General features: G+C 40.8%; 2 protein-coding genes, 1 long non-coding RNA gene and 1 pseudogene across 7 annotated transcripts; 1 reads left to right on the forward strand and 3 right to left on the reverse strand.

Annotated features, from left to right (window-relative positions):
- Window positions 1-23,743: 23,743 nt before the first annotated feature.
- Window positions 23,744-24,688, reverse strand: LOC117593346 (vegetative cell wall protein gp1-like; the record flags this gene model as incomplete). The annotated part of the gene is made up of 1 exon (XM_034288242.1): window positions 23,744-24,688. A coding segment is annotated over one exon (945 nt), but the record flags the coding sequence as incomplete, so codon positions are not given.
- A 23,581-nt stretch (window positions 24,689-48,269) lies between these two features.
- On the reverse strand, window positions 48,270-48,600 carry LOC117593322. Its single transcript, XR_004574763.1, has 3 exons — window positions 48,564-48,600; window positions 48,397-48,468; window positions 48,270-48,298 (listed from the first exon to the last, which is right to left on the reverse strand). It is a non-coding gene; the product is annotated as an uncharacterized LOC117593322 (long non-coding RNA).
- Window positions 48,601-113,407: 64,807 nt separating this feature from the next.
- Window positions 113,408-115,041, reverse strand: LOC114829514 (annotated as a pseudogene).
- A 14,696-nt stretch (window positions 115,042-129,737) lies between these two features.
- On the forward strand, window positions 129,738-450,965 carry lingo1a (leucine rich repeat and Ig domain containing 1a). Of its 5 annotated transcripts, none has more exons than XM_010901009.4 (3): window positions 129,738-130,121; window positions 307,820-307,959; window positions 446,840-450,965. In XM_010901009.4, the coding sequence occupies exon 3, from the start codon at window positions 446,852-446,854 to the stop codon at window positions 448,697-448,699; it is 1,848 nt and encodes a 615-aa protein (XP_010899311.1). In that variant the 5' UTR covers window positions 129,738-130,121; window positions 307,820-307,959; window positions 446,840-446,851; the 3' UTR covers window positions 448,700-450,965. The 5 variants fall into 5 exon arrangements, with proteins under 5 accessions (XP_010899311.1, XP_019900075.1, XP_019900074.1 ...); XM_020044515.3 differs by lacking the exons at window positions 129,738-130,121; window positions 307,820-307,959 and adding exons at window positions 325,384-325,470; window positions 325,593-325,663; XM_020044516.3 differs by lacking the exons at window positions 129,738-130,121; window positions 307,820-307,959 and adding an exon at window positions 318,635-318,653.
- Window positions 450,966-576,716: the final 125,751 nt, after the last annotated feature.

The following is a 576,716-nucleotide window of genomic DNA, read 5'->3' on the forward strand; positions in this document are numbered from 1 at the left end:
CAGTACTTCCAAATCCGAGGCCATGGTCCTCAGTCAGAAAAGGGTGGCTTGCCCACTTCATGTTGGTGAAGAGGGTCTGCCTCAAGTGGAGGAGTTTAAGTATCTAGGTGTCTTGTTCACGAGTGAGGGAAGGATGGAACGGGAGATTGACAGACGGATCGGTGCAGCTTTTGCAGTAATGCGGTCGATGTATCGGCCTGTCGTGGTGAAGAAAGAGCTGAGCCGCAAGGCGAAGCTCTCGATTTACTTTCACCTATGGTGAGCTTTGGGTCATGACCGAAAGGACAAGATCCCGGATACAGGCGGCCAAAATGAGCTTTCTCTGCAGGGTGGCTGGGCGATCCCTTAGAGATAGGGTGAGAAGCTCGGTCACCCGGGAGGAGCTCAGAGTAGAGCCGCTGCTCCTCCACATCGAGAGGGGTCAGCTGAGGTGGCTTGGGCATCTGTTCCGGATGCCTCCTGAACGCCTTCCCGGGAAGGTGTTCCGGGCCCGTCCCACCGGGAGGAGACCCCAGGGAAGACCTAGGACACGCTGGAGGGACTATGTCTCCCGGCTGGCCTGGGAACGCCTCAGTGTCCCCCCGGAAGAGCTGGAGGAAGTGTTTAGGGAGAGGGAAGTCTGGGCATCTCTGCTTAGACTGCTGCCCCCGCGACCCGGCCCCGGATAAGCGGAAGAAGATGGATGGATGGACGTCTATTTATTTTTTCATTCTTTTCTTTATTTAGGCGGGTCCCCCCATAGCTACATGCATAAGTCTACATGTTACCAGCCTCTTGTCCAATCAAATTACTAACTGTTGTATTATAAATACTTGTGAATGTCTTCAGTTCAGTTCAGTTCTTAATCTTTCCACCCTTTTTATCGAAAGCAGTGGTGACATTTTACTTGCGTTTGCTTTTAGTAACTTTGAAGATGCTTTGGCGATGTGTTATCTGCTGCGTTTTTATTACTTTTTCATTGAATCTGTTGAGCCATTTCAATAGATTACACAGTCCCAGCCCTGATTTCTGGATGCTCTGTGGTATTGACCAATGCACTTAGGAATATAGTGTACAATATCTTCTATAATCAGGTAAAGAGAAGACACTTTCAACACCTGCTTGTAGGCACCCGACCAGGTGAACAAGACATCGGAGGAAAGCCAAGTACCACTGCAACAAGTAAGTAGCTAGCTAGAATTTATTTTGGTTTTCTGGATTGGAAAAAAATATTGAATGAACAGACGATACATGGATACAAAGTTATGCTGTCCATAGGCTAATTGATCACTTTAGCTATAAAGACTTATGGCTAAAGTTGGGTTAATGTAAAAATAAACAATGATAAATAGATACAAAATAGCTCTTTTGGTGAAACTAAATACAATTTCAAAAATAATTTGTTTCTTTGATATATGGTACACAGGACAACATTCAATCCATTCAGCTTCTAGCTAACTCCAGCATCACTCATCAGCAACACCATACATCTGACTCATGTGAAAGGCAAAGGGGCACTGACTAACATGGAGCTGTCACAGTGCAACAAGTAGCCTAAGTTACTCGGTTGGTGTCAATCTACTGAAATTGACCATATTTTTTAAGTACTTGGCTTTACTAATAGCATTCATAGTCAGTCTTTGTAACCACTTCTCCTTTCACAAATATTTTAATTGTCATGAACTAGTAATTTCCTGCCTGCGCATCTCAGGATGCCACATTCAATGTCCACTTTTTTTTAGGATTGGACAACACATGCCTCTGCTTTTGTGATAAATGCCACAGCCAAGCATCGTCTCTCACAGGTAAGATGCTTTTCCTGAACATAACACAGCATTTGGTTAGCTAAATTATGTAGAGCAAAATCTGTATCCGTGATGGTGTTCCAACCTCCATGATTGATGACATTTCGCTCGCTCTCTCTCCCTCTCTGTCATTTTTATAAAGGCACGAATGACATTGTGGCTGGAGTACAGCAGTATCAATCTTCACTATTGGACAACCTCAGGAAGCAGGTGGAGGAATTGCTAAAGAAGCATTCAAGAAGCACGTTAGGTCAACTTGAAAAAGGATATTTGACAATTTCACTGACCCTTTCTCTGGTGTTGCAAAAACATTTGGACAAGACAGTGTTATTAAGAAGCAGTTTAGCTGTTTGGACATGCAGTCACCCTTAAATGAGGATGCATACACTACAAGGACATTGAAGAAGCATGTCAGACAAGGTGATGAAATAGAAAAAGCAAAGACAGACGTGCTTCGCAACAGCTTGAAAACAACATATGGGATCAATTGAAGGAGTAAATTAGTTGAATTCCCAGCTTTTGATATTATACAACACACTCAAATGCAAGACATTATGCATGTAATTCTGGAAGGCATAGCCCCATTGGAAATCAAATGTGTTTTGAATCATCTTGTTTAGTCAGGACAGATTAATCTGCTATTCTTGATTATTCTGCTATTCTTGGTTTCCCTTATTCCCCTCTAGATATTAGAGCTTGGCCATCCCCTATTTCTGTTAGTACATTAATATCAAGTGAAGGTAAACTGGGCAAATGCTTGTTATTCTAAGGATATTACCATTTGTTTTGGAGAGTTTGGAAGTCAATGGATATATACAAGTGATAATTGAGCTAATAGAGATTGTAGAGAGCGTATTTTCACCTGTTCTTTCCATTGTGACTGTGTCTAGGTTGACGTTACTCATTGAAAATAATTTGAAGCATTGGAAGGAGCTTTTTCAGACCGGAATGTTACACTTAAACTGCATTATATGATACATTTGCATCACAAATAAAATAATTCTGTCATATTTACGGAGGCAAATGCAGGGTTGAAGAAGGAGCTTTTAATAAGAACAAAAGGAAAACAAACCGAGTGCCATGCACTACAGATACAAAAAGACAATACACCAAAAACACAGGACAGGAGAACGCAAAAATACAACAATCTTTCCAGGACAGGGAGAAAAAGCCTGAACTAAATACACAGACTAACAAGGAGAACAGAAACAGGTGAGAGCTAAACACAGGTGAACGGATTGAACTGATTAACTGAACTGAAATTCTTATTTCTCACTAAGAACTCTTTACTGTTCACACAGCTGGCCTGATCATGTGGTCTGTAGATCTGATCATGTGACCTGACAAGAGGAAAAGATTTGAATGACCAAATGCCATTCTAGGACAGCCATTCCAGATAGCTAGCTAATATCCATGCTGTCAGACCAAGCATTTCCAATGATTCAGTGCATATGAATTGTCATCCTAACACTAGAAAAAGGCTTACACACACACACACACAATTGTAAATACTCTAGAGATAATTAGTACTAGTTACTGCGTTCTGTATGTTTATTATTATCTATTTTTAATCATATTTGTCTAGTTTTTCTTTATTTTTCTACTGGTAACCTGCCATTAAGGATTTAGTTGCATGTTTGGCCTTGTGTGTTCTGTTCAAATTATTATTGAAACCTCAAAACTATCAAAAACTATTGAAAACAGGGTCAATAATATTAGTGTGGTCTAAACACCAGTTTTATTTGAACTAATTTAAATTTAAATATATTTTATGGATAACATCCGTCATGAATACCATTAGGTTTAAGGTGTCCTGAGGGCTAAGACCAATGTGTTGGGTGAAAAAATAAGTTATGCACACATCCATTACAAAGCAGTCAAATTCCCAGCTGGTTGATAAATTGGTCCATAGAGAAAAATGCTGAAATTAAATTGTCATACAGCTTCAAAAGTCATTTAGCCAGCAATTATTGACCCACAGTTTGTTTGCTGCTGTTTGTCTGCCCACAGCCAACTTCAACATGTATTAAGCGTTACCGTGTGGAAGGATGGCATACAGTATGTGACCTCCTACCTTTTTTCATGAATATTTTATACACCTCTGTATAAAAGTTGAAAACTGTCATAGAGCATTAGGAAAATGAGAGGAGGCCAGCGGCACTGTTTATCAACCCAAAGGTCAAATACAGTATATTGTGAATAGTACTGATAATACAATAGCCTTCTCTTTGTCTACTGTTAACCAGACATTCTTCAGCATACCAAGCAGACCCCCTTTTTTCTAGGTAATGTAGTAAGCACAATGTGTTTGTGATCATACAGTATCCAACTTTTTACTTTTGTTAGAAATCGGCCGTTTCGTATAGTGGTTGTAATAATTAGCATAACCGTTTGTCAAGGGAGAGAGAGAGTATATTATTTATTGCAGCATTAGAAAGTCTTGTTCATGAGGTTACGGACCTGGTCTTCCTTACACAACCTCAATATCATCTCAGTCAATCTCTTCTCACTGTAATGTTAGTTACAAGCTGATATATACACATTGAAGGGTGTGTCTACCTAGCAGAGATCAGGTTTCCTAGACAGTAACCCCCATGCCTAATGGCCATCGTAAACACTCCTTTGGTCATTAGACCACAACCTGCAGAGAGATAATCTAAACAGAGAGGTTTCTGTTGTTCTCATTATCTAGGCATATTCACTTCCAATGAAACGTACATTCATATTGTAATTGTTAATGCTCAGATTCTACACTTTCTATTATAAAGAGACTACATATAGAATTTTGGCAGAAGGATAGTGTCTGACAACAGGAGTGATGTATTTTCTATCTTCAGTTTCTATACAGAGAACCAAATATCCTGAAAATTAAATATCCTGAAAATGAAAGTTTGATTCATAATATCCATTATGAAACAAACTTTACCTCACTGGATTGGGGAGAGTTGCTTTGAATGCACAACTCTTGTTGCTGCAATTTACCTAGCCATTCTGGGATTACATTATAATCACACAACTCTTTTGTTTAATCCAGCTGCTTTGAGTTGAATGTTAAATTGGGTGTTACGGATATGTTGCTAAAACTTTGGATGTCAACTTGTTCAAAACCATGCCAAATAAGGACATGTCAGAAAGTAAGTAAAGATGCTTTAGCCATTACATTATGGCCATTACTCCCTGACCAACCATGAGAGCAGGGAAGCAAAATGTCTTGCCTTGGAGGTTCAGGATCAGTGGGCCAACACACCTTGTTTGCTTTGCTGCACTCTGAGTGAGAACACACTAATGGAGCAGCACTGACGCTTGCTGAATTTGAACTTGTCATTGCATAATTGCAGTGTGTTGTTTATTATAAGTGGGACAATGTGGAGCCTATGCACATTTTGTTTCTCCATGTCAGTTTCCCTCAGCTGATTTAACTATCTAACAGGGACAGAAATGTCACCAAACTGGCTAAATCAGAAAAAAGGTTTACTAATAGAAACATTTCTCCTATTCTATTTAGAAATGGTTTAGGGCAAATTTTACAATTAGGGTTAGTTAGAATTAGAGTTGGTTTTAGGCATTACCAGTTAGCGTTAGGGCTTTAGGATAACTTTAGACATAAATGTTAGGTTATTGAGGTTGGAGTTGAGTTAGGTTGAAGTTTGTGTTAGGGTAAGGTTAATAGTTAGGGTAGGAATTGATTTCTATTCTAGAAATCAACATTTACAACATTAACAGTATCTACACTGTAGTTCTGATCAATTTGATATTATTTTAATGCAGAATAAAAACTGCTTTTCTTTCAAAAATAAGTACATTTCTACGTGACCCCAAGCGTTTGAACGGTAGTGTATACACACACACAGTATATAGTATGTGTGTCGGATGATGCATCCTCTGGATGATGAGTTCCAGGTTGCGGCTCAGTGCACCACTTTGAATCATGCAACACACTTCATCCTCACAGCTTCCCAACAGGAATTTATCCAAATGAATGGTTGCCTTATCCTCTTCAGGTTCCTTAAACCCCTGCTGCTCTGTTGGAATATGTGTTAGCTAAGCTAAAAGGTATGCATCGTCCCGAAAGAAAAGGTGCAACAAGCATTTCAATTGCACATACTGTCAGCACATTGAAGCTTAGGCTGTGAAGATATACACCATTTTAAATACATTTTTTATTTTATATAAAACACTTTGCCAACCACTGGGATGTAAAATATGTGTATGTCTGTGCACTGAATATCAATATATGAGTTTATAACTTTTTGAATCTGTCGTAGATAGATGTACATGTAAATGGAGAGAATTTGTCAAGGTTTAAATAGAATGATGTGATAATGTTATTACACAGCATTAGTTCCTAGTTTGGCATTTAGGTCATAGATTATTTGGTCTTTTTTGGGAGAGAAGCTGTTCACATCGCTTCCAAACAACTTATGTTCTGTGGAATGCAAACCTACAATGATTCACTTCTTTCTAATACTATTGTTTGGTTTAGCCCAATAACAGAATTGAGTTAGGATTTGTATTACCCGTTTCTTACACTTTGATGACTGCCCTATTTAATTGGTTGTGATAGTTGCCTTCCTAACACAAACTATGGAAGCCTCAAACGATAAAAAACGAATTATTAAGTTATCCTAACACCACAGACGCAGTACTTGTAGCGCACAAATCCTTATTGTTTAAATGTAAGATTTTACCATAACACTTGGTCCTGCCAAAAGAACAGTCTGAGAATAGATGAAACAGGATTATTCTTAAAGGCAACCCTCTCTTTGGTGCTTACAGTGATAGCATTTGAATGGAATTGCCATGATAATTGACATTTAGCAATGAAATGCCTCACACAATGAATACTAAACTGAGAACTAATTATTGCCTATCCAAGTGTCAATAGCGTCATCTGCTCTGTTCTAAATGTCAGTTTTACATTGGAATGTTGGAGGCATATTTGCCAAGTAGCCTACCTCTGGCTATCACTGGCTAGAGACCCCATTAAAATGTATTTCTTATATATAGGCCATATCAGCCACTGTTATTGTATTCTTTAGACTGTGTGCAGGACAAATAAAGACTCCAGAGGATGTTTAACCCTGGTTCCTTAGTACCAAACAGAACATACAGTGCCCTCCGTAAATAACATAAATATTTTTTAACTCTATATATTGGGAAATCAAGTAATTACTAAGAGTTTAAAATCTGGATTTAAAGATTTTGTGTGTTTGGGTATATAGTGGTTTCACTATCTCCCAGATATAGTTGGTATGTAGCATTGACAAGCGATTTGTGCAGCGGAAGGCTGACCTGTGCAATCCAGACGTGTGAAGCAGTTTACTATGTCAACATTATTACCCTTGCCTATAACCAATCACTGTTGCATTGTTTTGCTGGAATATATTGCCTCTTGGTAGGGCCGGCTCCAGGCATAAGAAATGTAAGTGCCGCTTTGGGCCCCGGACTGTTAGGGCCTCTGAGTGCTAGGGAGCCCCAGACCAGTAGATGAGAGGGGATCCCAAATCAAATTTTGCTTAGGGCCCCCAAATGGCTAGAGCCCGCACTGCCAGCTGGACAACCAAAGTTCAATCCCAAATCATCTCCTAATGTTCAATCTGATTGAACACGTAGCTGCCCCTTCAGAGCTATATTAACAACAAATTACTACAGAGGGCACTCAGATAATGTGCATACAGCAGTGGGGCTTGTTTGAGATTCACCGGAGGACACTTTCATTACGTTATTAAACATTATGTTGCCCACAATGTATTTGTATTAAATAGTGTTAATGGTTTATCAGTATATAAACAATTTTTTTTTTTTCTTTTGTCAGCTATAGTTTAGAATAAATGAAAATCGAAATACATGTTCTGTTTCTAAACATGATTTAATTTCAAAGCAGATTCAGTAAATATTCACCATGAAAATATTATAAAACGTTAATGGATTATGCACGTTATTGCAAAGCGATTTCAAATTTCGATGTGCCTAACATTATCTTATGTTTCAGTGTTCAAGGCTACAGCAATACAGTTATTTTTGTTCTCCATTGTTCACTGCAATTAATCTAGAATTTAAGTCTGTACAGGCTGTTCAATGAGCCTTTCCTGAAAATCTGGAGGCACTTGCAATACTAATTATTATCTTAATTTAAGAGATTCTTGATTAAAGAACTAAATGCAAATATTCTTTCTCATTATATGATTACTTGAGATAATAGTACAGGTCCCTCTTGCTGTATGATGATTGACAATGTTATATGAAAGTGATTGACACTGACTATGCAATACATAGTAACATAGTAACTTTTTTTCTTTTAATTGTGATGATTATAACTGACCACTAATGAAAATCCCAAATTCAGTATCTCTGAAAATTTGAATATTACTTAAGACCAATACAAAAAAAAGATTATTAGAAATGTTGGCCAACTGAAAAGTATGAACATGAAAAGTATGAGCATGTACAGCACTCAATACTTAGTTGGGGCTTTTGCCTGAATTACTGCAGCAATGCGGCGTGGCATGGAGTCGATCAGTCTGTGGCACTGCTCAGGTGTTATGAGAGCCCAGGTTGCTCTGATAGTGCCCTTCAGCTCTTCTGCATTGTTTGGTCTGGTGTATCGCATCTTCCTCTTCACAATACCCCATAGATTTTCTATAGGGTTAAGGTCAGGCGAGTTTGCTGGCCAATTAAGAACAGGGATACCATGGTCCTTAAACCAGGTACTGGTAGCTTTGGCACTGCGTGCAGGTGCTGTTGGAAAATGAAATCTGCATCTCCATAAAGTTGATCAGCAGCAGAAAGCATGAAGTGCTCTAAAACTTCCTGGTAGACGGCTGCATTGACCTTGGACCTCAGAAAACACAGTGGACCAACACCAGCAGATAACATGGCACCCCAAACCATCACTGAGTGTGGAAACTTTACACTGGATTTCAAGCAATGTGGATTCTGTGCCTCTCCTCTCTTCCTCCAGACTCTGGGACCTTTATTTCCAAAGGAAATGCAAAATGTACTTTAATCAGAGAACATAACTTAGCAGCAGTCCAATCCTTTTGGTCTTTAACCCAGGTGAGATGCTTCTGACGCTGTGTCTTGTTCAAGAGTGGCTTGACACAAGGAATGCGACAGCTGAAACCCATGTCTTGCATACGTCTGTGCGTGGTGGTTCTTGAAGCACTGACTCCAGCTGCAGTCCACTCTTTGTGAATCTCCCCCACATTTTTGAATGGGTTTTGTTTCACAATCCTCTCCAGGGTGCGGTTATCCCTATTGCTTGTACACTTTTTTCTACCACATCTTTTCCTTCCCTTCGCCTCTCTATTAATGTGCTTGGACAAAGAGCTCTGTGAACAGCCAGCCTCTTTAGCAATGACCTTTTGTGACTTGTCCTCCTTGTGCAAGGTGTCAATGCTCGTCTTTTGGACAGCTGTCAAGACAGCAGTCTTCCCCATGATTGTGTTGCCTACAGAACTAGACTGAGAGACGATTTAAAGGCCTTTGCAGGTGTTTTGGGTTAATTAGCTGATTAGACTGTGGCACCAGATGTCTTCAATATTGAACCTTTTCACAATATTCTAATTTTCTGAGGTACTGAATTTGGGGTTTTCATTAGTTGTCAGTTATAATCATCAAAATTAAAAGAGATGAACACTTGAAATACACTCACCTAAAGGATTATTAGGAACACCTGTTCAATTTCTCATTAATGCAATTATCTAATCAACCAATCACATGGCAAGTTGCTTCAATGCATTTAGGGGTGTGGTCCTGGTCAAGACAATCTCCTGAACTCCAGACTGAATGTCAGAATGGGAAAGAAAGGTGATTTAAGCAATTCTGCTCAGTTACTGGGATTTTCACGCGCAACCATTTCTAGGGTTTACAAAGAATGGTGTGAAATGGGAAAAACATCCAGTATGTGTAAGTCCTGTGGGCGAAAATGCCTTGTTGATGCTAGAGGTCAGAGGAGAATGGGCCGACTGATTCAAGCTGATAGAAGAGCAACTTTGACTGAAATAACCACTCGTTACAACCGAGGTATGCAGCAAAGCTTTTGTGAAGCCACAACACGCACAACCTTGAGGCGGATGGGCTACAACAGCAGAAGACCCCACCGGGTACCACTCATCTCCACTACAAATAGAAAAAGAGGCTACAATTTGCACAAGCTCACCAAAATTGGACAGTTGAAGACTGGAAGAATGTTGCCTAGTCTGATGAGTTTCAATTTCTGTTGAGACATTCAGATGGTAGAGTCAGTATTTGGCGTAAACAGAATGAGAACATGGATCCATCATGCCTTGTTACCAATGTGCAGGCTGGTGGTGGTGGTGTAACAATGTGGGGGATGTTTTCTTGGCACACTTTAGGCCGCTTAGTGCCAATTATTTAAATGCCACGGCCTACCTGAGCATTGTTTCTGACCATGTCCATCCCTTTATGACCACCATGTACCCATCCTCTGATGGCTACTTCCAGCAGGATAATGCACCATGTCACAAAGCTCGAATCATTTGAAATTGGTTTCTTGAACATGACAATGAGTTCACTGTACTGAAATGGCCCCCACAGTCACCAGATCTCAACCCAATAGAGCATCTTTGGAATGTGGTGGAACGGGTGGATTGATTTCCTGCCTGTTGGGCCCTGTCCGGGGCCTCCCCCGGGTAGGGCCACAGTGTCGCCGGACCCCCCCGTCTCAGTTCCAAGGTGTTACGCTGCTATGTTATTGTGCTGGGGGATATGAGGAATGCACTTTCTAGCTTTTCTCAGTCTCCTCCAGTTTTAAATTTTAGGAGGAGGTGAGGTCCTGGTCCACACCTGCGGAGTACCTGGTTTGGGGGGCCTGTTGCTGTCCCTGTCCTTGTCCACCTGGTCATACTTTTGACCTAGTCTAGAATCAAATAGACTCTGGATTTAGCCCAGAGAAATGTATTTATTATTCTAATTGGACTCTTAATATCTCACCCGGCACAGCCAGAAGAGGACTGGTCACCCCACTGAGCCTGGGTCCTCTCTAGGTTTCTTCCTAAAATTCGGCCTTCTTAGGGAGTTTTTCCTAACCACTGAAATCCAACACTACTGTTGTTTGCTCCTTGGGGTTTAAGGCCGGTGTCTCTGTAAAGCACTTTGTGACAACTCCTGTTATAAAAAGGGCTTTATAAATAAATTTGATTGATTGTATCCCTCTGCCAGTAAAGACAGAATTGAACCCTTCTTTTCCTCACTCAAATAGTTATTTTTTTAATTAAAATTGCCATTGAAGTACCACTTGCACTGTTTCTGCCATCCTGCTGGTACTATTGCAAGAGGATAGTGATAACTACAGCAGTGGTTTTCATACTTTTCCTCGTTAAATTAGATTTGGTTCAGGTAATCACCTAATTAGTACCTCATTAAGTGAAATAAGGTGTTGCCTGTCTTGGAATTTAACAGACACTGGAATGGCATGGATGCCATACATGTAGAGATGCTGATTTAAGAAACATTAGGAGTAGTCTCTCTTAATTTCTTCCAGAGCTGTATATTAACTTTTGGAAAGTAAAGTCACAAGAAAACATTTGTCACTGTCCCAACACGTATGGCAGGCTCTGTAGGTGGATCAAATTATTGTTAGTTTGTGAACATTTGTTTGAAGCATGTGGACAGAGCATACAGTACCAGTCAAAGAGACACACCTACTCATTCAATGGTATTTCTTTAGTTTTACTTTTTTTTATTTATAGTGACAACATCAAAACTATGAAATTACACGTTGCAACCAAAAAAGTGTTAAAAAGATCTAAATACATGTCATATTTGTAACAGGTGTTGTCGAGGTGCGTGTGTCGGAAGAAGGGAGCCAAACAGGGAGGTAGTTTCAATGCTGTTTCTTTTCTTATTTAAAACAATGGCAGGTGTAAAACAAGAGCGCACAGGCGCAAAATAAACGTGCAAACAGCTTACAATCAGTAACACCAAACATAGAACAATACCACACAAAGATGCCCAGAAACAAGGGAACTAATATAGGCAACCTAATGAGGGAATGGACACCAGGTGCGTGCAATTACAAGACATGACAGTGCCGTGGGAGGAAGAGCGGCGTGACTAGAAGGCCGGCGATGACGCATGGTGAACATCCTCTTAAGGGTGCGAAATGCGACGTCTGCCTCGGTCGTCCAGGTGATCCGGCTTGGCCCACCCTTCAACAAGGAAGTAATAGGAGCTGCCACCTTGCCGGAGCCCCGTATAAACCTATGGTAGAAATTGGCAAACCCCAATAAACCGCTGCACCGCCTTAACCGTGGTAGGAACGGGCCAATTACGCATGGTTGACACGCAATCGACCTCCATTTCCACCCCACCGGTGGAAATCCGAAACCCGAGGAAAGAGACGGCTCACTGGAAGAACGCGCACTTCTCTGCTTTAGCGTACAGGCCATGCTCCAACAGCAGCTTCAGCACCCTGCAAACGAGAGACATGTTCAGCACGCATAGCGGAATACACGAGGATGTCGTCAATGTAAACCACAACTCCGCGCCCCAGCATGTCCCTAAACACATCGTTCACAATGGACTGAAACACTGCCAGGGCATTCATCAACCCACACGGCATCGCCAGGTATTTGTCGGGACCTGTAGTGGTGCTGAAGGCAGTTTTCCACTCGTCTCCTTCTCGGATTCTCACCAAGTTGTACGCGCTCCTGAGGTCCAGTTTCGTGAAGAAGCGTGCCCCATGCATTGACTCAATATATTGGGAAATCAGGGGGATGGGATACGAATACCGGACCGTCACTTTGTTTAACGCCCTGTAGTCAATGCACGGACGCAAACCCCCATCCTTCTTCCTCACGAAAAAGAAACTTGAGGAGGCGGGCGAGGTGGAATGGCGGATCTGCCCCTGCCGCAGGGATTCGGCCACATAGGTCTCCATCGCTCCTGTTTCTGCCAGCAACAGGGGATACACATGACAATAAGGCGGCACAGCATCTCCCTTTAGGTTTATAGCACAATCCTTGGGCCGGTGTGGTGGCAAACGACTAGCCATGGTCTTAGAAAAGACCAGCGCTAAATCTGCATATTCCGGGGGAATGCGCACTGCAGAGACATTGTCTGGACTTTCCACAGTGTTCGCACCAACGGAAACACCTAGACACCTCTCCTGACACCCCAGGGACCACCCTGTCAACACTCTCTGCGACCAGGAAATAGTTGGGTTGTGTCCTGACAACCACGGAAGACCAAGCACCACAGGGAAAGCAGGAGAGTGAATAAAATGAAATTCAATCTGTTCTGTATGGGCGTGCTGTATAGTCATAGTGAGTGGCACCGTCATGTTCTCAACTAGACCAGTACCCAGTGGTTTGCTGTGTAAGCCCGTAATGGACCTAAGTCTAGACAACGGCATCAGCGTTATGCGCAGCCTCTGTGCGTAACCACTGACCATAAAATTCCCAACTGCGCCTGAGTCTACGAGCACCTTACACTGTGAATTTGCAAGGAAATCAGGGAAGGCCACCAAAAGTGTCATGTGATTCGCAGAGAGCCCTGACAGTGTGTGTAGTCTACTCACCTGACTCGGTGTAGGGGTGTCAGGCTTCCTCCTCTCATCCCCTCTCTGTTGGAAGCGGTGGGAGGCAGAGTGCCCTTTCCTCCCACAAAATGTGCACTCCCTAGACCGCACTGTCTCCCTATGTGCGGCACCTCCCACCTCCATAGGTTCAGGTCTGACGACGGGGTGTGCCGGAAGGGGGGAGATCATTCCTGGAGCGTCCGCGGGTGTCTAGCAGGTTGTCCAGCCGGATCGCCATGTTGACGAGCTGGTCAAACGTCAACATGGCGTCCCGGCATGCCAGCTCCCTACGGACGTCAGGCTGTAAGTGACACCGGAAATGATCAATAAGTGCCCTCTCGTTCCAGCCCGACCCCGCCGCCAGGGTCCTGAACTCCAGGGCGAAGGCCTGCACGCTCCTCGTCCCCTGCCTGAGGTGCACGAGATGTTCGCCGACCTCCCTGGCATCAGGCGGATGATCGAAAACGGCCCGAAAGAGGCCGACGAACGCCTCGTAATAGGCCAACTCCGGCCCGTTAGCGGACCAGGGTTGAGGGTAGCGGATGAGGGTTGAGGGAGGCGAAATACAGCCCCAGCTGTAACAGGAACCCGGAGCACTGGGCTGCGTCCCCATTGAATCCCTGGGGAAGGCTCAGTTGAATCGTCTGCGACGGACGATGGCAGGGGCACTTTGACCGGGTTGAGTGATGGTGGTGGCTGCTCGGGTGGCAACCTCGCCTCCAACCGCCGCATCGCTTGGACCATCTCGGTCATGCGTCTTCGTTATTGTAGATTCTTCAAATAGCCACTGTTTGGCTTGATGACAGCTTTTCACTCTTTCCATTCTCTTTACCAGCTTCATGTGGTAGTTGCCTGGAATGTATTTCCTTTAACAAGTGTGCCTTATTAAAATCTAATTTATGAAATGTCTTTCTGTCTTAATGTATTTGTGTCAATCAGTTGTGTTGTTTTTACATCAACAGTAGTCACAAAGTGATTTTACAGATACCCAGCCTGTAACCCCAACAGCAAGCAATGAGAGTTAATGCACAGTGGCTAGGAAAAACTCACAATGGATGGTTAAAACTTCCAAAGAATCCTAGAAAGGGACCATACACTGGGGGGTGGCCTGTCCCCTTCCGTCTGTGCTGTGTGATGATAAGAGCACATTAACTTTTGGGAAAGTCAATGTTTTTGCATGATCAGTTGAAAACCAGGTCAATAAATGCTTGTGAGCTGTGTCCAGAGTATGTGAGCTGTGTACAGCTGACAGAATCCAAGACAGCTGTATAACCATGTGGACAAGGACAGGGACAATCAGGTGTGGTGTGGGCAATGGCAGCAGGATTCCTCAGGCAGCAACTTGATCTGCTGCACAACCATGAGGACTTTGGACAGGGACAGCTATGAATCAGTTGACCCAGGTAGACCTGAGGCGTGGTGTCATGTCCTCCTAAGGTAAAACAGGAGACCTGGAATGTTAGAGAGCATTCTTAGGATTCACAAGGATCACTCAGCATGCTTTTCTGACTGACCCTTGTCGCCCGTGACTTCAACTAATGTAATGTTGCAATTGTGATTCAATCAATCAAATTTAATTTGAAAGCCCTTATCCCAAACTAGTTATACAGACAGCAGTTATCACAAGTGTTTTTACAGGCCGGGCCCAGTCCCAAAACACAAAGCTCAAATAAGTAAAGAGAAAAAAACTGTCCATCATAACTACTAATTAAGACCTGAAGGTCAGTCAATCTGTGTAGTTGCAAGTTTCAGGTGCAGCCACAAAAACCATGAAGAGCTGTGATGAAACTGGCTCTCATGAGGGCTGCCACAGGAAAGGAAGAGTTACCTCTGCTGCAGAGGATAAGTTCATTAGAGTTACCAGCCTCAGAAATGGGCAATTACCTGCACCTCAGATTAGAGCTCAATAAATGCTTCACAGAGTTCAAGTAACACATATCTCAACATCAACAGTTTAGATGAGACTATGTGAATCAGGTATTCATGGTCAAATAGCTCCAAACTGATGGAAATCTGTCCTTTGCCCTGATGAGTCCAGATCTGAGAATTTTGGTTCCAACCGCCCTGTCCTTGTGAGACGCAATGTGGGTGAATGGATGATCTTGGCATGTGTGGTTCCCAACGTGAATCATGGAGGAGGAGGTGTGATATTGTGGGGCTGCTATGCTGGTGACACTGTCAGTGTTTTATTTAGAATTCAAGGCATCATTTCATACACCATCATCTGGTTTGTGCTTAGTGGAGCTATCTTACTAATTAACTTTTGAAAAAAGATTTCAACAGGGCAATGACCCAAAATACCTCCATGATCACCCAACTTCAACCCCATTGAGATGATTTAGGAGGATGAGTTGTACCACAGGGTCCAATTCTTTGAAATATCTAAAATCTAAATGTATTTTGATTGGTTTAGCACATTATTCCATGTGCTATTTCATAGTTTTGATCTCTTCACTATTATTGTAAAAAGTGAAAAATAGTAAAGTTAAAAACATTCCCTTGAAGGAGTTTGTACAAACATTTGACTGGTATATGTGTGACAGGTCATGACCAGACAATTTTTTTAATCAATGTGGAGCAGTGGTCAGAAAGACCCCACCACTTTGTGCACATTTTGTTGTGTTATAGACCAGTTATTACACATTAATCTACCCCCAATATCCCATTATGACAAAGTAAAAACACAACTTTAGAAAATGTATTTTTATTTATTGAGAAGAAAATCCAGAACTATCTCAAGAACAAAAGTATTCAGACCCTTTATTCAGAACTTTGTAGAATCGCCTTTGGCAGTGATCACAGCTTGAGTCTTTTTAGGTATGCATCTACCAGCTTTGCACACCTGGATTTGGGCAGTTTCTCCTGTTCTTTGATTTAATTGATGATCAACTCAACTTCTGTCAGATTGGATAAGGAGCACAGGTGTTCAATAGGATTCAAGTCCTGGCTTTGACTGGGCAACTCAAGGATACTCTCAGACTGGACCGTCCGCCTGCTGCACCGGAACCAGCTCGGAGCTACCTGCAGGGCGTCTACTATTATTGTTTTTACAATTAGTATTTTCAATTAGTATTATGTATTTACTGCTTTAAGCTGTGATTCATGTTGTGCATTGATATTTTCAATATAGAAACCAAAATAACCCTGAGAATAATTCAGAAGAATTGGTGAGGTTCTCTATAAATATAGTATGTGGTTTGACCCTGTTCCATGGCTTACATATTCAGGACAGACTGTATCCTCTGTGGTCTTCCTAGGTAAACAAGAGAAGACAACACAGATTTTTCCACATGACTGACTGGAAAAGCCAGGCAGCACACTTCGCTATGACATAGTCCAAACAAGCCAGCCAAACAAGAGTAGGTAGCATTCTTTGGGTTATAGTTATGTTGCCAAGTTTTTACTATGACTGTCTATGAAGCAAAATAGTTGCTGGGCATAATGTAAAAAGCATGTAAAATTCTTAATACCAAAGTACTATTTTAGCACATAATCATAGGCCACAAAAACATAACTTGTTCCATAGTTGTGCTTTAAAAAAAAATTAAGCATTGTAACTCAGTCGAGAAAACGTAATATGTGAAAAAAATTAAATAATATGGGGTCCCAGCTATGGCTTGATACCGTGTGACACTGTCTTATGCTTTTCATATGTTTTATTCATGGTTCAGACCAAAACAGGTCAGATACTATGGTAGATGAGGGATTAAATTGAGAAAAGAGTCTAGACAGGTTTGTATGCATTTCTTTTTAGTGATCAAAACAAGGGACCTCACTGGCACGACATCATGCCAGGATGTGCCAGTTACATGTCAGAATAGCTGGCCAGCCAACTTGTTTTACATTATGGACTAAAAAAATTTATGTTTAGGCACAAGTTGATTAGAAAATAAACAGTTTGGACCAGTTTGATACACAAATTGTTCACCCTATTTGTGTAACTATATAATGTGTGAGGATACCTATTTAATAAACAAATGGGACAGCATGACCTTGGCCATCTGGAGTAAAAAAACAAGTTGCAGGGAACCAAACCTTAACCTAACCTTTTTTGTTTTATAACCTTAACCCAAATCTAACCCCAGTGCTGCAATGCCTAACCTTATCCCAAACCTTAACCCTAACTGAAATCTCAGTGATGTTATACCTAACATTAACTGCAACCTTAAAATGAATTTGTAAAATATTGAAGAGCCCTTGGTAAGGCCATTACTCATCCCTCCAAAAGAGATCCCTATTTGGAGCCATAGGTAGGGTGCATGTTTAGGGAGATTAAGTTTGCTTGTTTGAGATGCCACCTGGCTGTTTCTAACTTTATTTCATTTTCTGTGAATTCATACATCTAAATCTCCCGTTCCAAAAATGCGAAGCTCTCGATTTACCAGTCAATCTACGTTCCTACTCTCACCTATGGTCATGAGCTTTGGGTCATGACCGAAAGGACAAGATCCCGGATACAGGCGGCCGAAATGAGCTTTCTCCGCAGGGTGGCCGGGCGATCCCTCAGAGATAGGGTGAGAAGCTCGGTCACCCAGGAGGAGCTCAGAGTAGAGCCGCTGCTCCTCCACATCGAGAGGGGTCAGCTGAGGTGGCTTGGGCATCTTTTTCGGATGCCTCCGGAACGCCTTCCTGGGAAGGTGTTCCGGTCCCGTCCCACCGGGAGGAGACCCCGGGGAAGACCTAGGACACGCTGGAGGGACTATGTCTCCCGGCTGGCCTGGGAACGCCTTGGTGTCCCCCCGGAAGAGCTAGAGGAAGTGTCTGGGGAGAGGGAAGTCTGGGCATCCCTGCTTAGACTGCTGCCCCCGCGACCCGGCCCCGGATAAGCGGAAGAAGATGGTATGGTATGGTATGGGATACATCTAAATAGCGTTCGTAATGTATCATACGTTATGATACCACATTGTAATATAACCTAACGTAACATCACACAAAATCAGGTGTCACAGATTTACATATTATTGTTTACTTACTTCCCTGAGACCACATTATCTTTTTTAAGGAATGTAGCAAGTCAGCAGGCCAACAATAACATTTTTATAATTGGCTACAGTTAATGCACTGAATGCAGTGTAAATAATACATTCAGCTAGCCAGGTCCAGTCAAATGAAACAGAAAAAATAAAACACTGATTGTGATGTATCCGTTAGTGGACCAGGACACCGAATAAATGAACTAAGGTTCTTTAATCAAGGCTTTAACAACATGGAACAGGGACATCACATGAAACAATGACCAACAAAGGAACAAGGAACTGGGGAGAATAAATAGGGAAGGGATCAAGGGAAAATGATGAACAGATGAGAACACAAAGAAAACAGGTGAAAGCAATGAAACTGAGAAAACAGGTGAAACATAAAAACTGAATAACTAGAACTTTAAGACACTGAACATAGAAATGCAAAGGCAGAGCACACTGTCGATTTTCCTTTACTGGTGTCAAAACTCTGTTTAGCTTTACAGAATTAAAAAAAAATTTAAACTGTTGCTTAGATAAGATTCAACGTTACCGTCATTGAACAGAAGAAGTACAGTACCACGAAATGCAGTTAGCATCTAATCAGAAGTGCAAATGGAAGAGGGCAGAACATTTACAAGTATTTACAAGTATTAAGTATATTTATATTACAAGTGGAATGTATAGCTGTGCAATGAAGGCAAATGCAGTACAAATGGCAATACAAAATATGTAATTAAGGCAAATGGAGGAGGGCAGAAAATGTACAAGTATTAAGTATAGTGTATGTTACAAGTTGGATAATAGTTGTGCAGGTACAGATGGCATTCTAGATGTGCAATCGAGGCAACTTAAAGGAGTAAGGTAGCATGTGCAACTGGGATGCAGAGATAGCAGCAATGAGGTCCCCGAGGTAGACATGTGTATGTAACAACGGTAAAAATGCAAGAATGATGGCAGTTTTTAATGTGCAAAGAGGCAAACTGAATGTGCAAGGTGCATGTGCAACTGAAATGCAGGGATAGCAGCAGTGAAGTTCCCGAGGTTGACACGTACCTGTAACAAATGAAAACGTTGCTGTGTGTTAGATTGTGTGTATCTATTCATAGTCCTTGATGAGCCATGACATGCTGTTTGTTATTGTTGATAAAATGCTGTTTCATGTGATTGTGACACTGTACAGAACTACGCATTGTCATGACTATTATTTTTAACTTTGAACGGACCCCTGGTAAATTCTCAAAAGGTTATGTTTTGGTGATGTATGTAAATTGATTTTGTAGACAACGTGGACCATTCACAGTGACATTTCTAATAAAAGCTGGAGTCAATGTTGTACGAAGAAGGAGCATACATGTTGTTCATGCTTACTTTGTGCAGTTAGGGGCCATTGTGCTGCTTTGGTTTGAGACAGCTGTAGAGATACTAGTTCTCTCTTACCGCCCGGAGCCTGATTAACACTACAACCTTTGTGTCAAATAAGTAAAACATATTTTCCCAACAGATATACAAATGTTTCGATATTACCTGACCATGACAACTGCCCATCCAGTTCAATTGCCACACTCTTTACACATTATGCCAGTTTTTAAAAAGTGACTAGACAAACTCAAAAACAAGATGGCCTAAAATCTAAAAGCCTGTAGTATTTTGGAAAAACATAAGTATTTTGGATGAGACAAAGATTAACAATACCAGATTGATGTGAAGAGGAGCACATTTAAATGTGGCGAAAAAAGGAAGGGCAAAAAACAAAAAGGCACCATTAATTTATGTTTAAGGGGCCATAATGATTTTTACTGTACCATTACCATAAATACAAGCAAAATTGTTTAAAGGGCCTGAAATATTCCCCATTAAAATATTCTTGCTAGTGTGTGTGGAATCTGAGCATTAACAATTACAATATGAATGTACGATTCATTGGAAGTGAATGTGCCTAGATAATGAGAACAACAGAAACATGTCTGTTTAGATTATCTCTCTGTAGGTTGTGCTCTGATAAACCGCAGGAATGTTTACATTGACCATCGGGCATGGGGATTACTGTCTTGGAAACCTGATCTTTGCTAGGTAGAATGCCCTTAATGTATAGGCTAGCTTGTAACCAACATTATAGTGAAAAGATAATAGAACATTCACCGAATGACATCTGTGCTGCAATTTTCCAATTAACTTGAGTGAACTTCTCCCTCGATTTGTTACGAGTTCTACATTATTTGACCACTAACTGCCGATTTTTAACAGTGTCTATCACTTTGCATTGCTTGTAATCTTCTATACTCACTTTAGTACTATCCTTCCTACCTTTAACCACCTTGTACTAGCTAATACTATTTTGGACTCGTTCCGTAACAGATAACGATGAGGATACAAGTCTTGTTATTGTATAAATTCAATCTGGATAGCATTAGAGGCAGGATTCTACACAATGTCCCTTCAAGGCTGAAATCAAAACAAATCATAAAGGTTGTTTTTACAAAAAGTTAAGTGAAAGATAAACACCAACTTTCTCTGAAAAATAATACACCAACAACTGTAAATGACTTCATAAGAGATCATAGACTAAAACAAATAATATGCTGAAGCACTTTTTGCTTAGATTCCAGCAAAAAGTCTGACCGGTCTCTATCAAACTAAAATAGATACATTTGGCAATTGTAGCAAACTCTTCTTTGAAGACATAAAGCTCAGTCAACTCCTGTTTTTGTAAGCTATTCTTTGATTGATTTGGTTTTATGCTTGGGATCGTTCTGTTGAAATGTTAAATTATTGTTTGACTTTAGCTTTCTGGCAGGGGGCAACAGGGTTTACTTTTAAGTGTCTTGATTTGGAGCCATTCATTGTCCCATTCATCCTGACTACAGCCCTTATCCCCGCTGAAGAGAAGCAGCCCCATAGCATGATGCTGCCACCGTCATCCTTGACATAGGTACATTGTACTTTTGGCCAATATATCTTTTGGAATTAAGTGTTCATTAGTGCATAACACAAGCATTACCCTTATGGGAGTTCTGCCCTACAGGTAAAATGTGTCTGGTGATCTATGGTCGCAGACTTCAGGCAATAACTGCATGCAAAGAATGTGACCAAGTACTAATCATGACTACTCTTTTGTACATGTTTAATTTGTCAAAATACAGTAGGTGTGGTACCCTTAAGTGGGGTCAATATTGTATGTACAAAATGTGTTATATAGTCAGCTAATATGTGTGAAACCTACCGACATACAACACATTTACTGGATTAGCCCACGTTAGCTACGTGCATTGAGTGCCTTTCAGATGGTAGACACGAACACTGTCACCTTGCCTGCTAAGGAACACTACAAACACTACTGCAAGCTTCTCTCATTGACTCAAATTCAAACAGCTGCAAAAGCTGGTTGATGTTACTGTAGCTTGTTAGCAAACATCAGCTAATTGCTAGCTAACATATAGAGTGACCTGTAATTCAATGCTGAGAAAAATAAAGGGTGGTGACGGTTAGAATTTATTTGTATTGCATTGAGTAGTATTTGAACTACTTACTGAAAGACAACCACCAAGGACAGGCTGCAAGATTCAAATACATGCACTGTACCTGCATGAAATGCCACCGCTGAGGGCTGGGGGCAGTAGATCAAACCACTGTGAGGCAAAGGGCAGGGATATCACAATTTTTTAAAACTAAAACGCGCTATGAACTGCATATAATCAGCAGAATTGCTTTCATTGCCTTATTACTATTATTGAAATGACATAGTTATGTTGACATTTATATATTGGGTGGGACAAATCATAGTTTTCCCCAGGATGGGGGGGGGGTCATGTTCCCAATGCCCCCCCTGGGATTTCCGCCTATGGTATTGTAATTTGTTTAATCCAATATGGATGAAGATGCCAAAAAAGTTAACGCTGATGCTCTGCAATAATATCGTTTAAAATCCAAATTCAATAATACAGAGCCAAAATAAACACCCAAAAATGTTGCATTATCCATATACTTTTGGAGTTTACTGTATCTCTGTTGAATGCTGCCTGCAACATCATCCTGCAGTTCCTGGATGACAAAGGTATTGATGCCATTGACTGGCCCTCATGTTCCCCAGAACTGAATCCAATTGAGAACCTCTAGTATGTCATGCACCAGTGCATCCAACACTGCCAAGTACGGCCACAGACTGTCCAGAAGCTCGCTGATGCCCTGCTCCAGGTCTGGGAGGAGAACCCCCAGGACACCATCCGCCGTCTCATTAGGAGCATGTCCAGATGTTGTCGGGAGTGCATACAGGCACGTCGGGGCCATACAGTTGATGAGTTGATGAAATACACACAAGTTTGAACAGCCTGAGATTTCAGTTATTTACTTAGGTTTTCTGTGTGAGTTTGGTTATTTTGGTTTCCACTGACCGTTGCTACGTCATTTTGTTCTCAACAAATTACAAACTTGTGTGTAAAGATTTCATTAATCGAGAATCGATGTGTGATTTAAGTGTTCCCTTAATTTATTTGAGCAGTGTACATCAGAGTGTTTAGTTTGCTAAACAAATGCCTCACAGGCCCTCAACTGGCAGCTTCATTAAATAGTACCCACAGAATACCAGTCTCACTGTTAAAAGTGAAGAGGTGACTCCGGGGTGTGTTCTTTTGCTCATCTTAATCTTTTCTTTTTATTGGCCAGTCTGAGGTATGGCTTTTTCTTTGCAACTCTGAAATCTCTTCATATTACCTCAACAAACTGACATCTAAAATGGCAAAGGTCTGCAATGCTGTTATTGCTGTAAATGGAGCATTCTTTGACGAAAGCAAAATTTGAAGGACACAATCATTATTTCAATTTAAAACCATTATTTCTAACCTTGTCAATGACTACATTTCCTATTCAAACACATTTCATGTACATTTTCATCAAAAACAAGTGTCACGGTTGTGGGATGAAGAGGACACAGGCGCAGAGTAGAGGTAGGTAAGGTAATCCATTCAATACAAAATAAAGAATGCAGGACTCCAACAAAACAAAAAGCAGCAACCAGTGACGTGGGTATTCCTTACACAGGATAAACAAAACCAAAATGAACCACGCCTTGGGGCCTACAAACTAAACTTAAATAGGGTCCCCAATTGGAGGCAATGACTAACACCTGCCTCCAATTGGGGAAACCAAAAAAAGGAGTAGAGGTGGCTAAAGGCCACCTCCTGTCCTGTCCTGGCTATGCCCCGAGCCCAGCGCAGAGATGGCTAGGGGCACAGCCAGGACGTGACAGTACCCCCCCCCAAAGGCGCGGGCTCCCGACCGCAAGACCGGGACGACCACACCCGGACCGGCGGAGGCTCAGCGCCCGGAGCCGCCGGCACAGGCCGGGGAGGCGGAGCCGCAGGGACAGGCCAGGGAGGCAGAGGGTCAGGAGACGGGAGAGCCGGTGGAGGAATAGGAGACGGGGAAACCGGCGGAGGGTCAGGAGCCGGCGGAAGAGCCGGCGGAGGAGCAGGAGACGGGGGAGCCGGCGGGGGAATAGGAGCCGGCGGAGGAGCAGGAGCCGGGGGAGGCGGCGGAGGGTCCGGAGCCGGCGGGAGAGCCGGCGGAGGAGTAGGAGACGGGGGAGCCGGCGGGGGAATAGGAGCCGGCGGAGGAGCAGGAGCCGGGGGAGGCGGCGGAGGGTCCGGAGCCGGCGGAAGAGCCGGCGGAGGAGCAGGAGATGGGGAAACCGGCGGAGGGTCAGGAGCCGGCGGAAGAGCCGGCGGAGGAGTAGGAGCCGGCGGAGGAGCAGGAGACGGGGGAGCCGGCGGGGGAATAGGAGCCGGTGGAGGAGCAGGAGCCGGGGGAGCCGGCGGAGGGTCCGGAGCCGGCGGAAGAGCCGGCGGAGGGTCCGGAGCCGGCGGAAGAGCCGGCGGAGGAGTAGGAGCCGGGGGAGCTGGCGGAGGAATAGGAGCAGGCAGAGGAATAGGAGACGGGGGAGCCAGCGGGGGAATAGGAGCCGGTGGAGGAGCAGGAGCCGGGGGAGCCGGCGGAGGGTCCGGAGCCGGCGGGAGAGCCGGCGGAGGAGTAGGAGCCGGGGGAGCCGGCGGAGGAATAGGAGCCGGCAGAGGAATAGGAGACGGGGGAGCCGGCGGAGGAATAGGAGCCGGCGGCAGGTCGGCAGCCGGCAGAGGAGCAGGAGCCGGGGGAGCCGGTGGAGGGTCCGGAGCCGGCGGAAGAGCCGGCGGAGGAGTAGGAGCCGGGGGAGCCGGCGGAGGCATAGGAGACAGGGGAGCCGGCGGAGGAATAGGAGCCGGCAGCAGGTCGGCAGCCGGCGGAGGAGCAGGAGCCGGGGGAGCCGGCGGAGGGTTGACGGCCGGCGGGGGAGCAGGAGCCGGCGGAGGAGCAGGAGACGGGGGAGCCGGCGGGGGAATAGGAGCCGGTGGAGGAGCAGGAGCCGGGGGAGCCGGCGGAGGGTCAGAACCCTGTGGGAGAGCCGGCGAAGGAGCCGGAGACGGGGAAGCCGGCGGAGGGTCAGGGAGAGCCGGCGGAGGGTCAGGGAGAGCCGGGACAGGCGAGGGCGCCGCTGAGGCCGGGACAGGCGAGGGCGCCGCTGAAGCCGGGACAGGCGAGGGCGCCGCTGAGGCCGGGACAGGCGAGGCCGCTGCTGAGGCCGGGACAGGCGAGGGCGCCGTAGGACGATGCGGGGGCTCCTGGGCAGGTGAAGGCGCTGCGGGACAAGGCGGCCAGTCCACCGCGGGCTCGGGCGGCGGCCAGTCATCCGCGGCCTCGGGCGGCGGCGGCCAGTCATCCGCGGCCTCGGGCGGCCAGTCAACCGCTGGCTCGGGCGGCCAGTCATCCACGGCCCCGGGCGGCGGCGACCAGTCATCCGCTGGCTCGGGCGGCGGCGGCCAGTCATCCGCGGGCCCGGGCGGCGGCGGCCAGTCATCCGCGGGCCCGGGCGGCGGCGGCCAGTCATCCGCGGGCCCGGGCGGCGGCCAGTCCACGGCGGGTCCTGGCGGCGGCGAAAACAGGGCAGCGGGAGGAGCTGGCGGCTGAGGCCACTGGGCAGCGGGTGGAGCTGGCGGCTGAGGCCACTGGGCAGCGGGTGGAGCTGGCGGCTGAGGCCACTGGGCAGCGGGAGGAGCTGGCGGCTGAGGCCACTGGGCAGCGGGTGGAGCTGGCGGCGGAGGCCACTGGGCAGCGGGAGGAGCTGGCGGCTGAGGCCACTGGGCAGCGGGAGGAGCTGGCGGCTGCGGCCACTGGGCAGCGGGAGGAGCTGGCGGCTGCGGCCACTGGGCAGCGGGAGGAGCTGGCAGCTGAGGCCACTGGGCAGCGGGGGGCGCTGGCGGCGCTGACTGCGGCTCCCAGGCAGCGGGGAACGCTGGCTGCGGCTCCCAAGCAGCGGGGGGCGCTGGCTGCGGCTCCCAAGCAGCGGGGGACGCTGGCTGCGGCTCCCAAGCAGCGGGGGACGCTGGCTGCGGCTCCCAAGCAGCGGGGAGCGCTGGCTGCGGCTCCCAGGCAGCGGGGGACGCTGGCTGCGGCTCCCGGGCAGCAGGGGGCGCTGGCTGCGGCTCCCGGGCAGCAGGGGGCGCTGGCGGCGCTGGCTGCGGCTCCCAGGCAGCGGGGGACGCTGGCTGCAGCTCCCAAGCAGCGGGGGGCGCTGGCTGCGGCTCCCAAGCAGCAGGGGTTGCTGGCGGCGCTGGCTGCGGCTCCCAGGGAGCGGGGAGCGCTGGCTGCGGCTCCCGGGCAGCAGGGGGCGCTGGCTGCTGCTCCCAGGCAGCGGGGGGTGCTGGCTGCGGCTCCCAGGCAGCGGGGGGTGCTGGCGGCGCTGGCTGCGGCTCCCAGGGAGCGGGGAGCGCTGGCTGCGGCTCCCGGGCAGCGGGGGGCGCAGGCTGCGGCTTCCGGGCAGCGGGGGGCGCAGGCTGCGGCTTCCGGGCAGCGGGGGGCGCAGGCTGCGGCTCCCGGGCAGCGGGGGGCGCTGGCTGCGGCTCCCGGGCAGCGGGGGGCGCTGGCTGCGGCTCCCGGGCAGTGTGGGGCGCTGGCGGCGCCGGCTGCGGCTCCCGGGCAGCAGGGGGCGCTGGCTGCGAGAACCGGTACGGCGGGTCCCAATAGCCCCACCAGTCCTCGCACCTCCCTACATCAGGGAAAGCCCTCATAGGCCCCACCGGCGTTGTTGCCCGACGCCTAGGAGCTGGCACCGGGCAGGGCTGGGGCACCTGGACTACCCCACACGTGAGCACGGGTGGCACGGCCGCGTCCTGCCACTCCGCTTGCCTCCACGGCACCCCCCCAAGAAATTCTTGGGGCGGACACACGGAGGTTTGCTTCCGTCGCCTCTTTCGACGTCTCCTTGTGGGTGGACGCTGTGTTGGCCCGGTGTGCCGCAGGGGACGGTAGGGGTTCTCCTCCTCCTCCTCAGTGTCGCTGTCAGGCCAACCGAGGAGTTCCCCTACCGTCCATTTCTGCCGTGTCCCTTTGGGGTGGTTCATTCTGTCACGGTTGTGGGATGAAGAGGACACAGGCGCAGAGTAGAGGTAGGTAAGGTAATCCATTCAATACAAAATAAAGAATGCAGGACTCCAACAAAACAAAAAGCAGCAACCAGTGACGTGGGTATTCCTTACACAGGATAAACAAAACCAAAATGAACCACGCCTTGGGGCCTACAAACTAAACTTAAATAGGGTCCCCAATTGGAGGCAATGACTAACACCTGCCTCCAATTGGGGAAACCAAAAAAAGGAGTAGAGGTGGCTAAAGGCCACCTCCTGTCCTGTCCTGGCTATGCCCCGAGCCCAGCGCAGAGATGGCTAGGGGCACAGCCAGGACGTGACAACAAGGACATTTTGAAGTGACCCCAAACATTTGATTGGTAGTCTATACAGCATAGTAGAAATAAGGTCCCCAAATTGAGCCTTGAAGAATCGATAACAATTTAAAACTTTCTGATAAAAGGGATCTGAAATATGGAAAAACATTTCTATGTATACCAATATGGGTTTCTAATGTCTTTAAAAGGGAGTGATCAACTGTTTTGAAGGCAACACAAAGGTGAAGAAACACAAAGACAGACACAGAATCTTGTTTTGATACCATTAAAAGGTAATATACAATTTCTTGAGTGCAGTCTCAGTAATATGTTAGAGTTAAAGAGAGTAGCCAGTATCTAACAATTGCAGATCCCCAGAAAATGCTAAATGGTTTGATTTGTCATTGCATTGATATTACTGCAGCTATATTGTCATTTACACGTGTGCAAGGAGAACTGGTGGACACCTCATTTTTATCAAGTACGTATGAGTAATAACACATTTTTACTTTCATCAGCGACCTGGGAGAAATTAGTTTTAACGGTCATGCCCAGGGCCAGAACAACATTTTTGGTAACCCTTCAAATTACAGCCTGTTACTTACAGGGTAGTTCCCACGTAACTACGTAGTAACAAGAATGTAAGTACGTGGTAGGAATGGGTAGGTATAAAGGAACAATGTAGGTGTTGTGTAATTATATGAACGAAGAATAATACTACTCCAAAACTACTTACTAAACAGATAGGTGATAAAAAAGCTATTTTTAAAGTATATAATTATCATTCTTATTCAAGCTTATGAATTTAACATTTAAATGTGACTTTACTAACTATTTTATTACAAGTTTGCTCGCAGAATTAAGGATTTACTAGAAAAGAAAGATGATGCGCATTTCTCTGCTTTGTGCAACATTTCACCGCCAACACGCTTTGGGCAATCGGTTCTTGCCAAACCAAAAGCCTTATTGACATCAATCACAAATGTATGAATTTAATATAGTTGGATGTTACGAATCAAGCCACAGAAAGCACTTATCTGTTGAGTGTCCTACAGCCCCCAATGCTTCTCCTCATAATAAGCGCCCACATGAATGTTTTTTTCTCCAATATGACGGATCGAAAGCGTTCCAATGTAGGCTATTATGCTGTTGCCTTGAAAGCGAGAAGCTGACAAATGAAACGGATAGGCTTTACAAATCAGAGTTTGTCAAATTTTACTGTTGTTGAGGACAGTTAAACTCTAACATTAGAAGGCATACTTTAATGTGGATAACCAAAGGTGCTTGGCTCACTATGCAAATCTCCTAAATGTTGTGTTGTTTCCAAATGTAGATACAAATAAGATCCATTGGCTTGTGGTGGAAATACACATTAATACTAGTCTATTTCATAATAACACCTGATAAAAAGAAAATAAATGTGGTAAATTATCAACATAGGATGCTATAAGGCTTAACAGTGTGGTTAAGTTTAAGTGCTCAGTCATAGGCACGTGAGAAGAGATTTTAACCTGTATTTAAAACTTTAAAAGTTTGGGGCAGGTTTTCTGGTAGTTTATTCCAGTTGTGTACAGCATAAGTGCAAAACGCACATTCTCCATGTTTAGTTTGGACTCTGGGCTCTACTAGCTGACCTGTGTTCATGGATCTAAGAGCGCTGCTCAGTTTATATTCTGCAAACATATCAGAAATGTATTTGGGTCCTAAACCATTCAGAGATTTATAAACTGAAAGCACCACTTTGAAATGTATTCTGTAACTGACTGGAAGCCAATGCAAAGATTTAAGAACCGGAGTGATGTGCTCTGTTCTATTGGTCTTGGTTAACATTCTAGCAGCAGCATTCTGAATGAGCTGCAGTTGTTTTACAGTCTTTTTCGGGAGTCCAGTTAAGAAGCCATTACAGTAGTCAACCCTACCATAAGCCATCTCCAAAGGCGTTTCAAAGAATTTGCCAGTACATCCAACAGGCCTCACAACCGCAGACAACATGTAACCACACATGCCCAGGACCTCCACATCCAGCATCTTCACCTCCAAGATGGTCTGAGACCAGCCACCCGGACAGCTGCTGCAACAATCGGTTTCCAGGACTAAAGATTTTCTGCACAAACTGTCAGAAACCGTCTCAGGGAAGCTCATTTGCACGCTCGTCGTCCTTATCAGGGTCTCGACCTGACTGCAGTTCGTCTTCATAACCGAATTGAGTTCTCTAACCGAACGTGTTCTCTACATGGATGAATCCCGGTTTTCACTGTACAGGGCAGATGGCAGACAGCGTGGATGCCGTCATGTGGGTGAACGGTTTGCTGATGTCAACGTTGTGGATCGAGTGGCCCATGTTAGCGGTGGGGTTATGGTATGGGCAGGCGTGTGTTGTGGACAATGAACACAGGTGCGTTTTATTGATGGCATTTTGAATGCACAGAGATATCGTGACGAGATCCTGAGGCCCATTGATGTGTCATTCATCCACGACCATCACCTCATGTTGCAAGGATCTATACACAATTCCTGGAAGCTGAAAACATCCCAGTTCTTGCATGGCCAGTGTAATCACTGGACATGTCACCCACTGAGCATGTTTGGGATGCTCTGGATCGGTGTATACGACAGCGTGTTCCAGGTCCTGCCAATATCCATTAATATATCCATTGAAGAGGATTGGACCAACATTCCACAGGACACAATCAACAACCTGATCAACTCTATGCGAAGGAGATGTGTTGCACTGCGTGAGGCAAATGTTGGTCACACCAGATACTAACTGGTTTACGGACCCCCCCCGGACCCCCCCAATACAGTGAAACTGCACATTTTAGAGTGGCCTTTCATTGTAGCCAGCCTAAGGCACACCTGTACAATAATCATGTTGTATAATCAGCATCTTGATATGACACCTGTGAGGAGGATGTATTATCTCTGCAAAGGAGAAGTGCTCACTAACACAGATTTGTGAACAATATTTGAGAGAAATAGGCCTTTTGTGTACATAGAGAAAGTCCTAGATCTTTAAGTTCAGCTCATGATAAATGGGGGCAAAAACAAAAGCGTTTATAATTTTGTTCAGTGTATGTGGGAACAGACACCACTTCAAATTACAGCCCTCTTTCCTAGTACTTACAAGTGTTGTTGTTACAACTAGTTAAAGATGATGGACTTACTAGGAACTTTCATGGTAAGTAAGGGTGAAGTTCACAAGGTATAAGAAAGAATAAGAATAATCAGGATGATGGCGTGAAGGTATGTTATGGAGTATTAACTGTTAACAAATAATAATTTACCACATTTATTTTCTTTTTATTGGTGTTATTACGAAATAGACTAGTTTTAATGTGTATTTCCACCACAAGCTAATGGATCTTATTTGTATCAACATGTGGAGATATGGAGATTTGCATAGTGAGCTAGGCACCTTTGGTTATCCACATTAAAGTATGCCTTCTAATGTTAGAGTTTAATTGTCCTCAACAACATTAAAATCTAACAAACTCTTATTTGTTAAGCCTACCCATTTCATTCATCAGCTTCTCGCTTTCAACCTGACAAAATAATAGCTTAGATTGGAGCGCTTTCGATCCGATATACAGGTGCTGGTCATATAATTAGAATATCATCAAAAAGTAGATTTATTTCAGTAATTCCATTCAAAAAGTGAAACGTGTATAATGTATACATTAATTCCACACAGACTGATATATTTCAAGTGTTTATTTCTTTTAATTTTGATGATTATAACTGACAACTATTGAAAACCCCAAATTCAGTATCTCAGAAAATTAGAATATTGTGAAAAGGTTCAATATTGAAGACACCTGGTGCCACACTCTAATCAGCTAATTAACTCAAAACACCTGAAAAGGCCATTAAATGGTCTCTCAGTCTAGTTCTGTAGGCTACACAATCATGGGGAAGACTGCTAACTTGACAGCTGTACAAAAGACAACCATTGACACCTTGCACAAGGAGGGCAAGACACAAAAGGTAATTGCTAAAGAGGCTAGCTGTTCACAGAGCTCTGTGACCAAGCACATTAATAGAGAGGCGAAGGGAAGGAAAATATCTGGTAGAAATAGTGTACAAGCAATAGGGATAACCGCACCCTGGAGAGGATTGTGAAACAAAACCCATTCAAAAATGTGGGGGAGATTCACAAAGAGTGGACTGCAGCTGGAGTCAGCGCTTCAAGAACCACCACGCACAGACCTATGCAAGACATGGGTTTCAGCTGTCGCATTCCTTGTGTCAAGCCTCTCTTGAACAAGACACAGCGTCAGAAGCACCTCGCCTGACCTAAAGACAAAACAGAATGGACTGCTGCGGAGTGGTCCAAAGTTATGTTCTCTGATGAGAGTACATTTTGCATTTCCTTTGGAAATCAAGGTCCCAGAGTCTTGAGGAAGAGAGGAGAGGCACAGAATCCACGTTGCTTGAAGTCCAGTGTAAAGTTTCCACAGTCAGTGATGGTTTGGGGTGCCATGTCATCTGCTGGTGTTGGTCCACTGTGTTTTCTGCGGTCCAAGGTCAATGCAGCCGTCTACCAGGAAGTTTTAGAGCACTTCATGCTTCCTGCTGCTGACCAACTTTATGGAGATGCAGATTTCATTTTCCACCAGGACTTGGCACCTGCACAGTGCCAAAGATACCAGTACCTGGTTTCAGGACCATGGTATCCCTGTTCTTAATTGGCCAGCAAACTCGCCTGACATTAACCCTATAGAAAATCTATGGGATATTGTGAAGAGGAAGATGCGATACACCAGACCTAACAATGCAGAAGAGCTGAAGGCCACTATCAGAGCAACCTGGGCTCTCATAACACCTGAGCAGTGCCACAGACTAATCTACTCCATGCCACGCCGCATTGCTGCAGTAATTCATTTCAGAGATACTGAATTTGGGATTGTAATAACAATTTAGGTGGTAGAAGATGTTACGGCGGTACAAGGGACCTGCTGTGAATAAGAATGACATCTCCAGCACAACCAATATTGCTGCTAATCTACAGTCCTCTGCTGCTATGTACAGTGTTATGTATGTAATTGCATTATCCTCTTAATATATTTAAAGCTGTGTGTGAATGTTCTTAATTCTGACTGTAGTTGTGGTGTGCTATGCCACCATTCATAAGCATATTGCACTGATGTACATTGGATATAAAAAGTCTACACACCCTGTTAAAATGGCAGGTTTTTGTGATGTGAAGGAATGAGAAAGGTAAATCATGTCAAAACTTTTTTCACTTTTATTGTGACCTATAATATGAACAATTCAATTGAAAAATAACTGAAATCTTCGAGGGGGAAAAATAAAAACCTTACCATAACCTTGTTGCATAAGTGTGTACACCTTCTTATAACTGGGGATGTGGCTGTGTCCAGAATTAGCCAATCACATTCAAACATGTTAAATAGAAGTCATTACACACCTGCCATCATTTAAAGTGACTCTAATTAATCACAAATACATTTTAGCTGTTCTAATAGGATTTTCGTGACATTTTCTTAGTCGCATCTCAGAGCAAAAGCCATGGTCCGCAGAGAGCTTCCAAAGCATCAGAGGGATCTCATTGTTGAAAGATATGAGTCAGGAGAAGGGTACAAAATAATTTCCATAGCATTAGATATACCATGGAACACAGTGAAGACAGTCATCATCAAGTGGAGAAAATATGGCACAACAGAGACATTACCAAGAACTGGATGTCCCTCCAAAATTGATGAAAAGACAAGACGAAAACTGGTCATGGAGGCTTCCAAGAGGCCTACAGCATAATTATAGGAACTGCAGGAATTTCAATCTCCCATATTCTTCATATGAATGGGCTATGTGGGTAGGGTGGCAAGACGGAAGCCTTTTCTTACAAAGAAAAACATCAATGCCTGGCTGAAGTTTGCAAAAACAAACATCAAGTCCTCCAAAAGCATGTGGGAAAATGTGTTATGGTCTGATGAAACCAAGGTTGAACTTTTTGGCCATAATTCCAAATGTTATGTTTGGTGCAAAAACAACACTGCATCACCCAAAGAACACCATATTCACAGTGAAGCATGGCAGCATCATGCTTTGGGGTTGTTTTTCTTCAGCTGGAACTGGGGCCTTAGTCAGGGTGGAAGGAATTATGAACAGTTCCAAATACCAGGCAGTTTCGGCACAAAACCTTCAGGCATCCATTAGAAAGCTGAAGAAGTTCAGCATGACAACGACCCAAAGCACACATCCAAATCCACAAAAGCATGGTTTCATCAGTTTGTTTTTCAATTGAATTGTTCGCGTTATAGGTCACATTAAAGGTGGAAAACGTTCTGACATGATTTATCTTTGTCTCATTCTTTTACATCACAAGTACCTGGCATTTTAACAGGGGTGTGTAGACCTTGCATATCCACTATATCTATAGTATTCGATTGCTGCTAGGTCGCACTTATGAGGGTATTGTTGGAAGGCATTGTAATGAAAGCAGCCCACCGGCACTAAGTATTAATGTCGTCGTCAGTTGCATTTCCACGAAAATAAATCAGGCTTTAAATGCGGAATGAACAACTTTTCTGCCGTGCATAAATAAATAACACATCTCTCCTTTTTAATGTGTGTGGATAAGCATCGCTAGCTACCTAGCCTCCCTTAAGCCTTTGCCTACTTAAGTAATCTGGATCAGAGAAAAGCAACATTCTACTTCAATTTACATGGGCTACAAATAGATTCTGCCAGTCATTGTGGTAATTTGAAGGGAGAAATGTATGGGCCATGACTTACCCTGTTCTAATGGACCAACTTGGAACAAGACAGCTCCTGCATTTCAAATTAAAAATCCAAATAAAAATAGAAGTGAACAATACAAACATCTACATTTGCCATGAAGCAACCCTTCTAATGTCAGTATACCTCACTGAATTCTGCCTGCACAATACCAGTCTGAGTTAAGGGGCTATAAAGAAAACAAGCACGACAAGTCAGGCCAAGTCAATGCACTTCAAGATGCTGTGCTTCAGTCAAACATTGCAAATATTGGTGACTCTGTGTAAGTGCATGTATGTGAATGGCTTCGCTCTCTGGATTCACAGCTTTTTCTGTTAGTTGTAGTAGCTCAGTTTGAAGAGGCCAAGATCCCCCGCAAACACTGACATGCACTGCTGATATACCAAGGAACCCTATACAATTGAAATAAAGTTTGCAATGTGAAAACAAATTTGGTCTCCCATTGGTTGCTTTTCATAACACCAGAGACTAGAGACCCAAAATCCCAGGTCTGGTGACATGCCCAGTTTTGAGGCAATGGTCAAGATTATTATAAGCTGGGTCAAAGCGGTCTCCAAAGCGGTAGACAAAATTAATTACATTGGCCCAAACAAATAGCTATATTTATTACTGTACAGGCTGGATTTCTCTCTTCAAATATTTGCCTTTTTTCTATTTTGAAGTGAAGACATTGAGAAATTTGCACTCCAATAACTAAATGCAATAGCATTTTCATTAGTACATAATGTTGTAAGCTATATGTCCGTTACATTTGTCAAATCTCCGGGAATATTATATGCAGACACATTTTCGGAAACCCTGAGGCAGGCTGTTTGTTTTCATCATTAGTGCAACATATGTACAACAGAACTGTCAATATCTATTCTTGATGCTAGGCTTCACATTCGCATTTGAAGTCTGTTGCTTGTGTCTGACAACATGAGGACCAAAGAAGTTGCAATTTTAGTCAAGCTCACCATCATTTGGCAGGTGTGGCAGAATAAATGGAACCGTCAAAATATTAACTGTGCCAAAATCATCTGCACATTAAGCAGAAAGCACCGTTCAGTTCATGGATTTGTACAGTAAATAACCTGGTAGACCAAGGAAAACGTCCACAGTAGATAACCAAAGAATGCTCCCCATAATGGAGAAAAACAAAAACATCTGAAAGATCAGGAACACTCGCCAGGATTAAGCCGTGGATGTGTAAGCCACTATACTGTAAAAAAGAACTGCCTAACTCATTTGTGGCATGTGTAGATACACGCAGATACACGCATCTAACAGAGACTGCGTAAAATGCAGCCCTTAGAATACAAACTACAATGAACAGGCAGAGCCTGGAAACAGATCATCAGCCAACTGCTGGTCTGAAGGCTAAGAATGTCCAGACACCACAGTTAAAAATAGTGATTTAGCATTTATCTGTCCATTTTTAGACTTTGGGAAATTTTTCAACTATAACTTCCATAATTTTATAAAATGTACAAATAATTAGAAAAGAATTGATTAAATACATGATTCATATTGTATCCCAACTCCGTCATCTAGACCTAGCAAAAATGTTGTTATTGTTAGCATGTTTCATGTAGACATTCAACCATTATTTTCTAAACTTTCCATGTTGAATCATAAATCATTCATAAGCTTGTTTTCCAGAGCATATCGTTAGCTAGTCCATACATGTCTACATCATTTGTAGATCTGGTGTTTTGTGTTGAAAGATGTATTATCCTTATTTCTGGAAAGCATATTCTAATTGTATAAGCCCATCTTCATCTGTCATTTTCTCAAAATGATGTTTTAAATTTTTCTCAGTCTTCAATGGAGATACATTCACAATTATCCACACACATGCTCTTAGGTCTTATTGCCAGACATATACAGAGGCCTTTTTGAATATCTTGTGTCATTTAGATGTTGATCAACTGTTTTGTAAAAGTCTGACCATTGGGTGTCTTATAAAAACGTATTCTCGTAATATGCTAGTGAATATTTAAGGGCGTTTAGCAAGGATTTTCAATTTTTTATAAATACAACTTATTTTATTTAAAAAAAAATATTTCTGAATACTTGCAACTCGTAAAGTTTCAGTCTGATGAGAGTAAAGGAAAAAAATAAACCTGTTAGTGTCATGATTTTCGTGTGGTGTAGCGTTTGGTAAGGAACCAGGCGCAGGCATATCTCACATTCGTGGGGTTTAATCAACAAACAAAACAACCGAACACGAACGGAAAACGAAACTAACGACTGAATGAAAATAGTGCGCGACAACGCGTCTTAACAAGAGCTCTTCAAACAGTACATACATGTAACACTCACCACAAGACGAACTGACGCTAACAATGATCCACAATGTGGGGAGCAGAGGGGAAACATTTAAACACATACAAATTAGTAGATAGTGTTGAGATAAATGAAGTTTAAATAATGCTGATTTAATAACCATGTATTCTTATGTTTTTGTTTTATTTTATTGTATGCTGTAGCCAGGTTAGGGAAATATGATTGAATACAATAACCATAAAAAGTTTAGAACTCCACACATTACACTCAGCCACACTCACTCAGACTTTACACCTGGCTCAGATAGAGAGACAGGATTAAAACCCCACAATTAACATACAAATGAAACTGCCCCCCTATACAGCACAAAGAGACCTTCTGTCTCCAGCCCCCTGATGTTATAGTCTAGGTTAGGACAATAGAATGTAAATTACTGTAACCTGGTTAAGATTTCACACCTGTATGCAAAGAACCTGTTGATCTATGACCGAGAGTTAGAGCATGTCCGTCTTCATTGGATTGGATTCGTCCAACATGTCACCATGCCAACGAAGAGCCAATAAGGATGGGTTTTACTCACGAGAGTGAAAAGTAACCGCCCCTGTGGCGGGAGTATCAAAACCAATGTTCGATCTTGATTCGGGGCGAATGTTTTGTGGAAGCTCGAGGGTTGAGCAAATATTTGACCGCTGCAGTGTATTACATGTATTTTGACTTATCAATTCTTATTAATAAATCTTTGTGCTAAATTTCAATTTGGACCGGAGCCTCGTCCTTCTTCAGAAACTCAGATACATGTAAAATTCTCAACAATAGGGACCTGGTGTTCATGATTAAGACATGTGACAAAGAACAAGTCCCGGATGCATTTGTGAGTGATGGGAAATTGAGAATATATGGCACGGTGGCGCTGCTGCTCACCGCACCATGACAATTAGAGGGTGGTGCCTGGCCTAAAGTTGAACACGCAACATGAAACAATAAAGCACAACTACAAGGGGAGCAGAGGGAACAGATATACACATGATAATGATGGAATAAAGAAAAGGTGTGTTTGATGATGAAAAAAACAGTCCGGGTTGGAAAATGGAAAAGGGGCGGTGGTAGCTAGTAGACCGGTGACGTCGAACGCTAAAGCCGCAACGGGCCACAGCAGGGAGCTGGTACAGAGGGAGAAGTGACATCATTAAAGTAATTGAATTGTGACATCTCCAACATCTACAAGGGTTGGTATAACTCAAATCATTGAAGTGATAGTTATTCATACATATAATATTTCTTGTTTGAGAACAGTTTACACGTTATTTAATAAATATAACTTTATTTTTGCTCATCTCATTTAAAATCAGGATGCTTATTGATTATATATTATTTGATTATTTCATATGTTTAATTACATTTTACATTCATTTCACTGTTTAGAACCCATACCAGCCATCAACACCCTTAATTTAAGTTACTTAAGTGGCCGCAGACAGCCTTGATTCTTTAACACAGTGTAAGCACAAGGTCCTTGAAGTGCTAGAATTACTTGAATTTGGGTCTCGTTGCAGTTCTATGTTCAGTGTGTTTTGGTTCTAGTTGTCCGCTTTCTATGTTCAGTATTGTGTCTTGCTTTCACCTGTGTCTCGTTAACTCCTTGTTTAGTTCCTATTTAAGTTCCTCCTGCCCTAGTTTCTTGTTGGTCATAGTTGTATGTCTACGGCTGAGTTTTCCGGGTGTCTTTGCATTAAACTTTGTTGGCTATAGAAACCTCTGTGCCTGTGTCCTGCCTCCATGGGGCACCCTGAAACTCAGAAGTAATTGTAATGGAATACAATGAAAATCACAGTTTTATGACTAAGTTCTTAGAATGTTATTGAAATTAAAATCTCTTAAATCAAAACCAATTAAACACTCCCTCGCTCCAGCAATATTCTGTCAAAAATGCCAGGTAAATAAATACAGCAATATTGGAAACTAATCTTTACAGGTGTCAATCAATCAAATCTATATTATAAAGCCCTTTTTACATCCGCTGTTGAAGGAACTGGATTTTAACCTGTTTAAGATTAATTCCAAATAGTCAGTGAATTAATGTAACAAATTAATTTAATATAAAAAGACAGTATTACAATTACAGTACAAGTATCAAAGATAAAAGTTCTGGGTAAGAGCAACGATGCATGCAGAGGTGAGGAAAGGGTAAGAGAGCATTCCTAATCCCCACTCTGGTTTATATCCCCACTGAAGTTGTTGGGGTTGGTTAGCTAACATCAAGATACCAAGATTATTAAATCAGAAAAGACCCCTTCTTGGTTAGGTACACATTCCAATCTGTTCCTGGGGCCATCTCATTATGATGGAGAGGTGTTATCTCGAGGATCAGGCAAGCTAGGCAGTTAAAAGCAACCCTTTTGTCCCTGCATTCACACCTTGCAACAAAATCTGTTAACCATTAACATTCCAATAATAAACTACTAGGACAGAAATTAAGTACATAGGTATAAATGTCTATACTAAATAATGAAGAATAATTTAATAAGTAAATAAATATATAATAAAATGTTTTTGCTCCTTCACTGTTGTCACAAAGCTCTTTTACAAAACAACCAGCCAGAGCAATCAACAAAATGTTGAAGCACAGTGGAGATAGGAAATAGGACTTTGGACAGCAACAAGTCTGTCGAGCCTGATTCTCCGGAGGTGTGGGCCAAGACCTCATGTCCTCCTAAATGTAATCCTTTCCAGCCGGAGCGCTTTAATTTCGGAATCCTCATTTTGATGGTTTAACTCTTAATATCTCTGCAGTCCAATCACATATTTTTAATCTTAAAACTACCATAAACACTAGACAACATTAGCTACAAACTGATATAATTGCATTATCAGCGGGAATGTTTTTTATTCAGCCCCTAAATATGACGGAGCAAAATCCCCATGGAGGTGGAAACATTATGCTTTGGGGGTGTTTTTCTGCTAAGGGGACAGGACAACTTCATCGCATCAAAGACACATTGGACGGGGCCATGTACCGTCAAATCTTCCCTCAGCCTGGGCTTTGAAAATGGATCGTGAATGGGTATTCCAGTATGACAATGACCCAAAACACATGGCCACGGCAACAAAGGAGTGGCTCAAGAAGAAGCACATTAAGGTCCTGAAGTGGCCAAGCCAGTCTCCAGACCTTAATGCCATAAAACATATCTGTGGAGGGAGCTGAAGTTTCGAGTTGTCAAACATCTGACCCAAAATCTTAATGACTTTGAGAAGGTCTGCATAAAGGACTGGGAAAAAATCCCTCCTGTGATATGTGCAAACCTGGTGGCCTACTACAAGAAACAACCTCTGTGATTGCCAACAAGGGTTTTGCCACCAGGTACTAAGTCATGTCTTGCAGAAGGGATCAAATACTTATTTTACTCATTAAAATGCAAATCAATTTATAACATTTTTGACATGCGTTTTTCTGGATTATTTTGTTGTTATTCTGTCTCTCACTGTTCAAATAAACCTACCATTAAAATTATAGACTGATCATTTCTTTGTCAGTGGGCAAACGTACAAAATCAGCAGGGGATCAAATACTTTTTTCCCTCACTGTATGACCATATGAATGAACAAAAGAAAATTGTGCACAGCAATGGGTTAATAACAGAGCTAAGTTTGTTACTAGTTTGAGCAAGTAGATACACTAAACTTAGCCAATTAGTTACCGTAGCCTTAAGCTAAAAATCTAGCCAGAATGGGAGATATGCTGGCTTGCAAGTAAATCGTCCTTACGTTTTGCATTTCTAATTTATGAGGTGTGTATCATGTGATTTTGTCAATATGATGTAAATATTGTAGTAGAAAAAGCATGTCTGATTATACATAACTAGCTGCCATCAATGTAAAATATATCCACAAACTAGGCAACAGGTGCTGTCATTAGTCTGACGCGGTTTTCCATCCTGGTCATTATATTTCTACTACAGTATGGCACTGTTACTGTACTTAGAAAGTTTACTATTCCATTACTAAATCCAAATTGTTTTCATAATAATGTCATTATGTTTTTGTTCACTACTGTATCACTTTCCCTGATGCTTGTATCCATATGATATGAACCTATTTAGACACAAGGAACATAAGAAAGGGTTTTCATTAAGTCCTTTGTTTTATAGTATGTGTTATGGATTTATGAAACAATTAAACTAAAGTGTATTGTTATATTTTGTATATGTGGGTAAAGATGTATGGAGATGAAGGTGTTGATGCTTGCTTACTAGTGTATGCAGAGGAAGAGGTCACTGACATCAAAATGATGGCTGCCCACCTGTCTTCCTCCACTCCCTAGGTCTGCCAGCTACACAGCATCTCTCTCCCTGCCCTCCCATTGCCCCTTCCAAGACCAACTCCACCCTCGCCTCGCCTCATCTTCCTCAACTCCTTCTGGTCTTTTCTTTTAGCTCCCCATTGGCCCTGCTTCCTATTGCTGGTCAACCAGCCATCAGCACAGTCACAACTACTTCATCCACAGTTAGTTTTGATAACTGCCACTACATGTTCCTCACACTTCTATGTTTTCCTTTCCTTATCACATACATCCTGCGTGGCAGCCTGTCAACATATTGAATTCATAACTCTCACGGCTTTGACATGTTTAGGGCTTGTAAAAAAAAGTGGCTTTTTAAATTTTGTTGATGTTGAATTAATATACTACAGGCCAAGATATGTGGATTTTCAGAAGAAAGTTGGGAAATACAATACATTTTTAATATAACTATATACAGCTCTGGAGAAAATTAAGAGACCACTCCTAATTTTTCTTAAATCAGCATCTCTACATGTATAGTAGCCATTCCATTATAGTGTCTGTTCAATTCCAACACAGACAACACCTCATTTTACTTAATGAGGTACTGATTAGGTGATAACCTGAACTAAATCTAATTTAAAGAGGACCACTGCTGTGGTCATCACTATTCTCTTGCAATAGAACCAGCTAGATGGCAAAAACAGTGCAAGTAGTACCTTAAAGGTAATTTGAATAAAGAAAATAACTATTCAGCATGAAAAAGTTGAAAAGATAAGCTTTGAGTGAGGAGAAGAAGGGTTGTATTCTGACTTTACTGTCAGAGGGATATAGTGAGCGTCAGGTTGCTTCCATCCTGAAAATTTCAAAGACGGCGGTTCATAAGAACAAGGTTAAGCAACAGACATTGGGGACAACAAAACTACAGACTGGCAGAGGGCGAAAACGACTTTCCACTGACCGAGATGATCATCAACTCATTCGAATGTCACTCAACAACCGTAGGATAACATCAAGTGACCTACAAAAAGAATGGCAAACAGCAGCTGGGTTGAAGTGCATGGCGAGAACTGTTCAAAACAGGCTCCTAGGGGTAGGGCTGAAGTCATGCAAAGCTAGAAAAAAGGCCTTCATCAATGAGAAGCAAAGAAGAGCCAGGCTGAAGTTTGCAAAAGACCATAAGGATTGGACCGTAGAGGAATGGAGTAAGATCATCTTCTCTAACGAGTAACATCTTCAGCTTTGCCCAACACCTGGTCGTCTAATGGTTAGATGGAGACCTGGAGAGGCCTACAAGCCACAGTGTCTCGCACCCACTATGAAATTTGGTGGAGGATCGGTGATGATCTGGGGATGCTTCAGCAAATCTGAAATTGGGCAGATTTGTCTTTGTGAAGGACGCATGAATTAAGCCAAGTACAAGGTTATCCTGGAAGAACACCAGCTTCCTTCTGCTCTGACAATGTTCCCCAACTTTTTTCCAGCAGGGCAATGCTCCCTGCCACACAGCCAGGTCAATCAAGGTGTGGATGGAGGACCACCAGATCAAGACCCTGTCATGGCCAGCCCAATCTCATTGAAAACCTCTGGAATTTGATAAAGAGGCAGATGGATGGTCACAAACCATCAAACAAAGCCGAGCTAATTTGTGCCAGGAGTGGCATAAAGTCACCCAACAGCAATGTGACAGACTGGTGGAGAGCAGGCCAAGAAGCATGAAAACTTTTATAAAAAATCTGGGTTATTCCACCAAATTATGATTTCTGAACTCTTCCTAAGTTAAAACATTAGTATTTTGTTGTCGAAAAATGAATGTGAATTAGTTTGCTTTTCATTATTTGAGGTCTGAAAACTTTTTTGGGTTATTGGTTATTTTGACCAGTTGTTGTTTTCTACAAATAAATACTCTAAATGACAATATTTTTATTTAGAATTTGGGAGTAATATTGTCAGTAGTTCACAGAACATTATTATTTTTTTCATTTAACTCAAACACATGCCTATGAATAGTAAAGCCAGAGAAACTGATAATTTTGCAGTGGTCTATAAAAAAAAAATCAGAGCTGTATATTAAACAATTATAGGCCAATATTGAAACTCTCATTCCTGTAAAAATGTGAATTCCTTCCTGAAGATAAATAACATTAATGAAATGCTACAGTCTGGTTTCAGAACCCATCATAGAATTAGATTAGTTTTTCTACATCTGTTTTTGGGAGTTCCTCCCAACGGTTTTTAGATGTCTCTGAGTTTACATTGGGATTTAGATGGCCACTTCAGAACAGTCCAGCATTTTGCCTTGAACCATTCCAGGGTATTTTTTAATGTGAGTTTGGGGTCATTGTTCTGCTGGAAGGCCTGTAATGGAAACCCAGCATTCTAACACTGGGTTTGACATTGTGTACCAAAATGCTTTGCAATGCTCATAAAGGCATGCACACTATTAAGACATCCAGGGCCAGAAGCAGCAAAGAAATCCCAAAACATCAATGAACCTAGACTATGGGTATGGTATTCTTTTCTTTGAAGGCTTAATCTTCTATAAACATAGAAATGGTGTTCTTTACCAAAAATCCCACATGTGTTCTCATCTAATCACAGGAGATTGTCCTAGAAGGATTGTGGATTGTTCAAGTGTTTTAGCAAATTGCAGTTGGACTTACGTCTCTCGCAGCAGTGGGATATCTTACCATACATTCCCCAATCACTGAGTTGACAACGGCTGGTGCAACTCACAATTGAAGTACCTCAAAAAAACAACAGAGACAGGATGTAAAACTCAAAGCTACATGTTTACTTATGGAAAACAAAATCTCAAACTCATAATGACAGTTACTGAGTAATTAATTTAATTATTCATGCACATATGGTCATCACATTATCAGTCAGCCATGGGTTGTTATATTAGGTGCCATAAAGTTACTTTGGACTTATGTCAATTGCTACCCTCATTCCCACATCGGGACCATATGCCAAACAGAAGCAAACAGGAGTTTTAAACAGAGGTCCTTCCCCCATGCTACATAAAACCAGAATACCACTTCCTTACTTTAAAGCCCATTTGTTTCAGTAGATGCTAGCAAGGTAAGGCACATCACTCTACTAGTTCCCCAAACCCACAGGGCATCTTGATTACAATCCCTGTCCTCTATGATTATCATAGGTATGTCTATAGAACATCTGTTTGAATGTGTGTTACACATATAACATTTTACCAATATACAATTCTGTAGCTAAGCATATTCTGTGTGTTTGATTATCAGTAGTATTTAAGCTGTGCGTGTAGTTTACGAAATCAGTCCTTGTGATGACATCCTCAAACAGCTCTCTCTCCTGCTAAGTTCTATCCAGGAAAGTTGGCATTTATTAAAAGTCAGCTTGAATCTTTGCCACAGTTGATCAAGGTGCTTTCTCCACCATTCAAACAATCTTTTGCTGCAAACGTCAAGATCTCTTGCGACAACATCCAGGAAGGTTGGCTACTGTGTTGTGGGCCTTTACCTTCTCGAACATTCCTACACTATAGTGGAAACAGGAACATTAAGGTGTCTGGAGCCTTAAATCTGTCCATGCTTTACTACAGTTTTGTGTCTGACAAATCTTTGGTTGTGTTCCTTTTCTCCATGCGCATTACTGTACACATACAGTAGTGACACAAAACAGGATATTGCACCTGCAACTCACAACCAATACGATCTGTTCCCAAGTAAAGGATCATTTCCTTATAATCTAATCATTTCTGACTCTTTCTAGAATGCGCTAGTAATATTGCCCATGCCATTTTAGATTTTGTTTCTTGTGTATTAGATCAAAAGACATGTATAAACATAAACCATTAAACCATTCCAGGTGATGGCCAAAGGGTATGACATTCTGAGCAGTCGAAACAGTTACATTACTCAAAAGTTGCCCTCTTGCTAGATTGATGAATGCAGTCATAGTGAAACATTGAAAAAGCTGTGAAAAAGTCCTGTGAGGTAGACATACGTTGTCGCAGCACAATAATGTCCCTGTAACGTGATCTGCAGTTTAACAACTCCGTGATCAAAGAGGCTTGCTACACTGCAGGAAAAGTGTAAAGTACGTAAATCTAGACTTGCTTGAAGCAGCATAAACTGTAAAAATAGACTCAAAACAAAAACATGATTGGGTACTGAAACTATGAATAGTAGTCCACCCAAACTGACATATTGTGTTTAAATGAAAACCTCCATGTGAGTTTTTATGATTAACATAATTAAGTTACTGTAGAACACAGAGAGTGGTTCATCAATCTGAATGTTGGTGCATATTGATTGATATAAGTGCATAAGGGAATACCTAAACTATGGATAATTTAAAACTATTTGATGTTAGAATTATTTAACACAATGTTATTAGTATTTAAAAAAAAATACATATAATGTTAGCATTAAGCAGCTTGTTAGATACAGTGGATCATGGCGTAATGCTATGGCTTAGCCGTTATTGACAAGAAACATATTTTATATGTAAAAGCGAAGACATTATCCTGAAGTAATTCACAAATGTTTGTAGCCACTCATGTCATCATGCTGAAAACTAAGCTGACAGGTATGATTTTGCACTCTTTTTCAGTTTGGTTTTGGCTTCAGAGTCCCTGAACCTACTTCTATACCAAATGTGGTGCCTTCATCTCAAAGGTATTTTTTAATTAGAAAATAATGTTACCTTAGGTTGCCATTTTCAAAGATGCCAGGGATATGGTTTGCTCCATATCTACATTATCTACATAACCTACATTTGTTTTAAATTTAGTGGCTTAATCTGAAAACGGTCCATCACAATTCTAAAATAATGCTAGCATATACAGCTCTGGAAAAAATGACAAGACTACTGCACCTTTTTCTTTCCTTTCCAAAAAAGTTGAAAAGGAAGGTTTTGAGTGAGGAACACAAGGGTTAAAATTAAGAGACCACTGCAAATTGAACGCTTCTGTTCCTCACTCAAAACCTTCCTTTTCTACTTTTTGGAAAGGAAAGAAAAAGGTACAGTGGTCTCATAATTTTTTCCGGAGGGAGGGTATGTCATTTCAATTAGCAAAATGTTCTTGTAATATTAATTTCAGTTAATCGTCACGACACCTGCAACTTAAGTTGGAAGTCCCACACAGTTGACTACTTTAAAATGTTGGAATTACTTAATCAATGATGTCTATGCCATAATTCATTGCATCCAAGTCCAATTCTCTGAATGAAATAAATTTTAGCATGGACATCAACAGGTTAGTATGTTAAAAACTAACTATAATTTACAGCAATGACCTGGGGGTAGTTAGGGTTAACTATCTTGCTCAGGGACAAAATATGTTTTTCACCTTTTTGACATACGTACATTATGTCATACAATTTTAAATACAAGCATTAGAGTAAGAAAATCTATTGTAATTACTAGCAGGTAACTCATCTCTCTTCCCTAAGCTCTTGACTTCATCCATATTATTAACTCAGATGATACTATGGGAAATAACCATAATAACAATTTCTAGCAGTGCAACTCAACAAAATAATTTTTAGCAAGCAAAAAATATATTGTAATGTTTTTTAACATTAGAATGACATACATAATGTAAGTAATTCTGTATGAGTGTCTGCAAAAATAATAACATGTAAATGTATACAAGCATAATAGCTGTAATTCTATTTCCTTTAATCTGTTCGCCATTTGCCAATCAGTGTTCTTATAAAAAGTATGGCCCCCAGTTCACAAGTAGTATTTTTAGGCTTGACTCAAACCTGAAAGATAATGTGGCCTTGTTTTTATCTGGTTAAAAGTCTGTCCTCGACCCTGTCTCTTCACTCCGCTATAATTTCCAGGCAAGCGTTAAGTGGTTGAGTAGATGTGAATTTGTTGGTAGAATATTATTTCTCCCCCAATGTCAAGTGCAGCACTGCAAAGTCATTCTGACCAAGTTCTAAGGACTGCTTCATCATCTTCATTACACTAATTGTTATGGTCTGTAAATTTGATGACATTTCTAAAATAGGCTATCCCCACTCCCAGCCCATCCATGAAGTATTTGTGAACTAACACCTGCTATGTTTTATTATTTTGTCTTCCAGTGCATACTTTTTTTCTGGTAACTACAGTATATCAATGAGTACAATATAATTAGTACACAGAGTTGACTGGTTGTGGTACCTAGCTAATGTAAGCTAGTATTATTGACGACTTCCCTTGCTACTCCATTTATTCTATCTTCATCTACTCAACAAACTTTCTCATCGGTTGGTTTCTGTAACTTGGTGATTGGGGGTGATGTTTCAGTGAAAATCGCCCCAGTCAGCGAGTACCAGACTAACAATAAGTCTATAGTTGCAAAACACAGAACATAAATAAATATTTGTAATACTCCTCATGCAGATTGTGGTCAAAATGTGCATGCCCTTGGAGAATTGGTAATGTATATATACCATTTGTACATTTAAACAATGCCCAATTGGCACTAAGGGGCCTAAAGTGTGCCAAGAAAACATCCCCCACACCATTACACCACCACCACCACCAGCCTGCACAGTGGTAACAAGGCATGATGGATCCATGTTCTCATTCTGTTTACGCCAAATTCTGACTCCACCATCTGAATGTCTCAACAGAAATCGAGACTCATCAGACCAGGCAACATTCTTCCAGTCTTCAACTGTCCAATTTTGGTGAGCTCGTGCAAATTGTAGCCTCTTTTTCCTATTTGTAGTGGAGATGGTCTTCTGCTGTTGTAGCCCATCCGCCTCAAGGTTGTGCATGTTTTGGCTTCACAAATGCTTTGCTGCATACCTCGGTTGTAACAAGTGGTTATTTCAGTCACAGTTGCTCTTCTATCAGCTTGAATCAGTCGGCCCATTCTAATATGTTATGGACTATTAAGCTTTCCTGTCGGTTGTGGAAAACTTGTACCCGGATAGCAATGAGTCGGCGGACCGGAGGCGGTCCTCCAAAGACAGTAGAAGCGTCAGAATGTCTAAATCGCAAACACGTTTGCCAGCTTTCCGCCGGCGGCAGACGCTTTTTAAAAGCGGCAGTCGCACTCCTACCGCCTGTGTTCTGCGGCCGGCCCGTGGTCCAACCGCCTTTCCACCGCCGTTATACAAAAGGTTTTCGAGCGATCTGCCGCTTTTATATATATATATATATATATATATATATATTTAATATTTATAGCATGCAGTTTATCGAGAATAATGATTGATCAAACCAGACAAATTTCCATTTGGTGTTTTAATTCCACATTTCAAAGTACAGTAACTGTCATTCAAACAAGATGTGTCAGATCACTGAAATAAATAATAGGCATAAATACACACAGAACATGCAGGTTTCCAATAAAATGTTGGTTAAAAAAAACAGCCATACAAGCAAATTATAACAAACACAATCATTGTTAATAATATAGAGGTCAGCTCTGGGATGAAAATAATTACCAGTAAACATAACAAGTAATGAATTAAATCAACAACCACAGGTGTTGTTTGCAAAGTTGTACCTGATTGCCCAGTGCGAGCAAACGTCTTCAGCATTGTCCCAAATAGCTTCACCTGCTCTTGAAGCGAGCCGCTGTCACCCGAAGCTACAAAATGAAAGGCATATGGTCATTCTGAACCTACATTACACACAAAAAAGTAAAATTAAAGAAAGAGTGCATGTTCTCACCTGCTCGTGCATGGCTCCCCTCCCTCAGGGCTTGGTTCTCCTCCCTCAGGGCATGGCTCCCCTCCCTCAGGGCTTGGTTCTCCTCCCTCAGGGCTTGGTTCTCCTCCCTCAGGGCTTGGTTCTCCTCCCTCAGGGCTTGGTTTTCGTTCTGGAAAACTAAAGGCACTATTTTCAAAACTGTTAAAAAACTGGACATTAGGACATAGGCCTAGAATATACCTTCATTGCTGAAAACTTCATGCTGTACATGCGACGCCAGGGGAGTCCAAGGGCCAATAACGGAGCGATGACTTTCTCCTATTGATAATCATTGACGTAAAAATATGTTTGAAGTTATTGCATACATGTAATGAATTGGACTTAAATGTAACAGTTTAGCGCAACGTATTACATACCTCCAGCCTTTTCACCCATTTGCTGCCAGGGTACATTTTCTGCTGGGGGTGTAATGTTTAGTACTTGACGAACTGGGGGAAAAAGCTTTAATTTCACTGCAGAGATTGCATATTCAGTAATGAAACAATAATTGAACTGTGCAAAGCTAATGATATGTACAACACACCTCCACACCTTTTATCCAGAAAGTCAAGTGCCCTAAAGAAAAACAGATTATGGATAAAAGGATTCCTAATCTTAAATAGAAGCAATACTTTCCTAGACAAAAAACGTCACAAATAACATCACTTACTTGTACTCAAACTCTTGGCTCTGAAGTGGAGTCTGGATTACTAGGGAGAAACCTGGTTCTGAGAAAGAGGGAACAGAAATTTGAAAATCTAACAAAGTGTACAGTTTAGTTACAGGATCACAAATTAAGCATCACAGCAATACATTTTACATACCAACTCTGAAGTCTACAGATGGCTCAACATTTTCCTGGTTTTCTGGAATCAATGCAACTTCTGTAGAATGTAGTGATTCAAGTGAATGTCCTGTTTGTCCCTCTCAACTCTTTTCATAATTATTTTCCTTTTGGCCCAGTAACTAAACATTGTGACTAACAATGTATTTACCTTTAAAACCAAAACGATTGCCCAACAGTAGGTCTCTTGGGTGAAGATAATCGGTTATGCTCTGGCCAAGGTATCTGCAACAAAACCGGATTGTTAACGTTAGGAATATACAGTAGCTATGCTGTGGGGGGGAAACATTATCAGCCAAATGTGGAACAGTGAAATTGTTAAAAATAAAATGTATTCATTGGGTGTTGTGATTCAAGTGAACACAGAATGTTCCTCAAACATAAAACGTACAGCAGTTCAGAGAATTAGATATCACAATCGCCTTAAATCCAGTACAGTAGCAACACAGCACAAAACATGCTAGCCACAGTGTGTACTGTAACAAAGGCAAAACAGCATGTGCTAGCTAACACTTACTCTAGCTACTGGACTAGCAGCATACTTGTTCAGGCAAACAAAATAATTTAAACAACATATATACATCGTTATTTTTGTAAGAAAGACTAAGTTTAAATTTTAGTGTTTTCTAGATGTAAAGCTTTTGCTACCTATTATAGCTCGTTAAAATTCAACATGTACTAACAACATTGCGTTAACAAGGCTACTTTAGCTAGTTAGGCCAGAACAAAGATGACTACACATTTTAAATATATAAACTAAAAACAATGTCAACATAATATTGCGTTACACAAAAAGGAAACATGTACTTACTTAAACGATGGTAGTCGATGACTTTGCTAGCTAGCAGACTGTAACTCGCGATTGAGCAACGAACTGATGCGAATGTGTCCAAACCAACATGGCCGGTCGATTTTGAGAGTAGCCTATTTAAAAGCGTCTTGCCGCCGAAGGACCGCGGTTTTTAGACCCAGGCAACCGCCAGAGAAAATGAAGCAGTCAAAAAATCTCGCAAGAAATGGGAGTGACGTATTCGGCGGTAAACGTTTCATCCCCGCCAGCAGGACGCACCTATAGCCGACAGCTAAGGGCCGGCGGCAAAAAGAAGTCTTGCGGATATTTTTTGCTATCTGGGTAGGAGGTACTACAATAGTTAATAGTCCATAACCTAACCAACACATCGGACGAACAGCTAATTATACTAGTACAACTGGACAAAATCTATAATTTCATACTCAAGGTCTATTGAGACAATATAAAAAAGAAGTAAGGGATTGCTCCCGAGTCTTGGACTTACAGTTGCCCTCGATCTGTTCATATGTATATTGAGTACTGCTAGCTTTTGCTATCAACCAATATGAAATTCTAGCTACCTGCTAGATGTATTTTTAAAACAAATGCAGTCGTTTTCATAAATGAACTGTCTGTCATGGTTCTCTTGAATTGCCAGTAGGCTTTAGCAGATAAATCTGCTCAAATCCCCAGCATTTTCTTTTAGTGATTTTCATTTTAATGAATGGAGATTACTACTTTGTTTTGTTTATGTTGGGCCTGCCTTTTTGTCCTTGAACGCATCCTTGAACGTTTCCCAGTTTAAAGTAAGTAACCAATTGGTCAAAACACCAAAGGTGGGACGATTTCAACTGCCTCCCCGTTGTCACCAACGGAACGGCAATCGATTTCACCGTCGTGTGAATTATGGATCAGTCTGGTGAAGGCTAAAACAGTTCACCCAAACATGCTGATATGAATAACACTGTCCAAATAAATTAAAAGATAGTATTCAGAGCCAAATTACTATCATAGTAATCGGAGCCACCAATACGCTCTACGCCTACGAGCTGTACGAGAAGCACAGATGTCCTTCTTGCGTTAAAAAAAACTGTAATTCTCTGTGAGCATCGCGCGCGAAACAGCTTGTTCTCCCGGTGCGCAAAATACATAATTATTTCCTGCTATTTCATCCATGCTCCTGTACTGAGACACAGCAAACCTTCTTGCGATGGCACGTATGAATGTGCCATCCTGGAGGAGCTGGTCTACCTGTGCAACCTGAATTGGCTGCAGGTACCGCCTCATGCTACCAGAAATGACAAGGACACTAGCAAAACGCAAAACTAGAGAATAATCAGATAAGGAGAGAGCAAATGTCTGTGGCCACCACCTGCAAAATCATTCTCTTTTTAGGGATTGTCTTGCTGTTGCCTCTCCAGTGCACCTGTTTTCTCTTTCATGTGCACCAAAACAGGTGACACTGATTCACAACCGCTTTTGCTTCCTAACTGGACAGGTTAATATCCCTGAAATGTAATTGACTTGGTGTTACATGTTGTGATGATTATGTGTTCCATATTTTTTTAAGCAGTGTATAAACAAATGTTTATAATGGTAACTATCTTTTCCTTTCAAGAGCTGCTGCTTTTCTTACTACTACTATTACAACTTGAGTTCGCTACTTTCAGGCATATTGTTTTTCCCAAAACAATACAGACTACAGAATCAAAGCCAACAACGAGGCAAGCCTATTGTAGGGTTTTGCTTCCCATCCATTACACTTACGTCTCTCTCACATCCATTTTTTATATAGCCTACTGACTGGAAACCTAAGATGTGCCTTTTTATACTATTGGGGTGCATCTTGGAGTGAATATAGTCAGGTCACTGTAGACAGCTGGCTTCAGTATTCCCGTGGCAGTGGGTGAAAAACTCTCAACTTCCTCTCATTAGCCTGACCTCCGACCTTATAGTTTTAATAATCCACAGTATTGCTACCCTCAGTGACCTATGCATATTTATAAAGTCCTCATTATGCCATCATTCAAAGCAATCATTATCCTGGGGCCTATTATAGTAGATTTTTGGCACTGTATCGCTGATGGGCTCTTTTTCTGATGGACACAGCACAAATGAAAATGCCTGGAAGAGTTATACTCGTTGGGAAATCAAACCCTCAGTTGCAACAACTGCATTCATCTAAAATTGAATTATTTCTACTTTTAGAATATACAAAATGTACACTTTCCTAAGATAAAAAAACATGTATATTATAATGTATTACATAGTTCAAATATCCTATTATTACTTTACATATAGTGGGGAGAACAAGTATTTGATACACTGCCGATTTTGCAGGTTTTCCCACTTACAAAGCATGTAGAAATCTGTCATTTTTATCATAGGTACTCTTCAACTGTGAGTGACGGAATCTGAAACAAAAAACCAGAAAATCACATTGTACGATTTTAAGTAATTAATTTGCATTTTATTGCATGACATAAGTATTTAATACATCAGAAAAGCAGAACTTAATATTTGGTACAGAAACCTTTGTTTGTGATTACAGAGATCATATATTTCCTGTAGTTCTTGACCAGGTTTGCACACACTGCAGCAGGGATTTTGGCCCACCTCTCCAGATCCTTCAGGTTTCAGGGCTGTGGTGGGGCAATATGGACTTTCAGCTCCCTCCAAAGATTTTCTATTGGGTTCAGGTCTGGAGACTGGCTAGGCCACTCCAGGACCTTGAGATGCTTCTTACGGAGCCACTCCTTAGTTGCCCTGGCTGTGTGTTTCGGGTTGTTGTCATTTTGGAAGATCCAGGCACGACCCATCTTCAAGGGAAGGAGTTTTTTGGCCAAGATCTCGCGATACATGGCCCCATCCATCCTCCCCTCAATATGGTGCAGTCGTCCTGTCCCCTTTGCAGAAAAGCATTCCCAAAGAATGATGTTTCCACCTCCATGCTTCACGGTTGGGATGGTGTTCTTGGGGTTGTACTCATCCTTCTTCTTCCTCCAAACATGGCGAGTGGAGTTTAGACCAAGAAGCTCTATTTTTGTCTCATCAGACCACATGACCTTCTCCCATTCCTCCTCTGGATCATCCAGATGGTCATTGGCAAACTTCAGACGGGCCTGGATTTTAATCCATGATGGCGTAGTGTGTTACTTATGGTTTTCTTTGAGACTGTGGTCCCAGCTCTCTTCAGGTCATTGACCAGCTTCTGCCGTGTTGTTCTGGGCTGATCCCTCACCTTCCTCATGATCATTGATGCCCCACGAGGTGAGATCTTGCATGGAGGCCCAGACCGAGGGAGATTGACCGTCATCTTGAACTTCTTCCATTTTCTAATAACTGCGCCAACAGTTGTTGCCTTCTCACTAAGCTGCTTGCCTATTGTCCTGTAGCCCATCCCAGCCTTGTGCAGGTCTACAATTTTATCCCTGTTGTCCTTACACAGCTCTCTGGTCTTGGGCATTGTGGAGAGGTTTGAGTCTGTTTGATTGAGTGTGTGGACAGGTGTCTTTTATACAGGTAACGAGTTCAAACAGGTGCAGTTAATACAGGTAATGCGTGGAGAACAGGAGAGCTTCTTAAAGAAAAACTAACAGGTCTGTGAGAGCCGGAATTCTTACTGGTTGGTAGCCGATCAAATATGTCATGCAATAAAATGCTAATTAATTATTTAAAAATCATACTATGTGATCTTCTGGATTTTAGTTTCTGGATTTTTGTAAGTAAAAAAACCTGTAAGTAGGAAAACCTGCAAAATCGGCAGTGTAACAAGCTGTTTGGATTAAAAAGTCACACTTAAACGTGACAGTTAATTCCATCTGGAAACTGAAATGTAATGCAAAGTAAACCATTTACACTACTTAAAAAGGAAGTGATGTGGTTTTATTTTGAATACATTCAGTGAAAGGTATGTAACCTTTGTCAGGAAAGCCCTTAAAATACCTACTTCACATTGAGAGCTTGCTGATGAAAGCAGTGGACAATACCATTGAAAATTGCTTTCAGCAATGGATCATGGACCATGGCCAGCTGGGGATGTAACCTTGTTGAACCAATGAAATAGGGGAGGGTTTTTCTTCTCTTGTTCAATGTGAGAAGTGGACAAAAGCTTATTTCAAACCTCTGAATATAACATAGTCCAATCGCAATAACGACATGTTTCTACACAAGATTTATTTGCCATTTATAATTGGACATGTTTCTCCCCAGAGGTCTGATGAAATATTTGGCAGCTCTACAATAGGTGACCAGCCGGTTGATTTGACCTTTAATGTATTCATGTTGAAGCTCAATGTTGAAATTTTAATGATGAATTCCAGTGTCGTTACACTTACATCCAACAAGTCAATATCACAGAATTGATTACAAGAATATGCAAATCATATTCTTCACTTGTTTGGACCTTCACTGCATGCTCCTTTTCTCTTCATCAGGGGAACTCAAAGGATTTTGTGACTCTGCCTAGTGGACAATATAACTATTGCATTAAAATGAAACTATTGCATCCCTAAAGAGACCTTTAGCCTTAGATCCAGTACACTGAATACTATTGAAGGTCTAATAGTTTTTACTAAATGTGTACATTCATCACTGTCATTTGCCAAATACACCATGCACAAAATTATGAATCACCTGAACTTAAAGATAAATATAGAATTCTAAGAAGAGTAATTATTTGAGAGAAGAAATCTCCTAAATATTTCAGCTTCAATTGCTTACTACCTTGCAATGTTAGGATTTTACTTCAACAATTAAGTTATTTTGCATTGCATACAATTGTACTCATATTTTTGCATACCCTGGCAAAACTCAGAAATTCTGGCATTGATTTTGAAATGATAGTGATCATATGAAGCCATTTATTATCACATCGTTGTTTGGATCCTTTTTAAATCATAATGATAACAGAAATTAACCAAATGACCCTGATCAAATGTTTACATACACTTGAATGTTTGACTTTGTTACAGACACACAAGGGGAAAATGGCAATTAAAGGATATATTTCCCACACCTGTGGCTTTTTAAATTGCAATTAGTGTGTGTATAAATAGTCAATGAGTTTGTTAGATCTCACGTGGATGCACTGAGCAGGCTAGATACTGAGCCATGGGGAGCAGAAAATAACGGTCAAAAGATCAGCGTAACAAGGTAATGGAATTTCATAATGATGGAAAAGGATATAGAAAGATATCCAAAGCCTTGCAAATGTCAGTCTGTTCTGTTCAATCACTTATTAAGAAGTGGAAAATTCAGGGATCTCTTGATATCAAGCCAAGGTATGGTGAACCAAGAAAGATTTCTGCCAAAACTTCCAGAAGAATTGTTCGGGATACAAAGAAAAACCCACCGGTAACCTCAGGCTGCTCTAAAAAAGACTATGTGGTTGTTTCATGGAGCACAATATGACGATACTCGAACAAAATTTTGCTGCATGGTCAAGTTGCCAGAAAGAAGCCTTTACTGCGCCAATGCCACAAGAAGCTTGGTTACAATATCAAATCAAATCAATCAAAATGTATTTATAAAGCGCTTTTTACAACAGCAGTTGTCACAAAGTGCTTTACAGAGACACCCGGCCTTAAACCCCAAGGAGCAAACAACAGTAGTGTTGAATTTCAGTGGCTAGGAAAAACTCCCTAAGAAGGTCGAATTTTAGGAAGAAACCTAGAGAGAACCCAGGCTCAGAGGGGTGACCAGTCCTCTTCTGGCTGTGCCGGGTGAGATATTAAGAGTCCAATTGGAATAATAAATACATTTCTCTGGGCTAAATCCAGAGTATATTTGATTTTAGACTAGGTCGGAAGTATGACCAGGTGGACAAGGACAGGAACAGCAACGGTCCCCCCAAACCAGGTAATATGCCTGAAAAAACCTTGACATGCCTCACAGCTTCTGGCACACTGTAATTTGGAGTCATGAGACCAAATTAGAGCTTTATGGTCACAACCATAAGGGCTATGTTTGGCGAGAGGTCAACAAATCCTATAGTGAACAGAATACCATCCCGCCTGTGAAGCATGATGGTGGCTCACTGATGTTTTGGGGAGGTGTAAAGGCACAGGGAATCTTGTGAAAATTCATGGCAAGATGAATGCAGCATGTTATCAGAAAATACTGATAGACAATTTGCATTCTTCTGCACGAAAGCTGCACATGGGACACTCTCGGACTTTCCAGCATGACAATGACCCTAAGCACAAGGCCAAGCTGACCTTCCAGTGGTTACAGCAGAAATAGGTGAAGTTTCTGGAGTTACCATCACAGTCTCCTGACCTTAATATCATCGAGTCACTCTGGGGAGATCTCAAACATGCGGTTCATGCAAGATGATCAATGACTTTGCATGACCTTGTTGAATTGTAAGTTATGTTTAGTTTAAAACATACCATCTATTTATCTGTACACAGGAAGTCACATTCATTCAAAGCGCGACAGTAATTACCCAATGGGCTTACAGTACTGTTATGTGTATTGTGTATGTTCTGGATGTCTATAATGTAGAGTTACGACCAGATGTTTCTTTGAGAGGTCTTCATACTTGGTTTGTAAGACTGGGTATGAAGACAGTTTGCAACATTGTGAACAACAGACTATCAAATGCTGCAATGAATAATAGAATTACTCTCTCCCTTGACGCAATCATTATTTCAACCACTATACGAAATGGACGCACTAAGCGTATGCAGACTTTTGAATTTTTTCTTTGTTGCCATGTTTGGTTTTATGATTGTGCCATTCTGTTAATGACCTACAGTTGAATGTGAATACCATAAGAAATAAAAGACATGTTTTGCCTGCTCACTCACTTTACAAATGGTACATACAGCTCTGGAAAAAATTAATGTATGGCAGCCATTCCATTCCAGTGTCTGTTAAATTCCAACACAGGCACACCTCATTTTAATTAATGAGGTACTGATTTGGTGATTACTTGAGCCAAATCTAATTTAACAAGGAAAAGTATAAATAACCGTTGCTGTGGTCATCACTATCCTCTTGCAATAGGACCAGCTGGATGGCAAAAAGAGTGCAAGTATTACCTCAAAGGTAATTTGAATTAAAAAAATAAAAACTATTCAGCATGACAAAAGAGTTGAAAAGAAAAGCTTTAAGTGAGGAAAAGAAGGGTTCAATTCTTGCTTTACTGGCAGAGGGATACAGTGAGCGTCAGGTTGCTTGAATCCTGAACATTTCAAAGACGGTGGTTCATAAGAACAAGGTCAAGCAACAGACATTGGGGACAACAAAGCTAGACCGGCAGAAGGTGAAAACAACTGTCCACTGACTGAGATGAATGTCATTCGAATGTCACTCAACAACCACAGGATGACATCAAGTGACCTACAAAAAGAATGGCATTTCTTTACAATATTTGAGGTCTGAAAACAATGCATATTATTTTGGTTATTTTGACCTGTTGTTATTTTCTACAAATAAATACTCTAAATGACAATATTTTAATTTGGAATTGGGGAGTAATGTTATCAGTAGTTTATAGAATAAAACAAAACTGTTCCTTTTGCCCAAACACATACCTATGAATAGTAAAACCAGAGAAACCGATGATTTTGCAGTGGTCTCTTAATTTTTTCCAGAGCTGTATATTACCAATTCTCCAAGGGTATGCAAACTTTTGAGCGCAACTGTATATACAGTATACTGTACTCTATAGTACTGTCAAACACAATTCTGACCGGTGGACAAATAACTAGTTCTAATTTTAGTTGATTATTAGGTCTTCTCCAGTACAACACTTGATAATGATACCAATGTACAGAAACACTCTTCGGTAAGCTCCTCCTACCAGGCGGTCTCTTTCTAACACCTCGAGTCATAACCATCAATCCAGATCCATCCTGTTGTTTTGTCCCATAACGTTGCTAAAGACCTTGCCTACTATATTCTTCGCTGCATTGAGACACCGCACTTGAACAAAGGTATAGCCATCCGGAAAAGCCTCCGGAAAAGGCCATCTAGACCTGCCCCATACACTACAGCGCTATCATGATACCCCAGTAAACCGTTACCGGCCTGCGCCGGTATTCAGCAAAACTTTGAGGATCATTGTAGAGTTTCTGAGGCTGCATCTAAAAGTCTAAAAAATTGTTTGACTGGTCTGAAGTGTCATTTTGCAATCACCTTCCCCACTGTGAATGAAATCAACTGATTCTGATCAGATATTACTTCAATGCAGATCTCATCATACCGACTCTTGCTAAGGGGTACGTATTGTGGCTTATTGTACGTTACTGCGACAACTTTGTTTTTTCCCCCTGCAATATGTACAGTACTTAACAGTGGGACATGGCTGTACCCAACTCTTTGATAATCAATTACACTGTGTGCACAATTATTATACAAGTGAGTACTCTGATCGTATTATTATTTCTATTTACAACTCCAAACCATATGAAATGCAATACTCATTGGATTTCTCATTGGATATCAGGTTATATGCATTTGTGTAATGAGGGAGTGGCAACAGTGAAGAACACATTATATCAAGGTGTGCATAATTATTAGGCAGCTTCATGACCTCAAGTAAAATGGGCCAAAAAAAAGATTTAACAGACACTGAAAAGTCAAAAATTGTAAAACGCCTTTCAGACAGATGCAACACCCTAGAAATAGCTAATCTAAAATGTTTACATATGACGATATACCATGATATAAAAAAAGTTTTAAGTCGTTTTTTTAACATGCGCTCCTTCACACGTGTTTGTTGTTTACGTTCCTCAATCAAAACGGTAGTAGTGTGGTCGGGCCCAGTCAGTCAAAATGACGCAATATATACTTCTTAGCCTACTGTTAGCAAGTACATGAAAGTCAACTAATTCAAGGGAAGATGCAATATATTTACTGTATGTTTACCTCCAGGAAAAATATTTGGCCACAAAACGCTACGTAAAGTTCAGCTGTGGAATCGAAAGGCAGTTGAGAGTGCAGAAAACGGTGAGTTAAGCAAATAGCATATAGCTGGATAGCTTAGCTAACTAGCTTCTCTAGACTCTTCCATCCAGTAATCTCAATGTTGTGTGTTGATTAATATTGTCTTCTAGTTCTGTAGTTTTGCGTGTCAACCACAGGTCTTCCTCCATACACGCAGTCGCCTTTTTGTCACACGAACGGTCATTGAGCCGATGTTACATGACTGACCGTACAGTTTCGTTATTACAAGAATGCGCGCATCATACGCTCGATTTCAAACCTACTAACAAATCTGACAACGTAAATGTCATCCATTAGAGAATCAAACAAAAACGTAATAATACATTTATACTGCCCTTGGCGCATTATGTAGTTAGTGCTCATGTGGTATCGGTAGTTTTTAAAATCATGTATTTCGGTTAACCGAGTACTATTTGAATAACAACACATACTATTTGGATATTAAAATATGGTCTAATGCACATCCCTACCAGACATGGAGAAAATATGCAAATTAACTGCAAAAGACTTGAGAAGAATTTAAGGTGAAGCTACCAGGAACCCATTATCCTCCAGTGCCACCACAATCCAGAACTGCAACCTACCTGTCCAGAAGTACAAGATGTCAAGAGGGCTGAAAAAAGACCACCACTGATTAAGATTCACACGTTGAAGTGTATAGATTGGGCAAAGAAATGCCTGAAGATAGATTTCTCAACGGTTTTATGGACAGATGAGAGTGACTCTTGATGGACTAGATGGAGGGGCCTGTGGCCATCACTAATGGACACAGGGCACCATTTCGAGTCAGGCACCAGTAAGGTGGAGGAGGGGTACTGAGATGGGCTGCTATCATTAAGGATGAAGTAGTTGGACGTTTCCGGGTTGAAGATGGACTGAAACTCAACTCCCATACCTACTGCCAGTTTCTGGAAGATACCTTCTTTAAGCAGTGGTACAGGAAGAAGTCCGCATTCAAGGCCTTGTTCTTCATGCAGGACAATGCTCCATCACATGCATCCAAGTACTCCACTGCTTAGCTAGCAAGCAAGGGCCTCAAAGATGCTCGAATAATGACCTGGCCCCCTTCCTTATCTGAAATCCTATTGAGAACGTGTGGACCCTTCTCAAACGTGAGATTTACAGTCAGGGAAGACAATACACCTCTTTGAACTGCATTTGGGAGGCTGTGGTTGAAAGTTGATCATGAACAGATCAAGAAACTGACAGACTACATGGATGGAAGGCTAATGACAGTTATTGAAAAGAAGGGTGGCTATATTGGTCACTGAATATATTTTGAAAGGCCAGACATTTTATTTAATTTTAATTTTGTTACTTATTTGTTGCACTAACTCTAAAAATTGAGGATGAACAAGTGAGTTGGAGAAATTATTTTTGTAATTTAGTTGCATAATATTTGTGCACACTAATTGTTGCATAATCACTGTGCACACTTATGTATTCCGCTGAGAAAATCCATTAATTTTTCCTTTGTTGAACATTTAGGTTTGATGTTCAATTATATTTTGGATTGACTGAGAGCATTGTTTGTTCAACAATAAAATAAACATTGAGGAATACGATTTGCCTAATAATTGTGCAGGCAGTGTATATATAATTGCCAATTAATCTTAATGCTAAATGCCATTAAACGTTGTATGGCTGTGTAGCCGATTGCCATTATTATCGTATTGCTGTGTAGCCTATAGGCTCTGTGCACAAGCGTATGGACGAACTTCCGCTTTAGCCAGATGTCGGCATATCATTTTCCGGTTTACTTAAGGCGATCACCTGCGTCGCCCAAAATTTAAGTTTTTAGTAGATGTCCCCAAGACCTGCCTAAAATAAGCATTAGTGATGTCCATCGAATTGTTGATGCCTGGTCCCCTGCTCCAACAAGCTGGCGGAACAAGGGATTCAAACTCTACGTATCGAGTTATCTGCACAACTACGAGGGTAAGTAGTTTACTGTGGTGTGCCGGCCGGCTCTCAGCTAAGCTAGTTAGCGACGTGTTCACCCTAGCCTCAAAAACGGCAAAAGAATGCTGGCTGAGCTGGAACGCTAGCGCGTCCCCATAGCAAGTGAATTGAAACGAACCTTCATTCAGCCTCCTCAACCTGAATTAAGCTTAAAATTCCATAGCCTCAAAAAAGCACCAAAACAGGTCTCCTCTTTTATTTTACTACTGTGATGTAAACATTTCCCAAAGAAACTGAAAAATAACAACTGCGCTTAAACCTGCGTTACATGGAAGTATATAAAAAATCGCCTTTTCTGACTATTTCTAGTCTAGCGTTGTCATTGAATGGCGCAAGCCATATTTAATTAAAAAGAGGACATTCTCCTGATTAAAATGACGCCCCACTTGTACCTTGAAACTTAAATGAGTCACATACATTATATTTCTTTTTTTTCGTACAACAGCATCACTCATCTTGTTGTGAGTTTAGGTGTTTACTAATGTGGATGAGTAAGTAAACCGGATACTGCAATACCGACTTTAGACAAAAGCGGAAGTTCCTCTCTATGCTGGTGCACAGAGTCTATTGAGCTGACTTGCTCCTCATAATCTAAGGAAGCAACTGCTTCAAATCTAAAAATGAGTGCCAGCAGCTAAGCTGCTGACTGACCGTACAGTTTCGTTATTACAAGAATGCGCGCATCATACGCTCGATTTCAAACCTACTAACAAATCTGACAACGTAAATGTCATCCATTAGAGAATCAAACAAAAACGTAATAATACATTTATTTGATACACTAAAATGTTACGATGAAGGCTTAAAATGTATGTATTTAGACAACTAACACCAACATAGGATTTAATAAGCTTTTACACATTCTGTGAAGAAATATTTTTAACCACGAGGTAAGATATTTAGTAACCCGTTTGTTCAAGGAAATGTGAGGCAAACCTAAGGTTCATTGAAAGCTCATTGACTCTATGGGCTAGTACGGCATTTTGACATAGAACAATGGCAAAAATAAGAATGTTTGGAACTCATTCTGAAGTAGAGTTGGTGCCACAAAAGTAGGCCTGTTTTCTGGCGATTTCTTTTAAACTACAGCAAGCAGCTTGAATATAAGGTAATATTATGCAACTGGCCTCCATGACAAACATCCGGAAAAAGCGTTGTTAAATTTTTCATCTGTCCAGCCTTTGTGTTATCTAGCCAAACTTGCTTTACCTAAATAAAGCATGGCAAAATGGTACTATTAGCATTAGCTAGCCAAACTTGCTTAACCTAAAGCATGGCAAAATAGTACTATTATTGTTACCTGGTCAAACTTGATTTGCATTAAATCAACAGCAATATTGATAGCTACATGTAAATATAACTACATTTAACTGGGTAGTTGGCTAATTAACACAGCCATGCAAAGAAACAACTGGTACATGTAAAATCAACGCAACAGAATCACTAGAGGTCCGTGTACAATTCCTTGTCTCGTCAAAACGAAACAAGCAAAACCAAGAAACACGTTTGTTTATCCGTTATTTTGATTTTTACTGAATCGGATTTTGACTTATTTTCTTATTTAGTTTTTTACACAAACCATAAAACGACTTCACGTGGGTGGAGCAAAAGGTGAAATGCCTGTCATTGGCCAAATGGAATAGTCAGCACTACTTGTTCCTTCAAAGTAGCAGTTTCCCCCTTCTTAATTTTATTATATATATCATTATATTTCAGTTACATTTTATTCAAGTTTATAAACTTTGAAATTACTGTTCATTAATTTGTCAAGAAACTGGTCTTACTTTAATTAGAAGTTCACCCTTCTAACTTCATCTACTATTGTATTTAATAATAGATCTACTGATATTTATGAATATGTTAATGCAAAAATGCTGTAATGTTTTTCCATTTATATTAGTAATATTATAAGATGGCCTGTTGATGTAAATGGTTAGCTAACTGATAGGGCTTATAGATTCAACACCCCCTTGAACATCTTTCACCTCATGCTGTGTCAGTGCCACAGAGTTTCATGTATCAAAATAGTTTTTTCCCCACTCACCTACACACAATACCTTACACATATAAAGGGAACTTTTAAGTGCAAAAAAAACAATGCACACTTCATTAAAATTATAATAGCTGTCAAGTTCCATGGGACCATGGGGCTCTCATTGGACCACTCAAGGATATTTACCTTTTTATTCCTTAGAGTCCCAGTGGTCACCAATCCTGTTCCTGGAGAGCTCCCTTTGTATAGGTTTCACTCCATATGGCCTTAGCTTAGTAACTAGCACACACAAACATTTCAAAGTGTACTTTTCTGTTTCCTTTGGGAAGTTTGGGAAACAGTGCTTGTGTCTTAGAAATTGTTTTTAAATTCACTGCACAAAAAAATTAAGGGAAAATGTAATCATGTCAATTAAACGTCAGGGATATCAATCTGTCCAGTTTGGAAGCATGAGCGATTGTGAATCAGTGTCACCTGTTTGGGTCCAAATGAAAGTGACGTTGGAGTGGCAACAGCAAGACAACCCCAAAAAAGGGAATGGTTTTGCAGGTGCTGGCCACAGACAATTGCTCTCTCCTTATCGTTCCTGACTAATTCTTCTCTAGTTTTGTGTTTTGTTTGTGTCCTTTTCACCACTGGTAACATGAGGCAGTACCTGCGAACAATTCAGTTTGCACAAGCAGTCCAGCTCCTCCAGGATGGCACAGCTATACAGGCTGTGGCAAGAAGGTTTGCTGTGTCTCCCAGTACAGTCTCAAGAGCTTGGAGGAGATACTAGGAGAGGCTATTACAGGAGGATAGCTGGACAGGGCTGTAGAAGGGCATAAACCCAGCAGCAGGACCAGTATCTTCTCCTTTGCATGAGGAGGAACAAGAGGAGCACTGCCAGAGCCCCACAAAATGACCTCCAGTGGGCTACTGGTGTGCATGTTTCTGACCAAACTATCAGAAACAGACTCCATGAGGGAGGTATGAGGGCCCGACGTCCTCTAGTAGGACCTGTGCTCACAGCCCAGTTCCATGCAGTTCGATTGGCTGAGAACACCAGAATTGGCAGGTCTGCCATTGGCATCCCGTTCTCTTCACAGAGAGGCATTGGTGAATGTTATGCTGCCTGCAACATCATCCACCATGACTGGTTTGGCGGTGGGTCAGTGATTGTCTGGGGAGGCATATACTTGGAGGGTCGCACAGGCCTCCACATGCTAGCCCACGGTACCCTGACTACTGTTAGGTACCGGGATGATATCCTCAGACCCATCGTCATGACCTTATGCTGGTACAGTGGGCCCTGGGTTTGTACTGGTGCAGGACAAAGCCTGGCCTCATTTAGCCAGAGTGTGTAGGCAATTCCTGGATGATGAAGGCATTGATGTCATTGACTGGCCCTCATGTTCCCCAGACCTGAATCCAATTGAGAACCTCTGGGACGTTATGTATCGGTGCATCCGACGCTGCCAAGTACGGCCACAGACTGTCCAGGAGCTCACTGATGCCCTGATCCAGGTCTGGGAGGAGACCCGCAAGGACATAATCTGGCTTCTAATCAGGAGCATGCCCAGACATTGTCGGGAGTGCATACAGGACCATGGGGACTACCGAGTCAGCTTATGAGATGCCGTGATGAAATTCACACAAGCTGGAACTTCCTGTGATTTCCATAGATTTTCGGTGTGTTTTTGAATCCAGCTGTCAATCGGTTGGTGATGTTGGTTTCCATTGAGCATTTTTACGTCATTTTACTCTCAAAGAATTACACAAAGTAAAATAAAGATTATGATCTTTAATATATTTCCTTCATCGAGACCCAATGTGTGATTTAAGATTTTTCCTTATTATTTATGTTTTTTGAGCATTGTATATATATTGCATGCCCAAACTCAGATTATGTTGCGGTGTGTGACAGAGAGAATTCCGGTGTAATTCACTACAGGCAATGGAACATCAGAGTTTTCAAATTTAAACGGTATATAGCGAAATTAAATGGACTTGCAAAAATCGTATATGGTCAATATGGTCAATGTGATAATTTTGCAAGTAGATGGGTCAGCTTTAATCAGCATCAAACCGCATTTTCACTATGATCAAGTCCAGTTGATTCACTGTACATACAGTTCTGCTTCAAAGTATGTTAACTCCTTGTACAAATACATATTTTTTAAGTGTTCACCATGATATTTATATTTAATCAGAACCAGTCATTTTAATCTGATTTAAAGTTTAGTTATTCCATATTTTGGTTTACAGGAAACCATGCAAGTAGTAGAAACATTTAATAAAAAAAGTAGTGCAGATGCAAAAATTTGTGAACCCCAATTTGCATTGATTAAATCAAGTCTGTAAGTATACCAGGTGGGTAAATCATTGGGTACTATATGAACCAATCAAAGGAGGGATCTATAGGAAAGAGTTTAGACAGGACTCGGATAGAGAAAAGAAACATGGTCAATATGGTGTTATTCATACAATTGAATGTAAAAAACACCATGCCGAGAGGAAAGATCTCAGAGGCCATCAAGAAGAGTGTAGTGAGAGCACATCAGTCTGTGGAAAATAAACCATTTCAACTAGATTTGAGCTCTACCAGTCTGAAATGCCTGGATACAGCGCTTAGCTGTGGTATACTGTCAATATTCCACAAATCACTGAGATGCCTTATTACTACTATGAATCAACACAGCAGGCGCATATACCATGATTATCAGCCAATCAGCATTCAGGATTCAAAGCAACCGGATAATAATCTTACATTAAGAAATATAAATGGAGAAATATTGCCGTATTTTGGCATTAATAATCAATTAATACATAGTAGATAAATAGTATGATGTTGGGAGGGTGAAGTCCTAAGGTAGTTTTGTTTTTGTCCAATCAGAAATGCCTCAAGTCTCTATAGCAATGCAGTATAAAATAATAACTTTATATCATTACTTGTCCTTCTCAGGAATCACATACTAGCAATCACATAAGGCACACGGTAAGTTGCTACATATTATAGTAATGCCAGAAATATTCTCAAACTAAACCCCACACACATCCATGCAAGGGAATATTGCAGCCAGCTGAGAACTTACAACCCTTACTTTCGGTTTACATTTGGTTACCATGGAAACACTTCGGCATTACTAGCGAATGTAAAAAATGAAATACAATCAGATCAATTTTTTATTTTAAATTGTATTAAGTTTTGCTAGATTATTAACTCACATCTAACAGGCTTTTATACAAATCTGTAATTGATCCGAGTCCCATGAAGCATGATGGCTGCATGCAATTGATAACTATCATATAATTAACATTTGTCACGCTTTTCTTTTGGCTCTCGATATATTTGGGCTTTCATCTCTCTTTTACGCATGTCCTTTTGGAGCTCCTACTGAACTTAGAACATTTATTCAATTGGCAGTTTTTCAAAGTTCAATTAGCCTATTTACAACGATTTAAATGTAGATATGCAATCAAATACGTTTCTGTTACAAGGCTTGCTTGGTGGTTTGGAGTGTTGTGAAAGAATTTGAAAAATATTGTATTTATCGTCAAAGTATATATTTAAAGCATTAAATGGCCAACTAATGATTAACAGGCTACAACTTCGGTTGTTTTGGTTGTATGCCTTCATTAAATTAGCTTGCTATTGCTTACCAAATTTGGCTAGCATATATAATTTATCGAACTATTCGTCTGTTCATTTCCAAGTTTGTAAACACTAGAATTGGGGTGGCTTGTTTATAACCCTGAAATTAATGGAACTTAGTAGGGTGCTGCTCTATTGAAAATGCAAGGAAGTGCTAGCCTTGATTTTGGCCAATGACAGACATTCCACGTTTAGCTCCACCCAAAAGAAAAAATTGAAATATCAAATCGTTTTATAGTTTGTGAAAAAACTGGGAACAAAATAAGTCAAAATCTGTTTTTCAGTTTTTGTAAAAAAACAAAATAATGGATTATCAAGCGTGTTTGTTCCAGGTATCGTTCGTTCATTCGTGTACTTTGGACAAACTAATAATGAGCAAACAACTCCATTTTTCGTTTCTTCAGAAAAACCCAAAAACTAATTTTTAAGATAATTTTTTGTTTCCTGGTTCCTGCACGAAAGTCAGAAAACCCAGCTGATATTTAGATTTTCTCCTGTGGGTGGTGCTATATCTGGAATGCCTTTCATTGGCTAAATACACAGGATACGCGTTCATTGTTTTTCAAATTAAGAGTTTACCTGAGGACTGTGTGAAGTTTGCCCCCCACCCAATGCAAAACTTCGGCAGAATATGCTCAATCGTTTGTGCCGGTTTGTGCCAAGCGTGCCGCACAAGCCCTGAAAAGTGAAGCCAAAACGTCTCGATCGCCCCCTGGTGAGTGGTCCTAGTATAGGTCATAAACCCCACCTCCCCATGTTATTCAATGGGACGCGAGACCAACTAAACAATTAAATTACCCTTCAAATATCTTTTTTCCGAAGCTGGTTTCTGTCCTTTACTGTAGTTTGTATCACGCTAATGTAAATTCAAGAGTTTGTTTTAAAATAAGTTGGTTTTTAGTTAGTTATTTAATGCTCTAAAAACGTTGGTGTGACATCGTGATTGACAGCTGTGATTGACAGCTATCTGAGCCGAGGAGCCACTGAAGCGCCAACAGGCTTTTTTCGCGATCTTCGGAGGACTAAGGAGATTGCAGCTTTAAATGTAATCTCTAAATTTCTATAATTGATATAATTTCACACAGACATAATGGGTTGTTCTGCAGTAGATTGTGCTAACCGATCTGGCATTTCCAATCGATCTTTGAATTTTTTTCGGTAAGTTAAATTTATAAGCTATTTAATTAGTAAATAAATGTAATGGTCTAGCTAACGTTAGCTAAAAGACAACAAGCCTCGTTAATAGCCATGTTAATAGCTAGCAGGTGATCGTTAGCTAGAAGTTACCAATTATTTTTGTATTAGGCCTATTCTAAATTAAGGTTAAACACAGAGGTGGGGGACTCGAGTCACATGACTTGACTCGAGTCTGACTCGAGTCACCATTTTCAGGACTTGTGACTTGCTTGATTAAAGTATGAAAATGACTTGACTTTGACTTGAGAACAAGTTACTTGAGACTTGACTTGACTTGAAGTGGAAGACTCGACAATGACTTGAACTTATAATAAACAAACAGCAATAAAAGTATTTTATATGTGACATCAGCACCACTAATCAGCGTATGTGCCTTTAACGCTGCACAATTCAAACCGCGCCAAACATGGCAGACAGTAACGTTAGTCGAGCTCCACAAATAGTATCGTTTGGATACAAGGACTTTGAACTGGACTGTGTGAATAAAAAAAGATTTGCCAGATGCAAAATATGCAACAACGTCATTCTAAGAACCACAAGGAAAGGTAAGAAAGTAATCTCTTTATATTCAGTTTCACTTTGATCTATAACGATTAAGTTATAATGTAATGAATTCATCTTTTGTTTGTCATAATTTGGCCTTGGTTGCATATTATATATATATATTTCTTGTTAGAAATGTGACCATTATCATTACTGAATACGTCTGGTAAATAGATGTAAGGGAATTTGACTATAACAGTGACATAGCCTGAATTTTAATGTTGATGGGCATCTTAAAATGAGCGGGCATGTATATTATTACACGTAGGCTATAATGTCTGTATTAAATGTGCGCATTTTCAAATGTTTGTGGACTGCGTGTGGAAACTAAAAAGCATTTTGCTTACAACATATAGTTAACTTTACTGCATGAAAGGCTAACATGGAGGCGCCGATGTGATTACTAGCACCTAAACATTTCGAAGAGTTTTTTTTTTACTCATACAGACAAGAATAATTACAGCGTAATTACATATTAGGCAGTTTTTCAGTCACAATAATTAGTTTACCATACCATACCATCTTCTTCCGCTTATCCGGGGCCGGGTCGCGGGGGCAGCAGTCTAAGCAGGGATGCCCAGACTTCCCTCTCCCCAGACACTTCCTCTAGCTCTTCCGGGGGGACACCGAGGCATCCCAGGCCAGCCGGGAGACATAGTCCCTCCAGCGTGTCCTAGGTCTTCCCCGGGGTCTCCTCCCGGTGGGACGGGACCGGAACACCTTCCCAGGAAGGCGTTCCGGAGGCATCCGAAAAAGATGCCCAAGCCACCTCAGCTGACCCCTCTCGATGTGGAGGAGCAGCGGCTCTACTCTGAGCTCCTCCCGGGTGACCGAGCTTCTCACCCTATCTCTAAGGGATCGCCCAGCCACCCTGCGGAGAAAGCTCATTTCGGCCGCCTGTATCCGGGATCTTGTCCTTTCGGTCATGACCCAAAGCTCATGACCATAGGTGAGAGTAGGAACGTAGATTGACTGGTAAATCGAGAGCTTCGCCTTGCGGCTCAGCTCTTTCTTCACCACGGCAGACCGATACATCGACTGCATTACTGCAGAAGCTGCACCGATCCGTCTGTCAATCTCCCGTTCCATCCTTCCCTCACTCGTGAACAAGACCCCTAGATACTTAAACTCCTCCACTTGAGGCAGGCACTCTCCACCAACCTGAAGTGGGCAAGCCACCCTTTTCCGACTGAGGACCATGGCCTCGGATTTGGAGGTACTGATTTTCATCCCCACCGCTTCACACTCGGCTGCAAACCGTCCCAGCGCATGCTGAAGGTCCTGGTTAGAAGGGGCCAACACGACAACATCATCTGCAAAGAGCAGAGACGAAATTGTGTGGTCCCCAAACCTGACACCCTCCGGCCCCTGCCCCTGGCTAATTAGTTTATAAGATTGTTATTATTAGCCCTTATTACATGGATTGGCTGAATTCCAGTGCAGAATGCGTGTTATATCTCGATAACAGACCGTTGCCATGAAAAACAGCGCGTTGCTATGGACGCAGCAGGATTCTAACCAGAGACGGAACGGACTCTTTTCTTTAGCCCTGAAAAGTCATGTAAGCGCACAGGCTCGCATCTGAAGGAATACATATAAATCAAATGCTTTGGTAAAGTCACACAAATTAAACATTGAAGTCCATGTTGCACAAAAATAAACACTGAAGTTTGTAATTATTATGTTGTTGTTTTTTTTACAGTGGGTCATAATATATCATATCTTTTAGTTTGTCAGTGTGTTAGGATTTTTTTTCCTGCGCATTTCCGCAAGAACTCAAAACGTGCGTACACCTCCTGAGCTGGCATAGAATTTGAGAGTGCCGTACGCCAACGTCCATATTGATAAATCTCAAAGTCACCGTGGTTTTGGGTGTACGCCAGGTGTACGCTGGAAATTTGGTGTACGCACTTTTGATAAATGAGGGCCACTGTCCTCTGTTTCTGACGTGCGCTCGGTGCGAAGCTCGATTTCAAAATCAAATATTTTTCTCCTCCGCGGTACAATTTTTTGGGGGGACGAAGGGAGGGATCTTGAATCAGCCTGAAGGGGTTGTATTCGTTATAACAACCACCTCGCTATACCTTATCCCGCTTATTACATGGCTACCTACCAAATAAATCAATAATTTGACACAAAATATTGATTTCAAAAGGAATTTATTGATTTAAAAACGATTGTATTGCTTCCTTTAGGCCCGGCAGTTGCGCACGGACTGGGTTCAGTAATAAAAGGCTTTTAATGATCAAAATATAATTCAGACTGACAAAATAATAAAAATGACATTCTTCTTTTAAATAATAATATTAATAATAAAAATAATAATAATAACGACATTCTTCTTCTAAAAAACAATAAACGTCATTAATAATAAATATCATAAAATAATAGGACGAATATTACAAATTGTCATGCAATTATTAATGTGAATAAATGGTACTCCACATCACATCATCATCTTTTATTCCGCTTTTTAAACTGCCAAATAAAACCATTTTATTTCTTTCTACCTCCCTGGTGATCGTCTCAATCTCCACGTTAGAGAAGTTTCTCTTTTTTGCCGTCTTCAGTGTGTCCATGGCGTAAAATGAGGGCGTGGGGCAAGCGGAGACTTGAATATATAGGAGCGTGTTATTCTAATGACGATCGTTTTCAGCCACGGCATTTATCAAGGGCAGGTATTGCGTACACCTGGATTTTAAAGGTACGCACAGCTTCATAAATCAGGTGGTGAGAGGAGTGTAAGCAAAATCTTACGCCAACATATACGCCCGTTTCTACGCAATAATGATAAATGAGGGCCAGTGTGTGTGTGTGTTTGTTCATCTCTTTAGTACTGTGACTTGACTTGAAACGTATAAGGACTCGACTTGACTTGCTTAGGGTGAACCCTTGACTTGACTTGACTTGCTTGATTTATCTGAACTGTGACTTGAGACTTGACTCGAGACTTGATGGTGAAGACTTGAGACTTGCTTGGACTTGACCATGTGTGACTTGCCCCCATCTCTGGTTAAACATGATGTAAGTTAGGCTATAACATATCGTCTAGGTTTAACAAGCAAAGGTTGTACTGTACTTCGACTTGATTGAACTCTGTTTAAATGTGTGGTTAGTAGGCTACTTGTATTTACCTTATTTTAATGAGGTTGGAGTGGAATGGAGCAGACAGAGTTCACAGGAGCAGGACTCCACTTCCAAAACAGTGCAGCGTGTGCTTGCGATTGATTACGGTATGCGCATTCTGCGAGGGAGAGTGAGGGCGGGGCACAGGGGTGGGGCCGTTGATTTCGCGGCTTTACGGCTTTACTTCCTGCTCGCTACTGCGCATAACTACTGCGCAGAACTGGTCCCAAGATCGCTATCTGCGCAGATGCAAGTCCAAGATGTCAGCGCCATATCGGGACACTGGTGGCTTCAGTTTTCACCAATGGAAAAGAGCAAAGGGGTGTTTTTTTTTACAGTCTATGGTTTGCGCCGTTAAAATTTTCGTTTGTGCTGCATCGTTATTATATATATTAGACATTTAACTATTGGTGATGACGTCACTCAGCCCCCCAACATGCTCCAAATTTAGTCAAAATATGCTCACTCGTGCTTCGTTTGTGCTGGTTTGTGCCTTTAAAAGTTTCCTTTGTGCTGATGCAGCGTTTTATATATTAGACATTTAATTTAGGTGTCACCAGCCCCACAACCTGCTCCTCAAAATAGGCCCAATCATGTATGCTTTGTTTGTGCTGCTGAAAGGTTTGTTTGTGCTGCTACAGTTTTAGGTAGCTACATACCCACTGGATAGCACAATGGCTTTACTCTCTTCCTCTATAGCTCTGTCACTATTGGTAAGAAAGCAGTCGCCAAAAAAAACCTTTATCGGCACAAAAGGAGCACAAATGATTGAGCCTATTTTGAGTGAATTTGACATATGAAATCTTATTTAAAATCTATAGCAGCACAAATTATTTTTTAAGGCACAAACCAGCTTTAACAATTAAGCCTATTTTGCCATATTTTTGCACTGGATGGGGGACCATCTTTACACAGGTAAAATATTATTAATCGCCTCGGCTCTAGTTGTACTGCTGTTATTTTTAGATATTAGTCCTAAAAAATATTTTATAGAGGTCACTCAGCCCCGCAAATCCTCCAAATTCACCCATAAAAGTATTTCTTGTTTGTGCTTCGTTTGTGCTGGTTTGTGCGGTTACAAGATTCGTTTGGGCTGCTTCGGTGTTTTAAATATTAGACATTTAATTATAGGGTGTGGTGTCACCAGCCCCCCAACATGCTCAAAATTCCATCGAAATAGGCTCAATCGTTTGTGATTCGTTTGTGCCTTTTGTTTGTGCTGCTTCCTTATTTTATATATTAGACATTACACTTTTGATGTCACTGGCCCCCCAACAAGCTCCAAAATAGTATGCTTTGTTTATGGTCCATTTGTGCTGGTTTGTACTGTTAACATTTTTGTTTGTGCTGCTATAATCTTTTAGACATAAAAAAATATTTCACTGGTCATTCTGAGATCACTCAGCTCCATGATACACTTCAAATTCACCCGAAATAGTCTAGTTTGTTTGTGCTTCGTTTGTGCCTTAAAAGTTTAGTTTGTGCCAGCCACACAACCTGCTCCAGATTGACTCAAAATAGGCTCAGTCTTTTCTGCTGGTAGTTTCTGGTATAATCAAATGTTGTACTGGATAGCGCATTGGCTTCACTCTCTTTCCACTATAGCTGTGACGACTGCGACCTCTGCTGGTTCACCTCCCCCTGCAGCGGGCGGGCCCCGGAGGTTGACGTCACCGGCTTTCTAACACCACCGTCTCATCATGCATTTCACCTGTGTCTCGTTTAGTGCACCTGTTCATCATCATCGCTGTTTCCCCCGGTATATATGTTCCCTCTGCTCCCCCTGTCTTTGTGTGTGATTGTTCTCTGCCTCATGTCAGAGCTGTGTGCGCTTTGTAAACGCTCGTTCTGTTTATTTGTTCCATTGAAATATATAAAAATCTTCATCCGCCACGCCTTCTCCGGTTCCTCCTTTGCTCCCTCAACCAAAGCCGTGACAGAATCACACACCGTAAAGAATACAGCAAGGATATGGAGCCCGAAGGAGCTACAGGCGAGGTCGGTGTTGCGGAGGCGGTCCAGGTGCATTCAACAATGCTGGCCAGCCTAGGCGCCGCGATGGACAACGTTCTGAAAGCGGTGCAGCGCCTAGAGCTGAGTCAGCAGCACCCCGCAACACCGGCCGTCTCTCCGCCTGCCCTAGCCTCACCGCCAGCCATGGGGCCGTTGCATCTACCCTTACCTAGGGATTACAACGGGGCGGTGGACTGCTGCCAGGGATTCCTATTGCAACTGGACATCGCGCTCCAGGCGATGCACCCTGCGCCGACCGAGGCACAGAAGATCACCTCGCTCGTCTCCTGCCTTTCCGGAAAAGCCCTGGAGTGGGCCACCGCCATCTGGAACACCGAGCAGCCCACCCAGGGCAGCTACGCCGAGTTCACCCGCCGCTTCCGAGCCGTGTTTGACCACCCGCACGAAGGAAGAGAGGCGGGTGAACGGCTGTTCCACCTTCGGCAGGGGACGAGGTCGGCGCAGGAGTTCGCACTGGAGTTCCGGACCCTGGCAGCGGGATCGGGGTGGAACGAACGGGCTCTGATCGACCACTACCGCTGTAGCCTTCGTGAGGACGTCCGGAGGGAGCTAGCTTGTCGAGACGTGTCCCTCTCCCTCGACCAGCTGGTTGACAAGTCCATCCGTCTCGACAACCTGCTGGCTGCCCGAGGACGTCCCGGAAGAGGCCCGTCCGTTCCACCCTACCAACCCTACCAACCCGACACCGCCGTCCCCATGGAATTGGGGGCGGCTGCACTGCCGGGCAGACGTCGGGGAGGACAGGTGCGGAGTGCCTCCAGGGGGCAACGAGGCCATATTACTGCACCACACCGCACCTCCCTCCCTGAGTCGAGAGGCGACAGGCAGGGCACTTCCGCATCACCCCAGGTAGCACATGCACATTCGCCACTAACCTCTTCCCTCTCTATGTGCACTGTCCCTGTTAGGTTCCCCGGCTTTCCGCTGCTTGCCCGGTGTAAGGCGCTGGTAGACTCAGGCGCAGCCGGGAATTTCATGGATAGGTCTTTTGCCCTGCGGTCGCACATACCCCTCCAGGCCCTCGACACCCCCCTGCCCGTGAGAGCTCTAGACAGCCGGCCACTAGGGTCAGGGCTGGTCACAAGTTGCACTGTTCCCCTCCTCCTGATTACCGACAACCGACACAGTGAAACCATTTCATTTCACGTGATCGACTCACCCACGTTCCCAGTCGTTTTAGGTTTCCCCTGGTTGTCTCTACATGACCCCATCATCTCTTGGTCTAGTCGACGTCTGTCGGGGTGGTCGCGGAAGTGCCAGGGTAGGTGTTTGGGTGTTTCCGTTGGCTCGACCTCGGTGGAGAGTCCAGACAGTGCGCCCGCTGTGCCCATTCCCCCCGAATACAGGGACTTGGCTACGGTTTTCTCCAAGGCCAAGGCTGCTGTGTTGCCACCACACCGGCTGGGGGATTGTGCGATAGACCTCGTTGACGGAGCCGCACTCCCGAAGGGTCACGTGTATCCACTGTCCCGCACCGAAACGGAGACTATGAACGCCTACGTTACGGAAGCGTTGGAACAGGGCTACATTAGGCCCTCCAAGTCACAGGTCTCCTCGAGTTTCTTTTTTGTGAAAAAGAAGGACGGTGGTTTGCGCCCGTGCATCGATTACCGGGCGCTGAACAAGATCACCATTCCGTTCCGCTACCCTCTCCCTTTGATCTCTGCGGAGGTGGAGAGGATGCACGGGGCCCGCTTTTTCACTAAATTAGACCTCAGGAGTGCCTATAACCTGGTGCGTATCCGGGAAGGAGACGAGTGGAAAACTGCCTTTAGTACCACGTCCGGCCATTACGAGTATTTAGTGATGCCGTACGGGTTGATGAATGCTCCTTCAGTCTTCCAGTCCTTCGTCAACGACGTATTCCGGGACTTGTTGTGCGAAGGAGTGGTAGTGTATATTGATGACATCTTGATATTCACTGCCACCCGCGCCAAACATGTCTCGTTAGTGCGCAGAGTGCTGGCTCGACTGCTGGAGCATGACCTGTACGTGAAAGCCGAGAAGTGTCTGTTTTTCCAGTCGTCTGTGTCCTTCCTGGGATATCGCTTTTCCATCACACGTGTGGCTATGGAGGAGCCTCACATTGACGCCGTGCGTAATTGGCCGACCCCAACCACGGTTAAGGACGTGCAACGTTTCTTAGGCTTCTCTAATTACTACAGGAGGTTTATCCGGGGCTTTAGCCAGGTCGCGGCTCCGATCACCTCCCTTCTGAAGGGGGGGGCGACCCGGTTGCGGTGGACCGTGGAGGCGGAGCGGGCGTTTGTGGAACTGAAACACCGTTTCACCACCGCTCCGGTCCTGGCCCATCCCGACCCGTCGCTCCAGTTCATCGTGGAGGTGGACGCGTCCGATTGTGGGCTCGGTGCCATCCTCTCCCAACGGACGGGGTGTCGTAACACGCTCCGTCCCTGTGCCTTCTTCTCCCAGAAGCTCAGTGCGGCGGAGCGGAACTACGACATAGGTGATCGTGAGCTGCTGGCCGTGGTTCGAGCTCTGTCGGCGTGGAGGCACTGGTTAGAGGGGGCTAAACACCCTTTCCTCGTCTGGACTGACCACCGGAACCTGGAGTACATGCGGGCAGCGAGGAGGCTGATCCCTCGCCAGGCAAGGTGGGCTATGTTTTTCACCCGGTTTGTGTTTACTCTCACCTACAGGCCGGGGAGTAAGAACATCGGGGCTGACGCGCTGTCCCGCCAGCATGACACGGAGGAGAGGCCAGTGGATGATGCTCCCGTGCTCCCGGAGTCATGCATCGTGGCACCGGTGGTATGGGAACTGGACGCGGACATCGCCGGAGCGCAGCGCAGCGCGACGAGCCCTCTCCGCCCACATGCCCTGAGGGCCGTACGTATGTGCCGGCGTCTGTCCGCGACCGCCTCATCTACTGGGCGCATACATCTCCCTCCTCCGGTCATCCTGGCATCGGGCCAACAGTGCGCGCCCTGGCCGGTAAGTACTGGTGGCCCACTTTAGCCAAGGACGTGAGGGTATATGTCTCTTCCTGCTCGGTGTGCGCCCAGAGTAAGGCACCCCGGCACCTACCTGTGGGCAAGTTGCACCCCTTGCCCATTCCACAACGACCATGGTCCCACATCTCTGTTGATTTTTTGACGGATCTCCCCCCTTCCCAGGGCCATACCACCATCCTGGTCGTTGTGGATCGGTTCTCGAAGTCCTGCCGCCTCTTGCCTCTGCCCGGCCTTCCTACAGACCGCGGAGGCCCTGTTTACACACGTCTTCCGGCACTATGGGGTGCCCGAGGACATCGTGTCTGACCGGGGTCCCCAATTCACGTCTAGGGTGTGGAAAGCATTTATGCAGCACCTGGGGATCTCGGTCAGCCTGACCTCGGGCTACCATCCCCAATCCAACGGGCAGGTGGAACGGGTAAACCAAGAAGTGGGTAGGTTCCTCCGGTCCTACTGCCAGGACCGGACGGGGGAGTGGGCAGAGTTTTTGCCGTGGGCAGAATATGCACTGAATTCTCTGCACCACTCCTCCACGGGCGTGACGCCTTTCCAGTGCGTCCTGGGCTACCAGCCGGTCCTGGCGCCCTGGACGCCGAGCCAGACCGGTACCCCTGCGGTGGACGACTGGTTCCGGCGGGCAGCGGGCACATGGGAGGCAGTACAATCCCGCCTCCGGCTCGCTGTCCGCCGTCAAAAGACCTCTGCGGACCGCCACCGCGGCGAGGCCCCGGTGTATCGGCCGGGCGACCGGGTCTGGCTCTCGTCCATGGACCTGCCCCTCCACCTGCCCTGCCGGAAGCTGGCCCCGCGGTTTGTGGGGCCCTTTAAAGTCCTGAGGAGAGTCAACGAGGTAACATATCGGTTACGCCTTCCCCCCGACTACCGTATTAACTCCTCGTTCCATGTGTCTCTCCTCAGGCCGGTGGTGGATGGTCCCCTTCAGGGGTGTGAGGTGCGGGAGGTACCCCCTCCCCCTCTGGACATCGAGGGGGCCCCGGCGTACTCTGTCCGCTCCATCATCGACTCGAGGCGCCGGGCGGGGGGCCTCCAGTACCTCGTCGAGTGGGAGGGGTACGGCCCGGAGGAGCGGAGCTGGGTTCCGGTGAAGGACGTCCTGGCTCCCGTCCTTGTCCGCGACTTCCACCAGCGTCGGCCGGATCGCCCTGCTCCGCGCCCCCCGGGTCGGCCCCGAGGCCGGTGTCGTCGCGCGGCTGGGCCGCGCGTCGGGGGGGGGGGTACTGTGACGACTGCGACCTCTGCTGGTTCACCTCCCCCTGCAGCGGGCGGGCCCCGGCGGTCGACGTCACCGGCTTTCTAACACCACCGTCTCATCATGCATTTCACCTGTGTCTCGTTTAGTGCACCTGTTCATCATCATCGCTGTTTCCCCCGGTATATATGTTCCCTCTGCTCCCCCTGTCTTTGTGTGTGATTGTTCTCTGCCTCATGTCAGAGCTGTGTGCGCTTTGTAAACGCTCGTTCTGTTTATTTGTTCCATTGAAATATATAAAAATCTTCATCCGCCACGCCTTCTCCGGTTCCTCCTTTGCTCCCTCAACCAAAGCCGTGACAATAGCTCTGTTATTACTTCAACTGATTTCGTATGAAAGTTGCAAAAACTATATTTTAACCCGCACAAACGGAACAAAAACAATTGAGGATATTTTGAGTGAATTTGTAGTATGTTGGAAGGCTGAGTGACCTCGGAATGATCTGTAAAATATTATTTAGATATGAAATAATATTATATATGTCAAATTCACTATAAATGGGATGAATAGTTTGTGCACCGTGTGGGTCTGTAAAATATTTGGTTTTGCGACTGTCTTCATAATGGATAATGACAGCCAGAGCAAAGCTAAAGATAGTGGAAAGAGTAAATCCATGAACTATCCAGTAGGAATGTAAGCTATTTACCAAAAACTATCAGCATACATTTTTTTTGGCACAAATTGAGCCTATTTTTAGGCAGTTTGGAGCTGGTGACCTAAAATGAAATGTCGAATATATAAAATGCAGCATCAGCACAAACAATTGAGCCTATTTCGATGGAATTTTGAGCATGTTGGGGGGCTGGTGACACCACACCCTATAATTAAATGTCTAATATTTAAAACAACGAAGCAGCCCAAACGAAACTTGTAACGGCACCAACGAAGCACAAACAAATAAGACTTTTATGGGTTAAACCTAAAATTAAATGTCTAATATATAAAACGCTGCATCAGCACAAAGGAAACTTTTAAAAGCACAAAGGAAGCATGAATGAGCCTATTTTGACAAAATTTGGGGGGCATGTTGGGGGGCTGAATGACATCAGCACCAATAGTTAAATGTTTAATATATATTATACAGAAGCAGCACAAACGAAAATTTTGATGAAGTTTTGCGTTGGGTGGGGGGCAAACTTCATGCTCAGGTAAACTCTTTATTTGAAAAACAATGAATGCGTATTCTTTGCAATTAGCCAATGAAAGGCATTCCAGATATAGCACCACCCACTGGGGAAAATCTAAATATCGGCTGGTTTTTATGACTTTCGTGCAGGAAGGAGGAAACAAAAAATGAACTTAAAAATGTGTTTTTTGTTTTTTCTGAAGAAACGAAAAAAGGAGTCGTTTGCTCATTATTTCGTTGTCCAAAGTACACAAACAAACTAATGAACGAACGATGTGCCTATGACTGAGCACTTAAACTTAACCACACTGATTAGCCTTCTAGCTTCCTATGATTCTATCCCATTTTGAGTTCTTATTGTATTTTTTCTTATTATGATGTATTCATTTGCTATGATGTTTTCATTTGAGTATTTGTTTTTATGTTATTGTACTCTCATATATTTTTCTTTGTAAAGTACATTGAATTGCTTCGATGTATGAATTGTGCTATATAAATAAACTTGCTTGCCTTCTTGCTAATAAAAAACGTAAAACCTCCCCCAGACTGAAATTAAGAATGCATGACCCTCCACCGTTTCCCTCCAAGTCTCATTATGGTCAATTCTGATCTCTCTCTAAGATTTTTTGTGGTTGACTGATATTTGGCTGATTCTTCTGACTAATCAAAATAGAAAATGTTTGTTCTAAGCCCAGTGCAGTGAAAATGAATAAACTATATAAAATGCATACAACGGATTACGTAACTTCTAGAAAGTGTTTGCAATGGTTTAGTCGCTAATATAATTTGTTTTTGTGTACTAGTGTTGGTTGTCTGTTGGTACGTAAGTAACACTTCCTGTCCCGATTTGAATGCTTTCTACCTGGTTAATATCATAGTGTGGTCGTGAAACAATTACCATCAGGAAATAATTGAAAAACAAACTGAAACCTTTGAGGAGAAAAATGAAAAATAAAAACCTGACAATAACCTGGTTGCATAAGTGTGCACACCCTCTTATAACTGGGGATCTGGCTATGTTCAGAATTAATCAATCACATTCAAACCCATGTTAAATAGAAGTCATTACACACATCATTTAAAGTGACTGATTAATCACAAATAAAGTTCAGCTGTTCTAGTAGGATTTTCCTGACATTTTCTTAATTGCATCTCAGATCAAAAACCATGGTCCCAAAGCATCAGAGGGATCTAATTGTTAAAAGATATCAGTCAGGAGAAGAGTGCAAATAATTTCCAAAGCATTAGATGTACCATGGAACACAGTGAGGACAGTCATCTTCAAGTGGAGAAAATATGGCACAACAGAGACATTACCAAGAACTGGATGTCCCTCCAAAATTGACGAAAAGACGAGAAGAAAACTGGTCAGGGAGGCTTCCAAGAGGCCTACAGCAACATTAAAGGAACTGCAGGAATTTCAAGTCCCCCAAAAGCACACAGGAAAATGTGTTATGCTCTGATGAAACCAAGGTTTAACCTTATGGCAATAATTCCAAAAGGTATGTTTGACGCAAAAACAACACTGCACATCACCCAACAATCACCATACCCACAGTGAAGCATGGTAGTGGCAGCATCATGCTTTGGGGCTGTTTTTCTTCAGCTGGAACCGGGGCCTTAGTCAGGGTGGCGGGAATTATGAACAGTTCCAAATACCAGGCAATATTGGCACAGAACCTTCAGTCGTCCATTAGAAAGCTGAAGATGAAGAGGAAGTTCAACTTTCAGCATGACAACAACCCAAAGCACACATCCAAATCCACAAAAGCATGGCTTCACCAGAAGAAGATTAATGTTTTGGATTCGCCCAGCCAGAATCCAGACCTGAATCCAATTGAACATCTGTGGGGTGATCAGAAGATGTCTTCGCAATCTGACAGATTTGGAGCACTTTTGCAAAGGAGAGTCGGCAAATATTGCGACGTCAAGATGTGCCATGCTAATAGACTCCCACTACCCACAAAGACTGAATGCTGTAACAAAATCAAAAGGTGTTTCAACAAAGTATTAGTTTAAGGTTGTGCACACTTATGCAACTGGGTAATTGTGACTTTTTTATTTCCCCCCCTCAAAGATTTCAGTTTGTTTTCCAATTGAATTGTTCACGTTATAGGTCACATTGAAGGTGGAAAACTTTCTGACATTATTTATCTTTGTCTCATTACTTTACATCACAAGAACCTGGCATTTTAACAGGGGTGTGTAGACTTTTTATATCCACAGTAGGTTTAACTATCTGTTTATGAGTCCAACAATTACTTGAAAAATTTTATTCCTTTTTAATGAAACCAAGTAGTTTGATGCTTTAAGGTGCTGTTTGGTTAAATAAGAAGGAACAAACATGTAACTGAAGCAGGGCATTGACAAGACAACCAGAAGTACAAAACATTGTTCCTGAACTTACTGCTGCTGCTGCGGGGCTTCCCAGATATAGCCGTGTGATATGGGCACATTTCTCATGTTTGTCTTGATGTTGCTGAATGCTGATGGGCTACAACAACTACTATGTTATAACTATTTGTGAAGTGAAATCCAAGTAAAAATGAAAAAAAAATATATATCTTTCACAACAATTATATAGTGCACACTGGAGATTTCTTTCCTGTACACACATGTGACTGGTGCAAAAAAAACGCAGAGAAAAGAAGTGTGGATAATTCATGCTAGGCTAGGCCTAACATACCTTTCCAATTTGGGAAACACGTTTGTTAGACAATTGTATTACTTTTTATAATTGTTTCAACATTTTCTTTACATACTTTAACCACGTATAAATTCAGAAGCACATTCCTATTTTTGAGAGATGGATTACGCAATACCCGTGCCCTTAGAAATGGACTGGTACAGGCAGGAATCTGTTAGATTTTACATAGCCATGCAACTGCTCTACTAGATCTATCTCTGTTAACTGTAAGTGCTATAATTGTGAAGTGGAAGCGTCAAGGAACAACAACAGGCCTGCATGAAGTTCTAGACCATGCAAGTTCTAGACCATGCAAACTCACAGTGCCAGGCCGCCGAGTGCTGAAAAGCGTAGCGTGTAAAAAATGCCAGTCATCTATTGTTTCACCACAGACTTCCAAACTGCCTCTGGAAGAAACATCAGAACAAGAACCGTGTGTGGGGAGCTTCACGAGATGGGTTTCCATGGCTGAGCTGTACACAATCCTCACATAAAAATGCGGAATGCCAAGTGTTGGCTGGTGTGGTGTAAAGCACACTGCCACAGGACTCTGCAGCAGTGGAAATGTGTTCTCTGCAGTGATGATTCACAATTCACTATCTGGCAATCTGAAGGATGAATCTGGGTGTGGCAGATACCAGGAGTACCCTACCTACCAGAATTCATTGTAACTAGTGTAAAGTTTGGTGGAGAAGGTATAATGGTCTGGGGCTTTGAACTAGATTCCTTAATTCCAGTGAAGGGTCATCTTGCTACAGGATACAAATACATTTTAGACAGATGGGTGTTTTCAACTTTTGGGGTAGGCCTTTTCCTGTTCCAGCAGGACTGTGACCCTGTGCACAAAGCGAGGTCCATAAAGACATGGTTCGACAAGTTTGGTGTGGAGAAATTCAAGTGGCTTGCACAGAGCCCTGACCTCTACTCCACTGAACACCTTTGGGATTAATTGGAAAGGCAACTGTGAGCCTTTTCTACATCTTCTCAGGTCCATAATTTGGTGCATTTATCTCAAATCATGTATCAAAACAGTCCTTCTGAAGGAAAATAGTATAAATGTTGGCTGCCATTTTGAAAACTGACAGCCAGTCCCTGCAGGGACCAAATCTTAGGTGGCTCCATTTCTGAATATTTTATACATCTGTGTCAAATTGTTTTGCTAAGTACTCCACTAAAAGCCTTCCTACCTTTACCTTTCAATGACAAAAAATCTCTTATGTAATACTATTCTCTCAGGAATTTCAGACCTGCTATTCTTCTAAGATAAATTGATCAAACTTTTTAAAATGTGTTTATTTTCATGGCTAAATGTTAAAATGACAGCAGATAGTGGCAATGCCTACGCAAACCAACCAAAAGCTTGAATTGCACCCTACACTTGCGGCTGCTTCAAGCAGATACATTTGTTTACAAAACAGTCTCCCATGCCGAATTAAAGACAAAACCTTTGGCTTGAGGTATCCAAACTGCTGCTGCTATCATGTAGGCTTTGAGGGGGCGACTGTGAAGCAGAAAGATAAGGCAGTCATGTATTTGGAGTACAATATCTCCAGATCATAAAGAAATATTTAAAGGGGCCTCCTGAGTGTGCAACAGCCAGAGGCACTTCATTGAGATGCCACTACACCCTGGGTGCTGGTTTTGACTGGAAGCTCCATTGGGCAGTGTGCAATTTGCCTCATATCTTTCAAGCAAAAGGAGGGTAGGACCTGCTGGGCATTCCTTGTCTTATTGAACTCTAGCTACACCTTGCAGCAGGTTAGCAGCCTTCAGTAAGAAGCAGCATGGCATGTTTGGTTCTTTGAGCCTGTTGGGAGTTGCAACAAAAATAGCAAGTCCTAATTAGAAATTGGATACCAAGATAATTTTTTATTCGATAATATTTGATGAACTAATGAATTTAACATCGCAATTAAATGTCAAAACTATAATTCCCATTTGGGTTATTATCTGTTTAGGAAAGTAATATACCAATTGGTAGATAGGGTTATTACCTTTTTTGGTTTCTCTTTATTATACATATATATATATATATATATATATATATATATATATATATATATATATATATATATATAAATAATAGCCATGTATTAGGACTTCATTAGTGATTTCAAACAATATAAAGTAAGTCATGTTACTAATCCTTAATACCCTAAATGCTAGCTTTAATAATGGCATTTTCATAGTTAATGAACATTAAGTAACACATGGAACACATTGTTAATAAAATGTTTAATATGTGACTATTAAGTTTATAGTACAACAAAATCTCTTCCTTACAGAATTGACCTTACTGAATGAAAAAGGCCACACCTCACCACATTGCATGCACATATGTTCACATGCTTCCATATACACTCTATATACACATTTATAAACCAGACATTAGGCTGCTAATGGGTGCACTTTAAAATTGTGTTACCCGCGTTTTTTAATATTGAGTTACAGCAATATAATAGCTTGTAGATAGTATGTTAGAGCTAGATAATATGTGTATGGGGCATGTAACATTTCCTGAGAAATAATTTGATATGCTATGGTTATGCCTTCTATATGCATTTGGTTAGTGTAACTGAATAGTGTAACTACAAGAAAATCACATTTAATTTAACACCATTTTAAACAGAATTCTAAGGCATGTGAAGACTACAAGGGGACTTTCCCTAGTGACTGCTTCACTCTCCTAATGCATTTTGTGGAGTGTGTATGTTTGCAAAGAGAGAAAGCTTGACAGAGCTCACAAAATAAGTCAAATTCTTGCAGTCTTATTGAAATTATTTATTGCAATGCAGCATCAGAAGTGAGATAACCCACCATGATTCAAGTCTTTCCTTGCCTGTGATTTGCAGAAGTTGTATTTGGAGAGAGGAATGAACAGATAAAAAATAATTTCATTTGAAGAAAGCTTCAGTCATATTTTGTCTGAGTCAAGATCGTTTTAATTTCCCATGCTTGTTGTTGCCTTTGTAATGGGGGTTCAAGTAATCGGCTAGCAAATACACATTAATACCACAGCTTTCTAAGAATAGGCATGCATACAGTACAGTATATGTTGAACCACCTGGAAGTTACTCTGGGGAATTAGGAATGACAGGCACAAGGGGTCACTAGCTTTTTCTTTTTTGTTGGGAGGGTGGGGGGAGAGTTCTGCCATGCACATAACTCGAGTTTGTTTCCATATTACCCAGGGAGAGAGCTGAGCATGCTAAATAAGGACTCAGCTAAGCGTGGATTCTAATAAAACTGGAATCTCCTGTGGATGGACACAAAAAGATTGGCCTTCGCCGGAGGTGCTTTTCAATAATTAATCGTTGTATACGACTTGCTCCAAGCGCCCAGCCTTTCCAAAGTGCTGGCATGAGCATCTGTTTTCACTAATGCTGATTTTCTTATGCATTTGGGGTTCCTCTCATCGCAGCTACAGCATGTTTGCATCCTAAAACGTATCCTACTGCCTAAAAATGGCTTCGGTCAAAAGTGCACTGTGTAGTGAAAAGGCTGCCGATTGGGAGAGCGGTACTCTTGTTGCGATTCCCCCATCGAAATCCCATGTGTGTTCACAGATCCGAAACCAGATGGATGGATAAAAACAAGAAATTAATGGTTCCACCTATTATTTTCAGTACACATCACTTTCACCGATGCATCAGTTTTTTTCAGTTCTGGGAGTACTGTGTTCTGTGGGGTAAAACTGTATCTGGGCTTAATTTTAAAGGGGTAATGAACTTTAAAATTGTCCATTTGTGACTCTTGGGGGGTCCCCTAAAATGTTATCAATAAAAATTCTCAAGACTATTTTCCTATCTTATCTGTATCTTTTCCATTTTTAATGTTCTGATATCTTATGTTTGGAATTTGAACAATATCATAACTCCTAAAAATGTTGCTAGCAAGCAGCTGGAAGTCAAATTGTATCTATCCAGTATTGATAAATCCTACAACATATGACAAAGGAAGTCAGGCCATTAAATGTCACTTAATGTTGACACATGATAATTGGAGTAGCCACTTTGTTCATGATAATGAAATCTAGAAAATAGCTATAAACTGTCATGCTGTGTCTGTTGTTAATTATTTTGATTCTGAAAAATATAAGATGTATTTGAAAAAAACATGTTGAAACGCCCTAAGATCTTTCAACATAACTAAAGACAGTTCAAATGACATAATAACCTAATAACCCAATGTTTCACATTCATCCTGTTAGTTGGTCAGGCAAATTGTTTTTTTTGTTTGGCTCAGCTAGTTCTCAGAAAGAACACTTTAGTTATAAATATTATTTATAAATACTAGCTTGAGCTAAAATAATAGTAAGTACTTGGCCTGGCTGAGTTGAGATGGGCTGTACTTGGCTTGACAGGGCTTAGCTAGGCTGAGCTGGCCTTTTTGACTGTACTCTATGATGCAAAATATTGTTTCAATTACTAATTAATTAATTGCTATGTTAAAACATTCAGCTATATTACATTCATTAAAGTTTCATGACAAAATATGTAAATAATCAGTGTTTACTAAGCCAATATGTCTACAATTTCCTCATTAGCTATGTTATCATGTCAATGATGAACAATTCCATGTTCTGAAAAATACTTTTAGCTGCAGAACTGTAGCCAACCACACATGCTCAAATGAAATGAATGTCAATCAAGTCAGAAACTTACAGTACATCCTGGTTATTACTGGTCATTACTGCTTGGGCAAGCAGGTTGGTAAAGCAAGTTACGAATAACTAGTTTAGCTACATCACTGTAGTGGTTAGGTCAGCTAGTAGCAGCTAATTTGGCTTCAATATCACCCAGCTAGCTAGCAAGTAACATTGGCAAAAAATACTCAAAAATACCCCAGCCCCTCTGGAGATGGGAGATAAACACTAACACAATTCAACACCTTTTTTGCCATGTATTTAATGCATATTTTTTGCCTTCAACACAAATGGATAATACCCCTTAACGAAAGAAGAGAGAAAAAAAAGCTATTTGTTTCAATTCATTGGAAATGAAAAAAGGAAAAACTAAGGGAACACGTAATCATCACAGTATGACACCAAGTCAATTAAACTCTAGGGATATCAGTCTGTCCAGTTAGGAAGCATAAGCAAATATGGCCATAGAAGGGCATCAACCCAGCAGCAAGACCAGTATCCACTCCTTTGTGAGAGGAGGAACAGGAGGAGTCCTGCCAGAGCCCTTCAAAATGACCTCCAGCTCCATAAGGGTTGCATGAGGGTCTGACGTCCTCTAGTGGGACACGTGCTCACAGCCCAGCACCACTGGCAGATGAGAGCAGGTTCGCACTGGCCACATGTGACAGACGTGAAAAAGTCTGGTGACGCCGTGGTGAACGCTATGCTGTCCGCAACATCATCCAGCACGACCGGTTTGGTGCTGGGTCAGTGATGATCTGGAGAGGCATATCCTTGGACGGTCGCACAGACCTCCGTGTGCTAGCCATCAGTATCCTGACTGCTGTTTGGTGCTGACATGAAATCTTTAGATCCATGGTCAGACCTTTCACTGGTGCAGTGGGCCCTGGGATCTTCCTGGTCCAGGACAGTGCCTGGCCTCCTGTGGCCAGAGTGTGTAGGCACTTCCTAGATGACGAAGGCATTGATGCCATTGACCGGCCCTCACGTTCAAAAGACCTGATTCCTGATTGAGAACCTCTGGGACATTATGTATCAGTGCATCTGACGCCACCAAGTAGCGCCACAGACTGTCCAGGAGCTCACTGATGCCCTGATCCAGGTCTGGGTGAAGATCTCCCAGGACACCATCTGCCATCTCATCAGGAGCATGCCCAGATGTTGTGGGGAGTCCATACACACTACTGAGTCACATTATGAGTTGCAGTGATGAAATTTGGAAGAGCCTGTGATTTCATTTCAGTTTTGGTGTGGGTATGAATCCAGCCCTCAATCAGGTTGGTGATTTTGGTTTCCATTGACCATTGTTACGTTATTTTGTTCTCAATTAATAACACAATGTACAGTAAAGATTTTGTGTTTAAGTGCTCCCTTAATTTGTTTGAGCAGTGTCGTATCCCCCTTGGCTTGGATTTTCCTCATTTTATTGTATGACACATTAAATGGATTTGAATAGGTTTTGACACTGATCAACACAAAAAAGTCTATATTATATATTTTATCTGCAAAATGTTTCTAAATAAGTTGTAAATATAAAACAGAAATCTATTGATTTGAAGAATGGGAGAAAGAAAAATTCACAAATACAGGTGTGCACAGCTGATGCCTAAGAAGTCTCCAAGTGATAACTACCAAAGGCACTTAAACAATGTACAGAATAAAGGGTCTAAATGTCTATGAATATAGTGTTCGTCATTCTCAATAAATCGTCACACACTTGAAAATGTTTTTTTGTGTTGTCATATGGGGTATTCTGTGTATACTGATGGCAAAAAAAACATTTAATCAATTAGAAATTAGGTCAATAACAAATGTGGTGAATGTTAAGGTGAACACGTTCAAAGGTACTGTATTTTGTTATCATTTTCTCATAGTACACCCAGTACTGTAACAGGCGATCTGCCTCCAACTACCATGAAGTAAAAGTGTTTGCACATCCTCTGACTGGAGGAGAACGTTGGATTATAAATTTCCCATATGCATAGGCCAAAATATGTACATATTGTATGTATGCTTTGAAAAAATATAAATATATACTGTACATATCATCAGGGTTGTACTGTACTGACTGTAGCTTATGTCAGTCTTTAAAGCATCCAAGAGCATGAATCACTCTAGGCTTTTAATGACAGCCATTGCTCCACAACAGAAAAGTGGGCTTTGTTCAAAGCTCTACCCACCAGCCCCACATCCATCCATCCACCACTGACTCTTAATCCTGTCAGTGAGTGCAGCACAGTAACATGTCCCTTCTTTACCACCCATGCCTTTAACCCCCACAGTACCTCTTAGTGCATGCTAATTCATTATGAGTCATCAGTGTAGGATTATGCAAAAAGAGTAATGTCAGCTCAAGGCAATTTACTCCATGTGCAGATTGAATAACATGTTGGCTGACCGTTTAGAAATAATGGATATCTGCTGGCTGAATAAGTGGTTTGGGGTTTCAAATTCTCATATACTGCATGGCTGTTAAGCACTGACCTTTACAGTTTACTGAAGCCAAGCCAGTCCCTAAAATCAAAGGTCTCTTTAATTCTTCAATTTACTATGTTCTCAGACTACTTGGCAAGTCCTGGCAGGTAGCTTTGCCAGATGATCAAGATATAAAATGTATTTATGTTTGTTGATTCCTTTTAAGCCCCTTCACTGAGTGTCCATGGTTCCTGTGGTCATCCCAATCCTATTACTTCAACAACAAAAGCAATCCTGGATTTTTTATGCTTTATTGATAGAGACAATAAGGAAAGATTGAGAATAGTTTCTGCTGTTATAGCAAAACTATTTGAAACATGCTGCAAAGGTTCATGGCCTAGACTGTTGGACAAGCTGAGGCCCCAATCTCTTTTCTGACACAATTGTGGGATTTCCGGAGGTTGTGTGAGGTGCTGACACAAGATTCAAACATAACATCCTAAGGGCTGTTGCTAGACTAACAACATGCAATGAAAACTGTTTTGGCCTACTAGCACTGACTTAAAGATACAGTATCTCACAAAAGTGGGCCCCAAGTGTCAATATTTTGTGTGGCCACCATCATTTTCCAGCACTGCCTTAACCTCTTGGGCATGGAGTTCACAAGAACTTCACAGGTTGCCACTGAAGTCCTCTTCCACTCCTCCATGATAACATCACAGATCTGGTGGATGTAAGAGACCTTGCACTCCTCCACCTTCTGTTTAAGGATGCCCCACAGATGCTCAGAAGTGTTTAGGTCTGGAGACATGCTTGGCCAGTCCATCACCTTTACCCTCAGCTTCTTTAGCAAGGCAGTGGTCGTCTTTGAGGTGTGTTTGGGGTCGTGATCATGTTGGAATACTGCCCTGCGGCCCAGTCTCTGAAGGGAGGGGATCATGCTCTGCTTCAGTATGTCACAGTACATGTTGGCATTCATGGTTCCCTCAATGAACTGTAGCTCCCCAGTGCCGGTAGCACTCATGCAGCCCCAGACCATGACACTCCCACCACCATGCTTAACTGTAGGCAAGACACACTCTTTGTACTCCTCACCTGGTTGCCGCCACACACGCTTGACACCATCTGAACCAAATAAGTTTATCTTGGTCTCATCAGACCACAGGACATGGTTCCAGTAATCCATGTCCTTAGTCTGCTTGTCTTCAGCAAACTGTTTGCGGGCTTTCTTGTGCATCATCTTTAGAAGAGGCTTCCTTCTGGGATGACAGCCATGGAGACCAATTTGATGCAGTGTGCGGCGTATGATCTGAGCACTGACAGGCAGACCCCCCACCCCTTCAATCTCTGCAGCAATTCTGGAAGCACTCATATATCTATTTCTTAAAGACAACCTCTGGATATGACGCTGAGCATGTGCACTCAACCTCTTTGGTCGACAATGGTGAGGCCTGTTCTGAATGGAATCTGTCCTGTTAAACCACTGTATGGTCTTGGCCACCGTGCTGCAGATCAGTTTCAGGGTCTTGGCAATCTACTTATAGCCTAGGCCATCTTTATGTAGAGCAACAATAATTTTTTTCAGATCCTCAGAGAGTTCTTTGACACCAAATTTAACACACCTGATCCCCATTCACACCTGAGACCTTGTAACACTAATGAGTCACATGACACCGGGGAGGGAAAATGGCTAATTGGGCCCAATTTTGACATTTTCACTTAGGGGTGTACTCACTATTGTTGCCAGCGGTTTAGACATTAATGGCTGTGTGTTGAGTTATTTTGAGGGGACAGCAAATTTACACTGTTATACAAGCTTTACACTCACTACTTTCCATTGTAGAAAAGTGTCATTTCTTCAGTGTTGTCACATAAGTAGATGTGCAAAAATGTGAGGGGTGTACTCACTTTTGTGAGATACTGCAAATGCACAAATTCTAAGTTGCTCTTGATCCCACCGATCCATGACTGTGATTTGACTGCAATAGTATAGTTGTACTGTTACACTAATATATATTTTGCTTGACATTAAAGGCTTATTCTAGGATATTTCTTTTGTGGGCAAGTCTTTTATGTATAGAAAGATTATAACAGTGATTAAACTGCACAATACCAAGTTCTGTCACGGAGGATCATAAAAACATATGTAAATATTTACGCTTTCTTCATCTAGTGTCCAAAATAATTCATGTGTATTATATTCAAACTAGCAGCAACCTGTCCTTACGGATGGTGAATCATTGGAAATTGAATGCAATTCCCTCGTCCTGTAAATGAAAAATGTGTTCATCTGTTCAGCTTGTTGGTCTCTGGGTAGACCAATATTCTCAACTCAAGTTGTTTGATCTAACATATCCAATCAGGAATGCATGATGAAGTTATGCATTCAAGTGCACTACATAAATTAGTGAGAGGAATAACTTCTGTGTTATAAAAATATGCTGCTATTGAAATTGTTACTGCCTACATGTGCTTATAGTATTGAGGAGAATTTTGTACATCTTCATTTACCAATAAACTGCCACAAAAATATTCACATTGGACTAATACCTGAGGGAAGAGAAAAAAAGTGAAGGGAAAATTGTGATGTTATTCTAATTTTCTCTATCCCCTCTTTTGTCCAGTGAGGTTACTGATATTAACAGTGGCAGGATAAACACTTCATGAATGAATGCTAGATGATGACTAAAACATGGGTTTACCTCCCTATTATTACCAAATTACTACCAACATATTACCCCTGTTTTCTCCCTTCCCCAAATATGTTGTATCTTTTTGTGTCTACAACCTCATAACAGCACATTCCAACAGATTCCAGATGGTGGAAGATTGCTGCAAAACTAGTGAGGCCATGCTTGCTCATCTGACATCCTCAGTTAGTTTTGCTGTACCTGATCCTCCTGACGGAGTGGCTACAATTCTTTCTCACCCTGGGTAATGCTGGACAATTTCACGTTGCCCATAAGGCTTCCCAGCCACTCGTCAGCTAGAGGCATGATCAAAGCTCAAAAGAGCTGTGCCACCCAGATCCATTTCAGTGAAGTGACCTGATACAATTTATAGCCTGCAGTTCTGGAACTGTAATTTCCAGTGTGAAAACCGGCTTAGGTTATATATTTTAGGCCTAATGCTTATTTGAATTATTTTATGGTGCCTTATTTGACAGTATTATTTGAAAAGATTTGAGGAATGGTTTAGAAGTTGGGGAGACAGCGAGACTGTAATGATGGGTTAAGTGGTGGGCCAGAAGTAGGTGAAGATGATCAGACTGTGGTCTTTAATAGACTAACAGGCTATGCCTGACACATGGACTAATACACTTAGAACAAACAAAAGGCATGATGGTCAAAAATGGCGACAGCTGAACATAAAGCAAGGGGCAAATAGCCTATACATGACTGACTTGTAATACAAGAAAAAAAGAGAGGCCCTAAGAAAGGGATAACAAGGAACAGGGACAAATAACAGTAATGTTGCCTGAGGGGTAACAGTAACCGATGGAATATAAAGGAAACTAAGGACAAACAGGTGTGTGTAATAGTCTGGAGATTAACAGAAGGGAGATGGATTGGTAATGTCCAGGGTACCGAGTAGTGCAGTGGGGAATTAGGTGTGATAGGACTGGGTGGCTGGTTGGGATGTTGAACGGAGAATATCCAGGAATCCGAATGAAACAGGGAAATGGGAGATGACAGAAATGAGTGGCCAGTGGTCAAAAGGCTGGGGAGGTTGATCTCTGAGGCTGAGGGGGTATGTTGAAATGGACACAGGTGTGACAGGGAAATCATACAATTTTGTTTAAGACATTATGTCTGGGACAGACATAGAAATTGATACTTTGGATTCCCGCATGTTGCAAAATGTATATTATTATTGTATGTACAAATAATTACCATTGCAATTTGGATTGTTTGGATTGTCAAGGCAAGGCAAGGCAAGGCAGTTTTATTTATATAGCACATTTCATACACAATGGTCATTCAAAGTGCTTTACATAAAAACAATTTAAATATCCATTTGACAGAGGTACTGTTACAGAAATAAGAAATAATAAAAACCATTAAGAATATAAAATCAAATACAGAAACGGTGAAGAAATAAGAAAAATTAAAACCGTTAAGAATATAAAGTCAAATACAGTTTAGAATAAAAAATAAAATAAAGTAAAGGACAGTGAAAACAGTCGGACGGACAGTGGTCAAGGAACATTATGGATTATTATGAGGGGCCGTATAAGACATTATTCATTCTGGTACTCTCACATACATACATTCTCCTTTCACATACATATATTTTCAGTCTCACATACATACATTCTCCTTTCACATACATATATTTTCAGTCTCACATACATACATTCTCCTTTCACATACATGTATTTTCACTCACACATACATACATTCTCCTTTCACATGCACATATTTTCACTCTCACACATACATGCATTCTCCTTTCACATGCATATATTTTCACTCTCACACATACATACATACATACATACATTCTCCTTTCCCACGCATATATTTCCACTCTCACACATACATACATACATACATTCTCCTTTCACATACATATATTTTCACTCTAACATACATACAGTTTTTTCTCTCATAAGAATATATTTTTAACTCACACATTCATACATTTTACTCTTATATTTCTATATTTTAACTCACACACAAATATATTTTAATCTCATATTTCTAAATTTAACATACATATTCATACATTTTTGATCTCATGCACATGCAGTCACAATTTTAAATAATATATGTATATAAGCAGAAAATGTATGCATGTGTAAAGAAAATATATGTATGTGAGAGAAGAATGCATGTGTGTGAGAGACAAAGTTTAGTGGAAACGGAAGGAGTATAGTTGAAACGGATGGCAGAACATTTCTTGCGCTGTGATTGGCTGAGAAACTCGAGCAGAGTCTTGTTCAGGTCGCGATCAGCATGGACGGAGATGAGGCGAACGCTTTAAAACGAGCCATTGGAGTTTTAAGAACTATTTTAACATGCTCTGATACTATTTCTTGCATTGAGCAGCAAAGGACATGCTCATCTGCACCTAACGTTGTTCACAGCACTGCAGAAAGTGAAATGAGACGACTTTTCAGACCAGGGGGCAACTTATCCCATATGGAAAATAAATATATTTTTGCAATTATAGAAAATACATTACAAAATGTTTTTTGAAGCCCGTATTAAAATGCATTTTTCAGGTCCTGTGAAAGTAAAAAGATGAAATGTAATTACTGATTATATCACATTTAGGTTTGAAACACATTTTATAGATGTGTACATTACCTAAACAAATAATCCAACGTACTAAGGTAAACTTGGTAATACCACTACTTGCCTCAACTTTTAACCTACTCCTGTTTGGAGTAGTGGTCAGCCTGCCTAACTGTTGGATGTAAGGTTGCAGGTTCATGACACCACCACATGATATATTCTTTTTAAAAATGCATTAAATATATTTTTACAAATATATTTACGCGGCCAATTTCAAACATTTTTTACATTTACCAAATGTATTCAGGAATATATTTTCAAAATGTGTTTGGAAATATATTTTCAAAATGTATTCACAAATATATTTAAAATACATTTATTTTCTGTATGGGACAAGTCAGTGCTACAGGCCGAGCAGCTCACGCTACACAAGACCAAATCGGAGGATCACGGCAGTCTTTGTGATATCAAATGCTGCAGCACTTTAGCAATTGGGTCTCTCGTCCAAGGAAAAGGAAAGAATAAATAAGCTCTATTTTTGTGGTGCTGATTTGTATAACTCTAGTTAAGCAGCCATTTTCCTGAGACACCATGGGGTGGTTCATAGATAAAAGTATTCATTATTTTTACATGGGTGGGGTTGGGGGCCAATTTCATAAGGCTAAAAGGCAGAGTAGTCATACAGTACTTTGCACGTCTTAAGCAAACTGAGAATTGTTTAAAGCCATTAATCTGAGCAGTAATTGTTTCGAACAATAGGAAATAAACACAAAGACATTAACAAAATGAAAAGTAACAAATACTTATTGGCCATACAAAATTAGTATTTTGTATGGCCTCCCTTGAACTGCAAAACTAAAGCAATTAATCTTGGAAGTAATTTAGTCCATGTTCCGATTGACTATTTGTGTCATTTAAAGTAGTCCTCTGGTAAATTCTCACAAGCTTTTTGGAGGACATGCCATACTTTTGACTTCGGCTGCTTTTTGTTTCTTTCCCTGTTCAAGTGATCCCACACATATTCAATTATGTTGACATCAGACTCTAATGTGGCCAATAATGTGAGTATTCTATCTGTAGACTTCCCCTCCAAGTAGGTCTTAATAGTCTTTAAAGAGTGGTTGAAGTCATTAATGTAAGACACATGGCATCTGAGTAAGATACAGTACCGGTCAAACGATTGGACACACCTACTTGTTCAAGGGTATTTCTTAGTTTTTACCATTTTCCACATCGTAGAATAAGAGTGAAGACATAAAAAACATTTTTTGAATCATGTAATAACCAAAAAAGCATTAAACAAGTCAAAATACATGAATATTATAAATTACCCACACTTTTCCTTGATGACAGTTTTGCACATACATGGCAATCCCTCAACCAGCTTTATGAGGAAGTCACCAGGAATGTTTTTGCAAGTAGATGGGATGGCATATTGCTGCAGAATGCTATGGTAGCCATGCTGGTTTAGAGTGTCTTGACTTCTACACAGAAATAGTGACATTTTGGCATTGATTTTGAATATATGACTCATTCTTTTATTTAAGGATAGTGATCATATGAAGCCATTCATTATCACATAGTTGTTTGGCTCCTTTTTAAATCCTAATGATTACAGAAATCACCCAAAAAAGACCGGTTACAATATGCCCAACAACACCTTGACACACCTCACAGCTTTTGGCACGCTGTAATTTGGAGTGACGAGACCAAAATAGAGCTTTATGGTCACAAGCGTTATGCTTGGAGAGGGGTCAACAAGGCCTATAGTGAACAGAATACCATCCCCACTGTGAAGCATGGTGGCTCACTGATGTTTTCGGGGTGAGTGAGCTCTAAAGGCACGGGGAATCTTGTTAAAATTGATGGCAAGATGAATGCAGCATGTTAACAGAAAATACTGGCAGACAATGTATTCTTCTGTATGAAAGCTGCACATGGGATGCTCTTGGACTTTTCAGCACAACAATGACCCTAAGCACAAGGCCAAGTTCACCCACCAGTGGTTATATCAGTAAAAGGTGAAGGTTCTGGAGTGGCCATCACATTCTCCTGACCTTAATATCATCAAGCCACAGAACACCTGTAATGACACATCAAACACGTGTTTCGAAAATATTTAATTGTGGCAAAAAAACAGTGACTTAAACGCCTATTGTACATTTCATTAAATTATGCTTATTGTTCCCAATAAGAATTGCATTTACATATGTGTGTTTCAGTTTTGAAATGTACATTGCATAATGTGGAGCTTGCTTTGTATACATATCTATTGGTTAGACCGGCCCATGCAATGCATTAATAGATGTTGCTGGAATGTTATTCATACTTATATTAGATTATTTTACCTGCGTGAAGTTGGCCCGCCATCCAACGAAAAACTTTGACAAAATAGGCTCAATCGTTTGTGCTGGTTTGTGCCCTTAAAAGTTTTGTTTGTGCTGTATCATTGTTTTTAATATTAGACATTTAATTATGGGCGATTACGTCACTCAGCCACCCAACGTCACTCAGCCGCTCCAAATGTACAAAAAATAGGCTCAATCATTTGTGCTCCGTTTGTGCTGGTTTGTCCGGTTCAAATTTTCATTTGTGCTGCTATCTTTTTTGAGATATTAAAGAATATTTAATTGGTCATTCTGAGATCATTCAGGCCCCCCAACATACTTCAAATTCACTGAAATAGTCTAATTTGTTTATGCTACGTGTGTGCCGGTGTTAAAAGTTTTGTTTTTGCTGCTTCAGTGTTTTAACTATTAGAAATGTTATTATAGGTTATGGCATCACCTGCTCCAAAATAGCCTCAGCCGTTTGTGCTGCTACAGTTTTTGGTACATAACCTACTTCTCTACTGGGTAGCGCACTGGCTTTACTCTCCACTATTCCACTATAGCAAGCAAGCAAGTTTATTTATATAGCACAATTCATACATCAAAGTGCTTTACAAAGAAAGTACAATAACATAAAAACAAATACTCAAATGAAAACATCCAAACAAATGAATACATCATAATAATAAAAAATACAACAAGAAAACATAAAGATTAAAAATGGGATAAAAACATAGGAAGTTATAAGGCCAAACAGTATGTTAAGTTTAAGTGCTCAGTCATAGGCACATGAGAAGAGAAGTGTTTTTAATCTGGATTTAATAATTGATAAGTTTGGGGAACGTCTAAGATCTTCTGGTAGTTTATTCCAGTTTTGTACAGCATAAGTGCTTAACTCAGCTTCTCATGTTTAGTTTGGACTCTGGGCTCTACTAGCTGACCTGTGTTCATGGATCTAAGAGCCCTGCTCGGTTTATATTCTGCAAACATATCAGAAATGTATTTGGTTCCTAAACCATTCAGAGATTTAGAAACTATAAGCACCACTTTGAAATCTACTCTGTAACTGACTGGAAGCCAATGTAAAGATTTAAGAACCGGAGTGATGTGCCCTTTTCTCTTGGTCCTGGTTAACATTCTAGCAGCAGCATTCTGAATGAGCTGCAGTTGTTTTACAGTCTTTTTCGGGAGTCCAGTTAAGAGGCCATTTCAATAGTCAACCATACTAGAGATAGAAGCATGGATGAGCTTCTCTTGGTCTTTTTGGGACACCAAGCCTTTGATTCTGGCTATATTGTTTAGATGATATAATGCTGTTTTGGTGACCGCTTTGATATGATTGTTAAATGTGAGGTCTGAGTCTATCACCAAGATTATGCACTTGATCCCTGGTTTTAAGGGCCAGAGAATCCAGCTCTTTACTCTTTCATTTTTATTGCCAAACACAAATCACATTTTGGTTCATCCAGGTATTTATGTGCTCTATACACTGACACAGAGAGTCTATTGAGCTGTTGTCATATGGTCCGAGAGCCATATATTTATGAACATCGACATAGCTGTGGTAGTTAATATTGTTGTTTTGTAGAATTTGGCCCATAGGTAGCATATAGATATTGAACAGAAGCGGTCCGGGAACTGATCCCTGTGGAACTCTGCATGTCATAGCCACCCTATCAGATTCATGATTACCAATGGTGAATAACTCTGGCCATCTCCGGCCATCAAGGACTGTCCCGGAGAGTCCTACCCAATTTTCCAGCCTATCTATAAGTGTTCTATGATCTACAGTGTCAAATCTAAAAGAACCAGAACTGTTATTCAGAATCAGTATTCAGCCGTATATCATTTAAACCATTAATCAGGGCCGTTTCAGTACTGTGGTGAGGTCGGAAACCTGACTGAAAAGACCGCTTGAGGTCACAAAATTGCTGAGTTGACTGAAGACAACCTTCTCAATGATCTTGGCTATAAAATTTGATACAGATTTGATACAAGTCTATAGTTGTTCATTATAGATACATATAGTGTTCTCTTTTTTAATAGGGGCTTAATGGCAGCTCTTTTTAGAGACGTTGGGAAAATGCCTGATTGCATAGAGCTATAAACTATTTGCTGTAGGTCCATTGGTATATAAGTTATATATTACTCTAAACTATAGCTCTCAATCTGTCATTACTTCTTCAACTGTATCGTTAAGAAAGACAGTCGCAAAAATGAAACCGATAAAAACAGAACACACGATTGAGCCTATTTTTAAGTGAATTTGGAGCATATTGGGGGCTGAGTGACCTCGGAATGATCTTTAAAATATTCTTTAGGACTAATATCTAAAAAAGGACAGCAGCACAAATGGAGCACAAATGATTAAAGGGGTTTTACCTGCGTTAAAATTGTCCCTCACCCAACATTTGTGCAGGTTTGTGCTGTTAAAAGGTTTGTTTGTGCTGCTGTCATTTTTTAGATATTAAATAATATTTTATAGGTCAAATTCACTCAAAATAGACTTACTGTATAGACTCTGTAAAGGTTTTGTTTTTGTGACTGTCTTTATTATGGATAATGACAGAGCTGTAGGCCTAGTGGAGAGAGTGATAAGCCAGCGCGCTATCCAGTAGGAACGTAGGTTATGTACCAAAAACTATAGCAGCACAAACAAAACTTTTAGCAGCAAAAACTATGCACAAACAATTGAGGCATTTTGGAGCAGGTTGGGGGTCTGGTGATGCCATCACCTAAAATTAAATGTCTAATATATAAAATTTGGCACCAGCACCGGCACAAATCAGCACAAACAAACGAACAATACTATTTTGGGTGAATTTAATGATCAATTTATCTAAAAAATAACAGCAGCACAAACAAAAATCTTAACAACAAAAACCACACACACACAATATTAGGTGAAGGTAGAAAGCAGGGTACATCCTTTGGCATTCTCCATTTCGTTTCAGTTGGCAAAATCAACTTTCAATCAACACTACATACTTGAGGCTAAGGGACCGTCTACAAGTGTAATCGTCAGAACTCATAATTTAGAGATATTTTTTTTTCATAACAATACAATGATACAGTTCCTATCTCAACTTGCCTTTTTGCACTAAATTTGAAATCTTAAATCTTGATATAAATCCTTAGTACAAATACAAGGCTAGAAATTATTTTATTGATCATAATACTTTTACAATCCAAATGACATGAAACCTCTACAGTTAGAAATATGTCATTTCCTTGTCCAGATATCATCAGTTAAATTTGCCATTTGGAATTTCCAAGATTTTACAATAATCTACCCTTCTATACTGCTATTTCTTAAAATCTCACTATCCAATGAGCTATATATCTACAGACAAATGTGGTGGGTTCCTTAACCTTTCTTTTTACAGGTTCATCTGAATTATTTTCTTTTACTAGCTCATTAATCACATGAAAATATAGTTTTGTGTAATTTGTTATGGAAATTTTGAACTAAGGTGCATTTGAGAAATGTCTGTCTTTCTATTGGCTGATATGTATATCTGTACTTTGATTGGGACACACATGTCTGTATAATATCAGAGGATTATTAGGTATTTCTGCCTAGAAGAAGGATGTATTCTTTGTCGTCCTATACATGTATGAATGAGTTACTAGTTAAAGATACCGAGAGGGGTCTGGTGTTTGAATAGGAGACATCCTTGACCGGCACGTGTGGATTAGAGGGGTACTCGTAAATCTGTATAACCCTTTAGTGTCTCTGTTGACTATCCAGACATTGTGTCTCCTCAGGAGTTGAGAAGGATAAGGTGGGGGGACAGCCCGCCCTTTGGGTAAACTCTTGTGACAAGACCGATGGCAGCACCTTACCACACCCCTTTTTCTATGTAATAAATACGGATTGTTCATGTATGGAGTTAGAGACACCTCAGACGATTATGTGTGTGTAAGCGGTTGACGTGTCTCTCATAATAGTCTCTGTGCATAATAGTTAATAAAACGGTTATAATGTACAAAGATAATTTTGTCTCTGTGTCCCTTACTCCGAGTGTCGATACATTGGAATTTCCATCACAAATTTCACAAATTTTATATGAATGTTTGATTTGTCACACACAACCAACTGCAGAAAACATCACTAGTCAAACTACAGGGACTGGACTGCAAGATGCAAAAATACAAGTTAGCATCAAAAACCACCTAAAAAGTAAAAGAACTGGCATACCACTGGATTTTTTGAAATATGGAGAAGGGGGTTTAATGATTCAGGCATGTATTGCTATACTGGAACTTGCTCCTTTGTCTTTATTGATGATGTTAACTACTGACATTAGCAGTGTAATTAATTCAGAAATGTACTTTTCAGATCAGACAAAAAAAATGCCTTTAAACTCATTGGATTGCACTTTGTAATGCAGCTAGAACAATGACCCCAACACACTGCCATAGCTACCCAAGGGTTTTTCAGTGCCAAGATCTGGAAAGTTCTTGACCTACATCATCAATAAAGACAAATGAGCCAGGTCCAGTATAGCCATACATGCCTGAAACATAACACCCCTCCTCCACCATATATCACAAGATGCACATGTCAATCACCCAGTCTAAATCCAATTAAGCATGCTCTTTACATGCTATAGAAAATACATGAACAAATATGGTGTACTCATATTATTGATATTGGGATATTAAAACAGTATTAAAAAACAGTATGAAGTATAAAATATGTAAATACTAATGTACTCTGGACCAGGAAGGTCAGTAACTGAAGTACAAGTGGTTTTAAAATTAATGATCATCTGGATAGGATAGGTCATTGGATAGTAAACTATCATAAAAAAGTGCTTGCCAGTTAAAAATAAATACAAACACTATTTGTATTCAGCTATTTGAGTATTCCCAAAAATAGGTATTTTTAGGTAAACTACTTAGCATCACAAACACAAATATTTGTGTTTCACAAACACAAATATATTAGGTTCAAACCACTTGCAGCATGCCAAATGTTACTTTATTTGCTGTGAGTGTAAAGACTTATGGTGGAAATCCTCATCATTGAATGTAAATTTTCCAGATGATTTTAATGCTCATTGATCATAATCCAACATGTAATATTACAACCCAGTTTCCAAAGTTGTAACTCTGTGTAAAATGTACATATAAACAGAATGCAATGATGTTAAAATCATTTAAACCCTACATTCAATAGAAAATTGTACAAAGACAATATATAAAATGTTGAAATTGAGAAATTATATTGTCCCTTGAAAAATACAAGCCCACTTTTAATTTCACGCCAGCAAGCTGAGACAGCTCTCATAACTAATTTGGTTAATTGGCAACAGGTCAGTAACATGATTTGGTATAAAAAGAGCATCCCAGAGAGGATGAGTCTTTCAGATGCAAAGATGGGGAGGGGTTCACCACTCTGTGAAAGACTGCGGGGGTAAATAGTATAACAATTTAAGAATAATGTTTCTCAACATAAAATTGCAAAGAGTTTGGGGATCTAATCATCTACGATACACAATATCATTAAAAGGTGCAGATAATCTGGAGAAATGCTAGGGACAAGGCCGAAAAACAATATTGGATGGTGTGATAGCAATTCCATCGATAGGAACTCTTGAAGGAATAAGCACAGAGACAATTTTCTCTTGGCACAATTAACAGTTTATTTTATATTTGCAAATAGAAAGACGCATCAAAAGCTTACAGAATAATCCACTGGGGAATCTCTGATGAAAATACATGAACAGTCCATATTTATTACAGTTAAAATGGGTGTGGTAAGATGCTGTCCAGCAGTCTTATGTCACACAGGTTTTACCCAAAGGGAAGGCTGTCCCCCCACCTTATCCTTCCTGCCATAAATATTTACCCAAGTAGAAGGAAGGGGAACATCGTAAAAGACAGTCAGCCACATTCCTGAAGAACAAAGGATACCATTGTTGGTTTAGGCAGGTTAACAAATAGTCAGAGTAACTAATGATGCGCTGATATTATGCAGACCTGTGTGTCACAAAGACCAGAGTTACATACCAGGTAATAGAAAAGCAGACATTTCTCGAATGGACATTAGATCAATAATTTCCATAACAATGGCTGTGATATCCGGCCCTCAGGCAGCACTGCATTAAAAACAGACACGATTCTGTAGTGTAAATCACTGCATGGGTTCAGGAACACTTCCGAAAACCATTGTCTGTGAGCAGTTTGTCACTGCATCCACAAATGCAAGTTAAAACTTTACCATGCAAAGAAGAAACCAAATATTAACAAGATCCAGAAACGCCGCCACATTCTCTGGGCCCTGTGATGACAATTTCTAAAGTCCAAATGATTTACGAAAATGGTAGGTAAGACAGAGGAAAAATGCACAATAAACAGTTTTTTTTCTTGCAAGGAGAGAGTACAGAGGTTACAAAGTAACTGTGAATAATCTCTAAATTAATACAGGAAAATACTTAAAGGGGAAAATGGGGTGTGGTAAGATGCATGTCAATAAAACACATTCCCCTTGTTCCATCACATGTCCTGGGCTTGACACAAGGGACAGGCTGTCCTCCCTCACATGGGTAACCTTTTCAACTCTTGAGGAGTCACAATGTCTGGACAATTTACTGATTTATGAGTAGCCCTCTAATCCGCTGGTGCTGGTCAAGGATGCCCCCAAAGCAAACACCAGACCCCTCTCTAACACATTTATTTTCTCATCCAAACATGGGAACTTAGTCCTTTAATCAGTAGGAATACATCAATTCAAGAAATTCCCCTGACAGCCCAAGCTCATATAAGGTGGACTGAGGTGGAAAACTGTCCAGTGGTCTGACAAATAACATTTTGAAATTATTTTTGGGAATCATGGACGCAGAGAGTGACCATCTAGCTTGTTATCAGCACACGGTTCAAAAGCCAGCAGCCATGATAGTATGGGGGTGCATTAGTGCACATGCAAATCATGAGTGACTTGCACTTCTGTGAAGGCATGATTAACGCTGAACAATATATACAGGATTTGGAGCAACATATGCTGCCATCCAGACAAGGCTTTTTTCAGGGAAGACCTTGCTAATTTCAGCAAGACAGTGCCAAACCACATTCTGCATGTATAACAACAGCATAGCTCCATAGTAAGGGTCCGGATGCTAAACTGGCCTGGCTTGGTAACGAAAAATACAAGAAGGAGACCCCGAACAGTTGGGGGATGGGAAATCATTTCACTTTCAAACAACAGCAATTGGCCTCCTCAGTTCAAAAACGCTTAGAGTGTTGTTAAAAGAAGATGAGACGCAACACGTTGGTTAACATGCAAGTGTGGAAAAGGAAGTTCAGTTATTAACAGTACAAGTGCTTTTAGAGATACATGTCATGTAGATAGGAATCTATTGAAAATACCTTCTTCAGGTGAAATAAGTGAACAAGCTATAATAAGAAAATAAAAATATAATATCATGAAAACCAGTCCACATGTGTTTCGTGGATTTGGAGAAGGCATTCGACTGTGTCCCTCGAGGCGTCCTGTGGAGGGTGCTTTGGGAATATGGGGTCCTGGGCCCTTTGCTAAGGGCTGTCAGGTCCCTATACGACCAAAGCAGGAGCTTGGTCCGCATTGCCGGCAGTAAGTCAGACTTATTCCCAGTGCATGTTGGACTCCGGCAGGGCTGCCCTTTGTCACCGGTTCTGTTCATAATTTTTATGGACAGAATTTCTAGGCGCAGCCAGGGGCCGGAGGGTGTCAGGTTTGGGGACCACATGATTTCGTCTTTGCTTTTTGCGGATGATGTTGTCGTGTTGGCCCCTTCAAACCAGGACCTTCAGCATGCACTGGGACGGTTTGCAGCCGAGTGTGAAGCGGTGGGGATGAGAATCAGTACCTCCAAATCCGAGGCCATGGTCCTCAGTCGGAAGAGGGTGGCTTGCCTACTTCAGGTTGGTGGAGAGTTCTTGCCTCAAGTGGAGGAGTTTAAGTATCTAGGGGTCTTGTTCACGAGTGAGGGAAGGATGGAACGGGAGATTGACAGAAGGATCGGTGCAGCTTCTGCAGTAATGCGGTCGATGTATCGGTCTGTCGTGGTGAAGAAAGAGCTGAGCCTCATGGCGAAGCTCTCGATTTACCGGTCAATCTACGTTCCTACTCTCACCTATGGTCATGAGCTTTGGGTCATGACCGAAAGGACAAGATCCCGGAAACAGGCGGCCAAAATGAGCTTTCTCCGCAGGGTGGCTGGGCGATCCCTTAGAGATAGGGTGAGAAGCTCGGTCACCCGGGAGGAGCTCGGAGTAGAGCCGCTGCTCCTCCACATCGAGAGGGGTCAGCTTTTTCGGATGCCTCTGGAACGCCTTCCTGGGAAGGTGTTCCGGTCCCGTCCCACCGGGAGGAGACCCCGGGGAAGACCTAGGACACGCTGGAGGGACTATGTCTCCCAGCTGGCCTGGGAACGCCTCGGTGTCCCCCCGGAAGAGCTGGAGGAAGTGTCTGGGGAGAGGGAAGTCTGGGCATCTCTGCTTAGACTGCTGCCCCCGCGACCCGGCCCCGGATGAAGCGGAAGAAGATGAATGAATGAATGAATATCATGAAAAGATTAGCTCTACCTCTGAGAGGAGCAGTGAAGGAACACACCAGATATGATGGTACAAACCCGATTCCAAAAAAGTTGGGACATTGTACATTGTGAATAAAAATAGAATGCACTCCTCCATGAACTGCCACCTTAACGTGGTGGAGGGGTTTGAGTACCCGAGTGACCCTAGGAGCTATGTTGTCTGGGGCTAAATGCCCCTGGTTAGGGTCTCCCAAGGCAAACAGGTCCTGGGTGACAGGTCAGACTAAGAGCGGTTCAAAAACCCTTTAATGATGGAAACCATTTTGAGGACCGTGACGTCGCCTGGCATGGCGCAGCCGGGGACCCACCCGGGGTTGGGGCTCGTATGCGAGCGCCTGGTGGCCGGGCCTTTCCCCATGGGGTCCGGCCGGGCTCAGCCCGAAGGAGCGACGTGGGGCCGCCTTCCCGTGGGCTCACCACCTGCAGGAGGGACCATAAGGGGTCGGTGCGTAGAGGATCGGGCGGCAGTGGAAGGGGGGGGCCTCGACAACCCGATCCCTGGACAAGGAAACTAGTTCTAGGGACGTGGAACGTCACCTCACTGGCGGGGAAGGAGCCTGAGATTGTGAGTGAGGTTGAGAGGTTCCGACTAGAGATAGTCGGGATCACCTCTACGCACGTCTTGGGCTCTGGAACCACACTCTTTGAGTGAGGATGGACTCTTTACCACTCTGGAGTTGCCCATGGTGAGAGGCGGTGGGCTGGTGTGGGTTTGCTTATAGCCCCCCAGCTCTGCCGCCATGTGTTGGAGTTTACCCCGGTGAACGAGAGGGTCGTTTCCCTGCGCCTACGGGTCTGGGATAGGTCTCTCACTGTTGTTTGTGCCTACGGGCCGAACAGCAGTGCAGAGTACCCGACCTTCTTGGAGTCTCTGGGAGGGGTGCTGGAAAGTGCTCCGACTGGGGACTCCATCGTTCTACTGGGGGACTTCAACGCCCAAGTGGGCAATGACAGTGACACCTGGAGGGCCGTGATTGGGAGGAACGGCCCCCCTGATCTGAACCTGAGTGGTGTTCAGTTATTGGACTTCTGTGCTAGTCACAGTTTGTCCATAACGAACACCATGTTTAAGCATAAGGGTGTCCATCAGTGCACGTGGCACCAGGACACCCTAGGCCGTAGGTCGATGATCGAATTTGTTGTTGTTTCATCTGACGTGCGGCCGTATGTCTTGGACACTCGGGTGAAGAGAGGGGCGGAGCTGACAACTGATCACCACCTGGTGGAGAGTTGGATCCGATGGCGGGGGAGGAAGCTGGACAGACAGTACGCTTGGGTCTGCCGAGTAAGGGTCTGCTGGGAATGTCTGGCAGAGTCTCCTGTCAGAGAGATCTTTAACTCCCACCTCTGGCAGAGCTTCGACTGGATCCCGAGGGAGTCTGAAGCGGCCGCTCAGAGCTGTGGTCGTAAGGTCTCCGATGCCTGTCGAGGCGGCAATCCCCGAACCCGGTGGTGGACACCGGAAGTAAGGGATGCCATCAAGCTGAAGAAGGAGTCCTATCAGGCCTGGTTGGCTTGTGGGACTCCTGAGGCAGCTGACGGGTACCAGCAGGCCAAGCGGACTGCAGCCCGGGTGGTTGTGGATGCAAAAACTCGGGCCTGGGAGGAGTTTGGTGGGGCAATGGAGAAGGACTATCGGCTGGCCTCGAAGAGATTTCTGGCAAACCATCCGGCGCCTCAGGAGAGGAAAACAGTGCCCTACCAACGCTGTTTACAGTGGAGGTGGGCAGCTGTTGACCTCAACTGGGGATGCCGTCGGGCGGTGGAAGGAGTACTTCAAGGACCTCCTCAATCCAGCCGTCACGTCTTCCATTGAGGAAGCAGTGGCAGTCGGGGACAGTGCCTCTGGGATGGCAGACCGGGGTGGTGGTCCCTCTTTTTAAGAAGGGGGACCGGAGGGTGTGTTCCAACTACAGGGGGATCACATTTCTCAGCCTCCCCGGGAATGTCTATGCCAGGGAACTGGAGAGGAGAATACGGCCGATAGTAGAAGAAGATGAGCGGAAGAAGATGAATGAACAGAATGCAATGATATAGAAGTTTCAAATTTCAATATTTTATTCAGAATACAACATAGATGACATATCAAATGTTTAAACTGAGAAAATGTATCACTTCAAGGGAAAAATAAGTTGATTTTAAATTTCATGGCATCAACACATCTCAAAAAAGTTGGGACAAGGCCATGTTTACCACTGTGTGGCATCCCCTCTTCTTTTTATTACAGACTGCAAACGTCTGGGGACTGAGGAGACAAGTTGCTCAAGTTTATGAATAGGAATGTTGTCCCATTCTTATCTAATACAGGCTTCTAGTTGTTCAACTGTCTTAGGTCTTCTTTGTCGCACCTTCCTCTTTATGATGCGCCAAATGTTTTCTATGGGTGAAATATCTGGACTGCAGGCTGGCCATTTCAGTACCCGGATCCTTCTTCTATGCAGCCACATGACATTGTAATTGATGCAGTATGTGGCCTGGCATTGTCATGTTGGAAAATGCAAGGTCTTCCCTGAAAGAGACGACGTCTGGATGGGAACATATGTTGTTCTAGAACTTGGATATAACTGTCAGCATTGATGGTGCCTTGCCAGATGTGTAGGCTGCCCATGCCACACACACTTATGCAACCCCATACCATCAGAGATGCAGGCTTCTGAACTGAGCGCTGATAACAACTTGGGTTGTCCTTGTCCTCTTTAGTCCGGATGACATGGCGTCCCAGTTTTCTAAATGAACTTCAAATTTTGATTCGTCTGACCACAGAACACTTTTCCACTTTGCCACAGTCCATTTTAAATTATCCATGGCCCAGAGAAAATGCCTGCACTTCTGAATCCTGTTTAGATATGGCTTCTTTTTTGACCTATAGAGTTTTAGCCGGCAAAGGCGAATGGCACGGTGGATTGTGTTCACCGACAATGTTTTCTGGAAGTATTCCTGAGCCCATGTTGTGATTTCCATTACAGTGTCATTCCTGTATGTGATGCAGTGCCGTCCGAGGGCCCGAAGATCACAGGCATCCAGTATGGTTTTCCGGCCTTGACCCTTACGCACAGAGATTGTTCCAGATTCTCTGAATCTTTGGATGATATTATGCACTGTAGATGATGATAACTTCAAACTCTTTGCAATATTTCTCTGAGAAACTCCTTTCTGATATTGCTCCACTATTTTTCGCTGCAGCATTGGGGGAATTGGTGATCCTCTGCCCATCTTGACATCTGAGAGACACTGCCACTCTGAGAGGCTCTTTTTATACCCAATCATGTTGCCAGTTGACATACTAAGTTGCAAATTGGTCCTCCAGCTGTTCCTTATCTGTACATTTAACTTTACCTGCCTCTTATTGTTACCTGTCCCAACTTTTTTGGAATGTGTAGCTCTCATTAAATCCAAAATGACCCAATATTTGGCATGACATTACAATATTTGCTATCTATATGCTATTGGGTTCAGGTCTGGAGACTGGCTAGGCCACTCCAGGACCTTGAGATGCTTCTTACAGAGCCACTCCTTAGTTGCCCTGACTGTGTGTTTCGGGTCATTGTCATGCTGGAAGACCCAGCCACAACCAATCTTCAATGCTCTTACTGAGGGAAGGAGGTTGTTGGCCAAGATCTCGCAATACATGGCCCCATCCATCCTCCCCTCAATACGGTGCAGTCATCATATCCCCTTTGCAGAAAAGCATCCCCAAAGAATGATGTTTCCACCTCCATGCTTCACGGTTGGCATGGTGTTCTTGGGGTTGTACTCATCCTTCTTCTTTCTACAAAGACGGCGAGTGGAGTTTAGACCAAGGAAGCTCTATTTTTGTCTTATCAGACCACATGACCTTCTCCCATTCCTCCTCTGGATCATCCAGATGATCATTGGCAACTTCAGACGGGCCTGGACATGCGCTGGCACTGCACTGCAGGATTTTGATCCATGACGGCGTAATGTGTTACTAATGGTTTTCTTTGACACTATGGTCCAAGCTCTCTTCAGGTCATTGACTTTCCTCATGATCATTGATGCCTGTTATGGAACTTTTTAAACTGTTAGAATGTGCCAAGAGAACTTTGTCTCTGTTTCTTACTCCTTTAAGAGTGTCGATAAATGGAATTACCATCACATGCCACACGAGGTCAGATCTAGCATGGAGCCCCAGACCGAAGGAGACAAGCCATCATCTTGAACTTCTTCCATTTTCTAATTATTGCGCCAACAGTTGTTGCCTTCTCACCAAGCTGCTTGCCTGTTGTCCTGCATCCCAGCCTTGTGCAGGTCAACAATTTTATCCCTGATGTCCTTACACAGCTCTCTGTTCTTGCCCATTGTGGAGAGGTTGGAGTCTGTTTGATTGAGTGTGTGGACAGGTGTCTTTTATTCTGGTAACGAGCTCAAACACGAGAAAAAGTAACAGGTCTGTGAGAGCTGGAATTCTTACTGGTTGGTAGGTGATCAAATACTTATGTCATGCAATACAATGCAAATTAAATATTTAAAAATTATACAATGTGATTTATTTTGTTTTAGATTCCATCTATCACAGTTGAAGTGTACCTATGATAAAAATTACAGACCTCTACATGCTTTGTAAGTAGGAAACCCTGCAAAATCGGCAGTGTAAATCAACTGAAAGAAGAGAACTATTGAGACATCATATTTTGAAACAATTAACAGCTTTAACAAACTTATAAAAAATTATGTTTGTTTCATAAAATAAAACTGTCTGTAGCTACACCTGTTGCTCATTTGCAGGGAAAGGTATTCAGTGTTTGAAAAAATGCAATCATCGGAATTGCACTTTTATGACGGTCCCTAAACCATGGACACACCAGGCAGCTAATAGCGCCTTTTGGCCTCCGCTAAAAGAAATGTTTAATTATCAATTGCTGAATATCGAATGTGAATCTACATTTATTCCGGTTTTTGAAGACATGTCTATTGCATTTGCAATTACATTGTTAAACCTTTTTTTTTTAAATTCATTTCTGATTGTAGGATTTACACGAATATCCCGCTAAAATCGGCAGCAAGTGAAAGTGCTGGCCCAACTGCCCTATCTGTAAGTATGTTGGACATTTTCTTATGACTTTGGCTTACAACATGTAATAGGATTGTTTTAGTGCTGTGTATTACTAGCTAGATGTTGTTAGTAATGAAGCTAAAATGGCGTTTTCACTCTGAAGTTCTACATTGAACGGCAACAACTTTTATCTAATTTCTGCTGGTTAGCTCGCTAGCTTGATGGTTACTGAAAGTGGCTTTAATCGTTTTATAATCAAGTAGCTAGATTGTCCAGTTTGCTCTTATTTTTATGCTAACAGGCTGTGTCCAAATGCATACACTGGTTTTAGGTGTTGTGCAGAGCGTTCTGTGTTAAATGTAGTGTATGTCACCTTCTTGAACGTGGGGAAGCTGGCATTAGCTAGCTAGATAACTAGTGCCTTTAGTTGTGACTGTTAGTTATTTCCAATGGCTTCTCTGTCATGGTTGCAATACTATCCATGTTACACAGTTTTAGGGAACATGGTTGGTAACATGGCCTGGTAACATAAAAAATCACTGTTTTACAATTCAATGATACAAAACAAGGTTTTTCCTGACAGTTATGTACATAATGTTATTACATCTCTTCCCTACTGTTGGATTTAGGTGTTGTGCACAACGTTCTGTGTCAACATTAAGTATCTGTTACATTCATGAACTAGGTAAAGCTGGCTTTAGCTAGTTAGATAATGGTTATGCCTTTAGTTGTGAAACCAGGTACTTCAAAATGGCTTTTCTGTTGGTTTAATGTCTTGGTTGCAATAGTAGCCATGTTATATGGTTTTAGGGATCACGGTTGTGTGTATGGCCTGGTAACTAAACATCCAGCAAAAAGCAGCCTGTTTTAGAATTCAGTGAAACATGTTTTTTACCTGACAGTCATGTGACCGCTCTTCCCTACTGTTGTCCCTATCTGTATTCTCTTCAGTTTGTGCAATGTTTCACATTCCAGTTTAGTTGGACTCACCTGTTACTGTACAGTACATCATCTCCAACGCATTGTTCTAAAGTAAGTATTCCGAACTCGCACGCATGCATTTCATTGTCAAATATATTGCAAACAACACTTATTAACAGTTACAAATATTCCTAATGTATAGAAATGCCACCTAATTAATCAATTACATAAACATGTGTTTACAGAGATGGTGTTGCATCCAATTATGGATCTATTAGGCTTCCTCACATCTCTGGGGTTGAAGGACAGAACCCTGGGCAAACGCTTTCGTATACAACCCTCTAAAAGTCAGGAGGATCATCAACACACAAGCTAACTTCCTGGACATACATGTTTGAGTCATTGGCTCTTTGGATGGTGAACAACAACTTTGCAGAGGTTTTTCCTCAGTGACATTTAACCAGGGAAGCTCTTCCATTCCCCAATCCTTTCCAAACAAGAGACTGCTCACTTAAATCTCATGACGGTATATTTATTGACACACACAACTACTTCTGGTTTTTAGCAGGATGCGTTGGCCACACAGAATCAACACTGTCTTCACAACTATAGGCACTGGAACTTTATGAAATCATTAGAATCAATGACCAGGCATGGGGGTCTATGATGTAAATAGTCATGGAAGTGTCTTGTTGTTATACTGTTTAGAGATGTTAATACAATTCTTAATGTTGTCAAGTAAACAGTTCCAGAATAAATTATTCCTGAAATAAATTTTATATATATATATATATATATATATATATATATATATATATATATATATATAATATAGGGGCCAGCTCTCTCTGTGCATTACTCCTGAATATTGAACACAGTAGAAGCAGTCCTCAGGTGTTGATATGTAGGAACAACCTTTTGGGATCTTTATCCTGAGACTTAATTCTGTCTGCTGCACATCTTCAGATATCATGGGAAAAGAGGATCTTCATGGCAAGAGGGTACATGTTCTCTCTAAATCTGAGGGAAAAAAACTTTTGAAAAAGTAATTTAGTAGCAAGAAAATGACACTTGTTCACCATTGAACCTTTCTATATATACCAAAGTTCAAATCTACTGTTTCAGCAATCATCAAAATGGTCATACAAAGACAACATGCAAACATTTATAGGATACTTTAGGTCAGTAATAGCCAACAGCTTATAGTCTTAATGAAGAAGTGTCTCAGTAAATTTACCTGTTGGATTGATAACACACAAGAAATGTGTCAAACATACAACCAATACCGAACTTGTCTCAGACCGCAAATGTAAAAGTCAAGTGATATGCAATTCAATAACATGTAAGATGCTTGTATATATAGAACACAGGTTACTGTAGCCTTTTAACCAAAGGTGGTAAAAGTACTTCCCCATATTTCACCAGAGTACTTGACTTTGTTCACTGCTTTTTACTAGGCTAAGAAGTTTATGGGTTGTTAATCCACTGGATCTCCTTTGGCTACCTCCAGGGTGTTGCTGTGTGGCCAAAGATGCTCCTGCAGTCTAGGCCACTTCTTCCAGTGCACATGTACTGCTGAGGCATGACTTATAACCTGTCCTATTACTCTTTGAGCAAAAAATAACTGACCAATTTTCTGTTTAATAAAGCATAATGATGGGGTCATAACAGTAAATGTAGTTCAGGAACTGTAATTAAAAAAACAAAAAAATATTTCAAGAAGATTTTCTATTTCTGAGGTACACTGATGATTTAACTAAGGTACTGTATTAAAATGAGATTAACTCCAGCCTTGGTGGGTATATATTTCCTGAGAATGGAGAAGATGTTAAATAGGATGATGTGACTAACACCAGGAACTCCTTTTTACATCACTGTGACCCCTGTGGATACTCTACAGAAAAAGAGAGCAATGAAGTAATAGGGAAAATAAAAATACAAGGTAATGTCTTCAGAAGACCAAGATAATGACACCATTATGGGTATTGCAAATAAGTTAGTGAGCAGATCATGTATTTCTAAAAAGCATTGTATGCAGTACAGGCTGCACCGAGGGATATTTTAACATGCTGGATTAATGGGCTCAATCCAGTCAAACTTGGATTGCAGTATTTACCAGTACCTTTAGTGGTTAAATATCTCACATGCTGATTTTGGGTACCTGATACAAAGTCACACTATCAGTGTGCCCCTGGACTAAAGTATACTTACATTTACTATTAAGGAACTATGTCCTTTAGTACACTAAATATGTATAAACATTGTATTCAAGTACCATTTAAATTGGAATAGTACACTTTTGTTATTACATTGGAAATATAATTTTAGCACATTAATGATAATATGAAATATTTAACTAAATAACACTTGAAACATGTAATTATCATTTGAAACGATTTGGCCTTAAGTCACATGCTTTTTCAATTTTCTGAATTAAAGACTCTTGGACTAAGATTATTTTTTGAAATAGAAAGTTTCTCTTAATATGCTCAAGCTTATTATTATAAAAATACACATATACAATGCACTTAGGGAACTCACTTTTTTCTAGTGATCGACCGATATAGATTTTTTTATAACCGATACCGATTATTTGCATGTTTATGTACCCGATAACCGATATGCAGAACCGATATTTATTTACTGTTATACTTCTGTTTTTGACAATTATTACAACACAAATGAGCTGAACAAACCATTTTGTGGTCACAAATAAATAGAGGGGTCTGAGTCCAAAAAAATAAAAGTGCACTGCTACTAAGTGTCTTTGTTTTAAAATAAAAGCTTTGTTGAGGTAAAAAAATAAAAAAAACAGGTAAAAAAAAAAAAAAAATAAAGCACAAAAATGAAGTGTAACTTAATACTCCCAGTTAAGCAGAACTAGGTTGTAGTGTAGAAAACAGAGTCTTTCAGCATTCTGCCCTGTAAGCCTGCTTTGTTTGTTTTCATAAATGGCTCCCACTTCACTGAAGACTCGTTCACTGGGCACCGAAGACGGTGGGGGGCAAAGGAACTTTCTTGACAGACGAGCAAGAATGGGGAACCTTTTCTCATTTTGTTTCCACCATTCAAGTGGCTTGCCCATCCTCCTATCAATCACTGATTCTGAAAGGTACTGCTGAAGCTCTCTTTCAAGGCTAGACCCACCAACTTCAGAACTAGTAGCACCAAGCAGAGTATCATACATCTCATCAATCGGTTTCTTCTGTACGGGGCCTTTTTGAAACTGTGCTGGAATCATCTGACTGTGTTCCTTCACCTTGTGCGTTGTTGTCTTGCTCTAAGGTTTCTGTCTCCTCCTCAAGCCAAACTTTTGCATTCAACAGTGTGGTGTCCGATGAAAAGGCATGTGCCTTGTACCTTGGATCCATAAGACAGGCAAGGACTGCACATTTCACCTCCTCCACTTTTGCAAACCGTCGGGTGAGACTCTCCAGCATCTCCTGTCTCATTGTTTTAATCCCATGAGAGGAGGGACCTTGACTGCTAAGCAACATCTTCAGAACTTTGACAGATGGAATGATGCATGATGCTGAACTCTCATAGTGGCTCATCGCAAGAGTGACCTCTTCCACTGGAGAAAGGGTCTCAATAAGATTGCTGACAATACTCCACTGATCAGCACTCAGGCTAGTGAACCCACTATGCTCACTGGCATATATGTTCAGAGCTCTTCTCTGCTCTTGCATCCTGACCAGCATGTGCAGGGTGGAATTCCATCGGGTCGGGACAGCCTGAATGATGGCATGTGCAGGTAGCCCAAGATCCTGCTGGATCACTGCTAAACGCTGTTTAGCTAGTACTGAATGATTAAAATGTGTAGCACAGCTTTTCAGCACTGACATGATATTTTGGACAGCTCTTTGTGAGTTGAGGCCGTCATTGACAACTAGCTGTAATATGTGGGCACTGCAGCTCATGTCAGGCAGTTCAGCAATTCTCATACCTTTAACAATGTTAGCACCACTGTCCCTGAGAACAAGAACCACTCTTTGTCAATGTCCCATTCTTCCAGCATGCCCAAAAACATCTCGCTAATGTACTCTCCAGTGTGTGATCCCATCATTGCTTTTGTGTTTAGAATTACTTGTCTGCGAATCCACTGATCATCAATGAAATGGCATGTCAAGCTCATTAGGGATTCAGTTGTACCGGACCAGCAGTCTGTAGTAAACGCCAAGTTATAACCTGCGTTATCAGGCTTAAGCAGTGCTTTAACCTTCTCAACGATACTGTTGTGAATACTGGGGAACATCTCTGTGCGATAGAACTTCTCACTCTTCAGAGTATATCTTGGTTCTGCAGTTGCCATGACTCTCTGGAAGCCTTTATTTTGAACCATGGTGAAAGGCTGATTGTCTGTAGCTATCATTTCTGTAATCATCCTGTCCAGTGTTTTTGAGCGGACATCAGTAGTCTTCCACTTTGTCTGCTTTTCAAACATCATAGGAAGAGATGCTTGAATCTGGCTGGATGTCTTTGCCTCTTCAGCATCTCTTTTTTTCTTTGCCTCTTCAAAGATAGTTGAGTGATGTATCTTTAAGTGGTTCCACATGTTGGAGGTATTTTTTGTTGTTGTAGATTTTGACCCCATGCTTACGTTCATTTGGCATTCTTTGCAAACTGCTACTCCTGCCATTGGCTGAGTGAAGTAAGTCCATACCTCACTTAGATTTTTCCTCCTTTCAGTCATCTTAAAAAAAGTGCTGAAAGTTAGCAGTTTTTCATGTTAAATTAAATCTTCAAGTTACAATAAAAAATATTACACAATATAATTTATATCTAAATTATACATATGATGTATAAGCATTATCAGCAACAATGTTAACAATAGCAAAATAAATGTTAAAAGTCTAATGTTTTAAAATGGAGAAAATAAATGACAGGGGAGTTATATCACCTTTGCAGAAATGTATTTTTTTTTAAACAGTTTTAGAAGGTTTATATGTCATTTAATAGGTTTAAGAGTGAGGAATAATTCACTGGGTAATTTTAATTTAATTCATTGAATAATATTAGCTGGAATATATAACATTGTCAGGAAAGTAACAAACAAAACAGCATACATGATTGCATTTTCTCAACCTACTCAACCGCGATCGCGTGTTGAGATAATAAATAATTTCCACAGAGCTGCATTTATTTAGATTTGTATTAACTAAATAATGGTTATGTAGTAAATCAAATGATTATATAATTTAGGGGGTTTACGAGATAATCTTGTCAAAAATGTCATGCAGTGGCCGTGCTTGAGGCTTCCTAATCATCAACCCATTCAAGTGCTGAGCAATATGAACGAACTTTTTTTTCCGAGACTATATATAAAGTTAAACAGCACTTGTCAGTTGGCATTTTATGATCCACATTCAATCTAACGTTATATCATGAAATGCCAACTGACAAAGTGCTGTTTGACTATAACTTGATCAACCGCGATCGCGCATGGAGATAATATATAATTAATTTCCACAAAGCGGTAGGCTATATTTATATGTGTATTAGTGAAATAATTATGTAGTAAATGATAATATAATCTAGGGTGTTTAAACAAGATAATCTTGTCAAAAGTTTAATTCAGTGGCCGTGCTTAAGCCTCCTGATCAATGCTATGCAATGTGAACAAACTTTTTCTTCTAGACTAATGGTGAGCAAATACAACAGATAGAGAATTAAATTCAGCGCTTTTATTTTCAACATGCACTCATTCATGTCTGTTTTATTTAATTCATGTAAAGTTATGTCTTTATTGGGGCAGGACATGACGAATTACACTACATGACTAAATTAGTTTGTCTCAATTGTTTAGAAACAAGCTGCATAAATTAACTATATCAGGAATTTGTCTCAGATCTCATTTGTGCATGTCTTATTATGTTAAATAAAGTTGATTAATTAAAGCAAACCAAGTAGAACATATACTTTACCTGTGCACTGAGTTGTTGTTGACTGATCACCTCAGACGCCCGGGCTGCAATGGCGGAAATCTCGAAACGGCCACAAGATGGCGCCGTTAATCGGCGAAACCGATATTACAAAACCGATTCCCAAATATGGAAAAATGCTTAAATATCGGGAAAGATATCGGTAAGCAGATACATCGGTCGATCACTACTTTTTTCTATTAATCTCTTGGTTAATTCTAATCAAACAGACGTCCAAGTGCTGAATAAGCGTCGTCATTTACGGCGTCTTCAATCACTATGAGGGGTGGAGTTTGCCATAGAGATCTAGGTAAGTGACCTACCGTCAACTTGCTCTCAGTTAATGTCTCTTTGGCTTAACGTCGCCATCAGTGATTCCCTTTGGCTTTATGTCGCCGTGAGTGAATCTCTGGCTTTATGTCGCCGTGAGTGAATCTCTGGCTTTATGTCGCCGTGAGTAAATCTCTGGCTTTATGTCGCCGTGAGTGAATCTCCTATGCTTTATGTCGCTGTGAGTGAATTTCTTTGGCTTTAGTAGATTACAACTTTTGGTTGTTCATTGCATACTGCACTTGTTATCTACACAAATTGAAGGTTGGGCTACATCAACATTCAAATTCTGTAATTCCTTTAAGAATAACATTTTGTTTTCTATATAGAGCACCGTAAATTTGAACTTTTGAAAGTTTGTTGTATATTGGAAGAATATAAAGACATTAAACCCAGATATTGGGCCATAACTCCAACTTATGGCCCATCCACCACAGCCCAGACATCCCTGTGGACCACAATCAGCCATTATTGGGCAGGTGTAATTTACATTTCCTTTTTATGCATTGCATACAGGTGCATCTAATAAAAAATAGAATATTGGTTCTTCCTACCACCATTCTACTAGAATAACTATCAGTTGGAGGAGAGGGGGTTCCTGATATATCACTTTCTGTCCCAAATATCTCTTGGAGCCTAGACACTTTTCATTGTAAGGGGAGAGTTTGCATGGCCATGAAGGCCTGGGGGCACCAGTCGAGCCATGTTTGACAGTATATCACTCGATAATCCCCCTCCCCATATGTGGAAACAACTTCCTACAGTTCCTGTTTGTTCTTGTTGCCGTTTGCCTTCAGGTTTGTCTCCAGCAAAAAAAGTCCATGCAGGTCAGGTGATTGATGGGGCTTTTTTCAATGGTCAGATCATTGGCAGCCATACATGCCTGTGCCACAACACTTCCTCCACCACGCTTCACAGAAGAGGTGCCATAGCACTTCCTCCACCATGATTAACAGAAGAGGTGGTATGCTTTGGATCATAAGCAGTTGCTCACCTCATTACTCCTCCCTTCCCATCTTTCTTTTAAATCCCGGAGGGTTTATTTATCAAGGTAAGAATCCTGCGTGAATTTGGTCCCCCACCCAATGCTAAACCTCTGCAAAATAGGATCAATCGTTTGTGCTGGTTTGTGCCGTAACATTTTCGTTTGTGCTGCTATCATTTTATAGATATTAAAGAATATCTATAAAATGCCAGTTTGTGCTGTTAAAATGTTAGTTTGTGCTGCTATTTTATATATTGGACATTTAATTATGTAATGGTCCCAGTCGGACAGGACTGTTCCGCTTTGTGATTTCTGTTTGTCCTTGGCTTGTCTTGTCCTTGTATGGTCTTTCCTGTTCTGGTTTCAGTTAATCATCTATTCCTTTCACCTGTGTTTATCCCCCACCTGTTTCTGTTCTCCTTGTAAGTCTGTGTATTTAGTTCAGCTATTTTCTCCCTGTCCTTGTCAGTCATTGTGTGTTGTTGCGTTTAATGTTCCCTACCTGCTCGCTTTTGTAAGTGCATGGCACTCTGGTTTTGTTTGTTCCCTTTAGTTTTCATTAAACAACACTTTACCTCTGCGCTTGCCTCTGTCTCCCTCCATGGATCGTTACAGACATAGGAGTCTGCCATATACACGGAGATGCTAGCTACTGATATGGATAACCAAGCTAGTGAACGCCTACCTAACGTCTGTTTCTCTGTGCAATTTTACATGGGTTTTAAGATGTCTTTTAGGCGGAGTAGTGACAACGTGTACACGTGAAGACTTGCTAGCGGTTGTGTAGCGACGGCGTTATAGACGTTGTCAACATTTCTTATGCCACCGTGAGTGATAATGGGGGGTGGATTCTGCCACGGAGATGTAGATAAGCGACCTACCGTCAACTTGCTCCCATTTAACGTTGCCGTGAGCGAATATCTTTGGCTTAACGTCGCCGTGAGTGAATCTCTTATGCTTTAGGTCGTCGTTAAAAGTTTCGTTTGTGCTGATGCAGCGTTGTATATATTAGACATTTAATTTTAGCTGTCACCAGCCCCACAACCTGCTCCAAACTCCCTCAAAATAGGCTCAATCATGTATGCTCTGTTTGTGCCGCTGAAAGGTTTGTTTGTGCTTCTACAGTTTTTGGTACATACCTATTCCTACTGGATAGCGCACTGGCTTTAATCTCTTTCCACTATAGCTCTGTAACTAACCATAAGAAAGCAGTCGCAAAAACAAACCTTTATCGGCACAAAATGAGCACATATGGAGCCTATTGAGTGAATTTGACCTATAAAATATTATTTCATATCTAAAAAAGTATAGCAGCACTTTTTGCCGTTACAATTTTCATTTTGGCTGCTTCGGTGTTTTAAATATTATATATTTAATTATAGGGTATGGTGTCACCAGCCCCCACAACATGCTAAAAACTCCATCGAAATAGGCTCAATTGTTCTCCATTTGTGCATTTACATTTTTCATTGTACTGAAGCAGCGTTTTATATATTAGACATTTCATTTTTCTTTCCTTTTGTAGATGTATTGATTGTATTAGTTAGTGAACTGTTATAAGCTGTTGTAACCAATGAAGCAGAATATAAATTTTTTGTAATATGAGCTGAAACTGAAGGAGCAAGTAGGAGAATAGGAAACCCTGTTCAAGCGGTTGCCGGGGAGAGAAAGATTTAGTATGTCTGTTTTGTGAGAAACAGGACACAGGTTAGAGACACACACATAGTCGACAGACACCACAAGGGGGGCCAAGGGGTACTTGCAGTTATCCTATAAGGAATAGAACTGGGATTGGGCCAAGGACACACTTGCTTTGTAAGTTAACGCCTCTATCTTTTTGGGCATAGTAGAAGTATAAAAATGATGTTTTGACTGTTGATCCTTAGACATTGTGCGGCGACACGTGTCTCCAGAAGCTTCTGTAATAAATGGACGTATGATACGGTATTTGCCCTGACTCCTGGTGTTTTATTCTCCTTTCCAACAAACCAACTCGGGGAAGTGTTAGACTTCAACACTTTCCAAAAAAAGTTGAAAAGGAAGGAATTTACCGACCCAAAAGAAGCACAAACGATTGAGCCTATTTTGAGTGAATTTGATCTATAACATATTATTTAATATTTAAAATATGAAAGCAGCACAAAAACTATAACGGCACAAACAAAATCATTTATGGGTGAATTTGGAGGATTTGGGGGGCGGAGTGACTATAAATTAACTATAAAATATTTTTAGAATTAACTATAAAAAAATTTTTAGGATTAATACTTAAAATGACAGCAGCACAACTGGAGTAGAAGCGATTAAAGGTTTTTATCTGTGTAAAGATGGTCCCCCATCCAGCGCAAATCTATGGCGAAATAGGCTTAATCGTTCGTGCTGGTTTGTGCCGTAAAATGTTTTGTTTGTGCTGCTAGATATATAATGATATTTTATAGGTAAAATTAACTCAAAATAGGCTCAACCATTTGTGCTCCTTTTGTGCCGATAAAGGTTTGTTATTACAACAGCTTTCTTACCACTGCTTTCTTACTGATAGTGACATAGCTATAGTGGAAAGAGAGTAAACAATTATTTTATTATTTGTAATTATTTTACAAATATGTTGTTATATCCCCATGATAGAAATGTTAAATCTTTATTTTGCTACACTCACGGCGGCGACGTTCAGACGTTGCACATTGTTAATCACTCACGGCGACGTTCAGACGTTGCACATGTAAATCACTCACGGCGGCGACGGCGTTACAGACGTTGTCAAAATTTCTTACGCCGCCGCCGTGAGTGAATTCACATGTGCAACGTCTGAACGTCGCCGTGAGTGTTCAACAATGTGCTACGTCGCCGTGAGTGATTAACTATGTGCAATGTCTGAACGTCGCCGCCGTGAGTGTAGGAAAATAAAGATTTCAACATATTTGTAAAATACTAGTGTAGTCAGTGTAAATAATTGTCACACAAATAGTTTATAACAACATGATATTACAACATAAGGAATTCTACTCATATTAACAGGTATTCATATTTTTGCTTGGTTAACTGTCTGAATAGCTAGTAATATAAAATTACAACACAAGCCTAGGTCAAAATATCACTAAGCCAAAACAAACACTCTCTATTCATGTAAATACTAAAGAGTAAATGTTACAGAATACAATGAAATGTACAGTGATCACAGCATATTTACAGCTTAATCCAAAATCTAAATGTACAGCTGTAATCAGTCAGTGTGTGGTTCACTTGTTTAGCCACATGGTTGTATCAGGCTAACGTCCTACTGCGCAAGTAGTAAGACAATTATAAAACATATTAACAAACATAACATAAAATAGAAATTAAAAATATCAAATAAAAAATTATACACCACAAATTGTGGTATTACTATCGATCAAAATACACTTGTTAATATCTAACCTGCATTGCTGTTTATTAAAGATATACCTTTTCTTATGGTTATTCAGAATATATGCTGCTAAAGGTGCATTTGTTTATAGGTATGTAAACACCCAGAAAAGTAGTTTTTTGCTCAGATGTATACAGATATGAACAGATCATACACTAACATGAATTTCTTTAGATCATACAGTTTTTATTCTTATCTGCACTGTTGCAGAATACCTTCAATAACGTTACAATAATAAAAGTGTCTGCTGCATAATGTAAACGTTCCATGTCAATCCATGATTGACTCCATGATGGCAGATTGGCCCGGCACTGACGCATGAATGCCACCCCAAACCATAACGTAAATTCTCTTTGGTCTTTCTCTGATTAAAGTGGCATTATGGTAAATCGGTATACGTAAGGAATAAGGCACAAGCAGGTTTCATACATGCTCATTGTACCATGGCTAAGAACTGTAGCGTGATGCCACGTGCAGTGCCTTGACACAAGACTTAGCCATGGATATAAGCAGTTATCACAAACCCCAGAGATTCCTTTTCACTCTTATAAACCAGATCTAGTTAGACCTGGATGGCTCTGTACATGTCTGGCTGACTTTGGGTTATATGTTTGTAGAACTGGTTACCCTAATATACCTCTGCATAATGCCTACTGGCCCTTGGCAGTTGATTTTGTGTTTTTTACCATTTTGCATGTTTTTAAATTACTTGTTTTGTTTACGCAATGTAATTTCTCAACTGAAAATTGAATTGGAGTGCAATGATTCCTTGAATGTATTATCATTTACAAACTAATTTGAGCGCAATATTCAGAACGCAATTTGTTAATATTTGATCAATGGTGCATTTTGGAATGCTTTATTGAAAATGTGCATGCATTCATTGAATTTTCTAAACAGAATTGAGCACAATCTTACAGACTACAAAAGATATCTGTGGTGGATGACAGAATAATTATTTCCCAGGTCAATAAAAAACCCTTCTTGGCCAGATCAATAAACCCTCAGTGATTTAAAAGAAAGATGGGAAGGGAGGAGTAATGAGAAGGTGAGCAACTGCTTATGATCCAAAGAATACCACCTCTTCTGTGAATCATGTTGGAGGAAGTGTTATGTCACCTCTTACAGACTCTACTTCATTTTGTATTTTTGTACTTTGTGTAGTCTATGTGTATGTTGTCCTGCACGTTTGCACTTTGTCTTGGCCAGGTCGCCGTTGCAAATGAAAATCTATTCTCAATCAGCCTACCTGGTTAAGTAAAAAATAGTCTGGAACGCAACTCTTGCTGTGATACAATCTAAGGAAAATTTCTAGTAATTTATAAAATATGAATTATTATATAAATGTGAGACTTGATCTTAACACTGAGTTGTTATAAATGATAATATAGCATATGACTGCTTTCCAATTCATTTTGGTCTACCCCTTGTGGAGGCACGCGTCCACACATTGAAAACCTTTGGGCTACAGCATTAAAACAAATGACTAAGATGAGAATTACTTTTAACGAAAAGGACAAAGGGCTGGAGAAATACTAAGATAAAATACATGGCCATAACTCCCCCGTAGGCCTACAGTATGCAGTGGTAGTAGTCTAGGTGTAGTAGTACTGATTGAGGGAGAAACTTGGACATGGCTGAACACAGTGCTATTAGGTATGCAAACCTGACTTTTAAAAGTGAGTAAAGTTACATAGATGTGTTCGAAAAAAATATCTAATAATATTCAAAAGCAATATTACAGGAACATCTTCTTGGTTATGCAACTACATAATAATCCATAGAAAATAAGGTCCTACCGTGAAGTTGGCCCCAAACAACGGCAAATTAGGCTCAATCATTTGTGCTTCGTTTGTGCTGTTGTCATTTTTTAGATATGAAATAAAATTGTATTGGTTAATGTGAGGTCACTCAACCCCCCAACATGCTCCAAATTCAATCTAAATAGTCCAGTTTGTTTGTGCTCTGTTTGTGTCGTTTAAATTTTGTTTGTGCTGCAGTGTTTTTAATATTAGACATTTAATTATAGGCGATGATGTCCCTCAGCCCTCCAACATGCTCCAAACTGACTCAAAATAGGCTCAGTCGTTTGTGCATACAGTTTTTGGTACATAACCTACATTCCTACTGGATAGCGCACTGGCTTTACACTCTTTCTACTATAGCTCTGTCATTATCGGTAAGAAAGGCAGTCGCAAAAACAAATCTTTAACAGAGTACAAAGGGTTGAGCCTATTTTGAGTGAATCCTGTCCCGGCCGCCCCGGTGCCCTCTCCTGTCCCGGCTGCCACGGCACCCTCTACTGGCCCGACCGCTCCGCCAGCTTTCCCGGCTCCTGATCCTCCGCCGGCTCTCCCGGCTCCTGACCCTCCGCCGGCTCCGCCTCCCCGGCCTGTCCCGACAGCTCCACCGCCCTGGTTAGTCTCGGCTGTTCTGCACTGCCCCAGCCCCCCTCCTTTGGGCCTGGGTTCGTGTTGGCCCGTCCGGTGGCCGGGACTTTGGGGGGGGTATTGTCACGGTGAGGTGGGCAGTAGCGCCACCGTTACGTGCACCTTCAGTTCCAATCATCACACGAAAGCATCCCGGACTTGTTTTGTGTCACATGTCTTTAATCATCTTTCACACCAGGTCCCTGTTTGCTCATTAGTATGTGTTTAAATGTTTGCCCTCTGCTCCCCACATGGTGGATCATTGTTGCTGTTGTTGTGTTTGACGTCGTTGTGTGTTGCTGTTAAATGTAAGTTCCGTATATCTGTGGCTTACATTCATTTTGCTGCCTAAGTCAGACTTTTCTTTTGTTGTTTGGTCGCGCTTAATATTTTGTTTATTAAAGCTGAAACGACTGCATTCCACCTGCGCCTGGTTCTTTACCCCTGCAACGCATGATGGAATAACTACTGACATTGCTGTAGTTTTGTGTTGGATTGGGGACCATCTTTATGCAGGTAAAATACCTTTAATCACTTTTGCTGCAGTCATTTTTTAGATATTAGTCCTAAAGAATATTTTATAGATCATTCCGAGGTCCCTCAGCCCCCCAACGTGCTCTAAATTGACTCAAAAAAGGCTCAATCATTTGTGATCCGCTTTTTTTTTTTGCGACTGTCTTTCTTACTGATACAGTTGAAAAAGTAATGACAGAGCTATAGTGGAAAGTGAATAAAGCCAAAGCACTATCGAGTAGAAAAGTAGGTTATGTAGCACCACAAACATGATTATGTTGGGTGAATTTGGAGTATGGGGTGGCTGAGTGACCTAAGAATGACAAATGAAATATTCTTTCATATTTTTTTATAAAAGCAGCCGAATGAAAATTTGAACAGGACCGACCAGCACAAACGGAGCACAAACGATTGAGCCTATTTTGAGTGAATTTGGAGCACGTTGGGGGGCTGAGTAACGTCATCGCCTATAATTAAATGTCTAATATTTAAAACACCCATGCAGCAGAAACAAAACTTTTAACAGCACAAACGTTGGGGGACTGAGTGACCTCAGAATGACCTATACAATTTTACTTAATATCTAAAAAATGACAGCAGCACAAATGAAAATGTTAACAGCACAAACCAGCATCAAGAATCGTTACCCTCTTCCACTCATTCCTGCAATGCTTGAATAAGTTGGCCAAGCATCTATACACACCAAATTCGACATCCGCAGCGCCTACAATCTGATTTGTATCCAAGAAGGGGATGAATGGAAGACTGCCTTCATTACCAATCGGGGGGCACTATGAGTACTTGGTAATGCCCTAAGGGCTCACTAACATGCCTTCTGTATTCTAGTCATCCATAAATTACATTTTCTGAGACCTGATCAATCTGTTCCTAATCATATACATTGTTGAGCTTTTCATCTTCACAAACAACCTGTCAGAGAACATTGGTCATGTGAAAAGGGTCCTCCGTCGCCTGTGATTGCACCAGCTGTATGTCAAAGCGAAAAAAAGAAAGCAAATTCCACACTACCATCTCCTTCCTGTGATTCATACTGACTCCGGGCAAAGTTGGTCTAGAAAATCAAAAGGTTGACGCAGTAAATTATTGGCCTAAAACCCAAACGGTCAAAGAGCTCCAACGCTTTGAGTTTTGCCAATCATTAACATTGTTTGATCCACAACTTTAGCTCCATTGTCTCACCTTTCATAGCCATGACGAGTCAAAAACCCAGGTGTCGCCCCCCTTCTGGTATTATAGCTTCAGTCCAATGGGAAATCATGAGCACAATCCGTGGAGCACTGCGCACCAATCCGGCACCTCCAGAGACAACCCTGTGGAAAACCTATGTGCCGGCAGTGATTCGACCTAAACTGCTCCAATGGTCCTATACCTCCTTCAGTTCGGGTCTTCCCGGCATTACTCAAACCACCAAACTGCTGTCACGCCAGTTTTGGTAGTCCTCTATGAGAGATGACGTCTAGGTTTATGTCCTGTCCTGCCCCATCGGTGCCCAAAGATACCTGGACACCTGCCAGTGGGTGAGCTCGAACCACATGTGGCCATGGATTTCATAACAGATCTCCCTGAATCATCCGTTTACACACTATATTGGTTATTATAGACCGATTCTCCAAAATGGGCAGACTGATTGGTCTCCCTGATAACATTGTATCAGATCAGGGTCCACCATTTGTCCCCAGGGTTTGGAGGCCGTTCTGTGGATGTTTGGATCACTCTCAGTCTCTCATCCAGCTACCACCCGGAGACGAATTGACCGATGGAGAGGCTAAATCAGGAAATTTGGAAATACCTCCGATAGCAGTGCAGCTGGAACGGACTGGAGTCGCTACCTGCCCTGGGCAGAATACGCCTGGAATTCACTAATCCACTCTTCTCTTCGTCTCACCCCATTTCAGGGAATTCTTGGTTACCAGCCCCCGTTGTTCCCATGGGAGACAGAGCCTAGATTGTTCCCCGTGGTGGACGATTGGTTCCAGCGCCGAACCCGTGTCTGGGAAACGTGCATTTCTCGACAGCCCACTCCATATTTTCACCCAGGTCAGTGGGTATGGCTATCTACCTGGTACATTCCGCTCTGCCTCCCCTCCAAAAAGCTCACACCCAGGTATATTGGTCCTATCAAGATCCTCCGTGGCATCAATCCAGTCACTTATCTCCTTCAGTTACAGTCGCAATACAGGATTTCTCCCACATTCCATGTCTCACTGTTGAAGCCAGTGTTTTGCAGCCCTTTCCACCAGCCCATCACCCGGAACAATGCCCCCCCCCCCCCCCCCCCCCCAGGTGACGAGGTGATCTCCTCCAATACCTGGTTGACTTTGAAGGATATGACTGTGAGGAGCGTAGTTGGGTGCCTGCCCAGTCCATTCTCAATCTGTCTCTCCAAGGAGTTCCATCGTGCCCGTCCTGATCGTCCTGCAACTTGGCCCTGGGGGCGACCCCCTGGTCGGCTGTCTTGGTCCTGTGGGGAGAGGGGTACATTGAGGTCTGCCATCAGATCACGCCCTCGGCCCTCTCGTAGATCACCCAAACATAGCACACTTCCTAGATCACCTGAACACAGCACACTACCAAGATAACATCAGCTGAATTCTGAACACCTGTGCACGCACTCCTGCCCCTAATCACCATCCTATATATTTCAGTTCAGTACCCCTGTTTGAGAGGTATTGCCAGTTAATCTGCATTCTGAGTATTCATAGTTGTTTTCTGTATCAAAAGCCATAGTTCATAGACGCTATTTGTGGTGGAAATGTCAGTCAGTTTAACACAATGCACCTTGGTGTAGTGGTTAAAGACAGTGCTGCTCATGTGGGAGACCCGGGTTTGAATCCAATGAGCACAGCAATATTTACAAATTTTAATTGCGGGCCGTAATAGAACTGTTTATGGTTATAGTGCGACGATTTCTTGTGGATTTTCGAAGTAAGCATCCGGGCACGCTTTTTGGGTCAGGATAGGCAAAAAATTTAGCTGGCTAAAACATTCAGTAGCTACGTTATAGTAAGCCTCAACTAAAACTGTTTACGGTTATACAGTATTGCGATTATTTCTGGGGGATTCCACGATTCTCTCGTCTTTTCACAAAAAAGTGAAGTCAAGTTATCGTCACCTAGTGATGGCCTTTCGACGCTTCATTAGCAATATTTTAGCAGCAGGATATTATGCTGGCAGCACTCAGATTTTCTTTATTACAAAAAAAGTAACATTTTGAAATGTATAAGGCAATATAGTTAACAATCTAGTCTGTGAAAAAGAACAGACAAGAATAACATTGGAACGGACATTAAACATAAAATAAACAAACTAGATTAACTATATTACCTTATATATTTCAATGATGGCTTTTATTTTGAAAAAGAAAATATTGAGTTAGCACTACTAGCATAATATCCTGCTGCTAGAAGAATGGTAATGAAGCCTGGAATGGCCATCAGTTTCCTCACCTATATTGATTGATACTGTATCAATGTCATTCACGAATGGTTAATTAGCTGTTAAAACAGCCAGTGGCAAAAGAGGATTTGTCAAGATACATAAAAACTTTACTGGCTAAAACCTTCTGTAGCTATGTTATAAGCCTACAGTGAAACTGTTTACTGTTATATTGCGACTATTTATGGAGGATTTTCGAATTATGTCTTAGGATTTGTTCAGGGTAGACACTTGATAAACACTTTGCTGACTACACGATTCTCTCGTCTTTTCACTTGACGAAAAAGTCAGTTATTGTCACCTATATTGATACAGTAGTTATTGTATCAATGTCATTCACGAATGGCTAATAAGATGTTAAAACGGCCAGTGGCAAAAGCAATACAGTTCATAGATACTATTTGTGGTAGAGGAAAACTTAATGAGAAATATTACTCAATTTAACACAATGGTTAATGGTGGTGTCTAAAGAAATATTCAAACTAGACATGATGTTAATGCGTGACAGAATTATATAATGTCAAGAGGCTATGCCAACACTCAGCAGAGGTGTACTGTAGCTTTGGTGGCGTAGTGGTTAAAGACACAGCCTTTCATGTGGGCGGTCCAGGTTTAAATCTTGGGAGGGCAATAACAACCAATGCTTTACATTGCGAGCCGGCTGAATTAGGCTTGCCTGGTTTCTTATTTGATCGTCTTTATCAAGGGGGCCAATATGTCTGGATGGAACTGTATATATATTTATACAAGTTTAGATATAGAAATTCAGGGTTTAAAGGCAACTTGCAGAGGTGCTCATTTGTCACCTAGGGGCAACAGCAAAACGATGATGCTGTCTCTCCTCGTTATCCTGGCACAAATAATTGTTAATCTCTGTAGACATTTTATCCACCTGAATTTATTAACAACCTCCCCAAACCACAACTGCACCAGAATAAATATTTTAAAAAATATGAAGGTCCAGGGCAAATGCTGGAATTGGGTTTATAGTCACCCTATATTTTCAATGTGTATAGATAATTTCACATGCTGCGAGCTACACCAATCAGCCATAAAATTAAAAGGAAACGTGATTCATCAGACCAGGCCACCTTCTTCCATTGCTCCGTGGTCCAGTTCTGACGCTCACTTGCCCATTGTAGGCGCTTTTGGCAGTGGACAGGGGTCAGCATGGGCACTGTGACTGGCCTGTAGCTACGCAGCCCCCTATGCAACAAACTGCAATGCACTGTGTTCTGACACCTTTCTATCAGTACCAACATTAACATTTTCAGCAATTTGAGTTACAGTAGCTTGTTGGATTGGACCACATGGGCCAGCCTTCGCTCCCCACGTGCATCAATATGACTTGGCCAGCCATGACTGTCGCCGGATCACAGTTTTTCCTTCCTTGTATCACTTTTCATTGGTACTGACCACTGCAGACTGGGAACACATCAGAAGGGCTGCAGATTTGGAGATGCTCTGACCCAGTTGTCTAGCCATCACAATTTGGCCATTGTAAAAGTCACTCAGATCCTTACGCTTGCCCATTTTTCCTGCTTCTAACACATCAACTTTGAGGACAGAATGTTCACTTGCTGCCTAATATATCCCACCCATTGATAGGTGACATGATAATGAGATTATCAGTGTTATTCACTTCACCTGTCAGTGGTCATAATGTTATGACTGATCGATGTATATTGGTTATGACATTAGATTGGTTAGACTTTAGCAAAATGCTTATGTAAAAAAGTTGGTACATTGAACAATTGATTAAATAGAAAAATATAACAAAGATCCAAATGAAAATGTACCAAGGTAATGGCCAAGGTAATTATTTTGTTTTGCGAGGAAATTCATTCTTCTTTTTCAATTGTTTTGTATGCCTGCATTTTTCATTTCATATGTGAATTTCTTTAAATGTTCTATCCTTCTTTTATGTTTGGTCTTTCAGAAATTGTTCCCTCTAATCTGAGCTCTCCCTCTCATCTTCTTTTGCCAGCTACCTACATTGTTTATCCAATTTACTTTTCAGTAAGATGGGGAATCAGTCATTTGTTAGATGCAGTGTGGATCTAAATGCTGTATATGTAAAAAAGGTTTCTGTAGCCTGAGCCTCTTTCTGTCTTCTCTGCAATTCACTGGCTCATAGCATTGGCTATGTGTTAGATGGAAACATGGTTAATGAATTTCATTAGTTGTACCTCTGGTGTTTGTGCAATTTATTTCAGCAGGCAAGCTCTCTCCCTCAAATTTCTCTCCCTCCCTCTTTTCATTTTCTCCTCTTCATTTCTCCCACCCTCCACTCTGTCTCTCCTCACTGCAGCTCCTCCTTCCACCTTGCTCGTTTCCAGCTCCCTCCTCCCTCTCCATTTACAAGCTCTCCTTCCATCTCTCTCGCTGTCTCTTTATCTCCCTTTCTCTCGTTATCTCCCTTTCCAACCTCTATCTTCCAGCCTCTGAGAGACACTGTACTTTATGTTAGTGTGTTTGTTCGTGTGGGCGGTTGTGTGAACTGCATGTGTCTGTATAGAAGACAGGCACCTTTTTTGAAAAGTGGTCCAGACTAGGATATCTGAACCCTTCAGTCTTTCTCCGCTCCTCTCAGCCATCTCCTTCTATTTGTTTCCCACGTTTAGAAAAAAAGAAAATATCTGTTAAGAATCAACATTTTTTCTCGTCTGCATCATTTTCAATGGCGTTCTCAATCCCTTCCCTGACCCTGGCATCTTGGATTTAATGAGTTGCCCCGTGGAATAAACCAGGCAATTGTGGAATTCTCTGTGCTACAATTCTGGTAAGAGCACTCTCCCTTCCTGACTCCTTTACATGACATATTGAGAGGTGCATATTATGGGATGCAGGACTGCTAAATGTATTGGAAATATATCTCCATTAAGGATTGAGAAGGGGAGTGAAAGGGGAAGGAGACGAATAGGTAGGGCTAGGGGAAATCCGTGTTGGCTACAGCGGTGTGATTTATTTTGTTAGGGCTGCGTTGAAAATGCTTCCCCTAGAGTTGCTATCTGATATTGATCTTTTGTTATTTTCAGCCCTAGTCCCTTTATGACAACTTTACATGCTCTGCTTGTGAAGGGCAGAATTTATTGAGGAGGCAGTTGTTTCAACATTTTGTAGGAATTAAAACCCATTAAGATATGGAAAATGGTTGCTGTTGAGGCATATGCATCATGTTTACAGCGTTCAAGTGTTTGTGCGTGTATGTGCAAGAGTGTGTTTGCCCTCACGTTTGCACACATGCATGTGTTTGCATTTGATTGCCCTCAAGGAGTGGTATGGGTATATATTGCCAGGACATTTAGCTTGTAACAAAGTTATTTTCCTCCCTATGCATTCTGTCCTGCCGATGCTGAAAATATGCCAGATGTCCTCCATGTTGATTTGTCTGCTCTCCAGACAGAGATTCTTGACAGGTGCTCTGAAATCACAAAATATTAGTATGGCCAGTCCTGGGCCCCCAATGGCTATTTTCTATCTCATTGGTTTTCAGCGTGGTCCACAGGGTTTCTGCTGGTGGTCTGTGTTTTGTTTTGTGTTTTAGATTTACATTTAATTTTATCAATAAAGACAGTTTTATATATGTGCAGTATATGTACATGTGGATAAAAAACCTACATTTTGGGAACATTAATGCTATGATAACATTTTAAATATTATTATATTTCAAATATTTATGAAGCGAAAGGTTAGACAAGTACAATATTACACATTTGAAAGAAAACATTAATAGAAGGAAGGGGAATGTGGACATGAAAACTGCAAATGAAAACTGAACAATGAAGTACTTAGACAATGTAATAACAACATTTGTTTCTAATAATGGGAGGGGTTTGCATTTAACTTTCATTAATGAAATTAGCTCTACATTTGAGTTACAAGATGGCGAATGGTGGCCCACAAGACCTAAACAGATACTGTGTTCTAATAGTTTGTCTGTTTTAAAATGTGTTATTTCGGGTTTGTTGAAGACAAAAAAGACACCTATTAAGTCACAGATTCTGTTGATGACTCATACCAGATTGAAAAGCTTAGGTTAATGGTAGATATATATATATATATATATATATATATATATATATATATATATATATATATATATATATAACTTGCCATTCATTCTGTTTAGCTCATGAAGATAAAAGGCGAACAAAGACAACATTTACTGATGCCATTGTTGCTATTTTAATCCTTTCCGCTGCATCTTGAATGAGCTTAGTCCTTTCATCTTTGCCGCTGTCTTGTTATTAAATCTCTGTTCATCTCCTCAGTCTCCACTACTTCATGAGAGATAGAGGAAGATGGTAACACGGGTGAGGGAGGGCAAAAGAATAACACAGAAAGGGGGACAGAGAGGTCTGGAAGAAGAGAGAGAATGTAGGTAAGAAGAATAGAGAGGTGGAGAGAGTAGCATTTTGTACAAGAGGAAAAGGAGGAGATGGCAAACAGGATGGGTTAAAGGCTTTTAGACAGACCAAATCTTTGGAGGCGTTGGTTTTGGTGGGGCTCAGTTTACACATAAATCCATGCGCGCCAAAATAAAACATGTAAGAGATTGATAGAGGAGGCCTTGCATATAGTGCAACCCTGCCTGCTTTTCTTGTAAAGACCATCAATATTTATCACATTTCCCATTTCAGGGGAGGACCTACGATAACACACTGTTGGCTGGAAGAAATAATAAAAAATAAATCATATTACCTCACCTTGGGCATAGTTTCCACCCCTATTTAATTTCAAATTTTTCATCTGCACTCAGGCTGGGTTGGTATATTGGGATGAATATTAAAAATACAAATGGCCACATATTTTTTTTTCTGAAAGCACAAGAGGATTCACGTGGAGGGAGTGAAAGTTAAGCTGTACAGGCTACTGTAGGGTCTAGCACTATTTGGTTTCATAGATTGTGTCAGTATAGTGACTTGTATCACTGAAGCAGACTTACTAGTTATATGTTACAATGTTGGCAAGTTATTTATAATTGTTTTCCATGCCTCATAACACCAGCAAGTACTTTAAATAGGTTTTAAGAATTAACAGTGCAACAGAAAACATATTATCTCTCTGGGATGATTCACTGCCCCCTTGGCTAATCAGTATTATATTGGAAATGCCAGATCTCTATTTCAGGTATTTTCATCAAACAGTCAGGTTTTCTCCACTGGTATCTGACATAGTGTGTGCCTAAGTTAGACTCAAAACCCAAAGCAAGTGTGCCAAATTTCTTCATTCAAACTGATTGAGAGGTATACCTATTATAGCGCCAGCATGTGGTTAATGCAAGTTGAGTCTTGACAGCATTTGGAACACGTGTAAAAATAAAAATACAACCTCAATATGGTTACCTTGAAAATACATGTAACAGCATTAGTGCAACCACACTATTATTTAGCTTGCTTTTCATGTTATAGGAACTCTCCAAAGTTTATTGAGAACAAACAACAAACAGTATAGAATTTAATAACATGGTTTATGCTGAATCTTAGCCCACCCCAACTCAGAGACCCCTCTGAGCCTGGGTCCTCTCTAGGTTTCTTCCTAAAATTTGGCCTTCTTAGGGAGTTTTTCCTAGCCACTGAAATCCAACACTACTGTTGTTTGCTCCTTGGGGTTTAAGGCCGGGTGTCTCTGTAAAGCACTTTGTGACAACTGCTGTTGTAAAAAGGGCTTTATAAATAAATTTGATTGATTGATTGACGTTTACTGGCTAACTGTTGGTAAATCGATTATTCAGCTTAAGGTGGGATTGGCCCACAAGATTCAGTATTTCAAAGTCCCCCAATATCTAAAATGCAATTTTATTCAAGTGAAGGACTCACATTTTCACACCACAGGCTGTGCAACTGAATTGGTACCTGAATTGGTACCAACCAGTTTTAAGAGTTCTGGTTAGCTTTGGTAGAGTAAAACAAGCTTCCGACTGCTATAACAATGGATTCTACCATGGACAGGTTTATCACACATAGGTTTCAAATCGCTTTACATTTTTAGGTATTGCATTTGCTAAATTCTGATTCAACCAAATAAGCATGATGAAAACTGTTTACTGCTCACATAATAAAACTGCTACTGCTCTGAATAATCATCTGAGGTCCTTGACAGATTCTAACCATTTACTTTCTTTTATGGACACAAAGTAACGTACATGGTGCATGTTATAAACATATTGAAAATTTTATTCTTAGCCCTCTATTAAAACATTTTATTCTATACAATACATCTATTACTTGCATTGAACAGAGAAAATCAGCTTGTCAACTCCAGAACCTGTCACTCCCAACATAGAAACAGTGGTTTAAAGGAAGAATGGTCACAGAAAAAAGCATTATTAATATTCTCTTGCAATGTCAAACAAGCATGTCTTATTTACAAAAATGGTTGCTGTTTGCAAGTTAATAATACATTGTCTTTTTAAATGTGCATAATAGTTCAGCTTTAAAGGTCATCTTTCCACGCAGAGGCGTTGGCTACTCATTTGTCGCTGTATTTACGCAGATTAATTAATAAAAGGTAAAGTGCTTCCTTAAGTGGGCTTTTAAACATATTTGCTTTTAACTGAGTAGCACACGTGTTACTTGGAATAGTATATTATAATCATTTTTAGCTACAATATCTTATAATCATTACATAAAAATAGATAGGGCTCCAGCACTAGGCTCTTAATGTCACCCAACATCAGTGAAAAGTGGGGTTACTTTCCACTGATTCAGAGCATTTGATTATTTTTAGACCAGGAAATTTGAGCTGGCATTCCATATGCAAAGGATATCACAGATTCCACACACTTCATCGTAGCTGCTCGTTGGAAATGCTATAAGGAATAGGTCCACCCTTTGGATGCAGAACTACTCCAATCCTTCTTGGAATGCTGTCATACAGGTCCTGAGCTTTGTGTATTGCACTGCACCATTGTTCAAGATGAAAAGCCTCCAGTTCTTTGAGGGATGGAGGTAGAAATCTGCTTTTCATTCTGTGCACCAGAACTTCTCGTAAAGCTTCAATTTGAATTTCAGTTTGAAGGCAATTGACATCACCCTGGTGTTAAATAAAATACTTTTTTATTTGTTTAGAAGTGTCTATGGGAGCATTATCATGAGGGAATCATAAGGAAACATCATGAGGGACAATGTAAAATGGCCTCATATTATGTGGCTGTTATCAAAACACTTCCAATTTGCTAAGCGTAAGCAATATGGCCAATATACCACAGTGTGTTCTTAGGCACAACTCATCATGGATTGCCTGGACACAACATTTAAGTGACTGGGACTGTATATGCAACGAATGTCTTAAAGATATGTAGTCAAAATAAAGCATTAGACATTTATTTGGATAATACATTCTTGACGAAGCTACATTTTGGTAGAACACTCAAAACGCATGATTTGCATATGACAATGTTTTTGGTTGACAGCATCATCCACATCATGCATATTCTTTTAACGGAAATTAAGATCAAGAAGTTCCATAGAAAAGGATTATTGTATTTCTTTTCTTCTTGGTGCCAGATGGTCTTGTCTGTCATGTACAGATATTGCCATCCCTGCCAGGTGGTGTGCAGCATCAAACTGAGTAATTAGGAATTCTTGAGGTACATTGACTGCAAGTTCAAGATTTGATAGATAATAAAGAAATAAACTACAAAGGCTGTATGCCCTTATTGAAAAAAAAGGTTCTAAAGTGTTGTTTGGCTGTCACTATGGTGAAACCCACTAAATAAAAATGTTTGGGTTCCAAGGATAATAAAAGTTTCCTTTATATTACAGGTAGAACCGCTTTGGTTCCAGAGAATCATTTTCCTCAATGTCCTCCATATATAATTATATAAGCTTCAAATAAGACAAACAGGACAGCAAACAAAATAAACAAATACAAAATTAATAATTTAAATGTTACCTGAAAATGCCTAAGCAATACATTAACAGTATAACAGTCATTTTAAATGCAATGACGTTCAATTCATAGTTGCAAATTTTGTCTGACAATTCTCATCAGGTTTGGGACAGTAGAAAGTCAGGTCATGCGTCCTCCAATACATGCCATGCCAAAATGTGTTGCTTTATATCCCACTGCTAGCTTAGCCAGAATGTGAGCCAAACTATGATGCTTGAAGAAAGGTTGCGTAGACTGTGGACCTCAGCCAGCTTGCTGTTATACAAACCAACACAAGGAGTAACTATAGCACTGTGAGACAATGATTCCCCTGTCGGTATACCTAGGCAATGGAAGGCCAGTTGTGCACTGACACTTGTAACCTCCAGAGTCTATTTAAATTCAGACTAGGTCAGAAGTATGACCAGATGGACAAGGACAGGGACAGCAACGGGCCCTCCAAACCAGGTACTCCGCAAGTGTGGACCAGGACTTCATCTCATCCTCCGTTCAAAACGGAAGGAGACTGGGAAAATTCAGAAAATGCATTCCTCATATCAACAACGATTTATAGCGGAGATGGAGAACTTAGAGAATGGAGAACTGACCCAATCCCCCAGCACAATTATATAGCGTAAGACCTTGGAACTGAGACATGGGGGGTCCGGCGACACTGTGGCCCTATCTGGGGGAGGCCCCGGACAGTGCCCAAAAGGCAGGAAATCAATCCACCCACATTGCCAGGCATCAACCAAAGGGACACCCACCAACTGCAACCACCCTGAATGAGGGCCGAGTATTGCCAGCAGAGTACAGCCCAATTGCACAACAGAGAGACAACAACAAGCCATTGACTTTTCCCCTGAAAGGCATTCTTATCTTTAGCCCAGAGGATGTGGCATCCATGATCCATGATTCTTCAGATCACAGGAACGTTTTTTACTTTGCCTCAGTCCATCTTAAATGAGCTAGTGCCCAGAGAAGGTGGCGGCGGCATTTCTAGATCTTGTTTAAAGCTTTTTTTTTTCTTTTTTGAGTGGTAGAGTTTTAATTTGTATTTGTGGATGCAATGACATACTGTGTTCACAGACAATGGTTTTCGGAAGTGTTCCTGAGCCTATGTGTGATGTCTGCTCCGTGTGGCACCACAGCACCGCAGTGATGGCAGCAGCGCACCCCAAGGACGCACCTGTTTTTACTTAGTGATTAGTTCAGTATATATTTTTTCTGTTAATCACAGTGCAGCACAAATTATTGTTTCTTGTCTGAACGTGAGGTGTTTCTCCAGATAAAGTTTTGAAAAGTTTTTGCTTGTGTTTTGTCTCCTTTTTTTCACTGCCTCATTTTTATGCACACATTGCACTCGCACCATCACACCATGCAGTGATGTCCACTACAGAATCAGGTCTGTTTTTAATGCAGTGCTGCCTGAGGGCCCAAAGATCATGGCTATCCAATATTGGTTTTCAGCCTTGTCCCTAATGTACAGAGATTTCCCTGGATTCTCTGAATTTTTTAATTGTACTGTAGATGATGAGATCCCCTCACTCACAATTAAATGTTGAGAAACGTTATTCTTAAATTGTTGCACTATTTGTCTTTCACAGAGTGGTGAACCCCTCCCCATCTTCTGAAACACATCCTCTCTGGGATATTCTTTTTATGCCCAATCGTGTTACTGACCTGTTGCCAATTAACCTAATTAGTTGTTTTATTGTATCATTACACAAACTTTTCTTCTTTTGTTGCCCCTGTCCCAACTTTTTTGAAACTGGCATCAAATTCAAAGTGGGCATTTATTATTCAAGAAACAATAACCTTTCTCAGTTTCAACATTTGATATGTTGTCTTAATAATATTTTCTATTGATTATAGGGTTTCAAGGATTTGCATATCATTGCATTGCAACTTTTTTGGAAGTATACACCGATCAGCCATAACATTATGACCACCTGCATAATATTGTGTAGGTCCCCCTTTTGCCTTCAAAACAGCCCTGACCCATTGAGGCATGGACTCCACTAGACCTCTGAAGGTGTGCGGTGGTATCTAGCACCAAGACATTAGCAGCAGATCCTTTAAGTCCTTTAAGTTGTGAGGTGGGGCCTCCATGGATCAAAATTGTTTGTCCAGCACATCCCTCAGATGCTCGATTGGATTGAGATCTGGGGAATTTGGAGGCCAAGTTAACACCTTGAACTCGTTGTTGTGTTCTTCATACAATTTCTGAACCATTTTGGCTTTGTGGCACGGCGCATTATCCTGCTGAATGAGCCCAATGCCATCAGGGAATACCGTTGCCATGGAAGGGTGCACATGGTCATCCATGTGATGTAAAAGGAAACGTGATTTATCAGACCAGGACACCTTCTTCCATTGCTCCATGGTCCAGTTTTGATGCTCACATGCCCATTGTAGGCGCTTTCAGCATTGGACAGGGGTCAGCATGGGAACTCTGACTGGTCTGCAGCTATGCAACCCCATATGCAACAAACTGCAATGCACTGTGTTCTGACACCTTTCTATCAGTAACAGCATTAACATTTTCAGCAACTTGAGCTATAGTAGCTTGTCTGTTGGATTGGACCACACGGGCCAGCCTTCACTCCCCACATGCTTCAATTTAGTTAAGAGCTTACTTATCATCCAGTCATGGTCACAGTTCAGAACGAGTCACAATGATGATGAAAGAGTTTTTACATCTGCATCATGGCTGGTGTTGCCAATAGTAAACAGGAAGTTAACAACTCATCTTTCTGCGTAATGGTTTCCTGGGGCCTTACTCTGGGAAAGACAACATGCTATAATTCACAATGGCCAGTTGACTTCATGGGTTCCTGTTGTAGTAAAGACCAAATTCAAACTCCTCAATGTCATAAAATAGTTTTCATAATGTCAATGCCAAAAGCTCTATTTCAAATATGAAGTTTCATATGCAGCCATTGAATGGCTATGGTGAATATCTTAGGCCATGTTGAATGAATGCTAATATCATACACCAAGTGTAATTGGTGTTTATTTGCCGAATGATTGTTCTGCGTTTTGTCCAGCAATTCAAATAAACATTTTAGGGCACTGATAAATGAGAGCATTACACATGCTAACCTTTTGCCTATTTTTATGAGATTTGGGTCTTTTGGGAATGATTGGCTCTGTTTGGTGATAACAAACACCTCGATGTACTCCGTGTACACACCTAGCTGTACCATGTGCACTATGACAAACTGCTGTATTAATCCTCAAGGTTGGATGGCAAGAAGGTTCATGTTGTTAAAATGGACAACATACATTATAAGTAAATGTTTAAATTCTAATATGGCATGACACCAGTAAACCGAGTTAACTGATGTTTAACTACAGTATATCTACAGTATACAGTGATCGGTTTTAGTAAGCTTGCCATAGTTAAACCACATGGAACAAGTCTTGGGGTCATTTTGAAAATGGTGAAATAAAGCACTTCTAATCTTTGACAGCTAGCACATCTTTACACAAGAGATTATTATTTTGCGACAGAGTCAGATGATTATACTAAAATTATAATTATACTGTAACCACCTCAATGAAAAAGTAACTCACTTTGCTCCATGAACTGTATACTGATATTGCTTTTTCAGAATCAAAGAACAATTATCACCAAATAAAATGTAAAATATTTTTTTTTAAATCCTAAATACATAAACAATAAATAGTGGATAAATCACTTTTTATTCTGGTCAAGCTTATGAATACAGTGCCCTGAAAAATAAAACAAAAACGTATTTTTGTATTTCTCTCACCTATAATGTACATTATTAAGTACTTGACATCGGAACGCTATCATACGAAGTAAGGCTTTATCCTGAGATGCTGTGATTTAATGGCCATTTGCCTGCTAATGTTTATAAAATCCCTTCATTCTGCCTCTTATCAGATTACTTTCATCACTGGGAATTTAATTTTATTAAATAATCTTTGAGACAAGTCCCAGATAATCATTTAGGGACAGAAAGGATGGACAGAAGCCTGCATGCACACACAAACACAACATCAATATAAGATTAGTCTATTAGCGCCTATGAATCCAAATGTATCTGTCTTAAATGTCAATATTTTCTCATCTATTTTAATTTAAACCAAAACACTATCCTCTGTGTACGCATGCATCATGAGCAACTCAACACGTTTACACATAGGGAGGGGTTGTTTTGGGGTTAGGATCTGTCAGTATTGTGAGCTTGGATAATTTGGATGAGAGAAAAAACATCTGGTGTGATCATTAGTCCAAACTACAACAAGCGTTTTTGTTCACAGACACTCTTCCGCTTTGGTTTGCTTTCTTTTAATTAAGAAAGACAGATTCTGCTCAATGACTGGTCTAGATGGTCTAGTTAGACAATTGCAAATGGGCCAAGATACGGTCCCAATGGCAGACCCACTGGTGTTGAAATACCTTGCGCTCTTTCAAGACAGATGTAGTATGTTTGCGTAAGGCATTTGTTTTCAACAAAACATGTGTGTTCCAGTGGTATAAATTGCAGCCTCTAGGGGGGAAAAATGTACTGCTGTGGAATGGGTTTGTGACAAGCCCATTGCTCTTTCAGCAAAAACATCCCTCCATCTCCTGTCAAACAACACATGTAAATGCCTGAAGAAATATCTAAAAATATTCACATTGAACATTCAACACTTTGTTCATTCAAAGACTGTCCAGTTGTATTGACACGAATCAACACAGAAATGTACTGTTGTGAAGCAGAACTCTTGATGTTGTGTTTTTGCAAAGAGGGCGTGGTAACTTGTGTGACAAATCGGTAACACTTTATTTGAAGGGGTATGCATAAGAGTGACATGACATTGTCATGATACTGTCATAACATGAAGGAATCATTTTGAATGTTTATGAATGTTGTCATTAGGTGTCATTCGGTTGATTATGACATTTTTCATGCAAGGTTGACATTGTTTGTGATGTATTTGTTATGACAACTTGACATTAACTGAGACAAAATATCCTGTCAATGTCTTTGTTATGAAAACTTCACATTAACTGAGACAACATAACCTGTCAGTGTCTTTTTTTATGATAACATGACAGTAACCAAAACAACATAACCTATCATAAACATGGGCCTAATTCTCAAACTTGAAGAAACTATTTAGCCAGTATTCTGTCTGCCATAAAAGGAACTTTGCTGATCCTGAGACTGGTGCTCATACTCAGCATACTGAGCCTACATGGCAGAAATATAAATTGGAAATATGGAGTCATAAAGGTAATCACACTCCTGAGTCACTGAAGATTCACCTCAAAATGATAGTGGCACCTCTGGTTAGCCATACGCTATTATAATGGTGTCTTGGGCAGACTTTTCCATGATGTCAAAAAACAAGTCAAGTTAATATCAACGTTTTTTGCAGGAAAACTTTTTGTACTGTAATGTTGTTAATGTTAATGCAGGACATCCATTCATGTAACTAGTGGTTTGCATGAACAATAGGCTAAGTAATATACATTATTCAAGAGATAATATACAGTACATAATCCATTGTTAATATGATTACAGTGTGTTAACCATTATTAAAAGGTAGACTGGCTACTTGCATCTTCACATAGGTGTGACACATACAAAATGTATGGTCGCATTTGGGGTTGATAATTAATTTTGAAGGACACTTTTATACTGTTACTACGGTTGGCCTATTGGGGGCAGTTTGACGTGGTCGTGTTGCGTTGCGTTGGGAATGTTAACGATAACTTGCCTGTTCAAGTGTATGTAGAAGGTTGGAAAAGCGTGGTAATTGTATTACTATGACAGAGACCCATGTCTATGTAAAATGCCGTGACGGTGGTGCAAAAAATAATTTGTTACTGTACTGAATTGTCCTGACAATATCCCTAAGATTAATATAATTGAATTTTGGAACTGCATTGTTTAGGAACTTCGCAATCGTGGCACTGTAAGGGTTAGCGATTAGCTAGTTCCTTGTTGTTAGCTGGCTTCTGTTGGTTATTAACTGGCTCCAGTTAGCTGTATGCTAGCTCCAGTCAAGTGTTTGTCAGTTCCGGGTAGCACTATGTTAATTTGCTCAGCCATGTTCTATTTGTGTTAACATGAAGGTATCTAGCCTACTTTATAAATAATGTTTTCAATGTGATTAAATTATGAATATTTTATATTTCTGAGGCTATTGTTCATGCAAAGAACTAGTTACTGTACATGAATGGATGTCCTGTATCAACCTTGACAAATTACAGTACTGTGTTCTTGCAAAAACGACATGAGTTTATGTCCTGTGTCACCATGAACAAATGACACTACACTCTGTTAATGCATTTGTAAACCATTAATAAAGTAAGGGTTATCATTGTTAACCGTTTGTTAATGTCTTGTTCATCATTCGCCTTATTCACCTATGGCACTTCCTTTAAACCAAAACGAGGCTGTGGGGTACGGAAGTAACGTTGGCCCACCCATCTGTAGACTTCTGTCATAACGTTACCTACAATGCCGCCACATTGTTGTGTTCCCAAATGTATGTCTTCAAAGGGAAAGAAATCCTATACAGGTCAAACCTTCCAACGTTTCCCCAAAGATCCTGTACTTTGCTGTGAATGGATTAATAAAATAAGAAGAGATCCCGGTCACCATTTCAAGGTAAGATATTAACATTAGTTTACAATGCTAACGTTAGCCATATTTACGTTAACTGTCATGGAGATAGCTAGCTAAACCTTCTGGCTAAATAGACATGACTTGATTAGCCACGCACCCGTCCTTTTTAAGTTATAACAAGCGAAGGGCTGATTTGGGGGTACCGTTAAGCAAGTTGTTGCTCTTTTTACTAGCCTGGTCAGCTAACGTCCTGCCGTGGGTAGCCGTGTCTTACAGCAAAATATAAACAAGCCGTGATCTGTGCCTGTTTATGATAATAACCATTGCTAATCTAGACCATGTTAAGCACACAACTACGTATAAACAGTAATATCCATTTTACTGGGTTTGTGCATCCCAGTAGACGACATTACTGATTCGTTTTTAGCATCTGTGTTACCTGTGAGACCTGAATAGTACCTTCCCCAACCCTACGTAACATCGCTATGTGAACTGAGCAACCCATGCCTGTAAACAAATTAACTTATACTTAATATTTAATCATTTTAATAACCAACAGTAGCACCCTGCCTTGCTTTGTAGTGACACTTTGGAAATAAGGTATTTTGACTGATGGTTCCAATACACTTTTAGCTAAAGATCACATCAACTGCACATAACATGTTATTTTTAGTCTAGCAGGGAAAGATGAACTGTTGATATGAACGATCAAGATGAACTGTTGATATGAACGATCAAGATGAACATTTGAACGTTTAGCAAGCGTATTTGTTCTAGCAGTGGCACCACTCCTCAAACTGAGCAGTTTATCCACAGTCATGATACCTGAATGTTGTAAGGTGCCTCGTTTTTGGCTCTCACACTGACTGTCTCGCTCCTCTTGAATGTCGGTAAAATAATTTATTGTTAACACTCAAAATAACAGTTAGTCTGGTGTGGTTAATATATCTTAACAATGCTTAGCATCAGCTTGTAATGTTGTCACGTCCCCTTGTTTTATCTAGCTAACTTTAAAAGTATAACGTTAACTAATGTTGATTTCAGCAAAAAATCAGTGATCGTCCATGCATTACCTTCCACGTCGTGCACATATCCCTCGATCCAGTTGCTGTATCCTTTCAGAAAAACAGCCCGGGGACTCATGCAGTCCTTATTGGCCCATTTTTCGTCCACTATTATTTCGGGAAGACATGAAAGATTTGATGTCCACACAGGTATCGCCACGATGACAGACGCCCGCTGCTGCGCTCTGTCAATGAACTTCCGGTTTAGAGTGTACCCACTAGCCTCGTTTTGGATTTCAAGATGGAGGCGCGTTGAATAAAGTCAATTGTTCATCAATGTTCGTTCAAGGTAACTACTGCTTTTGTTAATGGTTGTTCGTGTACCCTTATCGGAAAATGTTATCAAAGTAGGAATGTTTCAAAGTAGTGTTTTTTTTTAGGAAACATTTGTTGTGCAAAAACAATATAGGAAATGTATTGCTTTTGTTAAGGTATTTAAAAACATTTGACAGACTTAATTAGATATTTTTGACAGTATTTGACAAACTTAATGACATCTTTATGACAATTGTACCACTTTGCTTGAGGTCAAGAAAAGTATTCATGACACTGTTATGAATGCTTTTGACAATGTTATAACACGTCATGACAGCTTTATTACAAGTCCAAATTGTACCACTGTACTTGAGGTCAAGAAAAATATTAATGACACTGTTATGAAAGTCTTTGACAGTGTTACAACACGTCTTGACATCTTTATGACAACTCCAAATTGTGCCACTTTACTTGAGGTTAAGAAAAATATTCATGACACTGTAATGAAAGTCTTTGACAGTGTTACAACACGTCTCGACATCTTTATGACAACTCCAAATTGTACCACTTTACTTGAGGTTAAGAAAAATATTCATGACACTGTTATGAAAGCATGTGACAGTGTTATAATACGTCATGACATCTTTATGACAAGTCCAAATTGTGCCACTTTACCTGAAGTCAAGAAAAATATTAATGACACAATTATAATGGTCTCATGACAACCAATGTCAAAACCAACCACATAGGACAGTTGTGTTTAATGCTAACACAAAGCTAAATAACTTCTTCAAGTTTGATAATCAGGCCTGCTATGATATGTTTATGACAGGTAATGTTTCTGACTAACTGTGCCACAGCATGTTTTTGCTCCGTAGCCGACTGGAAGGCCCTGCAACGGGTGGTGGAAACCGCCCAGCACATCACTGGTACCCAGCTCCCGGCCATCATAGACCTCCAGCACAAGCAGTGTCTGCACAGGGTGTGTGACATCAGGGACACTTCACATCCATGCCACAAACTGCCCTCCTTCCATCAGGCAGGTGGTACAGTTCTCTTCGTTCCTGCACCAGCAGGCTCAGGAACACTTTCTTTCCATCTGCTGTAACCCTGCGGAATTCCTTGACCCATCACTAACCATATCCACCCTTGGCACTACTGGACTCTGACACTGCCTTGCCAAGCCTGAAGTTTTCAGTTGTTACAGGAACCTCGGGAACCTCATTGCTGCTATCCCTACATTTCAGTTGCACATACTTGTTCAATTACAATAAAGTTGAATCTAATCTAATGTTGTCGTGGTTAATGTCAAGTTGTCATAACAAAGACATTGACAGGATATTTTGTCTTAGTTAATGTCAAGTTGTCATAACAAAGACATCCCAAACAATGTCAACTTTGCATAAAAAATGACATAATCAACCGAATGACACCTAATGACAACATTCATAAACGTTCATAATGATTCTTACATGTATCATATCATGGCTATGACAGTATCATGACAATGTCATGTCAATCTTATGCTCACCCTTTCAAATAAAGTTTTACCGACAAATCTAACTGATACTCATACCAAATTTGGTGTGAAAGCTACCGAACTGGTGATGCGGATAAGTTATTTTCATCCAAGATTTGGGAAAATAGGCTTGACATTTTGACAGTGCAAAACAGCAGCAGTGTGGCACTGTTGTCAAACAGGCTATATAATTTTAGAGTTTCCCAGTAGACCCTGTTGTCATGATTAGTATGAAATGGTTAGCATTGTGGTTGTACAACCTGTCTAATGTAGCACTTTACACATATTATGTAAGTTCGATTGGATTCCAAGAAATACGCTTTAATTTCCCTCATGTAACTACTATCCAAATGTGTTTCAACCTTGAAGGTAACCTACATTACTGCATGTCTCTCAGGTCACATTACAGGTATTCTAACCAGGGCAATGTTACTGGAGATACTGTCAGGCTATCTCAGTATGCTTTTAGCAAACCAAGGACATATAAAAGAGGGTGGTGTTTAAGCGCCCACCACCAGGCCAGCACAGCAAGGTTTGGCAAGAAAGTGTTAAAGGGGCATTAGTTTCTCTATTTGCTTCCAGTTAAGACATGGAGCTAGGCAAAGGAGCTGCGTTGTGTTTGGCCTCATTAAGGGCCACGCAGGACTACAGAGGTATCAGCTTACTTCTATTCCTGTCACATGGAGCAAAACACTCTGTGACACTGAACCACAGTAGAGTGAAATTGGCTAACACAGTGAGGGAAGTGTGAATGGGGGGTTGTGCAGCGAATAGTATAACACATCTGAGGCAAAGAACTCAATTTAATTTGCCCCAATCTATTCAGGAATTTAAGGGGTTGCTTCACTGCCAAAAGCTTCGCCACATTATCTCCATTTGCCAAGGCTTAGCTCGTTCTTTGTCCTGTGTGGAGAGATGCTACTTGTCTTTCGGGCTGTAGACAACAGCATGGACTAACATATTCCTATAGTGTCTGGAAGCTAAAGGATCAGAAAGATAATGAATGCGTCAATGATGCATCGATTGGCCTTTCTTCTAATCCCATTTCATCATAATATGTCTTGTTATAAGAGCTGCATAGACATATATTTGGAGCTTGAAAAATTTTGCAGATATGTGTACACAAATTCCAATATGCTGTGATAAGGACTTTTATTCACACTTCTGTATAAGGTGGTTTTCCAGCCATATTGAAGTTTTTACTTTATCCAGTGATGGTATAGATTGGAAATGCATGGGAATATCATAGATGGCAAACTGCCAATGTTTGTTAATTTTCATTGATGTTCACCTGAGCTCCTCAGTCACTCCTACTCAAGTTTAAGAATAAGCATGTCTATTGAATCAGATATTGTTACAACAATGCTTATTTTGTTTGTTTCTTTGCTCAAGGATAACTCTCCGCAGTCTGTACCGGGGCTTTTTATTCCCACTTCCCTAAGGAGGATTCATATGTCATGCAGCGTAGGGGTGTAGATGTGAAGGTGCCTGGGTTTGCAAGGGTATGTGTGTGTGCACAAAGTATTTTGGCAAGAGAGATATGCAAATCCTTTTCAGGTGACAAATGGTCTGGTGATGTGGAAGTGGGGGATTATGGGGTATGGTCAGGTTGAGCCTTGGGTAAGGAAAAAAGGATTGGAGTCAGCAGGAGGCTTCAGTGCTAAAGAGACTGAAGTGGGCCAGACTCTGGTGAGCATGTTACACTTAAGCCAAATTGGACAAGATTCTTGGAGTAGGGAGCCAAGTGGCATCAGCTTGCTGCATGTGATCCCTGCTCAAGGGTTGTGGACAGCAGTATTAGCAGGATAACTAGAGTGGGTTTCTGAGGGTGCAGTAGAATAGACAGTGGTTCTTAAAATAATTAACAGTCTGAAAGAAGAATGACAGGGCTTTGAAGAAGGGAATTTAATCTGAAATTAACACCTGCAGTCAACTACTACTGATTACGCCAACCCTTGTGCTGTTGATTTCATGGAGAACTTCTTTAGAACTGTTCTAAATGACATTTTAATGCAAAAACTTATCCCTGAATGATATCCAGTCTAAAACCCCCAAAGACCAAGAAAGGCAAGAACCAAGGAACAAACCTGGAAGAAAGCTGCACTGTCCTCTTCGGGTGTGCCAGATTTAACCTGAAAAAGCACAAACGTAACTAAGGGATTAAAAACCCCAATAGTAAAAAGAAAACTGCCTATTCAGCAGTGTGGCCCATGCAGTTTTATGCATTGGTATTCTCTGTAATACCACCCGCTCAGCTTCCCAAACCAAAAGCTGACATTTAATTTGCAACCAAAATGAGGTGAACTTTGTCTGCAGCAGGTCATTTTGTAGCCTTAATGGAAGTGCACCTCCCAGACCTCTTATCTGCCATTGCTGATGTTGCTGTGTGGGGCACATCCATTGATAACTGACTGGTCTTTTTGTCTGAGTTAAATGGCTTTAACAACCCCTTTTAATACAGACCAAATTACAATAGCATCAGTAACTATTACCAAGGTCAATTAAATATGTTATCTGGTGCAATTCAGATATGACCAAATCTTTTCATTACGATGTATTAGGATGAACTGTAATATCCCAGAGAGGGAAATTGATTTAGACACATAGTAGAAACATTAAACACTACACATAACACTTTTAAAATAATGCATGCATTGCACTTTCCCTCTCATATAGCCACATACAGTATCTCACAAAAGTGAGTACACCCCTCACATTTTTGTAAATGTAAAATATTTTCATGTGACAACACTGAAGAAATAACACTTTGCTACAATTTAAAGCAGTGAGTGTACAGCTTGTTTAACAGTGTGAATTTGCTGTCCCCACAAAATAACACAACACACAGCCATTAATCTCTAAACCGCTGGCAACAAATGTGAGTACACCCCAAAGTGAAAATGTCCAAATTGGGCCCAATTAGCAATTTTCCCTCCCCGGTGTCATGTGACTCGTTAGCGTTACAAGGTCTCAGGTGTGGAATTTAGCATTTTTTATTGTTAACCATGTCAGAGGCGCATGTTTGATCTATCTGAATTTTATCAGATAATGGTTTCCTCAAACGTGTTCTGAACGCAGGGATGCCATCTCACTTTTTACCTTCCTGGCAGTTCATGTTAGGTGGGTCATTTTAGATTTTAGTTGGATTGATGAATTGCCAAACATGACTGTGATGCCATGTCTCAAGATGCTCCCATGTGGTAGAACAGGAGCATTATATTTTGGTCAACAACTGTAAACGTTGAGTCTACTGTACGTTGGTTATTGTCGGATTCTAGAGCAAACACTATACTTGGACTTTCCAGCCGAGCACATTATAAATCCAGATACTTGTATAAACTTACAGGTGTTTTTTTGTAATTTTGGACATGTGGTTGTCTGCTCCATTTTGTTTACATTATAGACCAATTTGGAGTGGACGTCATGGTTACGATCCTCGAATAAAAGTAAAGAAAAAAGATTGTTCTGCCGTTGGATGTCAGAATAGGAATGCAAAAAAAAGACGCTAAATGCAGACGTTTACAGTTGCAAGCCATTAAACAGACATACTGGACCAATGAAATTATCTGGAATGCTCGTCTCTGCAGTGCTCATTTCATATCAGGCAAGGTTTTGTCAACTGTTTATCACACACAGGCAAAATCATTGATGTAGTTATAATAATAACGATAAATTAGTAACAGCAGTAGGCTATTTCATACTGGTAAACACCACTGACCAACGTTAGCAACATTATCTATCGCGTAAGCAGAATTAACATGCAAACAAACCAAACTGCTTATACTTAGACAGTTTAGCTTACATCCCTCAGTATTTATGCAATCATTTAATGAATGAATATGATATACAGTAATATTATTTCTGTGATTTACTTTACAAAATAACTGGAGAAGGTGTCCGGATGATCCACATTCCTATATGTTGTAAAGAGGTTACTGTTGCTCTTTGCCACCAGTTCGGCTCCGCCCACAAAATGTCATCACTGTTTAATAACACAAAAAGGGCCTATAGATGCATCCTTGAATTCTTGGCCACTGGTTGTAAAAGTGGCGCTGTTGAGCCAAATGCATCACTGAACGTTGAGTAATGTGTCATGTATTTGCAGATAATGTATGTGCTAGTGTTAGATTGATATCATTTTTTTTAGGCCAATACCGATATTTTGGGATTAAAGTGGCCGATAACTGATTTTATATGCCCATACTCCCCATCTTTTTAATTACAATCAAATTTACGACAACAGACACAAAACTGACTGAAAATAATAATAAAATGCAATTTTCCAATACATTTCCAAATAGAGTGCTGAGTTCTGCGCCAATCTATTTTGGTTGAAAAGCAGGGAACCTTGCATTAAGTATGAAAGCACATCTATAGTTAAATGAACACCGCAGTGATTAACTTAGAAAAATATCTCCTGCAGGCAGCCACACACAGGTAATGCTTAACATCAATAATGACTATATACTTGCTGATGCAAAGATCTCATTATGCAGACAATTGTGGCATGCCTTTCGTGGATGTAGACGGGATCGGGATGGTAGCTTACCAATAACACCCAGCTGCAAATTAGTTATTCTGTAGATAAAAACAAAGGCTAACACTAATTTACTAATAAAATTTGCTAATTTTGTGGTTGCGTGAATAAATAATTGTTAATAATTTGCAAATGTTGGTTCAAGTTAACTCCCACATGTAAATTAGACTTTGTTATCCTATTCGTAACATCAACAACTTTGCTATTGTGCCAACCCATTTTCTTGGGCTAATGCTAACTAACGTGACAAGATAACATGTGTTGCTTCAATAAGCTAGATAACAGGGTGTCTTAAATAATAATATAAAATGAATGTCTACGTGGCACATTATTGTCAGAGCTGGTGAATGAAGTCTTAGTTTAATTTAGAGCAGTAATTTGATTTGCGTCACACTCAAGTACGAAAATATTTTACTTTGCTAGATTGTCCTTGATTGATTGTCCAGCATTACTGAAAAATGAAAGGATCCCACTGCAGCGGTATTTTTTTTGATGACACCTTCCTGGTAGTGTTGCTTGGCAGCAGCTTTTAGTTTTGTGCACCAGTGGGGCATTTTGATCAACTACATGAAAGGGATTATCGGCTTGACTGATATCCAAGGGCCGAAAACGGCAAAATTACTAAAAGGCAAAATCGGTGCAGATAATCGGCCAGGCTGGTAATCGGTTTCCCATGTCATCAAAACCACTGGTTTTTTTTTAAAACTTGGAATTTCATGGCTAACTGAGTATTGGTAGTGATTTTACATTTTGATAATGCACATATAAACAAAATATTATACCTCCAGCCCAAAATGGGAGGTTTAAAAAAACATTTTATTCACAAAGACCCAGACTGCATTTTTAAGGATTTTATGGTGTTCATGACATCACTGAACAACCCTGTGGATCTCTGCGGATATCTGGGACAGCAGGGTAGCATAGTGGTTAGAGCATCTTCCCAGTCCTTGAAGAATTCCTTGATCTAATCCCTGATGTGGCAAAGGAGAAAACTCTAATATTGTGTCTTTATGCAAGGCAGTTAAAGGAGTTTATTATGAAATTATTTATAATTAGGGATACCTGGAGGAAATTGGATCTCTCTAAAATGAAAATGGATGGATCTCCCATCAGATAAAATATTTTTTATGACACCCTCAACAACAAAACAAATCCCAATATCAAAAAGAATAATTAAAACCAGTGATTAATTTGTACATCATGACATGCCGGAACCACAATAAGTACAAAACATGATAGTTGGGGTGCTCAAGGTACCAGAATACTTGACATTTGCTTTTTATAATGATGTATAGAATATGCAGGTTGGCAAATAGGATATAAGATCTCTGAACATGTTATTTTCTTTTTTGTGTAATTTTACACACCAATAATAATTGTATTACTACATAAATCATCTAAATAAAAGGGTACTTTGACACTGACAAAAGGAAAATCAAAGATCTATAAATGATCATATCTTGAATCCATGAATCCAATAATACCTAGAGTATTGTCCTTATTTACAAGCTTTCTAGTTTCTGACTCAGCCATACATATCAACAAAATTTGTTTTAACGCACCCTGTACAGTCATCAGTTGAGCTATCACAATTTCTGTGGAATCACATTACACAAATAATTTGAGTAACTCAATTCTAAGTATTTCAGCAATTATAATTCAAATAATAGTGCCACACTCATAACAGTTCTTTTCAGTAATAACACTTGTGTTATGAACTATAATATTTGTTGTTGGCTACATAGAAATATAGGGTCCTGCCTAGTTGACTAGCCCCTCATTAGGGTTTCAGCAGTTCACTAACGTAATCTCACAAATAAAATGTTTGCCATTGAAAGCCTTAAAGTTCACCATGATGGAGAGTTATCCATTGACACCAATTATCCATGCCACATTTGATACTATTGTGTTCAAAACATGGCTGCTAATTATCAATAAACATGTGCAAGGGCGTGGTTTTGCACATTTATGCACACAACTGCTACAAGGATAATGATATTAGAATTCTACTTTGCCTGTATGTTAACAAAGATGATAGGACAAAAATGACAGCAAAATGTTTTAATCAACCACTCGGTGGCGCTATTGGGGTTTTCCACATATGCTAGCTCACCACACTCCTCTTCCCAGCAAAGCAACATGCCAGTGGCCCACCAGTGGCCCACTAGTTTTCTGCCACTGCGGCTGCCGAGCGTTTCTGCAAAGCATCCAGCCAGTGGGCCGCCATTTTTTTATATAGCAGCCACCGGTGGGCCGCTTTCATTACAATGCCTTCCAACAATACCCTGATCACCGGCTGCTTTTATGCACTAAATCCAGAGGGATGCCTCACGCCCCAATATTAGGTTTTATTTATAATAATCCTTTACAAAAATGTTTGTCATATCACAAATGACAATGAACTGAATAAAATCTAAACAATTTATTTAAAATAGTGCAAGATGCATGCAAAAAACATGCATTATACAGCAAGCATACAAAATAAACATGTGCAAATTAATTTATTTTTTATTTTTTAAATAGTGCAAAAAAACGTGTCCAGCAACAGACATAGTAAAATTACAGTATAGTTAATGTGAAAACGTACAAAATAAACATAATACAATACAAAATAAACAAGGGCTAGAATGGCAGTAATATACATAAGTATGACCTAGCAGCAATTGATAGTTATTGAATCATAGATACATCAGTGCAATAAGCTTACGAATGGTGGCATAACACTACAGTCAGAATTAAGAACATTCACTCAGAGCTATAAATATATTAAGAGGACACGATTTAAACAAGTAAGCTAACGATGTTACCATACCTGTTCAACTGTTGAAATGTGAAGAAGCACAAAACATCCAAACTTGAGGATAAACGAAGAAACAAAAAATAGTAAGCAAACAAACTTGTGGACACACGAAGAAACAAGGGTTACTGTAGGTATTTCATCTCAGGCCAACGTTGTTTTTTTCAAGCTCAGTTTCTATAACTTGTTTTCCCGCCAATGGTTTAGAACTTGTGTTCAGCTACCAGTGACTTTGACTAAAGAATTTGAATGTTAATAGAATATTGCAAGTCATTACGTTCTTACTCAGTGGTTTTGCGCATATAGGCACAGAATTCCTATATGCTTAATCAAATTTTTGTTTTACTTAACAATCTTGATGACAATGTGTGCAAGTACTATTCATTTAATCACACAGTGGCACTATTGAGTTTTATGACATATGCAACCTTACAATGTTAATATTGTCTTTATTTACATGATTATTCACAATTTCACTAAATATTGTAAAAATAATGAATTCCGATTCTTGCATATTTAGTAATGGACATATATGATCAGTGAAAAACACCTTTATGAAGGTTATGTTGAGTATGTTTGGCTAATTACTGTCTACAGGGTTAAAATTAAGAGACCACTGCAAATTAAATGCTTTTGTTTCTCAGTCAAAACTTTCCTTTTCAAATTTTTTGCAGTGGTCTCTTACTTTTTTCTAGAACTGTATGTGCGCAGCCATGTTTGTTTTCATTGCATTGGATTCTGGGATCAAATGTCTCTGCGACCAAATATGTATCACCAATCTGACCGGAAGTTCAAATCTTGATTACCTTCCTGTCTCTGAATCACTCATCTTTTGACCTTTATCTGACTTTGATGAACACATTTTAGCGGAGAAGTTGCAAATCGTGAAATACCATGTGTGACAGACCAGACATCATGAAATTTTAAGCTGATCAGGCTGTTTTCTTTACCAGAAGGCAAGTAAGGTAGGTAAATCTTTGTGGTCTATAATCTGTAATTTGTAACATCTATAAAAACCAAATATAATGCAATTGAACAAAATAGTAAGGTAGATGATAATTGGGAACGGGGGTCGTACTTTTTAACGATGTTGGACATTTCAGAAATGGTCATTAATGACACGCTAGTTAACATTTTGTCGCTAATAATCACGAAACATTGACGACTTGGTAAAATTATTCAGTACAAGAAGATATTGTTCTAAACTGTTTCTGACCAGAGGCCTGTTTTACTGGTCTAGTGATGTTAAAATTATATTTTTATACTTTAATATACATTTCATTAATGCTATATGTATTTTACAAAGTTCGTTCCCATCAGTCTATTGACGTAATTTCATTGCTATTATCTCACTCAGTTGTGCTGGGAAGTTTTCAGCTTCCAGGAATTGTGTACAGATCCTTGCAACATGGGGCCATGCATTATCATGCTGCAACATGAGGTGATGGTCGTGGATGAATGGCACAACAATGGGCCTCAGGATCTCGTCACGGTATCTCTGTGCATTCAAAATGCCGTCAAGAAAATGCACTTGTGTTTATTGTCCATAACACACGCCTGCCCATACCATAACCCCACCCCCACCATGGGCCACTCAAACCACAACGTTGACATCAGCAAGCCGCTCACCCACACGACGCCATACACGCTGTTTGCCATCTGCCCTGTACAGTGAAAACCCGTACTCATCCGTGAAAAGAACACCTCTGCACGACAAACTGCAGTCCGATGAGGACGACGAGTATGCAGATGAGCTTCCCTGAGACGGTTTCTGACAGTTTGTGCAGAAATTCTTTGCTTATGCAAACCGATTGTTGCAGCAGCTGTCCGGGTGGCTGGTCTCAGACGATCTTGGAGGTGATGATGCTGGATGTGGAGGTCCTGGGCTGGTGTGGTTACATGTGGTCTGCGGTTGTGAGGTCTGTTGGATTTACTACCAAATTCTCTGAAACGCCTTTGGAGATTATGGTAGAGAAATTAACATTAAATTCACAGGCAACAGCTCTGGTGGACATTCCTGCAGTCGGTATGCCAATTGCACGCTCCCTCAAAACTTGCAACATCTGTGGCATTGTGCTGTGTGATGGAACTGCACATTTTAGAGTGGCCTTTTATTGTGGCCAGCCTAAGGCACATCTGTGCAATATTCATGCTGTCTAATCAGCATCTTGATATGGCACACCTGTGAGGTGGATGGATTATCTCGGCAAAGGAGAAGTGCTCACTAACACAGATATAGACAGATTTGTGAAACATATTTGAGAGAAATATGCCTTTTGTGTACCTAGAGAAAGTCTTAGATCTTTGAGTTCAGCTCATGATAAATGGGGGCAAAAAGTGTTGCACTTATAATTTTGTTCAGTGTACTTAGGAAACCTTTGCAGGTGTTTGGAGTTAATTAGCTGATTAGAGCTCTTCTCCGGTTAACATTTCTGCATTATACATTTTTTATTCTAATATTTTGAGTTATTGGATTTATCTGGATTTTTGATTTCCATGAGCTGTAAGCCGTAATCATCAAGATTGAAACCAAAAAGGCTTTTATGAGTAATGAGTCTTGAATATATGAACTTTTCCATGTTATATTTCTTTAGGTGCACCTGTATATCCTATGAGCTTGGTCTTTTTGAATGTATATGCGGGGTTACTTATAGTGTCGTCTACACCATGGGATTATTTTCCTGACAGATGATTAACAATGGTCAAATTTGGAAGAAATTCCTATGCTAGGATTCATTCTGTAATAATAATAATAAAACATTATATTTATATAGTGCTTTTCAGGGACCCAAAGACGCTGTACAATAGTTACATGGAACAGAAAACAAACAGAAACAAAAGATATACTATAAAAAAACAACGAAGATTGAGAGTGTGGGATTTGGCGTGGCTATGGGTAGGCGATTTTGAACAGATGAGTCTTGATGTATTGCTGGAAGATGGGGACACGGATGGTTTTGGAGAGAGAGTTCCAGAGCCTAGGAGCAACCCTTGAGAATGCCCTGTTACCAAAGCCTTTGAGTTTGTACTTGGGGATTATGACCTGGCCTGCAGTACAAGAAACGGAGTGTGTGTGTTGGTTGATATGGAAGAAAAAGGTCAGAGAGTTAGGCAGGGGCAGTATTGTTTAGGGCTTTATATGTCAATGGGAGGATCTTGTAGTTGATGCGTTGGGAGATAGAAAGCCAGTGTAACTCACAGAGGATGGGGTGATATGCTGCCGGGACTTGGTGTGAGTGAGTAGTCTGACCGAGTTTTGAACCATTTGGAGCTCATGGAGGAATCTATGCTGGTAAGTAGGGAGTTGCAGTAGTCAATACGGGACGTTATGAATGCATGTATTAGTGTTTCAGCTGCGGGACGGGAGAGGGAAGGTCTGAGTTTGGCGATGTTGCGAATGTAACAGGTCAAAGAATTACAGATTTTTGCAACCGTTGATTTTCTATTTTTTATTTTATTTTGTGAGTTTATTTCACCAAAATATTGTATTGTTCAGCATTTCGTGTAGTTTACAGATATTGGGAGAGTTAGTTGTGTAAGTGCGCCCTCTAGAGTGTTGGTTTGGTTATATGCGAAGTTGTCTCATGCTTTTCTCAGTCTGCGTTCTACTCGACTGAGAGAAGTATATGTTCACTTCGGCGTGATATAAACTTGATATACCTGTTAAAACTAAAACGTTTCAGTGCACATAGTAACTTGTATGTATATTATATGATGAGTGTACATACATTTAATCAAGCTTTGTCGTGAATTTAGCTATTTTTGAGAGTTTGAGAAATTGCTAACTTCGTGTTTTGTTTAGCTGTAAGTTAGCGATCGTTATTCTATCTTGTGTTGAAGCCCACGTTTCAGTTGTTTTTTTTATGTTAGGCTGATTCTGGTCGAGGGTAGAGTTTTGAACATTTTCTCTCCTTGATGTTGAACAGGTATGTATTCCCTATATCAGGTTAAAAATATGTGTTCATTTAAAATGTTTTCATGTATTGATTAGTGTTTAATGGCAATGAAAAGCTTAAAAGGATTACATGTTGCTTCGTGCATATTACTGTATGTATTACCTATTTGAAAGATGGTTTATTTCATGTTGCACAGTATTAATGTAAAGGCTAAAAGCTCAGAGTTTTTGGCAGAGATAACATGCAATATGACACATACATAAGATATACACCAGATGCAATGTTTATTTTCCAATTATGTTGTATTTTATTCCTTTGATTTTTGAATGTGATTATAGTCAGTCTGCATTCTACTCGACTGAGAGAGGCTGATTCTGGTCGAGGGTAGAGTTTTGAACATTTTCTCTCCTTGATGTTGAACAGATTGAGAGAGTTTGTACACAATAAAGTGCCTTCAAGTACGCCAGTGTCTTGTCTTCAGTGCACCGGAACACAACGCAGTAGTCGGCAACGAGCAGACCGCGCCGGCTACACGAAGATGGAAGAATGAAGATTTTACAGTCTGTTTGACGTGCTGATCAAAGGAGAGTGTAGAGAGAAAAAGGAGAGTGTAGAGTCCAGAATGACGCCAAGATTACGTGCGTGGGGGGATGGAGAAACAATGGTGTCATCGATGCTGAGATTGAAAGTGACAGTATTGTTGTGGGTGGATTTGGTTCCAATGAGTATAAGTTCTGTTTTGTCACTGTTTAGTTTGAGGAAGTTGTCTTTCATCCATGCTTTTACTGGTTTTATTACAGTCTGTTTAAGTTTATATCAGTTATTATGATTTGAAGCTCATATCTAGTGCCCCGAGCAGAGTAACTAGCTCCAAGGCATGTCCTCTAATGACTGGGTGCTTCGACAAAGTATTAGTTTCACAGTCTGCATACACAATCAAGGTATTTAAATTGTTTATACATAATTTGCCAGGAGAGTGATCTATTTGTTTTGTACTTAGCTATTGCTGTCTCCCTTTGCCTCAACATTATATAGGCTATGTTCAAGGACTTTCTGGTCTTTTTAAATTTGGGTAGTAATGTTTATTGAATCAATTTCCATGTAGAGTGTTGGGGCTATTGAATGTTTATAATTAGCTGGATTATTTTAAGACCAGGTTCAAATCCTGCTCAAGGACTTGCCCAGGGGTTCCACGGAAGGCAGTGCATTTGGCGTTACTAGACCCAGGCTTTTGTTAGCCCCAAGTGTTATTTTGTTAAGCCAGAGTGTTTTTCTTGCTAATGTTTTACACAGCTGATGTTATGAAACGCATGCGATTGGAGACAATTTGTGCTTAGTTTTCACGGAATGCACTTCAATTCAGTTGGACAGGGTTGTTTGGCATGTCAGCTGAGCATTTCAGTGTTTGCCGCTGCCCAAGTCCTTCAAGATGGTTAAGATTTGCGTAATATGGTTATGTTTTTCTCCAAAAGACACAATCTTGTTATTTGATTTCGGAGAGCAAATCCCCTCCCCCCAGACTCTGTAAATCGTGATCGTTAAGCTGTTCTTTGCCAGGTTTGCCCAATCAGGGTACATATGAGTTGCATATGAGCACTTTGGCTGAAAACCTGCTCGCAACAGACAACAGAAGCCCTGTTACAAGCCGTGTTGTTGATGATCTTTATTTCTTCTGATAGGAGGGATTTGTAAATTAGAATTTATTATTACTATTAAATGGATCATTAATTGAATCATTCAAGTCAATGAGTGTCTTGAAGTTGGCGCGATAAAACATGTTACAGTTGCAATTGTTTTTTCTGTCTGAAAATGTTTATGCAATGTTCTTCCACTACTGGTTGGACTAGTGTAGCATTTGTAAATCATGAAGGGCCTCACCTGTCCCTCATCAGAGATAGCATTATGACATTTTTATTTCGCACTGGCAGTGTTGGCAAACATTACTTTGAAAGTAAATAATTACAGTTAGTAGTTACAATTCCCATTAAGTAACAAGTAGTTACATTACTTAGTTACTTGCTGTACACAGTAAGTTGTCAAGTTACATAGTTAAGTCCTTTGATTCTATAGTCACGTGTTGGTCAGTTATGCACGGAAGGCACACATTTAATGGGATATTTTATAATTTCATGGTGTAGTCATGTATGTATTCAGTTTCAATCACCAGCATATAACATTATCAATCATTATGCAGTAAGACTGACCGATCCTATTATCTCAAGTAATCATATACAGGGTTTTTCCTGGCTCAGAATGGGCCTTTGGGGGGTGACTATGCACGACACTAAGCATAATCGGTCTGCGTACAGTAAAGGCAATTAGTTACCTTTTGACAGAAATCTATGCATTATCTTGTTATTTCTTGTTGTTTTGTTAAACAAAAATGTCTATCATGCATGAATAAATGAAACCCCATAAACAAAACTGGTTAAAAAGGATTGGAAGGGGGTAGGGGTGTGAGTTTGAGGGACAGGGGTGTGGGGTTGGGAGAGGCAGTCAGCTGCATCACCATTAATTGAACATTTTACCTTTATTACGATTGTATCGACACCTGCTTTGTGGAGGTACTTGTAGCTTTGGTCGCTGAAAGTGTTTTTCTGTGTTTACATCTGACTTCATTTTGTTACGTGTCGTCTTTACTGAAGCCAAAATGTGTCCAAACGACATACACTTTGTTTTTCTTTGGTTCAAGTTGCTCAGTTGACTCGCGTTTGAATTCTCCTCCATGTTGCTTCCATGCCGCTGACTGGATGGGGCGGAGTCACGTGACTCCACACACGGTAGTGGTTTTGTACACTGATGAACATACCATCTCAAAAAGAAAATGTAACGACTCGTCTTGGTGTAGTGTTGGAGGGAACCAGGCGCAGGCAGATATCACGTTCGTTGGTTTTATTAAACAACAAACAAACCAAACACGAACGGAAAACAATACTAATGACTGAATGAAATCAAAGTGCGCAACATGCGTCTTAACAATAAACATTCAAACAGTACATTAAACAACACTCACCGATTAACTAACAAACAGCAACAATGACAGCGACAGCAACAATGATCCACAATGTGGGGAGCAGAGGGGAAACATATATACACATACAAACGAGCTAGATTGGGACCTGGTGTGGAAGATGGGAAACATGTGACAGTCCGGGATGTGTTCGTGAGAATATGGGAACTTGTGGAAATATGGCACAGTGGCGCTGCTGCTCACCGCACCATGACAGTACCCCCCCCAAAGGCCCGGCCACCGGACGGGCCAAGACGAACCCCAGCCCAAGGGAGGGGGGGCGGGGCAGCACAGTACCCCCATCGGCACAAACCCGCAGAGGGGGCGGAACAGCCGAGACTAACCAGGGTGGCGGAGCCGTCGGGACAGGCCGGGGAGGCAGAACCGGCCGAAGATCAGGAGCCGGCGGAGGGTCAGGAGCCGGGAGAGCCGACGGAGGGTCGGTGGCCGGCGGAGGGTCAGAGGCCGGGAGAGCCGACGGAGGGTCGGTGGCCGGCGGAGGGTCAGAGGCCGGGGAGAGCCGACGGAGGGTCGGTGGCCGGCGGAGGGTCAGAGGCCGGGAGAGCCGACGGAGGGTCGGTGGCCGGCGGAGGGTCAGAGGCCGGGAGAGCCGACGGAGGGTCGGTGGCCGGCGGAGGGTCAGAGGCCGGGAGAGCCGACGGAGGGTCGGTGGCCGGCGGAGGGTCAGAGGCCGGGAAAGCCGACGGAGGGTCGGTGGCCGGCGGAGGGCCGGTGGCCGGGAGAGCCGACGGAGGGTCGGTGGCCGGCGGAGGGCCGGTAGCCGGGAGAGCCGACGGAGGGTCGGTGGCCGGCGGAGGGCCGGTAGCCGGGAGAGCCGACGGAGGGTCGGTGGCCGGCGGAGGGTCGGTAGCCGGGAGAGCCGACGGAGGGTCGGTGGCCGGCGGAGGGTCGGTAGCCGGGAGAGCCGACGGAGGGTCGGTGGCCGACGGAGGGTCGGTAGCCGGAAGAGCCGAAGGAGGGTCGGTAGCCGGAAGAGCCGAAGGAGGGTCGGTAGCCGGAAGAGCCGAAGGAGGGTCGGTAGCCGGGAGAGCCGAAGGAGGGTCGGTAGCCGGGAGAGCCGAAGGAGGGTCGGTAGCCGGGAGAGCCGAAGGAGGGTCGGTAGCCGGGAGAGCCGACGGAGGGTCGGTGGCCGGCGGAGGGTCGGTAGCCGGGAGAGCCGACGGAGGGTCGGTGGCCGGCGGAGGGTCGGTAGCCGGGAGAGCCGACGGAGGGTCGGTGGCCGGCGGAGGGTCGGTAGCCGGGAGAGCCGACGGAGGGTCGGTAGCCGGAAGAGCCGAGGAGGGTCCGGTTAGCCGGAAGAGCCGACGGTGTGTCGGTAGCCGGAAGAGCCGACGGTGGGTCGGTAGCCGGAAGAGCCGAAGGAGGGTCGTAGCCGGAAGAGCCGAAGGAGGGTCGGTAGCCGAAGAGCCGAAGGAGGGTCGGTAGCCGGAAGAGCCGAAGGAGGGTCGGTAGCCGGAAGAGCCGTAGGAGGGCGCCGGGGCGGCCGGGACAGAGAGGGCGGTGGCAGCCAAACCCCGGCAAGCTCAGGCGGTGCAGGCCACTCCTCCTCGGCCTCAGGCGGTGCAGGCCACTCCTCCTCGAGCCTCAGGCGGTGCAGGCCACTCCTCCTCGGCCTCAGGCGGTGCAGGCCACTCCTCCTCGGCCCTCAGGCGGTGCAGGCCACTCCTCCTCGGCCTCAGGCGGTGCAGGCCACTCCTCCTCCGGCCTCAGGCGGTGGCAGGCCACTCCTCCTCGGCCTCAGGCGGTGCAGGCTGCTGCCACTGGCAGGAAGGAGGCGCTGGCTGCTGCTCCAATGCAGCAGGGGGGCGCTGAACTGCCGCTGCTGGCAGGTAGGAGGCGCTGGCTGCTGCTCCAATGCAGCAGGGGGCGCTGACTGCCGCTGCTGGCAGGTAGGAGGCGCTGGCTGCTGCTCCAAAGCAGCAGGGGGCGCTGACTGCCGCTGCTGGCAGGTTAGGAGGCGCTGGCTGCTGCTCCAATGCAGCAGGGGGCGCTGACTGCCGCTGCTGGGCAGGTAGGAGGCGCTGGCTGCTGCTCCAATGCAGCAGGGGGCGCTGACTGCCGCTGCTGGCAGGTAGGAGGCGCTGGCTGCTGCTCCAAAGCAGCAGTGGGGCAATCGGCGCCGTGGCGCAGGGACAGGGGCGGCGGAAAGGCCGCGGAGCAGGAAGGCGGTGTGCGCCTAATTGCCAGCCTACAGCCTGGCCAGCCTGCACGGGGTCGAGGAGGCACCGGACATAGAGGGGGCGCCGTCGGGACTTTCCCCGGGGCACCCACTCAGCCCCCCCCTAAAATTTTCCTGGGGGGACCTCAGACCAAGCGTTGGGCACCTCGCCCTCTTTCTTCCTCCGGCCTCGCCTGCGTCCTGTCCTTCCTGCCTCCTGCATGTCCTGCAGGAGACCCTTCACCCAGCTCCCCTTGCTCTTTGGTGAGGGGCTTGACCACTCCATACTGGTCCATGCCCCACAGCGGCACCCCGAACCCGTCTTGGGGCAAACCCCCAGCACTGCTCCCCAAGGGGATCCTCCTCCACTCTCTCATAGACCGCTTCGTCGTCATCTGAGGAGAGGGAGTCAGACCCCCCAATCGCCCCTCCAGGTATATACCCTCTCTGGAGGGACTGCCTGCTGGTTACAGGTTTGGTGGATCATTCTGTAACGACTCGTCTTGTGTAGTGTTGGAGGGAACCAGGCGCAGGCAGATATCACGTTCGTTGGTTTATTAAACAACAAACAAACAAACATGAACGGAAAACAATACTAATGACTGAATGAAATCAAAGTGCGCAACATGCGTCTTAACAATACACTCACCGATTAACTAACAAACAGCAACAATGACAGCGAACAGCAACAATGATCCACAATGTGGGGAGCAGAGGGGAAACATATATACACATACAAACGAGCTAGATTGGGACCTGGTGTGGAAGATGGGAAACATGTGACAGTCCGGGATGTGTTCGTGAGAATATGGGAACTTGTGGAAATATGGCACGGTGGCGCTGCTGCTCACCGCACCATGACAGAAAACATTACGCACATTGCAATTTGAAATCTCTTTGCAATAATGTGCATTATCCAATAATGTTTCATTACTTTATTCAGAGGTGAATAATTGTTACATCTGTTTGGAAATTTTTCAGAATAATCACATTTGGAAAAAGAACATGTTAATTTGCATTATTTAATTTAATTTGCAACTTTGGTTGTCCAACAAAGGATGAATTGGGATTGAACTTTAGTTGTCCAACAGTCAATCAATCAATCAATCAATCAAATGTATTTATAAAGCCCTTTTTACATCAGCAGTTGTCACAAAGTGCTTTTACAAAACACTCAACAATAGTGTTGAATTTCAGTGGCTAGGAAAAACCCCTCAGAACGCCAACATTTAGGAAGAAACCTAGAGAGGAACCAGGCTCAGAGAGGTGACTAGCACTCTTCTGGCTGTGCCAGATGAACATATTAAGAGTGCATATTGTAATAATTAATAAATGCATGTGAGTCCAGAGTCTATTTAAACCTAGTCCAGGTCGGAAGCATTACCAGATGGACAGGGACAACACTGGGGGTGGCAGCTGAAATCGTCAAGTATCGTCTTGATCTGCAACATATCCAGGACCAGGGAAGAGATTCCTGCAAAACATAACAGCAACCTTGGTGATTGGTAAAATGTTAGCGTAATAACAATGTATTTAAAATAGTAAACCGCTTCCTAAACCTGAATCGCGCAGCCCAGCCTTCCGCTGCACAAATTGCTAGTCGGCGCTAAATATCGTTTTGAAAGTAATGGGAGCTGGGCGTGTGGCTTTGTTAGGTGCACCATGAACTTTTGTTTAGTGCTGGTGTTGCCATCTTGGCATCCTTTAGTTGCCACTTGCTACTGGAGAATAAATGCTACGTGAAGCTACGTTGGTGTTAGACTGAGGGAAATTGAGTAATGCGTTATTTAATTGAAAAATTAACTAGTAAGGGATTACATTAAAACTAGTTAGGGATTAAATTAAATAACTAACATGTTATGTAACTCGTTACCGTTAGAAGTAGTCTGACTACTGTAACACGTTACCCCCAACACTGCTCACAGGAGACAAATGTTGTCTTAGGTGATAATACAACATGTTTCATTTAGTTTTTTTTCCTGTAATTTTCTAGCACCTGAGTAAGGTTTTAACTATAAAACCTCACATAATCATTATCTGAAAAAGAACAAATATTATAACGACATACAATCATAAAATATACCTGGCTTTACAGTAGGGATGGACACGGATAGTCGAATATTCGAATACCCTAAATGTATTTAGTATTGGATTAATTGTGTGTGTATTTAATTAACCCTCATTTTTTTCATGGATTTTTTTTTTAGTTGAAATAAATATACATTAATTATATTTTTCTAAGTACTTTTAAAATTCCAATCTAAAATGTTTACATATGACGATATACCATGACATTTTAAAAAAGTATAAATATAAGTTTTTATAACATTCGCTCCTTCATAGGTGTTTGTTGTTTACGTTCCTGAATCAAAGCGGTAGTGGTCGGGCCCAGTCAGTCAGAATGACGCAATATATACTTCTTAGCCTACTTTTAGCAAGTGGATGAAAGACAACTAATTAAATGGAAGATGGAATATATTTACTGAATCAGTGTTACCTCCGGAAAAAATATTTGTCCACAAAACGCTACTTAAATTTCAACTGTGGAATCGAAGGGCGGTTGAGAGTGCAGAAAACGGTGAGTTAAGCAAATGGCATGTAGCTGGCTAGCTTAGCTAACTAGCTTCTCTAGACTCTGCCATCCAGTAATCTCAATGTTGTGTGTTGATTAATATTGTCTTCTAGTTCTGTAGTTTTGCGTGTCAACCACACGGCTTCCTCCATACACGCAGTCGCCTTTTTGTCACACGAACGGTCATTGAGCCGATGTTACATGAGAACCAAACCCCGTCCTTCGTGCGTTATGTAGTAGCGCTCATGTGGTATCGGTAGTTTTTAAAAACACGTATTTCGGTTAACCAAGTACTATTCGAATAACGACACATACTCTTCGGATATAAAAATATGGTCAAAATGTGTGTCAGTGTTTGATATTAATTAAATGACAGAGTAATTAATTGCAGTTTAAGATTATGAAGCCCATAGAGAACACCTTTAATTTCAGAGATGTGGGATGTATTTTAAGGGTATGTTTTTACTTTGATTTATTCAATTGGATCTGGAAACCAGCAAGAGACAATTCAACTGTTGTGTAGTACTACTGCAGAATAAAATAAATCACCATACATGCATATCTTCTACCAAGACATAAAAAGATAACCACTATACAACATATCTGCAGGTTTCATTTAGTTAAATTTAAGATCGTTTAAGACTTTTTTAATGCCACTTTGAATTCAATTTTAGACCAATTTCACAACAAAAAAAATTAATAAGGACACCAATTCGACTGAAGTAAGGTACCAACAGACTGGCCGCGGTTGTAGTGAAGATCTCATAGACTTTCAATTGGATTAGGGCGGTAGGCAGCAAAACACAAGCAGTTTTGCAAGCTGCTTGGTGCTCAATCCTGTGAGCGGTGCCGCTTTCTGTGCAGGCTTGTTCACGAGTTGGGGGGCCAAAAGTAGAAATGTGTTAAACTCTTGAGCAGCTGCACCCAGGTCGACCAACGAACAGTGTACATCTTGTCCACTAATCAAATCATTGACAACATTGTTATTCAAGTGCAGAAATGTAATTAATTATTGCTGTTTGGGATTTAGTTGTTGATGAGCACCAAAACAAGCAGCTGTTTCAGAAGCTTCTGTATTTGCATGCGACAGCAAGGGAACATTACTGCTGCACTGATATTCTTTACCTGGGTAAATTTGGTTTTATGTTTGATATTTAGAGTTTACTTGTTAATAGCTCTCCCCAAAAACATCCTACAAAGACGACAGCTATATATAGAAACAGGTGAAGGTAGAGAGCAATGTACACCCTTTGGTTTGTTGGTTGCATTCCATTTTCACGAAATTATTTTACATTACTTTCAATGGAGGAATAGTATGTGCATCCAGCAGAAATCATTTAGAAATGTTCTTTCTTTGTGCCAACTTCCATTTTTTTTCCCCACATTTGCAATTAAACAAGAAACCAGGCAAGCCTAGTTTAGCCGGCCCGCGATAGAAAGTGTTGCCATCTCGAGATTCGAACCTGGGTTGCCCACGTAAAAGGATGCGTTGTTAATCACTACACCTTGGAACTGTACTTATGCTGGGTGTCAGTATAGCCTCTTGTCTCTATCCTTAACAACTATTCTGAAAAACAATTTTGCCACTTGCCGTTTTAATAGTTAACTGGCCATTAATGAATGACATTGATAAAGTTAAACTGACTAATGTTTCTTACTAAGTTTACCTCTACCACAAATAGTAATAAGCTTTACAGGTATGTACTAACTTACTGGAATAGTCATAAGAATTGAGCACTTGCTAGCGAGTCTGCCAAAGCTATTTCATTTCATGGCATAGGAACTTGTTTTTTTCTTTCATGGCAAAACAACATACTTTTTTCTTTCATTCCTGAATTATATTTACACAGTAACTATCAATAAAGGTGACGATAACTAAATTTTTCATCAAGTGAAAAGACGAGATAATCACAGAATCTATCAGAAATAATTAATACATGTTGTTGCTCTCAATAGATACGAACGTAGGTCTTCCATATGAGAGACACTGTCATTAACCACTACGCCAAGGCAATACTAATTTCAGTAATCGCTAGACTCCATTGAGGATTGTGTTAAATACAAACTTCCTAGGAATAATCATAAGAATTTAGCAATTGCTGAAGATGTACTATTTCATGCCAGAAACAGTGGCATTATAACCGGATACAGTTTCAGTTAAGCCTGAAGATATCGTAACTATGTTGTTAAGCCAGCATATGTGTTTGTCTATCCTAACCCAAACGCATGCACGGATGCGTACTTCGAAAATCCACCAGAAACAGTTGCAATATATCCATAAAGTATTTTATTTTAGGCTTACTATAATGTAGATACTAACAGCTTTAGCCAGCAACATTTTTGTCTATAATTAATTCATAATGAGAGATATGAACCTGGGACCTATAGTTTACAAGTCTGGTTCTCTAACCACTATTTAACAAGGGGTAGTCAGTCACTCAGTAAGAGACATTCACTCTTCTTAGTCGGCTCCGCTTACGCGGTCTGGAAAAAAAGGTGTTATTATTTGTTTATACTAAAGAAATGACATGCACCTCTAAAACCACATACAGAGAAAAAAATGAATATATGTGGTTTTTGAGGTGCATGTGATCTGGATAGGAAGCTACTGAAAATAGTTGATGTGAATTAGGTAATTCTGTTGTCATAACAAAATTGTAGTAAATATTATACAGAGAATTGTTTTGGAAATTAAATGTATAATATTTACTAACTACAATTTTGTTATGACAACTCAATTACCTAATTCACATCAACTATTTTCAGTAGCTTCCTATCCAAATGACATGTACCTCTAAAACCAATTACATTTTGGTCACTGACATTCCTTGTCTAGACAACTCCCCTTAGATTTGCCATTTTCAATGTAGGTGATTTAATGAGAATTTATCCTTCTATACAATCGTTTTTTAATAGCTCACTATCCATATGAGCAAAAGATCTACAAACAAGGGTGGCGTGTTCCTTTACTGCTCTTCTGAAAGGTACACCTTTTATTCTTTCCAAGTTCATTATCTGTAGTTTATCTTAAAATTACATGTATTATTACAATTCTGTAACTTAACTGATATTACCTTTTTTAGTAGCTTCTTATCCAGATGACAAGTACCTCTAAAACCACTTGCATTTGTTCACTGATCTTCCTTGTATAAAGTACTCCCCTTAGATTTTTAAGATTTCTGTACATTTACAATAATCTTTCTTAATATATAACAACATTTTCTTAGCTCACAATCCATATGAGCTTGAGATCTAGAAGAAAGTGTGGTGTGTATTACATTACCTCTCTTCTGAAAGGTATACCTCTTGTTTTTCCAAATTCATTATCTGTATTTTTTTAAATTGTATTATTACAACTCTATCTTATTCACTTGAACAATTTTATTTCTTCCTATCCAGATGACATGTACCTCTAAAACCACTTGCATTTTGTTCACTGAACTTCATTGTCAAAAGTACACCCCTTAGTTTTGCCATTTTCGATTTCGGTAAATTTACAGGAATTTATCTTTCTAAAGGACTCTTTTTTTAATAGCTCACTATACATATGAGTTAGAGATCTACAAACACATTTGGTGTGTTCCTTTACCTTTCCCCTAAAAGGTACAACTCTTATTTTTTCCTCGACCATGCAGCTAATTTCGTCGTATTGTGTAACCACATTGAAAACAACCACATTGTCTTTTTCCAGGGCAGCTTGTATTTCTCCTGAGGTTACCTGTGGGTTTTTCTTTGTATCCCAAACAATTCTTCTGTCAGTTTTGGCTGAAATCTTTCTTGGTCTACCTGACCTTGAATTTTCCACTTCTTAAGCCTTCCCAGACCATCACTGACCCACCGCCAAACCAGGCATGCAGGATAATATTACAGGAGGCATATCGTTCACCATATCGTCTCCAGACCTTTTCATTTCTTTCGCATTTGCTCAGTTTGAACCTGCTCTCATCTGTGAAGAGAATGGGACGGAAATAGCAGATCTACCAATTCTGGTGTTCTCTGGCGAATGCCAATCACGCTGCACAGTACTGGGCTGAACATCGGTCCCACTAGAGGACGTCAGACCCTCATGCCACCCTCATGGAGTCTGTTTCTGACAGTTTGGTCAGAAACATGCACACCAGTTACGCTAGAGGTCATTTTGTAGGGCTCTGGTAGTGCTCATCCTGTTCCTCCTCGCACAAAGGAGCAGATACATGTTCTACTGCTGGGTTGATACCCTTCTACGGCCCTGTCCAGCTCTCCTCGTATATCGGCCCATCTCCTGGTATCTCCTCCATGCTCTTGAGACTGTACTTTGAGACACAACTAACCTCCTTGCAATGGCACATATGAATGCCATCCCGGAGGAACTGGACAACCTGTGCAACCTGAATAGGCTGCATTTACCGCCTCATGCTACCAGTAGTGACAAGGACACCAGCAAAATGTAAAACTATAGAAGACTCAGTCAGGAAGAATAAGGAGAGAGCAATTGTCTGTGGCCACCACCTGCTAAACCATTTTCTTCAGGGCTTATATTTAATGGCGGCCACGATGGCCGTAATGCCCTCCTCCCTCAATAAACATTCTATCCTCAAAGTTGATGTGTTGGAAGCAGGAAAAATGGGCAAGCTTAGCGATTTGAGCAACTCGGACAAGGGCCTAATTGTGATGGCTAGACGACTTGGTAAGAGCATCTCCAAAACTGCAACCCTTGAGTGCGGTTCCTGGTTTGAAGTGGTCAGTACCTATCTAAAGTGGTCCAAGGAAGGAAAAGTGGTGAACCGGCGACAGGGTCATGGAGAAAGGATGGCTCTTGTGGTCCGAACCAACAGACGAGCTACTGTAGCTCTAACTGCTTAAAAAGTTAATGCTGGTACTGATAGAAAGGTGTCAGAACACACAGCGCATCACAATTTGTTCAGAAATAAAAACCTATGAAATGACACATGGGATCATGTAGTAACTATACATTTTTTAAACAAAAATGTATAGATTTAAAATCTATGAAGTGTAACTGCTCTGGTGCTAGGAGATCAGTACACAGGTAGGCGAGCAGAGCAAACTAGGAAACACACTGGGAATAGACGCGAGAATGCTTGGCTTCGGCACACAAGGCGAATTGGCACAGAATATACAGTGGACGTGGGTTGAAGTGAGTGAGGTTGATGAGAACAAACAAGAGACAGGGCGTGAGAAAAGTTGCCACCTTTTGCCTTAATGCCAACTTGGTAAACTCTTGCCAAACCAGCAACACGAGACACATTTCAAACTATCTTCATTTGAATAAAAAGTGATAGAACACTAAGACACATGAGACAAAAGAATCACAAAAATATTTATCTTAGCCTTCACTTTTGGGTATCAAGGTAAACTTCTCTAATATTTACATGCAACATCTCAATTGACTCTAGGGGTCAAGAATGAGATACAGCTGAGTAGAAGACAAAAATAAATGTGGACAAACATCCAAGGAAATGGTTGTGACTTTGCAAAAACTAGATGGAACTCATGAATGAGCAAAGTCAAGTTAGTTTCTTACACCCTGTGTCACCCCCAAGGCAGAATTTGTAATTATCTCACCAAAGGGATAGTCATAGCAGTCTAAATAAATTAATACATGCTGAAATATTCATAGGGATTTTCTTTTGAGTGTTTTTTCTGTCTTGGTGTGAATACTGCAGGGATTGCATGCTCTTCCTCTGTGTTTCTGAACACTTAAAAGTGGGACTTCATTGTTTCCTTTCTTTTGTAGTTATCTTCTTCATGTAGATGTTCATCTACATCAACATCCCTCTTTATTGTTCTCTTATTTTCACAGATAGACAACTTAAGTGTATACACATTACATCTTTTTGGATAAATTACTTTATGTAAAATGTTGACGTTTTAAAGTAGTGGTGAACTCAAGCATAGCATGTTAAATACTTTGCCCCAGGCAATGGAGTATAAAGTATGTTTCCGGATCCGAACCAGTAGGTGTCCTGCTACCATTTGCCCAGACTAACCGCAGTCACTCACAAATGGTTGCTAGCTGAAAAGTACACAAGCATATTAGATTAGCTTTTGTAAAATACTTTCTATGCCTGTGGCACTCCTCCGGCCTCAGTCTGAAGGTTTAAGTACTAACCACAAACATAATTAGTAACACCTCATTCTGGCAGGCTCAAGGTTATTTGACTAATTATGTGTATGTATGAATATTTATGAAAAGACATTTACGTAAATGGAGTGTTTTTTTACTCCACAAAGGTCATTGCTTCTTGTCTTCCCATGAAGACCTGCCACCAGACATCACCCACGGTAAAGACTACAAATACATTACTGTGTGTCTGAAAGAACTAGATTTAATATTCCCAATATCTTCTTTTAAACACAAAAGTCACATTCTGTACTATTTCAAATGTAAATCATACTGATTGGTTGAACGTGAATCTACACCCAATGGAGTATAGGGTATTATTAAAATTGTTAATTGGCAGTCAGCAACTGAAACAAAAACAGCAGAACCCTGCCTTTGTTTTGGTAAAACAAAGGTTTTACGATGAATTTAATCAGATTAGAATTCCTAGATAGAGCTATGGTTGCAATAACTGACCATTAAAGACTAATTTCTGCATGTTGTCATTTTACAGATATAGGAGTAAAGCAGCTCCCACAAAAGCTCACCAAAAGGTATAGCCATTAAACCAGGCTCCTGAGGCATTTACATATTATTTAGCTTAAAAAGCCAAAATGTATTTAAAAACTACAGATTGCTCCTATAAGCCTGTGTCTCCTTTAAAGTTAATGTTGGAAGAAAGCAAAGGTATAGCAGGATTGAATACATCTGGATCTACTAAAACCCTATTCTAAAAACATTGCATGTTCAAGTTGGGAGAATTAAATCTACTATGAGCATGGTCAGGTCTAAAGTATGTTTTCTTCATATGACAATGTTATCTTGAATTAATGTTATCTGGCAGACTCAGAAAGGTGCGCCGTAGAGGAAGGTCGCAATGGCACCAAATTTACTATGTGGTTTTCTGCTTACTAGTGTTGGTATTGTTTTTATTGTTGTACATGCTGCACTGTCATATGCTGCTCATACAGTATGATCATCAGTCACATTTTTCAATACTGGATACAGACCTTTTCTCAACTCACCAGAGCAGTTGCACCTTTGTCCTGCCGCTGATTTGTTTACTAACAAGCTGACAGAGGAGAAAGGAGAGAGGCAAACTTGCCGTTATCCTATGTAGATCTCGGGCGAGATACTGCCATTACCGAGCATTTTACTTGCAAATGTTCAACCCCTGGACAATAAAATGGACAAACAACCCATATGGATTAACTTCCAGCAGAAATATGATAATGCATTATATTTATATAGCGCTTTTCAAAGGCCCATCAATGCTTTACAAAATGAACAAGGAACAGAAACAAACAAAAAAATACCATGAGAAAACAAATGAAATAGAGAATGGGCTTGGACATGGCTAGGGGAATACAATTTTGAACAGATGAGTCTTGAAGCGTTACTGGAAGATGGCGATAGACTCAGAGTTGCGGATGGTTTTTGGGAGAGAGTGAGAGCCCTGTCACCAAAGCCTTTGAGCTTGGACTTGGGGATTATGAGGTAGCCCGCAGTACCGGAACAGAGTGAGTGTGTAGGTTGATATGGAAGAATGTCGGAGAGGTAGGCAGGGGCAATATTGTTTAGGGCTTTATATGTCAGTAGGAGGATCTTGTAGTTGATGCGTTGGGCGATAGGAGGCTAGTGTAACTCACTGAGGATAGGGGTGATATGCTGCTGGCACTTGGTGTGAGTGAGTAGTCTGGCTGCAAAGTTTTGAACCATTTGGAGCTCATGGAGGAATGTAGATTTGATGCTGGTGAGCAGGGAGTTGCAATAGTCAAGACTAGAGTTTACGCACGCATGTATTAGGGTTTCAGCAGCAGGATGGGAGAGGGAAGGTCTGAGTTTGGCGATGCTGTTGAGATGGAAGAATGAAGATTTTACAGTCTGTTTAATGTTTTGATCAAAGATGAGTGTAGAGTCTAGAATGACGCCATGATCACATGCGTGAGGGGATGGAGAAACAACAGTGTCATCAATGCTGAGAGTGAAAGTGCTAGTTTTGGTGAGGGTGGATTTGGTTCTGATGATTATGAGATCTGTTTTGTCACTTTAGTTTGAGGATGATTTCCTTCATCCATGCTTTTATTACAGTCTATTTCCTTCATCTATGCAGTTTATTGGCAGGATTCAATATGGGTCAGAGGTGGGTCGGTGAGAGATTTGATGGATAGATATATTTGTGTATCATCATCATAGCAGTGGAAATTAAGGTGGAAGTGATGGAGAATTTGACCAAGGGGAAGGATGTAGATGAGGGACACCTGGAGTAACTGTGGCTGAGTTTAGGCCTTTGAGTGAAATGTACAGTGGTAAGAACAAGTATTTGATACACTGCCGGTTTTGCAGGTTTTCCCACTTACAAAGCATGTAGAAGTCTGTAATTTTTATCATATGTACACTTCAATTGTGAGTGACGGAATCTAAAACAAAAATCCAGCAAATCACATTGTATGATTTTTAAATAATTAATTTGCATTTTATTTTATGACAATTGTTTATACATCAGAAAAGCAGAACTTAATATTTGGTACAGAAACCTTTGTTTGCAATTACATACGTTTCCTGTAGTTCTTGACCAGGTTTGCACACACTGCAGCAGGGATTTTGGCCCACTCCTCCATACAGACCTTCTCCAAATCCTTCAGGTTTCGGGGCTGTCGCTGGGCAATACAGACTTTCAGCTCCCTTTCTATTGGGTTCAGGTCTGGTGACTGGCTAGGCCACTCCAGGACCTTGAGATGCTTCTTACGGAGCCACTCCTTATTTGCCCTGGCTGTGTGTTTCGGGTCGTTGTTATGCTGGAAGACCCAGCCACGACCCAACTTCAGTGCTCTCACTGAGGGAAGGAGGTTGTTGGCCAAGATCTTGCAATACATGGCCCCATCCATCTTCCCCTCAATACGGTGCAGTCGTCCTGTCCCCTTTGCAGAAATGCATCCCCAAAGAATGATGTTTCCACCTCCATGCTTCACGGTTGGGATGGTGTTCTTGGGGTTGTACTCATCCTTCTTCTTCCTCCAAACACGGTGAGTGGAGTTTAGACAAAAAAGCTATATTTTGGTCTCATCAGACCACATGACCTTCTCCCATTCCTCTTCTGGATCATCCAGATGGTCATTGGCAAACTTCAGAGGGGCCTGGACATGCACTGGCTTGAGCAGGGGGGCCTTGCGTGCGCTGCAGGATTTTTATCCATGGCGGCATAGTGTTTTACTAATGGTTTTCTTTGAGACTGCGGTCCCAGCTCTCTTCAGGTCATTGACCAGGTCCTGCTGTGTATTTCTGGGCTGATCCCTCACCATCCTCATGATCATTGATGCCCTACGAGGTGAGATCTTGCATGGAGCCCCCGACCGAGGGAGATTGATCGAATCCTGGTTTTCGATTCCAATGTTTTTGGGTTCTTATTGAATCCCGGTTCTGATTCCAATGTTTTTGGGAGAGAAGAAATACAACATATTTCAAGAAGGAACTATCTTTTATTCTTTGAACATTTACGCTATAATTAGTGAACTTTCAACAGTGACAGGATTCAGTAATGTTTCTTTTCCCATTCATTTTAGTAAAAATAAATATTATTTCTTATAAGGAGTCAACAAAAACAATTACAAACCAAAACTATTTAAATTAATAATAGAAAAATATAACTAAAATGAAGGAGACTCAAACTAATGTAACCCAAATAATCCACTTTCACCTTCACTCATCTTCCCCTCATGGCTAAAGTGAAAGGAGTTTCTGTACTAGAGGGGGGTCAGTGGGGTTGAACCGGAAGTGTAGTGATGCTCTCTGAACTTGTATCTAAGACAAATATATATTAGTGTAATTTGCAGACATCATCCCTTTTTCTTCAATATGAAAGGCAAATGTCAGCTCATTTGTGTTAGAGAACGGAGAGAGAATGAAGCCGAGGGATACATGACGTCTTGCAAAGTTAATGTTACTGTGATAAGTGGGCTTTCAAGTTTTTACAAATTACAAGCAAGCTGGGTAGATTACATTAATTTACCCACAGACCAGTTGGTAGGTTATATATAATATAATAATAGTAATAATGATCTTTATTATAGTAAACTAGCTAGCTTGCTGTCCATGTATGTTCGTATATTATGTTAAATAGCTAGCTAAGTTAGCTTGCCACCAGTCAGTACTCCATGTTGGCTAACTTGCTGTGGTTGCTATTGATGTCCAAATGAAAATAAGTTGATGTGCTAAATTTGAGGATTAATATGCGAATAACTCCTAAATTAAAATGAATAAGGATTGAAATACCAATAGTATAATAGAGGAAATTTGACAGCCCTACTGTGTTTTGTGATCCTGAGCATGAGGCATTGCTACTGTTAGCTGTGTCTGGTACGTTATTGTGGCTGGAACTGAGAGATCGCAATACATTGAACACGGTGCAGTCCTTCGTTTGGGTAACCCCATCACCCATCAATCTAGCTGCATAACAGAGTAAGTTACATTTAATACTAAGCTTGTTAATGTTTTAATTGGTGGTAGCAATATGATTCAACAGTTTACTTTGCATCTTCCACACACTCTTCAAGAATATGCATATCCATGATTGATATGCTCAAGATATTAGGGCTTTAACATAAGCAGTGACACTATATAGAGAAAAAATAAATACCCGACTGAGGCCTGACCTGCCACTGTAGTGGTTCTCCAAGGTTTCTGGGTGGGTCTGTTGTACCATTTCCTGTAAGCATTATTCAAATGTTTTATTAATCAACATAACCAACTATTTTTTTAAATATTGAACCTGTTGCATTACAGGCAGACTCTTGATTGTAACGCAGCTACATTGTGTCAGGAAAAATATTAAAATAACTCTAAACGTTAAACGGCTTAAAATGTAGTCTGAATATTATTAGTAGTAGTATTATGAGAGTTCAGTTTATTTGGCAAACACTCACTGACAACTCCAGGGGGATTTCTGTGGATTGTGTGAGGTCTCACTTTCAGCTGTAAGTTGATCCACTTAGTTATTACGCAGATCCAACTTGCTGTTAATAAACCTCAGTTCTCTAAGAAAAAAAAAAAATGAAAAAAAAAGTGAGAGATGAGTTGGGTAGTTATTACTAGTTTGTTGTGACTAGCTACAATAGTTAGTTAGCTACGTCTTCATTTAAAAATGCTTTCCGCCGGACTAGTGGTTTACCGTGCTTCTGTTGCATTACTAGCTATCTACAGTACTATACATGTAAGTAGCTAATGCTGAAAAGTCCACAATACAGTACTAGATACTGTAGCTAATGTCATGTTAGCTATGTTGGTAACAAAGCGGGTACTGTACCGTAACGTTACCTTTGTGTCCTCAAAAGTTAACATGCATTAATTAGCTAGATACCCTATTGTTAGACACCGTAATAGCTATAAAACGTTAGAGTATATTAGTTAACTAGTAAACATTACACAACTCACCTGCGAATGTCTTCTTTGATCACAGAGCCCAAGCTTATAAGGTTAAGCCACGGTATTGGTTTAGGTCTCAGGCGTGGTGGTGTGTCAGCACTACAGTACTAGGAGTGGATGTTTTTTGTTGTCGGACCTCTGCCTTTTCATCCCTCTGAACTGGCTTTGCTCTAGACTCTTAGGTTCAGGTGACTCTGAGGTCCACTGTGTGTAAAGGCATCAAGTTAGCTAGCTAATATATATATTTTTTTTTAAACGCTTAAACATTATGTTGGTGCTTGCCTTTTGTGGCTGCTGAATAATGTTCCTTACCTGGCTAATGGCAGTGTCAAAGTAACATACAGTTTGTGACGTCACAGCCATGTTTCCAATCAAACACATTAATACAATACTTTTAAAAATATCCACCAGTCAATTACTTCTAAAAACTGCATGAATCTACATCTACTAATCGTCACCATTTACAAATTGTATTAATAGGTTTAGCCACAACCTAGCTACTAGCACAAACTAGACAACATGATGTCTGCAATAAGCACACAAGGGAGCATTGCAAATCAACAAAGGAAAATAAAATAATCTTTATTTTCAATCAAAAAAATACACCATGATATCTCCGGATTCCTGCCTTTCTTGCCTTGCAGATTGCATTGGTTGATATCTGGGAAGATCTCATTAGTGCAAGACATTTTTTTGACAAATGATGAATGTGAACACCAGTAAAAATAAGAACCTAAAACAGCTGCAGAATTTCAGCCCTTTGGTAACGTATCCAACTAGACATATGACCATCAGTCATATCTGAACACAATATACTGCTGTATTTGAATGTGCGGAGGAAACTATGGAAATGCTGTGGATATTGTCAATATTCTACAGAAAATAGTGAGCATAAATGTAAATAATTATTGCCAAAGCCCATGTTCGGACATTATATATGACATGTAAACGACTGATGATATCCAAACTTGATGTCCTAAAGTCATATATTAACTAAATATTTTTATATACATCATGTATAGTAGCAAAACTACGGATATGTATTGGAAATTATACAGATTTTAAAGAGAATCAGGGAAATATCCATTCGGATTATCCCCGGATTCTCGCACTTTTCGCCCAGGCTATGGTCTGTTCACACTGCTTCCGTCTGGTTGACTTTACCGGAGCATGAGATCACACACTTCCAGACTCACAAACAGTTTTTATGTCCAGACCATAAGGCTCCTCAACCAGCAACATTGATCTGTTGATTACATGAACACTTCATATGCTCTGGTCACTTTCTATGTACATTCAGTACATTCTAATATGTTGCTTCAGTATATTCTAATATATGCTTTTATTATTTTTTCTTTATACATTTCTTATTGCTGCGTAGATCTTGCATGCCATGTCACAAGAATGTCATTGTTCTGAATGACGCATGTTAGTGGGTGCACTTGACAATAAACTTTGACTTTGAATCATGGACCATGGATCGCAACCAAATTCAGTCTATATGTTGTAATATCGTGGTCATTAAATGTAATCAAGGGAAGCTAGACAATGCTTTATACTACTAACTGAAACCTACAGAGGCTGAATAGAGCGAAGGCCAAAGACACTAGCTTATCTTTAAGTAAGGAGGTTACACAGAGGAGGTAATTTGACACCAATCCTGATGTAGAATGCAGAAGAAACCTCTCGAGCATGTGAGGAGTTGGCCCCGCGCACACACGTGGACACACTCACACAAACACACACGCTCTGTTGTTGGGGACTGGTGGGATCTGGTTGGCCAATAACCAATGTCTAGACCACTGCCTCCCATTCTGACATAGAATGCTGTGTTTGAACATGTTCTCAGAGATCGCTGTACCATCAACAGAATGTAATAATTTGAATACTCATGCTAATAAAACATTCTCCCCTGATTTTTGGGTTAGCATTTTGTTCACCAATCAAAGTGAATTATATGTAACAATGTCAAAATAATATATTTAATCTCTCAGGTGAAATATATTTCACCTGAGAGATGGTTTCCTGGATCTAAATTTAGCCTGTTTTTTAAACATTGAGAATGGAGAGAATATTGAACAGACATGAATATCCAATATAAATATTTAAATGTGTTAAGAAAGCAACTTGGGTCTGGAAAAACAGAGAGGAAATGGAGCAAAAACAGAGGGGAAATTTGTCTTCTCTTTTCCTATTTGCCCAGTTCTAATAACAATGTGTTAACACTACACCACAACCTAACTCATACTACCTTTGAACTTTCAGTAACAATGTTTCCATGCACAGGTTTTATTTGTTTAATTTCATGCAGAATATTCTGTACAAAAATAATTTTGAGTTGTAATGGACACTCTGGGAAATGCTGACAATTTCATCAATTTGGTGGTTTAACATGGATACTCTTTCATCTGTAATATTGATACTGTGAGAAATTGCAGATAGAATAGCCGTCATACTGTAGTAGCCTTGAGTCATGGAAGGATTATGATCTTCGGACCTCCCACTACACTTTAAGAGCCTGCATTTTATATTCCTACAGTACATATTAAATAAATGATGATGAACACGGGTGATGCTTCTTTTTAATGAATATCAATGTTATTCTGTTGACATGATAGTGGGTTTGTAAATGTCGACAAGTACAAATATATTTGCACTTATTCATAAACTATATAATTCATATTGTTACAAAACAAGTCTGTTTGGTGTAAACAACACTTCTGGAGAATTCAACCTATTACCTTTATGCAAATTCTAAAATATTTGCATGAACCTCATTCTCAAATTGTTTGGAAATCTAGTTAGTGACACAATTACAAGCTATAATAATTAGCAATTGGCAAGAAATAAGCCAAATCCTTTTTTTTATGAAAACTAAACAAATATCAAAGCAACAAGTGAAAATTGTGGTCCCATGTTTCTGAAATAAAAGGACTGAAAAATGTTCCACACAGTGAAATGATGTGTTACATTACTGTTTTCGTAACATAACCCTTTCACCTGACAAAATTGGCGGGAATAGTTGGGTGTTTATTTTTTGTCAGTGTTTTTAACTGGTATGTATTTATTTTTATTATTCCCCATGCTAACTTTATATTTAAGTACACAAAAGGAAATTGGTCCTAAATGTAATTGTTCATTAAAAATGTCCCCACACCCAGGAGAAAGGAGAGATTTTGTGAAGTGGATTGAAGCAGCACAGGATTATAGGATAACAGTCACCTGAAGGTGAAAGATTAAGTGGGTCTAGCAAAATTATCCCAGTGTCATCTCAATTAGGATAGGGAGCATGCTAATCTTGGAGGTAATTACCACTTTTTCAGACACCATTAAAGGCATCAGATTTAAATTAACATTTCAGGAAGCGATTAAAGGCCTTGTTTAAATCTCACAGTAGAATATTCAGATATTTAATTCAAATCTCTAAACGTATATTAGTTTTCCATGCTATAATGTGCCTGTGCTAATTTCCTTAAAAAAAGAAAATGCGTGAGTCACTCAATGGAAGAAGGCAGCGAAGGATAACTCAAGCTCAAACAAAAGCATTTTTTTTAATCTCAGATGGTTTCGAAATGTTATGATAGAAATATTCAAATATTTTGTTTTAAGTATACAGAATGCATTTCATAAATGAATAATCATGTTAAGTCACAAAAGTATTTGCCTATAAAGCAACTACTGTGTTAGGACCTGTGAAGCCGATATCAAACGTGCTGTTGCTAATGGTTTAGTATCAAGCTCAATGTAAATTTCCATATATTTGAGGACAAGGATTATTAGCTAGATTAGTCATGTGGCAGACAATGAAAACAGAGGGGATGGGTCTGCTAAGAAAGAATTGGCATGGATTTAAACCCATGCTTGCACCTGTAAATATGTTCTAGAGGTTTAAGCTACATGAATTAGCTTGTAAATAAAAACATTTGAATAGTAAGGAAAATGACTAATGTTGAAAAAATCCCCAATAAAACCATGCGATCCTATGGCAATTTAGTTGTTATGAAGTAGCTTAATCACTGTATAACCAAATATAAAAAAAAGTCCAACACTTTTTCCACTGGTGCCCAACAACTTGGTTGGAGCCCATCCATCTTCTTCCGCTTATCCGGGGCCACGTCGTGGGGGCAGCAGTCTAAGCAGAGATGCCCAGACTTCCCTCTCCCTAGACACTTCCTCTAGCTCTTCCGGGGGGACACCGAGGCGTTCCCAGGCCAGCCGGGAGACATAGTCCCTCCAGCATATCCTAGGTCTTCCCCGGGGTCTCCTCCCGGTGGGACGGGCCCGGAACACCTTCCCGGGAAGGCGTCCAGGAGGCATCCGGAACAGATGCCCAAGCCACCTCAGCTGACCCCTCTCGATGTGGAGGAGCAGCGGCTCTACTCTGAGCTCCTCCCGGGTGACCGAGCTTCTCACCCTATCTCTAAGGGATCGCCCAGCCACCCTGCGGAGAAAGCTCATTTCGGCCGCCTGTATCGGGGATCTTGTCCTTTCGGTCATGACCCAAAGCTCATGACCATAGGTGAGAGTAGGGACGTAGATTGACCGGTAAATCGAGAGCTTCGCCCTAGGATCCAAATCTGTCAAACCAGGAATTATTAGATTCCTACAACTTCGTAGAAGTTTGCGGCAGGAAAGCAGGTACAGAGGCATGCCTAAATAAATTAGTACGCTATCATCTCAGGAGCTAGCAGATAATGAACACTACTCAGCGGCCGTTTAGTTTCTTAGTAGACAACTCCTATTTGGTTATCTGAAAAACTATTTATTTACTAAAATAACTATACCTACTGGTTGTTCAGTGGTCAGCTATAGCAGCCTTTCGTTGAGAATGCAAAACCGAATAGGGATTATATATCACCATTTGCCAATGTGGGATACTGACACTGCAGTCCAAAGGAGTAGCAGAATGTACGTGTGTATAGTCAGCATTTCACAACGGAGGAGTATGAGAAGCATATGCAGACTTAGCTGATGGGTAGGGCTTTAGCAACAACACAATGTGTTTTGAAGCTACAAGTTATATCAATATTCCAATGCGGGCCCCAAAGAGAACTGGGGACAAACTGCAATCTTCTGCCTGCAACCACGAGAGAAACAAGTTTGTGACAAGGTCATTTTAGCTAGGCTAGATTATGTAAAATTTCTCAATATGCTTACAATATTAAATAGCTATGGTCTAATCTAATTATGGCTTCAACGGGTGCTGGTCATAAAATTAGAATATCATCAAAAAGTTGATTTATTTCAGTAATTCCATTCAAAAAGTGAAACTTGTATAATGTATACATTCATTCCACACAGACTGATATATTTCAAGTGTTAATTTCTTTTAATTTTGATGATTATAACTGACAACTAATGAAAATCCCAAATTCAGTATCTCAGAAAATTTGAATATTGTGAAAAGGTCCAATATTGAAGACACCTGGTGCCACACTCTAATCAGTTAATTAACCCAAAACAACTGCAAAGGCCTTTAAATGGTCTCTAGTTCTGTAGGCAACAAAATCATGGGGAAGACTACTAACTTGACAGCTGTGCAAAAGACGACCATTGACACCTTGCACAAGGAGGGCAAGACACAAAAGGTCATAGCTAAAGAGGCTGGCTGTTCACAGAGCTCTGTGTCCTAGCACATTAATAGAGAGGCGAAGGGAAGGAAAAGATGTGGTAGAAAAAAGTGTACAAGCAATAGAGATAACCGCACCCTGTGAAACAAAACCCATTCAAAAATGTGGGGGAGATTCACAAAGAGTGGACTGCAGCTGGAGTCAGTGCTTCAAGAACCACCACGCACAGACGTATAGAAGACATGGGTTTCAGCTGTCGCATTCCTTGTGTCAAGCTAAGACACAGCGTCAGAAGCGTCTCGCCTGGGCTAAAGACAAAAAGGACTGGACTGCTGCTGAGTTATGTTCTCTGATGAGAGTACATTTTGCATTTCCTTTGGAAATCAAGGTCCCAGAGTCTGAAGGAAGAGAAGAGAGGCACAGAATCCACATTGCTTGAAGTCCAGTGTAAAGTTTCCACAGTCAGTGATGGTTTGGGGTGCCATGTCATCTGCTGGTGTTGGTTCACTGTGTTTTCTGAGGTCCAAGGTCAACGCAGCCGTCTACCAGGAAGTTTTAGAGCACTTCATGCTTCCTGTTCCTGACCAACTTTATGGAGATGCAGATTTCATTTTCCAACAGGACTTGGCACCTGCACACAGTGCCAAAGCTACCAGTAGCTGGTTTAAGGACCATGGTATCCCTATTCTTAATTGGCCAGCAAACTCGCCTGACCTTAACCCTATAGAAAATCTATGGGGTATTGTGAAGAGGAAGATGCGATACGCCAGACCCAACAATGCAGAAGAGCTGAAGGCCACTATCAGAGCAACCTGGGCTCTCATAACACCTGAGCAGTGCCACAGACTGATGGACTCCATGCCACGCCACATTGCTGCAGTAATTCAGACAAAAGGAGCCCCAACTAAGTATTGAGTGCTGTACATGCTCATACTTTTCATGTTCATACTTTTCAGTTGGCCAAGATTTCAAAAAATATATTTTTTTGTATTGGTCTTAAGTAATATTAAAATTTTCTGAGACACTGAATTTGGGATTTTCAATAGTTGTCAGTTATAATCATCTCTATAATTAAAAAAAAACATTTGAAATATATCAGTCTGTGTGTAATGAATGAATATAATATACACGTTTCACTTTTTGAATGGAATTCCTGAAATAAATCAACTTTTTGATGATATTCACATTTTATGACCAGCACCTGTATGTGGCATGTTATCAAAATGTACCAAACAGCTATCTTATGTCAAAAACAACTTTAGCTGTGAGATTAGGACATCAACCTCACTCCATCCTAATGCTTGTTTTAGTTTTAAGAAACATGTGATTACCCCTAAATATGTCATTAAGGGTGAAATGTGTGTGTTGGGGTTTGTTGTGGGGTCTGGAATTGTCCTATAATCAATCAGCCGGGTTTTAAACTTATGAACATGGTGAGGATTGTTAAAAGCTATAAAAAGTAAATAAAATAAAGGACTTTAGTGGTAATTCACTATATATTTAATTCACTATGTGTAGTGAAGATTAAAAGAAGGGTAAATAATGGTAAAGCTGACCCTGCTCTTTGCTGATTCATTTAGGATTTAAGACACATCTGACAGAGTGCTCAAGACAAATCTTTCAGGAATGTTCTTAGAGAAATATTTTTTAAGTCAAAGAGGGCATTAAAACAATTCACATGAGAAAATAAACTTTTTTGCAGACTTTGGAATTACGATCCTTTGCTCTTACTACAGGCTTTTCTAGGCATAAAGCCAACATGGTAATGAATTAGATTGAAAACCTGGCGAAACAAATTCTATAACATAGAATTTGTTCTTAGAACAATTCCCTAAATGTAACTCAGTTTTTCTGTTGGACAAGAATCCCTGAGTTATGTAGGTGTGTCATGACATTGCAAAGGATTTTAGATTATTTAAAGCCGCTGAGCTGTATTTATTTACTTACTGTTTATTTTCCTGAGAGATGTGTTTCTTTGTCGATAGCATTTGTTTTCGATCTTTAATGTCTCCCCATGAGACTTTGCTTCCTGTGGTAAACTGACTCTGGATTACTGGGTCTACAGACCATTAATTAAAGACAAAGGCAGGCAGGGGGAAGAGTGTAGAACAAGAATAGGTTATCAATTATTTATTATTGGCCCATTGCATTTCCCAAGTGCATGGTGAAGTTTAATGCAGCTGGAGAGAGTAGTATGCTATTTTTGCTTTACAAACAAGTGCAAGATTCTTTAGTAAGGTTCCTCAGAACAATTGCGTAAATTATAGACACAATTTCTAACTATTTCCATTATGAACTAAATTCCTTAACTACTTGGATGACTTCAGACAATGTCGTTGTTAGTATCTAACAGTTGACAACATAGTGTAAACGACTTCCATCTGTGACACGGATTGCTGAAATCAATGTTCTTTGCAAAGCACTTTAAGTCACTTCTGTCAGTTTTTGTCCACAACGTGCCACCCAGTCTGCTTGCTGATTAACAGTATGGAATGCAGAAAAAACTAAGTATTCTGAATGTGACAACCACATAGTCATGCCTGTTGTATATATGAGATTGGCGAGATGTTTCTTCCCTTTGTCGAATGATGCATTTAAAAAAAAAAATAACATTAATCTATACTGTTTGGTGACAGGCCTCTCACTATAGTGGATGCCATAATGACAGTGACTGACAATCTACACTGAACCAAATTATAAACGCAACACTTGTTTTTGAACTCAAAAGTCTAAGACTTTCTCTATGTACACAAAAGGCCTATTTCTCAAATATTGTTCACAAATCTGTCTAAATCTGTGTTAGTGAGCACTTCTCCTTTGCCAAGATAATCCATCCACCTCACAGGTATGGCATATTTAAGATGCTGATTATTGCACAGGTGTGCCTTAGGCTGGCCCCAATAAAAGGCCACTCTAAAATGTGCAGTTCCATCACACAGCACAGTGCCACAGATGTCGCAAGTTTTGAGGGAGGCCATACAACTATAAATGCTGAGCAAGTCTCCGCACACCCACCCGTGACATTTACAGCGCAGTCCCGGAGAAGTATAAACCAAGCTTGCAAGTCTAACATTCGCTAACTAGCCACAGATAATTCCTTTTCAGAAAATTGTCAAAATAATTTGCATTGCTAGTTATCTAACTATAGCTACTGATGTTATTGTTAATGTTAGCTAGCTAGGTTATGACATTAACTTAGCAACTAACATTTCCTGGTTTCTAGCTTGTTCATTCAGTAGCTAGCTTTGCCTGATGATTAGCTATACTTTAGTGAATAATACTGTAACATTTCTTGTATGTTGGCTTTCTAGCTGAACCATCAATGCAGACAGCTAGATGTGTTTCATGGGAGGGGTGATTATGGCGATTGTTGTGTTTACATTGTCTTCACAAAACTGCGTGTGTCACCTATTTCAGTAATTAGCTACCTGATTGACCCCTTCATTCATCCAGAAGTATGTGCTTATGACCAGCTATTATGTTTACAATGTCTTCACAAAAGTGAACAAGTCACTTATTTCCAGCTCAGTGGCTGTCAACCTGCACTCTCAAACTATCTGCACTTTCAGTGCTGCTACTTTTTATTATGAATCCTCATGCTAAACCTCTTAAACTTTCACAGTACTGTTTATACCTGGTTTATCAAGTGCATGTGAAAAAACGTTTAATTTTTATTTGGTTTGATATAGTATGTATTTATTAGAGACCAACCAGACCAGTTTAGCACAAGGCCAAAGTGTCCCCATTTGAATACTTAGTAGCTGATTGGGGTTAAGGCCTAAGGGGGTAAGAACTATGCTGAATGGGTAAATATATTCCACCGACCCTTGAATTAGTTAACTTTCATCCAGTTGCTAACTGCTATTGCTATGCTGTATGTATTGCGTCATTCTGACTGACTGGGCCTACCACACTACTACCGCTTTGATTGATGATCATAAACAAACAACAAGTTTGAAGGAGCGCATGTTATAAAAATGATGTAAAAATTAAAACAAATGTTCATGTCATGGCATATCATATGCATCAATTTTATATTGTAATTTTAATAATATTCAGGTATAAACTTGAATGCACACACAAGCACTTTATTACAAAAATAATTTTGGACATTCAAATATTTGACTATCCATGCCAATCCATTCAGTTAAATATTTGATAGATAGCCCAACATTTTAAATCCCCAAAGTGTTTGATTTCCATTATGCAGTAAGTAATGTGATAAAATACAACAATCTCAATCGTGCAGCCACCTATAGAGAAAGGGAGTATTCTAAGAGCAGTGAGCCAGGTAAGTAAGTGCAACAGAGGGAGTATATTATGCAACTCAAGGATTATGGTGAAGAAATTCTATAGAGATATATATATATATATATATATATATATATATTATTACCAATCAGAAGTAGGGCACTGCCCCTAATATCCTATTGTGTGGGTAACCACTGCCCAAAAGTTACTTCTTGAAAGGCCCAATCAGCAACGTTTAATTGGAGGAGCTTACTGTACATACTGTACAATCAAGTGGGTCTGAAAGGCACATCAGGTTCTGATGCTCCTTTACAATTCTGCTCTAAATACCAACCCATAATATACTGTCTATTTTGTCCAACTATTGTGTAAAAAATTATACTTGCCTGTAAAAGTAATTAGGGACTTGAGTAGGTTTCAACTGTTCTTCAGTGGAGCGGAAAGTTGACTTAATCTGTCTTGTTGTACTTGCTATACAATTCATCAATTGTCAATGCATTCACAGTCATGCTATAGTAATAATAATTTTGTAGGTTACCATTTGTCCCATTTTACACTTCTACAAATGTACCCACATATTTTTGCTGTGTCAACTATGGGATTTGATCCAGTGAGCTTTCGGTTACTGGCCCAACCATTTTTACCTCAAGTTTATCCACTGCCAATGATGGTTTTCCTGCCCATCTGGAAATCAAACCTAAATTTCCCCTGTGGCAGGTGGTGGACACTACGTTGTGCTAGGCAACATTTGAGCAAGAAAATACTGCACATTATCTGGGCAAATCAGTTTTTTTGTTGAATTGAGGCCCTGACAGATTTGCTATACAAATTATCACTTAGTGAGATCCTCTTTGAGCATTGTTGCTATAGGAGATGTTAAATTATTGTGGTATAAAGGAGTTATGTTTGAGTTTCCATTAAGTGAGGGTGAACATTGTTTTCACCGGAGATCTGCACAAGTCTCTTGAATGAGTGCCTGCCACTCACTATAAAGTAAAGCCCTGCTATTTATTTCATCATCTATAGGGATATGCACAAACCAAGGCTCTTAAGTGCCTTTTAAGCAGGGTTTTCCTGGCTAGGCAACAGTGGTACCCCAACCCCCGCTCTCCTGCGCTACATCAGACACACCTCTGTGATAGTTGGCTACAAAAATAAAACGATTATAGTGTTAAACCTGCACAGTTGTCCATGTCCAATTAAGCAGTTAATACATGCTAAAAAAAATCCCTAATAACAACCAAAAAACAAGCACTATATCTATTCTTTCAGCATTGATTTTGAAAATATGATTGATCATGTTAAAAAACTATGTTTTATTTGAGGTTAATGATCATATGATGCCATTTATTATCACATAGTTGTTTGGCTCCTTTTTAAAACATAATGATAACAGAAATCACCCAAATGACCCAGATCAAAAGTTTTCACACCTTTGAATGTTTGGCCAGACACACAAGGTGACACACACAGGTGAAAATGGCAATTAAAGGTGAATTTTCCACACCTGTGGCTTTTTAGATGGTGTCTGTGTTTAAATAGTCAATTAGTTTATCTCTCACATGCATGCACTGAGCAGGCTATATACTGAGTTATGGTGAGCAGAAAATAACTCTCAAAAGACCTGCATAACAAGGTGATGGAATTACATAAAGATGGAAAACGATATAAAAGGATATTCAAAGCCTTGCAAATGTCAGTCAGTATTGTTTAATCACTTACTAAGAAGTGGAAAATTCAGGACAATGTCAAGTAGACCAAGAAAGATTTCAGCCAAAACTGCCTGAAGAATTGTTCGGGATAAAAATAAAAACCCACAGTTAACCTCAGGAGAAATACAGCCGGTTTTGGAAAAAGATGGTATGGTTGTTTCATGGAGCACAATACAACGACACAATACAACGACACAAAAATTTGCTGCATGGTCGAGTTGCCAGAAAGAAGCCTTTTTCTGCACCAGTGCCACAAACAAGCCTGGTTAAAATATACCCGACAAAACCACGACACGCCTCACAGCTTTTGGCACACTGTAATTTGGAGTGAAGAGACCAAAATAGACCTTTATGGTCATAACCATAAGCGCTATGTTTGGAGAGCGGTCAACAAGGCCTATATTGAACAGAATACCATCCCCACTGTGAAGCATGGTGGTGGCTCACTGATGTTTGGGGTGGGTGGGTGAGCTCTTAAGGCACAGGGAATCTTGTGAAAATGTATGGCAAGATGAATGCAGTATGTTATCAGAAAATACTGGGTTAGGATTACAGTTTGCATCCTTCTGCACGAAAGCTGTGCATGGGATGCACTTGGACTTTCCAGCATGACAATGACCTTAAGCACAAGGCCAAGTTGACCCTCCAGTGGTTACAGCAGAAAAAGGTGAAGTTTCTGGAGTGGCCATCACAGTCTCCTGACCTTAATATCATCGAGCCACTCTGGGGAGATCTCAAACGTGCGGTTCATGCAAGACGACCAAAGACTTTGTATGACCTGGAGGCATTTTGCCAAGACTGGGCAGCTATACCACCTGCAAGAATTCAGGGCCTCATAGACAACTATAACAAAAGGCTGCACGCTGTCATTGATGCTAAAGGGGGCAATACACAGTATTAAGAACTAAGGGTATGTAGACTTTTGAACAGGGGTCAGTTAATGTTTTTCTTTGTTGCAATGTTTTGTTTTATTATTGTGCCATTCTGTAATGACCTACACTTGAATGTGAATCCCATAAGAAATAAAAGACATGTGTTTTGCCTGCTCACTCATGTTATCTTTACTAATGGTACACATATAACCAATTCCCCAAGGGTATGCAAACTTTTGAGCACAACTCTAGATGTAGTGTCACCTACTGATGGGCTCCTACAAAATGGCCATCCTTGACTTCCCAATGCCACTTGCAAGTATAGTTCTCACTGTAGTCCACATGGATAACCGCTTCATTGTCCTCTGTTTTTTCTTTAAGGGTGTTCAGCCTATCAAACTGATGCCCAATGTTGTTCACACGTACAGAAACAAGGCAGCTCTTCTTGGGTCATAAGGACCAGTTTATCAATGGAGGCAAACTTTTTCTCAAGGGTCATGACTTTGATTTCACATTCTTGTTTAGAGCTTTCATTTCATTTGGTGAATGTGGTTGACCTATTCACATATTCACTCCAATATACACCATTGTTTTTGGGAACATGCGTTGTTGGGAAAGTCAGCTATTTGCAGGTATTGCATTTGTTGTACATGCAGTCCATGCTTTTTTTTTTATTCTGCTGAAGCCACCAGATCAGAAGCATTGCTTGTATTTATGATGCCCAATGGATTAAGCTTTTTAACTTTGCTCCCAAAATTCTCATGTATCTTGCAAGCACATGTTTCTCTGTCAGCAACTTTGAGGCTGATAACCCGGAATGGGCGATGCTTAAAGAACTGTGCCTCTGAGATTTCTATGTTGGGAACCTTTCTCAGGAACCTTTTGTGTTGGTTTCCCATTGTATCAGTCAGAAATTATTTTCTGAACACCTAACTTCTCCAGCTTTACCGTTGATAATAGTTGTGACATCATCTCTGTGAAGAAATAGTTTTATGATAATACGCTGTTAAAACGCCCAGTGGCAAAAGCCATACAGTTCATAGGAGCTATTTGTGGTGGAGGTAAACTTAAGAAATGTTACTCAGTTTAACACAATGCTTCATGGTGTCTAATGAAATATTCCTGGCAAATGTATCGCTCTGTGGCCTAGTTGTTAAAGACACAGCCTCCCACGTGGGCGACCTGTGTTTGAATCTTGGGAGGTCAACAATGATTGTCACTTTACTGCGGGCCGGCTGAACTTGTTTCTTCAGACATTCAATCTGTATATCTTTCTCCTCAACTTTCCTTTTTGCATTCCTTATCATCTTCCTCAGTTTGGACATTGCTGTAGTTTTTGTTTTGGAGTAGACATCTGAGGTGTTTGAGGCAGCAGAATGTTATGGATGACAGGACTCCGTATTCAACGAGGTGGCTGAAGCGGCTCCTGGACTATATGGTTCTCCAGTTCATCGATTATTGATTGTGGTGTAAGGTTTAGTACTGCCTATTTTAGATTTTTTCGTTCATAGAACATTCTGGAATTCTTTCTCCATTTATGTTGTTGTTGACTTCTCTTTAGATCTCATGCCTGCCACAGACTTTAGAAGTCCATCTTTCTTTCTTTGATACCTGCGGAAATATGGAAACAAATCAAGTTATACTTTGTGATATCCATGAACAATACCATCCTCTTGTCTAATTGGATAAATAGCTAAATCACTGTTTAATTGCACAAGTGTTACCACACTGGTAGAAAAACAAGATACATTGTTACTAATTCAGGATTCAAGTGCTGAAAGAAAGGTACTCAAGGTAATCAACCAATCTGGGTATCTTTTTCTATGAAGGCAATAAAAAATTACCCTTTGGTGCCTTGAGTATACTTTAACACACTGTAGCAATGACTATGATACATGAACACAGATTTTAGCAAACATTATGCATATGATCTTCATAGAAAAATTTACCAAAATGAGATCCTTATTAAAAAGGAAAAAAGATCACAACTCATTGCTCCCAACAAAATGTTTTTTGTCAAAAATGTTGTTGCAATTATTTGATGATAAGCAAGCATTTTCCTCTTCATTATAAAGGCAAGTGAGTAATCAAAACCATTATTTAATCACTTTGAAGATGTAAGTTCTGTAAGTTAAACACATACAAAAAAATTATGCCCAAAATACATTATTGAGGCAGAAACTAGGCATTTGCTTTAAAATTGTATTAAATTATAAAGTTTTTTAAAACTTTTTATGGCTGAGATCAGCAGAGGCATGGTTTAAGTTGGTTTCATGAGAATCACCCATAAAATAAAATCATAACCCTGATCATGTGTACCAAATGTAAAGTCACAGAGTGACAAAGAACATCATATATTTTGTAAAATTAAAACTCAGATTTTGATTTAACTGCCATGGCTACAGTTTCATGGTACAACAGAGAAAACAGAGAAATTACTTAGGTATTGAGCATGGATAATTAATGAGGCTTGAAAACATAACATCCTCTCTACAAAAGGCAAATTATTAATAGCTAAATTGTTTGTTATAATGTTCATGTCACCAAAATAATTTAAGGTGCAGTAACGATATCTTAGACTGAGACTCTTCTAGCAATTCCTGACAAAATAATCATGACAACATTGCATTCCACTAAATATGTTCTTATATTAGCAAGTCATTGTACAAATGAAAACAGAATTAATTTAGTTACTTGAACATAGAATAGCTACTGAGGCTTCAAAGCATGACATATTTTCTAAAAAGCCAAACTGTTATTAGCTAAACTATTTATTATAATGTTCATGTCATCAGAATAATTTTAGATGGAGTAACGTTAGCTTAGACTGAAGCTAGTTAACCACATTTGAGTTAGCTAATGGTTGAGTTGAGCTACCTAGCTAATATTGTTAGCTATTTTTTTTGACTCTGATAGTTATTCTTATTAATAATCATGGCAATGTAGTATTCCACTAAATATTTGCATATATTAGCATGTCATTGAATTTACCAAACCCATATAGTGTAATTTAATTGACTAAGTTATCATTCCCTCTTGAAAGTAATTAGCCCCTGACCAACTTTTGGTTGGCATCTGCATCTACATCTAAATGGCATCTACATCTAAATTTGCACTATCTTGCTGGTTTCCAGCCTCAGTAGCTAATCTATGCTCAGTAGCTAAATTAAGCCACTATTTTCATTTGAACAATGACTTACTAATACAGGCAAATATTTAGTGGAATGCAACATTGTCATGATTATTTTTTCAATGTGGCCTATGGAAACAAAGCTTGTGTGTAAGTTTGGGATGGACATCTATGAGTGTGTCAAGTTTAAAAAAAAGTGTTACCCAGCAGAAGTAGGTGATTTTGGAAAAACGGTGGAAGTATGAAAATAATAATAAGAAAAAACTAGCACCTAGATTTCACCGGGCGTTTCTGCAGCGCGTTCCAGCTCTTCCAGGAGCTGATTGTGGTTTTGAAAAGTAGCCTACTTGCATAGAGCTATTCAGTATTAATGCATCTTGAAAACCCATTAACCCCCTTGGGACGATGCTATTGTTTTTCTGTTTTCACTACTATTTGGTCCAGCAGCATTTATCAGGTTTCAGCATTAATCTATTATTGTATTGTTTTTCTATAGAACACATATCCAGCTCATATCCATAGCTGTTTTTGAAAAGATGCAAAAATCCTGTTTCTATGGCTACTCTGGTCAGAATATCTTCAGTTTGGTCAAATGCTTTTCAGCATTTTTTGCAGATAGGAATAGTTGAGATGTATAGCTCCTTTTAGGTAAATTCATGTTAGGAAATCTGATTTTGGAGGTATTATACATTGGAGTTTCTGAACAAATTAACTCACCTCAAATGTGTTATATGGCTGCCTTTGGGGAAAGATTGCCAATGCTTAAAACGTGTTGCTATGGTTACTGTGGTTGTAATATCTTGAGTTTGGTAAGAGATATTTTTGTAATTTCTTCCGATGGAAAGAGCTGACAAGCAGAGGAATATATAAAATAATTGTACTTTTTGTCTTTTTGCAGGGAAAATGAGTTGAATATTAGAGGTTTGTGAAATAATGCTAAAAATCGTGTTGCTATGGTTACTGCGATTGCAATATCTTGAGTTTGGTAATTTTTTCTGATTCTTGTAGGTGAAAGGTAGAGGTACATTTAGGTAAAGAAGTGTTTGTTTATCTTGTTCAGAAAGTACTTTTCATTGGAGCTTTTTTTGAAAAGTAGGAAAAAATCCTGTTGCTGTGGTTACTCCGGTTGTAGTGGCTAGAGTTTGGTAAAAGATGGTTTCAAAATAATTTTTAGATTTTAATGGCTGAGAAGTATATCTATATACATTTATTTTTCTCCATGTTGGTGTGTCTGATTCAGAAAATACTTTCCATTGGAGCTGTTGAGTAACCTGTTGCTATGGTTACTCTAGTTGAAGTAGCTTGTGTTTGGTTAGAATCTTTACTTCTTTCTGATTTAAATAGCTGACATGCATAGGGATACATAAAATAATTGAACTTTTCTCTATCTTGCTGGGATGGTGGGCTAAACAGCAGTAATTTGGGAAATATTGCTAACCATCGTGTTGCTATGGTTACAGCAGTTGCAATATCTCAAGTTTGGTAAGGGATATTTTTATAATTCTTTCTGATTCTTGTAGGTGAAAAGTAGACGTATATAAACGTAAAGCCGTGTATGTATATCTCGTTCAGAAAATACTTTCCAATGGAGCAAAATATCCTGTTGGTATGGTTACTCGGGTCGCAATATCTTGAGTTTGGTTAGAGATATTTTTGTAATTTCTTCAGATTTAAATAGCAGAGAAGTAGCAGAATATAGGAAATACTTTTGTTGTCTATCTTGCTGGGAAATTGGGTTAAAGGACAGCCTTTTGGGAAATATTGCTAAAAAATATGTTGCTAAGTTTGCTGCAGTTGCAATATCTCAAGTTTGGTTAGAGATATTTTCATGAATCTTTCTGATTCAAATAGCTGAGAGGTAGATGAAGTTAAGAAATGCTCTAACTTTTTGTCTCTCCTGGTCCAAATTGCAGATATTTGTAAAAAGTAGTGTGAAATTTTGCTAAATAAATTTCCTAAATCGCTGTAACTTTTGTTCTGAATTATATTATTTTATGTTTTCACATTACAATAGCCGAGTACATGAGGACGCTCACAATATTTTTAATATTTCTCTAAGTAGTTCGGAAAGGTGTTAAAGTCGTAATGCTCTTCTTGTGGTGTAGTGTTGGGCAAGGAACCAGGCGCAGGCATATCTCACGTTTGTTAATAAACAATCAAAACAAAACAGAACAACAAACGGAAAACTATAACTACAGACTGAATGAAATCAAAGTGCGGTACAACGCGTCTTAACAGGTAATTTTCAAACAGTACATACAAGTAACACTCACCACTGAACGAACAGACAATAACAATGATCCACAATGTGGGGAGCAGAGGGGAAACATTTAAATACATACAAATTATTTAACAGGGACCTGGTGTGAACGATGAAGACGTGACAAAACAAGTCCGGGAAGCATTTGTGTGATATGGGAAACTGAAGGTGCACGGAACGGTGGCCCTGCTGCTCACCTAACCGTGACAAAAGTAGGTTGTTTGCGACAACTGTGACTTTATAAAAACTCATTAGAATGTTGGAGTGTAAACAATGGAACAGTAATAATAATAAAACTAACAATTATAATAGGGTTCCAGCAACTTCGTTGTTTGGCCCCCTAATAATAATAATAATGAACTGTAACAAACAAAGTTAGGGTTTTAACCTAAAACGCTTGCCATATAACACACTTGCCATAAATATCCTAGCAAGCTTGCCATATATTACTTCACAGAATGGAACATCATGAATATTTCTCTTCACGTTTGGACCATTGTCCATGTATTTTGCACCAATTAATTTTGACAGCTCTAAACATCAGTTCCTGCACAAGAGCTTGATATTCATCACCATATTGTTAAACCCAAGTCTTGACAAGATTCTACTCTACAATGATGATACATTATATTTGCTTTCCCTTGGCTGATGCCAATTACACAATTTGCACAAAACACAGTTAGCTAGCTACTTTACTCTTCACTTTACTAGTATTTAGCAATCGAACGTTAACTACCTACATGCGTGCCAAATGCTAGCTGGCCAAGTTTATGAGCCACAATAACTACAACAAGCTACAACCGCCCATGTAAGTTTCTAGACATTGTTATTATTGTATTAAATTGCTTTACTTTTGACATTACATAATATCTAGCTAGGAAGTTAAGAACATTTCTGTGGTCAGGAGTCCGTAATGTAATCTGGACCGGATCTCCCTAGATAAACATGTATGTCTTTATGCGTATTAGCCAGCAATGGACACATTCAACCAAGCGTGAGGTAAGAGTCCTTAGCTAAGGACAATTCTACGGAAAAGCCAATGGTGACGTTAACCCTCTCCAGACTGGGTGGAATGTTCAATTTCATATTGGATCAAAACCAGTTGTTGTATTAATGAGTATTATTTGGTTGGGTAACACCTTGTGAAATAATACATTTTAAGCTGAGAAACAGCCCTATCAAATTATATGTCACACAATAGTCACTCAGTCAGTGTACTGGTAATCGGTTAAGAAATAATCCATGGGGAAATCTGCATTTTGGACAAAATCTATAATAATTTTCCCCAAACAACTGCCATTTATGCAACTTCATAGTGAGTCTTGCTATATTTGTAAGGTAACACTTTCAGAATAGAAATACCTGATACTGTTAGCATTTTAGTGATTGATTGCATTTTTCTAATATCCTACAGTAAGTCATTATCAGACTTTCTAAACTAAACCTATACACTAATGAGCCAAAACATTAGGACCACTCATAGGTGAAGTAAATAACATTTATCATCTCTTTACATGGGCACATGTCAAGGTCTGGGTAGATTAGATGGTAAATGAACAATCACTTCTCATAGTCAACGTGTTGGCCACAGGAAAAATGGGCAGGAGTAAAGACCTGGGTGACTTAGACAAAGGCCAAATTGTTATGGCCAGACGACTGTGTCAGAGCATCTCTGAAACAGCAAGGCTTGTGGTCCAAGAAGGAACAAACCGTAAGTTGGCGATAGGGTTTTGGGCACCCAATGTTCATCGATGCGTTAGAGCTGGGAAGGCTATCCCATCTGTCCTGAACCGACAAAAGTCACAGAAAAATGTAATGATGGTTAGGAGGAATGTGTCACAACACACAGTGCATCACACCCTGCTGAGTTTACCAGTCAGAGTGCCTATAATGACCCCTGTCCATCATAGAATGCACCTACAATGAGCATGCAAGCATCAGAACTGGACTTTGGAGCAGTGGAAGAAGGTCACCTGGTCCAATGCGTCTAGTTTTCTTTTACATTCCCTGGACAGCTGTGTACATGTGTGGTGTTTATCTGGGGAAGTGATGCCACCAGGATGCACTGTGGTAAGACAACAAGCCGGTGGAGGGAATGTGATACTGGGAAAAAATGTTGGGTCCGGGCATACATGTGGATGTCATTTTGACACGTGCTACCTACCTAAACCTCGTTGCAGACCAGGTGCACCGCTTCATGGCAGTGGTATTCCCTGATGGCAGTCGACTCTTTCAGCAGGATAATCAGCTCTGCCACACTCCACACACTGTTCGGGAATGGTTTGAGGAACATGGTGAAGAGCTCAATCAGTTACCCTTGCCTACAAATTCTGCAGATCTCAATCCAATTGAGAATCTGTCGTATGTGCTGGACCAATGACCAATCCATGGCGAGTCCACCTCACAACTTACAGGACTTGGATCTGCTGCTCATGTCTTGGTGCCTGGGTACCACAGGACACCTTCAGATGTTTTGTAAAGGTCCATGCGTTGGTGGATTGACGCTATCTTGGCAGCACACAGAGGACAGCATATTTGGCAGGTGGTCATAAGGATTTGACTCATCAATGTATATTCAATATTTATCAGCATTAAATGTACTTTCAAATAAGATTTGGGCTTCCATGTTGTATTGAAGGTGGTAAACAAGTTATATTATTAACAATATAATCCCAATATTAAAAGAATAAGGACAGAGGTATACATTGACTCATTCAAACCTATAAAAAACTTTGGAAATCATTTTGGCCAAAACAGTATATTATAAATTAATCTCAAGATCATCGCCACAAAAATGTGTCATATGTAAAGGCATTTTATTAGAGGAGTTATTTTTCAAATTCTTCTGAACATCCATAATCTTGGCATGTAGCCTATTAAATATGAATAAGACATTTAAAGGCAACTTTTTAAAAAGTTGTACAGTCTATATAAGTCCTCTACATCTCAAGACCATAAGAATCATGAATCAAACATGCAGACAGGCTTACATGAAGGAAGTATGAGATAAGGAAAACATAGGAGTGAGGAAAATGCAGGAGAGTTTCATGGTGGAGCAGCAGCTGGGGCTAAATGGTAGAATGAAAGGTTCCTTAAAGCAGCTGCAGATGGAATTAGAGTGCATGTGCATCTGGTGGCTGGTTGGCCAGTTGGAGTAGGAGCAGGAAGCAGGGCCAATGTGAAAGTAAGTCCATCAGGAGGAGAAAAGAAGAGCAGAGGCGAGGGTGTTGGGAGTTCACAGACTGATGCTGGGTAGCTGAGGGAAGGAAAACCAATGGATAGGAATCAGTTGGTGTTGCATTAAGCATACTAGAAATCTACCACCTATACATTCAATCAACATATTTTAATGCAACCTTATATTTTATAATAAAAAAACTGCCAAAACAATCTAACACATGAAACAGTAATAATATAATGTCGAAATTGTGTACTGGAGACTCCTTGGAGTGGGTCAAACTCCAAAGTGTTGGCAGGGGAGCAGAAACCAGGATAACAAAATCTTGATTCTATGCCTATCTGCCCTGTGTCTATTTGAGAGTTTTTCAAGATGTTTAGAGGTCTTTTATTGCCAGGGCCGTAAGAAAGAGGCTAGGGAGATTGATGAAGGGCAGACAGTCGGCCATGCAGTGGCTCAAAACCCGTCACCAGGGGGAATGTGCGGCCTGGAGTCGAGAGTATAGACAGCTACACCAGATTCCATCAAATGCCTGTCTTTTTGTCCTGTTGGCCTTTGTTGTTTTATTGTGCTTGACTGAAATATAATGGTTTGTCCTGTGAGGATGGTGTAGAATTGTATAAATGTATGCTTTTTATGTTTAGATTGCAAAAGAACATTAATTTGTCCGTACATAGGAAGTCACGTTCAATCAAAGTGCGACAGTAATCAACCAATGGGCTTAGAGTACTGTGTTGTGTATACTGGATTGTGACCAGAAGTTTCTTTGAGATTGAGTTTGTAAGCTTGAGTCTGTTACATCATGAACAATAGACTATTAAATGTTGCAATAAATAACTGAATTACTCTCTTCCTTGATGACCGGGTACGCAATCATTATTTCCCCACTATACTAACGGCTGGTTACCAACAATGGGCTAGCCCCTCCTGCAACTTCAGTAGCACATTGTCCAGTGTAGCATTCCTTTCAGGCCTACCCTTTTCTGAGAGAGATTAAAATATAATTTGGAGTAATAGTATGAATTAGCCGAAGCCTTTATGGTACCATTTCTCAATATCCTAATCTGCTGTGAGTCTGAGCTTACCATAGATGCAGGGACGCGTTCCTCTGCATACCCCAGCAAGAAAGTGTCCTCACCTTAGTCTCCATTCATCTCTTCCTAGGTAAACAGTATGAAACTATATATATAGTTAAATTACTTGCCTTGTTTCATGAATGCATTGCAGAATAAAACAATGGGTTGTAGACTACCTAGAATGCCATTATCTGACTTGCAGAAAAAAACTATAGTCTCATCTATCACATGGACATGTTGCGAATGGTAGATAAGCATCAAGGAAAGTGAATATGGACAAAAAGGTTAATATGCAATAATACAGGCAAAATGTGTAATGTTATAGAAAACTAGCTGGTATAGTATCAATGCCATAATGCAGTAGAAATCAAACTTGAGACTGAATAATGTCAGTAGCAGAGTTTGCCGCTATATATACAGCTCTGGAAAAAATTAAGAGACCACTCCTAATTTTTCTTAAGTCGGCATCTCTACATATATGGCAGCCATTCCATTCCAGTATCTTTTAAATTTCAACACAGGCACACCTCATTTTACTTTGGGGACAACAAAGCTACGAAGTGGCAGAGAGCGAAAACCACTGACCCAGATGACGTCAACTCATTCGAATGTCACTTACAAATGGAATGGCAAACAGCAGCTGGAGTGAAATGCACGGTGAGGACGGTTCGAAACAGGGTCCTAGGGGCAGGGCTGAAGTTGTGCAAAGCTAGAAAAATGCCCTTCATCAATAAGAAGCAAAGAAAAGCCAGGCTGAAGTTTGCAAAAGACCATAAAGATTGGACCGTAGAGGAATGGAGGTAAGGTAATCTTCTCTAACAAGTAAAATTTTCAGCTTTGCCCAACACCTGGTCGTCTAATGGTTAGACGGAGACCTGGAGAGGCCTACAAGCCACAGTGTCTCGCACCCACAGTGAAATTTGGTGGAGGATCGGTGATGATCTGGGGATGCTTCAGCAAGGCTGAAATCCGGCAGATATGTCTCTGTGAAGGACGCATAAATCAAGCCAAGTACAAGGTTATCCTGGAACAACACCAGCTTCCTTCTGCTCTGACAATGTTTCCCAACTGGCAAGTATGGCAATATTATACTTAAAAATGTGAATTAGCATATATTTTGAAAGAGTAGGATGGGGAATAGCCCTTTAACATCTCTCCAAGTCAACTTCTCATCAAAAAAAATGCCAAGGTACTTGAATACTGACACCCGCACCAATGTAGGCGCAATATCACCTCTGAAACATAAAACACTACTTGGACACTGACATTCTGCACCCCCAAGTCAACGACAACACCTCCACCCCTATAACTGCTTCCTGTATTTTCTTCATTACCCAGTCCACATTCCTTTCTCTTTTCCACATTGCCTCATCATCTGCATACAATGCCAACCCCATCCCTGGACCCACTGCCCCAAACATGTCATTGATCATCACCACAAACAGCACTGGGCTGACAACACTCCCTTGTGGCGTGCCATTAGTAACCTCAAACTCCCTGGACAGGTCCTCCCCCACCTTCACCCGGAACACCCTTCCAAACAAAAAACTCAAAATCCAATTATACAGCCTACCTACTGCACCCAACCTATTCAACTTAATCAACAGCCCCTCTCTCCACATGGTGTCATATGCCTTCTCCACATCAAAATACGCCACAAACATCACTTCAACGTCAGTGCTTTTGCTATCTCAGTGCTAACTGTGACCAATGCATCTGCAGTCAGAGCTGACCTACCCCTCCTGAACCCACTCTGTGCATCACTCACCAAACATCTTCTGAAAAAACTCCAGCCTAGCCACCACCATTTTCTCCATCAGTTTACCCATATTGGACGTCAATGCTATAGGCCTACAACTCTCCGCCTTCGTAGGGTCCTTACCTGGTTTCAGAAAAGGTAACACCACTGCTCTTTTCCACCCAGCCAGAACAATCCCAGACCTCCACACCTTTTTATACAACTCCAATACTGCTCGTCTCACACACTCCGACGCTTTTTCAACCATCACATAGCATATTCCGGTCTTCTCCCGGGGCTGTCTTCCTACACCCCTCCAAGGCTTTCTCAGATTCATACATAGAGAACTCTACATCCATCCCCTCACCGGTCTCCTCTTTCCTCACCATAACATTCCCATGTTCCCTGAGTACATCCGCTTGCCTTCTCATACCCTCCTCCGTGATATGATCACACCGATGCACACACTCAAACGCCCCAGCTAGAACATTGGCTTTATCCAGATTTGTGACTGCAGGAACACCACCTTCCACCAACACTGGAATCCCCCCCGTTTCCTTCTCCACCATCTTCTTAAACATCCTCCACACCCTACTCAGATCCGTCCCACTCCCAATAGTCAAACAGTACTCACACCACACCTCCCTTTTAGCTGTTTTAATTGTCCTCCTTGCCACTGCTCGTTTCCTTTGATAATCCCTCATCTTATATTCAGTTAGACTGTTCTTCAAGACTCTCAATGCAACATCCCTCTCCACCACTCCTTTTGTGCATTCATAAGTCCACCATGGCACCACCCTCCTTTGACCACCACTTTTGGACACTAGTATCACCAGCACTGCAGCCAGTAATATCCTAGCCGTCACCCTCTCTGCAAACACATCCACGGACTCCTCCCCTACCGCCACACACACTTATACTCTTTCCCGATCTACCTTCCTAAAACACCATCTTTGAGTCACCACTCTACCTTGTCTACTTACCCCAAACCCTAATTTACAAACAACTGGATAATGATCACTACCTACTGTAGTCTCCTGATGCACCTCCCACTCACACCTTACCGCTAGCACAGCAGAAAACAGCTTCAGATCCAGACACGATTCTGATCCCCTCACAACATCAATCCTGGTACACCTCCCATCATTCATGCACACAAGGCCATGACACCCCATAAAGTCCTCCACCGTTCTCCCATTGCCATCCGTCCGCACACTCCCCCACACTTCGTTATGTGCATTCCAATGTCCCCAACACCACTCGCTCACAGAAATTATAGAAATTCACTATCCCTATATTCTCTTTATGTCCTACAATTTCTATACCCACACATTCTGACACAATTACCTTCACCCTTCTGTAGTTCACACCAACTTTAACAAATGTAGCGCAGCCCCCACCCGTACCCTCCACTCTGTCACACCTAACTGACCTGAAGCCCGGGATCACAAAATCGAAAATGGGCTTAAGCCACGTTTTTTGTACACACACCACATCAGGTACCACATCCATACTATACAAAAACATCTTAAACTCCTGCCCATTAGCCACCAAACTCATTGCGTTCCATTGAAGCACCACCAACACCATCCTAAGCCTGCACACTCACCCCCCCTTCACTTCTTGTCCCTTTCAACATCTCATTAATCATTGCCCCGGTAACTTCAGAAATACAAAGAAACTCCCTAGCAGCACGTACCACTAGATCTATTCGCGCAGACTATAGATTGACTGCTCACTTACATTCATTACACTACAGATGAACGCCAAGAAGTCAATCCTGTCCACTACCAACGTATCATTACCCACCACACATTCATGCTCACACGTCTCTGACAACACTACCTGAAGCCTCTCCCCATCCCACCCACTCTCACCTGACCCCGTCCCACCCACTCTCAGGACTGCTTCAGCATACGTGACCTTGTTCATGACTCCTTGCTGAGCCTCTGCTGCCTGCATCTGCACCCTACACTCATCCGCCTCAAGTCCATCGCTATACCTCCTGACACCACACTCTTAAGTTCTTCCATTGTCAGTTCTTCAGTCACTTCCGTAATCACCCCTCTTTTTCCCTGTACTTCCCGGCACCTGACACTTACTCGTCTACCATTTAACACATCCATTCTCAACAATTCTAAATTCTAACACCTTTCATCTAACACCTGCCCAACCTCCGCCTTAATCGCTTTGGTCAAAGTTATAGGGTTCATCTTCTTTCCGGTCAGTTCCTTAAATCCATAAAAAAACACTTTATACTCCCCTTCCACACATCCCCCTCCCTCTCCTCTCACATCCTTACTTACCTCTCCACTTGAATTAGATTCTCCATCCTCCTTCCCCCAAATACCCCCGGTATAAGACTATGCCTCCTTTCTCCCATACACATCAGCGTTGTCCACTCCACTCCCATCTGAACTCTCTGCTATGCCGGCCCCATTCACGGTACAGCTGTCCTATTAGTTTCCAGTCGACCTCACATTTGACCCCGCGTCTCAACAAACGCCGGCCCTCAATTGTTGTCGCAGATTTGTGACGTCCAACCCTCTTCTCCTCCTCCCGATTTCAGAATGTTGTCACTTGAGTAACCTTAGTTATGTTTGGAAAATTCCACCGTTATAATTTCCCTTACATCTACCTCTTGCTAAAACTAGTTTGTTAAAACAATTATACTGTATGCATAAGGCTGCACGATTAAGCAAATTACACCCATTAGTTTTCCCAATATATTAATCTTATTTTTTTTGTTTATACACATAAATGACTAACTTGCTTGTAAATTCAATAGCTCCCTGATTACATGACCTAATGTTTTTAAATCACTCTTATAATTTTCACACATTGCACAGCCTTTGAATTTTTCATAATTGGATAAAAAAAATGTAATGGATGTATTTTTCAAAACAATTTAATAGCTCAAATGACCTAGAGTTCTCAATCTCACTTAAATTAAAACTTAACTAAAACTTAAATAAACACGTTAAGACTATCAAACAATGCAGCAATGTTATGTTATAAATAGAGAGACAAAAATTTTAAAAGTCTATATTTAGTTTTTCTTTTCATTTGAGAATATTGGATGAAGAGCAGGCATGGAGAATATTGGAAACAAAGTAGGTGGATGCTGCATTTGCAAAGCTCAAAGAAATACTAACAAAGCTCAAAGAAATACTAAGAGTTTATCTGCATTTAATCACATATAATAATAAAAAAATCTGGATTCATTTTTGGAGAAAACTAAAGGGTGTGCAACAGGCTGCCCTATGTAGGGAACAATGTAGCCTTAAAATTATGTCTCAGTCTCTTGTTGAGAAAGCTATTGAAATTTGGAATTTTCAAATGCTTCCCTAAAAATGTGTAGGTGCTGGAAAAAGCAAAGTCTGTGCAGTATGTGAGCCATCCCTCTGAATATTAGAACAGTGCTTTGAAACATCAAGGTCATGTGATCAGGGAGCTACTGAATTTACAAGCGATTTTGTCATGAGTACTTAAAAAAAAAACGGGATCCATATTTTGGGGAAGCAAATGGCTGTGCAACATGCTGCTCTATGTAAGGAATAATTGAGCATCAAAATGATGTGTCTCAGTCTGATTCTGAGAAAACTATTCTAAACTAAAATTGTGTAGGTGCTTAACTGTGAAACCAAATGCTGTGCAATGTGTGAGCCTTTCCTCTGAAGATTAAAGAGTGATTTGAAGCGTCTAGGTCGTGTGATCAAGGAGCTGTACATTGTTTAAATGTTTAAATGTGTTCATAGCAAATATATCCATATCTATATTATCCATTAAAAAAAGTTTCAAAATCTATAGAAACTTTTTACATTGGTTTGTAGTTTTTAGGTGATGTTGTCAAAGAGTTGTTGAGATTTCAAAATGTTGACGATGCAATTTGTTGACGTTCCCTTGCGACGTTCGTTGGTTATGTGCAGTGGGCTACAATATTGCCATAAAGGTCTCCTGCCATTTGGAAACTCCTGTCGGAATGGAGAAAACAAGACCTGTGCAGTGCGGTCCAACCTTTTTCTTTCATTACGAGACAAACCTGAGCCTGTAACTTCAATTGTTTGCAAGCTATTGAGCTTTGAATGTCTGAATATCTGTGAAACATCAAAGGTAAACTGTCTTTACCAAAGTCATACACTATAGCAAGGTTATTGTCGGTGCCTACAAATATACTTAATTTTGGGAGAAAATATACACACCTCTTATGAAAATATACATAACTCTTATTTTGAGAATATACATATTCTGAACATAAGGTTGAGAAATGTTGCCTTGAAAATATACATAACCCTTATGTTGAGAATATACATATTCTCAACATAAGGGTTGAGAAATTTTGCCTAACTAGCTACAGCAACGACACAAACATAGCAAACACCATTTTGACACATTTTGACACAGGCTGCACCGCCAAATGTGCAGTTGTCACAAAATGTTTAAACATTAAATCGATTTTATTCAGTTTAATTGCACACTATGTAGGGTATGATCTCTATTTTTATGTAAGAATATCAACGCTGTTTACACCCATGTCTGAAAATCTCATATCAACTGTAATTGCAATATTTGTCAAAGAGACCGTGGTTCAATATTTTATACAAATCGTGCAGCCCTACTTACATATAATATAGTACATGTAAAACCTACATCGAAATTATAACAATATGATTTAAAATACATGGCATAGCTAAACAGTATTACTCAACCCACTAACAATATCTATAGAATCGCTATAGAATAGCATAAAACAAACTATTTCCCATGTTACCGCTATCCCAACTAAACATTCTGTTATGTTATTGACTATGAATATTACATTTACATTACTAGTATTAGCTTGCCAACAGTATCATTTGAACACTGTTGTTTAAATTAGACACCAAAACAACTTTGTTTCACATAAAAGGTTATACACATTTTTTGTTGTACAATGACAATTATTATATTATTTGCATCGATATGTCAAAATTATCAGACAAACAATTTCCCAAGCATTCAAGCTGAACACCAAATCAACTCTTAAAATGTTTTAATGTGCATTAACAAGAGATTTCATATCAATGAATCAACTTTTATAAATAAATGATAAAAAAAAGCCTAATACAGAGTCCACTCTCCTGCCCTTAAATTGACATTATGGGCACTGTCCTGGAAATCAGGGTTCCATAAAATATCTCTGGCGAACCCCAGTCTTCCTGTTACTGGAGTATCCCACAGTCTTTAAATTAAAATCTCAAATGGGACACTAATCTTTTCCCTTACAGCCCGGGGCGTCTTGTTGAGGTTCACCACACCAAAATCAAGAACAGAGGGAGAATGATTAGAATGAACATATTTATATTCACAATACTACCCAACACAACATGATACACGAAACAGGTGAAACAGCAGACAGATTACTGTCATATATCAATAAACTGTGACATATTAGAATGGTGTACCTCTGCCGCCCGGAACACAAGTTTGATAAGTGAATATACTTTTTATTTAAAATTGTCAAAAACTTTTAAGAATGTTTAATATGGCAAGATAAGTATTGATTGGTACCTGAAAACTGAATTACTATTTAGAAAATTCTTACTCTCCAGTTATCCAATATTTAATAATTTTCTTACCGGTGTCGTCATCATCTTCTTTTGTTTTGGTTGGCAGATCGCATCCAACTAAAGGTACCTATAACGCCACCTAGTGTGAGGCCGGTCACAGCCTCCCTACTTCATACCCTGATAATAAGGCCTTCCTAAGGTATTCCTAAGAAAAGAAAACAATGCCTTTATAGCTACCTCCTTCCATTTGCCACCCCCAATAATACCATCCATGTCCCACCCCCATTTAGCCTTCACAACCTTGTCATACATTCGCTCCCTATCAACATCATAACTTTCACAGAAAATAAATACATATTCCATCGTTTCCAACACCAAACACTTTTTTCTCATGTTTCCCGTGACGTTCAAACCTGTGTGCCCATCATCTAAGTCCTGCCTCCTCGCAGCACTTTGCGCCTCCATATCAGCCTCTTCATTCCCCTCCAAGCCAGCATGAGATGGAACCCAACAAAACCTCACTACCACCCCCATTCTCTCCAATCCCAGCAATATCCCCATCATCTCCCCCAACGAGTCTTCCCTATCTGATCTCCCATGTTTCACAGATTTCAACACTGCCACCGAGTCGGAACAAATTACCAGCCTGCCTGGTTTCAAATCCTCCACCCGTCTCAGACCATATAAACCGACACTTGCTCATTCACTCTTTGACACAAACTCAGTCAGGGATATGCACCCCTGCACCCACCTTAACCCTGATCTTCCGTATACACCCTTAAAACTTTATAAAAACGATTACTGATATATCTCTCCACACACATACTCACATCCTCCTTTCTCCACTCCATATGCTCTCTGTTTACCCAGGCCTCTCTCCCAACAATCCCTGGTTGCAGTGTGACTATCTGCACACCCTTTTAATCTTGTCCAATACACCAATGCTAATTTGTCCCGCCTCAATCTCTGTGGCTGTTCCCCCGTATCCACCTATAACGCCACTACCGGACTAGACCTGATGACACCCACACACCACTTCAGGGCGCTACACCACCGTTTTGGCAGCCAATCCTTACCGTTGTCATTTCCGTGGTTACTACATAACTTGATAAATTGAAAAGGAAATGACGAATCGGAAGTATGACTTTTTGCCTGCCGAGTCTGCGGGGCGGCAACTGGATGCCTCTTGTCGACGCTGGCCTCCCTCACTTCCAGAGGGGAAGCTGGTGCAAAGGATTGTAGTCATTTTTGTCTTAATCACCACATTCTGTTTTGAATAGGATGACACTGCCTATTAAGAAACGTTCCACTTATTTTTATGGCGAGATATAGAAACATTTTGGAGAAAAGCTATGCGCCAAAACTGAATGTTTTAATGTCATTAAACTTAAATTAAGCATACAGGTCTAAATATCTGTATTCCTTCAACTTAATAACAAATGTTTGCTTTCCATTACATATCACTGAAATAAATAATTCCATATTTTGGACGATTTCTGACTGATGACTACTTCAAATGTCTACTTCTATAGAACCATATGCCTGACCAGCCACAGGATCAGTAAATATCCTCAACTTACCCATGTTATTAAACACAAGTTATTACAAGATTCTATCTGAAACAGCATGGCTGCTATGAGCCATTGAGCTTGCTTGAATGTTTTTTTTCAGTGCATCAGTGCCACCATTAGACCAAAGTCAATCATACTTTACTGCCTAGCTAGATTCATGTCCCTCAGCATGTGTGTGGTATTTCATCACTCGGAGTCAAACGGATCAAGAGATAAACCGTTATAAACATTAGCATTTTATAGCAACCCCTTGTAGTCAATTCTTGAGAATGTTTTGAACATGAGTACCAATACATGATTTTCTGTGTCTGATATATGAATTTATGTACCAGGCCACGCCCACACTAATGATTATTGCTCAATGGCGGCCATGTTTTTTGTGTGAAATTGTTTGGTTTGACTTGCATTGAGAGAGCTTTGTCCATAGATGCCAAATATACAGCTACATGAAGATCGGTCATTTGGTATGATAGGCGTAGCGTTTTAAACGATTTTCACAAAATCCATAATGGCAGAAAATCCAAAATGGCAGATTTTGAGTACCATTGACAAAAATTTTCTTGTTGAGGAGATTGACTTAAGTACCAACTTTCAAGACTCTAGGTCACATGAGGTGGGTGTGGTGAGCTTCTGAAGTTGGCAACTTTGGAGGCATGTCACAGCGCCACCGTGAGGCCGATTTGCAAAGGATTGGCCATTGGGCTTGTACTATAGAGAGGGGTTGGAATGTGGTTGGTAATAATACACAATCCTTCTCCAAAACTAATGAGCACGAGCAAACTAACAACAATAATAACATCAAAATAGGATTTTTGTTTTATATTAAATATGTTCTCTACTTACTTACCCTTCTAACCATTTCTGTGTGCTCCACCTTATAATAATATTTAACTTAAATCTAAAGTATTATTTAAATAGTAAAATAGTTTTTCCTTTGACAATGTACACAATACCCACTATACAGACACTGCAGACATTTATTTTGAAGGAAAATACGAAAATCAGAAGTCTTATTGTCGCTGTCGAATCTCTAATCTTTCGAGCATGACTCTGATCCAGTGTTTCTCAACCCTGCTCCTGTGTGCTCCCCTGCCCTGCATGTTTTAGATCTCATGAGCTACATCAGATATGTTAAGGCAGGGAGAGATCTAAAACACTGTGCTAATCTATTGTAGCCGATTGTAGCTATTGAGTTGTAAAAGTTGGTTTGCTAGCTTGCTTCTTACCTTTGGTTGTTGCTCAGACGTTGGCTACCTTCTTTATATCAGTGTCACAGCCACTTACTGGCAGTTCAACATAAACGTATATGTGCACAGACACAGCCAGTTATTTTTCTCTGACCTCACATGCTAGCTTGATACTCCGAATGTCGGGTGCAGGACGTTGTTGCCCTGCTCTGATGCTCATGGAATAGTCGACTCTGCGCGATGCTAAACTGCCCTCAGCTTGGAAAATAAATAAAGATTTCATTACATAAAAAATATTCTGTTTCACAATTTAGCAGTGTTGGGCCGCCACTGTTATTACAATAAAAAACACAGGTGAATGTGTCGGTTTCAGCCAGCTGGCCAATATTAAACAATAGTATCTGGGCAGGTAACAAAAATCACACCAAAATTAAGATTCAGTCAGATGATGTGTGCATACTGAGCAACATATGACAAGTAACCAAAACAAAAGACATTAAATCAGCAATGTCTTCACACCAAAAAGACCACATGGAAAGGGGCTATACATCTATCTTCTTGTGTTTGTGTATACACCTAAAGAAAGCCATCTGACTGAAAGTGCGTTTTCTTCTAAGGGATACTATAGTCACCTCTCATGGCAAGACCTTGTGGATCTGTTGCAGTGGGTTTTCTGTTTGTCTCAAGATTTCCCATATCAGGAGCTCATGGTTTTTGAGGATGTTACAGTAATGGTGGCTATTGTGCTTTCGATCGAGGTTGTTAATGTTGTGCAGCAAGCCTAGGCCCAGGGGAATATCATTGCATTAAGTACGGCTCTCCTTAAATTCCATAGGTGTCACAATAGTTTCCCAATTTCAGTTTGGTTATTTACCTTTTTCACCTGCTTTGTGAAGTAGACATTGAAGTCAAGTACAATGTCAATATTGGATACCACTTGCAGCTTTTCTTCTGACACTAATATTATCAACTGCAATGCATCGTGTCATCTTAAGCCCACCAAATTTATGTGATATCTTTCTGAATTGGATTCGGAAACGTATGAGCATTGCACACAAATAAATGATTTTAACATATCTACAGAATGCCTGGGATCCATTTTTGCAGCACTATGCTAAGTAAAAAAAAAAAAATATATCCACAGTGCCTCTTCAACAGCTAATCAGAATATTATGATACTTAATGTTGTACTCTGTGGTTATTTTAATCATTGTTAACTTGCAATTAATTGTGTAGGTTGTTTTTCTTTCAGATAGTTTACAACATTTAATCACTAAACCTCATGCTTTGAGTTTCCTTCCTCCTTGTGCCTTGGGAAAATATAAATTAATTTCCCATGTTCCCCTCTGCTCTTCTTGTTTCCATGACAACTTGACAGGGATGAAGGACACCCTATTTGGCTGTGAAGTCTCTAACTGCACTAATCAAAATTTTGCAGGAAGAACAGAGGCAAACCTCTCCAGTAGGTAGACCTGTTGCCAAAAGCACCTGCCACCCCAAATGTGATAACGGGATGCGCCACTTCACATACAGGCGATTTGAAAATGGACACGCTGAAATCAGATGTATGTATAATAAAAAATAACAGTTACAATTCTGCTGAGAGGGCGCATTGTAATATTTCCTGCATTTTTGGTGCTACGCTTAGAGGCTCTGCTGTTTTAATTAGTGTTCAAACTTAAAGAAAATGTAAATGTTCACTGAAAGTACATAAAACATCACTAAATTAATTTGCATGAACTTTTTTAGATTTCATGCAAATTAGAGACTTTCATGCTGGTTAATATTAAGTGTTTTGGTATTACACATAGAAAATAAAGGGTAATTGGAACTAAGATCATAACTCCAAAACATGAATCCCCTCTTCTGAAACAACGAAAACAAGCTTCAAATGCTAAACTTGTGTTTGACACTTTCACTTTCAATTGGCAGAGACTAGATACATAAGTGCTTTCTTAGGTATATGATATACAGTTGTGCTCATAAGTTTGCATACCCTGGCAGAACTTTTGGCATTGATTTTGAAAATATGACTGATCAAGCAAAACATGATCAGTCTTTTATTTAAGGCTAGTGATCATATAATGCCATTTATAATCACATAGTTGTTTGGCTCCTTTTTAAATCATGATGATAACAAAAATCACCCAAATGGCCCTGATCAAAAGTTTACATAGCTTTAAATGTTTGGCCTTGTTACAGACACACAAGGTGACACACACCTTTCCCAAACCTGTGGCTTATTAAATTGCAGTGGCTGTGTATAAATAGTCAATGAGTTCTGCGCTCACACGTGGATGCACTGTACAGGCTACATACTGAGCCATGGGAAGCAGAAAAGAACTGTCAAAAGATCTGTGTAACAAGGTAATGGAACTTTATAAAGATGGAAAAAGATAGAAAAATAAATCCAAAGCCTTGCAAATGCCAGTCAGTACTGTTCAATCACTTATTAAGAAAAGTGGGAAATTCAAGCCAAGGTCAGGTAGACCAAGAAAGATTTCAACCAAAACTGCCAGAAAAATGTTTCGGGATACAAAGAAAAATCCACAGGTAATAAAAATACAGGCTGCTCTGGAAAAAGATGGTGTGGTTGTTTCAAGTAGGACAATACGACGGTACTTGAACAAAAATGAGCTGAATGGTTGAGTTGCCAGAAAGATGCCTTTACTGCGCCAATGCAACAAAGAAAGCCTGGTTACAATATGCCCGAGAATACCTTGACATACCTCACAGCTTCTGGCACAATAATTTGTAGTGCTATTCAACCTACAGTTGAATATGAATCCCATAAGATATAAAATACATTTTGCCTGCTCACTCATGTTTTCTTTACAAATGGTACATATATTACCAATTCTCCAAGGGTATGCAAACATTTGAGCGCAACTGTATGCTTATTGGAAAGGAAAGATAGAGGGCAATATTTTTTGGTACACCATAACCACTGGTACACTATGATCACTTTAATTTTTTAAACAGGCAAATATAGGAAAGGTGGCATTCTACACTTTTATCTCATATGAAACCTTTGATCTCCAATGCTTAAGTATCTAGCCATATTAAATGTTTTAGCTTGACTTTCCAAGTAATTATACTTATGGATAGTGCATGCCAAATGGTTGCTTATATCCTTATACAGTATCAGTAGTACTACTGTGGACCCAAATTATGTGCACTTTGAAGGAAAGACTGTGCCAGTTGGGATGCTGTCAGTTCCTACCACTAACATTGTTTTTTTGTAAATCTAGGTCAGTGGCAGCTTTGAGCTGTGGGTGATGTTCCTAACCTAACCCCAAAGGCTTTAAATGAGCTACATGTTGAATTATTTGCATATTAATTTCAGAAAATGTCCAAAATATATCTGCGTTAATAGTAGAATGGAAGGGCCATACAAAATTGCATTATTTTATTGCAACATTTTTATTTGATAGTTGATCTTCTGTTGTCAAATGGGAAAGCTGTGCACCCCCCCCTTAAATCATTGTTACTCAGATGCAGGATGTCCTAAGGAGCACACAGCACAATCCACAATGGCAGACCTGGGCATGCAAAAGCGCATTGTCATTATTAGCTTACTAAAATGATATATATTTCAGTCTATTTTGTGTTGCAGCATGGACACTAGGGGCAGTTATTCTGTACCGTTAAGATTCCTTACCTTAACAGTAACATAACAGCAAGTCATTATGCAGCAGTAATACTGGGGATATGTTGGTATTAAAAGTAATAGCATTTTGAATGAAATAGCATTTTACACAATAGTTGTATATTAATGCAATTTCTGAGATGCAGGGTTGAAAGTAACAAAAGTTGGGGGTCACTTGGAAATGTCCTTGTTTCCCCTTATAACATGCATTAAATGAGTTTGAATGTGAAATATAGCAAAATGAATAGGAGATCAATGACTACTGACAAGGTTAGAAATTTAGCTTTCATCAAAGAATCCTCCATTTGCAGAAATTACAGCCTTGCAGACCTTTGGCATTCTAACTGTCATTTTGTTGAGGTAATCACCCCATTCTTCCTGAACACCTACCACAAGTTGGATTGGCTTGATTGGCACTTACGTATTATACAGTCATGCTGCACCCACAACAGCTCATTAGGGTTGAGATCCGATGACTGTACCCACTACTCCATTATAGACAGAATACCATCTGACTGGGTCTTCCCTAAATAGTTCTTGCATAGTTTGGATCTGTGCTTTTGGTCATTGTCCTGTTGTAGGAGAAAACTGGCTCCAGTCAAGCAACGTCCACAGGGTATGGCATGGCGTTGCAAAATTGTGTGATAGCCTTCCTTCGTGAAGATCCCTTTTACCCTGTACAAATCTCCTACTTTTACACCACCAAAGCACTCCCAGACCATCACATTAACTCCACCATTCTTGACAGATGCACTGCTCCAGCATATTTTAATTTGGTCTGCGTCTCACAAATGTTCTTATTGGTGATCCAAATACCTCAAACCTAGATTTGTCTCTTCATAACACTCTTTTCCAATCTTTCTCTGTCTAGTGTCTGTGTTCTTTTGCCCATCTTAATAATTTCTTCTTATTTGTCAAGTCTGAGATATGTCTTTTTCTTTGCAACTCACCATCCCGGAATCACCTCTTCACTGTTGACGTTGAGACTGGTGTTTTGCGGGTACTATTTAATGAAGCTGCCAGTTGAAGAACTGTGATGCCATCAGTTTCTCAAAATAGACACTCTAATGTATTTGTCATCTTTCTCAGTTGTGCACTGAGGCCTCTCACTCCTCTTAATTTTCTGTTTGCGCTATTCTGTGAAGGGACACAGTACACAGCATTGTACAATATCTTCAGTTTCTTGGCAATTTCTCACATGTAACTTCTCAGAACAAGAATAGTTTGGGAAGAAAGTTTGTTGTTTTTGGTCATTTTGAGCCTGTAATTGAACCTAGAATTGCTGATGCTCCAGATACTCAGTCACTTTCATTGCTTCATTAATCAGCACAACAGTATTCAGGTGTGCTAACATAATTGCAAAAGGGTTTTCTGATGATCAATTAGCCTTTTAAAATGGATTAGCAAACACAAAGTGCAATTGGAACACAGGACTGATGGCTGCTGATAATGGGCCTCTGTACGCCTATGAAGATACTCCAATACAAATCAGCTGTTTAGAGTTACAGTAGACATTTACAACATTATGACTATACTGTATTGCGGAACAATTTGGTCTTATTTTAATGGATTATTCTTTTGCTTTTCTTTTGAAAACAAGGAAATATGTGGCCCCAAACTTTTGAACGGTAGTGTATTTTCAGTTGAAGTACAAAAAGTTGTTGTACAAAACATAAAGCAAACACAAGTGGAATCATTTGAATTCAGGCAAAGTGTTTTTTTTCCGTAGTTTCTCAGAGGCAGCTTCATGTCAGTTGTAACCTCTTGTTATAGAATTCAGGGAAAGTGAGAATGTTGATGCAGCGCCACTGAAACATGATAGCCAGAGATGTGCTGAAAATCAATAGCATGCACTGTAATGAGTGTCCGGCAGGCAGCCTTACGAAGAGGAAACCTCAAAGGCAGATCTGTATTTCATGCTGTTGACACATAGCCACACCTATGTAGCAAGCAAAGGGCAGGCTAGATTGAGTACATCAGTTTCCTATAGTGAGGAAAGATAGAGGACTTTCACTGCTAAAATTGAAGAAACAAGGCTGTGTAGCTCAGTTGATAGTCCTTGGTGCTTGTAGCAGGAGGGTGGTTTTGATTCCAATGGAGGCAAATGCACAAATATGTGTTGGGGGTACAACTTACCTTCTATACACTTGAAAGATCCATAGAAGCAAACAGCAATTCCACTTTTAATAATTTCCTCAGGGGGGAAATGAAGCGTCACCACAAACACCAATGATAATATAATACCCTTGTTGGATTTAGTAAAGATCCCATTGACGTAGTACCCACCCATGTCACAGGCAGATTACAAGCATTTATGTTTAATAGGCAGGGGAATGATCATCATCTAGGACTGTGGATTAGCTCCCAACTTCTTATTAATGTATTTTCTCTTACCTTTTTATATCAACTTAATTTAAATATACTTGAGCTGAGGGCTTATGGTTTTTGTTTTAGAATATTTATGAATTGACTTCCTAATATTAATTAATGACATTTCAAAAAGCACTCTGGAATTATTTATGGACTTCATATTAGTCATTGTTGTCAGTGAGCTGAGAAAGCACTTTTATGTGCAAGAAATTAGATGGGACTTTATGTACGTAGCCTTTACATACTTACATTCATATTTTGCTAATACGTTTGCATACCCTGGCAGAAATTGTGAAATGTTTGCATTTATTTAGAAAATATGACTGATCAAGCAAAACATGATCAGTCTTTTATTTAAGGATAGTGATCATATGAAGCCATTTATTATCACAGTTTTTTGGCTCTGTTTTAAATCGTAATGATAACAGAAATCACCCAATGATCAAATGTTTACATACCCTTGAATGTTTGGCCTTGTTACAGACACACAAGATGACACACACAGGTGAAAATGGCAATTAAAGGTTAATTTCCCACACGTGTGGCTTTTTAAATTGCAATTAGGTCTGTGTAGAAATAGTAAATGAGTTTGTTAGCTCTCACGTGGATGCACTGAGCAGCCTAGATACTGAGCCATGGGGAGCAGAAAAGAACTCTCAAAAAACCTGCATAATAAGGTAATGGAACTTTATAAAGATGGAAAAGGATACAAAAAGATATCCAAAGCCTTGCAAATGCCAGTCAGTACTTTTCAATCACTTATTAAGAAGGGGAAAATTCCGAGACTCTCTTGGTACCAAGCCAAGGTCAGGTAGACCAAGAAAGATATCAGCCAAAACTGACGGAAGAACTGTTTGGGATACAAAGAAAAACCCACAGGTAACCTCAGGAGAAATACAGGCTGTTCTGAAAAAAAAGACGGTGTGGTTGTTTCAACGAGCACAATACGATGATACTTGAACATAAATGAGCTGCATGGTTGAGTTGCCAGAAAGAAGCCATTACTGCGCCAATGCCACAAAAAAGCCTGGTTATAATATGCCCGACAACACCTTGACACGCCTCACAGCTTCTGGCACACTGTAATTTGGAGTATCGAGACCCAAATAGAGCTTTATGGTCATAACCATAAGTGCTATGTTTGAAGATGGATCAACAACGGCCTATAGCGAACAGAATACCATCCCCACGGTGAAGCATGGTGTTGGTATGCATTCTTCAATTTGCATTCTTCTGCACGAATGCTGCGCATAAGAAGTTTTTGGACTTCCCAGCACGGCACTGACCCTTTGCACAGGGTGACCCTCCAGTGGCTACAGCAGAAAAAGGTGAAGGTTCTGGAGTGGCCATCACAGTCTCCTGACCTTAATATCATCAAGCTACTTTGGGGAGATCTTAAACGTGAGGTTCATGCAAGTTGACCAAAGACTTTGCATGACCTGGAGGCATTTTGCCAAGATGAATGGGCAGCTATACCACCAGCAAGAATTTGGGGCCTCATAGACAACTATTACATAAGACTGCACGCTGTCATTGATGCTAAAGGGGCCAGTACACAGTATTAAGAACTAAGGGTATGCAGACTTTTGAACATGGGTCAGTTCATTTTTTTCTTTGTTGCCATGGTTTGTTTAATGATTGTGCCATTCTGTAAGAACCTACAGTTGAATATGAATCCCATAAGAAATAAAAGACAAGTGTTTTGCCTGCTCACTCATGTTTTCTTTACAAATGGTACATACCAATTGTCCAAGGGTATGCTAACTTTTGAGCAGAATTGTACATATTGTAACAAATCAGACAACTTAGAGGCAAATTAAGTTTAACACTTTTTTTGTATTATATCATGCACATGGCCAATAGATTGATCACCCACATGCACAATAACATATTCTAAAGATCTAGCTGGCCTACCTTCATTGATTTTATGGAAATTACTTGTTTCATAACAGACCTGTGTCTCTTCCCAGGCAACAACAAGCAGTAAATATTCTATGCTGTATTAATATTCTACTTCAGTGTTCTCAGAGCATCAGACATATCACAATGTATATGTCAGTCTACAAGCCTATCTCAAAGAAAACAATTTGAACAACACCAGGCATGTTTTAACTATTATCGCATACTTGTTAAGTCTATTTTGATGTCATATACCATGGCCAATCAGCATTCAAGGTTCAAACCACTCGGTTTTTAATACATTTCCTTTTGTAAATTATTATTGAGCCAGTGGAGATTTACAAACAGGAAAACGGCCTGACAATAACAAAGCCTTTCTCTCTACAACTGACACTTTCAAAGTTGCTGGGGTAGAACATGTTAATAATGAGAGTGAGAGGGAGGTACTGTGAGGATTTCACATAGCTTCAGATGTTCATGCCATCTCGTCCTCTGCATCCCTCTCGACTGTTTTGCATGTTATTACAGGGAGACAGCGTTGTGAAAAGAACAGCTCTCTTTATTTTTCTCTTTCACTGCAGAATATAGTCTCCTTAGTCTTGAATCATCCGGCCTTGAGACATTCCACTATCCCGACGCCATCTGATATGAGCTCGATCTATCTGGAGAGGAGAATGTTGTGTGTACACTGTACAATGTGCTGCAGCAGGTACAATGCTAGTGTGATTAAAGCTTTGACAGAAGATACACATTTGCGTGGAGCTTGTTGACAGGCCCCAGAATTAATCCTAGCCCTTATGCTGACAATAACAAATTAATGTGCTCCAGTGAATTTTATGTTTTGTTTCAGGGCAGCAAAAAAGGAAAGCCACTGTCTCTCTTTACCCCTTCAAAATTCACCTGTCCCACTCCACACCCATATTTACCCACAATAATGATTAACATAAAAATCTAAGTATGCTGAACACACCCACAAGCATAATTGGTAGCAGTTTATATATGGAGTCAATAGTGACTCAAATGAGGAGCTAGAGGAGAGGTGTTTCTTAATCTTAGAATGTCTTGTATAGGGGATGAGTCATTAGGAGATGTATTTTAAACAGCTTTAGATGCAATTCTTAATATATCAATCTGAAAATCAATGACTGGCGTTCTCCTTGTACTGTATATACTATTTAAACACTACATTTCATGTTTCAGGTGTACTAGACCTATACTCCTCATCTAACACATAATGAGACATATGCAAAGCCCTAGAGTGTGTTGAACATGCTTTGAAGATGCATCCCGGGATCTTAAGCCTACCAAAATTTTACGAATTGGAGCAGACAAAATCCCAAGATGGTGGTACAGTACATTTAACACCTCTGTTTCAAATCAGTACACTGACAAGAACTAGTGCAGACTAGAAACTGCTGGACACAAATGTTGATTATTCTGCTTTTGAGGCTCAACTCTTTCTGTTGTATAATAATGAATGAAATAAGCATGAGTTCGAGGAGAATAGTTACACAACCACACCACAGGACATTTTTGTGGAAACCCTTTACTGAATTTTGAAAATCACAGCAAAACACTGCTTTGCATTGTGAACATCATTTTGTCAGCTCCAGAAGACAAGAGAGTAATATCCCATAGAAAGTGTTACCTGTGCCAGAAAGAGGGCTTGTAAACATCCTCAAAAAAAGGCTCAATTTAACCATCTTGCCTGTGTGTTCCCTCTTTTTCACAATGCCAAGTGGATAGGAGATAAACGATTGATGTTAGCCTATAACAGACAGCTTTAAGTCAAATTCGGTAGATTTTATTTTAGGTGAGAGATGCTCTCTTGTTGGGATTTCTACCCAGACACAGACACTGAAAGCTTGTCGTAGCTACAGTGAGAGAAAAAAGTATTTCATCCCCTGCTAATTTTGTACGTTTGCCCATTGACAAAGAAATTATCAGTCTATAATTTTAATGGTAGGTTTATTTGAACAATGAGAGACAGAATAACAACAAAAATCCAGAAAAACACATGTAAAACATTTTATGAATTGATTTGCATTTTAATGATTGAAATAAGTATTCGACCCCTCTGCCAAAAAATACCTAGTACGTGGTGGCAAAACCCTTGTTGGCAATCACAGAGTTCAGATGTTTCTTGTAGTTGGCCACCAGGTTTGCACACATCTCAGGAGGGACTTTGCCGATCTTCTCCAAGTCATTAAGGTTTCAAGGCTGACATTTGGCAACTCGAACCTTTAGCTCCCTCCACAGATTTTCTATGGGATTAAGGTCTGGAGACTGGCTAGGTCACTCCAGGACCTTTATGTGCTTCTTCTTGAGCCACTCCTTTGATGCCTTGGCTGTGTGTTTTGGGTAATTGTCATGCTGGAATACCCATCCACGACCTATTTTCAATGCCCTGGCTGAGGGAAGGAGATTCTCTCCCAAGATTTGACGGTACATGGCCCCGTCCATCGTCCCTTTGATGCAGTGAAGTTGTCCTGTCCCCTTAGCAGATAACACCCCCCAAAGCATAAAGTTTCCATCTCCATGTTGGACGGTGGGGATGGTGTTCTTGGGGTCATAGACAGCATTCCTCCTACTCCAAACATGGCGAGTTGAGTTGATGCCAAAGAGCTCAATTTTGGTCTCATCTGACCACAAAACACTTTCACCCAGTTCTCTTCTGAATCATTCAGATGTTCACTGACGAACTTCAGACGGGCCTGTACATGTGCTTTCTTGAGCAGGGGGACATTGCGGGCGCTGCAGGATTTCAGTCCTTCATGGCGTAGTGTGTTGCCAATTTTTTTCTTGGTGACTATGGTCCCAGCTGCCTTGAGATCATTGTCAAGTTCCTCTCGTGTAGTTCTGGGCTGATTCCTCATCATTCTCATGATCACTGCAACTCCACGTGGTGAGATCTTGCATGGAGCCCCAGACCGAGGGAGATGGACAGTTCTTTTGTGTTTCTTCCATTTGCGAATAATTGCACCAACTGTTGTCACCTTCTCACCAAGCTGCTTGACGATGGTTTTGTAGCCCATTCCAGCCTTGTTTAGTTCTACAATCTTGTCCCTGAAATCCTTGGACAGCTCTTTGATCTTGGCCATGGTGGAAAATTTTGAATCTGATTGATTGCTTCTGTGGACAAGTGTCTTTTATACAGGTAATAAACTGAGATTAGGAGCACTCCCTTTGAGATTGTGCTCCTAATCTTAGATTTTTACCTGTATAAAAGACACCTGGGACCTGGAAATCTTTCTGATTGAGAGGGGATCAAATACTTCACTCATTAAAATGCTAATCAATTCGTAAAATGTTTGTCATTAGTTTTTATAATATTTTATAATATTTGAAAGAAAGCAAAACAGAGGCATCTGTTATGAAATTCTGGGCATTTGAGTTCATCTTAGTATGCCTGAAATGTATTGATGCCTTTCCTCTGTCCCTGTTTCCCCTGGGGTATAAATATGTGGTTGCACGAACGAAAAATCCCTTTGCTTCCATCACAATAGGTAAACCCAAAGAGCTGTTAGCTGAAAGGATATAGATGGTTGTTGATCTACAAATATCAGCTTAAGAATATATAAAAAATAGTCAGCGCAATAACCCAAATGTTTCAGAAGCCAGGAACAGTTGTACATTTCTCAAGAAGAGGAAGAATTACCTTTTGCCCCACACGCACCGTGAAGTAGATGGTAAGGGAGGCATAAGAGAATCCAGGGATCACACTTTCAGAATTGCACAGTCCAGTGAAATCTTTGGGTTATACAAAATGAAAATCAATGGTTAGATGCCACCTCCATGTCAACAAGCTGGTTGGAAGGGTTGCACAAAAAAAAATGTTTAAACTTTATTTATTCATTTTCAAGTTTACAACATCTTCAGACTTTTAAAACCCTCCTACACACTCCCCACCAAGGTATCCTACAAGACAAAACAGAAAGAGAGAAAGCAAAATAATTATCAAAATAATGATCATCCTCAATAAAATAAAATTATAGTGAAGCATTTGCCTTATTCATGGCAACGCAACAGTCTAATAATGGTACACTGTGATGATAATTCCATCGATAGACACTCTTACAGGAGTAAGTACAGAGACAAAATTATCTTGGCACAATTAACAGTTTATTTGCAAATAGAGAGATGCGTCAAAAGCTTACAGAATAATCCTCTGAGGAATCTCTGAGGAATATACATGAACAGTCCATATGTATTACAGTTAAAAGGGGTTTGGTTAGTTACTGCCCTGCTGTCTTAGGTCACATAGGTTTTACTCAAAGGGTGGGGTGTCCCCCCACCTCATCCTTCCTGCCATAATGTTTACTGTTGTGTTTACCTAAAGAGGCCAATTGCTCCTACTTCCCCCCGAGGGCCACATTCCTAAGGAACAAAGGACCAATACCCTTATTGGTTTAGCATCGACACGTGGGTGTGTAAACACCAATCACTGAATACATCCTTCAATTGGTTACTGGTACAAAGTCCTCATATGCCAATTGCTCGATTCACTGAAAACTCCTCTCGTGGTTCCAATAAGATGTTATTCCAAAGTCATCACAAATGTTCTGCTCCTCCAAACGTCAGACAGTCAGTTATGAACCATTTCTTGGCAGACCAATGTAACAGAATGTCAAAGTCAGATGTATATTCCAAGATGTCCTTCATAGTTCAAATGCAGGTTACGATGACACAGCTCTATTTGTCTCCATTCTAGCTGCTTTATCAGCCAGGTCAGGAGAATCTGTGATCTCCTTTGTGAATATCAAGATGACCAGTTTTATCTAAGAACTCTATAGCTGCAGGCCGGGTCGGAAGTGATGGTTACTAGTACCAAAACAAAATTCACTGTGCCTAACGTTTAAACATTGAAGCCCTCCTGTAGCGTGTGGCGTCGACCCCAGGTTCCACACTCAGCTACCTGGACTGCAGATGAGATGTACCTGGTATGGACCCAACCGGTGTGGCATGGATAGGAAATGGGCATGAGAAACTCAACTCAACACAGATGTGCTGACTAACAATTAATGTTTATTCATATTAATACATGTATATTTATGTAGAGTTATTAAAAATATTACCAAAGAACCTAACGGCTACATCAGGGGGGGGGATATACAGTAACGTGCAGGCTCAAAGTTGTTATTTATGTACAGGAATGCCAAAACTGTCATTCTATCTATTGTCTCTTCTACTAAGAATGAAAATGCATACAGGCCCAGATCTCATAAATGCTAACAATCCTAAAGAATTTGAACTGGACCTGGTTTTGAAATTCCTTCAAGTCTACCAAAAATGCCAGCATTTGGTGTTCCTATAGGTGATCAAACGTCAAATAGAACAGGTTGTTGTGTCCTCTTTTGTAAGGAAGCATATTGTGTTTTAGCAAATCCTAACCCTAAACACCAAATAATGAAATTTAAGCCTAAATCTTAATCAAAAATTACATTGAATGTAGTGGATTAGTAAATCAGATTGCAGTTTCAACTACATGGTGTTGTTTTATGTCAGAAACTGTGTGGTTCAGCAACAAAACAGTTTCCTGCATTTACACGGAACGGTATCCTTTAAACATTTAAAGGTTTTGCTCAATAGAACCGGTACATGTAAATACAGTGTGCAGGGTATTCCTCTAATCGGATTCTAGGCATGCCATGCTTAGCTGTGCACACAAATTGTGTGATTCCAACTGCTTTAATTCAATTAAAGATCCATATTAACCTCCAACCTGCAAGAACAAACTTCATCAAGGCTAAATTACTTTCAAATTATCTGAGAATTGAAAGTGAAAACAGAAAAGTGAGGTGTCTGACTTTTCTCTAGCTTTCTTGTGGTTTGGAAGAGATTGATGTTCATTTGAAATAGAGGCACTGCAGACTAATGATGATTAATGTAGTCTCTGAACAGTGACATGGATTTAGACTGATTTAGTATTTATCATTGCATTCTTTGACTTGATAGATTAATCACAGATAAGATAATTCTGCATTAATAATACATACTGCATATACAGTATTAGCTCAACTATAAACATGTACTGTAACTGTCAAGCCCAGTCACACCAGTAACACAAAAAAAGCATCAATGTGTTATTCCATATAGGATATCTGAAGAAATTGTTTATTTTTCTCCTTGGAAAATGGAGATTGTTAGTCAAAGGTGGAAGATTATTGCTAGCAAAACTCTCATTAAATCATTCATACATTAAAATCACCTGCGCAACTTCATGTTAAATGAATGGGACAGTAGCGTTGATATGACCTATAGGCCCTACTTTTTTTGTTTCCATATCATGTAATCCATGAACTACAAAAGACTTCTGATGGGGGTATGTTTCCCTGGACTGTTCATATAGACAAACCATGTAAAAAGTGATGACTATACTGCTAGTAGTAAGCAGTTGGTAGTCCAGTAGGTCATGGATAATGATTGGTAGATATAGAAACCATCAGGCAAATACATACTGTAGAAAGGATATCTAGTTGTGCAAATTGTTTGTGTATTCATATTCAACTGTTCGGTACAGGGTCCACTGTGCATTGTTCGGTACGCACTGCAAACTGAACAATACATTAATCATGTATTATAGCTAATAAAGAAATATATATTTAATTGTAAAAAAAAAAGTATTGCATAGAACAATGGCTTATTAATTAACCAGGGAAAAATATCCACATAGTAATAAAGTTGTCTTCAGAAGAACGTTGTTACGTCTCATAGCTGTAGGCTCCGCACGTTAGTTATTTCACTCCAGTGAGAAAATAGCTAAGAGACTGTCGTAGCAGCAATTAGCTTATAAAGGAATTAGCAGGTAGCTAAATGCTAAAGAGCAACATGGCAAGCCAGAACTATAAGACACCCCAATATCATTCAGGTCTATAATGGGATTGCCAACGAGCGGTGGATGTAAAACATAGGCTCTGTTCATTGACTATATTCTATTCGGGTAACAATACGAGTAACCTGGCTACTCATTTATTTATCGTTATACACTCACCTAAAGGATTATTAGGAACACCTGTTCAATTTGTCATTAATGCAATTATCTAATAACCAATCACATGGCAGTTGCTTCAATGCATTTAGGGGTGTGGTCCTGGTCAAGACAATCTCCTGAACTCCAAACTGAATGCCAGAATGGGAAAGAAAGGTGACTTAAGCAATTTTGAGCGTGGCATGGTTGTTGGTGCCAGACGGGCCGGTCTGAGTATTTCACAATCTGCTCAGTTACTGGGATTTTCACACACAACCATTTCTAGGGTTTACAAAGAATGGTGTGAAAAGGGAAAAACATCCAGTATGCGGCAGTCCTGTGGGCGAAAATGCCTTGTTGTTGCTAGAGGTCAGAGGAGAATGGGCCGACTGATCCAAGCTGATAGAAGAGCAACTTTGACTGAAATAACCACTCGTTACAACCGAGTTATGCAGCAAAGCATTTGTGAAGCCACAACACACACAACCTTGAGGCGGATGGGCTACAACAGCAGAAGACCCCACCGGGTACCACTCATCTCCACTACAAATAGGAAAAAGAGGATACAATTTGCACGAGCTCATCATAATTGGACAGTTGAAGACTGGAAGAATGTTGCCTGGTCTGATGAGTCTCGATTTCTGTTGAGACATTCAGATGGTAGAGTCAGAATTTGGCGTAAACAGAATGAGAACATGGATCCATCATGCCTTGTTACCACTGTGCAGTGGTGGTGGTGGCGTAATGGTGTGGGGGATGTTTTCTTGGCACACTTTAGGCCCCTTAGTGCCAATTTGGCATCGTTTAAATGCCACGGCCTACCTGAGCATTGTTTCTGACCGTGTCCATCCATTTATGACCACCATGTACCCATCCTCTGATGGCTACTTCCAGCAGGATAATGCACCATGTCACAAAGCTTGAATTATTTCAAATTGGTTTCTTGAACATGACAATGAGTTCACTGTACTGAAATGGCCCCCACAGTCACCAGATCTCAATCCAATAGAGCATCTTTGGGATGTGGTGGAACGGGAGCTTTGTGCCCTGGATGTGCATCCCACAAATCTCCATCAAGTGCAAAATGCTATCATATCAATATGGGCCAACATTTCTAAAGAATGCTTTCAGCACCTTGTTGAATCAATGCCACGTAGAATTAAGGCAGTTCTGAAGGCGAAAGGGGGTCAAACACAGTATTAGTATGGTGTTCCTAATATTCCTTTAGGTGAGTGTACATAGAAAATAGGATTTTTTTTTTTTTTCATGCAAATTCTCTTTTTTTTCTTTGTTTCAAGTGATCATATTTTGTTTAAGACACTGCTATGTGACTTAATATTGATATATGCTGCTGGGCTATGCATTCTTGTTGAAGTTCTGTTAAATTACGACTTTATTTCATTTTATAAGGTAGGCACTGCAATTTTTTGTTGTCTCTTTGTTTCCATATGCTCCTGGGAATTCAAGCTAGCCATGTTTAATATTATAATAATTGGAAAATCTAAATACAAATTATATATTTCTTAGGCATTTATTTTATAGATGTATCAAAACCATACTGTGACACAACTACACTGTATCGTACCGAACCACCCAGTTGTTTAGTGGTGCATGGAGAAGTGGGTATACAGATAATTTTTATATTTTTTATTTTTTTAAATGGCTCATTCAACAATGGGAATGTTTTCTTGTGTGACAAATTGTATGAGAAACTATGACATGGACTTTGAATGCCATAAAATGATGAATCCCAATTTTTTTGGTCATAGCCAACCCAAGCTGTACTACGTTGGCATGGGTATTTGTACAAATGTGAGTCAATTGTTTTCAGACACAACTGGTTGCACCCACCCATACACAACACACGCATGTTGCACATTAATATATTTCATCCAGTCATCAATTACATTTTTCTGAAAAACATTTCTAACATCATATAGATACGTTGGAAACCAAGAGTTATAACTACCCTAACTTACCCAGTTTCCTGCATCCTATTTAGAGGTTTTTGGACAGTAAATCTTACTCTTACTTTACTGTCCATAGGTCTGGCCAATAATTGGTGTCTATAACGAATAAAAAAAATACATACAGTATACTTAGGAATTCACAGTGAAAGTGCAAATGAAATGGCCAATTTACACCTCATCAAGATTGCAATTTTGTATTAAAATACCAAGCTATGTATGATCCACTCTTGTTCATAAAAAAGCTAAAAGGTTTTAAATATGAAATCAAGCTAACTAGTTAGTCCTGATGTCAGCTTCCCTACCCGCATTTTCCAATTGAACTAGATACCATTTCCAAAACTCAAAAATCGTCAACCGTAAAGTTAGCTGGAAAACTTTAGCTATGTAAGGCAGTTAACAAAGCAGTACTACCAAACTGCACCATTTTCAAATTGATTTGAGAAAAAAAAAAAGAAAATTACTGATATACTGTACCAATGGCCCCTCCATGAACTGCCACCTTAACGTGGTGGAGGGGTTTGAGTACCCGAGTGACCCTAGGAGCTATGTTGTCTGGGGCTATATGCCCCATGGCCTCCCAAGGCAAACAGGTCCTAGGCGACGGGTCAGACTAAGAGCGGTTCAAAACCCCCTTAATGATGAGTACAATTTTGAGTTCCGTGATGTCGCCCGGTATGGCGCAGCCGGGGCCCCACCCTGGAGCCAGGCCCGGGGTTGGGGCTCGTACGCGAGTGCCTTGTGGCCGAGCCTTTCCCCATGGGGCCTGGCCGGGCTCGGCCCGAAGGAGCGACGTGGGGCCGCCTTCCCGTGGGCTCACCACCCACAGGAGGGACCATAAGGGGCCGGTGCGGAGAGGATCTGGCGGCAGTCGAAGGCAGGGGCCTTGACAACCCATGGTCCTCATTCGGGAAAAGGGTGGCTTGCCCACTTAAGGTTGGTGGAGAGTGCCTGCCTCAAGTGGAGGAGTTTAAGTATTTAAGGGTCTTTTTCACGAGTGAGGGAAGGATGGAACGGGAGATTGACAGACGGATCGGTGCAGCTTCTGCAGTAATGCGGTCGATGTATCGGTCTGTCGTGGTGAAGAAAGAGCTGAGCCGCAAGGCGAAGCTCTTGATTTACCAGTAAATGTACGTTCCTACTCTCACCTATGGTCATGAGCTTTGGGTCATGACCGAAAGGACAAGATCCCGGATACAGGCGGCCGAAATGAGCTTTCTCCGCAGTGTGGCTGGGCAATCCCTTAGAGATAGGGTGAGAAGCTCGGTCACCCGGGAGGAGCTCAGAGTGGAGCCGCTGCTCCTCCACATCGAGAGGGGTCAGCTGAGGTGGCTTGGGCATCTGTTTCAGATGCCTCCGGAACGCCTTCCTGGGAAGGTGATGATGGATGGATGTACCAATGGAGGTACCACTTCCCACACTGTTGTCATCAGCTGTGGGAAGTGCACCAGGAGAGCTGGCAGTTGCAGCAGAGGGAATATTGTTCTTCTCCCGCTCCAATTCATTGTCCAAATTGGCTGCGGCTTGACTATGTTTATTTGTTTGGACAAAGGACAATGTTGTTGTAGAGTTCGCATCATAATGTATTTTGGAAGCAACATTAAGCCTATGAAAATATAATTTTGTCCCTGCAATCTTATTCATTGTTGTTGACCTGGGTATATGTTTGCCTCCATTGCAACAGTGCTGGCGATAACTTGCTGGTTGGACAAGTAGTGTGAAGTGAATATTTGACTTAATAGGACATTCAGTGGATATAAAAAGTCTACACACCCCTGTTTAAATGCCAAGTTCTTGTGATGTAAAAGAATGAGACAAAGAAAAAATAAATGTTTATGTGACCTGTAACGAGAACAATTCAATTGAAAAACAAACTGAAATCTTTGAGAAAAAAAAAGAACAATAACCTGGTTGAATAAGTGTGCACACCCTTAAACTAATACTTTGTTGAAGCACCTTTTGATTTTATTACAGCACTCAGTCTTTTTGGGTAGGAGTCTTATTAGCAGGGCACATCTTGACGTTGCAATATTTGCCCACTCTTTTTTGCAAAAGCGCTCCAAATCTGTCAGATTACGAGGACATCTCCTATGCACAGCCCTCTTCAGATCACCCCACAGATGTTCAATTGAATTCAGGTCTGGGCTCTGGCCATTGCAAAATGTTACTCTTCTTCTGGTGAAGCCATGCTTTTGTGGATTTGAATGTGTGCTTTGGGTCGTTGTCATGCTGAAAGGTGAACTTCATCTTCAGCTTTCTAATGGACGCCTGAGTGTTTGTTGCCAAAATTGCATGGTATTTGGAACTGTTCATAATTCCCTCCACCCTGACTAAGGCACCGGTTCCAGCCGAAGAAAAACAGACCCAAAGCATGATTCTGCCACCACCATGCTTCACTGTGGGTGTGGTAATCTTTGGGTGATGAGATCCCTCTGATGCTTTATAAGCTCTCTGCGGACCATGGTTTTGCTCTGAGATGCAACTAAGAAAATGTCAGGAAACTCCCACTAGAACAGCTGAACTGTATTTGTGATTAATCAGAATCACTATATATGATGGCAGGTGTGTAATGACTTCTATTTAACATGAGTTTTAATGTGATTGGTTCATTCTGAACACAGCCACATCCCCAGTTATAAGAGGGTGTGCTCACTTATGCAACAAGGTTATTGTAAGGTTTTTATTTTTCATTTTTCCCCCTCGAAGATTTCAGTTTGTTTTTCAATTGAATTATTCATATTATAGGTCACATTATAAGTGGAAAAAGTTCTGACATGATTTATCTTTGTCTCATTCTTTTACATAACAAAAACCTGGCATTTTAACAGGGGTGTGTAGACTTTTTATATCCACTCTATGAACTCCTTGCAACTCCTGTGGATGATGTCTCGCGAAGTGGACACCATGCCATTGGGAGAGGAGGGACATTTATAAAAAAAAGGAAATGCAAGAACTGGTAATAACAATGAATTAAAAGCATAATGGTTCTTGATTTTATTGTAAATGTGACACTGACTAGATTTAATTTAGGGTTCAATTATCCAAATAGGTAATTACAATACAACTAGTTATCAGTGGGCAAATGAGCATTATCCATAATTGCAGTACAAATTTCTGAGCTGGAATGCAAAGCTACATGAAGCTGGCTAGATTTAGAAGCGCCTGGGTAAATTCTAGTTTGCTTTGTACTATACCATTCTGTTGCCATTGAGCCCATAGCTGGAATCCATATTTGAAACAATAACTAAACGGTCACCCTGCCTGTGTTTTGGTAAGAAGCAAAGGAATAAGCCTGGAGAAATGTAACCACTAAATTCAAAGAAATGTAAGCAAGGATTTATCCCTAAAAGCAAAATGATACTTTAATGATGTTTACTGTGTTTCTTTGCAATTCATTGGTTTACAAACACTGATGCTTATATTTTGGGTGATGGTGGAGAATAACAGCTGAACAAAGCTCATGAGACATGGTATATATATTTTTAAGAATGTATGACTGACTGAACAATGTAAATTCAACATGTTAAGTGTTAGTCACATTTCATAAACTGAAATAAACGATCCCAGAAATGTTTTATATCCACAAAAAGGTTTTTGCCTGCTGTGAAATAGATGAGGTCCAAATTACTATTATTTGAATTGACTGATCCTTATATGAAACTGGTCATGTAAGTCCAACAATGATTGCAGCAACAATGATTCTAAGTTGCTGAAACACATACTTTGTTCAGCTGCCTTAGCTGAGTGTAGCCAAAATGGAAGCGATACACATGCAACTTCAAACATGCTACAATAATGGTTAGTGACAGGGTACATGGAATATGACATTGATTGGTATACTGTTACAATAGACAGCAAGACAAATGCTACTAGACAAGTAGTTGGCGGTGAATAGAAGCAGGCTCAGTGAGGAATGCTTTATCATAAGACATTGGATCAGTGCCCTTCAGTTGAAGGTTGTTAAGTTATTTATAAGGGAATCTAAAATGAAATGTACATTTTAGGCATCCATTTACACATTTATTACTAAACGAGGTTGAGTCAGATGTTCTAGTCATTTAATTTTGGTTTAGTGTAGCATTATGCTGTATCGTGCTTTGTAGTGTATTTTTCTTAAAATCATGTAGTCACTGTAATATAAAGTGTGATATTAGCCTCCCATTCATGAAAACCTAAGGCTAATTGTCCAAGTCTTCTGCTTCTTTAACACTTTCAAATATTTGCAGAAACCCTTTTTTTCTATTGTGACCAAAAGGAATTTTCCTCACTGGCCCTATTGGGCCAGTTGGTCTGAAATCTGCTGGGCTGGACTGTATTTTGCTGGCCTGGACTGAATTTAGAAAAGCAATATAATTGTATTGTACTGATATATAGGATGTAAATAACATAATCAGAATATTGATTTTCAGTTGTGCTCAAAAGTTTGCATACCCTTGGTAATATACTGAGAATTGGTAATATACCTCCAGGTCATGCAGTCTTTGGTTGTCATTCATGAACCGCACATTTGAGATCTCCCCAGAGTGGCTCAATCATATTAAGGTCAGGAGACTGATGGCCACTCAAGAACCTTCACCTTTTTCTGCTGTACCCACTGGAGGGTCACCTTGGCCTTGTGCTTAGGGTCATTGTCGTGCCGGAAAGTCCAAGAGCGTCCCATGCGCAGCTTTCATGCAGAAGAATGCAAATTGTCTGCCAGTATTTTCTGATAACATGCTGCATTCATCTTGTCATCAATTTTCACAAGATTCCCTGTGTCTTTAGAGCTCACACACCCCCAAAACAAGTGAGCCCCCACCATGCTTCACAGTGGGGCAGGTATTCTGTTCACTATAGGCTGTGTTGACCCCTCTCCAAACATAGCCCTTATGGTTGAGATCATAAAGCTCTATTTTGATCTTGTCACTCCAAATTGCAGTGTGCCAGAAGCTGTGAAGTGTGTCAAGGTGTTGTTGGGCTTATTGTATCCAGGCTTTTTTGTAAAGGCTTCTTTCTGGCAACTCGACCATGCAGCTCATATTTGTTCAAGTATCGTCGTATTGTGCTCCTTGAAACAACCACGCCGTCTTTTTTTCCAGAGAAGCCTGTATTTCTCCTGTCAATATCCAGCAACTTCGCACAGCCACTGAAGAGTAATGGACCAACATTCCACAGGCCACAATCAACAACCTGATCAACTCTTTGCAACCTGTTCAACTCTACTGCATGAAGCAAATGGTGGTCACACCAGATACCGACTGGTTTTCAGACGCCCCCGGACCCCCCAATACAGTGAAACTGCACATTTTAGAGTGGCCTTTTATTGTGGCCAGCCTAAGGCATACCTGTGGAATAATCATGCTGTCTAATCAGCATCTTGATATGCCACAGCTGTGACGTGGATGGATTATCTTGGCAAAGGAGAAGTGCTCACTAACACAGATTTTAGACAGATTTGTGAACAATATTTGAGAGAAATAGGCCTTTTGTGTACATAGAGAAAGTCTTAGATCTTTGAGATCAACTCATGATAAATGGGGGCAAAAACAAAAGTGTTGTGTTTATAATTTTGTTCAGTGTATTTACGGTAACATAAATGCAGTGACCCCAATGGGGGCATTGTTTGGGTCCCAGGCCTGGGGGGGGGGGGCCGTTTGGTTGGCTTAAATATAATTATTATTTAGTCAGTCAGTATTAGAATTTAGTACTATCGAGAAAGTTACACAGTTACTAAACAGAAGAATTACATTGATGAAGGGATTCATTTTTGTTTCTCTTTGCTGTTTTTGCCGGACTGCGTAAGCAGAGCCGGCCTAGAAGAGCGAATGTCTCTTACTGACTGACTGACTGACTGAGTGATACATATATTGATTGATACTTTATCAATGTGGTTCATGAATGGCTAATTAGCTGTTAAAATGGCCAGTGGCAAAAGAGGATTTGTTCAGGACAGAGAAAACAGGTAAACTTAACAAGAAGTGTTACCCAGTTTAATGCAATGCTTAATGGTGTCTAGCAAAATATTCAAACTGTGTGATGTTACTGCGTGACAACATTATATAATGTCAAGAGGTTATGCCGACACCCAGTAAATGTATTGCTCTGTGGCATAGTGGTTAAAGACACAGTGGTTAATGAGGCCCAGGTTCGCCTCCACGGAGGGCAACAACGATCATCTCTTTATTAGGCTTTCCTGGTTCAGTCAGACAATTACTCACTCATTCACTGACTCAGTCAGTCTTGTTTAATACAGCGTTATGATTCAACCTTTTTCTGTAAAAAGGGTTTGTTCTACCAACAGCCAATCAGAGTTATACACTAACACCTGCACCAATGCAACTTTCTTTAAGCTCCACTAGGTAGGGTTTCTTCACTAAAAAAAGTTCAGTGCCAATGGAATGTCAATGTATAATTTTTGGAGCATGCCGCCAAATATGTTACAGCAACCCCGCTCCAGCCAATCGCCTTCTGCGAGGCGGCATTTCCTACTTAGATTATTTTTTGTATATGCATTTTACATGGTATATACAGTGGGGAGAACAAGTATTTGATAACCTGCAAAATCTGCAGTGTTTCCTACTTACAAAGCATGTAGAGGTCTGTATCCAGAAAATCACATTGTATGATTTTTAAATAATTAATTTGCATTTTATTGCATGACATCATGTGAAAAAATTAGGACACCCTATGAAAACGTGTTTTATTTACATATTTAGACATATGGATATTTAATATCAATGTTAACAATACTGAGAGATTCAAGTAATATAACTAAACAAGTACAACTGAAGGAAATACTTTTTAAAACTTTCTGTAAAATGTAATAAAATTAAAAGGCAATTTCTGGTGAGGAATAAATTAGGACACCCCCACATTTTGTCCCACTTAAAATGGCTAAAATCACATACAGGTGTATCACATCAGGTGCACATGATTAGAACATTGTAACTCAGCATTTGGAAGGAGACTTGCCCTATTTAAACCTCAGACATTTAGTTTGGTGTGCTCCTGACTGTTGACGTGAGAGTGAACACCATGGTGCGATCGAAAGACCTGTCTGAGGCCTTCAGAAAGAAGATCGTTGCAGCTTATGAGTCTGGTAAGGGATTTAATAAGATCTCAAAAGTGTTTGAAATCAGTCACTGTCCACTGTCCGGAAAATGGTGTACAAGAGGAGGACATGCCCAGGTCTGGCCGTCCAAGCAAGTTCACCCCGAGAACAGACTGCAAGATGCTAAAAGAAGTCTCCAAAACCCCCTAAAATTTAATCACGGGACCTACAGCAGGCTCTGGCGACCGTTGATGTGAAAGTGCATGCCTCTACAATCAGAAAGAGACTGCAAGGAGGAAACCTTTACTCTCCAAGAGAAACACTAAGGCCAGACTGAAGTTTGCCAGAGAGAACGTAGACAAAGAACAGGACTTCTGGAATAATGTTCTTTGGACAGAGGAGTCTAAAATGTAATTATTTGGACACCAGAACAGAGGACATGTTTGGCACACACCAAATACAGCATTCCAGGAAAAGAACCTCATACCAATTGTGAAGCATGGAGGTGGAAGTGTCATGGTTTGGGGATGCTTTGCTGCAGCAGGACCTGGTCAGCTCACCATCATAGAATCCATCATGAATTCTACAATGTATCAGAGGGTGCTTGAGCAACATGTGAGACCATCTGTAAGAAAATTAAAGCTGAAGCGGAACTGGACCCTGCAACATGACAATGACCCTAAACATACCAGTAAATCCACCAAGGACTGGCTGAAAACTAAGAAATGGAGAGTCCTGGAATGGCCCAGTAAAAGCCCAGATCTTAATCCCATTGAGATGCTGTGGGGTGACTTGAAACGGGCTGTACATGCAAGAAATCCCTCAAACATCACACAGGTTAAATCATTCTGCATTGAGGAGTGGGGCAAACTTTCCTCGGACCGATGTCAGAGACTGGTAGAGGGTTACAAGAAGTGTCTCACTGAAGTTATTTAGAATATGCATTTATGTTGATGTCTTTTGTTTAATGAGTAAAACAATGTTATTTTTTGCTGTTTACTTGCAATTGGATCACTATCTTTTCCAGAGATGAATAAAACAAGATTAGACATCGAAATGTGAACATTTTATAATGAATAACTGAATATTTAATGGGGTGTCCTAATTTTTTCACATGACTTTAAGTATTTGATCCCCTACCAACCAGTAAGAATTCCGGCTCTCACAGACCTGTTAGTTTTTCTTTAAGAAGCCCTCGTGTTCTCCACTCATTACCTGTATTAACTGCACCTGTTTGAACTCATTACATTTATAAAAGACACCTGTCCCCACACTCAATCAAACAGACTCCAACCTCTCCACAATGGCCAAGACCAGAGAGCTGTGTAAGGACATGTAGCCCCTCGGTCTGGGGCTCCATGCAAGATCTCACCTCGTGGCGCATCAATGATCATTAAGGAAGGTGAGGGATCAGCCCAGAACTACACAGCAGGACCTGGTCAATGACCTGAAGAGAACTGGGACCACAGTCTCAAAGAAAACCATTAGTAACACACTATGCCGTCATGGATTAAAATCCTGCAGGGCACACAAGGTCCCCCTGCTCAAGCCAGAGCATGTCCAGGCCCGTCTGAAGTTTGCCAATGACCATCTGGATGATCCAGAGGAGAAATGGGAGAAGGTCATGTAGTCTGATGAGACAAAAATATAAAATGTTGGTCTAAACACCACTCACCGTGTTTGGAGGAAGAAGAAGGATTTGTACAACCCCAAGAACACTATCCCAACTGTGAAGCATGGAGGTGGAAACATCATTCTTTGGGAATGTTTTTCTGCAATGGGGACAGGACAACTGCACCATATTGAGGGGAGGATGGATGGGGCCATGTATCACGAGATCTTGGCCAACAACCTCCTTCCCTCAGTAAGAGCATTGAAGGTGCGTTGTGGCTGGGTCTTCCAGCATGAGAACGACCCGAAACACACAGCCAGGGCATCTCAAGGTCCTGGAGTGGCCAATAGAAAATATTTGGAGGAAGCTGAAAGTCCGTATTGCCCAGCGACAGCCCTGAAACCTGAAGTATCTGGAGAAGGTCTGTATGGAGGAGTGGGCCAAAATCCCGGCTGCAGTGTGTCCAAAACTGGTCAAGAGCTACAGGAAACGTATGATCTCTCTAATTGCAAAAAAAGTTTCTGTACCAAATATTAAGTTCAGCTTTTTTGATACTTATGTCATGCAATAAAATGAAAATTAATTACTTAAAAATCATACAATGTGATTTTCTGGATTTGAGATTCTGTCACTTACAGTTAAAGAGTACCTATGATTAAAATTACTGACTTCTACATGCTTTGTAAGTGGGGGAACCTGCAAAATCGGCAGTGTATCAAATACTTGTACGCCATAGGGATATATAGCATGAGCTGCCATTATAGTTTGATAACTATAAGCAACTATAATGGCAGCTAGAGACCAGGATGACAAACTGTCTACTACAGCATATACTACGAAAATGGCGAAGAAGTGAAAGAAGACTTATACCAACACTATAGCTAACTACCAGGAACCCTAACCTAACGTTAGCAAGGCAAAGAATAAAGTCAAACTCTGAGTTAGTGCTTTTTCTGGAACAGGTAAATCTATTTCTCATATTTTTATTTGGAACATCATTCTTTATCTGGCATTGTTGCGGAATCGCATTCTGACCGGTGAGTAATTGCAAAATGCTGTAATTGTTTTTTACTGAAAAAATCCTACCCAGTGCAGCTTTAAAGAAATATGTTCAAATTTAGCCAACATAAATTTGCCTGACTACAGTAGCTATCTGGCTAAAACATTGCCACCATTACAGTAGCTATCTGCCTAAAACATTGCCACCATACACCCCAAACTGGAAGGACAAATCTAAAAAGAATGTCAAAATATGTGTAGCAGTTAAGTAATGGCTGATTGATTGTGACTGAGAAGGCTATGAACTGAGAGATGTGATATAGTAAATTACCTGTGTTGAAAACATTGATTGAATGTTGCCTAGTTATTAATTAAAACATTAAACAACAAAATGTTAATGACCTGTTTTTTTGGACAGTAATATCATTATTATTTACTTTTTGGCCCATGGTTTCGGTCCTAAATGTTCACTTCTGTCCCAGGCCCTTGGGTTCCTTTCGGCGTCCCTGCATAAATATGGTGCACTGGTTTGACTTGGTTGACTCTAACCGTATTCATGGCTGTGTCATGGACGTAGTCCGTAAATTGTTTCTCCCTCTTCACAACATGATAGGCGGTTGTAATGAGTTTTTCAATGTGACTATGTGCCAGCTTATTCATTCAGAGCAGGCAGATGTTCATTGGTGCAGCCACAGAGTTGTCAACAGCCCGTTTGGCCACAATACACGCAACATGCTGCAGGGACTTAAGAGCAGGTTTTCAGTAGTTGTTCGTTCCTTACGAAACCACCCTGCCTTATCGGCTTTTGTCTGGAACGCACAAGATGAACGGCACTACAGGTCAATATCGGCTTTGACCCTTGGAACCTGTTCTTTCCACGAAAAACAAAAATGATTATATTTGCTTTCCCTTGTACGATACCATATTTGGGTCCTGCTCTAGAATGCACTATGTACTATGATTGGTGAAAACAGCCATCGAATATTATTGGTCAAAAAGACGACACCGGTACAGTACCACACGGGGGAGAAGAAGCACCACAGACGCATTTTAATGCGCGAACAAGTGAAAATCAAAGCAGGAAGAGTGACAAAGATTGACCATGAATTGAAATTCGGACATAACAAGCACTAGTATTCTTGTTATGGACTGAGGTATATTAGATAAGAACCAACTTTACTGTCATTGAAATGTACGAGTACAGTACAATGAAATTAGATTAGATTCAACCTTATTGTCATTGAATAGTAAAAGTACAGAACAACGAAATGCAGTTAGCATCTAACCAGAAGTGCAAATAGAACAGGGGAGGAAATGTACAAGTATTAAGTAAAGTGTATGTTACTAGTAGAATGTATACTGTAGATGTGCAGTGAAGACAAGTACATTGCAAAATGGCAGTTCTAAATGAGCAATTAAGGCAAATAAGGGAGGGCAGAGTATTAAGTAGTATTAAGTATATGTATGGCAATTGCAAATGGCAATTTTGTCTGTGCAATCCAACAAGATGGTGGTGTAAGGTAGTTTGTACAGCTGAAATGTGGGGATTGCAGCAATGAGGTTCCGAGGTAGACATGTGCATGTGTATATTGATCAGGAGAAAACTTGCTTTCTTACTAATGGAGAACTATAGCCTTTGACTGAATGTATTACTCTGGTAGCTAGGTCCTATAGATTTGGCTGTTTCAGTCAAGATTCCCTTCAGAGAAAAGTGAGGTGTAGTACAGGTTTGGATAGATTAGAGACTTCCACAGTTAACCATTTGAGGAAGATAACTAACAATACCATCAAGCATATCTGGAAATATCGTTAGATTTCTATATGCTGTGTGTTTCTGTTAGTTTATTGGTGTCACCTGTGTTTTGCACTCACATGTGTTCTGTTCCTTCATTAGGTATTGCATTTAGTTCTGTTGCTTGTTCAGTTCCCTTTTATGTTGATGCCAGTGTTTATCATAAGTCGGTTTATTTTCAGTCTAGGATTATTGACTGTTTCTGCTCTGCCATATAGGATGTGACATACCTGTGCAAACATTCTTTCATTTCTGTGGTGATTATGAAAAATGACAGTATTTTTCATTGTGATGTCCAAATCATGATAAAACATATTCTTGATTACAGTTAGGGTAGCACTTTATAATCTAGCATTGTGGCCAAAGCTGAGTAATGTCAAATTTGTTTTTATTCCAGTGCTCCTTATTCTTTATACAGTCTCAACTGGAGAACAAACATGTGTAAGTTATGCCTCTTATGTAGAGATGCATTAGTAAATTTTTCAAGAAAACACTGAAGAAAGACCGACCACTTCAAGTCTACAAGCCAACTGGCACAATTGTGAATTTTGAGTGCTCTATCAACAAAGTTTAGGTTTGCATTACTTATTTGAACTGGGCAATTTATTCAGGGACATCCCAATTCTGAGTTCATATAACGTGCCCAGCCGTGTCCTTTTCCAGGGATATCCAACAGGTTAATCCCATTCACGAGTAGCTAGACAAAAATTATGAAGATACAGTACATATAGTTTTCACATGTTCCACCACAAACTGGTGGAAAAAAAGTATCTACAAGTATCAGACCGCCGGCTACAAGAGACTATCCAATAAGTGCAGTATTGTCATACCCAACTCTTGCATAGCCATATTGGCTTCAAAAGCAGAATCAAACAATATCTGATAATACATTTTCAGCAATGTTGACCCTGTCTGTTATACTCCAAACACATTTGATAACTCCATTTGTTGCTAGTTGATAACGATATCCTTCACTAACCAAATTGGTCTATCAAACAAAAATCTATTCTGATGCTCTCTACTCAATGACATGGACTTTTTGGACTGATTTTTAAATGTAATCCTATTAAATAAAAATACCAAAAACACAAATCCAGGACAAACGTGTTCAACTGAATTTGCATATAATGTAGTGCCTTACTCACAGGGTGATATGGAAGTTCTTAGAGAGAGATGAGACAATGTGCTTCATTTGAAAGAAAATATAATATTTTGCTCACATATTCAAAAAGGTTGGATACCCCTGTTATAGGTGAACTATTCTATCCCCTCCATCTCCACCCTCTTGGATGTCAAAAGCCTTTGCTTCATGATGATGTGGTGTGGTGTAAGGATCCCAGACTGCTATGACGTAAGCATTTGCTTTCCCTTGCATCTGCTTTTGAATGTGATGCAGCTGCCCATCACCCAGTCAATCCTATGAGCGGGAAGATTTGCAACAACTAGGGTTATTATTTACAGGAGGAATTGTGAGACCTGCTAAAAATATCCCTTTTCCTTCCTGTGAGGGCTCAAGGGAAGTTTGACAATGGTAGACGAGGAGAGGTGTATAGAGAGGCAAGGCCGTCAAGATGTTGAAAATCTCTCCTCTCCTCTCTAGCATTCAACTTTCTCTTCCATTATGTTGAAAATCTCTCCCTTTCTACATCCTCACTAGCTTTATACTTTCTCTTCCTCTCTCCATCGCTCTCTTTTGATGGCAGTATTTTTGTTTCAGCAGATGCCAGTTTTTTTTTTTAAAAAGGGGGAAAGGATAGCTTCATATTCATGTTTACCAAATACGTAGCTCTTAGAGAGGGGTATTATTCAAAACACGCCAAACAGAAAAGAAAAACTTGTCAAAACAAACTATAATCTGCTTTTGGTATAAGGGAGGAAGACAGTCTTGACATAACTAAGCGGGTTGTAACCTGTAATGACAGCTCAGTGACTAAATCATTAAGACAGTGGATTTCCTCTAACACTTTGTTCTGTTGACGTGCATCTGGAATGTCTGCATATTTGAATTATGTTTCAAGATATATTACAACCCTGTTTCCAACAAAGTAAAATGCTAATAAAAATTTAAGGTTTTGAGTTTTGCAAGACCCAAGTGCGGACACGAAGTGTAAAGAAAAAGGCTTTTAATAACAGAACGAAAACAAGAAATTGACTGGTAGAGAGACTGGTAGAGGGACGGACATGAACCTAGCAGAAAAACACAATGACTGACAAAGGGCTAACAGAAGAGGGCAAACTTTATAGGGAGCTAACAAGAACTGAACAACAAACAGATGAAATTAATCAGGACCAAAGGGACAGAACGCATTCAGAAACTAAAGACAAAAACCAAACAAAACAGGCTACAGGCAAAGACAGAACACCAAATGGAACAGTACCTCACAAAAAACAGAATGCAAAAAATATTTATCCCTATTTTTAATAGAAAATAGTACAAAGACAACATATCAAATGTTAAAACTGAGAAATGGTACTGTTTTTGCAAAAATCCCTTTACATTTTGAATTTGATGCCAGCAACAAAAAAGTTGGGACAATGAATTCTGACCACACCAAGTTTTGATGATTTTTTCCTACACAAATGTTTTCTGCAAACACTTTTCTTTCACGAATATGCATTGTATCACAATAAATGTGAACAGAACAATGAAATAATTCACATTTTATGCAAACTATACAATATGCTTTGACACCCATTCTTCTATTTATCTTTGATTACCAGGTGATACCAGGCCACAAACACCCATGTGGAACAGTTCTCCCATTCCAAATATGCAAAGCAGACAATATCTATAATGATTTGTAGTACATTATTTCATGATAAATATGTTAATTGATGTTACTTAATTTTGGAACCCTGCTTTGCGTTAGCATCTTGTTAGCATTATCATTGAATTCTGACCACATAACCATGTGGAACATTTGTGTTGATTCCAAATACGCAAAGCAGACAATATCTATAATGATCACATTTGTAGTACATTATTTCATGGTATATACAAACCCGATTCCAAAAAAGTTGGGGCACTGTACAAATTGTGAGTAAAAAAGGAATGGAATAATTTGCAAATCTCATGAACTTATATTTAATTCACAATAGAATATAGATAACATATTGAATGTTGAAAGTGAGACATTTTGTAATGTCATGCCAAATATTGGCTCATTTTGGATTTCATGAGAGCTACACATTCCAAAAAAGTTGGGACAAGTAGCAATACGAGGACGGAAAAGTTGTACAGATAAGGAACAGCTGGAGGACCAATTTGCAACTTATGTCAATTGGCAACATGATTGGGTATAAAAAGAGACTCTCAGAGTGGCAGTGTCTCTCAGAAGTCAAGATGGGCAGAGGATCACCAATTCTCCCAATACTGCGGCGAAAAATAGTGGAGCAATATCAGAAAGGAGTTTCTCAGAGAAAAATTGCAAAGAGTTTGAAGTTATCATCATCTACAGGGCATAATATCATCCAAAGATTCAGAGAATCTGGAACAATTTCTGTGCGTAAGGGTCAAGGCCGGAAAACCATACTGGATGCCTGTGATCTTCGGGCCCTCAGACGGCACTGCATCACATACAGGATGGAAATCACAACATGGGCTCAGGAATACTTCCAGAAAACATTGTCGGTGAACACAATCCACCGTGCCATTCGCCGTTGCCGGCATAGAAGAAGGATCCGGGTACTGAAATGGCCAGCCTGCAGTCCAGATCTTTCACCCATAGAAAACTTTTGGCACATCATAAAGAGGAAAGTGCGACAAAGAAGACCTAAGACAGTTGAGCAACTAGGAGCCTGTATTGGACAAGAATGGGACATCCTATTCATAAACTTGAGCAACTTGTCTCCTCTGTCCCCAGACGTTTGCAGTCTGTTATAAAAAGAAGAGGGGATGCCACACAGTGGTAAACATGGCCTTGTCCCAACTTTTTTGAGTTGATGCCATGAAATTTAAAATCAACTTATTTTCCCCTTGAAGTGATACATTTTCTCAGTTTAAACATTTGATATGTCGTTATATTATATATGTTATATTCTGAATAAAATATTGAAATTTGAAACTTCCACATCATTGCATTCTGTTTTTATTCACAATTGTACAGTGTCCCAACTTTTTTGTAATCTGGTTTGTAGCTCCCACAGCAGAACATCACAGATCATCATTCCCTACTCTATTTTTGAAATATCAAGCTTAATCATTTCAAATACAAAGAGAGCTAATTAAGTGTGTCACCCTTGAGACAATCAACCTTGTATAGACAACAGCATGCATTATTGTGCAAATTTAGGCTTACATTTTTTTAAGTCTCCTAATCAATTCTCTACTAAATCTGAAATGTATTCAATTGTCCCACCTATTACAAGCCAAATTGTGATTGGTTGATTCTAGTGTCCTTCTACTATAAATATTGTCATATCTCCAAGCTCCTAATGTTTCAATCCCTATGGCATAGTGGCGAATCATGATATTGGAGCTAGGCCCACAGTAGCGGAAAAAGATCTGACATCATAGATGTAGATAGAGATATCTGATGCCTGTATATAGAGAGCATGACGAGACCTTTCTTTTGCAGACCTATGTAGGAGAAGCAATTATTTGATGCTGGAGTCAAATGGTCCTAAGCCATGTGGCTGTGGCTCAGAAGCAGCAAACTTACACAATATACAAATATTGATAGCAGGAACCACGTTAGAAGAAAATACGGATGTGTCGTTTCAAAGAAACATTTGCCAAAACAGTCATAGAAATGGTGGCAGAATAAATTTAACCACACAACTACTCACAGAGAAGAAAGTTGCGCTGTATTTGATGTCCAGCATACAACAATAAAAAATTTACCACAACAAGTAATGTCATGTACCCAGTACTACCAATTGCAACTTAATTACCTTTGTTTTTACCACACAACAAGTGATCTAAAATTGAAATAATATTTTACACAATGTATTCAAAATTATATGAATGAGATAGCAACAAAAAGCAAACTGTAGAACAAAAAGTCCACTCACCATTATGATTATCATTTAAAAACAAAGTCTATTCTCTTGTCCTTCTTTATTGAATGGTTAATGGCAGGTTCATGTAGCTTGTCTTTAGATATTTAATCTGAAAAAAGCCAGGGCTGATAGCTGGCCAGTTGCCATCCTTACTATACTCATTGTAAAAAGCTAACTGGCTAGCTAGGCTCAGGCGGGATCAAGTGTGAGAAAACAAGATAAGGCTCACTAATGGCTATGAATTAGTGATGTAAGGAAATTTCTACCAAGAAAAATTCTGATTGGATATTTTTTTCTCTTGGATTTTAACCCTTCTTCCAACACAAACTGAAGAAATGCAATTGGAAGATCATTAAAGACAAAAAAATTATTAAACCAATGAAAACAAAATAGCAAATTATTATATATTTGTATCTATCCTTAAACTCTGACGGTTCCCCACTACTACTGCACCACCACTTCACACAACAAAATGCTAATCCTGGTTCAGTCTGGTTTCAGGTTGGAGCGCTACAACACAGCTGCTGCACTGGCAATGGCAGATTACATCATAAATGCAACTGATAAGAAACAGTGTTGGTTGATTTATGGAAACTCTATGATTCCGTTGACAGAGTGCTTTTGCATGCCAGATTTAGAAGATGTTTTGTTGGTGAGGGTACTTTCAATTGGTAAATGATCACGCTGGCAGCATCTTTGCTGAGAATCATGCATTTAGCATCCTTGAGATTATTTGATGTGTAAAGGTTGCATTTTAGCACCTGTGTGGTTCTTAATCTTTCTTAATCTCCTAGAAAATGGGATGCAACCAGCCAAATTTTATCTCATGCAGATGATACGGTCATCAACTAAAATTATCCTTATCTGATTTTGGCAATTGAAGAGAACCAGACAGACTGCTTTTCAATCAGTGCAGGTCTTCCAATTATTGCTTTAAATTAGTCTGAAATGTAAAAAAAGTGTTGTCTTTTTACTGGATTTTACGTTTCCTCCTTAATTCAGCATATGGGCCAAGAAAAACAAATCCATGGTTCAGCTACCTTTAATCAGCCATGCTAACAGTGACTAAAGTAAGTTGATGTTTTTAATGGCTGTAAACTCAAGCAAGGATTACAGTTTGTCTTCGCCCACAGACTTACGTAATGGTGACTACCCCTCTAACTTCCTTTAAAGTGAGCAATTTCACATAAGGAGGCACATTTGAGACCGAATTCTGTTTCTCATGCATCCTGTGTTTTGTTACAAATGTTACAAAAGTCTTCTCCCATCAGTAAATGTACCATGTACCAAATGATGGGTTGGACCTCGCTTGAAATGCTCAGACAGTTACATTGGTATGTCTTCATTTAAAAAGCCCTTCTGGGTGAATTCCCTTTCTATCTCAATAGTCTGCTGTCCTTCACCACTAGCTGTTATCAGACACGGTCTACTAGGTGGTTGCTACTTTAAGTCTCCTGGGCTTTTACCAAGAAAGACAAGACTGCCTTCCCATATTATGCACCAGAGGCATGGAATGCTTCACTTAGATGTATTAGTGCTCTTCCATGAGTAAAAAACTCTGATGCATGAATCTGTTTAGGAGACGTGTAAATGTTTTCTGTAGACTGAATCAAGCCTTTGTTGGCTTGGTCTCCCTTGCAAAACATACTCCCTCAATTAGGCTTTTACTGGTCAAATAAAGATAAAAAATAATAATAATAGGCTAAACTGAAGTTATTAGACTTAACACCCTCATACTTGGGCAGCAGATGATACACAATCAAGACACATATGCTGTGTATTTGAACAAATCCAGGCCACAAAACACTTCAAATTAATTGTACATATCATGTTTCCATCATTTAAGACTGAGAACAGCTTCCTAAATGAGTTTGGTAGTAAAAAAGCAAGGTAAGGCAAATTTCCAGACATTACTTTCAGTGGCGTATTTGGGAGTGAAATTTTTTTTTTTTCACTCCCAGATACAGAAGATTTGAAAAAGTGTGAGACATTTGCTACTACACAAAGATAAACTGGAAAAGACTGGTAAAACCGGTAGGGACCAGAGAGCAGTGGATAAAGTGTTTTGTCAGTGGTACTGCTAGCTTGCAAGCTAATGTTGTTTAAAATCTATCAATCAGATGTATTTGATAAAGAACATTTCAGCAGTTGTCACAAAGTGCTTGTAAAGATATCCAGCCTAAGAAGAGCAAGCGACTAGAAGAAATTGATGCACAATGGCTAGGAAAAATTCCCTTGTAGGGTCAGAAGTTAGAAATAGCCAGACTCTGGGGCCACATCAATATTTTTATATTTTCAGATGACCTTAGGTAATTAAATACAGATGGGCTGTGTCCAGAGTCTTTAGGCAGAATTTAGATCAGCTCCACACCCAGGTGGAAAAGGACAAAAATGACCAGGTGGGTTGTGGTGGTTAACAGCAGGAATCATTAGTACCCAACCAAACCAGGAGGACTTTGGATAGGGACACACAGGAGTTATCATGCCAGATAGTCTTGAGGAGTGCTCCAAAAGCTCATGTTCTCCCAAGATTCAACAGGACACCAGAAACTTGGACTGGAGCATTCTTTGTACATTCCTGTTAATCGTCAGTTTGCTATTTCTTTTGCCTACTAAGGTTAGCTACGCTAGCTTGGTGGAGTGGAACCTTTTGTTAACATCTAGAGCTAGTGCACTATTGCATTTACCATTGTATTTTCTCCATCTATGTTCTGTTGAAATGTATGTCAAGACCACTAGAAATCCAAGTTGGTTCATTTCTTTTTGTGTATTCCAGACAATTTGTGAGTGTCTTGTCTACCTTTTTTGGGAACTTTAAACTTGGCTTTCTGCTCTGGCTTACTTTCATATTTGTTTAAGTAATAGGGGAGATTGGGGTTATATGAGCCACTGGGTAAGTTGACTCACCCCCAGTATCTAGACAACTGCACACAGTGTTGGCAATGTAACCATATATTCAGGAAGGACCCATAATTTCCAACTGGCAGGGATAAAAAAAAAAAAAGGTGCATGGGAAAATTGGTAAGGATTTTCTATGTCAGGTATAATGTCTGTTAAATCAAAGCAAATGTATCCAGGTCTTTTTAAGATATATCATTCATGTTGGTGAATTGCCACTGTATAAATTCTGTGTATTACTTTGCAAAAGATTTGCCCTCAGTTGTCCAAAGTGGTGGCTGTAAGGCAAGATGAGCCAAAGGGAATCAATAGCATACCATGAAATTAGTTTCTGGTGTATCAAATAATATTTATATGTAAAACTGCATACCTGAAAATGTATTTTTTATTTTAATTATTGGAGAGAAGCTATCATGCCATGAAACATTTGTACACCTGTGGCATGTATCTGTCATTGCATAATGTAATGTCATTGATGTCATGAGATATTAGCTCAATAATTAAATCTTCCAAATTTAACATACTTTTTACCTAAAAGATAGGTTACCCTGGCTGCTTTTATTTGGATATTAGGAAAAATAGCTGATCTTAGCTTGTTTACCTTTTCTTTAATTTTAATATTTTGTTAGACACCATTTACCATAGTGTTAACTGTTAACTTAATAAGAAACGTTACTCCGTTTTTCCTCCACCAATAGCATCTATGAACTTTTTGTCTGTTCTTTTTCAAAGACTAGATTGTTAACTATTTTGCCTTATTCATTGCCTTATTCATTTCATTGATGGCTTTTATTGTGATAAAGAAAATGTAAGTGCTGCCAGCCTAATATCCAGCTGCTAGGTGACGATAACTGACTTTTTCATCAAGTGAGAAGACGAGAGAATCGTGTAGCCAGCAAAGTGTTTTTCTATCCTGAAAAAATCAGAAAAAAAACTGTTTTATTTCAGGCTTCCAATTACGTAGCAACAGAAGGTTGTAGCTAGTGAAGCTTTTGTCTCCCCTGAACACATCCTGAGGCATAATATATGACGGGGGTGAACGCAGGACCTGTTGTTCCGTACACCACGTCTCTAACAACTACACCATTTAACAAGGGATAATCAGTCAATCAGGCACTCACTCAGATATTCGCTCTTCTAGGCAGGCTCCACTTATGCGTTCCGGCAAATATATTTTATATTTTATTTATTTTGTGTTTTTATGTGAAAAAAAAAGGAATGGTCAACTTTTCTCCAGGTAGCTCAACTTACACATTGCCTCAGATCAACTTATTCCTACTCTGAGTTCTGAGAAGTTGGTAAATTCTTATGTAAAAACCCCAGCAAGCAACACACTAGTGGCCCCCCCGGTGGCCCACTAGCTTTTTGCCGCTGCGGCCGCTGAGCATTTCAGCAAAGCCTCTGGCCAACTATGGCCCCTATTTTTTTTTATAGTACACCTTGACCAGTGGGCCGCTTTCATTACAATGCCTTCCAACAATACCCTGATCAGCGGCTTGACGGCGGCTAGCCGCTTTTATGCACTAAACCCAGCGGGATGCCTCACACCCCAATATTAGGTTTTACTTATAATAATCCTTTATAATAATTTTTGTCATATTACAAATGACAATTAACTAAATAAAATCTAAACAATTTATTTCAAATAGTGCAAGATGCATACAAAAAACATGCATTATACAGAAAGCATACAAAATAAACATGCGCAAATAAATTGAAATACATTAAAAAAATCTAATAGTGCAAGAAAATGTGTCCAGCAACAGATATAGTAAAATCACATTATTTGAATGAGGAAAAAAGTACAAAATAAACATAATACAATACAAAATAAACAAGGGCTAGAATGGCAGTAATATACATAAGTGTGAACTAGCAGCAATCAATAGTTATTCAATATTATAGATACATGAGTGCAATACGCTTATGAATGGTGGCATAGCACACTACAACTACAGTCAGAATTAAGAACATTCACACACAGCTTTAAATATATTAAGAGGATAATGCGATCATATACATAACACTACATAGCAGCAGTTTAAAAAGAGTACTGTAGATTAGCAGCAATATTGGTTGTGCTGGACCTGTCATTCATATTTGCTGTGGTACATGAGACGCCAGGTCTCTTGTACCACCGCAAAGTCTTCTCCCACCTGCACGGTCAGCTGCCCCTTTCAGGTACCTGGTGACCTGGTTCTGGACAGCCTTGTCAGTGGCATCCCAGGTGGAAGGATTCTTCCTTTTTGGCTCCTGTAATACAGTAATCAGATATTGAATTTAAATGGTCTGACAAGATTGAGAAAAAGTCATAGAATCTAATAGCCATGTACAAAATAACTTTGAAGAATAGTCCTGAGGAAAAGGTCCTTAAAGCTGGTCTTGTTCCCAGCTCCAGTCCATGTGATCAAGACGGCAAGAGCATTTGTAATGATACAGGGTAGCAGCCATTTCAGCTCCCTGACAGCTTTAACATCCAAACAGCGAACCTACAGATGGAAGAATTAAAAGGTTTTACACTTGACAGCTCATGTAAAATGTTTCCAATCACTTTATATAACATCTAAGTTTGTTAGATGTTTTTAATGAAAAGAAAACTGCTTACCAGTCTGTCCTGAACGTCTGTGTCTTGCCTGAACTGTGAATCATACTGCCTGAACATTGCGGAACGACAACTCCCCCACCGAGCCATTTGCTTGGACACAAGCGAGCACTGTGGCCATCTTGTTCGACAGCTCGCGCTGTTCTTCATTCATTGTGCCTATGTGGATGACGTGGACCTACAAAAAAGCAGTTAATCACCGTCACATACCACTGACAAATTAAACAACATTCAAGATAAATTAGATGTTTTATGAAGACAATATGCTAGCACAACTATAGTTTTATTTTTACCTGATTGTAGAGCCAGCTGTGCCCTGTGCTCAACAATTACTTCAGTCAGCTGAAGAAGCTAAAAAGCAAAAAGAAATGTCAATAATTTAATAGTGCAATAAACAACTAACTGCCTTATACATGTAATTTCAGAAAGGCTGTACAGTATTGCATTTTAGTAAAGGGCACACATTCAGACACATTTTCATGAGAATCGTTCCAGTGTGCTAGCGTAACTGCAGTCTTGTGTTTACCTGATTGTAGAGCCAGCCGTGCCCTCAGCTCGACATCAGTCAGCCGCTTGATCTTCACCAAACAGATAGTTAATTATACAGTCCTAAATATCTGGTTATTTTATACTCCTCAGAACTCAATAAATTGCAGTGTCCGACAAAATGTTAATTCTTACCTTCACGTAAAACCTAAAACTTCACCAAGTTCTGCCTTCTTGCCCTTTAAAATAGAAATTGACAAATAAAATTGAAAGCAACATGCTTTAGTAACATTAAGTATCTGGGTTGAGTGAATGAACCCACACATATCTATATAGCAGTCCTCCAGACGGTGCCGTGGAGTACTCTGCTTGCTCCATCCTAAAAATAAACAGAATAGTTGGTGAATCAGTAAATATGGTGAAACCAAGTAAACAATGCTGCAATTACCAGATCAACATGTCATTCACATACCTCCAGGGCTGCAATCCACTTGGTGTTGTGATGTAGATGTGCCTCCATAGGGTGGTAGGGGCCCACACTGGAACGATTTTAGCTCCTCTGACGATACACACATTTGGTCTCTCACGTATCTAAGAAAAGGTAAGGTTTTGGAAGCATTTACCCTGCAAAACACATTTTCATTCCAAGTTTCAATTTGTTATTACATTTTCAAATATATCTGCATGCTTGATGAGCTTATAAGGGACAGCCTCCCAGGTGTCTTCAGATGTTTAACAAGTTCTGGCAAACTTGTCGTGGCTGAAGGACTTACAGCTGGTGATGCTGTGTGGTGGCCAGTAGCAATGACACTCTTTGAGCCACAGGCATGAAACTACTGCCGCACAGACATCCTCCGGGAACAAAACTACAGAAAAACTATTTTAATAGAATATTGCAAACAATATTGTTGTTTGCAATATTCTCCTTATTGTCCTTGTTTAATACATTGTCCTTGTTTAATACAAAACAGTAATGACGTTCTTACTCAGTAACCTAACAACGGCTTTTGGTAGAGAAATGAACATTCAATTCACGGGCAACAGCTCTGGGGGACATTCTTGGAGTCAGCATGCCGATTGCACGCTCCTTCAAAACTTGCGACATCTGTGGCATTGTGCTGTGTGATGGAACTGCCCATTTTAGAGTGGCCTTTTATTTTGGCCAGCCAAAGGCACACCTGTGCAATAATCATGCTGTCTAATCAGCATCTTGATATGCCACACTTGTGAGGTGGATGGATTATATCCGCAAAGGAGAAGTGCTCACTAACACAGATTTAGACAGATTTGGGAACAATATTTGAGAGAAATAGGCCTTTTGTGTACATAGAGAGAGTCTTAGATCTTTGAGTTCAGCTCATGATTAATGGGTGCAAAAACAAAAGTGTTGCGTTTATAATTTTGTTCAGTGTGCTCCAGCCCAATTTAACCTCTGATTATACCATTGGAAAATAAACAAAAATGTGTTGTCCCTCAGCATTAAGTTCTCTCAATATGTATGTTATACCTAAAAAAAACATACTGGATAGTTTTTGTGCATTTCTGAAAGTAAAATAAATGTATCTTTGTCAAGAACAGAATCATTCAGTAAAAACCTCAATTGGAAATGTATGGTCGTACAGGAGCTCTTTCAAACATCACCAAACACAATCCCAGGGTGAATGAAGTATATCAATGTTTGTGTAATGTTATATTGAGTATATGAGAAGTTACAGTGCTGCATAATGGGTATGTGAACCCTTTGTGCAATTATAGATATATTTTCTATAGATATATTTTTATTCTGAAATAAAAGGTCTTTAGTTATCAATTTCACATGTTGGTTCAGACTAAATCATGCGTTTAGTAGAAAAACAAGATTTAAAAATAATTAGTGCAGGTGCAAAAATAACAGAACCCCAAATGCATTGATTAAATCAAGTATGTAAGTGGAATCAGGTGGGTACCAAATAAACCATTCAAAGACTGATTTGTAGAAAATTATTTAGGTGGGACTCTGATAAATAGATATAAGAAACTGGATCACTTTGGTGTTGCCCATGAAGGTCTGAGGCAAAAAACAAACAAACATCATGAATATGGTAGTAAAGCAAATAATTCTTGGGAAGGCTATACAACCATCTCAAAAATCTGAGGTCTGAGGTCTGTCGGTCCGCTGTGAGGCAAATCAGTTACAAATGGAGAGCATTTACATGACACCAACTTGTCCAGGAAGTGGACGTCCTTCCAAAATAGCACCAAATTGCAAATCTCCCTTGCTACATCTCAGGTGCATGCTTCAACAATAAGAACACTGAATTTTCCCAAAGGCCAGGCATGCTGGTGGGAATGTCAATGATTGGGGCTGATTTTCCTCTTCTGGACCTAATCAACTGCACATCATTAAAGGAACCATGAATTCTGAGGTATAGATTCAAAGTTATCAGCTGTGTAATAGCGATATGTCTTAAATCATGCATAATACAAAAATGTTGGTGTCTGCTAGCTAATGTTCCAGTTAATATCGGCTAGCTACATAGCTATTTTTACTTACTTTAAAGATAGTGACATTACTATCATGAGATAGCAGTTCAGTACATTTGGATGCAATGCCATTTAGTTACATAATAAGAATTGTACTAGCTAATATTGCAAGCATTGCCACTTATTTTCTATTTGCTAACCTAGCAAAAATTACCTTGCCACAAATTATTTTCAGTTGTGGTTGCAGGACGGAAGATTCCTGCCCCTCCGGTCCCACTGGTATATTGATGGAATAGCATAGCAGCTCAGTTTGCACCTCCATATCATAGTCCTCCAGAGTAGTCTTTATTATAATTTTTTTTTTCCAATGCTATAGATGTAGGGACTGCATCCGGTTTGTGCAGTTGTTATATTCAATAAAACTGAAAGAGGTGGTTGTGAAGTCAATAGACGTTTAATCAAACGTTATGTACAGTGGGGAGAACAAGTTTTTGATACACTGCCAATTTTGCAGATTTTCCTACTTACAAAGCATGTACAGGTCTGTAATTTTTATCATAGGTACACTTCAACTGTGAGAGACACAATCTAAAACAAAAATCCAGAAAATCACATTGTATGATTTTTATGTAACACAGGACAATAGGCAAGCAGCTTGGTGAGAAGGCAACAACTGTTGGCGCAATTATTAGAAAATGGAAGAAGTTCAAGATGACGTCAATCTCCCTCTGTCTAGGGCTCCATGTAAGATCTCACCTTGTGGGGCATCAATGATCATGAGGAAGCTAAGGGATCAGCCCAGAACTACACGGCAGGACCTCATTCTTTGGGGATGCTTTTCTGCAAAGGGGACAGGACGACTGCACCTTACTGAGGGAAGGATGGATGGGGACATGTATCGCGAAATCTTGGCCAACAACCTCCTTCCCTCAGTAAGAGCATTGAGGATAGGTCGTGGCTGCGTCTTCCAGCATGACAACGACCCGAAACACACAGCCAAGGCAACTAAGGAGTGGCTCCATAAGAAGCATCTCAAGGTCCTGGAGTGGCCTAGCCAGTTTCCAGATCTGAAACCAATTGAAAATCTTTGGAGGGAGCTGAAAGTCCATATTGCCCAGCGACAACTCTGAAACCTGAAGGTTCTGGAGAAGGTCTCCCTGCTGCAGTGCAAATGTGGTCAAGAACTACAGGAAATGTATGATCTCTGTAATTGCAAACAAAGGTTTCTGTACCAAATATTAAGTTCTGCTTTTTTTGATGTATCAAATACTTATGTCATGCAATAAAATTCAATGTGATTTTCAGAATTTTTGTTTTAGATTCTGTCACTTCAACTACAGTTGAAGAGTACCTATGATAACAATTACAGACTTCCACATGCTTTGTAAGTGGGAAAACCTGCAAAATCGGCAGTGTATCAAATACTTGTTCTCCCCACTGTACGTAGAAATATTTGTTGAAATTATTTTTTTTCCCTGCAGAAATATAAGGCACAGGCTACACTTGGAAAATTAATCTATGGTATATGAACTGAGCCCCGTGATAATTCATAATAAATTCTGCCCAGTAAACCTAATTACTCAAAATATTGATGAAGTTATCGAAGTCCAGTTTGCTATTCTGAGTTCTGTCTAATTGACGTCTACAATTTGCCGGTGGTTAATTGAAGTCTGTGCAGTTCAGTGCCTGTCTTGTCTATGACTTGTGTCATTTGCTGGCTGTATTACATAATTTATATCATCATTACAATTACATTGTAATCTACCTGCCATTACTTTCTAAGATCCATTGTTTTACTTCACATAGCTGAGATGGTATCTATTGGAATTTTAGCAATGGTAACTTCAGTCTTGGTAGTGGGAGATTTCTTCTGAACTTTTTTATTAAAAGTTTTCTGTTTACTCCTATTGTTAGAGTTGAAACTGTTACTTTCCACAGTACTTTAATTGGAACAAATGTGCAGCTGATGCATGTTTTCAATTTCTGTGTCTTTCTGTGGTTGTGACCAATCTCAATCTGAATACAATGGAAATGTAAAGCCCAATGTAGCCTTAGGTCTTTGGCCTCAATTTCCAGCATCAGGATTTATAAGGAAATCAGTAAATTAAAATGGTTTCATTTCATTAGTTCTTAATCTATAGATTTCTGATGACTGGGAATACAGACGTGCAGATAAAACCTGTTGGTCCTCTCCATGAAGCCAAAACAGCGCTGACCCGTTGCGGCATGGACTCTACAACACCCCTGAAGGTATCTTGTGGTATCTGGCACCAAAACATTAGCAGCAGATCCTTCAAGTATTGTAAGTTGCAAGGTGAATCTGCCATCTATCAGACTTGTTGATCCAGCACAGATGCTCATCCCTCAAATATAGCAGCCCACCGCAGGGTCCAACGCAAACTTTGTTTCTCACATTGGTCTGAAATCTACTGGCACAGGCTGTATTTTTATAGGCCCGAACTGAATTAAAAAAAATATATAATATAATAGTATTTTACAGATGCATAGTTGATAAATATCATATCTGAATATTGATTCATACAACAGATTTGCATGTGATATGAGAGCTGATACAAGCAATTTCTGTTTACATAAATATGATGCAACATACACTCACCTAAAGGATTATTAGGAACACCTGTTCAATTTCTCATTAATGCAATTATCTAATCAACCAATCACATGGCAGTTGCTTCAATGCATTTAGGGGTGTGGTCCTGGTCAAGACAATCTCCTGAACTCCAAACTGAATGTCAGAATGGGAAAGAAAGATGATTTAAGCAATTTTGAGCGTGGCATGGTTGTTGGTGCCAGACGGGCCGGTCTGAGTATTTCACAATCTGCTTACTGGGATTTTCACGCACAACCATTTCTAGGGTTTACAAAGAATGGTGTGAAATGGGAAAAACATCCAGTATGCGGCAGTCCTGTGGGCGAAAATGCCTTGTTGATGCTAGAGGTCAGAGGAGAATGGGCCGACTGAATCAAGCTGATAGAAGAGCAACTTTGACTGAAATAACCACTCGTTACAACCGAGGTATGCAGCAAAGCATTTGTGAAGCCACAACACGCACAACCTTGAGGCGGATGGGCTACAACAGCAGAAGACCCCATCGGGTACCACTCATCTACAAATAGGAAAAAGAGGCTACAATTTGCACGAGCTCACCAAAATTGGACAGTTGAAGACTGGAAGAATGTTGCCTGGTCTGATGAGTCTCGATTTCTGTTGAGACATTCAGATGGGCGTAAAGAGAATGAGAACATGGATCCATCATGCCTTGTTTCCACTGTGCAGGCTGGTGGTGATGCTGTAATGGTGTGGGGAATGTTTTATTGGCACACTTTAGGCCCCTTAGTGCCAATTGGGCATTGTTTAAATGCCACGGCCTACCTGTGCATTGTTTCTGACCATGTCCATCCCTTTATGACCACCATGTACCCATCCTCTGATGGCTACTTCCAGCAGGATAATGCACCATGTCACAAAGCTCGAATCATTTCAAATTGGTTTCTTGAACATGACAATGAGTTCACTGTACTGAAATGGCCCCCACAGTCACCAGATCTCAGCCCAATAGAGCATCTTTGGGATGTGGTGGAACAGGAGCTTCGTACCCTGGAGCTTCGTGCTCTTTTTATTAAATAGTTATTAAAATATTAGGTACTATAAATCATTATCATCTTTTCATGAAGATGCTTGCTTATTTGATGTGACATAAAAGCATGAAAATAAAATGAGTTCACATATTTATGGTAACATAAATACAGTGACACCTACAGGGGGACAACAACCGTGAACGTTGTCCTAGGCCCAGGCCTTGGGGGACCCATTTGGTTGGTTTAAATGTAATTATTAATTAGTTAGTCAATGTTAGTATTCAGTACTATTGAGAAAGTTCCAGTTATTAATCAGAATAATTGCATTCATGAAGGGATTCATGTATTTTTTTCTTTGCTGTTTTTTGTACAACCTTTTTCTGTAAAAAATGGTTTGTTCTACCAACAGCCAATCAGTAATACCCTCAAACTTACAGCCAATCAGACTAACAGACAGTCAGAGTGATACCCTAACACCAGTGCCAACGCAACTTTGTTAGAGCTGCACAAGGTAGGATTTCTTCGGTAAACAAACGGAAGTACAGTGGCAGTGGAATGTCAATTTATAATTTTTGGAGCATGCCGCTACTTCCCTGCCAGTTCCGTTACAACAAATCTCTTTGCAGCCAATCGCCTTCTGCGAGGAGGGCTTTCCTCCTTGGCTTATTTTGTTAATGCACATTTTACCTGGATGAATTAAAAACATTTAACAATAAAATGTTTATGACGTGTTTTTTGGACAGTAATATCATTACTATTCTTTTTTTTTTTTGGCCCATGGTTTGGGTCCTAAACGTTCAATTCTGTCCCGGGCCCTTGGATTCCTGTCGGCGTCCCTGCATAAATATGGCGCAATACAGTACTTGCAGTAGTTGGTTGACTGGCTTCTTGTGTATCACTGCTAGCAAGCGCTTCAGCAGGCGTAGTTAACATGACACTTACTGTCGACAAGCCATGTCTGTATGATTTCTCTAACTGTATTCACGGACTGTGTCATGGACGTAGTCCATAAAGTGTTTCTCCCTCTTCACAACATAATATGCGGTCGTAATTAGTTTTTCAATGAGGCTACGCACCACCTCATTCATTCAGAACAGGCAAATGTTCATTGGTGCAGCCGCAGAGTTGTTAACAGCCCATTTGGCCAAAATACATGCAACATGCTGCAGGGACTTAAGAGCATGTTTTCTATAGTTGTTTGTTCCCTTACTAACTCACCCTGCCTTATCGGCTTTTGTCGGGAATGCACAACATGAACAGCAGTATGTGTCCCTCGCCATTATCGGTTTTGACCCATGGAACTTCTTTTTTCCACAAAAACTAAAATGATCGTATTTGCTTTGCCTCATACGATACCATATTTGGGTCCTTCTCTGGAATGCACAATATACTATGATTGGTCAAAACAGATGAGCCATTGAATATTATTGGTCAAATAAGAAGACACTGTACCACACGAGGGGGGAGAAGAAGCGCCACAGGCGCATTTTAATTTAGTGAAAATTGAGGCGGGAAGAGTCACAAAGATGACAAGCAAACATTTGAATATGATACTATGAATTTAAATAGGGAAATTGAGCACTGGCTCTTCCAGGCCTGAGCTAGTCTTTGTCTACTGACCCGACGTTACGTCTTACTGGCCACGGGCCAGCGGGCCATCGTTAATGTTGAACCCAACAACGACTTTATCTAAATGAATCATTTAACATGACACAGCATGTCTCTGATGTATCACTAAATAGATTCAACAAACTATGTCAAAGCATTCTTGATGAAATTGTTTCTTTTTGATTTAGGTCAAGGCCTGAATCTAAACTTTACTCTTGGTTAGATGAGAACATGTGAAACCTTAAGAAGGCAGAAAAGCAGAAGGCAAATAGAAAATTAATAAACTACATGTACATTATATCAATTTAAAGGAGCTGCTTTTATCTTACAATAAGGCAAATAAGGATGCGAATGCTATGTGTTTTTCTGGCGTAATTGCTGCAAACTGTCATAACCCAAAGTTCTTATTTAGAACTACTGAACATTTTGTTAATCCAGTACCAGTCCAGCACATGGCTTGAACTGCTGCAGACTGTGAAAAGTTATTAACCTTTTTAATCAGAAAATTGCTAATATTAGATCTATAAAAAACATACACTGCTCCACATTGTCTAAACTTATTTAACTCTTTTACTCCAATTGTTTTAGAAGACCTTTTAGATATCACATCTCATTTAAAACCCTCCCTTTGCCCTCTAGACATTATACCACCCAGACTGCTTAAAGAAATTATTGGAACAGCAGGCCCTACTACTTTCCATTATAAACAGTTCTCTCAGCACAGATGGTCCCCCCCCCCACTATTTTAAGTCAGCATGTGTTCAGCCTCTTCTTAAAAAAACTAATCTTGACACCTCTGTTTTTAATAACTACAGGCCAATTTCCAAGCTGCCTTTATCCAAAATGTTAGAAAAAGTTGCACATACCAGTTTTACTTACGCAAACATGTTCTGTAGGCAGAAAGAAATTGATTGGTTCAGGTGAACACCCAATCAAAATGGAGAGGAGGCGGTGCTCATGAACACTTAAAGCTGGATCAAAAAGCATGTTATTTCCACCAAACATTCACCACTGAATGTTAGTGTAATCAAGTCATATAGCACATACTTCATTATAACATAACAGGCAAACTCTTTCACAGACGTTAGCAGAATCGCTCGCTTCTTGATGTCATTTGACGTGTTCATGAGCACCGCCTCCTGTCCATTTCGACTGGATTTTCGCCTGCACCAAACACATTTCTTTCTGCCCTCAGAACATGTTTAAGTAAAACTGGTATGTGCGAAAAGCACTAGCAAAGCAACTTTTACATTACATTTTATTTTTAAGAAATACCAGTCAGGCTTTCGTCAGAAACACATTACTGAAACTGCTCTTCTTAAGGTTACAAATGACTTGTTGTCGAATGCTGTCTCTGGAGAGTGTTCAATCTTGTTGTTACTGGATCGTAGTGCAGCTTTCGACACAATAGACCAGGGGTTCCTAAACATTGTCACTTGCAACCCCCAAAAACAAATGTTTCAAATATTGTGACGTTCACAAACGCATACGCACATGACATAAGGCCTCACACTATGCAACACAAATATAGACACGTTAAGAAGGTCATATTAAAATAGCTAATAAAAGAACCCTAATCAACCTCTAGATATTAATGACCTGTTCTCTCAGGTATGTTTATTAATTGGTAAGTGAAGTCTGAGCAACTTACTCATTTAATGAGATGGGTGTGCTTTTTGGAGCACATTGAGATGTGTATTTGTTTTAAATGTATGTCAATGTGAAACATTTTCCTTCACATAAGTAGGTAGATCCAAACAAAATCAGTACATCCATCGCTGCTTTGGTTTGATTAATGTTGGGTTCAGTTCACCAAACTTCTATATAGTCTAATTTGTCTAATGAGAAAGAACCACACCAAGAGTCAGAAAGACGTTTTAGAAGTCACTTCTGCAGAAGGGAGAGAGCCATTGATCTCAACTGAGCCAGGAACGAGCCTGACAGTAGGATTCAACTCAGCAACTCACACTTCTCCATGGGTGGACTCGTTTTTATTTAGAAGCACAGCGTTCAGTAGTCATAACACACATGTCCTTTTCCTCTTGGTTATCTCTAGTTGTTATTGCATACTGGAACATCTTGTTATTACTCAAAGGTTGTACTGTCTCTGAGCGTTATAGGTAGGAAGCATGTGGACAGTAATGAAAACCACATAACTGTTTCAATTGGAACATGTTATTCTAGGCTTATACTGAATGTAATTTAGATAGACTGGTGAAAGCTTTCACAATGATTGAGACAGATCCTATATGAAACATTAACTTCTTACAGATAGTCATGGGTTTTTCTCTGCAACTGAAATCCAGAACTGAACAAGTGTCGTTGTGACAAACATTTCCTTTAAGGTCCGATCATTGGATAGCCCTATCAGCGTGTCCTCCAGGTTGGATGACAGGGGATATTCAGTTGCTGTGAACGGTTGTCATATCCATTCATATCGTTATGGAGTTGTCTCATTTGGGAAGTACTTCATAATGTGATTCAAAAGGCCTCGAAAATGTGAAGTGATCATTTCCATCATGTTACTGAGATCCAGTTCATTATCCTCCACAAATTCTTCCAGCTCAGGAAACCTTACAACACTGCCGCCTTTAGCCTGCACAGCCCATCTCTCCAATTTTTTTGTAAATGCATCGATTTTGTCAGGTGACAAGTGGCCTTATTTGTGCCTTGTAGTTTTTTTCTTTCCACAAAAAAAACATGTTGATTTATCGGCATGAAATGGATGCTTGGTTTGCAAATGTCTTTCCAGTTTTGTGGCTTTAAATTTTCCGGTTCCGGCAAGAACCTCTGAGCAAAGAATGCATTGGGGATGATGCACATTGTTAATGGTAAAGTGAGTGAATCCAAACCATGAATTCCTCTTGATATTTATGACGTTTGAATGGCTTGATGGAGGGCCTTACCCATGTGTTTCTCATAGACCACAACATTTTAATTGACAGCCTTAAAAATTGGGTTGGGATCTCAGATGCACTAGATTGGGTTCAAGTTGTATCTGTCAAATAGAGCATGTGTAGTGTCCATTTACAATGATATGTCTTCCTCTGTGCCGGTCATATGTGGTGTTCCGCAGGGTTCCATCCTACGGCCAATCCTGTTTTCTCTATATATACTTCCATTAGGTAGTATAAGTCGTCAGCATTAATTATTTTTTATTGTTATGCAGATGATATGCATTTTTATTTGTTGGTTAAGCCAAATGATTTGGGCAATTTGTGTTCTGTATAATTGCCTGGAAGACGCTACAAACAGGATGTCCAATAATTTTCTTCCGTTAACAAAAGTTTTAATTATTGGCCCCCGATCTATTTTGGATGAAGTTCGATTGGTTCTAATATTGCTAGCAAAATATATTGTGCCTGTGGCCAGAAATCTGGGAGTTTCCATCGATCCAGACTGCTTTTTTTTCGTCGATCCAGACTGCTTTTTTTTTTTTACTTAGAAATATTGCCAAAATAAGATCGGTTTTATCTTTTGAGGACACTGTGAAAACTATACATGCTTTTATTTCATTTCTCCTAGACTACTTTAATGCTTTGTTTACATGCCTCAACAGTAAGTCCCTAGATAAACTCCAAGTTGTACAGAATTCATCTGCCAAACTTCTTATTGCCGGCAGTAAGTCAGACTTGTTCCCAGTGCATGTTGGACTGCGGCAGGGCTGCCCTTTGTCACCGGTTCTGTTCCTAATTTTTATGGACAGAATTTCTAGGCGCAGCCAAGGGCCAGAGGGTGTCAGGTTTGGGGACCACACGATTTCGTCTTTGCTCTTTGCGGATGATGTTGTCGTGTTGACCCCTTCAAACCAGGACCTTCAGCATGCGCTGGGACGGTTTGCAGCCGAGTGTGAAGCGGTGGGGATGAGAATCAGTACCTCCAAATCCGAGGCCATGGTCCTCAGTCGGAAAAGGGTGGCTTGCCCACTTCAGGTTGGTGGAGAGTGCTTGCCTCAAGTGGAGGAGTTTAAGTATCTAGGGATCTTGTTCACGAGTGAGGGAAGGATGGAACGGGAGATTGACAGACGGATCGGTGCAGCTTCTGCAGTAATGCGGTCGATGTATCGGTCTGTCATGGTGAAGAAAGAGCTGAGCCGCAAGGCGAAGCTCTCGATTTACCGGTCAATCTACGTTCCTACTCTCACCTATGGTCATGAGCTTTGGGTCATGACCGAAAGGACAAGATCCCGGATACAGGCGGCCGAAATGAGCTTTCTCCGCAGGGTGGCTGGGCGATCCCTTAGAGATAGGGTGAGAAGCTCGGTCACCCGGGAGGAGCTTGGAGTAGAGCCGCTGCTCCTCCACATCGAGAGGGGTCAGCTGAGGTGGCTTGGGCATCTGTTTCGGATGCCTCCGGAACGCCTTCCTGGGAAGCTGTTCCGGTCCCGTCCCACCGGGAGGAGACCCCGGGGAAGACCTAGGACACGCTGGAGGGACTATGTCTCCCGGCTGGCCTGGGAACGCCTCGGTGTGTCCCCGGAAGAGCTGGAGGAAGTGTCTGGGGAGAGGGAAGTCTGGGCATCTCTGCTTAGACTGCTGCCCCCGCGATCTGGCCCCGGATGAAGCGGAAGAAGATGAATGAATGAATAGGCCATACTTCTAGAACAAAATTAACATCACATTATTGATTGTACAAATATTGACAATACATCTCACAGTATGAACACATTATCCTTCAAACATGTTTATTCTACACAAAACATAACAGGTTTTCTCTGTTTTAAGTTGCATGGCCTCCCTGTCTGCCTGTGGCTTATTGATTTACAAGAAATATAAAAACACTTTGAAGGTGAACTATCGTACACCTAGATGAAATAAAAGTGCAGTTTATTTTATTGATCACTGTATTACAGTATGACATATAATACACCTTTTCCCCTGATTCAGTACTCTGACAGATGTGTTTATCTCCCGTTGTCAGATTCTACATGCAGACCCAATACTCAGCTGGTGAGATGACAAGTTTCATTAGTCTGTGTTTGGGATTCCACTACATATTTATTGCATGCATCAAGATTGGGTGGTTAATTAAATTAAGACTTAGACTCTTGATTGCAAACACTTTTTATATAAATTAATAATTGAAAGACATTCAAAACATGACAAAATTATATATGACTCATATGTTTAGGTCAACTGTCCAAAAATATAAGTTGTAAATCTAAACAATGTCAACAAACCTCATAAAAATGTAGAACTATAATTGTGACCCCGTGAATTTGGGATTGGGGTTAGCAATCGAATATGTTTGCTTTGTATCACTGAAGTCAGTGTTTTTGCGCCTCTGAGTTCAATCAAGGTAAAAGACTAGAAACTGTTTCCTCCAGCACATCAGTTCAGTGTGCATTGGAAGTGCTTCGGAAGACATATCTGAACATCAACTATCCTGAGTCTGCTGGGAGTTGCTGCTGTGAAGTTGGGCCTTAATCACAAACTGGAAACCACAGCATTGAGAATAAAAACATTGTAAAAAAAAATAGCAATTGTGATAGCAAGGATTGCCAGGTCTTTGTTTTATAGCCTTGTCTGAATTTGAGATTAAGCATTGCTACAGACAAATCCCTAGCATTTTTACCACATGTGGGGTGACCTCTTAGAAACTGGTTAGGATTTTTAATCACGCAGCTAACCAAATTATGCTACATGATTTCTGGGTTAACAGAGCTTAACACTTTGAAGAATGGCAGGTCAAAGTGGGATCTCATCTAACTTTGGAGTTTACCTTTGTTGTAAAGGTAGGACTTGAGTGGAATTTTTACTTCAATTATGAGAGTCATCTTCTTTGGAATGAGTCAAAAGTATTTTGTATTTTCAGTAATTTAATGTTTACCATAATATTTTACATGACCATTAAGAAAAAGATTAAAATGCAATCAAATATGACCAGAAAAAGAATCCACTGAACAAAGATTCTGTATGAGTCATACCATATGAAATGGGTTGCTTGTACTGCAGCAATACTTTTCAAAACATTGTTCAGACTCAATCAATCCTCTCTCTCCACAACAAAAGCAGTGGGGGAATCCAGGACAGTGAGTGACGCTACCTCTCGGATTCTGATGAATGGAAGCTTGGGTTTTGGGTAGAATATGCAATTACTTTTCTGTGGCATCTCAACTTAGGCTAGTGCAGTAGCTTTTTTAAGGACATAAAGGTGAACGCAAAAGCTTTTGTTACATCTTTATTTTTCAGGTCTTTGATGTGTGTATCGCTATTTGTGTCCTCTTTTATTCAATCATTATCTTTCTGTTTCGACCCTGTGCAATGCACATTTGATTCTCAAGTGAAAAAAGACTGGGTGTGGAACTTATTTTCAAGATTTTGTCAGTCAATCGGCTTCAACCTGGTTTGATATCTTCTTGGCTAAGCTTTTGTTCATATTATAGCATATAGTGGTGGTTGTCAGAATTTTCAGGGGAGTTGTTAGAATAATGGGGCCCCGTGAAAAAAAAATACTGTGCCCCTAACATAGAAATCTGAATGTTTCAGATAAAAATAAGGTACTGAACTATATGTGTAATTAAATGTACTAAATATATGCTTCTGTTGCTCTATACTACAATTGTGCAGATTCTAGTTTCCAACTTCATCCTTTGCCTATAGTAACATTATTGCAAACATTTTTGTTTCTTAATGTTTACAAAAGGTTTCTGTGTCATTTTTTGATGTTTTATTATAAATAACTACACAATTGCTGACAATATTTATAATATGTGGTACTGTAGTCAGTTTCATTAAAGAAATGACCAATGATGTCAGGTTTCAGATTAAAGAATTGATTACCAATTATTTAAAACAAGGCTAACCATCTTTTGACTGCAGTCATACTTGTAGTACCTACAGAGAACAAGCACTTGTGAAACTTTGTGAAGACATTATGTAGGCATTCCTGGGTAAGTTCAACAGGAGAAAGCGTCCTCTCAGGCTGCGTTACTACCTGGTACAGCAGCTGCTCCATGGCTGACCACAAGTCCCTCCACGGGATGGTAAAGTCTGTGGAGCGTGTCATCAGCTGCCATCTCCCCTCCATCCAAGGAAGCTCAGCACACAGCCTTGTGGAACACAAGTGTTCAGGATCAGGATGGAGTAGGTGAAGTTATCTAACCTGACAGACTGGGGTCTATTGGTTAGGAAGTTCAGAGTCCAGTTGCAGAGAGAGGGGCTGATCCCCAGGTCATGGAGTTTGTTGACCATTCTAGAGGGGATGACTGTATTGAATGCTAAGCTGAAGTCTATGAATGGCATTCTCACATAGGTGTTGGTTTTGTCTAACTGGGTCAGGGCAGAGTGTAAAGCTGTGGAGATGGCATCATCTGTAGACCTGTTTGACCAATAGACAAACTGGTAGGGATCCAGTGTTGGGGGAGGCAGGACTTAAGGTGGGCCAGAACTAGCCTTCGAAGCACTTCATGATTGTGGGGGTGACTTTGACAAGTCGGAAGTCATTCAGGCTAAACGCAGTCGGTTGTGGTCTTGAAGCACATTGGGACAACTGCGTGGGCCAGTGACAAGTTGAAAATGTCAGTAAAGACCTCGACCAGCTGCCCAGCACATGCTCTGAGCACACGCCTGGGGACGCCATCAGGACCAGCAGCCTTGCGTGCATTCAGCCTGCTCAGTGCAGACAACACTTCTGCGGTGGATAGTCTAGGGGGGTGGATCATCTGGGGACAGTTCAGCTTTAATGGCTGGCTCTTTGTTGTCCTTGTCAAAGCGGGCGTAGAGACTGTTTAACTTGTTCGTGAAGGAAACGTAGCTTGCTGTGGGGGTAGGGTTTTTTGGCCGGTAGTCTTTAATGGCTAGGATGCCCTACCACATGCGTTAGGGTTCGAAGTTCTTGTTGAAGTGCTCCTTATTCCGCAGTTTTTAGCAAACTTGATGCCCCTTTTCAGGTTGGCCCTGGATGAGCTGTAGGCCTCCGCATCATCAGATCTGAAATCAGTATTGCGTGCCTTTAGCAGTTGTCAGACCTCTGTTGATCCACGGCTTCTGGTTGGGGAATGTCTTTATTTGTTCATGGGTGGTGTCATTGTTGATGTAAATGTAATCCAGAACGGAGGAAGCATGTGTTTCAATGGTGGGAGTCAAGGGTGGCTTTAGTGGCAAACAAACTCCAGTCTGTATTGAAACTATACTTGAAATTATACTTGGGAGGTAAAAACAGTGAAAGAAGATCAGACTTTCCCAGGTGGGGAATGGCTTTTTAAGCCTCTGGAATGTTTTGTGTACACATGATCTAGAGCACTGTCTCCTGTGCTGGGGTAGGAGATATTTTGGTGGAATTTGGGAAAAACACTTTTCAGATTTCAGTGGTTGATCCTGCAATGTTTGCTAATAGCAGTCTGCAGTTCTTTCATTGCTAGTTCAGCATTAGCATCCAGGGGTATGTAGACTGTGGTAAGAACAATATATGTAAACTCCCAAGGCAAGTAAAAAAGCCTTAATCTGATCATCAGGTCCTCCAGATTGGTTAGGCAGTGACTCCCGGTTAAGTTAGTGTTTGTACACCATGTTTTGTTTACATAAATGCAAAGCCCACCCCCACTGGACCTGCTCTGAAGAAGTTGCGCCCTTCCAGCTCTGTTACCTTGTCGGGTATGCTGTTGTTAAACCACGTTTCCAAGAAAATCATGATGTTGCATTCCATAATACATTTTTGTGAGATTTCGTATTTCGTCCATCTTGTTCGCCAGTGACCATCATTAGCGAAGAAAAGGCTAGGTAGTGAAGGCCGATGGAGTGCTAGCATTTGACTTGATTGGTAGCCCCCACGCTTCCCATGCCTTGGTTTATGATTTTGACACCACCACTGGGCACTTCCTGTCGGCGATGTGAATAGCGTCTCCCAGGGCATCTTCGCAACCTCAGGTGGAAGTTGGAAATTGTCAAAAACCCTTTCTATGCAATGTGCTCCAATATTCAGGAGTTCTTATCAGCTGTATAGAGTGTGTGCTAGGCTGTACTGTACTGAGTGAATAAGAACTATTAAGTAAATTACTGTATGTAGTGTTCCTTACCTGGCAAGGTGACTGTTCATGTCAACCGTCGGAATGGCACTCAATGCACGTAGCTAACGTGGGGTTAATCCAGTCAGTTTGTTTTTATGTTGGTAGGGTTCACAAACAATAGCTCAGTTGGCAGATCTAGTTGCTAACCAATAGCGCAAACTAAAACAGTATTACAGCACTACACTTGTTGAGAAAAAAGCTCAACGTAATCTTAAAAAATATATTTTTTTACTGATCGCATTTGTCCATTACTAAATGCAAGAATCGGAACTCATAATTTGAGAGCTTCTGAATAATCACGTAATTAAATGCTTTACACACCACCTATTGCCTGATGGGGCCCAATCCCAATGTCCCCCCTAAACCCTAAGCCATGAACCCTCACAGACTTAACTGACGTCACCTGGTAAGTGATTGAGTGCAAAATGATATATATAGTAATGGGACAGCACTTTGCGACTTTATCATATTACCTTGACGACACTGAAATGTTGCACACTGGTGGGTTTGGGACTTTTTGTTTAACGTTTTTTACTTTCTTCGCGGCCGAGGTACTTAATAGACTGACTGCCTGATTTATGTGTATTGCAGGCTCTTGCCCTACAGCGTGGACAAGAAGTCATTGTCAATAACAATCTATATTTGTCAATAATCAATGTACTATTTTTGGTCAAAACAGCGTTGTTGCGTAAATTATATATTTTTTTTGTCTGGCTATATTTTTGTCTATATATTCTACTTCTTAACTATCTCTACGTAGTTGTTTGGATGCAATGTCACAAAGAATTTCATTGTGCAGGATGACACTGTGTTGTTCGGTTTGACAAATAAACATTGAGACTTGATTTTCAAATCCATCTGTGAGAACTTTAGAGTACTTGTTTCTCAATTTGTGGCAAGATACATTAAGGAAAATGACTGAAAACCAAATTTGCGTAAGTATTGCTGAAAACTCCTTGCATATAGCTGCAATCGCGTGCAACCACATATCCATATTACTGATTATACTATACAGGGCCACATAAAATGCTGTCTTGTGACGTCCAGTGTCTGACAGGGAGACGGTTCCTTTTATCTGGTGGCTCCTGTTTTCAGTGTAAAACTGAGTAGTTACCAGCGTAGGAATTTCACGACAGCCGTGGCCATAGTTGCCCTTTGCCCGGAAATCATGGTCCGATCTACGGCAACGATGGCCTTTTGTGCCCCTGCTACTGTGAAAATCTCACAGTAATTTATTTTGTTTGTAGTTTGCAACTGAGAACAATCATAAGAACGGACTACATTCAGGTAAGCAAGCTAGCTAGTTATCAATCGATAGATAGCTGACTTATTTAGTGCTTACCTTAATCAAACCTATCCGCTTTGGAAGGTGCGTTCATGAACAACTAGGAAGTGGGAAAGTTCCGACCTCCGAGTGGGAGAATAGACCTGAACGCTTTTGTGAACTACCAGAAGTAATGTTAAGTTTGACATCACTATACATGGTAGCGTTTGTGGTGAAAAATCAAAAAATTATATTACTTACAAATAAGTCAATAAATATATGTATTTAAGTGATACTTATTAGCGCAGGTGATTGTGATTTTGAGTAATAACTTATTATAACTGTTATGGTTTTTCCACACAAAAAGTTCAATTATCATGTTTTAATCCTTGAAGTTACATCTACTCCTCCCTCAATATTATTTTTATATATTATGGAATTTGTTTAATTTCATGCATTCACGTAACTACAACAAACAGGCAATGGTACTGACCGTAAAGTAACGTTAAGGCTAGCTAGCCAGAAGGCTAACATTACCTGAGTTACACAAAAAGTAAACAAATAATAAACCATAACAGTTATAATAAGTTATTACTCAAAGTATGATATTAAAAAAGTTTGTGTTTTTGCTGACCGCGTAAGCGGAGCCTTACTGACTGAGCGAGCAAGCAAGATTAAGAGTGTGGCTGGCAAACGGTGAGTATGTGGCCAGTGGATACTTTTGCAGTGTGTGTGCTTGAACTCCCTTCACTTTCCCTAACATATTTGGGCCATTATCATAGCCTTGACCACGGCAATCTACTATGTCAATACCATGCCCTTCCACTGCACTCAAAATTATTTCAGAAATGTCACTGCCTGTCTTTCTAGCAAAGTCTTTAAATTAAGGAAAACTTTCAATTATTTCCCATTCATCTGTTTCCTGAACTTTATCTTTGTGTACATATCTCACCAATAATACATTTTGCCCAATACGGGAAATGTCTGGAGTTGCATGACATAAGCCACTCATATAATCGAGTAATAGATTGCATCTTCTCTTTCATGAAGTATTGTTTTTGTCCCTGACTTTCTGTAAGTGCTCACGTAATAGCGTGTCATAATTTGACAACAGTTCAAGTCAGCAAATGGTAATGTCCATTATGCACATAATCAAGATTGAGTGATTTTCCCCAGAATGGCAGATTCCTGGATGCTAAGTACAGTGTCACATCCATAATTCTTTCTAGAAGTGCAATGTTTTTATAAATTTCTGACTGGATTTGTTTCCGCAGCTGACTGCCTACTGTATACCTGTTGCTGTTGTTACGGTATGCTGTAGATTTTCCCATTTCCAGTAGCAGTTTGTATGAGACACACCATCCTCTTGATCTGGTAGTTTGTCATACTTTCTCCATTTCGCTGATGATATCTTATAGCCATCCATACTATTCAGAGAACTGGGTGATGCTTAACTTTGCTCATGAGAAAAATAACTAATGGGATGCAATATAATGCCTTTACACTCTAACTATAAATAAGCTAATCTCTCTGCACCATATCTCTTTGCTGACTTACTCCACTGTAAATAGTTGGGGAATGGCTTACAGGTGCTGGTCATAAAATTAGAATATCATCAAAAAGTTGATTTATTTCAGTAATTCCATTCAAAAAGTGAAACTTGTATATTATACTCATTCATTACACACAGACTAATATATTTCAAATGTTTATTTATTTTAATTGTGATGATTATAACTGACAACTAATGAAAATCCCAAATTCAGTATCTCAGAAAATGTGATTATTACTTAAGACCAATATAAAAAAAATATTTTTAGAAATGTTGGCCAACTGAAAAGTATGAACATGAAAAGTATGAGCATGTACAGCACTCAATACTTAGTTGTGGCTCCATTTGCCTGAATTACTGCAGCAATGCGGCATGGAATGGAGTCGATCAGTCTGTGGCACTGCTCAGGTGATATGAGAGCCCAGGTTGCTCTGATAATGGCCTTCAGCTCTTCTGCATTGTTGGGTCTGGCGTATCGCATCTTCCTCTTCACAATACGCCATAGATTTTCTATAGGGTGAAGGTCAGGCGAGTTTGCTGGCCAATTAAGAACAGGGATGCCATGGTCCTTAAACCAGGTACTGGTAGCTTTGGCACTGTGTGCTGGTGCCAAGTCCTGTTGGAAAATGAAATCTGCATCTCCATAAAGTTGGTCAGGAACAGGAAGCATGAAGTGCTCTAAAACTTCCTGGTATACGGCAACGTTGACCTTGGACCTCAGAAGACACAGTGGACCAACACCAGCAGATGACATGGGACCCCAAACCATCACTGACTGTGGAAACTTTACACTGGACTTCAAGCAATGTGGATTCTGTGCCTCTCTTCTCTTCCTCCAGGCTCTGGGACCTTGATTTCCAAAGGAAATGCAAAATGTACTTTCATCAGAGAACATAATTCAGCAGCAGTCCAGTCCTTTTTGTCTTTAGCCCAGACGAGACGCTTCTGACGCTGTGTCTTATTCAAGAGTGGCTTGACGCAACGAATGCGACAGCTGAAACCCATGTCTTGCATACGTCTGTGCGTGGTGGTTCTTGAAGCACTGACTCCAGCTGCAGTCCACTCTTTGTGAATCTCCCCCACATTTTTGAATGGGTTTTGTTTCACAATCCTCTCCAGGGTGCGGTTATCCCTATTGCTTGTACACTTTTTTCTACCACATCTTTTCCTTCCCTTAGCCTCTCTGTTAATGTGCTTGGACACAGCTCTGTGAACAGCCAGCCTCTTTAGCTATGACCTTTTGTGTCTTGCCCTCCTTGTGCATGGTGTCAATGGTCGTCTTTTGGACAGTTGTCAAGTCAGCAGTCTTCCCCATGATTGTGTTGCCTACAGAACTAGACTGAGAGACCATTTAAAGACCTTTGCAGGTGTTTTGGTATAATTAGCTGATTAGAGTGTGGCACCAGGTATCTTCAATATTTAACCTTTTCACACTATTAAAATTTTCTGAGATTCTGAATTTGGGGTTTTCATTAGTTGTCAGTTATAATCATCAAAATTAAAAGAAATGAACACTCGAAATATATCAGTCTGTGTGGAATTAATGTATACATTATACAAATTTCACTTTTTGAATGGAATTACTGAAATAAATCAACTTTTTGATGATATTCTAATTTCATGACCAGCACCTGTACATTCTGAGTATGGGGGAATTATTTTATACAGTTTTGTCTCCTCACCACACCAACTGGCTAGTCTGCGAACAATAGCTTCTCCTTCATGGTCTTCTACTTTCTCTGGCCATAGTAATGGATCACCTAAAACCTTATCTTCCTCACTTCTAATCTGTCCATACTCTTTGTTTCCCTTATTACTTGTTTGTTCAATCTATTCTGTCACTCCTTTGCTGGCTCTGCTGGTACTCTTTAACTCCTCTTCTTCCTCCCTGCTCTTCTCTGCATCAGTCTGATGGCTTTCTGCTGAGATTCTGCCTACCTGGGGATCTCTAGGCAATAGTAAGTTAGTAAACAAAGGTTAGTAAACAAGGAATTTCAGGTTTAATGTTCACTGCTATGAATCTACTACTGGAAGAAAAAACATTTTAATAGTAAACAAATCGGAATCCTTGTATCTCCATATTTTGTCATTTTAATATTAATTTCATAAATCAACGCTATTGAGCACCCTTCAAGTCTCTCTGTGGGTTTTACAAATATTTAACCAATGAAATGTATTAAAAACTGACTAAACCTTGTAACTCCATTGGATCCTCAAACTGTCTGCAGAACCTCGTAACTCCACCTCGCCTTGATCTTGAATGAAGATGATCCGCACACAGCAGAGCTGAAGCTAAACAGTAATGAGCCGATTTTGTCTGACTTAACAGAAAAAAATTACTGGTTACCTCTTTTGCCTCAGATGCTCTGATGCTGATGAGTGGCTTGAGCGAGCAAGCAAGTTTATTTATATAGCACAATTCATACATAGAAGCAATTCAATGTGCTTTACAGTGAAAATAAAAATACAAAATGCAATGGACCATGTATCTGAAGATGCCTATTCTGAAACACTAGAGCTCATTAGAGAAGGAAACCACACAACTATACCAACAAGGACAGTGCATGATGGTCTTGAATTGTCAGCATCAAGTTTGGTTTTTTGTTCAGTAGTTCTTCCAAGATACCCTCATACCTGGGTTTCAGTGTCATCATAAATGCGAAGCACTCTGTCAGATGGTAGGCCAAACTTACTCTGAGCTACACAAACATGCAAATTAAATATCTCAATAAGGAAAACAAATAATAGAAATTCTAAATGTAAATATGCCATTTAATGCAAATCACCTTCTTTGATGAAATCTGCTTGAGTAAACCCATCTGGAAGTCTGATACATTTTTTTGCCGTCTGGAATTTCACTTTTACCTGTTTCACTTTTCACTTTTATCTGTCAATTCTGAAAGAAAGAAAATGGGTATTCTCATTTTAAAACATGCACATCACTTTATCCCAATTATGGGTTTCATAACATTCCCAGCTCAATACCAATAAGAACTGATTTAGAACAGCCAGGACACTACTGTATAGCATGGAGTTAAGCTGAACAGCAATGTGCTAGCTACTGTAGTTAAGCATTGGTTAAAGTATAGCATAAATATAGCATAACTATATGGCAGAAATATTGACATCATGAATCGAAAGTGCTTTTCTGGATCTGCACGGCAAAACAAGAAATCTCATTACTAGCGCTAGCACAGGCAAAGTTAAATGGCTTGAAATGTGGAGTGCAGTTGGGAAACTTTTGATTTAATTTATACCGCAGATCAACCTAACTACATAAACTTGATTTTGTACCCTGGGTTTAAACACTTAACATAGCAACTATGCGTGCCATTCTTAGCAAACCATTACAGTTAACTTCCTGTGCTATTTACCTATCTAGCTAGACCTAGCTCACTAGGCTACCTTGTTATTTCACCTGAATTAGTAACCCACTCTTCACTTTAATTCAACTGTCTGTACTCCCGTTGCATTAACGTAGCTATTAACTTAGCTGACCAACATGTGATTTAACTAGACACATTTGATTGTAGCTAAATCACAGTTGAAACAAAGGGGCATTGAGGTTTAACTACCTTGCTACTATTAGCTAACAGTTAGCTATATTTTTATTTATTTTTTGTAATTATTTATGTCCAAACTCAAAATAAATAGTTGATAAATGGCATAATCTTAAAATGTCGGTTTAATGCTAGCTAGCTGCTCTCTTTGACATTTTAATATTCACTCAAACATAAGCTCCCTCCTGTTCTCTCAGGCCCAGACTGAGTGAGAAGCTGGTTTTGACCATTGGTGGTGATTGTTTACATTTGAAAGTGTTGTTAGCATTAACAATCAACTCTAGGGATCGGACCTCTGGGGGCACAGCACCTGTTGTGGCAGATTTGAACACCACCAGTGTTGCAAGAATTTTAATAAACTCTGACATTAACGCTGGTCAACTAACTGAGCACTGAAAATTCAACACTGGCGTTTTTGCTGTGGGAATGCTTGGGCTACTTCTTGCCGGAGCAACTGTCAGATCAGGCTAGGGCCCCATGAATCATTCATGCCCCCAACCCCCCCTCCCCCTCCACTCTTTCACTCACTTTTTGCCTGCTCTGTCTGTTTCTTTCTCTCTAGATTTATGCATGTTTTTGCAATTTATTTCATTTACTGGTGAGCTGTGATGTATTCAAGTCCTAAGGCCACTTCCTCCCCTTCCTAAATGATGAGTGATTAAGTTAAGGCAGCTCTAGGGCCAGTAAATGTATCCATTCACCCATGTATCTTTAGTGCTGATTGACTGCTTACTAACTGCAATCCCACTGTATGTCTCCTTCTACCTTGTTTAGAGATCCGTATACCTGGACTGAGACTCGGACAATACTTTGTCTTAATACAATGTTTAAAATGGAACTAGAAGTCATATGCTGTTATCTGCTGGAAATTCAATTTCAAAGATAGTAAATTCTCCTATGTTTATTTTTCACTGAAGTAATTCCTCCTATATGTTCATTTGTAAATCGGTAAATGTGCTAATATTTGCTCTTATTTTCATTTATTGAAATTCTTGTACATATGTAAAGGTAGTAATTCTTGATAGATGGATAGAAGATGAAGGTAGTGGAATAACAGAATAATATCAATAACCCAATTTATTAAATGCTATGATCCAAGGTGATTTTCATCAGGAATCAGACCTAAAACCTTAAGCATGGCTAGTGCCATTGCTCTACCGAACGTAACTACACAGGACACGTGAATAGAATACTGTTGAAAATGTTTACAAATGCGACTGTGCTTTACAGTCCTGTTATCATTTGATTTCCTTTGGTGTCATACTGCTCTCGATTCCCAGGCTTGTTTTTACATAGCTAGAAAGCCTGGGTAGAATAAGTGTTTCCAGACATCAGTAAGAAGAACAAAACACATGAATATGGCATATTGCTGCATGTTTTAGTCATACATATCTGATTTCTTATGGAGCAATCCTCATAATACTTTTTTGAGTGTACCAGCAAAGGCTTTTCCTCTCATGTGAGTAGTTTACATTTGAAATCCTTCCAAAGATGGATGAGAACGTATTATCGACTAGTCCTATCACGTTCAGCCCACTACAATGGCTAAACCTGCCCTCTTTGATATGTCAGTCAAGCTGATGGACAGTGCTTATCTCTCTGGGCAAGAAAATGATCAGGGCCCTTTTCTCTCTGTCAGTTGATCCATACGTGTGAAGCCAAAGATCCTCCTGGTAGTTCATCAGTTGGAAATCACAGATAAGGCTATACTACAGAGAAGGCTATTCTCCAGAGCTGTTTGCATGAAGTAGATCCCGGAAATGGTTGTACATTGTACAATTATTGTATGCATAGTAAAGTGTTCAGAAAATTAAGCTGGCATTGTGAAGAGGCATGGAGGATAATGTGAAGATAAAAATAAAACCATTTAAGACAATTTGTCCTTCAGGGTAACTAAGTATGACTTTTAATCAAAGGCTTCCTGATTTGCCCACTGTTACTACTGCTTTTTGAGCTCAAAACCAATACCATCTATGGACTGCTTGCAATGTAATTTCCAAAATAGGGAAAATACAAAAGTGGGGAGAGCATTCTTGACGTTCTTGTCCAAAATAGTTTTGTCACGCTAAAGAAAATGTATTTCAATGCCATTTTGATATTTAACATAATGGTTACCTTATTGTAGTGCTTTATATTGAAGGTCAGTATGTTTTAATGGTTTTAGTTTAACCTGGCTGTTTTTACAAACTAAGAGAAATGTATGAAGTATTTAATAGGCAGAAGTTGCCACTCATGTCCGTGATAATGATATTGGCAGGTTTTATTAACCATTATGAAATGTTTGAAGAAAACTCAGAAATTATGCAGTGAAGTATGTGCCTCAATATTGAAATAATTCAGACACATCTATGTTTCTGAGCTCATGTCAGGCACAGGTCTTGCTGTATCAGAATTTGCATTCTCCATTAATCTCATGACCTAAAATGCCATTTGATTGCACTTTATTTTGTTTATGCTTATGAAATAAGCTCCACTTCTTTTGCCAACAAGTTATTTTCTGAGTCATGCAGTAAATCTCAAGTCATTTAATACCATCTGCCGCTCTAGAAAAAAATGCCTGTTTTCCTTTTATTCTTGGACCGCTTCTTGCTCCATTTGTGTATTAAATATCCCTAGGATATAATTTTGACTAACTATTATGTCTCTAGTACCTTGCAGTGAATACAGCCCCGCCCTAAGCTAGCTACAATGGCATAAATAATTTCATATGAGTCATTCAGGGAAAATGAATCTAGCATGGGACCCAGTATCGCTGTGAAATTGCTCTGAACAACAAGGGTGGCCTGAGACACCTCTGCCATGTTATGACTTGTTTACAGAGGCGATACTGCAGTATTCTTTCTCCTTCCATAAAGGGCTTGGTTTTCATTGACCAATAAGAGGAATAGATGCTGGGATGAAAATGTGTCAGTGAGGTTGGGCCATTATGAGACCCAGTCAGCAGAAACAGTGCTGCTTTGCCATTAAATGGGAATGAGTCAAGGTGAAGACCTCTGTGGATTCAGTGGTCTAGTCTCTCCATAAAGTCACAATGACAAGGTGTAACTGGGCCATCTGCCTTCCCTCAGTGTTCCCATAGAGCTCTGAAGTGTTGAGCATGATTAACAAGCGTTCTGAGAAGTAGAGAAGGCAAGGCAGTAAACCAGCATCAAGCAGATGCATGGAAGTGGATAGAAATTTTGCAAGCTTTGGCAGTGAGAATGATATATGTAGGACCAGCATTATAATACAACTTATATACACACACACACGCACAGAATATAGGAAAGTAAATAATGCCTCTTCTCAGAAAAAGATTAAGCTTTTTCAAAAAAGAAAGCTCAATAATGTATCTCCATTGTAAATTTAAATGTTAACCTGTGTCAAAGAAACTGCCCCACAAAGTCCCTTGCCACTTTACTCTGAACTGTAGAAACCATTTATTAGATTTGGTGTATACTAATAAACTGCAATTACAGGAATATGGGCACAATTGTACATTTTTAATAAGAGACTGACATCCATTTAGATATTACTGAAATAAAATGGTTTCTACTTTTGATCCTCATACTCTTATCACTGCCTCTAATATGTCGTCCCATCATCAGGTTTTTGGAATAATTCGGAGTCATTTACATACATTATAAATCCATCCACAAACACTTTGAATTGACTACAGATTTTAGTTTTTTTGCCGGACCACGTAAGCAGAGCCGGCCTAGAAGAGTGAATGTCTCTTCCTGACTGAGTGAGTGCCTGACTGACTGACTACACCTTGTTAAATAGCGTAGTATTTGGAGAGGCGGACTATGGAGCAACAGGTCCCGCATTCGACTCACGTCACTGTCAAAACACATTATGCCTTAGGATTTGTTCAGGACATACAAAAACTTTGCTGACTACAACGTTCAGTAGCTATGTTATAGGAAGCCTAACAAGATAGACAAACACTTCGCTGGCTACATGATTCTCTCGTCTTTTCGAAAAAGTCAGTTATCGTCACCTATGTAGATAGATACTGCATGTAACAATTAAATTCAAAAATGGTTAATAAGCTCTTTAAATGGCAAAAGGTCATAGATGTTATTTTGTGGTGGAGATGAACTTAATAAGTAACCTCACTCAGTTTAACACAATGCCTAATGGTGTCTAGCATCATATTCAAACTTGATGTTAATGCATGACAAACTGATCTAATGTTGAAATGCTACACTAACTCTCAGCAAATGTATAGCTCTGTGGTTTTGTGGTTAAAGACACAGCCTCTTATTTTGAATCCAGGGGAGGGAAATAATGTGCATCATCTTTTATTGCGGGCCGGCTGTACTAGGCTTGCCTGGTTTCTTGTTGAATTTGCAAAATCTGTGGAATTACTCATTTATTGCACAAATGCACAATATATCGGCCAGCAATCGGTATCAATTGTGGTATATGAATATTGGCTATTGGTATCGGCCAAGAATTTTCTTATTAGCGCATCCTTTATGCAATGCAAGTCCCATTTCCCGGAAGCAGAAATAAATATTGATAATTGTTTTTTGACGTTATATGCTTTTACTGTCAGTTGAATAAATACATACAATAAGTGAGTGCAAAGTTAGCATGTACAATTTTAAGATGAATTTTGCATAGATTACTTTATTTTGATATGGAGTTTTATGTAGATTTCCCCAAAAAGTAATGGAAAATCATATTCATATTACAATGAATGTGTCATTAGTGTTATTGTGCATGAAGCAGATTCTACAAAATTTTCCATAAAATGTTGGAGAACAATAAAGTAAATAAAAATACATATATATATATATATATATATATTATAAAATATATGCATACAATATTAAATTTGCCTCTTTTTTTTGCATCCACAAGACAGGGAAAAGGTATTCATTATTATTCCAATATTATTTTTTTTTTATCCCTCTGTCTATTTTCCCACAGTGCACTGTGCTTACACTTGCCATTGTAGATCAGCCTGTGGGTGTCCTAGAGAAAACTGAAACCACCTCCTTGTTCCACAGACTACTGAATATAAAACACATTTTTTATTTTTTAGCTCCAACAGGTAAATTGTAAGGAATGTATTTTTAAGTGCACCTGATGAGTGGGATTTTCCCTTGACTCCTTAACTTAGCTTTTGGTTGATTGCATGGCATCTGGGTGTCTTACAGCAAAACTAAACACATCCATGTTTTCCAAAGACTCTCCTGATTAAAATGGAGTTACTTACAAATTTGTAGTTCATCATATTTGATAATTGTCTGTGTGACAATACAACCACCACTAACGACTCTGGACGGATTTGGCTATATCTAGGAGTCTGAGCAGAAAACGGCGATTTACCTTGCATGTAAAATATTCAGTACAGTTAAAAGCCAAGTCTGTCAGACACTATCTCAAATATGAAAAAAAAATGTTTGCTTATTTATGTTGGTTCAAATTACTGCTGTGCAGTGTCTGTGACAGCTTGATAAGGTCCCCCAGAAAAGAAACAGTATATATTTAAAGTGAATAACACACAAATAACAACAATTAAGAGTACTTTTGGCACATTCCGATTAATTGCCCTTGCCCCAAACAAATGAGTAATTGATTAATTGTTGCTTGTTTAATTAAAGTGGATCTGCCTGGGTCCCCTGCCATCTTCCCCTAGTTCCATTAAAACTGCTCGTCTGATTAGAGATGTAACTAATTCAGTGGCGGGGCTTTGAATGTAGCTGCTAATCCACAGATTTTCGTCTGTCTCCCAGGCCTAGCGAGGCACCCTTCATTACAAAGATTGTTTTGTAACCTCAAATGAAGTAATTAGAAAGAGTTCTAAACTCTCTTTGAGGAAGGGTGTGGTAAATAAGTCTCACATACCATAGAAAAAAAGGAAGTTTGTGAGACAACACATTTGCTTTGGATGTCAACAGAGGATGTCCATGATTCAAAGATGCATTAAGGAGCTTGCTAGGGGTTGACTTGGCTGTGCTCAAATGAAGTATAGCTATAGAGCTGGGGGTGGTGTTTTTGTTTACCATGCAATTTATCCATTAACTGGGATATCAAGGGGAATGGCATTCAAAGTGAACACTGTTAGCGTCTGGACAGCACTGGCATCAATGCAACATTTGCCCTTAGAAGGGATCTGTGCAATAACTGCTTGAATATCTGGAAATGTAACTTTAATGCATATAGTATCCCTTATTGATCATTGTCACTGATTGGATGCAAGGCTGCACATACTTAGTTTCCCAGGACGTTATTGGTGCAAGTAGGTGTGTCTCAGTGACGGCTTCTTTTTGGCTGAGTAGTAGTGGTGGTGACAAGTGGTGGCAGACTTAATACCTTTGTTTGTAACAGACAAGCATCACGCATTAGCTAGTGTTCCAGGCCTTTGAAAATGATTTGTTATATTCACACCTCCGAAAAAGCCTAATCACTGCCCTCCAATTTTGCTACCACTCAGCTATTTTGCTGCCCATTGTAAATCTACAATGGCTCACTCGATTCATCTGTTGAATAATAGTACATTATAGTGAACAAGGGAAAGTAGACTAAATGATAGGTGTATCAAACAACTGTGGGTGCAGTCATTTGATAAGGTTTTTTATGTGTTTGTGGTTGGAGAGCACAAAGCAGCTGATCTTAGAAATTATAATTGATGTAAATGTTGGGCCATGCAAGGATTGTCAAGGTTGATCAATGATCAACCATGACCCTGTCGCCGGTTCACCGCTTTTCCTTCCTTGGACCACTTTTGATAGGTACTGACCACTGCAGACCGGAAACACCCCACAAGGGCCCGTAGTTTTGGAGATGCTCTGTCCCAGTCGTCTAGCAATAAAAATGTGGCCCTTGTCAAAGTCGCTCAGATCCTTATGCTTGCTCATTTTTCCTGCTTCTAACAAATCAACTTTGAGGCCAGAATGTTCACTTGCTGCCTAATATATCCCACCCACTGACAGGTGACATAATAACCAGATTATCAGTGTTATTCACTTCACCTGTCAGTGGTCATAATGTTGTGGCTGATCAGAGCATGTTACTTGTTTGCTGTTTATGTTGAAAATAGTATTTGACAACATTCAGATTACTTTCTGATTATCCGATACTTAAAATCAAAGCATAGTATCTCTGTATCTCAATATGATGCATTTTAAACAGAAACATATTGCCAAATGTAAACAAATTGAAATTGTATTTCACTACAATTGAGACTGTATTTGTTTTATTGTTTGACAGCCCTAATCTTTATGTACAGTTGGATCAAGAACTTAAAGACTAAAAACCCAAACATTTTGTGTGAAATGTGTGTTCACAAATATCTTCAATTGATCACATAAAAATAGGGCTTTTTCTCTCACACATTTATTGATACAGTAGATCAACATAAGCAGCCTATAGCTCCTTTAAAGCTATTCTCCAAAATAATCCAATCCTTTTAAGACTGGCATAGAGACGGTGTCCATAACTGGAGTAATTAATAAACCAGTCAATGTTAAGAGTGATAAATTACATATTGATTGAGAGATCCTTGATGTGGATTTATGAAGCAACGGAGCTGATAATTGTCAGATGCACTCGGTAGCTCAGTATGCAATTACACACCAGATCACACTTTTCCTTTAGCTTGACTGACTGCCATTAGCAGCTCTCTTGGTACTGCCTCTCCAGAGCAGACTATTGCTTGAAATGGGTTGGCTTTTCAATCAAATCAATACATTTGGTTGACGTACACATCTCCCTATACAGCTCCGGAAGAAATGAAGAGACCACTCCACCTTTTTTTCCAGAGCTGCATAACCTACTGTGAGCTGCCAAAAATTGGCGCTTCAAGCCCATCCTTATGGTGGATTACTATATCAATTGAATTATACACCCATCAGCCATAACATTATGACTCATGACAGGTGAAGCGAATAACACTGATAATCTCATCATCATGGCACCTGTCAGTGGGTGAACATCCATCCAAAACATGTACTCTCAAGTTCATAATTGCTGACATCCTTGAAGATGATGAACAAGAATAGAAAACAGCATTTTTTTATCTCGAAACAAGAAACCAGGCAAGCCTAGTTCAGCCGGCCTGCAATAGAAAGTGTTGCCACCTCAAGAGTCGAGCCCGGGTTGCCCACCTGAAAGGCTGTGTCGTTAACCACTACACCACAGAGTTGTACAGCTGCTGGGTGCCTCTTGTATCTATCCTGAACAAATCGAATTGAGCAATTGCTAGCAAGACTACCAAAGCTATTTCATGGCATAAGAACATATTTTTTATTTCATGGCAAAACAATGTACTTCGTGAATTACATTTATACAATAAATATCAATAAAGGTGACGATAACTAACTTTTTCATTGAGTGAAAAGACGAGAGAACCGTGGAATCTACCAGAAATAATGAATAAATATTGTTGCTCCCAACAGATTCGAACTTAAGTCTTCCATATGAAAGGCACTGGCTTTAACCACTGCGCCAAGGCATTACACGTTTCAGCCGTCGCTAGACTCCATGGAGGATTGTGTTAAACTAACTAACGTTTCTTATTAAGTTTACCTCCACCACAAATAGTCTATGAACTGTATTGTTTTTGCCACTGGCCGTTTTAACAGCTTATTAGCCAGTAATAGGATTAGAAGTATCTACTAACTTCCAGGCGTCAGGTAATATCAATCTGCGTCTTGTGAGCAACATTAAAGAAACACTTCCGGGTCACGAAAATCTGGAATTTTTCTAAATAAAAGAGACTAACGAATTACTTAAAAACTGAGATAAATTGAGTTTATTAATTGTTTGAGAACATGTACCTCTCAAAACATTGACAAAAATTCAAATATGATCATATTTAAGAGTAATTTCAATAAAAAGTGGGTGTTAAAACACGTTCCAAGGGTAAAATTCAGACAATGCCAATGACAGAATATGGAATACATATTGCCTCATAACTAATAAACTATTGAATATTCCACAGAGAAAGCAGTGTAGGAAATGTCCAGGAGAATGTGTAGAGTAAGACAAACCTGTCTAATCATGGGGAACAGTGTGCTACATCTAGCAACACAATATTTCCACACCCTCTTTTTCCACAATGTAACTTAATGGATATGAAATACATATTGACTCATACAAAAAAAACTATTCTATACGCCGCAGTGAATGTATTGTAGGAAATGTTCAGGAAAGTGGATAGAGTAATTATATGCAAAAAAAATCAAGGGGCACTCTGTATTTGCAATTGTTGCTGGTGTTTTACTCCGCCCACCCCATTGGCCACAATGCAACTCAATGGATATGAAATACATACTGGCCTATAAAAAAAATAATCATTCTATAGAGTCTCCTGAACATTTCCTACAATACATTCACTGCGGCGTATAGAACAGTTTTTTTTCTATAGGGCAATATATATTCATATCCATTGAGTTACATTGTGGCCAATAGGATCTAGGATGGGTGGAGTAAAATGCCAGCAACAATTGAAAATACACAGTGCCCCTTGATTTATTTGCATATAATTATTCTACCCACTCTCCTGAACATTTCCTATAGTACATTTTTAAAACATACACTAAGCAAAGTGTCAAAATCGATACATTTAATATTATTAAAATCGCGTTTTACCGCAGACTTCTATTTTGAAGGCAAAATCCAAAAACCGGAAGTCTTATTGTTGCTACGGAATCTCTAATGTTGCCAGCATGACGCTAATGTAATATCAAAGGGTTCTTTTTTTTTTTTTACCGGAAGGCAAGAAAGCTAGCTACAACTTTCTAGTAGACACTTTAGGGAACACTAAGATCTGTCATTTGTAATACAAATAAGAAGCATGTATAATGTAATTCAACAAAATAGTATGGTGGCCAATATTTACGGTGGCTGATAATAGTGGTTTGTATTTTTTAGCTACGTAACTAACCAACTAGTCATCAAGGGGATCTGGAGGCGGCGCTGGCTGTAGCTCTGAGGCAGAGGGTGCTGGTTTCTGCCCATGACTGGCAGGGGGTGCAGGCTGCTGCTCCGGGAGTGCACGGCACGATGACACTTGCCGTCACAGTACCGTGACAAATGGATTCAAACCTGCACCGAAAATCTAAGTAAACAATTGAAATCACAGGCTGACCCAATTTGTGTGAATTTCATCACGGTTTATAAGGCCCCCACGTGCCTATATGCACCCCCGACAGCATCTGGGCATGCTCCTGATGAGACGGCGGATGGTGTCTACAAAACCATTTCCTTTTTCTGGGTTGTCTTGCTGTTGCCTCTCCAGTGCACCTGTTGTCACTTTCATTTGCACCAAAACAGGTGACTCTGATTTGCAATCACTTATGCTCTCTAACTGAACAGAGTTGATATCCCTCATGTTAAATTGACTTGGTGTTATACACTGATGATTATATGTTCCCATAATTTTTTTGAGCAATGTACTTATACTTTAGCTCTGAGGAATATGTTGATTGACAAGTAATGATAAAAAAAAAATCATAATACTTCAATAATTACCACAGTAATATTGCGTTAGTGTGCAATTGTTGGCATTATCTACAAAGTCATTATATTGCATCTTTGGCACATCCCGTCATTCATTCATTCAATCATTTCGACAACACAATTGGGCTAGAGGTGCGGGATGTCTTCAGGGCTAACCTTAGGGCAGAGAGCTCCGGTGAGACCAGAGGAGCTTCAACAGGGAAAACAAATATCCAGCCATTAAAACTAAGCTTCCCCCAGACGACCTCCCCCTCAGACTAGCCATCGCAGATTTGTTGTCTGCATAGAGAAGGGTGAATGCACACAAGGCTGCTGGTCCTGATGGCATCCCCGGTTGTGTGCTCATGGCATGTGCTGAGCAGCTGACCGAGAACTTTACTGACATTTTCAACCTGTCACTGGCCCAAGCGGTTGTCCCCACTTGCTTCAAGACCACATACATTGTGCAGATCCCGAAGCAGTAAACTGCATCAAGCCTGAATGACTTCCGACCAGTTGCACTCACGCCCATAATCACGAAGTGCTTCGAAAGACTTGTCCTGCCTTCCCAAAAACACTGGATCACTACCAGTTTGCCTACCGATCGAACAGGTCTGCAGAGGACACCATCTTCACAGCTTTACACTCTGCCCTGACCCACCTGGACAAAACCAACACATATGAGAGAATGCTGTTCATAGGCTTTAGCTCAGCATTCAATGCGATCCTCCCCTCTAGGCTGGTCAACAAACTCCATAACCTGGGGATCATCCCTCTATCCGCGAGTGTACTTTGGACTTCCTAATTAACGGACCACAATCTGTCAGGTTAGACAACTTCACCTCCTCCACCCTGATCCTGTTCCACAAGGCTGCATGGTGAGCCCCCTCCTGTACTCCCTCTTCACCTATGACTGTGTTCCTGTACACAGTTTCAACATTATCGTCAAGTTCGCAGATGACACCACGGTGGTAGGCCTGACAAGTGACAATGACGAGTCAGCCTAGAGGGAGGAGTTCAAGTGCCTGGCTGCATGGTGCGCTGACAACAACCTGTCCCTAAATGCAAAGAAAACCAAGGAGCTCATTGTGGATTACAGGAAGTCTAAAGACTGCAGTCACGCCCCAGTTCTCATCTATGGCAATGAGGTGGAGCGTGTGCCCAGCTTCAAATTCCTGTGTCCACATCTCTGAAGACCTTTCCTGGAACCTCAACACCTCAACCCTGGTAAAATAGGTGCAGCAGTTTCAGTTGTTACATGTACATGTATACCTTGGGAACCTCATTGGTGGGATGGTGAGTATGGTCGTATCCCAAAAACAGTGAGAAACCTCAGGGCTATCCGCCACCCTGACCACTCCTTTGATCAGTGGCGAACTGTGACTATTGGAGCTAGGCCCTCAGTAGCGGATAAACATCTGACATCATACATATAGTGAAGTCAGATGCCTGTGTATACAGAGCATGACTTGAGACATTTCTTTTGCCGACCTATGTATGTGAAGCAATTATTTGATGCCAGAGTCCTAAGCTGCAGCTCGGCTGTGGGTCACAGACGCAGCAAACATACACAACAGTTGCAAAAATTGATAGCAGGAACCACGTTAGAAGAAAATTCTGTTGTGTCTTTCGAAAGAAACAATTGCCAAAACAGTCACTCAAATCATGGTGGAATAAATTCAACCACACAACTACTCACATTGTTTCATGACCAAAGACAGTATATGCTGTCAGAGAGAAAAAAGTTGTGATGTTTTCGATGTCCAGCATGCACCAATAAGAAATGTAATGTACTTCCAATTCCAAAGTCATTACCTTTTTTTTTTTGACTAAACAATCTAAAGTTGAAATAATATTTTTCACATTGTATTCAAAATGATATAAACAAGATAGCAGCAAAATAGCAGTAGATGAAAACCAAAAGTCCACTCACCATTTTGATTATCATTTAAAAACAAAGTCCATTCTCCTGTCCTTCTTTATGAAATGGATAATGGCATGTTCATGTAGCTGGTCTTTTCATTTATTATCCTAAATAAGTTATATTTAGACTGAGATCAACCCAGGGCTGACAACTGGGCCATCGCCATCAGAGGTGTCACTAGGATCACAATTCATTCAGGGCTTAGCCCACCCTCCCGCCCTGCCCGGGACAGACGGTACAGGGTTTTGAATGTACATGCGGAAAATTCTGATGTACACAATAGTGGACTAAAAGTCTACATTGTCATAATGTGCGATCAGAATTATAGCTGAATAGATCAGGGGCTATTATTTTATTATTATTATATTTGGTCCATCTGAGATCCTGGGCTATTGCCCCGTACACCCGGGGCTAACAACGCCACTGATCACAATCCTTATGTACACTCACTGCAAACAGCTAGCCTGGCTCAAACAAGATATGTCTCTATATTGGCACTGAATTAGTGGTGTATACTTAGGCCATCTAGATGGCCTTGAGGCATCATACCATTGTCCCACCTATTACAAGACAATTTGTGATTGGTTGATTCCACATTAACCCCAGTATTTGCCTCTTTACACTGGCAACCTGTTAGGGCTAGGGATAATTTTAAGGTTCTATTGTTAACCTATAAATCAATACATGGACTTGCTCCTACTTACCTTGCTGAAATGATCCAGCCATACATACCTTTTTTTTTTTCCAAAACCTCTTTTGTACAGATCAGTCATTAATGTTAACCAAGCCAATGGTGAATACTGTCATTATTATCATCATTTCTACACCCCCTCTCTTTCCCCTAATGCATAATTTCACACTCAATCAAACAAACTCACACAAAAAACACACAAAATACAGACCAACAAACATAATACTATGTAAGTGGTGTGTTGTCGCTTGCTCTTATATCCGGGGGACGTGTGGGTCCTTGCTCCAGGAAAACCATAAAAACAGTCAGCACGTGGGTTGGTACACCAATCTTGAGTGAGACTGTAACAATGTGTGCAGTTGGGAATCCAGTGTTTTTGTCTGACTGACACTCGACAATCTCCCCGGGCCTGGAAAGCACCACATGTTCTTGGTCTAGTCATTGTGCTATTTGTTCAGCACAGTGTAAATTTGCTGTCCCCTCAAAGTAACTCAACACACAGCCATTAGTATCTAAACCGCTGGCAACAAAAGTGAGTACACCCCTAAGTGAAAATGTCCAAATTGGGCCCGGTTAGCCATTTTCCCTCCCCGGTGTCATGTGACTCGTTAGTGTTACAAGGTCTCAGGTGTGAATGGGGAGCAGGTGTGATACATTTGGTGTCATCGCTCTCACACTCCCTCATACTGGTCACATGGCACCTCATGGCAAAGAACTCTCTGAGGATCTGAAAAAAATAGTTGCTCTAGATAAAAATGGCCTTGGCTATAAGAAGATTGCCAAGACCCTGAAACTGAGCTGCAGCACGGTGGCCAAGACCATACAGCAGTTTAACAGGACAGGGTCCACTCAGAACAGGCCTCGCCATAGTCGACCAAAGAGGTTGAGTGTACGTTCTCAGCTTCATATCCAGAGGTTGTCTTTGGGAAATAGACGTATGAGGGCTGCCAGCATTGCTGCAGAGGTTAAAGGGGTGGGGTGTCAGCCTGTCAGTACTCAGACCATACGCCTCACACTGCATCAAATTGGTCTGCATGGCTGTCATCCCAGAAGGAAGCCTCTTCTAAAGATGATGCACAAGAAAGCCCACAAACTGTTTGCTGAAGACAAGCAGACTAAGGACATGGATTACTGGAACCATGTCCTGTGGTCTGATGAGACCAAGATAAACTTATTTGGTTCAGATGGTGTCAAACGTGTGGTGGCAACCAGGTGAGGAGTACAAAGACATGTGTGTCTTGCCTACAGTCAAGCATACTGGTGGGAGTGTCATATTCTGGGGCTGCATGAGTGCTGCTGGCACTGGGGAGCTACAGGTCTTTGAGGGAACCATGAATGCCAACATGTACTGTGACATACTGAAGCAGAGCATGATCCCCGCCCTTTGGAGACTGGGCCGCATGGCAGTATTCTAACATGATAACGAGCCCAAACACATCTCCAAGACGACCACTGCTTTGCTAAAGAAGCTGAGGGTAAAGGTGATGGACTGGCCAAGCATGTCTCCAGACCTAAACCCTATTCAGCATCTGTGGGGCATCCTCAAACGGAAGGTGGAGGAGTGCAAGTCTCTAACATCCACCACCCACGTGATGTCCGTCATGGAGGAGTGGAAGAGGACTCCAGTGGCAACCTGTGAAGCTCTGGTGAACTCCATGGCAAAGAGGGTTAAGGCAGTGCTTGAATATGATGGTAGCCACAAACAATATTAACACTTTGGGCCCATTTTGGACATTTTCACTTAGGGGTGTACTCACTTTTGTTTCCAGCGGTTTAGACATTAAAGGCTGTGTGTTGTGTTATTTTGAGAGGACAGCAAATCTACACTGTTATACAAGCTGTGCACTCACTACTTCACATTGTAGCAAAGTGTCATTTCTTCAGTGTTGTCACATGAAAAGATATACTCAAATATTTAAAAAAATGTGAGGTATGTACGCACTTTTGTGACACATCAATAGTAGTTTTATTTACTAGTCCATACACTTGGTGCCATGCGATTGGAATATCAAAAAGATTTCCCCAAATGTTTTGAATACTCTAGGGGGCCGCATTCAGACTAGCAAGATGGAAGAGATACATTTATGTTGGTCCAGTTTAACCATGCATGATCTTTAATGGATGGGCGACCAGGAGATTCATTGCTTTCTAATGTTTTAATTTTCTTTCTCCCTTTGTCTGGTATGGCTGCAAAGAGTTGATTATACCTTTGAAGTGAGCATGTTTCACCATAAGTTTGAGTTCCTCATGAGTGATAAGTGCCAGTGCAGAGAGGATCGGGCGGCAGTCGAAGGCGGGGGCCTAGACAACCCGATCCCTGGACACGGAAACTAGCTCTAGGGACGTGGAATGTCACCTCGCTGGCGGGGAAGGAGCCTGAGATCGTGCGTGAGGTTGAGAGGTTCCGACTAGAGGTAGTCGGGATCACCTCTACGCACGGCTTGGGCTCTGGAACCACACTCCTTGAGAGAGGATGGACTCTTCATCACTCTGGAGTTGCCCATGGTGAGAGGCGGCGGGCTGGTGTGGGTTTGCTTATAGCTCCCCAGCTCTGCCGCCATGTGTTGGAGTTTACCCCGGTGAACGAGAGGGTCGTTTCCCTGCGCCTACGGGTCGGGGATAGGTCTCTCACTGTTGTTTGTGCCTACGGGCCGAACGGCAGTGCAGAGTACCCGACCTTCTTGGAGTCTCTGGGAGGGGTGCTGGAAAATGCTCCGACTGGGGACTATATCGTTCTACTGGGGGACTTCAACGCCCACGTGGGCAACGACAGTGACACCTGGAGGGGCGTGATTGGGAGGGATGGCCCCCCTGATCTCAACCTGAGCGGTGTTCAGTTATTGGACTTCTGTGCTAGTCACAGTTTGTCCATAACGAACACCATGTTCAAGCATAAGGGTGTCCATCAGTGCACGTGGCACCAGGACACCCTAGGCCGCAGGTCGATGATCGACTTTGTTGTCGTTTCATCTGACCTGCGGCCACATGTCTTGGACACTTGGGTGAAGAGAGGGGCGGAGCTGTCAACTGATCACCACCTGGTTGTGAGTTGGATCCGATGGCGGGGGAGGAAGCTGGACAGACTCGGCAGGCCCAAGCGTACTGTAAGGGTCTGCTGGGAACGTCTGGCCGAGTCTCCTGTCAGAGAGATCTTTAACTCCCACCTCCGGCAGAGCTTTGACTGGATCCCGAGGGAGGCTGGAGATATTGAGTCTGAGTGGACCATGTTCTCCACCGCCATTGTCGAAGAAGCCGCTCGGAGCTGTGGCCGTAAGGTCTCCGGTGCCTGTCGAGGCGGCAATCCCCGAACCCGGTGGTGGACACCGGAAGTAAGGGATGCCGTCAAGCTGAAGAAGGAGTCCTATCAGGCCTGGTTGGCTTGTGGGACTCCTGAGGCAGCTGACGGGTACCGACAGGCCAAGCGGACTGCAGCCCGGGTGGTTGTGGAGGCAAAAACTCGGGCCTGGGAGGAGTTCGGTGAGGCCATGGAGAAGGACTATCGGCTGGTCTCGAAGAGATTCTGGCAAACCATCCGGCGCCTCAGGAGAGGGAAACAGTGCCCTATCAACGCTGTTTACAGTAGAGGTGGGCAGCTGTTGACCTCAACTGGGGATGTCGTCGGGCGGTGGAAGGAGTACTTCGAGGATCTCCTCAATCCCGCCGTCACGTCTTCCATTGAGGAAGCAAAGGATGAGGGCTCAGAGGTGGACTCGTCCATCACCCGGGCTGAAGTCACCGAGGTGGTTAAGAAACTCCTCGGTGGCAAGGCACCGGGGGTGGATGAGATCCGCCCTGAGTACCTCAAGTCTCTGGATGTTGTGGGGCTGTCTTGGCTGACACGCCTGTGCAACATCGCGTGGCAGTCGGGGACAGTGCCTCTGGGATGGCAGACCGGGGTGGTGGTCCCTCTTTTTAAGAAGGGGGACCGGAGGGTGTGTTCCAACTATAGGGGGATCACACTTCTCAGCCTCCCCGGGAAAGTCTATGCCAGGGTTCTGGAGAGGAGAATACGGCCGATAGTAGAAGCTCGGATTCAGGAGGAACAGTGTGGTTTTCGTCCAGGCCGTGGAACACTGGAACAGCTCTATACCTTCTACAGGGTGATGGAGGGTTCATGGGAGTTTGCCCAACCAGTCCACATGTGTTTTGTGGATTTGGAGAAGGCATTCGACTGTGTCCCTCGCGGCGTCCTGTGGAAAGTGCTTCGGGAATATGGGGTCCTGGGTCTTTTGCTAAGGGCTGTCAGGTCCCTGTACGACCGAAGCAGGACCTTGGTCCGCATTGCCGGCAGTAAGTCAGACTTGTTCCCTGTGCATGTTGGACTCCGGCAGGGCTGCCCTTTGTCACCGGTTCTGTTCGTAATTTTTATGGACAGAATTTCTAGGCGCAGCCAGGGGAGGCAGGGTGTCAGGTTTGGGGACCACACAATTTCGTCTCTGCTCTTTGCGGATGATGTTGTCGTGTTGGCCCCTTCAAGCCAGGACCTTCAGCATGCACTTGGACTTTTTGCAGCCGAGTGTGAAGCGGTGGGGATGAAAATCAGTACCTCCAAATCCGAGGCCATGGTCCTCAGTCGGAAAAGGGTGGCTTGCCCACTTCAGGTTGGTGGAGAGTGCCTGCCTCAAGTGGAGGAGTTTAAGTATTTAGGGGTCCTGTTCACGAGTGAGGGAAGGATGGAACAGGAGATTGACAGACGGATCGGTGCAGCTTCTGCAGTAATGCGGTCGATGTATCGGTCTGTCGTGGTGAAGAAAGAGCTGAGCCGCAAGGCGAAGCTCTCGATTTACCGGTCAATCTACATTCCTACTCTCACCTAAGGTCATGAGCTTTGGGTCATGACCGAAAGGACAAGATCCCGGATACAGGCGGCCGAAATGAGCTTTCTCCGCAGGGTGGCCGGGCGATCCCTTAGAGGTTGAGAAGCTCGGTCACCCGGGAGGAGATCAGAGTAGAGCCGCTGCTCCTCCACATCGAGAGGGGTCAGCTGAGGTGGCTTGGGCATCTGTTTCGGATGCCTCCGGAACGCCTTCCTGGGAAGGTGTTCCGGTCCCGTCCCACTGGGAGGAGACCCCGGGGAAGACTTAGGACACGCTGGAGGGACTATGTCTCCCGGCTGGCCTGGGAACGCCTCTGTGTTGCCCCCGGAAGAGCTGGAGGAAGTGTCTGGGGAGAGGGAAGTCTGGGCATCCCTGCTTAGACTGCTGCCCCCGCGACCCGGCCCCAGATAAGCGGAAGATGATGGTATGGTATGAGTGATAAGTTTCCCGTCTTTATTTGTGATGTCATTAAGAAATAAGATTCCTTTCTTGTACATTTTTGCCTGACCGCATAAGCGGAGCCGGCCAACAAGAATGAATGTCTCTTACTGAGTTAGTGAGTGACTGACTGACTGAGTACCCCTTGTTAAATGGCGTTGTGGCTAGACAAGCGTGCCTGTAAACGGTAGGTCCCTTGTTTGTATCTATTCACAGGCAAAGCGATGTATTCATTATAAATTATTCCGTATAGACAATAACTTTGCTCTCTAAAACCTTTAGTATCTACATCAGGAATGGACAACTTGAATGGTGTTGAGGGCACAGAGACTGTATATTTGAGTTTAACCATATACATTTGTGTAAGATTTGTTCAAGCTGTTCAGGGGGATGGAATTGGTCGATGGTCGATGTTTCAAATAATGTGCCATTGTCCATCAGTTTAAAATGGCACACTTTAATCTGCAGCATGGCAAAGAGCCTGTCTTTAAACATGGAATGGGCCTATTTTACAAGTCTACTTGAGAACCAGTTTGAATTCAGATATAATTTTGGTAAAATTGAAGATTTTTGTGACTGATTCAAAGCTCTGATACTTATTAGTTTGACCCACCCATTTCATATTCATTATATAAATACTTTCATTTCATTTTATCTGGCTTACCATTCCAGTTAAAATCAAATATCCTTTTTTCACAGGACTTAGACACTCCCAGCGTAGGGAGTGTCATGAATAAATGTGTGAACTGGGATAATACGAGTGAGTTGACTAGAGTAACCTTGCCATAGATAGTTAAATGCATTCCTGTCCAAGGTTTTAATGTGCGATCGACCTTGGTAATTTTCCTGTCAAAATTACTAGAAAGATGATTTTCAATATTTTTGGAAATATGTATACCAAGGACATCCACTTCTCCATCGGTCCATTTGATTGGAAGTTTACATGGAGTGTAAAAGGAATATACTTTATTGATCCAATGCATAATATGGTGTATTTTTCATAGTTGGGTTTTAATCCAGATAGATTTGAAAAATGGTCTAGATCTTTAATGAGACAGGTAAGTGATTCTGTATTTGGCGATATGACAAAACATGAATCATCCGCATACATGGAGACTTTTGTTTTTAATCCCTATATTTCCAAATCCTTAATTTCATTATTTGTTCTAATTTAGCCAGCTAAGATTTCTATGGCCATTATGAATAAATACAAGGATAATAGGCATCCTTGCTTTACTCCCCTACCTAATCTAAAACTGTTTGAAAATGTTTGCATCACAGCACGGCAGGAAGAGGTCTCCAATTTTTTCACTGAGTAGGATCCATATAATTACTGTCAGGGTGTTGTTTGAGCAGCACTGATATTAGACCCTGTTGCGGAGTTGCAGATAATTTTGACACTTGATATGAGTAGTTAAAACAAGCTAATAATGGGTCGTTTAGTTCTTTACAAAAGGTGAGATACAGTATACCTTTGTGGGAATGCCATTGAGCACTGGTGACTTGCCAGTCTCAAAAGATTTGATAGCCTCCAGGAGTTCCTCTACTGTTATTTTTTCTTTTGTATATATGTTACATTAACTTCCTGTTTATTAGGAAAGAAATCAATTCAATTTTCCTCAGTTAGTGAGCGAAGTAGAGGTTTTATTGAGTATATTTCCTCAAAATACTTTTTTGTCTCTCCTCAGGTTTGTCATGAAGGAATCCATCTGTTGTTGCAATTTGAGATCTTTTTTTTGTTGAGTTCCTGTGTTGAAGTAACCTTGTCTTCTTGGGGATGCAGTCAGAGTGAAGTAGATGCCAATCAAATGGTGATCCGAGCACATTATATATTCTATCAGCACGTTTTGAATTTTTTGTACAGCTGAGAATGAAATGAGAAAATAATCCAGATGGCTGGCCTGAGATAGCCTCCTCCAAGTAGATCTCACCCTGTCTGTGTTTTTTAACCTCCATACATCAACTAGATCTTCTGTGTCTAAAATTTGTGTGATAGTGTGATAGTTTGTTGTGTGATGGCCTTTGTGATCCTTTGACGTATTAAGGACAGTGTGGTAATCACCGTTATAACATTTTAATTAATGTTTTTATTTTTTTTATTTACATGATTACTGTACTGTCTGCAAAGAAATGTGGATCATCTTTGTTAGCAGCGTAGAGGTTAATGAGCCATAACTGTTTATCATCTAGTTCCAATTTATGAATGATCCACCTTCCATGTGTGTTTTTAATTGTGTTTTTTACCCTTTAAGTCTGCTATATTGCATACTAAGATCATGACCCCATAAGAATTTGAGAGACCATGATTATAGTATATATATGCCCTCCCCATTCTTTTTGCCATGGCTGTTAATCAGAATTTTTTGAATTAGTTTCCTGTAGGCATTATATGTTGTAGTCTTTCTCCTTTAGTCATGTGAATGTATTTTTTCTTTTTTGTAATCTGCTAAGCCATTGCAATTATAACTGGATATGATAAGATCAACAACCATTAAAATAACTAGTTGTAGATAATCCGTTTGTATAATTCGGTTAGCTAGAAGATATGACTGGTTAGGGGTAGGGTGTTTATGCAAGTCAGGTGTGGCATTGTGTTGTTTGTATTATTATTATTATTATAATTGTAGTATTATTATTTATTTTAATTGTCATTGTATTGGTTATACTAATGGTGTTTGTTGTGGAAATCACTAATGGGAAAGGCACAGAGATGTAGATTATTTCACAAGTAAAGCTTTATTCAAGATTTGCTAACCTGGAGCAGTTAACAACACTCTCAGCAGTCAGTTCAAAAGCTCTCAGTTGAAGGTTGAGCTCAGGCCTATGTACATTCAGTACAGCCCACTGTGTCCCCCTCCTATGCATGGTTAGAGGCCTATGTACATTCAGTACAGCCCACTGTGTCTCCCTCCTATGCATGGTTAGAGGCCTATGTACATTCAGTACAGCCCACTGTGTCTCCCTCCTATGCATGGTTAGTCTACATGTCTCACCAGCTTCTCTGCAAACTTCAGCTTACAAAGATAACAAGATGTTTACAGCCCTTGAGAAGTTTAACCAATTCTAGGTATCTTTGTAGGCACATCCTGTATAAGTGAGCAGAGCCTAAACACACAATGGCCTTACTCAATTACTGGATTATACTTAGAATAAACAATATGATTTAATTGTATTATGGAATAAGAAAATTTCTATCACATATTACCAAAGTACAGATGTGAATTCTAGAATAGCCATGGTGTCACTTTTTGATTACAGAATAATTGCCCATCTATAAATAGTTTGTCCACTATGATATATGCTCTTTTTCCTTTTGCTCGTTCGCTTTTTTGAATGGGGTAAAGTATTCGTCACCGGTCATTTATTTCTCAAGGGAACTGATTGTTCATGATGAATTGTGTCCCTTTGAGTTCTCTTCCTTTATTCTTAATAATTACATTTTGTTTGTAGTGTTCAAACTTTACAATGATTGGTCGCAGGTGCTTTGTTGTCATTGTGTCCGCAATCCCAGTTTATGCACCAGGTGAAAAGTTATTTTGTTCACGCTATCAGTAGGTATTTTAAGTCAGATGTGTGAAAAATAGCTTGGCTGCATTTTCAGGGTTATCTGCACATCAAGGGTAAATAAATAATTGGTATCTGTGGATGATTCTTTCTTTTTTGAGGATGTGGTTTTCGTTTTTGCTTCGGTTTGTGATCTGGTGCGGGTGTTTGCTGTTCCATTGTCTATCAGAGGTGTACCTCATCGTTAAAATCAGCATGTGTTTTTGTGAAGTATTTGTTTCTAAGCAAATATTGTAAAAGCTAAATATACGGGGGGGGGGACGAAACCAGAACAAGATACTTACCGTTTTTTAGCTTACCTTTTTCCTTACTTTGACATACTTAGTTTTGGGCAGCCATCTTGTCCTGAAATATGGCTGTCCTGATAGCCATACATACCTACATGTAACCTAAGATCACATGATGCAGGCCATCTAATTGTACCTAGCATTTCTAAACAAACAGGCGGAGGCAGGGCTTTCTCTCATAGAGCTGCACTTCTGTGGAATGATCTGCCAATTAAGGTTAGAAATGCAGACTTGTGTGTCTACTAAAGACTCATCTCTTCAGCATGGTCTACAGCAGGGGTGTCCAAACTATTCCACGGAGGGCCATGTGTCTGCAGGTTTTCGCTCTCTCCTTGTACTTGATTGACTAATTAGGTTCCTAATTGGTTAGTTTCTACCTTCACCTGGTTGTTTAGGTGTGAACTGGGAACGAATTTATAAGAAAAACCAAAAACCTGCAGACACACAGCCCTCCATGGAATGGTTTGGACACCCCTGGTCTACAGTATGATTAAGTGCAGTCAGGCCCAGGGGTGTGAAGGTGAACAGAAAGGCTTGATACTGTCCATCCTTACTGTCTTGCCAGGTGGACTCTCATCAACACTGCGATGCCTTCTCTCCAGTTTAATTTGGGGGTGGAGTCACTGGCTTTTTGTTGTCTCTCTGTTGCGCCCTTTGTGCAATTCAAGTGAACTCTGCTGGCAATTCTCAGCCCTCATTCAGGATAGTTGCGATTGGTAGCTATCCCTTTGGTTGATGCTTGGCAATGTGGGTGGATTGACTTCCTGCCTGTTGGGCCCTAACCAGGCCTTCCACCGGATTGGGCCTCAGTGTCACTGGACCCCCTGTCTCAGTCTCAAGATTTTACGCTGCTACATTATTGTGCCGGGAGAGTAGGGTCAGTTCTCCTTCTCCGTTGTAAATCCTTAAAAATCACGAGGTCTTGGCCCACACCTCTGGAGTACCAGGCTTTCTTCTAATATATTCTAGGGTATTACTTATGCCTGCACTGTTGTGGATGTTTTTGGAAACCACGCATTTCATTGCCAATAACAATTTTGTTAATATGCAATGACAAATAAACCTAAACTTGAACTTAATATGTGAACTTAATATGACAAACTATTGGTTAAAGCAGCATTTTTCAAACCCAAATCCTAGAAGTTTGCCTATAGTTTTTGATGTCAAAATTGCTGTTATGAACCATTGAAACCATGAAATAAACGATGATGAGCACAGACTGTGTAGGACAGATTAAAAAGGAATCTGTCAAAATTATTATGCAAAACAACACGTATCTTGTTTTCCAGAGTCAATTATTATTTGATCTCCTCTGACTATTCTTTAAAAAAAAAACATTGTGTTGTTATGGTGCTGGTCATATACAGTGGGGAGAACGAGTATTTGATTCACTGCCGATTTTGCAGGTTTTCCTATTCCTATTTCCTATTGTAAGTGGGAAAACCTGCAAAATCGGCAGTGTATCAAATACTTGTTCTCCCCACTGTATGTGTGCAACGTGAATCTTGTTTTGGCACATTATATCTAGAATATGGTAAACCAAACAATAAGTTGCCTTCATTTTTGCAGCAAGCTGTGAAAATATAATTCCAGGAGCAGATCCATTCTCTTTATCGTGGAATTGCTTTAAATGGTTTGATTTGAAAAAAGCTGATCTGAGAAAAGCAATGCAATTCAGTCGATCCTAGTATAAGTATCAACAAATGGTCTAACAATGTATAAAGCAAATATTCACAAGGGTTTTGGGCAAAACACCATACATCTTCCACCCTTATTGGAAAGATGCATTGTTAAAAAACAAATGTGCTTATTGAGAAACTGGACCATAACACATAGTGAAATTCATGATGTCGTTGACTATAACAAGGGCCTTAGTACCAGTGAATGCAAAATAGTTCTGAACATACAGAAGAACAATTTAAAATGCAGTGGGATAAACTGCTTTGGATGTTTTGTCTCCTCGCCCCTGTTGAAGATAGGATACCTGTAAATATCTTTCTAATGTTTTGTGATTTATTTAGAACAGAAAATGCTGAAACAAAATGTGCAGGAATTTGTGAAACAAAATGTCAGAGGTAAATAAATAATGGTGAGCTGTATGTACAGTGGTGTTGTTTCAATTGGTTGTAAACACATAAGGAATCGAAACATGTCTGTTCGATGTTTATTTACATATTCAATGATTCATTATTTAGTATAGACAGTTATACCTATGTACCTCATTTGTGTCCTAGTAGGCAATCATTGGAATGTTAAGGGTTTAGAGATGTTTATGTGAATGCAGGGACGAAAAGGTTGTTATTGCCTAGCTAGCTTGCTTCTCGAGATTATACCACTCTGTCATATGAGAAGGCCCCAGAACAGATCGGAATCTGTCCCTGATTGATAAGGGGTCTGTTCTTCAGGACTAGTTTGTTATTCTTTGGTCAGTGAACCAACACCCATGCCTTTTGTTTAGGGATATAAACCAGAGCAGGGTTTGGGGAAGGTCTCTTGCATTTTCCTAACTTCTGCCTCCGTCTTTGCTCTTGCAAACATCTTAAATCTCCAGAGAACGTTTATCTTTAATATTTGTTCTGTAATTGTAATACTCTTTATATTTAATTAATTTGTTACATTAATTCATTGACGATTTGGAATTAATCTAAAATGGGTAAAAATCCAGTTCCTTCAACATGAGCTGGTTATGGAAAAGCATGTCTGTTCAGACACTAGTACTGATACAATTGAGAAACACTGTGTCAGGATTACTGACTGTGACTAAGTAAGGTGTGTCACAGATTTTGAGTAAATTCTAATTGGGATGTTTTTTTATGTAACCCGTAATTACATTTAAAAAGGGTTTGTTGATATAATGTCACAGCCAAATTCTTCTCCCAGTACGTGGCCATGGGTTCTATGGTCAGAGGATATGAAAATTCAGTAGATCTCTTTGGTAGTCAGAAGGAGTAGTGAAATAAGATTTCAACTAGTGATGTTATTAAATTTTTCAGTAGCTTGGTGGTAGTTCTCTCCCACCATTGTTTTGTTACAATGTTTTGTTATTCTCGCAATAATTATTACTGTATAATACTTAGAGTTTATAAAGATTCTAACAGTTGTCATGAACACAACAAGTAATAACAGAGCTGTTTTGAGAAAAGCAAAGTATCAAACTCCACACCATTAGGAAAGAAAATGGCTGTTGACATTTTATGGTAGGGCTGAATAAGGGAATGGATTGGTCCTATTTCCCTCTCTCCAAGGCCATCTATCAGTCTGGCTGTAATTATTCCTGCTTCTCCATCACATTCACAGAGAGGATTCTCCCTCTCTCTAATCGCATGTAGAAAAGTGGCTAATCCTCAGCACTTCAGAGGGTAGAGCTGATGGAGGATTGCAGGCAGATGGAGGATTACTGTGAGAATGCCTGCAGGAGAACCATAAATGACAGGGTTTGAGTAGGTTGGACAGTTGTTCGGACCCATGCCCTCAGAACTGGTAATGACAACAAGGAAAAGAGACACAACGGGACAACTGGTCATTTCAAACTGACAGCACCACGGAAGTGCAGAGGGTAGGTGAGATTGCAGGGCATGGGGTGAGACAGAAGGGTAATAAACACCCACAGCCCTTGCAAGTGGTAAAAAATAAACCAACTTCAAAGTAAAATTTGATAGATGACATGTGCAAAGAGACACTACCAGTGTGGCTTGAAACAGAAAGCAATTTTAAGGGTAAAAAGAGCTGATCGGTAACAGAAACTATGACTGTTTGCATACATAAGTGAATTACAGAAGTCACAGAAACAACCCTGAAAACTTTTATTTTCTTGGTCGCTTGTGTTACAAATTGTTTCCCTGAGCAGGAGACTTTGCCACCAGTAGCTGAGGACTTTCATTTTTTTCTTCAGTGCCTGTGACAAGATTAGGCTATCTCCTTGTGCACATGGATGACTGACTCCTTAGGGCTGGTGGCATCCCTCTTGCTCCCCTCTCTCAATTCCAAGGCCAAAAACATTTCTATTTTCAACAGGATTAGCTCCCCCACAAGCCACCTGACAGACGACTGCATTAGCCACACTGCACATGCCCCTGGCACCCAACCGAACATATCGTCCTCTCCATGACTAACAGAACAGTGTGAGAATACCTCATGCCAGTCACTCACAGTGGCATGTGGCACTGTCATGTACAGTAGGCATCTATCATTCATGGATTCACCTGCTATTCCTCAGTATATAATCGATTATGTAAAATAATTATAAAGACAACAAGCTTATTGTAATGTTGTGATTCTATGTGTTTTCTGTATTGTTTTTCAGTTTACAGCTACCATGGCCTTTTTATTGATACGGTATCTCAAATTGTGTGATTGTAAGGATCCACACAAAACGGGAGTCGGACTCCAGTTGTGGAGTGTTGTTTATTTTCATAGTAAAAAGGGAAAGGCACAAAACGTGGTCATGGACAGGCAAAAGGTCAAAATAAAGAATCCCCCAAAGATGCGAAGGCAAAGTTACAAAATCTCTAGGCAGGTAGAAAGGATTGTACAGTAGTCAAACACAGGGGTAGTGAAATAGCATTCAAATCTTAGGCTTAGTAAGTCTCAAAAAACCTTCACAATACTTCACGTAGAACCGAAGAACAGCACAGGGTTAAATGGAGAATGTAATCAACAACAGGTGCGTAGGAAAACAGGTGCAACAAGTGGCGATAATGAACTGAACTGAATGTAGAATTGAAGCTACTAGAACTATATAGAAAAACTAAATATCCATGCTAGGGTTAATGTCTGGAAAAAAATTATAAAAGGAAAAAGAAACACAAAGAACATCACAGTGATAACCTGGTAATCACATAATTGTTGAATTGAAGAATTGTAGCCTAAACTGTACATTTTTAGTGTAAAATACAGTAAACATATTTTGTATTCATTATGTTGGTTCTATAGTCCAATAGAAAGCTAAAGTATAGATTCTCAGCTTTAATATAAATGTTATTGTTTTCGTTGTGACAGTAAATTTGTATTTTAAGTAGATAATCATTATTTCCTAAAGTTTGTTCAAATCGCATTAGTGGGGGGAGAGCCATGTCTCCATGTTCAGTTGTTGTTTGTTTTGAGTTATTTGTGCCTTGTCTAATTTGATTTTGTATCTTTAGACTGACTTGGCCAGTCAAGATCATTCTACTTTCTGGCCCTGATAAACTTTTGAGTCATTGTGTTGCGGTGTGAGTTTGGGGGCATTTGCATGTCTGTTAGCAAAGAAGATGTTTATTCTGTTGCTGCTATCAACCATTAAATCATCCATGGAGACAACCAAGCCTTTTCCAAAGGCAGCCGTACATGCCCAAACCATAATACTCCATCATATTTCACAGATGAGGTGGTACAGTATACTGTCGATCTTGGGCATTTTCTTTCTTCCCTTAAATTTCCTCTTGTCATCCCTCAGGTACATGTTAGTCTTTGTCTCGTCTGAAACATTAATGCCTAGCTCCTGGAGAATGTTCCTGATTTGTCTTTCAGTGATTTGGGTTTTCTTTATTATGAAGAGCATTCTTTGGTTATCCACATTGGGGTTTCCTTTCCCCAACATGTTGTTTTCTTTTTTTCCAGACTTAATGACTTCCTTGACTTTCACTGACACCTCTTTGTAGACACCAATAGCAGACTACAAGTCAAACACAAATCCTAGATTGAAGACTAAACAAGACTAAACCGTATGCCTGCATAAATGCCCTAAAATGGGAAGACAATGTACACCAAGTGTCATTTCATCATGGTCATGCCAATTTACAGAAATATCTTCAAATAAAATCTGCAGATTTTAAGTTCATAGTAATTGTTTAATTTCTAATTCAGACTTTGAGTATACAGACAAAAGAAGGAAAATATAACTTATTGTCGCTATAATTATGGATGGCACTGAATATACAGCATACAGCTCTGGAAAAATTAGGAGACCACTCCTATTTTTTCTTAAATCAGCACCAAACCAAATCTAATTAAACGAAGAATAAAAACCACTGCTGCGGTCATCACTATTCTCTTGCAATAGGACCAGCTGGATGGCAAAAACAATGCAAGTAGTACCTCAAAGGTAATTTGAATAAAAAAGTAACTATTCAGCATGACAAATGCGTTGAAAAGAAAAGCTTTGAGTGAGGAAAAGAAGGGTTCAATTCTGGCTTTACTGGCAGAGGGATACAGTGAGCATGAGGTTGCTTCCATCCTGAAAATTTCAAAGACTGCGGTTCATAAGAACAAGGTCAAGCAACAGACATTGGGGACAACAAAACTACAGACTGGCAGAGGGCGAAAACGACTGTCCACTGACCAAGATGACTGTCAACTCATTCGAATGTCACGCAACAACCGTAGGATGGCATCAAGTGACCTACAAAAAGAATGGCAAACAGCAGCTGGGGTGAAGTGCACGGCGAGGATGGTTCGAAACAGGCTCCTAGGGGCAGGGCTGAAGTCGTGCAAAGCTAGAAAAAAGCCCTTCATCAATGAGAAGCAAAGAAGAGCCAGGCTGAAGTTTGCCAAAGACCGTAAGGATTGGACCGTAGAGGAATGTAGTAAGGTCATCTTCTCTGACGAGTCAAATTTTCTGCTTTGCCCAACACCTTTTCTTCTAATGGTTAGACGGAGACCTGGAGAGGCCTACAACCCAGTGTCTCGCACCCACTGTGAAATTTGGTGGAGGATCGTGATGATCTGGGGATGCCATCAGACAAAGCCGAGCTAGTTGAATTTGTGTTCCAGGAGTGGCATAAAGTCACCCAACAGCAATGTGACAGACTGGTGGAGAGCATGCTAAGACACATGAAAGCTGTGATAAAAAATCTGGGTTATTCCACCAAAGTTTCCTATTCCTAAATTAAATCATTAGTATGTCGTTGTTGAAAAATGGATATTAATTAGTTTTCTTTGATTTATTTGAAGTCTGAAAACAATGCATATTTTTTGGGTTATTTTGACCAGTTTTTGTATTCTAAATGACAATATTTTTATTTGGAATTTGGGAGTAATGTTGTCAGTAGTTTATAGAATAAAACAAACATTTTCATTTTACTTAAACACATACCTATGAATAGTAAAACAAGAGAAACTGATACTTTGGCAGTGGTCTCTTAATTTTTTCCAGGGCTGTATGTGTAAAAGTGTCAGTAAATATGGTTACAGTGGATTTCCATAACATTGGTATATCAGTTATTTATATCTATAGAGCCAATTTTTCTATTCCTATAAAGCAGACAGCCTTTCAATCAGAGTTTGTAAGAGCACTTATTTATTTCTCCTTAAGCTTGAACAGTACGTGGGTGTGTGTGTGTGTGTGCTGAGTTTATATCTGGTTTTATTATGTGTGGGTACCAGAAATACCTACAGTATCTAGGAAGATAGTAAAACCTATTAATTTTGTTCTGTCGTATAAAAAGGCCATTTTTGATTTAGGAGTTAAGTTTTGCGCAAAATTTTAGGAATTGGGTTTATAATAGGAACTGGGTTCAGTTTTAGTTTTCAGCACACAATAAGTCCCCAAAATAACTTAATACTTGGCATATCCCATTGGAAATTATGATTTCTGGCTTAAGTTTGGATAAAAACTTTAGTTACCGGGAATGTAACTCCGGTTATATGAGTGGAGCCCCCTAGAGGGCTTTGCTCCTAGTGATTTACCCTGTCGCATACACGGCCGTCACTGAAAAGTCATAATGCACGTGCATCTGACAATCCGAGCATGCCTGCCCCTATAAAAGCACCTGTGCACAAGGAACCCCCTCCAACAAATTTTTTCAGCCAGAAAATCGGGGGAAGGCAGGGCCTCAGGTCTAGGGGGCTCCCCTCCACTCATATAACCAGAGCTACATTCCAGGTAACTAACGTTATACACTCACCTAAAGGATTATTAGGAACACCTGTTTAATTTCTCAGTCATGCAATTATCTAATCAACCAATCACATGGCAGTTGCTTCAATGCATTTAGGGGTGTGGTCCTGGTCAAGACAATCTCCTGAACTCCAAACTGAATGTCAGAATGGGAAAGAAAGGTGATTTAAGCCATTTTGAGCGTGGCATGGTTGTTGGTGCCAGACGGGCCGGTCTGAGTATTTCACAATCTTCTCAGTTACTGGGATTTTCACGCACAACCATTTCTAGGGTTTACAGAGAATGGTGTGAAAAGGGAAAAACATCCAGTATGCGGCAGTCCTGTGGGTGAAAATGCCTTGTTGATGCTAGAGGTCAGAGGAGAATGGGCCGACAGATTCAAGCTGATAGAAGAGCTACTATGACTGAAATAACCACCAAAATTGGACAGTTGAAGACTGGAAGAATGTTGCCTGGTCTGATGAGTCTCGATTTCTGTTGAGACATTCAGATGGTAGAGTCAGAATTTGGCGTAAACAGAATGAGAACATGGATCCATCATGCCTTGTTACCACTGTGCAGGCTGGTGGTGGTGGTGTAATGGTGTGGGGGATGTTTTCTTGGCACACTTTAGGCCCCTTAGTGCCAATTGGGCATCGTTTAAATGCCACGGCCTACCTGAGCATTGTTTCTGACCATGTCCATCCCTTTATGACCACCATGTACCCATCCTCTGATGGCTACTTCCAGCAGGATAATGCACCATGTCACAAAGCTTGAATCATTCCAAATTGGTTTCTTGAACATGACAGTGAGTTCACTGTACTGAAATGGCCCCCACAGTCACCAGATCTCAACCCAATAGAGCATCTTTGGGATGTGGTGGAACGGGAGCTTTGTGCCCTGGATGTGCATCCCACAAATCTCCATCAACTGCAAGATGCTATCCTATCAATATGGGCCAACATTTCTAAAGAATGCTTTCAGCACCTTGTTGAATCAATGCCATGTAGAATTAAGGCAGTTCTGAAGGCGAAAGGGGGTTAAACACAGTATTAGTATGTTGTTCATAATAATCCTTTAGGTGAGTGTATATATATATACACCAAGGTTATAATCGTTAACGAAAACGAACGAAAAAACGAAAACTAGGTGGGAAAAAACGTTGTCGTTAACTGAAATAAAAATAAAAACGAGTCATTACAAAAAAACAATAACTAACTAAAACTGTAGTGTGTGGTTGACAAAACTAACTATAATAAAATAAAATTATAGAGTAAATGTTCTTAGTTTTCGTCTTTATTTTTATTGGTCGTGTTCTTTTCTCAGATTAAGCTCCCTGACATTCTGACAGAAATGTCTAAAATGATTTGAATACATGCGGTTCATCATGTATGTCTTCTTTAGTCTGTTGGCTATTTTTTTTTCTTGGCACACGTGCGTGTTGTGGCTTCACAAATTCTTTGCTGCATACCTCGGTTGTAACGAGTGGTTATTTCAGTCAAAGTTGCTCTTCTATCAGCTTGAATCAGTCAGCCCATTCTCCTCTGACCTCTAGCATCAACAAAGCATTTTCGCCCACAGGACTGCCGCATACTGGATGTTTTTCCCTTTTCACACCATTCTTTGTAAACCCTAGAAATGGTTATACGTGAAAATCCCAGTAACTGAGCAGAAATACTCAGATCGGCCCGTCTGGCACCAACAACCATGCCACGCTCAAAATTGCTTAAATCACCTTTCTTTCCCATTCTGACATTCAGTTTGGAGTTCAGGAAATTGTCTTGACCAGGAGCACACCCCTAAATGCATTGAAGCAACTGCCATGTGAGTGGTTGATTAGATAATTGCATTAATGACAAATTGAACAGGTGTTCCTAATAATCCTTTAGGTGAGTGTAAATTGAGTGTACTGTGTAGAGCCCTAGCAACTAGGAAATCACTGATGGACATACAGTACAACTCTGTTTTCAAAGAAGTTGGGATGCTGCATAAAATGCAAATAAAAACAGAATGCAATGATGTGCAAACCATTTATCTCTGTATTTAATTTTAAATAATACAAAGACAACATACACACAACTGAGAAATGGTATTGTTTTTGGAATGTTTTTGAAATGTTCAGGATGGAAGCAACCTGATGATCACTGTATCCCTCTGCCAGTAAAGCCAGAATTGAACCCTTCTTTTCTTCACTCAATGCTTTTCTTTTCATCTCTTCTGTCATGCTGAATAGTTACTTTTTTATTCAAATTACCTTTGAGGTACTACATTGTTTTTGCCATCCAGCTGGTCCTATTGCAAGAGGATAGTGATGACCACAGCAGTGGTTTTTATACTTTTCCTTGTTAAATTAGATTTGGTTCAGAGAGTCCCCTAATCAGTACCTCATTTAGTAAAATGAGGTGTGCCTGTGTTGAAATTTAACCAACACTGGAATGGAATGGCTGCCATACATGTATGGTTTATGCTGATTTAAGAAAAATTTGGAGTGGTCTCTTGATTTTTTCCAGAGTTGTTTATGCCACCTACTCATTCTCCCTCCAACATACTATCTCTGTATTCCCTCTCTTGCACACATTGTCTCACAAAAACACACACTTGCCTATCTACTCTTTCAACTCACTCTTGATTGTTTTCTCTTGTTCTCTGTTTATCCCTGTTCATTTCTTCCTGTGTTAATAACTGAGAATAGTCCAGTAATCAGTGGTCCGGTTAGAAATTAGTTGTCTAGCTAACTAGATTGCATGAATATAATTTAGTTTGTAACCAAACCAAAAGCTAGCACCCAACAAGTAGTTTAAATTGGTCCGTGAAATGGTTAATTTAAAAAGGCTCTAGAATCTCTCAGGAAAAGAAATTGTCGCTCTGGGAATGTTGAGCATAAGTTTCAATGATTTAAACCTGGGGCACAAGGTTTTCAGCTACATAGAAGCATTAACCATTGGTGATTTCGAGACAAATATCCTAACAGACTCATACAAGCATAAAAACAGTTCTATGAAGTAAACCTGTTATGACTTACATGGTTAAACATAATAATTATATGACTTTTAGATGTCCAGTGGCCACTGCCTCCAGTTTAAATGAATGCAGCATGGGTTTGAGTCAAATCCACTGGTCTACAGCAAAGAAAAATCTATCTTTCCTTACTGTCTATGTCCAAATATGCCTAAATATTAAATTAGTAAACATATAATAACACCTCAACCCTGACAGCCATAGTAATTAATTACATATTCAAAAAGATTTTCCCAGTAATGAGGGAGCTGAAAAGTGAGATGTCTTGGCTGGGCAGGACATTGCTGCCAGTACTTCAACCACAAATAATACTGCAGATGCAAACAATTTGTCTTGGATCCATACGAAAGGATTCCTTTTTTGCCTGCAACAAAATCAAAGCCCAGAATTCCCTTTTGATTTTCATATAGTCATCCACTCCACTATGCTGCATGTACAGTATACGTGGCTGTCACATCAAATGCATTGGCTATTAACCAAGGCATTTCTATATTCCTCTCCAAATCATGGGTTTATAATTTTGTGCTGACTAGAATTTGGATTTGACAATGTAGACAATTAGTCTCAGCTGCACATTATGTGGGCATGAGTAGTTCTTACAGGTGAAACTCTCCAGTAACGGACATTCCAACAATCTGCTTCCAAAATGGATTTTAGCTAATGAGAAGGTGTTTCATTTAGGGTGTATTGGTTAGAGAAAAGGGGACAGACTCACAGCATGAAGGTGGATCAAATAAGTAAGTTGGGGAAGGTGGCAAGCTGGTAGTGGCGTTTCTGGAGTTACGTGTCACCCTCTTCTCTTCTTCCTTATATGCCCAGAGCTGCTTTTCTGGGGCCCTTTTATCCTCCTCCGACAAGGCTTGTTTGGGGGCACATGTGCTTTATCAAGGGATAGCAGACGACCAGCATTCTAGATCAGCACCTGGGCTGCACTCAAGGGCAACGTTGTTTAAATTGATACAATTTCTTAGTTGACATATTCCCTAATTCCAACCACTGGCATACTCATTACATGATGCTGTTACCACAATGCCAAAATAGTAAAGGATCAGCATTGCATTTCCTTTACATTATTGGCCTGTATGAAAAAGTGAAACAATTGCAGATTATATTATGAAAAAATCCTCTTCAGATCATCCATTCTGTTTGTAACAATGCAATTAAGTATGCCTTGAAGACAAAATGGGAAGTAAATAAGTAAAAAATAAACAACATAAGCAAACATTCACTAGTAGAAATATTGTACATTTATAGGTCCCTAATTTGTACATTTATAGGTCCCGGATTACAAAGTGAATGCAGATCCTGTAAATGTTTGGAAAGGAACAAAGAGACGATTATTAAATTATGAGGCACTGACTACCAAACTCGTCTCTTATCATTATTCAGGCATTGCACCTAATCCATAGAGAGGCAAAGCTAACTACACCTTCACATCAACATTATTGAATCATAGTCATCAAGACTACCACAGATTACGGAAAATTCGTAATCATACCCTTCTGTTTAATGGTCAGCCATGGAGCTCTCCTCCCCTGGACCGACTGATCCCCTGGCTTAAAAAATGAAAATAAATCTGATTGTCTTTTAGACATTATTTCTAACGTCAGCTAACTATCAATATTCAACCACAGCTGGTAAACACATGTAGCCGCATATTGGATGACATGACTATGTAATAGGCAGTTTTGTTTTTATTTGATTTATTTTAGTTATTTTTAACCACTTTGTTGGTCCAATTCTAATGATTTACGCTTAAGACAGATAACCTTTTCCTTCAAATGATGTTTAGGTCCCAATAGGTACCAGAAGTCTTGGAACTGGATCCAGCACCAATTTAGCACTTGGCCTCATTCACCAACCATTCTTAAGAAAAAATGCCTTCTTAAAACCCACATGCAACTTCCACTGAGATTCTGACATTCAGCACACTCAAGAGCACCAATAACGCTCATTTGAGTGCTGACATGTTTGTGCCAAATAATTAGTTTTTGTGTTTTCTTCAATTCTACAGTTTTATACTACTTTGTCATAAAATTGTGTCTCAACACTGGATAATTTTTTCGTGCATTTAAAGTCAAGCCAAGTTTGAATACTAAGCTAGACACCATTATGCATTGTGTTAAACTGACTAATGTTTCTTATGAAATTTACTTCCACCACAAATAGCATCTATGAACTGTGTGGCTTTTGCCACTAGGCCCTGGATTCTTGCAGGTGGTATAGATGCCCATTCGACTTGGCAAAATGCCTCCAAGTCATGCAAAGTTTTGGTTGTCTTGCATGAACTGCATGTTTGAGGTCTCCCCAGAGTGGCTCAATGATATTTAGATCAGGAGACTGTGATGGCCACTCCAGAACATTCACATTTTTCTGCTGTAACCATTGGAAGGTCAACTTGGGCTTAGGGTCATTGTCAAGCTAGAAAGTCCAAGAGCATCCCATGCGCAGCTTTCGTGCAGAAGAATGCAAATTGTCTGCCAGTATTTTTTTGATAACATGCTGCATTCATCTTGCCATCAATTTTCACAAGATTCCTCGTGCCTTTAGAGCTCACACACCCCCAAAACATCAGGGAGCCACCACCATGCTTCACAGTGTGGATGGTATTCTGTTCGCTATAGGCCTTGTTGACCCCTCTCCAAACAAAACACTTATGGTTGTGACAATAAAGCTCTATTCTGGTCTCATCACTCCAAATTAAAGTGTGCCAGGAGCTGTGAGGCTTGTCAAGGTGTTGTCAGGCATATTGTAACCATGCTTTTGTTAGGCATTGGCACAGTAAAGGCTTCTTTCTGGCAACTCGACCATGCAGCTCAATTTTGTTCAAGTATCATCATATTGTGCTCCTTGAAACAACCACAATGTCTTTTTCCAGACAAGCTGAAATCTGTCTTGGTCTACCTGACCTTGGCTTGGTATCAAGAGATCCCAAAATGTTCCACTTCTTAATAAGTGTTTGAACAGTACTGACTGGCATTTGCAAGGCTTTGGATATCTTTGTATATCCTTTTCCATCTTTATAAAGTTCCATTACCTTGTTACGCAGGTCTTTTGACAGTTCTTTTCTGTTCCCCATGGCCCAGTATCTACCCTGATCAATGTATCCACGTGAGAGCTAACAAACCCATTGACTATTTATACACAGACACTAATTGCAATTTAAAATGCCACAGGTGTGGGAAATTAACCTTTAATTGCCATTTTCACCAGTGTGTGTCACCTTGTGTGTCTGTAACAAGGCTAAACATTCAAGGTTACGTAAACTTAACCTAATTATTTGATTTACGTATCAGGTTTAGTTTTTTAGCTTTACACAACTTTTCCAGTCTTTTGTTGCCCCTACCCCAGCTTTTTTGAAACATGTTGCTGGCATCAAATTCAAATTGGGCATATATTGTTCAAGAAACTATAACATTTCTCTTTTTCAACCTAACATAGAGATAACAGAGAACACTAGTGACCAGAAATACATAGACAACCCGACTACACGACCAACCAGACAAGACACGAGACAGAACGTTACAATTTGCACATCATTGCATTCTGTTTTTCTTTACATTTTACACAGCATCCCTACTTTTTTGGAAACGGGGTTGTACAAAGAAACAATAATGTAAGAAACATAATTAGTTATTTTTTATCAGCATAAAAATATTTTGATACAAGGTACAATGTGTTATACTGTCTTAATTCTACTTTTTTTCCGTGAACATTTCTTAATTTCTCTTTTCCATGACTGTCTGAATGGATAAACTGACTCTGGTTTCAATTACCCACAAAAAAACGTTTGCATCTTTCTGACATTTTCCAAGTCTCATCATCTCCCTCCTGCCGTGAAGAAAATGGAACAGAACGCTTCTGTTACTAACGTAATGTACAACTGAGGAATATGGGCAGAGCTGAAATTATGTATTTGTGCCTTCACTAAAACTGACTTAATCATGAATAATGTATGCTAATTGGTGGATTTGCTTGACATGTAGTATTTGTAATATTCTAACAAAATACAAAAAGACAACAAAGGACTTATGCTCTTATGTTTCGTTATTTCATAAGCAAGCAAACAAGTTTATTTATATAATACACCTCATACATGGAAGCAATTGTGCTTTACCGTGAAAATAAAAATACTAAATGCATTGGAATTAAAACAGTCAGATTGTTACAATACAACCCGGTATCTCAATCCTCCCATTCCAATGCTAGGATGAACCTGTCCGTCCCTATGTGAGATTATCATTGCATCAATGTCTTACTTGGCTCTCTCCAGGGGGACATTTATGCCATGAATGCACATGCATTTTATATTCATCCTCAATGAATTACAGTTACCATAACTGTTTACTGTACCACTATGGTATCTCAATCCTCGCGCTCCAGTGCTTGGATAAACTCGTCAATCCTTTTGTGAGAAAATACCCTACATCGATGTCTAAACAGCAGTACAAGAACTTGCATTATCTGTTATCCACATATTGTTACATTTACAAAGAGGTTATTCTTCTAATAGCCCCAGAACTTGCATTAAGATTGGTAAAAGATACCAAAATATACATTTAATAACCAAATAAATCAAAAAGAGAAATATAAAATACAGCATAATAATGTAACAAAAAATAAGAAAATAGAAATAGAATTAAACATAATAAAACGTGATAAGTCTAAAGTGATGTCCTTTCTTTTCTAAAACTGATTTAATCATAAAAATGTAATTGGTGAATTTGTGTAACGTGGTTACACAAGCACAAATATACACTGCCGAGGAGAGACTTGGGTATTAAAATTATTCTGATTAGTGTTGGCAGCCACAGAGACATGACCATTTGCAGGACACCACATCGGTTGCCGTAACAACATTGCCTGAGGCTTTTACAGGAAGTAGTTGACTATCTATGCAAATTGTGTCTGCTGTCATGTTTTGAGGGGGTTAAAATTAGACAATAAAGAGAATGACTTGTATTGCCTTAATGTAATTCATACCATTACTGATGTTTTGTATCACAATATCCATTTTGGTTTTTATGGTCCAGTGTATGCAACATTGTATTCCATGTGGAATTAAATATGCATCTTCCTTAATTGTCAAGCCCTAAAATGTGATACCACCACTTATGAACTATACCTTGTTGTATTTCTTCTTTGTCTTGCCATTGATGAGAATGTTGTACACCAGCCTAAATTAAGGCTTTGTTTGTTTTGCAGGTGAATGATCTGTTGAACAGGGGATGCAGGGAGGGAATGTGGTTTAAGGTGAGACAGAGTCCACCTTCCACCAGCAGCCTTCTGCCCTCCTCGCAGTGACAACGTCCCCGTAGCAATCAACAGGCCAGCATTTATTGCCTGTAAGTATATATGGCTGGGTACCTATACAGTTGTTATGAGAAACATTTTGGTGATTAAGAAACTTTACATTCTTCAACTTTGTGTGTCAATCCTACTTTACTTGATGTATGGCCAGTAGATTAGGTTTTGGTAAGGTTTATTTTTCTTAGATTATTTTGGTCAAACATTATGATAGGTATGCTAGCTGTTGGGGGTGGGGGTGGTTGTTTACTTTGAAAGAGACCTGCCTATGTTAGTGTTGTCATGGATATTCAGGTGTGATATTGTACCAGTAAGCATGCTGGACTGTGAATGTTAAGCAGGGCTTCACAGAATTATTTTATATTTATGTGGACTATAGACCACCTGAGAAAATCTGGTAGTATTACTATCGGAATGCCAGTGGGAGGCACACACTGTCCCACTAAATGTTTCACAGCATCCAAGGGACGTTAAACTAGGTCTTGACTCTCTGTGGTCAATAAAAGTCCCTTGGCACTTGTCCAAAATGCAGGGACATTGTTGGCTGAATTCCCAACTCAGCCCAGCTGATGGAGTTTTGGAACACTCAACTACAAATGCTAATCTAGAACATACATTGGCTTCTCATCTAGCTTATGATGCATTATACACAGTACATATGTTCTTAAAATAAATATTTCTGCAGGAGTGGTGATTATGCTGATTATATGTGAAAAAGTAAAAAGAACAATGATGTGTCTTGGCACATTTGTTCTGTTTTTTTTTGGGCTTGAATCCAATATAGAGCTTGATTTATAGCTTATCAATAAGAAAATAATTTTGAGCACCACAATCCACTCCATTTATGCATAATGGAAATGTGAAAAGCATTAGACCCACTAAAGCCTTTCAAAGGGGCACAGAGGGAATAATAATTCTAAGTAGGGGAGACCGGGGATATATCAGTAACATTTTGGAAATTTCTGTCTGTATCTTGAAGCTCTTTTAAGCCAGTGCATTCAAAGTTGTATAAAAACTAGTTACATGTGTCTGCTATTAGATGGCGTAGCTGTTATATCTGTAACATAAACAAAAAATTAGTGGTTTTACATTATGATATACCCTGGGGTGAGTTGTAACAATTAAAAAACGTTTTAACATAATTGGTGTGTGTGTGTGTGTGTGTTAGTTACTGTCAGTCATAGTAGTGAGACATTTGAACATAATACAACAAAATGAGCATTACTGAATATTAGTTTGTGTGTTTGTGCTTGTTTGTTACCGTCAGTCTAGGCATAATGAAATTCAAAGAAAACATATATAGGCCTACAACAAAAATGTTGCATGTAGTAGGCTGCAACATTTTAATTGTTGTTATAACTAACCTAGACTCTTGTTGTTACAACTAGCCCAGACTCCTATAGTCATGAACTAGCTTACCTTACAGACACAAAGGTAAAGACACAAGAACCTCTGCTCGAAATACATCTGTTCAGACTCATTTCTTCTTCTGGGCGTATGACAACTATTTGCAGTTGTAATGGAAATGGTAGTGAATACTCAGAGACTGATGTTAGGTAGATGTTTTACGATCCTTGTTACTCTAGTACCATAAGCACCAGCAAGGTTAAATGGCAGACCTTGGTAATGTGTCCACACCCACTCGCCCAACGATGGAGACATTTTCATCACCACTGCAAGCGCTGTCTATTGCTCATCTGTCTGGAAGCCCACAATGATGCCACCAGAACAACATTGCCTGGTGATCCACAGCAGTGTCTGTGAGATAAAGAAAATAATAATCTAATCCACATTCTTATCCAGTATGCTCACACCTTTTTGAGATGAAGATGAGCATATTCTCTTTTTTCAGAATGAGCTGTGCCGAAGGTGTGTGTGCACCTGGATAAGCTCATATTCTCCAATTTCTTAGACCTCATTGTTAGGCACCTTGTTAGGGTACAAGGATTTTCACTTCTAGCACATTCAGGGTAGCTTTTTGGGTTCAGCTATATTAGAGTGTGCTGGGAAAAAAACTGCAGTGATAAGGTTAGAAAGGAAGAATGCTTTAGTTATATGCCCAATGGACCATTACTATCTTACAACCTTTACAACAGAGAATATTTTGAACAGTTGAGCTTGTGTCAAAAAAAGCAGTAAACGCTCTCCACACTGCCTTTCATGTGAAGTGCGTCCAAAATGGACCATTTCCTGTGTGAGCTGTACAGCGTCTCTTCAGCCATCACTCACGACTGTTGCGCGGAGCGGAAGCCAGTGTGCAGTAAAACTGATGGAAGGCATTCTGCATGACTAAGGATGAATGACACTCCCAATCTGACGTGTAGTTTTGTTTTATTATATAGATATTTTACATTCTTTTTTTTCTCCCACCACACCATAGGGTAGGGAAATACTAAACTATCCATGTTTATATTATTTCCAATTTCATAGGTCACTTTGAACATAACAATTCAGTCTTTGTCAAATGCATTTAGTGCAAACTTTTTAAAATGGGGTTGGTCCATATATTCGCATGAGTCCCAACATTTGCATGGTTACAGCATTGCAATATTATAGGCTCTACTGTGAGAGGAAGGAAAAAAATAGTGTTTCAAAGCCCCTGCAGTCTGTCTTTTAGCTTGACCTTTGCAATATGGACGTTTTGCATTGTGTGAAACTGCACATTCAGTACATTCTCAAAAAGATGAATGCTAATTAGCTGGTAGGTAATAGAGTGAAATGCCATAATGTGACCATATACTGTAGCTAATGACCATTGCCTACGCTGACTCATAGCTTCTAAAAATCCCAGTTTAGAACTCAGAGAGCTAGCTGGGGATGCTTTAGTGGCCTTGCATATGAAACAGGGTCATCTGTCAAAAAACTCTAGATTATATTATGGAATGTTATTTCACATGCAAATGTTGGTGTTATTACACATTATCTTGTTCCACTAAGCATGTCATGAATGTGTTACCATGTTATTAATTACTATCAAATTGTGACCATGTTAGATGTAAATACATTTTAGCAAATTCTTAACATATCCTACTTTTTGCTAAAATTATTACATTATAGTGTTAAGACCTATCGCCACATTCCCGTAGTATGTACATTTCCAAAATTACCCCTCACCAACCTAAAAAACAGGAAATGCTATATTTCATGATATTAAAAAATGATTACAATAGTCACACAATGACTCCCTAAATTATGCAGTGCTTGTTTTACCTTTGAACAGAATTTGAGTGAACTGTTTACACATTTACAACTGTTTACACAAAAGAGAAATTACAAGGGGGTTTCACTTAACGTTGTTGATCAATAAAAAATTAACATTTTAGGCAGCGCTTTTTTTATGCTTATAAAACATTTTCTGGTGAATACATTTCTACTAATACTAGTTATATTATGGACATTGTCTTATATTATAATGCAAAAATCCTACATTTCACCCCCCTTCAACTACCAGTAATTTTCAATTTTTCTTGCCGGACTGCATGAGCGGAGCCTGCCAAGAAGCGTCTCTGACTGAGTGATTGACTGAATCACTGACCAACTATCCATTGTTAAATAGTGTAGTGGTTAGAGACACAGACTAACACAGAACAGACTGGGTATCGAATCCCAAGAAAGTTCAGCTGGGTATAACTGGCTACAAGCATCGGTAGCCACACACAGTAAACCAAGCAGACAAGCAACCCAAAAGGAAGATTTAGCCGCATCGGCTAAACTGTCGGCAGAGGCAGAAAATTAACCTAAAATCCAGTCCTGTTTAAAATGTAACACATGAAATAAGCCTATTTACCAGTCAACATTTAAAAATGAACTATCGTGATTTAATTCTTTGCGTGTACATTATTTTTGATAATATTGTAGCGACCTTGGTAGGGCCGCTACTCGCCCCTCCAAAAGGGAGCAGTGGGTAGTGTGCCTGCCTTGGGAGCCAAAGGTCGCGGGTTCAAGACACTGCTCCGCCAGACGCTACAATATTATTTCATTACACTATCATTTCTAATGCATATATCACAGTGATACATCGATAGGTATGTAATGATGCCTGAAAGTTGGACCCCTGTTATTGCAGGAAAGTCAGCCTGCAGTACTTATGTTGTGGCTAGAATGAAGGAATAACACTCCCATTCCACTCCTCAAGGAAGCTAGAACTGCATGCCAGAAAAAAAAGCCAGCTAATGGTTGTAAACAATGTTATCCCTCAAACATAGAACTATCGATACAAAATAATGTGGTTGTTTTTTACTGGGAAAGCTATGTGTCCATTTTTTTTATGGGAGCTATGGAACATATTAGAATATTTAGTTTACAATGTCAATATGGATGACTATTATTTATCAACATTTTAATGTGTGATATATCCAAAATTGTATTATGCAGTACGAAATGCATACTGCACATGCGCTACCAGTCGAGTAATTTAATTGACATGGATGAACATTTCTGTTGGAAATGAAAGAACAAGGGGCAGAAGATATAAAAACATTTAGAAACTGTAGTTGACATGTTAGGGTTATACCCACTTCTCCTTTCACTACATCTCTGATTTTACCTGTAGGCTATTTATTGATAATTTGGGATGATGCGCTTTAGATGTGTTTTGATGTTTGTAGTATTTTTCCGTAAACCTGTGGTTGCAAACATTGTGTTCCCCAGTGGAAGCACTGCTTTCCGTCTTGTTTGAATCTCCAGTACATGATATTTAACGTGCCTCCAGATTTCTGCTATTTTTTTCTACCAGTAATTTGTACTGGTGAAATAGCTTCATTGAACCCAGTCAATCCATTGCCTCCAGATTAGAGTAAAATCTGAGGAGATTGTAATGAGGACGCGCGTGGAGGAAGCGTTTCACCCCTCCCGACGTGGTGTTCGGCGCACGTCATCGCCGGCCTTCTAGCCACGCCGCTCCTCCTCCCACAGCACTGTCCTGTTTTGTTATTGCACGCACCTGGTGTCCATTCCCTCATTAGATCGCATATATAAGTTCCTGTGTTTCCAGCTGTCTTTGTGTGGTATTGTTCTATGTTTGGTGTTACTATTGTGAAGCTGTTGCACGTTTATTTTGCGCCTGTGCGCTCTTGTACTTTACGCGTGCCATTTTTCAAATAAGATAAGAAACAGATAGTGAAACTACCTCCCTGCGTTTGGCTCCCTTATTCCGACACACGCAACTCGACAACACCTATGACAAAATACCACACCTCCCGAATGGAGTCAGCGGGGAGCGACCTAATCCACCAGCATGGGAACATGATCGCGTCCCTGGGGGAGGCTGTGACAGAGATGGTCCAAGCTATGCGGCGGTTGGAGGCGAGGCTGCCATCTGAGCAGCAACCCCCGACACACAACCCGGCTGGAATGCCCCTGCCATCGTCTCCACCGTCGCAGAGGAGGACCATACAATTGAGGCTTCCCCAGGGATTTGGCGGGGACGCTGCCCAGTGCTCTGGGTTTTTGCTCCAGTTGGAGCTCTACTTCGCCTCCATCAGCCCTCACCCGGGGGATAGGGAGAAGGTCTCGGCCCTTGTCTCCTGCCTGAGGGGCAAGGCGTTGGACTGGGCCAACTCCGTTTGGTCCACTAACGGAGTTAGGGGACATTCGTCGGCCTCTTCCGGGCCGTGTTCGATCATCCGCCCGACGGCAGGGAGGTTGGTGAGCGTCTCCTGCACCTCAGGCAGGGGACGAGGAGCGTGCAGGCCTTCGCCCTGGAGTTCAGGACCCGGGCGGCGGGGTCAGGCTGGAACGAGAGGGCACTTATTGTTAATTTCCGGTGCCACTTAGAGCCTGACGTCCGTAGGGAGCTGGCATGCCGGGACGCCATGTTGACATTCGACTAGCTCGAGACGCTCGCTGACCTCCCTGCAGTCAGGCGGATGATCGGCGAGCGTCTTGTGCACCTCAGGCAGGGGACGAGGAGCGTGCAGGCCTTCGCCCTGGAGTTCAGGACCCTGGCGGCGGGGTAGGGCTGGAACGAGAGGGCACTTATTGATCATTTCCGGTGCCACTTAAAGCCTGATGTCCGTAGGGAGCTGGCATGCCGGGACGCCATGTTGACATGGCGATCCAGCTAGACAATCTACTAGCCACCTGCGGACGCACTGGGAATGATCAGCCCCCTCCGGTACACCCCGTCGCCAGACCTGAACCCATGGAAGTGGGAGGCGCCGCACGAAGGGAGACGGTGCGGTCTAGGGAGTGTTCCTTTTGTGGGAGGAAGGGACACTCTGCCTCCTACTGTTTCCAGCGAGAAAGGGCAGAGCGGAGGAAGCCTGACACCCCTACACTGAGTCAGGTGAGTAGACCACACACACTGTCAGCTCTCTCTTCGAAGCACATGACACTTTTGGTGGCCTTCCCTGATTTTCCTGCTAACTCCCAGTGTAAGTCGCTCGTAGACTCAGGCGCAGCTGGGAATTTTATGGACAGCGGTTACGCACAGAGACTGCGCATTCCGCTAGTCTCAACCTAGGTCCATTATGGGCTTAGACAGCAAACCACTAGGCACTGGTCTCGTTGAGCACGTCACGGTGCCCATCACGATGACTTTACAGCACGCCCATACTGAACAAATTGAATTCCATTTTATCCACTCACCTGCTTTCCCTGTGGTGCTGGGTCTTCCCTGGTTGTTGGGACACAACCCGACTATTTCCTGGTCGCAGAGAGTGTTGACAGGGTGGTCTCAGGGGTGTCAGGAGAGGTGTCTAGGTGTTTCCGTAGGTGCGACCTCGGTGGAAAGTCCAGACAATGTTCCCGCAGTGCGCATACCCCCGCAAAATGCCAATTTAGCGCTGGTCTTTTCTAAGGCCATGGCTAGTCGTTTGCCACCACATCGGATTGTGCTATAAATCTAAAGGGAGACGCTGTGCCGCCTTATTGTCATGTGTATCCCCAGATCCGCCGTTCCACCTCGCCTGCCTCCTCGAGTTTCTTTTTCGTGAAGAAGAAGGATGGGGGTTTGCGTCCATGCATTGACTACAGGGCGCTGAATAAACTGACGGTTCCATATCCCATCCCCCTTATTTCCCAGTACATCGAGTCAATGCATGGGGCGCGCTTCTTCACAAAACTGGACCTCAGGAGCGCGTACAACTTGGTGAGAATCTGAGAGGGAGACGAGTGGTTGACAGCCTTCAGCACCACCACGGGGCACTACGAATACCTGGTGATGCCGTATGGGTTGATGAATGCCCCGGCAGTGTTTCAGTCCTTTGTGAATGATGTGTTTAGGGACATGCTGGGGCCCGGAGTTGTGGTTTACATCGACAACATCATCATGTATTCCGCTACGCGTGCTGAGCATGTGTCTCTCGTTCGCAGGGTGCTGAAGCGGCTGTTGGAGCATGGCCTGTACGCTAAAGCAGAGAAGTGCGCATTCTTCCAATGAGCCGTCTCCTTCCTCGGGTTTCGAATTTCCGCAGATGGGGTGGAAATGGAGTTTGATCGTGTGTCAGCTGTGCGTGATTGACCCATTCCTACCACGGTTAAGGCGGTACAGCGATTTATTGGGTTTGCCAATTTCTACCATAGGTTTATATGGGGCTTCGGCAAGGTAGCAGCTCCTATTAGGGTGGGCAAAGCCAGATCACCTAGACGGCCGAGGCAGACGAGGCATTTCGCACCCTTAAGAGAATGTTCACCTCTGCCCCGGTTTTGGCTCACCCCGACCCGTCACTGCCGTTCATAGTGGAGGTGGATGCCTCAGAGGTAGGGATAGGTGCTGTGTTATCCCAACTATCAGGTACCCCTCCTAAGCGTCGCCCCTGCACTTTTTACTTGCGGAAGCTCAGTGAGGCAGAGCGCAGTACCTGGTGGAGTGGGAGGGGTACGGCCCGGAGGAGCGTTGCTGGGTGCCGGCGGTGGATGTTCTTGATCCGGAGCTCCTCGCCGACTTCCACCGTCGGCGCCCTGATCGTCCTGCGCGGCGTCCTCCGGTTCGCCCCGGGGGGGTTACTGTAACGAGGACTCACGTGGAGGTCACGCGCCACCCCTCCCGACATGGTGTTCGGCGCACATCATCGCCGGCCTTCTAGCCACGCCGCTCCTCCTCCCACGGCACTGTCCTGTTTTGTTATTGCACGCACCTGCTGTCCATTCCCTCATTAGATCGCATATATAAGTTCCTGTGTTTCCGGCTGTCTTTGTGTGGTATTGTTCTATGTTTGGTGTTACTATTGTGAAGCTGTTGCACGTTTATTTTGTGCCTGTGCGCTCTTGTTCTTTACGCGAGCCATTTTTCAAATAAGATAAGAAACAGATGGTGAAACTACCTCCCTGCGTTTGGCTCCTTATTTCGACACACACACCTCGACAACACCTGTGACAGAGATTCTGGAATGACCTGGGCATGACATTTCTGTTCCACCAATATTATTGCAACGTCGGAACGAGAAAGGCAAACAATTCTGCTAATGCCCATGTATGCTTTGGATTGGACAATATAAAAACACTTAAAATCTCCCTTTCCAAAATTCTCCTATCCAATTATGGTAGTTTTACAAGACTTTTGTCCCCAAAGGTAATTTAATCTTTTTTGTCGACCAAAATGAGAATTTTTGTATTTTTTTTTCTTTATCTATTTAGTCAGTTATCATCTCGTCAACTGCAATTGAAAAATAGGTGTTCAACGAAAATATTCACCACTATTTTTGTTGACAAAATTAACACTAGTTCAATATGATGACGAGGGTATGAAGACCGTAAACACAGTAGAGTGGAAAACATGATGACATCTTTCATATCGAAACAATACCGTTACTGTGACCCACAAACCGCGGGATGTACCAATCTGGTGCCACTGTACCGTTGCATCCCTAGTAAGGTGTCATAATTTCAATACTTACAATTTGTAAAACCATTTTTATTGTTAGTCATGTTTGATCCTGTTCCATTCAGCAAACACACAAGCTAAGCTATAGAAAATACATTTTGTTGCTAACAGTGTTAGCAGACTAGCTAGTTTGTCATGCAATGTTATTGCGTGATTATTTTTATAAACTATGTTGTTAAAATTGCCCTATGCAGCATTTTCAATTTAAAATATCCGATAATAACCCTTACATACCATCAGTTAATGTTTAAAGACAGAGTGTCAGGACTAACACTATCCCCAGTGCCATGGTTGCAAGTAAAATGTAGAAGGCCGGGACGTTCTTAGGTGTGTACTTCCTTGAAGGTGTGTGAGGTGAAGGCCAGTGACAAGCTTTGTTTGGGTTCATGTAGCCTACACTTAACGCTCCATAAACGAAAATCTACAGAAGCAGTGTGGGCATAAGAAAAACAAGAGTGATTTTTGCATTTGATTGGGATAGCTGAAGTTTGTGTGAACTGTGATACAGAGTTGGCTACCTTTCTGTTTGACAAGTACCAGAGTTACTAGATTGAGGATGACGGATAAATAATTATACTACCTAGAAAATCAGATACATTTTAGGAAGGTTTCTCCAACATCTTTGGTTGAGACAATAAGCTAATGAGCTAAGTTGTGTCTGAGCAGACACTCCTTGATTCCATTTCTAGCTGGACATTAGAGTTACAACTGTTCTTGGCAAAATATTTAGAAAAATGAACATGCATTGTAGGTTGTTTGACTAAAACTTAAGCATAAGCAAATATTGCTTGAAAGAAGCAATTATATTGCCTTTCAGCTAGATTTTGCCTTGTGCAAAATGGTGGAAGTGCACATATTACTGTTCCAGCAAGCGCTAGCTAGCACAATTGTGGTTTCATGTTCGCTAGATAGCCCAGTTATGGAAAGGGCCCATTGACTATAACCCCATTTGAAACAAAAGTCTGTGTTCATTGTTCCAGCATTGACGACTGAAGATGACACTGCTTCAAACCGGTCAGTATGCTCGTAGTTAGTAATGACAATGTCAGATCCTAATGGAGTTATAGAAACAATATACAACTCACTACCGATAGGTGGCATTAGGTTGCATAGGGCACCTTTAAGCTATTACATTTGATTCTGTTCACTGACAAAACCTAGCTAACAGGGATTAGCCTCTCCACAATTCTTTTCCTCAATTTTTTTTTCTGTTTTCCTCCCTTTTCCTCAGCAAACGGGTTTCACGTGGACTGCTGATGTCTCTGCCTAAGTAGATTTCCGCTCAATGCCAAGGCTCCATTTAAAATGAATGAGTTGCCCCATCCACCGCTTGCAGTCAGAAACAACTTAGAGCACTAAACCATGCCAGAATAAATATAGCCTTTGATATTTTATTTCAAATGAGACAGTTTTTTAGCTTTTCAAAAAACAGTTCCTCAAGATTTTTGCTGAGGAAAGGGAGCTTTATAATTGGGAACTATTGTGCTTTTCTAGGGAAAGGGTTTAATACAGAGGCGTCGCTAGGATCACAATACATTCGGGGCTTAGCCCACCGCCCCACCCCACCTGGGACAGAATGTACAAGGTTTTGAATGTACACACGGAAAATTTCGATGTACACGATAGCGGCCTACACATTTACATTGTCATAATGCGCGATCGGAATTATAGATGACTAGATCAAGGGCTATAGCCCCGGACGCCCAGGCTTAACGGCACCACTGGTTTAATATAAAGCAGTTTTAAGGGCATCTTGAAAAGTACTTGTGAACATGGAATCATTGAAACATTATGTACCTTATCTACACAGATAAAGAAATCCTGGCTAGGATCAAGAGGACAGGGAGATGACTTATGGTTTGATACCACATTCTTCAGCATATCTTTGTAGGACAAACTACTCAAGTGGTAAGTGTGGAACTAGCAATAAACTCACTCTGCTTAGGCTTATACCTGAGCTATTAAAATTAGATCACAAAGTGGTTGAGCAACAAAGATTTCTAAGACATTAATAGTTGAAAAAAATATGCCTATTTATATATACACAGTGGGGAGAACAAGTATTTGATACACTGCTGATTTTGCTGGTTTTCCCACTTACAAAGCATGTAGAAGTCTGTAATTTTTATTTTAGATATTCTTCAGCGGTGAGTGACTGAATCTAAAACAAAAATCCAGAAAATCACATTGTATGATTTTTAAGTAATTAATTTGCATTTTATTGTACAGTCTCCAGGTAACCTCAGGAGAAATACAGGCTGCTCTGTAAAAAGACAATGTGGTTGTTTCATGGAGCACTATACGATGATACATGAACAAAAATGAGCTGCATGGTTGAGTTGCCAGAAAGAAGCCTTTACTGCGCCAATGCCACAAAAAAGCCTGGTTATAATATGCCTGACAACACCTTGACACGCCTCACAGCATCTGGCACACTGTAATTTGTAGTGACGAGACCAAAATAGAGCTTTATGGTCACAACCATAAGTGTTTTGTTTGGAGAGGGGTCAACAAGGCCTATAGTGAACAGAATACCATCCCCACTGTGAAGCATGGTGGTGGCTCACCTGTTTTGGGGGTGTGTGAGCTCTAAAGTCACGGGGAATCTTGTGAAAGCTGATGGCAAGATGAATGCAGCATGTTATCAGAAAATACTGGCAGACAATTAGCATTTTTCGGCCCGAAAGGCCAAGGTGACCCTCCAGTGGTTACAGCAGAAAAAGGTGAAGGTTCTGGAGTGGCCATCACAGTCTTCTGACCTTAATATCATTGATCCACTCTGGGGAGAACTCAAACATGTGGTGCATGCAAGACGACCAAAGACTTTGCATGACCTGGAGACATTTTGCCAAGATGAATGGGCAGCTATACCACCTGCAACAATTCGGGGCTTCATAGACAACTATTAGAAAAGACTGCACGCTGTTATTGATGCTAAAGGGTGAATACACAGTATAAGGAACTAATGACTCGTTCCCAATAGTGCTTTACCCTGGTACCAGGGCTACACCGGTGATTTATGCTAATGTTGGCTCCAGACTTTTCCACTATACTTTTGGTACCAAGGACCTAAGAAGGGGCTCACGTGGGGAGGGAGGAGTAAGCTATTGATAGTTTTCATGTGTCGTCACGTCATATGGGAATAACCACTTGGCAGGCAAAACAAACTCTCCTTCCATGGCAACTTTCACTTGTTATTCTTCAAAATAATAGATAGTTGCAGTTCCATTGGATGTGCTAACCGCTTATAAATTGTATTTGCAATCATATCTACATGCAATCATTGTAATGAATGACATGATCTGTTTTCATCTGCATCGCTGCAACCAACTCCAATGGCCTAGCTAACATTCGTGAAGCTAGCTAAACCTCTCCACAGCAACCCAGCCTGTTAATGGTGGGTCAACAGTATGAATGGTTTACCTGACATTCGAAAAAAAATTATATTCTTACTGGTACATTTTTCACAAGATTCTGTGTTATACAGACTGCACTACGTTACACTGACCACCCATCAAACCACCACAATGGTAATTTAGGTTAATTAGCACTAAACCTTGCTTTGACAATAAGGAATTTCTTCTTCTTAACCTCCCAAAAAATTGCATAATTGACCCACCCTGATGGAATGTACAGATAGCGGTCTACACTTTTGTACGCTTTCATTTTGGTAGCAGTGTAAGGCGGGGGATGGATGCACCACAAAGTATATGTACACATCCCCAGTGTTCAGCTAAATCTTTGCTGTGTTTAACAATTTAAATAACGCAGCGGGTGCTGTATATGGGTCACAAGTATCTGAGACTTGCAGTGTATTTGCATACCTTAATTTTTCTTGTTTTGTGAGGTGATCTAAACATTCATGGGCTGTAAAAGCAGAACATTTGACAGGAGTGTGCAGTAGCTCCAGAGAATCCCCAGTGTTAGCCGCCATGTTTCAACAATGTTTTGACTGAAAACTGTGAATAAACACAATTTGGTTTTACAGGTCCATGACGGACATCACTTACTGACACCCCACCCCTTCAACCTCTGCAGCAATGCTGGCAGCACTCATACGTCTATTTCCCAAAGACAACCTCTGGATATGAAGCTGGGCACGTGCACTAAACTTCTTTGGTCAACCAGGGCGAGGCCTGTTCTGAGTGGAACCTGTCCTGTTAAACCGCTTTATGGTCTTGGCCACCGTGCTGCAGCTCAGTTTCAGGGTCTTAGCAATCTTCTTATAGCCTATGCCATCTTTATGTAGAGCAACAATTATTTTTTTCAGATCCTTTCAGAGTTCTTTGCATTGAGGTGCCATGTTGAACTTCCAGTGACCATTATGAGGGAGTGTGAGAGCGATAACACCAAACTTAACACACCTGCTCCCCATTCACACCTGAGACCTTGTAACACTAACGAATTACATTACACTGGGGACATTAATGGCTGTGTGTTGAGTTATTTTTAGGGGAAATTTAGCAAATTTACACCGTTATACAAGAACATTCACTGTGTGATCTTATTTTACTAATCACACAAAACTAATAATTTTTATTATTCACAGCCAAGACAGTTATACATCATTGTCAGAATGACTGCAAAAACATATTTTCATTCATTGGAACTAAGCATTATAAAATGTTTCTGGGGTCAAGAAATCTGTGAATTTAGTCAGACTTTGAAATGTTATTATTTCTTCTCTAAATAGTGCAAACAAAAATGAAAAAGCAGGCATTAATGGCCATATGCAAAAGAAGTTAGAAGACACATCTTCAATCACATACTTTACTTTTTAACATTATGCATAGCAGTGGAAACAAACCCAAAAATAAAACCCAAAGTAATTTCTGCAATGTTACAACAAAGTTATAGCAAATTAGGCACAAATCTCTCTGAGCTAAACATATGTTTGAGGAAGATTTTCTCTAATCTTCGCTTTCAGGCACAAAGCAAGACTCCAAGGTCAGCTTTTCCTTGGACAGGGGGCGTATTTCCATGCTATTAACAGTGAGAGTTGAAGGTGAGACCATTGCGATAAGCTCTCCTATACACCAGAAATGTGTGTATAAGGAGGGGAGGATGGTGGTGGCATTTTTGTCTCATTTATACTGGCATGCCTTTAACCTGTGGTGACATTTGACTTTTGGCAGGCAGGTCCAGAGGTTGTTGCGGTGCACAGCTGTGCTAGCTTGCTATACTAAGACTAATGTCGTCTGCTGAGCAGAAGATTTATAGGACCTCTATCCTGCCACCACAAAACAGTAGCACTCAGCAGGTGTTTGGCTAGCTATTGTAGGTTGCGGGATGCTATTATGCTACTCTAAGACCAGTGCTGTAGCTGACACAACCCAACCAGCCTCTTATGTACCTTTCGAACCAAGAGGTTTCACCGCTGACCTACCAAGCCGCCAACTCTTTTCTTTATATGTAAAATATTTCTAAAACATATTGTTCGCAACAAAGCCTGTCCTTTTACTTCTGCTGACTAACATAGTGGTCACAAAAATAGTGATTACAAAAGTATTTGAAAATAAATAATAATAATATTTAAATGAATCCTTTCTAAGTTAATATTCAGCTATGTTTTTATAATGTCATCACATACAATACATTTTTACAGTAAATGCGTGCAAGTTATATATAATTGAATTCAAGGCCGTAATTATAATATACAGCTCCGGAAAACATTAAGAGACCACTGCACCTTTTTCTTTCCTTTCCAAAAAATTGAAAAGGAAAGTTTTGAGTAAGGAACAAAAGCCTTCAATTTGCAGCGGTCTCTTAATTTTAACCCTTCTGTTCCTCACTCAAAACCTTCCTTTTCAAATGTTTGGGAAAGGAAAGAAAAAGTTCAAGTGATCTCTTAATCTTCCGGAGCGGTATATTGAGGCGGACACATCCCCCCTAATATTCAAGTATGCTCAAAATGTACACCCAATTAAGTGATATATAAATGACAACAGGCAACCATGAAATGACACTATGCCACAACAGGCAACCATGCACCGCCATCCAAAATAATCATTAGCAAATGTAAACATAATCATAACTAAACTTAACAAATTACCGTTATTACCAGTTCTAGTCTTATGGTTTACTGCAGTTCTGAATGCAGTTTGTCCATGTGCTGTTGCCGTACCCCAGCAGAAGCAGTTGGTCGACTGCTGTAAGCAGCGTTGGCATAACTGCGGATTTCACACAATTGACCTCTCGACGGCCGCAAAACGGCCATTGTCCAATCACACATCATAGCAACTGTTACTATGTGAGCAGGTCCGACAAACATTGACTCCAAGCAAGATGGTGAAGCCCATGGCGTTTGTAAATCGGACGATACCCCGAGAGATTGTCTGGATGAGTTGTGTTCTTTCCATTCCCAAAACTGAAAACACAACGTGAGCGGTGCCTACAATGGATAAAACAGTGTGGACGGCCCCATTCCCAGTTAAATGTGTGGAATATGTCTGCTCAAAGGTAAGGCTAACAGCTAACTAGTTACCGTGTTGTCTAGATCTACTAACTAGAGGCAAGAACACAAATTGGACCAAAGTTATGATTACCATGGATATCATTGCCAGAATGTTAACCTACTCTCTAAGCTAAGTTTAACGGGCCCTTTAGCTTTAGCCAACATTAGTTAACATGTTAGCTAACGCTAGCTACATTAGCTGCTGTTGTGTTGGATCTTTGAGCTCCCCAACTTTATTTTTCGTCAGTTTACAACAAAGTCGAACATAGCGCCCCAACAAGCAACTTTAAATACTTTTGTTTTTATCTTTCATGTAGCATTTTATGAACGGAAAACGGCTATTCTCAAAACAACAGAGAAATGTTAGTTACCTTTGAATGGCTTTGACGCACATGTAGGTTTAGCTAGCTAACATACCCTTGTATTTTAACAAAATAGCTACTCGCAATAGACAATAATAGACCATAACATATGAAAGAGAACCTACCCGGCAATGCAAGAGCATGACTGGTCCACAAATTTCGCTTGCCGGTAAGCATTAGCCTCGACGTGTCTCCTTAATTGCGTATTTTTATATTTTGATTATAACCCTCCACTGCATCCTGTAACCCCTTTTGCCTCGATCTGGAGGATATCGCGGAGGTATTGCTCCAAAAAAGATCACTGACATGCACGGGTATACCTCTTCCCGTCATGGCAATCTGTTGCGCTGGTCGTGTTTGACCATTTGTTTGTCGGACGTAGCAACAGTAACTAAGGGCTAATTGGGCTACTTTTCAAACAATGTCGCTATTGAAAATGAATTGGTGGTGGGTATGGCAAGCCATTTTAACATTTATTCGCTAGACTGGATATTCCTTACAGATATCTGCAACATAATTTCGCCTAGTCAAAACTCCAATTCACGATATCTATAATGTAATTCTGACTAGTCAAAACGGCAGTTGGAGATATCTTTAATTCAGTTTTGACTAGTCAATTTTAAACGAATATTGCCATTCATGTATATGAGGTTTTTCATTACACATATCTTTAAATTAGTTGCAGATATCGGCAATGTCTATTGTTGATATCTTCAACTGAATTATGGCCAGTTGTAATTACAGTTCCAGATCTGACTAGTCTGAATTAAATTCAAGATATCTGAAACTGGAATTACATTCTGTAATTGTAGATATCTATTATCAAGTTACAGATATCTTCGAATGAATTTTGACTGGAGATATCTCAAATTGGAGATATCATTCTGCCTAGTCCAAATGTAATTACAGATATCTTGAATTGGGGTTTTAGTTAGGCATAATTACGTTGCGGCTATCTATAGTTACACGTAGGAGTCAGGAGCAAGAGTGAGTGGCTTGCATGTAACACGTTACTACTCTTGTTCGCAATCAAAACCCCACATGATAAGCTTGTTCTATTTCATAAATTTTTTTACACTATTCTATACACAACTATCTACACAACTATCTACAGTTGTGCACCAACAAAAGTTAGACTAGTTTTCAGGCATTTTGGTCTGGTTTTGAGCAGTCGTTTTGGACATTTTGTTTAACCTGGCAACACTGGCTGAAAGTACTGTTGGTAGGTACAATCAATGTCGAACACTACTGTCTTTCTATATCATTACTTTCAAATGTATCAAAAAGTGGAAAACTAGAATGTAATATGGTTGCTATCTGGAACGTCATTTTGCGCAGGAACTGTAATTGTGAAAGTGTCTGTAAATGCATGGAGCTTAAACAAAAGTTTTTGGTGAAAAAGGGGTGATTTACAAGTGCTAATCAATCGACAGTCACTAACGTTATCTATCAAAGCTTAGTTACCTGGAAAACTAATTAGCCACACATAGACCCAGCGACCAACAATGGTGCTCAGGTGCATATTCAACTAGCTTTTATGTCTTACGTGATGGATTTTGTTAGATTTGTCAGAATGCCCACATGAAGTATGAGAAAAGTATCAATCATTTATGTTTCGCTGCATGTGTAATTTAAGCAGACAGTAGTCGTTTTCACTGATTGTATATTCGTATAGTATACTGTATAGTTGTATTTGCTTACTGTATAATAAATAGCATTATTAGTGTTTGTTTGATTAAAATGCAAGCAGTTTTATTAGTCAACTTTCATTCACAGTGAGTGTCATCATGAGCACGAGGAAGAGTGGCAGTGACATTCATCAGTTTTTGGGCAGCCTCAGAAAAGTAAGCTGAGAGCAGTGAGAAAATGAGTACCAGTGAGATGATAGAAGTATACAGTAGCACAAAAGGTGAGTCAATGTTTATTGATATAATAATCCTTTCCATTCAGATCAGAAATGGTTAGTATTCCATTCCTGAACATCATGGCAAGAAACACAACTTGTTTTCATGTTTACTCTGGTGTGTTCAGAGTAAAGAAAGAGAGAGAGGGAGAGAGAGCATGACGATGCCAACAGGGCAGGCAGAGCAGGTGATATGGAGGTGAGTGAGAAAATGAGCAAATATTGATGACTGATCTGATATTGCCATGTTGGTGTTGTTCTGATGACATATTAGGCTTAGGCACAGGTTAAGTTTAGGCACAGGTGTCTCTTAGGTTAGGGTTAGGTCAAAGGGTGGGGAGCAGGGGAATATTCTGTCATTGGACTGGGGTAACCAACTAACTACAGGTCAGTTGCAATGATGGTCCTGGAGCAACATTAATTAGGATGTTGTAGGTACAACACCAATACGGTGATATCAGATTGTGTGAATATAGATGGTTAAGAGTCTTATAAACATTTTTGAATGTTTTACTTGGGGAAACCCCCGGCTAATTTGGTCCCCCCCAATGTTGACTCCATGGCTACGGCCTTGATTTTATTACAAATTTCACAAACTTGGAAGAAATCCAAAGTGCCCCTCACAAGTGCAACGGAAGAGACTGTTACTCCAGTAGTGTGCCGAACAAAGGTTTCAAAGTGGGAAAAGGTGAACAATGTCGGAAAACAAAATTACTTTGCGTTTGTTATAAATGAGAAGAACATGTTGGAGAGACTTGCCTATTGTGCAGGGGGAGTGCATTAAAACATGCTAGTTGATTCTGGTCGAACTAGTAATCATAAGATGGAACACACATGGGAAAGACTGAAGTCAGAAAATGTAAAGTGTAACTCATATCTCTAAAACAGAGCAGTTTTTCCTATGCGTCTAGTAAACCATTAGTGGTAAAGGGTGCATTCACATGTGAGATGACCATTCGGTGACAAGGCAGAACAGGCAGAATTCATAGTAATTAAGGGTAACGGTGAAACACTACTGCTAGGGTTGCTACCCGTCCCGTATAATACGGGATCGTCCCGTATTGAAAAATAAAATGCACTGTCCCTTACAGAATCAATACGGGACGCGATTTGTCCTGTATTTTCGTGCACACAGTACTCTAATGCTACGTTTTCACAAGTTTTGATTGACATGAGAAATAATAAAACCAAAAGAGTTTCATGAGGAGAAGTATTAAATCAGAATTATGTTGTCACTCAACGTCATCGTTGCCCTAGTTACGGAGACTGACACGCGGTAACATTAAGCAGCGCGGTTCTCCCAGATAAACAAGATGACCATATTGCAAGCAGAAGACCCGTCCCATCCACGCGCAGGAGCTGTGAGTGTATGTGTGAGAGAAATGTAATCAATATCCTACTTGGTGGAAAGCAGTGGCGTCGTTAGGCCTGTCCTTAAACGCCCCCTCTCTTTTGGGCTATAGCCTCTGATCTTTTATGAATAGCCCTGGATCTCAAATTGACAAAATAAAATATGCAAATGTAGACGTGTAGGCCACTAGCATATACATCGAAATGTTCCTCATGTACATTCAAAGCCCTGTACTTTCTTGAATGTATTGTGTACATTACTCTGTACTTTTCCCTGAATGTATTGTGATCCTAGCAACGCCTCTGGTGGAAAGTCAAGTCACTTCAATTTTTATAGCACATTTAAAAACAACAGGTCCAAAGTGCTTTACAGTCAAGGCAGATGGATTAACATCTGCCTCAATACAGGTTGGGGCACCTCCCTGGGTTAAACACCCCTCTCCTATAATTCTCCACAATTTTTATTTCCACTCATTCCTTGGTTGCCACTATTCTTGCTGATTTAGGAAATGTTGTTGAGTCATCTCAACTGAGCAAATAATTCCACAAAAACGATTTTGACATAAGTTTATCTTATTTTTTGTTGTGATATAAAATGTGATATAATTAGACCTCTAAAATGATTTTTGATATGTCAATAGAAAGGCCTTAGGCAAAGAAGGCCTTAGGCAATTTTTTTCCCACTTGTTCAGAGAAAATAATTATAATACTTTTTATAGCAATCCTATTTTTTTTGTGGTGATCATGTTGTGGGCTAAACGCCCCCTCGCCTTTGGGGCAAAATGCCCCGGGGGTTATTTTACCCCTGAGAATATATTGTTATAATATAACAAAATTATAACAACAAATGTGCTGAAATATAACAAATGTTCAAGATATGGCATAATATAAATATTTTTAATTTAATAGCTAGTTTACTGAGCATATTATAACAACTACTATAATAGTCCTATAGTATAATAGACTGTAGTATAATAGTCAATTGGCACTGATATTGAATTAATTGCTCAATATTACTGATTTAATGTTTTTAACTTACTTCTGTAACAGTTAAGAAAACAAAAGTTATTTAAATTTGAAATAAATGTTATACATAGCTTTTTGCCTTTGGATATTGGAATATGCAATATCATGGTTAAAATTTGTCACTTAAATACTGCCATCAAGATTGAGTTATTTTCAACGGTATATATTACATTGATAGAATGTAATCCATTCTATCCAGGAGGCATTTTACCCCATATGGAGGGGCATTTTGCCCCAATAGTGGGGTAAAACACCCCATTTACATAGTTTGGTATTTGATTAAATTGCAATAAAATAAAAGCATTTTGCCCAATGTAATCAATATGTTCATATAAACATCTGACTAAACCTTGCTTTTTTGAGTCAGAAAATACAGATTTCCCTTAAGGAGGAGAGTTTTCCCCCAAGTTACCCTATATGTGCAGGCGCTAGAACAATCATTTTGGACAGCCTTTTGATTTCCTTGGGCAGGCATGTTTATCCTACTTAATCAACATATAATAGTAACTTAAGCACAACGGACGGAAAGCAAATAATGTTTGCATGTATGGCTTGCAGAAGCTATATACTAGCAAAATACACAGCTGTCAATAAAATTCAAAAAGTTTATAGTAACGGCATGTACAGCAGTTTCAGTGGATATGAAAAGTCTACACACCCCTGTTAAAATGTCAGGTTTTTGTGATGTAAAAGAATGAGACAAAGATAAATCATGTCAGAACTTTTTCCACTTTTAATGTGACATATAATGTGAACAATTCAATTGATAAACAAACTGAAATCTTTGAGGCAGAAAAATTTAAAATAAAAACCTTTTCACAAACTGCATTGTGGGATTGTTGAGATTGCGGATTGTTGACGTGCTGTACGCTGCCTGCTGTTACCTACCTGGCTACCTGCCAAACTTTTTTCGAATTTACTCTATATAAACTAATTGGTCAAAATTCTATTTTAAGAATTCTCTTACCCAACTTTACTACACCGGGACTCTTTTTGGACATAATTAACAGAACTACTCACCCCTGAACACCCGAGGCTAAGTATCATTAAAATGCCTTATCACTGTAATTGTTGTAGCAACAACACGGAGGAGAACTATCGTCTTCAGTTAAAGATAGCAGAGTTAGAGGCTCAGCTTTTGACGCAAATGTCAGGCAAGGATTATGCTAGTGTAGAAATAGAAAAAACTGAGTCAGTGCCACCAGGAAGAAACAATAGTTTTGTAAGCCCCCCGGCACAGCTCCTGCAGCCGGGCAAGAACTTTCTCTTGGGAAGAAATGCCCTCGACCAGTTAAACCTGAATCGTTGCTAAATCCAACTGAGACTTTCAACAGGTTTTCCCCACTGGAGTCGGAGCCGTCTTCGGAGGGGAATGATCGGCAGGCATGTTCTACCGGTGGCCTTGAAAAACTAAAAACTTTAGTCACTGGCGATTCCATTACACGCAGTATTAGACTAAAGAATCAGCCGGAGATCGTACACTGTTTACCGGGGGGGCAGAGCCACCGACGTAGCCGCAAATCTGGGGTTGGTGTTAGCGAAGTCTAAAACTGGCAAGTATAGAGAGTACAGAGATATTGTTATTCACGTTGGCACCAAAGACGTTAGGATGAAACAGTCATATGTTACGAAGCAGAACATAGCATCAGCGTGTAAACTAGCTAGTAAGATGTGTCGGCATCGAGTAATTGTCTCTGGCCCCCTCCCAGCTAGGGGTGGTGACGAGCTCTACAGCAGACTTGCGCAACTCAATCGCTGGCTGAAAACGGAGTTCTGCCCGTTGCAGGAGGTAGAGTTTGTAGATAACTGGCTTTCTTTTTGGGACTCTCCCAGACATAGGGCCAGGCCGAGTCTGCTGAGGAGCGACGGACTCCATCCTAGCTGGAGTGGTGCTCTTCTTTTATCTAGGAACATTGACAGTCTCACTCCTATAGCCTTAACATGAGATCGGGTGCTGTTAGCCAGCCTGCTAGCATAGTGGAGTCTGTCGATAGCATAGCCAGAGTAGTTAGTACAGCTTTACCTATTGCCACTGTGACTCGTTCCAGGCTGAGAAAAGTTAAACAAGGTAGTGCTAACAAAAACAACCTTATTAAGATAAAGCCTTCCTCTGCCTCGTTCACAAATAAAAATAAAAATGACTGTATCACCTCACATCTCAAAATGGGACTCCTAAATGTTAGATCCTTTGCTCCAAAGGCAGTTGCCGTAAATGAATTAATCTCTGACCATAAACAAGATGTTATTGGTTTATGTGAAATGTGGCTAAAGCCTAATGAATTCACTGCCTTAAATGAGGCCTCCCCTCCTGGTTATACTAGTGATCATATCCCTTGTGCACCCCGAAAAGGAGGGGGTGTCTTTAATATTTATGACAGTAAATATAAATTTACTCTCAAACATCACTGAGTTTCATTCTTTTGAAGTTTTACTAATGAAAGTTAACCAGGCCGATAAATCGTTTTACATAGCTACTATTTATAGGCACCAGGGCCATACACAATGTTCCTCACTGAGTTTCCAGAATTCTTGTCTAACCTTAGATAGTATTCAAATTTTTGGCGATTTCAATATTCATATGGAAAAGTCCAATGATCCTCTTCAAAAATCCTTTGAGGCCATAATTGACTCAATGGGTTTTATCCAACATGTCTCAGGTCCAACACATTGTCACAATCACACCTTAGATTTAGTCCTGTCACGAGAAATGGATATTGTAGATCTAATAATTTCCCCCCAAAATCCTGGATTATCGGATCACTGTCTTATTACATTTACTGTTAAAACAAGAAATCCAATGAGTTTCAAAAGCCGTACTATAAATTCTCGGACTACAAATAAATTCCTTGATATTCTTACAAGTTCGCTCATTAACGACAGAGTAAATAAATCTGTAAACGATCAAATCGAGGATCTAAACTCAACACTGCGAAATACATTAGACACAGTTACACCACTAAAAACTAAAGAAATACGCAACAAGAAACTTGCTCCCTGGTACACAGACAATACTAGAGCACTTAAGCAAGCCTCCAGAAAATTGGAGCGAAAGTGGCGCTCCACCAAGTTGGAAGTATTTAGACTAGCCTGGATAGACAGTACACTACAATACCGAAAATCACTCACGTCTGCTCCATCAGCTTATTTCTCCAAACTGATTGAGGTGAACAAAAACAATCCAAAATGTCTCTTTGATACAGTTGCAAAGTTAACAAAAAAGCAAAGCTTAGCAAGTGAAGTGGGTCTTCACTTTAGTTGTAATGAATACATGAACTACTTTGATGAAAAGATCATCACCATTAGAAAACAAATAACTGACTCCTCCTTAAATAGTTATGGTCCTCAACATCTCAGTTGTCCTGAGAATGTCCTGAACCTCCCTGACCAGGTGTCAATGGGGACACTTTTAGAAACTTTCTATCAAAAACTGATGCAGAAAAATTATCCCAGTTACTTCTGGACTAGATTACTGCAATGCTCTTCTATCTGGTTATCCAGACAAATTAATAAATAAACTTCAATTAGTGCTGCACAAACCTGCTAGAATCCTAACTAGAACAAAATAATTTGAACACATTACTCCTGTCCTAGCATTCTTACACTGGCTGCCTGTTAGGGTTAGGGCTGATTTTACTCTTAACCTATAAATCAATACATGGACTTGCTCCTACTTACCTTGCTGAAATGATCCAGCCATGCATACCTACACGTAACCTACGATCGCAAGATGCAGGCCTTTTAATTGTACTTAGAATTTCTAAACAAACTGCTGGCGGCAGGGCCTTTTCTCATAGAGCTCCACTACTGTGGAATGATCTGCCAATTAAGGTTAGAAATGCAAACTCAGTGCAAACTTTCAAGTGTCTACTAAAAACTCATCCCTACAGCACAGTTTATAATTAGGTGTAGCCTGGCCCAGGGGCGTGAAGGTGACCAGTAGGCTTGATACTGTCCACCCTTGCTGTCTTGCCAGGTGGGCTCTCGTCGCCACTTGATGCCCTCCCTCCAATGCCTTTCGGGGGAAGAGTCACTGGCTTGTTGTTGTCTCTGTTGCGCACTTGTGCATTTGGGCTGTATGCTGCTGGCAATACTCTGCCCTCTTTCAGGGGGGTTCCCTGTTGGTGGGTGTCCCTTTGGTTGATGCCTGGCAATGTGGGTGGATTGACTTCCTGCCTGTTGGGCCCTGTCCGGGGCCTCCCCCGGGTAGGGCCACAGTGTCGCCGGACCCCCCCGTCTCAGTTCCAAGGTGTTACGCTGCTATATTATTGTGCTGGGGGATATGAGGAATGCACTTTCTAACTTTTCTCAGTCTCCTCCAGTTTAAAATTTTAGGAGGAGATGAGGTCCTGGTCCACACCTGCGGAGTACCTGGTTTGGGGGGCCTGTTGGTGTCCCTGTCCTTGTCCACCTGGTCATACTTTTGACCTAGTCTAGAATCAAATAAACTCTGGATTTATCCCAGAGAAATGTATTTATTATTCTAATTGGACTCTTAATATCTCACCCAGCACAGCAAGAAGAGGACTGGTCACCCTTCTGAGCCTGGGTCCTCTCTAGGTTTCTTCCTAAAATTCGGCCTTCTTAGGGAGTTTTTCCTAGCCATTGAAATCCAACACTACTGTTGTTTGCTCCTTGGGGTTTAAGGCCGGGTGTCTCTGTAAAGCACTTTGGGACAATTGCTGTTGTAAAAAGGGCTTTATAAATACATTTGATTGATTTGATTGAACAACCTGGTTGCATAAGTGTGCACACCCTCTTATAACTGGGGATGTGGCTGTGTTCTGAATTAACCAATCACATTCAAACTCATGTTAAATAGAACAGTCATGATACACCTGCCATCATTTAAAGTGACTCTGATTAATCACAAATAAACTTCAGCTTTTCTCATAGCATTTTTCCTGACATTTTCTTAGTTGCATCTCAGAGCAAAAGCCATGGTCAGCAGAGAGCTTCCAAAGTATCAGAGGGATCTCATTGTTGAAAGATATCAGTCAGGAGAAGGGTACAAATGTCTCATTCTTTTACATCACAAGAACCTGGCATTTTAACAGGGGTGTGTAGACTTTTTATATCCACTGTAAATATTCTTTGTAGCTTAGTGATCACATCACTTAAAGCACACCTTCGAGTGAATGTGCAGATTAAGGCAAGAGAGCTAGTCTTCATTCCCAACAGTAATTAGTGAAGTACAGTAGTGGGAAGCATCTTACCCACACAATTTATTAGGGGCAAAGCATTCTTGCTAGGGGGCAATGCCCCCTTGCCACCGGGTCTGTATACATGATTAAAGGAATAATACATAAAAGGAAGCAATACAAAATATAATACAATAGTACATATAATACGTAGAGGGCAAGACTAAAATGGAGAACACTTTAGACAACTAAAATTATAAAATCAAAGTAATACAATAAGATGTTAAGAGAAGTTGAATAAAACCAACAACACAAAGAGGTCGTTAAGTAAATAGTGGATTTGACAAAAACCAAAGAACAACCTCGGACTGAACTAAAAGCAAGAGAAAAAAAGATGGGTCTTTAAATTTGATTTAAAATTCTCAATGATGGAATGACAATTTTCATTCATTCATTCATCTTCTTCCGCTTCATCCGGGGCCGGGTCGCGGGGGCAGCAGTCTAAGCAGAGATGCCCAGACTTCCCTCTCCCCAGATACTTCCTCCAGCTCTTCCGGGGACACACCGAGGCGTTCCCAGGCCAGCCGGGAGACATAGTCCCTCCAGCGTGTCCTAGGTCTTCCCCGGGGTCTCCTCCCGGTGGGACGGGACCGGAACACCTTCCCAGGAAGGCGTTCCGGAGGCATCCGAAACAGATGCCCAAGCCACCTCAGCTGACCCCTCTCGATGTGGAGGAGCAGCGGTTCTACTCCGAGCTCCTCCCGGGTGACCGAGCTTCTCACCCTATCTCTTAGGGATCGCCCAGCCACCCTGCGGAGAAAGCTCATTTCGGTATCCGGGATCTTGTTCTTTCGGTCATGACCCAAAGCTCATGACCATAGGTGAGAGTAGGAACGTAGATTGACTGGTAAATCGAGAGCTTCGCCTTGCGGCTCAGCTCTTTCTTCACCATGACAGACCGATACATAGAGCTGGTCCAGTGTTCCATGGCCCGGACGAAAACCACACTGTTTCTCCTGAATCCAAGGTTCTACTATCGGCCGTATTCTCCTCTCCAGAACCCTGGCATAGACTTTCCCAGGGAGGCTGAGAAGTGTGATCCCCCTATAGTTGAAACACACCCTCCGGTCCCCCTTTTTAAAAAGAGGGACCACCACCCCGGTCTGCCATTCCAGAGGCACTGTCACCAATTTTAAATTGACTATTCCAGAGCATGGGAGCAGCAACAGAAAAAGCTAGGCTACCCCACCCTTCCTGGAGGGTGAGATCTTGCTTCTTCCAAATATATTTTTGATGCAACTGTTCTTTACTCCTATTGACTCTATTTTCATTACATTCATGTTGAGAGTAGCAGAACACTTTGAAATTGATGTATAAAATGCACAAATTGGTGCATAAAAATTCACCAGAATGCTGGAAATGAGGTGTCAGACACTCAAAATATTTCGGGGAGGACCCCCAACTTTTGTGTCCCCTGGGCTTGGTGCTGCTGGTAAGGTGTCTCTTATTTTTCCACATTGAAGGGGGCAACCCTAACTACTGCCATGAAACTTGTTATGAGAATTGGTGCTGATATCTCAGATGTGAAGGATATAAAAGGATCACAACAGCAATACCCAGAGGTGTTTCAGGGAGTGAGGAAACTGAAAACTATTCAGGTATGTTTATACGTTAACCCAGACGTAAAAACCTGTAGCCCAGGCGCAAGTCCAAGATAAAATAACTAATATACATGGACATTATAGAATATGTAAATGGTCCCACACCTTGGGTAAATCCAGTGGTTATCGTACCAAAAACAGACAATGATATGAGGCCATGTTTAGATATCAGACAAGCTAATGATGCAACATTGACGGAGCGCTACCCTATCCCTGCTGTGGATGAGATAATCCAGGGCTTTCAGTAAACTGGATTTGAAAGGGGGGTACCACCAACTGGAATTGAAGGTGTAGAAAATATCTCAGATGACATCATTGTACGTGCTCAGGACCAGAAGACACATGATATATGCCTATATGCTGTCATGACAAGACTAACACAAAGCAAAGTGCCAGTTTAACATGAACAGATAGATTTTCTTGGGAATTCTGTTGTCAGAGAAAGGTATCCGATTCAAACTCACACCGAAAATCAAGGTAAACAATTGAAATCACAGGCTGTTCCAACTTCCGTACATCTTTTCACGGCAACTCATAATGTGACTCAGTACTGTGTATGGATTCCACGTGCCTGTATGCATGCCCATCAATGTCGGGGCATCCTCTTGATGAGACGTTGGATGGTATCCTCAGGGATCTCCTCCCAGACCTGGATCAGGACATCAGTGAGCTCCTGAACTGTCTGTGGCGCTACAGTATTTGGCGTTGTCGGATGCACGATACATAACATCCCAGAGGTTTTCAATTGGATTCAGGTCTGGGGAACGTGAGGGCCCATCAATGGCATCGATGGCTTCGTCATTCAGGAACTGCCTACACACTCCGGCCACATGAGGCCAGGCATTGTCCTGCATTGGAATGTATTCACAATAGCTTATGCTTCCTAACTGTCAAGATTGATATCTTTGAATGTTAATTGACTTGGTATTGTACTGTTGCTTGGCAATGATGTCATTGGGATGGGCATGACCTCAACAAGCTGAATGACGATAGGTAGCTACATTTACTGGCCACATTTTGTCTGTAGACTTCCAAATTCCGCAGTCTTTGATGAAATCTGAAAGTGCCTCATGAAAAAAAACATTGAGAACCTCTACTTCAAAAATCCTCCTTTCCAACTATGGCAGTTAATGCAATTTTACTGTCCAAGCTGAATATCTACAACTAAATAGGAAACTTGCTTTATAACTAGCAAATGCTAACTGTTTTCTAATTGACATATACAATTTCTCTTTCCGAAATAAACCCCAGATTGATACAATTGTAAACAAAACTGACTGGTTAACAAAGAAAGTATCAGTTCAATTTAATATAAGATACACTAATGTGCAAAGGTCTTAGGCACCTGAAAGTTGAACTAAAGTCATTTATTTTAATAGTATTAATTGTAAAAAAATATATTATATGTACTATATTCATATACAACCATGTTTCCAAGAATAATTTAACATTTTGATTTGTCAGACCACAGGACAGTTTTGTACTTCGCCTCAGTCCATCTTATATGAGCTCGGGCCCAAAGAAGGAGGCACCTGTTCTGGATCTTGTTTATATATGGTTTCTTCTTTGTGTGGTAGAGTTTTAACTTGCATTTGTGGATGCAGTGACATATTGTGTTCACAGGCAATGGTTTTCGAAAGTGTTCCTGAGCCCATGCTGTTTTCCACTACAGAATCGTGTCAGTTTTTCATGCAGTGCCGCCTGAGTGCCCGAAGATCACGGCCATTCAATATTCGTTTTCTGCCCTGTCCCTTGCAAGCAGAGATTTCTCCAGATTCTCTGAATCTTTTAATGATACCATTTACCAAAGATGATGAGAACCCCCAAATCTTTGCTATTTTTCATTGAGAAACGTTATTCTTAAATTGTTGTCCACGCAGTCTTTGACAGAGAGATGAACCTCTCCCCATCCTCACTTCTGACAGACCCATCCTCTCTGGAATGATCTTTAAATTCCCAATCATATTCCTGACCTGTTGCCAATTAACCTAATTAGTCCCAACTTTTTTTAAATGTTTTGCAGGCATCAAATTCAAAGAGGGCATTTGTTTTTTTTGAAGAAACAATAAAATGTCTCAGTTTAAACATTTGATATGTTGTCTTTGTACACTTTTCTATTGAATATAGTTTAAAAGATTGATATCATTGCATTCTGTTTTTATTTACATTTTACCCAGCGTCCCAACTTCTTTGGAAACTGAGTTGTATTCTAATTATATACAGCTCCGGAAAATCTTAAGAGACCACTGCACCTTTTTCTTTCCTTTCCAAAAAAGTTGAAAAGGAAGGTTTTGAGTGAGTAACAGAAGGGTTAAAATTAAGAGACCACTGCAAATTGAACACTTCTGTTACTCACTCAAAACCTTCTTTGAAACTTTTCTGGAAAGGAAAGAAAAAGGTGCAGTGGTCTCTTAATTTTTTCCAGAACCTTTTCTAATGAAATAAAAAAGTACTATCCAAATACATTTTGCCATTGTACAACTTTCAGGTGCCTAGGAATTTTGCACAGTATTGTACTGTATATTGCGAAAATATAAACATTATTTCAGAGAACACAATATTGACAAGTTCTTTGAGGTAAACAACACCACTAGTCTTCGTTTGAAGGGGTTTTTGGATTGTACTTTTCCACTTGCAATGCAGCTTTTGATTACAGAATAGAAGCATTCTTTAACTTGGACGATGCAAATAATGCTAATTACAGACTGGGACAGAGCTGAATAGTATTGTTTTAAAAAATTATTCATTGTGCCTTCAAGAACGACTCAGGGTAATTTGACTTTTACCCAAATATTGGTCAAACTATCCCTTTAAGATGCGACTGGCCACCTGTGCTACTAACACTATTGGTTTTCGGTTCCTTTGACGCTAGATTTGTGTAGGGGAAAAAAGTATTCTATTCTATTTCATTGTAGTCACACTAAATTAAATGTGGGTTGACTATGATAGGAATGTGTGTTGCATGGTTTGTTAACAGAAATCAGCTAAATAAGAAACCATTGATTTGTATTTGCATTGCACATCCAGGTAGCCTACATGAAGGCTGCTGGACCAGTAAGAACAAGAACTTTAACACATATAAAAAAAAATACACCCACTCACAACATGCACATAGGCATATAGAAGGGTTTATCCCAGCATTTATCCCAATCATTTGAAAAAAAGGCAAATTTGAAAAGCAGTCACATAATCATTGCTCATGTTCTTATTTCAACATGCAACAAATCGCAAATCCAATGTGAAAGCAGTATTACAGCCAAGTCCAGGTTTAGGGCTGATATCTAATTTAATTTGCATTGGACCCCCCTACTCAAGCTTTAAAATTGACCTTACATCTGTTAAGAGTCACACCAGAACATCAGAGTTCAGGTTATCCTAATGGGAGACAAGGTATATTTTGCAATCCTGCTAATGTGATACAATTTGAAACTCAAATTAGTCTACATTATTCAAGGACGTTATGTCATAAGCCACAATGGGATAATTAGGTGCAGTAGCAAATGAGATATATATAATTAGCTGACACATATTGTTGGAAAACATGGGATGACACCAGCCATAATTGGGTTTTGAAAACAAACAGGTTTGTGATTTCAGGTGGCTCTCATGGGCCAAGTAGTTTTCTCAAAGCTTTTGTATTCAAACAATATCTGATGGTATTTTTTGAGTTGGAGGTAATACATTAGAAACTGCACTTACAGACTGATGAAAGTGTTATATTGATTTAGCTGGGTAGTTGTTGTGAGGCTTTGCTTTTCAAGTGATTGCAGTATGTTCCAGCATCAAGGTCACCACTGCACCACACCTTTCTATGGTTGATAATGGTGGCTCAGGAGAGTCGGCGATAAAGACGTGTGTACTCCAATGCACAGCCGTTCTGCTTCTCATGTTGCTGGTCACTCAAACAGGATGTTTTTTCTGGTGCATACACACCTGATTAGAGCAGATTCTCAGGCCAACAACCATGATTGAGCATGCATGCATCTGACCTAACACTTAACTGCCTATGCCTTCTGTGGCATGGCATTGCTAGAATGCCGTGACTGGGATTCAAACTTTTGGCTGCAAATACAGTGAGGCAGTGGCTTAGACGACTGTGCTGCTAAAGTGAAGGTACCTTGATTCCACTGCCCTTTTCTGGTGATTTTCAAATATGGCATTTGTGAAAACACGTGGCACCTAGCATGCAGTAATTCTGGAATGTTTTAAGAGGAAAGAATAGCTACAATACATTTATTTCTGTGTTCCCTGACCCACTGTCAGAAAGTAATAGGATATTGTTTTACTTTAGCCTGGCGAATGACCCTTCCCAACATTACTCTATAGTTTTTTATCACATCCCTTTTACTTTTATCACCTGTAAACTACCTTTGTTCTGCCAGAGCCTTTCAGCTGAGATTGTTTAACTGTTTGTTAATGCAATATTGATCTGATTTAAATGCATCAGTTTGATATGGTATGGATCAAAATGAGACATTTACCATATCTCTGCTATTCGATGTAATGCCCTCCTTTATATTATAAAGCCAACATTCCAAGCAAAAGTATCATGCTATTGTAACATGTTGAATGATTGATTTATGCCGATATAAAAAAATAACATTGACATTCAGAAGCTGAATGAAATAAAATAGTTTTTCTTCTCATGCTAGTTGTGTTTTATGTGAAACTTATTTACTTTGATGGGAGTCTTTTTCAGTTTATTGGATGAATTATATGGTAGACTACTCTTGCCATTCTTCAGACCTTTATTCTGTATCTTTTTGCCTCAAGTCACTCAGTATATTTAGAAATACTTGCTTAGGCATTTTAATCATCCCTGGAATTGCATAAGATGTACCAAGGGATTAATGATTGAACAGGACCCACTTTGCTTAATTATATCGCCTTCGGGCGCTGCTGATAAAAAGTAAGGCATAGCAGACAGTTCATAACACAAATTATAGAACCGTCCTTGGTGTAGGTTAATTCTGTGAATTAAATGCAACACAGGGTTGGTGTTTTTATGGATTAACTCTGTGAATGTAAATATTCCTGAATATGCATGCACATTTTGATAATTCAAGTGTTGGCAAAATACAACACTTTTTCATTACATTTGTATCAGATTATTTATTTTTAATATATTTCAGAGAAGATAAAACACAATTCTGAGTATTGTCTTATTTTCATGACAATAATCAAACAATGTATGTTTTCAGTTATATTTAAGTATAATCAATTTTTAAAGGCTTTTTCTCAGAGACTCAAAGCGTGAAACATCTTGAAAGACAATTTTTTTTCTCTTTGGAGAAAATGTCAATGAACCTCCCACACACACACACACACATGCACACACAGATGTACGTATGCATAAATACATACACAATGTGAAAACAGGTGTTAAGTTCATCAGCTCAGCATTAGCTATCATGTTAGACTTCTGATTAGCTGCCCTTGACAGGCATGATTGGGAGGGTGGGAGATGTTGGTCAGAGAGGAAGGAGGAGGAGCGAGTCAAGACTCTGAGATATTTCTGTCCAAGGTCATTCAAGAGACAGACAGAGGGTTCACAGATCACAGTTTACCCAGATAGGAGAGAGAGATCAAAATATGTGCCCTTGTCCATTAACGCAAAAAAACAACAATAGATCCAAAACAAGCAGGCACATATCGTGTAAGGCTAACCTGAATGTATGTCTATGCAACTAGTACTAAAGTCATGCCAGCTAAGTATTATGTATTATTTTATGTTCTGTAGAGGTGCCACATACTTGATGGTCTGTACAATGAAAAGCTACTTAAAGTGGAGCAGAAAACAACCAGAATATGCTTGTATGACAAGTTGGCAGACAATTTGACAGAATGGGATTGGAATCCCACAGTAGCCTGTAGCTCCACCTGCTTAACAACCACCTCAGGGCGGGGCTTTGTTCCTACCACCCAAATTACAATTCTTCTCGATTGCTGAGATGCTTTTAATGAAACTGGGGTTGATCTTCATTATAACCTGATGAGCACAGCAGTATTCTTTGTTTACAAAATGGTCATTTCATGGTTCATGACTTTCACACACAGTGTCAAGGTGAAAGCAGATTTTCTCCAACTCTTGTCACAAATCGCAAAACTCAGTTGATTAAATCATGTCAAACAATACTAAAACGTTTGTTCACAGCTGATACAAACTACTCCATTGAATGTGAACTTCATCTGCATGTATACAAAACTTCTTTGTACAATTGTTCAATCTGCAATCAGTCCCTATTCATACATAAGAGGTCAGCTATGAGTTGTAATTTGGAGGTGTATAGGTGTAGCGAAGAATTTGTAGTAAAATGTGAGTACAAAGAACTATAGTTTTTGATTAAATTCATGCTACAATTATTAACACAATTTCCTCAGATCTACTGAGGCATCAATAGGAACAATGCTCAAAAATGACAGTAGGTAAGTTATAATGCTATACCACACAGTATAGAAAGTGATATCTTTATAAATACCTTTTTGAAATTGCTTTCCATTTTCGGTTATTTGTTAGCTTGGTGTATGTTATTTGTATTATCTGCATACACAGCAGTTGTAAAGGACAAAATGGGGAAAAAAACCAAACAAAACTATAAAGCCTTTGTTTCCATTTATTCATGCTCTTCAGTGACATTTTGTATTGGTCATCTGTAGTAAAATCTTTTTCCATAAAAAAATCTATGCTGTGATAATGTAATCTGTTTTCTTGCCTTTAATAAGTATAAGATTCATAATACTATGAAGACCTTGTCCATACATTTAAGATGTTTAGCCATGCTAGGTTAAATTTATAATTGTAAATTGTAGTTATTTGGCTGTTGTGTAATGACTGTTTGAAATAACTTTTCATGACATTCCAAGTTATATCTTTTGAAGGAAGTACATGAATTTGTCTCATTTATTTAATGATTTGAATATCTTAGTGTATTTTGCAATTGAGATTTCTCATTCGGGCCAACTGTTTTTTGTTTTGTTTGGCCCTGCGTGTATACTATTCTGAAATTCTGCTTAAGCCATTGAGAAAAACTGTCAGACCTCAGCTCAAACACCACGACCTCTGCAACCCCCACATCCCTCATTGAAGCAATTTACGGTTTCATCTTTCAGATAAATCCCTCTTTATGAAATGGAACTTCATATGTAGGCCATCCATTATCGTTAGCCAGAGTAGTGGTTGGATGAAGCCCTTCATCATGTCGGCGACCACCCAGTGTAAAAAAAAAAAAAGCCCAGTGGCACAATGAACTGTGTGTGTGTGTGTGTGACGATAAGCAGAACTTTAATGAATCCCGCCAATTATCCAGACTTTTGTGTCGATGGACCATGATAAGTTATAGTGAGCTGAGAGGCATGGAGAGTCGGGGAGAACTGCAGAGCCAGGCCTATTGAGAGAAAGGCGTGGTGGGTCCCTGTAATGGCCTCTGGCTCAGTGGGTGGACCATCCACCACCAAGAACAATTTTTATGACTATCCCGAAACTTTTATGACTATCCCAAAACTACTGGGAATCAATACCTAAACATAATCGTCCCAAATTTTTTTAAACCCAATACCTAACCTCTAATTTACCTTAACCCATTTTGGTTTTTTGCATTTGGTTTCTTGAGTTGAGGAGGCACAATAGGCAATAAATCATATGCGGAAAGAGATGAATCAACATGGTTGAAATGCGCAAAAGGTTTTTAAAGCCCAAACAGTAGACCAAGGAGCCTGTGTAATGTTTCTCCCACCAGTCTATAGGTCATGATTTAGATAGTGTTGGACAAACATTATGAAGCAGGACTAGAATGAATGGATAAAACTATACCGCCCCTGCCCTGCGTAAACCCCCAGAGAGAAAACTTTCTGCACTGTTCAACAAATCTTATAAGAGGAGTTAGGATTAAGTGTCATCTAATTAACATCTAAACGCAGAATTCCTCTGTCTTCCAATTTCCTCTGAAAGCAGGAACATCTGCTTTTTGGGGGATGCCACAGAAAATGATGTGTTAGACTGACATTGCGCAACATTGAGTATGTGGTTATGGAAATTACCTTAGAAATACAAAGGATTTAATGCAGGCATCTCTGAAATACATTAGTCCAGGGTGACCAAATAAAAGCAACTGATTACAGGGACACGATGACCTTAAATGTGGAAGAGTTCATCCCAGTAACAAAAAGAAAACACCAAACATGATTTCTTTGTGAGCATACAGTGGGGAGAACAAGTATTTGATACACTGCCGATTTTGCAGGCTTTCCTACTTACAAAGCATGTAGAGGTCTGTAATTTTTATCATAGGTACACTTCAACTGTGAGAGACAAAAATCCAGAAACAAAAATCCAGAAAATCACATAGTATGATTTTTAAATAATGAATGAGCATTTTTTTGCATGACATAAGTATTTGATCACCTACCAACCAGTAAGAATTCCAGCTCTCACAGACCTGTTAGTTTTACTTTAAGAAGCCCTCCTGTTCTCCACTCATTACCTGTATTAACTGCACCTGTTTGAACTCGTTACCTGTGTAAAAGATACCTGTCCACACACTCAATCAAACAAACAGACTCTAACCTCTCCACAAAGGCAAAGACCAGAGAGCTGTGTAAGGACATCAGGGATAAAATTGTAGACCTGCACAAGGCTGGGATGGGCTACAGGACAATAGGCAAGCAGCTTGGTGAGAAGGCAACAACTGTTAGCGCAATTATTAGAAAATGGAAGAAGTTCAAGATCTCCCTCGGTCTGGGGATCCATGCAAGATCTCACCTTGTGGGGCATCAATGATCATGAGGAAGGTCAGCCCAGAACTACACGGCAGGACCTGGTCAATGACCTGAAGAGAGCTGGGACGACAGTCTCAAAGAAAACCATTAGTAACACACTACGCTGTCATGGATTAAAATCCTGCAGCGCACGCAAGGTCCCCCTGCTCAAGCCAGCGCATGTCCAGGCCCGTCTGAAGTTTGCCAATGACCATCTGGATGATCCAGAGGAGGAATGGGAGAAGGTCATGTGGTCTGATGAGACCAAAATAGAGCTTTTTTGTCTAAACTCCACTCGCCGTGTTTAGAGGAAAAAGAAGGATGAGTACAACCCCAAGAACACCATCCCAACCGTGAAGCATGGAGGTGGAAACATCATTCTACGGGGATGCTTTTCTGCAAAGGGGACAGGACGACTGGACCTTATTGAGGGGAGGATGTATGGGGTCTCAATATCTCCAGCCTCCCTCGGGATCCAGTCGAAGCTCTGCCGGAGGTGGGAGTTAAAGATCTCTCTGACAGGAGACTCGGCCAGACGTTCCCAGCAGACCCTTACAGTACGCTTGGGCCTGCCGAGTCTGTCCAGCTTCCTCCCCCGCCATCGGATCCAACTCACCACCAGGTGGTGATCAGTTGACAGCTCCGCCCCTCTCTTCACCCGAGTGTCCAAGACATACGACCGCAGGTCAGATGAGACGACAACAAAGTCGATCATCGACCTGCGGCCAAGGGTGTCCTGGTGCCACGTGCACTGATGGACACCCTTATGCTTGAACATGGTGTTCGTTATGGACAAACTGTGACTAGCACAGAAGTCCAATAACTGAACACCACTCGGGTTCAGATCAGGGGGGCCGTTCCTCCCAATCACGCCCCTCCAGGTGTCACTGTCGTTGCCCACGTGGGCGTTGAAGTCCCCCAGTAGAACAATAGAGTCCCCAGTCGGAGCACTTTCCAGCACCCCTCCCAGAGACTCCAAGAAGGTCGGGTACTCTGCACTGCCGTTCGGCCCGTAGGCACAAACAACAGTGAGAGACCTATCCCCGACCCGTAGGCGCAGGGAAACGACCCTCTCGTTCACCGGGGTAAACTCCAACACATGGCGGCAGAGCTGGGGAGCTATAAGCAAACCCACACCAGCCCGCCGCCTCTCACCATGGGCAACTCCAGAGTGGTGAAGAGTCCATCCTCTCTCAAGGAGTGTGGTTCCAGAGCCCAAGCCGTGCGTAGAGGTGATCCCGACTACCTCTAATCGGAACCTCTCAACCTCACGCACTAACTCAGGCTCCTTCCCCGCCAGCGAGGTGACATTCCACGTCCCTAGAGTTAGTTTCCGTGTCCAGAGATCGGGTTGTCTAGGCCCCTGCCTTCGACTGCCGCCCGATCCTCTTCGCACCGGCCCCTTATGGTCCCTCCTGTGGGTGGTGAGCCCACGGGAGGGCGGCCCCACGTCGCCCGTTTGGGCTGAGCCCGGCCGGGCCCCATGGGGGAAGGCCCGGCCACCAGGCCCTCGCATATGAGCCCCAACCCCGGGCCTGGCTCCAGGGTGGGGCCCCGGCTGTGCCATACCGGGCGACGTCACGGTACTCATAATTTTATTCATCATTAAGGGGGGTTTGAACCGCTCTTAGGCTGACCCGTCGCCTAAGACCTGTTTGCCTTGAGATATTGAGTCCGAGTGGACCATGTTCTCCACCGCCATTGTCGAAGCGGCCGCTCGGAGCTGTGGCCGTAAGGTCTCCGGTGCCTGTCGAGGCGGCAATCCCTGAACCCGGTGGTGGACACCGGAAGTAAGGGATGCCGTCAAGCTGAAGAAGGAGTCCTATCAGGCCTGGTTGGCTTGTGGGACTCCTGAGGCAGCTGACGGGTACCGACAGGCCAAGCGGGCTGCAGCCCGGGTGGTTGTGGAGGCAAAAACTCGGGCCTGGGAGGAGTTCGGTGAGGCCATGGAGAAGGACTATCGGCTGGCCTCGAAGAGATTCTGGCAAACCATCCGGCGCCTCAGGAGAGGGAAACAGTGCCCTACCAACGGTGTTTACAGTAGAGGTGGGCAGTTGTTGACCTCCACTGAGGATGTCGTCGGGCAGTGGAAGGAGTACTTTGAGGATCTCCTCAATCCCGCTGACACTTCTTCCATTGAGGAAGCAGAGGATGAGGGCTCAGAGGTGGACTTGTCCATCACCCGGGCTGAAGTCACTGAGGTGGTCAAGAAACTCCTCGGTGGCAAGGCACCGGGGGTGGATGAGATCCGCCCTGAGTACCTCAAGTCTCTGGATGTTGTGGGGCTGTCTTGGTTGACACGCCTGTGCAACATTGCGTGGCAGTCGGGGACAGTGCCTCTGGGATGGCAGACCGGGGTGGTGGTCCCTCTTTTTAAGAAGGGGGACCGGAGGGTGTGTTCCAACTATAGGGGGATCACACTTCTCAGCCTCCCCGGGAGAGTCTATGCCAGGGTTCTGGAGAGGAGAATACGGCCGATAGTAGAACCTCGGATTCAGGAGGAACAGTGTGGTTTTCATCAGGGCCGTGGAACACTGGACCAGCTCTATACCCTCTACGGGGTGTTGGAGGGTTCATGGGAGTTTGCCCAACCAATCCACATGTGTTTTGTGGATTTGGAGAAGGCATTCGACTGTGTCCCTCGCGGCATCTTGTGGAGGGTGCTTGGGGAATATGGGGTCCTGGGTCCTTTGCTAAGGGCTGTCAGGTCCCTGTACAACCGAAGCAGGAGCTTGGTCCGCATTGCCGGCAGTAAGTCAGACTTGTTCCCAGTGCATGTTGGACTCCTGCAGGGCTGCCCTTTGTCACCGGTTCTGTTCGTAATTTTTATGGACAGAATTTCTAGGCGCAGCCAGGGGCCGGAGGGTGTCAGGTTTGGGGACCACACAATTTCGTCTCTGCTCTTTGCAGATGATGTTGTCGTGTTGGCCCCTTCTAACCAGGACCTTCAGCATGCGCTGGGACGGTTTGCAGCCGAGTGTGAAGCGGTGGGGATGAAAATCAGTACCTCCAAATCCGAGGCCATGGTCCTCAGTCGGAAAAGGGTGGCTTGCCCACTTCAGGTTGGTGGAGAGTGCCTGCCTCAAGTGGAGGAGTTTAAGTATCTAGGGTCTTGTTCACGAGGTGAGGGAAGGATGGAACGGGAGATTGACAGACGGATCGGTGCAGCTTCTGCAGTAATGCAGTCGATGTATCGGTCTGTTGTGGTGAAGAAAGAGCTGAGCCGCAAGGCGAAGCTCTCGATTTACCAGTCAATCTACGTTCCTACTCTCACCTGTGGTCATGAGCTTTGGGTCATGACCGAAATGACAAGATCCCGGATACAGGCGGCCGAAATGAGCTTTCTCTGCAGGGTGGCTGGGCGATCCCTCAGAGTAGAGCCACTGCTCCTCCACATCGAGAGGGGTCAGCTGAGGTGGCTTGGGCATCTTTTTCGGATGCCTCCGGAACGCCTTCCTGGGAAGGTGTTCCGGTCCCGTCCCACCGGGAGGAGACCCCGGGGAAGACCTAGGACACGCTGGAGGGACTAGGTCTCCCGGCTGGCCTGGGAACGCCTCGGTGTCCCCCCGGAAGAGCTAGAGGAAGTGTCTGGGGAGAGGGAAGTCTGGGCATCCCTGCTTAGACTGCTGCCCCCGCGACCCGGCCCCGGATAAGCGGAAGAAGATGGTATGGTATGGTATGTATGGGGTCATATGTCGTGAGATCTTGGCCAACAACCTCCTTCCCTCAGTAAGAGCATTGAAGATGGGTCGTGGCTGGGTCTTCCTGTATGACAACGACCAGAAACACAGCCAGGGCAACTAAGGAGTGGCTCAGTAAGAAGCATCTTAAGTGGCCTAGCCAATTTCATTTTCTTCAGGAGTAAATAGTTTAAGCTGTTGCAACAAAAGAAAATGGGGGAGCAGGGACAAGTGTCAGGCAACTAAAGTTGAATTAAATGATATACAGTGGGGAGAACAACTATTTGATAGACTACCGATGTTGCAGATTTTCCCACTTACAAAGCATGTAGAAGTCTGTCATTTTTAATAGGTACTCTTCAACTGTGAGGGACGGAATCTAAAACTAAAATCCAGAAAATATCATTGTATGATTTTTTAAGTAATTAATTTGCATTTTATTGCATGACATAAGTTTCTGATACATCAGAAAAGCAGAACTTAATATTTGGCACAGAAAACCTTTGTTTGCAATTACAGAGATCATATGTTTTCTTGTATTCTTGACCAGGTTTGCACACACTGCAGCAGGGATTTTGGCCCACTCCTCCATACAGACCTTCTCCAGATCCTTCAGGTTTCGGGGCTGTCGCTGGGCAATACAGACTTTCAGCTCCCTCCAAAGATTTTCTATTGGGTTCAGATCTGGAGACTGGCTAGGCCACTCCAGGACCTTGAGATGCTTCTTATGGAGCCACTCCTTAATTGCCCTGGCTGTGTGTTTCGGGTTGTTGTCATGCTGGAAGACCCAGCCATGACCCAACTTCAGTGCTCTTACTGAGGGAAGGAGGTTGTTGGCCAAGATCTCGCGATACATGGCCCCATCCATCCTCCCCTCAGTATGGTGCAGTCGTCCTGTCCCCTGCAGAAAAGCATCCCTAAAGAATGATGTTTCCACCTCCATGCTTCACGGTTGGGATGGTGTTCTTGAGGTTGTACTCATCCTTCTTCTTCCTCCAAACACAGCGAGTGGAGTTTAGACCAAAATGTTATATTTTTGCACAACAGTTGTTGCCTTCTCACCAAGCTGCTTGCCTATTGTCCTGTAGCCAATCCCAGCCTTGTGCAGGCCTACAATTTTATCCCTGATATCCTTACACAGCTCTCTGATCTTGGCCATTGTGGAGAGGTTGGAGTCTGTTTGATGGAGTGTGTGGACAGATGTCTTTTATACAGGTAACAAGTTCAAACAGGTGCAGTTAATACAGGTAATGAGTGGAGAACTTAAGTGGCTTATTAAAGAAAAACTAACAGCTCTGTGAGAGCTGTAATTCTTACTGGTTGGTGGGTGATCAAATACTTATGTCATGCAATAAAATGCAAATTTGATTATTTAAAAATCATACAATGTGATTTTCTGGATTTTTGTTTTAGATTCCGTCTCTCACAGTTGAAGTGTATCTCCATCCATCCATCATCTTCCGCTTATCCGGGGCCGGGTCGCGGGGGCAGCAGTCTAAGCAGGGATGCCCAGACTTCCCTCTCCCCAGACACTTCCTCTAACTCTTCCGGGGGGACACCGAGGCGTTCCCAGGCCAGCCGGGAGACATAGTCCCTCCAGCGTGTCCTAGGTCTTCCCCGGGGTCTCCTCCCGGTGGGATGGGACCGGAACACCTTCCCAGGAAGGCGTTCCGGAGGCATCCAAAACAGATGCCCATGCCACTTCAGTTGACCCCTCTTGATGTGGAGGAGCAGCGGCTCTACTCTGAGCTCCTCCCGGGTGACCGAGCTTCTCACCCTATCTCTAAGGGATAGCCCGGCCACCCTGCGGAGGAAGCTCATTTCGGCCGCCTGTATCCGGGATCTTGTCCTTTCGGTCATTACCCAAAGCTCATGACCATAGGTGAGAGTAGGAACGTAGACTGACTGGTAAATCGAGAGCTTCGCCTTGCGGCTCAGCTCTTTCTTCACCACGACAGACCGATACATCGACTGCATTACTGCAGAAGCTGCACCGATCCGTCTGTCAATCTCCCGTTCCATCCTTCCCTCACTCGTGAACAAGACCCCTAGATACTTAAACTCCTCCACTTGAGGCAGGCACTCTCCACCAACCTGAAGTGGGAAAGCCACCCTTTTCCCACTGAGGACCATGGCCTCGGATTTGGAGGTACTGATTCTCATCCCCACCGCTTCATACTCGGCTGCAAACCGTCCCAGCGCATGCTGAAGGTCCTGGTTAGAAGGGGCCAACACGACAACATCATCTGCAAAGTGTATCTATGATAAAAAATTACAGACCTCTACATGCTTTGTAAGTAGGAAAACCTGCAAAATCGGCAGTGTATCAAATACTTGTTCTCCCCCCTGTATATATGATATTCTCTTGGAAAATGAAAATAAAACATTCAATCAATATACAGCTCTGGAAAAAAATATGAGACTACCACAAAATTATCAGTTTCTCTGGTTTTACTATTCATAGGTATGTGTTTGAGTAAAATTAACATTTTAGTTTTATTCTATAAACTTCTGACAACATTATTTGTAGAAAGCAACAAAATAACCAAAAAAATATGCTATGTTTTCAGACCTCAAATAATGCAAACAAAAATTCATTTTTCAACAAAAAAATACTAATGTTTTAATTTAGGATGAGAGCATAGAGCATTGTCCTGCTGGAAAAAACAATTCTCAGAGTTGGGGAACAATCTCAGAGCAGAAGGAAGCAGGTGTTCTTCCAAAGACAAATCTGACCGATTCCAGCCTTGCTGAAGCATCCCCAGATCATCACTGATCCTCCACCATATTTCACAGTGGATGTGAGACACTGTGGCTTGAAGGCCTCTCTAGGTCTCCATCTAACCATAAGATGACGAGGTGTTGGGCAAAGCTGAACATTTTGCAAGATTACCTTACTCCATTCCTCTACGGTCCAATCCTTATGGTCTTTTGCAAACTTCAGCCTGGCTCTTCTTTGCTTCTCATTGATGAAGGGCTTTTTTCTAGCTTTGCACGACTTCAGCCCTGCCCCTAGGAACCTTTTTCGAACCGTCCTCGCTGTTCACTTCACCCCAGCTGCTGTTTGCCATTCTTTTTGTAGGTCATTTGATGAGTTGACGATCATCTCGCCTCGTGCAGTGGACAATCGTTTTCGCCCTCTGCCAATCTGTAGCTTTGTTGTCCCCTCTCACTCAAAGCTCTTCTTTTCAACTCTTTTGTCATGTTGAATAGGTATTTTTTTTCCTATTCAAATTACCTTTGAGGTAGTACTTGCACTGGTTTTGCCATTCAGCTGGTCCTATTTCAAGAGGATAGTGATGCCCACAGCAGTGGTTTTTATACTTTTCCTCCCATTTGGTTCAGGTAATCCCCTAATCAGTTCATTAAGTAAAATGAGGTGTGCCTGTGTTGGAATTTAACAGACATGGAATGGAATGGCTGGCATACATGTAGAGATGCTGATTTAAGAAATATTAGGAATGGTCTCTTCATTTTTTCCAGAGCTGTATATACACACAGCTCTGGAAAAAAATAAGGGACCACTGCACCTCTTTCTTTCCTTTCCAAAAAAGTTGAAAACGAAAGTTTTGAGTGAGGAACAGAAGCGTTCAACTTGCAGTGGTCACTTATTTCTAACCCTTCTGTTCCTCACTCAAAACCTTCCTTTTCGACTTTTTTGGAAAGGAAAGAAAAAGTTGCAGTGGTCTCTTAATTTCTTCTGGATCTTATTTATACATATACACACACACACACACAACCCTGTTTCCAAAATAGTTGGGACGCTGTGTAAAATGCAAATAAAAACAGACTGCAATGATATCCAAATTATTTATCCCTGTATTTAATTGAAAATAGTACAAAGACAACATATCAAATGTTGAAACTGAGAAATGAAATGTTTTTGGAAAATACATGACCATTTGGAATTTGATGCCTGCATCACATTTAAAAAAGGTGGGGAAGGGGCATGTTTACCATTGTGTTGCAACACCTCTTCTTTTAACAGTACAGTACAATATGGTTGGGTATTGTCTTGCTAAATAAGCAAGGCCTTCCTAGAAAAAGACGTCTGGATGGCAGCACAAGTTGCTCCAAAACCAGTATATATTGCGTCAAACCCTGTGTATACAGCATTAATGGTGCCTTCACAGGTGTGCAAGTAAAGAATCCCATCACGGACTCCATCACGGATGCTGGCTTTTGAACTGTGCACTGATAACAAGAGGAGAGGTTTGGTCCCTCTCCTCTTTAGTCCGGAGGACATGGCATCCATGATTCCCAAAAATATTTTCAAATTTTGATAGGTCAGACCACAGGACAGGTTTGCACTTCGGCTCAGTCCATCTTAAATGAGCTCGGGCCCAGTGAAGGTGGCAGTTGTTCTGATCTTGTTTTATGTATTGTTTCTTATTTGTATGGTTGAGTTCTAACTTGCAGTTCTGGAAATATTCCTGAGCCCATGTAGTGATTTCCACGACAGAATCATGTCTGTTCTGCTAATCCTTTAAAAGGTCACACGTTATATTTAATTTTTTATAATATTTGAATTTCAAATGTAAATACATATTTAAAATGTTCCCTTTTGGCTAATTTTCCAGGATTTAGGGGTTTCTAACATACTCTGAGGAGCCTAACCTAAATGTTTCTATAGTTAAAATAGCTAAGAAAACATTAATTAACTTTGAGATTGCAGTGAGCTCATATGCTGTTATTATCACTTAATTAATGTGCAAATTGAGTTAAATTCATTAAATGACTTGTCTGGCATGTTTTTATTTAGAGCACCCCACCCCTCCCTTGTCAATTATTTTTCCTTATCTTACTTCCTCCCCCTCATTATTTCACTCTTCACCTCTCTTCCTGATAGCTGGTGTGTGTCAGCTGCAAATTGGTTACCATGCATTACCCAAGTGGGTGCTACACATTAGTGGGGGATAAGGTGAGCTTCCCTTCTTACTATGTAAAGGGCTTTAGGTTACTAGAAAAGGCCAGTAAGTCAAATGAATTATGAATCTATTGTAATTATATTTTCAAAACTGTATTTACACATTAAAATGTTCCTGGCAATATTTGAACATTGTAATTTGATGTTATATCTTTGTACAAATGTGTCATGACATTGTTTTATTAAATAGTTGTTCATGACAGTTATAGGCTAAAATAAATGGGTGTAGGCTTACATAATTGCATAAACAATAAAGCAAAATTGATTTGAGAAAACACAAGTATGAATGACAAGAGAGAACATGAGAGAGGGTAATGGTTAAATAGTATCAGCAGAAGTCTCGAAAGGCCCACCTGCTATCTTAGAGCATTTTCAGTACTAGCATCTGCAGTGCATCTGTGTATATCAGTGTGCCCTGAAAATTATTTTGAGCACTGTTTGTTTAGATTAAGCAGATTAGAGTAACCAAAATTACTAAAACACAGGTTGGAGATTTGGTTATGAATAGGATGTTGGTGACGTAGGTCATGGAGGATATGAGGGGAATCCTGGTCTGGGAAGGGTCATGTATGTTGTTGAAATGTTAACAAAGTAGACAAAATAAAAAATTGTATTGCAGAAATCAGCTTTGCATAGGATGAGGCTAGGTGAATAGAAGGCCTATTTGTCACTGGTCAATTGTTATGTTTATTTATGGCAGGAACGTAGCCAGTCCCCCTCTAACATCCATAAATATTGTTGAGTCTGAATAACATTAAAAATACTACACAAGAGCACTTTTGCCACAACAGAATTTAGTTAACATTTTTATCAAGGATTTTAGCCAAGCTGTCACCCTTAGCTAAAATCCTTGAAACCCTTGTTAGTGAACAGTTAAAGGAGTTTTTATATACTCATTCTATCATATCTATGTATCAATCTGGCTTCAGGAAAAAGCATAGCATAATTACAGCAGCCACGAAGGTCTTAAATTACATCACTACTGCTTTGGATAAGAAACAACATTGTGTCTCACTTTTTATCGATCTCTCAAAGCCTTTTGATACAGTAGATCACACTATACTGAAGCAAAGGCTATCAAGAATAAGTCTTTCTCAGCATGCTGTTTCATGGTTCGCCAACTATTTTTCAAATCAAACTCTGTGCACGCAATTTAATGGGCTTGCATCTGATGCATTGTTTGTTCTAAATGGTGTACCCCAGGGCTCTGTACTGGGTCCTCTCTTGTTCACTATTTATATAAATGATTTAGATAACATTTTACAAAATGCCAAACTCCACTTTTATGCAGATGACACTGTTATTTATTGTTGTGCTTTGACCTTAGAGAAAGCTTTTCAACATTTGCAAACTGCTTTTAATGTTGTTCAACATACCTTGTGTCAATTGAAGCTGGATTTCAATGTGGACAAAACCAAACAAATGTTGTTCTCTAAAACAAAAAAGAAACCTCTAAATCTTCCATGTATTACTACATACCAGGGTAATGTGATTGAGGCAGTAACTTCATATAAATATCCTGGAATTTTAATTGATGATTACTTGTCCTTCAAACTGCATATATTTCAACGTGCAAAAAAACCGTCCGTTGAAGTTGGGATTCTATTTTAGGAACAAGGCTTGTTTCTCTTTTAAAGCCAGAGAAAACTTCTTTCAGGAACCTTTATGCCTATACTGGACTATGGTGATATTTAGGGGGCCAAGCAACGAAGTTGCTGGAACCCTTTTATGTTTGTACGTTTTAGGGGGCCAAGCAACGAAGTTGCTGGAACCCTTTTCTGTTTGTAAGTTTTATAACGTTTTTGTTGGTTTTATTATTATTATTAGGGGACCAAGTACCGTAGGTACGGTCCCCTATTGTTTTTGTTGGTTTTATTATTATTATTATTATTAGGGGACCAAGTACCGTAGGTACGGTACCCTATTGTTATTGTTAGTTTTATTATTATTATTATAATTATTATTAGGGGGCCAAGCAATGAGGTTGCTGTAACGCTTTTATGTTTGTACGTTTTATTATTATTATTATTATTGTTATTATTCTCCAGGGCCATTTTCAGAGTTCCATAGCTCGGTCCCCTCTGGTTCAAAACGCTCCAAACTTTGCCTGATTGTACCCATACTCCTCATGGTGGCACTGTAGCACTCAGTCGAAAATGGAAAAAGTGAAGCTCAGATCTCATGAACCGAATGCAGTAGAGACACGCAACCAAGTTCCAGATATACCCCTTCTCATGCTGACCAAACAAGTCTCTGGGGTCTTTCAAATTCGCCCCTTGGATTTTCCTTCATTTTGAATTTGGTGAAAAACACGTTAACGACATCTCCTCCGAGACCGCTGAACGGATTTTGCATGCCGTTTGGTGTGAAGGACCTTTGAACCATTATCTTTAAAAGTTATATAAGGAAAGTTGTATCTCAAATAGTACGGCCGAAATCAGAGAATGATATTGAGCTGGGCAGGTCTATGACTTTAGACGTCCATTAAACCCAAATGGAACATCAAACAGCTACGAAACGAAACAAACTGGTAAATGTGTCTGCTAGGAATGGACAGGAAAACTCCCATACAGAAATACCACTTGGGGGCGCTATAAACATAACCGATGTTTCTCACGATTTTGCCGTAGGATAAAAACACAAACGACATTTCCTCCAAAACAGCTGAATGGATTTGATGACAATTGGTGTAAAGGATGACTGGACCATTGTCTTTAAAAGTTATATTATTGTTAATGTTTCTGGTGGATTTTCAAAATATGCATGTGTGCTATTTCGGGTATTGTAGATCCCAACCCGATGAGACTATTCAGTCTGCCATCCGGCCCTGTGGTGTAGTGGGAACATCCCAGTCCTTCAATGTTGTGACCCCAGTTCAATTCCCTTCTCTGACATTCCAAATTCTGTATCTCATAAATGCTTTTCAGCCTTCACACAACAATACATATCTGAAATACCATCATTTTCATTTATTTGCGAGAATATTTGTATTACGTGACCTGCTTTATACTGTTATTGTTTTCCAAAGAAAGGAACCAGCCATGGAGTGATTGGAGTCATTGATTTCGTTATAAGTAGGATGTATAGCTAGCCATCTATAATAATCTTTGTACAACAGTACACTTTAGTTCCGTTACAAACGTTTTGTTGCCCACTTTATCTCAGCAAAATTGTAATGGCTGGGGTAAAAAATAAATTTGGGGAAGATAGAGAGCCCCCCGTACCCCCATTAGCCCCTGTGGTGTAGTGGGGACATCCCTGTTCTTCAATATTCTGACCTTGGTTCGATTCCCCTTTGAGATGTTCCAAGTGTTGTATTTCAGAAATGTATAGCCACTCTGTACTTTTCAGCCTTCACACAACAATATATATCCCCTCTGTAATACCATGATTCTCATATGTTTAGGAGAATTTCTGGTTTCAAGGTCATTTTGTTTTGATTTCCGCTCCTTCGATTGGACATCCTGATTACTAGCGGCATTGGGCATTTTTAAATAGCAAAACATTTCTCTAGTGAGAGCATGCAGTAATATGCTTCCTGTGCCCCGCTTGGCCCCCTGAAATGCTGCTCGCAGCTTTAATTATTATTATTATAATTTTTTCTCCGGGCCCTTTTTCAGATGCCCGTAACTAGGCCATATGTGTCTCAATTTGCATGAAACTTTGCATACTTGTTGCCATGAGAGGCCTGAAGGGCCTCGGCCATTACTATACCTATACACCCCATGGTGGCGCTGTAGCACTTAGTCAAATGTTGAAGGTTTGAGCATGCATATCTCATGAACTGAATGTCGTAGAGTCATGCAGTCCCATACATGCCCCTTCTCATGCTGACCAAATAGGTCTCTGGGGTCTTTCAAATTTGCCCTTTGGGTTTTCCTCCTTTGGGACTGTGTCCCTCGCGGCATCTTGTGGAGGGTGCTTGGGGAATATGGGGTCCTGGGTCCTTTGCTAAGGGCTGTCAGGTCCTTGTACAACCGAAGCAGGAGCTTGGTCCGCATTGCCGGCAGTAAGTCAGACTTGTTCCCAGTGCATGTTGGACTCCGGCAGGGCTGCCCTTTGTCACCGGTTCTGTTCGTAATTTTTATGGACAGAATTTCTAGGCGCAGCCAGGGGCCGGAGGGTGTCAGGTTTGGGGAGCACACAATTTCGTCTCTGCTCTTTGCAGATGATGTTGTCATGTTGGCCCCTTCTAACCAGGACCTTCAGCATGCACTGGGACGGTTTGCAGCCGAGTGTGAAGCGGTGGGGATGAAAATCAGTACCTCCAAATCCGAGGCCATGGTCCTCAGTCGGAAAAGGGTGGCTTGCCCACTTCAGGTTGGTGGAGAGTGCCTGCCTCAAGTGGAGGAGTTTAAGTATCTAGGGGTCTTGTTCACGAGTGAGGGAAGGATGGAACGGGAGATTGACAGTCTGTCGTGGTGAAGAAAGAGCTGAGCCGCAAGGCGAAGCTCTCGATTTACCAGTCAATCTACGTTCCTACTCTCACCTATGGTCATGAGCTTTGGGTCATGACCGAAAGGACAAGATCCCGGATACAGGCGGCCGAAATGAGCTTTCTCCGTAGGGTGGCCGGGCGATCCCTTAGAGATAGGGTGAGAAGCTCGGTCACCCGGGAGGAGCTCAGAGTAGAGCCGCTGCTCCTCCACATCGAGAGGGGTCAGCTGAGGTGGCTTGGGCATCTTTTTCGGATGCCTCCGGAACGCCTTCCTGGGAAGGTGTTCCGGTCCCGTCCCACCGGGAGGAGACCCCGGGGAAGACCTAGGACACGCTGGAGGGACTATGTCTCCCGGCTGGCCTGGGAACGCCTCGGTGTCCCCCCGGAAGAGCTAGAGGAAGTGTCTGGGGAGAGGGAAGTCTGGGCATCCCTGCTTAGACTGCTGCCCCCGGCCCCGGATAAGCGGAAGAAGATGGATGGATGGATGGATTTCCTCCATTTTGAATTTGGTGAAAAACTCGTTAACGACATCTCCTCCAAGACCACTGAACGGATTTGCATGCCGTTTGGTGTGAAGGACCTTTTGAACCATTATCTTTAAAGGTTTTATAAGGAATGTTGATATCTCAAATATTATGGCCGAAATCAGCAAATGAAATTGAGCTGGGCGGGTCTATGAATTTAGAAGTCCATTAATCCCAAATGGAACATCAAAAAGCTACGAAACGAAACATACTCGTAAATGGGTCTGTCAAGAATAGAAAGAAAAAGTCCCATACAGAAATACCTCTTGGGGGCGCTATAAACCTAACCGATGTTTCTCACGATTTTGCTGTAAACAAAAACACACTTAAACGACATCTCCGAAACCGCAGAACAGATTTGGTTGACAATCAGTGTAAAGGACCACTGGACCATTATCTTAAAAACATATATAAGAAAAGTTGATATCTCAAACAATATGGCAACCATTTTGAACTTGGTGAAAAACTTGTTAACGCTATCACCTCCGAGACCACTGATCGGATTTGCACACCGTTCGCTGAGATGGAACCTGGGACCAGTATCTTCAATTCTTTGGAATTTTGATATCTCAAACGATGCACACATAATAGACAAATTACATTTACACGGGTGTGGCACTTTGTCAGGCTATATCCTGTCAGGAATATCCGAGACTTACGTCCTTTAACATAGCACTAAACATCAGGTCCATGGATGGACCTGTGCAGTATCGACCAAATTGACCATAAGGAGGCGCTACAACAACACTGACAAATTTGAGCATTTATGAATTGTAATATACATACTCTAAGGACATCTCCTCGGAGACTACTGAACGGATTTGCACGATGTTTGCTGAGAAAGACCCTGGGACCAGTATCTTCAATTGAATTATTTGGAATTTTGATATCTCAATCGATTTGACCGCAATAAGTGAATGAAGTAAAATCACCTAAACACCACCTACACTGATATCATTGAACGGATTGGCATGCTGTTTGCTTGTGAAGGTTCTTTGGACAATGATATTTAAATGTTCTGTATGTGTTGTACCTGTAGATTGCTTTGGTTTCAACTTCCTGCCCAGTTCATGCCAAACCAGCTCAATGGAGTTTAAGTCAGGAGATTGTGCTGGCCATTTTTTGAAGCCTACCATTTTGTAATTTCTAAATGGAATGCTAGATGTGCAAACATTGCAAATGAAGGAGTAATGTAGTAGGGTAGCATGAACAGAGATGGCAGAACTAAGGTAGATGTGTGTGTAAAAACTGTACAAATGCAAGCACAATGACAATTCTCAGTGCGCAAAACGTAAGTGTGCAAAGAGGCAAATTAAATGTACAAGGTGCATGTGTTACTGAAATGCCGGGATAGCAGCGTTGAGGTTCCTGAGGTAGACGTACAGATGTTGCTCATCTAATTACAGCGTTTTCTTACCGCGGTAAAATCAGGTAGATTACGTCACCATGCGGTAGATTGCGTCAGATTGCGTCAAACTGTGATTGCACTATTCCAAACACATGGGGGTACTAGAATGCTGAAAATGCTATTAGTTCTCGAAAAATAATGTTCCTAACGACAGTACACACAATGTTCTCCTAACATAACAGGTTATAACGAATTATATAATTAAGAAATGTTTTAATAAAGAAATACACCAATAACTTACACAGAAATAAAGACTATTTGTATACATTTTTTATTTATCTTAAGAAATAATAAAATACAAAGTAGAACATTTTGTTATGATCATAGTTTTGATGTACGACATGGTAGTAAAACACATCTTACGACAATTGTCGAATTTACTTGAAAACCAGCAAAAGGCTGTCATTATTACATTTAGTAGACACATGCATCAGTCGCTCATTTGTTGCATCAACTCGTTCATTTTATGAAATCAGCCAACATGGCTGTTAAAATTCCAGAGTTCCAGCCATATAGAATAGCTAACAAACATATGTTTTAAATAGCCATACTGTATAATAGCCTATATTTAAACAGCAATAGAACACAAACTCTATTATCCAACAAATGTTTTTTATTCAAATTAGTCAGCAGAATGAACTCTTCACAATCTTTGCGATTGTATAGGCTACCCCAGAGACGTTGCTATGATCCAAATACATTTGGGGCTTAGCCCCCCCAGGTGAGAAATGTTTCATGGAATTCCCTATGGCGCTGCCTCATGTGTTGAAATATTATTATACTGCGTGTTGTTCTGACCACCGTCCTAAGGGCCTACATTAGTTTGTGACATCTGTTTGTGACTACATTCGAGGTTTCTGACTGGATAGAAATTGCTATTCGTGCCTGCACAGCTAGTATGGTTTCCCCGACCGCACCTTGTTGCTGTACTTTATTGAGTTGTGGCTAGTACTTTCGTTAGTTATAGAGCTTCATCGATCACTTTTAATAAATTGGGACGAGTGAGAGGCATGATCTCAACAATGTATTGTGTAGTTTCATTGGACCAATTTAAGACCGACATCTGAAAAGCCCCATTGCTAAGCCCCAAATGTATGTGATCCTAGCAACGCCTTCCGGTCAAGGATATCATTTTTATTTTGTTTCACTAATAATTAATTACTGTGATACCCTTTGATGAATTACGTATTGAAGCTAGATCATCTTCAGGGTTCTACAAAATAATTTGCGAAATATCTTATTCTGACAGATTTGTATTTTTTTTACCTTCTAATAGAAAAGGACTTTCATGAATAAGATTGCATTACTAAGTTTAGAGGTAAAACAGATTTTGTCTCACTGCATGTGATCAACATGATCAACAGTGTCGTCAACATTACACTTGGTTATCATTGTTAAGTTTATTTGCATTCAACCGCAGGGAGCGTCATCCTTTATCTGGGGGTATCGCCCATGAGCGATTTGCGTCTGCCTGGGTACTATCTGGCTACCTAGGGCTGTTGCAATTATGTAATAATTTGTTCATCCTAGAAGATTAACAAATTATTACATAATTGCCTGATTCAAATAATTTGAGCCACATTGCATTCATTTTTATTTTTGCACAATGTTTTGATTCCAAAATCATGTTTCCCGTCTGAATAAGGGATTTTGAAGCCAATGTTAGAAACGTCTCAACAGAATGGGGTACCATGCAAATTGTCATTTTCCATAGGATGTCAGAGCATTCTGCCAAAACGAGTAGAACTAATTCATTTGATCAGGTTTATTTTCATTTGACTACTGTACACCTGAGTTAATTAATACATGTTGTTAAAACATTTCTCATGTGTCTAATAATTAGTTTTAATCATAATATAGTGTCCTGCTACCTTACAAGGTGTCCCACTCAAAAAATAATAGCCTACATAGAAGGATTATATCTAAGAACACAGGCAATACTATTTTCAGTACTTTATTAGATCCTACAAATGTACTAAATGAGAATTTCACAACAAAACTCAAAATAAATCTTTTCATTTTCATCTCATTTTGATGATGTACAAGGTAAAATAAGAGATATTGTTGACCAGCTTGCTATGATCAAAGGATATCCACATGAAGAAAATAAATTTGATAAATAAATAGAGGAAAGGATGATTTAAAGTACCCTACACTGTCATGGTACCACCCGTGATTAAGCCAGCCTCCGGCTGCTGGCACTGCATTCATGGAACACCCCGGACTCTCCACTATTAAGCACACCTGTTCCAGATCACATCACCCACGACTTCCCATCATTACGCACACCAAATCCTCATTACTACAGGAAAACTTGGCACGAGAATCAAAAGCAGCACACTCGTAGCAACTCCAGCATGCGACTCTGAAATGTCGAAGGCGAAGCAGACATAACCGGGCCGGTTTAAAAAAAAAACACTAGTGATGGTGCAAGTGATGCCAGCAAATGAGGTTCAGTAAATGGTCTGAGCCAACAGTAGGCTGTAACTTTCCGCAGAGCCTGTCAAACGCTTATTTGCACTCTTGGGCTATGGAAACAGACACAATTTGCGTGGTATTTGTTGAGACGTTTCTAACATTGACCTCAAAATATCTTATTCAGATTGGAAACATGATTTTTTAATCAAAATATTGTGCATAAAGATGGTTTTCTAAGCTATAAAAATGTAAGAACATACATTATTATAAATATTAATTAATTATCTGGATTTTATATAGTTTTTTGTCATTATTTCATCAAAGTAAAATTTTCAGGCCTACTGTACCTGTAGCAAGCACGTTTATTTATATAGCACAATACATACATTGAAGCAATTCAATGTGCTTTACAAAGAAAAATATATGAAAACAATAACATAAAAACAAATACTCAAAGAAAACATAAAAGCAAATGAATACATAATAATAATACAATAATACAATAAAAAAACGCAGCTTCTCCATGTTTAGTTTGGACTCTGGGCTCTACTAGCTGATCTGTGTTCATGGATCTATGAGCTCGGCTCGGTTTATATTCTGCAAACATATCAGAAATGTATTTATAATCTAAAAGCACCACTTTGAAATCTATTCTGTAACTGACTGGAAGCCAATGCAAAGATTTAAGAACCAGAGTGATGTGCTCTGTTCTCCTGGTTAACATTCTAGCAGCAGCATTCAGAATGAGCTGCAGTTGTTTTACAGTCTTTTTCGGGAGTCCAGTTAAGAGGCCATTACAGTAGTCAACCCTACTAGAGATGAAAGCATGGATGACCTTCTCTTTGTCTTTTTGGGACACCAAGCCTTTGATTCTGGCTATATTTGTTAGATGATAGAATGCTGTTTTGGTGACTGCTTTGATATGACTGTTAAATGTGAGGTCTGAGTCAATCAAAACACCAAGATTGCGCACTTGATCCCTGGTTTTAAGGACCCGAAAATCCAGCTCTTTACAAATACTTACTTTATTTTTGTTGCCAAACACAATAATCTTGGTTTAATTGTAGACAATTTTGGTTCATCCAGGTATTTATGTGCTTTATACAGTGACACAGAGAATCTATTGAGCTGTTGTCATAAGGTTCGAGACCATATATATTTGAGTATCATCGGCATAGCTGTGGTAGTTAATGTTGTTGTTCTATAGAATTTGGCCCAGAGGTAGCATATAGAGATTGAACAGAAGTGGTCCGAGAACTGATCCCTGTGGAACTCTGCATGTCATAGCCACCCTTTCAGATTCATGATTACCAATGGTGACAAAGTAACTCCAGCCATCTAGATAAGATCTGAACCAATCAAGGACTGTCCCGGAGAGTCCTACCCAATTTCCCAGCCTATCTATAAGTGTTCTATGATCTACAGTATCAAATGCTGCACTGAGATCTAATAGAACCAGAACTGTTATTTTATCAGAATCAGTATTCAGGCGTATATCATTTAAAACTTTAATCAGGGCCGTTTCAGTACTGTGGTGAGGTCAGAAACCTGACTGAAATTTGTCTAAGAGACCGCTTGAGGTCACAAAATTGCTGAGTTGATTGAAGACAACCGTCTCAATGATCTTGGCTATAAAAGGGAGATTTGATACAGGTCTATAGTTGTTCATTATAAATGCATCCAGTGTTCTCTTTTTTAATAGGGGCTTAATGGCAGCTGTTTTTAGAGTCATTGGGAAAATGCCTGATTGCAGAGAGCTATTAACTATTTGCTGTAGGTCAATTGTTATAGAGTTAAAAAATTGTATAAAAAAAAAGTCTGATGGCAGTGTGTCAAGACAGCAAGTGGAAGCTTTAAGATGTTGAACCTGTTTCTTCTAAGGGATTTTTTGTTCAATTGTATTAAAATGCGATATAATAACCAAGTTAGTCTTTGTGGTCGTGGGTGACGGCACAGAGTCCCTTGTTAGACTGTGTAGTTCTGATGTTTTGGTCTAATACTTATAATTTTTATAAGAAAAAATGTATTACATTCATTACATTTCACAGTGGACATGAGTTCTGATGCTATCTGCTTAATTGGGTTTGTAAGCTTGTCGACCTTGACAAATAGAGTGCGGGTATTGTTGATACTTTTGTTGATCATTCCCGATAAATATTGCTGTCTGGCCCTGCGTAATTCATTGTTGAAGCTACCAAGGCTTTGTTTATAGATGTCATAGTGAATTTGAAGTTCAGTTTTCCTCCACTTATGTTCTGCTTTCCTACATTCTCTTTTCAGGGCGATTACCATCATGGTGGTTCTCCACCATGATGGTTTTCTGTTTGCTCATAGTTTTCTTTACCTTTACCGGTGCAACACGATCCATGAAATTCAATATTGTGGCATTAAAATTATCCAGGAGTACATCAACTGACTCAGCACTTATTGTTAGAGAGATAGCTATGGCTTCAATAAACTGAGCATTGGTACTCTCATTAATGTACCTTTTCTTAACAGAAACAGAGTTTACTGGAACATTTGGGGTGATAAGTGAATCAAAATAGACACAGAAATGATGAGACAGAGCCAATTCTTTAACCATGACAGAGGAAATATTGAGACCTTTAGAGATCTAGAATGTGGCCTTGAGTGTGTGTGTGTGTGTGTGCCCTTTCACATGTTAAGTGAGATCAAAAGTGTCAAGTAGTGAAAAAAGTTATTTGGCATTATTGTCTGTACTATTATCAATGTGGATGTTAAAATCTCCTGTAATAATATGTTTATAATCAACTGATATAACAGAGTATAATCAAATCATCAATTGAATTTGCAGAATATCATGGTCTGTAAATGGTTAAAAACAAAATTTTGGGGGTACCTTTCAATGTAAAACAGAGGTATTCAAAATAAATACAATTACCAAGTGTATTTTCTTTGCACTGGAATGTATCTTTGAATAGCCACTCCTCCTCTTTTCCTACCCTTTCGACACGTATTCATATAACTACATTTTTAGGGTGCTGTCTCGTTAAGAATTGCAGCACTACAATCTTCTGTTAGCCGCATTTCAGTGAGAAACATAAAATCTAGGTTGTAGGATAATATAATGTAATTTACCAAGAATGATTTGTTGATGACAGATCTGATATTAAGTAAAGCCAGCTTAATAGATATAATAGGGGTTCCTTGACTAGTAGGTTGATGTGTTACAGTTAACAGATTAGGCAAGTTTATTTAATGGATGCTCACAGTTCCTTCTATTTCTAATCAACACAGGAATATAGATATTGGGTCCTTGCTTGTACTCAAAACAGTCAGCATTGCTATTTTCACAATAGCAGGGACCTGAAGCACATCACCGAGTATATTCTGTGCTCTGTGGAAATTAAGGACAAAGTTTTTGACGATGTGGCAGTTGTCTAAGTTATCGTTTTAGACGGGAGGGAGGAGTGGGACATAGGGAAAAATGAGCTCTGCTCTCTTTGGTTAGAACTAGATCCTTGATTGGTGACTGTGGTGGAGGGGGAGAGGGGAAGTGTGATCAAGGTGGAGATGGTGGGTGTGGTGAAGTGTGGGTGGGGGGACTTGTTGTGCCCCCTTTTGGAACAAGGACAACTTCTGAAAACATTGGATGATTTTAGTTAGAGGGTCAGGAGAGGGGGGGGTGAATACTCTGCCTATGAGTACTGTCCTTGATGCTTATCTTGTTTGGGAATGGCATTCCAAGAACGTGACATAGGTTGGCACCAAGCAGCCGGCATCCCATGATGTTTGGATGAACCCCATCAGGTCTAAAGCGATCTTTACAGTTATGAAATTGTCAATTAACCTTATCCCTTGGTTGAGGCATGCCGATGTCAGACATGTATTCAGTCTGCTAAAAGATTCAATTCCTTTCCCCAAGGTTGGAGTGGGGCCTGAGATGAAAACATGTTGTTGAAAGTTGTTTATTTTCTACAGTAGCATAGAAAAATATTTTTTCAGGATCTCAGAGCCAGTTTTCCTTTGTAGAATGTCAAAAAACCCAGTGTAATAATCTGCATGTTGCTTTGATGTGTAGAAAGAATAACTGGCAACATTTCTGTTAGCTCTCTGACCGATGTGTCAGCCATGGTTAGGTTTTCAGTCTTTGCCATTCTGATATGCTTGGTTATGTCGTCCCCAATCAAGGAAGTATCTGGCTTATCAGATGTGGAGCTAGCAACGTTTCTTCTTTCCCTCGTCCTATCAATGGTTTTAGGGCTATTTCTTGGATTTTGGTTAGCCCTAATGCTAGTGTTGGGGTTAGCTTCCTTAAGTTCATTTACACACATTTTGTTCCGGGTCAGTTGATCGTACCTGTTTTGCAGTGTGAGTCCAGGTGGTGGATTGAGGGTTGGTGCTCTCCTATTTGATTTCTTGCTGGATTTGCCTCTGTGGCGCACAACGTCAGACCAAATCCCCGCTGGAGTTGATGCCTTCGGTCTAGCCCCTGTACTGTGCCAGTAAGATGTGTCATTGAGGAAGGCTGGTTTGAAAGCCTCTGCTGTTAATCCAGTGGCATTTGCACATGTCCAGGGGAGAGTGTCAGCCAGGTCCGTTACAGAGTGTTCTAGATTAGAAGTTATCCCTTGTATAACAATCTGTGTCTGTCCGTTAGCATTTGGTAGCTCAACCACTAGAGTAGCTGCCACAGAGTCAATTAATTGTTCACTCTCACGTATTTCAAGCTGTGTTATCGTCTCATTCAGTCTTTCGCTCTGAAATTGCTCTGATCTGTTCACCAGTTGTGTCTGCGTTCTATCAAGTATAGGGAAAACTATCTAGCCTTATTTAGCCTGTTGTGCTATGTTAGCATTAGCATTTGTTGACTGTAGTCTAAATTGACTGTAGTCTAAATTTTATTTATTTGTCAATGCAATTGATTTGGAACATACCATTTTGAAAGCTACACCCTCCTTCCTTGACTTTTCCTAAATAGATGTAGCATATATAAAACATTTCTGTAAACTATTTAGAGACTAATTGCTGTTTTTTTAACAACGTATTCCTACTTAATAACTGATTAGGCATGTGACAGTACAAGTATTGTAACAGGCACTTTGTTTCACCTGTCTATTCCTTGGGTTAATGCGGAGTAACAGTAATTTGTCGACTTTAGGCCATTGTACAGTAAATAAACAAATGACATGTTCTGTTCAATCAATGTAATCATAAATTACAAATTCACCGGACATGCATACGTCACTCCTGAAGTCCCGCCCTAACACACGTCATACAGGAAGTCCCACCCTAACATACGTCATACAGGAAGTCCCACCCTAACATACGTCATAGCGGAAGTCCCACCCTACAAACCGCCCCGCTTGTCAACATCAAGATGGAAGTCCCGCCCCCCATGGCCATAAATCACCATTCTGACACATTATACCCTACACCAACTACTTGCATGGAAAATACATTTTGATAAATGGCAACTAAAATTGTAACATGTTACAAAATTCCCTGATATTCCATTACTTAAAAAATTATAAAATCCCCTGACTTCCCATGTCTGGAATATAATTTTAAAAATTCCATGATATTCCAGAATTCCATGACTAGTGGGAACCCTATGCTTTCGAGTACACAGTTCCAACACCATTGTCAAATTCGCGCTGACAACAACCTGGCCTTCAACACAAAGAAAACATAGGAACTCATTCTGGATTACAGGAAGTCTAAAAGTGTGTCCAGCTTCAAATTCCTGGTTGTCCACACCTCAGAGGACCTCTCCTGGACTGTCAACACCTCTGCTCTGGTCAAAATGGCGCAGCAGCGCCTTTTTATGGAGGCTGAAGAAATCCTCTACCCTCCACGATCCGTGTGAACTTTTACCGCTGCACCATCAAGAGCATTCTGTCAAACTGCGCCACAGTGGGGGCCACGACGAGGCATGCCTCGTTATACTGCAGTATACCGTGGCTAGTTGCAGTGCCGTGCAGCATGGACAAAAACATAAAATAAAAAACAGGAATGGCCACCAGGAGGCTTCTGTGAAAACATCGACACCTGCCTGAAACTGCTGTTATTGATAGTTTTCATGTGTCCTCATGGCATTTGGGAAAGCCCACTTGGCGGGCAAACAAAGTCTCCTTCCATTGCCCACCATCTACAACTGGACAACTTTTACTTGTTATACTTCAAAATGCCAGATAGTTGCAGTTCCATTTGATGTGCTAATACCATACCATACCATCTTCTTCCGCTTATCCGGGGCCGGGTCGCGGGGGCAGCAGTCTAAGCAGGGATGCCCAGACTTCCCTCTCCCCAGACACTTCCTCTAGCTCTTCCGGGGGGACACCGAGGTGTTCCCAGGCCAGCCGGGAGACATAGTCCCTCCAGCGTGTCCTAGGTCTTCCCCGGGGTCTCTTCCCGGTGGGACGGGACCGGAACACCTTCCCAGGAAGGCGTTCCGGAGGCATCCGAAAAGATGCCCAAGCCACCTCAGCTGACCCCTCTCGATGTGGAGGAGCAGCGGCTCTACTCTGAGCTCCTCCCGGGTGACCGAGCTTCTCACCCTATCTCTAAGGGATCGCCCGGGCACCCTGCGGAGAAAGCTCATTTCGGCCGCCTGTATCCGGGATCTTGTCCTTTCGGTCATGACCCAAAGCTCATTTCCATAGGTGAGAGTAGGAACGTAGATTGACTGGTAAATCGAGAGCTTCGCCTTGCGGCTCAGCTCTTTCTTCACCACGACTGCATTACTGCAGAAGCTGCACCGATCCGTCTGTCAATCTCCCGTTCCATCCTTCCCTCACTCGTGAACAAGACCCCTAGATACTTAAACTCCTCCACTTGAGGCAGGCACTCTCCACCAACCTGAAGTGGGCAAGCCACCCTTTTCCGACTGAGGACCATGGCCTCAGATTTGGAGGTACTGATTTTCATCCCCACCGCTTCACACTCGGCTGCAAACCGTCCCAGCGCATGCTGAAGGTCCTGGTTAGAAGGGGCCAACACGACAACATCATCTGCAAAGAGCAGAGACGAAATTGTGTGGTCCCCAAACCTGACACCCTCCGGCCCCTGGCTGCGCCTAGAAATTCTGTCCATAAAAATTACGAACAGAACCGGTGACAAAGGGCAGCCCTGCCGGAGTCCAACATGCACTGGGAACCACAGTCTGACTTACTGCCGGCAATGCGGACCAAGCTCCTGCTTCGGTTGTACAGGGACCTGACAGCCCTTAGCAAAGGACCCAGGACCCCATATTCCCCAAGCACCCTCCACAATATGCCGCGAGGGACACAGTCGAATGCCTTCTCCAAATCCACAAAACACATGTGGATTGGTTGGGCAAACTCCCATGAACCCTCCAACACCCCGTAGAGGGTATAGAGCTGGTCCAGTGTTCCACGGCCCGGACGAAAACCACACTGTTCCTCCTGAATCCGAGGTTCTACTATCGGCCGTATTCTCCTCTCCAGAACCCTTGCATAGACTTTCCCGGGGAGGCTGAGAAGTGTGATCCCCCTATAGTTGGAACACACCCTCCGGTCCCCCTTCTTAAAAAGAGGGACCACCACCCCGGTCTGCCATCCCAGAGGCACTGTCCCCGACCGCCATGCGATGTTGCACAGGCGTGTCAACCAAGACAGCCCCACAACATCCAGAGACTTGAGGTACTCAGCGCGGATCTCATCCACCCCCGGTGCCTTGCCACCGAGGAGTTTCTTGACCACCTCAGTGACTTCAGCCCGGGTGATGGACGAGTCCACCTCTGAGCCCTCATCCTCTGCTTCCTCAATGGAAGAAGTGACAGCGGGATTGAGGAGATCCTCGAAGTACTCCTTCCACCGCCCGACGACATCCTCAGTTGAGGTCAACAGCTGCCCACCTCTACTGTAAACAGCGTTGGTAGGGCACTGTTTCCCTCTCCTGAGGCGCCGGATGGTTTGCCAGAATCTCTTCCAGAATCTAGATACTTATATCTTATATATATATTGTATTTGCAATCATACCTAAATGTAATCATAGTAATGAATGACAGTCTGTTTTCATCTGCACTGATGCAAGTGCAGATGAAAACAGGGCTTTGATTATGTTGCTGCCTTCTTTGACAATTGCGCAACCAAGCCAGATTGTTTTAGATATCTTACCAGTCCTTTCGCAGCATATATGGTCTCTCCTATATGCGGCGCGTTTTCGGACAGTGCGTCGGCATGCAGACCATGGCGAAGGACAGTATTAATTAGGTGATCGAGACAAGAAAGCCTCTTATATGGTTCCAGGGCTTTGATTATGTTCCTGCTTTCATCTGTTACCCACACTATTCGGTTGAGGGAGCTAGGGTCAAGGCCAAATTTGTTGACCAGCAAGCCCAATATCTTGCGTCTGATATTTTTTCTCGTTTTAGCGTCCTTCACGGGAAACATATGCGGTGGTGAGATTATAGTCGTCGGTGATATAATAGCACGTTATTGCGATGTAACTTATCTTTTTGTAGTCATCAGTCCACATATCTGTGCTCATCGCTACGTCTCCATTCTTCATAGCATCTTTGAGCGTCTGTGCCAGAACTTCCCTCCTCTCATCTGCTTTTTCGGTGCAAGCCATGGAAACGGTGCTATGGTGAGGCAGAATACATTGATTAATTCTTGAGCTAGCCGCTCGAAGCCCTGACCACTTACAACGTAAAATGACGTTATGTCCTTGTAGCAAAACTCAACGCATTTCTCCGTGATGGCTTGCCTCGCGCTCAGGGGAATTCTTGGAAAAGTAACAAAAGAGGACATTGAAGGCTGAAGCTGCCTACTATAATCATTTCTGTCATGGCAAGCCTGCTTCATGTGGCTGTTCATTGTCGAAGTCCCCGTTTTTTTGCTGTCATAGGAGAGCAGCTTGCTGCATTTAATACACGAGACAAAGCCAACACATATGTCCTCCAAACTTGCTCAAAGTTAATTCTCCTGTTTAAATGTTTTTCTTTGCTTCTTCAAGCTCCATGTTGCACTTAAGCTACAGAATAGTACAGCACGCACAGCAGGTGTGATGCGTCACATGCAAGACTGCGCGAGTGCGAGTGGACGTGACGCGCATGACAAGTGACGTGCTTGATCAAGGGCCCGACCCAACCCAGCCCGAGAACAGTGGCAGGAAATATCGGCCCGACAAGGGCCGCGGGTCGGGTCGGGTCGGGTCAAGTCCGGGCTTGGGCTTGGGCAGAGAATCTAAGCTCTAACTCAGATCCTTACGCTTTTTTCCTGCTTCTAACACATCTGCTTTGAAGACAGAATGTTCACTTGCTCTCTAATATATCCCACCCAATGACATGTGCCATGATAACGAGATTATCAGTGTTATTCACTTCACCTGTCAGTGGTCATAATGTTATGGCTGATCGGTGTACATTTAAACAGTGAAAACTTAGTTTTGTACTGAAAATGTCTGTGAACTAGTAAATTAATGGGTTTAAAATACTGTGGGCTGGTTTTTGTCTGCTCAGTGCTCTGCCCAAAGCTTGCTTGGTTTTCCGTTCACTATAGGTCATGGAAATTCAGCTTTTTGTCAGTGAAAGTCAGGAAAAAGTCAGGGAATTTGACAATTGACTTAGAGGTGGAACCCTGAACGCAGTCGTGGGTGAAGAGGGAGTACAGGAGAGGGCTCAGCACACAGCCTTGTGATACACCAGTGTTCAGGATCAGGGTGGAGGAGGGGAAGTTGTCTAACCTGTCTGACTGGGGTCTGTTGGTTAGGAAGCTGCAGTGAGAGGGGCTGATCCCCAGATCGTGGAGTTTGTTGACCAGCCTAGAGGGGATGACAGTGTTGAATGCTGAGCTGAAGTCTATGAATAGCATTCTCACAAAGGTGTTGGTTTTGTCCAGGTGGGTCAGGGCAGTGTGTAAAGCCGTGGAGATGGCATCCTCTGTAGACCTGTTCGACCGGTAGGCAAACTGGTTGGGATCCAGAGTTGCGGGGAGGCAAGACTTAAGGTGGGCCAGAACTAGTCTTTTGAAGCAGTTGATGATTTTGGGGGGTTGTGCAAACGGTCGAACGTCATTCAGGCTAGATGCGGTCGACCGCTTCGGCACTGGAGCAATTTTTGCGGACCTGAAGCACGTTGGAAAAACAGCCATGGCCAGTGACATGTTGAAAATGTTGGTAAAGACCTCGGGCTGCTGCCCAGGACATGCTCTGAGCACACGTCTGGGGACACCATCAGGACCAGCAGTCTTGAGTGCATTCACCCTCCCCAGTGCAGATGACACTTCAATCCACATTTTTTGCCATCTTGATGCCCCTTTTCATGTTGGCCCTGGATGAGCTGTAGGCCTCTGCATCACTGGATCTAAAAGCAGCGTCTCTTCCCTTTAGGAGTTGTTGGACCTCTCTGTTCATCCACGGCTTCTTGTTTGGGGAAGATCTTTATTAGTTTATGGGTGGTGACATTGATGGTGCAGATGTTGATGTAATCCAGAACGGAGGAAGCATATGCCTCACTGTCTGTATAGGAATCAAAGGTGGCTTGAGTGGCAAACAAACTCCAGTCTGTGTGTTGAAACTGGTGCTGTAGAAGTTAGTCTGACCCTTCTGGCCACACTTTGACTGTCCTCACTAATGGTTTCACATGTTTAATGAGGGGTTAAACTTGGGGTGTAGAAATAGTGAGAGATGGTCAAATTGACCCAGGTGGGGGAAGTGAATGGCTTCTTAAGCCCCTGGAATGTGTGTGTACACATGATCCAGTGTATTGTCTCCTCTGGTCCCCAGCAACATAATCTGGGTGTTCTGTCTGCTGATTGCTAATGGCAGCTAGCTTAGCATTAGCATCCGGGAGTATGTAGATGAAAACTCCTGAGGCAAGTAAAATGGCCTGCATTTAATCATAAGGTATTCCAGATATTCCAACAATAATTCCTGGTTAAGCTAGTGTTTGGACCCCATGTTTTGTTTACATAAATTCACAGTCCACCATGTGTTATCTAACCAAAGTCTACTTCAATCCAATATTACCACAGTCCACTTTGATCCAAACAAAACAGTTTATCTGTTGATCTATTTTCACATGTGTACATAATGTTTCCAAAAGTACAACAGAAAACTGGTCAACGATAAATGAACAACGTGAATAACTTTAACTGAATAACAGAAATCATGGATGTGGCACCGTCTTAACTATGCATGGGGGAGAGCTCGCTTTTGGACTGTCTCTCTGCTTGTCCCTCCATGAGATGGAACCAGTCCCTTTCCTTTGTTCTCTCACATGTGTACTCCACATGTGTACCATTTCAGGCTTTGTCAGAATGGAATTAAATGAATGTTTGTAAATATATTAAATATTATTTGTAAAATGTATGGCCTACATAATTATAATTGTAAGGACTAAAACAAACCAAAATCTGCCAAATACACTGCTATACACACACTCAAATTATCTATACAGTTTCTGTAGCTAGAAAAGAGTTGGTACGTAGCTAGCAAGTTATCCTCAAGTGGCAGATATACAGATGTCGCTCATTTAATTCCAGACCGAAGGGGGCGGTCCGTGACAAAGCATGCTGCGGTATGCCTCGTTTTACCGCGGCAAGTTGCAGTGCCGTGCAGCATGGACAAAAATATAAAATAAAAAATAAGAATGGCCACCAGGAGGCATCTTTGAGAACGTTGACACCCGCCTTGAAAGTGCTGTTATTGAAGCCTGCTTCTGTATTTATATGGCCAGAATAAAACATAAAAAGGAATATTGAGGAATATTGTCTACTATAATCCTATTCATGGATTGCTATGTTACTGTGTTTGATTCCATGTTGTTGTGTTGCTTTGCTTGATTAACTCATATTTCTGAGAACTGAGAATGTATATTTAATTATAGGTCTACACACATGAATCTCTCATTTCGTTAATTGTAAAATACTGTAAAATACAAATTGTAACTGAAATACAAATATAGCAGTTGATTACAACAATTAAGTTAACATTTATGTAGGCTATTGGCAGACTTTTACCAAGCCAACATTACTTGTGTAATTTATGTTACTTTTCTGCACTAATATTTCCTGAAGACTGCATCTGTTTCTATCAATAAAAACATTCTTAAAAATCATATAATGTGATTTTCTGGATTTTTTTTAGATTCCATCACAGTTGACGAGTACCTATGATAAAAATTGCAGACTTCTACATGCTTTGTAAGTGGGAAAACCTGCAAAATCGGCAGTTTGTTACCATGGATGTTTGTTTAAATTGTTGTCCATTTCAGTGTTGTTACTCCTGGCACTTTTATTTCTCCTGGTATTTCCACTTTTTGATCATGTGACATGCGCTACTCGTCTTTGGATTTACCAACTCGTTCTGAAAGTGTTTTTAATTTACAGTTAAAACTTTAAAATGTATACTTTATTTATACAATGTGTCACTGAACAATTAGTATGAACTGTTAGTATAAACAATCAGTATACTTGGTTTAGCGAATTATTGATCGCTGTACACACACAACCCTGCACACAACCCCCCACACAATCTCAGGGACATACATGTCCTGTACAATAGAGGCGTCACTAGGATCACAATACATTCAGGGCTTAGCCCAACCTCCCGCACCACCCAGGACAGAAAGTACAGGGTTTTGAATGTACATCCAGAAAATGTCAATGTACACGCTAGCGGCCTACACGTCTACATTGTCATAATGTGCAATCGGAATTATAGATGAATAGATCAGGGGCAATTTTTTTAAATTATTATTATTTTTGTTCCATTTGAGATCAGGGGCTATTCATAAAAGATCTGGGGCTATCGGACGCCTGGGGCTATCGGACGCCCAGGGCTAACGACGCCATTGCTGTACCACACAACAAACCATATTAAACAATTCTGCATATTTCAATAAAAAAAGTCCATGTGAGAATTTGTATCCCACAGAAAGCCTGCTCAAGCCTGCATATTAGTCTCAATAATCTTGTCAATAGTAGTGGATTGCATAAGCTTTCACTCCCTTTAACATTTCATTATGAGTGTGAACTTGAATATCCTACAAATGTTTAGAAATAATATGCAGTAAGTGTGGCATATTCATTCAGATTCTTTGTTTAGGCAAGCTTACATTTATGCAGGACTCAAACTTACATATTCAATTATAGGACTAACAACCTCTTTGTCCCCCATATGCAATACTTGTATGGGAACTTTAATAGTAAGCCAAGATTCAACAAAGTCACATAAAGGGAAGTAATTGGGAAATGTTTGACAATAACAAATAAGACATTTAGTCTGTTCACCATTATGTTCACCATTATGTTCTGGATCATCCATTAAACCACCCAGATACAGCTATGATGTAGTTCATTCTCTGATCTATGCTGGAGGACAGTGTGATAGAGAAATTCCACAACAACAGGAGGGCAGGTCACCATGAGGCTATTGGTGTTTATCAATCAACTAGAGGAGGGCAGGTCACCATGAGGCTATTGGTGATTATCAATCAACTACAGGAGGGCAGGTCACCATGAGGCTATTGGTGATTATCAATCAACTACAGGAGGGCAGGTCACCATGAGGCTTTTGGTGATTATCAGTCAACTACAGGAAGGCAGGTCACCGTGAGGCTTTTGGTGATTATCAATCAACTACAGGGGCCCAGGTCACCATGAGGCTATTAGTGATTATCAATCAACTACAGGAGCCCAGGTCACCATGAGGCTTTTAGTGATTATCAATCAAGTACAGGAGGGCAGGTCACCGTGAGGCTATTGGTGATTATCAATCAACTTCAGAGTTCAATTGATTTGATAGGATACAGAAAATGTACAGAATTCAACTACAGTTCCAGGCAAAAGTTGTGACATGCCTACTAATTGAAGGTTTTTTCTTTATTTTTACATTGTATATAGATTTGATCTCTTCACTACTATGAAAAAACATGTATGGAATTATTTATTAACAGAAATAGTGTTAAATTAAAATCCCTGCAGCACCTACTCTGCTAGTCACATCCAGTTAAAAATCCCTAAAGCAAACAGATCTTTCTGTCATTCCTCCTTTCAGTTCTCTTCACATAGCGATTGAAATCAACTACTATAACTATAAACTATAAAACAATCAACTTTTTTCAACACTCCCACTTTTAAAAACGTTCACATTCAACTGTAACTGCTTCATGTAATACCTGTACCTGTTTATTGTCGTTCTAGAGTTTGGTCCTGTTGTTGTCTTTGTTTATTGTCTAAATATGTCTGTGTCCTGCTGTATTGCTTTTATATTCTCTGTTGGCTGGTCTGTGTTTTTTATCATGTATGCTAGTATCATGCACTGTGGTCATGCTCTGTTGTCTTTCATAATTCAGTGGTGTCTCCCTATGTGCTGGTTTTAATGTAGTTTAGTGCTGTCTCTCCATGTGCTTGGTGTTAATGTACACTGCTCAAAAAATTAAGGGAACACTTAAATCACACATTCGGTCTTGATGAAAGAAATATATTAAATATCAAAATATTTACCATACATTGTGTAATTCGTTGAGAACAAAATGACATAACAATGGCCAATGGAAACCAAAATCACCAACCGATTGAGGGCTAGATTCAAACACACACCGCAAATCGAAGTAAACAATTGAAATCACAGGCTGTTCCAACTTGCGTGAATTTCCTCACGGCAACTCATAATGTGACTCAGTAGTGTGTATGACCCCCACGTGCCTGTTTGCACACAGATGGTGGATGGTGTCCTGGGGGATCTCCTCTCAGACCCGGATCAGGGCATCATTGAACTCCTGGACAGTCTGTGGCGCTACTTGGCGGCATCTGATGCAGCGATACATAACGTCCCAGAGGTTCTCAATTGGATTCAGGTCTGGGGAACATGAGGGCCATTAAGCACAGGTCCCACTAGAGGACGTCGGGCCCTCATGCCACTCTCATGTTTGGTCAGAAACAAGCACACCAGTAGCTTGCAGGAGGTCATTTTGTAGGGCTCTGGCAGTGCACCTCCTGATCCTACTCGCACAAAAGGGCAGATACTGGTCCTGCTACTGGGTTTATGCCCTTCTACGGGCCTGTCCAGCTCTCCTTGTGTTACAGCCCATCTCCTGGTATCTCTTCCATTCTCTTGAGACTGTACTGGGAGACAAAGGAAACCCTTTTTGCGACGACACATATGGATGTGCCATCCTGGAGGAGCTGGATTACTTGTGCAACCTGAATGGGCTGCAGGTACCCCCTCATGCTACCAGTAGTGAGAAGGACACTAGCAAAATGCTAAACTAGAGAAGAATCACTCAGGAAGGATAATGAGAGAGCAATTGTCTTGGTTGTCTTGCTGTTGCCTCCTTTGTACCTGTTATTGCTTTAATTTGCACCAAAACAGATGACATTGATTCACAATTGCTTATGCTTCCTAACTGGACAAATTGATATCCCTGAAGTTTAATTGACTTGGTGTTATGTTGTGATGATTATGTTCCCTTAATTTTTTTGAGTAGTGCAGTTTAGTGGTGTCTGTCTATGTGGTTGGATATAATATATCTTTGTTTCTACTGTGCTGTAGTCATGTGTCTTATTGTTTTGATGTAAATTGACTTGCATATATTAAATGTTGTTGTAATTTAAACTTCAATGTTGATCTGCCTTTTTATTGGTCTAGTTAACCAGCCACATTTGGTGTTGCATGATGATTCAGCAAGTTATTTCAATGAGTCATTGCCAACTAAAACTTGTTTTTTCCAGTTATAGAATTTTAGCCAACCTGACTAAATGTTTTTACACTACAGTATTAGAGATCTTATATAAATTGTGATTTATCAATGCAGGATGCTTTTTCTAGGTTTAGAATACTTTTGAATTGGGAAGGGAATGTGTACAGCTTTTATCCATAACAATATGTCTTAGTTAAAATGTACCTTTTAAAATGATCTAGTTGATGTTAAATTAGTGTGGGATGCGGGGTCATTTCGCAGGCACCAGGGTTGTGTGTGTGTGTGTGTGTGTGTGTGTGTAGCGATCATTAATGCAAAGAAACTAAACTAGTTAATACTAGTAAAAATAAAGTATAATCAACAAAAGTTAAGAGCATACTGTAAAAAATCTTTTAAACTGTAAAAAACACTCACTAAATCCTAGGACGTGTAGTGCACGTCACGTGATCAAAAAGTGAGTGAGGTCGGGTGATGGACTATTCAGAAAGGAGTTGACAACTATTTAAACAAATGCCCGTGGTAATGACAGAGCAGTAACAACCGCAAATCCGAAGTAGTCGACAACTCCAACAACATAAACTTACAGGAAATGCAATACCAAATGTACATTGTAACGACAAAACAGATGACAATGCAGACACAACGACATTGACCATTTGAACAAAAACATAGACATAACAGTGGTAATATTTTTGGCTTAAATGATACCTCAAAATATCTAACAATCTGACTGAAATTGTGGTTCCAGTCTGCGCACGACCAGAGCTAAAATGTGTTCATAAACCATAATTTGCTAACAGAACACAGTGCTAACAGAACTTAAATAATATTTTTAAAGACCTTTAAAAAGACAAAATAAGACAATTTAAGACTTTTCGGGGCCTTTTATGTAGATCAATGAATTGAAAACTTTTTAAGGACCCGCGGATACCCTGATTTATAGATGCGTCGTAAATCAAAAAATTATGCATAACGGTATGGAAAGGGCTTGGAACAAAACTATGCATACACAACAGAATTGGCGGATCTGGTGTGGCCATTATAACCAAGTCTTTTGACACTCAAGGTGTTCAATACTGCAAGAATCTGTGCAGCTTTCATTGTCGCTATCATAACTGCCATTGTTGTCCTGCTTGTAAATTTAATCCATGGACTGTTGTTTTATACAAGATGAGACAATTGGCACTGCAATGAAATGCTTCAAATTTGCCTGAATGTTTTGAACAGTATCAAAGTCTGGGATTGCCTCATCGTCGTCCTATACATCTTCTGAGTCATGGCATCATTGTACTCCAGAAAGTAATATCTCACAACTTGAGATTTGTTGATAACGCCACATAAATTCAGGGTAGCAATGTAGCAATGCAACCGCAGCTGTCCATTTTTGAAAAACCCAGGGTTGCAATTCTTCTTAACAAGTATGGGTGTTACGACAGAACCCGGTGACTTGGCAGACCAATCAGAACTCAGTATGTCAGCATGTCCAGCCGTTTCATTAAAAGGGCTTTTTCATTAAAAGTCCTGTATTTTCCGTTGGTTAAACATGGATTTGAGTTTTAAATTGTATTCATATTTATACTTCGCATTCTAATTTGTTATTAAGTTACATTAAAGACGAATTTTGGACACATTTTTGGACAAATTAGCCCTTGTTTTCAAGATATACAGTGTGCAGAACTCCATTATTAAGCAGTTAAACAAGTTGTATTTTTGGTTCTTATGTAGTTATCGCATTTATCAGCTCATGAAGCTATACATTATTTTCTTAAAGAATCATGGCTATGTATACACTATAACATTATAATAGATTGTAAATGTTTCTATTAATACAGACGGCTTAATATCTGCTTCTCAACGTGGTCTAATCTGAAAGATTGGCATTGGTTTTAACACTTAACTCTTAGTTGTTGTAGAAATGGAAGAGTGCTTTTTATTCTGTGCACATTTTATATATTATTTTGAGTAACAAATCTTAAAATGTATGTAAACGCATAATTTTACTTGAACTGACTTATTTGAATTTAAAACCTGCAAGACAAATAGTGTACTTTAACATATTTCAGGGGAATGTCAATTGCCTTAAAAAGTGATGTATCATTTAGGTTCTGGCAACACACTAAAAGCACCTTGTGAAATCCTGTGAAAAACAGGATTTATCCAGACCAACTCTCAGTAGATTTTTACTTTACCTTATCAGCTTGGGATTCAAACCAGTGACCTTTTCATGTACTGGCATCTCCTGCCCACTGGGATCAGCTCACCATACCCCATCCTTAACCTTATCCAACAGGATCAACAGTTTATAGTGTAGCTATATATCAGCTCCTGAATCTGTGCTTAAGGATAAATACCACCAACACCTAATCTAACAGGCTGTATAATCTTGCTTCCCTCAGCTCACAACAACACCCTGTCGTCCATAATTTACTGTCGGTACCTGCTTGTGATTGCCAGAGTTTCCCTACGTTTTACAAAGCTTTTCATACTGTGAATTGAACCACAATTCTTCCATTTACTTTATACTCTGAGATACACAGCCAACACAACTGTACAAACATTTACATTAAAAAGAATAGTAATTAATGTACAATCCCGTTTCTAAAAAAGTTGAGACGCTGCGTAAAATGTCAATACAGAATGAAATGCTCTGCAAATCATTTAAACACTATATTCAATAGTATAAAGACAACATCAAATGTTCAAAGTTAATCTGAGACATTTCATTGCTTTTTGAAAAAAATATGCCACTTTGAATTTGATGCCAGCAACACATTTCAAAAGAGTTGGGACAGATGCAACAAAAGACTAAAAAACAAAACAGCTAATTAGGTCAATGGGCAACAGGTCAGTAACATGATTAAATTATTATTCCAGAGGGGATGAGTCAGAAGTGAGGATCGGGAGTGGTTCACCACTCTGTGAAAGACTGCAGGGGCAAATAGTCCAACAATTTAAGAATAACATTTCTCAATGTTAAATTGTTAAGAGCATCTGGAGAAATCTCTGTAAGCAAGGGACAAGGCCGAAAACCAATATTGGATGGCTGTGATTTTCAGGCCCTCAGACAGCACTGCATTAAAAACAGACACGATTTTGTAGTGGAATCACTGCATGAACTCAGTAACACTTCTGAAACCTATTGTCTGTGAACACTGTATATCACTGCATACACAAATGCAAGTTAAAACTCTACCATACAAAGAAGAAACCATATATAAACAAGGTCTAGGATTCCTTGGGCCCGAGCTCATTATGGACAGAGAGGAAGTGCAAAACGGTTCTGTGGTCTGACAAATACCATTTAAAAATTATATTTGGGAATCATGGACACAGCATCCTCTAGACTTAAGAGGAGAGAGACCATCAGGCCATCCAGACAATGTATTTTTCAGTGAAGACCTTGCTTATATCAGCAAGACAAGGTCAAACAACATTCAACACATATTATAACAGCATGGCTCCATAGTAAAAGAGTCTGGTGCTTAACTGGCCTGCCCGCAGTCTGTTTCCCATTGAAAGCATTTGGCACATTATGAAATGAAATATACGACAAAGGGGACCCAACGTTTTTGAGATGTGTTGCTGGCATCAAGTTTCAACATTTGATATTTTGTCTTTTTTATTATTACAATTTTTTTATTTAAAATAAAATATAGGTAAAATGATTTGCACATCATTGTATTCTGTTTTTATTTGTATTTTACACAACATTGCATTTTTTACGCAGCGTTCCAACCTGTTTTGGGGAACAGCGTGGAATTCTATTGAGCTCTTTTCTCAGACGTTAGTGCTGATAACGACTGTAATATATTCAAGCATATTTTCATAATATGAATAATTGTTATGTATTATTAATTAATTAATAAATTTTATGTGGGGCTGAGGTTAGGTGGGCCTGGAAGAAGGGTGTGTATGGGGTAGGATTATGTCAGGGATACCTGGGTCCAGAGTTGTGAATAAACTGGTAGGGCGATTTTAAGGTCAATGTATGAGCATATGGAGAGCCAGTAGATGTTTAACAGAAAAAGAGTAATGTTCTCATGGAGTAGCCTTTTGCTTAAAGCGGAAATCTGCAGATGTGACATTTATTTGTATTGAATGATATAAAATCATAGGTTTTTAAATTATAGCACAAATGCCTCATGAGCTTTGTTCAACTGTCACAACGGATCATATCCCAAAACAAAAGCCTGTTTTATTGTTCATAAACAATGTAAATACAAAAAGACACTTTATACCCTCAAACCTTGGTTAAAGATATAAGGGATTGTCAGGCCTTGCTGTCAAAACAGGGGTGGGGAAATTCTTTGTGGCTGTTAAAATTAATTACTTTTCCAGTACAAGATCTCCACACTATCAGGTCGAAAGAACACTCTTAAATAGGGAAAATTATTTGGTCTAAGAGATGTTTGAAACATTCAAACAAAGAGATTCGGCTTGTATGTATGGAGAGTGTAGAAATAACAATTAACAGAAATGACATCCCAATTAAAGTCAATAATGACATAATCGGTGAACTGTCGGTCGTTGCGAGTGTGCACATGGGAGCATGAGCATTGTTAACATTACAACAAATACATTCCATTGCATGAATCACATCATTTGCCATGGAGCCGATGCAATGTAAGATTAATAGACAAATTGCCCGGATTAGAAATTCCAAACTTGCTCTATTACTTTTTAATTCTATGAGTGAAATGGCTAATAGCATGATCTCACAAGGCTGATTTGATCCTAATTGACCAATTACAGTTAATTTGGGCAAAAGGGTGTGCTTTTTAAACCCACTGTATTAGTCAAGCAGGTCTGTGCACATATACATCTTATTTTGTATTTTTCTAACACCCACAAAATCTGACTATTTTAGGGCCAAAATAGGCTTAAGGAAATACATTGTTGTCACAAATATATATATATTTTTTAATTGCTATCAATCAGAACGACACTACGTCATAAATGTATTTTGATGCAGATTGGCAGTCTGTAGTGGTAACACTCTGGGCTCTTTGCAAATACATATGTAGAGACCAGGGTTGAAATTCCAGTGTGCTCCATTCCAGCTTTGTTTGTCTAAAAAAGCATTGAAAAAATATGGTACGACAAACTCTCTGTTTCTTTATAATAATAATACAAACAAAGTGATGATTTAAAAATGAAATGACTGTATGAAGGTTTAACACTCTTGGTAACAAAAGGACATACTGTGATAACCATTAAAGAAAGATTCAGATAATTCAGAAAGATTCAGAAATCTCAGATAATTTAGGTGAATACATTGAATGGATTTTATATGCAATCACTTGGTGTTGGTAAGTTTAATTACGTGGGCAAACATATCTCTGCAGTAAAAAATGTAATATTCAAGTGGAGCTGTTTTACTATTAGTGTTCTCATGTATGCATGTTCTCATGTATATCTCATGTATTGGTCTGTCTTCACATCCCACCTGGCACACAGCACAAAGTTCAGGCATTAGCGGTTGGAACATCTGACAAGTAAAAGACAGACCAATACATGAGATATACACTCACCTAAAGGAATTATTAGGAACACCATACTAATACTGTGTTTGACCCCCTTTTGCCTTCAGAACTGCCTTAATTCTACGTGGCATTGATTCAACAAGGTGCTGAAAGCATTCTTTAGAAATGTTGGCCCATATTGATAGGATAGCATCTTGCAGTTGATGGAGATTTGTGGGATGCACATCCAGGGCACAAAGCTCCCGTTCCACCACATCCCAAAGATGCTCTATTGGGTTGAGATCTGGTGACTGTGGGGGCCATTTCAGTACAGTGAACTCATTGTCATGTTCAAGAAACCAATTTGAAATTATTCGAGCTTTGTGACATGGTGCATTATCCTGCTGGAAGCAGCCATCAGAGGATGGGTACATGGTGGTCATAAAGGGATGGACATGGTCAGAAACAATGCTCAGATAGGCCGTGGCATTTAAACGATGCCCAATTGGCACTAAGGGGCCTAAAGTGTGCCAAGAAAACATCCCCCACACCATTACACCACCACCAGCAGCCTGCACAGTTGTAACAAAGCATGATGGATCCATGTTCTCATTCTGTTTATGCCAAATTCTGACTCTACCATCTGAATGTCTCAACAGAAATCGAGACTCATCAGACCAGGCAACATTCTTCCAGTCTTCAACTGTCCAATTTTGGTGAGCTTGTGCAAATTGTAGCCTCTTTTTCCTATTTGTAGTGGAGATGTGTGGTACCCAGTGGGGTCTTCTGCTGTTGTAGCCCATCCGTCTCAAGGTTGTGCGTGTTGTGGCTTCACAAATGCTTTGCTGCATACCTCGGTTGTAACAAGTGATTATTTCAGTCAAAGTTGCTCTTCTATCAGCTTGAATCAGTCGGCCCATTCTCCTCTGACCTCTAGCATCAACAAGGCATTTTCGCCCACAGGACTGCCGCATACTGGATGTTTTTCCCTTTTCACACCATTCTTTGTAAACCCTAGAAATGGTTGTGCGGGAAAATCCCAGTAACTGAGCAGATTGTGAAATACTCAGACCGGCCCGTCTGGCACCAACAACCAAGCCACGCTTAAAATTGCTTAAATCACCTTTCTTTCCCATTCTGACATTCAGTTTGGAGTTCAGGAGATTGTCTTGACCAGGACCACACCCCTAAATGCATTGAAGCAACTTCCATGTGATTGGTTGATTAGATAATTGCATTAATGAGAAATTAAACAGGCGTTCCTAAAAATCCTTTAGGTGAGTGTACATGAGATTTAACAACCTTTCGGTTATTGGTCAGATGCTCTAACGGCTACGCTACCCTGCCCATGTGCTCTCCCAACATGTTTCCGGCTGTGAGCAGTAAGAAAATATTGTGTTGGGTGGACACTGTCAGTGGCAAAGTCAGCCTCCCAATTGCACTTAAGAAGCCCTGAGCACCTTGTGGTGAGTATTGCAAGACCTACAGGGCAAGTCTTGCTGTTCTTTTATTCACACTGCTCCTCAGTGATGAAGACCATTACTCTGATTCTTCTTTTTCTTGTGGACGTGTGTGCTGAGAAAGGCCAGTGTGCATACAAAGAGTAGATATAAACAATCATGACATAAATGGGTTGCATGGTTTCAAAGACAGGTATTTTAATATGGTATAGGGTCTTTTAATTTAATTTTTTTTTTTTTAACATGGTCTCTTGTACACAGAAAAGTTTCGCAACGCTAAATATCTCTGCTGGGAGGTGCTGAGTCAGGGAAATAAAACATTCAGGGATATGAAAATTATGCTTGGAGGAAAAAGATGTGGATAAGTAAGGTGAAAACATAATCAAGAATGTCATTATTGGATTCTGATTGCTGGAGGACACAAATTTAAACAATGCAGTAATATGTTGTTGAATATGAATGAATGGACAGAAAACTACAATATGGCTTTCATGTCATTCAAATGATCCAGGATTTTTTGTTTTAGTTGGTTGGGTTCTGGCTAAATCTACTTTCCCTCTGAAACAATCGGAGTCTAAAATGATCTCTTATTATAGTATTTTCTCAACACAGAATTCCCTGGGTCTACCACTATAGTTATGTGACATTTCATTTCTGAATTTATGTATATAAACATAAGCCAATCACCATTTATGACAAATATTTCAGTTCATCACTCTGCGTGCTGTGGGAGAAAAAAACTATATCCTGCATTTTAATAGCAGGCTTTGGAGGTGAGAGTAAAAATACCTCTTAATTTGCAATGCCTGTTGATTTACTTTAATATTTCACAATGTGCTGTCAAGCCATTGATTATGATCCCACTGTATGAAGTCATAAAATAATCAACAGTTACAGGGTTAGTGTTCAACATCCATCACTTAAAAAAAATGTTTGGCCTGGTCGGGAAGCAATCCATTGTCATCCCCTTGGCACATGTGTATATTTCAAAAGCTTGAATAGGAATGTAAAATATGTCTACATTAAGTTTTTCCATAGTATGCCTATATCTAGTTATTTCATGTCAACATGATATGGTCTACATTTCATGTCTACATGTTTTGGTTGGGTATAGAGACCAGGGTATACTTTAAAACTGGGCTTCTGTGTGCAGGCTGAAGAAAAAGAGACAGGCTGTGTATGGATTCTAAATTGTAGAGTTTTTGGGGAATAAGAATATTTTACAGAAATGTTAAAAATGTAGGATGTTTTACATGAAAGGATCTCATAGTAATGAATGCTTTTCATCTAGTTAAATATTCTGTAGGCCACTGAGAAATACAATTGTCTTAGAATTGTAGGTTTGAAAACTGCATATTGTCCAAAAAATTTATCAAAGGAGAGAATGGTTGGAAGCATATTTTTGTATATTGTTGAGTCACAAGAGAGCATGGATGTGTTGATATTTTTCTACTTTAAGAAAATAAGATGCTTGTGGGTGTTGTAGACCAGAAAGTCTTAGCTTTCCATGGTGGGGTCAATTGTTGGGCTAGCTCACCTGATTCAACTTGTCAACTAATGATCAAGTCCTTTACTTTTTTGAGCAAGTTAACTAAATTTTTAAAATGTACTAATGTTGGTATTCACTAGCTTAAACATAAGGATTTTGAATAAGAAAATGTGGTTGATGTCGGCATTAGGCTACCCATTGGCATTGCCAATAATTGCCAAGTAGCAGCAACAGTTATAGTTAAGCATTAAAGCCTTATTGATGAACTGTAGTCTCCTGTGTCACTCAAGCTCATCTACTTAGATCTCCCTGTAAAGCTTTCACAGGATTTACCCCACTTTAGATGGTGAAGACTATTCAGAGGAGGGTATTGAAACGGAGGAAATCAGGAAGCTGGGAATGGCTAGAAGATGGAAGTAAACCTTTAGCCATTGTTTAAGGATGTGCTACATTCAGCCTCTTATCTCTGTTCATTTCAACGTGTGCTAATTAAGGGATTAGAGAAGCAGAGAATCCACGCTGACCTTTTCTGTCGATCGTTAGCAGACACGGCAACCACTTCACGTTGGATTTTGATGTTGTTCTACAGGGGGTGAAATGCGGGTAATGTAACGACCGTGCCCCTACCCCTGAGGCTTCAGCCCCAAAGGGAGTCTTTTGGGTCGCTGTTAGCCATGTGCTGAGAAATGGTCATTACTCCGAGAACAAATAAAGCTCTGCTATTGAGACAAATGCACTAAAATAATGAGATTCCATGCAAGACAGTGCTGTGTAGCCGGAGTCATTGTTATTTATGTCTCGGCCTTCTCTGTCTAACCCGTTCTGTGTGACTGCAAGTGGAAGGGAGGGTGGGTTCGGGGACTGGTGGGGAAATGGGGGGTAGAGGTGAAATGATATTCTGTGTGCTCTAGGCCTGTACTTTGTTTACCTTCAGACACCTAATCCTGTGGAATGGATGCCATATCCATCTTCTCCCTTTTTCCGATAAGAAAAATCTCTTATCAGTACAGTGTATGCACCCTCTAAACTTTCTCTAGGTTTATCAAGTGAAACCTGTTGATTGAGGCACCATTCTCGTTTACTACATGCTGTTCTGCTCAGGATAGCTTGGTCCTTGCTTTGTTTTCAGTTTTCAGTGCACAAAATGGGTCAAAATTGTTCCTTGATGAGGTGTGAAATTGTTTATTTTCCTTTGTTTTCACAAGAGGTATAGTTGGAAAAATAGAGTGCTTGGCTCATTTTAACACATTTGAGCACACTCGCAATGGCTCTACAAACAGAATTTGAGATGGCCCACATTTTGTGTTTGCATCCGGAGTTGAAAATAATACTGAGCTAAAAAGTCTTGACTTAATTTTACTCACTGAATTGCATAACCACGTATAATCGTTTTAGTAAGAGTGCAAAATACTTTAATGTTTGTTGGACTGTACAACAAATGACCCCACCAGTGTATACATTTTGCAGTGTATGTATTTTGCTCATGTGCCTTTGTTGTTTGCTTGGTATTTAATTGTTTGCTCCCAATTTATCCTTTCTTTTGTTCCTGCAATGGCCTCATCTTGCGTCCCACCAATCCAGCCCACGTCATTGTTGTTCATGGGAGCAATTAGCTTTGCTTTGCAGCTGGTTTCAATTCCCTATTTACTTCTGTTTGTTTTGCTCATCCTTGTGGATGGCATATTCTTAACCCTAAGCCACCTAACCCACCTCCTACCAGTGATCCCTATCTAATTCTATCAAGGCCATTATGCTTCTCCTTGTTACCTGTTAAAAAAAACCTGTAATTTCAGTGACTATTTTCTGATCATATTTTAAAACTTCCATGTTAGATTGCCAGAAAGTGCTCCAAAAGTTCACAAGAAGAAGACACAAGAAGACAGTGGGGGAAGATTTGTACTTTGGGGGAAAAATCTCGTCTAGTGGTGGTAAATTAAAGGTCTATGCTCCCGAGTTGAAAAATGTGTTCTCATTTCTTGAAGCAATGGTTACTCTTTCTACAGTATAACGCTATGTAAGAGCAGTTGCTCTTTGACCAAGAAGTGCAATATCAACTCAACCAAGATTATGTGTAATATTGGCTTTCAGGGAATAGCACAGAAAAATGTATAAACACCTTTCCACTTTCCACTTTCTTCTAAAATATATTGTGGGAAATGCAGAGCAGTGTGCTGTTGAAAACAGGGCCAAAGTGCCAATAGTAGGCGCACCAGGCTGATGATGACTACATGAATCATTTATTGAAAGTTATTTTGGCCAAAGTCTATAATAGACAATGCAAGCTCTGTGATGTCTTTTTTGTCTTTTTTGAAGTTTACCAAGATACTGTAAGCTATACTGTATCACTGTATTGGCAACTCAATTATCTTGTTTTTATAAGGGTTTTTGTCCCAGGTATGATATAGAAATATAATAACTTTTAATTTACTGCATTAGTTCCTCAGCATGCTTTCGCATTATGGCTTCACTGAATCAACACAAGGGTGCATTGCAAATACATGACCATGAACCCTGCTCTCGCCCGCTCTCATGTGTATCTTGTTAAACCTTCAGTTGATAATAGCTTAGTAGGACTAACCAATGTTTAAACCATAGCACGGCCCATTGCCTTGTTATTTCCTCATTGCTGAGATTAGATCTCAAAACCAATGACAGAATGGAGATATGCAAAATCTTTGAAGTGGCGTTAGCCTTTAATTTGGACACAAATCACCAAGATGCTTACAAACTAACTATATAAAGGCAAAAATTGCAGGATTTGAAGGAAGCGATGGATAGACACAAGCCATTAGCATACATGCCATCTTAAAAAGAAGGGTGAAGTGTAAGCTGTCTTAGTTACTCCGTGTAAATGGCTTCTACCAAACAAACAAATAATGCACTGTGAGGTTGTGATGTATTTTTTATACCCTGAAGGAGCATTCATGCACACAAATCACAAATAATGTATATGTATAACCATTGTGTACCAGTGGTTCACAGTGTTGCAAGCATGTAAGTTCAGGAGGTAGGGAGGGGGGCCCTTTTGATGTAGTGCTCCCTGGATATTATTATGGCAGCTGGATATTTTTATAAATTTTCCAAAACTGGTCTCTGGCTATTGCAATAAGCCAATCCTTTTTGGTTCCAGGTACAGCATTTTTGGGTTCCATGCAGAGAACATAAAAACAGTTCTGTGAAAAGTGTTGGAAGTCAAATTCTACCTGGAACAAAACATTTTCTATGTGGAACAGAAATGTGTTCTTTTAAAGCTTCTCCTATAGGGGGTAGGCTCAGTTTGCTCTCTATGCTGCATTGTGCTACTATGTAACAGCAAAGCCCAGCAGTTTTCATCAAGAACAACTTTACATAGTGGGATAAGGCCGGATGGCTGAAAGCGTTAGAGGTTTATATAGCATGGTGTATTTGTTAAACATGTTTTTGTATCAGTTAAAGGCATTACCCACACCATTGAAGACTAAAGAAACCTATGTTAAGGACTGATTTCATAGGAACACTCTTATGGGCTCAGTTTCCGCTTGTGCTCATATTACATTTTAAGCTTTCAGCGTTTCCAAGTCCCATGTGGAAACACAATTGAAATGAATATTTTAAGTATGCAGACACACCCTGTTCTATATTCGATTTCCCTATTGCATTAGAAGGCAGCAGATGGTCTAATGGTTATAGTGTTGAGCCTGTAAACAGATGGTTGCTGGTTCAAGTCCCTAAATGTCATGATGGAAATTATGTTGTTTGCCTGTGAGCAAAGTACTTGAGCATAGATTCTGTGGATGAGTGTCCACTTGGTGACTGAAATGTTAAATATTACTTTACAGATAGGCCTCACTATATTCAGCATCTGTCCATAGAGCACCATTTACTTCTCCATAAGAAAGATTGTGGCTCACAATAATGCAGCACTTTCAATATACAATGGTGATAGCTGCACTGTTTTTGTCCATTTATTCATAAATCGGAATACAGCATCAACCACTCATTGAAGGCAATCACTCAAAAGGATATGGCTGGGATTTGACCATCCACAATTTACTAAAGTAGTGGTGCCGCTGGAGACTTTAAAGTGATTGAAATCCCTATGCCCTTCAGAGATTTTTATACAGGTTTGTTTCCACTGCCACAAATCCTTCTGAAACAGTGATTATTCTCCCAGCATTGCTGCACACTACTGCAACATAGGCCAGCTCCCATGAACGCGTTCAGCAGCAAAAAAAATAAAGGGATGAGATTTGATTTGGGGCCAGATTAGATGTGTGTTGCAGAACGCCTGGGCCGACAACATATTTTACAAGGAGCGCTCATGTCACCAGGCTATTGTCTGCGCGATGAGATGACTGGCCTACGCTGCACAGCAATGAATTGTGCCACACAGATGAAATAAATAAATAAATGGGTCCCATTGTTTCAGAGGCCATGAGCTAGATTCCTGCAGGGATCTGGCTGTGAATCATAATAGCCCCTCTTTCCTGAAAACACATTTGTCAAGCCTGGTGGTGGAAGCGAATAGAGAAAGGGAAATAACTAGCTCTCCAATTAACAGGAAAAGCTGCATCTGACCCTCTCTAACAAAGAGAAATAATGCCTCTGACCCTCAGTGTCTCCTGACATTGTCTTATCATGATGTTCCTTTTCAGCGCTGCTCTCTGTTGATGAACGTTGAAGGATCAGTAGTGTGCGGATTGAACAGGGACTGGTCGTAAAAGAGTGTTTGGTCATCTTGCTTCTTTATGCTGTCTTACAATTGGATCAAATTTCTTTCTAGGATAGACACAGAAAACAGCTTTTTAAACGATGTACTATTTCAATGGCATATGTATGTTGAATCACTCTCATAAATGGGCAGAGCAATGTTTTGGAATGTGGGATTTGCTGTTCCAGCTTAAGCTTAGTTGGGTGCTCATATAGGATACTAAGGTGAGCAGGCAGCGCACACTGTACTGCAAGGGGAAAAGAGATATGTCACAAGCTTCTTACTCCCCTTTGACCGCTGAACAGCTATAATCTCCTCAGATATGTTTCCACCCACGGTCACACCCAGTCTTAGACTTGGCTTAACTGGATGGGTCAAGGTCAACTCCTGCAGTGAGTACCAGTAAGCTTATATTTTGGACTGCACACATAAAAAAAAAGTGTAGGGCCGGGTGTCTAGAACAAGAAAAATGTTGGGGTTGTAAAATGGACTCTTGGAAAGCTGAAGTTCTAACTTAAGTTCAATGTGTGAATCCACTGGACATTTCAATGTCTGGCTACCATGGAAGTAGAGTCATTGGAGCCATACGAACAGTACACTCTTGGTCTCGTATGTGCTACAGCATTGTTCTTGCTATAGGCATAAATGACGCCACATGAGTTTCAAGTACCATACACTGAAAGGGACAATTTCCTCTCACAAAATAGATTTGTGACACATGCCTGCGTATTGAAATGTCAAGCATGTTTCAATGGTCATTAATGGCAATCTTTGCTTTAAGCTAAACTTGCATCAATTCTTCACTGACACGTATGTCTGGCTATGCAAATCTATCAAAAAACATAGGTTTCTAGTTGCTTGGATGGTTGTTAAAGAGGAGTATTGGCTTATTCTCCGGCATGTTGCCCACTCATCATTACTTCACTTGCAGAAAAAGTATTTGATTAACACTTTTAATTTGCTTTGTTTCTGCCCTGCAGTGTTTGTTAATGAGTGTGAGGGAGCAAGTTCATTCTGCCTGAAACGCTTATGAAAGAAAGATACACAATGAATGGAAGATGATAGGTGAAAAATCCTTGGACTGGCTTTACATTTCACTCGAACGTTGATGGCAAAACTTTCTCCCCCTCCCTAAAGCTTCCGAAACCTTTTTGAAAAAACGATTGTTACTCCGTCTTCCTCACTGACATTCTGTTTTTCACTGGAGTTGTCCAAGGTGTTGACTTGACGGGACGATTAGGTGCAGGCAATGTGTTGCTCTGGAAAGCCTTGGCACATTTACCAACAGAATTGGTTAAGACTCAAGTGACTCAAGTTAAACTCAGCCCTTAGGCAAATAGCCTAACAGAAGCTGAAGTCATTCACATGTCGCTGAAATGCCTCTATGTGAATTTTTGCAATGAGGGATCCACAGATTCCACACAAAGAGGCTGGAATCTGTGGGTTGAAAAAAGTGTCTTATTACTGTGAGACATTATTATTACATTAGCGACACATCTGAAATGATTGCACATTATCAACATTAATATAAGTCACAAAGGGTATGGCAATGTTGTAAGGCTGTTACAGTAGATTATCTGAAAAGGCAAAGACACTTATTTCCATTATTCGGATGGTAAAGAGTACAACGGAAGAGTGAAGAGAAGCCAAAATAAATGGTGATGGATTATTTCTTTTTGTGCACTGACAATACTCTGACAGTACTGACAGTTTTATAATGTGTGAATACATTTAAAAAAAAATATCAATTAACAAAACTTTCTCTTGAAATATAACTCCAATGCCTGACTCAATGTGACAAATGTGGACAATATTGTTGAAATGACATTTTATTCCCATTAGGGCTGCACGATATATCGTTTCAGCATCGACATTGCGATGTACGCATCCGCAATAGTCACATTGCAGAACATGCAATTTAGTAAGGTAAACATACACTCACCTAAATGATTATTAGGAACACCATACTAATACTGAATGAAATGATTTGAGCTTTGTGACGCATGATGCTTTGTATGATGCATTATCCTGCTGGAAGTAGCCATCAGAGGATGGGTACATGGTGGTCATAAAGGGATGGACATGGTCAGAAACAATGCTCAGGTAGGCCGTGGCATTTAAACGATACCCAATTGGCACTAAGGGGCCTAAAGTGTGCCAAGAAAACATCCCCCACACCATTACACCACCAGCCTGCACAGTGGTAACAAGGCATGATGGATCCATGTTCTCATTCTGTTTACGCCAAATTCTGATTCTACCATCTGAATGTCTCAACAGAAATCGAGACTCATCAGACCAGGCAACATTCTTCCAGTCTTCAACTGTCCAATTTTGGTGAGCTCGTGCAAATTGTAGCCTCTTTTTCCTATTTGTAGTGGAGATGTGTGGTACCCAGTGGGGTCTTCTGCTGTTGTAGCCCATCCGTCTCAAGGTTGTGCGTGTTGTGGCTTCACAAATGCTTTGCTGCATACCTCGGTTGTAACAAGTGGTTATTTCAGTCAAAGTTGCTCTTCTATCAGCTTGAATCAGTCGGCCCATTCTCCTCTGACCTCTAGCATCAACAACACATTTTCGCCCCCACAGGACTGCCGCATACTGGATGTTTTTCCCTTTTCACACCATTCTTTGTAAACCCTAGAAATGGTTGTGCGTGAAAATCCCAGTAACTGAGCAGATTGTGAAATACTCAGACCGGCCCGTCTGGCACCAACAACCATGCCATGCTCAAAATTGCTTAAATCACCTTTCTTTCCCATTCTGACATTCTGTTTGGAGTTCAGGAGATTGTCTTGACCAGGACCACACCACTAAATGCATTGAAGCAACTGCCATGTGATTGGTAGATTAGATAATTGCATAAATGAGAAATTGAACAGGTGTTCCTAATAATCCTTTAGGTGAGTGTATATCAGTGCACATTTTTTTTTTTTTATGGAAAACCAGCATTATATCTGTCTGATATAACGTCATTTACTCAGATTTATGGGTTATTGGATACACAGTTTATTATTATTATTATTATTTTTAACACGGTTCGTTGCTGCACTTAGTTGACTTGCAGACTCTGCTTGCGCTTGACGAAATGATGAACGAGGAACAGGCAAAAAAGACCAAAATGGAGAATTTGGTTGCAAAAAGAAATGCATCATCAATTACATGGAAATATTTTGCCTACAGACAGGATGATGTTGACCAAAAACAGGTACTTTGTTGAGAGTGTCTTGCAATTGTTGCCACAGCACGACCAATTTGTTTGATCATTTAAGGCGGCACCACAAATCTTCATATGATGAGAGCAAAACATCTCAATGCCTTCCAAAGCAAAATCTATTTCGGATGCATTTGCCAGTATTACACCATACGATACATTTTCCAAACGGCAGAGAGAAATCACAGATTAAATAACATTTCACGTTGCCAAAGACATGGTACCAATTAACACGGTTACCAAAGTGGGTTTTAAAAAAATTATCCGGTCGCTTGACAAGTATGTAATGCCATCACGCAACTATTTTTGTTGAAAAAGAGCTGTCACAAGTGGAATCTTATACAGCAACAACGGATTTGTGGTCCAGCCAGACAAAAGAGCCTTACATAAATCTGACCGTACACTTTATTAATGAGGACTTCCACCTGAAAAGTAGCTGTTTGCAAACTGCATTTTCCCAGAGGATCATACAAGTGAGAACATCGCACCAGGGATGAGAGAAGTTTTAGCTGATTGGGGCCTAGATGAGAGTCTTCTAGTCTGTACAACAATAGACAATGCCGCAAACATGAAGGCTGCACCTGAACAAGTGGACCAGATTGCAGTGCTTTGTAAGTTATGCCCTATTGCGCATACTATTTTACTACTGTTGCTGTTGCTAAACTATTACTGTTACATATTATTACCTAGCAACCTGTTCTGAAAAATATCAATTTTCATGAGTTTAATACATTTTAATTGTTGAAGATGGGGCTGGGGAAGAATGAAGGGTACATACTGTCAGATTGATAGCCAAAGCTCTTTCTTAAGACATCCTGTATTTTTTCATATCACAATATATTTCACAGAAAAACAAAATATTGCAATGTCAGTTATTTCCAATATCATGCAACCCTAATTCCCATAGTATTACATATTTTCTTTCTCCTGCAAATCCAAACATCCATCTTTCCTTTTTTGTCCATACATTTTCGTGAGAATGGCAAGTTATTTGTACATACCGTATGGTGGCTGTCTCAGAAAAAACCCTGGAATATTCCAGAGTCATGTAGTTCTGCACTACACAGGAAATTGGATGTCACGTACAATTTTAGTTAGGTATTTTCCTAAATCCTACTGTTTGCAACATCCCCTCATCCTTTTGAAGCTTGCTTTGAATTTCAGTTGAGCGAAAAATAGCCAAGCTGACGTTTAAGTCCTGGGCGAATGATAACTAGGTGTTATTATTTATGACATTTTAGTACATTTCTAAAGATTATAACAGTCCAACACTTCAAAACCGCTTTAACCTACTGGGATAGGAAGGAGTGACAGGACAATCACTCTTTTTACTTCTCAACATTTAAGCAAGCATTGAAAAACAGCACAAATTGCACAACTGACACTCCACACACCTGTCATAGCTGCCTTCATTATGTGTACAAGAACACTGAACAACATACAGTATCATAAAACCTGATAATGCATTTTCTACCTCTTTCATCGGTCCCCAGATGTACACAAACACCTAGATCATACACACACTTTTTTATATCCTTGTGGGAACCAGAAAATATGAAATTGATTAATCCTACCCATTGAACCTGACCTTGACATAACCCTAACCTCACTAAACTGACTTAACAGTAACTTACCCATACACCTAAAAGCCAACCCCAATTAAAACACAAATCCCCCCTTGTACATTTTACCGTGAAACTACACACTAATCCATGAATAGTATTTTTGCAAGTGGGGACCGTCTATTTCTACTATTTTTGTGGGGTCTTCTGGTCTAAATGTGTTGTTGTACCACATCTTACAGACCAAAGAGGCCATAGTTTACACTATGTGGTCTGCGAAATGCACACAACAAAGAACAAAACTGGGCCTAGTATAGATTAATAAGTAGATGAGTGAAGCCTAATCTAGATTCATTAAGATAAAAGAACCAAGGTCTCGATAGGTATTTTCTTAATAATTGGTCTTTTCAGTGTAGACCTAGATTTTTATTGCATCTCATGCCACCCATATTTTTTATTTTGAGTACATATTTAGTAGACTTGTTAGGCATACATTCTTTTTACCCCATCTATAAACTCTCTGTAAACAGACATGGCTCTTTGTATGGAGACAACCAATTCCACTTACTTGATGATTAATCCAGTCCAGGGAAAAATGTAGGTGCCAGTATGAAAGAAAGACTGCATGACTAGCATACATGCTACAAGTACATTTGCAAATTACACACATTTAGTTTGACCAAATGTGACACGATCCTTAAATCACTTGCTCATCTTTCCCTCTTCTATAAATAAATTGTATCTGCTAATTTTCTCCATCATTGATATAGTTGAATGACATGAAATCTTAGTATATAAGTGATATATTCTAAGATGAATGTGGTCTGTATGGGCTATAAAATTTACAAACAAGTACATTGTGTTATTCCAGATGAGCAATGACTTTTGGGTTTGTAATATGTAAATTCCGTTATGATTTATCATCTTGGGTCATATTTGACCCTTCAACGAGGGTTATACTCAGATTATTAGCATAGCACATGGGTTAATGGCCTTATTCAAACTAAACCTAGAGTAAAATTGAAAAAATATAACAATAGCAAAGCAGTGCATTTGTTTTGTTCACTGGATTGGACTACACAGTGAATGCAACAACAGCATAGAGCAAATCTTCATCATTAACCTATGGTAATGACCAAAGCCAATGTTTAGAAATAAATTGAATCAGACAGGCCTTTCTCACAGCAATAATGGCGTGTGTGTGTGTACACATTTGTACATGTGAGAACCAGATGACCCCACAAAGATGCAGTAGTACAGCCAGACATCTGGGGACAAAACAGTGGTTGCATGTGTGTATACTGTATAAACTGTATGTCTTAGTACATTATCAAGTCCATGCCAACATTCAGGAGAGGGGCAATATGTTGTCACATGTTATCAGCTACACGTAGCATATGTGATGGCACAGCCTTAGTCAACCTCCATAGTCAATAGTAGGTAGAAGGCAGTGAGTCTGACACAATTAAAAAACAGTAATGAGCTTCTCTGTCCTTTTACAGAGTAAAAAGGGTTTACAAAGAAAATTATTTTACTTCATTAAAAACTGTATTTCTTCATAGACTCTTCTCAATTGCATTTTAAGGCAGACATAACGTGACATAGATACATTTAAAATGGAGCATTGTTCCCTTTAAAGGGGGGGTCATATACAATTACAAATTCTCAATATGACAATTAAACAAAAAATAATACAAAAACAAACAAAGTTATACACAAATATTTTTTTCTGCATTATGGCTTTTACATTCCCAGCCCATAATTGACAAGGCAGGGAGCATAACAATTACTTACAACTAGGGCCATGCAACAAGATAAAGACTAAACAAAAACATTATTTTACAATTTGACTTCCTTGTCTTCCTTAACTTGTTTACTCGATGAGCTCTCATGCGACTTCTTGGAGCATACATAGCTTTGTGACAGGTTGGTCTAGTGTGCAGTATAAAAACTCACACAGCGGAATCCGGTATAGTCTTGACAATTCTCTCCATCATCCAAGAATTCCTGGGGGCTTGATCGTCCATGACGAAGTCGATGTTTTCCTTGAAGTTCCTCTTCATTCTGAACCACTTCTGCCGTTCCTGTAGAATAGGCAGGTACTCACAGATCCAGCAAGTCCAGATTAGGTCAGCCATCTATGTTGTGCATACTGATCCTCTTTTTTAAAATGACAAATCAGTGTCCACACGTGGGGACAAGACAGTAGGGCAACCCAACCATGTTCCTGGAGCTTTACTGTCCTGTAGGTTTTGTCTTCAACCCCATTTGTGACTTACCTAATTAAGCTTTTCATCCAGCTAATTGTTAGAATAAGGTGTGCTAAATTACTTAAAAGACAGTAGATCTCCAGGAACAGGGTTGGGCAGCCCTGACCTCAGGGTCGGAGGTTTGATTTCAAATGTAAGGGGGACAAACTCTGGCGTAGCGTGGTGACGTCAGGCTAGGGTGCAAGCTGTCCTTACATTGACCCTCTCCAGGGATGAAAAATTGTGAAGCGGTGTATATACGCATGGAAAGCTGATCCTAAGGTCTGACTGTGAAACACACAATTGTGTCTAACCACATAGAAACAGACACAAAAAAATAAAATCACAAAAAATTAAATGTATACAGGTGAAGCACAGGCCTCCCACCCACCTGTGGGCCCTGGTGTAGTCGCACCTATGGTAGCTACGCCAGTGGGGACAAATGCCCATGGTTTTGGAATGGGATGGCCAACAAGCTCATATAGGTGTGATGGTTGGGTGTCCACATACTTTTGGCCATCTCATTGATTCTGCTACAATAACATGAAAAATATAGCCTTCAGCCGTTTAATTTACTATTATTTAGTTAACATATAGTCTATGATGTGTGCTTTTAGTGAAGAACTACAAACCCAATTCCAAAAAAGTTGGGACACTGTACAAATTGTGAGTAAAAAAGGAAGGGAATAATTTAAAAATCTCAAACTTATATTTAATTCACAATAGAATATAGATAACATATCGAATGTTGAAAGTGAGACATTTTGTAATATAGGCTCATTTTGGATATCATGAGAGCTACACATTCCAAAAAAGTTGGGACAGGTAGCAATAAGAGCCCGGAAAAGTTAAATGTACAGATAAGGAACAGCTACACATTACAACAAATAATTGTTAAAGTTATTCACCTTTAAAGACAACTTTTCACCTCAGCTCCACGGCTGACCTTTTCTCCCTGGCTGTCTGATTCTGTTGTGACAAGGACCTTGTCTGATCCTGCTAAAATGCAGTACAGAATGACATGAACAGCTTGATCTACATTGACGCCTACAGAACCTGATGGCAATGTTTGATCTATAAGACCCACATTAGGTTGAAATATCAAATGCAGCTACCTATGTAGGGAACAACATATAACGTTAGCCAACTTTTCAGGAGTTCAACTATTAAGCTAGTTAGTTTGCTAGCTACATTTTTTAATGTCTCAAAGCTAGCTGGCTGTAGCACTCACAAAACGCTGTATGTCCAACTTCAGTCTTTTCTCGGCTGGTGTCATATCGGTGCTAGCTGTGAGTGATGTGAACCTAGTGTAATGTACACTGTTGGCTGGCTAGCGAACAAAAGGTTAGCTAGCAACTAATGTATATTTTGCACCTATCATTCATATATAATGTTAGCCTAACTACACCATACATGGTTGCCGGTTTTAGAAAAACAGTCTGATAAGCTAATTATCTCATTCATACGTTACGGGAGATAATTAGCTAAAGGTAATGTCAGCTAGGTTACCAAACTTTCAGGAGCCAGAGATCACAGTTGCTAGTAGGAATGGTAGCCTCTATACCAGTGTTTCCCAACCTTTTCCCCAAAGGGCCCCCATTTTCCATGTGTTACATTTCTCACAAAAATTGCAGATATTTTCCCACCATACTGTTTCAGCAATGATGGGAACTTTTTCCAGTTAGTTTTTTCTGTATTCAGTTTTTCAAATGCATCCAGTGCCTCCTTGCATTCCATAACATTGTCCTCTGGGCCCTGCATGCGTTTGTTTGTCTCATTGTATAGCCCGAATATATCAGACAGATATGAAGTCTTGATGAGAAACTCATCTGTAAAATCTTGTGAAAGTATTTGGTTGTGCATAGTCAGAAACCCTTTAATCTGAATTTGAAGTTCTATATAACGTACAAGCACTTGACCGTGTGAAAGCCAACGCACCTCGGTGTGCAGGAGGAGTGTTTGGTGCGCCTCGTCCTCACACAGCTCTGAAAAGAGCCTCTTGTTTTTTGGGCGAGCTTTTATAAAGTTAACTATTTTGACTACTGTCTTAAGTATTTATCTCTTCGGACAGGTGTTTGCTCGCCAGGGCCTGTCGTTGTATCATACAATGAAACACTACGCAATGGGGAGCCTTCTCCTTTAGGCAGCTATTGAAGCCTTTGTTTTTCCCCATCATGGAGGCAGCCCCGTCAATATAGCATGCAATACAGTTTTCATAGTGAATACTGTGCTTTGTAAAGTAAGCATCAACCGCACAAAAAAAGCTCATCTCCCCAGGTGGTTGTGGTCAGATTTACAGACATAAGTATATCTTGTTTCACATCGGTTTCATCCATGTACTGCACATATACAACCAGCGTAGCCTCATCTGCCACTGTGGTAGTTTCATCCAGTTGAATATAGAAAACGGTCTCTTTTTCAGCTTTTCGATCAATGTGTTCTCAACGTTTCCAGCGATTCCATCAATTCTGTTTTTCATTGTATTGTTGGACAGCGGTACATTTTTTTATTTGTCAGCAACCTGTGGTCCACATTATATTTCAGCCATTTTAATGCAAGCAGGTTTGATAAGATTTTCCCCGGTGGTGTGTTTTTTTTTGCTTGTGCTTTCAGGAGCGCACACTCCAAAGATGTTCCAGCCCTAGCAAAAAAATCCTTAATGTTCTGAGGCCTACTTGTCATAACAAGTTATTTCTTTCTAAGAAAAACTCTCTGGGTTTCCCCACCATCTCAGGATGTTTATTATCCTGGTGTCTCTTTTTTTTGTTAGTTTTTTACATCGTTTTTTTTTAATGCAGGTAGGCTACACGTTACAGTAGTTAGGTAGCTATCAATGTTCAAATGGCAGTTGTGTTTATACATGCTGTGTCCGAGAGAACCCGCAATCGTGGGTTCATGTTTAATAAGGCCGGGAAAGGAGAGGGCGCCGCTGCGGCCTCGACAGGAGAGGGCACCGCTGCGGCCTCGACAGGAGAGGGCACCGCTGCGGCCTCGACAGGAGAGGGCGCCGTGGGCTCAAGTGGCGGTTCCTGGGCTGGAGAGGGTGCCGCGGGATGAAGTGGCAGCTCCTGGGCAGGAGAGGGTGCTGCAGGACGAAGTGGTGGGAGCCAGTCCTCTGCGGGCTCGGGTGGTGGCAGCCAGTCCCTAGCAGGCCCGGGCAACGACCAGTCCTCGGCGGGCCCGGGCGGCGACCAGTCCTCCGTGGGTTCTGGCGGTATCGACCATTGGGCAGCATGAGGAGCTGCTCCAAGCTGGCCGGGGTCCCCACCACTGGTGGTGAGAACAGGTACGGGGGATCACGGAAACCCCACTAGTCCTCACACCTACTGATGGCCAGGAGGGCTTCTACAGGACCCACATGAGGTGTTGCCCAACTCCTTGGAGCTGGCACTGGGCATAGCTGGGGCACCAGCTCGTCGTCCCACCCCTCCAAAACCGACCATGGAAAGTATACCTTCTGGTGATTGGTTTATCCTGTACATGGATCTTGAACACAGGACACCAAGAGCTCTCTCTAATGAAAGGTCATTGTTGTTCAGGTCAAGGCTCTTAACTTCAGTGGTGCTTCCTTCTTCTGGGATTGATGATAAAACAACTTTTCATCTTCATCGGTTTTTCACAGTGCATAGGATGCATAGTTGGGGGATGATGTGGCTCCAAACAGATGCACTGCCATTCTGTACTCAACCATGGCTTTGCTCAGGTCACCATCCGCAAACACAGGAAATGTAAAAGATCAGCGTCTTTCTCTGGATCTCTGACCTAATAAGATATTGACTCAATGTCTGCCATCATAGCCACAGGCTTTTCTCTGAATTTGATCAGAACACTGATGATTGTGTTAGGGAGGTTTCACTGATAAGCCTCTGTGCAGTCAATGACTACACAGATCTTAATTTTCTTAGGGTGGTACACTCCATGGTGAGGTATATACAACACTCTTCTGACTTCTCAGTCCAACTGTCCTTTAGGTACCTTAACGGCGTAGCTCTTCGATATAATGTCTCTCATGATGCCCTTGTTGTCCTCAGATTGCAAACTGTTCTGCAACACAGTGGTTGTTTGGTATCTTTCTGAAAGACAAACCGATGGTGTAATGTCCATTCCTGAGTTCTGCTGTCTTTGTCACCTATTGCATTAGTGATACTCTTATGACATCTCTTGTTTGTCTTCACAGCTGCGTTCTGAGAAGTCTGTGTTGTACTGTTGAACTAGTGGTTCTTCAATATTTGCGTTAGAGGTATGGTGTGCTGTGTATCTTAGCTCTCTTTCTTTAGCATCTCTGCTTTTCATAGGTCTATTCACTACCCAGTGGGGGAAGGTCTTGATTGTGTAGGATCTGCCATCTTCACTGTTTATCACCTGCCATGGTTCCATTACTTTGTGTGTGTGGGTTCCTATCAGCAGTCCAACCTCTGCATCCATTTGTGGTAGACATACATCTTTCAAATAGAGCCATCTCTTAATGTCCTTCTTCTACAGTGGTATGTTTTCTTTCTTCACCGGAATGTCACTGTGGGTAAAGACTTTCGGCAGCTCAATATAGTATTTCTCATAATGTTAACATACTTCTAAGTCTGACAGGTTGAATCTGTGTACTGGCTTCTCCTGGTCCTTAGTTTGGAGAAAATGTCTGCCTTTAACATTTAAATACTGGGATAAAAGACATACGTTTCCAACATATTCTCACTTCTTTTAGACTTGACCTTCACTGGAAAGATGGCTATAATACACTCTCTACCTCCGGCCCCGGTATTTCGACACATTTCATGCTCAAGTGACACCAGACTGCTTGAAACTTTAAACATCTAAAAGGTGACACTGTGTTCTCTGATGGCATGTAGCATGCTTGGGTGTTTCAGGTCACACTCTTGATACTTCATTTTTCTCTTACACTCCCAGCTAATGATCCCTTGTTTCAGACATCAAAAACAAAGACCTCTTTTCTTCAGAAACTCAACTCTATGTTTCTGTGACTGTTTTCTTATGTTACTGCAGGAATGCAGTGTGTGTCTCTTCTCATAGAACAAGCAGGGTGTCTGGAAGGCGTTAGCAGGCTTGGCTTGGTTACCATTCTTAGAAGGATTGCTCTGGATTTCTTTTCTCCGACAGAAGTGACAGTTATAGCAAAACTGCTTCCATTCCGACCACTGTTCCTCTGGGTCTTTGTGTCAGCAGTCTTCTCTTTTCCTCTTCCTTCTACTGGTATAGTGTATATCACCAAAGAGCAGGTCCATAGCAACTTTAGCTTGCTAATCAATGAATTCAATCAGCTCAGTAAACCTGACTCTTCTTCTCCTTCGTTCTTGAACATTGAAGGGTCCACTTCTCTCTTATCTTGAATGGACGCTTTGAGATGACAACTTGCTTGTTGGTGGGACTATTTCGTCCATGTACTCTACAACCTCTATAGTGTTCAACATCCAGTCAGGAAGAGTGTATATGTGTGTAATGCTTTCCGGTCCTCATTCTTGATTAGAGGCTACTTTAAAGCTTTCTCTATGTAAGCACCAGCTATGTTCAGCTCATCACCATAATGCTTTTGAAGTAGCTTCCTGGCTTCTTGATAGCCTTTGGCCAGTCTCATTTATTCACAGCTGTGGACAAACTTATGGGGTTCACCACCAGTGTGGTGAAGTACAACCTGTCTCAGTTGCTGTCAGGTTTTGCTGTCAATGGGGTGCTCAAAGGCTCTGATAAAGGACTTGTAGACAAGCAGGTCACCTTTGAACACAGGGATATGTCTCTGTCAGGGAGGTGAGACAAATCTTGCAGCTTAACGAGCATCTGTGTTATCTCATTTTGATGCTGCATTACTTGATATAGATCTCTCTCATGTTCCAGGCCTCTGATGATAATCACTGGTGTCTGGCTTGTAGCATTCTGTACATGCATCTACTTCAACTGACTGGAATAGATGTGGTGAGGCAGAGTACCCATACGTTCCTGTAGCATGAGCTGACTGGATTAGTCATTGAAAAGCCTCCATTCTTCTGCATGGTGCATAAAAGAGGTCTCCACACTCCTTGTTTGTCTTGAGGCTTTGAAATAATCATTCATGCCATCCAAAGCATCATCGTTGTCTTCAAACTCTTAACTAAGCACATGATGATGCAGTAGCTGTATCTATTACCAGTTATTCCTTTTTAGCATTTAGTTGGGCTTCTTCAAGTTCTAAGTCATGCTGTTTCTTCAGAGATGCTGCACACGCTAGCAGTGCTGCATGTACCTCCTCATTTCTCTCATCTTCAGGTAAGAGGGTAAATCCCTCTTTGGTTACGTGTTCTGAACTCTCCACATAACTTGGCAAAGTCCTGTATAATTATCTCTTCAATATTCTCCAACTTGCTTTCATTGACCGTATGAGCCTCTGTAATTTTATTGCCTTTTCTGTGGTCTTTGCTACCCTCCTATGGTCGTTTTTTCCTGTAGCTTAGTCTGCTGTATCATCCGCCATTTTGTTCTTCAATGCACAAAAGTTCTCTCAAAAGACAATTGAAAAAATAAGCACTAAAAACTGTAAATATATCTTTACTCACCATCTGGCTTGACTGAATGAAATGAGAGGAGCACACAGATGTGTTAGCTTGTCGGCTATGACAATGGTACTTCGTAGTTACGTCCATTTTGATTTTATTAGTAACTAGCAACTACGTTTTCAACAGTAGCTAAAATCCTCCTTCACTATTTCATTTCCATTACAAAACAACAATCACTGTACCTTTCTGTTTTCAGTTGCAGGCTTTTCGGTTGTTAATGAAATGTAAATGCTTCCCTTTCTTCAGAACAGCGGCTGACTTTCTTCTTCAATGGTTTGTTATGTGAGCAGGTTTTTGACTACGTGTGATGGTGCAACCTTTTGTGTCCATAACACTTTTTTTTCAGTCTTCCTCTGTCCAGTGTCTGTGTTCTTTTGTTCAACTTAATGTTTCTTTTTATTGGTCAGTCTGAGATTTTTGGGGCTTTTTCTTTGCAACTCTGCCTAGAAGCCCAGCATCCCGGAATCACCTCTTGACTGTTAACTTTGAGACTGGTGTTTTGCAGGGTACTATATAATTGAGCTGTTTAGGACCTGTGATGGATCTTTTTCTCAAACTAGACACTAATCTAATTGTCCTCTTGCTCAGTTGTGCACCAGACCTCCCACTCCTCTTTCTGTTCTGGTTAGAGACAATTTCCGCTGATCTGTGGATGGTGTAGTACACAGCGTTGTACAAGATCTTTAGTTATTTTGGCAGTTTAACGCATGGAATAGCCTTCATTTCTCTGAACAAGAATAGACTTATGAGTTTCATAAAAGGTTGTTTGTTTCTGGCCATTTTGAGTCTGTCATTGAACCCACAATTGCTGATGCTCCAGATACTCAAAGAAGGACAGTTTTATTGCTTCTTCAATCAGCACAGCAGTTTTCAGCTGTGCTAATATAATCACAAAAGGGTTGTAATGATCAGTCAGCCTTTAAAAATTATAAACTTGGATTAGCAAACAACAAAACATTGGAACACAGAACTCATGGTTGCTAATAACTGGCCTCTTCACACCTATGTAGATATTCCATTAAATATATTCAGTTTCCAGCTACAATCGTCATTCCCAACATGAACAATGCTTACACTGTATTTCTGATTATTTTGATATTATTTGAAAAGAGAAAAAAATTGCTTTTCTTCCAAAAACAAAGACATTTCGAATTGACCCCAAAATTCTGAACGGTAGTGTATATCAGAATTTATCTCACCGTTGCTCTAGACATTTTCCTAAAGCTGTGCATTATGGTGAGCATTCTTCAGTCATTCACTGTTGATTTCACTCTTGGCCTACTACACCATCTGTGATTGATGAGCTCACCAGTGCTTTCCTCTATTTTGAGGATGTTTTAAACTGTTGTTAGTAGAAATAAGGTTTGATCATTTGATAGACAGGTTATTTTCACATAGATTATTTTATTCAGATTGTTCAGCCTTGTAATGTTTTTTTTTTGTCTTTCATTTTTTTATTTTACCATTATTTAACCAGGCAAGCTGATTAAGAATCCATTTTCATTTATTGCAACAACCTAGGGAATGTTACAGGCGTAGGATAAGCAATTATGGTTAACCGTCTTTGTCAATAACAATATAGCGTTCACCTTGGTAGTAGGGGGATTAGAACCAAGGACCTTTCAGACAAATTAGATGCACTAACCACTACACCACCTTGTCACTCCCACTGACACCTTTGCCCCTGCAAATATTGTGACGGAGCACAGCTGACTAACTAGAAACACCCGTCAAGCCAATTGTCCCAATAGTTGTAGTGCCCTGAAACAGGTAACTTTGCATATAACATGTTGTCATCGCAAAATTGGTTAAACCAATATATAAACACATGTAACTTCAAACATATGATGGTTGTACTTTCACCTAATACTGATTTTTTTTTTTTTTATCAGAACATTTGGTGTGTAGAGCAAAAAGAAGATAACCAATGCTAATGTCATCTGTAGGTCAAAATGGTAATTTATGCATAGAGAAATAACACTTGTTTAAATAAATAACAGCTAATAATCATTTTATTGTTCACCACAACATGATCTGAGATGCTGTGTTAAGGAATAGGACTTCTCCAAATCTGTGTATATTGTAATGCTGAGGAAACAGCTGACAGACTTTGAGGCAGACAGTGCCACCAGGTCCTCAAAAGAGGTAGTGCTTACTTCCTAGGAAAAGGCAGTTCTCTGTTTCTCGCTCGCACACATACACGCACACGCACCCGCACACACACACACCGTCCCGGGCTGAATCTCTGGGCTCTGCTGTTTTTTCAGAAACCTATTATGTTAGAGACGCAATTATCTTAATCGTGTTTAAATTAGAATTACAACATGCATGTTCACGGATAGTAGCCTATCAATAAGTGCACTTGATTTACATGAGAGCACAAATGTATACATATATAGCTAAGAATATCCCTATAGGTAGGCTGTAATAGGCTTTGCATACATTTACAGTCCCAAATACCGACTTTTAAATTATGAAAACGTATATGAACCACCCTAGCCTAATGTGTGCGGGATGAATACATCACGTGCAAATTAATAAGCGACATATCTGACGATAAACATACTACACATGCGTGATAACTGTGGTCCGAACAAGGTGCATCATTCTCTAGCATTAGCTTTGTCACTTCCTCAACTCCGAAGGCAGCAAACGAATTGCTGTAACAGACCGTAGTCACTAAATATTCATCTTGAGTCTGGTCGTGCAAACGACATGAAGGAGCGATAACGGTGTTCTTGGGAACCAATGCGTAGGAGTTGTTCTCTTCCTAGCATTCTTCTTTTCCTAGCGGACGATAGAAAGCTCATTGGGAGCCCCTTTGCGACGGAAGGATAGCTAACTGTCGGAGTGAGGAACCAGCGTGCGGTTGGTAGGCAGAAGAACAAGGCAGTTCCTTCGGAATATCTATTACTCTCCATTTCGCCGGACTATCCCCGTTACATTTTCAGTCATAATCTTGAGGAGCATTTTCTGTTTTCAATAGCATCTTTCAAAGCTATGGACTTTAGATAGTGGTTCTCAATTTGTGTCTTTACTGGGAGTTGCCGTTTGGGAGATATGCGTAAGGATGTTTGCAAGCAACTGTGGTAGGTGAGTATTATTTTTGCCTCGCGAGCGGATAGTATTGCAATTTTTGCTGTGGTAGGCCTACCATCCTGATACATGTAAATAGGACACTCGATTGACGTACGTTGATGTTCAATTGATTTCAGTGGAGACCGATAGTGTTGTGGACGATGGAAAGGGAGAGCAGGGCGGGCTTCCATTCAATTGAGAATGGTGCGTGAGTATATAGTATGCAGACTGTTGGCTATCCTTACTGTATCCTAATAGGTATTTCAATCCATTTGCATGTAAAATTTGCCGTTGATTTCAAATCACCACATTTAATTAACATGCGTGTTCATTGTGCAAACGTTCACCTACCGGGTTTAAAAACGAAAGACGGGTACAGTAACTCGAACGGACCTGATTATAGAATGAAAACTGAAAGTTGCAAGTTGGCCATAGAATTATGAAGAATATTTGGAATGGACCGCAAGCTACAACCCATATCAAGATGCAGTTATGTGGGACAAGCGCGCGTCATCTTTAGATTAATTATTAAACCATTTATATTAACTATGAGCAGCTAATTTGAGTAGTAACCTTGTCTCGATTACATTTGGGTAGTAGTGAGATTATTAAGACAATGCAATACTGACTACTGAAGTAGGGGTACCACGTAGTTCAGGACCGGTATCTCTCTCTCTTCCTCTCGCTCTCCATCGGTTTGTGCGCCTCAGTGTGCATTCCGTGATGTTTGTGTGATCATTCTGTGAAGCTTGTGCATGTTTTTAGTAAATATGAGGGCGAAGGATGAGTGTATTAAAAATTGTCTAAGGTTTCCCGCCTTTCCAATGAAAATGCGTGAATACGCACTATTATGCAGAACTGAGCTGTGATCCGTTTTATTTAGTCCTTGAAAAGAGGCAGATGGTCCTCACTAGATGAGCAACAGAACAACCACGCATTGTTGTTATGTTGTTTATTTGGCTGGAAGAACGTTTTGGCCGTCCAAAATAAGTCCCAGTGCTGGTTGTCATAACGTTAGTGGATCCTGTGTGGATCTAAAATGCCACTACCATATCTGGTTAACACTTTGAGCTTAATGTTTTATTCTTCCTTTATTTTAGCCTGCCTGGTTTACAATGCCTGGCACCCCTTTTTTCTTAGCTCAAATATAGTCTTACATATACCTGTTTCCTATTATCATAACTCTGCACATCATTATCATATCATATCAAAACTGCAATACTGGTACCCTTCTGACATTCATAAACTGCTGTATCTTTGGTTATAAATAGCCTAAGGGAAGAGAGGCATGGTGTGAGCAGCTTTACTGTAGATGGCATCTGAGATAGAGCAGCCGCATCCCAGCTATCTGTGAAACACAAGCCATTTATATGACGGATGCTTGAACTCTGGGGATGTTGAAGATAGCTTAACATCTGCAAGGGTGTGGCACTGTTTATTCGCATTGTTTTCACCAGTACTGGTCTCTTTCTAATGTTGGTTCTGTAAGACCCTTTGGTTATCTGGGCATTAAATCATGGTAGCTACTACTAACACTGTTATCTGCTTTGTCCAATCGCCTTGCCTTCATTAAACAAATGAGATCTTGGCGACCTTGTTGTTTCTCTGCCTGTCAATGGCATTCCCCTTTTCACCCCTTGGAGAATGTTAGACAGTTGCAAATAAAAATGCCACCCTTCCATAAAACAGATGCTATTCACTGGTATAATACACTGGTGGTGTTGCTTAATTAATTAAATAGTCTATTTATCTGACTATCTATTAGGATTGGACATTTGCTTTCATTTTTTATTTTCAGTATATTTAATTATAAACAGTCAGATATACCCATGTCATATGTACGCTAATTACCATACATAACACAAACATCAAGAGGGGATTAGTGCTGGCTGCAATTCAACACGAAACCTCTGGATAGTACAAGAACCCTTTGAAGTTGGAAAATCAGTGACTCAAAACCAAACAGTACAACCTACAGCATTTAGCTGGTCCATAAGGCCTCAAGGTTAAAAAAGAAGTCAGACGAATGAATGTAAATAAGAAAGAATAAATGAGGGTTTGATAGCCTTTATTGAAATACCTAGTTCCACCGAATGACCAGCGGTTCCAATTGCCATCTGATATTGGCTTATGATGTGTTTTAGCGGTGCAGGGAGACTCTCCTCGCTGTAACGCAGACACCTACTACTGTGTCGACAAGGTGTTTACGTGTCCCTGCTCTGATCCTGTCATTTGGTAATTTCTGTAATGACATAACACTTTATTCTTGTTTTACATAGGGGAGACCAATTAAGTTGTTTTCTTGGTCGTTTTCACCTGATGCTACCTCAATATTGTTATTGTAACGCCTCAAGGGAAACCTATCGTTAAAAGGATGTCATAAGGCTTGCAGGAAGTTTGTTAGCTATGGGAGGTCTCTCTTTTCTTTTGGGATTCCAAACTCCTCTCTACGTGGTTGTTTGTCCGTGGTGGTCCTCCTTTTGAATCATAGAAGCTGCAGCAGTCTCCTCCCTGTGATTCATTTCCGGACTGCCATATGCAATTCTTCAAGGTCTGTTGGAGATTTGCTGTCTGTGTTTGTGAAGATTCTGTGTTACAGAGTTTCATGTTATCTTAGTCGTGGACTCCAGCATGGAGCTGTGTTTCTTCTCCTAGTGTAAAATCCTTCAGAGCAGCTTGACGTGGATGGTTTGTCTTGAAATGTGTCTTTCTGGGAACAGTTGCTTGCCTCTTCTCATACATGTGCTTCTTTTTCTTTCACTCAGTTCAGGGAGGGTTCAGCCAAAATGGGATGATATTTATTGTTTCCCCCTGTGACCCTGAGATAAAATCTCAGTGACATGTAAAATGGCCAAGGTTCCCCGCCTCAGATACATTTCTATTTATTTAATGACCTTGCCCATTTCAGTCTTAAAACATCCAAATGTTTCTGTATAACTACCGAACTGAGATACACTTGAAATCTGCATAGCAAGCTGTATTGGTGTATGCTCTTCTAAGAAATAGTAAGGCTGGCGAGTATTGGATAACTGAATAATGATAACTGCTCGTATTTGATGGATAGACTTTTAATTGTAGGAAATGCTGGTGTGTGTTTCACAATTCATCAGAAATAATGGTTTAAATTCGTCAGGATCTAATAAAATGGCTTTCAACAGTTTTATGTATCCGGCAGCTTATTATTATGTTAAATGGATTGCATCGCTAATTTAGTTTGTTCTGAGCTGAAACACAAAAAGTAAATTATACAAAAAACTTTGAAAATCTTTATGGGACTACAGCTCAAGACCCATAACATATTATTGGGGACCTGTCTAAACATCCAACAGACATTACGTTTTTTACTCACCTGTCAAGTGGACTTGTAGAGGACAAAATCCACCAGTCAAGCATATTTTCTACTTGCCAAAATAAAAAATGTACTTTTTGTGTCACGCAGAACAACTCATCACAGCCTCGGCGTCATACTGTAGCCAGCCTCTTGAAACTCCTTCATCTTTAGTCCTCCATTCCTCACACAACTTTATTTTCTTTGTGATTCGGCCCCTCCCAATCTTAGTAATATTTTAAAACAATTTCTTAATTCTACAAATCATCCAAGGATATGTTTATTTTAAAGCTTATTTAATGAAATTCTAAAAGAAATGTCCCATGAAGGTGAGAACAATGGCCTTGCAAATATTGCATACACATTCAGCATTCAGCATAGCTTATTATTATGGCAACAAAATGTTCTGAAAATATCCCGGAGAATAGTTTTGGATGCTTTACAGATATCCATGTCCTATGAAATTATTTACATTTAAGTTATTCAGGATCAAAACCACTTGCCCTGTGTTGTCCTACAGGTTGGCTAAAAGAAGCGGCTAATGAGGTAACTAATAGGAAAACTAGTAATGCATGAAAATATTGAATGAATACCTTATAAAGCTCCTTTCTATTAAAGGCTTTATAATTACCTACACTTATATTAACCATTTATACAGTATATGCTCATGGGTCAGGATTTTATTTCTATAATCTGTCAGTCACTGTCTCACTACTTTCTGGGCCACTCTGTCTTCCAACTCCTGCCGGTAGTCCCTCAGCTTGCACCTCCTTCAGCACCTCTACCCCAGCTTCAGTCACTGGCTCACTTCTTTACAATCAATTTTCCAAAACTAAAAGCTAACTTGAATTGTATAAAGCAGTAACACAGGGTTATTGAAATGAATGAGATATTATTACTTTATATTTAAGATTTTATTAAAATGTTTTGTCAGTGAAATGTTTAGTCTTTGTGGTCACCTTGGTAACGTAGTTTCCATTCATGGCCTCCAACCCTGAGAGGTGAAGAATTACACTATTTAGCCTTTTTCCATGGTTCTACAGGCAAAATATGAACCCATTACAGACATCCCAACCTGTAAAAACCCATTTCAGGGAGGAAGCTTTACCAGCTACTGCACTCCCCCTCCCATAGCCCGAGACGCAATTTCATGACGACATAGTGTCCCCATTGGTCCCAAATACTGGCATAACAGCCTACTACATGTACTAAACAGTATGCATTATGCGGTTTGAGATTCAGCCCTTAATTCTCTCTCGCTCGCTCTCAAAAAATAAAAATGTCCAGGATATTGTATATTTTTTGCGGACATCTGGGTGACACTATTAAAATGCGGGAGACTGCCGGAACTTCAGGGAGAGTTGGGATGCCTGCCATTATCTAGCTACCCGTCTAATTATTCACAAAACTGAAACACATTACCATAGCAAACTTTTAAACTTATAGACAACGCAGCTTATACATTGTAGAGCAACGGTGTACGTTTGTGTTGTATATTGGGGGGGTCAGTGTCAAAGCATCCCAGGATTTTTACTCTTTTCCAGGAGGGTCACATTGACCTGTCTGTAATAAAACATTTTTTGGGGGGGGGGGGGTCACGACCCCCTATACCCTCCCTAATTCTATGCCTCTGCTGTAGAGTCTTTAGTCTGGGAGATTTCTCTCAATTCAAATATCTTTGCCGCTTCACTGTCAGTACAAAAACGATGATCTTACTACTAGCTAGTAGCTACCAGACAATTCTGCCCAAGATCCGAAGAACGAGTTTGTTAAGACTGGATTGGACCGCAAACTCCGCTCTTTAGTACCTTATTCCTTCAAAAAGGCATGCATATTTTCTCTCTGAAGTTACGTGTGGATATCAACGTAATGCAAACATGAGTGATTTCCTCAGAGCCATCATGAAAGATTTTATTACATTATTCTTTTAGTACAAACATTTACCCATCGTTGTGGTGGATAGCCTTCAGAAATATACTTGCCAAATGGAAAATCACCCCGCATTTGGCTCTTGACAGGTGTTAATTTTGGACCCCACACTCTACATTTCAGATGTTACAGTTGAGAAATTTGGCTTTCATACTTCCTCTGTCTTACAAAATACTGACAAAGACTCAATTATTTTTGTATCATCCAACATTTAAGTTACCCTGTAAAAAAATGCTGAGCTAAAAACAACACCATTATGGGTTACATTGGCACAGACTGTTGGGTTGTTAACCCAAATTTCTGTTTATTTAACCTTCAATTATTTTGTTATTATACTTGTTTTTTCATCTGTTAGTTTAAGTGAGTAGGATATTGCATTGTTTCTCACCATTTGTATGTTGTTGTGCAGCTCACACCCTTCTTTCATTATTAGCTAATTGACAGCAGCTGTCAAACACATGTGGGTCTAAAAATAAAATGTTCAACCTAAAAGCATACAACAAATTTGCACTAGATGAAAAGCCAAAACGGCTATGACATCCTGGCATTTTAAATCATACTCAGTTTGAGAAATGTCACATTTATGCGTTCTGTTTTTGCATACATAATCTGGTTACTATTTAGATGGCAGATGTGGGCATTCGGACACAGCCACTGTCAAACAGAGCGTGTTTTGTCCTGTTAACATTTGTAGACTATTTTGTGACTTTTATAGCTCATGCACAATGACTGTGTGCGTTGCACTTCTAAAAAATTGGGGAGTAGGCTATACCTCTTTCATGACAAATCAGTTATATTGTCACTGAGTGGCAAAAATAGAACAGCTTAGCCACTAATCTTTAAATAAAATGTGCCACTTCAGCGGTGAGAGCCCTGTTGAATCACTATTATTTACTCTATTTGATTTGCGTAGATGACTTAAATTGAAATGACAGTGTCAAGAGAGGAGAAAAGTGGGTTTAACGCTGTCGGTAAAGTGGAAAAAGGGGTCCTTCGCACGCTCTTCCAATTACACCTCGCATTTAGGACAGGACATACTTTATGGATGATGAAGGTATTATTACTACACTGATGTTAAGCTGAAAAGCTTTGTTCGCCACATTAACTGTTTTCCATTCCCAGATCACCTATTTTACATTTCATGCTCTCTGTTACCATATTTATCATTTCTATCCATTTTATTAAACCACTGGCACATTACTGTATGTTGGCGAATTGATTAAATAAACCAAACCCTGGACCTCTGCTTGAAAAACATAGAAATTCAACTTACAGTGTGATGGATCATATCTACAGTTCACCTCTCAATCCCCATGTGGTTCGTATGTGCTTTACAGTACCATGCATCCCACCGCTGGCTCACCTCTGAAGCTAAGCAGAGTTTTTCCTAGGCAGACTCTAGGCAGAAACCAGATCCAGCTGGAAGCAATATTGGAAGGTTTTTAGAAGCCTCTCTTTCCACTTGACTAAAGGTCAAATCCCAATTTGGTGAAGGGGACATTAGCATGCAATGTTTTGTTGCCCTAACTCTATGTGGTCACTATAGATCCCATGTCACATATTGTAAGAGTAGGCATCATGGTCACTTATTCGTCTCTGTCTCTCTGTCCCACGTCAACCCCAATATCACAAAGAAATATGTGTATTGTACTATAGGTACTAAATTGATGCAGTCTGTAATGTAAGTTAGCTAAATTACTCACACACAAATGCACTTTGTTATGGATTGGACATGGAACACCCACTTTAATCGTCTTTATTGAACCATGATTTGTCTGCAAGGACAAAAGAACTGAACCAACTTGATCTGTAAGAAATAAATGCTAATTAAAATGGACCACTGACTGATTGGATCCTTGAGAAATGCTGGTGGGCAGTTGAGACACGTTTTAGACATGTCAAGGAAACATAACGTTTACACATTGGCCTTTGGGGAGCACTCACCCTTTGAGAAGGAAGTATTACGATGGGCTGTGTCAAGCTTGTACAAGTACAGCCAATTAATGTTTTATGTGGCATTAGTGTGGAAACGGCCTAAGAGGAACCAAGTTCTTTTTTTATAGTTACTTCCCGTGCACATTGTAAAGTCTGACTGTACCAGAAACAATAACGACACACTCTGAAATGGCAATAGCCACTAGAAATGGATGCCTGGCATTCACTTCAACAGCGATATTTCCAGAGGCTGTTACTTGCCTTATTTATTCTGCCATTTGGATTAAAGCAACGTCTTTGCAAGCTGAACTTCCTTCACCCTGCTACATTAATAGGTAAGTGTAGGAAACATTCACTGAGATTTGATTAGAATATACCCGATATATTGGACATTCTTACATGCACATATATTGAACTTACAAATAGCAAGCTTACTTTGCCTCTGCTGTATGCACATATTGTAGAACAATCACTGCCAGCACACACCTCACTTCCTACACATTCTGCTCCATGTCAAATACATCTTCGATGTTGACTCTGTCATCTCAGCAGTGATAGGAATAAACAGCCTGTCATAAGTCAGCTGAACCCCACAGGAGGGTGCGTCATTGTTAGGGCTATGTTTGTGGGTGAGGTTGGAGGTCAATGATTCGGGAGGTGTTATTGTGCTTAGGAAGGCCTTCTGTGCCCCTTCATGGAGGGGGATCAGTATTCAGTGCACAGTGACAAATCAATGTCTCGGCCAGCGCCCAGGGACGAATTAAACTGTGACACCTATCATTGGGAGGGTGTGAGGATTGACATGTTTGTCACACTGCGAAAAGTGGGGGGAGGTGGCTGTAAATTACATTACTCTGGGGGTGGGGGGGTTCTACGTAAGGTGTACTGGCGTGCTGCCTGTGCTCAAGCTACTAGCAGCAGCCTGTATCACCTAGTCCAGAACTGGAAATGGCTGAGGTAATGCAGTTCCCTAATTGGAATTGTTTATTTATCTATTGCAGTCATATTGATATATCCTCCTCCAGTAAATATTATAGAACTGTTCAATATTCAACATTTTAATTCAGATACAGTAGTTGTCACACCATCTTTGGCAATGGATTTTGAAAATGTTGGGGTTTGAGGTATATTGCACTTGTGTGTAAAACAAATGCAAACGCTGTTTGTGAGTACTGAATGATTTCTGCTAGGACAACACTCCAGTGTGACATGCATTTTTCATTTAGCAGGTGATGGTCTGGAGTTGCTCGAAAGCTCACAGAAAGACCCTATCGAGATAGAATTTGGTGCAATATTTCAACACGAGTGCTCTTCTCCATTCATATCTGCCTCTGTTTGGGTTAACCCCTTCAACGGATGTAAACGATAGTCAGAGCGTTTACATGAACCCATGGTACCCAGCACTCTTCAATTCCGACTTGAATAACAAACTAAGAGCAGAATTTTCACATTGTTCTTTTTCACAAGCATTCACAGTTCACAGTATTGTTAAACGGAGGGGATTGAAAGCAAATCTTCTGTGGATATTCACTAGTTCCTATTGCATACTCTCAAATCAAATAATATTTTTAACTAGATCTAACATTTATCTAACATTTGAATGGGTACCCATGTTATAAAAAAGTTTTTTTTTATAAAATCCAGCTTCTGTTTTGTTGACTAGAACTAAAAGAGAGACATTAAGGTCAGTTTAATCACATTACAATTCATTAAGGACATCTGCTCTCTACATTCAGCTGTCGCTTCATGGAAACTGGGCCCTCCCTGGTGCTCGAATTACAGCCTTTCAGATAATTCTAATATTTTAATGTGTTTCAAGTCCATTGTCTCTTCCATTCACTGGATCAATGTCATTGCTTTTAATCGTTCTGTCAACAGGCAGAGCCAGTGAATTCATGGTCTGCAGTAATGTGGCCTTTTTCTGGTGGAACATGGAACAAAGAAATATCTGTCTTTTAGAATTCTAAAAAGCGGAATTAGAATGCCCCAACGACCAATGTTCTTAGCCTTTCACTATGGCATTTTGGAATGTGCTAGTCAATGAAAGTGTCTGTGTATGTTTATGCTTGTATGTGTCCCCAGTGCACATCTCGAAGAACGTTTCTTTTTGTGGATGTTTTAAATAAGGAAAAACATGCTTTGCTTCAGACTAACATTTACTATTGGTGTCACTGAGTCATTCAGTTGGTAGCACCAGCACATAATTTGGTCACACCCCAAAACAATTCTTATATATTTGACTAAAATATGTATATGCACTCACCTAAAGGATTATTAGGAACACCATACTAATACTGTGTTTGACCCCCTTTCACCTTCAGAACTGCCTTAATTCTACATGGCATTGATTCAAAAAGCATTCTTTAGAAATGTTGGCCCATATTGATAGGATAGCATCTTGCAGTTGATGGAGATTTGTGGGATGCACATCCAGGGCACATCCCGTTCCACCACATCCCAAAGATGCTCTATAGGGTTGAGATCTGGTGACTGTGGGGGCCATTTCAGTACAGTGAACTCATTGTCATGTTCAAGAAACCAATTTGAAATTATTCGAACTTTGGGACATGGTGCATTATCCTGCTGGAAGTAGCCATCAGAGGATGGGTACATGGTGGTCATAAAGGGATGGACATGGTCAGAAACAATGCTCAGGTAGGCCGTGGCATTTAAACAATGCCCAATTGGCACTAAGGGGCCTAAAGTGTGCCAAGAAAACATCCCCCACACCATTACACCACCACCATGAGCCTGCACAGTGGTAACAAGGCATGATGGATCCATGTTCTCATTCTGTTTACGCCAAATTCTGACTCTACCATCTGAATGTCTCAACAGAAATCGAGACTCATCAGACCAGGCAACATTCTTCCAGTCTTCAACTGTCCAATTTTGGTGAGCTGGTGCAAATTGTAGCCTCTTTTTCCTATTTATAGTGGAGATGTGTGGTACCCGGTGGGGTCTTCTGCTGTTGTAGCCCATCCGCCTCAAGGTTGTGCGTGTTGTGCCTTCACAAAAGCTTTGCTGCATACCTTGGTTGTAACGAGTGGTTATTTCAGTCAAAGTTGCTCTTCTATCAGCTTGAATCAGTCGGCCCATTCTCCTCTGACCTCTAGCATCAACAAGGCATTTTCACTCACAGGACTGCCGCATACTGGATGTTTTTCCCTTTTCACACCATTCTTTGTAAACCCTAGAAATGGTTGTGCGTGAAAATCCCAGTAACTGAGCAGATTGTGAAATACTCAGACCGGCCAGTCTGGCACCAACAACCATGCCATGCTCAAAATGGCTTAAATCACCTTTCTTTCCCATTCTGACATTCAGTTTGGAGTTCAGGAGATTGTCTTGACCAGGACCACACCCCTAAATGCATTGAAGCAACTGCCATGTGATTGGTTGATTAGATAATTGCATTAATGAGAAATTGAACAGATGTTCCTAATAATGCTTTAGGTGAGTGTATTTGGTGTATTTATATTCAGTATTTAGTCATTTCATTCTTTTTTCTTTTTTAGACTGCTGTCGTTTAAATCTATGATGAGGCTTCTAGCATTTGTACCTATGATGCCATTAGATATTTAACATAAGTTGGATTGAAAGGTGCTGAAAATGTCTTACAAATCTTGTAACAAGGGTCGCTCAGAAAGAGAGGGAGGAAGGGAGAAAGGAAGAAATTGAAGGAGAGATAAGGAAAGAGATTGAAATAAAGTGATAAAGCTATTGATGGAGCAGAGTGCAGGTGGAAACAAGAGGTCAGATTTCAAGTTATCGATCGGTCGGGAAGCATGAGGCCCAAAAGGATATGCCTGGTGGACAAGTATAATCTGCCCCAATGAGACTCAGTGCTAGTGCATCATTTTAGTGTGATTGTTTAGTTTCATGTTTTTCAGTGGGAAGATGAAGGTACATTGATAAGAAGCCAAGAGGCAAACAGCTTCATTAAGATGATGCCATAGTCGGTAAAACAGCTTGGTAATGTTGAAATAAGTTCTCAGGTCTCATCTTCGAGCTGTTTGCCCTTTGAAATAAAGGTAACAATGAAATCTGCAGTTTTTCCGTACAATGGTTCATACCATTACGCAGAGCAATTGTTGTTAAAAAAGGTGTATGTTTGAGCATACAAAGTTTGTGTCAGAGATTTGAGATAATGTAGGTTGGAGAGGTTATGTAATGCAAGTTGACAGAGAGGAGATGGGCAGATGGTTGGTTTCATGCTTTATTTTTCTTGTTGCAGACTGTTCACTGAGTTTTGGATATATAATATCAGCACTGTAACTCTTAAATGGACCACATATGAATAATTTTTGCTGCTCCACACCCATATTATCTTTAAAGCTAACTGTCAGAATACAGCTCTGGAAAACCTTTTTCTTTCCTTTCTAAAAAAGTTTAAAAGCAAAGTTTTAATCCTTCTTTTCCTCACTCAAATCCTTTTTTACTTTTTTGTAAAGGAAATAATTATTTTATTCCGGAGCAGTATAATAGAATTCAGATAAATAATGTTATTAAGGGACCACCTTATAATTATACTCGTAATTATATTATAATTATATATACTTATAATTATATTATAATTTTATTTGCAATGAGTAATCAGTATGTAGTTTTGTAATATACAATCTCTTTTCCAAAACAGTTGGGACGCTGTGTAAAATGCAAATGAAAACCAAATGCAATGATGTACAAATCAAGTGGCGGACCGGGGTAGTGGTTCCCCTGTTCAAAAAGGGGTGTGTGCCAATTACAGGGGTATTACACTTCTCAGCCTCCCTGGGAAAGTCTACTCAAAGGTACTGGAAAGGAGGGTTCGGCAGATAGTCGAACCTCAGATTGAAGAGGAACAATGCAGATTCGGTCATGGTCGCGGAACAACCGACCAGCTCTTTACTCTTGCAAGGATCCTGGAGGGGGCCTGGGAATATGCCCATTCAGTTTACTTGTGTTTTGTGGATCTGGAGAAGGCGTATGACCGGGTCCCCCTGGAGATACTGTGGGAGGTGCTGCGGGAGTATGGGGTGAGGAGGTCCCTTCTGAGGGCTATCCAATCCCTGTACGTCCAAAGTGAGAGCTGTGTTCGGGTTCTCGGTAGTAAGTCAGATTCGTTCCAGGTGGGGGTTGGCCTCCGCCAGGGCTGCGCTTTGTCACCAATCCTGTTTGTAACTTTTATGGACAGGATATCGAGGTCGTAGTCATGGTGGGGAGGGGTTGCAGTTCGGTGGGCTGGGGATCTTATCACTGCTTTTTGCGGATGATGTGGTCCTGATGGCCTCATCGGTCTTTGACCTTCAGCACTCACTGGACCGGTTCGCAGCTGAGTGCGAAGCGGTTGGGATGAGGATTAACACCTTTTAATCTGAGGCCATGGTTCTCAGCAGGAAACCGATGGAGTGCCTCTTCCGGTTAGGGAATGAGGCGTTACCCCAAGTAAAGGAGTTCAAGTATCTCGGGGTCTTGTTCGCGAGTGAGGGGACAATGGAGTGGGAGATTGGCCGGAGAATCGGAGCAGCGGGGGCGGTATTGCATTCGCTTTACCGCACCGTTATGACGAAAAGAGAGCTGAGCTGGAAGGCAAAACTCTCGATATACCGGTCAGTTTTCGTTCCTACCCTCACCTATGGTCATGAAGGCTGGGTCATGACCGAAAGAACTAGATCGCGAGTACAAGCGGCTGAAATGGGTTTTCTCAGAAGGGTGGCTGGCTTCTCCCTTAGGGATAGGGTGAGAAGCTCAGCCATCCATGAGGAACTCTGAGTAGAGCCACTGCTCCTTTGCATCGAAAGGAGTCAGTTGAGGTGGTTCGGGCATCTGGTAAGGATGCCCCCAGGACGTCTCCCTAGGGAGGTGTTCCAGGCACGTCCACCTGGGAGGAGACCTCGGGGTAGGCCCATGACTAGATGGAGAGATTATATTTCAACACTGGCCTGGGAACGCCTCGGGATCCCCCAGTCAGAGCTGGCAAATGTGGCTTGGGAAAGGGAAGTTTGGGGTCCCCTGCTGGAGCTAATGTCCCAACGACCCGATACTGGATAAGCGGATAAAGATGAGATTATGAGATGAGGTACAAAGGCAACATATATGTGGAACCAGAGAGATGTTATTGTTTTTGGAAAGATATATGGCTGTTTAGAATTTGATGCCAGTGTCTTTAACCACTATGCCACACATATGCCGTGTGTAGGTATAGTGTCTCGACATTAGATCATTTTGTCACGCATTAATATCACGCCAAGTTTGAGTATTTCACTAGACACCATTAGGCATTGTGTTAAACTGACGAAAGTTTTTTTATTAACTTTTCTTCCATCAGAAATAGCGTCTACGTACTGTATGGCTTTTGCCACTGGCCGTTTTAACAGTTTATTAGCCAGTAACTACTTGGAATAGTCATAACTGAGCAATTGCTACGGAGACTGAAGATGAACTTTACACTGCCAAAGCAATTTCATTTCATGGCACAACAACGTTAGTTTTTCTTTCATTTGTGAAATGACATTGATACAATAACTATCAATATAGGTGACAATAACTGACTTTTTCATCAAGTGAAAAGACAAGAGAATGGAAAACCCCTCCACTTTTACAGTGCAAGAGGTTGTGATCTACTGTATATTACCACAAAAAGCATGCACGGATGCGTACTTCGAAAATCCACCAGAAATAGTTGCAATATAACCGTAAAACATTTATTTTAGGCTTACTATAATGTCGCTTCCGAAGGTTGTAGCAAGCAAAGGTTTTGTATATTCTGAATAAATCCTAATGCATCATTTGTTTTGACTGTGGCGAGGATTAAACTGCATCGTAGTTCACGTTTCTAACCAGTACGCTATTTAACAAAGGGTTATCAGTCACTCACTCAGTAAGATACATTTTCTCTTCTTGGCCGGCTCCACTTACGTGGTCCAGCAAAAGTTGGGACAGGGGCATGTTTACCAGTGTATTGCATCTCGTCTTTTAACAACACTGTAAGCATTTGGGAACTGTGGAGACCAATTGATGTAGTTTTGAAAGTGAAATGTTTTCCCATTCTTGCTTGATATAGGATTTCAGCTTTTCAACAATTTGGGGTCTCCTTTGTCGTATTTGTATTTCATAATGCGGCCAATGTTTTCAATGGGGGACAGGTCTGCAGACAGGCCAGTTTAGCACCAGAACTCTTTTACTTCGGATCCATGCTGTTGTAATACGTGCAGAATGTGGTTTGGCATTGTCTTGCTGAGCAGGGCCTTCCCTGAAAAAGACGTCTGGATGGCAGCATATGTTGCTCCAAAACCTATCTATATTGTTCAGCATTAATTGTGCCTTCACAGGTGTGCAAGTCACCCATGCCATGTGCACTAATGCACCCCGGTACCATCACAGATGTTGGCTTTTGAACTGTACACTGACTACAAGCCAGATGGTCCCTCACCTTTTTAGCCCAGAGATTGCGGTGTCCATGATTCCCCAAAATAATTTTGAATTTAGATTTTTCTGACCACAGGAAATGTTTCCACTTTGCTTCAGTCCATCTTAAATGAGCTCTGGTCTAGAGAATGTGGCAGTGTTTCTGGATCTTGTTTATATCTGGTTTCTTCTTTGCATGCTAGACTGTTGACTTGCATTTGTGAATGTAGCGACATTCTATGTTCACAGACAATGGTTTTCAGATGTGTTCCTGAACCCATATAGTGATTTCCGCAACAGAATCATGTCTTTTTAATGCAGTGCCGTCTGAGGGCTGAAGATCACGGCCCTACAATATTGGTTTTCGGGCATTGGTTCCTAGCGTACAGAGATTTCTCCGGATTCTCTGAATCTTTTAATGATATTATGTACCATAGATGATGAGATCATCAAATACTTTGCAATTGTATGTTGAGAAACGTTATACTTATATTGTTGCACTATTTACCCATGTAGTCTTTCACAGAGTGGTGAACTCCCCATCTTTACTTCTGAAAGACTTATCCTCTCTGGGATGCTTTTTTAATATCCAATCATGTTGCTGATCTGTTGCCAATTAACCTAATTAGTTGTGAGTTGTTCCACCGGGTTCTTTTTTGGTATTACACAACTTTTCCAGACTTTAGTTGCCCCTGTCCCAGCTTTTTTTAACTGGTTCCTGGCATAAAATTTAAAGTGGGGATATTTTTTTCAAGGGACAATATATTTTCTTTGTACTATAATCTATTGAATATAGGGTTTCAATGATTTCCACACTTTTGCATTCTGTTTTTATTTTCATTTTACACAGAGCCCCAACTTTTCAGGAAACAGGGTTGTATATTATATTGTTGTATTCACATATTAATTCTATTGAAGGTGATTCAACATACATTCTCATACTCCCTTACAATATCTCTGCAAATAGACATGGAAAAGTTGATTAAATAAATAGAATTATAAAGGAACAAAACATTTGTAATCACCGTTACAAATGTAACAACAACTGACTTTGCTGTTCTAAACATAGAAGATGCTGCAATTAAGCAAGAAACGTTCACTAAGTTCCAGGGTTCGTAGTCTCAACAACATCTAACACCATATTTAATATTTTATATAACCATACAGTAATTTATTGAAATCTGGGACAGGACCAGGACAACACATCCTGCGGAACAAGATCCTAACATTCCTAAAGAGCGTGATGTGGAATATCAAGATTGACTCAATGTTATTTTAGTTAATTAGAACTGTCTGCCAATTACCTGAATGTTTTCTGCATAGTAATAACACATTAGGCTAATTGTTTTCTTATGCTCCAGTATTTTAAAAACATATCTTTGTTGAATTTCCCTAATCACATTAGGGAGATATTATATTACCTTTTAACACCATGTTATTGTAATTGGTAAATGTCCAATTGTTGAGGACTTTTGGTATATACAGTGGGGAGAACAAGTATTTGTTCTCCCCACTGCAGATTTTCCTACTTACAAAGCATGTATAAGTCTGTAATTTTTATCATAGGTACACTTCAACTGTGAGAGACGGAATCTAAAACAAAAATCCAGAAAATCACATTGTATGTAATTAATTAGCATTTTATTGCATGACATAAGTATTTGATCACCTACCAACCAGTAAGAATTCCGAATCTCACAGACCTGTTAGTTTTTCTTTAAGAAGCAACTTAAGTTATCCATTCATTACCTGTATTAACTGCACCTGTTTAAACTCATTACCTGTATAAAAGACACCTGTCCACACACTCAATTAAACAGACTCCAACCTCTCCACAATGGCCAAGACCAGAGAGCTGTGTTAGGACATCAGGGATAAGATTGTAGACCAGCACAAGGCTGGGATGGGCTACAGGACAATAGGCAAGCAGCTTGGTGAGAAGGCAACAACTGTTGGCGCAATTATTAGAAAACGGAAAGAAGTTCAAGATGACGGTCAATCTCCCTCGGTCTGGGGCTCCATGCAAGATCTCACCTCATGGGGCATCAATGATCATGAGGAAGTTGAGGGATCAGCCCAGAACTACACGGCAGGACCTGGTCAATGACCTGAAGAGAGCTGGGACCACAGTCTCAAAGAAAACCATTAGTAATACATTACGCCGTCCTGGATTAAAATCCTGCAGCGCACGCAAGGTCCCCCAGCTCAAGCCAGCGCATGTCCAGGCCCATCTGAAGTTTGCCAATGACCTTCTGGATGATCCAGAAGAGGAATGGGAGAAGGTCATGTAGTCTGATGAGACAAAAATTTTGCTTTTTGGTTTAAACTCCACTCGCTTTGTTTGGAGGAAGAAGAAGGATGAGTACAACCCCAAGAACACCATCCCTACCGTGAAACATGGAGGTGGAAACATCATTCTTTGGGGATGCTTTTCTGCAAAGGGGACAGGACGACTGCACCGTATTGAGGGGAGGATGGATGGGGCCATTTATCGCAAGATCTTGGCCAACAACCTCCTTCCCTCAGTAAGAGCATTGAAGATGGGTGGTGGCTGGGTCTTCCAGCATGACAACGACCCGAAACACACAGCCAGGGCAACTAAGGAGTGGTTCAGTAAGAAGCATCTCAAGGTCCTGGAGTGGCCTAGCCAGTCTCCAGACCTGAACCCAATAGAAAATCTTTGGAGGGAGCTGAAAGTCAATATTGCCCAATGACAGCCCCGAACCCTGAAGGATCTAGAGAAGGTCTGTATGGAGGAGTGGGCCAAAATCCCTGATGCAGTGTGTGCAAACCTGGTCAAGAACTAAAGGAAAGCGATGATCTCTGTAATTGCAAATAAAGGTTTCTGTACCAAATATTAAGTTCTGCTTTTCTGATGTATCAAATACTTATGTCATGCAATAAAATGCACATTAATTACTTAAAAATCATACAATTCATGAAGTCATTAAAGAGACGATCAAACACAAGCAACCAAATGCCATTTGACCTTGTTGGGCTGTGAGGCTCAACATGCCCCCACAGAAGTGCATAGTAGTTGGGTACCCATGGGAGGAATAAAAAAGAACTAGGTTGTGGGGGACTGAGTTGCAAGAGTAGCCCCAAGTACTCTATGTCATTAGGGACGAATGGCAGGTGGGGACTGATCACGGAAAGGAAGATTAATAAAAAAAGATTGTGGGGCAAAGGGGGGTCTGCACTGTCTCAGGTGAAGAATGGACTTTTCTCTGGTGTGCCTCATGTGGAACTGTAATAGGAAACCCTTTATGCATTACAGTTTTACTTAAGATGACGTAATGGTCTCTGTAAATTGGTGAAACCAGTGTTATGCCTAAAAAGGAGCCTTGGAATTAATCTACCCTCACTAATACCATTTCCTGTAGCCTGAGCCTTTGGTGGATATGCAAATGTCATGATTCTACTCCTTTGTATTTCATGGAGCCGTCACTGGATATGTCATTAATATGGAGCAACACAGCGATAAGGAAGCCAGGAGTTAGTTCCACTCACCTTGGCTGCTCCGGCAGTGTCTAGTGTTGGCTCCAAGGAAGGAAGTCTCTGGCCTTGGGGCAAGCCTGAGCATGCCTTTAGGATGTCGTATTGTCAAGGACCTTGGTATTGAAGTTTTTCACCTGGCTTTATCTTTTTACAGGGGGGATATTCAATTGAAACAAATAAAAAATAGGAAACTACTAGTCAAACGTTGTGTTCTCTGTGTAAACCAACATGACACATTGGGAATAAGCATCTCTAAACATGTCTATAAAATGGTGTAATGTCAGGGCCATGCACAGACCTTTTGAGGGCTTCCTGGCAGAGGAACTGACGTTGGGCTCCATGCACCTGTCTGCTATGTGCATCAGGCACATGGACGACTCATGTCCGTCTGCTCAAGCCCATCACGCAGACAGACAACGCATGCTGATGTTCAAAAACAGCACTTGTTGAGTCTAGGGGAAAGGGACAGGGGCTCAAAGCCCCCACCTGAGTCCAACTGTGCACATGCCTGTGTGATGTCATCAGATACTATATTGCCAAGGTTACACATTACTGCTCAATATCTTCAAGGGGTAATGGTGCTCTACTTACATTATGTACTGGAGAGAGACTGCTCCCAAGGCTAGAGGGCAATCTTGACAATGGTTCCCAGTTCACAGACAGTGATTTTTAATAGGTGCAAAGCCGCTCTTCCAAATGGTGTGTTTGGTTGCATTCCCAAAAAGTGAATGTGTGAGCCTCTAACTGGACAGAGGTCTCTCAAGGAAGACACTTTCATTTCATGTGGGACAAAAGCAAGGGGCTTTTAATAATTAGCAGCTGAGTGTCAGAATGTATCATCTACCTCAACATGCAAATATGTTTTGATTAATTTCGATGTCAAGTGGTTTGGGGAACTAATTTGATTACCAAAACCAATACATTTGATTTGCGTACGTACAAAGCCTCCGGAAAACACTTCAGTTTCAGATCTTTCTCTTTTTCTGCTTGGAAATTGCCCTGACACATTTATTTTTGTGGTGATTGAGAGATGGAAAGAGACGTCATAGGATTTATTGAGGCTCACGCTTTAAAAGGGGTTTTGCCATAACAAAAGCCAAAGCATTGTCATTGTGTATTCACCCCGGGTCACCTTGTCATTGATCAAACCATAACATGTTAAATAGATTTCCCCTGTCAAAGCCAGGACAATTTTGCTTCCTCAAGAACCCCTAGGATTAGCAAAAGCTGCCAATGTGGGGTTTGTCCCATTCAGCATCTTCTTCACGACCTAAGCCCACACAATAGCAGGAAAACAAAGGCAGCAGAAAGTCATTTTGTATTTTAATTACACAAGAACTCCCATGAGCTCCAATCATATTTAAATGCTCTGAAAAGGTTTACAGTTTCTTTCCACATAATCTTTGATTATGTTAAGGTCAGCATTCTTTTCCATAAGCCTCTTAGGTTGAACAGGAGATAGTGAGGATTGCACATAGGGGAACCTACACCAAAGTCAATGATAGACAGCTTGTTCTTTTTTTAACCACTACTTCTTTATTCACCTTCTGCCCCTCACCTCAGCCTCCATCCAGCCCAGGCTTCATTTAGCTTAGTTTTAATTTCCAAGTCAGCATCAGTATTGAGTGGGTTTTTATCTGACTAATTAAGGCCTCATCTTTTTCCGCCATCTCTCTGAGGACATGAATTAGGCTCTGCTATCTCCAAGATTGAGTCTTTCTGGCCTGCTTGCCTTGTTGGCTCTTGTTTGCAATGAAAAATGACCCAATCAAGAAATGGAGAAAAGAGGATGTCCTGCAGTCCAGCCAAATCCTTGAGATACGAGCTTAAGTGACTGGGCATGTGTGCTTCTCTTCTGTTTATGTGAATGCATACCACGGATTATATGGAAGCAGGAGTTGAGTGTAGTTTAAAGTTTGACAATGTTTTTACCTAAAGTTTGATACCATTTCTGAAGGACGTTTTGCACCTCTCGTTGCACTTAGAGTTTAGTAACCCAAGATGGCGGTTTGAGATGTTCCAGCCTCATTTTAAAAGCGTTGGCATAGGGTTTATTTTCTTTGCGAACTGGCTTTAAAGTTCAAATCATGCAATTTAATTTTATATTATTTTGTTAACTGCATTACACAAATTTCCCTTCATTACTGCATCATATTTTTCACCATTCACTAGAGGTGAGAACAAATAGTGAAATTGTCGACATTTCAACAAGGATAGCATTTATCAACAAGCTAATCTAATTTTCGAAAGTAACAAAAAAAAATCTGTTCTACACATTGACTCACTTAGCGGCAGTAATGACAGGTTATTTCTTATAGAAAAAAACAAATCTGTCTAACAGCCAAGTATGGGAAATGACCCCGGCTAGCGAAAGCATACCTGTGCATCCCAGCAGCATTTGTACTGGCTGAAAGGATTTTCTCGGCTGTGGGCATGATAGTTAAAAGACTACGTAAGCCTACTTGTCTACTCCCGGAGCACATGGACATGCACATTTTTCTAAACAATTTAGAAAAATGTAAATTGGTCCAATTTATTCCTATTAAGCTTCCTTACAATTATTTTTTTATTCACTGGAACGTAACTCTGTTAGTCTATATATTAAGTGTAGTTTCATATGGAAAGTATAGTTTTAAGGGACTGTATATAAAAAAGATAGCAGGCTAGATGTCTCATACATTGTTTATTTTGTTGTTATGGCCAGAAAACATTGACACAAAGATGTTAGCTAATGTTAGGCATACATATCGCTGTGTTAATTCATGAGAGACAATGCATGTTTTTTGACAAGGTTTATAGTTCATTTGCAATTGTAATTAATGGAAAAACTTGTAACAATAATTTAAAATAAATCACTTGTTATAAAATACTAAAGACTTGACAGGCCTATGCATAAAGGTAATTTGCTGCTGTTATGGCATTTCCAATTCTGAATGTCTCCTGAGTAAAAGTATATCTAGCCGAATTGTTTATACTAAAACGTTTCATCAATAAAATGTTGAATTTATTGCATAACATATTACAATTTAATTTTTTTTTTTTCATTTAGTAGCAAGCTAGCAAGCAGGTTTATTTATATAGCAGAATTCTTACATAGAAGCAGTGTGCTTTACAAAGAAAAATAAAAAAATATAAAAATACAATAGCATAAAAACAAAGACTCAAATGAAAACAACATCATAAAAATAAAACATAAACAAAAAATGTAAATAGAATATAAATGTAGAAAGCTATAAAAGCTGTAAGGTTAAACAGGGTGGTTAAGTTTAAGTGCACAGTTATGGAACGCGTGAAAAGAGAAGTGTTTTTAACCTGGATTTGGGGCACATATAAGATCTTCTGGTAGTTTATTCCAGTTGTGTTCAGCTTAACTGCTAAATGCAGCTTGACCATGTTTAGTTTGCACTCTGGGCTCTATTAGCTGACCTGTGTTCATGGATCTAAGAGCCCTGCTCAGTTTATAATCTTCAAACATATGAGAAATGTATTCAGGGCCTAAACCATTCAGTGATTAATAAACTTAAAGCACCACTCTAAAATATATTCTGTAACTGACTGGAAGCCAGTGCAAAGATTTAAGAACCAGAGTGATGTGCTCTGTTCTCTTGGTCCTGGTTAACATTCTAGCAGCATTCTGAATGAGTTGCAGCTGTTTTACAGTCTTTTTGGGGAGTCCTGTTATAGAGGCCATTACAGTATTCAACCCTACTGAAGATAAAAGCATAAAATTGTAATGCATAAAGGGTTTCCTATTACAGTTCCACATGAGGCACACCAGAGAAAAGTCCATTCTTCACCTGAGACAGTGCAGACTCTTAATGTCTTCCTGAGTCCCCCCTTTGCCCCACAATCTTTTTTTATTCATCTTCCTTTCCGTGATCAGTCCCCACCTGCCATTCATCCCTAATGACATAGAGCACTTGGGGCTACTCTTGCAACTCAGTCCCCCACAACCTAGTTCTTTTTTATTCCTCCCATGGGTACCCAACTACTATGCACTTCTGTGGGGGCATGTTGAGCCTCACAGCCCAACAAGGTCAAATGGCATTTGGTTGCTTGTGTTTGATCGTCTCTTTAATGACTTCATGAACCTTGACACTCTTTTCTCAATTTAAACTTGCTAGGCTCATCCCAATACCATCACAAAATGGAATGGCATGCAGCCTTGTGAAAATGCATCCCAAGAGCCAATAGAAAGAACATCAACATAATTTACAGGCAGCCAAAAACTCCTTATAAAAATATTTAACTGTAAATTTGATGTATTTGATACACTGCCGATTTTGCAGGTTTTCCCACTAACAATGCATGTAGAAGTCTGTAATTTTATTCATAGGTAGTCTTCAACTGTGAGTGACGGAATCTAAAACAAAAATCCAGAAAATCACATTGTATGATTTTTAAGTAATTAATGTGCATTTTATTGCATGACATAAGTATTTGATACATCAGAAAAGCAGAACTTAATATTTGGTACAGAAACCTTTATTTGCAATTACAGAGATCATCGCTTTCCTTTAGTTCTTGACCAGGTTTGCACACACTGCATCAGGGATTTTGGCCCACTCCTCCATACAGACCTTCTCTAGATCCTTCAGGGTTCGGGGCTGTCATTGGGCAATATTGACTTTCAGCTCCCTCCAAAGATTTTCTATTGGGTTCAGGTCTGGAGACTGGCTAGGCCACTCCAGGACCTTGAGATGCTTCTTACTGAACCACTCCTTAGTTGCCCTGGCTGTGTGTTTCGGGTCGTTGTCATGCTGGAAGACCCAGCCACCACCCATCTTCAATGCTCTTACTGAGGGAAGGAGGTTGTTGGCCAAGATCTTGCGATAAATGGCCCCATCCATCCTCCCCTCAATACGGTGCAGTCGTCCTGTCCCCTTTGCAGAAAAGCATCCCCAAAGAATGATGTTTTCCACCTCCATGTTTCTCCCCCAGACCGAGGGAGATTGACCGTCATCTTGAACTTCTTTCCGTTTTCTAATAATTGCGCCAACAGTTTTTGCCTTCTCACCAAGCTGCTTGCATATTGTCCTGTAGCCCATCCCAGCCTTGTGCTGGTCTACAATCTTATCCCTGATGTCCTTACACAGCTCTCTGGTCTTAGCCATTGTGGAGAGGTTGGAGTCTGTTTGATTGAGTGTGTGGACAGGTGTCTTTTATACAGGTAACGAGTTCAAACAGGTGCGGTTAATACAGGTAATGAATGTATAACTTAAGTTGCTTCTTAAAGAAAAACTAACAGGTCTGTGAGATTCGGAATTCTTACTGATTGGTAGGTGATCAAATACTTATGTCATGCAATAAAATGTGAATTAATCACTTAAAAATCATAGTGTGATTTTCTGGATTTTTGTTTTACAAATTACAGACCTCTACATGCTTTGTAAGTAGGAAAACCTGCAAAATCGGCAGTGTATCAAATACTTGTTCTCCCCACTGTATTTTAGTATCATCGGCATAGCTTTGGTAGTTAATATTGTTGTTCTGTAGAATTTGGCCCAGAGGTAGCATATAGAGATTGAACAGAAGCGGTCCGAGAACTGATCCCTGGGGAACTCCGCATGTCATTGGCACCTTATCACATTCATGATTACCAGTGGTAACAAAGTAACTCCAGCCATCCTGATAAGATCTGAACCAATTTTCCAGTCTATCTATAAGTGTTCTATGATCTACAGTGTCAAATGCTGGACACTGGATGCTAAAAGGGAGATTTGATACAGGTCTATAGTTGTTCAATATAGAAGCATCCAGTGTTCTCTTTTTTAGTAGGGGCTTAATTGCAGCTGTTTTTAGAGAAGTTGGGAAAATGCCTGATTGCAGAGAGCTATTAACTATTTGCTGTAAGTCCATTATTATAGAGTTAAAACATGTTTTAAAAATGTTTGATGGCAGTGTGTCAAGACAAAATGTGGAAGCTTTAAGATGTCAAACTGTGTCTTCTAGAGATTTTTTATCAATTGTATTAAATTGCGACATAACTAAGTTATGTCTTGGTGGTTGTAGTGACAGTACATTGTCTTTGTTAGACTGTGTCGTTCTAATACTTTTAATTGTTCACTAAAGAAACACGCAAATTCATAAAATGTCACAGTGGACATGAGTTCTGATGCTACCTGCTTTAAGGGGGTTTGTAAGCTTGTCGACCATGGCAAATAGTGTCCGGGTATTGTTGATATTCTTGTTGATCATTCCCGATAAATGTTGCTGTCTGGCCCTGCATAACTCACTGTTAAAGCTACCAAGGCTTTGTTTATAAATGTCATAGTGGATTTGAAGTTTAGTTTTCCTCCACCTACGTTCCACTTTCCTACATTCTCTTTTCAGGGAACTTACCGTCATGGTGGCTGTCCATGGTGGTTTTCTGTTTTCTCATAGTTTTCTTTACCTTTACCGGTGCAACACGATCCATGATATTCAATATTTGGGCATTAAAATTATCCAGGAGTACATCAACTGACTCAGCACTTATTGTTGGAGAGATAGCTATGGCTTCCATAAAATGAGCATTGGTAAACTCATGAATGTAAATTTTCTTAACAGAAACAGTTTACTGGAACATCCGCAGTGATCAGTGATTCAAATAAGACATAGAAATAAGTCTTTAACCATGACAGAGGAAATATCAAGACCTTTAGAGATAACCAGATCAAGAATGTTGGCTCGAGTGTGTGTGCGCTCTGTCCCATGTGGAGTGAGATAATAATAAACAAGTTATAATAACTGATATAACAGAGAGTAGTTCAGCAAAATCATCAATAAAATTTGCAGAATATCGTGGAGGTCTAAATGGTTAAAAACAAACGTTTGGGGTACCCTTCAATGTAAAACAGAGGTATTCAAAATAAATTAAATTACCAAGTGTATTTTCTTTGCACTGGAATGTATCTTTTAATAGAGCAGCTACTTCTCCTCCTTTCCTTCCATTTTGACACATATTCATATAACCATATTTTTCAGGTGCTGTCTCGTTAAGAACAGTAGTACTACAATCTTATGTTTTCCCACATTTCAGTGAGAAACATACAATCTAGGTTTTAGGATATTATAATGTAATTTACCAAGAATGATATGTTGGTGAGAGATCTGATATTAAGTAAAGCCAGCTTGATAGATGTTATAGGGGTTCCGGGACTAGTAGGTTGACATGTTACCGTTAACAGATTAGACAGGTTAGTACCTCCCTTTTTGGCATGAGTGGGTGGGGTTGGCTATTTGACTATTCAACAACAAAACCTGAGGATTTAGTGAAAATATTTGTCAATGCACATCTCTAACATTCACATCACAGCCTAAGTAAGTCTGAATCATCTTCTGAAGCCTAACAATCAATACCCTACTAGATTGTAGCCCCGTAAAGCGTGAATCCACATTTGAAACAATAACAAATCAATCCTGTGCCTTTGTTTCTGGAGAAATCAGAGACATGTGGCTGACTGAAATGGAACCACTCTGAAGTTCATGGGCAGTGCTACGGATGCAAGGAATGAGCATTTATGATATCTGTGTTATAGTTTGAAATTTTTTTCAGGCTTTATAGTGTTTGTTTACATTTAATTTGTTTACAAAAATTAGAGTAAAACAAGATGTGATTTTAAGCACAAACTAGGTAATTAAAAGTGATATTCTTCATGGATATAAATGTCTAATTTTTAAATGATTTAGCCCTTTTAATGATTCATTTACAATTATTTACACATGCCTCGCTATGCAGCCTTGGTTCAAGGCATTTCTAATCAGTTGATTTATTTTTGTTGCATTGTGGACAATGAGTCACTGATAGGTAGATGCATCACTGCCTGAATTTCAAACAGAGAGTGTACTCTCTTTGTAGAGGGCGAAAGTTAACAGGCTGGGGTCGAAACCGATTAGAACTAACCGTATCAGAGACTTTTAAATGGAGGCTAAAGAGGCAGACCTTTTTGTAGTTTAATATTATACTGTGGCAACCTTCTGATGATTACATGGGTGGAAAATGAAGCCCTTCGACACAGTTTTTTTTATATAAAAATTTAATTATATTACAGTCCCTTATATTAATAATAATTTCCTCTGCATTTTGCCTACACTTAAAGTGCTGCAAATCCAGAAGGACACTGAGGTCTGCATGCAGTAAGTTATGTGTTGTTCATTATTGCTCAGCGGTTATGTAGCATTTTCATGTAGTTATCTATGTGGAACTTGTTGTCACTCAACACATAATTTCACTGTTGTGAAAAATGTCAAAGCATCCTTTCACTGAATCTGCATTAACGGAAGAGTTTATTATTAACTTTATGATTTCATTGAGGTGTGTGCAGCAGCTGATATTCCACACCAAAAAAATGCCTGAACTGCAGGCATGGAAGCACAATGCCAGGAACCTAGAGCTCATATCATAACCCCAAGTCTCTGTGTTTATACACAGGGTAAAGGTGGGTTTAGGGTAATTAAGTATTTTTTGGATAAAGAGTGGTTGGATCGCAGTTGGGTTGAATGTTGAATGACATTGCTACGCTTAGCATGTTTTACTTGCAATAATCCATAAATACATGCCCATTTTGAATTTGCCAGCAACACGTCAAAAATGTTGAGACAAGGGCATGTTTACCATTGGGTTGCAACACCTCATATTTTAACAGTACTCTCTAAGCATTTGGGAACTGAGAAGACCAATTGCTGTTGTTTTGAAAGTGAAGTGTTTTCTCATTCTTGCTTGATATAGGATTTCAGCTGCTCCACAGTTCGGGTCTCCTTTGTCATATTTTCCATTTCATAATGCACCAAATGTTTTCAGCGAGTGACATGTCTGGACTGCAGGGAGGCCAGTTTAGCACCCATACTCTTTTACTGCAGAGCCATGCTGTTGTAATACTTGCATGCAGAAGGCGTTTTGGCATTGTCATGCTGAAATAAGGCAAGGCCTTCCCTGAAAAATACTTTTCCTGGATGGCAGCATGTGTAGCTCCAAAAGCTGTATTGTTCAGCATTAATGTTCCTTCACAGATGTGCAAGTCACCCATGCCTTGTGCACTAATGCACCCCTATAACATCATGGATGCTGGCTTTTGAACTCTGTGTTGATAACAAGCCGGACGGTCCCTCTCCTCTTTAGCCCAGAGGATGCGGCGTCCATGATTCCCAAAAAGTATTTTTTTAATGAGGAAATAGACGTGACAGTGCTCAGGGAGTTTAATATATAATTCAAGAGTGTGCTCTTCCAAGGGTTTGGATAAACACGTCCCTCTTTTTGTTGATTTAAAAGAGTACATATTTTGGAGTATCTTGGAAACTTTTCATCCTAGATTAATATCTGACTGAGTTTGGTTCACTCTCAAAATCCATCTTTTTGCCGGACTATGTAAGCACAGCTGGCCAAGAAGAGCAAATATGACCGACCGATGTTAAATAGCGTAGTGGTTAGAGATGCAGACTCTCACGCAGGGGATCAGTGTTCAAGCCTTTCCGCAGACAAATCAAATTATGCATTAGAAATTATTCAGGATTGATAAAAACTGGCCACAACCTTCAGAAGCTATGTTATAGTAAGCCTAAAATGTTATTGTTTACGGTTATATTCCAACTATTTCTGGTGGATTTTCTAAGTAAGCATCCATGCATGCTTTTTGGAGTAGCCTAATATACAGTAGCTCACAACTCCTTGCGCATTAAAAGAAAAGGGGTTTTCACGATTCTCTCGTCTTTTCACGAATGAAAGAAAAACAAATGTTGTGCCATTAAATGAAAACCTAAAATAAAACTGTTTACGGTTATATTGTGACAATTTCTAGTGGACTTTCAAAGTATGCATCCGTGCATGCATTTGGGGTAATATAGGCTAGATCATAATCCCATGGGCAGTAAAAGAGGAGAGGTTTCCATGATTCTCTTGTCTTTTCACCTGACGAAAAGTCAGTTATCATGTATATTGATAGTTATTGTATCAATGTAATTCACGAATGAAAGAAAAACAAGTGTTGTTGTGCCATGAAATGAAATAGCTTTGGCAGTGTAAAGTTCATCTTCAGTGTTGCTAGCAATTGCTCAATTCTTATGACAATTCCAAGTAGTAAGTTAGTAGATAGGCCTGTCACATGGGAGGCCCAGGTTTGAATCCAGTGAGGGCAACAACATCCATCCCTTCTTATCCTGGGCCAGCTGAACTGTGCTTGCCTCGTTCCTTTTCTTGTTTAAAAAGCATTGTTGTTAAATATCGTTATTAAAAAAATGTGTGAGTTGTATACGATGACAGTTGATAGTCAACGGCAAAGTTATTTATGGTAACAGTGTGAATGGGAGTAAGAAGTTGAATGCTGTTGAAGTGTTTTTGAGACCTTTAAGTCATCCACAACCACTGGCCTGTAATTTGTGCAGTGGTCTCTTATTATATTCGGTTCAAAGTCGGCTGGTTTTCTGTTTCGCCTGATCATTAATTACCCCATCAAGATTCCCATGTCTATATCAGTTTCCGATAACTCTTTAATAATGGGCAATAAAAAACGCTGGATCTTTGCTGATTATAATTAGGGGGTCAACCCCATACAGTGTATATGAAGTAATGTGAATTAATATATTCTACATCCTTTTTAAGTACACGCTATTCACATGCTATTTTCAAACCGTTAATTGAACCAGCAGACAATTCCAGGTGAGTTTTTTTAAAACCTGTTAGGCTGCCAGATTGCCAAAAAAGCAATTATTTGTTAATTGCCATTATTTATATAGTAGATGGAGAATAGTGTTGGAATGGCGGGAAAGACGGTACAGAGGAACCAATGAACATTCTACAGTGGGGAGAACATGTCACGGTTAGTGTAGTGGTGGAGATTGAAGGAACCAGGCGCAAGCAGAGTGGCAGTCGATGTTGTGGGTTTTTAATTGAAAGTAACACTTAAAAACGTTAAACGAAACAAAAGGTATAAACCAAAACGAAACACCATGTACATTGACAAACGCAGACATGGAACCATGACCAACAAGGACTGGGAGAACATGGCTGAACTAAATACACAGGCTACCGAGGAGAACAGAAACAGGTGGGGGCTAAATGCGAGTGAAAGGAATAGACTGATAAACTGAAACAAGAACAGGAAGGACCATACAAGGACAAACAGAAAACCCGAAGCCGAATGGTCCCATCAGGCTGGGACCGTTACAGAACAAGTATTTGATACACTGCCAATTTTGCAGGTTTTCCCTCTTACAAAGCATGTAGAAGTCTGTCATTTTTATCATAGGTACTCTTCAACTATTTGTGACGGAATCTAAAACAAAAATCCAGAAAATCACATTGTATGCTTTTTAAGTAATTAATGAGCATTTTTTTGCATGACATAAGTATTTGATAAATCAGAAAAGCAGAACTTAATATTTGGTACAGAAACCTTTGTTTGCAATTACAGAGATCATACGTTTCCTGTAGTTCTTGACCAGGTTTGCACACACTGCAGCAGGCATTTTGGCCCACTCCTCCATACAGACCTTTTCTAGATCCTTCAGGTTTCGGGGCTGTTGCTGGGCAATACAGACTTTCAGCTCCCTCCAAAGATTTATTATTGGGTTCAGGTCTGGAGACTGGCTAGGCTCACCTTCGTCATGATCATTGATGCCCCACGAGGTGAGATCTTGCATGGAGCCCCAGACCGAGGGAGATTGACCGTCATCTTGAACTTCTTCCATTTTCTAATTATTGCACCAACAGTTGTTGCCTTCTCACCAAGCTACTTGCCTATTGTCCTGTAGCCCATCCCAGCCTTGTGCAGGTCTACAATCTTATCCCTGATGTCCTTACACAACTCTCTGGTCTTGGCTATTGTGTAGAGGTTGGAGTCTGTTTGATTGAGTGTGTGGACAGGTGTCTCTTATACAGGTAAAGAGTTCAAACAGGTGCAGTTAATACAGGTAATGAATGGAGAACAGGAGGGCTTCTTAAAGAAAAACGATCAGCTCTGTGAGAGCCGGAATTCTTACTGGTTGGTAGGTGATCAAATAGTTATGTCATGCAATAAAATGCAAATTAATTATTAAAAAATCATACAATGTGATTTTCAGGATTTTTGTTTTAGATTCTGTCTCTCACAGTTGAAGTGTACCTATGATAAAAATTACCTCTACATGCCTTGTAAGTAGGAAAAATCTGCAGTGTATCAAATACTTGTTCTCCCCACTGTAACTCATGCGGACTCATACTTGTTTGCTAGGGTCACCAACAAAGGCCACCCTATACATAATTGTCATTTAAAAAATTTGCCTTTTTAATAAGCAATTACAAAGTACTGAATAAAATGTTTCCCAAGACGATGCAAATTGTTGAGGGCGGAACCCCCCCACCCAAAAAGGCTGGTGTACGACTAGCATGTTTCTCCAGTGGGGAAATAGCTTCTACTTGGAGCCTGGAGGTGCCGTGCCATTTTCTAGAAAAGGGTCACTTCTCCCCCTACAAATTACAGCTCATTTCCTTTAAATGCCTGTTTGTTAGCTGCAGGCCAGCAAGACAGTGAGACAGTTTTCCAAACGCAATAGGAGAAAGACTTTAAATGTCAGCTGTGATTAAAGTCAATATTACCCTGTCCTAGCACCACTGTGCACCCATCGGATAGCCTACCTATGACGGAGAGTAAGGCATGGCTTAATTATTCCTAGTAGAGGTGAAGACATGTTTTCTTCACCGTACATAGCAATAGTATGATTTGAGTGGTAGTAATAAGGTGCTGGTTATACAGGACAATAGAAATCTGTAATATAACCTGTAGTTACATGACTCTTAACCGCACCAGACATTTGCCTCATTCACCCTTTTCACATGTGGGGGTAAAAACATGTACTTATTCACAAATTTGGTGAGCACTAAAAAGGTTTAATCTAATTTCTGTAAACATTTCACAGACATCACTGCACTTGATTTATTCCAAGAATGGGATCATCTAATGTATTAATTGTTGTATTGCATCAGTAGTTGGGACACATGTTTCATTCAAATATTGATTCTTCTTGAATTTTCTAACATTCTCTCACGAGTGGTGTGTTTTCAGCAAATGGACTAAGGAAATTTAATTGAAAGCTTTTCATCAATTCTGCTGATTACAAAATCTTGGATTAAATGTCAAATGTGCCCATTCTGGTCTTGGCAGAGAGATAAAAACAAAACATCAAACAGTAGCCATGCATAAATTATTGGAAATGTGCATTAAGCTCATCCCTGTGCACTTAAATCGTCACCTTGGTAAACCCTGTAGTAAATCACAATATATTTAATCTGTGCCATAATATACTGCATGATTTGAGTCTTTGTGGAAGGGCTATGGAACAAAATAATCACTTTAATTCAGTATTATGGTTACTCAATCAATATTTGCTCATAAAAGGCATTTCCTCTGCCAGTTTTTGCAGTATTTTTTTCCATACACAAAAAAGATGCAATAGCCAGTCAATTATATTAGAAGCTGACTAAAATGTGTTTCCATAACACCTCTGGTGATTCTTTTTTTATATAAAATTAATCACATAAAACCGTGGATGCAAATGTAAATACAGTTACACACAGTATTGTACCTTAACCTTTCCTCAGCCACTGGCACTCATTTTTAAAGAATAAAAGTTTCTTAACTAACCGTATCTCACAGCAGTATACATAGAAATTTAAATTCTGTCTGAGTTGGTGAATGCGTATACTGAAACAACAATAGGATAGGGTTTGATTTAACTGTATAATATATTTGATACTTATGAAAGAGTATTTCTAGGCACATTTGGGGTTATTCAAATTTGTTTATTAAACAGAGGCCTATGCATAAGAGCTGACAGTCAGTTATTTGTTAATAACTTCAGATCAACTCCTATCCAAGCCATGGGTCACTAAACCTGCCTCATTTAAAGTCAGTTTCATCTAAAATTTTAAGAGCTTTGCAAGTCATATTATCTATAGAAAGAAAGAAAAGGTCAATAGTACACAATATTATTTTATGGATAGTAATCAGATTCCCTATTCATATTGAAAATAAAATGGAGAAGCTCTTCATGTTTATTTTATGAGACTAATACTTCAAGTAGCCTTTGGAACAAATGTGCAACTATTGCATCTCGTCAAAGTTTTGCTTCCCTCACAAATAAAACAAATCAAATTTAAACTAAAAAAAAAAAAAAGAAAATGCATTTTTGAATGTGTCAGTGTGTTTAGGCATTAGGTGTTTTACTTGTTTGGGTTGTTTTATATTCTTTCTGGATAATAGGCTGTGGGAATTACATTGTGCAGGTAATGGCTGCCACAACCTTGCCTGCCATACTGCAAACACCTCATTTTCTTTCCAACAGGTATGTGACTATAGTTGTATAAGTTTAAAAGTAATATTGTTGGCATCTCAGTTATTTAAAATAACAACAGTGCTCTCTTTTTTTTTTTTTTTTATACATTCTTTAAAGACACAAGGCATGTGTGGCAGCATGCCTATTCGAAAGTGAGAACATTTACTTGGGGAAAAAAAGAGCAATTCTAGAAAGTGGTAGAACATTGAAAACCGATGAGACCTGATCAAGGACATTGTACACATAATGATAGAAAATTATTTTGATACAAGGGCTGCTGACTATCGTCTTGCATCATTGTGGCACCATTAGGTTCTGTTAGGTTACAAGCAGATCCTGTTGTTTTTTCTGTCTAATTGGTGTTTCGGTCAATTACATTAGCTGGGAAACAAGTTACTGAATGAAAAAAGTGCACAATGTGTTACCAGTGTAAATGCAACACAAGCATGCGTCTGATGTGGAGTAATGCCTCTGTGTTATCACATTGCTTGTGAGGTATTTTATTGCACATACTACAACACTTACATGTTTGGTTCTTTGTATTATCTTCCAAGTTAGTTGGCAAATAATAGGTTAATACATTGGAAGTCTATACTGTGCATCCCTGTTATTAATCATACCCTTAATTTAGAAATAGTAGCCTATGAAGCCTAAACAGCAGGGTTAGGTAACATTGGTCCTGGAGGGTTGAAACACTGGTTTTTAACCTCTCCTTCTAATTTTGGACTAATACAGACTTTTGACATCAAGTGAGGCCAATTAACTAGCAGTTTGAAAACAAAAAGAAGAAGTGTTTTGGCTCTCCAAGACTTAAGTTTACTAATCCGGCAGTACGGTGTTTCATTGTCAAAAGTGTGAAAATATCTTCTGTATTATAGTAGCACAGGAAGTAATTGTCTTGTTGCCTGGTTGATTCTGTAATGAGCCAAAGGCCTGGACTTTGTTGTTTTGTTGCCACTAAAACAAAGGTCACGATATGCCAGCTAAATGCAAGTGTGAAGTGAATGACTAACCACATGGGCAAGCCCTAGTGGCCCCCGCACGCTTGAAACTGAGTTTGGGAGAGCACCTCTGGGGCCTTATTACCACTCTGAATCTAAATAAGCCGCCGACACAGTTTGTGCATGCTCGGCCTGCCGAAGGATCAAACACTCAGACAAGGTCACCATCCATGTGAAATATGAGGCGAGGTGACCTTTGAATCAATTACATAATGTTTTTTATCTATGGCTGTGCAGTTTTTCATTTTCGCGGGTTTAGCAGCAAGTGGCACTACAGATCTGAAGGTCACCGGCTCTTCGGGAGGTAGGGAAAGTGACTGATTACAGGGAGGTTTTAAACTAAAAGTCTCCCCTACAAAAATCCAGACGTTCAAGGTAGATTGTTTCGTCCTAAATAGGCCAGAGTTGGCTCTCGGTGGGGAATGTAGCCTGGCTTTATGGTACAAACACTGAATTGAGCTGAATGGTATTTCCAAGGTTGTGCCTTTTTCGGTGTGAAAACCCGACCTCCCACCATGAGCATTCTTTCAGAGAACACAGTAACTGGAAAAGTCAGTCCTCGCAGCTCAGGCTCTCAGCATGACTTCAATCGTTCACCTGCAATCAGGTTATTCTGGTCATCGAGCTTCCTTCCTCCCTCCCGACATTCAAACTTTAGTATAGGGTAGATGTTTAATTTACTTTTATTCACCCCCTTATCAATGTTTCCGTTAGAACACTGGAGTATGACATCAAAATATGGAACAGAGGTTTTATTTGTGATAGCCCTAATGCCTCTGCATTCCACTGCCTTGAAAAACATCCACCATAACAATTCATGGCTAATCCCGATTCTTTCAAAGAGTTTGAGAAGTAGAATAATGAGCTACTCCGACCTAATGATGGAATAAGAGTAGAGACCACACCTCACTCGGAATTACCCCTACCAACTCTCTGTGAAAGAATGTATCAATTAGGAACTGAGGACTGGGGAGTAATGGAAAATAACTTTCAGACAGCCTAGAACAACCATCATCATTACATTTTATAGGTCTTGACTGTAAACTGGTTGCCTCACACCATTTGAGTGCTATTGTTACTTTGCTGGGAAGACATCAAAGTCCTCTGAGGCTAAGGGAAATGCTTTGAAACCCTAATGTGTTGGGAATGAGTCAATGAGATATGTTGTATGCTGCAGTGTTAGTGGCTCCACTCCTTAGCTAACTAGCTAAAAGAGCAAGGAGCTCGAATTGAACCAGTGAACCAGCTTTTAATGCCCTCAAAACTGACGAAAGACAAGTTTGTAAACCCTGAGTAGAATTGAGGTTGCCTGTCCAACTCTATTTGTCTTGCTACCTTCCTGTCACCCCCCCCAAACTAGTGACCTATCTGGCATGAACAAGTGGAAACTCTGCTGAATGTTCACTGCAATAGTAAGGTAGGCTTTCAGGTCATCAGCCAAATTCTGTGCTTTGTGAGATGCAGCATGACAAAAACTGTCCCACATTGTTCTTCACACTTTTTGCCACTGGCGAATGACAGTAAAAAACATTTTTACTGTCCAAAAGTTGTAATTTATAAGTGTAACATATAACCACCTTCATATAATACTTTTGTTACTTAACATGTTTAATCCTTTATGAAATGCATTGTGGATATATAAAACATTACAAAAATATATTTGTATATTCTAATTATAAAGATTTATCAAAAGATACATCAACAAAACATTTTACTTTTAAACAAAACCTTAACTCATTCATCCCGGGGATACAAGGTGGACAGCTGGTCCATCATAGTTACTAGGTATTCAGTTGTTATAAGTCGTGCAATCACCCAGTGTGCATCTGCATTTAATCTGCACTTAAGTACGAGTACGGTCAAGGGCCCTGAAGATGAATTGTCAGCCTCCAGCTTGACGGTCATACAGACCAGGTGCTGTTGGCTATTGGCATGGCTGGTCAGGGATTGTTTGCGAAAGTTGTCAGCGCCTTTGTAAAAAGACCCACATTTGTTCACTCTAGCCAGGAATTTACAACAGATGACACAGCGCATCTGAGTTCCATCGAAGTCGAAACACAGATTTTTTTTTTTGCACTGAGGTCAAGATATTTGCTTTCGTTTGAGCTCGTAGTTATGCTTCGCTGCCTTTTTCACTTGAGTGATTCATGCAAGTTTAAAAAAGTCTATTGAAAAAACAATACCAGACAGCCATGTGTCACAACAGCGTATACAAAGAGCTGCAAGGTAGTTATTTGTGCGTGTAAAAATCTTTAGCAATAGGCCGATCGGGACAGTGACTTCCTAGTTTTATTAGTTCCTACTTGACTTTTTACTGGCCCGGGGCCATCCTTGTTATTTGACGAGCCCTGTATTGTCAAAGCTCCAAAAGGTTTCTAACAAGTGTTAGTTTGCTTGTCTTTTATGAAACATCTGTTTACTCTCTTCAAAATACTTGATGGTCTGAAAACAGGGTTTTCAGAATTGTTAGGCCTCAGTAAGGTGTAGGTGAAGTGTTGTGGAGGTTCAGGTGGGATGCTGTGACGATAGGATGAGTCGGCGAGGTACAGCTGACCGCCGTTGGATGTCTGCACTGACAGGCCTTTTCCTACAGGATTAAAGCTTTGCTACCCATCTGTCCGATGTCAACGCAAATCTAAGTACTGTCCCCGAGCTGTCCCAGCACTCGGCTCAGTGTCACAATTACGGTGGGGGTTGTGGTGGCCAGGGGGTTGTGGGGGTCACTATTTTGTTTCAATTGAAACTGAGGTGTTAGAAAGCCTATGTTTTAGGAAGGCAACCAAATACCAGTATTTTATTAGTGTGTATGAATTTACATACAGTACCTATCTACATGCACAATTTCCATAAGCGCAACCAAACATTAATTCAACAAGCTCAGTGTGTCAGGTTTTGTTAATTATTTTTTGTCTCAAGGCTGAATATCCATTACTTCTCAATGGGTCTCATAGTGTGTAACAAATATGTATTTGTACTTTCAACCAGTATTAGACGTAAAAAAAAAAAGAAGCAAAATTAATCAAAATAGTGGTCCAAGAAGAGGCACTCCCCAAAAATGATTTTGTCAACCTTACAGTACTTGGGTGCCATATACCGTATATTTTGCAAATGGTTGTGAAATGGACTATAACAGACATGGCGTACTAACAAACAGTTGAAGGTGGGGGGCCCTAAGGATTTGACTGGAAGCTGAGTAAACAGTTTGTCTTGGTATTGGATTAGGGCTTCTTTTTTTAACACTTTGTAGGATACACACTGTCAACTGCATCAGGGGTATTTTCCTCAGGCTCACAGGTATTTAACCAGAGTAGTTAAGAGGGATTGGATTGGTGTTGATATGGTGTGACATATAAAACACCTTCTTCTGCAGCCTAAGGTGGTCTAGCGGTGTAAGCCGCTGCCTCCTGTACACATGCACTGCTGCAGCATGGGTTTGAATAGAACTGTCTAACCTGTCAGCAAAAAATCTTGAACAGGAGTTGTTACAGAATTATAACCCTTTTGTATCTTGCTTGGAAACCGCTAGTTGACGGCTATTGGACAGAAATTCTAATACTTATTTCATAGTACTGAACGAGAATAACAACAAATATTTCACTCTGTCCTAGTTGTATTTGAGCAATTATATGTTTAATTTCATTGTCCTTAGAATCAAAAACCAGCAAATACATTGAGTGCATTTATGGAAGACCTATTTATCATTTCCCCAGAAAACTAAAAAAGATTTCTGTCTAATACTATTATTGGATGATCATTTTTATTCTTCTGCTATCACCTGGCATGTACATTCACTGTTTACCTATGTCTGTGCACAGCATCATTAGTATGTGCTTATACGTGCTCAAATAATTTTGATCGTAATTATGAAGCCACCATTCCTCTATAACAGTGGTTCCCAACCAGGGGTACTAGGACCCCTGGGGGTACTTGGCCTCTCCACAGGGAGTACTTGAAAACACTCATGACACCATAGACTTTGAAATTAACATGAGGGGGTACTTCAGGGGTACTGAAAGCAGTGCAAAAACATTTTGGGGGTACAGTAACTGAAAAAGGTTGGGAGACACTGCTCTATAATTATATTGGAAACAGGGATCAGATGAAGTGACTGTAGAACTTGTCATTTGCGCTTGTGTTACTCTCCAGTTTGCTGTCACTGATGCATATTTCTGGCCATTGATTGATATTCTTATTGGTCATTAATGAGCATTGCTGTCTTATTTTTTTTCAGCCATATTCATTTTCTGGGAGTCTGTCTTTTGTTCTAACTCACTTCAATTCACATATTCCTCCAGCATCCCAATGGCGACTTGATACAACTGAGCAATTGCATTAGGACTGCCATGCCTGCAAGGGAACGATAACACATGATCGTTAACTAGATGCAATCATAAAGGTTTAAATACAGCTAGCATTTCATATAGGCATGTTCTCTACATCTTTCCTTGTCTCCCTTTGTCTATCTGCTTGGAACTGAACTACCTGCATGGTCTTAAAAAACTGTTCAGAAAAATATAGGAAAGCTGCAGTGAAAGAGGTTTCATTTTAATGTGACTGAAATGAAGCAGATAGTAATTTAATTTTGTTGCACAAACACAACTCATCTTTTTTTTCTTTTTCATTTAAGCCTCAGAAAACCAGGTGCTGCAATGAAAAAAATCGGATGCTTTTTTATTTATTTTTTATTTCCTTGACCCCAGTGTTTCATTGAAGGACTGCCAGTGCTCATTACCATGCTACTAATACTAACTAATACCCTACTGGGATTCCAAAGTTGCAGCCATAGTGCTGTACCAGCAGGGGATTACAGTTGATCGCTTTCATGATTAGGTTTTGGTGTCAATGATAATGGAGTTCGACATAATAGCGTTACTGAGCACAATATTCAATTTGTAATTAGGACATATAACCGAGACGAAAAGGTGGAGCAGAAAATAGGAATTGTCAGCTGCACTTCCTCTCTCTCATGTCAGGTGTCCCATCAGCTGTTAAAGCCTCCTATGATTGCATCCAGTATGCCCCTCCTCAGGCAGCTTTAACTTGATCAATCTAGGGAAAGTTATACAAACTGGAGAATGATGCAGTTAGGTCGAAGATTATGTCTGCTCTGGGACATGCTGTCCATGTCGCCCCAATTTCTTAGAAACATCCCTTTATTAACTTTTCTTTATGCCATCTCATCAGTTTGAGAGAGCATTTCACTTGATTACAGATGTTATCAATGCTTCTCCACCTGATCCTTGGCCCCACAGAGAACAGTGATATTAAACATAAACCCCTGATTAATGTCCATTTATCTTGTCCGAGTCTTTCCAGAAAGAGTTATCAGCAGTAGCGACATTGGTAGCTGTCCCCATTTAATTAAATGTCTACCATAACAATATTGAGTTGTTTTATCTTGTTCCAGTCACATGTTTAATGCGTGCTTTAAAAATCAGTGAAGTGCAACTGTACATTACTGTACATTTCCACCTTCACGAACATTCTGTCCTGCAGTAAAAGGACCTTGCAGTTTGTTGTTTATCGATTTGGAAGACAAATTAATAAGAGAGGTTAAAATGCTTATTGCTGGAGGAATTCTATGCAAGGTGAAGATAATCATCACATATTGACAGCAGTTGCGCAAAGATGTGTATTAAGATGAGTGTGTTCTAATGTATACGAGTTAGCCATTTTAAAAGATTGTATAACTAGTTTTTGTGTGTGAAGAATGTTTCACCATCAAAAGTGATTTAATATGTTCGCCTTGATTGCTCACAGGTCATTGCTGTAAATGATCATGTGTTTTTAGTCAAGTTTCCTGGTAAAATAAAGGTACAAGTTATAAGACTAGTATTAGGACATTTGAAGGTAATTTTTAATGTCTTGACACACAGGGTTGGTTAAGCCTATAATCCTCTGCCTACTTGCAAATAGCTTTAAAAAAATATTATTATACTCTATTTCAAACAACTATGTTAAAACTAAAGGTTTTGGGTATAATCATTTTTAAAATAGGCTACAGTTACAAAAATAATGTACAGCTACAAAAATAAAGTATCTACCCTTTTCAATAAATTTGTAATTGCTATGACACTATGGCTTTCTGAATTAAAAATGAAAACTTATATACTAAATTCTTAATTATATTGTTGATGTAAGCACTTCCGGGTAAGATGGAAATAAAATATTGCTTTTAGGTACCGCACATGCTTGTTGGAAATAGTGGGAGAAGATTGAAATATTTTATATATTTCATTCTAATAGTAAACACAGATGTGCTTGGCATACATGTCTGTGACACAGTACGAATTGAATTACCTTCTGAAAAATGTTTTTAATTTGAACGGCACCTGGCCTCTGTGAAATGCCATAATTCAATATTAGGGTGCTTGCAATTCATTGATCTTGAGCAAGGTGGTATGCACCGTGGGCCTGCAGGATAGCGTTGGAGCTTTGAGTGTGCTACACGCGTGTGTGCACATACACACGGAGATAGATATAGCCAGGCAATGTCAAATGCCAGGAAATGTATTATAATTCTTTGTGCTACTTTTACTGTCTGACCGAGCTCAGCATTTCCTTTTATGGATCGTAAATAAGTCTTATATGGCACTGTTGTAACCACCGGTTCCTCTAGCGAACAATGTTCCATCAGTTTCCAGAAGTCATGTGCATCTCAAATGCTTTAGAAGATCTACATAGACTGCTAAGCATTGCAGAATTCAAATAATGTCAGTTTCTCGCCATTATACATGCACATTCCTAATTCCTAGTATCCCACAACCTTATTCCTCTTGTTTGTGCCATGAATATTACAGCAGATCTTGTACACTATATTCTATTTAAAGGTGTATCACAAGGGTGACTTTAAACTGTATTGCTTTTCATTATAGGGGTTAGTTTCAAAATGTCTGGAAGAGAATAGCAGGCATTATTAAGTGAAATGACACATTTTCTCAAAGCATTTTATGTGCAACAGTGCTGCAGAATGTGCTGTCCAAATACATTGCAATAATGATTCTTGTGGACAGATTCAGCAGCATTTTACAAATCCCCAGTCCAATTATGTTAACAATCACCGCTGATACAGCTGATATGTTTGAGTGACCTGTAATTGCAATTTGACAAAATTATATTTTGTACTTTATTGATAGAAGAAAGTGGGAAAGATGGGAGGAGAGAGTGCAACCTGAAGGCCCTTTTTGGTCAGAATCAAACCCTTGCTGCAGTTGTATATGTTTACCAGAGGCAACAGCATAGAGGCAAACTCTTCAAGTATATCATTAAAAAAAAATCTGATAAGTCCTTTCTGTCTTTCTTCTTTCTTCATAGGTAACCAATAGGATGGGGGCCGGGGAAGCAAGTGGGCACAGCTACCTGGTGGCTTGCTGGCAGCCCATTCTAATTCTTATGCTGGGCACTGTACTGTCTGGTTCCACCACAGGCTGTCCATCCCGCTGCGAGTGCAATGCTCAGGAGCGTTCAGTTATGTGCCACCGCAAGAAGCTTATGTCCGTCCCCGAGGGTATCCCCACAGAAACACGACTGCTGGACCTCAGCAAGAACCGAATTAAAACCATCAACTCAGACGAGTTTGCTGCCTACCCCTATCTGGAGGAGCTGGAGCTCAATGAGAACAGCCTTTCAGCCATTGAGCCTGGCGCCTTCAACAACCTGTATGGCCTGCGGACATTGGGGCTGCGCAGCAACAAGCTCAAACTAATCCAGCTGGGTGTGTTCACGGGCCTAAGCAACCTTACCCAGCTGGACATCAGCGAGAACAAGATAGTTATTCTGCTGGACAACGTGTTTGAGGACTTGAACAACCTACGCTCCCTGGAGGTAGGCGATAATGACCTGGTGTTCATCTCCCACCGGGCCTTCCATGGCCTCACCAGCTTGGAGCAGCTAACTTTGGAGAAGTGCAACCTAACTTCAGTGCCAACTGAGGCCATCACTCAACTCCACAGTCTGATCTTTCTCCGGTTGCGCCACCTTAACATTAATGTTATTAAGGATTACTCCTTCAAAAGGCTGTCCAGGCTCAAAGTGCTGGAGATCGCCAACTGGCCCTACCTGGACACCATGACCTCCAATTGCCTCTATGGACTAAACCTCACCTCGCTGACCATCACCAATGGCAACCTGACTTCTATCCCCTATGTGGCTCTTCGGCACTTAGTCTATTTAAGGTTTTTGAATCTGTCCTATAACCCCATCCACACCATTGAGGGGAATAAGCTCCACGATCTTTTGAGGCTCCAACAGTTTCATCTGGTAGGGGGCAGGCTGGCTATGATTGAGCCCTACTCTTTCCGAGGTCTAAACTATTTGAAGATCCTCAATGTGTCTGGAAATGCCTTGACCACCTTGGAGGAGTCTGCATTTCACTCGGTAGGCAACCTGGAGACTCTGGCACTGTATGACAACCCCTTGGCCTGTGACTGTCGGCTGCTGTGGGTGTTCCGAAGACGCTGGAGGCTTAACTTCAACCGGCAGCAACCCACCTGTGCGTCACCTGAGTTCGTACAGGGAAAAGAGTTTAAAGATTTCCCGGACATCCTACAACCCAACTACTTCACATGTCGCAAGTCCAGGATTGAAGACCGCAAGGCGCAGCAGAAATTTGTGGACGAGGGAACTACTGTTCAATTTGACTGTCGCGCAGATGGTGATCCAGCCCCAGTCATTATGTGGCTCTCCCCGCAGAAGCAGTTCATTACGACCAAAACCATTGGGCGACATACAGTATTCCCTGATGGCAAACTTGAGGTACGCTATGCCCAGATCCAGGATAATGGCACATATGTGTGTATAGCCAGCAACGCCGGTGGCAACGACACATCTCTCGCTCACCTGCATGTCCACAGCTACTCTCCAGACTGGCCCCACCAACCGAACAAGACATTCGCCTTCATCTCCAACCAACCCAATGAGAATGGTGCCAATGGTACGCGAACCAACATCCCCTTCCCATTCGACATCAAGACCTTGATCATTGCCACCACTATGGGCTTCATATCGTTCCTCGGCGTCGTCCTATTTTGTCTGGTGCTACTCTTTCTGTGGAGCAGGGGCAAAGGGAACACAAAGCACAACATAGAGATTGAGTATGTACCACGCAAGTCAGACGCTGGGATGAGCGGCAGCACCGCGGATGCCCCTCGCAAGTTTAACATGAAAATGATTTAACGGGGACCTAAGGAGCAGAAAAAGACTCTGAACCTGAAGTTGTTAAAAATATATATATATATATATATATATATATAAAACAAATGTAAAATACTCCCTAAAAAAACTGTGGATCCTGGGATGTTATAGTTATTTGTTTTTCCTGACTTAAGTGTTGGAGATGGATAAACAAGTTACTTGTTTATCTAGTATGTTGATTATATGAGGTGATAGCAAAGCCAACGCTCCAATGCATTCACAATTTCTGCAAGGCCCTTAGTTTGTTTGACCATTTGTTTGTAAACAATTAAGGTTATGAGCAATTTATATTTCTGTGGATTTCTGTGGGGGAAAAAAATTATATCAAAAAGGATGAACCCTTTGTCAACAGCCAGAATTCAAAAGGTAGACCATATTCTTGCTGTTATTTTGTCTACATTTTATGTTAAATTATTCTCTTTTTTTATATAAATAAAAAATGAAACATTTTATTTAACCAAGGGTTAAGAGTTAGTTGTATGGGTTGATGAGCACATTTAAAAATCCAATGTTATTTTCTCAATCAGAATAATATGTTTTGTAACCACATACATATTTCTCAATGCAATTTAATTGAAGTTGCTTTTATATCTGTGGAGGTCTAGTAATTACTTTCGCAAAACCATTGTGTTACAAAATATGATGTTACATGAATAAATAAAGCATAACTACACAGTAAAATGAAACATTTCAATATACAGTCTTGGACCTTAAGCATGTACAAATGCATTACAAATTTTATTAATTCAGATTTTTGACCTATTATCAAAATATGATTCTCAAAACACCTCAAAATACATTGAGTAATTTATCTTGAGTGGATCTCATTTCTCTATTTGGTTATGCTAGACACATTGGCATTAAATATTTGTCAATGAACATAGTATTATTTTATGTGACATTTATATATAATAAAAGAGTATTATAAATAAATGAGTATTATAAATATATAAAGATAAAGAGTATTATAAATAAAAGAGAGAAATCGAAACAGTTACTCTTCTCTTTCAGAAGTAACTACATTTTTAATAACAGGAAGTGCGGTGCTAGTTACAATAACTGTGCATATTATTTTAATAACCATATTCATACATTACACACACTTCACTGATCAGAATAATTCAGCTAGAACCTTTGGTGTGCTGATGCAGATTACAATCCCTATAAAACAAATTATGGTATATTCCATTGCATATCCTTGCATGAATATCTTGCTATCTGATTATCTGTTGCTTTATGAATTATGTTTCAGTGCACTTCAAATAACATTACATAACAGGCTTATTATTATGTGGGTCCTGTGTATCTCAGTTGGTAGAGCATGACATTTGCAACACTAGGGTTGTGGGTTTGATTCCCTTGACGGGCCAGTACAAAATGTATGCACTCATTACTGTTAAGTCTCTCTGGATAAGAGCATCTGCTAAATGATGTAAATGTTAACATGTTTATGGTGGCTTAAACTTACTCTGTGTTTAATGTGCTCACCAACCTGTAAAACACTAATTTTTATTCTATGTCAGTGAGCTTCTGTTCTCTAACACCTACCATAAAAACCTCCTTTCTGGGAAAATGTTACTATATGATACCCCAAAAAATTCTGTGAAGGGGTTAGAAGAAAATACTAAATGTGTTGCTGCCAATCCTCATGGATATACAGTTTGTGAAATGCCCTTAACTTTACCAACTACAAACTGTGGACAGCTGGGCATTGTGGATATGTGCAGGATAAATACTAAGTTATTTATGATGGATGACATTCCAGACAATGACACAGTAATGGGTTGGAAGTATGGACTGAATATGCAGATGGTCCAGGGACGCAGATGGTTTCACCCATGGAGTGGTCTGAAGCAGCTTTGGAGTAATCCGTTTTGCTGAGAACTGGTGAATACGGCTCATGTTTTTTCCTCTCTGGTTGATTACGAATGCTCTCTTTGTTCAAAGTGTGGCTACTGTACTGTGCTGTAGCCTTCGCTCCCGGTCGAGTCAGATATTAATGGGAACTTATTTTCTTTCTCTTGTTCCTTTTTTTTTATTTTGACCCAGGACTATGTTGAACATGTAGTCCAAGCCAACTTTGTATTAAAACATATTAAAAAAATACATAAAAATTAAAAAATTAAATACATTGAAATTGTTCTGTGCAATAAAGGTAATATGCAGATTTTTTTTTATTAACAACATTTTATTGATGTTAAATTGTTTAAAATATGGTATGTTGTATTAAACAATCTATGGATTTTTTTAAACAGATACTAGTGCTATCTTGATTTAAAATGTGTATCATTCTTACTAAACAGGACATAACTCAGACCATTAACTACCACAAAAATATTTTGCCCAAAAAGGGTGTTATTACTGGGTTGCTGTAATTCTAGCCCTGATTAAAACCATCTAACCCTGATTAAAACCAATTAGCCATAGGCTGTAGTAAGTTCACTGCTCAAAAAATTAAGGGAACAGGTAATCATCACAATATAACACCAAGTCAAGGCCAAGACAGCCTGTGATTTCAATTGTTCACTTTGATATTCGGTGTGAGTTTGAATCCAGTCGTTGGTGATTTACCCAGTGCACAGTACAGATTTTGATCTTTAATATTTCGTTCATCGACGCCAAATGTGTGATAAGTGTTCCCCTTAATTTTTTTGAGACATGTATATCATTCAATAGAGGGCAGAGTATCTTTGGGTTATAGTTCCTCCTTTCTAATTGATTGATTAATTAAGGCCAATGATTAGTTATGAACACCCTTATTCAGGTTATCTAAGTCTCAATTGGATACAACTGAAAAGAAAAATCTAAATGCAACAATAATTCTTTGGAATTATTTTGATACACTTGCTTTAAAGGGGTTGTATACAGGTCTTTCCTTAAAGAGATTGTTTGTCCAAAAATCTTATTTGGGTGACAGTCTCCTTACCCCCCAGTTGGCCATTCAGGCAAATTTCTTACAACAATCCATTATACAGCTCTGTCTCATAATAACATAATAAAGTTAATTTCTGCAATATAATTCTTATTTCAAATAATTTCAAATACTTCCTGTATTTACCAGTCAGTGTTGTTCACAATATTAACAATCCACATGTTCGTTCAGGAAAAAAGTGTATACACAATAAACCAAAGTTAGTGTTAGCCAGCTAGAAAGCAAGTTACTTATTTCATCTTTTATAGTCACCTCGGAGTGAATATCAAAGCGACAAAGGAAAATACATATACAGCTCCAGAAAAAATTAAGAACCCACTGCACCTTTTTCTTTCCTTTCCAAAAAAGTTGAAAAGGAAAGTTTTGAGTGAGGAACTGAAGCAATCAATTTGCATGGTCTCTTAATGTTAAGACTTCTGTTCTTCACAAAACCTTCCTTTTCAACTTTTTTGGAAAGGAAAGAAAAAGGTGCAGTGGGTTCTTAATTTTCGGGGTATATAGCCTTACTTGTTCTAACAATAATACACAGATGATCAATTGACCGAATAGAAGCTTGGACAGCAGCTAAAGGGGGGGTGATGGTGAACAGGTTAATCCCCAACCCTTGCCCAGAATATCTGGAGGCAATATGTACTTTGTGTATTATAACAGAAATCCTCTCTCATCTCCACGGGTGAACTGGGTAACTTGTTGGAATTTCATTCACCTTTAATCCTCTAAGTCAGGGGTCGGAAACTTTTGGCTGGGAGAGCCATGTAAGCCAAATATTTTTAAAAAACATTCCCTGAGAGCAATATAATATTTATTAACACTGAATACAACTTTATGCCTGCATTTTTTAAGACCAAAATTTTTTAATTCTAACACGTCTCTGAATATTTAAAGCGCAATATATAATGCATTTATATTTATTCTTCTTAATAATGTTATACTGTAGCTAACCAATAATAAATGAAATACTTCTTGCTATTAATGCGACTTCTGGGGCTGCATGATTTTGCTGATGGCCTGATAGTCTGGTTCATACGTGGTGAGGTTAAGCTTCATGCAGGCGTTGAGGCTTCTGTCCTTTAAACGTGATGGTAGGTTGGTCTTTATGTTTTTTCAGATGTGTGAACGACTGCTCACATGCATATGTAGAGCCAAACATGGTCAATACAGCAATACTCACACACTGCGTTGTGTGGTATATGACAGGAAGCGCGTTCCAAGTTTTGAGAATCAGCTGGTCTTTGGGTTGAAGTTTTTTAATTTCTGTCCTCTTGTTTACTCACCAGCTCTGCTCGCTATCGCGCAGGTCTTTCCAACTCTTCATTCAGTGACTCAAACTTACTCTCCAACATGTCTGAGGCCTTCAGGACAGCAATTTCTACCTCAAAGTCTCTGGTGGAGACATCAGGGATGCATCTCAGGTCGGCTTTGTCCACTGCACACTCGTGTGGATGAGTGATGAATTTAGAAAGACGAGTGCACTTACGAAATTCCCCAAAACGTGCTTTGAATGACTGCAGGAGATTAGATGTGAAGCCAGCTAGCTGCTGGAGATCAAATTGTTAAGCGGGGTCACTTGCAATGCACGCATAGAAAACGACCTGTTTCAATATCTCTGATAAAGAGTTCCAGCTTGTTTTCAAATGCAAACACTGCCTGTTGAAGGGATAAGACAGTATTTCCGATGCCTTGCATTTTCACATTGAGCTGGTTCAGATGTTCAGTCCACTAGATAGTGAAACTGCAGGAGCCACTCAGTGTTAGCTAGCTCAACGCCTTTCATTTCAAGAAAAGCCAGAATTTTGTTCAGGCAAGTCGCCAAACGGCTGAGCAGCTTCCCTCTTGACAACCAACGCACATTGCTGTGCAAAAGCAGACCGGGGTAATTATTCCCAATTCCATCTATGAGTGTTTTGAACTGGCGATCAATTAAAGCTTGGGCAACAATAAAGTTGACCACCCGAATGACCAGCGACATCACCTCACCAAGCTGCCCGCCACATGTTTGAGCACAAAGCACCTCCTGATGTAGAATGCAATGAAAACTTAGGATGGGTCTATTTTCATGTTCACGAAGAAGCACTACAAATCCTTTGTTTTTCCCCTCCATACAGGGAGCACCATCAGTACACACAGAAATAAGTTTATCCATCGGTAGATTGAAAGACTTGAATAAATCCTGCCCTATTGTTGACCCTTTCATTGGCTAAACAGCAAGACCTTCCTCACGCAGTATGTCACCGGCAGCATACCTCGCAATTACACTAAACTGGGATAAATGGCTAACGTCTGTTGCCGCATCTAAAGCGAGGGAAAAGTATGGCGCTACATTTATGTCCTTCACTTGTGTTTCCTCCACTTGATTTGCCATCATGATGGTACGATCATGAACAGTTTTTGCTGACAGAGGCATGTCTTTTATTCGTTTGATTATCTTGTCTTTAACTGAAAAGTCGTCAAAATGTTCATTGGCTCATCAAGCATGAATGTTTTGGCATACTCGCCATCTGTGAATGGCTTTTTGTTCTTTACTATTCCTAAAGAACCAGCAAAGCTAGCTGAATTCCAGTCACCTTGTCTGGTCCATACACAGAGTTGCGGCTGACTGGCTTGCATTCTGCACAGTAGCTCTTGGCATGCCTTTTTCCAGCTGTCCCCCACTAGATATTTTGATGCAAATGATGCATGGCGTGTATCGAAGTGCCGCTTTACAGTTTTATCGATGAAATGTTATCATTGCATATTAGACACCACAGAACCTGCTCTCTCCACAAAGGCAAATTCCTCTGTCCATTCGGCCTGTAATGTATGGTACTCCTCATCTTCTCTTTTCGCCATTTTCTTCGTCATAAGGGTTTGATGCACATAAACTAGCTAGCTGACTATCTGATTAAAAGGAGGGACGTTTATTTCTTGACCTTACAACGACCCGTGTCATAGGCTACCATTGAAAATAGATAGAGTTTTGGTGTCTACAGATTATATACATAAGAATGTTTTATATTTTGAATGTTATTTTTAACACTGTAATTTGTGTAAAACATTTTACTTTAAAAATACAGTAGAATTATTAATTACTGAATAATGCGAGCCAGATGCAGTCATTGAAAGAGACACATCTGTCTTGCAAGCCATAGGTTCCCGACACCTGCTCTAAGTGAACGTGGGGCACGATCCTCTGTATTAAAATGTTTCTCCCAAACATTTTATGTCTCGTTGGCGAAGTTGCTCCATTGATTGTCCCACAATACACTTCAGGAGAGGCAGAGGTAATGTCCCAATTGCAGAGCAATTTAATTAACTCAAGATCCACGAGCAGGCAGAAGTCGACATCGATTCTTACAAAGGAAATCCAGAAGTTCAAAGTTTATCAAATGCACCGAATAACACAGCATTACCCAGCACAATGAAATTCTTGTGACATGGCACACGACATCTACGTAGTAAGAATTAAGAAATATATTATGCAAAAAATATAGCAATAAAATACCTAAGAGTAAAAATGCAGCTATTTTAAAAAGCTAGGCGAAGCAACCTATCTTCACATAGCTTGTTGAGGTTAAAGTTCACTCTGACCTCAATGACATCACTGCTGAAGAACAGAAGCTGTGGATGGTGGCTATAGGAAATAGTTTGCCAGTATCAGTTTAAATTCAGCCAGTTCTGCCGGCTGTTTTGTCAGTGTACAGTTTAAAAAAATCAATGCCACTGCGACTGACTACTGAATGTAGTTGGAAGTGTTTTGGAGTAGTTTTCCGCTTGCAATGCAGCTTTGCGATAGTGGTATGAAACATTTCCATTAATGAATTTGGACAATGCTAAAAATGATAATTACAGACTTTTTTAATCCCTTTAATTGTTGGACTTATATATTAATATATATGTGCACATTGATTCTTGAAGAATGTTAGATTGTGTTAATTTCCTACCTTTTGTTCTTGTATTTAGTCTTGTATTTAGTCCGCCACCAATTGTGCAAGTTCTCCCACTTAAAAAGATGAGAGAGGCCTCATAGTTGAAGGTACACTTCAATTATGAGAGACAAAATGAGAAAGAAAAATCCAGAAAATCACATTGTAGGATTTTTAATGAATTTATTGGTAAATTATGGTGGAAAATAAGTATTTGGTCAATAACAAAAGTTCATCTCAATACTTTGTTATATACCCTTGTTGGCAATGACAGAGGTCAAATGTTTTCTGTAACTCTTCACAAGGTTTTCACATACTGTTGCTGGTATTTTGGCCCGTTCCTCCATGCAGATCTATAGAGCAGTGATGTTTTGGGGCTGTCGCTGGGCAACACAGACTTTCAACTCCCTCCAAAGATTTTCTATGGGGTTGAGATCTGGTGACTGGCTAGGCCACTCCAGGACCTTGAAATGCTTCTTACGAAGCCACTCCTTCGTTGCCCGGGCGGTGTGTTTGGGATCATTGTCATGCTGAAAGACCCAGCCATGTTTCATCTTCAATGCCCTTGCTGATGGAAGGAGGTTTCACTCAAATCTCACGATACATGGCCCCATTCATTCTTTCCTTTACACGGATCAGTCGTCCTGCTCCCTTTGCAGAAAAACAGCCCCAAAGCATGATGTTTCCACCCCCGTGCTTCATAGTAGGTATGGTGTTCTTTGGATGCAGCTCAGCATTCTTTCTCCTCCAAACACGACAAGTTGAGTTTTTAACCAAAAAGTTCTATTTGGTTTCATCTGACCATATGACATTCTCCCAATCTTCTTCTGGACCATCCAAATTCTCTCTAGCAAACCTCAGATGGGCCTGGACATGTATTGGCTTAAGCACGGGGACACGTCTGGCACTGCAGGATTTGAGTCCCTGGCGGCGTAGTGTGTTACTGATGGTAGCCTTTGTTACTTTGGTCCCAGCTCTCTGCAGGTCATTCACTAGGTCCACCCGTGTGGTTCTGGGATTTTTGCTCACTGTTATTGTGATAATTTTGACCCCACGGGGTGAGATCTTGCGAGGAGCCCCGGATCAAGGGAGATTATCAGTGGTCTTGTATGTCTTCCATTTTCTTATAATTGCTCCCACTGTTGATTTCTTCACACCAAGCTGCTTACCTATTGCAGATTCAGTCTTCCCAGCCTGGTGCAGGTCTACAATTTTGTTTCTGATGTCCTTTGAGAGCTCTTTGGTCTTGGCCATAGTGGAGTTTGGTGTGTGACTGTTTGAGGTTGTGGAGAGGTGTCTTTTATACTGTTAACAAGTTCAAACAGGTGCCATTAATACAGGTAACAAGTGGAGGACAGAGGAGCCTCTTAAAGAAGAAGTTACATGTCTGTGAGAGCCAGGAATAATAAATTCATAAAAAATCCTACAATGTGATTTTCTGGAGAAAATAAAATCTCATTTTGTCTCTCATAGTTGAAGTGTACCTATGATGAAAATTAGAGGCCTCTTTCATCTTTTGAAGTGGTAGAACTTGCACAATTGGTGGCTGACTAAATACTTTTTTGCCCCACTGTAGTTCCATGTAAATCTAATAGGTTGACATAAAGGTCCCATACAATCTTTTTTTATCATATAGGTATGATTGCCCTTTGCAGTTTTCATTAAATCACTGACTAAATGAACATATTTCAGTTGCGTAAACCTTTTCAACCAGCTCCCAGGAGCTCACTTTACGTACTGATCGATTTATTTTTAACCTGATGGGTTATCAATTTAAATAAAAAAAACAAATGCATAACCTCTTTTACTTTCATATAGGCCATTAATGTAGGCAGGATAGCACATAAAATACCAACATTTGAAATCAATTTTGACTATTGGAAAAAACTTGAAAATGTTAAATATTTACATATTGATCCCCATGCAGCATATTATTGAAATGCATATAGATTAATCCCCTCTATTCACTATAGTGTTGCTCAGCTGCATTGCTGCACACTAGACCCTGCAATAGTTGCATCCATCCTCTGACTGCCTCCCTCAGATTCAGCTTCACTTACTTTTATGAGTATAAAATTGAAATCAATTACACTATTGAATTTGATAAAAGTGGGCTACTTAACAAAAAAATAAACCACAGATCTGGCAACAGTTTTTTTTTTTATCATGAATGAATTCTTCAAACCATATGGGGTGGGGGGTATGGATTGTGGGCAGAGCTGCCTGATTTCATTGTGCTCTAGTGAGTCCTTGTAGCTAGTCAGGTGCCAGCAAGGTCAGTTGTAGTTGTTGGCAGGCCAATGCAGTGTCTACTCTCCTGATCTTGCTGGAAAAAAGCATGTCTACAGTATATGCAACAACTAGGCATCCAAAAATTGTGAGCGTAGAAAGGGACGTTTCTTGCTCCTTGCAATCTTCGAGTCAACACTAAGAATAAGCCAAACTCTATTTTGCCATGTAATTTTTAGAAAGTCTAAATGCATTTAAGGGAACACGTAATCATCACAGTATAACACCAAGTCAATTAAACTTCAGGGATATCAATCTGTCCAGTTAGGAAGCATAAGAGATTGTGAATCAATGTCACCTATTATGGTGCAAATGAAAGTGACAACAGGTGCACTGGATAGGCAACGGAAAGACAACCACCAAAAAGGAATGGTTTTGCAGGTGGTGCTCCCTGCTTATCGTTTCTGACAAATTCTTCTCTAGTTTTGCTTCTTGCTAGTGTCCTTATCACTACTGGTAGCATGAAGCGGTACCTGCAGCCCATTCAGGTTGCACAGGTAGTCCAGCGCCTCCAGGATGGCACGTCCATACATGCTGTCGCAAGAAGTTTTGCTGTGTATCCCAAAACAGTCTCAAGAGCATGGAGGAGATACCATTAGATGGGCCATTACACGAGGAGAGCTGGACAGGGCTGTAGAAGATCATCAACCCAGCCTCAGGCCCGGTATCTGCTCCTTTGAGCGAGCAGGAACATGATGAGCACTGCCAAAGCTCTACAAAATGACCTCCAGTGGGCTACTGGTGGTCATGTTTCTGACCAAATTGTCATGAGGGTGGCAGTGGGACCTGTGCTCAAAGCCCAGCATCGTTCAGGTCGATTGGCATTTGCCAGAGAGCAACAGAATTGGCAGGTCCTGAGGCTGAGTGCCGTGGTGAACATTATTCTGCCTGCAACATCATCCAGCATGACCGGTTTAACGGTGGGTCAGTGATGGTTTGGGGAGGCATATCTTTGAAGGGTCACACGGACCTCCGCATGCTGGCCAACAGTACCCTGACTGCTGTTAGGTATAGAGATGAAATCCTCAGACCCATCGTCAGACCTTAAGCTGGTGCAGTGGCATGCGGGGGCCATACACACTACTGAGCCACATTAGGAATTGCTGTGATGAAATTCAAACAAGTTAGAACAGCCTGTGGTTTCAATTGTTTACTTAGATTTTCAATGTGAGTTTGAATCCGGTTGGTTGGTGATTTTTAGTTTCCAATTACTGTTATGTCATTTTGTTCTCAACTAATTAAACAATGTACAGTAAAGATTTTGATCTTTAATACATTTCCTTCATCGAGTCCCAATTTCTGATTTAAGTGTTCCCTTGCAGTGTATAAAAAGTTAAATAAACAAAACATACATAACAATAGAGACTAGCAGCAATTCCTGAGAATGTAGAGATAAGAATATGGACAGTATGAAAATAAATCTTAAATATAAAAATGTGCTGTAGTGCCTATCAATGTATACATTAAAATGTGCTAATGTACATTGAATGTATGTAGAAAGTGACCAGAACATATAGTGTTCATGTGATCAATAGATCATTGTTGCCGGTTGAGAAGCCTTATGGCCTGGGGGAAAGAAGCCTTATGGCCTGTACCAGACAGTAAGGCAGCCTGAGAGGATGCTCTCAATAGAGCACCTGTAAAAGTGGGTGAGAGTTTTTGTCGACATACCAAACTTCTTGAGTCTTCTCAGGAAGTACAGGCGCTTTTGGGAAGTTCTTACTGCAGAGTCTGCTTGCCTGGACCAGGCGAGGTCATCTTTGAAGAAGACACAGAGGAACTTGAATTTGGAGACTCTCTCCACTTCAGCTCCAACGATGTGTATGAGGGCATGACCCCCCCTCTGCTGCTTCCTGAAGTCCACTATAATCTCCTTAATCTTGCAGACATTGAGAGAGGTTGTTGTCCTGGTACTATGTAACCAGGTTCTTTACCTCCTCTCTGTAAGCGGTCTCATCATTGTTGGAGATGAGACCCAGGATGGTGGTGTCGTCCGCAAACTTAAGTATCACGTTGGAGCTGTGTGTAGCCACACAGTCATGCATGAAAATGGAGTACAGGAGGGGACTGAGTATGCAGCCTTGGGGGGGCTCCGAGGCTCAGGGTCAGTGCAGAGGAGGTGAGGTTGCCCATTCTCACCACCTGGGGTGTTCTCGTCAGGAAGTCCAGAATCCAGTTGCAAAGAGAGGTGTTAAGACCCAGGGTTCTAAGTTTGGGAATGAGCTTAGCAGGCACAGTAGTGTTGAATGCTGAGCTGTAGTTCACAGACATCATCATCAAGTTTGTGTGACCATTTTCCAGGTAGGAGAGGGTGGTGTGTGCCGTCAGGGCAATGGCATCTTCCGTAGTTCTGTTGGGGCAGTATGCAAATTGAAGGGGGTCCAAGGTGTCAGGAATGGTGAAGAAGTGGGTTCTGACCAGCCGCTCGAAGCACTTCATGGCGAGCAGAAAACAATATATTGAATGCGAAGCCATTGTGAGACCTTCCTCTATGGCGCACATCATTAACAATGCTGATGTAATGCTTGTTGCAGCAATTCCACACCTGGTGCATAATGATTCAAGATCTAAACATGCCTAACAAGGCAGTCCAGTGGGATTATCGACCCCCCGAGGCATCGCTGTGCTAAATTGCTCTGCCTTATGCTGGATCCTCAGGCATAGTAGGCATGCTAAGCTCAGGATGCGAACCCCTGGCAACGTGATGCAGTTGTACTACAAAACAACAACTTAGATCAGTGCAACACACAGGTACCCAGTCTATTAACTTAGTTGTGACAGTACAGTATATTGTCATCAGCATAAAAAAAAGAGTGTGAGACACTTTGTGTGAGGGTTGCTATTTTAAATTACAGACTGTGAGAAATTCTTTATGGTCAGTAAGATAGGAGCGAAAACACTGGAGTGCTGATCCTGAGAATCCAAGCAAGTTTCTGAATCTGTTAATCGGTCTCTTATGATTCATCACATTAAAGGCAGCTGTTATGTCCAGAAGAAGGCTGTTAGGGTCATCAGCTACAATCAAGAAGGCATGCTACTCTTACCAGACTGGACAGGTTCATGAAGATTGTTAGCTGGAAGGTTCATTAGTTCTGTAGTTGCATTGAGACCACACAGTGAAAGACCTTCAACCAAAACAGCAGGTTAGAAATTGGTCTGTAATTGCTTAGTGTGTTGGGGTCCAGTCAAGGTTATTTCAAGGTTGGTGAAATTTAGTTTTCAGGGAATCAGGCCTGGATGAAGGAAGTAATTCGTGATTTTGGTTATTGCTGCACTGAGAAATGGAAAGCTGGGTTTTGTAAGTGCTATGAGAAGAGACAATTAGTAAGTTAGTTGACCTCACATTATTTGGACAAATTCAGTTAAGACAGAAAATGCCATATATTAAACCATTTATAGGAGAACAATATACAACAATACTTATACAGGTCTTGGCATTAGGTTCTGCTCCTCTGGGGAAACTCACTGCAATAACATGATCATATATTAATAATAACATCAATGCCGTAATTCTAAAACGTAAAGTTCCCTAAGCTATTTTTCAATAAATTCTGGATATTGCAAATTTAACACATTTTGTTTTTTATTATATATTTTACCTAGATTATGTTGATACAGAGTTAAGTTCTCTATTTTTTTTTAAATATTATATCACAAACTAAAGCTCAAGTCAAGTTGTTCCCTAGTAATCAATACATGGTACAATATAATGGTTGACAACTGTTAAATACATTTCTTTCCAGTTTTGATACAGTCAACAAAGTGAAACGCTAACTTTGCAAAAGGCTCATATTGTTGTTGTCGTCTAATTATCTTATTAACAGTACTGATGATCAAAACATTTAACTATAGCCTTGCATGTGTCTACATTCAATATAGGGACCTTAGCAGTTGCATTGACAAAGATTCATCAGGAGGCAGGCATGGGTAAATGGTTGATTTATTTACCCAGCACTGATGATGATTGTTAAATGCAGCCTACAATACTTAAATATTCACAAAGTTATTTTAGACGTCATAATCTGTGTATAAGATAATTGTATCAGAAGAAAATGCCACTAATACGGCAAAACTGCAGAATTTAATAGAGGAAAAAACCCATGAATGCATACAAATTGATGGGAGGAAGTGCGAAATAGTGGATAGAATCATGAGTAGTACCTATTCATCACAAGCCATTTAATTATATTGCTGTTCAGTGGCCGACTACGCAAACTGATTATTTAGCAACCAAGGATCAATACCTTTTTTTGTAATACATTTTTTTGTATCATCATGCTTGCATTCAATTGGGTCAGTCGGTAATTTCGCAATTGACAGCACAAAGGTAATGATCAAACAGTAGATTATTGCTATTGCCTTCAATGTGGTTGTTGCTGAACAGCAGGTATTTGAAGGAGCTCTCCTGAGTTTTTATTGGGTCAATCTTGTCAAGAACAGTGCGCCGGATGATTTTATTGTCCAACTGCCATTTTGAGAGGGGTTGAAGATGTAAGGAGTAATTGCACATCAGATAATTATTTTGCAAATGATCTGGGTGTGATCGATTTCAGATTCCGGAAGCATATTAGTGTCTTTTTACATAGAGCTGTTAAGCCCAAGTCTTCAAAGGGCAGATCATTAATTCTCATTCCAACTCCATAAGAGCAAAGTAAATCCAAAATATGTGTGGGAAAATCAACACGTCTTGTACAAAACCGTCTTGTACAGATGGAAAGTAATAGTAAGTTGGCTGTGGAACTCATCAGTGTGTATCTTAAAATCACCCACGAGTACCATAGAACTTACTGTAGAGTAAGAAGTCAAAACAAAAATCCCTTTAGTTTAGGAGAGAGCTAGCCCATAATTAGGACTACATTTTAGCAGGACTAATCAGTCTGAAAACACAACTTTCAAATGTGGCAAGGTTTTCAATTTCAATTCTGAGCAATGCGCAATTGCTATCCCACGTCTTCGGTGGCCAGTATAGCGAAAATGCACAATGTTCTAAAAGCCAAGGGGTGTGGCCGGGTGTAGTAGTATGTAATCATTTGATGGTTGCCAAGTCACTGTCAAGGGAATCAATATTTCTATCTACAACGAAATCAGGCAAATAAGGAGCTTCGTCACTGAGCGAGCTTGTGTTAAAAAGTGCTATACTAGAGGTGGCTAGTCCGTATATAGGCATGTCAGTAGTACTCTGTTTGAGACCAATATTTGCAGGCTTTTATCACTGTATTTTCTAAATTGCAGCTGTGAATCCATGGAAATATATAGTATGGAATTTTCTAACAACACAAATTTAAAGCATTGGGGGAGATTGTTTAACATGCAGTCATGCTGGGATGGTCTCTTTAGAACTAGTAGAATTGTTGAATTGGGAAACAATTCTTTTGTCATTTATTTGCATTATTTTTATGAATGTACAAAAAAAAACTAATATCCAATGTATTATGATAATGTGATGGTAAAATGTAGTGGTGCAGAAATATGCATTTGCACAGTAGTATAGCCTACTGTGAAAATCTGTCAGTCGGAAGAAGGAAAAAGAACAGCAATGTTTTTGAATTTTAAATGCTGCCATACTGGTACAGTAGGTGGTATAATAAATAATGAAACCAAGAACTGAACCAAGGGTAAACAAGGTGCAAATCAACTTATTGGAATCAAAAAATCATCATGAATATCTGAAGTGGGAAAAATAGATCTGCCATGTTTGGACCAAATAGGCTATATCATAATTTGATTTAAAACAATGACCTGTTTGTGGCCACCCTTTAAATACAAAACGGAAGCAATTAGCTTTTGAACACTACAACCCCATTTGCCAAAAGGTTTGGATACTGCATAAAACGCAAATAAAACAGAATTCAATGATGTGTAAATCATTTATCCCTATCTTTAATTGGAAATAGTACAAGGACATTTCAAATGTTGAAACTGAGAAATCTTATTGTTTTGGGAAAAAAACATGCTTATTTTTTAATTTGATGCCAGCAACACATTTCAAAACGTTGGGAGACAAATTGCTATTGTTTTGAAAGTGAAATGTTTTCCCATTCTTGGTTGATATAAGAGTTCAGCTGCTCAACAGTTTGTTGCATTTTGTTCCTTTGTTGCATTTTTGGAAACCGACAGGAATGACAGGGCCCAGGACAGAATTTAACATTTAGGACCCAAACTGCAGGCCAATTTTTTTTAAAATAGTAATTATATTACTGTCCAGAAAACTGATCATTAATGCTTTATTGTTTAATGTTTTAATTCATAAATAGGCCACATTCAAATCCCTTTGCTTTCAACACAGGTAATTAATTATGTCACATCTTTTCAATTCATAACCCACTCAGTCCCAATCAGCCATTACTTAACTGCTACAGATATTTAGACTTTCTCTTTTAGATTTGTCCTTCCATTGCTGTGCTCCTAGTTTTGGTTGCATGGTGGCAATGTTTTAGCCAGATAGCTACAGTACTGTAGTTAGACAAATGCATTTGTTACATCAGAATTTTTCTTTAGCTTGCACTATGTAGGATTTTTTCAGTAAAAAAAACAATTACATCATTTTGCAATTACTCACCCATCAGAAAGCAGTTCTGCACCAATAGAGAATCACATTCCAAATAAAAATATGAAAAATGTAATGACCTGTACAACAAAAAAACGCTAACTCAGAGTTCAACGATGTTCTTCTTGGCCTTGCTAACGTTAGCATAGTGTTCCTGGTAGCTAGCTACAGAGTGTTGGTCTTGCAAACACATTCAGACATAAGTGGCATGCTGTTGTTGAAAGTGCACCATTGCTAGCCATTCAAAAAGGGCTTCCCACCACACACCTTGAAGCGGGACGGCAGCGCTGGCCATGGCGGAACGGCAGACGAGGAAAAATAGAGCAGTATTCTATCAGAGCCCAGTGGAACACCAATAGGAAAGCTTGTAAGAGGTACTACAATACTGAATAGTCCATAACCTAACCAACACGTTGGACGATCAGCTAGTTTTAATAGTACAAGAACAGGACAAAATCTATAACGTCACACTCAATGTCTATTGAGACAATCCAAGTGTAACTATCGCAACTTAAGGCACCAATAACAATATCACAATAACCTATATTAATAATATTCAAGCATTAGAAATCAGAATTAGGTTCGGCTCTTGAAATGAATTGGCCACGACCACCGTTTGAATAGCAAACGCTAAATCAAAACATTTATTTTACATTCCACATGGATTGTGAAATCACATAAAAAAACAACAATAGCAAATTTCCCCCCAGGGAGGGTGTGGCAAGAGTGAATAACACTTTATATAAAGGTGTGCATTATTATTAGGCAGCTTCATGACCTCAGGTAAAATGGGCATAAAAAGAGACTTAACTGACACAGAAAAGTCATACATTGTAAAATGCCTTTCAGACGAATGCTACACTCTTGAAATAGCTAAACTATACAGGCATGAACACTGGACACTCAAATGTTTAGTCAACTGGGGTGCAAACAATGCATGGAGAAGAAAAGACGGAAATTAACTGCAAAAGACAAGAAGAATTAAATGTGAAGCTACCAGGAACCTATTACCCTCCAGTGCCACCATATTCCAGAACTGCTACCTACCTGGAGTGTCCAGAAGTACAAGGTGTCAAGTGCTCAGAGACATGGCCAAGGTCAATAAGGCTGGAACAAGACCACCACTGAATAAGATTCACACGTTGAAGCATATAGATTGGGCAAATAAATACCTGAAGACAGATTTTTCAAAGGTTTTATGGACAGATGAAATGAGAGTGACTCTTGATGGACCAGATGGATGGGCCTGTAGCTGGATCACTAATGGACACAGGGCACCACTTCGCGTCAGGCACCAGTAAGGTGGAGGAGGAGTACTGGTATGGGCTGCTATCATTAAGGATGAGGTAGTTGAACCTTCGGGTTGAAGATGGACTGAAACTCAACTCCAATACTTACTGCAAGTTCCTAGAAGATACTTTCCTCAACCAGTGGTCCTCAGTATTTAAGAAGGCCACATTCTTTTTGCAGGACAATGCTCCATCACATGCACTTAAGTACTCCACTGCTTATAGCAAGCAAGGGCCTCAAAGATGCCTGAATAATGACCTGGCCCCCTTCCTTAACTGAGTTAAATCTTATTGAGAACTTGTGGACCCTTCTCAAACGTGTGTTTGTTCAACAATAAAATAAAACTTGATGAATACAATTTGCCTAATAATTGTACATGCAGTTGTAGTAAATGTACAGTATAATGTGTCACAATGGTGATTTATGACCCTGGAGGGCGGGACTTCCAGATTGATGTGACAGGTGGGCGGGACATCCGGTTTGTAGGGTGGGACTTCCTGTATGATGTGTGTTAGGGTGGGACTTCTGGAGTGACGTATGCATGTCCGGTGACTTTGTAATTTATGAATACACTGATGTGTCCGTGTTTGATGTTTTTCAACGACTGATGAGCTACCCAGACTAGTGTTATAAAAGGTGGGTTATGTTTGATGATTAAAAAATGGGTCTTAGGGGTCCGGAATGTAAAATTCCCAGGCAATAAATGTGTTGTTTTAGCGGTAAGATGAATGGTGTTCAACAAAAGGGTGCCAGGATCCAGCAATTCTATAAATCACTTGGGGGTTTTATCTTCCGACAAGTGGTGCAACAGATGCCATACAACTGGTGGGTTTTACAATGTGCGTGTAGCATGGTGTTTTTCCACAAGCACAACATTACATGTAGGAAGCAATCTTTTAAGATATAAAGAAGGGGTTGGGACTTAAGATTTGGAGAGTTTCAGACGATTTTTCATTTTAACAAGTGATGGGCCTCATTTTAACAAGATCAGATCTGTCCGGTAGTAATGGTCCCTTAATGACCACATATACAAACTGTAGTATATGCAGGTTGAAAATCATCCCGTGTTTCATGGTTTTAGTCCAACACAGTACAGTACACAAACATCGCATGAGCAATACTATTGTTTTGAAGGAACAGTCATCGCCTGGGCCGACCAGACAATATGCATAGGTTGATTGTGTTGCGGTAGGGGATTCAAATATTGTTAAAAATAAAAACAAGGATTTTGGTACATGTATATGTATGTGCAATGGTGAATTTTGTAATAAAAATTGTTGCTTTAAGTCAGCATTAACTTTTAGGTTGCATTATAGGCCAAAACGTTACAAAGTTACCCGGAAGGTAGCATATGAATTTGCATGAACAACGATGAATCGTTGACAGGTCAAGATATGTTATTTCAGGTAATCAAAACATTCGTAAAGGCGTCTTTTGAAATATTTAACAGGCAACGTTGGTTAAAAAACTGTAGTATTTGCGAATACCGGTTTGTGTTAGTATGGGTGGATGCTGTGACTTCCTGGTAAGATGTGCTGCATTCTCGTAATGACCAACTCCTGAGAACCAATTTTTGATTGCTGTATTATGGTCTTGTGTTTGTTAAAAGCGATGACATATAACCAATGACAAAGTTAAGAGGCATGACTTGTTTGATGCGCCTCGGGTGCGATGTAAAGACAATATTAAACCCCACTGCATTCACAGAAGTCAGCTGTTTGGCAGTAATGCACCAATCGTGTTGATTGCCCACCGCCGTTAAACCCCACAGAAGAAGAAGAAGTCAGCTGTTGTTTAAATACATTTTACGATAGAGCAATCCATGTGCTTTTATCCATTTAAATCTCTGGTTTAGGTTGAGCGGAATTAAACCCAGCAGTGTTTGGTAAACACATTTTTGGGCCTTCAAATCTTGGTGAGTAGACTTCTGACATTTTTGTTAATCAGATTTAATTACCCGAATACGCTTGTGAACCCTCTTTGTATTTATTTCAGACCAGGTTACCAGCATCAGTGTCAGTTGGACTGGGAGGCTGTGATCTTACACAACCTGAGCAGATATGTTTTGTGTAAGTATAATTATTTACAGACATTTTTAGTCTTGTAAAAATTTTTATTAACAATTACGACAATATGCAAACAGCTGAACCTTTGTACTCTCTTTAACAACCAACAAATTGAGGAACCCCAGGTGATGATACATACAGTGGGAAGAACAAGCATTTGATACACTGCTGATTTTGCAGGTTTTCCCACTTACAAAGCATGTAGAAGTCTGTCATTTTTTATCATTTTTAACAAAAATCCAGAGAATCACATTGTATGATTTTTAAGATTTTTAATCCATGACGGCGTAGTTTGTTACTAATGGTTTTCTTTGATACTGTCGTCCCAGTTCTCTTCAGGTCATTGACCAGGTCCTACAGTGTAGTTCTGGGCTGATCCCTCACCTTCCTCATGATCATTGATGCCCCACGAGGTGAAATCTTGCATGGAGCCCCAGACCAAGGGAGATTGACCGTCATCTTGAACTTCTTCCGTTTTCTAATAATTGCGCCAACAGTTGTTGCCTTCTCACCAAGCTGCTTGCCTATTGTCCTGTAGCCCATCCCAGCCATGTGCACATCTACAATTTTATCCCTGATGTCCTTACACAGTTCTCTGGTCTTGGCCATTGTGGAGCGGTTGGAGTCTGTTTGATCGAGTGTGTGGACAGGTTTCATTTATACAGGTAATGAGTTCAAACAGGTGCAGTTAATACAGGTAATGAGTGGAGAAGAGTAGAGCTTCTTAAAGAAAAAGAAACAGGTCTGTGAGAGCCAGAATTCTTACTGGTTGGTAGGTGATTAAATACTTATGTCATGCAATAATATTCAAATGATTTATTTAAAAATCAAACAATGTGACTTTGTTTTAGATCCTGTCTCTTACAGTTGAAGTGTACCTATGATAAAAATTACAGACTTCAACATGCTTTGTAAGTAGGAAAACCTGCAAAATCAGCAGTGTATCAAATACTTGTTCTCCCCACTGTAGTTCATCACCATAATGGCTTCAGTTATGGACACCCCACCTTGTGGCTGCACAGCATCAGGGGATTTTTGTTTAATTGTTTTCTTTCATGCTTGAAAACTGAAGGTAATACATATTTTACCGTCAACTTATCAAAACTGTGATGTATGTAAATTTATGTTTGAGTTAGAATATTTTTTGATAAACTTACAAAATACTGGTGAAGTTGGTGATTTTGGCACATTCTATGCAATTATTATGGCAGGCTTGGATACTCTGATTGTTAGAGCTTCAGACTTTATACACGGCCTGGTGATCGTCTGCAGATTGAGTTGATTGGTGAATCTCTGATTGCCCCCGTGCATGTGACCATGAGAGCGGATTAATATAATGAACACACTTTAGGTAATTTAGTTGAAAGTGTTATGAAGAGTAATGCTGAGATTATGATTGATAAATCACTAGAGCTGATGGTACAAATTGTAAAAAACTGTGAGGGTGGTGCCCCGTGACGTAAAGCTCAAACACTGTTGATAAAGCAGACTATCAATAAAAAAAAGAAAGCATTTATATTTGGATGTGAATAATGATTCTACATGTTTTTCCATTTGTTTGATGGGTATGTTGAACCCGCAGTACACATTTGCTGAGGCCCTGGTTAGTAGTCTGGAGTTACATACGGGCACTGGTTTAGCGTTAGATGATTGTGTGGCATTCCCAGATATTGTTCGGTTTGAAGAAATGACAGGGTGTAAAATTGTTGTCTTTCATCGAACACGGGATGGTCATCTTACCAAGTTTCAAAACAGCGAGGACACCCACCATAGAACCGTCTTAATGTACTTACACAAAAGCCATTACTATGGCATCATGAATCTGAAGGGTTTTCTGGGTGTGTCATGTGTTTGTGAATGGTGTTATACAGGATACAACACCCATGGTGATCATGGTTGTAAACATAGCTGTAGTGTCTGTCTTCATGATGACCCCTTTGTCATGCAGGATGAAATAAAGGCTTACTGCCTGAAAGATTTGGTCATCTTGAGAGAGGGTTGTACGCTGTGGATACACTGAATGTACACTCACCTAAAGGATTATTAGGAACACCTGTTCAATTTCTCATTAATGCAATTATCTAATCAACCAATCACATGGCAGTTGCTTCAATGCATTTAGGGGTGTGGTCCTGGTCAAGACCATCTCCTGAACTCCAAACTGAATGTCAGAATGGGAAAGAAAGGTGATTTAAGCAATTTTGAGCGTGGCATGGTTGTTGGTGCCAGACGGGCCGGTCTGAGTATTTCACAATCTGCTCAGTTACTGGGATTTTCACGTATAACCATTTCTAGGGTTTACAAAGAATGGTGTGAAAAGGGAAAAACATCCAGTATGCGGCAGTCCTGTAGGCTAAAATGCCTTGTTGATGCTAGAGGTCAGAGGAGAATGGGCCGACTGATTCAAGCTGATAGAAGAGCAACTTTGACTGAAATAACCACTTGTTACAACCGAGGTATGCAGCAAAGCATTTGTGTAGCCACAACACGCAAAACCTTGAGGCGCATGGGCTACAACAGCAGAAGACCCCACCGGGTACCACTCATCTCCACTACAAAGAGGAAAAAGAGGCTACAATTTGCACAAGCCCACCAAAATTGGACAGTTGAGGACTGGAAGAATGTTGCCTGGTCTGATGAGTCTCGATTTCTGTTGAGACATTCAGATGGTAGAGTCAGCATTTGGCGTAAACAGAATGAGAACATGGATCCATCATGCCTTGTTACCACTGTGCAGGCTGGTGGTGGTGGTGTAATGGTGTGGGGGATGTTTTCTTGGCACACTTTAGGCCCCTTAGTGCCAATTGGGCATTGTTTAAATGCCACAGCCTACCTGAGCATTGTTTCTGACCATGTCCATCCCTTTATGACCACCATGTACCCATCCTCTGATGGCTACTTCCAGCAGGATAATGCACCATATCACAAAGCTCGAATAATTTCAAATTGGTTTCTTGAACATGACAATGAGTTCACTGTACTGAAATGGCCCCCACAGTCACCAGATCTCAACCCTATAGAGCATCTTTGGGATGTGGTGGAACGGGATGTGCCCTGGATGTGCATCCCACAAATCTCCATCAACTGCAAGATGCTATCCTATCAATATGGGCCAACATTTCTAAAGAATGCTTTCAGCACCTTGTTGAATCAATGCCATGTAGAATTAAGGCAGTTCTGAAGGCGAAAGGGGGTGAGTATTAGTATGGTGTTCCTAATAATCCTTTAGGTGAGTGTATAAGCTGTCAAACTGTTGTGAGCATTGAAGCAAGATGTTGAATGTATCATAAGCTGAAACTGAAAGTTGCAAGTAGAAAACAGGAAATCTTATTTAGGCTGTTGCTGAGGAAGGAGATCAGACTGAGCCTGTGTGTCAGACTAACAGGAAACAGAGGGGGACAGATTAACAACACACACACAGTCTGGGCAGGAGGAATTGAGAATAGACAAGACAGAAACCACAAAGGGCAAAGATGACGGTTGGGCTGCACTTACACATATAAGGTAAAGAACATAAACTGGACCAATGGCACACATGCTTGGCTTTTTAGGCGTATTAGTAGTATAAATGATACCTGTGTGACTGCTGATCTTTAGACATTGTGCGGCGACACTCTGTCTCCAGAAGCTTCTGTAATAAACAGAATATACGGTATGGTAATTGACCTGACTCCTGGTGTGTTATTCTCCTTTCCATCAAACCAATTCGGGGAAGTGTTAGACTTCAACAATTTTGGGGGCTCGTCCGGGATGGAATAAAGGAGAAGGAATTCGACCCGGTCCAGACAACCTATACGAGATTCACAGGTTCCTGAGCCGGCTCATGATAAAGGTAAGCAGAGCCTGTTATATCTAAATCTGCATATTGGCTGTCATCTAAATTGTGAACCTGTGGAAAACGTAGTGGGGTACTGGTTTAAATTCAGGAGGGTGAGGCAATTGGTAATTGTTCTCGGGTTGACTACCACACACCACTTCCCAATGGGGACGGTGGATATTGTAAGTAAGTGACTTGACAATCAGTCGGTTGAATGGCCCGAGGAGATAGGGACACCTCGAACATAACGGGTGAGTTAGAATCTCACACATAAATAAACACTAGTAAGGAAATGGACAGGAGTTTGAGAGAGAAGTAGATGACAATGGGTGGGGTCCAGGTACGGGAAAATGGAAGACATTGGAAATACAGGTGGCAAATGTATTGACAGTTGTAAACAGGATGGACCGAATTCAGAAAGAAAAGGAACAGATAGAGGAAAAGTTGCGACAGGTGGTAAGAGAGGCAGGATTAAGGATGGATGAAAGGAGACCATTACATGTAATCTTGTGGGATAAAGAAAAGGAGTGTGCCAAGAATTCAGACAGGGTAAGGGAGAAGAAGAAAACAGCAAGTCTGGTCAAGAAAGGGAAATATAGTGATGAGGATAACAGTGAGCTGGTAGCCCAGTCGACAGAAATTAAAGAAAAGAGGAAGTTAAGTAGAAAGGCAAAGTCAGAGAGCGAGACAGACACTGGGGAGGAAGTAAAACCATTTAAGGCAAGGGCAGAGAGAGAGTGCGGGAGGTATGAGGAGTGAAAAAGCGAAGAAAGAAGGAAAGAAAAAACAGAGAGAGGTACAGGAGGTAGATCAGGAGGAACAGGATGAGATAAAGGGAGCCAAGAGAAAGTCAGGCAGCAGTAAAGGTTGGCTGGATGGGGATACGGGATCTGAGTCTGACGGGGAGGCGACTGTGAGAAAGACTAAAAGCAAAAAGAAAAGGGGAAACTGGGCACAAAAGAGAAGGGTAGTGCTCACGGGGAAATCCGTAGGGAGATGGACTGACTCAGACAAAGACACCGACTCAGACAGTAGTAGAGACTGTGGGAAGGGAGACGTAGATGTAGATCCTCCGCCGCGTTCGCCCCCACCAGAACAAAAATAACACCATGACGCAGTAGAATCGGCTCAAAAGACTAAAAATAAAAGGTACACGTGATCACAAGCAGAAAAAGGGGAAGGTAGCGGTGCTGGGTTACAGATGCCTCTCTTTAGAGGGGGAGGTGGCGAGGCACGGTATAAACCACTGGGGCTGGGAGACGTACAGGCACTGGTAGATTACCCCCGATGGGAGAGGGAGGTAGACTATGGTTGGCATAATTTGACAAACCCACAGCCGTTCGAAGTTGGCATTGGGGGACTGGAGGGCAGTAGCCGCCCAAGCCATGTCCGCCCAGGCTATGACTGAGATAGAAAAAGGGGCCACCCCTTTCGGTCAGGTGGTCGGACGCATAGCCGCAGCCTTGAGGGAACTATTCCCCTTGCCGGCTGGGGCCCCGGTGCCTAAGTTACCCTGGGAAAAAGATAAACATCCTAGACAGTATCTAGAAGCATGTAAAGAAACATGGGCCAAACACACAGGGCACCATCCGGGGAAGGGAGGTCTGCAGCAGGAGTGGTTTAGAAGGGCGGTGTTAGAGGGACTTCCAGAGAAAATAAAAGAGGCAATGATTGCAAATCCTGACTTGCCGGGGAGTGAATCACACGTATGTGAAAGACATGTAGTGGATCATTTACAGAGGGCTAAAGACGAGGAGACAGAGAAAGGCAAATCGATTGAGGAACTAAAAGAGAAACTGCTGTGCTTACAGCTGGGGGAGGCCAAAGTGAAAGTAAATGAAGGGAGAAAGAGACATAGACAGATGGCAGCCCTAGGCTCGAGAGAACCTGACACACACCCTGTTCCCCCATGGGCACCCCAACCTCACGGTGGCTGGGGGGCATTCACCGCGCCCTATCGACCAGGGACTCCGAGGGGAGGTTACAGTAGGGGTAGGGGGCGGGGTAGAGGCAGAGGGGCTCCAGGAGCCCAAGTCCCATACGGAGCCTGTTTTATGTGTGGGGACCCGAACCACTGGTCCAGGGAGTGCCCACAGAATGCCGGAAGAGGCAGAGAATACCAAAACCAAGGGGCAGCTCCAGTTCCCAACCCACACGCCGTCCCACCACCTAGTGCACTTGGCTAGTACACACTCTCTTATGACGGAGGGTGGGACCAGGAATGATGGTCTACAGGGAGGGGAGGGGACAGCGGGGGAAAGGCAGACCCTATGCTTTCCCTGAATGTCGACGGGAGGGACTTCCCCTTTCTGGTTGACAGAGGTGCCACTTTTTCCACCATCACCGCCCCTCCCACCACAGGACTACTATCCTCCAAGAACAGTGGAGGTTGTGGGGTTTGAAGGGGTGGGACAGACTTTGCCAGTGACATCCATGGTCGACGTCCGAGATATCGCGGACAGTGCTCATTTGCATAAATATTTCGAAAAATAGATTCGCCATAATCGTCCGATTCCAATGGTATATTATTTGTAGCCACTTTCCTGAAGCGTTCCGTGTATAATTGGGGTTTTCCGTGTATAATATGGGTTGTATAGTTGTATAGTTTGGGTTGCTATGAGAACTTTTCACCAGGCAACGACATTGCCTATTCATCTTAGAAAGGCTCATTTGTACATCAGTATAAATATTACAAGCGTGTACATCACTATATATGATGTTTTGAACCATAATACATCGTTTGTATTATATATAAGATATAAAAATTAATATTTAGTCAAAATAGTATGGGGATGTTCATGAGTTTTTGGGAAGAAGTTGGTAATTTTTCTGAGTTTATAAAATATATAAGTCCAAACGTAACTAGCGATCTAGTGCTGCCATCTGCTGGCCATTTTGAGTCATTACACATATAGGAACCGTTTTATTGCTGTATAATCTTTCATGTTATAGTGTTTCATTTCTAGGTTGAAGTACCAAATTTTTTGGGGGTGCCTATATTTTTTACCTTCTATTATATAATTATTTCATTATTTTCAACCCAATTACAGTGTAATTTGATAGTAAAGGAATGAAAGTATGAGGAAATACCATTGACACAAAATCTCATAATGCTTTAAAAAAAAAATCTTGATGCTGAATGGCAGAAATGTTTTCCAAAAAAATTTTTTTGCCTTTCAAACAGATGAGTTTTATAAATAGTGACACAGAAGTCTGTTTTTATGTGTTTTTATTGTAGCCAGAGGGGTTGCTATTAAAAGGATACATCATAATAGGTTGTATCTGTTACAGAAATGAATCTAGGACCCAAAATGTCCCACTAGTGAAATCCGTCCGAAAGCCCCATAGGCTACCAAGGGTTAAACGATACTGGGCAAACAGGCCCTCAGCCATCCGTATGTGGTGTCGGCAAACACACCAGTGAACTTATTGGGGAGAGACTTGTTGATAAAACTGGGGGCTAATATCTTATGTTCTCCAGATGGACTAACTGTCACGTTACTAGACGGGACGTCGGCGGTGTGCGGACCTGAAACCACACGCAAAGGGCAGTACCTGGTACAACCGGTGAAGGGTGAAATAGCGGAAATATATTGGGGACTATTGGTACCGGAAGAGCCGGACAAACAAGGCATTGGATCTCCCTCCTCGAGCCGTACTTTCCTCCGCCAGACCCCCACATGTAACCCTATTTTATGATTGACAGGGCGATGAGGTGTATAGAGAGGGGTTTGGGGATGTAGTGTGTGGGGACACATGGCAGGTCGGGTCTAAATTCATATATGTAGGCCCTGAAGGGGTTGCGGCAGATGTACAGTTGACAGACGAACAGGAACAGTGGTACATGATGGTGAAGGAGTCCGTCCCACACGTGTCACTGGCCCTGCATCCTAAACATCAAGCAAAAGACCTGGGGCCCATGGTTAAAAGGGCGGTCAAATGCACTGATTGGACACCCACTCAGGCGCCAAACGTATGGTACTCACCCAGCTGTAAGACGTATCGGTTAGAGGCACCAGGGACTGATTGGGTATATTTAGAGCGAAGGGAGATAACTCGGGATCATGGGAGGGAAAAGATGGATCACCCTGTAGCCACGGCAAGACTTAGTGAGTTGCCGGACTCACTGTGGTCCAAGGGCCCCACAGACGTGGGGCTCACCGATTGCCCATCAGTCACCTTTAAAATCAGCCCGGGAAAACCCATATGGCTACCCCAATACCCACACAAACCAGAAGCTGAGGAAGGGTTGGATGTAACACTGAATGGTTTGTGGCCCACAGGGGTGTTGGAGGAGTCATGTTCCGTGTGGAACACGCCTATCCTCCCGGTCGAAAAAGAAAGGGACAGGGAAATACTGTATGGCCCGTGATCTCAGAGCTATTAACGACATTTTACCCACATCCACCATACCGGTACCAAACCCGTATGTAGCACTCACTAATTTGACCCCTGATCAAAAATGGTTCACCTGCATTGACCTGGCTAATGCATTTTTCTGTCTCCCACTAGCAGAGGAACTTCGTGACATCTTTTCTTTCACACATAAGGGTCGACAATGGCGATACACAAGACTACCACAGGGGTTCGCGCTTTCCCCTGGCATATTCAACCAGGTACTGAGAGAAGCGCTGCAGGGATGCTCACTGCCGACAGGGGTAAATTTGGTCCAGTACGTAGACGACCTGCTGCTGGCGGCCCCGACGCCAAAAAAAAATTGGCGACAGAGAGGAGCAACAGAGACGAGAGGGCTCTGGAGAGGGCCAGACGGTAGAGTAATACTTCCATTAGCCATGCGAGGAGATACATTTGCAGAAGCTCATGGGTTGGGCCATGTGGGGCCGGCTCAAATGTTAAGAAACTTGTGCCACTGATAGCACCCGTTTATGGTAGATATGGTACGCAACTACACTAGGACATGCACCATCTGCACTCACCACAATCCAAAATCAACGATTAAACCTGAGATGGGGGCGTTCCCCATGACGAAGGGACCTGGACAAGAGATAGTGATAGACTACACGGACATGGGGGAAACAGTACGGGGGTGCCGTTACATGTTAGTGTGTGTGGACATGTTCACAGGGTGGCCAGAAGCCTGGCCGGCAAGAAGGGAGGACAGTTAGACAGTGATCAAGTGTTTAGTAAACCAGTACATTCCCAGACACGGCTTCCCAGAGAAAATCAGGTCAGACAATGGGACTCACTTTAAGAACAGTGATTTAGTGAAGGTAGAGAGCTTATTGGGCCTAAAACATGCTTTTGGCACTGTTTACCACCCACAGTCCCAGGGAAAGGTAGAAAGGATGAACCACAATTTAAAAAACAAGTTGGCAAAGATATGTGCACAGACCAAATTGAACTGGGTAGATGCACTGCCACTGGCACTCATGACAAATCGATGCTCGTTAAATCAGACCACTGGGTTCACCCCATACGAGCTGCTGGGGCCTGCGGTCCCAGAAGGGGAAAAGTGGCCCAAAGATCACAGAGTGTATTTTGATAAATTGCGAGCTCTCGTTTCAGAATTCACCAACAAAGTCGGAGAACGGAGGAACCTGCACCCGCTGGACCAGAACATGCCCCAGGCGGAGTGGGTGCTGCTGAAGGTCATCAAACGAAAGTGGTCGGAGCCAAGGTGGACGGGTCCTTATCAGGTGGTGGAGAGAACGAGCCATGCGGTCCGCCTGAGGGACAAAGGAGAGACGTGGTACCATTGGAGCCAGTGTACACCAGCGCAGGAGCCAGGGAGATCACTGACGGACCTCATCCAAACTGGGAAGGTGGAGATCGCCCCAGTGTGGACGGAAGGAGGACCAAAATCAGCCAGAGCGGTGCCCGGAGCGGACCCCAGGATACTGCGGGACTACAAGCGAGAGAAGGAGACAAAGGACGGTGCCAGGGGAATAGACTTTTAGGGGAAGGAACTGAAAGAATACTGTAACAAAAGGGGGTTTAGGACACCGAGTGGCTCCTACCACTCGTACCAAGATGACAGGGTTACAGAGAAAGGTCTGGGGAGATGATAGTAGAATGAAATGGTACCTGGGCATTTGTGGAATAATGATATGTGTGTTGTATGTTGCTACAATTTTCCCCAGTTGGCATCGGGTCTCCATTTCCCCAGCGAGAAGGCAGGTGACACAAAAAAAGGACGCCTGCCTGAAGAAGGGAGGGGGTATCGAATTGGATTATATCAAAGGGTCACATACTGCTTTCACGTTTGATTTATGCTCAGTCATAGCTTGCGGGAGATATAATGGCTTGTGGAGGAATTACGTTCTGTATGTGTGTCATACTCCATTGGTAGATGTGGCATGTGCCATGTGGGGACGTCCGCCGGTTGATGGGTGGTGCCAGGGATGGGACAAGGTCCGAGCGTATACTGGACAGTGGCAGCCCGGACTCCCACGGGGACCAAATGCCACCATGTGGAACTCGTATAAGTTCCAACGAGATTTCAGCCCCTCCCAGAACCCACTCACCCTGTCTATCGGAGGTTGGGACCGCTCTCCTTACCGAGGAGCGGACAAAATATAATTGGTTCTCGGAGTGGAACATTCAGGAACAGACACCAAAGCGTTTATTAAGATTAACATTTGGGTGCCGACCACTAGCTCTCCAGTTGTGGCAGCCACGGGGACTGTGGACACTTCAGCAGGTAAGGTGCAATCTGGGGAAGTGGTAGAGGTTGACTATACCAAATTGAAAACGTTAGAGGTGATCAAGAGAGCCACGGGGCATCACAAGAGTAATATTTGGCTTGATTGGATGTTGCACAATGCCAAAGAACAAGATGTAGGGGACTGTATGGCATGTGCTGCCGCTCGAACTCAATTATACACCGAGCCGGCTCCCTTGTATTCAGAGGACCCTTGGGGATATCAGTGCATGTTAGCTCTTACACATAGCGCCTCCCCTGTGAACTGCACCACCCTGGTAAGCGTGTTCCCTCCGATAGCTAACGACACCAGGACAGGGGCCGTTTACTCCCCATGAAGGGGGAGGGGGATATACTTGTTTCCACTTCACCAGCCGGAAACCCGTAGTGAACACTGGGGAGGTCCCCTCGCAATGCTGCAATGTTACGATCCAGAGCAGATCTATTATCGGACCTTGGGCCCGGTCTGGCCTGTATTACTATTGTGGGGGCACCTGACTCCTGGTACGAATCTCGAAAGGCACCCAGGGGGTATGTGCGATGGTACGGTTAGCAGCACCCTTAGTGCTGATTGGCGACCGAGTTAAATCACTCCAGGCAAAAAAGATTGACGCTCTTACCGTAGACATGTAATAGGCCGTCACTCGATTGATATATTCAACCTCACTGTGGACTCCCCAACCTATAAAGATGCGATAGGGGTCCCTAGAGGTGTCCCCCAAAGAATTCAAACTCGCAGACAAGGTCGCGTCGGGCTTTGAAAATATTCCCGTTCTGTCTGCTTTGTTCCCCGTCACTCCAAACAAGAATGTAGACCGCATTAACTATGTCCATTATAATGTCCTACGTCTCTCTAATTTGACCGGTGATGCGGTTGAGGGCCTGTCAGAACAGCTGGGCCCCACCTCGTTGATGGCGGTGCAAAATCGCATAGACCTCAATATGTTATTGGCAGAGAAGGGCAGGGTTTGTGCGATGTTTGGGGACGTGTTGTACTTTCATTCCCAACAATACAGCTCCGGACGTGTCGGTCGCTAAGGCACTGCAGGGCCTTAGGACTCTCTCGCAAACTATGCACGAGCATTCTGGGGTAGATAATCCGCTGGAGGAATGGATGACCTCGATGTTTGGCCAGTGGAAAGGTTTGATAATGTCTGTTCTTTTATCGCTTGCTACATTTTGTGCTATAATGGTTACTTGTGGGTGTTGTTGTATCCCATGCATAAGAGGGCTCGCTATGAGAGTGATCTCTACAGCCATTCTCTACAGGCTCCAGGACCGCCACCGAGGATGCTGATGCCTCTACTGGAACAGCACGACCCAGGAGAACTGGAGCTGGGTGAATAGGGGTGAACTTTCTGGGGAGAGATCAAAAGGGGGAATTGTGGATACACTGAATGTATAAGCTGTTAAACTGTTGTGAGCATTGAGGCCAAATGTTGAATGTCTGCTGAAAGTTGCAAGTAGAAAAACAGGAAATCTTATTTAGGCGGTTGCTAGGAAGAGGAAGTATATTTGGCTTGGGTGTCTCAGACACACAGGGAACAGGACAGATTGACAACGCACACACATACTGAGGAACTTCAAAGCTGAAGACATAAAGCCCAAATATGACGCTTGTGCTGCATGTACACATATAAGGTATAGAACATAAATTGGACCAATGGCACACTGCTTGGCTAACTAAACGCCCCCACTATTTAGGCGTGTTTGAAGTATAAATAATGCTGTTGTACTGTTCTCTTTATGTGTTTGCTTCCAAGCGTTAACATAAATAAACAGCCAGCCAAACTCCTTTTCAAAGAGCCAGGAAATGAGCGTGCCTGCTCCTTTATTGACTTCTTTACAACAGGTAAGTAAAGATGACACAGTTGAATTGGTGTAAAACTAGAAAAAAAAAAGATAAAAAAAAAGATAACTAAACACTCGTCCAGCCGAATAACAGGTAAGTATGTTAAGCATGAAGTACCATACTGTATATTACACTAACATTAACTTTGCAGACTACAGCACATTATGGCATTTAAATCGTACAAACTCAGATACATTTCCATAAAAGAAACATCAATATAGTCTGTTAAACATGTAAAGGAAAATAAATGCTTACAGCCATTGCTTTCTGAGGGATACACATGTAGGACTGCTCAAGATACAACTTCAGGCACTAAGTGAATGCAGCCCTGCTGCTCCTATTGTTGACAGGTCTCCGAATTCTACTTCCTGTTTCCTGTTTCCTCTCTAGGTTTTCGTTTCAAAATAAAAGCTCAACACTACTTTATTACTTAACAATAAAGGCATATTTAAACGGCCATCTTAATGTCTCTTTTTTATTACAAACATCTTTGAGCAGAACACCCCCGTCTGGCATTCAGTGATGCCACTTGAAACTTAATCATGACTTGAATCTCAACTGTTGCTCGGCAAAAGCAAGACAACTTCCGAAATGGGCCTTATGAATGTCTTCACCTTGCCTTGTGATGTCGTTCTGATTTCTAACTTCCGGCCCTTCCCATCACTGCTTGGAATTGCAGTAGTGACGAGACCCAATGGCCACTCGTTACGAGGTGATTTACTCTGTTTGAGAAGCACAATGTCTCCAACTTGCAAGTTCCGACATGCTGTATGCCACTTCTGTCTTGGTTGGAGAGTATGGAGATATTAATTTTTCCATCTGGCCCAGAACTCATTTGCTAGTGCCTGCACTTGTCTCCAGTGACACTTGAAAAGATCCTTTTCACTGAAACTACCGGCTGGAGCAGACACACCTGGTTTTTGGGTTAAAAGCATTGCAGGAGTCAATAGTGTCGGCGAAGCAGGATCACAGGAGACAGGGACTAACGGTCTCGCATTGATTATAGCAGATACTTCAGAGCACGTCATGAGTGAGGTGAGTATGTTTAGTTCGCAGCAACATCGAGTCAAGTATCTTCCGGGTTATGCCAATCATGAGTTCCCATGCGCCTCCCATATGAGATGCATGAGGGGGGTTGAACTTCCATGTACAACCTTTGTCTTGAAGGTACTTTCTGATGTTCACTTGGCTTGGATTGTCCCTTCCCATACCCAGTTCCGAACTTTCTCCAACAAAGTTCGTACCTTGATCCGTTCTTAGCCTCATTCGCTGGTCCTCTAACAGCAAAAAACCTCCGCAGGGCATTGATGCAACTTGCTGTGTCCAGGGATTCTATAACTTCTATATGCACAGCTCGAGTGCTCATGCATGTAAAAAGAATAGCCCACCGCTTACTTTGTGCCACACCGCCCAGGGTGCGTCGGGTGACCACATTCCAGGGACCGAAAACATCTAATCCCACATATGTAAATGGTGGGGAAGAACTGAGGCGTTCTGGAGGGAGGTCAGACATTTTCTGGGTCTCAAGCTTCCCTCTAAGCCTGCGGCAGGTAACACAATGATGTAAGACTGAAACTATCAATCTTTTGCCGGCAACTATCCACAGCCCAGCAGCCCTGATTGCGCCCTCTGTGAATTGTCGTCCTTGGTGCTCCACCCTTGTGTGGTGATGGCTCACCAGTAGTTTTGTAACATGGCTTTGTTTAGGTAGAATGATTGGGTTTTTCTCATCAGAATGGATTGATGCATGTCTTAGACGCCCCCCAATCCGCAGGAGACCATCACACATGAAAGGGTCAAGATCCAAGATTGCACTTGATTTTGAGATTGGTCTGTTTTCTTTTAGCGCAGAATACTCTTCAGGAAAAGCATTCCTTTGGACAGATTTGAATATGGCCAACTTCGCTACAGACAGCTCTTCTGGGGTACGAAGTTTGTTGCACTGAAGCCATCCTTTACAAGTGCCTGATGAATCTGCCTTGTATGAACGACTTTGGTGGACCAAAAAAGAAATTGCTCTCAGCAAAGATTCCCAGGTGGAAAAGCGCTGGAACCGTTCTGGGGTAAGCTGAACTTCACTTACGTGAGTGGCAAAGGTGGTCAGCTGAGGTCTCACATCTGTGTCTGTTTCAGGATCCACTAACTCGAATGACTTGTCTGCTTCAGTTTGATGGGTTTTGTAAAGGAACTCTGGACCTGTAAACCACATGGTGTCTGTGAGCTGAGATGCAGAGACAGACCTGGTTGCTAAATCAGCTGGGTTTTGATCTGTAGGCACATATCGCACTGGAGAGGGAATGCTGGATGTATGAGCGGTGAAGATGAAGGCAACTCAGATCCTGTAGTGATTTTTCCCATGCTTCCCACTTCTTGAACTTGTCTGCAGGGAGTTCTGTGTCCCATTCTGAAACATTGATAGAAAGTTCTCTCAGCAGTGCTCGCCCTTGAATGGTCACTGGTGCAACTAAGCCTAACGGATCAAAGAGGCTATTGATGGTAGAAAGCACTCCACGTCTGGTAAACGGCTTGTTGCAGACTGCTACTTTGAATGTAAAAGTATCGGAGTCTATGTCCCAGCACAACCCGAGACTTCTCTGCACAGGTAGAGCTTCATCACCAAGGCTCAGGTCTTTTAGCCCTGCAGCCAGATCTCCAGGTTTGAAAGCTTGCATCACTTTGACACTATTTGAGGCAATTTTGTGCAGTTTGATATTTGATTCTGCCAGTGATGCTTGAGTGCGCTTGAGCAGATCAATGGCCTCGGCTTCAGTCGGGAGAGAGATGAGACCGTCATCCACGTAAAAGTGCCGATCAACAAAGCGGCGTGAGTCAGATCCATACTTCTGTTCGCCTTCTTGGGCTGCTCTTCGAAGGCCGTATATGGCCACCGCAGGTGAAGGGCTGTTCCCAAACACATGCACTCGCATTCGGTACTCTGCTATCTCTTTTGTCAGGTCATTGTCTTTGTACCAGAGGAATCTTAAATAATTCCTGTGGTCTTCTCTCACAAAAAAACCATAGAACATTTGTTGGATGTCTGCTGTTACCGCCACAAGTTCTCTTCTGAACCTTAGCAGCACTCCAAGCAGAGCACTGTTCAAGTCAGGGCCAGAGAGCAAGATACTGTTAAGTGAGAGACCACCTTCTTGTGCACTCGAGTCAAACACAACACGTATTTGACCCGGCTTCTGAGGATGGTACACCCCAAAGATGGGTAAGTACCAACATTCTTCATTGTCATGAGCTTCCTCTGCATGTCTGTTCTCAAAGAGCTTCTCCATGAACTCAACAAACTGTTTCTTCATTTCAGGATTTTTGTTCAGAGTGCGTCGCAGTGAGTGGAGGCGGGAGAGGACCTGAGTACGGTTGTTTGGAAGCACTGGTGTAGGAGATCTGAATGGTAGCGGAGCAATCCAGCTGTTTTGCTCATCTTGCTTGAACTCCTTCTGCATGATGTCCAGAAACGTCTCATCCTCAAAAGACAAAGCAGGTGTGTTGTCATTCTCTCTTGTAATAAACACACCTTGTCCAATTTTCACTTCTGCAGGTACACTGGCATCAAGGTTGCTAGGTAAATAAGTGGAGATATCATGCCTGTTCTCCCCGCCGTAGCTTGCCTTGTCTTTAACAGAGATGTGATTGTGACATGGTGTCAGAAAAGAAGGACGTCCGTTCTGCAGGACATTGGTCTTGAAGACAGAAACCGTAGGCTTGTGGGCACTCTCAATGCAGACCTCCCCCACTATCACCCACTCTAAATCCAAATGGTGGGCGAAAGGTGCATTGTGGGGCCATTGATTTGCTGTCTCACCTTGTGAACGCAAATGAGGTCACTTCCAAGCAAGATGAGAATCTGTGCTTCGGGATCAATCGCTGGGATGTAAGGTGCAATAGACTTCAAATGAGCATGGGAAAGAGCAACTTCTGGTGATGGGATCTCTTCTCTGTTGCTTGTGATCTCGTTACATTCGATGAGTGGGGGTAAGTCCAAACACACTTTACCATTCAGCGCTTCTATTTGGAAACCTGTAGCTTTCCTTCCAGTCATTTCAGTGGTACCAGAACAGGTCTTCATGAGGTAAGGTGAAAGGGTACCTTGGATGCCAAAAATCTGGAAAAACTCAGATTTGACTAATGAGGGATTGCTCTGATCGTCAAGGATTGCGTACATCTTGACAGAGCGTTGTCTTTGTCCTTGTGGGTAAACTTTCACCAAACATATTTTTGCACAAGATTGTGCCGGGAGACCTTCTCCGCAGACCTCAGTCCACCTTGAAGTTACCTCTGGAGGAGAGCTGTTTTCCTGCTCAGTGAATGGATCGGTCGTGGGAGACATTGCTGGTGAGATGGTTGCCTCTGGATGCATGACTGTGCAGTGCCGATCACTCTCACACTCATTGCACTTAAGCTCTACTGGACAATTTCCAGCCATGTGAGTAGCAGAGCAGCACCTGAAACAACGTTTGTATTCTTTCAGCAGGTTCTTGCGTTCTGTCAATGGCTTCATCTTGAAGCCTCTACATTTCTCCAAAGGATGAGGTTTGTTATGAAGTGGACAATATTTGGCTGGATCACTGCTATTTCTCTTGTCCATCCCTTCTCTGTGTGTTCCACTTGAATCTGTCGTTGCTGACACGTCCGTCTTGTGGACAGATATAGAGGTGTTGACACCATCATGCTTTGCCGTGGGCCTTTCATTACGGTGATGAGTGCGGTTGCTGTGTGTCAAGGCAAAACTAGGATCATTTCTTGCCTTTGCCTGACAGCAGACAAAATCAACAAAGTAAGAGAATGGGGGAAAACAAACCTGGAAGTGTTCCTTATAGTTCGAACCAAAAGTGAGCCACTTCTCTTGCAGGTTTGGTGGCAACTTCCCAACAATGGGATTAATGCCCTGTGGTGTATCAAGGTAAGTAAGCCCAGGTAAGTACCCATCCTCCTTAGCTGCGAGTAATTCCATGAGTAGGTCCGCAAGTTCTCTTAGTTTGACGTTTTCCTTGATAGTAAGATAAGGAAAGTTATCCAGTCTATAACTTCAGGGTTGGCGTAGCACTCTTGGAGTCTTCATGGACAGCTCTAATTCTTTTAACATGTTCAGCTTATTCTTTCCCTAACCATTTTACTAATAAATCTAACTCTTCCCTGGCTGTCAGCTCTAGGCCCTCAATGGCATTTGAGAAGGAGGATTGCCATGCTCTGTAGCTTTCGGGCTGATCATCAAATTTACAAAGCCCTGTGGTCACCAATTCTCTACGCGCCAGATACTTAGCAAAGTCTATCATGTGGACGGCTGGAGTAATTGTGGAATCCTGAGTGCTTTCCCTAGGAAAACGATCTGGGCCGCTGGCACATCTAAATGGAATGGTGCCTTGCTCTTGATTGGCCTTATATGTGGGGTGATGTTGTGAGCTAGGGTGCTGAGGCAGGTGTGGCTGCTGCTTTGAGACAGGTACATGCTCACCCTGCTGTGTATTGCTTGGCATTGTGGGTGAGACATCATGATGGAAGGCTTGAGTCTTCCTGTTTTGTCTCTGTAACAGAGAGAGTGGATTGTTTGGCTAAGAATGATTGGATAGGCGTTGCCTCTGTTCGATGTTTGATAGTCTGTGGTGAGACGCTGCTCCTGAAGCTGGATGCACCCTCAATTTCTGCTCCGGCAGCGGCTTCTAAAACTTCAGCATTAGCAGCAGCAGCTGCCTTTTCAAGTTCTAGTGCTTCTAGGTCTGCTTCTACAGTTGCCTTTTCCAGATCCAATTTGGCCTTATGTTTCTTTTATCTAAGCTGTTTTTGAATGAAAGTGGCCCTGGTGCGGGCAGCTTCAGCCTTGGCACGGGCTTTGGCAGCAGCGCTGGCTACTGAAGATTTGGAGGAAGACGTGTTGTTTGAACTGGACACTGACGACATTTTTTCCTTCTGCATTGGGCTCCATAGTTGTGTGAATGAATCCTTCTGATAGTAGGGCTTTTTACTGTACTGTTCTCTTTATGTGTTTGCTTCCAAGCGTTAACATAAGTAAACAGCCAGCCAAACTCCTTTTCAAAGAGCCAGGAAATGAGCGTGCCTGCTCCTTTATTGACTTCTTTACAACAGGTAAGTCAAGATGACACAGTTGAATCGGTGTAAAACTAGAAAAAATAAGATAAAAAAAGATAACTAAACACTCATCCAGCCAAATAACAGGTAAGTGTGTTAAGCATAAAGTAAGTACCATACTGTATATTACACTAACATTAACTTTGCAGACTACAACACATTATGGCATTTAAATCGTACAAACTCAGATACATTTCCATAAAAGAAACATCAATATAGTCTGTTAAACATGTAAAGGAAAATAAATGCTTACAGCCATTGCTTTCTGAGGGATACACATGTAGGATTGCTCAAGATACAACTTCAGGCACTAAGTGAATGCAGCCCTGCTGCTCCTATTGTTGACAGGTCTCCGAATTCTACTTCCTGTTTCCTGTTTCCTCTCTAGGTTTTCGTTTCAGAATAAAAGCTCAACACTACTTAACAATAAAGGCATATTTAAACAGCCATCTTAATGTCTCTTTTTTATTACAAACATCTTTGAGCAGAACAGCTGTTATGACTATTCATTGTGCTTTTGTAATAAACGGAATATGCGTTACGGTAATTGACCTGACTCCTGGTGTGTTATTCTCCTTTCCAATAAACCAACTCGGGGAAGTGTTAGACTTCAACACCTGTCAAGCCAATTGTAGCCAATCTTGTTGTGTATGCCTGTGGAATCTAGCTTTTTTTTAAGGCGTGGCCTGTGGCGGCCCCAGTGGAAGAATCAGGTCTTGTGTCTTTGTGTTTGGTATACATGGTCTATACTTTCATTGTGCCATAATGTTATGCACACGTAGTGTATGGATGTGTATGGATGCATTTGTTTTACACTGGTCAGCCATTTTGTCCGCCATCTTATCTTCAATGCTCTCTTATTCTTATTCCTCATCAAACTGTAGGGAGGCATGTAGAAGACATCTGTAGGCCAAAGGGCAGGTCAATTGGATCTCCTATTGATTTTATGTAAATCTTTATAGGTTTTGCCAAATTTCCACTGAATAGAAAAATCAAAGATGGTGGACTTTATAGGTTCTTAGGCTTTTTTGTTCATCGTGAGAAATGAGTCATGTACACAAAGAATCAGCATTCTAGGTCAATTGGGGTGGAAATGGCATCAATGTGAAAACATTGCATGTGGGCGTGGCCTGTGGCACCCCCTTTGGAGGAATCGGGTCGGTTCTTTTGGTTTGTTGGTATAAGTGGTCTATATTTTCAGTGGTCCAACTTATATAATTTTGCCATGATATAACGCACACATGAGATGTATGGATGCATTTGTTTTACACTGGTCAGCCATTTTGTTCGACATCTTTCAATGAATCTCTTATCTCTTATTCCTTATCACCTTATAGGACAACATGTATGAGACACTTGTAAACCAAAAAGCAGATCATTCGGATTTATTGTTGATTTTAAATACATTTTTATAGGTTTTGCCAAATTTTCACCATACAGAAAATTCCAAGATGACGGACTTTATGGGTTCTTGGGGCTTTTTTGTTAATCAATACAAATGAGGCATTTCCACAAAGAATCAGGATTTTAGGTCTAACTGGGTGGAAATGCCATTGAATCGTGTATTGTAGTGCCCCGGTGGACGAATCGAGGCAGGTGTCGGGGAGGTAGTTACTCAGGGGCTATAAAGGCCGTGGGCATTTATAAAAGTTATAAAAGCAATTTAGGCCACCAGAATAAGAATAAACTAGTTTAAACATACTGAAATTAAGAAGCAAACAAGATTCTATAAATGAGCTGTGAAAACGCTCTTATGTAAGGAGAAAGAATTGACTGCAGTCAACTTAGCCAACTCTTGAAAATACTGTCAAACTAGCTGCTTGGATAAATTGTGTGCCCGGCTCTACCATAGTATTTGTGAAAGCGCTCTGAAAAGCAATCTGCGTCACAAGACGTATGCGTGTCTTGCTCTGACGGTTACATTTTTAGTACTTCAAGATACATTCATGCAATAAACATTTCTGAAGATACGATATAGTAAGACATTGTTTTAGTGTTTATGCATCTGATCCGGACCCCTTTTGAGAATACATTTTAATTTCCTATTGGGGACTCTATTGCATTACATTTATTTGATGATAAACCACAGAAAGTATTACTCAATATTTTCACTTCATTTGTGTTCAATCAGATGTCCTCTACAGTCATAACAAATACAGACACACATCACTTTATGACTTTGGAGTAATTAACATTTCTAATAAATCTCTATGGAGATGTTTCTTGTGCTACACTTATAGTAAAACTACATTGCAGGCACAATTAATTTGTTAATGAATCCACTTTATTTCTGTTAAGGAAAGGCTTCTTTATTCATGCACAACATAAAGAGAATTTCTAATGTAGGATCTTTGTGAAATGTACATGAAATTTGTATAGGGCATTTCTATGGAGACTTGGATGCTGTCACACTTGAAGCTACATTACAGCTTCAATTCCCATAATTAGTCAACCATTCCACTTGATTTGAGATAAGGTAGGTCCCCTATATGTGTCCACCACATAAAGAGCAATTTTACTGTAGCATTTTGGAGAAATTGAAAGGTACAGTTGGAAGAACCAGTATTTGATAAACTGCCGATTTTGCAGGGTTTCCTACTTACAAAGCATGTAAAGGTCTGTAATTTTTATCATAGGTATACTTCAACTGTGAGAAACGGGATCTAAAAAAAAGATCCAGAAAATCACATTGTATGATTTTTAAATAATAAATGTTCATTTTATTGCATGATAAATATTTGGTCTCCTACCAACCAGTAAGAATTACGGCTCTCACAGACCTGTTACTTTTTCTTTAAGAAGCTCTCCTGTTCTCCACTCATTACCTGTATAAAAGACCCCTGTCCACACACTCAATCAAACAGCCTCCAACCTCTCCACAATGGCCAAGACCAGAGAGCTGTGTAAGGACATCAGGGATAAAATTTGTAGACCTGCACAAGGCTGGAATGAGCTACAGGACAATAGGCAAGCAGCTTGGTGAGAAGGTAACAACTGTTGGCGTAGTTATTAGAAAATGAAAGAAGTTCAAGATGACGGTCAGTCTCCCTCGGGCTGGGGCTCCATGCAAGATCTCACCTTGTGGGGCATCAATGATCATTAGGAAGGTGAGGGATCAGCCCAGAACAACACGGCAGGACCTGGTCAATGACCTGAAGAGAGCTGGGACCACAGTCTCAAAGAAAACCATTAGTAACACACTACGCTGGCATGGATTAAAATCCTGCAGCGCACACAATGTCCCCCCTGCTCAAGCCAGCGCATGTCCAGGCACGTCTGAAGTTTGCCAATGACCATCTGGATGACCCAGAGGAGGAATGGGAGAAGGTCATGTGGTCTGATGAGACAAAAATAGAACTTTTTGGTCTAAACTCGTGTTTGGACGAAGAAGAAGGATGAGTACAACCCCAAGAACACCATCCCAACTGTGAAGCATGGAGGTGGAAACATCATTCTTTGGGGATGCTTTTCTGCAAAGGGGACAGGACGACTGCACCATATTGAGGGGAGGAGGGATGGGGCCATGTATCGCAAGATCTTGGCAAACAACCTCCTTCCCTTAGTAAGAGCATTGAAGATGGGTCGTGGCTGGGTCTTCGAGCATTACAACGACCCGAAACACACAGCCAGGGCAACTAATGAGTGGCTCTGTAAGAAGCATCTCAAGGTCCTGGAGTGGCCTAGCCATTCTCCAGACCTGAAACCAATAGAAAATCTTTGGAGGGAGCTGTCAGTCCGTATTGCCCAGTGACAGCCCCGAAACCTGGAGGATCTGGAGAAGGTCTGTATGTAGGAGTGGACCAAAATCCCTGCTGCAGTGTGTGCAAACCTGATCAAGAACTACAGGAAACGTATGATCTCTGTAATTGCAAACAAAGGTTTCTGTCCCAAATATTAAGTTCTGCTTTTCTGATGTTTCAAATATTTATGTCATGCAATAAAATGCAAATTAATTACTTAAAAATCATACAATGTGATTTTCTGGATTTTTGTTTGAGATTCCGCCACTCACAGTTGAAGAGTACCTATGATAAAAATGACAGACTTCTACATGCTTTGTAAGTGGGAAAACCTGCAAAATCGGCAGTGTATCAAATACTTGTTCTCCCCACTGTATATTGCATCTCTATGGAGACATTGGTGCTGTCACACTTAAAGCCAAATTACAGGCTCAATTCCCATAATTAGTTAACCATTCCACTTCATATGAGTTAAGGTATGTCCTCTCTATGTGAACACCACATAAAGAACAATTGTACTGTAGCATTTAGGAGGAATTCACATTTAAAGTATAGTACATCTCTATGGAGACTTGGATGCTGTCACACTTGAAGCTACATTACAGCAAAAATTTCCATAATTAGTTAACCATTCTTATTGATTTGAGATAAGGTAGGTCCCCTCTGTGTCCACTATATAACGAGCAATTTTAACGTAGCATGTTGGAGAAATTGAAAGGTATACTGCATCTCTGTGGAGATGATGCTGCTGTCACACTTAAAGCCACATTACAGCCTCAATTCCCATAATTAGTTAACCATTCCAATTGATTTGAGATGAGGTAGGTGTTATTGGCTTGTGTGAAATGTGACTAAAGCCTGACGAATTCACTGCCCTAAATTAGACCTCTCCTCCTGGCTATACTAGTGATCATATCCCCCGTGCATCCCGAAAAGGAGGGGGTGTTGCTAATATTCATGACAATAAATATAAATGTACTCTCAAACATATCACTGAGTTTCATTCTTTTGAAGTTTTACTCATGAAAGTTAACCAGGCTGATAAATCGTTTTACATAACTAATAGTCACAGGCCCCCCGGGCCATACACAATGTTCCTCAACGAGTTCCCAGAATTCTTGTCTAACCGTGTATTCATGGCAGAAAGTATTACATTTTTGTCGATTTCAATATTCATATGGAAAAGTCAAATGATCCTCTTCAAAAAGCCTTTGAAGCCATGATTGACCCATGGGTTTTATCCAACATGTCTCAGGTCCAACACACTGCCACAATCACACCTTAGATTTAGTTCTGTCATGAGAAATAGATATTGTAGATATTGTATCTAATAATTTTCCCCCCAAATCCTGGATTATCGGATCACTGTCTTATTACATTTACCGTTAAAAAAAGAAATCCACATGCTTCGCAAACAATGAGTTTAAAAAGCCGTACTATAAATTCTCAGACTACAAACAGATTCCTTGATATTCTTACAATTTCACTCATCAATGACAGAGTAAATAAATCCTCAAATGATCAAATCGAGGACCTAAACTCAACACGGTTACACCACTCAAGCATGCCTCCAGAAAATTGGAGCGAAAGTGGCGCTTCATCAAGTTGGAAGTATTCAGACTAGCCTGGATAGACAGTACACTACAATACCGAAAATCACTCACATTTGCTCAATCAGCTTATTTCTCCCACCTGATTGAGGCGAACAAAAACAATCCAAAATGTAGCTTCGATACAGTTGCAAAGTTAACAGAAAAGCAAGGCTCAACAAGTGAAGTGGGTCTTCACTTTAGCTGTAATAACTACATGAACTACTTTGATGAAAAGATCATCACCATTAGAAAAAAAATAACTGACTCCTCCATAAATAGTTATGGTCCCCAAAATTTCAGTTGTCCTGAGAATATCCTTAACCTCCCTGACCAGGTGGCAATGGGGACACTTGAATGTTTTGATACCGTATTGCTCGACACATTCATTACATTTGCAGCAGCAGGGATTTTGGACATACAGACCTTCTCCAGATCCTTCAGGTTTCGGGGCTGTTGCTGGGCAATACAGAATTTCAGCTCCCTCCAAAGATTTTCTACTGGGTTCAGGTCTGGAGACTGACTAGGCCACTCTAGGACCTTGAGATGCTTCTTACAGAGCCACTCCTTAGTTGCCCTGGCTGTGTGTTTCGAGTCGTTATCATGCTGGAAGACCCGGCCACGACCCATCTTCAATGCTTTTACTGAGGGAAGGAGGTTGTTGGCCAAGATCTCGCAATACATGGCCTCCTTCCATCCTCCCCTCAATACGGTGCAGTTGTCATCCCCAAAGAATGATGTTTCCACCTCCATGCTTCACATTTGGGATGGTGTTCTTGGGTTTGTACTCAACCTTCTTCTTCCTCCAAAGACGGCGAGTGGAGTTTAGACCAAAAAGTTATATTTTTGTCTCATCAGACCACATGACCTTCTCCCTTCTCCCCGTCATCTTGAACTTCTTACATTTTCTAATAATTGTGCCAACAGTTTTTGCCTTCTTACCAAGCTACTTGCCTATTGTCCTGTAGCCCATCCCAGCCTTGTGCAGGTCTACAAATTTTATCCCTGATGTCCTTACACAGCTCTCTGGTCTTGGCCATTGTGGAGAGGTTGGAGTCTGCTTGATTGAGTGTGTGGACAGGTTTCATTTATACAGGTAATAAGTTCAAACAGGTGCAGTTAATACAGATAATGAGTGGAGAACAGGAGAGCTTCTTAAAGAAAAAGTAACAGGTCTGTGAGAGCCAGAATTCTTACTGGTTGGTAGGTGATCAAATACTTATGTCATGCAATAATATTCAAATTAATTATTAAAAAAATCATACAATGTGATATTCTGTTTTTTTTTTATTCCGTCTCTCACAGTTGTGAGACCTATGATAAGTGTACCTATGATAAAAGTTACAGACTTCTACATGCTTTGTAAGTAGGAAAACCTGAAAAATTGGCAGTGTATCATATACTTGTTCTCCCCACTGTACATATGCAGGGCGCCATATGGGTGGGGGGGTGGGGGTTAGGACTATTAGGAGCATTAGGTAAAAACATTTTTACATTATTAAAACATTAAATTATGAATTCAAACATTAAATTATTAACCCATGCTATTTTTTTTTTTTTGGCAAAAGACATCCAGACATTGGGCACCCCCCACACATGAAATGGTTCAGGCTCAGGGACAGCAGGGGTGTGTCCAGGGGTCTCCGGCTGTTGCTTGTATAAGGTGGGGTTTTGGCGGGCATCTCTCTCTCTTTTGGCTCCACCCCTGTGTGTGTGACAGAGAACCATAACGTGAGATGCCGGTTGAGCTAGCTACAGATCTAAGAGAGTTTGTCAAGTGTCTATGGTGTTAGCTCATATTGTTGGGCGTAGACAGTGGCCAAACAGCTGTCTTTGTTAGGATTAATAAATGCTCTTACCTCTGAAGATTCTGAGTGTTTATATTTCGCTCCTCTTTTAGCCGACATTTAATCAATGCAGGCAAACCTTTAGCAAACAATTGATACTAAATCAGTTGTTCCTTTCCCTGCCTGGTGCCAGGCCCAACAGATGCAGAGTCTGGCTCATCAGCCATGTTTTCCCATCTTCATACCCCTGAACCAGCTCTATTCCCTGTTTGCCCATCCCCGTACCCCTGAACTAGCCCTTCTCCCAACTGAAAGAGGTGAGCAGCATTGTGCAGAATGTCATGTCAGTTGGCATAATTGCATGGGGTCTGTGGGATTTAAAAAAATATATGATTAAAAAAAGTAAATTCATTAAATCCTTTTAAATAAGAATTCAAGAATTCTATATAATTCTATAGATGATTATGTTAATTTACTTAATTGAAGAGGTTAATCTATATTTAAGTAACATTTTATTAACATTTCTGTTATTCAATAAAAATAGTTCTGTAATAAAGCACAATTTGATTCCTGTTTTATTATTTCATCAAAATGCTTTTTGAAGGAAAGCCTATCATCTATCCAGATGACCAAATATTAGCAAGGTCAAGATCAATGTAAGGACTATCCAATGTATTATACATACACTTAAATCCTCAGATAAATTACAGTTCTGCAAAAGCAGTTCTCCCTGTGACCAAAAACTGGTTGCTTTTTAATTTGTGCTAGACTGCAGATGGCCCTTTTAAAGCTAGCTAATTATCTGTTTACAGAGAAGAATAATCCTTGCTATGCTTCCAAGCCCCTTTGAAGTTAATCATCTTTCATCACTAAGATCAAGGATCAAGAACCATGGAATATTTAGAAAAGTAGGCATTAAAGCCATAATACTGCATTTGCTTTTCAACCAAATGGCATTTCCAAATTATGCTACAGTATGAGGCTGAGGATTTCTATGAAACGCAGTAGATAAGAAAAGCTCTTAAAGGATACTATATGTAAAACATTTTTTACAATTCTCTCTTAATGAACCAAACCAACTATTTTCCATAATGTGAATATGCAGTGTGTATATAAGGAATTTTGCAAAAAAATATCAGATAGAGGAGAAAATGTTGATTTGACATACATTCGACTCACATCATTGCAGAAAATGTGGCAGTACAATCTCTGCATTAAGTTCGTACCCCAGTACCATTTTCCTAATTATGCATCTCCGCTGCCTTTGTGAGGACTCCACGGGGACATTGATGGCTTTTCCCTCAAGCAGTATCAAAGCATACTCATTTATCTTCTGACTTGGAAATAAAACAGGAAAGAAATTAAGGCATAAAGACAGGAAAAGAGATGGAAGGCAAAGCTGTTCTTTAAGTCCCACAGCTCGTTCTGACTTATGGAGAATCCATTGTTTGCATTCTTTGCACATTGGAATGGCGCTTGATTTCTAGGTCACAAAAAGACTGTGGACCCATCACATTATGTGGGCGCACCCCTACATTAAGTTAAGGGATATGACTCACCTTGGGGTTTAAATGCAAAACATTTGTTGATGAACAATATCAGTAACTAAGCATAACATTTGATTATTAAACAGTAACAAAACTGAAATATGACATTTTGAGATTATGACATTTTGAGATTAATATGAAAATGCTAAATCTTCTTGAAGGTTCCACATAACATTCCCATAGGAATAAGTTACCATGTGGCTGAATGTATTATAATTACATTTCAATATTGTTTGTGTGTTTATGTGGGGGTGTGTGTATGTGGCAGGTGTTTTTGTCATGAATTTGTTCTCGAGCCAGATCTGCCCCCCAGTGCAGAAATGTTATGATTTGTTGCTTCAATGTTAAGGACAGAGCTTGCATTACAAACAGGCTGCGTGCTCTGAATGGACATTTGACCAGGGTTAGCGCTTGTGAATACCCTTACCATATTCATAACCCTTGCCATAACCAGCTAAGGAGGAAAATACTTATTGGGGATTAGGGATAGAGTAAGTATGGGATATGGTCACCAAAGTACATGATACATCCTCAAGATTTAGTATGGAGATCGTTTGCTCATTGGCACAGTGTCACAGAGAACTCTTGCACTTTTTGCCATTACCTTTCTGCCAATATTTAAACTACACCCAACACTGACTAGATCTACACCCAACCTTGAATAGATCTACACCCGACCTGTATTTGAGGTAAGATAACTGAAATAATGTTACACAACAATTTTATCTTGGCTCTTTGTGTTTGTGGGTGAAATTAAAGGGGCAATGTATAGAATCCTGCCTCTAAACAATAACACCACTAGTCTCCTCCTTGTCTTTCCTTACCGAACAAGAACGGTAGAGTACTAGCTAGTCCAGGGTGGTTTAAGGTGGAAAGGTTAGTACTGCGAGTGTCATCTTTAGCTAACTGTAAATGTTTCTCGGATATGTTTTTATCAAATTAATCGTGCACGCAATTAATGGCCAACCCAGTACGCGGCCGCCACCATTTGACATATGAGAGTTAAGTGCATTAGATCTCTCTCACACACACAGCCAACCTCCTCTAGATGTTTTACATGGAATTACAATCCATTCGACCCATCACATGCACAACCGACCTCATCCTGATGTTCAAATCAAATGGAGACAATACATTTTTATCCATCAATAATCAACATACTTTGGTTTCTCCTTCATGGACCAAACACTGTGATTCACAAACATTTTACCTCAAATTTATTTTATCATTGCATGGTGGTGTAACTGGATTTGGACGCTTTTTATATTAAATCCATATAGTCAATTAATTGATGTAACAAATTAATTTAATAAATATATTGAGAGTATTACAATTACAGTACAAGTATCAAAGATTAAAGTACTCTATAAATGTGAGGTGTTTGCAAGAGCAGAGAATGATGCAGAGTTCAGGAAAATGCAAGACAGACCTTTCCCAAACTCCACTCTGGTTTATATAACATAACTAAAGGTGTGGGGGTTGTTTTATTATAACAAAACTAGGATAACAAAACTATTCCTGAAGAATAGACCCTTTATCAATTAGGGACACATTCTGATCTGTTCTGGGGCTTCGGATCTCATATGACAGTGTGGTGTTATCTCGAGAAGCAAACAAACCTTTTGTCCCTGTATTCACACCTTACAAAAACATCTGTTAACAGTTAACATTCCAATGATTGCCTACTAGGATAGAAATGATGTACATACACTCACCTAAAGGATTATTAGGAACTCCATACTAAAACTGTGTTTGACCCCCTTTCGCCTTCAGAACTGCCTTAATTCTACGTGGCATTGATTCAACAAGTTGCTGAAAGCATTCTTTAGAAATGTTGGCCCATATTCATAGGATAGCATCTTGCAGTTGATGGAGATTTGTGGGATGCACATCCAGGGCATGAAGCTCCCGTTCCACCACATCCCAAAGATGCTCTATTGGGTTGAGATCTGGTGACTGTGGGGGCCATTTCAGTACAGTGACCTCATTGTCATGTTCAAGAAACCAATTTGAAATGATTCGAGCTTTGTGACATGGTGCATTATCCTGCTGGAAGTAGCCATCAGAGGATGGGTACATGGTGGTCATAAAGGGATGGACATGGTCAGAAACAATGCTCAGGTAGGCCGTGGCACTTAAACGATGCCCAATTGGAACTAAGGGGCCTAAAGTGTGCCAAGAAAACATCCCCCACACCATTACACCACCACCACCAGCCTGCACCGTGGTAACAAGGCATGATGGATCCATGTTCTCATTCTGTTTACGCCAAATTCTGACAAATTCTGAATGTCTCAACAGAAATTGAGACTCATCAGACCAGGCAACATTCTTCCAGTCTTCAACTGTCCAATTTTGGTGAGCTCATGCAAATTGTAGCCTCTTTTTCCTATTTGTAGTGGAGATGTGTGGTACCCAGTGAGGTCTTCTGCTGTTGTAGCCCATCCGCCTCAAGGTTGTGCGTGTTGTGGCTTCACAAATGCTTTGCTGCATACCTCGGTTGTAACGAGTGGTTATTTCAGTCAAAGTTGCTCTTCTATCAGCTTGAATCAGTCGGCCCATTCTCCTCTGACCTCTAGCATCAACAAGGCATTTTCGCCCACAGGACTGCTGCATACTGGATGTTTTTGCCTTTTTCACACCATTCTTTGTAAACCCTAGAAATGGTTGTGCGTGAAAATCCCAGTAACTGAGCAGATTGTGAAATACTCAGACCGGCCCGTCTGGCACCAACAACCATGCCATGCTCAAAATTGCTTAAATCACCTTTCTTTCCCATTCTGACATTCAGTTTGGAGATGGTCTTGACCAGGACCACACCCCTAAATGCATTGAAGCAACTGCCATGTGATTGGTTGATTAGATAATTGCATTAATGAGAAATTGAACAGGTGTTCCTAATAATCCTTTAGGTGAGTGTAGGTATACCTGTCTATATGAAAGAATCATTGAATGAAAGAATCATTGAATATGTACAGTGGGGAGAACAAGTATTTGATACACTGCAGATTTTGCAGGTTTTCCCACTTACAAAGCATGTAGAAGTCTGTAATTTTTATCATAGGTACTCTTCAACGGCGTTATGTGTTACTAATGGTTTCCTTTGAGACTATGGTACCAGCTGTCTTCAGGTCATTGACCAGGTCCTGCCGTGTTGTTCTGGACTGATCCCTCACCTTCCTCATGATCATTGATGCCCCACGAGGTGAGATCTTGCATGGAGCCCCAGACCGAGGGAGATTAACTGTCGTCTTGAACTTCTTACATTTTCGAATAATTTCCCTAACAGATGTTGCCTTCTCACCAAGCTGATTGCCTATTGTCCTGTAGCTCATCCCAGCCTTGTGCAGGTCTACAATTTTATCCCTGATGTCCTTACACAGCTCTCTGGTCTTGGCCATTGTGGAGAGGTTGGATTCTGTTTGATTGAATGTGTGGACAGATATGGATAGTTAGTGGATAGATATGGTTTTGCTGTGAAACGCCCACACGCCATGCTAACAAACAAGCTAGGATAAGCTAGGATTAGCTGGTCAAATGGAGCATTGCCTTCACAACACCTCCATATCACTTGCACTCAGTTATGTAGTGGTAAAAAAGGTGGGTAAACAATGAATTTCTCCAGATAATTTTTAAACAGTATAACTTAATTGCATTTTTTATTGCAAGTCTACTTAAAAGGAAGCTTTAGTGTAGGTAATTAATCAGGTTATTAATAAAAAATAAAATATGGACTGAACACACATTCCACGTCCATCGTCCCTTTGATGCGGTGAAGTTGTCCTGTCCCCTTTGCCGAAAATACCCCCCAAAGCATTATGTTTCCACCTCCATGTTTGATGGTGGGGATGGTGTTCTTGGGGTCATAGGCAGCATTCCTCCTCCAAACACGGCAAGTTGAGTTGATGCCAAAGAGCTTGATTTTGGTCTCAATCATTCAGATGTTCATTGGCAATCTTCAGACGGGCCTGTTAATGTGCTTTCTTGAACAGGGGGACCTTGTGGATTTCAGTCCTTCACGGCGTAGTGTGTTACCAATTGTTTTCTTTGTGTCTATGGCCTTAGCTGCCTGAGATCATTGACAAGATCCTCCTGTATAGTTCTGGGCTGTTCCTCACCGTTCTCATGATCATTGCAACTCCACGAGGTGAAATCTGATTGATTGATTGCTTCTGTGGACAGGTGTCTTTTATACAGGTAGCAAGCTGAGATTAGGACCACTATCTTTAAGAGTGTGCTCCTAATCTCAGCTCATTACCTGTATAAAAGACACCTGGGAGCCAAATATCTTTCTGACTGAGAGGGGATAAAAAATGTATTTCAATCATTAAAATGCAAATAAAAAATTCGTTTTTCTGGATTATTTTGTTGTTATTCTGTCTCTCACTGTTCAAATAAACCTACAATAAAAATTATAGACTGATCATTTCTTTGCCAGTGTGCAAACGTACAAAATCCGCAGGGGATCAAATACTTTTTTCCCTCACTGTTGATGGATTTATTCTACCTGTTACTGGAAGTTTCTTAAGTTTTGCAATCACAGTATACAATTGTCCCTACCCTGGCATATTTACCTGATGCTAAGCTAGACAATAGAATGCCAAATAAATCACCCACACCTGTAAAATAGCCCAAAAATGCTGGCTGAGTTGGAATGCTAGTGTGAGTGCACTACTGCAGGCAGCTTGGATATAAAGTTATATTATGAAACTTAATGACAAATGCAATAAACTACATTTTATCTGGAAGTCTATATAGCTTACCAAAGCAAATTGTGGGCGATTCATTTTTTTATACATATAAATCTAATTATTTAATTTTTTTGCAGTCCAACATGATGTGACTTGTTGGTCTGATGTGGCCTGTAAACCAGGAGTTTCATAACTCAACTGTGTTAAAAAGGGTTCCCCTATGGGCACAAGCCGAAGTAGCCTATATAAGTCCACTTTTTTAAATTACCCTACCTACTGATCCTTCCCATTAAGTAATTTTCTTTTGACCCTCTGAACAGCTCTCACAGTAAAAACAACGTACTTATCAAATAGACAGTCTTCATACAAAATATGTATAGGATACTCAAGCTTGCAATTGTTTTGTGTATGTTTACTTTACATCTGAACGGTTTCCTTTAGATATGCATTAATTATTGCATTATAAATGTCATATTTAATTATGAAAAAAGTATGAGGAATGGGAAAAACTACATGCAGCAAAGTGTCAGGCAACCAGGTTTTATCAGGCAGGTTTTTGGCTACAATGTTCAGGTGTGACCCCCTTGACCATTACTTATGTGATCGGTTGGGGGAACAACCAAACAAAAAACAATGGGGGTGCTGACAAAAGTAAACGAGCAGGGAATAGAATGGCAAATGTTATTTGCTTTAAATTATAATAACTTTCAAAATGTAAGCAATGACCACGTATGTCTTTGTGACTGTAATTGAGACTAATTTAGCCAAAAAAAGAAATAACAACAGGGTTAACTTGATCCAGTGTGCAAAAATCCAGTGACTAACCCGAAAAAGGCCACAAACACTGAACATTTATGACTGAAACAAGGAGATTAGGAAGTTTTAAAAAGTCAAGGAGGTTGTAGAGATAATGAGTCTAGGTAGTTTTTACTATTTAACCTCTGCAACTGCCCAGTCTGTCAAAGTTTTATGGGCAGAGAAACAAGCACAATTAAAGACAGCAGGTGTAAAACATTGTTCTCTGCCCATACTCACAGGTCAGACTCAGGTTTCTGAAGGTTCCCAGGCCACCATACCATTAGAACCACTTGGGACCATGGACTATTAGAACCAAATCTACACTGCTCAAAAAGATTAAGGGAACATGTAATCATCACAGTATAACACCAAGTCAATTAATCAATCTATCCAATTAGGAAACATAAGGGATTGTGAATTAATGTCAACTGTTTTGGTGCAACTGAAAGTGACGACAGGAGCACTTGTGAGGCAACAGCAAGACATCCACCAAAAAGGGAATGGTATTGCAGGTGCCGGCCACAGACAATTCTCTCTCTCTGCTTATCCTTCCTGACAGATTCTTCTCTAGTTTTGCATTTTGCTAGTGTCCTTGTCACTACTGCTAGCATGGGACGGTACCTGCAGTCCATTAAGGTTGCACAGGCAGTCCAGCTCCTCCAGGATAGCACATTCATACGTGCCATTGCAAGGCAGTTTGCTGTGTCGCCCAGTACAGTCTCAAGATCATGGAGGTGATACCAGGAGACGGGCTGTTACACGAGGAGAGCTGGACAGGGCCATAGAAGGGCATCAACCCAGTGGCAGGCCTGGTATCTGCTCCTTTGTGCGAGGAGGAACAGGAGGAGCACTGCAAGAGCCCTACAAAAAGACCTCCAGTGGGCTACTGGATTGCCATGTTTCTGAACAAAATGTCAGAAACACACTCCATGAGGGAGGCATGAGGGCCTGACGTCCTCTACTAGGACCTGTACTCACAGCCTAGCACCGTGCAGCTTGATTGGCATTTGCCAGAGAACACAAGAATTGGCAGATTCGCCATTGATACCTTGTTCTCTTCACAGATGAGAGCATGTTCACACTGAGCACATGTGACTGACGTGAAAGAGTCTGGAGACGCCATGGTGGATGTTATGTTGCCTGCAACATCATCCAGCATGACCAGTTTGGCAGTGGGTCAGTTATGGTCTAGGGAGGCATAGCCTTGGCGGGTCGCACTGACCTCCATGTGCTAGCCAACGGTACCCTGACTGGTTTTAAGTACTGACATCCTCAGACCCATCGTCAGAACTTACGCTGGTGCAGTGTGTCCTGAGTTCCTCTTGGTGCAGGACAATGCTTGGCCTCATGTGGTCAGAGTGTGTAGGCAGTTCTTAGTTGATGAAGGCATTGATGCTATTGACTGGCCTTCACATTCCCCAGAACTGAATCCAATTGAAAACATCTGGGACATTATGTACTGGTGCATCTGACGCTGCCAAGTAGTGCCACAGACTGGCCAGGAGGTCTCTGATGCCCTGATCCAGGTCTGGGAGGAGATCCCCCAGGACACCATTCGCCATCTCATCAGGAGCGTGCCCAGACATTGTCTGGAGTGCAAACAGGCATGTGGGGCCATACACACTACTGAGTCACATTATGAGTTGCCGTGATGTAATTCAAGCATGTTGGAATAGCCTGTGATTTCAATTGTTTACTTTGATTTTCAGTGTGAGTTTGATTCCACCCCTCAATCGGTTGGTGATTTTGGTTCACAATGACTGTTGCTAAGTCATTTTGTTCTCAACAAATTACACAATGTACAGTAAAGATTTTGAACTTTAATATTCTTTGTTCATCGAAACCCGATGTGTTCCCTTAATATTTTTGAGTAGTGTATTTTTTGCTGTAGGTGTGGCTTTATTTTCTACTTGTGCAAATGTTAACGCCAAGCCTTCACTTTTAATGCGTGGATGATCTCTATTTTCACGGAAACTCACCAAAGCACTGGTTAAAATCCAAGTGCCAGTTATTTCTAGTAAACTGTAAATGTACAATAGTTGAATGAAGAAAGTGGTTGGTTTGGCGTGAAAATGAAATTTCATAAGATTACTATTTAATGACCAAAGTTATCATAGATTTCCATAGATTATCTGTTAACTACAGACGACTCCAGTAATTTTTCTATGACCAGAAGAATATCACCTAGTTGTTACATTTTGCTACATGTCTCACCCAAAACCAATTTGAACACAGCTAAATCATCGTTACTCGCAGAATTCTGAGGGCTGTAGTAGCTGAAAAACATTAATAACAGGTTTGTGGATGTGGAGATATCTGTGCCCACTAATAGATATGACTCTGTAGAGGTTATAGTCCTCTATCTGCTGTGCAGGCATGGTAAAAGCTGTCTGGTAAGTACTTGCGTTAAATAATGGAGCGGGGGCATTGTTTCACAGATATATGTCCAGGAACCCAATTACCTCCCTAACCCATCTCCAACCCCTATGGTATGTTTTTTGGAAACTTTCCAGATAAATAATAATAATAAAGGACATTAATATGTGCAAGACAAGCATAGTAATGTTAAAAGGTTAAGAATAAAAATATATATTGTATTGTCATTACCAAGGTAAACGTTTAAGGTAAAGTAATGATACTCTAGCAAATATTTTCTAATATAGTTATTTTGTGCCTAAGGCACTGTAAATGGAATGTTAAGCTCTCAGATGTAAATATGGGCCACTTCCCACTGAAACTATAAATACTATCAGTCCGCTATATGTTGGCTTTAAATATCCCCTCTCTACATCTAATTACAATGTGATCAGTTGAAATAGTCACCATTTGTTGGTTGCCCAATTTTTGTAACAATTCTTATTCACATTTATTTTGAGGCAGTTTTGCAGAGGTAGGCATTCATAATACATTACATCATTCCTAAGCCTTTTTTGGTGTGGTGGGGTGTTATGCCATGTGCAGCTCCCTAAGGAGACTCAGACTCACATACCCCCTGCATATCCCCCCAAAAAACAAACACTTTTTGACTGCATCCTTTTGTTTTCTCTCTTGGATGATCAAGCCTAAGAGTTCCAGGCCAAAAAGTCTATCTGCTGAGACCCATTTTGGCTTGGACATACACACTTGTCTACATCTCTTTCTGGGCACTGCAATCTACTAGTTGAACACTTGTTAAAACTCCCAATGAATGTCATGAGCTCGTGTTTCGAAAAAATGTGACAGCCAAAAGTATGCATCTGTTTGTCATTAAAATCTTCTTATTGGCTACTCGCTGAAATTGAGGCAATTTCTCACAGGCATGTTATGAGACACAACATGCTGTTTCCAAGCAAGTATGCACTACTGTTGTGATTGGGACAGTATTGTCAAGATAAATAAGAGGCTATTGGTTGGCCACATAGGTACACCTATACCAACATTTTGTTATATTTCCCTTTGGTTTATGTAAGGCCTATATATGTCATGCAGAAATAATTGAGTGCTCGATTCTTTCACCTTGAAGTAGATTACACCAGTCCAAATTATTTGGCTTCGACCCACTTGCTTCAAGGACAGTAGGCCTGGGAAATTAGATGGAGCAGGTGAGGCATAGACAATTGGAGTTAGAGTATATGATGGGATTGGATGAAAACATGTCAGCAATGTTCCAGGATTTCTTTCTGCAGTTGAGTGTGGATGTGTTTTGTTGCTTTGTTATTTGTCTGCCTGCCTCTCAAAATGTGCTGTTTGTGTGTCTTGGCAGCACTCCTAAACACTTTCTTTTATTGGAAAGTATCTTGTTGTTAGGACAGTCTGGTTTGATGCTAAGACGACTACATATTTTATGTTTAGAACTAACATCTGCTGATGTTAATTACAAAACTCAATGCAGTTCAGTTCACATTCTTTGTCACTGGAATTTCCTGTCTTGGCCCTGTGAAAGTGTTTTCTACTAAATAGCTGTGTTTTCACTTCAGAATTTTTTCTGCTTGCCTGTCAGGTTTTCTTAAAGCTTTTGGTGTTTAAATTGCATTTAAAATAAGAGTATGTGACATGCTGTTTTTTGTTAATGATTTGATAATGATGCTTTTTCATTTAAACACAAGATAGACTGCAGGTGTGTGTTGCCAAACAGCTGTATTTTCACGTTAGCAGACAAAAGCACTGTTTACCAATCCAAGTGCCAATGAGTTTACATTTGTTGGAAGACAATAAAATAGAGCTCCTTGGCCCTGCACACCATTGGCTTGTTGCACCAGTTAGTTGCACTTAGGTTGTAACCCTACTAGGGATGTGCATGACAAATATTTTCACCATCGATAATCCCTCAGCTTTTGTCGTCGAATAGTCGACCCCACCCACTCGTGCCTAAAAGAGAGCTACTAAATGGAAAAAAAAATTCAATTGTATTATGCTACGCAATATATTCAACGTTCTATTTAAAATGTAGTCAACAACCTCAATAATGTTTTTGTACAAACAATTAGGCTAGATATACATTTACTTGGGAGAAATTCAGATTCAGAAATGCTATAACAGCAGCAAATAACCTAATGCATAGGTCTGTCAAATTATTAGTATATTATTGCAAGTGATTTATTTCAAATTATTGTTTCAAGCTTTTCCATTAATTACAACTACAAATGAAATATAAACATCGTCAAAAATATGATTGTCTCCCATGAATTAGCATGGAGATATTTATGAATTGCCTTACATTAGCTAATGTCTTTGTGTCAATGCTTTCTGGCCAACAACAAAATACAAAATGTATTAGACCATCTAGCCAGTTATTTTTTTTATATACAGTCCCTTAAAACTATATTTCCCAAATGAAACTACACTTAATATAAAGACTAACAGAGTTACATTACAGTCTGCATTAAATTAAATCAAACAAACTTAGCAATGCATTCAGTGAATTATTTGTTCCAGTGAATAAAAATATATCCTTGGAAGGAAGCTTAATAGGAATAAATTATATAACAAACAATCTGGCTAGTGCATCCATAGATGCAAGATCTTAACAAAAATGTAAAGTATCATTAGGCAATGTTCATATTATTATGACCATTTATTCTTGTTTAGAAAAATGTGCATGTTCACATGCTCTGAGAGTAGATGTTCTGTGGGCTTATGTAGTATGTTGATCAGGCCCACAGCCGAGAAAACCCTTTCAGCCAGGACAGATTTGTTTAGTCTATAAGAAATAACCTGTCATTATTGCCACCCAGTGAGTCAGTCTGAAGTACAGATTCTTTTGGTAACTTTCCCAGATTAGATCAACTTGTCGATAAATGCCATCCTTGTAGAAATGTTGACAATACTATTTGTTCAGGCGGTTCGAATGTTATCGTTGGATTGAATGGGCGTCATCAGTGGTTATCAGCCTCATAGATATGGGTCAGTAGGCGTAGCAGGCCCCTTCTGACCCATATCTATGAGGTTGATAACCACTGATAATGCCCATTCAATCCAATGTTAACATTCGAACCGGGTGATTTGTTCTCACCCCAAAACCCTACATGCAAGCACTTCAGTAAGGAACAACCCAGTGAATATGTTTTAAGCATTTACGTTTTAGCCAGTGTGATGTTCGATATAACACGCTCTTGCCACAGCTGGCTCATGCATTGTCACACAGCATTATACAGACTGTAATTGCGTAAAGAATTTATTAAATGTTTTGCCCTAAAGAAGTGATGTTTTCTGTACAGATTTATTCCCAAATGTTTAGTCTGAAAAGTTAATTATCCCCTACCAATTACTTAGAAATAGATAGGAACTAAGCAATGATTTTTGCATAGCAACCATCACGAGAAGTGTTATTTTGACCTTAGACACAACTAGTCTTATTTTTTGGGGGTAACAGGAGTTAACTGTTAACTGTAATTGGACTTAGCTGGTACAACCAACCCCGGTAGTTGTATTGTAAACAGGATTCAAAAGTGTGACGATCAAAACTGGTCTACCCTTATTGCTATGCTCACTTTAGCTGTTACTTCAAATATTTGCTACACATAGTCCAGCTCCTGCAACGAGTAGTTTTGGTAATTGATACTTGATACTCTCCACCCTTGCTGTTTTGCCAGCTGGGCTCTGTTTGCCACTGGGATGCCCTTCCTCCTGGCCATTCACGGGTGGGGTCATTGGCTTGTTGTTGTCTCTTTGTTTATTTAGCTATATTGACACCTTGCTAGGGACTTGTTGGAATTCCTGGTGAAATTTATTTATCATGGTTATGCAGTGGTTGACTTGGGCCTTCTAATTTTAGGCAAACAGTATTCCTGTTCCTTTCAGGTCCGTAGCATTAACACATACATTTTCATTAACATAATCCAATGTGCGATCTGTCCGTTCCTGCACTTATTTTAGGATGAGGGAGATGTATGGAAGCTAACTAATCCTCAAGTCATGTGCTGTGGGTAAAAGTGAGTGTTTGACTATTTGTAATATTAATATAACTTGAGGATTAGTTAGCTTTCAACAGGGGTAATGTTAACTAAATTGACTTCAGTGTATTATTTTAACAGCTCAACTACAGACTTTTGTACTGATTGGATTTATACATCTGTAGGTTATACTTGAAATGGCTACTACTATCAAGCTAGCTGATGCATGCACACAAGCTAACTCAAATGTACTAACTACATATGCAACCAAAAGTAAATGCTCACAAGATTACCCGGAGAGTCATGAAAAAAATGCACGGCAAGCAATTTCCTTACTTGGTAGGGCACACTGAGTATTTTCTGTGTTACATATCAGCTCATTTGAGCATGTAGACACGAGAAAAATAGACTGGTTTTCTAATTTTAAGCACTCTATCGCCGTTGAGGTGTTGATGCTCACGGCCCGTCTGTACTCTCGCATTCATTCTCATGCATTCTGTCTGCAGTGTATATGTGCGCACGTGCAAGTCGTCTGATTTGGGCTTCCCTATGGACTGGGCATAAACAAAAAGTTTAGTCATGTTGTCGCAGACACTAAACTCAGGGTTTCCCACTGGTCATGGAATTTCTGTAGGCTGCGAGGTAGGGCCTCCATGGATCAGACTTGTTTGTATAGCACATCCAACAGATGCTCGATTGGATTGTGATCTGGGGAATTTGGAGGCCAAGTCAACACCATGTACTAATTATTGTGTTCCTCAAATCATTCCTGAACCATTCCTGAACCATGGCAGGGCGCATTATCCTGCTGAAAGAGGCCAATGCCAATCTGCTGGCTGCGCGAGGACGTCCCGGAAGAGGCCCACCCGTTCCACCCCAACAACTGGACACCGCTGTCCCCATGGACATGGGGGCGGTTGCGCTCCCGGGCAGAGGTCGGGGAGGACATGTGTGGGGTGCCTCTAGAGTTGAGAGGCGACAGCCATGGCACTTCCGCATCACCCCAGGTAGCTAATGCCCATTCACCCCTTGTCTCTCCCCTCTCCCTATGCACCGTTCCTGTTGAGTTCCCTGGTTTTCCGTTGCTTTCCAGCGCTGCTGGAAATTTCATTGATAGATCCTTCGCTTTACGTTCACACAGTTGGTCACCGAGTTTACAATCCCTCTCCTCACCAGCGGATCGACACAGTGATTTTCCCACGTTCCCTGTCATGTTGGGTTTCCCCTGGTTGTCTCTCCATGACCCCGTCATTTCCTGGTATAGTCAGGGTCTTTCGGGGTGGTCGCGGAAGTGTCAAGGTAGGTGTTTGTGTGTTTCCTTGGGCTAGACCACGGTGGAAAGTCCAGACAGTCCTCCCGCCGTGCCAATTCCCCCTGAGTACGCAGACTTGGCAGCAGTTTTTTCAAAGGCTAAAGCCACTGTATTGCCACCACACAGGCGGGGGATTGCGCGATAAACCTTGTTGACGGTGCCGCACTCCCTAAGGGTCGCGTGTATCCTCTGTCCCGCACCGAGACGGCGGCAATGGCCGCATATGTTGAGGAGGCTCTGGGTCAGGGGTACATTAGGCCCTCCAAGTCAAAGGTCTCCTCAAGTAAATTTTTTGTGAAAAAGAAGGACTGTGGTTTACGCCCGTGCATCGATTACAGGGCGCTGAACATGATCACCATTTCATTCAGCTACCCTCTTCCTCTGATCTCTGCGGAGGTCGAGAAGATGCATGGGGCCCGCTTTTTCACAAAACTGGATCTCAGGAGCACCTATAACCTGGTGCGAATCAGGGAGGGGGACGAGTGGAAGACAGCTTTCAGCACCACCTCTGACCACTATGAGTATTTGGTTATGCCGTATGGTTTGATGAATGCCCCATCAGTCTTTCAATCCTTCATCCACGATGTGTTCAGGGACATGTTATGCGAAGGCGTGGTGGTGTATATTGATGACATTTTGATATGTACAGCTACCCGCGCTGAGCATGGCTCGTTGGTGCGAAGGGTGCTTGTTAGACTGCTGGAGCATGACCTGCACGTGAAAGACGAGAAGTGTCTGTTCTTCCAGTCGTCTGTGTCCTTCCTGGGGTATCGCTTTTCCCGTACGGGTGTGGCTATGGAGGAGTATCACATTGACGCCGTGCGTAATTGGCCAACCCCAACCACGGTTAAGGGAGTGCAATGATTCTTGGGCTTTTCGAATTACTACCAGAGGTTTATCCGGGGCATTAGCCAGATCACCTCCCTTCTGAAGGGCGGGGCGACCCGGTTGCGATGGACCACGGAGGCGGAGCAGGCGTTTGTGGAACTGAAACATCGTCCTGGCCCATCCCGACCCATCGCTCCAAGTTCATTGTGGAGGTCGTAACACGCTTCATCCCTTTGTCTTCTTCTCGCAGAAGCTCAGTGCGGCGAAGCAGAATTTAGACCTGGGTGATCGTGAGCTGTTGGCCGTGGTTAGAGCCCTGTCAGTGTGCCGATGCTGGTTAGAGGGGGCCAAACACGCTTTCCTCGTCTGGATGGACCACCACAACCTGCAGTACATGCGTGCAGCAAGGAGGCTGACCCCTCGCCAGACAAGATGGGCTATGTTTTCACTCTTATATACAGGCCGTGGGGCATGAACGTCAGGGTCGACGCGCTGTCCCGTCAGCATGACATGGAGGAGAGGCCAGTGGATGATGCTCCCGTACTGCCGACGTCGTGCATCGTGGCCCCGGTGGTGTGGGAATTGGACGCGGACATCGCTTGAGTGCAGTGTGACGAGCCCTCTCCACCCGCATGGCCTAAGGGTCGCACGTATGTGCCGGAAACTGTCCATGAACTGCTCATCTACTGGGTCCATACATCTCCCTCATCCTGGTATCGGGCCGACGGTGCGTGCCCTGACTGGTAAGTACTGGTGGCCCACCTTAGCTAAGGACGTGAGGGTGTACGTCTCTTCCTGCTCTGTGTGCACAATGGATAAGTTGCACCCCTTGCCCATTCCACAACGACCATGGTCCCACCTTTCCATAGACTTCCTTACCAATCTCCCCCCTTCACAGGGCCATACTACCATCCTGGTCGTTGTGGACTAGTTCTCGAAGTCCTGCCCGGCCTTCCTACTGCCCTACAGACCGCGGTGGCCCTGTTTTCGCACGTCTTCCGGCACTATGGGTTGCCCGAGGACATCATGTCTGACCGGGCTCCCCAGTTCACGTCCAGGGGGGGCTTCTGACACCACCGCCCATCTCATCTATTCATCGCACCTGTTGTCTTGTTTAGTGCACCTGGTTCTCATTCACATCAGTCCCCCCAGTCTATATGTTCCCTCTGCTCCCCTGGTCTAACGTCACAAGATGAAACAGTGTGCACAGACAACTGGCTGCTGTGAGTAAACTTGAGCAAACCATGCTTTCATAGTTGTTGCGTTACAAAGATCTGCCTAACTTGATTTTCACCACCAAGCAGCATGCTGCTGTACTAGACCTTGTGGATATCTTGGAACCATTTGCTGAGGCAACCGAGGTCTGCCAGGGAAGCAAGTACGCCTCTGTTGGTGTTGTGGTGCCATCAGTTATTGCACTGCACAAGCATTTGGTCACAGTAAAGGCCTCATCCACAACTCATCCAAGACATCATTCTGTAGTTGTTACTGCACTGCACAACTCTCTTTTCCGCAGGTTTTATTACTTTAATGCTGGAAACCAGTGCAGAACCAATGCTGATGAGAGGCAAAATACATTTGGCAGTGATATTTAATGGCCGCTCTTCTTGCTCACTTTGTGTGGTTGGAAGAAGATCACACAGGATCAGAAAACATCAGGTCTGCTTTGAAAGACAGAATAAGTTGTGCTATCATCAAAGAAGCTGAAAGTCTAATGGAGCAAAATAAAGCTGAAAACACTAACCAAGAAGGGAAGGACCAAAATCGAATGATGGGCACTACAGGAAAGGGTAGTCCCACAGTCCTCTTTTCCTCTTATGCAAAACGAAAAGACAGAGCTTCTCCTGCCCAGATAAGGCCTACAACTACATTCATGATTGTGTTGGCAGCTTTGGAAGAAATACCATCATTCTTTGGAAAAGATGACCCGTGGCAAAAGCTGAGAAAGAGTTCAAAATTTGAAAAGCTTGAGCCCCTGTACCAGAAGATCTTCTGTGTCCCAGCCACCTCAGCTGAGGTGGAGAGTATTTTTAGTAAGGGGAGACTTGTAATGACTCAGTTTTCTCAGTTTAAATTGATGCAAACAAGACTCACTGCACATAGCATTTTTTCTTATTTCAGTTGTTGTAAACTAATTTCAAACTAATAATTTTTGTTATAATCAGTAAAGTATGTTTATCTAATAAAGTATGTTTACTTCTATAGAACAACGTTATGCTGTGGCCTACAAAATAAAATTATTTATTTACTTATATTACATTTCTCATTGTTTCATGTTTGGGAAACATTGGATGATCTAAGGTCTTGGTCTAGTTATTGTTTTTTTGTGTTCAAAATGGTCTTGTAATGGTCATGGTCTTGGCCTGGGTCTCCACGGTTTAGGTCTTGGTCTTGGTCTGGGTCTCTATGGTTTGGGTCTTGGTCTGGGTCTCCAGAGTTGTGGTCTTGACTCTGGTTGAGAGCTCTGGCAACACGTTTGCACTGGTCCATGTTTGAAAATCCAAGTATCACAATGATACAGACCAAGTAGTAGCCGGTGACTTAGACCAATCAGAACTCAGTATGTCAGCATGTCCAGCACCTTCATTATCTCAGCCAGTCAGCCATGTCTAATAGGAAAAGTCCTGTAGTTTCCTGGTTAAACAAGGGTTGGACTTTTCAATTAAATTTGTATTTACACTTGCATACAAGTTTGTTATTAAGTCACATTAAAGTTCACATCTTCATGAAGGTGCTTCTGCAAAAAAGACAAAATGTCCCAGAAAAATGTTCTTCTACTAAACAGCTCTCCTGAAAAGTAGTGACATGCGTCATAAGCACCCATTCCAGAATTCTGTCACAATTGTGTCCTTCAAACTTTACTTTCCTCCATTTACCGCAATTACAGCCTTGCAGACTTTTAGCATTCTAGTTGTGAATTTGTTGAGGAAATCTGAAGATATTTCACCCCATGCTTCCTGAAGCACCTCCCACAAGTTGGATTGGCTTGTTGGGCACTTCTTACTTACCATATTGTCAAGCTGCTCCCACAACGGCTCAATAGGGTTAGGATCCGTTGACTCTGCTGGTCACTCCATTATAGACAGAATACCAGCAGACTACATCTTCCCTAAAGAGTTCTTGCATAGTTTGGAGCTGTGCTTTTGGTCATTGTCCTGTTGTAGGAGGAAACGGGCTCCAATCAAGTGCCGTCCACAGGGTATGGCGTGGTGTTGCAAAATGGAGTGATAGCCTTCGTTTTTCAAGATCCCTTTTACAAATCTCCCACTTCATCACTACCAAAGCACCCCCAGACCATAATATTGACTCCACCATGCTTTACTGATGGCGTAAAGCATACTTGTGAGGCGCTGGGAGGTGTCTGTTTCTCAAACTAGACACTCCAATGTATTTGTTCTCTTGCTCAGTTGTGCACCGGGGCCTCCCACTCCAGTTTGCGCTGTTCTGTGAAGGGAGTAGTACATGGCCTTGTATGAGAACTTCTTTGTTTCTGGCCATTGTGAGCCTGTAATCAAACCCACAATTGCTTATGCTCCAGATACTCAACTAGTCTAAAGAAATAAATGTTATTATTTCTTTAATCAGCACAACAGTTTTCAGCTGTGCTAACATAATTGCAAACGTTTTTTTTTTTATGATCACATAGCCTTGTAAAACTGGCTGTGTGAATAGCCGATCACTAATTCAGAATCAACAGCAAGTCATTAACACCAAGTCACTATGACAGGAAGTCCCAATGCGTAGAACTCCACTTTTTTACATTATCTAATAATTTGTACTAAGCAAATTATCTTTATTTATTGTTACATTCCTCAGTCAATGCCAAGTGAGATTAATCCTCCGTAACATTATTGGGAAAAGTGGCATGTTAGAATGGTCTTAGCTTTTGGACTACTGCAGTGGTTGCTACTTCGGTCAGACCTTGTTCGACATGGGCTGAATAATTGTCTACTTTTTTACCTCACTCTTTGAGTTGGATGTGCATGTATTAATTTTATACATTCATTTATGAGCATATTTACTTTCTTGCCTCAATTAACCTCAAAATCCATAGTTTGTAATCAACTGTTTTCAGGAAGCTGTGCATTGCTATTTCTCCTAATTTTCCCCATGTGTGGCAGCCCCCTAGACATTTTGAGCTCTTGCCACTGAGTTTTAACCCCTCATCATCAGATTGACAGCAAGATGCACACACAGCGTAGAGAGAATATTTGCACTGATAGAGAGAATAGACTCACAGGGACCACTAATGCCATGTTTGACTTTCTCTCTTACATACACCCATATTGTATTCTAACGTAGCACAGATGACTAAGTAAAAATGTCATTTCACAGAGGCTACATCTTGCAGAAAACATGGACTGTAATATTCAGCACAAAGTATTTCACCTCAGACAACACTAAAGTGCTGGTGGTAGAGACGTTCCTTAGCAGCATAGAGGCTGCAATTTCATGAATATTTCTGAGCACTTTTCACTCTGTATGAAAGCTACAGATTGTTCCTTTGGGCAACTACTACATGACCATTTATGTTACGAGATGCTATTCTTCTGGTATTCAGGGACTCTTTAGGTTAATTATGCCAAGCAAGGAGCCAGAGATGTGTGAAAAAACACCTGGGTGTATTCTGCCAAAAAAAAAATGTTTGCCTTCTAAAAGTAGTTTACAGTATTTGTTCTGTGGTTGTATGGGAGTTATTCTGAGAAAATAAAATAATATAGGGATGTCCTAGAATGTCTGGAGAGAAAAGGCAAATTGAAGATAATTGTGGTGGCAGGGGCGGAGCTTAGCTTTCACTCCCATGGGTGCAAGGCATGGTTGGCAAGAGCTGACATTCTCACATGGTCACAGATTGGTTGATCCTAAGAAAGCATTATGGAATAACAAAACATATGCAGATGTCTTTCACGTAATGTCAAAATAAGTATTCACCTAAATTAATATATAGCAAATCAACAACAAAATGTTTTTTTTTTCCAGTGATAAGACAAATGTACTTGTGGGCCCCTTTGATTGGTTCCCATAGGTGCTGTTCACCCATTGCACCTATTAAAGCGCCGTTTCTGGAGGATGATGATGATGATTATTAAAATAATCATAATAATTCATTCAATGTGTAAATGCACTTTCCTTACAATAAAAGTGCTTAAGAAACACAAATTATGATCATTTTTATCCAAAACACAGAAGCATTCAACCTTCAAATGTACATACGGGTGTCATGAAATCCAATACAAATGAGACAGTGGAAGCTGTTGATCAAAATTTCACCAAACAACAGAATGAGATCAGTTACTAGGTAGCTTCTTGTATTGCATAAGTAATTTATTAGCTTAAATCACCAGTACAAACCTAATTTTTTTAATGTCATTGTTATTTTATTATTTTTGTGTAAGAGCTATTTGAAAATACAAAGTTTAGAATTTAAAATAATGTTCAGATGCTTCTTCTGCATCGAAAAACACTTCTTGTCAAGTGACATGTTATTGAAAGAAACCTGTGTATGTCACAAATAATTTACTGACTCAGGTCTTGATAAACAGGTGGGACAACAACAACGTTGGAGTGATGTCACTGTTACAAGTTAGCCTAGTTGGTACAGTAGTAACTATGTATATTGCCTACATATGGTTGTTACTCTTTCAGCATACATCGCCAAACCTTTACTGGATACCTTATTAATAATTTCAGTAGTAACAATACAAGTGAATTTCAGCAGTGTCTCAGTGGGTAGTGTTGCAGACTTTTCTGCGGAACTACACAAGTTAAAATCCTGATTAACTTTCGGAAACATTTTCCAATGGAAACACCATTTATTGTTTTTTAATTATTCTTTGCATTTAGTTCATCCTTTGGCTTTTAATTTTTCATCCAAAATGTTATAATTAAAAATAAAATGCATATCAGAAAGTAGTGATGGATTATTCTGATCTTTTAGAATTTAGACACTCACTGCATCAATGTTTCAAGTAGTGATGGGCTGCTATACACATATGCTCAATACTGTTCTGATCTTTTCAACACAGTTTGTCACTCACTACATTGGAAAACGATGTTCTGAAACACCTCTGGTTATATGATGGCAGGTATCGAAACACTTTGTCATGTAATACTGAACAAAACCAGTCGGTTGAGTGTCCCACACCCACTGTCTAAGGATTTGAAAATTAGGTGTCAATACCAACAATTTTGAATGAATTGTGTCAATTTGTTACAAAAATTGGTATCGCCTCAGCTCGCTTGGAAAATTATCCTAACTTTTGGCCACTGGAAAAGCAAAAAAGGCGAGGCATGTAGAGCTGAGTCGATCTGGTACCATGCAGTGGAAAAGTTCCCAAAACAAGTAGAGTCAAGCTGTGTTACGCATGCAGGTACCTTGTATGTGCGTTTATGTTTTTCCCCTCCTGCTGTTTCCCCAGGTGTCCCTTATGTTCCTGATTGTGCTTGTTGGTGTTTCCCACCTGGCAGTCAAGAGTGCATCGCTTGACTGCTGAGGTGGACCAATCAGTGGACACTCCTCCTAATTGCACCACCTGTTCTTTTTTCCATTACCCAATCGCATCACACATCCCTGGTTTAAAAACCCAGTCAGTTGTTTCTCCCAAAGAGACTCTTTTGCTTTAGCCCACATGGATATAGACACTCGCTGTGGTGTTTTGTTTGGTGTTGTCTAATCAATTGTTTGTCGTCCCTGTGGTTTGTTTGTCCCTGGGAAATGTTTTTTTGTTTAGCAAATCGCCCTTGGGCATACACAACCCATAGGAAAACTTTGTCTAAAAACAATAGTTAGAACTGGGCGGACCACCCACTGCCAAACTGCAGAGCCCAACAATCCCAATCTGGTATGCCACTGCCGATTGTTGTTCTGTAGTGAAAATAACAGCTAAGTCCTAAGCCCACATGATTTGAACTGGGCTTGACCAATTCACTTTGATTTTATGTCTTTATTGAAATGTTTCTTGAATGTGAAGTTGAAATTTTATGATTAGCCTAATGGCAAATGTTCATTTACTGCAACCCTCCCATAGCGACATGTCGGTGTACCCATCTAGGACTCAGATCTCCCCAATGATGCCAGCGATTTGCTAGTCAATGGGAAAAAAATCTGTCACGCTTTGCCCTTCTCCTGTAGTTTGAAAACTGTTTAGGAGTGCAGCAAATTGCTTTATCGTGTACACTTTGATTGATCTCCTTTATTTTATTTACAACAGCCCCGTCTTGCAATGCGGAATATTTGTGATAGATTGCCCTATTATTTGAAGTACACATTATGGGAATTTTCTTTTCTTGTACGTTTTTTTTCTGACCGGTCTCCACCTTGCTTCATGTATCAACTGAAATTATATAGTCAATAGTGCTAATTTGGATACCTTATATTGGAAATTGTAGGCAGTCTTTGGGTAGAGACAGTAAGCTCATTCACGTACACAGAATCGTCTTAATCTGCAACACAACCAGGAGGACTTTGGACAGGGACAGCAACAAGTCTTTCATGCCTGGTACTCCGGAGGTGTGGGCCAAGACCTCATGATCCTCCTAAGTTTAAAACAGTGCAGGAGAACATTTTGAAAATGCATTCCTTAGATTTACAAGGATTTATAGTAGAGAAAGAGAACTGACCCTACTCCCCCAGCACAATAATATAGCAGCGTAAGACCATGGGGCTGAGACAGGGGGGTCCAGTGACACAGTGGCCCTATCCAGGGGCAGCACCGAACAGGGCCCAACAGGCAGGAAATCAATACACATTGCCAAGCATCAACCAAAGGGACACCCACCAACTGCAACCACCCTGAATGAGGGTCGAGTATTGCCAGCAGAATTCAGCCCAATTGCACAATGTGCGAACAGAGAGACAACAACAAGCCAGTGACTGTGCCCCCGAATGGCATTGGAGGGAGGGCATCCCAGTGGCGATGAGAGCCCACCTGGCAAGACAGTAAGGGAGGACAGTATCAAGCCTTTCTGGTCACTTTCACACCCCTGGGCCAGACTACATTTAATCATAGACCATGCTAAAGAGATGAGTCTTTAATAGACACTTGAAAGTTTGCACTGAGTTTGCATTTCTAACCTTAATTGGCAAATCATTCCATAGTAGTGGATCTCTATGAGAGAAGGCCCTGCCTCCAGCTGTTTGTTTAAAAATTCTAGGTACAATTAAAAGGTCTGTATCTTGCGATCTAAGGTAATGTGTAGGTATGTAGATCATTTCAACGAGGTAAGTAGGAGCAAGTCCATGTATTGATTTATAGAACCTTAAAATCAGCCCTAACCCTAACAGGCAATAACTCCATGATTAGGGGGTTGCATCCAAAAAATGAAGTGGAACTGGCTTTGAGGTCCAGAGTTGAATTTGAGGGAATTAGATGATCTCAAAATACATAAAAAGCCTTGCATGGCTTTATTATAATTAATCTGATACCTAGGATTTACTTTTAGAAACCTACAGTGTAAGGTCTGATTGCTTCATTGTCAAATTACATATGATTCATACAAAACTAACTTGTTCCAGGTAGAGGCACTTACCCTGAACTATAGCACAAATAAAAATAATTCCATTCCATCATCAAAGCTTTCAAGAGCAACATGACCCATCAAATAAAGTACCTGACCTTAAATGTTACTGAATATATATTTTTTTCTCAATTATATCTTTTGTTGAAACTCAGGAACCATGTTACCTTGATACATATGCTAACTCAATCAGACAAGACGGTCTGTTAAGAACACATATGTGGTCTCACTTAAGTATAACTTCAAAAGGTATTATAATAACAATGTCTTATTGTGGTTTGGGAAATATGTACAAATCACATTATTCATTTTAGGAGATATTTGAGAATGTTTAAAACCTAGACCAACATAGGTACTGTAGAAAGTAAAAGCTTTGTGCTAGAAAATGTAGCTTCACAAATCACATTACATGGACTCTGTGTAAATAGAAGGGTTTTATTTAACTTTCAAGTGACTACCGCTTCCTCCGTCCCACAAATATACAAAATCTGTATGGTCCCTTAGTCAAATATTGCATTTTAAGCACATGTTGAACCTGAATTACCTGAAAACCTAAAAGAAGGGCAGTGATTGGTAAAAAAAGAAAAACGGCATTTAGTGACATTAATAAACATGCTCTATGTTGTTATGGAGAATTAAGGAGGAAACTTGCTGTTGGTTTTAAAATATCTACTGATACCACATTCACACTGAATGCATGAAATCATGAAGTCAGACTAAATGTCACAGAATATTTATACTAGGGCCCCCTATGAAATTGCACTGACTGATGTTAACAATTTTTTCTGTATGTATGTGTATATTTGCAAATACAGTGCCTTGTAAAAATGTTCACTTGCCTGACCAATTCTCGATTTCTTGTGAATTAAAATAGTACATTGATACTTCATTCAGTTTCACATCTTATTTTAAAAGTAGGGCAGTCAAAGTTAACACGGGTTGACATAATTAGGGGTCCTCTGGTAGGATGATGAAATTGACTTTTTTTTCATTTGGGACAAAGCCCAAGGACAACTACTCAGCAGAAAAGGAAGTAATGAACTATTTGAGGTCAGAGGAGTATGAGGCTGAGACTCCAGTTCTCCAACGTCAAAAATGTTTACATGAAGTACAACACTCCAACTCCATCTAGCGCACCTGTGGAAAGGCTTTTTAGTTTAGGAGGATTGGTACTCACAACTAGAAGGAACAGACTGTCTGATAAAAGGTTTGAGAAGCTTCTGCTAATGAGATACAATAATTGTTTCACTTCTGAACATTAGAACCTTGCTTAATGTCAGGGCAGAGATAAAGACTAAGTTCACACATTGTCCCAAATTCAATAAAATGTTTTCTCATATGTGACTATGTTTTTTTCATAACAGTGTGAACAGCATGATTTTTTTTATATGTTTACATTTACTGTATCCCATCAGGTTTGAGAGGCTGCAATGTTTGCAATTATGCAGAACCTGTAAGGTTCATTATTGTTCCAATAAAGTGGATTCAGTTCTAAAAGGAGCCGGCAAATTAAGGGAACAGTTAAATCACACATTTGGTCTCAATGAACTAAATATATTAAAGATCAAAATCTTTACTGTACATTGTGTAATTCGTTGAGAACATAATGACGTAACAACGGTCAATCAAAATCAAAATCACCAACCGACTGAGGGCTGGACTCAAACACACCGAAAATCAAAGAAAACAGTTGAAATCACAGGCTTTTCCACCTTGTGTGAATTTAATCACGGTAACTCATAATCAGGAGGGTATATGGCCCTCATGTGGCTGTATACACTCCCAACAAAGTCTGGGCATGCTCCTGATGGGATGTTGGATGGTGTCCTGGGGTATCTCCTCCCAAAACCTGGATCAGGGCATCAGTGAGCTCCTTGACAGTCTGTGGTGCTACTGGATGATGTTGCAGGCAGCATAACATTCACCACAGCATCTCCTGACTCTTTCACGTCTGTCACATGTGCTCAGTGTGAACCTGCTCTCATCTGTGAAGAGAATGGGGTGCCATTGGGCTGACCTGCCAATTCTGGTGTTCTCTGGCGAATGCCGATTGAGCTGCATGATGCTGGGCTGTGAGCACAGGCTCCACTAGAGGACATCGGGCCCTCATGCCACCCTCGTGGAGTTGTTTTCTGACAGTTTGGTCAATCTAATTTGTCCACTTGCAGTTGTCAGCTAAGGGTTTAGTGGGCAGACACATGGCTTGAGGGTAGAGACTAAGGAATCAGAAAGTGGTTCTTGAGTTGATGTTCACATCAGTGGACCCCTTTTCTAAATGCACCACCTTATTTGTAGTATATAGACAAGAAGTTCTCTATGGGTATATCTATACCCAAGGACCTATTGCAATTGCTTAAACACTCCCTATGAGCTTTTCCCTGGGACAAACAAAGAACAAACTAAACTGACACATCATAAGTCAGAAAAAAAAAAGCTCTCTGGCAAATGAAAAACAGTGGACATTTAAACAGGTGTGGGAAGGATGTGACAGGTGAGAAGTGGAGGCAGATGGAAGCACTAAGGAGAGGGAGTGGTCTCTGATGAGCTGGGACTGCTGCACGGGATAAGATGCTCCAAACACCAGCTGACAGAACACAGACTAAGAAGCACATTCTTAATAATTTCTAATGTTTGTTGCTGGAAAAAAGTAGCTTAGCAAGGTAACGTCATAATGTTAAACTAGCCAACTAATGTTAACTGATTGTTGAGCATGACTAGCTAGCTACATTTATTAGCTAATTGATTAGCCATGTAAATGACATTACCATTTGATCCAAGCCAAATCACAACCTTAACTGGATGGGTACAGTAGTAATTGTTATATAGCCAATGTCAATGTAAATTATTTGTTTTATAACAGAGTTTGAACGTTATATAGGCCAACATGTTTATATGAGATGATATGTTCTTGATATTCATTTTGATTGAGTGTGTGTGCTTGTACTTTATTGGGGCACATGTCCACTGATGTGTACAACAGTATTGAGGAAGACAGGTCTGTGCTATCTGTGACACTCATTGTTTACCTTAGCGACAAGCATGAAGGGTAAAGTAGCTCTATAAATAATTATAGCACAATAGAAACATCTTTCACTATCATAAATATTTAGCTAAATAGCTGCTATAGCCAGATAGTCGGTGGCATAGAGAAGTAGGCTGGATAGCTGTTGTGTGAACTGCTATAACACCAGTTGCAATACGAATGCCTGTAGCAATAAAACGATTGCTTGTGTTGTTGCCAGGAAATACAGTTCCCTCTTAGTATTGGGACATTTCATTCAACACATGTATTTTGTCTGTACATTCACAATACAAAATGTGCACAAGCTTCTGAAGAATCTTGTCTACCTCCCAGTTACAGGTGACTTGCACAATGCGCTGGAGTTAAGGAGACTGATGTTCCTGATTCCTGTACCTGTGTCCATAACTGACAACTTCCATCTGCACTGTCAGAACCCACCATGAACACATCTGTCTTCATATTCAGGACCTGACAGAACCAGCTCAGTGGTCATAATACAGGCTCCATCCTTATACTTCAATCATGCATCCCTCTTCTGTTCCTATACTGAAATTATCAGTGGTTTAACGAGATGACCTCTGTTTGTTTTACTGAAGTAATCAGTGGTAGTTTGAACAGGCCTCCTGTACCTTTAAGTAAAGCAATCATTGGTTTTGGTGTGTCAAGAATACACAGAAGTTTCACATAAGTAGAGTTCAGATATGTTTGGTGACGTATTTTTAAGTGACAGCAGAGGCCTATTTCAATCTCTGTATAAACAACAAGGTTGTATTGTACCCCACTCTGATTCCCAGATGTACCATCACCATGCCTTTGACAGCTGTACCATGCTCTCCCTTCCCAGCAAGGACAAATGGAGACCTAAAACACAGACAACCTTATTAATTCAAGGCCTGTAATGCTTTGATTGATGAAGTGGTGACATAATCCACTGGCCCCATAAACAGGTGAGAATGAAACACAAAGGATGTATTTATGTTAAAGATAAGTTAATCTGTAAATATGGAAGAGGGCCTCAAACACACTCCGTGCTGGAGATCAACCTATGAATGCCAGACAAGATGATTTGAGAAACATGTAAACGCAGTATGTCAGTCATACTATACATGCTAATCTAGCACTAGTACACTAGACAGATCTGCACTATATTTACATCAGTCACTTAACAGATGCTCTTATCACGAACAACTTCTAGGATCAGTTGAGGCAAGTAACCTTTTGGTAACTGACCCAACATGTTAACCACTATGATGTCTAACAATATACTGACATCTATACAATGACTTCAGCAATGTCTTTTATATATTTCAGTCTACCTTCCCTTCCTAGCTCCAGATGACCCATGTTATGCTGTGGGAGTCCCATCCCATACCCTCTTTCTTCACTGCCAGAACACACCTCAAAACACTTCCTGGGACATGCCGCTCCCCATGAATGAACCAGGTCAGTAATCAAAACTCAGGCTTAGTCATATTATTACACCCTCTCTCTGCCTCCTTCTCTGTGTTTGTGCTTTTATTTGCAGATTGGGGACAGGTGGGTGCTGATTGGATCGTTGACAGGTTGCACATGGGTTTGGGACTAACTATAAGCTAAATGTTCCTGGTGCCCAGTCCTGGCTCTCTCTCCCCCCACAAGGACCATGTTGTTTTGTAATTTGGTTGATTGTGTTTTGATTAGGTTCCCCCCTCAACACATTTTACACTCATCCAGGCTTCTCCACTCGTATGTCTACTTTCACACTACACAGGTCTGTTTTGCTTTGTAGTTTTACACAAAATGTTTTTATAAAGATGTTTGTTACTCCTTTAATGCCAACATGTGGACTCCCTTGCTTGTCACCATCTAAGAGCCGGGTAGCCGGGTCGTGACAATAACCTTCAACATGCATCCAATCCATTTTCTTTGTAATGAAGTGATCAGTGATTAGAATTGGATTTAGTTTGTGTTGATAATATTAATTAGTTGAACATATGCAGATGTACTGTTTATCTAAGTATCAATTTATTTGACTAGTTATTATTGGTTAGATCAGAGGTGTCAAACCGGTTCCACGGAGGGCCTAGTGTCTGCAGTTTCAACCCTCACCTGGTTGTTAAGTCTGAACTGGGAACCAATTAAAAGGAAAAAGCAAAAACCCACAGACACTAGGCCCTCCGTGGAACTGGTTTGACACCCCTAGGTTAAATGCTAACTGTATTTCATTGACCTGCGTGAAGTTGGCCCCCCCACCAACGCAAAACGTCGTCAAACTATGCTCGTTCGTTTGTGCTCCGTTTGTGCTGTAAAATGTTTAGTTTGTGCTGCTTCTGTTTTTTAGATATTAACATAATATTTTTAGGTCAATCTGAGGTCAACCAGCCCCCCCACATTCTCCAAATTCACCCAAAATAGTCTTGATCGTTTGTGCTGGTTTGTGCCGGTAAAAGTTTCGTTTTTGCTGCTTTGGGTTTTAAAATATTCAACATTTAATTATAGACGATGACGTCACCAGCCCCCCCACATGCTCCAAATTCACCCAAAATAGTCTTGTTCGTTTGTGCTACGTTTGTGCTGTAAAAAGTTTTGTTTGTGCTGCTTTGGTATTTTAGATATTAAAATAATATTTTAAGGTCAATCTGAGGTCAACCAGCCCCCCCACATTCTCCAAATTTACCCAAAATAGTTTCGATCGTTTGTGCTACGTTTGTGCTGGTTTGTGCCGGTAAAAGTTTTGTTTGTGCTGCTTTGGGTTTTAAAATATTAGACATTGAATTATAGACGATGACGTCACCAGCCCCCCCACATGCTCCAAATTCACCCAAAATAGTCTCGTTCGTTTGTGCTACGTTTGTGCTGGTTTGTGCCGGTAAAAGTTTAGTTTGTGCTGCGTTGGGTTTTAAAATATTAGACATTGAATTATAGAAGATGACGTCACCAGCCCCCACATGCTCCAAATTCTCGTTCGTTTGTGCTCCGTTTGTGCACAACTAACTGAATGGGAAAGACATTGAATGAGAGAGAATTATAGACGGTGCACCAGCCCACTTTTTTTTAACAGTAGGCTAATTGAAGTAACAAGGTAAGACCTAAAGAATTGGCAAACCAAATGACAATATTCACTTATAGGTTACTGTTATCCTGTGCGTTTTCAACTTTTAACAAACACTGATCCGGATCACAGGATGTGTGGATGCAACATAAACTTCAAAGTAAGTGTTTTACTTACTGTATGCTGTGTTTTGTTAATAATATAAAAATTGTCACAAATACACGCACCATAATCTGTTTGCTGTGTTTATACAGGTGTGTAAGTAGTTAGTGTAGGGTATATTGTGTAAGAATGGTGATTTATGGCCCTGGGGGGGCGGGACTTCCATATTGATGTGACAGGTGGGCGGGACATCCGGTTTGTAGGGTGGGACTTCCGTTATGACGTATGTTAGGGTGGGACTTCCTGTATGACGTATGTTAGGGTGGGACTTCCGGTATGACGTATGTTAGGGTGGGACTTCAGGAGTGACGTATGCATGTCCGGTGACTTTGTGATTTATGATTACATTGATGTCAGTGTTTGATGTTTTACAACGTCTGATGAGCAAACTAGACTAGTGTTATAACAGGTGGGTTATGTTTGATGATTAACAAATGGGGCTTAGGGTTCCGGAATGTTAGGCAGTAAATAAGTGTTGTGTCAGCGGTAAGGTGTTTGGTGTACAGCAAATGGTGTTCGACAAATATAAAACCCAGGGTGTTTTATCTTCTGACAAGTGTTGCAACAGCTGGCATACAAACGGTGTTTGTTAACCTTTCATGTTTTATGGGTTGACTGGCGTGGTATGCGTATTTAAACCACGCCGACATCGGGGTTGGTCATTCAGTCTTGCCTGAGCGAACATTGATAGCTGCACAATGGAGGATTGTGCAGCTATCAATGTTTTGGGTGAAACACCGGTGAAAGCTAACATCTTAAACGCAGCTCAGCGATTTGGTAAGAAATTGCAAATGGACCGCAGAGATGCAATCAACATGCCAGCCCCGAAGAAACCGATGCAGAGTTTAACCCGAATCCATCAATTACACCCGGATATGGTGGCACAGGAGTGGAAATTGGACGATGGTCAGATCAGGGGATACATCTTCAACCCAGAACAACCAGAGGTTGCATTTTATGAATTACCCGAAGGCCAAGTGTTTAAGGCTGGTGTGACTGATCAAATGGTTTTTAATGCCAGTTTATGGGTCACCTTTCGAAAAGTGTTTTATTTGGGGCCAAAACAAGGCCCACATAATACAGTAGATGTACTGTTTAAAGTTGTCGAGGGGCTGAAAGAGTATGACTCTGTCAGATTGGAGTTATTTCCGGAAAATATCAGCGGGTTAGTTTGTGACTGCGGACTGATCGACTGACCTAAGACACCGAAGCCCTGCCTTAAGCTAACACCTTCATCAGCACAGCATAAAAACTGACAGACCGCCGGTGACATTCAAGCAGTCGGAAGAATTTACAAAACATGTCTCAAGATTACAACCAAGCGGTGATTGAAGAACCCAAGGCTGAGGACTGGCTGTGTGATGCCTGGGATGACAACGCTGAAGCCTTCTACGGAACCCCTGACCCAGACAGCTCGATTCCACCAGGATACCCAACAAGAAACTACCATTGGATTGACAGGGTTGGTGATCAACTAGGTCCTCTTAACCTGTCATACCTTTCAAATGCTAACAAGAGTTATCACAAAATGGACAAACAACTTGCACCAAAAATTTTAAAGATCATCAAAGCAACAATGGGTATGATTCTGGAAAACGTTGTTGGGGCTATTCTACACAAAGCATGCATCGGATGCGAAGTGGACCACCCGAGCCAGACAAGACATTCATGTCTCGAACCGCCTGAGTATTTTTTTGAGGCCCATTATGATGACATTGTGGCGACAGTTTTAACACCGCGACTGAAACATGTGTTGGTCAAGGCTTTGAACGCATCTGGTTTTCACACACCGATGACTGATGTTCACAAGGCCGCTGAGAACTTTCTGCACAAGCTCAAGTTGGAGCCGAACATCACACAGAGACTGAGTGAGAACAGGGATGAGTACATGGACAAATTTAATGAGGATGTTGTATGCGACGCAGCGGGGTCATGGTGTGACGAAAGCAATGAGTCTGTTGTCTAAGGACAGGGTAACTTCAGTTCTCATGTTAACATGTATATAAACAAAGACTATGAGAAATCTGAATGTTTGTGTAACTTTTCTGAATATCTTGGTTGTGTAATTTCGAAAACTCAAATAAAACATTGTTAAACATGTATTAATTCTCATTATTGCTTGAACACTCTACGACATCTGAACAGGTTATGAAAAGTATTTACTATGACCCGGCAAACCCTGGTGCTTATGTGGGTAGAGAGGGTTTGAAAAGAGCATACTTGGAAAAAACCGGGGAGATCCTCAAAAATGGTGAGGCCGATGACTGGCTGCTTGCCCAGGATACATACATGCTACACAGGCCTGTAGCTATACATTTTAAAAGAAATAGAGTTATTGTTCATGATATAAATTCACAATTTCAGCTGGATTTGGTTGACATGAGTGCTTACAGTGTGGAAAACGATAACATGAAATTTATGTTAACATGCATAGATGTATTAAGCAAATACGCATGGATTCGCGTGCTGAGAAATAAAAGCGCTATAGAGGTAAAGCGAGAATTTGAAGACATATTAAAAGAAGGAAGAACACCACAAAAAGTCCAAACGGACAAGGGGAAGGAGTTTTTTAATTCACATTTTGAAATGTTGATGAAGAAGTACAACATAAAACATTTTGCTACAGGAAATTATGTCAAAGCGCTATGTTGAGGTTATTCAAGATTTAGTTTGTGGGTACAACCATAGCTACCATCGGTCTATTAAGATGAAGCCTGCTGACGTTTGTGAAGAAAATGTTAGAACCTGTATGGTACAACATTAACGAGAAATGGTAATCAAAGCTACAAGTTCCAGGTTGGGGATACTGTGAGACTCTCAAAGCTGAGAGGTGCGTTTACAAAAGGCTATGAAAAAGGGTACACAGATGAATATTTTACAATAGACTGCATTCCTCGGGTACCTCCTGTATATAGAATAAAAGATTACGATGGTGATGTGATAGTTGGGACCTTTTATGAACAGGAATTGCTGAAAATAATTGTGGCTAAGGATAAAACTTTTAAAGTGGAAGCAGTTTTGAATGAGAAAGTACAGAAAGGGAGGAAAATGTGTCTTGTGAAGTGGCTTGGTTGGCCTGAGAAATTCAACAGCTGGATACCATTGGAACAAGTGGTTGACCTAGAAACTGGATAAAACTCGAGGATTTACAGGATCACGTCATTTACATTGACTGGGTGACGGTGGCTTCTACATAACGCTGACTAGTAATTCATAGAGACATGTCTATCCAAGCAACACGAGTTCGTGCTATACCACTAAATTTACCAAATGTATAGATTTGAAAGGCGATTGGGAAGTGTCTTTGATAGAGTTCCAATACCCGCATACGTGGAAAACTTTTACACGGGGCGAAAATGCATTTGAACTACTTAACTTGAAAAACGGCAAAACTTGGAAATATGAACTCGACACCGGTTATTACACCAGCATATTAAAACTAGTGATAGAGCTCAACAGTCATATAAAAACACATGGTTTATCAGTGGGGTACGATGAATTTAAAAATAGAGTGTTTCTAAAAGGTGAGCCCCAGTTTAGTTTGAAATTTAGCGCAAAACTGGAACAGATATTGGGGTTAAAACCAGGCAAGCGGTGGTCCGCCACATGGTTTGGAACATACCCCACAGCTATTCTGGCGGGGTTTAACACACTATACATCTACACAGATATAATTGATTATCAATTTGTTGGTGAAAGTAATGTACCACTGCTGCGAACTGTACATATTACAAGGAGAAAGAACAAAGTTGTCACAGTGACGTACGACAAGCCACACTACGTACCTCTTAGTAAGAGACAATTTGATGAGATCTGTATTGAAGTAAAATCTGATCAAAACCAGCTGGTTTCATTTGTAGTGGGGAAGGTGATTGCAAAATTACACTTCAGACCCGTCAAACAATCTTTTAGAGTTTAAGATGCAGCCGCAGAAGCTCTATGATTATCCTCGAAGGTATGTTGAATACTACACAACACAGGCCGGTAACGGTTTACCAGGGTATCATGGTAGCTCAGCAATGTATGGGGCCGGTCTAGGGGGCCTTTTCCGAGGGCTTTTCCGGATGGCAATACCTTTGTTGAAGCGCGGGTTCTCCATAGCAAAACCACATCTGAAGAGTGCGGCTAGGAATATAGTCGGCGATGTTGTCAACAGTGTTATGTCATGACAAACAAAACAGCAGGATGGTTAAAAGAGGACATACACCCCGGAGGACACTCAAAGGGAACACGACAAATCTGATTAAGAATATATTTTAGAGAGATGGCACTCCTACACCGTATGTCTGGCGAATGTATGAAGACAGAGTTGGATTTATTCACAGTTCCATTCACACAGACATCTATTGAGAAAAATACATACATTGAAATACCGACCCTATCAGCAATATCAGACACAGCCCCTCTGGAGTTCTTTATTGCCAGGAATGGCGAAGACTACGTTGATCTAAACAATACTTTGCTGTACCTACGTGTAAAAGTCACTAAACCGGACGGAACTAATATTGATGCCGGAGCACGTGTTGGAGTTATCAACTATCCGATAGCCACCCTATTTTCACAAGTGGATGTCTCCTTGGGTGATCGTTTAATTAGCCAGAGTAGCAACACATACCCCTACAGAGCCGTTATAGAGAGCATTCTGAATTATGGATGTGATACATTAAAGACACAGTTTTCAGCTGGGTTGTTTTACAAGGATGCCGCAGGTCACATGGATGTTACGGACCCTGCAGGCGAGAACCATGGACTTACGAAAAGGGCAGCCTATTCGGCGGATAGCACAACATTTGAAATGATCGGCCCTGTTCATAGCGATATCTTCTTTCAAGAGAAACTTATGTTTAACGTCGTCGACATAAAGGTTAGGATGGTGCGCTGTAAAGAGGAGTTCTGCCTTATGGGGGTCGGGGATGTGCGTTATCGTTTGCATATACTATCAGCATCACTATTTGCCAAAAAAGTGTCTGTATCGCCAGCCGTGAAACTTGGACACGCTCAAGCGCTACTCTCAACCAATGCCAAGTACCCAATTGAAAGAGTGTGTATGAAGACATTTAGTTTACCGGCTGGGGGTCGTGTTTGTAACCAGGAAAACCTATTTTTAGGACCTCTGCCAAAATGTATTGTAATCGGATTGGTGGACAATGACAGTTTTACCGGAAGTTACACAAAGAATCCATTTAATTTCAAACATTATAATTTGGAGTTTATGGCTATGTATGTAGATGGTCAGCAATTTCCTAGCAAACCATTCCAACCAAATTACACAACAGGGTCAGCAGTGCGTGAATTTTACCAATTGGCCTTAGCTTCAGGAAAATACCTAAAGGACCAAGCCTTGGCTATTGACAGGTCGGACTTCTTACACGGCTATGCCCTTTATGCATTCAACTGCGCGCCAGACGAGGAATGTGGTCAGCACATATCCTTGATCAAGTCAGGGAATGTTCGACTTGAGATGAGGTTCAGACAACCACTACCCCACACAATTAATTTAGTTGTTTATTCAATCTTTGACTCCATTATCGAAGTGTCAAACCGGCGACAAGTCATGGTTGACTACTATTAGGAGAACTGTGTGGAAATGAATACCGCAGAGTTGACCAGTGTGGTGAACCAATTTTCATCTAGGACCCATTTCTATGGTGTGCTGGCAAGTGACAACTACCTAGGTTGCCTGTCCGAGATGTTGCATCAATGATGATTGTTAATACACACCCAAGCAATCAACCTGGGGAGCACTGGCTGGCTATTTACATAACGGATGATGGCATTGGAAGGTTTTATGACAGTTTTGGAAACCCCCCGGATTTTACATATTTTCCCAAGTCAATCAAGGCCTTTCTGAAAACCTGTGAGAATGTGGAATACAGTTCAAAACAAGTACAGCACCTGGTTTCCACCAAGTGTGGACAGCATTGTTTGTTCTTTCTCCAACTAATGACAAAAGGTCTGAGTTATAAAGATTTTATGTCTTTTTATGCTGATGATTTACGAGAAAATGATGCCCTAGTCTCAAAGTTTGTAGCTAAGATGTACCAGAGTAAGCGTGATAAGCAAATGTTTAATTGCATACAACATGCTCAATCTTGTGAAACGTTTAATTTGTGCCATGGTTGTTGAAGAAATAGAAAAGTCAATCACGTGTATGTCAACTTTATTATTCAAAAATAAAAACATTTGTAAAACCACATCAATGTTTACATATTATTTTTCATACAACATTTATTCAAGATAAAACAAACATACAATGTATCACAAATAAAATAAAAACACATTAAAATGGAAGCCATTTGGCGGGGTCCGTGGTATGAGGTTCAAAGAAAGCTTTGGTTGTTTGAAAACCAGTTGCTGGTGGTGTGGCTAAATCATCCATTATGTCACCAGACGTTTGTTTATACAAATTGATTTTACATCTTACATGCGCATTTGGAATAGTTGTAAAAGGCATGTTGAGACATGCCATGGCCTCTGAAAACACACCCCACCCCAACGGTCTTCTATCGTCAGCAATTTTATTGGTAGCTGTCACACTTTTAACAAGATCCAATAGGTGCGAGCCCTTGATTATCTCTCCTTTGAAAACGAATTCACCATTTGAATTCCATGAAGACAAATCTTTAGATCTGTGCATTCTATTAAGAATATATTCAACATTCTTTCTACGCCTCGCAGGCACATTATCCAAAATTTTATCAACAAGGTCAACATTTCGGTCAACAGTTTGCTTATTCTCAGTCACGTTTACTACATCAGACCCTGTCTCAGACCCGGGTAGACTTAAAGTCAGTGTGTTTGTATCAAGCTCACCCTGGCGCACAACAGTCAAAAATCTTTGTAAAATGGCAGAGTATCTTTTAGCTTTCTCATGTAAATCCATATCAGGCTTCAACAGTATATTGCGAATCGATGAGTCCAAATCATTTTCAACAGACTGTCTTACATCGGTGCTAGTCGTTTTGGATTCCCGCAGTTTTTCTAACTGATGTTGTGGCACCAGAAACATTTTCTGAGCATGCTCCATGTTGTTTAACCCTGTCTCGATGCAATTAGACTGGTTAAGAATGGAACTGCAACGCTTAGTAACGGCAGTAGAAAACCTCCAGATTGGTTGATTGTTTTTCTTTTCCGTGCAACTGAAGTGTTCTTTCTAGACATGTATATAATTTTGGCTTTTTGTCTCTTTACTTTTCGGAGCTGCGACTCGGTTAAGGGTATATTACCGCGCCTTAGATTAAGTGCTATTTCACAGAGTGATAGAATGAGATCGGTGGATGCTGATTCTAAAATAACTTTTCGTTGACTTGCCGGTGCCTTAAATATCATTTTCAAAAGTGGTACATTTCTACGAATGCGTTTAGACATGATCAAAGTTTCTTAGGAACGTACACGACAGGCCAATCCCCTGAAAATAACCCTGTTCTCAGACGGTAGTCTTCTGGTGTTGTAGCTTTGAAGTCAATAAGTAAATAACCAAAAGGCGGATGTGTTGCATCTTTAAAACTCTCCATGAAGAATCGAGAAAGACCAGGGTATATCTGTCTGCCTAAAATACTAATCTGCTGATTGTCGCGGGGGTTTTTAAACAAGATGAGGTAGTTTGTGTTCAAGTTAATAGTTCTACTAGATTTGCCTTTAACAAACATGTTTTGGACGAGGTAAATTGCACTCAGGTTACGGTGGTGTGAATATTGTGTGAAAACTCTCTCCATCTCCAAACTCTCTGATGCACTTTTCATTAAATCGTCAATAATTAAAAGGTTGTTTTTCTGAATCGGTAGCAGATTGTCATCACACAGCGATGTTGGTAGACCTTCTATAAAAGTAATCTCCCTTACTTTCAACAGTTCGTCATACAGCGGTTGCCAACATGAATAAACCCAGACGATATTTTGAATTTCTTTGGAGAATACAACCTCTGCATTATCCAACAACATCTTCACAAAATATGTTTTACCAGAGTTACTGGGGCCACTAATGACACAGCTGAACGGGTGTTGTAGTCGCGGGTCAAAACCGCTATCCATCCTAGACTGTGGTTTAGTACCCATAAGGCCTTGTGCTGTAATCAGGGAGCAGTACACGCTTGTTGTACACAACTCTGAAATGCTTAGACACTACTCGTTTTTTCAACGTGAATGTTCTTTTATCTCTAGCAATTGTGTCTGCATTAGCAAGAACATGATCATCATCACTGCCCTCACCCCGTACAAAGTTGTCAACCAGTCGTGTCAGCGTCTCCAAATTAACAATGGTTGTGTTGTAGCTGTTGAGCGTAATGCCTTTTGCTTTGAGACAGGTCAGACCTTTAACGGTTTTGTAACCATATGTCTTTGGCCCACCACTAACAAATTGAGCTATGCTGTCACCATCCGGTAACTCATCGGTCAAGTCACCCAAGAACGGGCCCAGTGGCGGGACCCAATCCCCATGGCGTGTGACAAAGATCACGGAATCAGTGTCTGTGTAGAGTACACGTCTATCCAACTTCTCCAAGAGTGAATACAACTCGAGTCTAGCATAAGAGGTTGTGAACGCGGCAATAAAAATTGCCGTTACGTGGTTTGATTGGTGTCTGTTTTGTGTAATGCCACTGTACCATCGCAACAGTGTCTGAGATGAACGAGAAATAACCAACAGCTATTTCACTGGAAAAAAGGTAGTGGCTAAACTCCATCGGATCTGTAATTAACATTGTGTTCATAAGGTTAGTCCGCTCACCCATCTTACCCCAAAGACTATTCATTGCCAATTTAGCTAAAGTTCGCCTTCCTTGTCAAGCTGCACACCCTCCTTTTCATGATATTCACGGATATACCGGTCTTTAGCCTCATCGTCAACCACAGATGGTGGGAAGCCACTAGCTTCCTGCTTGTGCTTCAGGAATGTTCTCATGTAATCTGCAAAAAGATCATCTGATGTCCTGGTGAAATCCCAGACTTCAAATATTTCCACAATGCGATAACCTTTCTCAACAGCCTTAACCAGCTCAATAGAAACCCAGGTACCGGTTAAAGATCTTTCTGAATCAGTATGTGAACAATCAGTTACCTGGTTTTCAGACTCTGCACATAATCTACACAATGGAAAGAACAGCTTACCGCCAACCCTGTGTGGTAAAACGGGGTGATAAAGGCCTTTCGGTGGACACACTGTAGCCTTAACAATACCAAAGTAGTTGTCTAGTGGTTTGAAATCTCGAAAGATTATGTCTGGATGCCCAATCGGATAAGTCTTTGTCTTGTTGCAGAATGGGTAAAGACTACAGACATCGTTATACTGAATAGTCTCCCCTTCTCGAGCCGTAAACTTCAGATGAATCGCATTAGTACGACCACCAAAAAGAGCATCCCGACCGGGTCAAGGCGCTCTGGATCACCAAAGGTCTTCAATAAAGCTTTGACATCTGCGGATGTGTTTTCAAGCCGGTTCCACTCACACTCCCACATGTATTGAACATGGACGTTGTGTTGTTCTTTCAAAGCCTCTAGCTTTGTCAAACATTGCTGGTGCATCAACCCATACTGAATCTTTGTCATGGGATTGATGCTTGTTGAACAATGACACTTTGGGTGACCGTGCCAGAAACAACATAGAAATTCATAGACTGTGCTAAAACCATCGCGTTCAGCATATCCATCAACGTAGTAGGCACCGATTTTCACTTCACCCCTGTTCAGGGCGTGCTGTATTGATATATTCTCATCGGAAGCCACATATTCAAGCCACTGGATTGAGCTGTTTGAGAATGTCTTCTGACAACGATTGTAGTTGTCTGAGGGGACCAATGCAATGGTGTCCTTGGTGAGGAATCTGCTGCAAAAGACTTTCATGCCAGCCGAAGCAATCGTAATTGACCGGAATGGGTCAACACCACCACACTCCAGGAACTTGAGTCTGTAGCGCATACAGCCCTCTCTCAAGATGACCACATCATTCATGCAGTAAGCCTTTATTTCATCCTGCATGACAAAGGGGTCTGCGGAAACAGTTGCATACCATTGCAAAAACTCATCTTTTTCTTTAGCCATCATGGTATTCACACCATAGTAATGCGGTTCCGGATGGGGGCCAACATAGTTCTCATTCTCCTTGATGTTAAACTTGTAAGGAAAATAGCCTTTTTTCAAATCCTTAAAACCCATAGCACGTGGCAAGGCTGACAGCTTCATAGGTAGAAAGCAATGACTATCAATGTATCTCTGATTGAATGTGCTGTCTGAAAAATCATGAGCTTGCTACCATTAGCAATAAGTGTCGTGCCAATACCATTGTTAGCAAGGTACTGCATCAAGATGTAACCATCGAAACCTTTAGAGTTGTGTGCTATAAATGTGTAGTCATTATATTTCGGTTGCCTAAACTTTTGAAAAAAAGCAGTGACACAACCATCTCCGGCTGAACACCACGTCTTGTTATCAAAGCTTATTGCACACACAAAATTTGCAGTGTGTACACCATTCACCGGATTGGCAATAGTCTCAAAATCATAAAATATGTAGCGCTCACTGGGGTCCTCGGGCTTGGAGGGTTTTATAAAACGCTGATGATTCATTTCAAAAGCCAGATCCACATTACAATTGGGGCACATGTTAGCAATGCACCTGTGTGCTTTATAGTTGGTAATACTGACATTGTAATAGCGACCACAATCGACAAATTATTTCTTCTGGTCACACCTGCTAACCCAACGATCCACACGTTTGTGGTGCTTCAAACGTTTATGCTGGCTATAACAAAAATCTGAATAACATATCCGTTTACAGTCAGGGCACTGCTTTGTGTTACGGGGTTGGGTATGACAATCTTCATGAAGACAGACACTACAACTATGTTTACAACCATGATCACCACGTGTGTTGAAACCGGTATAGCACCAGTCACAAACATAAGACACACCCAGAAAACCCTTCAGATTCATGATGCCATAGAAATGGTTATCATGTAAGTACATAAAGACAGTTCTAGGGTGGGTTTCCTCGCTGTTTTGAAACTTGGTAAAGTGACCATCCCGTGTTCGGTGAAAGACAACAATTTTACACCCTGTCATTTCTTCAAACCGATCAATATCTGTGAATGCCACACAATTAGCTAATGCTAAACCAGCGCCCTTATGTAACTCACAACCACTAACCAGGGCCTCAGGATATGTGTACTGCGGGTTCAACATACCCATCAAACGTAGAATCATTATTCACAGCCACATATAAATGTCTTTTTTTATTGATAATCTGATCTATCAACAATGTTTGAGCTTTACGTCGCGGGGCATCACCCTCACGGTTTTTGACAATTTGTACCACCAGTTCTAGTGATTCATCAATCATAATCTCGGCATTACTCTGCATAACACTTTCAAGTAAATTACCAAACGTGCGTTCATTACATTCATCCGTTCTCATGGTCATATGTACGGGGTCTATCAGAAATTCACCAATCAACTCAATCTGCAGACGATCACCAGGCCCTTGTACAAAGTCTGAGGCTCTAACAATCAAAGTATCCAAGCCTGCCATAATACTTGCGTAGAATGTGCCAAAATCACCAACTTCACCAGTATTTTGTAAATTTATCAACTGTCGTAATTCAACATTGTCAAACGCATTATGTTGTATTACTCTAACATCGTCATCACTGCACTGAGTTTGCATCAGAGAGCTCGAAGTAGTGTCAACTAGAACGTGTGAAAAATGGGGGATACTAAGCTCGGTTAACAAGCCTTGTATCTGAGGATTATTGTGCGCATCGCTGTGTAACAAAGTAACGGTTGGTTCATTTGTATTTTGGGGTGTGGTTGATTGATTATGTGTAGAGGTTGTTGGCTGTTCAGTGTCTGGTCTGTTGTTAGCATTATCTTTCGCCATTTCTCTGGTTTAACGTGTAAATAACAATCCACTTTTCAGATTTCAATATTCTAACTCAAACATACATTCACATACAACGCAGTTTTGAAGAGTTGGCTGTATTACCTTCAGCTTTCAAGCCTGAAAGAAAACAAAAATCCCCTCACGCTGTGCAGCCACAAGGAAGGGTGTCCGTAACTGACCCCATTGTGGTAATGTACTTTGTATCATCACCCGGCTGTCCTCAATCTGTTGGAATATAGAATGTTGTACCAAGGGTCAGTATGCATAGTCATAATTGTTAATAACACTTTAGAACAAGACTAAACATTTCTGTAAATAATTAAACTTACACAAAAAAGTATCTGCTCAGGTTGTGTAAGATCACAGTCTGACCGCCCAGTCCAACTGACGCAGATGCCGGTCACTTGAACTAAATACAAATAGGATTAACAAGCGTATACAGGTAATTAAAGCTGATTAACAATAATGTCAAAAGTCTACTTACCAAGATTTGGAGGTCCAAAAATGTGTTTACCAAACACGGTGGGTGTTTAATTTCGCTCAACCTAAACCGGAGATTTAAACAGGCAATATGAAAGACCGCTAAAAATGAATGGATTGCGCAATCGTAAAATTGATTTACACATTCTTAAAAAGTTGCATCACAATTCAAATAAATTACTTCAAATAAAATAACTTGTACTTACAACAGAAACGATATACTCCATGCTTGAAACAACAGCTGACTTTTGTGGATGCTGCGGGGTTTAATTTCTGTCTTCACATCGCAGCCGGGGCGCCTCCAGCAAGTCACGCCTCTTAACTTTGTCATTGGTTACATGTCATCGTTCTTCACGTTAGATTCAAATTGTGTTAGAACTATACATGCTGCAATGATACAAATTCAGGATAAAACTTAACTATTTAGTTCTGATTATTGTAGCCGTTTGGCAACCAAATATATTGATACACCCTGTCTGGTAGAACCACCGTTCTTGTTAATTTTCACGGCTCAGCCGTGACATCACGTCATATAATTGTATATATTAACGATAAACACATCTGCTTACATATAAACGCTTGCTATTGTCACCATATCGACATTAATCAGTTCAACATTTAACAAACACAGGACCATAATACAGCAATACAAAATCAGATTTCACGTGTTGGTCATTAAGAGAATGCAGCATCTTCACCCGGAAGTGACAGCATAAGCCCATACTAACACAAATACTATAGTATTTTTTTTAACCAACGTTGCCTATTATTAAACATTTCTACCAATGTGTGGAAAACAAGCTTGCATTGATCTCTGTTGTACAATTTTAAAAGACGCCTTTACAAATGTTTTAATTACCTGAAATAACCTATCCTTACCTGTCAACGATTCGCCGTTGTTCATGCAAATTTATACGCGACCTTGCTGGTAACTTTGTAACGTTTTGCCTTATAATGCAACTTAGAAGTTAATGCTGACTTAAACAACCATTTTTATTACAAAACTCACCATTGCTCATACATACACTTGTTTTTATTCATAACAATATTTTAAAACCCCAACCGCGACACAATCCACCTTTGCGAAATGTGTGGTTGGCCCTGGGCCGTGGATGCTCTTTCATAGTAATAGCATTGCTCATGCGATGTTAGTTTGCTGTAATGCTGTGTTGGACTACAAACCGTGAAACATGGGATGGTTTCTAACCTGCATATACTACAGTTTGTATTAGTGGTTATTTAGGGACCATTACTACTGGGCAGATATAACCTTGAAGCCCATCTCTTGTTAAAATGAAAGTTGGGCTGAAAATATCCAAAATCGTAAGTCCCTCCCTATCCCCTTCTTTATATCTTACAGAAAAACATGTCTCTCACGTGTAACTCCGTGCTTGTGGAAACCACATGGCATTGGAACCCTGGCACCCTTTTGTTTAACACCAAACACCTTACCGCTGACACAACACTTATTTACTGCCTGGGAATTTAACATTCCGGAACCCTAAGCCCCATTTGTTAATCATCAATCATAACCCACCTGCTATAACACTAGTCTGGTTTGCTCATCAGGCATCAAACACTGACACATCAATGTAATCATAAATCACAAAGTCACCGGACATGCATACGTCACTCCTGAAGTCCCACCCTAACATACGTCATACAGGAAGTCCCACTCTAGCATACGTCATACCGGAAGTCCCACCCTAACATACGTCATACCGGAAGTTCCACCCTACAAACCGGATGTCCCGCCCACCTGTCACATCAATATGGAAGTTCCGCCCCCCAGGGCCATAAATCACCATTCTGACACATTATACCCTACACTAACTACTAACAGGCAACGATGGTTACAAACTGTAGTATTTATTAAAATTAAATTATTTGATAAAATTATTGATAACTAACAAGAACAGCGTTCCTACCGGACAAGAAGTATCAATATGTTTGGTGGTCAAACGTCAACAACTATCTGAACTAGCTAGTTAAGCTTTATACATAATTTTAATCTAACGTGAAGAACAATGACATGTGACCAATGACAAAGTTAAGAGGCGTGACCTGCTGGAGGCGACCCTGCTGCGCTATTAAATCCAAGGCTTCCACAGAAGTCAGCTGTTGTTTCCAGCGAAGAGTATGCCGTTTAAGTTTAAGTTATTTAAGTTATTTTATTTGAAGTGATTGATTTGAATTGTGTTGCAATTACAAACGCTAGCAAACGACACATATTAACTTTTTGTAAATCAATTGTACTATTGAGCAATCCATGCGCTTTTATCTGTCTTTCATATTGTCTGTTTTATAGCCCTCGTTTAGGTATAGCAGAATTAAACCCAGCTGTGTTTGGTAAACACATTTTTGGGCCTTCAAATCTTGGACTTTTGACATTATTGTTAATCAGCTTTAATTACCTTTATACGGTTGTTAACGCTCTTTGTATTTATTTCAGACCAAGTGACCAGCATCAGTGTCAGATTGGACTGGGAAGTTGTGAGCTTACACAAAAGGTAAGTCTAATTATAAGTTGGGGATTTTGGCACATTCTATTTACTCATTATGGCTGGCTTGGATACTTCGATTGTTAGAGGTTCAGACTTTGTTGATTGGTGAATCTCTGATATCCCCCTTACCTGTGACCATGAGAGCGGATGATTATAATGAACGCACATTTGGTAATTTACTTGAAAGTGTTATGCTGAGATTATGATTGATAAATCACTAGAGCTGGTGGTACAAATTGTCAACAACCGTGAGGGTGGTGCCACGCGATGTGAAGCTCAAACACTGTTGATAGAGCAGACTATCAATAAAAAAAGAAGGCATTTATATGTTTCTGTAAATAATGATTTTACCTGTTTTTCCATTTGTTTGATGGGTCTGTTGAACCCGCAGTACACATATGCTGAGGCCCTGGTTAGTGGTAGTGAGTTACATACGGGAGCTGGTTTAGCATTAGATGATCGTGTGGCATTCACAGATATTGTTCGGTTTGAAGAAATTACAGGGTGTAAAATTGTTGTTTTTCATCAAACATGGCATGATCACTTTACCAAGTTTCAAAACAGCAAGGACCCCCTCCCTAGAACCGTCTTCATGTATTTATACAATAAACATTTCTATGGCATCGTGAATCTGAAGGGTTTTCTGGGTGTGTCATATGTTTGTGAGTGGTGTTATACAGGTTGTAACACCCATGGCGATCATGGGTGTAAACATAGCTGTAATGCCTCTCCATGAAGATTGTCATACCCAACCCCTTAACACAAAGCAGTGCCTGGACTTTAAGCGCATATGTTATTCTGACTTTTGTTATAGACAGCAAAAACGCTTGAAGCACAACCAAAGTGCGGGTCGTTGGGTTAGCAGTGTCGATTGCAGCCGTCATTACAATGAATTGAAATGATTTGAAATGATTGCTGCAATTGTTAATTGGATAAAGATAATTTTTAAATGAAGTGGTGAAATCTGTCCATTTACCATTCAATATCCTAATGCAGGGTAAGAGAGGTCAATTTGATGTTGATTTACAATGTTGATTTCACATTGATTTCAGGGGCATAAATATTTCTATGTCTTTTAAATAACAACCATGACATGTCATCATGACATGTCATTTAACGACCTTAAAATGACGTCTATACAACAACCTCAAATGATGTCCGGTCAACTTTCATTACAGCCACTGAAACCAACGTGGAATCAACGTCCCACACAGACGTGTTTTCCACATCAAATTGTTTACTGGGATGCCAAAACCGTTTTAGAATCAGCATATACTTTTACAATTTATTTTATCTTGGAATAAACTGTAATTTGCCAAACATATCTGGGATTAGTAATAAAATAATTTGAACATTGGCTTAACTAGCTCACATTAAAAACTACAAGTAAACACTTCTTTAACAAAGGAACCACCCACGAAAAAAACTCAGACATATAAAGAAACCATATTATGGATAAATTAAATAGATGACTATCTAAGGATTCTAAAACACATTGTTTGCACTGGAGAGAAAAAATAACCCTAAGAACAGTGGATAATTGTGTGCTCATGGAGAGGTGAGGCAAGGGAGAGTGGCTTCAGCCCAACATTTTTGCTGGTGAGACCAGAAAAGGAACCAGACAAGCCTAGTTCAGCCGGCACACAATTAGAAAGGATGAATGTTGCTGTCCCTGGCAGCTTTCAATGCACGGTTTTCTATGTGTCAGATTGTCTTTAACCATTACGCTATTTAAACATGGAATGTAACTTTTACCTTGGGCCATTACATTTTTGCTGAAATAACGTGGACAACAGAATATTTATTAACGCAATTAAAGTGTAGCCTACTCTTGTACAAAGATTACAGTAGATAGCTAGCTAATAGCTATACAGTACCTATAATGAAAACAATGACTCCAATCACTCCATGGCTGGTTTGTTTCTGTAGAAAACAATAACTATATAACAATTCTGTAATAAAATTCTTTCACATTTATGAGATTCATATTATAACAGAGTGGATATTGTTGTTGTGGATATGTATTGTTGTGTGATAGCTGAAAAGTACAGAGAGGATAAATATTTCTGAGAGACAAAAATTTGAATGTCTGAGAAGGGAACTGTGTAGGGAGAGGGTAAAATGGGAGAGTGGTTGTAAGGGTTAACACTTGAAGGTTACTGGGGGACGGCTAGGTAAATGAGTGCAAGGGAATGTAACCTTAGTGATAAATAAAAATATAAATGTTTAAATTATCTGACTACATATTGTTTGTAAACATACGCAAACCTCAATGACCATGATGTGCTGGAAGTTCTTAGAAAAGGTAGCTAATCTTTTGTCACAATAACCCGTACAGGACAATAAAGCATATCAGCGTATTCTGCCCTTTATGGGAAACAGGGAAAATCCAAACACTACAGATAAATGTCCACAATATCATGCATTTAGTTACACTCCAGTTTGCTCAGAGTTTCACACCTCTCCAGGTGAGCTCAGGAAGGTAGGGCTGATGGCCCACACCTGGTGTTTCAGATCTTTAGAGAAGCAAATGTTATGCAGCACCCCAGAATAACATCATACCCTTCCACTCTTCCTCAACAGACATTTCTCATTACACTACAATTGGACCAGGGTCAAAATATTGAAGGTCAGTGACGTTCCTACAAGAGTACAGGGCTTGCTCGTAGTCAGTCCACCTCCATATGGTCTCCAAATGCAACTTTTATCCCAGCCATCACATTTTGCTGAAATAACGTGGGAAACAGAACGTTTATTAACGTAACTGAAGTGTACTCTAGTACAAAGATTACTGTAGATGGTCGTCCTTACAATAACAGTTGAATAGCTAACCACTACGCTATGTGAACTATGAGGAAATCGAAAGCATTGGCAGAATTTTAAATCGTATTTCACGGATGATGGTGAAGTACATACTGTTTTGTTTTTAATAAGCTAGTATGCGAGTATTGGGACATTCACACCTCATCAGAAATGTGCGTCTTGACATTAGATCATTTTGTTATGCATTAACATCACGCCAAATTTGAATATTTAGCTAGACACCATTAATCAATGTGTTAAACTGACTAACATTTCTTATTAAGTTAACTTCCACCAGAAAAAAAGCGTCTATAAAGTGTATAGCTTTTATTAGCCAGTAATAGGCCTACTAGTATCTACTTACTACTTGGAATAGTCATAAGAATTGAGCAATTGCTAGAGAGACTGAGGATGAATTTTATGCCGCCAAAGCTATTTCATTTCATGGCACAACAATGTTTGTTTTTCTTTCATTCGTGAAAGACATTTATACAATACAGTTTTTTACAATAACTTTGGCACTAATTTCAGAACCTTGACGTCATTTTTCAAAACTCTAGACACAAAACTCAAAACGGTCATCACTTGTAACACAGGCTGTCCAATTATCAAAACAATGCATTGTGCATTCATATCTACTACATGTAAATACATCCCTATAAAAGTACTGCAGTAGTAGAGAAAATACTACAGATACAGTGGAATCATAGAACAAAATCTGAAATATATTGATGAAAAACAATACAGTACAGTCACAACATAGGTTTATATGAATCAAAGCAAAATAACTAGCTACGAAATAGACAGTACTGTAAAACATCAAATGAGGTGTTCCTCAACTTACTTGTTTGTACTGTAAAAAGCAAAACATAGGAATGAATACTGTACTTCTACATTTTCAACTCTGTCTTGTGGATTTGGCCACAGACTCTCATCTACATCACAATGGATGTTTTCATTAGCCATACATCTTGGAAATAACCTTCGGGCATGGTGAATCCAGGCCTGACACTGGTCTGCCGTGATGTCATTGCATGTGTCATCCGTGGCCTGGAGTAGAGTGAATTGTTCATGAGGGCACTTATAATAAACCTTCCATCTCCATGTGGAGAAAAAATCCTCAATTGGGTTAAGGAAAGGAGAGTATGGGGGTAAATACAGGGTGGTAAATTGTGCATGGGCCTGAAATCATGCTTGCAACATATGAGCATGGTGGAACCTGACATTATCCCACACAATGACATAGGTCACGCCATCAGCTCTACAGACCTATTCGAGCGCATCAAGGAAGGTAACAAGGAGAGCTGCATTATATGATCCAATACAAGGTCTGCGTCCCATCACACCATCTTATGATATAGCCGCACACATGGTAAAGTTGGCCCCACGTTGTCCAGGTACTTGGATGGTTGCCCGTTGGCCAATGAAATTCTGACCTCTCCTCCTTGTCTTGGCTAGGTTAAATATATATTAACTTGTGATGGTTGTCATCAGCATCCAGCTCCATCACCCTCTAAAAATACATTTTGGAAAGAGATTTACTGATTACTGCAAACATTTTGGGAATTTTATTACAACAGCCATCTTGAAACTGAACTTACCTGAACATACTCAGTCCTCATTTGCTTCCCTCTGTCTGCATTTCTTTTAAAAGGCACACAGTATAAATTTTTTACAGTTTTTCTCACTCGCTTAAACATTATAACCAGGCTTTTGAACAAAAATGTCAAAACCATAACGTCAGTTTTTCAAAAAGCACACCCATTTCACTAAACTATAAACACTATTCCCTGGTTTTGACACGAGTCAGATTCGTTGAACTGTGACTGAAAAACTCTACACACAAATCCTTTAATTTCTCATTGCCTACACCATGTTGTCATTTAGAAAGCACAGCATTCAATATTGCTCACTCAAGTCAGCACAGCTGAAGCTCAATTAGCACACAATTACCCAGGTGGAAACACTACAAATCAAAATTGATCACACACCAATCAGAACTTTCAATAGATAGATAAAATGGCCAGAGTCAGTTCATTGAGTTTTGGAACAATGGATCCACAGAGAAATGACGGTTGAGGAGGGAGAGGACATGGTCAAGGAGGAGGAGGACATGGTGAAGGAGAAGGAGGAGGACGTGGTGAAGGAGAAGGAGGAGGACGAGGATGTGGTGAAGGAGAAGGACGAGGACGTGGTGAAGGAGGAAGGCGAGGAGGGAGAGGAGGAAGACGTGGTGAAGGACGAGGTAGAAGAGGAGTAAGGGCAAGGAGACAAGCAGTCTCGGATGAAATTCGAGTGACTTTAGTGGACCATGTTCTTGTCCATGGTATGACCATGAGGGAGGCTGGGCAACGAGTCCAGCCTAATGTGAGTCGCTTCACCATCATCAGAACCTTCAGGGAGGAAAACAGGTAGGTGTACTTACAGTACGACTGCTCTGTACAGTAACTTTTGAGTGCTGTACTCTGTGCTTTGACATCACATGCACTGTTGTACTATGCTTCTGTTATACTAAATAAATCCATCAAATGTACAGTAATGCATGCTTCTATTTTTGTAGGATACAGAGACGGCCATCTGGTGGTGGGAGGCTAAGGCTTTTGTCAGAGGAGCAAGAGAGGGAGCTTGTAACCATGGTCATTGCCAATAATGTAATCCGCCTGCGAGAGATTTGAAGGAAAGTGATTGAGGATAATAAAAATTTTCAAGGAATAAATTCCATCAGCCTTTCCACAAATGATTGCATCCTCCGAAAGCATTGGACACTCTTTGCTGTTGCTGTCTTGGTCCGTGGTCTTGTCCTCTACCACATTATCCCACACTCTCAGAAGGGGTGCTTGTCCCTTGCCATTCCTTTGACCAACACGTCTTCCTCCCACCACTGCTTGATCTCTATTGTGACCTGGATCACTTGCCGGCTCCATGTTACATATCGCTATGTTGTTGCAAGTGGATCCCAATCAATTCTTTATATACTCATTCCACAAGGTGAACTCAATTATAAGTAACTTGTTGGCAGGATTGGAAAAGCAATTACAAGGGCATGCATCCATACAGTGCAGTACTGTCAATACTGTAAATAGTCTGAAAAGGTGGTACATGGGTCCATAGAAACGGTGTCTGATAAAGAATGATGGCGAAATTGGTTCATGCTCCATGCTAATTGGTGACAATGAATCTTGTTATCTTGAAACATTCATGATCTAAACATGGAATATTGTTTGTCTGTTTCCATACAACTATGCATTACGAGTAATGCCACAGTTAATTTTAATTTTGAGCCGTTGTATCAATTGATAGTTGGATCATTGTAATGAAATGAATAGACACTCATCTGAAATGTAATGTGTGTATTGCCTATTGAAATAGTAGTGCTTTGATGTTAAGTTGAGTCATATTGAACAGGTGATTTCTGTTAAATGAACAAATTATCTTAGTTTTATGTGTATTGTATCCAAGCAATTGAAAAAGTGTTAGAGTTCTGAAAAATGACGTCAAGGTTCTGAAATGAGTGCCAAAGTGATTGTAAAAAACTGTAACTATCAATATAGGGGACAATAACTGACTTGTTCATCAAGTGAAAATACGAGAGAATCATGGAAACACCTCCTCTTTTACTGCGCAAGGGGTTGTGGCAGTGTAGGAATTTAATGACAGCTATGTCGGCCATGGCCGTCGTTGCCCTTCGCTCTGGTCGTGTTACCCGGAAAATCATTGTAAGGTCACCATGGCCTTTGTGCCCGTGCTACTGTCAAAATCTCTTGGTCAGCAGTCAGTTTGTTTGGTTGTAGTTCGCAACTTAGAACCCCAAGAACGGACTACATGCAGGTAAGCAAGCTAGCTAGTTAACGATCAAGAAATAGCTGACTTAGTGCTTAACTGAATCAAACCTGTTTTGGAAGGTGCATTCATGAGCAGCTGAGAAGTGGGAAAGTAATGTTAGGTTTGTCATCACTAGACATAGCAGCATTTGTTTTGGACATTTTAAAAACGAAAATGACTTTCTTTATGCACAAATAAGTCACTACATTTGTTTATTTAGGTCATACTCATTAGCGCAGGTGATTGTGATGTTAAAGGATACTTTGGGATTTACTTATGTGTAACTGAGTTAATGTTAGCCTTCTGGCTAGCTAGCCTTAATGTTACTTAACTGTCTTGTTGTCGACATGTGAATGCTCTCAAATAAAACTTCTGAAATGAAACAAAATGAAAAATTCCAGAATCTATAAAGAAAATTTGAGGGAGGACTAGATGTAATTTCAAGGATTAAAACATAATAATTTAACTTATGTGGCAAAAATCTTATCAGTTACAATAAGTTTACAAAAAATGTAATAATGTATGTTTTTATGTCATGCATGCTTTTTATTATCTGCAATTCAAGTTGTTTATTTATAAGCTCCTCCTATTTCACTCAGTGGCCTTTGTGCCCTGGCATGTGGCCTTTGTGCCCTAAAAACTTTTTTGACACAGAAGGCTGGCCTTGCCTCTAAAATTATGAAATTCCAAGCCTGGGTTGCGGCCTATATTCCCCAAAAAAGCATGCACAGATTCATACTTCAAAAATCTACCTGAAATAGTTGCAGTGTAGATGCAAACAGTTTTATTTTAGGCTTACTATAACATATCTATTTGAAGCTTGCAGCCAGCGAAGTTTTGCTCTTGTTAGCCGGCTCTGTCAAAAATAATATATCTTTCAAGAATTTGTATTACTTATTATTTTGAATGTGGTAATCTAATTTCCCAGCAAAACAGTGTGTGGGTCAGTGCTGAGAGTTCTACTTTTGTGTTGCAGTATTACTGTAGCCATTTCAATCTATTAAAATCGATCCATACAAATTGCACAAATAGCTGTCGTAAAATTCAAAGACCGCTAATATACATATACAAAATATACAAAATCAACACCCAAAACTTTAATTACAGTATCTCAGCAGCAAAGTCAATGGAAAATGTAACCATCTTGATAGCTACCTATGAAATGATTCTGATTAACACAGAATGTATTTGGAAAATGAAATGGAGAACACTTAGCATGAGACAAATAGGTAAAACTGAATGCACATGTACTTGGGTGTGTGTGTGTGTGCGTCGAGAGAGAGTAACTCTGACCCTATGTGCAAACGGCCGCTTGGCTCAACACGCAAATTGCTCAATCTCAGACAAGCTGTCTCTCAGCCCTCACTTGCGTGCATACTGCCTGCTCGAGCAGGGTGTATTGTCCTCATTTATGCCAGTGACAACCAGTCAACGAGTATTGGGGAAACATCTGTCTCTGCAATTATTGTAAGTATTTATTATTTGCATGACTCAAGTACTAAAAATGCATTATGTATCAACACAATCCATGTCAGTGATTTGTCAATGTTAAAATAGCAATTTTATTTTATGCATGTATCACTTACCTTTAATCCCAACAATCTCTGATACATTCTTCTATACATACATTTTTAGAAGTATATCTCTGTATGAAAATTCATGAATAATGAGGAAACCTGACACAAGAATAATTTCTCATCTATATTTTGAGCTAGTGAGGGAGTTTTAAGTTGGTGAGTAGAAAAGAGAAAATACTTTAAGATGCAGAGAACATCTACCCTGCCATTGGCAGTCACCGAACTCCGTCACTGCCCGCTCGCTGTAAATTAGCATTAAGTTGAATATTTCTCAACTGTCGCTGGGGCATTTTTTTCTCAAAGTAGATCCATTCGCTGTCTCTCATTGGAAATGAATGGGAGCATGCTTCTTTGTAGCTCAAGTGAGCGGGTGTAATGAATGGGGAAATGGAGAGAGGGAGAGGCTGGTTCCAATTGTGGAGCTGGTGGTTATTCAGGGAGACGAACTCCTGGTAGGGAAAGGCGAAGGACAGTCGTACAGGCTAGGGTCAGAATCACGAGATACGAATCAATACAGAATCACAGGGCTATAGGCGGAGTCGAGGAGCAGAGCAGGCAATGGTCCAAACACAGGAATCGATACAAGCGTAGCACTCGGCGATAGCGAAAACAGAAGGCTCAGTAATGAATGGCGGAGTGACAAACAGGTTAGGGAGAACTGAACAGAACTAAATAGGGACATAAACCAGACACAGGTGGGAACACATGCTCAGAATGAGGGTGATTGGGATCTGATGACTGGGGTACGTTCATGAACCGTGGAGCGAGGGGTGTGTTCAGGAGTGGTGGAGCGCGGAGGCGGGTTCGCGCCAGCGGAGGACGTCACAGCGGGCAGTGTGCACAGGGCTTGAGTATCCACTCCTAGTATCAGAATAAAAGATCAGGGGCCTCATGTATCAATCTTGCGTACGCACGAAAACACGGCGTACGCCAGCTTTCACGTTCACGGTCAGATGTACTAACAGTGAAATTAACGTAAGAATGTGCGTTCTTCCACGTAAACTTCAGGCCTGGCGTACGTACATTTTTGTGATTTTTGTCCGTTGGCGACTCATAGAGGCAATAAAGTGAAGTGGCAAACATTACACTACGAACTGTTCTATCGCACCTGTCAGATATTGCTTATAATTTGTAATTGATAAATTATTTGTCATATTATTGTCACACGAGTCTTATTAAAATATTCTATTAATTATGCAATTAAGTAAGAACATTTATAAAGGATGTGAAAATGTATATTTTTAGGGACCACAGTGATTTTCTGACCCACGATGATGACTGGCTTATCAGCCGTTTCAGATTTCCAAGGGCTATATTCTTGGAGCTCTGCGCTGAGTTGGGTCCGAATTTGGAAAGAGAGACAGTGAGGAGCCACGCATTACCCGTTCCTTTACAGGTGCTTACTACACTTGGTTTCCTAGCAACCGGTTCTTTCCAAAGAGAACTGGCAGACCGCTCAGGAATAAGCCAGTCGTGTTTGAGCCGTGCAATGCCACCTGTATGGGACGACATCATCCGCTTGTCTACCAGGTATATAACGTTCCCATACGATGCAGGTGACCAGCCAAACATCAAAGTGCAATTTGCAGCGATAGCCGGTTTTCCTAATGTAATCGGAGCGCCATCTGAAGAAGAATTTGCATATGTGAATCGGAAACATTTTCATTCAATAAATGTGCAGATTATATGTGATGCACAAATGCGCCTAACAAATATTGTGGCAAGGTGGCCTGGGTCAACCCATGATTCATATATCCTTACAAACAGCATGGTTGGGATGAGACTCCAAGCTGGCAGGGTGCGCGATGGGTGGCTACTTGGTAAGTTATACATTTGAATGTATGGTTCTATCTAAAAGTACATTTTTTGTGTCTGTAATTATTATTACTGCCCATCAGGAGACAGTGGTTATCCACTAAAGACGTGGCTGTTAACCCCCCTCACCAACCCACAAACTGACCGAGAGCGCAGATACAATGATGCCCATTCTCGCACTCGGTCAGTTGTGGAGCGGGCGATTGGGCAGCTGAAATGTCGGTGGCGCTGCCTTGACAGGACCGGGGGGATGCTGTTATACCGCCCTGACAAGGTTTGCCGCATCATACTGGCCTGTGGAGTGCTGCACAATGTCGCGCACAGGCATGGCATACCCCTTGGTGAGGTGGGGGCACCGCCAGATGACCCTGACCCAGGACCAGTATATGTGCAGCACAATCAACAAGCCATTCAGGCCTGTCAACGTGTAATTGCGACAATATAAATGGTATTCAGACACAAAGTTCATTTCTTGACCAATTCTTTTAATGAATGGCTTATTTCTGTGAGTGCGTCAGTGACATTTTTAAGGTGACTGTTCATTTCTTCAATGGCCCTAACAATTTGCTGTTGTGACTCCAGAACAGCATGCGTCAAGACACGGCCAGATGGACGGGCTTCAGCACTGGGGGGAACATTAGAGACACGGGAGACGCTGGACTGAATGGGCTCTGGCTGCTCAGGTGGTGCGAACTCTGAGTGCATGCCAGTGGACGTTCCTGCGGTTCCTAAGTCCAAATAAACACAGGCACATCTTAACAGTAATTTGAGTCTGTTCCTTATTAATGGGTACACGCATTTGCAATAAAAGCAGTGGATACGTAAAATCTCTGGTGTACTTTTTGCTATATTGCATGCATTTTAAAATTAAACGGTGGCTGGCTATATATATCAAAGTTAAGGAAATACATTTGAGTCACCTTGCTGGCAGTCCTGTAGTATATCCGAGTCTCCTACATCAGCGGATACGATTCCAGAGATTAACGTGTCTCCTACAATAGAGGCAACTCTCTGATCAAAGGGTGCAAGTTCATCGGTCCCTGTACCACCGCCTGTTCTGCCCACACTTTGTCGGTGCGCAGCAGTTCTCCGCTTAACTTCCACCTTTATGTCTGACCATTTCTTCTTCAGTTTATTTACGGTGCGACTCTCAGATCCCACTGCGTTGACGGCATCAGACAGACTCGCCCACTCTTTTTTCTTTCTTTTGTTATTAATTCCAGAGGACAGATTTCCAAATAAAATATTATTTCTTGTTTCTACCTCTGATAGTAGCACCTCTAATTTGTTTTCAGTGAAATTTCGTTTCTTGCTTGCTTTAGCCATGTTCTTGCAGGTTTCTTTTGCCAAATTGGACTAATTACCATATTTAAATTAATTTAATTGAGGGAGGAGACAGGGTGTGGTGTGGTGCTCGTGCATGTGCGCTCAATTTCGCGTTAATTGGGATGTACAAAGAGAATGTATGTGGAATGCTGCATACGCAGAGATTCATACATCAGATTTTTTTGGTGCGTACGCACATTTATAGCTTTGTCCGTACGCAATGTTTTAGTATGAATTCAACGCAAGTCTTTGTACATGAGGCCCCAGTTCACCCATTTCTTTACTGACAGCTGAATTAAAATGTTGTGCTTTGTGAGTGACATGAGAAAGTCTGCTTTTCAGTAACTTTATCTGATCACAGACAATGACATTAAATAATTGAATCACTTCTGTATCATATCCGTGACTACTCATTTGCTGATTATTTGGCACAACCCTTATAAACATGCCTTATACGAAAATACAAAATGTAATTTAAATTAATGAAAAAAAATAGTTTGCTTAAATTCAAAGGCTTCTTTCTGGGTCATGTTCACCATCTCCACTGGGTAAGGGTTTCTCGGTTTTCAAGCATGTGGGTTCAAATTCTTGAGGAAAACCTGCTTCAATCTGCTTTGATTATGCAAACAAGAAAGGATAATGCAGAAAGAGAGATAGTATAACGTAACAAATGTACCAATGATATAATAATTTTATTAATCATCATATTAATAGTAACAAGAGAAAGATAGCCATGATCCCCTACATTTTTCCAGAGCCTAAATTATTTTGGAACGAAATGTGGAAATATAATATTGTAGAATACACGTATGCTGTTGTTTCTTGTTTCTTTTTAATGATCCTATCCCATTTGACCTTAAGAATACATTGTATTCATTCACATTCAATTTATTCTCCACTAAGCCTACAGTATACAAATTAATACATTTGTGATTTGTTATCCCCAGCTGGTCAACAATAACCAGCGTTTTCAAAACATAAACATTATAAAATGCCAGTTTTAGAGTGATAAGCGCACAGCACTGCCACTGTGTGCTGGACAATCAAATGTGAATCAAATGCAGTAATTCATGAGCCCACCTACTGGAGTCAATGCATAATTCATGAGGAGAACACAAGATCAACCTTGACCTGTCCCTTGACAATATATCTTTAGGTTTCTTGTAAAATCCTTCTTTGGGAAGGTGCTTGATTTTTTAACCATTTATTTTAGCTATTCAGATAATTATTTTCCACACACTGTTTCCTTATAATATCTGTGATGAATCAGTCATTTTCTTTTCTTAATTCATTATTGTCCTGTTGATTATTGTTGCATCATTTTTAAATACCTTTTGGGTCATCTGTCGTTCCCGATCAGAATTAAAAATTCAGTGTTATTCTCCAATGTGAACACAGTATTGAAGCGTAGTTAGTTATAAAAACCGCTTCCCCCAGTATGTCCCACAGAACAAAGTACTTAATGGAAGCAAATATGGATTTGAATGGCAAGATAAGCCTTCATAGCCTCAAAATGTATTTTTATGTTTGAGATTGTAGAAAGTAGAAATAGGAAACAATGGGTAGCTAGCGAGCTGTTCTCAGCTCCTTAAACCATATAGGGATTTTTTTCTTCTTCATTGTTTACCCTTTCTAGGTCTGTCCCATGCTCAGGGCTATTCCGATATCAGGTAAAGGACCGTCTCATTCTAAATAAAATTAGTGGCATCCAAATGTCTTGGAAAAGTACAGCCTGAAACCTGCCCCAAGTTATTGGCTTGCTTGTGTAGTTGAATGCCTCCGGTAAGCAATTGTACATCTGTCTGAAACATTTGGTATTTCTGTGTTGCTGTTTGCTTGCCAGCAAGTACCAAACATTGATTTCTGCACCAAACAGCATTTTTCTCATTCAATTTGACTCAGCGGTGTGTCAATAATTACAGTAATAACTCAAACAAGTAAGATTAGGGATAACAACAAATATAAACCATCCAAAAGCACAATATAGTATGCCATATACTGCAATACAAAGTAATTAGAAAGTAAAATTAGGAAATATACTGTATAACTGTACGGATATTCTACATTTTTAATGTAAACAGATTTCAACCTTAACTAACCAGCAGTGTGAATCAAAGCATTGTCTTATTTGCAGAACAGTTCAAACTGTTATGAGCGTTTTTTCTATGGGTTAATTTATCCATTCACTCTGGCAATCTTTTTCATGTTTTATTGGATAGGGACATTGGGGAAAGTCAAAGGGGAAAGTTTTAAAGGGCAGTGCACAGATTATCATGTTGAAGAGGCTCAGACTGCTGGACCACCCTGGGCCACTACTCTGCCAATGTTCTTAGTGCTGAGTGTTGAGTGCAGAGCAATTGATGAATATATGAATTACATAGTGCTCAGTCATAAAGACATATACCAGTTAACATCTGTAAAGAAAATAATCATGGCATTAATATTAATGGTAACCCTTGAAATAACATGTAAACAGTAGTATTTAATATAGGGCATATTCTGTCACTTCGGATGATTGACAGGTAGATGGGACTTTCCGGGTTGGTAGACTTCCTGTGTGACGTATGCAGGGATGGGACTTCCGGTGTGACATATGTTACAGGGGTGGTACTTCCTGTGTGACGTATGTTAGGGGTTGCAACTGCCTGTATGACATATGCATGTCCGGAGGATGAAATATGGTATGGGGGGTGTGTGGTTTGTAATTTATGGAGGCTTTGATGTTTAAAAATAGGGCTCCAGGGTTCTGGGAACGTTAAATTCACCAGACATTCGAAGTTATGATAAGTAACGATAAGCCCTATGTTTAACAATAGGGCGCCAGGGTTTGGGAATGTTAAATTCCCAAGCCAAAAGATGTTACGATATGTAGTTTGCTGTTCAACAAAAGGGCTGCTGTGGTGGACATTTTCTTATTCCATAGTACAATGAAATCATATTGCTTATTCTAAGTATAATCCTGTAATTTAGTAAGGCCATTGTGTGTTTCAGCTCTGCTCAATTATACAGGATGTGCCTACAACAGATAGCTATAGTTTTGGCTAAACTTCTCAGGGGCGTTAAACATCTTGTTATCTTTCTAAGTCAAAGGAAAAACTAACAGGTGGGACAGAGTTTCTTCTTACAATAATTCCATTGGGGGAAAGGATCCAAAGACGTCATAAAACATGTTTGGGCCCAAGGGGCCCCTCGTGGAACACGGTGCACAGTAAACAGTTTTGGGAAACTTTAAAAAAAATTAATCGAGGATGAATATAAAATGCATGTATAAACAAGACAATTGCTATGACATGGCATAGATGTATACATGAAAGATAACGAAAACAAAAAATATACAAAAACCTAAAATAAACTAAAATAATTACAAAATAATAAATAAAAAGAAAGAGAGAATAATTTACAATGGTTTGGTGGCAAAAATAGCGATATCTCCCTAAACTAAAACGTTATTCTTGTGTGTGTTATCTGTCATAAGTACAAGTGACGGGTGAGCGGATACCATGGGGACTGGCAGCAGTACAAACAACGCCTGCCTGCCAGATCCACTGTTTGGACCAGTAACGATAATGGTGGATATGTGGGGCACGGATGTCTCAGGACAAGTGGTATTGTGGCAAAAAGTATCTGATTTTCCATTAAAAGGAAAACTTAGCGAGGCTAAGTTAAAAGAATGTAGAAGGAAGTTAGAAGAATTGGAAAAGATTAAGAAAGGAAAGAAAGATAAAGTAAAGTCGGATAACTATGGTAAGTGGGAGAGAGAGACTGAGAGAAGGATAGAGAGTGGGAGTAAAAAGAAAATGGTAAAGGAAAGTGTGACAGAGGGTGATGAGAAAGTGAAGAAAAGGAATAGGAATAGAGAGGATGATGAGTGTGACATTCCACCTCCTTACTGTACTCCAATCCCTGCAGCTCCTGTACCAGCACTGGTCCCAGGCCCATCTCTATCTAGCACCGCCCCTGCCACTCCTCTACCCGAAGCTGGAAAACCTTATGGTCTCCCCTACAGGGTTTAACCCTCTGTCTGCCTCCACTCCCTCTTCCCACACCGCCTTCATTCCTTCTCCTGAATCAGCTCCCATGACTACCAGGTCAGGGCGATCAGCCGACCCTGACCAGGCTTTCCTTCTGGCTCCTGTTGTGGAAATTTCTCTATCCGGTGTATTCTCACTGATTAAAGGACTGGTCCGCAGAGGGGGCATACCAAACTCAACTTACTCTTCTCCTGGAGAGAATAAAGACTGCCAACTCCACAGTGACTGATTGAGCTGCGTTCCACAGTTGTGTACAGGGTCCTAAAGAATCCATGGAAGACTACAGAGACAGGTTTGAGAAGTGTTTCAGGAAATACTGTGGCCTGACCAGCTGTGAGAACTTTAACAGTCTGCTAAAGGCTGCCCTGGTGCATTTCCTCCAGCCTGCTATGAACAAAACTATGAAACTCACTTGCATTGGGTGGGAGACAGTACCTCTACAGACTGTGATTGAAGATTGTAAACATTCAGAACGGCAGCAGCCGTCCGCTGATAACAAGGCTACATCCGAACAAGAAAAGGAAAACACCAAGCTCCAGGCTGCTCAGCTAATGTATTATCAGGGACAAGGTCAGCGATTTGGCAGAAATGGGGAAGGAACTGGTGGTTTTCGGGAAGATTGGAAGAAATCAAAAGGGAGGACGAGGACGAGTGAGAGGTGGACAGGGACGGAGTGGGGACCAGACAAGAGATCAGTAATTTTACAATTGTGGTAAATATGGTCACTTTTATAGACAGTGTCCTGAACCGGAGAGACAGGAAGTTGTGGGTGGTGGATGGCAGACGGGACCACCACACAATGTCACACTCAATAAACCTAAGGATGACTGAAGTGTAGCGGAGACAGCTGACTAATTTTCACAGAAGCAGTTCCTTAAGAGATTTACCAAGTCCAAAGATACCCCTTGTATTAACCTTCTGATCGAAGGTAAGCCCTTAAGTTTTCTAGTAGATACTGGTGCTGCAATGTCTGTTATCAGACATGACTCCATGTTGAATTTCCCCATGTCAAATGAAACTGTGTGCACTGTAAGTGCTTCTGGTGTAGAGATGATTGAGTCCTTAACTATGCCTTTATCTGTAGATGGTATTCCAATTCGGCACCAATTCATTTTATCTACACCTTTTCCCTGCAATTTGGCTGGCAGAGACCTCATGTGCAAATTGGGCATGAAAGTTACCTGTGAACTGGATGGTCTTGTAATTACACAGCCAGATATTGATGCTGTCTGACATTCAGACAGGTCCAGATTGGCATTATGCATGTGATTTACGACCAGATGCATACCTTATGCGCCTTGGTGAAATCTACCCCATTGTGCACTCTCTCTGGAAGCAAAATGTTTCCGTCATGCCTGAAGCGGGATTGCATTGCACTTCTATTTTCTTCCCATTGGTTAGGGACTTGAACTATGAGAAGAAATGGCTAGGCAAACCAGGGTCTGAGATTGTGATATGAAGCAATATAGGACCAGGCCACTGTGTATTAGTGGTCCAATTAACAGGCAAACAACAATCATTGTTTGGCTTTACTGATGAGACACCCTATATTTCAATAGCAAAGACAGATCAGGTTAACTGCGAGGATGCTGGCCCCTGGCTGGAAACGGTGCTGGACGTGAATGCTTGGATTACCATGAAAGATGGTTGTAAATTCTCCCCCACATTGCATGTTTGGTGTGTTCCATTCTATTGGGCTGCCCCAGTCCAGGGTGTTCATGGTGTTGACAGATCTAGGTTTTTATTGCAGATGGTCTCATTGCCAGTTGTTAATTCCCTGCTGCTTCAGGGCCTTCCTGATACACTGTGGGCTAAGGATAAGTTTGATATTGGATAAATGAAGGGCATTCAGCCTCTCACAGTCACACCCAAATCCACGTTCAGGCCCAGTAGGGCCCAGTACCCTCTTAGTAAGGAAGCTGAAGAAGGGATTGCTATTGTTCATGATTCCCTGGTAGGGAGGGGTGCAATAATACTCTGCCCTGATTCTCCATGTAACACTGCCATCCTTCCTGTTCGTAAAGCTAATGGGGACTGGCAATTTGATCTTAGACCTGTTAATGAAGTAATACATGCTTGTTCCCCTGTCGGTTTATCTGATGTTCCACCTACCGCAAATTGGTTTTCAGTTATTGATTTGGCTAACACATTTTTCAGTATTCCTGTGGCAAAGGAATCTCAATTTTGGTTTGCTTTTACGTTCTGTGGAAAGCAATGGACCTGGTGCGTCCTCCCTCAAGGGTATGCAGAGTCTCCGGCTGTCTTCTCTGCAGCGCTTGATCAACATTTGGAAGGGTTCGTACCTCCGGCTGGAAGTAAGCGCATAAAATATATCCATTATTGACTCTTGTGCTCTGAGAAAGATTGCCACAAAATGGCCATGAAGGACAACATTTTTGGACCACTGACAGACTGACTTCCCTGGATTGTCTCAAAAACTCCCTGTCTATTGAAGGATTACCGGAGCATGTGAAGCTTATCCTCTTTGTCTGTGAATTAAATTGGTTCATGTCTTCTGTTTGGACACAAGACCACAGTGGGAAGCAGCGGCTGGTGGCGTACTCCTCCAAGCGATTGGATCTAGCTACTGAGGCTGTTCTGGCTTGTACAGACATTGTTGCCATGTGGCCTCTCACTGTTCATGTTCCACATGGTGTTCATTATCTCCTCTCACAGCCTATGACAGCACATTTGCACCCTGCTAGGTTACTGCACTACCAAAACATTCTCCTGACAATATCTCATGTTACACTAAAGAGATGCACTGTTCTGAACCCTGCTACTCTTTTGCCTACAGATGATGATGGTGACCCTCACGACAGTGCTGCCATAGTGGAAAAAGTCAGTAAGTCACGACTTGATCTCTCAGACACACCCATTGATAATACTGATCTTGAGTTTTTGTGGATGGCTCAGCCCAGTGTTCCCCCAAAGAGGAGCCCTATGCCTTCACTTCAGATTTAGAGGTTGTTGAAAGTGCTAGATTACCCTCACACCTATCTGCTCAGGTGGCTGAACTGTTTGTGCTCACTAAAGCCTATATTCTAGCCCAACAATCTGTCACTCTAGGTTAGTTGCTAATCTACTGGACTCTATCCTACAACCGAACTCCATTTCTGTGCAAATGTCAGGCTTATACTAACGCCTCTGATTCCGTCTCTCAAGGGAATGCTGTAGCTGACATGGCTGCTAAAGCTGCTGCCACTCCGGTCTCCCCCATTTTGCAGATGGTTTCTCTGCCTCCAACTAATGTTTTCTCTCTTAATGACATTTCTGACTTAGAATCAGGTGCTGACACTGTGGAGGTATCTTGTTGGAATCAGTTGAAATGCTCCTTTGACCAGAAGCTGAAGCTTTGGGTTGGTCCTATTGGCCTCCCTGTCCTTCCTTGCTCCTGTTACCCCTATGTTGCTAAGTTGGCACATAACCCGGACCATGTGCAGTTAATACAGGTAATGAGTGGAGAACAGGAGGGTTTCTTAAAGAAAAACTAACAGGTCTGTGAGAGCCGGAATTCTTACTGGTTGGTAGGTGATCAAATACTTATGTCATGCTAATTAATTATTAAAAGATCATACAATGTGATTTTCTGGATTTTTGATTTTAGATTCCGTCTCTCACAGTTGAAGTGTACCTATGATAAAAATTACAGACCTCTACATGCTTTGTAAGTAGGAAAACCTGCAAAATCGGCAGTGTATCAAATACATTCATACTAAAGTAGGGGTCAGGACTGGAGAGTTTCTATCCATTTATTATTTCAACATGAAATTAGTTATAAAATCAGATCCGCCCATTGTAATGGTCCCCAAAAATAGAAAATAATCCTTAGTACAAACTGTAATACATTCAAATTGATAAACATCCTGTGTTTTACACAATGATTGTGATCCACCATAGTACAACTTAATACATACAACTTATGGGTGACATTGGTATTCTAAAGGGAAAAATTTAACCTGGGTCGAACAGATATGGCTAGGTTGAAATTTTGCATGACCAAAGCTGATTCATTGACAGCATAAGAAGTACGTTTTATCAAATTGTAGAACGAGCATTCATGCGAGAATGCTTTCTACAGTGTATCTACACGATGGTAAAATTGTTTAACATGCAACAATGTTTGTAAGATTGTAAATACCCGTCTGTCTGTGTGTGTGTGTGTGTGTGAGACTTTCGAGTATTGAAGCATGTCATTAATTAAGATTTTTGTATGCTGTATTTTGGACCTATATTATGTGTGTTAAATGTTGTTTTAAACAATAAGATAAACGCTGGCTGTTGTATGAAAGTGGATGAGATTGTCATTAATTGATAAAATGAAATCATGTGATGTCACGGCAAAGACGCGATAACTAATGAGAACGGGGTTTCTACCGGACCGGAAGTATCAATTGTGTAACTGGTTGTCAAATGTAAATAAATACCTGAACTAAAGAGCTTTATCTGTATTACTATTTTATTATAATGTTAACGATAAAGTTCTGAAGTGATGAACGGTGACATGTAACCAATGACAAAGACGCATAACCTTTGAGGCGTAGAGGTTGTGTTGTCTTTATTAAATCCGCAGCTGGCACAGAAGACATCAGACATTCGAGCGCTGAATAGGCCGTTTACATAGTAAGTACAATTTATTTTATTTGAAAGAATTGTTTTGAATTGTGTTGCAATTATAAAAGCTAACAAACGACACATTTGAACTTTTTAAGTATGTATAAAATAATGACATAATGATAATGATGGAGCAATCCAAACGTTAAGCTTTTATCAGTCTTTCATATTGTCTGTTTTTTATGTGTGGTTTAGGGGTGAGTGGAATTCAACACAGCCTTGTTCGGAAAACATCTTTTTGGGAAAACACTGTAATCTTCAGCTTTAAATACTTGTATACGCTTGGTCTACTGTTAACCCTCATTGTTTTTATTTCAGACAAAAGAAACCAACATCTTTACGCAAAATTTTGAACCAATGTAAATTTTCACATACATTTTCAGCTGTGTTATAAAATTGTATTAACATTATGACAATCTGCATATCTGCAACCAACTGTTTCTGTTGAGACATTCAGATGGTAGAGTCAGAATTTGGCGTAAACAGAATGAGAACATAGATCCATCATGCCTTGTTACCACTGTGCAGGCTGCTGGTGGTGGTGTAATGGTGTGGGGGATGTTTTCTTGGCACACTTTAGGCCCCTTAGTGCCAATTGGGCATCGTTTAAATGCCACGGCCTACCTGAGCATTGTTTCTGACCATGTCCATCCCTTTATGACCACCATGTACCCATCCTCTGATGGCTACTTCCAGCAGGATAATGCACCATGTCATGAAGCTCGAATCATTTCAAATTGGTTTCTTGAACATGACAATGAGTTCACTGTACTGAAATGGCCCCACAATCACCAGATCTCAACCCAGTAGATCATCTTTGGGATGTGGTGGAACGGGAGCTTCGTGCCCTGGATGTGCATCCCACAAATCTCCATCAACCGCAAGATGCTATCCTATCAATATGGGCCAACATTTCTAAAGAATGCTTTCAGCACCTTGTTGAACCAATGCCATGTAGAATTATGCAGTTCTGAAGGCGAAAGGGGGTCAAACACAGTATTAGTATGGTGTTCCTAATAATCCTTTAGGTGAGTGTATATATTAACTTGCAAATGGATCGTTATTTACATGTTAAGCTAGAGAAATGGCGAAAGAACAACAGACCAGACACTGAACAACCATCAACCTCAACACATCCAACAGACCATACCTAACACAAGTGTACACAGTGATACTCCCATAGATAATACTCACAATACAGCAAAAAGACCCCGCATGTCGGCACTGTGGTCACCCCATCAAGAGGTACAAAACTGTGAATCTGTTAATCTACAGATTACACATGAGCAAGTTAATACATTGTTGCACAGAAATGGAGACATTAATCCACAAATGCAAGATTTGTTAACAGAGATTAGTAGCCCACATCTTTTGGTTTACTCACCAAACTCAGGGCTCAACGTTACAATATATAACTAAATACTTTTGTAACTTAACATGTTTAATCCTTTATGAAATGCATTCTGAATATATGAAACATAAAAACTTTTTTTTAATCACATTTCTTTAATCACAAAATATTTGATTAATCCCTGGGGAACAAGGTGAATAGCTGGACTGTCTTAGTTACTATGTATGTGACTGTTATAAGTCATGCAATCACACAATGGGCATCTGCATTTAAATTCCTGATCAGTACCACCAAGGGACCTGAAGACGGATTATCAGCCACCCGCTTGGCTGTCATGCAGACCAGGTGCAGTTTACTATTGCCATGGCTGGTCAGAGACTTTTTGCGAAATATGTCAGTGCCTTTGTAAAAATACCCACATTTGTCCACTCTAGTCGGGAACTTACAACAGACGACACAGTGCATCTGAGTTCGAAGTCGAAATATTATAATATAATATTTTCTTTTAGATAAAAACTTTCGCTTTCATTTGAGCTCGTAATTCTTCGCTGCCTTCTTCAATTCTTTCTAAGCCTCAAACAAGTTTTGTTTTATTGAAAAACAATACCAGACAGCCATGCGTAACGCTGCCAAGTGGCCGCAGCCGCCAGCTCCTCCCTCTGCCCAGTGGCCGCAGCCACGGCGCCCTCTCCTGCCCAGGAGCCGCCGGCACCCTCTCCGGTCCCGTCTTCAGCGGCGCCCTCAGCGGTCGCGGTGACCCTCCCTCACTGGTCACGGCCGCTCCGCCGCCCTCTCCAATCCTGGCCTCGGCGGCTCTCCTTCCTGTCCCGGCCACTCCGCTTCCCTCTCCGGTCCCGTCTTCAGTGGAGCCCTCACCGGTCGCGGGCTCGGCAGCGCTCCCTCCTGTCCTGGCCACTCCGCTGCCCTCTCAGGTCCCATCTTCAGCGGTGCCCTCACCGGTCGTGACCTCGGTGGCGCTACCTCCTGTCCTGGCTGCCCTCTCCGGTCCCGACCGCTCCACCGCCCTCGCCGATCTCAGCCTCGGCGGCTCTCCCTCCTGTCCCGCCCGCTCCGCCGCCCACTCCGGGCCTGGCCTCGGCGGCACCCTCTTCAGTCCTGGCCACTCCGCCTCCCCAGCCTGGTCCGGCTGCTCCGCCGCCCTCTCCTATCCCGGCCTCGGCGGCACCCTCTCCAGTCCTAGCCGCTCCGCCTTCCCGACCTGTCCCGGCCACTCCACCTCCCCGGCCTATCCCGGCTGCTCCGGCGCCCCGGCCAGCTCCTGACACTCTGCTGGTTCTCCCGGCTCCTGATCCTCCGTCGGCTCTCCCGGCTCCTGACCCTCCCCCGGCTCCTGACCCTCCGCTGGCACTCCTGGCTCCTGACCCTCCGCCGGCTCTCCCAGCTCCTGGCCCTCCGCTGGCTCCTGACCCTCCGCCGGCTCCGCCTCCCCGGCCTGTACCGGCGGCTCCGGGTGCTGAGCCTCCACCTGTCTGGGTGTCATCATCCCGCTCCCCCCCCGCCCACGGGATTGTTCCCGGTCTTGCGGTCGGTACTGTCATGTCCTGACTATGGCCCTAGCCCAGTGCAGAGATGGCTAGGGCCATAGTCAGGACAGGTAGATTGTTGATCCGTTGTCGTCTGCTGCTCCTGAAACCCTTGGCTCACCTCCTGTACTCTGCCCTTTTTCTCAACACAACTGATGTATTTTTCTCAATAGATGTCTGTCTGAAGGGGACTGTGATATAGCCATCCACAAAAGGCCCCCTAGACCCACTCCATTCATCACCATATATTACATTATCCCGTACATTACCGCCCTGTAGCAGTACCATGTTAACCCGGTTAACCATTACTGACCTGCGCTGTTTAGTATTCAATATACCTTTGAGGATTACAGTTTCTGAGGCAGCATCTTATAGTAAACATTTTCTTTTCTGAAATCTGATTCTGATCAGATTTTACCTCAATACAGATCTCATCAAACTGACTCTTACTAAGAGGTATGTAGTGTGGCTTGTCGTACATCACTGTGACAACTTTGTTTTTCTTCCCTGTAATATGTACAGTTCTTAACAGCAGCAAATGACTGTCCCCAACTCTCTGATACTCAATTATATCTGTGTAGATGTATATGGTGTTAAACCCTGCCAGAATATATGCAAAGAATGGGGCGTACCACAATATGCCTAACACAATGCCTAATATCTGTTTCAACTTTGAACTGAATTTTTTACTAAAATAATTCTCACTTTTTAGAAACATTTACATTTTAAATTCATCATACCCCACCCAAACGCCATTTGGTTTAAAAAAAATCTCTGCCATTAGTTTTCCTATGCCAATGTTATAACCAGTGGTGAGTTCATATTTCCAAGTTGTCGTGTTTCGAGTCATGTAGTTCAAATAAATTTTCACCCCATGTAAAAGTCTTCCACGTATGCGGGTATTGAAATTCTATCAAAGACACTTCCCAGTCACCTTTCAAATCCATACCTTTGGTAGAATCTGCCATGCTTTGTTATCTACACGTAGGTTTACTCAGGATGGTCTGAATGACAAACACCTTGGATCTGTGTGGTTTAAATACATAGGCCTCGCCAGTCACCTATGGTGTTATAAAAAAGTGAGTGAGATCAAAAGTGTCAAAGTAGTGCAAAAAGTTATTTGGCATTATTGTCTGTACTATTATCTATGTGGATGTTAAAATCCCCTGTAATAATAAGTTATAATCAACGACAAATAAGCGACTATTATATAATAATGCTGCAAAATTAGGCTACATTATGATGCATTGCAAAACAATTCTAAGCTAGGTTTAAAAATACTGAAATTTAGAAGCAAATCAGTTTCAGTAAATGTCAAATACTCTTCTGCACCCATGGCTTAGACATTCTATGGAAACTGACATCATTCACATGGTATTTGTTGAGACGTTTCTAACATTGGCAAAATGTTTAGATTGGTAACATGGTTTTGTAATTCAAATATTGTGAAATAAGATAGTTGTCTATAGAATAATTGTGATCTGGCGCATACAATTTGAGGCATACGTCTGATTAATCCAACGCATACACAAGACCAAACGTTCTGCAACTGCTTCTGCACCTGAATGCTGCGTTCCATTTGAAATTAATTAACTTCCGGTGTATCACAGTGCATTGATGCTGTAGGTCTGATCGAGGCTACGGACGAATCACACATTGGATAATGTAAATGAAAATGTATTTGTTAATAGGGCATGCCCTAAAAAATGAAAAAAAAATGATGTTTGCCTAAAATTAGAAGGCCAAAATCAACCACTGTTTAACCATGATTAATACTTTTCACCACAAATTCCAACAAGGTCCTAGCGAGGTGTCAACATAGCTAAATAAACAAAGAATGACGACATGTGCAGTGGTAGCACGCCTAATGTGAATTGACCACTTCAAAATAACGTGCTCAATAATGATGTCGTTATCGCACAGGTCAGGGTGTTTTCTATAATATATACTATATGTATACAAATGTTCAGTACAAATTAATTCTCCCAAGTTAGATTTTGCAGCATGCTATTCGCCTTTATTTCCCTCAAAATCAATGATAGGTGTGATGGAAATTCAATCGATCAATACTCTTAAAGGAGTAAGTACAGAATTAACAGTTTATTTGCAAATAGAGAGACACGTCAAACACTTACAGAATAATCATCTGAGAAGTCTCTAAATTATTACCTGACAATCATCAGTACTTATGGTGGAAAAAGGGGTGTGGTAAGATGCTGCCCATCTGTCTTGTGTCTGTGATGGAAATTCCATGTATCGACACTCTTAAAGGAGTAAGAAACAGAGACAAAGGTCTCTTGGCACAATTTCACGTTTATTAAATCATTTGCAAATGAGAGAGACGCGTCAAACGCTTACAGACTCTAACTCCATACATGAACAATCCGTATTTATTACATAAAAAAGGGGTGGTAAGTTGTTAGCCATCTGTCTTGTCAATGAAACACACTCCCCCTGTTCTATCACATGTCCTAGGTTTCAAACAAGTCACATGTTGTCCTCCCCCATCTGGTTTCTCAACCCTTGAGGGGGACCTTAAGCATCTGGACAAACAACAAAGACACTAAAGGATTATACAGATGGGAAGATTTACGATGAACCCTATAATCTGCTGGTGCCGGTCAAGGATGCACCCCTAGGAGAAATACCAAATCCCTGTCAGCATCTCTAACTAGTAACTCATTCATTCTCACATCCAAACAATGGGACTCAGTCCTTTAAACAGTAAGAATGCATCAGGTTTCAGAATTTCCAGAACAATCCATCCTCTTGATACCATGTCAAACCTTGGTATCAATCCTTAAACAGTTCACTCATTAGGATGTAGAATGCAACAAACCAGTACTCTTAAACAACATGACCCAGTCAATACCATTACCCTTACTGATTAGAGAACGGAACAAATCTGAAATGTCTGGATCATCCTTTACATGCTTCTAGACCTTAACCTTCGTATTAACTCCAAGATCACACACTTTCATTATACAGAATTATAACCTAGTACAGCAAAACCATCCATCCATCCATCTTCTTCCGCTTATCCGGGACCGGGTCGCGGGGGCAGCAGTCTAAGCAGGGATGCCCAGACTTCCCTCTCCCCAGACACTTCCTCTAGCTCTTCTGGGGGGACACCGAGGCGTTCCCAGGCCAGCCGGGAGACATAGTCCCTCCAGCGTGTCCTAGGTCTTCCCCGGGGTCTCCTCCCGGTGGGACGGGACCGGAACACCTTCCCAGAAAGGCGTTCCGGAGGCATCCGAAACAGATGCCCAAGCCACCTCAGCTGACGCCTCTCGATGTGGAGGAGCAGCGGCTCTACTCTGAGCTCCTCCCGGGTGACCGAGCTTCTCACCCTATCTCTAAGGGATCGCCCAGCCACCCTGCGGAGAAAGCTCATTTCGGCCGCCTGTATCCGGGATCTTGTCCTTTCAGTCATGACCCAAAGCTCATGACCATAGGTGAGAGTAGGAACGTAGATTGACTGGTAATTCGAGAGCTTCGCCTTGCGGCTCAGCTCTTTCTTCACCACGACAGACCAATAAATCAACTGCATTACTGCAGAAGCTGCACCGATCCGTCTGTCAATCTCCCGTTCCATCCTTCCCTCACTCGTGAACAAGACCCCTAGATACTTAAACTCCTCCACTTGAGGCAGGCACTCTCCACCAACCTGAAGTGGGCAAGCCACCCTTTTCCAACTGAGGACCATGGCCTCGGATTTGGAGGTGCTGATTTTCATCCCCACCGCTTCACACTCGGCTGCAAACCATCCCAGTGCATGCTGAAGGTCCTGGTTAGAAGGGGCCAACACGACAACATCATCTGCAAAGAGTAGAGATGAAATTGTGTGGTCCCCAAACCTGACACCCTCCGGCCCCTGGCTGCGCCTAGAAATTCTGTCCATAAAAATTACAAACAGAACCGGCGACAAAGGGCAGCCCTGACTTACTGCCGGCAATGCGGACCAAGCTCCTGCTTCGGTTGTACAGGGACCCGACAGCCCTTAGCAAAGGACCCAGGACCCCATATTCCCGAAGCACCCTCCACAAGATGCCGCGAGGGACACAGTCGAATGCCTTCTCCAAATCCACAAAACACATGTGGATTGGTTGGGCAAACTCCCATGAACCCTCCAACACCCCGTAGAGGGTATAGAGCTGGTCCAGTGTTCCATGGCCTGGACGAAAACCACACTGTTCCTCCTGAATCCGAGGTTCTACTATCGGCCGTATTCTCCTCTCCAGAACCCTGGCATAGACTTTCCCAGGGAGGCTGAGAAGTGTGATCCCCCTATAGTTGGAACACACCCTCCAGTCCCCCTTCTTAAAAAGAGGGACCACCACCCCGGTCTGCCATCCCAGAGGCACTGTCCCTGACCGCCACGCGATGTTGCACAGACGTGTCAACCAAGACAGCCCCACAACATGTGACTTCAGCCCGGGTGATGGACGAGTCCACCTCTGAGCCCTCATCCTTTGCTTCCTCAATGGAAGACGTGACAGCGGGATTGAGGAGATCCTCGAAGTACTTTTTCCACCGCCCGACGACATCCTCTACTGTAAACAACGTTGGTAGGGCACTGTTTCCCTCTCCTGAGGCGCCGGATGGTTTGCCAGAATCTCTTCGAGGCCAGCCGATAGTCCTTCTCCATGGACTCACCAAACTCCTCCCAGGCCCGAGTTTTTGCCTCCACAACCACCCGGGCTGCAGCCCGCTTGGCCTGTCGGTACCCGTCAGCTGCCTCAGGAGTCCCACAAGCCAACCAGGCCTGATAGGACTCCTTCTTCAGCTTAACGACATCCCTTACTTCCGGTGTCCACCACCGGATTCGGGGATTGCCACCTCGACAGGCACCGGAGACCTTACGGCCACAGCTCAGAGCGGCCGCTTCGACAATGGTGGAGAACATGGTCCACTCGGACTCAATATCTCCAGCCTCCCTCGGGATCCAGTCGAAGCTCTGCCGGAGATGGGAGTTAAAGATCTCTCTGACAGCTTCCTCCCCCGCCATCGGATCCAACTCACCGCCAGGTGGTGATCAGTTGACAGCTCCGCCCCTCTCTTCATCAAAACCTTTTATGTTAAAATCATTGGTCAAAGAAAATGAATTCAAGAGACACATATATTGACAGTATGGGATATGTAGCATCAACACGTGAGTGTGTTACCACCTATCACTGAATACATTCTTCAATCAGTCACTGCTACAAAGCCCCCTCATGCAGATTACTCAATTTCACTGAAAAGTCCTCTCCATTATTCCATTTAGATGTACTTCCAAAGTCATCACAAATGTCTGCTCCTTCAAACGTCAGACAGTCAGTTATGAACCATTTCTGTGGCAGGTCGATGTAACAGAACGTAAAAGGCAGATGTATATTCCAAGGTGTTGTCCTTCATAGCTCCTATGCAGACACAGCTCTTGTTGTCTTCATTCTAGCTGCTTTATCAGCCAGGTCAGGAGAATCTGTGTGTTCTCCTTTGTGAATGCCAAGATGACCAGTTTTAGCTAAAGGCTCTATAGCTAAAGGCCAGGTAGAAAGTGATTGGTTACTAGTACCAGAAAATTCCCTTTTCCCTCAGTGAATTCAATTCACTGTGCCTAACCTTTAAACACCGAAGCCCTCCTGTAGCGTGTTTTCGACCCCAGGCTCCTCTCTCAGCTACCTGGACAGCAGATCTGGTATGGACCCAATCAGCGTAGCATGATGTCGTGCAGTAGATCTTTTCGCGTCCCCATAAACGTTGTCCAGACCCAGAGCTTTCCTTTGCCTCCATCCTCTTGGTTGGAGGTTGCCTTCTCCATCACATTGCAGAATCGTCAGGACTCGAATCAGTCCAGCTCACAGGAACCCAGCATCCTGTAGACATGCAGCGCCCCAGAGTAGACTCCACTCGTAGCTGTAGGACAGTCTGTCTGTGTGTCTGTGAGATCCATCTCATCTCAGCCACCTCACAGTTGTCCTTTTAAGCCAAGCTCAGTCTCTCTCTGGGCTCCAACAAGTCCTCTATTGCCAAATCGCTTTCAAGTGTCCTGTACCTGTCCGTGAATCTTGAGAAGATATGCTGCAACTGCACAGTACACCATCAGAAATATGTCCATTACATTAGCTTGTTGCATCTTGCTAATGCATTAGAACCCAGTCCTACCAAACAATTCAATTTATATTTCCAATATATTTCTGCTTCCTTTGTCTAAATAGATTAGAACAGTTGTAAACAGTAACAGTATAGTTAAAACATTAACATTTGTGGTGCTTCTGTTCTGCTAGTGTAGCAAAATAACAATTCCACTCTTTTCTATAGTTGCTGGCCATCTGTCTTGTGTCACATAGGTTTTTCCTAAAGGGAGGGCTGTCCCCCTCCTTATCCTTCCTGCCATAATATTTACTGTTGTGTTTACCTAAACAGGCCAACTGACCTTACTTCCCCCCAAGGACCACATTCTTAAGGAACAAAGGACTGATACCCTTCTTGGTCTAGGCAGAGGAACAGATGGCCAGAAAACCTAGTGATGCTCTGATACTATACAGACATGTGTATCACAATCAAAATAAATAGTTACATACCAGGCAATAGAAAAGCAGACATTTCTCAATTGCAACATAGGGGAGGTGTTTGATATCACAACTGTGCAAGAAACAAACCCCTGTAATTACATTTAAAACCTGCGCCTCCGGCAGATGCCCAGACAGATTTCACACACACTGTGTTTATTCCTTTCACCCAACTGTGTTGGTACCTTTACAATGCAGCTTCCCGAGCTGTCAAAGACCAGTAATGGTTTGGCAAAGATCACAACACACACAGCCTTATGACAAAATGTCATAGCTTTGAACATGAGACCTGTCAACTGCTTGGAGCGCAGAATGGATGCTGGGAAATTTTGCTAAACTGTCTTTTAGACAGCTAAATGCACACAATCTATTCACAGACCTGACAGAACTTTATGAAAAAGACAGTTTTTAATGGAACCTACTGAGAGTATAAACAGATAAAAGAAAATGGATCACACAAAGATGAGGTCCTATCTACTCACCTTCCTTTTTTGGTATGATACTTTATTTTCTCCCTTTTTTGGTCAGATCCAAACACAAAAAGAAAGTCTAATGTACAGTGCCCTCCACACTTATTGGCACCCCAAGTAAAGATGAGTAAAAAGATAGTATAAAAATTCAGCTTTTGGTGAATTAGTTTGTCATGCTGAAATAAATGAGAAACAACCTTCAATTGAATTCATTCAGAAAAAAAATCTGTCATCAAGAAATAATTATTTCTAACAAAACCGCAGGTGCCATGATTGCTGGCACCCCTGAATTAAATTATTTGTACAAATTTTCTTTGCCAAAAAAACAGTCTGATGGGACCGTTCTGCTTTGTGTTTTCTTTTTGGCTTGTCTTGTCCTTGTATTGTCTTTCCTGTTCTTGTTTCAGTTAATCGGTCTATTCCTTTCACCTGTGTTTAGCCCCCACCTGTTTCTGTTCTCCTTGTTAGTCCGTGTATTTAGTTCAGCCATTTTCTCCCTGTCCTTGTCATTCATTATGCGTGTATCATGTTTCCGTGTTCCTAACTCCTGTGAGTATTTAGTAGTGCGCAGCATTCCGTTTTGGATCTCTCCTTTTGTTTTCAATTAAAGACACCTCAATCTCTGCGCCTGCCTCCGTCTCCCTCCTTGCTATGTGACACACTGAGTCTTCTCCTTAAACATATAAGGTGGGAGAATACAGAAAAAGGAATCTGAGAATCTCAAGGAATACAGAATCTCTCCAGATCATCTCTTATGCACTTTCCTCTTCAGCTCAGCCCTCAGGTTTTCAATGGGGTTTAGGTCAGGGGACTGAGATGACCATGGCAGAAGCTAGATTTCATGTTCCACAAACCATTTTTATTTTTATCTGGACGTATGTTTAGGATTATTGTCCTTCTGGAAGATCCAATGATGACCCAGTTTTAGTTTCCTGACAGAGGAAGCCAGATTCAGATTTAAAATGTCCTGGTATTTCATGATGCTGTTAGAAATCGGCGGTTACGTATAGTGGTAAAATAATGTAGAACCCGTATCAAATCGAGTGAGAAGTTTGCTCACGTTTATTGGAAAAATACAGCACAGATGTCATTCGGTGAACGTTCTATCTTCTTCTCACTGTAATGTTGGTTACCAGCTAGCCTATACATTAAGGGCGTTTCTAACTAGCAAAGATCAGGTTTCCAAGACAGTAACCCCCATGCCAAATGGCTATCGTAATAATTCCTTTGGTCATTGGAGCACAACCTACAGAGAGATAATCTAAACAGAGAGGTTTCTGTTGTTCTCATTATCTAGGCACGTTCACTTCCAATGAAACGTACATTCATATTGTAATTGTTAATGCTCAGATTCCACAATGCCATGTACCCTAACAATGTTCCCAGGGCCTTTGGAGGAAAAACAACCCCACAACATCAAGGAACCTCCACAATACTTAACAGTGGGGATCCGAGAATTTTTGGTATATCCACCCTTCTGTTTATGCCAAACTGACCGTGAGCGTTTTTTTTTTTGTTTCTTTCTGGCATGCTTCTTCCAAATAATTAGTTGGCACAGAATTGGCATCGATTGGTAGTTTTAGAGACTTCATGACCCTAAGATAATACTGTCCTCTGTAAATCTCCAACAGTTATCTCTCAACATCCTCTCAACATCCACACTGCGTGTGGGGGCAAAATTCATTTGGGTCCTCTTCCAGGTAAGTTTGTAACAGTTCCATTTGCATTGAACTTTTTTAGTATTGCCCTAACTGTAGATATAGGTATTTTCAGGGGAGTAACTATTTTTCATAGCCATTCCCTGACTTAAGAAGTTAACACACTTTTCCCTCATTTAATTTCTGTGTTCTCTTATCTTCCCCATGTTGATGTATGAAAAATAGAACATGGCCTGTGTCACGTGGTAGAGATTTTCTTATTCCGTTGTACAATTATGTCATATTCCTTATTCAGTTATTAAGTATATTGCTTATTATTAAGTATGATCCAGTCATTTAGTTAGGCCATTATGTGTTTTGGCTCTGCTCACTTATACAGGATGTGCCTACAACAGATACAGTATCTCTCAAAAGTGGGTACATCCCTCACATTCTTGTAAATATTTGAATATATCTTTTCATGTGACAACACTGAAGAAATGACACTGCTACAATGTAAAGTAGTGAGTGTACAGCTAGTATAACTATACATTTGCTGTCCCCTCAAAATAACTCAACACACAGCCATTAATGTCCCAAACAACAGAAGATGATTTATTTCGGCACCAAATCATCCCTAGTCTCTATCTCATTGTCCTCTGGGTTCATTTTCTTAATCAATCCTATTCTTCTCTAACAGCAAGCCCTATTCTGCAATATTATTTCGCAGTGTTGTATCTTTCCCCGACCCGCGCATGTTGTTACTTTATTGGGTTGTGGATATTTCATTAGTTATACAGCCATCACATAATTGGGATGTTTTAAGAAAACTCACTTTAACTCACTCTTAATAAATTGGGACGAGTGAGAGGCATGAACAGAACAATGTGTTGTATAGTTTGATTGACCAATTTGAGACATAGAGCTGGACATTTGAATTGTAAATCTTTATTGTCTTAAAATAGCAAAAGGTAGGGGAAGATGTGTTGTAAGAGCACTTGAAGATAGATTGTGTACTGTAGACTGACACTTGCCGGACTCCAACCTTTATACTAACATCATGGAATCGCAATGTGCAGAAAGCTGCTATTTTGGCTTTTTATTTTTATGCTCAATCAAAATGATAATTTATACTGTTGCGATATCATATTTGTATTTGTAAACAATTTATTAGGAGTTGATTTTAGAATATTTTTGCCTACTTAAAAATAATAATTCACATTATTAGTATAAAGGTTGGAGTCTGGCATGCGAACTGCACGATTCGCTTGCCACAATTAGTACTTCCTGTTGAGAAGAGTTGATAGAACAAATAAGCTACTGACGCATTTGTCTATTAAATACAGTATTAGTGTAAACTCTGACAGCCTATTCGTCAACTGTCATAAGATGTTTTTCTACCATGCCGTACTTCAAAACTATGATCGGATCAAAGAATTCTGCTGTGTATTTCTTAAGATAATTAAATGCTTAAAGAAATAGTCTTTATTTCTGTGTAGGCTACTGGTGTATTTCTTTATAATAACATATCAGTGATGAAGTTGCAACCAGAAACATTTTGCTTTTAAAATTATTATAACCTGTTATGTTAGGAGAACATTTTGAACATTGTGTGTACTGCCATTTAGAAAACGATTTTCGAGACCAATTAGCATCTTCAGCGTTCTAGCTCCCCCATGTGTTTAGAATAGTGCAATCACAGTTTGATGCAATCTACCGTATGTTGACGCAAACTACCTGATCTTACCGCGGTAAGAAAACTCTGGAATTAAATGAGCAACATCTGTATAGGCCTTGGTAGATTTACACCCAGAGACAGCATGTGGAAATTCTGATTGGATAAAAGCTCTGATTTATCTGAGCTGCGCTGAAAACAGCGCAACTGAGTGTGAGAAAAGCAATGAAATTATCTCAGTAGACTGATGGGAACAAACATTGTAAAATACATCTAGTATTAATGAAAATATATAATATATAATATATAATTTGCTGATTCTAACATCACAAGGCCAGTAAAAGAGGCCTCTGGTCAGCAACAGTTTAGAAAAATATCTTCTTGTACCCAGTGCTTGAAGTGGGAAAAAAAAAGGTGCCGGTACTCTCTTTCATTTGGATATCATTACATTTGAGGTTTGTACAGTGGAAAAAAAAAGAGATTTTTCTGGTTCACTAACGTTACCTCTGTTGACGCGTCTGGCTCTGGCCTTTCTGAAGCCAGGCTAACATGACTTTCACCAGTGACAATTTCAAATTCAACACACTTTTTCAAAGTTTCTAGGTTTTGGATTTCACCAGTGAAAAATATGTTTACGCTCAGGCGGAAGCCGCAGCCATCAGACAGCTCCTGATAGGGTGAAACGACTGCTTGCCTTTACGTGATTCGTCAAGATCTTTAGTAAGTCACGTATTGCCGTCTGGGTAGTGTAGTTTATGTAATGTTACGTTAGGTCATTACAAATCTCTCTGACACTGACGCTTTTTCTGTCAGTGGTAGAGTACCGTCTGCATGTGAGAAGTAGCGGTACGCAAGAAAAAGTGCAGGTACGTTTAAGAGTAAAATGTAGAAGTGCCGGTACTGTGTACCGGTGAGTACCGCCCCACTTTGAGCACTGCTTGTACCGAATAATATTTTTACCAAGTCCTCAATGTTTTGTGATTATTAAAATGTTGACTAGCGTGTCATTAATTACTATTTCAGAAATTTCTAACATCTTTAAAAAGTACGACCCCCATTTCCAAATATCATCTACCTTATTATTTTGTTCAATTGTATTATATTTTGTTTTTATTGATGTTGCAAATGACAGATTATAGACTACAAAGATGTACCTAACTTACTTGCCTTCTGGTAAAGAAAACTGGCTGATCAGCTTAAAATGTAATGATGTCTGTCACACGTGGTATTTCACGATTTGCAACACATTTATTCATCAAGATAAAGGTCAAAAGATGGGTGACTCAGAGACAGGAAGGTAATCAAGATTTTGAACTTCCGATTGGTCAGATTGGTGAACCATCTTTGGTCGCAGAGACATTTGGTCCCAGAATCCAGTGCAATGAAAACAAACATGGCTGTGCACATACAACTCCGGAAAAAATTGAGACCACTGCATCTTTTTCTTTCCTTTCCAAAAAAGTTGAAAAGGAAAGTTCAATCTGCAGTGGTCTCTTAATTCTAACACTTCTGTTCCTCACTCAAAACCTTTTTTGGAAAGGAAAGAAAAAGGTGCAGTGGTCTCTTAATTATTTCTGGAGCTGTAGACAGTAATTATACAAACATGCTCAACGTAACCTTCATAAAGGTGTTTTTCACTGATCATATTTGTCCATTTCTAAATATGCAAGAAACAGAATTTATTATTTTTCATAATCTTTAGTGAAATTGTGAATAATCATGTAAAAAAAGGCAATATTAATGTTGTAAGGTTGCATATGTTATAAAACTCAATAGTGCCACTGTGTGATTAAATGAATAGTACTTACACACATTGTCATCTAAATATTAAGTAAAACTAAAATGTTATTAAGCTTGTAGGAATTATGTGCCTATATGCGCAAAACCACACATCTATACAAGTTCATAGGTCAATAGCGGCCATGTTTTATTGTCATACTGACCTGCTATATACAGGTGCTGGTCATATAATTAGAATATCATCAAAAAGTTGATTTATGTCAGTAATTCCATTCAAAAAGTGAAACTTGTATATTATATTCATTCATTACACACAGACTGAAATATTTCAAATGTTTATTTCTTTTAATTGTGATGATTATAACTGACAACTAATGAAAATCCCAAATTCAGTATCCCCGAAAATTTGAATATTACTTAAGACAATAAATACAAATAAAGGATTTTTAGAAATGTTGGCCAACTGAAAAGTAAAAGTATGAGCATGTACAGCACTCAATACCTTTTGCCTGAATAACTGCAGCAATGCGACATGGAATGGAGTCGATCAGTCTGTGGCACTGCTCAGGTGTTATGAGAGCCCAGGTTGCTCTGATAGTGGCGTTCAGCTCTTCTGCATTGTTGGGTCTGGCATATCACATTTTCCTCTTCACAATACCCCATTAATTTTATATAGGGTTAAGGTCAGGCGAGTTTGCTGGCCAATTAAGAACAGGGATACCATGGTCCTTCAACCAGGTACTGGTAGCTCTGGCACTGTGTGCAGGTGCCAAGTCCTGTTGGAAAATGAAATCTCCATAAAGTTGGTCAGCAGCATGAAGCATGAAGTGCTCTAAAACTTCCTATTAGATGGCTGTGTTGACCTTGGACCTCAGAAAACACAGTGGACCAACACCAGCAGATGACATGGCACCCCAAACCATCACTGACTGTGGAAACTTTACACTGAACTTCAAGCAACGTGGATTCTGTGCCTCTCCTCTCTTCCTCCAGACTCTGGGACCTTGATTTCCAAAGGAAATGCCACATTTACTTTCATCAGAGAACATAACTTTGGACCACTCAGCAGCAGTCCAGTCCTTTTTGTCTTTAGCCCAGGTGAGACGCTTCTGACGCTGTTTCTTGTTCAAGAGTGGCTTGACACAAGGAATGCGACAGCTGAAACCCATGTCTTGCATACGTCTGTGCGTGGTGGTTCTTGAAGCGCTGACTCCAGCTGCAGTCCACTCTTTGTGAATCTCCCCCACATTTTTAAATGGGTTTTGTTTCACAATCCTCTCCAGGGTGCGGTTTCCCTATTGCTTGTAGACTTTTTTCTACCACATCTTTTCCTTTCCCTTCGCCTCTCTATTAATGTGCTTGGACACAGAGCTCTGTGAACAGCCAGCCTCTTTAGCAATGACCTTTTGTGTTTTTCCCTCCTTGTGCAAGGTGTCAATGGTTGTCTTTTGGACAGCTGTCAAGTCAGCAGTCTTCCCCATGATTGTGTAGCCTACAGAACTAGACTGAGAGACCATTTAAAGGCATTTGCAGGTGTGTTGAGTTAATTAGCTGATTAGAGTGTGGCACTAGGTGTCTTCAATATTGAACCTTTTCGCAATATTCTAATTTTCCAAGATACTGAATTTGGGGTTTTCATTAGTTGTCAGTTATAATCATCAAATTAAAAGAAATAAACACTTGAAATATATCACTGTGTGGAATGTATGTATACATTATACAAGTTTCACTTTTTGAATGGAATTACTGAAATAAATCAACTTTTTGATGATATTCTAATTATATGACCAGCACCTGTATGCACTTTTCAAAGAACTTTGACCATAGATGCACAATTTTTGGCACCTCATGGTTGTCAACATATGCAACAATTAGAATTATAATACCATTATGCCTGTTGGGGTTTTGTGCTTATATATCCAAAACCACGCCCATGCACAAGTTCATTGGTTAATAGGGTCCACGTTTTTTAGACAAACTGGTCTTATTATTGATTTTAAAGACCTTTGTCCATAGATGCCAAATACGAAATTACGTGAATATCAGTCATTTGGTGCTATAAGAGTAGCATTTTAAGGGTTTTTCACAAACTCAAAATGGCTGAAAACTCAATGAATCTCAATTGCAAATATGTTCCATAAGAGGAGTGTGGTGAGCTAGCATATGTGGTAAACCCCAATTGCGCCACAGAGTGGTTGATTAAAAAGTGTAGCAGTAATTTTTGTCCTATCATATTTGTCAACATATGGGCAAAGGAGAATTATAATATCATTATTCTTGTAGTAGTTGTGTGCATAAAAGTAAAAACCACACCCCTGCACATGTTTATTGTTCATTAGCAGCCATGTTTTTAATGCAATAGTACCAAATGTGGCATGGAATATTTTTTCAAACATGGTGAACTTTAAGGCTTCCAACTGCAAACATTTTATTTGTGATATTACCTTACATACCTCTTTTCGCTAATGAGGGGCCAGTCAAGTAGGCAGGACCCTATATTTCTATGTAGCCAACAACAAATATTATAGTTCATAACACAAGTATTATAACTAAAACCAAATTTTTATGAACGTGGCACTATTATTTTAAGTATTATTGGTGAAATACTCAGAGTTGAGTTACTCATCATTTGTGTAATGTGACTTCACAGAAATTGTGTTAGCTCAACTGATGACTTTGTACTGGGTGTATTTGCATTAAAACAAATTTTGTTGATATGTATGGCTGAATCAGAAACTAGAAAGCATGTAAATAAGGACAATACTCTAGGTATTATTGGATTCGTGGATTCAAGATATGATCATTTATAGATCTTTGATTTTCTGTTTGTCAGTGTCAAAGTACCTTTTTATTTAGATGATTTGTGTAGTAATACAATTATTATTCTAAATCCACTGCGGTGTAAAATGACACAAAAAAGCATTAAAATGTTTCTGAGATCTTACAGACTTGTAATTTTTAAACGAACCTATTTGCCAACCTGCATATTCTATACATTATTATAAAAAGCAAATGTCAAGTTTTCTGGTACCTTGAGCACCCTAACTATCATGTTTTGAAATTATTGTTGGTTCCGGCATGTCATGATGTACAAATTAATCACTGGTTTTAATTATTCTTTTAGATATTGGGAGGGTGTCATAAAATATATTTTTGCTGAAGGGAGATCCACCCATTTTCCTTTTAGAGAGATCAAACTTTCTCCAGGTATCCCTAATTATAAATCATGTTATAGTAAACTCCCATTACTGCCTTGCATAGAGACAGAATAAGAGAGTTTTCTCCTTTGCCACCTCAGGGATTAGATCGAATAATTCTTCAAGGACTGGGAAGATGCTCTAAC

The sequence above is a fragment of the Esox lucius genome, chromosome 19 (assembly GCF_011004845.1).
Source record: "Esox lucius isolate fEsoLuc1 chromosome 19, fEsoLuc1.pri, whole genome shotgun sequence".
Taxonomy (NCBI): Eukaryota; Metazoa; Chordata; class Actinopteri; order Esociformes; family Esocidae; genus Esox; species Esox lucius.